The sequence below is a fragment of the Pelophylax lessonae genome (genome assembly GCF_965119305.1).
Source record: "Pelophylax lessonae genome assembly, chromosome: 7".
In the NCBI taxonomy this organism is placed as follows: Eukaryota; Metazoa; Chordata; class Amphibia; order Anura; family Ranidae; genus Pelophylax; species Pelophylax lessonae.
In genome coordinates this window covers 55,369,445-55,857,098 of record NC_138774.1, presented here as the reverse complement: position 1 = coordinate 55,857,098, position 487,654 = coordinate 55,369,445, and the positions used below count along the sequence as shown (strand labels likewise).

At 44.6% G+C, this 487,654-nt stretch overlaps 1 protein-coding gene across 2 annotated transcripts; it reads right to left on the bottom strand.

Annotated features, from left to right (window-relative positions):
* Nucleotides 1–900: 900 nt before the first annotated feature.
* On the bottom strand, nt 901–356,062 carry LTBP4 (latent transforming growth factor beta binding protein 4). Of its 2 annotated transcripts, XM_082262863.1 has the most exons (35): nt 355,444–356,062; nt 283,036–283,106; nt 282,556–282,943; nt 261,762–261,958; nt 220,348–220,509; nt 118,081–118,296; nt 113,291–113,532; nt 99,954–100,056; nt 87,742–87,816; nt 87,532–87,654; nt 83,326–83,490; nt 83,058–83,228; nt 76,444–76,641; nt 73,873–73,998; nt 61,085–61,210; nt 55,073–55,198; nt 53,615–53,743; nt 50,364–50,489; nt 47,812–47,931; nt 47,581–47,706; nt 46,161–46,286; nt 38,831–38,953; nt 37,905–38,036; nt 32,256–32,381; nt 27,760–27,891; nt 26,132–26,257; nt 18,501–18,644; nt 18,166–18,375; nt 13,115–13,177; nt 11,248–11,376; nt 9,507–9,650; nt 9,264–9,416; nt 4,213–4,719; nt 3,977–4,126; nt 901–1,416 (listed from the first exon to the last, which is right to left on the bottom strand). In XM_082262863.1, the coding sequence occupies exons 1-35, from the start codon at nt 355,728–355,730 to the stop codon at nt 1,271–1,273; spliced, it is 5,688 nt and encodes a 1,895-aa protein (XP_082118989.1). In that variant the 5' UTR covers nt 355,731–356,062; the 3' UTR covers nt 901–1,270. The 2 variants fall into 2 exon arrangements, with proteins under 2 accessions (XP_082118989.1, XP_082118990.1); XM_082262864.1 differs by lacking the exon at nt 26,132–26,257 and having other exon boundaries at nt 355,444–356,058.
* Between the last annotated feature and the right edge of the window lie 131,592 nt (nt 356,063–487,654).

The window sequence follows — 487,654 nt, the reverse complement described above, 5'->3', positions numbered from 1 at the left end:
TAAATCAACCACTCAGATTTCAATTTTCTGAGATCAGTCTTTACAAAGTGGATTCTGATTGGTTGATAAAGGCACTGCATTTCATACTTAGGGGTAAATTTATAAAAAAAAAAAATAGCCAGCTATTTGTTCTGTGAAATTGCTTGTACATTTATTCTATGTGAATAGTGGCAAAATATAATGTTGATTTTATTTTTTCCTCTCAAGGTTGAAAGTGTGAATAAAAAATACCACATTATGGCCCCTAGATGGGGCTGATGATTATAACAAATAAATACTTAAGCCTCGTACACACGCACCGATTGTTGGCCGTAAATTTTCGGCCAACTTCCGATTGGCCGATTGTCGGCTTGTTAGTATGATGCTTCCGACAACCGACTGCGACTTTTCGGCCGAACAAAATCTGGTGTGCATGCTATAAAATTTTTGTTGGCCGTCACCAGAACGGCCGATTGTTCATCAGTCAGTACAGATTTCGGCAGACAAAAATCAGATGAGCAAGACTGGGCATGCTCAGAGAAGAAAAAACACACGGAAAGTAAACCATCACATGACATCACTTCTGCAGTTGGTTGTTGTTGGCCGACAAAATTTGTGTGCAGCCTAGAGCACATTTCAACCAACACAACAACACTGGACAAAAGACGGCCGATCGGTCGGCCAACAATCGGTGCGTGTGTACGAGGCTTTATTTATATTATCGTCGGCTCTGACTTGTGGGCATAATGTGGTATTTCCTTGATTCACACATTTGATCTGGAGAGAAAATAGCCGAATGACATTAAATTTTTTCCTCCCATTTGCACAGAATGAATGTACATGAAGATTTACAGGACGAATAGCTATAAAACATTTTTTTTTTAAACTACATGTGCTTTGTTCCCTACACTGTTTTATTAAAAAAAGTCAGTTTGACTCTTGCATTTACAGAACATTATATAAGCTTGCTAGTGACTGTAAAATACAAACATTTTTCTAATTTGCAATGTCCTCAAGACAGAAAATAAACATCAGTGGGCAACACATAGGAGGACAAGGCCCCACATGTTACAAGTAAAATAGTATATAGATTAAGATTTAAAAAAAGAAAAACTTTCAGGGGTTGCCCACCATTGACTGCACTAAAGAGACCAATAGTCACCTGGCAATATATACAGACAAATAAATATCTTCCTCTGCTTTTTCCATGCAATCCCCTGGTCCCCACAATGATTTGGACCTAAGATAGCCCCCTGCAGGAAGTCTTTGGTTCTCCTAGGAGTGGACTGATTTATTCCTGAGAGGGGACACAGTAGTTCTGTCTGGACAGGACAAATCCGCGAGGACAGATACACTCATATGAGCCATCGGTGTTACGGCACTGCCCGTTCAGGCACAGTAGAGAAAGATCCTCAGCTTCATCGCATTCATTTATATCTGGAGCAAGACAGAGAATATTAATATTAGACAGATTCAATACATGTGAAGCCCATATCACCATCATTTTATCAACTCAATTGTTTAAATGGAAACCGCTTTGTGTACAGATTAAGTATGCCAGTAAATATGAAAAGGGGGCTAGTTCAGCTGATTCATGTGAAAAGGGGGCATTGAGCTAGAGCAAGGGTCTCCAAACTTTCTAAACAAAGGGCCAGTGTACTGTCCTTCAGGCCCGGACTGGGACAAAAAATAGGCCCGGGCATTTTAGACTAGGCAGTCAATTTTTCCAGGAACCCGGGGGGGGAATTGCGGGGGCGGCTTGTGACAGGGTATTCAGAGTTGGTCCCCCACACTGTAACGTACAGGGGACACTGTCATATAAAAGGGGACTGCACTATAAAAGGAAGCTGTAATGATTACAGTGAGCCTAGCAATCATGCCCCCTTTTAATCTCTGCTTACTGTGTAGATCTCCAGCTCCTCCCACATCTGCTCCCTTACATCAAAGTCTGCACAGTCCCCCTTACATCAGAGTCCACACAGAGCCCCCCTTACATCAGAGTCTGCACAGAGCCCTCCTTATATCAGAGTCCGCACAGCCCCCCTAACATCAGAGTCTGCATAGAGTGCCCTTATATCAGAATCCGAAGAGATACCCCCTTAATTTAAAGTCTGCACAGAGCCCCAATACATCAGAGTCCGCACAGAGCCCCCTTAGAGCAGAGTCAGCACAGCCCCCCCACATCAGAGTCCGCACAGCCCCCCTTACATGAGAGTCTGCACAGCCCCCTTTACATCAGAGTCTGCACAAAGCCCCCCCTTAAAGTCCCCTTACATCAGAGTCTGCACAAAGCCCCCTTTACTTTAGAATCTGCACAAAGCCCCCCCCCCTTACATCAGAGTCCGCACAGAGCCCTCATTACATCAGAGTCCGCACACAGCCCCCCTTACTTTAGAGTCCGCACAAAGCCCCCCTTACATCAGAGTCCGCACAGAGCCCCCCCTTTCATCAGAGCCTTCACAGAGCCCCCCTTAGAGTCTGCAGATTTTACACTTACACTGTAAGGGGGGAGCTCTGTGGACTCTAATGTAAAGATGACTCTCATGTAACGGGTGTTCTGGGAACCCTGATTTAAGGGGGAATGCTGTGGATTCTGGTGTAAAGGGGAACTCTGATGTAAGGGGGTCTTGGCTCACCAAACCCCCCCCCTTTGCATCAGAGTCCACAGAGCCCTCCTTAAATTTGTTTTATATACAAAGAGGCAGGGGAGAGGGTGAGCTTACTCATCCCAGGATGGAGTCTCTGATACAGGCTGTCTGCAGCTTTTCTCTTCTGGGTTTAAACTTCCTGTCCACACATCCTCGGGGAGTGTGGGCGGGGCAGACCCAGAAGGAGAGGGGTGGGAGGAGGAGGAGACGACGAGCTCTCTCTCCCCTCTCGCGTCCCTATCAGCGCCGGCTCTGGGGCTGAGCTGTGTGTGAGAGAGATACATAGCTCAGCCCTGCAGCCATTGTCTGTATTTATGCCGGAGGAGACACAGGTATGGCCGGACAGCGGTAGATAAGTGGTAGGCTGTGCGGCCTGATCATCAAAAGGCCATGAAGCTGATGGCTGTGGCCAACCGGGCAAATGCCCGGTCTGCCCTAAGGCCAGTCCGGGCCTGCTGTCCTTTAGAATTTAGGGGAGCCAGACTGTGGTCAGTGGGAGTAGAAAATGTCCCAGCATCAGTGGGCATAAATAATGTTTCAGGCTTGGTGGTCAGGGGGAGTAGAAAAATTACTCATTATTGGTATTGGTGGAAGGAAGAGTGTCCTGTTTTTGGCATCAATGGCAGCAATTATGCCCCTACTGTTTCCTCACCCATATTAGAGGAAGGAATAGTGGCCCAGGGATGGACAAAGGCTAGCAAAAGGCTAAAGTTTGGAGACCACTAAACTAGAAGAAAAAAGAAAATAGCAAAGTTGACTAAAGTGTGTGTGTGTGTGTGTGTGTGTGTGTGGGGGGGGGGGGGGTAGATATTTTGTCAAAGGAGTGGTGATCAGTCTGACAAGGGCTTTACTATTTTTTTTTTTTTTTTATTGATTGCCAAAGGCCCTTTCTAAATACAGGGTCCCCTTACATGTACAGGGAAACCTGGCTGCTGGAATCACCCAAACTAGACTGTAGCTGCCTTTCATGTACAATGGATGCCAACCTGAAATCATGTCCCTACAACACAGCATTCATACTACAAATAGCTTCTACAGTATACTTCATTATTTCCCTTCATTACTTTGGCAGGACTGTTAGGCTTTATTGGCCCCCTATGGGGGTAAGCCATTGCTTTACCAAAATATGAGCAATAATGGGGTGGAAATTTTGGGAATTTGCAAAGGCAGGGCTTGGTGAAGTGGGTATCACTTTATCAAAATATGAGAATTGATGGAGTGAAATTTGGGAAAGTCTGAGAAAAGGCTTGAATGAAAGGTTCTATTCTATTATCCCATCTTCCAAACCCCCCTAAATTTGTTTATCACACACATAGAACATCTGCACCAAGTCTGCTGGTGTATCTTACCAGTGCAGGCCATTCTTGTCATGTCCAGCCTGTACCCATCGTAACAGTCACAGGTGTAGCCCTCAGGAACTCGGATACAACGGCCATTTTCACAGCCATTGAGGATTCCACACTCCTCAGCTTGTAGTCCTTCAAACTGTTCATAACGGTCTAGGGGAGAGAAAAAAGTTGCTGGACTTGATTGCAATCTTTCTTGTAATCTTGTAAATTTAAAGGCTCATCAAGGTACCACTTACCATCATATGCCTCTCTCAGGCCTGCTCTCCAGCTGTCTAAGTCACGTCCTCCAGGTCGCCATGGCTGAGGCCTGCGCCCATCTTCCAATCCTACCCTAGAAGTGGTAGGACTCCTGGGCCTGGAGCGTGGTGGAGACGGTTGCAGACGTGGGTCATATGGACTTTCTGGTCTTCGGAACGGTGGTCTTAGTTCATCTATACCAGAGTCTGGATAGGAAATATCAGACTCAAAGTCTGGAGACTCGTAAGGAGGAAGGCTGTACACTGGATCCCGAGGACCATAAGATAGTGGGGGACGTTGGCCAAATCCTACTCCAGGAGGTGCTGGGTAAGCTTCATATCCTGGTCTTACCACTCTAGGAGGGGGATTGGGGAATGAGTCAGCTCCATATGGGACACCATAGCCTGCTCCGTATTCTGACCCATATTCATAAGGGTCTACTGGAGAAGATCCAGGACTACCATATCCTGGAGATCTCAGAAGGTTGCATAAGGCCTCAAAATCATCTGACAAGAACAAAGAGATGAAAAAAATAAATTAATCAATCTAAATTAGATGCACTATTTGTAGGGCACTTCAAACATTGACATTCATCCTTTAACTGCCAATGCCATTACACATTCTTCAAATTGGTATACTGCTTCTGCATATCGGTGACTTATAATGTGGTACATTTTAGGTTCTGGTGGCCTAACTTTTGCCTGGAAATCCTCCAACAATAATTGCCTTCAACCAAGGCCAATTAGAGATTAACGTGCCCACATCCCAAAAATCGCTGAATACAACAAAGAACCCCTCTAGAACGGGACATTTAAGGGCAATAATAAACAAAAAATATATGAAAATTCAAATGAGTATAGAGAAAGTACAAAGAGGAAAAAAGGGGGAAAAAATTCTCAAAACAATCCAAAGTTTATTTCCTTAAAAAACATATAAAAATACATATAACCAGAGAACAAACTCGGGAGTAATTAAAACAATTCCATGCGGTTGACTATTGACATCCACAACACCTGACAGTGGAAAAGACAATATACAAAGACATATGCAGCTGAGACACGACGCGTTTCGAAAATAATGAGGTCAAATTCTTCCTCGGGGGTCTATATGATCATAGGTATGTATAAATGTTTCCAAACCCAGATGCTCAGATGTGTAGAGTAAACTGCATAATTAGAAGAATCAAGCCCAAGATGTTTTGTGCAAGGCTGAAAAAGGTCAGTGCCAGAGTGGGCCGCAGACCAGGAACCAAACCCCCCCAGCGTCCACGAGGGGCATAAATGAGAGACCTCCACCCGTCTGTAAATGGTAGTGTACTCGGTAGATAGTAGGAATGGGTTTAGTTTTTAAAGGTAATTAACAGAGGAAATGTCCAGAGGGGAAGCCACTCGGGTCTACTGCTCAATATGGGACCTGGTTAAACACAGCTCATCAGTCCATGACCACACTCTGCTGAGCTACCTCTACTCAGCAGAGTGTGGTCATCATCTGGGATTGGAAACATTTATACATACCTATGCTCATATAGACCCCTGAGGAAGAATTTGACCTCATTATTTTCGAAAGGCGTTGGGTCTCAGCTGCCTATGTCTTTGTATATTGTCTTCTCCACTGTCAGGTGTTGTGTATGTCAATGGTCAACCACATGGAATTGTTTTAATTACTCCAGAGTTTGTTCTCTGGTTATATGTATTTTTATGTTTCAGGAAATAAACTTTGGATTGTTTTGAGAATTTTTCCCCCTTTTTTTCTCTTTGTACTTTCTCTATACTCATTTGAATTTTCATATATTTTTTGTTTATTATTGCCCTTAAAAGTCCCGTTCTAGAGGGGTTCTTTGTTGTATCCTCCAACAATATAGCCCCAATTCTTTATTGCAGCATCAAATAACGTCTTCTACCCTTCCCTTAGCAAACAGTGTTGTATAATTAGTGATTGGTGTTTTGATCTATGAGTCAGCCAAAACTTAGTAGATAACTACTGTATATCTAAAATGTATTTTGATAAATGTATTGGGTAACATGTGTAATGATAGTATTCAGTACATGCCATTCCTGAATATGCCATGTCCAGCAAAAGTGACAGGGAAAGGGGTTGGTAAACTATAAAACTGCGTGGGGGGTTTGAGCAAGAGTTTTTGTTTGAATCAAGATGTTAACCATTTGAATAAAATGTGAGCATTGCAAGTACCTCTGGCAGTGTTATAGTTTTTCAAAGCCAATGCTACTGTAACATTTGCTGGATCGTCTGGTTCCAATGTAAAGGTGAAGAAAAACATATATATAAAAATAATTTTTCAATGTGTTTTTAGTTGCAGCATCCTTTGAGGGCTCTTTCACACGGGCGGTCCGATCAGATCCGCCTGTCAGTTTTTTAGGCTGATCTGATTGGATGCCCCATTCAGCCCTATGGAGCAGCGGATGTCAGCGGTGACATGTCCGATGCCATCCGCATCCGAAACTCTATTTTCCATCCGTCCTGGGGATCGGATCTGATGGGATCGGATGAGAGCGGACAGGCAGTCCGCTCTCATCCGATTCCCCATAGAGAGCAGCGGGGGCTGTGACACCTCCCTCTCCGCACTGCAAGCGGAGACGGAGCTGTCATCTGCCGGCTCAGCGGGGATCGCGGATCGATCCCCGCTGAGCAGCACGGATCCGCCTACGGAGGCGGACAGTGTGAAAGAGCCCTAACGGGATGCAAAATCTTGAGGCACCCCCGCTAAAGTGTAAAAAACATTGTAAATTGGTAAAGGCATACATTAGGTCTCTCCATCACCACAGAGTACCCCCACCACAGAGTCCTTTTATATCAAAGTCCTCCAACTACAGAGCTCCTCCATCACACAGCCTCCCAATACCACAGTCTCCTCTTCACATTGAAAAAGCCTTCTTTTTGGGCTTCAAAAGTGATGCAGAGGAGGAGGTGGAGTAGGTCTGGAGGAGGGGTCTTCGGTCTGCTCCTGAATGCTGGGGGTGGCCCTGCATGTTGCCTGCCCTAAATCAGCGCCATTTGCTACCACAATGCAGATGGACCACCCGCTGACACCATAACAACAGATGACACCTTACTCCCTGCCATAGAGCCAGAATGCTTGTTATGGTGCTGGCAACCGACCCACCTGCAGCATAGCAGCACATTGCGCAACCTGGATGCTCCCCAGGGAACCCAAAAGGCATTCTGTTTAAGAAACACTGATTTAACAGTATCTCAAAAAGGAATTCAAACACGGAACACTTTCATAACTATTATTTACATACGGCCATCAGAAAACAATATTTTCGTGATGGTGGTCCTTTAATAGTAGGCTTTAGTTGCTCAAGAACTGATAATTATCTTCTGGAAGATGGCAAAGGGCACATCACCCAAGTATGCATAAAGCATAGCACACATTTTAACTCTAGGGAGTGGATGGTAACAGATTTGGATAGGATGTGCAAGCATAGTTAATTTGCAAAGAACCCCCCCCAACCTCCGATACATGCTTTGTTGCAAAAGGGTCATGTGTTATTATTTGATAAGTGGTTTGTCCACTTTAAAGTGATATTTCAGTTATAAGTGGCATCCCAATCTCTAAGCAACCCGATCCCCAATCTCTTTTTTTATCTATTACAGATGTAACCAGTGAGATCCAACTGCTGTGGCCCCACATTTAGAGTCTCACTTCTCATTTTGCAGCACTTGTATTTTTGGGTGTACCGAATGCTTTTGTCTCTTTCTAAATAATATATATTAACCACTTTACCGCTGCTCACTGTGCCTCTACTGCGGGAAAGTGGCTCGATAACGTCTGACGACGTAGACCTACTCGCTCCCGCTGCATTCAGTCACAGCGGGAGTCGGGCCAAGGGAGGAGCGGCGGTGATCACCGCCGCTCTTCCCCGATCGTTGGGGAATCGAGTATGGATATCTCCTAAGTGACAGGCAGGGACAGATTGCAGGATTCAGCATGGCTGAACCTGCGATCTGTCCCTATGCCACTCAGTCACCTCCCCCCCACACACGTCAGTAAGCACCAGGCATACATTAACCCCTTGATCACCAATAAAAATTAACCCCTTCCCTGCCAGTGTCATTTTTACAGTAACAGTGCATATGTATAGCACTGATTACTGTAGTAATGTCACTGATACCCCCAAAAGTGTCAAATTGTCAGTTAAGGGTCCGATCTGTCCGTCGCAATGTCGCAGTCCCGCAAAAAAAAAATCGCAGATCGCCGCCATTACTCGTTAAAAAAAAAACACCAAAAATGACAGAAATCTTTCCCTTAGTTAGTAAACGCAATAACTTTTGCGCAAACCAATCAAAATACGCTTATTGCGATTTTTTTTTTACCAAAAATATGTAGCAGAAAATAAATTGGCCTAAAATGATAAAAAATTTTGATTTTTACATTTTTTTGGGGGGAATTTCATATAAAAATTTTGAAAATATTGTTATTTTTTCAAAATTGTCGCTCTTTTTTTGTTTATAGCGCAATAAGTAAAAAAAAAGGACGGAAATTTCGCTTGGGTACGACGTTGCATGACCGCGCAATTGTCAGTTAAAGTCGCACAGTGCCGAATCGCAAAAAGTGGCCTGGACGTAAGACAGCAAAATCCTCCGGTGGTAAAGTGGTTAATAAGTAATCCAACAGACGGATTGGGACCCCTTTATAATTGTACTGGGAGGTTTACAGATGTGAGAAGTTAACTCCAGTGCAGATATCTTACAATTTGTATCTCGGAGAAACCATGTTTTAACTTTTCATCATTTATCAAAAACTTGACATCTGAATTTTGTATGCATTAAATACATTTTTACAGGATTTGCTAGTTTAGGTTTGCTTTAATTAAGCAATTCAATGGGAAAAATATTTTCACTATTTAAAACCAAGAGTTTTATTGTCACAATAACATTACATAGTGATGTTATTAAATCATGTAGGTTAGGAAGAATAAAATAGTTATAGTTCTGGAGTACAGCTGGATAGACACATTTTTATTTTATTTATTTTTTTCAGATATTTGCATGAATTGCTTCTAGTACCTTCTGGTTTTGTCATCCTTACCTGAGTCCCTTGCTGGGCACAGCGCGCAGCTCATCCCCCAGGCTTCCCCATATAGACAGCAGCATTCAGTGTATGTAGTCTGTCTGTCCAGTAGGGGGCGCTTACACACCAAATCAGCACCGACTGCTTGCCAGCACAATGCTATATTGTTATCTGAAAAGAGAACAGAACTATTCTGATACAGGTTGTATACAGGAGATTTAAAATCTGTAAAAACCTGCTGAATAGGTGCTCAGTCCTTACCTATGGCTTGGCTGGTATTGGTGACACATCTCCTCTGGGAAGAATCGAGCACCAGTGGAGGGGTACAGGTACAGAAATAAGATCCCACTGTGTTCACACAGATGCCTCCTTCACAGGCCTCCTCCTCCTGGCATTCATCATTATCTATTGAATGAAAAATTGCCTTTTAGCACCACTTAATATTCTTATATCGGGTACTAGTATTTTAAAGGACATGTCTATGAAACATTAAACTTCTAGTACTATCCAGCAAACACTGACGCTATGTTCAGGTCACAAATTCCACCAAATTTACTTTTATCGAAATTTCAAAGTGGCCAGATTTCACAAAGGGCCTCACATGTGAGGTCTTAGTTCTTCATAATTAAACTTTTTAACATCAATCTTTCTAATCGTGAAAGGCAGCAAAGGGCCTGCAGTGAGCTTGCATAGAAATACTTCTGCTGCATTAAAAAAAAACCAATGGAGTTCCCAGATTACCAGATTGTTATTCTGACACCTGCCAGCTGTCAGAATACACAAACAGTGCCTGCGTCTGATTGTATGGAGAAGTTGTTCGGCCAGTAATTCTCCAATAGGCTCCTTCGACAAAAGTCCAGTAACCAATAAACTTTTGTCAACCATTGTATTGGCAGCAGGGGCATACACTGCTCAAAGCTTGGCAAGCCAGCAGCAATCTGCTGAAATTAGAGAGCTGTATTACCAGCTTTAGCAGACTTGCTTTATACATTGGTATGGTGCTATGTTACCAGAAGAAGACTCCATTAGTTTACTCAACATTACAGGCATAGCTGATCTGTATACCAGTATAGGCTTGTGATTATACATGTGCCCCACTCCTAACTTTGTGTCCCACAATTGGCTGGACCTGTACAAATTTTTATCTAGGAGCTTTTTAGGGTCCTAATAGACCAGGGACACATAAATTACAAAGTTAGGGGCTGGTACTCTATTGGCTGTAATTCCAAACTGCAAGTGGGGTACATTATGGCTGTAATGCCAGGGTGCATTATACTTTGGGGATGGGGGGGGGGACCTGCAAGTGGGGATGGGGACGTAAATGGGAGTGAGGGAGTGCACAGGGCAAGGTGCATTATACTGTGGGGATGGGGAGGGGACCTGCAAGTGGGGATGGGGACGTAAATGGGAGTGAGGGAGTGCACAGGGCAAGGTGCATTATACTGTGGGGATGGGGAGGGGACCTGCAAGTGGGGATGGGGACGTAAATGGGAGTGAGGGAGTGCACAGGGCAAGGTGCATTATACTTTGGGGATGGGGAGGGGGCCGTAAATGGGAGTGAGGGAGTGTATGGGGCAAGGTGCATTATACTGTGGGGATGGGGAGGGGACCTGCAAGTGGGGATGGGGACGTAAATGGGAGTGAGGGAGTGCACAGGGCAAGGTGCATTATACTGTGGGGATGGGGAGGTGACCTGCAAGTGGGGATGTGAAAGTAAACGGGAGTGATGGAGTGCACAGGACGGGTTGCATTATACTTTGGGGATGGGGAAATCACCTGCATGTGAGGCTGGGGAAGTAAATGGGAGTGAAGGAGGGCACAGGATGGGTTGCATTATACTTTGGGGATGGGGAGATCACCTTCAAGTGAGGATGGGGAAGTAAATGGAAGTTAGGGAGTGCAAAAGGCAGGGTGCATTATATTTCGGGGATGGGGAGGTCATTATCACCACTGTACTCATCATATTCTGCATTGATAACAAGAACACACTAATGAAACTCACCAACACACTCCATGCGATGACCATCATAGTAATATCCATTAGGGCAGTAGCAGGCAAACAGTGGAGACTTGTTGAGACAGACACCTCCTTTACATATTTCTGAACTAAATAGCTTGCATTCATCAACATCTGAGACAGAAATACAAGTATAAATTGTGTGCTATGATACCTAACAGTCAAGATCAAAAAAGTTAGTTCACTTTTAATGGCACAACCCCACAAAAATAATTTCATGATGTGTATTTGGCTCACTGATTTCACCAGAAGTCTGCACTAAGATACAAGTCACATTTTAGGCACCCCCTGCAATAAGAACTTCTGTTTTGGTGAGATGCTCTCCAGAAGTTAAATACCTTGGCGATACAGACCTCTATTAGAACAATAAGAAAGCACCAGGTGATTATAATGAACCAGAACCTCCCATTCAGAATCAGTCTGGTGAAAGAAACAGGTATGTCTTAGGAGCAACAAAAGGTAGGAATCTGCTGCAAAATTTGTTAAAATCCCTGCAATGTACATTGATCCATATGTCTGAAGCTGCTTCTACCAAGGACTTCTCTGTCCTGCCTAAATGGCAGGATGTCTGACTGTTGGATGAGGAGCCCTGTCACCTCATAAATTAACACTGGGCTATGATATGTCAGCGTGCCTAACCAAATATGTGCAGTCTCTTGCAGTGGATGAGCTCAGTGCTCTGCAAGGGAGAGAGAGAAAGACAGAGGAAGTGGACTGTGCATGTGTGGTTGGGCAAGCCGAGTTATCATTTATGAGGTGCTGGGGTCATGCATCCAATGGTTGGTCTGTCCTAAATGCCCCTATCTAGGCAGGACAGAGAGGGAAACCCATAGTAGAAGTAGCTTCAAAAGTAAGGGGCACTTTTAAAAACAGTATTTTAGTGGACAGCATTTTAGTGCATACGCAGTGGAGTCACTAGGGTTGGTGTCATCTGGTGCAGTAAAACATGGTGTCACCCCCTCCCCCCCGCTAGCCTGCCACAGTGCTCCCCCAGCTAGGAGAAAAGATTGGAATAGGAAGGAGATAGAGATGGGGAGATGGTAAAGGACTAAAATGGAAGAAGGGAGAGAGATAAAGGGGGGGGGGAGGGGGGAAGAGGTGGGAGGGAGAGGGGGGTTGAGATAGAGGGGCGAGAGAGGTGGGGGTGAGAGAGAGGGGGGTTAAGAGAGAAAGAAAGAGGGGGGAAAGAGGGGGGATAAGAGAGGGAGGGATAAGAGAGGGAGGGATAAGAGAGGGAGGGAGTGAGAGAGAGGGGTCTCTCCTATCCCCCTATACTACACAAGGACACTATTCCATCCCCCCCCCCCCATAAAAAAAAAAATACACTGGACTCTTACCTTCCCTGTGTGTAGGGAGGCTGCCAAGGCACAATCACAGCCCGGGACCTGCTCTGCCAATTGAACTACTTCCGGGATTGGAGGCTACAGCCACGGCTGCCTCCACCTTCCACTTCACTCCCCTGTCACCAAATTATCAATTTGTGACCATCCCTGGTGTCACCCCTCTGGCAGGTGTCACCCAGGCGCAGGCCGCATCCCCGTAGCCATGCCGCCGGGCATACGTAAAGCTGTAGTTCATTGGATTTTTACAAAAATATTATTAAAGGTGACCTAAACCTTTAAGTGTATTATCTGGGAAAAAATGTATTTCAGGTACTGTGGGGTTGATTTTCCAAAGGAGTAGAGCATGTTAAATGCCCAATAATGTGCAAAGTAAATGTAAATATAGTATTTTTTCTTGCACATGATTGGACTAGATCCTCAGCATACTGTATGTATGTTGTAAATTCAGGAAACAACACAATTGTACACAGTGCACTAGATAATTAAACATGAAGAAGAATCAGACCTACCTCTGTATTCTTGTCCTGATGCAAAAAAGCCCACTCCCTCTGGACACAGTCTTCGGTATTCAGCTAAAAAATGTGCATATTTGTGTAAAAATTCTTTCTAAATCATACAAATAGCTAGTGGGGACAACTAAATTTCAGAATTAAATTATAAACAGGGTATCATAAAAACAACTACATCCAGGACACTGCAATCATAGGAAACAGTGCGCACACCACTATAGGACTAATGTGGATGCCAGGGGTATATCAAGTGTCCTAAACTAAGCCATAATGAAAGGTTCCGATGGTACTCCATATCCAAAAGATGCTTCTTGGCTGTTGAAGCTATATTTTCACTTTTTTTTTTTTCTTTTTTTGTTATATTGGGATTCACCGTTATTGAAATCTTAATATAGGCTAAGGAAGGATGGACAACCACTGCTGGAAACATAAGACTGTATGTTTAAAAGCACCAACCTTTATTTAAACATCAAACTTCAAGAGTCTGCAATATTTTAGATAAGTCAATCTCTGCCAGGGTTCCTCCAGAGGTTGCTAGGTGTTCTGTGGCTGATTGACCTCCCATCTGAAGGTGCCTACATAGATCCAGGGTCAAAGCCACTTAGCAAAGCCGGCAACATGACACCAATGATCTCTTTGACGCTTAGCAGCCGCATACATGCGCCCTTATTTTAAAATTTTTTTACGGGGCTGAGAGCATGCTCCCTGCGCACTCCCAGCATGGCGGCCAGCAGGTACCAGAAAGCTCCCGATGCATACTAGCAATCGGGAGCTTTCCGATCATGTGACCACTGACAACCAATAACAAATGCCTGCCTCCGCCTCTCGGCTTTTTCGAACTCTTAAAGGAGATGGTCGAAGTGAAGAAGTTAAAGCTCCTTTACAAGTAAAAAACATTGTTGTTAAAGGAGGGATTTGGTGCCCACATCCCAATGGAAAATACTAGAACACTACAACCTCTTAACCACTTAAGCCCCGGAAGATTTTACCCCCTTCCTGACCAGGGGGTATTTTGCGATTCTGCACTGCGTGACTTTAATGGACAATTGCACGGTCATGCGACGCTGTACCTAAACAAATTTATGTCCTTTTTTTTCCCCACAAACAGAGCTTTCTTTTGGTGGTATTTGATCACCTGTGCGATTTTTTTGATCATGCGCTATAAACAAAAAAAGAGCGTCAATTTTGCAAAAATAACAATATTTTTCACATTTTTTTATATGAAGTTCCCAAAAAAAAAAAATGTAAAAATCAAAATTTTTTAACATTTTCGGCCAATTCGTTTTATGCTACATATGTTTGGTAAAAAAAAAAAAAAAATCGCAAAAAGCGTATTTTAATTGGTTTGCGCAAAAGTTATCGCGTTTACTAACAAAGGGAAAGATTTTTGTCATTTTTGTTGTTTTTTTGTAACGCGTAATGGCGGCGATCTGCAATTTTCTTTGCGGGACTGCGACATTGCGGCGGACAGATCGGACCCTTGACTGACATTTTTGACACTTTTGGGGTTACCAGTGACATTACTACAGTAATCAGGAAAATTGTGGAGGAGGAGGTTGAGGCCTATAAACAAGAAGAAAATATAATGGTACTACAGTAATCAGTGCCATACATATGTACTGTTACTGTAAAATGACACTGGTAGTGAAGGGGTTAACTTTTTTTTGAGAGGGAGGGGTGGTGTGTGTCCCTAGGGGCGTGATTCTAACTGTGATTGGCTGTGGCTTGAGGTGTAGGAACAATGATCAACGGTCCTACATAGTAGAACCGTATGATCACTGTTCCTACACAGGGGAGAATGACAGGCGGCTGATGTTTACATCAGCCGCCTGCCTTTCTCCCACTGTCACGGGCGATCGTGAGTGAGCGGCGGACATCGGGTCCACCGCTCACACACGCGGGGGGGGGGTCCGTGACCGCGCGGGAGCGGGAGTGCGCCTCCGGCGGCGCGCGCTCGCTCCCCAGAGCCTCACAGGCTAGTGACGTACCGGTATGTCACTTTGCCTGTGAGTGGCTGACCGCCGCAGTATATGTACTTGCGGCGGTCGGCAAGTGGTTAATAGGACTTTGGAGGGCATAAACAACTATATGTGTAAAATTACAATAAGCTTTATTGGTACATGTTAAAAATAATCATACAAAAATTAAAACCGGTAATGTGGTTACAACACAATTAATGTTGATACATGAGATAGGATAACCATATACTTCTGTCAACCAGTAAATTGTGGGGACAGAAACTACCCAAGGGTAATTTCTGTCCCCACAATCTACTGGTTGACAGAAGTATACAGTATGGTTATCCTATCTCATGTATCAACATCAATTGTGTTGTACCCGCATTACCTGTTTTCATTTTTGTATAGTCATTACTTTTAACATGTACTAATAAAGCTTATAGTAATTTTTTCTTTTTATTTTTTCCATGAAAACTTTATTGAAAGTTAAAGTGACAAGCAGACATAGCATGATACAGAAATTGAGAGATATATGTAGAGATAAGTCGGAGCGACATGTGTCGCTCCTATTAGAACGGGTCCGCAGCTTCCCTATGGAAGGCGACCTACGGCGACCTGTGAGGCGACCAGGTTGCCTCACAGGTCACCTTAGTGTGAACGGGGGCTTAGGGGATGGGAGAAGGGAATGGCTCGACTATGTACAATTCTGGGACTTTTATAACAAAAATGCCCGTTAGCGCTATCTTGACGCCAGTCGACACTAGCCAACGCTTACTGACGCTTTGAACACACTGTATGTCTGAAAGCTGTGCTGGAACTCCGACTTAAGTCCAGAAGATGCAGGACTGTGGAACATTGAACATCTGACACTGCTTGCACTGCAAAGTCACTGACTACTCTCTCCAGCCTTGCCCTGGCTTGAGGTAGCTTGCTGTGTATTCCTGTATGGCTGCAACTCTCAACTGATGCACTCACACTGTGCACTAACTCTTCAGGGCCCAAACTGCAGGCGCCCCCTTTACAACTTCAGAGTCCTCAACCTAAGTACCCCCTCAATCACTTCAGGGTCCTCTGACTAGGTACCCCCTTTACAGCTAGCTGACTCCTGGATCCTAGAACCTTCTCCAGAGTGGTCCCCACTGACTCTAGGCAGACCCCTAGGGGCAATCCTCAGTACTCACGACCTGTGTAGGCTTTCCTGGGACTGGACCCCTCTCGCTCTCCGCTGGTTCTTGGCACACCGGATCCCCCTCAGCTCAACTTGGCACTCTCTGGATTCTCAGGCAGCACCTGAGACATCCGCTTCCTCTGACAGGAGGAGAGACAGATGTCCTCTCCCTCCTGGGACTCTGCTTTCCGCCAAAGACAATGAGTCATGCCCTTCCTCAAACTTTTACCCACTCCCAGAATCCTTTGCGGCAGAATCTGCCTTCTGGGGTAGTTACAAGCCTGAATGTATCCCTGATTGGGTTTCCTCCACTGCCCTATGAGAAGCCTCTCACAGAGCCAGTGGGGAGACTCCCCCCTCAGCAGACACACCTGGAAGCCATGACACCCTACCAAAAAGAAATCATGGCCCTGCTGTTAGGCAGACAAGGCCCACTATACATTTACCTAGCACCTACCTGTAGGGTGCTACATAAGGTTATTAAAACATGTGTTGTCCTTTGACATGAAATGAAACTGTTAGGAATGTAAGAATAACTGGAGGCCTATGGGACATACTATAATAATAATAATTACAAAGCAGAAGAAAGTTGGAGGTCTAAGGTACCAGTTTCCTTCCGAAGGCCAATTATTTGTACAATTAAGGTAGAGTTTCACTAGGTATACCAGGACGATTTAAATTAATTTATAAAAGAGGGGTTAGGATGTGTTGGTATAAAGATGGAATCTTCCTTGGGAGGTGTTTGAAAAACCTGACGGAAGTTAAAACAATGTATGTAGAAGGGTCTCTGTATGTCCAATGTCCGTAGGGGGAGTTGGTATGGGTTGTTAGGGGGCTCCCTCTGTTGGCCTTTAGAGCAAGATGGGGCCTGTAAGAAAGACTAGTATTGGGCAGGGTGTGGGGGCCTTTGAAAAGGGGGTTAAAAGTATGCTATAAACAGGTCTTAGTCTTAGGTTCTTTGGGATCCTGCCATAGGGGATCTATTTGAAAGCTGAGATAGGGGGTTAGTCAAACTGAGGTATTCAACTGTAATTTTATACATATAGTTGATTATGCCCATCATAGTCCCATTAAATGTTGTAGTGTTCTAGTAAAAGGAAAAAAAAGACAGCACATTACTTACTGTCAGTGAGAAGTGTCCCTTCTGCTGCTGGCTGACGTTTTAGTTGAAATCCTCAGTCCTCTGATCCCCTCCTCCTTGAAGCCACAATCTTCTGGTGCTGCAGGGGTTAATATGAGCCGAGGGACTTTTCATATGCACTCGTCAAGAGTGCTGACTATGCCTCTCATTCTGCCCACCTCCTACGTTCACAGAAACTGTACTATAGCTTCCATAAATGGAAAGCACTCTATGAATGGTGGACAGGCAGATGAATCATCACCTCCATTCACAGATCAAGTTTCATTCAGGGAAGCTAAAGTACATCTTCTACGAATGGAGGAGAGGGGTAGAAAGGGCAGATATAGTCGGCACTCTTGACAAGACCATATGACAGGTCCTTCAGCTCGTGTTAACCTCTGCAGCTCCAGACAATTATGACTATGGGTGCTGGGGGAGGGGGATCAGAGGACTGAAGATTTCAATGAAAACCTTAGTCAGCAGCACAAGGGACATATCTCCTTGATTGTAAGTAATGCCCCTTATGCTGATTTTTTTAAAAGAAAAACCTTTTGACAAAACCTAGGCTTCAAGGGTGTCACTCTGACCAGCACTGTAAGAGTTGCATTCTTCTTACTGACCACCATGGTAAGAGGATTTTTTTCCACTGATCCCCAATGAATTGGTTTTTGTAAGGGTTCCCCGAAACCTAAAAATGAGTTTAGGGGTTCCTCTGGGGTTAAAGGGTTGAGAAAACCTGTTTTAGGAGAATAAGAATAACAATGTAGCTGTTTATGAGTGTTGTTGTCACAGATGTACTGCCTACCTGATTCCATGCTGGGGCATCTTTGAATTTGGCAGCCCTGACCCCAGCCTTTGCCAACAGTGCAGCAACATTCAGCCTGGCTGACATTTCTGGAGAGCACATTCTCACACACATTGGGGTCCTCTAGGTTGAAGTAACATTCCTTTAAGCCTGAGGTTGGTACAAAGTCCACACGGGAAGCTCCAGAATGGCTTGGAAAGGCAGGTCGTGCTAAAGTGGAAAAAGTAATTATGAATACCATTGATAGTAATAGGATGTCTTTTTGATACAATCAAATATTATCTCATCAACAAAAGCCTATGTTTTGAGTATACATGCCCATGTAGGACTCTTACCAGCACTGGTCGTTCGTATGCATTTTCCAAACATTGGATCAAACTCTTCATCACTAGTTGGACAGATGCAAAGGAAGGAACCTTCAACGTTTTCACATAGAGCCGTCCCGCACACACCTTGTAGAGTCTCACATTCATTAACATCTAGAAAGAAAAAAACAAGCTTTGGGAATACAATGCATAATATCTAGCCAAGTAAAATCTGCTTTTTAGAAAGGCAATCCATCTCCTACAACCTGCCTGATTTCATTGATCTTTCTCAGCAGTTCATGGGATGCCCCATGGGCAAGCAAAGACAGCAAGAATGCAGACAGACAAGATCTGCTAATGATCTGACTTCTCAAAAAAGAGATCAAACAGTTTTTTCACTTGCCACAGCAACCTGCATTTTCTCTCTAAAAGTATTATCCTGGCCTAGCAATGTTGCCCATCAGGTCTCCCGGGAGAAAACTTAAAGAGGAACTGACTTCTGGAAGCTGTGCTCAAAAAAGACAGGCAGAGGCCAAGGATAAGTATCTAGTAATATGATCTGTGGTGTAGTCACCAGTATGGCCTGTAGTCTACTTGCAGCTGATCTTCCACCCATTACTGAGTTACCATGCCTTATTTTGCACTCTGTCTTTATATCGAGGTGGCCATCTTTGTGTAGGCAGGGCATGGCTTCTGGATGCCAGTCTCCATCAAGGAGAACAGTGAGCAGCACAATAGTGACGTCACCAAATCTCTCTCCAAATCTCCTGAGACTAAAGCCCTGTACAATGGGCAAGTTCAATAAAAATAATAATCCGACATTCGTCCCGTGTGTATGGCAGCCGGTCTGACAGAAGCCATCCGTTCAGCCGGCTTCTGTCGGACAAGCATGCTGAGAAAGCAGCAGCCAACCGACTCCCGATCAGCGCTCTCAGCCAATGGCAGAGATCGCTGATCGGAGTGTTCTGGGGGGGGAGGCATCCCCCTGTCAGATCACAACGGCTTACCTGGGGAGATCACTGGACTAATGTCCGATCATTAGTACAGCAGCTCCAAGCAGAGCTGAGAGTTTTTTTTGTTCAACCCAGGAAAAAGAAACTCATTCAACCCAGGAAAAAACTTATAGTGTGTACTAGGCTTAACAGTCAGAGGCAATAGTGCCTTAGATCTCACACTGCAGATAAACAGCTATGAGGCTGCGGGCATAAGAGGGCGGAGGCACACTCATATACCTTGGAAGTGCTCTGCTTTTTTCAAGATGGATTCATGACAAAGGGTCATTTTTGGTAATTTCCTGCATAGACTCAATTATCACTTCTAGATGTTTCCATACCAAGGTAAACCTTCCATTTACTTTTTTTAAGCTCAGCTCTACTTTAAAGTGATCGTAAAACAATCAAAGCTTCAAAATAGAAATGAAAGGCAAAACATTATACATACCCTTCCCCCCCCCCCTTTTCTTTTTTATAAGTGGTCACATTCCCTCTGTTCTCAGCTGCCTAAGAGCTGGAGGGAGGAGAAGCAGCACAGTGACACAATGTAAATTACTTTAGCTCTCTGAATTTTACTTTAACTCAAAAGGTAATGGTCAGCTGAGTCCTGGATAAACTGCCAATACTAAGTTGAAATAGTTCTCAGGACAATTATATAACTATCAGAAATAACAGTCAAATGATATCAATGTACACAATAACAGACTCTGAATGAATAGAGTCCTCAAAGAAAAGAGCTATTGAATGCCGTAGATATCACTACTATTAATGAGGAACACCAGGCAGGCCTATAATACCCTTGATCCTAATGAGAGATGAGGTAATATAGGTATTAGTGATGTGTCTCCTTCAAGAGCAGTAGAGTAGCAATGTTCAGAATGCAAGGCCTTGCAATGATCTTCACCAGCAGTTGAAGCTCAAAGAGTAAGGATCCCTAAGTGTGGCACAGTGATGAACAGTAAAGGCAAGCGATCATCGATCCCAGGAGTCAAGTGTCTGCACCGGAGTCACTCATCACTTACGGTGCAGGCACGTCATTCCCTGCTGAACAGCTTCTGGGCATGCCCAGAAGCTGTTCAGGGATGACACGCCTGCCCGGAAGTGACGAGCAGTGCATTCTGGGACTCCGATGTCACCGATGAGGACACAAAGAGGACACGCTCCGACTTCAGCAGCCCACACCTGAGATGGCAGCGCTGGATAAGACATTTTCAAGGTAAGTATTTCTTCTTACAGGTAAGTGAAACAGGACAGTTCAGAGGCTATCGTTGTTTAAATGCACTAGCCCTTACTGTCCCGGGGTATTTTTAGCTTAAAATTTTTTTTTAGCCGGAACTCCGCTTTAAGTTATACTTTAACTGCACATCATGTTTTTTTTTTTGTTATTCACAGACTTTAGTTGTTGTGTATGACTATAATGGGGGTCCTGATACTGATTCCATGAAGTAAAACAATAAACACAACCTCATTTACTCTCGGTTCACACTGGGGCGGCACGACTCTGTACTACTTCGGGGGGACTTGTGCATTCCCATGCACCACGACTTCGGAGCGACTTGCATGGACTTCATATAATGGAAGTCTATGCAAGTCGCTCCGAGGTCACCCCGAAGTAGTTCAGGACCCTTTTTCTAAGTCGGAGCGACTATTAGAACGGGTCCTGTAGAAGTCAATGGACCGCGAGGGAGCACGACTTGTCAGGCTGACAAGTCGCCTGACAAGTCGCGCTAGTGTGAATCGAGTCTTACGAGGTATGGGAGCCGGCAAATAGAAAATACTATGACTTTTGGCACACATTTTGGCCCCTTTCACACTTGTACGACTACAAAGTTGCGCCACTTTGAAATGCAACTTTGACGCAACTTTGCACAGGTGCAACTTGGATACAACTTTGGCTTTGACCAGTTTTAATGGACAACTGTTGCACACAAGTTGCATTGTACAACATTCAGGTATGACTTTCATGCAACTTCTGAGGGTTAACATTGAAGTCTATGGCCCTCAAGTTGCATGAAAGTCAGACCAAAGTAGTGCATGAACTATTATGAAGTTGCTGAAACTTTAAGTTGCGCACATATGAATGGGTATCATTGGAAAACATGGGGAACAACATTTTGTGCAACTCTGAAGTCCAAAGTTGCTTGACAAGTTGCACAAGTGTGAAAGGGGCCTAACTGAGAGATATCAATATGTTGGAAATGTTTTGTATTAGCTCTTGAGTTATACTGGTGGCCTAGTGCTGATGTCTTGTTCTTGTTTTGTTTGATTTGGGTCGCCTGGTTGTCAGGCTGGTAATGCTTTATCTTTGTATGAACTCACTGTGGAAAACAATAAAAAGAAATTCACAAAAAAACAAAAACAAAACATAACCTCATCTGGAGATTTCATGGTCAACCTCATAACATTGATGAATTTTTTTTTGGGTGAAACTTAAAATTACTAATTTTGAAGCAAAATACCTATTGGAGAATCCTCTGATGGAGGCTGCCATTTTCTGATTCCTAAGGCTGTATTCCTGGAGCAATTACAGTGTGTCAGATTTAACGTTACTGCAACAGATGTCACTGCTGAAGAACCACTATTCAGCCTTGGAGTCAGAACGTGGAATCTTCACCCTAAAGCTGGCCATATACTAGATAATTTTATAAAGGGGGCTCTTACGCTATTGTGGGAAATGGGTGACTGGAATAGATTTCATTTCAGGAATATTTGACTTTTTCAATCGATAATCGGGTAAAATCTACGCTATGGACCACAATGATGAGAACATTTGAAGGAGCAGAATGAAACATCTTCTCAAAGGAACGAATTTCTAATGGTGAATGTGGTTTTCGTTCGGGAAAGTCTATTTGTTCCAAAATCTTCCAAAAGAAGCCAGGATCAAGAACACAGGGACATGACATCAAACTCGCAGAAGGAAAGTTCAAAACTAATCTTAGAAAGTATTATTCTACCTAAAGAATAGTTGATGCTTGGAAATGACTTCCAGCAGAGTCAATCACATGCTTGGGACAAACATAAATCTATATTCAGAAAAAGGGAAATAAAAGAAAAAGAAAGAGAGAGAGTGTCAACTGAACATCCATGATGTGAATGTCCAGTTCCACCACATCCCAAAGGTGCTCTATTGGATTGAGATGTGGCGACTGTGGAGGACATTGGAGTACAGTGACCTCATTGTCATGTTCAAGAAACCAGCGGGGAGATGATTTGAGCTTTGAGACATGGTGCATTATCCTGCTGGAAGGAGCCATCAGAAGATGGGTAGTCATAAAGTGATGGACGTGGTCAGCAACAATACTCAGGTAGGCTGTGGTGTTTAAACTATGCTCAATTGGTACTAATGGACCCAAAGTGTGCCAAGAAAATATCCCCACACCATCACTCTGAACTGTTGATACGAGGCAGGATGGATCCATACTTTCATAGTGTTTATACCAAATTCTGACCCCTACCATCTGAATGTCGCAGTAATCAAGACTCATCAGGCCAGGCAACATTTTTCCAATCTTCTATTGTCTTATTCTCCATCTTCTCTTGTCCCTAACTCACATTTATACATACACATAATAGGGCCAGTTTAGACAGGATCCTACCTACCAGCATGTCTTTGGGGAATGGAAGGAAACCCACACAGACACAGGGAGAACATGCAAACTCCAGGCAGGTAGTGTCATGGTTGGGATTCAAACCAGCGACCCTTTTGCTGCTAGGCGAAAGTACCAACCACTACACCACTGTGCAACCATTACCTTGGTTGTAAGGAGTGGTTATTTGAGTTACTGATGCCTTTCTATCATCTCAAACCAGTCTGCCCGTTCAGCTCTGACCTTTCACATCAACAAGGCATTTTCGTCAGCACAATTGCCGATCACTGGATATTTTCTCTTTTTTGGACCACTCTCTGAAAACCCTTGAGATGGTTGTGTGTGTCCCATCCCAGTAGATCAGCAGTTTTTGAAATACTCAGACCAGCCTGTCTGGCACCAACAACCATGCTACTTTCAGAGTCACCTAAAACCCCGTTTCTTCTTAATTCTATTGCTCAGTTTGAACTTCAGCAAGTTGTCTTCACCACATCTAGATGCCTAAATGCATTGAGTTGCTGCCATGTAATTGGCTGATTAGCACTTTGTGTTACCAAGCAACTGAAAACATGTACCTAATAAAGTGGTCGTGAGTGTATATAATTAGGGCAGACTCAATGGACCACTTGGTTTTGTTCTGCCGTCTCTCTTCTACGATTCTATGTTTTTAAAACCAAATGTTAACAGCAAATGAAAATTTGAAGTTCTTCCATTTGTCAAGTCAGCAAAGGTAGCGTGCGGCCAGGTTTATACTGCCCTGGCAGGTATTTTGTCAAGTATAATTTGATAAACTGAAGCTTCGGTGTGACTTCCCATTGAAAAAGTAAAATCTATATTTAAAGTCCATAGAGAGATTATTACTAAAAGCTCTGACTTCCTCTAGGCATGAAAAGTACATCTCTGGAGGCTCAGCTGAAAGGGCTCAAAGCTAAACCACAAATGTGAGAAAAATGACTAAAAACATAAGGATACCATCCATGTGTGTAGTGTGTATTCATCTTAAAAACCCAAGGTTAACATTAATGTGCAATGTGGTTTATTAAAGGCTCAAGGTCAACCTCCCTACGTGTGGAGGATTACCCAAGGCTCAGTGTTAGCATTCAAGACAAATGTGTCTTCTTGTTTCCATGCAGAAGATCCAGTGTCATAAATCTAGAGTTGTATTACATCCAGCACAAGGGCTGAACATGGCTCAGACGTAGAGTTGCCACCTTTCCTTCAAGCCAAACAGGACCACTTTTTCGACTCATGGTCAAATTGTTTTTGCTCCCTCCTTAGAGAACCCCCCATTACATCTGGGTTCCTTTATATAGGCACCCACACTTAAAGACCCCCCATTAGATTAGAGTCTCCTTATATTAGCACCTCCCAACAGGGCTGCTGTTAGAAATCGCGGGGCCCGTACAGACCACCTGGCAGGGCCCCCCCAAGAAAATATTAAAGATATATTTAGCTAAAATTACAACAAAATCACTATTAGCGGACACAAATATAACATAACTCACATAATTCCAGCAAAATCTAAAAAAAAACCTGTTAAATAAAAATGAAGATGAGATGAGAAAAATATACAGGCTGAGCAGTTGGAGCTCAGGGGTCAGAGAGACAGAGAGAGAGAAACAAAGTTACAAATAAACTCCTGAGCAGAGATAACATTAGAGCCAGTGCTGGGAGGGGGCCCACACAGGGAGGGGGATTAGTGAGGGATGACTGTCTCTTTCTAAGCAGATACAAGCTGATAGCAGGGAGAGGGACAGATCAGATTCAGATGCTGGAGGAAGATTTCTGTATTTGTTGTCCATCACTAATCCCCCTCTCTGTGTGGGCCCCCCTGTGTGCTCGGGCCCCCTACAAGAGGGCTGGTGGTCCCCCCCTATCAGCGGCCCTGCCTCCCAAGGGTACATTCACACCTGAGATTAGGGCCAGTGGGAATAGTAGCTGTCTGCTGCCGCCAGCCCAGTTCACTATAACAGGTCACTGGTGGCTTCAGCTATTCCCCGCTGTCCGCACAGCCAGCGATTATCTGCGGGGATCGCTGGTTGGATGCAGACAAAGTGCATCCAGCAGTGCTCAATACAGATAATCTCTGGCTGTGCAGAGAGCTGTGAATAGCTGTGGCCGCCGGCCTCCCATTTTTATAGTGAACAGGGCACCTAGCTGCTGAGAGCCACAGCAGAAATCTCTTATTCCTAGCTACTGTTTACACTAGCTCTAATTGGCAGTGTGAATGTAGCCTTAGAGACCCCCCCCCCCATTATATCAGAGTCACCTTATATAAGCACCCCCTTACAGATCCAGATTAGATCAGAGTCTTCTTATATTAGAAACCCCTGTAGAGACCAAATATTAGATTAGCACCCCCCTTAGAAACCACCCATTAGATCAGAGTCCCCTTATAATAGCATCCCCCTTAGAGACCCCCATTAAATCAGAGACCCTTCTTTATCAGCACCCCTGCTCAATAAAGATCCCCATTAGATTGCCTTACCAGGTGGCAGCCACTATGAGCCAAGACGTGGGAGGTCCGGAGCTCAGAGGTGGAACCGCTCTACAAAGTGCTATTTTCGCCCCACTGTACACAGTGACAAAGCATGTAATCGGTTGCTAGGACACCGGCGGTCCTAGCAACCGATGAATACAAAGTTGAATGAGGAGAGGGAGAAGCCAGTACAAAGGCAGGCTCTGCCAACAGGAATCCTTAGCGGGTGTACTGTGCGAGAGCACATGTTGCACTCATTGAGGATACCTCACTGCACTAGCTCCAGGACTCCCGTCCAGATCTGAGGGACAGATTGACTTAAAATCTTTGGATGATTCGGAGGTATGTGTCCCGGTTTCAGACAGACTGAAACTGAGCACATGATTCAAAACTCAGGCTGTCCAGGTAAAACTCGGACAGGTGGCAACCCTACTCAGACATTGTGTTACATAGAGGAATATGTAGGGACTACAGTGCATAGGAAGGTGCGTGCTACAGACTTGCTGCCGGTAAGCTGTTCAATAGATGTCCTGAATGGACAATAATAACGCATCTATAGGGTTTCTCTTTATCTGTATAACGTTCAGCATAGAAATCACTCACCTATGCAGTGCAGGTCGCCCCTCTCCCCCTCAAAGCCCCGGTCACAAAGGCATTGGTAGGATCCCATTAGGTTGAGGCAGACTGCATGTTCCCCACAGACACTCTTATTTAGACACTCGTTGATATCTGACACAGGAACACCAATGTTAAAGTAGTACTAAAGGCTGAGTGTTTCTTACCTTAATGCATTTACAGCATTAGGGTTAAAAATGCCCCAGTACATTCATACCTCCCCCATCCCCCAAAACTCACCTTCTCTCCCTTATCACCACTGCTGGGTCCCTTTATGATTGGCTCCTGTAGCTGTCTGACAGGGATTGGGAGGAATGAGCAGGGGGGTGGCTTGCTGGGTGCTGTGTGTTTCAATGGAGGAATACAGCCCCAGCCGGGAGAGCGCACACACAGGTCTCTTCTTAGCGGCTAGCTAATGGAGATACCCACAAACAGGAGAGAGGGCAGTGGTTTAAGGACTGGCCAGAAAAACAAAAATGGCAAATTTTCAAGGAATATTAAAAGTAAAAAAATCAGCGCTAAACTCTAAATGAGGGGGACCACTCTATCAACCTTCAATATCCAATACCCAATGGTCTCAAAAAGCTGTAGATCAAAATGATCAGATAATAAATGAATATATAAGTGTGTTAGTGGGTGACTAAAGAAAAATGTGAGAATGAGGAAAATCAAAGTCACCCACTAACACACTTATATATTCATTTATTATCTGATCATTGTGATCTACAGCTTTTTGAGACCATTGGGTATTGGATATTGAAGGTTGATAGAGTGGTCCCCCTCATTTAGAGTTTAGCGCTGATTTTTTTACTTTTAATATTACTGTGATACGTGGGGACACTATCAAAATCAGCTGCTTGCTTGGAGGAGTTCCACGTCCATTATTAGTTTCCATTTTTGAGCATTCATCGGGTCGCTTACCTCATTATAGCGCATAAGTTTATTATTCCAAATTTTCAAGGAAGCCGACTTTACATACTCTAAAAGACAAGGACTTCCTTGAATGAAATTAAAAAAAATAAATGAGGGTTTAGGATCCTTTGCCTCTCTTGTAGGCTACTTCCAATGTGTTTATGGGCCCAGGAGGCATAGGGTCAAAGTCAATAGCATGCTGGAATACACTGTGGCTGGACCGGACTGCATGATGTACTGAGTTGTACTTGCGGTTAGCGCCCTATGCATTCAGGAATGTATGTCCAGAATGCGGCTATTCCAGGCACACAGTATATCCTTGAACATATAGGGTCTCTAAATGTAAGTAACACTCAATACAGCATTCCGCCCTTGATGGTTACATTTGTTTGCTAATTCCCTCCATTATGCCCTAGATTTTTTAGATTGTATCTCTTCTTCCTTTATTTCTATGAGCCTCAGCTCCATCTAGAGGCCATAATGTGGTATTTTCCTGATTCACTCTATGTTCGTTATAAATTAATTTATCTTTACTACTGCCCATAATATTTGAAGAACATTCAACCAGAAGAGAAAAAAGCCTAAGAACATTTGATTTTTCCTCATTCTCATTACAAATGGTGAATGTACATGCAGTTTTGCTGGATGAATAGCTATGCAATTATTATTATTTTTTTTATAAATACAACCCCTTAGTGTCTCACCTGTGCAGTCCTCTGATAAAGACAACTGATAGCCAGGCTCACAGTCGCTTACACACTTGTAGGATCCTGGGGTGTTCTGGCATCGCATTGATCCACAGATGGAATCCCCATATTCCAAACACTCATCTATGTCTGGAAAAAAAGAAAACATATTAAAATAACATTAATGAAAACCAAATTATTAAGAATGGTAGAAAAATATAATTATCAGTTAGTGTGGCCCAGTGTTTTTAATAAACATACTGTAAGGAGGACCCAAGAATGGCTGCCTGAACACCTAAACTTCTTCTGTTTTATGAAGTACAGTAATCCCCCGCTCCATCGCGGTTCAGTTTTTTGCGGTCCCGGTAATTCGCGGTTTTTTTTGTAATGTTATTTTACTATATAAATCATTAAAAATGAAATATTTTTGTGTTTTCCATAGCTCTTGCTATGTCTCTTAGTATCTTTTATGTGTTTAAATGAGTTTCTATTGTTTTAAAAGTGTGTTTAAAGACCTTAAAATGCTTTTACACGTACAGTGACAGTAAAAAAAACATGCCTACAATGCATTTTAATAGGGTTTTTCTATTTCGCGGAATTTCACTTTTCGCGGCTGGGTCCGGAACGTAACCCCCGCAATGGAGGGGGGTTTACTGTAAAGAAAAGTCTAACGCTACAGGCAATACATTGGGGTCTATTTACAAAACACAAACATTCATCAACTTTGACCAAATGTTCCTATATTTTCTCTAATATCATGAAATCCTATGATAATCAGCTTCTTCTAGTGGCCAAAATGCTGTATATTTTCAGATTATCGGGTTTCAGAAAAATATTCCAAATTTGGCCAATATATGGAGCTGTCAATCTTAGGAAGCCACAGTATTAGTGAAATTACAGGGAACATTTGACGAATGCCTCTTGACATTCCCCCAACGAATAGACCCCATTATAGTTCAGAGATTTTTACATTTATGTTTGAGATTAAGAACCATGTCAGATAAGTGATCCTTTTGGTGATGCTGATGCCTCGCCCATCCAACTAGCATTAGAGCGGCACATGCAAGTAGGTAAGTGTTTTCACTTCACATTTGTGATCCTGTTGCTAGTGCAATATAAAACCAAAAAAAAAAATTTCAAAATTATTTTTATTTTAAATAAGTAAATGCGTTTTAAATATTCCATATTATGCCCTCTTGGGTAAACCGGTTGAGGGGGCAACCAAACCCGCCAAACGCCTTATAGCCTTTGTGTTCACGGCCGCCAAAATAGCTATAGCCCGCTCCTGGCGCACCCCTGTAGTGCCGTTCGAGCTACTAAAAGCCAAACTGACCTGGATGATGATAAACGAACGGATGGTGGCGCTATTGAATGATAAGATGCGCATGTTTGACAAGACATGGGACCCCTGGATCAGGTATCTGGCCGACCCCCCTAGGGGGAATCGGGCGCCTTGGTCTCCTTGGACGGTGAGTTCAGGGGACCTACCCCACTGGGGTGTGCTGGACCTGGATGTCGACCCTTTCCTTCCTTACCAGCCGCTGATGTTCCTTTTCTCCTTTCCCCCATTCCATTCCTGCTACCTTTTTCTAATTTTTCTCACTTTTCTCTTCTGTCTTGTCTTTTTTCCTTCTTTCCTTACTTCTTTTTCCTTTTTTTTTTCTTTCTCTCCCTGACAGTGCACGGATAGCGGGATGCTGCCTCCTCTAGCAGAGTACAAAGTATTGGGGTCGGGGTTGGGGGCCGCCTCCTCCCAAGGGCGCAGTGTGTTCCCATAGGGGCGCCAGGGGGGGGGGGGGTCGGGCCGGGCCAATTTTAGTAAAACTCCCCTATAGAGACTGCTATTGCTGAGCTCTTCTATTGAAAGAATTTAGTCCCCTGGCTGTCATACTGACTCTTGTGACTCAATACTTTGAGTCCCTGACTTTGAACAATGATATAGATCAGGAGACCTGATTTTAATCGGAGGTTCCTGGTCTGCATACGTGGTCCTGGTCAATGACCCAGAAAGTATTGATGCCTATGGGTGGGTATAACAGCCAGTCAACTAGCATTTTTAGCAATGCCAGCAGCCATGTCAGGTTGACTTTAAAACGGACCACCTCTAGTGAAGTTAGGGTGCTCCCCTAAGCTGGTAGTCAGGTTTAGTTTTAAATTATGAGTGTAAACCAAAGGCTTTAGGCTGGGTTCACACTTAAATCAGATGCGGCTCACAGCAGGGGTCCGGGGCGTTCCTGTTCTCCGTTTCAGCAGACTTGTATAAAGTACTCGAAATTTCTACTTGAGTAAAAGTACAAGTGCTCGATCAAAAAATTACTTGAGTAGAAGTGGAAGTGCTCGCAGAAAAAGTTACTTAAGTAGAAGTACTAAAGTATTCAACATTTTTTTTACTTAAGTATTGCAAGTAGTTTTTTCAAAAAATTTGCTACTTAAGTACTAAAAGTAAAAAGTACCAGTAGTTTTGAAAAAAAATTTCTACTCAAGTACTGAAAGTAGAAGTACAAGTACTGTGTTATGTAGTTATTAAAGAAAGAAGTCAAAAGTATGAACATCATATTGTTTTTATTATTTCAAATGATTTATTCAAATGATTAACCTGTGTTTGTTAGTAGTTTCTTGATGCACTTTAAGCGCTGTAGCACCATTTATTTGTTTGTTTCATATTTTCTTTTTATTGGAAAGATTTGGTATAGCAGCTTTTATTATACACAGCCTTTACTTTCGTATGCGCTGATTTACAAATTACATTATACACATTTTTTTGAGCTTTATGCAACCTGCCATCTACTGTTCTGGCAGTGGTAATTTTTTTAAAAGTAACTAGTAACTATGCAGCACAAAAAAAAAATACTTGAGTAGAAGTATCAAAATCATCGAAAAAATGTAGTGAAGTAAAAGTAGAAGTAGGAGAAAAAAATTCTACTCTAGGAAAGTACAGATACCGCATTTCGGTACTTAAGTACAGTACTTAAGTAGTTCTACTTCGTTACTATACATCTCTGCGTTTCAGGGACGAATCAGGCCAGAGTTTTTGCCTGAATTCAGACCTGAAAAGGAGCCAAAGACGCACAGGACCCCTGTGCAACCTGCTCCGCAGCCGCCATGGAGATGTGTGAACTGGCTCCATTGAGAGTTGGGCTCACTCTCCTGTCGTGCAAATTTGATTCCAGGAAACCCGCGTCCAATTCAAACTTGTGTGAACCCAGCCTAAGAGGTGAGCCCTGGCTGTACAGCCGTGGTCAAACGTTTTGAAAATTACACAAATATTAATTTCCACAAAGTCTGCTGCCTCAGTTTTTATAATAGCAATTTGCATATACTCCAGAATGTTATGAAGAGTGATCAGATGATTTGCAATTAATTGCAAAGTCCCTCTTTGCCATGAAACTAAACTTAATCCCATAAAAAACATTTTCGCTGCCTTTGTGAAGAAGGCTTCAGGGCGCCCAAGAAAGTCCAGCAAGCGCCAGGACCGTCTCCTACAGTTGATTCAGCTGCGGGATTGGGACACCACCAGTGCAGAGGTTGCTCAGAAATGGCAGCAGGCAGGTGTGAGTGCGTCTGCATGCACAGTGAGGAGAAAACTTTTGGAGGATGGACTGGTCTCAGAAAGAGCAGCAAAGAAGCCACTTCTCTCCAGGAAAAACATCAGGAACAGACGGATATACTGCAAAAGGAACAGGGATTGGACTGCTGGGGACTGGGGTAAAGTCATTTTTTCGGATGAATCCCTTTTCCGATTGTGGCAACCAGAAAAATCCTTGTCCGGAGAAGAAAAGGTGAGCGCTACCATCAGTCCTGTGTCATGCCAACAGTAAAGCATCCTGAGACCATTCATGTGTGGGGATGCTTCTCAGCCAAGGGAGTGGACTCACTCACAATTTTGCCTAAGAACACAACCATGAATAAAGAATGGTACAAAAACTTCCTCCGAGAGCAACTTCTCCCAACCATCCAAGAACAGTTTGGTAAGGAACAATGCCTTTTTAGCATCATGGAGCACCTGGCCAGAAGGCAAGAGTGATAACTAAGTGGCTTGGGGGAACAAAACATCGAAATTTTGGTTCCATGGCCAGGAAACTCCCCATATCTTAATCCCATTGAGAACTTGTGGTCAATCCTCAAGAGGCGGGTGAACAAAAACCCCACACAAATTCTGACTAACCCCAAGCATTGATTATGTGGCTCAGGAGTTGATGGGCAGCATGCCAGGGTGAGTTGCAGAGGTCTTGAAAAAGAAGGGACAATACTGCAAATATTCACTCCTTTTGCATAAACTTCATGTAGTTGTCAATAAAAGCCTTTGACACTTATGAAATGCTTGCAATTATACTTCAGTATACCATAGTAACATCTGACAAAAAAAATCTAGAAACACTGAAGCAGCAGACTTTGTGAGAATAAATATTTGTGTCATTCCCAAAACTGTTGGACATGGCTGCATATAAATCAAGTCCAACTCTGCCATTCATTTATCAACATTTAGATGGATGGCTTCGATGAGAATTACTTACCCACGCAATTTTGTCCCTCACTGGACATTTCATGACCCCAGTTACATGTACATCGGTAAGAGCCAATCAGATTCTCACAGATGGCATTTTCTCCGCAGATAGTTGAATTTGCACACTCATTAATATCTAAAGAGATAAGAGTATATTCAATTATTGGTCTAATTATTTATCTTTACACTGCTGCATTGTGAACAATAGTTTGACTTTTATTAGCATAGATGAGCAACTGAATTGATATTGCCATTGTGGCCCAAGTCTGGTGAATAGACAGAACAAATATTGTGCTTATGTGATGTCATACCTTCCCAGACTTTATTTTACTGCTGTTTTATTTCCTTGTCAAAAGAGTTAGTAAAATAATAAAATGAAATGAACTCTGTAGGTGGTACTGAGGTGCCTGGTGTACTTTCCCAATGTGGCCACTAGATGTCGCAATGGTTAAGGTCAGGAACTCTGTAGTAAGAATAGGCAGCTTAGATTTCTAGGTATCCCCTGGTCACAGGGGTGTCAAACTGTGGGCCCTCCAGCTATTGTGGAACTACAAGTCCCATCATGCCTCTGCCTGTGGGAGTCATGCTTGTAACTGTCAGCCTTGCAATGCCTCATGGGATTTGCAGTTCTGCAAAAGCTGGAGGGCTGCCAGTTTGACACCTGTGCAGGCATCTCGAGCCTACCTTTTAGATGCACAAAGTCACAGGTTTTTATTGTGCTCCGTTTCAACCTTCCAGCCACCGGTGTTCCAACAATCAGTGATGTCATAAGTGTTAATAAGAAACTGAGGGAGAGGAAAAACACTGGCATACTAGTCAGTACTAGTGTGCAAAAGTGTATTTGCTTTGGAAGAATAAATCACTTCTAACACTGGGTGTCCTGTGTGTGTTGATGCTGCCACATTGTGTAAAACTATTAGAATAGTTTTTAACATTTTAGAATGGGGTGCCTTGAGATTGTCCATAATTTTAAAGGCTGCCTTGACTGAAAAAATGTTAAGAGATATAACTCTAGAGGTCCTCAAGGTAGTGAGTGTGGTGCACCATAGATAGTGAGGTAGTGTCAGCCCTGCCCTTGCCAGTGTGGTACATCTTGGCATCTTAGGTAAGTGGGCTCAATAGAGGAATATAGGAATCCACATTTAGAGTTGGTCAAGAGAAACAGTGCAAGGACTAAGGCATGCAAAGGTGTAATCTTTGAAACTAAAGCCTGGGGGAGTTTCCCCTTAGAGGAGAAGCAAGGAAGGCAAGGACCAAGACCAATGGGACAACTCACATCTCTTGGGTATTAGATGTAGAAGACTGGTGAACCTTTAGTATAGGCCTTGACTTTGTTTTAGCCCCGGTTCACACTTGTGCGTGTGCGGGGTTCGCATGTAATGTCGGAGCGCACTGCTCCGACATTACATGCGATCGGCTGTGCGGTGCGAGTTTAGCCATACAGTTTGTATGGCTAAATTTGCACCGCAGCCGCTCTAAACACGCACAGGGACCCTTTTTTCTAGCCGCATCAGGATCGGATCGCACAGCGGTTCACACTTGTGCGATCCGATCCTGTGCGAACTGCACGATCGCACTGCGATATGCGATCAAACTGGGGGTGTCGTTAAGATTACATTGACACCCCCAGCGTATCGCATATGGCGGTGTGAACTGCCGGGGGTGCGTGTGCGATGCGGGAACAGGCTGCGGATTCGCAGCCTTCCCGCACTCGCATAAATGTGAACCGAGCCTAAATCTCTGAGGCTCTCTGTTTGCAATTAAGGATTGTGCCATTACAATTGGGATGACTGAAAAGATGTTTCTACAATATGTTAATCAACTGTGGTTAAGTAGAAGAGCTAAACGGCTTTCATTGTGTGGACACTTCCCTCTCCTAAACTCTTTATGGGAATGTCTTCTGGAAATGAACAGGTGCTGGGTCAAGCTGCTATTGGGGCCTCCCAGGGGTGCCTCTGGATTGGTGCTCAGGTTAACCACTTAAGCCCCGGAGGATTTGGCTGCTAAAAGACCAGGGGGTATTTTGCGATTCGGGAATGCGTGACTTTAACGGACAATTGCGCGGTCGTGCGACGCTGTACCCAAACGAATTTGACGTCCATTTTTTCCCACAAACAGAGCTTTCTTTTGGTGGTATTTGATCACCTGTGCGATTTTTTGATCATGCGCTATAAACAAAAAAAGAGCGACAATTTTGCAAAAATAACAATATTTTCCACATTTTTTTATATGAAATTCCCCCCAAAAAAATGTAAAAATCAAATTTTTTTAACATTTTCGGCCAATTTGTTTTATGCTACATATGTTTGGTAAAAAAAAAAATCGCAAAAAGCGTATTTTGATTGGTTATCGCGTTTACTAACAAAGGGAAAGATTTTTGTCCTTTTTGTTGTTTTTTTAATGTGTAATGGCGGCGATCTGCAATTTTTTTTGCGGTACTGTGACATTGCGGCGGACAGATCGGACCCTTGACTGACATTTTTGATACTTTTGGGGTTACCAGTGACATTTCTACAGTAATCAGTGCTATACATATGCAGTGTTACTGTAAAAATACACTGGCAGTGAAGGGGTTAACTTTTTTTTGAGAGGGAGGGGCTATGTGTGTCCCTAGGGGCGTGATTCTTACTGTGATTGGCTGTGGCTTGAGATGTATGAACAGTGATCAACGGTTCTACGTAGTAGAACCGTATGATCATCATTCATACACCGGGGAGAATGACAGGCGGCTTGTTTACACTAGCCGCCTGACTTTCTCCCTCTGCAGCGGCAAACGCAAGTGACCGGCGGACGATTGGGTCTGCCGGTCACACGCGCGGGGGGGTCCGTGACCACGCGGGAGCGCGCATCCGGGGGCGCGCGCTCGCTCCCTAGACCCTCACAGGCTAGCGACGTAGACCTACGTCACTCTGCCTGTGAGGGGCTGACCGCCACAGTAAATAGTCGTGCGGCGGTCGGCAAGTGGTTAAGAACCTATACCCACAGCACCTTGGTGAGTCTAAGGGGACCAACCTATGGCCGAAAAATGGAAAGTGTCTCTCACACCTGTAGTGGTGATGTTGGAGGAGGGCCAGACGTATAATGGTATAGCTATTACATTATTCCACAGTAGAGGTAAACCCTCTACATCTAAAATGGTTTCCGGAGTTGAGTTCTAACATTCAGTGTCTAATGTCAGGTACACATGGGTCCAATATCGGCTAAAATCAGCCTGTACAGAAGAAACTGGATGAAAATTTGGCCTGTGTGTACAGTTCCCTGTTGGACAGGCATGCTGGAAAACCATAAGCAAAATAATGTGCAGCGCTAAACAACAAGTGACATAAAATCAATAGTATGACGAAAGGAATATGTGAACAATCAAAATAAAAGGGACTAAGTCCTCAAAATAAAAAGTCCATGAATGAGAAAGGTGAAAAGAAAGCGAGTAACCCAATAGTGAATAAAATTAAGTTCTAATGATAAGGTGCTACACCCGGAGTGCACCACAAGTCCCAGCAGGTATCAGATGCTCCAAGTGGTTCCTTCCCTCGTGAAACAGCAGGAAATGACACCCGTGCAGGAAGGGATAAGTGAGCTGCTTACCAGAGATCCATGGTCATTCAAACTAATGAATTGGCCCCAAAACAGCAATGTGTTTAACACTTGTGCAGGGTCCCAAGCAAGCACTCTTCATGTCCAAAATAAAGATTTCCCAGACGACGTCAACCTATGAGGAAACGCGTCGGGCGGTGCCAGACGTGAAGTCAACACGCCCCCTGTTCGCGCCGGCTTTGTTTGTATCTGTGAGGACGCGGGACGCCGCGGTCCTCCTACCAGCCTCTGGAACTTGTGTCTACGTGATCTTATGTGCTTCCTTTGTAAGTGTATTTTTAATAAAGCCTTCACATTGTTTTACTGGATTACGCTATGTGTCTACCCCCTTTTATTTTTCATCCATATGCCTTTTGCAATTGATCCCTTATGGTGCCCACTAGATTTGAGGAATATTTATTTTGGACATGAAGAGTGCTTGCTTGGGACCCTGCACAAGTGTTAAACACATTGCTGTTTTGGGGCCAATTCATTCGTTTAAATGGCCATGAATCTCTGGTAAGCAGCTCACTTATCCCTTCCTGAACGGGTGTCATTTCCTGCTGTTTTACGAGGGAAGGAACCACTTGGAGCATCTGATACCTGCTGGGACTTGTGGTGCACTCCGGGTGTAGCACCTTATCATTAGAACTTAATTTTATTCACTATTGGGTTAATCCCTTTCTTTTCACCTTTCTCATTCATGGACTTTTTATTTTGAGGACTTTGATTGTTCAAATGTTCCTTTTGTCATACTATTGATTTTATGTCACTTGTTGTTTAGCGCTGCACATTATTTTGCTTATATTTACGAGATTGTTTCTATAGATCAGTGTCAGCAGCTTTGTTGTATGGATTTTCAATATTTCACTTTTTTTAGCGCAGAAATTTTCCCCTTTTGATTTATGCTGGAAAACCAGCATCCGATCAGCACTGTCAGCCAATGGTTGTGAGCGCTGACCTGCGTGTTCTGGTGGGGGCGGGAGGGGGGGGGGCAGTCCCCTTGTCAGAACACAATAGCTCAGCGGGGGGAAATTGCTTGTATTAAACCTAGTACACACAATATGTTTTTTTTTCATTCAACCCTGGTGCATACCTGCCAACTGTCCCGTTTTTCCCGGGACAATCCTGGCAAATAGGAGCCTGTCCCGGGTAATTTACATTGTCCCTGTTAATCAGGGACAATGTAAATCATTAAAAAAAAAAAAATCATACTTATTTACACCTTGCACTTTATTTATATTTACATATTCCATTTTTTGTATGGTCACACCTGAGCACATTTCACACTTTAGAATTGCAGGGAATTGTGATGAGAATTTTAAACTTTAGGCAGAAGTAGTGCAGCTGAATGGGAGAATTATTCCAACTCTGCTACTTTGGCCTCAAGTTTTCAATTCCCTTTTCAATTTCCTGTAATTCTCTCTTTATGAAGTAGACCCTATAATCTGATAAGTAGGCGGATATTAATTATGCGGAGTGGGTGGAGCTTCATGGAAGTGGGTGTGGTAAGTAATTGATAGCTGCGCTGCAAAGTGTCCCTGGAATTTTTTTTCAAATGTTGGCAACTATGCCTGGTGGTTAAAAAAAAAGAGGACAGATCACTGTGCTAACACAAGCGGAGTTAGTACAGCGATCTCCCCTGCTGCACTATTGTGTCCTGACAGGGGGACTGTGGGGGCTTGCTCCCGCCCCGCCAGAACACACAGGTCAGCTCTCACAGCCACTGGCTGGTAGCACTGATCAGATGCCAATTGAATGCTGGTTTTCCAGCATGCCTGTTCAACAGAAGCTTGTCTTGTTGAGATCAGCTTCTATCAGACAGGGAGCTGTACACACGGGCCAAATGTTGGATGGTTTCTACTGTACCGGCTGATTTGGCTGATATTTGGCCCGCGTGTACCCAGCATTAGTACAGCGATCTGCCAGGTTTTTTTCCTTCAGCCCACTGGGTTGAACGAAAAAAAAAACGTATTGTGTGTACCGGGCTTAAGGAAAAACATTTCTTACTGCCTGTAACAATCAGCCAGATTATACCTTTCATTATCCTCTAGTATGCTAAAAACATGAAACGGAGAATTCTTACCGGCACAGTCACCAGATGAAGTCAACCTGTACCCAGCATCACAAACTGCTATACATTTATAGGATCCCAGTGTGTTTTCACAGGTTTGAGTTCCACAGATAGATGACCCTATCTCCTGACATTCATCAATATCTAGAGAGAAAAACAAACAAGTATAGACAATTTGTCACTTTGTCACGTAATCAGGAAGAGAGCTAAAGGTGAAAACAGTTTTCTAGAAGAGCATTGGTTTATTAAAAAAAAAGGTAGAAGACTTATTTACTATCTTATTGATACCATCCTAATAAAAAGTATTTGCAAATTTATAAAAAAAAACTCTAAAAAGCCTTTTGTGACATGTCAGGAGCAGTACTTGAGGCCCCCTATATTTACCAAGTTGACCACAGCAACGAGCTCCTGGTTTGGTCTGAATCCACATGTGGACCAAATTTCACTTCTTCAGAGGTTCAGGGAACCGAGCCAAACCTCTCGCTTCAGCAGGAAGTCAATCAAATAGGAGCGGTATAACTACCACAGCTAATTGTCAAAGCTCCCTAAAGGCTGGTTGCCAGAGAGTTGGCGGCTGCCAGTGTCCGAACATCCAGAGAGTTATCTCTGCCCATATGTGAAAAACAAAAAAAACAAAAAATGGGGTCCTCCCAAAATCCATCCCAGATCCTAATCCAAACACGCAATGTACATGGTACATGTTCCTCTGGGCAGTGCCCAGCCCCCTATCCATGTCATTTGTTTGACAATCCCTTTTCTATTAGCCTAGAAAATGGCCATTACTGATTTCTAAGTCGGCTCCCATTCAGTGCAGTAGGGTTAAGATTTGGCACACAAACTTAAAAAAAATTTTTGCAAACCCACCTTGAACCAAACCCTAGTATGCTTGGCTAGTTACTATTGACCGTCATTAACATAAAGAATCTGCCCAACTGTACCTGCACAGTTGACTTTGTCTGCAGTGGCTCGAAGTCCTGTAGGGCAAGCACATTGGAATGACCCAACGGTATTGGTACACCGACCTCCTTGGCAGAATGTTCCCTGCAGACATTCATCTTTGTCTGGTCAGGTAAGAAAAGAACACTTTTAGTGAACAAATCACAAGTTAAAAGTATCAACATTTCCTATCCACAGCCTCTGCCTATTATTTTTTTTATACCATTGACAAATTTGACATTGGCTTTACAGGGTACCCTTCATATTAGTCCCTGCTCCTTTTAGGGCAGATTTATATCTACGTATTGCGGCAATGTGTGCGATACCAAAACACATGGAAACACACGTTACATTGTTTTTGAATTTCACCCCAACCCGCTAAGGAAAGACACATGCTTTACAACGTGCTGTAATACATGGCCATAGACTATAGTACAGTGCTGCAGAAAAATAAATAAATTGCGACAAGTCCTATTTTTGGGACAGCTTTAATGAAATGAGGATTAACACAACACACTTGCATTAATGCACTGCACAGATACACTATATTGCCAAAAGTATTGGGACGCCTGCCTTTACACGCACATGTGGCATCCCAGTCTTAGTCTGTAGGGTTCAATATTGAGTTAGCCCACCCTTTGAAACTATAACAGCTTCCACTCTTCTGGGAAGGCTGTCCACAAGGTTTAGGAGTGTGTCTATGGGAATGTTTGACCATTCTTCCTGAAGCGCATTTGTGAGGTCAGGCACTGATGTTGCAGAGAAGGCTTGGCTTGCAGACTCCACTATAATTTATCCCAAAGGTGTTCTATCGGGTCGAGATCAGGACTCTGTGTGGGCCAGTCAAGTTCCTCCACATCAAACTTGTTCATCCATACTATCTTGTCAAACGTATTGGGCCACCCCTTCAAATCATATGGTGTAGGGGGGGATTATGGTGTGGGATTGTTTTTCAGGGGTTGGGCTTGGTCCCTTAGTTCCAATGAAGGGAACTTCTAAGGTGTCAGCATACCAAGACATTTTGGACAATTTCACAATTTCATGCTCCCAACTTTGTGGGAACAGTTTGGGGATGGTCCCTTTCTGTTCCAATGTGACTGCGAACCAGTGCACAAAGCAAGGTCCATAAAGGCATGGATGAGTGAGTTTGGGGTGGAGGAATTTGACTGGCCTGCACAGAGTCCTGACCTTAACGCAATAGAACACTTCAACCTCACTTCTGGATGAATGGTCAAACATTCCCATGGACACACTCCTAAACCTTGTGGACAGCCTTTCCAGAAAAGTTGAAGCTGTTATAACTTCAAACGGTGGGCCAACTCAATATTGAATCCTATGGACTAAGACTGGGATGACATTAAATTTCAGGCATCCCAATACTTTTTGCAATATAGTGTATATATGAGCTTCCAATGGTTTTCTGAGTTCACAGACACACACTAGGGGTCAATAACCAAGCATATGTGTTTGGATTCTGGAAGGGTAAAGAAGCCGACAGGTCAGAGACAGGGCGAGCTTCCCGAGGAGAGGCTGACAGTATCTCCACACAGGACCCTGGCTTTTCGTTTTTTTTCAGTTTTCCTGAGCATTTGCTTAAAAGTGAAGGGAGCCCTGGATAATCCGACCCCCGGATGCTTCCTATGACCACGTTTGTGATCATCAGCTTTCTTTTGGGGGCTCAATAAAAGACATAGTGGTGGAGCCATATGAGACATGCTTGCATTCAAACTGGACACCTTATTCTGATTAAGGGGGTTAACTAAAAATGTTCATTTTTTAGACAACTCTTTAGGAATCGCCTGAGAAAGCGACTAAGCGAAACGCGTCGCGATTCCATATCTACCACAAGTGAACCCTATATTTTACAATAACATTTTTTCATCATGATTTATCATGACCTATTATGTATTTATACGAATCGCCTTGGTTTAAGAGGCATATGGGTTCCAGTGGTGTAGGAGTTTGTCCTACGATTTATGTGCATGTATTTACTATGTTTTATTGAACACATGTCTACTGTTGTATTTATGTATGTTTGTGTTAATTAAAATGATATATTTTTGATCAAATGACTGCTACACTTATTCCCACTGAGATCAGCATCTGCTAGTTGCCTATAAAGTCCCAATACTTTTGGAGGGGTTGGGAGACCCCACTCATTTGTGAGGTTCTCTCATTTTCCCCTCCCCCCCCCCTTTTTTCAAGGGTAAAGAAGCCCCTAAAGGGAACTAACACCATGAGGTAGGTCACATTAATTCTCTGATATGTACTAGTGTACTGATCTTTCTACTATTGTTCTAAATTTGGAAATACATTTGCAGTCAGCCTTGAAAGCCTCCAACCAAAATTTTCTGCTTCCATGTTCTTGTCTACATGTACGTTTTGAGTGATCCTGTCCACCTTTGCATTTTCCAGCAACTTTTCTTAATTCCGCATAATGAAAAACAATTAAGTTGAACCTTTAAGATATAAAAACAACAGTGTATCCAAATACTACTTTGCTAGATGTGAGATGGTTCTCAATAGTTACACCTCGTTTGGGAGACAGACCTCAACTGTGACCTATTAAAATGCTCAGTGACTGGCGTCTCTATTTGTGTATTATCTCACGCTGCTATGTTAAACTTAACAATATCTTTTTTGTTTTACTGCTGGAAGACAATTATTCATCTGCAATAAAATTTGTGTTTTTAATTACTAGAGGCATCTTTGGAAAAAATATGGAAAGAATATACTCTAAAAATGTAGATTAATTGCTTTGATGATGTAATCAGAGGGCGGGCGGGCGGGCATGGCCCAACATGTTTTGCGGAAAAAGCTTCTTCAGGAGACCAGGGTAAAGAACATATACATAACACTATATGACTAGGTGTGGATTGGTACAGGAAACAAGGGGAGAAGTAAAGCCACCGAGAGTGGACCCAGGAAAGCGGGATGGACATCCAGGGGTTTAGTCCTAGAGGCTGACTTGCTCTCCTGTTCACTGGTAAGGAGGTCCCATATAATCAGTTGTGAAGAATATTATATATATAGTCCTTCCATTAAACAGCAGTAAAATATCTCCCCCATGGGTTGGAAACCAAAAAAAAAAAAATTTTTTTTTTTTAACAAAAACAGTCCAATTTATTGTACATTTTGAAAAGAGTTATGTGCACTTCATATATATCTTCTAATGATCCAGTATGCATAGTGAAAATACCCTGTACAACATGGCCAAAGCTTACATTCCAGGAAAATTGAAACAAACATCCCCCTCCCCTTGAAAAAAAAAAAAATCAAAAACACACAACCCAACATGTTTCACAACTAAAATTGCTTTCATCAGGGGTGATCATTGTGCCAGTGCTTAATGCCTATGTTTTTATAATTATTTTGTTTTCACTAAGCACTGGCACTTTTTGGCACAATTTTCACCCCTAATGAAGCCCAAATGTTGGGTTATGTTTTTCTTTCCTTTTTTTTTTTGAGTTGGTTTACTGTTAAATAATTTTAGTTTAGGAGGAGAAAGGAAAAATAGCAGAGGCTTGTTCTAAACAGATTTTGGAAAGGAAAGCAAGAAAAAAAAAATAATCTTTGTGGAAATATGGTTAAAGCAGCCAAATTAAAGGTATATCTGAGACTCCTTTAATAGTATTTTGGAGAGAAAAGACAGGAAATTAATATGGAAGAAGTTAGAAAACAAATGTATATGCATAGGTGTGTGCACAGGGTGTGCCGGATGTGCTTAGGCACACACTAGTCACCCCTGCTATTTCACCATAACCCCCCAATGAGGCTCCTAAAAGTTGTAAAAAAAAAAAAACAATAATATTGTTTAAAAAAAAATGGTAAAAAATAATAAAATAAAATTATAAAAATAAAAAACAATGACACCATCCTACTGACACGTCTACTGCCCTACTGACACGTCCACTGCTCTGCTGCACATGTGTGTTTGAGCTTTGGGGTGCACACCCTAATACAATAGGCTGTACACACTTATGTATATATATGGGCTGGAAATGTATGTTAGGTGTGGAATTTAAATTCTCTATATAAACTGTAAAATAGCGGTATAGCAGTTATGCTAATAATATATATGGTGCTTCTGGAAAATCTCTGGTTTTATGTGGGGACCAATGAGCTCTGATTGTCACCTTCTAAATTCATAAAAATAATGTGAAATATAATAAAGGTTCAAATTTTTTTTTTACTTTTAATTAACATGAATAAGGGTAATGTGTGTCGAACTTGTTATGCAAAAGTAACCTTTTTAAAATTAACTCCTGCCCATAAAATCCCCCCACCTGACTTGAGGCACCACAAACGACATATAAATTGTTGGGATGGTGGCAGAAAACTACTAACTAACTTCCAACACAAGATCCACAACCTCTACCTTTTTAAAATTTCACTGAAAATGTCTGCACAGGGTATAGATAAAGATAACCCTGACAACAGAAGTGGAGGTGCAACATCTGTGGCACTTAGAAATGTTCTCTGTTTTTCTATGGTTGTTAACTACTTAAGCCCCGGAAGATTTTACCCCCTTCCTGACCAGGGGGTATTTTGCGATTCGGCACTGTGTGATTTTAATGGACAATTGCGCGGTCGTGTGACGCTGTACCCAAATGAAATTGACATCCTTTTTCCCACAAACAGAGCTTTCTTTTGGTGGTATTTGATCACCTGTGCGATTTTTTGATCATGCGCTATAAACAAAAAAAGAGCGACAATTTTGCAAAAATAACAATATTTTTCACATTCTTTTTATATGAAATTCCCTAAAAAATGTAAAAATCAATTTTTTTTTAACATTTTAGGCCAATTTGTTTTCTGCTACATATGTTTGGTAAACAAAAATCGCAATAAGTGTATTTTGATTGGTTTGCGCAAAAGTTATTGCGTTTACTAAAGCCCCGTACACACGTACCAATTGTCGGCCGTAAATATTCGGCCGACGACCGATCGGCCGATTGTAGGCTTGTTAGTATGATGCTTCCGACAGCCGACAGTGCATTTTCGGCCGAACAGAATCTGTCATGCAGGCATTAAAATTTTTGTTGGCCAACACCAGAACGGCCGATTGTTCGCCAGTCAGTACAGATTTCGGCCGACAGATAGCCGATTAGCAAGATTGGGCATGCTCAGAAAAGAAAAAAGACAAGGAAAGTTAACCATCACATGACATCACTTCTGCAGTCGGCTGTTGTTGGCCGACAAAATTCGTGTGCAGTCTTTTGCAGTTTTCAACAGACACGACAGCCCTGGACAAAAGACGGCCGATCGTTCGGCCGACGATCGGTACGTGTGTACGAGGCTTAACTAAGGAAAAGATTTTTGTCATTTTTATTGTTTTTTTTTTTAATGAGTAATGGTGGCGATCTGCGATTTTTTTTGCGGGACTGCGACATTGCAGCGGATAGATCGGACCCTTGACTGACATTTTTTACACTTTTGGGGGTACCAGTGACATTACTACAGTAATCAGTGCTATACATATGCACTGTTACTGTAAAAATGACACTGGCAGGGAAGGGGTTAACTTTATTGGAGGAAGGGTTAAGTGTGTCCCTAGTGGCGTGCTTCTAACTATTATGGGATGTGGCTGTTTGTGTAACTACAGAGATACATGATCCTGCATAGCAGGACCGTATGATCTCTGCACTTACACAAGGGAGAATGACAGGCGGCTTTGTTTACATTAGCCGCCTGCCTTTCTTCCTCTGTAACGGACGATCGCGAGTGACCGGCGGACATCGGGTCTGCCGGTCACATGCGCAGGGATCACAGTGAGCGAGCGGGGGCGGGAGCGCGCCTCCGGCGGCGCAGGCTCGCCCCCGGCGGCGCGCGCTCACCCCCTATTGGCTCGCAGGCGAGTGACATACCCCTACATCACTTTGCCTGCACGGGGCTGACCGCCGCAGTATATGTACTTGCGGCGGTCGGCAAGCGGTTAAAACCCTCCATGGTTGTTCAACTACACTCTGGTACTTACTACTTCTAATATGCTGTAAGAAATTGCTTACTCTCCATTTGCTGTCTCATTTGATGGCTTTGTTTGGTGTATGCCTTATGAATATCAATACAGAAAAAAAAAGGCAAGCAATGGTACTAACAAGTGTCATTTGTCTTGCAGTATGATCGGAAGGGGAAAATAGACTTAAAGCGGAGTTCCGGACACAGGAAAAAAATTTCAATGAACATACCCCCAGGACAGTCAGGGCTAGTACATTCCACAATGGCTAGCCTCTGATCTGTCCCAGTTCGCACTTACCTGCAAGAAGAAATACTCACTTTTAAAATTTCTTCTCCAGCGTTGCCATCTCTGTTGTGGGCAGCTGAGCCAGCGCGATCCTCTTCTGTGTCTTCTTCTCCCAGAATGCGCCTGCACCGGCCCCTCTCGTCACTTCCGGTGCGGCGCCGCATTCCTCCACAGCTTCTGGAAGTGACGAGCGGGGCCGGTGCCGTCGCATTGATTCCTGGGAGCGATGACGTTCAGCTCCCAGGAATCATTGCAAAGCGGAAGTGACGGCGCGGGCCGCGCGGCCGAGGGAGGAAGTGGAAGAAAGGTGAGTATTTTCTTTCTGCAATTACAAGGTAAGTAAAAAAAAAAAAAAAAAAAATCGTAACTTCCCATTTCTTTTTCCGGTGACAACTAGGAAGCGGATGGCCCAAAATCGACTATGTTGATTTTGTGGCCGGAACTCCGCTTTAAGGTAGCACACAAAATAGATAGGACATACAAATATATTCAAGAAACCCTCAACATATGGGAAGAAAATGAGGACAAAAATGGAGTCCACAAATGTGAAGAAGAGAAAAACTAAAATAACAGTTAAAAGCCTTCAAGGTGAAATGCTGGCGCAAATTTACAATTTCAAATACCTGGAGTCTACCATCAACTAGGTTTAAAGGAGAGATGATGAGGTCAACTGCGAAGGATTGGGATGGATGAAGGCAAAATAACTAAGTTGGCTGTACATCATTTTTTCTTATCTCTACCCATACCGGCTACAGCTATGATTTATAGACACAGTATAGCAATCATAAGTTAAATTCAATCAGTGCAGATATCCTGCCTCTGGCAAATTGGACAGAAGGCTAAATGGGACAAATCAGTACGATATCCATCAGGTAGAAACAGGATGTGGCCTCCATACAAGACATAAAAAAGTGATAGACTAGACTAGAGCATGTGAGTGGAAGCATAATGCTGAAGAAGCACCAGACAACCATAGTGTAGACCAGCAATGGCATCTAGATATTGAGTGACCTTGTGTCTTTTACACACCCCTGACACTACTAAGTACAGGGATGAAATAAGGAAAGGTTTAAAAAAATTGATCATACCAACACATGAGGATCCATCAGGACTGGTGACAAAGCCCTCCGCACACACACATCTATAGGAGCCCTCTGTGTTCTGGCATTCACCACGTGGAAAACAGTATTCCCCTTCCAGGCATTCATTAATGTCTGTAGCAAACCAAGTTAAAGGTTAATACAATAGCCGTATATGAAGGGACATCCACAAGGGAGGGATGTTATTGCTGCATAGAAACTAGTAATCATTCCATAAGGTAGGTAATATTGTATTAGGATGTAGGGCCTTTTGTCTTCAGCCCAATAGTTAGCCCCATGGTGTGGCTCTATATGAAGCTACTATAAATCCTCACACCTCATGGTGTTATTTAGTTTGCAAGTTCGGGGCCTCTTTCAGGCATGGCTAGCGTTGCCATCTTATCCCTTTAAAACCAAACATATATTAATTTCACAGGTTCTGTGGCTGATTAAGGTGGTAATTAAACTCACTTGGTGCCTTATCTGCATTCAATTCACTGCAGAACCTGTGTAATTCATATGTGTTTGGTTTAAAGGGATGAGATGGCAACCCTAGGCTTGGCTCCCCATTGTCATTTCTGAAATAGGGATATACTGTATAGATGGACTCTTAAGTGCATGGATCTGTTAGTGGGAACCCTCCAGTATCGTAGAGGAAACCAATGACTTCTACTTTTTTTGTGTGAGCCTAGCATAGTTATACAATGTGGACTTGGGTTAGCCTGAAGCAAGTGTTCCCCTTAGGGGAAGGCAGGATCTGCTGCCTGATGGGAGGTAGGACAAACCCATGGCATCCCTCCTTGTGAATAGGGTTGGGGCATGTTATTTTATATAGTGTGGGCACAGGTCTCTCCCCCCTTTAAGACCGTTTGCAACTCTTGCATTTGGCATGTGCCATTGCTACCCAGAATGACTGTTGTTATGTTAAGTGTCACCACAGTAAGCTTGGAACTGTTATAAAGATACTGTGTGGATCTCTTATTCTTCCGAGTTATAGGGGATTACTCTGGGGGATCACTCTTGGGCAGGGATTTAAGCCTATGCAATGGAACTGCAGAGTGCCACATGGGTCGCCCAAACTAAGCAAGGAAATATCTAAACCCACAGCATGAGACTGTGCTATATAACAACATAAATTTCTCAGATAATAACACCAGAGACATTACAGTTACCTAAGGCTCAATTTACACGGGACGTTGTAAATGGCCGTTTAGGAGCAGTTGGGCATTTTTTTTCAGAAGCCCCTGAATCCACCTGCATGTTATAAGACGATATCTTTTTAATGTTAAAATACTTTAGAAGTGGAAAATTAGTAATTTTATTAGCCAACTTGGATAATGACAGCAAAACTCTTCATGCTACTCTTCTACAAGACTTTTTCTCTATCTTTGGTAAAACCACCCTGTATGCCATCAATATTTGGTCTAACCTGTACATCGAGTTCCATCGCTGTTCAGACGGAAGCCTGGCACACATTCGCATTTGTAAGAGCCATCAGTGTTGATACATTTGCCACTTGGCCCACACGTGGATTCTGTCTGACACTCATTGATATCTAGACACATAGAAGAACTGTTTGTTAGCATTACTTCAATAACAAAACTAGAAAGCTCTTTAGTCCTAGCAGTCTGCCCCAAGACATAAAAATTCTGGTCCTTACCCACACAGCGCCGGTTCTGGAGTCTGTACCCCGGGCGGCACTGGCGACACTGAAATGACCCTGGTGTATTGACACACTCTTGACCAGCGCAGGCTCCGGGATTCTCACACTCATTTATGTCTGTTAGGGGAAATGGAACATTACACTGATAATTGTTTGCATGGAAGATGGTTCAAAGTTTCAATCCATGTGCAAACAAACCTCCAGTATATATATAAAAGAAGAAATCCTGATTTGTGCACTCAGTAAATGATTTTGCTATCACCTACCTATGTTTTTTTTAACCAATTAGGTTAAGGTTTATGTATAGGCAAAGCATTTTTTTGTTTTGGATGAAATGAGGAAGGGTTTAAGTCCCTGTCAGGTTTTTTTTTCTGTCTGTGCCCCGTTGGAGAGATTTTCCCTAACATCCTGTAATGAAGAAGCAACAGGAAGTGAGAAAATTATCTGCAAAGTGATAGCAATTTCTTTCGCCAAAACAGGTGTCCCCATTAGAAGATTTACACTTACTTCTTCAAAGATGTGTACTCCTAGACCCGCACATCAGACCATTTAAAACTTGACCATTTATCACAGGGCTTCATCTGAAGGTCTTCAAAGATCCTAGGCTAATAAAGGTTTATAATGCCTCTGAATTACTTCTGACTGCTTTTTCTGAAAGCAGGAGATTTTAAGTCTTGAATCAACTTTTGAATGAGGGTGGAATTATAATTCAGCCAATTTTCTCCATTCCCCCTTAAGAGTTTGGGTATTGACAGACTTCACTTTTATGACATTTGTCACTCATTAGTAAGGGCTCTTTCACACGGTCCGCATTCCGTTGTGGACCGTGCTCTGCTCAGCGGGGATCGATCCGCCGATCCCCGCTGAGCCAGCGGATGACAGCTCCGTCTCTGCACTGTGTGCGGAGAGGGAGGTGTTAGAGCCCTGCTGCTCTCTATGAGGAATCGGATGAGAGCGGACCACCTGTCCAATTCCATCTCATCCGATCCCCAGGAAGGATGGAAAATAGGGTTTCCGTCCGTCCGGATTTCACGGACAGGATCGGATTCGGATGGCAGCGGGTGTCAGCGGACATGTCACCACTGACATCCACTGCTCCATAGGGCTGAATGGGACATCCAATCAGATCCGCCTGAAAAACTGACAGGCGGATCTGATCGGAATGGCCGTGTGAAAGAGCCCTATATAGGTAAAAGGCTGAATGAGACAGTTCCTCTATGAAATGCTGCTTGCCATGTACATTCTGTTGAAGAAGATAACTTCACTTTGACAGCACTTATATCGGTAGTTTAAAGGTCAATGATATGTTATATGCCAATATGACCATGATCACTCTGGATGAACTGCAGAGATCTACAGCTGAGGTGGGAGACTCTGTCCATAGGACAACAATCAGTCGTATACTGCACAAATCTGGCCTTTATGGAAGAGTGGCAAGAAGAAAGCCATTTCTTAAAGATATCCATAAAAAGTGTTGTTTAAAGTTTGCCACAAGCCACCTGGGAGACACACCAAACATGTGGAAGAAGGTGCTCTGGTCAGATAAAACCAAAATCAAACTTTTTGGCAACAATGCAAAACATTATGTTTGGCGTAAAAGCAACACAGCTCATCACCCTGAACACAACATCCCCACTGTCAAACATGGTGGTGGCAGCATCATGGTTTGGGCCTGCTTTTCTTCAGCAGGGACCGGGAAGATGGTTAAAATTGATGGGAAGTTGGATGGAGCCAAATACAGGACCATTCTGGAAGAAAACCTGATGGAGTCTGCAAAAGACCTGAGATTGGGACGGAGATTTGTCTTCCAACAAGACAATGATCCAAAACATAAAGCAAAATCTACAATGGAATGGTTCACAAATAAACATATCCAGGTGTTAGAATGGCCAAGTCAAAGTCCAGACCTGAATCCAATCGAGAATCTGTGGAAAGAACTGAAAACTGCTGTTCACAAATGCTCTCTATCCAACCTCACTGAGTTCGAGCTGTTTTGCAAGGAGGAATGGGCAAAAATTTCAGTCTCTCGATGTGCAAAACTGATAGAGACATACCCCAAGTGACTTACAGCTGTAATCGCAGCAAAAGGTGGCGCTACAAAGTATTAACTTAAGGGGGCTGAATAATTTTGCACGCCCAATTTTTCAGTTTTTTATTTGTTAAAAAAGTTTGAAATATCCAATAAATTTCGTTCCACTTTATGATTGTGTCCCACTTGTTGTTGATTCTTCACAAAAAATTACAGTTTTATATCTTTATGTTTGAAGCCTGAAATGTGGCAAAAGGTCGAAATGTTCAAGGGGGCCGAATACTTTCGCAAGGCACTGTAGATAATTATGAAACCACTCCCATTTGACCCACTCAGCACAGAGTAACAAACAAAGATTTCTTCAGAATAACAAAGGTAGGAATCTGCAACAAAGTTTGTTCAAATCCTTGTAATGTACAGAGATCACCCAGAGGGGAATGATTTCTTGTCAACAAAAGTGGAGTTACGCTTTAAGTCTTACATGTGCCAATGGCAATAAGATGTGACCATATATCCTTACCAATGCAGTCATTGCTTTGTGGATTCAGTCTGTAACCAAGAGGACAAGAGCAGCGGAAACTGCCAGGAGTATTTAGGCATCTGCCTGATCCGCAAGGACGTGGTGTTTGTCGACACTCGTCAATGTCTGTAGGAGGAACACTGTGTTAATGTACTTGAAGTTATTAAGGGATAACATTGGTCTTGAGTCTTGAGCCCTGTGTAAGCTCTGGGTAGCAGCAACATGAAACTTGAAACGGAATTCCAGGTTTAATTTTACTTTAAATAATTTATTTGGGGCTAGGTGGGACAGACAAACTATTTTCCATTACAGAACGATGTGGCCGCTGTGTGTACAATAATGGACTGTGCATTAGTAGCATTATCTACATACACCAAACAGCGTATAGGCAGTATATAGCGTCCAGCAGCAGTAGGTGAGAATTAAAGAGAGTGGGGCTAAGTATCTCTCTGCTATTTAACCTCCCTGACGGTATGATTCTGTCAGGAATTCTGTTCCAAAAGCGGTACAATTCTTTTCATGGAAATTTGGCGTTATGTATTATAGGCCTACAATTCTTAGTAATTACTGACTTAAACCTGACCAAAACAAGTCTCTAGTAGACATCCCAGATGTGATAAATTTGAAACACAAACAAGTGAATTATAATCGAATCAATAATATTATTTTATTATTTAATATATAATATATATAATAAAATTATATTATTGATTTGATTATAATTCATGCGTTATATATTATATATATGTGTGTATATATATATATATATATATATATATGTGTGTATATAGATATACATATATATATGTGTGTGTATATATAACACATGAATTATAATCAAATCAATAATATAATTTTATATATATATATATATATATATATATGTGTGTGTATATAGGTATATATATATATATATATATACACATATATACATATACATATATATATATATATATATATATATATATTTGCATATATATATATATATTTGCATATATATATATATATATGCATATATATATATATGTATATATATATATATATATATATATATATATATATATATATATATATATATATATATGCATATATATAATATAAAATGTGTTATGTGTTTTGTGCAACGTTTTTTTTTTTTTTTTTGAATTTCCCTCCCTAGTTCCGCTCCCATGCAGCATTGCTGCTGAAGGGAACGGAACTAGGAAGTCCTCCTACCGACAGACGAGCGGCGGAGATCTCACTGGCGGTCACAGCAATGAGAGCTCATCACTGGATCGCCAGGATAAGGTAAGAGAAGCTCCGCTGCGCTGTCTGCACGCTCTGCCCATTGACCCCGAGCGTGACTCTGGGATACCGCTAATAGCAGAAAATTCCTACCCCGAGTCACGCTCGGGGATACCGCTAAGGCGGTTAAGAGAAACCTTGTATTTTTATGTTTAAATTCATGGCAGCCTCTGATTGTCCATGATGGAAATCGTGACTCAAACTGCCCACTTCTCCATCTTGACCAATCAGAGTAAGGCTTGCATTTAAAAAAAACAAGGCTTCTCCTGAATGGTTGAGAAGCATTCAACCCAACTGTCTTTAATTCCATCAACAGATAAGAAGTTGAACGTACTACTGCCAGAACACAGCACCTCTTACTGTATGTAGCTAGTGCTACTACAATCCATTACAGCAGAAACAGCGGCCGCATTGTTCTGTAATGGAAACAGCTGTCCCAAGCAAACTAACCTGAACTAAAACCTGGAATTTCACTATAAGCCCACCATACACTGCTCAAATTTGTCAGATTCCTGCTGAATTGTCAAAAATTCGAGCTGAGGGTTGCCCTATCGGCACCACCTGGCTTGCCAAACTTCAATGAAAAAAAATAAAGGAGCCAGGTGGAAAATTGTTGGCTGAACAATGACTTGGTACAAGCCTTTAAGCTGGCTCTCTTCAGTCTATACTTACCTTTGTTTCTATCTCATAAGAGAAGAAAAAGGAGGCCCTGTCTAAAGGCTCATACACACCATAAGAAAATCGGGGCAAACTTTTTCGTCCAAAGAATTTTCGTACGATTTTCGTACACTGTGTACAGTATTTTCTACAGACGATTCAGAATTTTCGTACGAAAATTCTCGAAGGGACAAACTAAAATTTTTCTCTTACGGGAAAAAAACCAACAATTTTCGTTTTATGTGTACCTTTTTCGTATGACTTTTGTACAAGAAAAATCAGAATAGAAAGACTGCGCATGATCAGAAACAATAAACATTAAAAAAAAAGCCCTTGTCGTACGAGAATTTTTGTACAAATTTTTGTACGAAAATTCTTTCATCAGTTCCGATTTGCTATGAAACAACGAGGAAAATCGGACAATCATTTGCCCAATTTTCTTATACTGTGTACCCCACTTAAAGTGGAGTTCCACCCATTTTAATACGTTTAGATGTATGTAATCCCCATTAAAAATACTTTTACCAATGGAAACTATTTTTTATTTTTTTTTGCAAGTAAATACCTTTTTTTCTTCTTTATTCATCTGCACTTCACAGGTTTTAAAAAAATAAATAAAAATCTGATCACTTTTATTGCTGTCACAAGCAATGTTAACATCCCTTGTGACAGAAATATGTAGTGACAGGTACTCTTTATGGAGGGATCGAGGGTCTAAAAGACCCTAGACCCCTCCACTACACTTCCATGTATTCAAAACGCCGAAAACAGCATTTTTGAATACACTAGTTTTTTTAAACTGCCGCCTTTAGCAGCAGAGTAACCCGGACGTGACGTCATGGACGCCGCCTCCGGGTTATGTCATCGGAGACCGATTCCGGCTTTGATCGGGACTCCATCCAGCCGGTGGACGGGCTGGCTGGGTGCCTCGGGGGTCCCGGTGGGACAGGAGACCCGGGCAAAGCAGCGGAAGGCGGCGGGAGGGGAGGATGTCCCCTCCCACTCGCCGGGTAACGATCGAGCAGCTCCCGAGCCGCATCGGTTGTTCCCGCCGGAAAGCCGACCGCCGGCTCTAAACAACGGTACCGGGGTGATGCCTCTAGCTAGAGGCATTACCCCGGTATAACACCGCAAAGTCTGCCGACGTAAATATACGTTACTTTGCGGTAAGTGGTTAATAGATGCAGTGGTTTACAGAACTTATAATTGTTAGGTTAAAAATATCCTTTGTGCTGTCCTTTGTGTTTTAATAAATCATTCATTTCAGAGTCTATTTTAACCTCCTCAGTACCATTTAATATCATGCTCACCTTGGCAGTCGGTGCCCTGTGCGTTGGCGGTATACCCTGCCAGACAGACGCAGCGGTAACTTCCAGGTGTGTTCTCACATCGGCCATTCAGACACAGGCGTCTGGGAGTCAGACGGCACTCATCAATGTCTACAAAGATAGGGGGAAGATTATTCCAATGTGATCTAATATTAGACCAAGCACAGTGCCCTCTGTATTTACCTGTGAACTATTATGATTTAAAGAATAACTCCGCTAAGTACTGTCTGCATCTAAACTAACTCTATAAACAATGAAACAGTGCAATTTGAGAAAAATAACAAGCCATTAGGGGATCTTTTTTTTTTCTTTTTTTTGCAAAAGAGAAGAAGGAAAAAAAAACCTTAAGATCTTTGATTATATTTAAAGATCTATAGAAATTTTCCATTAGAAACTATCAGGGCTTTTTCTCAGAGAATAGATGCAGGTACTTAACCCCCTTCCTCCCCAGGAAGGAAAGTAGTAAAGTGACACAGCTTGCACATCGCATGTGCAGGGCTCAGGAGTGTGTATTGCACAGGCTTCAGGGCTAAGAATAGGGTGTGTAATAAAGGCGGCAGGGCTAAAGAGTGGATGTTTCACAAGGTGTTCAAATTGCATAAGTTACAGTGCGCAGGAGTCAATATCATATAGGGTACAGGGCTCAGGAGTCCATTTAGCACAGGGTGCAGGGCTCAGGAGTCCATTTCGCACAGGGTTCAGAAGTCTGTATTGCATAATGTGCAGGGCTCAGGAGTGCATGTTGCACAGGGTGCATGGTTTAGGAGTCTGTATCACATAGAGTGAAGGGCTCAGCAGCGTATGTTGCTTGGGGAACAGTGCTCAGGAGTACATGTTGCACAGGATGCAGTGTTCATAAGTATGTAATGCATGAGCTGCAGACCCAGGAGTCCATATTGCATAGAATGCAAGACACAGGAGTGCATATTGCACTGGGAGCAGATCTCATGAGTGCATGTTGCACAAGGTGCAGAGCTCAGAAGCGCATATTGCACAGAGTGCAGGGCTCAGGAGTCTGTATCACCAAGGGTGCAGGGCTCAGGAGTTCATATCATGTAAGGTGCAGGGCTCAGTAGCCCATATCGCATAGGATATGGCCTTCAGGAGTCTGTATCACATACAGTGCAAGGCTCAGGAGTCCTTATTGAATAGGGTTCAGGACTTAGGAGTCTGTATTGCATACAATGCAAGGCTCAGGAGTCCATAATAAATAGGGAGCAGGGCTCAGGAGTCCGTATCACATAGAGTGCAGGGCTTGGACGTACAGACTGCAGGGTTTAGGAGTATGATCTTACAGGGCAAAGAGCTCAGTAGTGTGTATTGCTTAGGACGCAGATGTTGGTTCCACACAGATGAGTGTACAACTCTTTCCTTACTTCTTAGTATTTAGTCATAGTTTTTAAATATAAAAACAGCATATTTTAGTAGCAGATACATTACCTACACACGCCTTGCTCTGTTCATTAAGGCTGAAACCCGATGGACAGACACACCGGTAACTGCCAGGCGTGTTCTCGCACCTTCCATTGGTGCAGAGTTGTTGTCCGCTGTTACACTCATCGATGTCTAGAAGGAAGAATCAGCCAATCAGAGAGTTTCATTACACCCAGCAGCATACAAAGCTCTGTGTCATAATGCCAGATGTGAGAATAATTACTGTTAGCAAGTAAAAAGATCAGATTTTTCTCAAAGCCAGAGCTGTTCCTCCTGGTTGTTTAAAAATGATAATCCATTGGGGCTATTCAGTAAAGAACAGTAACAGATACAATAAAAGGCCTTACCCGGCCCAGTCACAGACCAAAAAAAAGACAAATTGCCTTGTTTTCTATCAGTGTGGTGCATTTGGCGTGCACTGAAAAATAGTACAGCAGACTTTATTTTTCTCAGCACAGTGCGGTACAACACAAACCACTGCGCTGTGGCCTACAGAACGTTTTGAAATGGCAATTTTATGACATTTCAATACAGATTACATAAAAAAAAGTAAACAGTGTGATGTGCTGGGATCGATGTATCAGCACCACTGTCATCCCACCACATACCAGCCACTGCGTTCTAGCGCAGCTACTGCTGCGAACAGCCCTGGAATCTGATTGGTTAGCCTGATTTTCTGCACAGTGCGTTTATCTTTTTTCTAACGTATGATTTTATATCTCTGACTTTTTTAACGGTTACCCTACACGCAGCTACGTCCAAACTATGGCCCTCCAGCTGTTCAGGAACTACAATTCCCATCATGCCTAGTTATGTCTGTGAATGTCAGATATTTACAATGCCTCATGGGAATTGTAGTTCCTGAACAGCGGGAGGGCCAAAGTTTGGACACCCCTGCTACAGTATATACTGTATGTATATGTCTGGTATGTACATATTTGCTATTGTGAAAAAAGGCTAAGAAAGAAAAATAATGTATTTTAGATGGATAGCATCATCTTTAGAGCAATTTTATGTACATATTCTTTCACTCTAAACTGATCACAATATGATGTCTTAAATATGACAAATACCTAACTGTTAAATATAATAAATCTTTGCAGCCTTCTAGATTTCAAACATCTTGCTTGGCTGACCTGTGGACTCTGACCTGCATAGAGTTAACCTGGTACCAACTATGTAGTTTACGGTATAGTCTGCCCGTGTAACCTACTCTATGTAGGCCGCACTATACGGCCCCTTAGAGTAAGGTTTGGTGAACATAAGTGCAGCATATTGAACAGGAAAACGAAGGCTGGAACAAAGGACCGCAACAGCTACTCCATACCTCGCCACTTTGAGCAGCATCATGATGGGGATCCAACGGGCCTACGGGTCTTTGGCATTGAGCTAATAGCTAAGGACCCTGATGAGGGGGCTAGATTTCAGAGGCTGTGCAGAAGGGAGTCCTATTGGATCTTCACCCTAGGGTCTATGTCCCCTGGGGGTTTGAACGAAGATCTCGAAATCCAGAGTGTACTGTAGTTTCTCGCAGTGCATTCCTGTTTTTTCCCCCCTTCCGTATGTGTTTCTGTCCCCCCGACATCCGCTGCAGTTACCATTCTTCCTTCTATGGTTCCATCCTAGTACCACACCACTCTCTATTTTCTTTTTTGGGGTCTACACGCATGCGCTGGTGTATATGTTCAGGCTGACGTATGTGCATATGTGTGCCCCTCCCCGTCTCCTCAATTGTGTGGATATGTGTGTGCGTAGCCAATGCACGCACATATACACACACTGCTCGTTACACCATCCTCCCTTTCCTTTTTCCTTTTCCTTTCCCCTCAATTTATTTTGAAGCGTATAGTTCCTTAGTATAGGTCCCACACCTAAAGTTTTATATTTGGCTTACCGAGTTTAGTTTTTCAAGCTCTCCAAGGTTTGTTTATAGAGGAGGTATGGCACGCGTAAATTGGTGTCTGAAGCTCTACATGCCATATCTAAGGAGTCACACTATATGTACACATATATTTAGATGGTTTTAATATGGATTTTATATAATGAATCATTATGGTTCAGCATGTATACATAGGTGTTTGTATCTGTATATACATGTATATTTATATATGTGTGTATGGTATGTATAATTATATATATGTATATATTTTTTATTCACAGTTATATAATTTAATTGGATATTGAATAATTTTTTATCTATTGATCCACTCTTTTATACATGTGATTCTAATTCAGGCGTAGCAAGTTACATTATTAGTACACAGGTACCCATCATCTAATATTATTAATGTTAATGTTAATTTTAACTTTATTGGTTCAGGTTGTTTTATCTGATGTATAATATCTTCACTGCTATTTTAAATATGTGCGACCACCTTTCTCCAATCTTGGTGGGCTCTCCAATCAACTCCCACCAGAGTCGATTCTGTATGGTGCATCTAAATTTAGTTCCCCTGGATTTGGTCCATATGGTACGGTGTATATGATAAATCAGCGGGGCATACTTGTGTCCTCCCTTTTGCGGTTTCTATAGGAACAGCTTGCCGGGGACGGAAGTTGTCATTGCCTGGATGGGCGGAAGTGACGTTACGCGGTGATGCGCACGCCAGTTCCGGGACGAGCGGCGTGCGTTCCACCGCTGTCCCGCCGCCCATGTATACGGAAACCAGAAGCCGTCACGACCTGGATGGGCGGAAGTGACGCTATGCGGTGGTGCGCACGCTAGTTCCGGGATGAGCGGCGTGCGTTCCACCGCCGCCCTGCTGTTACAGTATACCATCCTAAATATCCGGGTAGCCGACTTTACAGCGAACACCATTGGACCACCAGGGAATATGCCCAATATGCCCAGTATGAGATAGTGGATTATCGACCAACACGATGGTCTCAGCTCGATGCCCTATTTGGTTTAGGACCACGACATGTACAGGTCAGTTTACCATATCAGTTTTAATCTTATTATTATTACTTTTTGTGAAATGGAGTCCACGATGAGCTGGGAAGTTTTTTGGATAGCTCACTAATAGAATAAATAGTCGCGTGGGGCTTGCCAATTAAAATGTAACTACATTTGTGACTTGCAACAGCTTTTGGGTAATTGGCTGTGTAGCTACGCCCATTTGGGCGATATCTCCTCCCACATCCCCCAGGGGTCATGTGGAGGCCTGGCCCTACATATTATATTTAAACTATGGACTTGACCATGGCCTCCAGGCTCTGAGGAAGAGGCACAGCCTCGAAACGCGTCAGCCCTCTGCTTCCAGTAAAGACGTTGATCCTCTGGTAGGAGGCAGGTGTATGGAATTGATGTGCCTGAAACTTCTTGTTTGTTTGTGAGTATTTGATTTTAAACAATTTTATCCAAATAAACTTGCTGAGGATAATGCGCTAGGCTGGTGCGCCCTTCTTTTGCTTTGTATTTTCAGTGTCTGGTCGACCACCCTGGTCGTAAGGGGCAGCAAAGCCTAGCCATCATGGATGCCTAATACCAGTACAAGTTCCAGGATTGAAACAGCCTGAGGACCAGGTTCCGAGCGCAGGAAAAGGGGGTGCTGTCCAGCACTTATCTTTTTTGGAACAATTCCCATCATGCCTAGTTATGTCTGTGAATGTCAGATATTTACAATGCCTCATGGGAATTGTAGTTCCTGAACAGCGGGAGGGCCAAAGTTTGGACACCCCTGCTACAGTATATACTGTATGTATATGTCTGGTATGTACATATTTGCTATTGTGAAAAAAGGCTAAGAAAGAAAAATAATGTATTTTAGATGGATAGCATCATCTTTAGAGCAATTTTATGTACATATTCTTTCACTCTAAACTGATCACAATATGATGTCTTAAATATGACAAATACCTAACTGTTAAATATAATAAATCTTTGCAGCCTTCTAGATTTCAAACATCTTGCTTGGCTGACCTGTGGACTCTGACCTGCATAGAGTTAACCTGGCCTTACTCTATGCAACATTCAGCTGCTTTCTAATTAACAGGCAGAAATTCGCTCTGTGCGGGGCCCGGTTGCCACCCTCCCATCCATTTAAGGGCCAGTTCACACCACATGCAGTTCAGTAAATTTTTTTTTTTTACATCCAAAACTCATAGAAAGTAGATTATGTGGTTTCCAATGGCATCGTTTACACCAGTGCGGTCAGTTCCAGAAAAAAAGAACATGCTGCATTTTTCCTGCACTGGACTAAAAGGTGGAAGGCGGTAAAATGCATCAAAAACGCACTAGAATGCATCAAAACCGCACCAGACCCCAGTAAAGTGAAAAAAAAAAAAAAAAAAACAGGAAACCAGAAGAAAAAAAGCATCTAGAAGGCATCCGGAAACGCAAAGAAACCGCACCGGAACATGCCAAAAACATGATAAAAACGTGCATGCATAAACGCAGAATGGCTTTGGAGTGCGTTTTTGTGGTGTGAATCAGCTTAAAACAAAAGTAGAAGGAAAACAAATGTTCCACTCCAGGCTCTAGTTCCCACACTGTCATCAATATCAGGGGCAGATTCCTTAGTCGGCCACTAAGAATGACTCTTGAAGTCCCTGTGATTAAACTCCTAACTGAGTGAAACGCGTTGGAGTGTTTGTACCTCAGGTTGGACTGCTCTGTTTGTTGGGCTGATGAATAAACAGATTTGAAGTAATCGGTTTAGTGAACGATTCTACTTTTCTTTTTGGTGCTGTTGCAGTGCTAGCTTGAAAACGTGAAGTAGCCAGATATAAATTTGACAGCTGAACAGTGGCTGTCAATTTTTCATCTGGCTGCAGTTAGTATTGCTCCTGAATGCCTGGCAGCCACTGTTCTAACACCCTTCTAAAAGCAATTCATCACAGCTAACTTTTCAGAGGGGCGGCAAGAGCTGCGGCAGGTGTGAACCCATACTTACACGCTGTGCGTTCTGCCATAAGAAGCCCATACACTTGGAGATTAGACAATGTGTGTGGCCTATACCCCCCTGGATGTGCAGTCTGGGGGTATGATGTGTGTTGTGCAGTCTGGTATTAGGAATGCCTGTGATTTCTATAGTCTGTAATTAGTGGATTTGGGAGAAGCACTACTGCCATGGAAGCTGCTGGTTACGGATTCCCCTGGGTTACCCATAGCAACAACTTGACAATATAGCATATTCTAAGTGCTTGGCTCAGTCAGAAAACAGTCCAGGGGTTTTGGTTTTTGTAATTTATTTGAGAACTGAGATAGGAGAAGGGATGAGTGGGATACTTCAACTACTGAGTAACTATGCACAATGGCTAGGACTTCTGATTAACACTGGATGCAGCAAGGCCATTGCTTCACCTTGCCACTTTAGTGAAGAAGAATTGAATGAACTGTACTTAACTGTGAATCACTCTTCAGGGTCTTTCTTGGCACCCCCTTTGTCCCTACTCTTCAGGGTTCTATACGGCACCCCCTTTACTCTGACACTCTGTGTGAGCTGACCCCTTGATCCTCTGACTTCACTGGAGTGGTCCCCCTTCCTGGGCAGATTCTTTGGCAAGTCCCCTGGAACTCACGTACACTGTTTTTCCTGGAAGACTCTGCCAGCAGCTCCACTGTCAGCTCTACTGGGTCCTCTGCAACTCAGCTCCACACCTGGCTCACTAGGCCGACTGCCAATGACCACCTTCCTCATACAGCAAGAGGAGAGACAGCCGTCTGCCTCCTCCAGGAAATCTGCTTCCCACTAAAGACGCCCTGTCACATGTCCCCCTGGCTTTTATCAGCAATCCCAGGATGCACTGCAAGAGTGCCCTCCCACTGGGACTCCCACAAAAGCCAATGTGTCACCGGCCGGGTTTCCTCCACTGTCCAACAAGCTCCCTTTTTGGATACAGTGGGGACACTCCCTCAGACCCAGTGAATCACACCTGGAAACATGCAACAGGCAACCTAATAGATCAGACTCCTCTGATAAGCAGAAGGAGCATAAGATGCTTTTATCTAGCACCTACCTAGGAGGGTGCTACATGTGTGACCTTGAGTGTCTAAAATTACTGTGAACGTCTCACCTGTACACTCTGTGCCTTGTGGATTGGTGCTGAAACCTGCAGAGCATGCGCATCTGTAACTGCCCATGGTGTTCTCACATCGTCCATTGGCACAAGGACTCGGCCTTTGCCGACATTCATCCATGTCTGGGTGAAGAAAGGAAAGAATGTGCCATTTCCAGGAACTTACAAACAGTATTCAAGGACTGAAAAAATCTACATTACAGAAGACAGTGATATCTCATTGCTGCAATTTCTTCATTAGCAGATCTGGAAAACTTAAATCTAACAATATTTTGATTGATGTTTTGTTAACAAAACCTTGTTTAAGGCATAAATTCATCATTGCCGTGAATCTGACATGGTAAGACATGATAGTGAAATAATCTGCAGGATTTAGCACAAAATGGGGGAGATTTACTAAAACTGGGGAGTACAAAATCTGGTGCAGCTGTGCATGGTAGCCAATCAGCTTCTAACTTCAGCTTGTTCAATTAACCACTGTACTGCGGCAAAGTGGCTCGATTCCGTCCAGCAACGTAGACTTACGTCGCTGGACTCCTCCCCTTGTGGGCGGTGCTCGCGCGCCGCCAGAGGCTCGCTCCCGCTGTTTTCAGTCACAACGGGAGTCGGGCCAGGGGTGGAGCACCGGCGATCACCACCGCTCTTCCCCGATCGTCGGGGAATCAAGTTTGGAGATCCGGCCACTTGTGTAAACAGAGCGGGCGGATCTCCTAAGTGACAAACAGTGACAGATTGCAGGGTTCAGCATAGCTGAACATGCGATCTGTCCTTGTGTCACACAGTCACCTCCCCCCACACACGTTAGTAAGCACCAGGCATACATTAACCCCTCCCTCTTCAATACAATTAACCCCTTCCCTGCCAGTGTCATTTTTACAGTAACCGTGCATATATATAGCACTGATTACTGCAGTAATGTCACTGGTACCCCCAAAAGTGTCAAAAATGTCAGTCAAGGGTCCGATCTGTCCGCAGCAATGTCGCAGTCCCGCAAAAAAAATCGCAGATCGCCACCATTACTCGTTATAAAAAAAACACCAAAAATGACAGAAATCTTTTCCTTAGTTAGTAAACGCAATAACTTTTGCGCAAACCAATCAAAATACGCTTATTGTGATTTTTTTACCAAACATAGGTAGCAGAAAACAAATTGGCCAAAAATTTTAAAAAATTTTGATTTTTACATTTTTTTTGGGGGGAATTTCATATAAAAAAATGTGAAAAATATTGTTATTTTTTCAAAATGTTCGCTCTTTTTTTGTTTATAGCGCAAAAAGTAAAAATTGCACGGTTCTACTATGTAGGACCGTTGATCACTGTTCCTACACCTCAAGCCACAGCCAATCACAGTTAGAATCACGCCCCTAGGGACACACATAGCCCCTCCCTCTCAAAAAAAAGTGAACCCCTTCACTACCAGTGTAATTTTACAGTAACAGTGCATATTTATAGCACGGATTACTGTAGTAATGTCACTGGTAACCCCAAAAGTGTCAAAAGTGTCAAAAATGTCAGTCAAGGGTCCGATCTGCCAGCCGCAATGTCGCAGTACCGCAGAAAAAAAAATCGCAAATCGCCGCCATTACGCGTTAAAAAAAACAACAAAAGTGACAAAAATCTTTCCCTTTGTTAGTAAACGCAATAACTTTTGCGCAAACCAATCAAAATACGCTTTTTGTGATTTTTTTTTACCAAACATATGTAGCACAATACAAATTGGCCGAAAATGTTAAAAAATTTTGATTTTTACATTTTTTTGGGGGGGAATTTCATATAAAAATTTTTGAAAAATATTGTTATTTTTGCAAAATTGACGCTCTTTTTTTGTTTATAGTGCATGATCAAAAAATCGCACAGGTGATCAAATACCACCAAAAGAAAGCTCTGTTTGTGGGAAAAAAAGGACGTAAATTTCGTTTGGGTACAGCGTTGCAAGACCGCGCAATTGTCCGTTAAAGCCGCACAGTGTCGAATCGAAAAAAGTGACCTGGACGTAAGACAGCAAAATCCTCCGGTGGTAAAGTGGTTAAGCTGTGACAATAAAAACCTAGAAGCTGATTAGTTTCTATGCAGAGCTGCACCAGATTTTGCACTCTCCAGTTATAGTAAATCAACCATTGTATGTACTATATATGTTCAATTTGCTTAAAACAACATTTCTCCTTTCACAATATAAGGCAGTTTAGCTACAAATTGTGCTCAACTATTCTTTCCTCTTTTGAGAAAATCTTGCTCCAAAAGAAAAAAGAAAGTCAGTGTTGGAACAAGATTATCAGGAACCCAAGCCAAAGATACCTAAATGCCCTACACCTCACAACAGAGCAGGTACACAAATTACAGCCACTGTCCACTAGTCCTAGGGTTACCACCTATAGTCCAAAAACAACCAAACTGGGATGATGGTTAAACCAGTGGGGTATACAGTAGTTATGATCACTCAGCATTGTAAAGCAGAGTCAGGGTTCTCCTTGACAGCTGGTTCACTGCATTCTGTTGATCATGAGAATAAGCAGCGCATTGGCAGCTGAGTCAGTCCTATTGGCAGCTGAGTCAGTCCTGTTGACAGCAGAGGTTTGAAGATTACACCAAGACACCAGGAGAGCTGTGCCATTCCAGTGTAATCTACAGGGCTGAGCTACCATTTTGACAGATTCTATATATATGATGCCAGGATTGTGTGGATAGGTACCAACATCCCTGGGTCAATCGATACAAAACACAGTTTCTTCGTCCCCTTTCAGACGGGGCGGAGTCGGTCCAGCGGATCCGCCTGCTCAACTGGGAATTTTTCCACTGATCCCCGCTGAGCAGGCAGATGACAGACACATGGACACAGACACAGCCCGCTGTTCTCTATGGGGCGGTCAGATGGAGATAGACTGCCTGTTCGTTTCCATCCGACTGTTATACGATCCGCAGGACGGATGTGGAATGGATGGATAACCATCCGTCTGTTTTTAGTGGACTGGATCAGATGCCAGCGGGTGTCAGCGGATACATGCTCCATAGAGAACAAGGGGTGGTCCAATCGGGTCCGCCTGAAAAACAGACAGGCAGACCTGATCAGTCCACTGGTGTGAAAGGGGCCTTCTAGTTATGGGACTTTAAGAGCCCATTCAGACTAGCGCGACTTGTCAGCGTGACAAGTCGTGCTCGGTCGCGGTCCATTGAGTAGTACAGGACCCGTTCTAATAGGAGCGACACAAGTCGCTCCGACTTAGAAAAAGGGTCCTGTACTACTTTGGGGCGACCTCGGAGCGACTTGCATAGACTTCCATTATGTGAAGTCCCTGCAAGTCGCTCCGAAGTCGTGGTGCACGGGACTGACAAGTCGCCTCCCCAAGTCGTGCAGAGTCGCGTCGCCCCAGTGTGAACCGACTCTAAAGATGCCAAAATATGCTCCACTGTTTAAATTCAAAATTGTTTTTTTATAAAACTGTTAAAACAAGTGTGATTTGAACTTAGCACCATACATTTTACAGGTATATTACATATTATAGATACATAAAAAAAAATTTCATGTGTTTCACAGTCAATTGCTATGTAATCCCTTCCATTCAACAGTGAGGGTCCCAGATGGAAATTAGGGTCCCCTCGGGGAAAACAATGCAATAATTACTATGTGTTTCATCGGTATATACCCCCACTTCCTCTGGCCAGTCGGGGATTAACCTTTTATTTTAGCTTGAGGTATTCAAAGAAATATGTGTAATCTATATGTATATAGGTACAAATTGTTTAAAATCAATTCTGACTGTATCTTAATGTTTCACTGAACTTGAAGAAGTTGGGGTGAATTACGAACGAAACGCATCGTAATTATTGCATCGTTCCCCCCAAGTGGACCCAAATTTCGATCTGGGAGCCTCACTGTTCAATGGAGGGGAATACATAGTGGTTGACTATGAAACAAATGGAAATAAGTTTAATGTATCTGTAGCGCCAACCCCCCCAAGGACTGAATCTATGGCTATAGTGGGGAACCTTGAACATAAATTAGGTGCCAGTCACTTTTTGCCTTCTCAAAGTTTTCAATGTTGAACTGAAAAGAAGGTAGAGGGAGTGAGAGTTAAGGGTTCCAGATACCACAACAGACCACTTACTGACATGTTTTTGATCCAGAACAAGATCCAACTTCACAGTTTCAGAACATTTAATCCAACCCAGCAACACTGCAAGCACATTTTCAGGTTCCAGTGAGTCCTCCAATGTGAGTCACCAGGCCCTTCTGAGAGACCAGCCTTGTTCCTGGCTCTCTCTACTAAGGGGGTGTCCGCTGGATCTTCTTACCTTGGCACAGCTTCCTCCACTCCAGGCAGGAAAGTCTAAGGGCCACCTCAGCATACGTAGGCCCCAAATAGAGTTCTGGGCCTAATCACAGAGCTCCCACCAGCAGAACCTCCTCAGACCTTAGCCTGAGGCAAGAGAGCCCCACCTGAGAACTATTTATATCCTCCCCAGCATGCACCAGTGGATATGAACCTCCTACTGGGCTGGCTGATGGAAATATAAATATTCATGACTCAGTTGGTTTAAAAAAAGGCCTAGAGCTCAGCCAAAAACTCAATTTACATAGTAGCCCCTGTTTAGGACAAGGGGGCTACATATCTATATCATGTAATATACCCGTAAAATGTATGGTACTAAGTTTAACATTTTAGAACATTTTAGAAAAAGTTTTAAAATCCCATAACTAGAAGCAAACTGTGTTTTATCTACCATTTTGACAGCTAATGGAAACATAGAAAAGTTTGACGGCAGTAGTCCATCGAGTCTGCCCATTTTTATTTCGTTAACTTTTTTTGTCTGAGTATAGATTTATGTATGTCCCAAGCATGTTTGAATCCGTTTACAGTTGACTGTCTCACTACCTCTGCTGGTAGTTTATTCGAAGCAATAACTTTCAGTAAAATAATACTTTCTAAGATAAGTCTTGAATTTTTCTCCAGTTAGTTTGAGGTCATGTCCCTGTGTTCTTGATTTTGGTCTCATATTGAAAAAACTGCCCTCCTGAACCATTTCCACCTCCTTGATGTATTTAAAGGTTTCAATCACGTCTCCCCTTTCCCTTCTTTGCTGCAGACTGTACATATTAAGTTTCTGAAGTCACTCTCAATATTTTTTTTTTTTTTGTGTGTTTATCACCCAAACCATTCACCATTTTTGTTACCCGTCTCTGGACTTGTTCTATTTTATCAATATCTTTCTGAAGTTGAGATCTCTAGAACTGGACACAGTATTCTAATTGAGGTCTCACTAAAGATTTATATAGGGGAATCAGAACCCCCTTCCTCCTGCTGGTGGTGATCCCTCTAGTGATACAAAGATCTATATAGGGGAATCAGAACCTCCTTCTTCCTGCTGGTGATCCCTCTAGTGATAAAAATATCTATATTGGGGAATCAGAACCCCCTTCCTCCTGCTGGTGATCCCTCTAGTGATATAAAGATCTATATAGGGGAATCAGGACCTCCTTCCTCCTGCTGGTGATCCCTCTAGTGATAAAAAGATTTATATAGGGGAATTGGGACCTCCTTCCTCCTGCTGGTGATCCCTCTAGTGATATAAAGATCTATATAGGGGAATCAGAACCTCCTTTCTCCTGCTGGTGATCCCTCTAGTGATATAAAGATCTATATAGGGGAATCAGAACCTCCTTTCTTCTGCTGGTGATCCCTCTAGTGATAAAAAGATCTATATAGGGGAATCGGACCTCCTTCCTCCTGCTGGTGATCCCTCTAGTGATATAAAGATCTATATAGGGGAATCAGAACCTCCTTCCTCCTGCTGATGATCCCTCTAGTGATAAAAAGATCTATATAGGGGAATCAGGACCTCCTTCCTCCTGCTGGTGATCCCTCTAGTGATATAAAGATCTATATAGGGGAATCAGGACCTCCTTCCTCCTGCTGATGATCCCTCTAGTGATATAAAGATCTATATCGGGGAATCAGAACCTCCTTCCTCCTGCTCGTGATCCCTCTAGAGATATAAAGATCTATATAGGGGAATCAGGACCTCCTTCCTCCTGCTGGTGATCCCTCTAGTGATATAAAGATCTATATAGGGGAATCAGAACCTCCTTCCTCCTGCTGATGATCCCTCTAGTGATAAAAAGATCTATATAGGGGAATCAGGACCTCCTTCCTCCTGCTGGTGATCCCTCTAGTGATATAAAGATCTATATAGGGGAATCAGAACCTTGTTCCTCCTGCTGGTGATCCCTCTATTGATATAAAGATCTATATAGGGGAATCAGAACCTCCTTCCTCCTGCTGGTGATCCCTCTAGTGATATAAAGATCTATATTGGGGAATCAGGACCTCCTTCCTCCTGCTGGTGATCCCTTTAGTGATATAAAGATCTATATCGGGGGATCAGAACCTCCTTCCTCCTGCTCGTGATCCCTCTAGAGATATAAAGATCTATATAGGGGAATCAGGACCTCCTTCCTCCTGCTGGTGATCCCTCTAGTGATATAAAGATCTATATAGGGGAATGAGAACCTCCTTCCTCTTGCTGGTGATCCCTCTAGTGATATAAAGATCTATATTGGGGAATCAGGACCTCCTTCCTCCTGCTGGTGATCCCTCTAGTGATATAAAGATCTATATAGGGGAATGAGAACCTCCTTCCTCCTGCTGGTGATCCCTCTAGTGATATAAAGATCTATATAGGGGAATCAGAACCTCCTTCCTCCTGCTGATGATCCCTCTAGTGATAAAAAGATCTATATAGGGGAATCAGGACCTCCTTCCTCCTGCTGGTGATCCCTCTAGTGATATAAAGATCTATATAGGGGAATCAGGACCTCCTTCCTCCTGCTGATGATCCCTCTAGTGATAAAAAGATCTATATAGGGGAATCAGGACCTCCTTCCTCCTGCTGATGATCCCTCTAGTGATAAAAAGATCTATATAGGGGAATCAGGACCTCCTTCCTCTTGCTGGTGATCCCTCTAGTGATGCATCCTATAATTCTTGTTACTTTCGCCACTGCCTAGTCACACTGTTTGCTCATTTTGCAATCATCTGAAATGAGTCCCCCCCAAATCTTTTTCCTCTGTAGTACTGGCTAACACTGTACCCCCAATGTTGTACTCTGTCAGGGGATTATTTTCCCCTAGGTAAATTATTTTACATGTAGAAACATTGAACTGCAGTCTCCACTTCCAGCAATGCCAAATCATGTTCTTTGTTACACCTCCAGGGATATCAACCCTATTAAACACCTTTGTGTCATTAGCAAAAATACATACCTTGCCCAAGAAACCTTTAGTCCCCATTCACACTAGCGCGACTTGGTCGCCTGACAAGTCGCGGTGGGTCGCCTGCCATTGATTAGCACAGGACCCGTTCTAATAGGAGCGACACAAGTCGCTCCGACTTAGAAAAAGGGTCCTGTACTACTTTGGGGCGACCTGGAGGCGACTTGCATTGACTTCAATGATATGAAGTCCGTGCATGTTTTCAAAGGTCGCCCCGGCAAGTCGTGTCGCCCCTGTGTGAATGGGCTCTTAGTGATATCACTTACACATAGAATAAATAGAACAGGACCCAGTACAGAGCCTTGTGGTACACCACTAGTGACAAGTCTCTGTTATGAGTGAACCCCATTCCTTGATTCCTCACAGTGCAGGAGATGGCCAGGGTAATGCTGAGGTAGAACAGGCAAGCCCCCTTCCCCTTTAGCACAGCTCCTAAGCCAGGATCCTCTTTGCCCTGTTCTGATGGAGGCTGCTATTGCTGTCCCCTCCTTTCGAAATTGCTTCTGATCAGGCTGTCTCTGACTTTACCACTGAATTGCAGGTCCATACCTCCCAACTTTTTGAGATGGGAATGAGGGAAACTTATTAGCAAAAGTATGTAGGCATAGGACACACCTCCTTGCCACGCCCCCTTAAAAGGAGAATTACAGAAAAAAAAATGATTGGGTAAATCCACACATGCTTTTTTTTTTTTTTTTATCACTATTATTCCTTTATATTGGCTTTTGAATTTTACAAATGCAGCATTTTAGAAATCGAAAGAAAGCTTTAGCACTGGGAAACACTTTTTGAAAGCTAAAAAGTGCATTTTATATACAATTATATAGATCATAACAGAATGAGGGAGAAATGAGGGGTAAAGAGGGACAGAGGCACTTTGCTCCTAATCAGGGACAGTCCCTTTAAATCAGGGACAGCTGGGAGCTATGCAGATCTGCAAAAAGTATGCAGCAAATGAAGCCAGAACTCCTGATCTGCAAACTTGTTCTAGATCAGCAATTTTGAAAGTACTAATCATTTGGAGCATGACAGCCAGGGACTAGCATTTTCCAAAGGAGACATTAGCAATGGCAGCCTACATATTCCTTTAAACACCGTTGTTTGTTTGAAGAATGCTGATCAGCATTGGTTAACATCTTACTATCCATCTCCTTATGTAATTAATGCTGCAAGCTTCACCATCTGTCTATAATACACACCATTCTGACATATCTGCGTAGTATTGATTTCCCTGTACACATGACCCTAGCTGGGAGCACTGAGAAACACTCAGTAAAAGGCGCCATTATCATTGGGAGCAGACTTCCAGGCTGCACATCCAACGTCATGGATTCATTCTTGTGCGACATGACTGGGGGAGATGCCAAACAGAGTTTGTTTGTTTCTTCATCTGATCAACATTTTACATTTTTATAGCCTCTAACTGGAAACCAGAAACCATGAGAATACATTCCACTGGATTTCTGGACAAAGTATTCTAAATATGAAATAAGCATTTAGCAAACCATTTAATGGACCACTGGGTGTCCAACAGCAATGGGAGGCGAGCATCCCAGCCAAACACATACGGACTCATTTATTAAAAACAGAGAAAATAAGATAAATGCTGTTCCCCATTGCAATGCATCAGGTCTTTCCTTTCATCATTTAACCGTCATTAGAAACATATAGCTATGATTCGATTGGTTGCATTGGCCAACACTTTTACTTTTTTTTCGTGCAGTTTTTTGCCCATTGCTGTCAAGCGATAAAAAAAAAAAAATGCTATCTTAGTTCATGACGTTCAAGACAATACAAATGTGCTAAAACGACACTTTACAGCATTTAAAGTGTCATTAAACCCACATCATTAAAAACTATCAATAAATGGTGTATTACACGCTGTTCATACTCACTCAGTCACTATGGGATTTTTTTTTCTGTATTTTGCAAATAAAACCTGGTTGATCCTGCTGTCCTCTGTCTTCCCCTCCTTTCCATGTCTCCACTGCAGTTGGGGATTTTTGCAGAGCAATGGAGGCAGCTAGTGCACACTCAGTTTTCAGTGTATTTATACTTTGAACATTTCCTCTCTGATCACATCTAAGCAGCCCATGTGAATATAGAGTCACACATGTGGGTGTATAAACAGTGGTAAATGACATCCTTCTCCCTCCTCCATACACACTAACCAGCTAAACACAATGGGGGCAGGATATTACATCTTGATTGGTGGAGGCTTCACCTCCCTGTTATTCTAAGACACAGGCTGGAGGGACGTAACACAATCTGTAACTTGCAGAAATCTGCCCACACCATGTTATTTCCAAAAATGAATAAAGATTTGGTTTCAAATACAGTATATATTTGTATGACGATTTGAGACAGTTTATTGACATTCATTATTTATTTTTGCTCTGTATTCCAAAGCCTGCTTTTTTTTTTTTAACATGTGACCAGTAACAGAGGACTAGAAGCTCCTCCCTGCTTATGTTTCCCTGCAGACAGGCTGGGAAATAACTGGGTCATGTGACTGCCATGTGACTGCTGAATATCGATTAGGAAAGAAGGTACGTAAATTTTAATTTTTTTTTTTAATAATTAGAGTACCATCATCTACATACACTTTTAACCTAAAGTGCTACTAAATGCACCGATAATGTAAATTAAACAGTGTGCATTTAGTAGCACTTTAGGTTAAAAATAAAATCTGTAAAACTGAATTACAACCCAGGTACACATTTGCTATTTTTATCTATATATTCTATCCTAAGCCATAAAAGTGGCTGGCAAAACAAATCTGTTGCAGATGTGTTGGAGATAAGTTGTGATCAATAAATGTATCTGCAGCCTTGTTTAACTTGTCTACCCATCAACATATTGGGCAGATTCACATTGGAGGGAGACCTGCTGGTCTGGGATCAAAATACATATGTACATACAGGGTGTTCTAAAAGTCTGGATTCATAGGCATTGAATTATTAGAAGTAATCATTTCTGTCCTAGACTAGTGCAGCTGATCCGGGAACTGCATGAAGATGATACAGACAGAGGGTATTTAAAGTAGTTCTAAAGTCAGAAGGTTTTTTTATCCTAATGCATTCTATGCATTAAGACAAAAAAACCTTCTGTATGCAGCAGCCCCCCTCAGCCCCCCTAATACTTACCTGAGCCCCATATCAATCCAGCGACATTGCACGAGAATCTCGTCTGAGTGGGGACTTTGCCTCCTCATTGGCTGAGACAACAGTGGGTGCCATTGGCTCCCGCTGCTGTCAAAGTCAGTGAGCCAATGAGGAGAGAGATGGGGCAGGCCGAGCCGCGGCTCCTTGTCTGAATGGATGCACAGGGCAGTGGCTCAGCTCGGTTGCCCGCATAGCAAGCTGTTTGCTGTGGGGCACTCGGTAGGAGGGAGGAGCCAGGAGCGCCGGTGAGTAACTTGAGAAGTGGAGAATCTGGGCTGCTTATTTTTCTTTAACTGCTTCATATCAGGGCACTTTCACCCACTTTTTTTCTCCTTCACTGATGTGCGCTGATGAGGCGACACTGATGGCCACTAATAGGCTGCATGGATGGGCACTGAAGGGCACAGATTAGGTGGCACTAATGAGGAGGCACTAATATCCTGCACTGATGGGCACTGAAATGCGGCATTTATGAGCACTGATAGGCAGCATGAATGGGCCCTGATTGCCACTTATAAGTGCCACTGATGGCCACTGATAGGTGGCACTTATGGGTGGCACTGATGGGCAGTACTCACGAGCAGGCACTGATGGCAACTGAAAGGCAGCACTGACTGGAATCATCGAATGTGCACTGATTGGTGTCACTGATTGGTGTCACTGATGAGCACTGCTAAGGCTGCACTGATAATCGGGGCACTGATGATCAGTGCCCTGATTATCTGTACAGGACTTGATGCCGCTGATCGTCTCTCCTCTCCTCACACTCTGTCAGTGTGAGGCGAGGAGAGCCGATAAATGGCAATTCCATGTTTACATGTGATCGGCTGTGATTGAACACAGACCATATATATTTAAAGTAAGATTTATTTACAATAAACTAAAGTCCATCCAAACACCAGCATACACCAAACAAATTAATGAAGTGAACCAAAAACCCAGTGATAGAATACCTAACAAACAGAAAGCCTAACTAGCAACTAACTATGTGCAATATATAAAAAATGGGGTAAAAGAAAAGTAAGGGAAAGCTGGAGATGCAGAGAGCAGATGGGAGGGGGAAACCAAAACTGGGATGAGGAACAAGGGGTGGCAGGTACAAGGCAGCAGGGAACAGGGCAGGAGCAGGATCAATGGCAAACAGTATCTGGCGGCAGCAAAACACTGGAACGAAAGGCACTAGCAGGGGATGACCTAAATACCCTCCCAGCAGCCAGCATCAGGTGGAAACTAAATACTGGGACTTGCTGGCTACTGGGAGACACTTGCTGGTGGACACTGCAACTACAACCTTACACTCTGGGAAGCACAGTGCCACCAGCAGGTGATCCAGGTGTTTACAGAGGAAATCATCCCTGCATGTAATAACATCAGTTCTGCTACATTAAAGTGGTTGTAAACCCTATAAAAAAAAAAAAATAAAAAAAAAAACCCTGCAAGACAAAGGCATAATGAGCTAGTATGCATCGCATACTAGCCCATTATGTTTAACTTACCTTAAAACGAAGCCCCGACACGGACCCCCGGACATCGATGCGGGCGCTGCCATGATCCCTCGTCGTCTCTTCCGGGTTCGGCGGCTCCGGCGCGCTGATTGGCCGGAAGAGACGGCTCCAGCGCGCTGATTGGCCGGAGCCGCGATGACGTCACTCCCGCGCATGCGCGCGGGAGTGATTTTTCCGGCAAGCTCCCGGCAACTTAATTGAAGGTCCCCCCGGACCTTCAGAGCGCATGCACCGCTCGCGTGAGCGGCTGCATGCACTGTAAATATCTCCTAAACCGTGCCGATTTAGGAGATATTATTTGTACCTACAGGTAAGCCTTATTATAGGCTTACCTGTAGGTAAAAGTGTCAAAAAGCGGGATATAACCGCTTTAAATATAGTTTTTTACTTCAGTGTACATACAAGTGTCGCCAGGGCCGTCAATTTGAGTATTTACTGTAACTTAACTTCAAAATACATTTTTGCTCATAGATTCTGACTTTTAGAACACCCTGTATGTTTTAGCATTGACACATTGATACACGTGGCTTTATGTTTGTGGGTGCATTAAAAAAGGTAAGCAAAATGGGCTCAGGACAGTGGGGTGCACTGATGTGCTACAGCAATTCTTGCATTAAAAAAAATGGAATCCCTTAGCAATTGGATTTTCTGCATTTCAAGGTTTAAATTTCAGTTTATACTTTAGTGTACCTTTATGAGTTTTAGCTTTGTGATGAAAAGGCATTGGCCTTATAGCAAACATGTTGATGTTATTAATTGTATAGGTATGGGGTGGCTTGGTTATTATAAGGCTGGATCAATGTAGGTATGCCCCCATCTGTGCAGATATGAGAAAGCATAAATTCTTACCGATACAGTGGGTACCCTGTGTGCTCAACCAATACCCGTTGTTACATACACAGGTGTAGCTAGTCGGACGTGGTTCACAGCGCCCAGGACCGCAGATCTGTGGGTTCAGCTCACACAACTTCGACTCTGAAAATCAAAAACCGGGCTCCCATAAACTGTGCTTTTTGGTTCTTAATAAAGAATTTACTAAATACTAAGGGTGTGGTACAGTGGTTTTTCAAATATACCATACGTGTCATAGTTTTAGAGGAATTTATAAGTTCACCTCTGCTAACTGCAGATTCCATTCTTAAGGAACTAAGCAATATTTGCTTTACAGCAGAGTTGATGTGTTTGTTGTTCTCTTTCAAAGTTACCAAGAAAATTAAGACTACCTGTCAGGTTTTCTTGCTGTTTGTATCACCATTAGGGATAATATTATTATTATTATACAGGATTTATATTGCGCCAACAGTTTGCGCAGCGCCTAATATTCACCTGTCCTACCTGTCCTGTTTACTGTTATCACGGCAAATGAAAATAAAGGAAAATACCAATTTTGGGTTGTCCCCAGAAAAGTAATAGAAGAGAAATCTTCCAATGGGGACAATAATTCTGTTCACAACAGGGGATTTCCCTTCACTTCCTGTTTTGGCTACAGGACAGTGAGTGAAGGGAAATCTCTCCAATGGGACAAAGATGATAAAAAAAGACCTAATTTAATAACCTCACTTACGCTATCCAAAAAAAAAAATAATAATAAATTCTGCCTTTAGTTCTACATTTTTTCTTTTTTTTTTTATCTCCAATAAAGTTTTATCAAAGAAAAACAAACATCACAGAACATTACACATTGAAGAGTATGTACAGCAAAAATACATAAAAAGTGTTAGTTCTACTTTAAATGTAAGGCAAAAGGTGAGATTTAGGTCTCTGTGAAAAATAAAAATCTGTAAGGCTATATTCACCCCTAAACATGTGCTCTGACATGCAATTTAGATCCTTTTTTAAAAAAAAAATTGGAAATGACTTGAATGGTAATATGCAGGTCAAATGCACTCGAAAAAGGATATTTTCCAGCTCAGCTTGTTTCTTTTTCCCCATATCTTTTTTCTGCCATCAAAAATACATGACCTGTCTAATGTGAGTAAGGGCTCTTTCACACGGGCGATCCGATCAGATCCGCCTGTCAGTTTTTTAGGCGGATCTGATCAGACACCTCCGCTGACACCCGCTGCCATCCGTATCCGATCCTGTCCGTGAAATCTGGACGGATGGAAACCCTATTTTTCCATCCGTTCAGGGATCGGACCGGATGAGAGCGGACAGGCGGTCCGCTCTCATCCGATCCCCCATAGAGAGCAGCGGGAGCTGTGACACCTCCCTCTCCGCACTGCAAGCGGAGACGGAGCTGTCATCCGCCGGCTCAGCGGGGATCGCGGATCGATCCCCGCTGAGCAGCACGGATCCGCCTACGGAGGCGGACCGTGTGAAAGAGCCCTAAAGCTTCAGAAACTTTCAAAAATACTGCTGGTTTACATTCTTCCAACAGGCTCTCAGAGTTCTAGTGACCTATTGTCCCATTATAGGGCTGACGGCTAGACATGTGCAGAACTTAAAAATGTGTTTCTTTCGGATAGATAATGTTTATTTTCATTCCATTTTAATTTTCTAACAAATTCCAAATTTTCCTAATGATTCTAATTCAGATGGGTCGAAAAATAATAGACCGATTCGAATTCTGTTGGAACAATAGCTGGTTGTTAAGGAGCGGGCCAGGAAGCCGGTCACCACGTCCTTAACAACTGATGACACATCAGCTGTCAGCGGGCTTCCCCACTGAGAGCTGAAATGTAAACAAAAGAATGTCGGCAATAGAGATTTCAGGAAAAAATAAAACAGCGTGGGCCCCCCAATCCATGCCAGGCCCTGCGGTTCTGGTATAGACTTTAAGGGGAACCCCAGGAGAAAAAAAAAAGCAGCGTAGCCCCCCAAAATCCATACCATATCCTTATCTGAGCATGCAGCCCAGCAGGCCAGGAAAGGGGGAAGGGGGACAAGCAAGTGTCTCCCCCCTCTTGAACCATACCAGGCCACATGACCTCAACTTGGGGTGGGGGGGGAGGCTCTGCCATGCCATTTGTTTTTCTTGTGGGGTTCCCCTTAAAATCCAAACCTGACCCAAAGGGCCTGATATGGATTGGGGGGACCCCACACTGTTTTTTTTCTGAATTTTCTTATGCCGGCATTCTTTTGTTTACATTTCAGCTCTCAGCGGGGAATCCCGCTGACAGCTGATGAGTCATCGGTTGTTAAGGACAGCTCGCTTCCTAACAACCAGCTATTCTTCACACAGAATTCCAATTGGTTCATCATTTTTCCACTGATCCGAATTGGAATCATTCCAAAAATTTGGAATTTCGTTAGAAAACTAATGATGAAACAAAATTAAACGGATTTGAACTAAATTAGTTACTATTTCATTCAGAGATTCAGATACATCTGATTCTCCGAATAACCAAAAATTTGTCCAAATTTACATTTAGACCAAAACGAATTGCACATGTCTACTGACGGAGCCTTCACACTTACCTTGAGGAGGTGCATCCACCTCAGTGTCCACACGTTCTGGGGGAGGAGAAAGTCTTTCAATTGTAGCTGAAGGTCTGTTTATCTGTATTTGTGTCCTGTCTGGTCGATAAATCTGTATTCTGTCAGGTATCCTTTGGTCTGGGACTTGCGCTCTGGTCTGTTCTCTGTCGGGCCTCCTGTCCTCCACAATGAAACGACCTACAAATGCAGACATTGCGAGGTGACTTGATTACATCCTGTGTTTTGGGGAAACCTAAAACTTACAATACTGGTACAGACGATGTGCTCAGAGGGGAGGAAGAGGGGTATGAGGAACTTGTTATTTACAATTAAGTAGCGGAGCCATAGCCTTGGAGACTAGTCTGCCATCATCGCCGTTTGTGGACAACTCTGGGACATGCCAGGTGTATTTCTTTATATAAATACCACACAAAAATGGCTATTGGAGCTGATATTTAAAGCAGAGTTCTACCCAGTGAAGGTTTTTTTTTATAAAAATACCCGCGGGACAGTCAGGGCTAGTGCATTCCACAATGGCTAGCCTCTGAACTGTCCCGGGTTGCACTTACCTTTTAGAAGAAATACTTACCTTGAAAATGTATTCTCCAGCGCTGCCATCTCAGCTGTGGGCAGCTTGAAACCAGCGCGATCCTCTTCTGTGTCCTCTTCCGTCTTCTTCGGTCCCACGATGCACTGCACCGGCCCCGCCGTCACTTCCGGTGCCGCAGCGTCATCCCTGCACAGCTTCTAGGCATGCCCAGAAGCTGTTTTGCATGGTATGACGGCGCCTGCACCGGAGCTAAAGTCGGGGCCGGTGCAGGCGCATTGATTCCTGGGAGCGATGACGTTCAGCTCCCAGGAATCATTGCATGCCAGGAAGTGACGACTCGCCGCGGCCGCCGAGGGGAGGAAGAGGAAGTTAGGTAAGTATATTTTCTTCTAAACGAGGTAAGTAAAAAAAAAAAAAATTGCGATTATCCATTTGTTTTTCAGGTGACCCGGAGCGAGAAGATGGAGGTAAGTATAATTTTAGGGTGGAACTCCACTTTAACATTCACCCAGAAATGAACCAACTTGTTTGAAGACCAGGTAGTGAACTGCAAGTTTTGGATATTTTTCTCATGTAAGCACACAGATTTGTCCAGTGTGCAGAAACTCAGGCAGTTCATAATAACAATTGCTTCCTAAACTGTGTAACTCCCCATGGATCATTAATATTTAGGAAAATCCAAAAGTGCTGAATTTGTGATTTTCCTGATTACTGGTATTTGTTACAGCATTTTTTTTCTGTTCAATTACTTTTTTTTAAGAAGGAATAACAACTGGTATGTCCACGCAGAGGCTAACATCTGAGAAAATGCATGAAAATTTACAAGGAAATAGGTAGACATATGTAACAGTCATACCTCGGTCTCCCAGATCGATTTCCTGCAGAATCCTACACAAGACAATGGCAACCAACAGGCAGTTCAATTTCTCATAAAAGCCAATAGGTTCAGGAAGTAATAAGGGTACAAGAAATAGGGGATGAAAAGAAAACACAGAGTGAGGGTATGAAAGCTAAGGGATACAATTGTCATAGTATTTTTTAATTTTTGGATAGTGAAGAAATTTACCGTATGGCAGGACTTTGAGAACGTCCCCGGATGTGACGAAACGCGTCAGAACGTGGACCGCACAACGTGACTCACCATTGGAACGCAAGCCGGATTTACCTCCGCTCGCCACTCTGCATGGTCATACTGAATGTCACGGACATCAGCATAATAGATCCTTGCTGAATCATTGTTAAACCTTGCTATTTCGGGAATAAACCTTGAATTTACAATATCACACTATCTGGAGTTTTATCTTCTTTCCATTTATAACAACCTGAGCTGCTTTATGGAACGGTGAGGAGGAAAAAACCGCCAGCGGCATAGGAGGATCTTAAAGGGAACTTGCCATTAAGCGTGATTGGTCTCAATATTATAAGATATATGAGACCCACTACATTTGGTAAGTTACCCATCTTATAAATTACTGCACGGGAAGAAGGCTTCAAGCACCTGCACTTTACCAGTCACCATTTGCATTTTTGAAAGAGCACTTGCACATCTCCTAAGAAAAGGAATTTTCACGGATATTTTACTCATCAATTTTTCATATATTTATATTTTGATAATCTATTATATTTTTATACACAAGATGAATTTTATATATTTTTTTATTTTTATTAATTAATTTACACATGGATTTGTTGATATTGGACGATTGATTGGCACAAGTAGTTTGCACACTTAGGGCTCTTTCACACGGGCGATCTGATCAGATCCGCCTGTCAGTTTTTTAGGCGGATCTGATCGGATCCTCCATGCAGCTCTATGGGGCAGCGGATGTCAGCGGAGACACCTCCGCTGACACCCGCTGCCATCCGCATCCGATCCTGTCCGTGAAATCTGGACGGATGGAAACCCTATTTTTCCATCCGTTCAGTAATCGGAGCGGATCGGATCTGATGAGAGCGGACAGGCAGTCCGCTCTCATCCGATCCCCCATAGAGGGCAGCGGGGGCTGAGACACCTCCCTCTCCGCTCTGCAAGCGGAGACGGAGCTGTCATCCGCCGGCTCAGCGGGGATCACGGATCGATCCCCGCTGAGTAACACGGATCCGCCTACGGAGGCGGACCGTGTGAAAGACCCCTTAAATTAACAAAGTACCTGCGCTGCTTATAAACGGAACTGTATAGCTAATAATCAAAATAAATAATTGTGCTAAATTTATACTCATCAGTGATATACTAAAAGTGCTCGTGCATAGATTGTGTCTAATATAACCATTGTGCAATCATTATAAATCAATACAATTGTGCCAAATATAAATATAAACATAGATTAGTGAATAAATATATTCCAAAGTTGATTCTTGTATAAAAAAATAGTTCATGTGATCTTCATTCAATATTAATAAAGTGAAAGTCTCTGTGCTCATAAAAGTGCTACGGACATTCGTTTGGCGGCCCGTGGGATTGTATAAGGCGGACATATTTCTGCAATATTGTAAGTGTATCTTTTATTTGCGTGGAGAATAACGTTTTTGGAAATACTGCACAATGATAGCACTTTTCTTTTCATGAAACCTATGAGCAATATCTGGATGTAGCGAGCGGCAGAGGATTGCTACAACTTCCTGGCTGGCGGCCCATAGAGGTGGTCATCACCTAGGATTACTTATAAGGCGATTTATTTCTCAGCTTCTGGTGAGTGGGGAACTGAGAGGGGAGCTCCTACTCACTAGGACTGAGCCCCGGCACTTTATATGAGCACGTAGCACTTTTATGAGCACAGAGACTTTCACTTTATTAATATTGAATGAAGATCACATGAACTATTTTTTTATACAAGAATCAACTTTGGAATATATTTATTCACTAATCTATGTTTATATTTATATTTGGCACAAATGTATTGATTTATAATGATTGCACAATGGTTATATTAGACACAATCTATGCACGAGCACTTTTAGTATATCACTGATGAGTATAAATTTAGCACAATTATTTATTTTGATTATTAGCTATACAGTTCCGTTTATTAGCAGCGCAGGTACTTTGTTAATTTATTGTTAGAAAGGTACCCCCTTTTTCTTACCAGCAGCAGCTTATTTATTATATATTTATTGATTTTTATACACGTACTTACCGGAACAGGTGATCCTAAGCGCTAGCCCTCTGTACTTTACTAGTTTGCACACTTGCACTTTTATTTGTGAATTTACAAATTTATGTATTACTATTACACAGGTTTAGGTTTTAGGTTTTATATTTTAGCAAGCGCTGTAGATAGCCCTATTTTTAGGACTATTTTTTCATTCTTACCATTTTATACTACTGCTGCTGCTATATCTTATAATTTTACAAATTTTTCCACAAATTTATAGGTAATTTATATATTTATATCCAATAAAATTAACTCCTAGGCGCGGGGAGTACACCTTTTTTTCGGAAAAGGGTACTTGTTTTCACAGGACTAGACAAAGCCCAAAGGAAAGGTCTGCAATGCACATAATACATTACAGCTGGAGCCTAACTCCTCCTTTGATCCCTCTCTATAGCTGTCTATGAAATTACAATTGTCTAAATCTTTATAACTGACCACGGACAGCTAGACTGGGATTTCCTGCTCCTAAATTCCACAATTAAAATGGTCATAAACTGATAGATTTTTTCGTGCAGCATGGATGGATGAATCTCCCACATGTGGCTTTTGTGTGCAAATAGCTAGCATTAGTGGCTCTCAGAATATATAAACCATGACTGCATCTGATTGGATGCAGGTGCTTTTTGGCTAAAAAATTTTCCTTCAACTGTCCATTCGAAAGATGTTGGTAGGAAGTGGCGACAGGGTCACCTATGAATTGAATTTCAGCCAGTTCTTTAGGAACCCGACAAAATTTGCTCAGTGTACACTTCTTTTACCAATAGTATTGGGACGCCTGCCTTTACACGCACATGAACTTTAATGGCATCCCAGTCTTAGTCCATAGGGTTCAATATTGAGTTGGCCCAACCTTTGCAGCTGTAACAGCTTCATATCTTATGGGAAGGCTGTCCACAAGGTTTAGGAGTGTGTCTATGGGAATGTTTGACCATTCTTCCAGAAGCGCATTTGTGAGTTCAGGCACTGATATTGGCGAGAAGTCCTGGCTCGCAGTCTCCGCTCGAATGAATCCCAAAGGTGTTCTATCGGGTTGAGGTCAGGTTTCTGTGCAGGGCAGTCAAGTTCCTCCACCCCAAACTTTCTCATCTATGTCTTTATGGACCTTGCGTTGTGCACTGGTCCACATTATTTGGCGGAGGGGGGATTATGGTGTGGGGTTGTTTTTCAGGGGTTGGGGTTGGGCTTGGCCTCTTAGTTCCAGTGAAAGGAACTCTTAAGGCGTCAGCATACCAAGACATTACCTTAGATTGTAAGCTCCTTGAGGGCAAGGACTGATGTGAATGTACAATGTATATGTAAAGAGCTGCGTAAATTGACTATATAAGTACCTGAAATAATAATAATAATAATTTTGGCCAATTTCATGCTCCCAACTTTGTGGGAACAGTTTGGGGATGACCCCTTTCTGTTCCAACATGACTGCACACCAGTGTACAAACAAGGTTCATAAAGACATGGATGAGCGAGTTTGGAGTGGAGGAACTTGACTGGTCTGCACAGAGTCCTGACCTCAACCCGACAGAACAACTTTGGGATGAATTAGAGCGCAGACTGCGAGCCAGGCCTTCTTGTCCAACATCAGTGCCTGACCTCACTAATGCGCTTCTGGAAGAATGGTCAAACATTCCCATAGACACACTCCTAAACCTTGTGGACAGTCTTTCCAGAAGAGTTGAAGCTGTTATAGCTGCAAAGGGTGGGACAGCAATATTGAACCCTACGGACTAAGACTGGGATGCCATTAATGTTCATGTGCGTGTAAAGGCAGGTGTCCCAATACTTTGGTAAATATAGTGTATGTCTATTCATAGAATATAGGGTTCCTTCTGGAATTCTTGTGTTAAAGATAGTAATGTACTGTCCATGGCACCATTTCTGGGGGTTTTCTATTTCAATGTAAAATGTTTTACTTTTCTCCAATTTTTAAGAACCAGCATTACACATTTAAAGTAGAATTATTATTAACTTTACAAGTTTGCATAAATAAATTCCTAACATGGCGCTTCATACAGCGACATAATCATTTTTTTTTCTTAAATTCCCACTTTTTGTTATTAAAAAAAAAAAAAAAAAAAACAATTCCTGAGCTCCAGCTCCTTTGCCTGGGCTAAGATGATGTAAGCAGTTTGCTGCAGGCAGGAAGAAGCATTTCCTTAGTCTCCTCTTCCCAACTGATCAGGCTGTGACATTGTAGCCTTGTAGCAAGTTGTGCCGACTGCAGCAGGGGATGATCTGTTTCACATATTTGTGAACACAGCAAAGAACTACACAGGTCCCAGGATTTAGACCAGTGGTCTCCAAACTGTGGCCCAGGGGCCGGATGCGGCCCTTTGCTTGGCTTTATCCGGCCCTTGGGGCACTATTCCTCCCAATGACATCAATAATGGGGCACTATTATGCACTATTATCCCTAAGATACCAACGATGAAGCACAATGCCTCCCCCTAATACCAAATGTGACGATGTATACTCCCACTGATGACGGGAATATTTCCACTCCTGTTGGCCATAATCCAGCCCCTCTAAAGTCTGAAGGACAATAAACTAGCCCTTTGTTTAGAAAAATTGGAGACCCCTGATTTAGATGATTGTATCATCTCCGAGACAATGTCTCAGTCCAGGTAATAGATGCCGATCCTGCTTGATGCCTGAACAAAGATGATGCCGTCCTTCTGAGGAGAAAAGCAGATGAAGCATTCTAAGGAGAGTACTGTGATTTCTGTGAGAGGTGAAAATACCTTAGCATGCATGCAAAATGAAGAAATATACCGTATCTGAAGCTAGGTTGACTTTAGAGTGCAGAATGGATGTAACATTCACTTCAATATATAGAGCATGAGAAATGCTAGGAGGGTATTTACGTTTGTGGTAAAAGGAAACTGGTTATAAATCTCTAAAGCTTGGACTCTTACTTGTGACGGGCCTCTGGGGTGGAGTTGCAGTGGTCACAGCCGTCCTGGATCCAGGTTGACGCTGTACTGGAACTATGCCCTGATCCTGTCCCACAAAACGGTGGTTGATTTTCAGGTCTGATGCAGAGTAATGGTATCCAGGGCCAGCAGGGCAGGTCTCCTTAAAACCATCTACAAAACATAGTCAAATGCCAGCGATTGTATGTTACACTGCAGTAAAATTTGCTTAGCCGGAGCAAAATATTAAAATTCTTTAATGGATTCCTACCTGTACCAAAGGGAGGGCATCTTTCACATCCTTTGCCCCAAGCTTTGCCCACACGACTGCAGCAACAGATCTGTTTGGTGATGTTACGGAGAATAGGGAGAGAGCAACCGCCTTCCCGCAAAATCCGGAAACAGGGGCCCTTAACTTCTGAGATCACATGATGGGCTAAGATAAAACATAAATGGTAAAATGGAGATCCAAGAAAGTACAATTATTCAGTAGAATATTTATGTAGCACTTTCCCTGTAGGGCTTGCTGTTTGATGACTTGTTGGGCCTCCTCTGATTAACAGCATAGTCACTTAGGGTACAGTCCACACATTCATCCTTAATCCTAATGGCTCGTTACTCAATAAACAGTCCAGGGGTGTTGTTGGTTTTAAATAGGAAGTAAACCCTCCTCTGACACTTGTACCTATAGGTAAGCCTATGATAAGGCTTACCTATAGGTACTGTAAATATCTCCTAAACATGTACAGTTTAGGAGATATTTACCTTACATGCAGCCAGTGACGTCACTGGCGCATGCGCTCTGAAGGAACGGCCGCTCGTGCCGTTCCTTCAGAGCCCCGTGCCGTGACCGTCGGCTCCCGCGCGCATGCGCATGTGCGTCACCGCGGCTCCGGCCAATCAGATGACCGGATGCCGCAATCCCGGAAGACGGACGACTGGACATGTCGCCCGTCATAGAGGTAAGCGAGCGGCACGGCGGGGGCTCGATCTAAGGTAAGTATTTGATAATGAACTAGTATGCGATGCATACTAGCTCATTATGTCTTTCTCTTTCAGGATGGAAAGAAAAAAAAAAAACATTTTTTTCGGTTTACAATCTCTTTAAGTATTTATTGGGGAATTTGGATGGGAGAAGGAAATAATGGGATACTCCAACTGGAACCATATACAGTTGATCAAGACAACTCTCACCAGGTTGCTTGTGGAAGCAGCCACACTGCTTGACTATACTGCCATGTGTATATAAAGGGTTAAGTCTCCTTGCTCTTTCTTCAGCAATAGACTTGGTCAACTACATTATCTTCAGGATCTCTCTAGCATCCACTTTACTGACACCCATCCACTGACTCTTCTAGCTGCAGGGATGGCCCCCCTCAGGTTAGGCCCCTTGACACAGATCTGTACTCACTGTATACAGCATCAGATCTTTCCAGTTTCTTCCTTCCAGTCAGCTCTACTGGACCTCTGGGTTCAGTTCCCATCTAGCACTTTAGGCCCTCAGGTCAACTACCTGAGGCCGCATGGCAACTTCTACAGAGGAGGAGGCAGGCGCCCCCTCCCTCCGGGACTCCGCTCTCCAGCTAAAGGACCTCGAGCACATGTGCTCCTGGCATTTATACAGTATCCCAGCATGCACTGAGGCACTTCCCTTTGAAAATCACCAGGGCTGTACTAAATGCATGTGAACTCATTTGTCAGGTTTCCTCCCACTGTCCAATATGCCTCCCTATTGGACCAGTGTAAAACACTTCAGACAAACTGAGTTGCACCTGAGCACCATGAGCAGACCTCACTATCAGGTCTTGCTCTCTGGCAGGAGAATAATATAGAATTACCTGGCAATTCTTCTGGTAAGCAGAAAGGATCCAAAACTATACTCTATTAAGCACCTACCTAGGAGGGTGCTATATTTAGAGGGAACATGTGCTATTACTCCAATACAGTATAATGCATAGTTATGGTAATGTCTATATATTTGGTTATTATACTGCCATCTTGTGGTTATTTCGGTTATTGCACTTGTCTTTCTGTTTTTCTCTTCTGTGTTCCCTCCTGTCCCCTCCCATTGATGATGTATTTCCTGTTTCTCTTTCTTTATGCTTGTGGGGATAGAGATGGCCACATCTGTGTCGGTCTTTCATACAATCTGCTTACATTCGGGTACACATTACCATGTTTTTACCTGCAAATACCATCTTTCAATCATCTGCCACATTTTGTTGTCTGCTATACCTACTGCTTGCAAAAAAACCTATGTGGATTGATAGAAACGGTGTCTGGTGAGTTCAGCTATCTGATAATGATTGTCCGCGGTGATTGTATCTGCTTATACAATCCAGGAATAGGTCTCAGCAAGGGATAAGTCACTATTACAACAATTAAAGTCAGAATAGAACATTTCCATCTCTGCTATCAAATGATAGAATAACATTTTCATCTCTGATTCAATAAATTTTATTGAATTATTAAAATTTTTACATGTATCACAACAGATGAATGGAGATAATATGTAAGCCTCACGCTACTTCAGACTGACATTGTATGAAAAGAGCCCAGCAAAGCCTTCGTACAGCATAATGATACAGGTCATTAGTCTAGAAGTGTCAATCGTAGGGGCATCCCAGAAATAAGAAATCAAAGAACTCGGAAGAGAAAAAACCTCTGTGTGGACAACTAAGAGGCATGGAGGGATGTTGGTCGAAAAGAACAAACAAAGAGAAAGCAAAGAAGAAGGAAAAAATAGAAACGAAGCAAAGGAAAAGGTGGACATGAGGGGGAAGGGAAACAAAGAAAGGCTGATAGGCAAAGGTGGTAGGAGAAGAAAAAAAAGAATGGGGGGAACAGTGCTCACCAAGGTAGGACCCAAACACTACAGGCTCGGTAAAGAAAAATGAAATAGCGAGAAGTTAAATTTCATCCGCAAATAGTGTGTCCCATATTTTGTGAAATTTGGACAATCTATTATCCTACGTAGCTGCCATTTTCTTATGAGATTTAAAGGCAAAACCTTAGTCCAGTGGAGAGGGATTAGAACATTTGTCAGGTATTTATTGCTGTCTGTGCCCCTGTCAAATTCACCTTCTCGATTTGCCATGTTTATAGTGAATGTTATAATGAAAACACAAATTTTGGGTTGTCACCAGAACAGGAAAAAAGGGGAAATGTTTCAATGGGAGCACTAGTTCTGGTAGTGACCTTGGTGACAACCAGAGATTCTCTCAGATTCTCTCAGAGGGGATTTCCTCTCATGGGACCTGAAAGCGAAAGGAAATCTCCCTAATGGCACACATATGACTAGAAATGACAGGGGATATGACCTATGACTGTCCCTTACTGAATCCACCACAATGAAAAAAAAGTTTGCCTTTAGTAATACTATTAGTTCGCCAAAGGGAACAGTTAGCTTTTCCTAGAACCTGGCAACCGTCAGCAGGTAAAACATGGGTAGACAAATGAAATTCCAATTTGGTATAGTTAGATTGTTTTTTGTTCAAGAGAGCTTCCATTGGGTTCTTTTGGGGAGGTCTATTTATTGGGAATTCTTATATTCCTATAAATATCAACATTGAAACATTCCTTCCACTGATACCAATGATGTGACACTACTTCTCCCACTGATGCCAACTATAGGGCACTATTCTTTCCACTAACACAGATGATGGGGCACTAGTCCTTCCACTAACACCAACGATGGGGTATTATTCTTCCCACTGATACCCAATAATGGGGCACTATTTCTCCCACTGACACCAATGATGGAGCACTATTCCTTCCACTAATACCAACAATGGGGCACTATTCCTCCTACTGACACCAATGATGGGGCACTATTTCTCCTACTGACACCAACAATGGGGCACTATTCCTCCTACTGACACCAATGATGGGGCACTATTACTCCCACTAATACTAATGATGGGGCACTATTCCTCCCACTGATATCAATGATGGGGCACTATTCCTCCCACTGATATCAATGATGGGGCTCTATTCCTCCCGCTGACACCAATGATGGGGCACTATCCCCCCCCCCACACAGACACCAATGATGGGGCACTTTTCCTCCCACTGACACCATGATGGGCCATTGATCCTATTATTAATACCCATTATGGGGCACAATTCTTCCTCTTACTGACCACAGGTGCTATGTAATATTTTTTACTCCCACTGATCAGCGTCTGGCCCCCCTAAAGTCTGAAAAAGCTTTAATTTGGCCTTTTGTTTAAAAAGTTTGGAGATCCCTGGTATAAACCATCTAGTGGGTGCAAGACAAAAAACATCTACTCTGCGGGCAATCCCACCAGGCATGTAAATGTGCCATCAGCAGAACACCCACTAAAGCAGCAAGAGGGGTATCTGAGCAATGCATAAAAAAGGCAAAAGGGAACGGAGTACCATCTACAGTTCTACACCATCTCTTTTTGCCTCTGTTTTTTTAGGGGCATTATGTTTTACAAGAAATCTCACTCACATATACAGCTGCTTCGTGAGGCATCCAGAAGATATCCTTCTTTGCACATACAGGAAAAGCTCCCTCTAGTGTTGATGCAATTTCCATTTTGACAAAAGGATGGATCTTTACACTCATCAATATCTGTTTTAGGAAGAAAGATTTCAAAGGAGGTCTCATTTAAAAAGAAAAGTTAAGAACGAGCTATATGTAATGTGTAAAATGTCTTACCTATACATGTTCCATTGCTTTTGCTATAGCCCTTAGGACAGGAGGATTCTGAAAGAACGCCAACTATGGCCCCTTCTGTGGATTTAGAAAAGGCGCATTAGGCTGATTTGATATACAGTATATATCTCAGTAGAGTCATACTCAATAACACATGATCATCATAGTATTGGTAAAACGTTTTTTATGTTGCTTTGTTTTCTTACCCTGATGAAGAGGGAGTTTGCAAATTCCAGAAACATGGTGACTTTTTACCTGTTGACTGTTCGTTGGTGATTAATTAATCTATCAGTATAGTAATAGAATAGTATCCCACTACAAGCATTACCCCCTTCTCTCTAGTTCTTTGGTACTGGGTTCAGGCGCTCAACAGTCACAAACAGCTCCAGGTGAACACTCCAGTCTTCAAGAAAAAAAGGAAGGAAGCCGCTCACTGCTTAAAAGCCAATGTTCGGGTTTGTTGAAAAGGCTGATGCACAGATTTGCCCACCTGGCGTTACCAACAAATGAGTTTTACTCCTACACAAAGGTTATTCATTGAGCAAATAGGCTCTATGTAGGAGTGAAACATGTTAGAGTTGGTAACACCTGGTGGAAGAGTCTGTGCATCTGTCCAAAAATCTGAACTATGGTTGTTAAGCGGTTATCGGCTTCTTTCCTTTTTTCTTGAAGACTGGATTAATAAATCTGTGCTGGAAATAACACGATTCATAAGGTTCCAATTTTCGAGAATGAGGCCTACACTTATGACTAAGGCCCCTTTCACACGGGCTTTCCGATCAGGTCCGCCTGTCGGTTTTTCAAGTGGACCTGATTGGATGCTCCCCTATGGAGCAGCGGATGTCAGCAGTTACCACTGCTATCTGATCTAATCCTGTCCATGAAATCCAGACAGATGGAAACCCTATTTTCCATCCGTCTGGAGGATTGGATCGGATGAAAACGGACAGGCGGTCTGTTTTCTTCTGATCTCCCATAGAGGAGAGTTCAGATCTGGCAGGTCTGCCTCTGCAAAGTAAGCGGAGACAGACGTGTCATCTGCCTGAACCTGTCATCTGCCAGTGGGGATCGGCAGATCGATCCTGGTTGAGCAAAACAGAGTCCGCCGGGCAGAAAGCCTGTGTGAAAGGACCCTTAAAGTGGAACTTTAGTCAGAAAATTAAGGCCTGCTAGGTGACTTTAGGCTGGCCCCTTGCTTAGTTGCTCTTTATTTTTAGTCACTGTAGAATTTGTAGAGGCCGATCTGCTGACAGCTTTATAGCAGAATTTAACCCTCCTATCCTTAAGGCTCGATTCACATCTAATGCCTCGTACACACGCAACGATTATCGGCCGACCGATCGGCCGTCTTTTGTCCAATTGTTGTTGTGTTGGTTGAAATGTGCTCTAGACTGCACACTAATTTTATCGGCCAACAAAAACCAACTTCAGAAGTGATGTCATGTGCTGGTTTACTTTCCGTGTGTTTTTGCTTCTCTGAGCATGCCCAGTCTTGCTCATCAGATTTATGCCTGCCGAAATCTGTACTGACTGACGAAAAATCGGCCATTCTGTTGACGGCCAACAAAAATTTTATAGCATGCACACCAGATTTTGTTCGGCCGAAAAGTCGGAGTCGGTTGTCGGAAGCATCATACTAACAACCCGAAAATTGGCCGATCGGACGTTCGGATGTTGGCCGAAAATTCACGGCCAACTATCGTTGCGTGTGTACGAGGCATATGCATGTTGCTTTTTAGCGTTTCTGTGCTTTTTTTTCCGAAAACACGCGTTTTTGATGCGTTTTGCACTTTTTTGTGCTTGTTGCTTTTTATTTGGCCAATGTGTTGTTGGGAAGATGAAATAATGCAAAATGTGTAAAAAAAAAAAACACGCTAAAACACATAAAAAACGCACTAAAATGCACTACATGCTTTTCTGCAGGGTCTCTATTGAAATCTATTGAACCAAAGAAGCAAAAAAAGCAGCGTTTTGCATTTAAAAGAGTCCCTGACCCTTTCCAAAAATGCAGAGACACAAAAATGCGTTGATGTGAATGTGTTCCTTAGGAACCCACGTTAAAAAACATGTCAGGCGTTTCTCCAAAAAGCATGAAAAAAGGCATTGGTGTGAATGGAGTCTTAGGTCTTGTTCACAATATGTGCAGAGAGTGGAACGTCAGTTTTTTTTGCATGCGTTCCACAAGGGCACAAAAACAAAAAACAAATGTTCTCTATGTGTCCTGTTCACACCACAACACTGGCATCACATACACATTTTTTTTTATGACATCAACACTGTAATGTGAACAGGGCACATAACTGACATGCATTAAAACTGATGTCAATGTACATAAAAACTTACTGAAAGCGCATAAAAACTGATGTCTACAAGTGAATTCTGTATAGTTTTATCATCATTTTTCATGCACTTATGCTATGAACAAGCCCCTACAGCCAAGAAAGCTGCTTCTGTTTGATCTGCAACTGCCATGTTGCTGCACATGTGAACAGAAGAGATACCAGCCTTTTGATAGTTTGACAGTTTGGTTGAGGACACAAGCAAATGTGAACGTTAGCATTTTCAGGATTCCAGGAATGTAACTGTTTTTTAAACCATTGACGGTTTAGTTCTGCCTTATGATTTAGGGCTCGTTCACACCATGTTGCAGAGACGTAAGTTTTTCTGCACGCGTTGTGCACACAAGGGCACAAATGGTGGGTGATAGATGAAAGGACACTAATGATGATGGCGGGGGACAGGTGAGATGACACTAATGGCAGGAGACAGATAAAGGGGACACTAATGGTGGGGCACAATTATGATGGGGGGCAAATAAGGGGGTGCTAACGGGGGGGGACAGATGAGGGGGACACTAATGGCAGGAGACAGATGAGAGGGACAGTGATGGCAGGAGATAGATGAGAGGGACAGTGATGGCAGGAGACAGGCGAGGAGGACAGTGATGGCAGGAGACAGGCGAGGGGGACAGTGATGGCAGGAGATAGATGAGAGGGACAGTGATGGCAGGAGACAGGCAAGGAGGACAGTGATGGCAGGAGACAGATGAGGGGGACAGTGATGGCAGGAGACAGGTGAGGGGGACAGTGATGGCAGGAGACAGGTGAGGGGGACAGTGATGCCAGGAGACAGGTGAGGGGGACAGCGATGTCAGGAGACAGGTGAGGGGGACAGCGATGGCAGGAGAAAGATGAGGGGGACAGCGATGGCAGGAGACAGATGAGGGGGACAGTGATGATAGGAGACAGGTGAGGGGGACAGCGATGGCAGGAGATAGATGAGGGGGACAGCGATGGCAGGAGGCAGATTAGGGGGACAGTGATGGCAGGAGATAGGTGAGGGGGACAGTGATTGCAGGAGACAGGTGAGGGGGACAGTGATGCCAGGAGACAGGTGAGGGGGACAACGATGCCAGGAGACAGGTGAGGGGGACAGCGATGGCAGGAGAAAGATGAGGGGGACAGCGATGGTAGGAGATAGATGAGGGGGACAGTGATAGCAGGAGACAAGTGAGGGGGACACTGATGGCAGGAGACAGGTGAGGGGGACACTGATGGCAGGAGACAGGTGAGGGGGACAGTGATGATAGGAGACAGGTGATGGAGACAGTGATGGCAGGAGAAAGATGAGCGGGACACTGATGGCAGAAGACAGATGAGGGGGACAGCGATGGCAGGAGACAGGTGAGATGGGCAGTGATGGCAGGAGACAGATGAGGGGGACAGTGATGGGAGGAGACAGATGAGGGGGACAGTGATGGGAGGAGACAGTGATGCCAGGAGGCAGGTGAGGGGGACAGTGATGGCAGGAGACATATGAGGAGGACAGTGATGGCAGGAGACAGCCAGGTGAGGGGGACAGTGATGGCAGGAGACAGGTGAGGGGAGATGGGCAGTGATGGCAGGAGACAGGTGAGGGGGACAGTGATGGCAGGAGACAGGTGAGGGGGGGGCAGTGATGGCAGGAGACAGGTGAGGGGGACAGTGATGGCAGGAGACAGGGGAGATGGGCAGTGATGGCAGGAGACAGGTGAGGGGGACAGTGATGGCAGGAGACAGGTGAGGGGGACAGTGATGGCAGAAGACAGGTGAGGGGGGACAGTGATGTCAGGAGACAGATGAGGGGGACAGTGATGGCAGGAGACAGGTGAGGGGGACAGTGATGGCAGGAGACAGGTGAGGGGGACAGTGATGACAGGAGACAGGTGAGATGGGCAGTGATGGCAGGAGACAGGTGAGGGGGACAGTGATGGCAGGAGACAGGTGAGGGGGACAGTGATGGCAGGAGACAGGTGAGGGGGACAGTGATGGCAGGAGACAGGTGAGGAGGACAGTGATGGCAGGAGGCAGGTAAGGGGGACAGTGATGGCAGAAGACAGGTGAGGGGGACAGTGATGGCAGGAGACAGGTGAGGGGGACAGTGATGGTAGGAGACAGGTGAGGGGGACAGTGATGGCAGGAGATAGGTGAGGGGGACACTTATGGCAGGAGACAGGTGAGGGGGACAGTGATGGCAGGAGACAGGTGAGAGGGGCAGTGATGGTGAGGGTAATGTCAGTCTGTGCATAAAGACGTGCATGAAAAATGATGTCAAAGTGCATAAAAACTGACTGAAATGCGCATGAAAACTGATGTAAACTAGTGTCTCCCCAAAGGAAATCTGGGCAGTTTTACCAACATTATTTTATTCATGAATGGTGTGAACGGTCACATAACTGATGCGCTTGAAAACAGATGTCAACGTGCATAAAAACTCAGTGAAACATGCATGAAAACTGACATAAACCGATGTCTCTGCAAGTGAAATCTGCGCAGTTTTCATGCACGTATGGTGTGAATGAGCTCTTACTGCTAATCAGGGGCTCTGGGCTTCACCAAAATGGCAGCCTCCAGCAAGAAGAAGCAGGAGCAATGCTGGAGGCAATTTACAGCACACACTCATTTTGGTAGCATATTGATTAATGTGAAATTTATGTTCCTCTCTAAAGAACATTATTTTTTTAGCAACTTGTTATGGGTAAGGTTCCACTTTTAGGAAATTGAGTAAAATAATTATAAATTACCTAGGCTTGCACAGATTTTTGTCCATTTACAAAGAGCTTTTCTTTCCAACGTCCTCTACATAATTGGAATGATAAATATTAGCCTGGCTTTCTAAACTGTACCATAAAATCATCTTTTTGGAAGAATTCTTGGAGGTTTGTCCCTCGGCGGTTCACAGATATGAGAGTGGGAGACCTCTGTTGAACCTAATAAAGTTCCTGTCTGTTTTGTAATCACATTTATCTATCACAGATGGACCCGATCTCTGGGCTTTCGGGGAGGACAGATGTGTTTTTGGCATGGTTCTCCAAGCAGGATCATGTGGGTGGTTTCTGGAAGAAGACTGAACCCCCTCAAAGGTTTGGCTGCTTGCTTCTTGGGGTATGAACAATGGCGCTGGTAATTTATACTCTGCACCAGTTCTAAGTGTCCCCATCCATCATCGCCCGGGGACATTCTGTGATGTTCCAGTTGTTCACTTTTTCACTTAACACGCAAAAAGGAACATTTATACAATCAGGGGTCAGGGATCCTTGTAAACAAAGTTGCAGATTGTTCCACGGAATGTGCAACATGTTTATAACAAAAGGAAGAGAAAATAAACCTCTGTGTCTCATTCAACTCCACATTTGCTGTTATTATGATAATAAAATGGGTAAAAAAATAGCAATGCTGGAACAAAGTTATTTTTTTTTAAATAAGCAGATTCATATCATATAAGTAACAAAATGCCGCCGCGCCCTTCCCACGCCACCGCACCCCCCGCACTAATTTAACACAAGTGGAGGATGATCAAATGAAATGGAATCAGTATACAGAGGTTTACTTCTTCTGAGCGAAAACAAAGGAACACTCTAACCACCATGACCACTTCAATAATTTGAAGTGGTCATGGTGGTAGGAGTCGGAAACACTGCATATGCTACGCCCCCCCCCCCCCCGTCTGAGGCAGCCTCTGCCTACCGTTAGTTGGAAGCTGCTGTGACCGTGCCCCTGACCTGACTTCCTTCCTCCCCAGCAAAAAAAAAAAATTGTCAGGTGGCAGTGGGCCGCATTGCCTGAGGCTCCGGGCCGCATGCGGCCCTCTGGCCGCAGGTTGGACATGCCTGTCATAGGGTGATATACACATTCAGAGTTGGTTTGCAGTGGCTTTTACTCTATAACAATGAGCCTATTTTCAAAGATATAAAGCTCAACTCTGAACAATTGCTTTTTTAGGTTTTGTGTGAAGTAAGGTTAGAACCCCCATCAGATTCTTACTGTTGCCTCTCACTACCTTCCCCCATGACTGGTGATGGGAAATGTGGGGACATTTTCCCAGTAGGGTCGGAGCAGCAAAACAGACTGGGAGGTCAACTCACTAAGAGTTAAATAACGCATGATTATTTGAGATAAAATAACTCATGCAGTATTTAACTTATGAAAGTGCAGTTCACAAAAAAATGCACGTTGAATGTGTTTTCACATTATTTTCCTGCAGAACAGCTGCAGCAGGAGCTGAAAAACATTTAGCAGTGGTCAGGGCCGCTGATGGAGGGGGGAGGGCACCAGTCCTCCTGTAGGGGGCCCGGGCACACAGGGGGGCCCCAACAGCACGGGGAATCAGTGTGGTCGGGCAGAGGGGCAATTACAGAAGAAAGCCCTGTGCGGCTCTCTGCAGCAGCTGAAAGCCAGTTTCTCCCCCACCTGCCAGATTTCAGCTGCAGCAGGGAGAGACACAGACACAGGGCATCATTCCTTTAACTGCTTCTCTGACACCGATCCCCCTCCCTGTTCTGCCTGCTTCTGACCCCCCTTCCCGTGTGCCCCCTTTCACTGTGACGCCCCCCCCCCCCCGGCCACAGCGCTGCAGGCTTCCCTGTCTTGTAGAAAAATTACAAACTGTTAAAAAAAATTAAACGCATGAATCATTTTAAAAAACTAAAATTGTAAAAATAATTTAACATTTTAAAAAGAAAATTCTGTATTTTTTTTAATGTAAAAAAACAATAAAAAATGGCTTATTCACACAGGTTCTCTGTTATGTTTGTGCCTGCTAATAATGATTTTAGTGTATTTTTTGTGAAAATGTTGTCTTGATATATTCGGGGGGGGGGCACCCAGGTAGGCTGCACGGGGCCCCATGATTTCTAACAGCAGCCCTGGCAGTGGTATTCCTATCACCGTTAAATGTGACAGTTCAGCTCAGAGCTGCTGCACCCACTAATGTTCTAACTACCATGACTCATCCCTGAATGTAAAGAAGAAAACAGACAGTAGGGGGGGGGGCTAACGCCAAAAAAAAAAAATTGCCCCAAAGTCACTCACAAATCCCAAAAAATTCATACCAGACCCTTATCCAAGCATGCAGCCTGGCAGGCCAGGAAAAGGGGGGAGGGGGGGAGGTTGAGCAACCATACCAGGCCACATGTCCTCAACAGATGGGGGGGTGGACCCCCAAAGAAACATGTCCCTATGCTGATGAAGACAAGGGCCTCTTCCCCACAACCCTGGCCTGATGGCTGTGGGGGTGTGGGGGTGTGGGGGGGGGGTGTGGGGTGACTTGGTTTTATGGTAATGTTAAATGTGGTAAATGAACCTATAGCAAATTGAGCTTTTCAATATCGCTTGTGATATTTGGATACATGACCCAAATATTGCATGAGATCTCCTTTAGTGAATTGAGCCCTTGAGCTTTGGGCAGAGGAGGAGAACAAGGGGTAAGGTAAGTGACGGAGCCTTTTCATCTGTACACTAAAAAAAAAAAATTATAGAACCTCTGTCAGTTTTTTATTTTTATTATTATGTTCCTCTTATACCATTTTTAAGTGTTTTAGATACTTACTCATGTTTGCATTTTATACATTTTTATATTTTTATTCATTTTATTTTTCATATAAGACATTGCCTTGCTTTACCTTGGACTCTCCTTGGATTTCTTTGCACTTACATTGTCATATAACTTGCATATGTTAAATAGGTACAATGTGGTAACATTGTTTTCTCCTTATGGGTTTTCGGGAAGACGTTCTGTCATTTACCTATTCAACTTCCTGACTTGAAAGTGAGGTTTGAATTGGTTGCCGGGGCCATACTTGATGATGCGGGAGCGTGAGTTCCGGGGCCGTCTGTGATGATGCGCTAGCGGAAGTTCCGGCCTCAGTGAGAGGGAGGCTTGAATCAGACGCTGGTGCTACCTTCTACTGATGTGGCGGCCTCTCATTGGTAATTCAAAGAGAGGCTTGACCCACATGCCGACGCCATGTTCGAATTTGCTAATTACAACTTCAACAGCTGATTCTTCCTGTTTATAACTAGGGATGATTGAACGGTTCAGGTCGACCATCGGTTCGACCCGAACATTGGCTGTTTGAGGTTCGGCCGAATTCCGAACTTTTTGCTGAAAAAGTTCGGAATTCGGCAACCAGAACTGACCAAAATGCAATGGTACAGGAAATGGGCTTTAAAAGCCCATGATTGGACCAGAACCATCAGTAAAAGCCAATTGAGGGGGCAGGAGAATGCTAGGAATGTGATTGGAGTGACTAGGGGGTCCATAGGCTAAATTCCTAGCATTGTTATACAGGGACATGGAAGAGAGTGGAAGCAGTTCTGTGACTTCTGCTACAAAGTGTCATTTAGCAATTTTTAGTGTGAGGAAAGGGATATCTAGTGTAGTTAGGGTGCTATTTTCCACTATAGTTAGATTTAATAATTTAGTTTCTGTAGGGAAAGTGTTAAGTGTAAGGGGACCATAGTGTATTGTAGGGTTAACTGACTCTGACTGCTATTGCAGGGTGACAAAACCCTTCCATATCAGTTTGACCGCTATAGAGAAAAGATCGTTTCTCTTAGGTCACTTTCAGAACAGCGATATGGCTTCTCGCCTGTCGGCCTGCTTTTTGCTGCAGGCGTTTATAGGGCTTTTTTGAGGACGTTTGGAGTCAGGCATGACATCTGAACTTCTGTGTAGGGGTATATATACATACACACATGTCTGTATATATACACATACACATATATAGGTGTGAAAGGAGCAGAACACTATACTTGCGCTAATGAAATAATGAACACCAATATGTCTCCGCTCCTATCACACCTATATATGTGTATGTGTAAAATACATATAAGTGTGTGTGTATATATACCCCTATACAGAAGTTCAGATGTTTTGCCTGCCTCCAAAGACCCACAAAAAATGCCCAAAAAAAACGCCTGCAACAACACACCTGGGCATTTTTTTTTGGCGCAGGCATTTTTTTGGGCATTTTTTGTGGGTCTTTGGAGGCAGGCAAAACATCTGAACTTCTGTGTAGGGGTATATATACATACACCCATGTCTGTATATATACACATACACATATATAGGTGTGAAAGTAGCAGAACACTATGCTTGCGCTAATGAAATAATTAACACCAATATGTCTCCGCTCCTATCACACCTATATGTGTGTATGTGTATAAATACATATAAGTGTGTGTGTGTGTATATAAACCCCTATACAGAAGTTCAGATGTTTTGCCTGCCTCCAAAGTCCCCCAAAAAATGCCCGAAAAAACGCTTGCTACAAAACCGGCAAGGTGTGAAAATAGCGGAGCCATATCCCTGTTCTATATTGATTCTAATACAAACAAAATTTTTCTGGTTCTGGACATGCTACAGAGCTGAAACTTCACAGGTACACTTTTTAGACCCCCCAGACACTAAATCAAAAGACATTTTTTATTTATTTATTTATTTTCAATAATTGGCTCTCTATCAAAAATGACAATTTTTAAGAACTTTTTTTTTGTGTGATTAATAGTCCCTGGGGCATGACCCAGAACCCTAGGCACTTTTTAGGGGCATTTGTTGGGTTTTAGGGCTTCAAAATGGTGTTTTTTGATTACCGAAGTTCGGGTCCCATTGATTTCAATGGGGTTCTGAAATCCGGGCCGAACTTTCGGGAAGTTCAGATGTTCTGACCGAACCGAACTTTTGAAAAGTTCGATCATCCCTATTTATAACCCTATATATATACGGTATGTTGATTCAGGCACCAGGCTAATTCCTATGAGGATGTTATTTGTAATGAAACGCGGTAGGAGTATCATGAGTGCCAGTCTATAATATGAATGCTTCTTACCATTGGAGATATTGTAAGTGTATTTCTTTATCTTTCAATAAATTGTCCATACGGTATCACGCTATGGTCTTCCTTGGTTTGTCCTTTTACATATATCTATGATTTGATGATCACTGGACATTACTTGGTTGAGCGTTTTTGAAGATACTTACCTACACTCAACTTGCGATCCAGAGACGCTGGATAAGGTCCCATCCTTTGGTGCTGTGGACATCCCTATATTCAGCTTGTATGACCCATTTGCTGTACAGCAATTTGGGTCCATACCATCTGGTGAGCACATTTGAGATTTTTTCTGGTGTGGGACTCATCCCTTCAAATCACTTATTTCCGTGTGGATTTATTGGACTTTTTTTTTTTCATTTTTTGCACACTTTTGTTGGACTTTCTTTTCCACATGTTATGAGTTTATTCACATTTGGATTGTTGCATTTATTTTATGTGTTATAACATTTATTTATGCACTTGTATTCACCAGTCATTTAGCGCTGCACTATTTATATGTTTATTTTTTATTATTATTGTTATCTGTTCCTTAATCCCGGTTCACATTTCTGCGATGCGGGAAAGCTGTGAATATGCAGCGTGATCCCGCATCGCATCCGCAACCCTGGCAGTTCACACTGCCATATGCGATACGCTGGGGGTGTCAATTAAAAGTTAACGACACCCCCAGATCAGATCGTATATCGCAGTGCGATCTGAAAGTTTGCACAGAATCAGATCGCACTAGTGTGAACCACCATGTGATCCGATTCTGCTGCGGACCAAAAAAAAGGGTACTGTGCGTGTTTTAGTGCGATTGCGGTGCGAATTCAGGCATACAAACTGTACGGCTGAACTTGCACCGCACAGACATCGCATGTAATTTTAGGAGCAGTGCGAATCGCCACTTAATGTTTAAATGATTCCAGCCCCCCCGCCCACCTGCCAATCATCAGGCAGACAGACAGAACAGTGGTCTGCCTATGTAAACAAGGCAGATCGCCATTATGACAGGACAGAAGGAATGTAATTTGTGTCCCTGCAAAGCAGGGAATAAATTCCCTCTCTTCCCCTAGTAAAAGCACCTCCCACAGTACAGTAAAACACTGGTTAGGCACACAATTAACCCTTTGATTGCCCCTGATTTAAACCCTTTCCCAGCCAGTGTCATTAGTACAGTGTATATTTTGGGCACTGATCACTGTATTAGTGTCACTGGTCCCCACAAAATGTCAAAAGTGTCAGTTAGTGTCTGAATGTCCGCGGCAATTTAACAGTCCTGCTATAAAATTGCTTATTGCTGCCATTACTAGTAAAAAATAAATAAATAAATAAAAAATATCCCATAGTTTTTACACACTATAACTTTTGTGCAAACCAATCAATATATGCTTACTGGGATTTTTTTTACCAAAAATTTTGTAGCAGGATACATATTATAAAGAATATTGTTTTTGTTTTTTCTTCAATTTTTATTGCGTGTGTTCAATAGCAGAAAGATTTTTTTTTCAAAATTGTCAGTCTTTTTGTTTATAAAATCGCTTATCGCCGCCATTTCTAGAAAAAAAAAATAAATGAATAAAAAATATCCCATAGATTTTAGACGCTATAACTTTTGCGCAAACCAATCAATATACGCTTATTGGGATTTTTTTTTACCAAAAATCTGTAGCAGAATACATATTATGAAGAATATTGTTTTTTTTTTTCTCCAATTTTTATTAGGTATGTTTAGTAGCAGAAATATTTTTATTTCAAAATTGTCAGCCTTTTTTATAGCACAAAAAAATAAAAACCCGCAGAGGTGATCAAATACCATCAAAAGAAAGCTCTATTTTTGGGAAAAAACATAAAAATACTATTTGGGTACAGCGTCACACGATCACGCAATTTTCAGTTAAACTAACACAGTGTCTTATCCCAAAGAAATGGCCTGGTAGTGAAGGGGGGTAAATCTTCCATAGGTCAAGTGGTTTGGCCATAGATAGGAATTAGTAACAATGCACTACCTTCCTCATTGAATGAACCTCTTGAGAGCTGGAATGTACCACAATTCTCACTTGACAGGGGCTGATAGACTTACCTTGGTGTCCGGGGCAGGGGGTACAGTCATGGATGCCCCAAGCTACGCCAGAACCCCGACAGCAGATTTCCTGAGTCGTCAGGCCAGGGAGAGGAAAAGCGCACTGTGAAAGAAGCAAAAACCTTGATTAACATGATGGGAGAGCAGCTGTGCTGGCGGCAAGTAGAAGTATGACATAGCAAAGGCTCAAAAAACACCAGACTAAGTGACCTCCTCATGGGATAGCAATAAAGCTGCTGTCATTCAAGATTCCTCAGTTCTCATACTTTTCCAGGACTGTGCTTTTACATAACTTGGACAGTACATGATCACTCATGAAGGGAAATAGTTCTTTGATGAGACCTCAGGAGATAGTGTGGTCATCTTGGAATTGGAGTCTTGTCTGTACTAATCAGAGGGATAGTTAGAATAATATCTGAAAAAGGGAACTGAGACTTTGTGTATGGAACTGTCTGAAAAGACTACTGTGTTGTTCAATCCATATTCACAAAAAAAACACAAAGGTCCATAGTTTTGTGTCTGCACTAGAAAAAAGAAAGTTTTGATGGGTCGCCATGAGCATACAGCATACAGCCGCTATATCTATGCAACCCTTTTGGACAGTAAACAGCCAGTGAAATTAAAGTATACCCTGGTTTATTTTACAAAGCTACTAAAATAGTTTATAGAAAACAGTCAAAAATATCATGGGTAAAGTTGTTTTTCTACATACAGTACTTAGAAAGACAGCACTGGAACATGAGGTTATCTTTTTGGTTTTGTTATCCAATTGTATTGACTTGGATCACCTGCTGGTGGCACTGTGGCTCCCAGGGTGGAGGGTTGTAGTTCCAGTGCCCACCAGCAGGTGTCTCCCAGCAGTCAGCAGATTCCAGTAATCAGTCTCTACCTGATGCTGGCTGATGGAAGGGTATTTAGTTCCTCCTCTACTATTGCCTCTCACTTCAGTGTTTTGCCTGTTAGCCAGAGATTGCTTGCTGATTCATCCTGAGCCTTGTTTCGGATTCTTCTTTGTACCTTTATGCAGTGCCTGGCTGCCTTTTACCTGCTCCCTCTGTTCCTGATTCCATTCCTGGTTCCTCTCTTCCTTGCATCTCTAGTTTTACCCTGTGATCTGTGTTCCTCATTTTATATACATTTCATTATAGTTAGTTTGTTAGGTATTTTGTCACTCAGTTTATGGTTCACTTGTACTTTCACCTTTCCTGTGTATTTTGGTTGCTGGTGTTTGGGTGTGTTTTGTTTCACTGTTAATTTGTTTAAAGCATATATAGTCTTGTCACTGTTACTTTCCTAAGTGTAGCCACGCAGATCTGGCCATCCCTGCTGCTGATACTTGACAAGTATTGATGTTGGTATAGATCAGGGTGTCCTAACTATGGCCCATATCTGGCCCACTATAAGATTTTATCCAGCCTGCAGCTAAGGTCAGTGTGCACAGATTAAGGATTCATGTCAGCAGAGGCTGCCTATGGTCTCCACTGCTCCCCCATAACCAGGCCAGAACCCTCGGTGTCCCACCAACCAATGACTTGCTTGCCCAAGCATTAACAGGAAGATGGGACTTCTTCCATCCAAACCTACTACTACACTACTATGCTGTAAGTCTTACAGTGGTAAGGGGACTCTTATGGTGAGCCTGATGCAGGGGGGACTGTGATGGAGATTCTAAAGTAAGGTTAAATCTGATGGGGATTATGATGTAGGGAGGATCACTGATGGAAGAGGCACTCCTATGGTGACTCAGATGTAAGAGGGAATCTTTCATTTATAAAATTGATTTGTTTCAATTTGTAATTTACATAAATTTGTTTAGTTAAATTTATTTAATTTGTTCTCGGAATTCATTTCATTTATTCAAATCGATTAAAATTTTTTTAATTCCATCAAATTCAAATCAAATTCCATGCAAAATTTGAATTTTGGACGATAGTTGTATTCTTTTTCTATTCCATTCTTCTCTATTGTTTTTTTTTTCTATTCTATTGTTTTTTTTTCTATTCTATTCTTTTGCTTTCTATTCTATTCCATTCTTTTCTATTCAATTTGAATTCAAATTTATTCCATTTGAATTTCAGAAAACGGTTATAATATTATATTCTTTCTATTGTATTATTTTCTATTGTTCATTATCTTCTATTATATTTTATTTTCTATTCTATTCTTTTCTATTCAATTAGAATTTTGAATTTATTCAATTTGAAATTAGAATTTTAGAGGATGGTTTTATTCTATTCTAATTTTTTATTCTATTCTATTCCTTTATTTTCTAATCAATTTTATTCTGTTCTTTTATTTTCTATTCTATTTTGTCCTGATTGAATCTATTCTTTTTTTTTTCTATTCTATATTTCTGCTCTTTTATTTTCTATTCTGTTCTGTTTTACTCTACATTTTCTGTTCTTTTATTTTCTATTCTATTCTATTTTTTTAATTCTATTTTATTCTCTTCGAAAATTTGAATTTGATTTGAAAACTATTAGAATTTCGATTTGTCTGAAATTTTGATTCATTATTTCAGATTCATTTAAATTCATTACTATTGTGATTTCGAAAATTCTGATGATGAACAATTTGTTCAAATTTTAATTTGGAACTAAATGAACCGCACATGTCTAGATTTGACCCTTTTTCTGAAAAGATTGGCGATCCCTGGTATAGGTGATCTGGTTACTGAACAGGCAGCTTCAACCTCCCTCCCCCCCCCCCCTCGGGGATCTAAACAGTTTCCTTGGTGTGTAATGCAATACAACAAAAATAAGAATTGAAACACTGCACCTCTAGTCTATTCCAGATAAAATGTTATTGGAGGGACAAAGAAGTATCCATCATGTAGTATCCATCACGTTTCAGGGGCCCAAAATACCGCCTTCATCAGGGTTTATCCGGTGTGATAATCTGCACAAACCCCATCAGCAGTTTATTGGTTTAAGGAATTGATGCAGATTATCACAAATGAATGGGGTGGCTCTTTGACCCCCGAAACATATTGGATAATATTTTGATTGCCTCATCTGACTCGGGACTTTTGAACAATGGTGGTGTTCAATTCCTATTGTTTACTGTATTTATTTTTTTTACATACAGCTGACTTCCTGTCATGGAACCACAGTGAATAACACTGAAGGTGACTCTGTAGACAGCATTTGCAAGCTGCTGAAATTGAAGAAATAAATGGCTTTCTATTGTTCAACTTTTGAAAATGTTAGTTGTTTGGTTCATATGCATATCATTGCGGTGGAATTTCTGTCTGAATTGCATACCTTTTTATACCTTATGAGTCACTGAACAAGCATGGCATAGGCATGCAGCTAGAGAAATCAAGAGAAATCAGCAGTCCAGATCTAATAAGCAAATAAGAAGTTATTTTGGAAAAAAAAAAAAAGAAGAAGTTCTGACTTGTGCTGGGTCAGTGAATCATATAGTACTGAACCCAGGGCATCTGTATCTAACGTGAATTTAATAATTTTCCTATTTTTTAGTGCTAAGTAACTGGTTCTCTTCATGATCTACCTCTACTACTACGCTCCCTGTGCAACCAGTTCACCTTTTGGAGCCAAGAGTAAAAAGCCATATGTAAGCATGGTGCCAGTCTTTGTTGGAATTTACACTCTCTCTTTAAATGCATGGGTCTGACAAAAAGTCGCTTATGCACCAAGCACTGTGTTGTTGAAAGAAGAGGAAAGTACAGGTTAGTGGATTGTAGGTTTGCACCAATATCATATTTTTATAGGTGCTCACAGGGCTGGAGAAGTTCCGGAACCCTGTGGGTATAGGGCAGAAGTGATGTCAGATTGAGGTATAGGGTGGAAGTGATTACCGCCTCTACATCTCCTCCAGCCATGTGAGCACCTCCAGCGGCTGATTTGCTACCATCGGTGCACAGGCACACTTATGTAGATCACTTGGCATGTGCCCAGATACAATATGTACTGTCAGTTCTAACATTTTTTTTAAACTGCCCACTAGATGGCGCTTTAATCCCTTATTATACAAACACACACACACAGGAGCGGTGGGGGAAATATCATGCGATTCGGATAGGAATCGCACCACATTCCTGTTCAAATCGCATGCGAATCTGCGCTCATTCATTTTGTATTGACGCAAATCGCCACGCAAAGTATCGGTTTCGGTATTGGGAGCATTTGGGTGAGTACTGATACTTGTGCAAATGCTTGGTATCGGCACCGATACAGTGCAAAAATAGTGAATAGGGTAATGGAGGATCCGAAGAAGGCAAGTGTCTAAAAAGGAGGGGATGGGCTATCAGCTGAACCTGGAGCTTTGTCCTGAATAGGCAACATTGCAGGTTTACTTTAGAGTTTAGACTCTGAAAGCTGGCAGCTTCCCCTTCAAGCAGGGGAGGACTGGGCCAGGGGGCAGGGGGGGGGGAATGCCCCCTGAGCTACTCTGATGTCCTGTAAAAAGGCTGCACCACTTCTGCCACAGACATGCCTAGAGGATTCCTGGTGAAGAGAAGTAAAAAGTCTCTGCCACTGACCTACTGAGAAGAAGTGCAGGATGGTGTAAACTGTGTCTGAGCAGAGCCAGTTCCATGCCCCACTTGAGACTCTCCTCCCCAGGCCAGCCCCAACCAAGCTGTCAAAGGTCCCCCCAACTGCCTCCTGCTGGCCAGGTTGGGAACCCAGATTCAGTCGGTGATTAGAGAGTACCTGGAGCAGGGCTTCAGCCTGGAATGGGGGTCAGGAGGAGGACGGGAAGAGGGAGAGTAGGAGGGGGGCCAAGTCGTTGCACTATGGGCCTCTGGTTTGTACTTGCCCCCTGGTCTGAAGGTTGCCAGTCTGCCCCTGCCTTCAAGCATATCTATGGTCAAAATGTAAAATCATATATTAATTTCCACATTGCATTTCAATTGTTTCTAGCCTATTCTTAATAATCAGGATGGTTTCCATGTTTGTAAACTATCTTTGTGAAGATCCCCATTCCCCACAAATTTACATACTGGAATTCTGTGACACGTATGACCTATGTGAGTAGGCACTGCAGTGTCACACATTCCACAGAACCTGCCTTCTAAACTATAGTGGTGCTGAGGGGAGGAGTTTCAGGAAGCGGAGTCAGGACAGGAATCACTGCTTGCAGGCAGCAAAGTACCATGGGATATGTTGTCCCTAGAAATAGAAGGCAAACAGCAGAAGAGACGCTGCAAAGTATGCCGGGAATCTAGGCAATTGTGGAAATAGATGGCCAGCAGCCAGGCAGCGCTCACAACATGAAAGGATATTTTTCAAGTAAGCTTATATTAAATTGTCAGTAATAATTATTGTTTGTATTGTTATTACAATGTCAGTGTTATAAAAGGGAAGTGTATGCTGTGATCATAGATTTCTTTTACCTGTAAAAAATTGTGCATTTACAATTTTTTTGGTTTGGTGTGCGGCCTGTAGTGGTCTGGGAGGGGGGGGGGGAGGTATGGTGCAGTCCATCATCTGCCGCCCCCCCCCCCCCCCCCCCGGCCCATGGAGTACCAGCTGCCACTGGCGGACCATTTGTCTGTTTTTCATCCATCCGTTGATAAATAAAAAATGGACATCAATGCATCTCTATGGAAAAAACGGATGTAAATGGATGATCATCTCTTTACATCCATTTACGTCCGCTTCTGTCAACACCCGTTTTTTGGAATGGATCAAAGCCCTATTTTTCAGTTTTTTGCATATAAAAATGGCTCTGGGACTCAAGTGGTTAAGGACTCTAGCTGGCAGATGTTAAAAAAAAAACGGATGAAAAATGTATGAAAAACTGATGTAAACTTCATTAGTTTATTCTTTGAAAAAAAAGTGACGAAACTGATTAAACGAACGGTCCGCATGTGTGAAAGGGGCCTAAATTGAAAGTTCTATATAAGTACCTGTAATAGATTAAATAAATAAATAAGTATATCTATACCCAATTTTTTGTTTTAGTTTTGTATTAGAACCCTTATCAATTCTGATTGATGGTTCATGCTAAAATAATTTCTACATAGCAGGGGACCAACGCAGGACAATCACTGAAGATATTACTCCTGACAGCCACCAGATCAATCCTGCAATAGGGAACAAACAACACAAAAACACAAAGGAAACGGGGCACCTAGAGTACCAGTGGGTGAACAGTTGATCTCACATTAGGTGATGATGCTCATTTCTGATATTGGGCAGGAAAAACACAGTATTGTGTATCAAGGCAAGCAGGCATACATAATTTTGGTAGAGATGAACATGGTTTTTGAATTTCTCCCAAAGGATCTTAAAAAAAAAAAAAAATGGCATTGTGTCTGAATGGAGAAAAATGGCTTCTAAATGCAGTTGCCGATACTGATATTTTGTTCAATGCACAAGGTTTTTTTTTTTAATTTTTCTTTGACAGGTACTCTTGTGGAGGGATCTGGGGGTCTAAAAGACCCCAACCACTCCCTCTGCACTTAAAAGCATTCAAAACTCCAAGTTTGGCTGTTTTGAATGCTGTAATTGTTTTGAATCTGGGACCAGACAGTCCCCAGAAGTGATGTCATGACATCACTTTCGGGTTTCGGCATGGAGACCAGATCAGAGCCGAATGCGGCTTTGATTGGGTCTTCGGCGGCCGTGCAGACTGGTTGCCCGGATCTTCCGGTGGGACGGTAGACCCGAGTGAGCCGCGTAAGGCTGCGGGAGGGGGGGGGGGGGACGTCCCCTTCGGCTCCTTGTAATGACAGCCGAGCGGCTTCTCAGCCGCATTGGTTGTCATTACAAGACAGCCAATCGTCGGCTATGGACGTCGGTACCGGGGTGATGCCTCTAGCTGCAGGCATCACTCCGGTACAGCACTTTCCCGAAATATCAGCAATATCGGTCACCTTGCTGGGCGATTCCCATATATCGGGGAAAGTGCAGACCGGCCCTTGATATATCGGTGGTGCCGATAATCGGTGGATCCCTAGTTAGAACATTGAAAACAGGCTCACACAGAAAGGCTAACTGAGTTTAAATGCAGGGAAAGTGAGCCATGGCAACAGTGCATTGTAAAAGGTTTTTATTTTTTTGCACAAATGGAGGTATTGAAGGAACTCAGGCCATCTCAGAGCAGTTTAATTACAGGCTTGTTCACACTAGTGGTTGAGGAGCGATAAAACCCCAAAGTCGAGCCCCCCCCCAAAAGCTCCCCCATAAGCTGCAGAGGCAGTGGCTTTGCTTTGCGGCAGTAATTATAGCCCTAGCATCCACAGCATCCCAGCAGTATCCAACCTTTCATCTGACTACCCACACTGTCAGGACCTACCACAGCCACCCGTGCCACTTGTCCCCTTTTACAACCTGTCACCAACTCCAGGGGTATCAGAAGGGAGGTGTAGAAAAAGCGCTCATAATCATCAGCTCATGGCCTCGAACAGGTGCGTGACAACAGGAAGTGAAGAGAAATCTCCTCAGTTGAACACTGATTACAAAAAAACTATTTTAACTTTTCCTTTATCTATCCAAAATGGAAAAATGTTTTGGCTTAAGATATACTTTAATCTCTAAATAGCAACTTTAGTGAGTACAGGACACATGCAGCAAATCAGGGTATACTATAGCTTTGAGTGTGCATGATATCAAATGAAAGTTTCCTTCTCTGCACACAATATCCTCATGTATGGTTTGGATTTTGAGGAATGACATGAGGAGTGTAGAGAGCACTCCAATCTTAATTAATTCCAGGTTTTTGGCTAATAGCCAATGTGATTGCCTGCACCTGTAGGAGCCTAATACAGTCCAGCTGTTAGCAGCTGTGTGCTCACTATGATTGGTATCAGAGCTGCAGAGGAAACTGCACTCACATGTTGTTTGGCCTGCTTACGTAAGTAAGAAGGTTTTTCCAATTCCAGCTAAACTTTACTATGCATAGTCACGGGTATTGTTTTTCTCCAGAATACAATTTGATACTATAAACATAAAAATAAACCCTGGATGTTATACCTTAGTCTTATTTTTTACTAATCCTGTAAGTTGGAAAGGCGGTTTTCTATACCACGACCTCAAAACAAATGCAGTGCTACTCCCGTTGGAGTCGCAGTATTACTTGTCTAGGTTTTCCCAACTTCAGTCCCGCAGCCAGCCAACAACAGGCTCATTCGCTCTTTCTCCAAAAACAGTCTAGGGGGTGTTGTTTTTATTTTTGGAGAACTTCGATAGGGATTAGAGAAGTGGTGGGATACTCCAAGAATAATAACTATATACACTGAGGACTCAATCTTCCTTTTAGTTTAAGTAGTAGTAGAGCTAGTAGAGAAAAGTCATTTTAAGTAGTAAGGTAGCTGGACAGAGCTCTTCAGGACACCAGATGGTGTCCCCTTTAACAGACCCACTGCTCACTATTACTAGGCACCAGAGGGGTTGCTAGAGCACAAGGTCCCTAAGATCCAGCAATGTCGGTATTCACAAAGCCCAAGAACAGATGGATACTTTCTTCCAATCTTCCAAGCGGTGTCCTGAAGTCATACCAGACAGATCTGTGGCAGACAGCTTCCCTCAGTCAGCTTCTTCTAAGAACCCTGGTCTCTAATAAAGCTTTACAAGACCTTAGGATGCGCTGATCTCTATGATTTAGAGGATAAACTATTGAGGGAGTAAGTGGATCTTCATGTCTATATATTTTCAGTCTGATACATGTAAACATCATCTATTTTGTGGAGTATGTGGCTAAACAAGACTTCCTTTTTAAAAGTTTGAGGGATAGTACATAGACAGGTTGCTTTTAGTGTGGATTTCTTTGTATTAGATAGAAAGTTGGCTTGACCAGGCTGAGGAAAGGGTTAACTGTTAGCATTGCAGTTCCCAGGCTTTTTGGCCTTGGGGTGGCCTTCTTCACGGTGTGAGTAATAATTAGGGGGGAGGTCTGGTTCAGGGGAGCCTAGAGCGTTCAACGGGAGCTTGAGAAAAAAGAAACACCACAAGACATGAAATACGGAAAGAACATGGTCAGTAAATTAGGGTATGAAGCAATGCCATTGCAAAAGGTTTACTCAGAAAAACAAACAGGAGGAGAAATGCAGTTGCTATGGGTAGCCAGTACTAGTGCAAGATACATTGCAGCCAGTCATGAAGCGTGGTACCTGGTGTAGGTGACAGGTCCTCCGATAGCGAGGGGATCTGTGTTCTGGTTCCCTCCCTACCGGTCGGTTTCCCAAAAGTAACTAGGATCAAACCCATATTACAGAAACACGCTAGAGTTGCGCTGGACTGTAGGGATGGGCCGAACGCCCCCCTGTTCGGTACGTGGCAGAACTTTCGAACATCACAAACGTTTGGAACCGAATAAAGAATTCCACTGAAGTCTATGGGACCTGAACTGGAAAAATCTAAAGTTTCCATTTTGAAAGCTTATATGCAAGTAATTGGGCATACAATGGTTATGGGGGTCCCGGTACTGCCCTGGGGGGCATGTACTGTATCAATGAAAAAAAAGTTTGTAAAAAACCTAATTTTTAAATGAGCAGTGATTTACTGACGCATAAAGTAAAAGCATAAAAAGGAGAAATAACAATGAAAATGAAAAATATTCAATATAGTGCCTGGGGGGTCCCCTTAGTCTGCCTGTAAAGTGGCACATCTGTACCGTGTATAGAACCTGCTGAAGCAATAATGACATTTATAAAGCCAAAAGAATTAAATTTTCCCTGAAAGCTTTCTTTATTTTATAAACAATGGCTTAGGGAGACAGTCTGTATGACGAGGCCACAATTTAGTGCACTTCAAACAAGATTAGAGATATTTTGGATAAATTCTTGTCTCTTTCGCAGACTTTGGATAAAAATAACAGGTGTGGAAAAATTGGGCTTTGGGGGTTGGTGGTGCCTTCACACTGTAATCCTATAGAGGTACTCTTGATGAAAGCTAGAATTGGCCTTGCTGTCAAAAATTGAAATGATATGCCCTGGTCAAACAGTGGCCGAAAAAATTGGGCTTTGGGTGTTAGGGGTGGACAAGGAGGCAGAATAAGCCACTCTGGCAGCTGCAGTGGACAGGGCACTAGTCTCTGCTTGGGTGATGGAGCATGAGGATGGTTTAGTAAGCCAGTCCACCACCTCCTCTGCATGCTGTGGCTGGATAGCACTGGCACGGGCAACATCACTAAACAGGAAATGATGCCCTGCCTGAGGACTGACCACGTCCACCTTTGCCTGTGGACACATACGCTGCTGCCCCCCTCACAGTGCTATGGAAACACCTGCCTCTCATTGTTGGCCTCCCAGACATGATGACATGATGGGGGGGGGGGTTATTAACAAAACGTAACAAGGATGTGGAAATGTGTATGTGGATGCATTTTAATCAATGGAAAGTGTTGCTTGGTGCACTGGAGTACTCACTAAACAGACACACTCCACTGACACGCTACAATATACTGCATTAAAACTGCACTGACGCACTGCAATATACTGCATTAAATGTGCAATAATACACTGAAATATACTACGTTAAACGTGCAGTAACACACTGAAATATACCGTGTTAAACATGCACTAACACATTGAATTATACAGCGTTAAACATGCAGTAACGCACTGAAATATACTGCACTAATTGTGTAATAACACACTGAGATATATAGCATTAAATGTGCAGTAACGCACTGAAATATACTCTGTTAAACGTGCAATAACGCACTGAAAACTACTGCATTAAACATTTAGTAACGCACTGAAATATACTACGTTAAACATGCACTAATGCACTGAAATATACTGCATTAAACATGCACTAACACACTGAAATATACTGCAGCAAAGCTGCCCTGAAAAAATAAACTGACATTATGTAAAAATGAATGGTCATACTACACTCACCGAACTATCACTAGTTACACTAAACTGATACTCCACACTGACAATAGAAGCACAATAGCACACTATAGCACACTAACTTGCTAGCAGCACCGAACAGAGCCCTTTTCCATCTCTCTTCATGCCAATAACACATTGCAAATGGCCGCTATTGAAAGAATAGAATTATAGTGTGGGGTGGGGCTTTCCTTGCTTCAACCAATCAGAGCTTCCAATGCACTGTGCGGCAGCGCAGTGCATTGTGGTCATTCAGTGGACCAAACAAACGGTTGAATGCCGACGATTCGGGTGTTCATCGAACAGCCAATGTTCCGCCCAAGCTCATGCTCAGGCTGAACCACTTGCCAAACCCTACTGGACTGGTGCAGAGGGCATAGGTTCAGCAAGGTCCCTCCTAAATGCAACATACCACAAGGAAGGTGTGTAGTGACACGGGACAGCACTCTTCTTAATGTTTGATTCTCACATGAAGGTGGTCCCCAACTGGTCCCAGGCTTTGATAAGAGCGCAATTGCGTGAAAGGTACCCCCACATGCAGGACGAGAGACCCCCACCCATAACTGTATATTCTCATTGGGAAAATTTCCCTTCACTTTCTGTCCTAAAGACACAACAGCTATGATGAGGAAGTCTCTCCAAAGTAAAGGAGAAATCCCCTCTTATACCAGAACAGGTGTCCTCATTGAAAAATTTCCCCTCAGCTCCTGTTCTGGTGATAACTATAACATTTTTGAATTCCCATCCCTGTTTATCCTAATAGGAAACATAAGAGAGCATGCATCTTCCCAGTGGTGGCACAGAATGCAATAAAAACCCAACTTCCAAACCAAATTCTATTAAAAACTAAAATGAATAAAGTTTGGGCTTAAAATAATTGTAAAGTCTTGTTTTCTTTTTTTAAAAAATAACAAACATGTTATACTTACCTCTTCTGTGAAGTTGGTTTTGCAGCCTGGATCCTCCTTTCTTGGGTCCCTCTTCTCTGCTCCTAGCCACTCCCTCCTATCGAGTGCCCCCACAGAAAGCAGCTTGCTAAGGGGGCACCCGAGCCGAGCTGCAGCTCCGTGTGTCCATTCAGACACGGAGCTGCCGTTTGCTCCTGCCCCCTCTCTCTCCTGATTGGCTCACTGACTTTGATTGAGAGCAGCGGGAGTCAATGGCGTCGCGGCTGCATCTCAGCCAATCAGGAGGGAGAGTTCGAGGATGGCCAAGGGACTCGTGGACATTGCTGGACAGAGAGGGGCACAGGTAAGCATTAGGGGGTGCTGGGGAGGCTGCTACACACAGAAGGCTTTTTTATCTTAATGCATAGAATGCATTAGGATAAAAAACCTTCCTGACTTTACAAGTCCTTTAAAGTGTCTTTAAACCCATATCATTAAAAACTATTAATAAATGCAGTATTACTCGCTTTTCATACTCGCTCAGTCACTATGGGACTCATTTTCTGTATTCTGCAAAAAAACTGATTGATTCCCGCTGTTCTCTATCTCTCCCTTCTGTCCATGTCCCCACTGCCCTTGGGGATTTTGCAGAGTACTGTTGGCATCTGGCTCACATGCTCAGTTTTCAATGTGTTTCTATGCTGAGCATTTCCTCCCTGAGCAACATGGGGGTATATACACAGTGGTAAATGAGAGCCCACTCCCTCCCTCCTCCGTAATGCCCACTAGCCAGCTAAACACAATGGAGGTGAGATAATACATCTTAAATGATGGAGGCTTCACCTACCTGTTATTCTAAGACACGAGCTGGAAGGGTGTGGCACTGCCTGTGACTGGCAGAAATCAATTCATACACCATGTTATTGCCAAAAATAATAAAGATTTGATTTCAAATATATATTTGTATGACAATTTAAAATAGTTTACTGATATTAATGATGTTCAGTGCCCCCACAGCAAGCAGCTTGCTGTGGGGGCACCCGAGCCAAGTCACAGCTCCCTGTGTCCATTCAGACATGGAGATTCGCCCCCCCCCCCCTCTCTCCGGATTAGCTAGCTGACTTTGATTGACAGCAGCAGTAGCCAATGGCACTGCTGCTGTTTCTCAGCCAAGCAGGAGGGAGAATCTCAGATGGCTGAGACACTCGTGGCCATCGCTGGACAGAGAGGGACCTCAGGTAAGTAGGTGTAAGAAAGGTTGGGGGGGGGCTGTTGCATACAGAAGGCTTTTTATCCTAATGCATAGAATGCATTAGGATAAAAAAAAACTTCTGACTTTACAACTACTTTATTTATTTTTACTCTGTATTCCTAAGGCTGTTTTTTTATTTTGAACATGTGACCAGCAGCAGAGGACTAGAACCTCCTCTTGCCACTTTTTTCCTACAGATAGGCTGGGAGAGAGCTTGGTCAGGTGACAGCTGTCTATCGATTAGGAAAAAAGGTACGTAGATGATTTTTTTTAAATTAAAATAATTACAGTGCAAATTATCCACATACAAATCGAGAAGGGATAATGTAAATTAAACAGGGGTGTGTTTAGTATCACTTAATACTTAAACATCTCTAATCCATTTCTTTACCTGTCCATTGTCTAGTCGTCTGAAGCAGTACACATAGCCAGATGTTTCTGAGTAGCCATTGATTCTGGGGCTACTCTGAGCCTGTACTCTATGGATAGGGACTCTGATCGCCTGATTTGGTGAAGCAGCCCTGCTCCTAACATTTGCCTGGCCCTCACGACCATCTACTTTCTCCACCTGATGGATGTTCACAGAGGCTTCTGGAGGGTGTTCAACGTGTACATTCACAACAGAAATAAGGCCTGTGAGAAGAGATATTAAATTATATGTATTAAAAACTTTATGTTGATAAAGAAACACTAGTTGAAGACAAGAGGTTCTACCAGTGGCCTGACCAGATGTGCATTTACAGTGTTTTATGGCCATCTCCCAGCACCTGGTGCATGCAAAATGTTTGACCATTTACAACCATCTACAGCTGCAAGAAAAAGTATGTGAACCCTTTGATATGGATTTCTGCACAAATTGGTCATAAAATGTGATCTGATCATCATCATCTAATTCACAACCATAGACAATCACAGTCTACTTAAACTAATATCACACAAAGAATGAAATGTTACCATGTTTTTATTGAACACACCATATAAACATTCACAGTGCAGGGGGAAAAAGTATGTGAACCCTTGGATTTAATAACTGGTTGAACCTCCTTTGGCAGCAATAACTTCAACCAAACGTTTCCTGTAGTTACAGATCAGACATGCACAACGGTCAGGAGTAATTCTTGATCATTCCTCTTTTTCAGTTCAGCAATATTCTTGGGATGTCTGGTGTGAATCGCTTTCTTATGGTCATTCCACAGCATCTCAATCGGGTTGAGGTCAGGACTCTGACTGGGCCACTTCAGAAGGCATATTTTCTTCTGTTTAAGCCATTCTGTTGTTGATTTACTTCTATGCTTTGGGTCATTGTCCTGTTGCAACACCCATCTTCTGTTGAGCTTGAACTGGTAGACAGGTGGCCTTACGTTCTCCTGCAAAATGTCTTGATAAACTTCGATTATAGCAATCCGTCCACTCCCTGACACAGCAAAGCAGCCCCAAACCATGATGCCCCCACCACCACACTTCACAGTTGGGATGATGTTTTGATGTTGATGTGCTGTGCCTCTTTTTTGCCACACATAGTGTTGTGTGTTTCTTCCAAACAACTCAACTTTGGTTTCATCTGTCCACAGAATATTTTGCCAGTACTGCTGTGGAACATCCAGGTGCTCTTGTGCAAACTGTAAACGTGCAGCAATGTTTTGTTTGGACAGCAGTGGCTTCCTCTGTGGTATCCTCCCATGAAATCAATTCTTGTTTAGTGTTTTATGTATTGTAGATTCGCTAACAGGGATGTTAGCTTTTGCCAGTGTCTTCTGTAAGTCTTTAGCTGACACTCTAGGATTCTTCTTCACCTCATTGAGCAGTCTGCGCTGTGCTCTTGCAGTCATCTTTACAGGACGGCCACTCCTAGGGAGAGTAGCAGCAGTGCTAAACTTTCTCCATCTATAGACAATTTGTCTTACCGTGGACTGATGAACAGCAAGTCTTTTGGAGATACTTTTATAACCCTTTCCAGCTTTATGCAAGTCAACAATTCTTAATCGTAGGTCTTCTGAGAGCTCTTTTGTGCGAGGCATCATTCACATCAGGCAATGCTTCTTGTGAAAAGCAAACCCAGAACTGCTGTGTGTTTTTTATAGGGCAGGGCAGCTGTAACCAACACATCCAATCTCATCTCATTAATTGGACTCCAGTTGCCTGACATCTCACTCCAATTAGCTCTTGGAGATGTCATTAGTCTAGGGGTTCACATACTTTTTCCACCTGCACTGTGAATGTTTACATGGTGTGTTCAATAAAAACATGGCAACATTTAATTCTTTGTGTGTTATTAGTTTAAGCAGACTGTGATTGTCTATTATTGTGACTTAGATGATGATCAGATCACATTTTATGACCAATTTGTGCAGAAATCCATATCATTCCAAAGGGTTCACATACTTTTTCTTGCAGCTGTATATGACCATACTACACACATGCAGGGGACGCTGAGAGATGGCCTGCATGGGGATGCCTGCTGAGCCAAGCAAACACTGCCTGGTAGACTGATCAATGAGAAGAAGCTTTGGTCTTCACCCAAGGTCACTTTATTTGAATGCAGTTTTCATCAGAGTGGCAAGTAAGGTGGGTAGACAAAGGTATTTGATATCATTTCAATTTCATTTTATCATACAGGAAACCCACATGGTTGGCTTTGCATGTAATTTGGAGGTCATAAAGAACAGTCAAATCCTGGTAACGATGCTGTTTTGCTAGTTTGAAATTTAAGGGCTTCTTTATCCATCAAATTTTTTTTTTACATTTTGGGCACCAAAAAGCAATGGGAAGAGGAAATGTGATCCCCAAGTCACTTCTTAGCTGTTTACTGATTTTTGCACTCAGGTAGCAGGCTATGATAAAATGGTGGGCTCAAATTAGTTTTACCACCACTTGCAGCTCTGTTTTGTGTCCCCATGAACAGGAAGTTTCTATTAGTTACCAGGATTAGCAGGATGTGGCTACATAAAATCATAAAATAATAACATAGAAATCAAGAGTGTAACTGGAAAAGCTAACAGTAGTCAACCTTTTGGACCTCTCCTTGAACTTATAGCCCAGGTTCACACTGAGGCCGTTTTGAAATCGTGCGAGTTCAGCTGAACTCGCATGATATTAAGCCAGCATTTCAGTCCGAAATTCAGTCAGTTCGGGGGCTGATTTCACAGACATTTGTGCGGGTTCCTGATCAGATGTCTATGTAAATCGCCCCACTGAAGTCACCAAAAGTAGTACAGAAACTACTTTTGGGAATTGGTGTGGGCCCGCAAAGCCGGCGTCGCACCAATTCGGATGGTGCAATCGCAGGCAATTAGCTCCGATTTGACATGCAATTTGACATGTCAAATCGCATGTCAAACCGGACCAATGTGAACATGGCCTAAAGCTTCTTTTATATCTTCAGTAGGCTAAGGGCCCTTTCACTTGTCAGTTTTTCAGGCGGACCTGATCGGATGCTCCATGCATCCCTATGGGGCAGCGGCTGTCAGCAGAGACATCTCCACTGACACCCGCTGCTATCCAATTCCGATCCTGTCTGTGAAATTTGGACGGATGGAAACCCCATTTTCCATCCGTCTGGTGGATCGGATCAGATGAGAACGGACAGGTGGTCTGTTCTCATCCATTCTCTCCATAGAGGACAGCGGGGATCTGACAGCTCCGTCTCTGCATAAAGAGCGGTGACAGAGCTGTCATCCGCCTGCTCAGCAGGGATCGCGGATCGATCCCCCGCTTAGCAGAACAGACTCCGTCGGGCGGTGCGCCCGTGTGAAAGGGGCCTAAAACTTCTGATGTCCAGTCCACCCAACAAATTTCTCTGGGCTGGTTATAAAAGTCAACACACGTGGATTGATTTACTAAAACTGAAGAGTGCAAAATCTGGTGCAGCTGTGCATAGAAACCAATCAGCTTCCAGGTTTTACGGCTCTTTCACACATGTAGTCCGACAGGCAGACTCCGTCTTTCTCAGCGGGGGATCGATTCGCCGATCCCCCGCTGAGCAGGAGGATGACAGCTGTTCTCCGTGCTGTGTACAGAGACACAGCTGTCAGGTCCTCCATGCATCTCTATGGGGGAATCGGAAGGGAACGGACCGTCTGTCTGTTCTCATCCGAACCCATCCAATCCGATCCGCTGAACGGATGGAAAAATAGGGTTTCTATCCGTCCAGATTTAACGGATTGGATCGGATGTCAGCGGTCTCCGCTGACATCCTATGCCCCATAGAGATGCATGGGTTGACCGTTCAGATCCGACAAAAAAACTGACAGGCGGATCTGAAGGGTTCTTAGGGCTCTTTCACACAGTATGTCCGTCGGACGGACTCCGTTTATCTCAGCGGGGGATCGATCCGCCGATCCCCTGCTGTGCAGGAGGATGACAGCTGTTCTCCGCGCGGAGACACAGCTGTCAGAGCCCCATACATCTCTATGGGGGAATCGGATCGGAACGGACCGTCAGTCCGTTCTCATCCGATCCCATCTGATCCGCTGGATGGATGGAAAATAGGGTTTCCATCCATCCAGATTTGACGGATCGGATGTCAGCGGACATGTCTCCGCTGACATCCGATCCCCCATAGGAATGCATGGGGGGACCGTTCAGATCCGCCAAAAAAACGGACAGGCGGATCTGAACGGTCTGCCTGTGTGAAAGGGGCCTTAGGCCCCTTTCACACATACGGTCCATTCAGTTCAGTCATGTCAAAATGTATCAGTTTTCCATCTGTTTTCCATCCGTTTTTCATCCGTTTTTCGTCAGTTGTCATCAGTTTTCATCCGTTGTCATCCGTTTTTCGTCCAATCCGTTTTTTATGACGGATGAAAAATAGGGCATTCATCCGTTCAAAAAAACGGACATTGATGGAAGTGGATGAAAACGGATGTTAACTGATGATCATCTGTTGTCATCCGTTTTTACATAGAGATACATTGATGTCTGTTTTTTCATCCGTCAACGGATGGATGAAAAACGGACAAACGGACAGCATGTGTGAAAGGGGCCTTATTGTCATAGCTTAATTGAACAAGCTAAAGTTAGAAGCTGATTGGCTACCATGCACAGCTGTACCAGATTTTTCACTCTTCGGGTTTTAGTAAATTACCCCCGCTGTGTAAAGGTCAACATAACAACATATCAATGTGCCAGATGGCAGTGGCGGAAATACTCTTAAGTCTGTACATTTGAAGAAATATACTTTACCGTCTTTTTCTGGCTGGTGGTTGGATAAAGGCAAAGTGTGCACAGATTTCATTTGTGAATTCTGCCCCTCACTGCTGTTCCTTATAGTATAAGCAGCTATCCCATTCCCTGGGGGTACTGGAATTTGGCAAAATCTCCCCGTGAAGTTCGGTGGGCACAAACACTGGTCCTTCTTTATACATACACCACCATTCTTGCACAGCAAAGGGCAAAGAACTGTAAAAAGAAAAAAAAGTTAGTACTTTTGAACTTTGTCAATCGTTTTCTCAGTAATTGGTAGGAGGTAATATTGGATTGAGCATGGAATGCCATTCTGAAATAAATCATACAAAAACAAAAGATAAGATATGAGAAGCAGCACATGACAGTTGCGTGTGAATTGAGTATGTGCAGAAAAACGTTGCAGTCAATCAGCCTTCTGCTTTTATCATCCTAAGGTACTTCAGAAAACTGGGCCCCTGACTTTGGGGGCTGTCAGATATCTGCTTGGATAATGAACAGTTAAGATGAAAGATCTAGTTGTTTTTTTAATTTTGAAAAGAGTGTTGAGGTTGTTATTGCTGTTTGTGCCCCTGTCCGAGGAAATTCAGATTCTCTGTTTTTGTTTTAAATTAAATCCAAAACTGATGAAAATGCTAAATTTTGAGTGGTCATCAGAATAACAGTGCAGTACAGAAAGTGAAAATCTTCCCAATGGGACACAAATGGTAATAAACCTGACAGTGGTTTTAACCATTACCTACTCTAAAATGAACAAAAAGTTTGAGCTTTAGATACACTATATTACCAAAAGTATTGGGATGCCCGCCGTTACCCGCACATTAACGTTTTTCATTGAGTTGGCCCACCCTTTGCAGCTATAACAGCTTCAACTCTTCTGGGAAGGCTGTCCACAAGGTTTAGGAGTGTGTCTATGGGAAAATGTAACCATTCTTCCAGAAGCGCATTTGTAAGGTCAGGCATTGATGTTGGATGAGAAGGCCTGGCTCGCAGTCTCTGCTCTAATTCATCCCAAAAGTGTTCTATCGGGTTGAGGTCAGGACTGTGCAGAGTAGTCAAGTTCCTCCACCCCAAACTCGCTCATCTCTGTCTTTATGGACCTTCTGTGTGCACTGGTGCGCAGTCATGTTGGAACAGGAAGGGGCCATCCCCAAACTGTTCCCACAAAGTTGGGAGCATGAAATTGTCCAAAAATTGTCCAAAAAGGTATGCTGATGCCTTAGGCCCCTTTCACACAGGCGGACCGTTCAAATCCGCCTGTTCGTTTTTTTGCCGGATCTGAACGGTCCCCCCATGCATTCCTATGGGGCATCGGATGGCAGCGGAGACAAGTGCACTGACATCCGACCCGATCCGGTCCATCAAATCTGGATGGATGGAAACCCTATTTTCCATCCGTCCAGCGGATCGGATCGGATGGGATCGGATGAGAACGGACAGACGGTCCGTTCCCATCCGATTTCCCCCATAGAGATGCATGGGGAACTGACAGCTGTGTCTCTGCACACAGCGCGGAGACACAGCTGTCATCCTCCTGCTCAGCGGGGGATCAGGGGCTCGATCCCCCGCTGAGAAAAACGGAATACGTCCGACGGACGGAAAGTGTGAAAGGGGCCTTAAGAGTTTCTTCACTGGAACTAAGGCGTGAAGCCCAACCCTTGAAAAACAACCCCACACCATAATCCTCCCTCCACCAAATGATCTGGACCAGTGCACAAAGCAGGGTCCATAAAGACATGGATGAGTGAGTTTGGGGTGGAGGAACTTGACTGGCCTTCACAGAATCCTGACCTCAACTCCATAGAACACCTTTGGGATGACTTAGGATGCTGACTGGGAGCCTTGTGGCTCAGCCTTCCCAGAAGAGTTGAAGCTGTTATAGCTGCAAAGGGTGGTCCAACTAAATATTGAACCCTACGGACTAAGACTGGGATGCCATTAAAGTTCATGTGCGTGTAAAGGTAGGTGTCCCAATACTTTTGGTAATATAATGTATATGTTAAAGGCTTTAGCAATGTGCCCATTTGGTTTTCATATGAGGACTTGAAAAAGTGGGGGGGGGGGCGTGGCTTAGCGCGCAGACGGCATGGACGCTTAGAGAAGGAGCTCCGGGAGAACACTCGCTTTACGGCCGCATTTAAGCTTGTTGTGGACCCAAAATGGGAAGACCTTCTAAGCACTCAAACAGCACCAAGACCCAGCGCACCTCTGGTCCTTCCTCACAGCGCAATATACCGGCTATTTTTCACACAAAGCAGAACCGTCGGAACACTGTGACTGCAGGCAAGATGGCGACGGCGCGCCACGAGGAGGACTCGGGAGACGAATCACTAGCACCCTCGGATGAGTTGGTAAGAGACATCGACCGTTCTGAGACACCACTCACGCTAACCGAGATGACACATATTGCTGCAGATCTTAAGAGATCCTTTACAAATGCCATTACTGACTTGAGATCAGACCTGCTGACTTTATCTGAGCAAATGGCGACCCACAAAAAAGCAGGAGTTCATAGAGACAAAGCTATATCCAGACTAGAACAGGTCACTGAATCCCATTCCACCCACCTTATTGCCTTAAACAGACACTTAGAAGACCTTGATAACAGAGGTCGAAGGCATAATATAAGAGTGAGGGGTCTGCCTGAAAATGTGAATGCGGAGCAAATCAGGCCTGCTATACAATCCATTTTTAACAATCTCCTTGAACGGCCAGAGGATTCAGCCATTGAACTGGACAGAGCGCACAGAGCCCTTAAGCCCAGATCAGCAGAGAATGCTCCTCCTAGGGATGTTATCTGTTGTGTCACCAGCTTCACTTTAAAAGAGGAGATCCTTAGGAAGGCGAGACAGAATGAACTGATTACATTTAATGAGGAGACTATACTCCTATACCAGGACCTGTCACCTATAACCCTGAATAATAGGAGAGCACTACGACCTCTTTTGAATGCTTTAAGGGAGAAGGATATAATCTACCGGTGGCGTTTCCCATTCGCCTTACAGGCCACTTACAAAGGTAGACAATATACACTTAAAATGCCTGCTGAGCTGCCAGATTTCTGCCACAACTTACAGATACCGGTGGTTGAAGTACCGGAATGGTACGCAGAATTTAAACTACCCGCACCGGCTCTAAGGGATGCACAGTCACCAGACAAGATGGCCACTCCTAACTCAGCTTGCAAGAAAGACAGGCAAAGCAGACAACACGGCAATAATTCTGGCTTTTCTTCTCCCAAATCGAAGCAGTCTAGATACAGGGAAGACCCGGATGATCTCTGACTTATTTATAACATCTTTGTTTCAGGCTGACATGCTGGAGGTCTCTAATATGTCACCCTGCCCTTTAGATTTCTTCAGACGCCTTAGAGAAGCTTATTGTGTTAATCTGCCACGAAGTCACATGTATCCCTAAGAGGCACTATACGTTGTAATAGACGACCAAACAAGATGACTTTTATGTCTCTTCTGGGAAAACCTTTCGACATTGGGTAATCCGTCATGGAATGGACTATTTTTCCTGCCGCAGTATTGGAACTCGATAAACATTAAAAGAGGTCCATGGCAATGAACGGGACACGGACCAACAAACATGGGTTCGCAAGTTTGTCCTCAAAGGAGAAATGACTTACACAGGATCATCTTGCCCTCAGATGGTGTACACCCCCTCATGGTTGTCCTAGGACATTGGGACGGAACTTTACTGTCTTCATGGACCTGTTCTATTTGAGGGGAATGCCCAACCAAATGAGTAGCAGACCCTATATTGACCCTGTCCTTTTCACCGTGTTTTTGACGGTTACTCTCATGTCTGTTCTCTGAGGAGATGGGACCCACACAGGAGCATATCGTCCACTGATCTTGTTCACTCCCTTATAGTTGTCCCATAATGTTAGGATGGAACTTCACTGTCCTTTTGGACCTAGTTTATATGAGGAGACTGACTATTCAAAGGAGTAGTGGACTCCATAATGATCCTGTTCTATTCGTTATGCTTTTGAATGCTATTATACCTTTCCCACAATGTTCACTTTAATACTTACAGGCACAAGCGGGTTCATACTTAACAATGATTTATGTAACCCTTTTTTGTTCTGTTTTTTTTTTTTTTTTTCTAATTTTACGCATATTGAAATACTTGGTGCCTTATCCTTTAATGTTTTGCGGCCGTAGGCAGGGTGCTATCCCGTGTTCTATGTGGATATTTCTAGTGTAAAATAATCATTCAATACCTAGAGGTCTCTAGGTGTGTACGGTAGTCCACACACAAACTAGAAAACATATCTACCCTGCTACTGACACCTCCCACCAACCCCCCCACCCTAGTGGTTTAAACTGTTTAACCATTGACATAATTTGTCAAAGGTTGTATTAATCTATTTCCCTGACTTTTTGAGTCAAAATCCTTACAACCTCCCTCCTTTTCTCTCCCCCCACCCTCTTAAGTTTCCATTCCCAATTGTCCCATTTCTTCTCTTCCTTTCACCACCGCATCCCATCCCCCCCCCCCTACCCAACCTCACTTACCTGTTCTTACTCCTCCTAACATCATGGCCTACTCTACATCTCTGGGTAGAGAACCTCTACTAGTCTCACATAACATCAGAGGCCTGAACACTCCAGAGAAGAGGTCACAAGTCCTAACTGAACTCAGGAAAATTCGACCTAAAATAGTGTTTCTACAGGAAACGCACTTTAAATCGCACAACATCCCTCATTTAAAAAACAGCTATTTTACTAAATCCTTTCATGCCACGAATTCCTTAGCCAAGACTAAAGGGGTTTCGATCCTAATAAGCAAAGACGCAAACTTTTCGGTAACAGAACAAATGGCAGACCCAGAGGGTCGTTTCTTATTTCTGAAGGGTTTTTGGGCAGGCAAGCCGGTAACGCTTGCAAATGCATATTTTCCTAACAAATCTCATATCTCTTTTTGCAACAGGTTGATGGACGAGCTGAAGGGTTTTGCCTCGGGTTGTGTGATTCTGGGTGGGGACTTTAATATTCCATTGAATCCCCTCCAGGACACCTCAAATGGCAAAACGGCAATTGCTTACAGAGTTCTCAAAAGGATTAAGCAGGCATTAAGATCCCTCCAACTGGTGGACATTTGGAGATTGCTACATCCCTCAGGTAGGGACTTTACTTGCTTTTCTCCCCCACATAACAAGTACTCACGCATCGATTACATTTTTGTCACACAAAAAGATCTCCCTGCAGTAACAGACGCTCATATAGGCATTCAATCTCTTTCAGATCACGCCCCTATATCATTACACATGAACCTGGAGGAAAGGCAGGAGAAAGTCTTTAATTGGAGGCTCAATCCTGCACTACTCTTAGATTCAGAGATCCATGCAGACATCTCAAACACAATTAAAACGTTCTTTGAGACGAACCCACCAGAATTAACCTCACACATATTAACCTGGGAAGCGCACAAATGTGTTGTCAGGGGAGTACTGATAAAATGGGGAGCCAGGAAAAAAAGAGAAAAACTGAAAAAAATTGCTGAACTGTCCTCCATCATAAATGAGCTTGAAAACGCACATAAACAATCACTCGCTTCAACAAATATGGCAAAATTGAATGACACAAGGAGGGAACTTCGTGATCTTCTTGACGCTGACTATAAACGGGCCCTCTTCTTCAGGAAGAAGGTCTATTACGAAACAGGAGACAAAAGCGGCAAATTACTTGCTAAAGCGTTGAAAGAGGCTAAGATGGTGGAGAACATTTTCGGCATTAAAAACAAAAAAAACGAAGTAGTACACGACACCAGATCCATTGCGGACGTGTTCCACGAATATTACACTAAGCTATATAATCTACCGACACAACACAAACCCCACCACATATCTCATGACAAGATAAACGCCATTAAAGAGTTCCTTTCAAACAGTGAGATGCCCCACCTCTCTGCTTACGAGACCCGGCTACTTGAAAGACCCATAGAATCTCAGGAACTACTAGCGGCTATTAAGAGTCTAAAAGCAGGGAAGAGCCCAGGTCCGGACGGACTGACGTCTCAATACTTCAAATCTTTTAAAGAATTACTAATATCCCCTCTATGTGACACTTTTAACTCCCTTTCCAAAAATCAAGACATCCCCCCCTCCTTCCTCGAGGCCCACATAGCCGTAATCCCCAAAAAGGACAAAGATACATCAGACTGCTCTAACTATAGACAAATATCGCTGCTAAACAACGATATTAAACTGTTTGCAAAGATTTTGGCCAATAGATTACGTCCCTTACTCACGAAATTAATAGGCCCAGAACAGGTGGGTTTCATGCCGGGTAGAGAGGCGAGGGATAATATATCCAAGGCGCTCAACCTAATACACAGAGCTAAACGGGGTCGTGTCGAAGGCCTTCTCCTCTCGACGGACGCGGAGAAGGCCTTCGACCGGGTTTCTTGGGACTACATGTTCTCGGTATGCTCACATGTGGGTCTGGGCCCGTCGATGCTCAATAGAATTTCCTCCTTATATCACCACCCCACTGCCAAGATCAAAATAAATGGATCTCTATCAAAAGATATTCACATTAAAAATGGCACAAGGCAGGGATGCTCCCTCTCCCCTCTCCTTTTCATTCTATCACTGGAACCCCTGATCAGAACGGTCAATCTTAATAATTCTATCCGGGGTTTCCAACTAGATGACAGAGAATACAAGGTCGCTGCTTACGCAGACGACCTCCTGTTTTTCCTGTCCAGCCCCCATATATCTATCCCAAATTTGTTACTAGACTTCAAAACATTTACGTTCCTTTCCAACTTCAAGATAAACCATACCAAATCCGAAGCCATGAATATATCCCTACCAACTAAAGTCAGAAATAGAGCACAGGAAAACAGTTCGTTCCGTTGGGTACAGGATTCCCTCAAATATCTGGGCATCTGGTTGACCCCTCAATGGAATGAACTTTACAAACAAAACTACATTCCATTACTAAACAAGATTGACTCAGATCTCAAAAGATGGAACAAGAACAACTTCTCCTGGTTTGGAAGGGCGGCCATTATAAAAATGGTAATTTTACCAAGGCTTTTATACTGCATGAGCGCCCTCCCAATCAAACTCCCTCTCCTTTTCTTCAAAAAATTGCAACAACTCCAAAGATCCTTCGTTTGGGCAGGCAAAAAACCTAGGATTAAATTCCAACTTATCACCCGCTCGAAGAACTCCGGTGGCATGGGCCTACCGGACTTCAGGAGATACTACTATGCTATCATAATTGGCAGAGTAATAGACTGGAACTGTCATGCCAATGACAAGGACTGGGTCAACCTGGAACAATCGCATACAGATATTCCACTTGGCCTCGTACCTTGGATTACCAACTCCTCCTATCCAAGTAAATTAACGGAACACCCACTTATCTCTAACACCTTAGAAATTTTTCACAAGTTGGCAGCACATCTTGACCTTGCCAGTGTCCCGGGTCCCCTGACCCCGATCTTTAATAATCCAGAATTTCCGCCTGGTCTGTCCGCACACTTGACACTTAAAACGACAAATAAACCCCTGCGTATTAAACATTGTCTTAGTGACTCAAAGATTGTTACCAAATCTGAGCTGCAAATTGTCTGCAACAATACCAAAATCCCATTTTGGACCTATTTACAAATACATAACTTTCTTACCACGCATAAGAAAAAGTCGCAATTTTCACACAAACTCACTGACATGGAAAAAATCTGCCTGTCAGGCAAACCTACAAGAAAGACCACATCTCTAGCCTACTCTTGGCTACAGGCTAAACACGATGATACATCAGACAACTTTAAGAAGCGATGGGAATCAGAACTAAACTTAACAATCTCTGAGGATCAGTGGAGCATAGCTTGTGCCTTGACACACAAATGCTCCATTAGCACAAAAATGCAAGAATCATCTTATAAGCTACTCACACACTGGTACGCCACACCAGACAAGCTTCAGAAATGGTTCCCGCAGACAAGTGATAGATGCTGGAGATGTGGTCAAGAAAAAGGAACATTACTACACATATGGTGGACTTGTCCCTTAATAACCACATTTTGGTCACAAGTCTGCAACCTCATACAAGAGATCTCAGGTGCTCAGACACATAATGACCCAGTCCGATGCCTTATTAATGTACACTCTCACTCTATCACGCAATACAGGAACACTCTGACAAGACACCTGTTAAACGCTGCGAAAATACTCATGCCGAGGAAGTGGAGATCACAGGATATACCCACTATAAAAGACTGGCTAGTTGAAATTGGGAGAGTTTACAAAATGGAGAAAACTCTGACAATGTCAGATGACAGACTTGCTAAATTCAGGAACATCTGGGCCAATTGGCAATTGTTCACCCTCTCTGATCATTACGCGGAACTGATGCCTGCTTGATCCTTGAATCGTATCACTCGATTCGTATCAATGGTTTAATGATGAGTAATTTGTAATTCCTTGCCTGTATTCCTTGAAACGCTCAATGTATGCACTGAATTCCTATTGTTATTTTGCGGAAAACTACCTCTAACATCCTGAATTACACCCACAGAAGCTGTTGGTTATACTAAACAAACCTTGCTATATTTCGTCATATACCCTGGGTTTTTCTACCTTTTTCTACCTTTTTCATTTCCCCCTTCTTCTTACCCTCACCCCCTCACCCCCCCCCCCCTATAAACTCTAACCCTAATTATTACTCTTTATTTTGTTTTCTTCAATGCTTAAATTACTAAATTAAGTTTTATGGAAAAGTTTTTTGTGACGTTATGTCATCACCGGTCAAAGTTCCGGGTGATGTTTATATTTAACTAATTTGCGCTCTTGCGAGTTATAACATGGCTAAATGATCTTAATTTACCAATGCTGTAAAATCACATTCCATTGTAATGTTTTACAATACGCTTGTTCATCATTTCATATGTCTTTCTTTGACAGAAGGACCGCAATGCCTTTGTTGTTATATTATTTGTTGATTCTCAATAAAACCAACTGTTTAAAAAAAAAAAAAAAGAAAAAGTGAGACTTGACTTGAGAAATTATTTCCACCTTGACTGGTGCCACAACTTCACATTGTTCAGATTTGCCCATCATTGAGTCCCATATGTAATATGGGAGATCGAGCTTGCTCCAGGGGTGTTGGGTACTGGCCCAAGATCTCCAGTAAAACGTCAAATTCTTCAATAAAACACTGAAAAGCCATTCAAAAAAAGTTAAATGTTTTCAAACCGAATGTTATTTAATAATACGTAAGTGACAATTTTTTATTTTGTTTCTTTTAAGTTAAACAAGCCTAGGTATTCAAACGTTTTACGGACCTTTACTGCTTGCCGACCGCCGCATGTCCGCCGGTCGCTCGGCGATCGTCGGTGCAGAGGGAGAAAGGCAGGCGGCTGATGTAAACAAGCCGCCTGTCATTCTCCCCTGTGTAGAAATAGTGATCATACGGTTCTACTATGTAGGACCGTTGATCACTGTTCCTACACCTCAAGCCACAGCCAATCACAGTTAGAATCATGCCCCTAGGGACACACATATCCCCTCCCTCTCAAAAAAAGTTAACCCCTTCACTGCCAGTGTAATTTTACAGTAACAGTGCATATGTATAGCACTGATTACTGTAGAAATGTCACTGGTAACCCCAAAAGTGTCAAAAATGTCAGTCAAGGGTCCGATCTGTCCGCCGCAATGTCGCAGTACCGCAAAAAAAATCGCAGATCGCCGCCATTACACGTTAAAAAAAAAAAAAACAACAAAAATGACAAAAATCTTTCCCTTTGTTAGTAAATGCGATAACTTTTGCGCAAACCAATCAAAATACGCTTTTTGCGATTTTTTTTACCAAACATATGTAGCAGAAAACAAATTGGCCAAAAATGTTAAAAAATTTTGATTTTTACATTTTTTTTGGGGGGATTTCATATGAAAAAATGTGAAAAATATTGTTATTTTTGCAAAATTTACGCTTTTTTTTTTGTTTATAGCGCAAAAAGTAAAAATCGCACAGGTGATCAAATACCACCAAAAGAAAGCTCTGTTTGTGGGAAAAAAAGGACGTCAAAATCGTTTAGGTGCAGCATCGCACGACCGCGCAACTGTCCGTTAAAATCACGCAGTGCCGAATCGCAAAAAACCCCCTGGTCGGAATGGGGGTAAAATCTTCTGGGGCTTAAGTGGTTAAGACCTCTTATAAATCTAGTTGGCCATTCTATACCCAATTTCAAATCTCCTATGCTACAGTATGGAGTACTAAATTGGACCCTGCATTCAAGATTACAAGTGGTTATACTCAGGGCTTTATTTCTCAGAAAATAGGTGCAGGAACTCCCTTTTTTCGGACTTTCCCCTTGTCTCCGCCCCTACCTACCTCTGTGAACCGTTCCTTGGTTCCACCCACTACCCACCTCCCAGTATCATCCCTTTTAGAAAATACAGAACCAAGTAACATTTGTGGTACTAAGCAATTTGTATGGATTTTGTTTTATTGATAACAAAAAAGCAGTAAAATAGATCCCCTGCAGCCAACAATAATAGACCCCCCAGCAGCAATAGATCCAGCCAACGACAATGGGTTCCTAGCAGCAACAACAGATCTCCCAGCAGACAGCATCAATAGACCCTCTAGCAGCCAGCTACAAAAGACTGCTCCATAAAGAGTAGATCCCTCCCATCAACAACTGACCCCTCAGCAACATAAGAACCACCCCATTAACAATAGACCCCCCTGCAAAATGAGATCTCTTCCAGAGACAATATATCCCACAGCAGCCACACTAGACCTCCCCAGCAGCAATAAACCCAACTGCAGGAATAGATTCTCACCAGCAACAATTGATCCCTTAGCAGCCAGCATCAATAGACAATGTTGCATACATTCAGTGCTGGAGGTGCCGGAACTGCGTTCCCCCGCGTTCCCGCTGAAAAAAAGCCCTGGTTATACTTGTCAAAACAATACTTGCACTGCCTGTTTTTTTTTTTTTATGCAAGGAATTAAATTGGGGTCTTTAATAGGGTTGACTATACTATGATGGGGCATACTTCTTCCATTGTAGTATGGTAATGAAGATTCTGTTGTGAACTTTATGACTTCAGCACAGTGCCAATGATTGCAGGGCAGCATTAGCAGGATGACTAGTAGAATCGCTCAATAACTGGGCTGTGTCCCATAGTTCTGTAAATACATGCTTTTTATTCTTGGCTGGAATTTCATTTTATTGTCCCTTGTGAACTAAAGTTTGGTTTTAAAAATTGTAGCTGCAGTATGGGTGGGAAGTAATATTTTTACATGTAATTTTATGATGTCCTAGGGGACATAAATCAAGGAGAGGCTTGGTTGCCTTTCAGCACGCTCCTTAGAGGGTCCCTACGGCCCACGCTCACGCCGCTGCACGGCGATATACACGTGAGGATGATGACAGCGCACACTCTGCTGTAGGCCACCAGAACTAGTCAGCCTTGATCTGGTGACTATTCCACCCACACAAACATTGCAAGTGAGCAGGTCCCTTTGCACTGTACACCCGGTGACAATGAGTGGAAGCAGATGGAATAAGGGTAGGTCCGGGAGATTTTTGGTCCACTAGATCTCAGTCCAAGCACCCCTCCCACCCTCGGAGCCTTTACTGTGCCGTGGTCTCTGATGTAAAGCAGACACTTGAAGACACAGCATTGAGAAATCGAAATGTGCCTGGGTCTGTGTCCAAAGAGGAAAGACGCATGGTTAACTCTAACAGTACGCATTCTTTTATATAGAGTGCTTGAAGCATTCTAACATTGCAGGAAGAGAATATTACGTAAACCCATACTTATGCCAAAATCTTGAGTGCCCAAAGTCACTTAAAGTGGAAGCCCACCCAAAATGTTTTTTGTTTGTTTTGAAATAAGTAGGGCCCTGGTGCCTGACCTGTGGGCTTTTGGAACTTGCTGCTTGGCTCTTTGAAGACCTTAGCAGTCAGTAGTGGTTGGTGAGAGCCTTTTTTTGTAAAGGGCAGTGATTGGTTAACTGTCTCCTGCAGTTGGCCTTCAGTCTCTGACCACTCCTGTGGGATGTCTGCAGTCTCTGACCATTTCCATTGGTATGTCTGCAGTTTCTGACAGTTATCTGTATCACGTGTGGCCCTTTGGTGCTGAAAGGGACGCAGCTGAGATCCCTTGTACTTCATAAATTGACAACCACTGAAGTAGGGAAAGATTAGAACCTTACGTTTTTATTGCAGTCTGTATCCCCAGGAGGGAGATTCCCTTCATTTTATGTTCTGGAGACTGAAGCAGATTGTTTAAAATTGAGATGTTAAACCCACAATTGTTTTTTTTTTTCTTTTGTCCATTGAGGAACACAGCTTCATGATAATTAGGGTTATAATTGCCACCTTCATGAGAAATACTCCTCTCCAGTGGTCCGATGTCTGTGAGGAGTCCCTCGTCATGCTGGCATCTTCTCCCTGGCTTCTCCCGGGCAGGGCCGCCTTTAACACAGGGCAAAAGGGGCAGCTGCCCCCCGGGCCCAGCCATTGTTGTGGGGCCCAAAGCTGCCCCTTGAGTATGCATTGCCCACAAATAGTTGATAAGTGCATTTGGTAGGGCCCAAGAAAATATTTGCCCAGGGTCCATCCAATACTAAAGACGGCCCTGCTCCAGGGTGCCAGTCTTAGGCCACCTTGATTAGGAAGCATGGAATGATGTAACACCAGTGCATGCACAGGAGTCAACTCAACACGCAGACATTGTGCCAGTAATGTTATGCATGAGCAGCTTAGTGTACATGCCATAAAAGACTGATTAGGCAGGTAGGTTTTTTTTTTTTTATTTCAGAAGAGACCCTGCATGACTTTTCTGAAAAAAATAGCCTGCCTGATTATAAGTTTTGTCAATTTGAGATTAGTTCCATTTTAATTACCATCGAGCTGTGTCCCTCAATCAGAGATGTATAGTAACGAAGTAGAACTACTTAAGTACTGTACTTAAGTACCGAAATGCAGTATCTGTACTTTCCTAGAGTAGAATTTTTTTCTCCTACTTCTACTTCACTACATTTTTTCGATGATTTCGATACTTCTACTCCGATATTTTTTTTTTTTGTGCTGCATAGTTACTCGTTACTTTTAAAAAAATTACCACTGCCTGAACAGTAGATGGCAGGTTGCATAAAGCTCAAAAAAATGTGTATAATGTCATTTGTAAATCAGCGCATATGAAATTAAAGGCTGTGTATAATAAAAGCTGCTATACCAAATCTTTCCAATAAAAAGAAAATATGGAACAAACAAATAAATGGTGCTACAGCGCTTAAAGTGCATCAAGAAACTACTAACAAACACAGGTTAATCATTTGAATAAATCATTTGAAATAATAAAAAACAATATGATGTTCAAACTTTTGACTTCTTTCTTTAATAACTACATAACACAGTACTTGTACTTCTACTTTCAGTACTTGAGTAGAAATTTTTTTTCAAAACTACTGGTACTTTTTACTTTTAGTACTTAAGTAGCACATTTTTTGAAAAAACTACTTGCAATACTTAAGTAAAAAAAATGTTGAATACTTTAGTACTTCTACTTAAGTAAATTTTTCTGCGAGCACTTCCACTTCTACTCAAGTCACTTTTTGATCGAGCACTTGTACTTTTACTCAAGTAGAAATTTCGAGTACTTTATACAAGTCTGCCCTCAATGGACTACGAGAAAAAGATTTTACAGTGAGTACCAAAATCCTATTTTCTCTATCGTCCAATGAGGGACACAGCTTGATGAAACTTAAGCAACATAGGTCTATTTCTCCTTCAGGCCTCAGAAAAACCCTAGGTTGCTTAATTATCATCAAGTTGTCTCCTTCAATGGACTCTAAGGGCCCTTTCACACTGGGCGGATATGTTTGACAGAATCTGCTTGCTCCAACCGCTGATCCCCACTAAGCAGGGGGGTGACAGGTCCATCTCCTCTCACTGTGCTGAGATGGACCTGTCAAAGCCCTCTATGGGGAGATCAGATGAAAATGGACCGTCTGTACGTTTTCATCCGATCCTCCAGACAGATAGAAAATAGGGTCACCATTCGTCTAGATTTGGCGGAGAGGATCGGATCGGATAGCGGCGGGCGTTAGCGGACATGTCAGCGCTGACATCTCCCACTCTATAGGAGTGAATAAGGCGTCCAATCAGGTCCGCCTGAAGAACTGACAGACGGACCTGATCGGAAAGCCTGTGTGGAAAGAAAAGGTTTTTACAGTGAGTACAAAAATGTTATTTTCTCTTTCATTCATAGAGGGACATAGCTTGATGACAATTAAGCAACACAGGTCAGTTTCTCCTGTAGGCAGCAAAATAACCCCACATAGCTTAAAGCGGAACTAAAGTCCCGCTGTAAAAAAATGCAAGCAGGCAGGCTTTTATTGGAGAAGAGACATGCACCGTCTCTTCTGTATTTAAATGCCGCTACCTGCCTGCTTGCTGTCTCTTTCAGCTCTTTAAATTGAGCTGGGTATGCGCAGCTCAACTTACACTGCTGGGCCGGTCTCTGAGTGCCAGTGTTCTGCCGAAAACTCCAACTAAGAATATAAATGCATCATACATACTAGGTGGAGTAGAACTGGGGGAATCCATAGCGGAGAAGGATATGGGTGTTCTGGTAGATCATAAGCTTAATAATAGCATGCAATGCCAAGCTGCTGTTTCCAAAGCAAGCATAGTCCTTTCTAGTATTAACAGAGGCATGGACTCCAGAGAGAGAGATATCATTTGCTCCTGTACAAATCATTAGTAAGACCTCATCTGGAATATGCAGTTCAGTTTTGGGCACCAGTTCTTAAAAAGGATATTGGGGAACTGGAGAAAGTGCAGAGAAGGGCAACCAAACTGATAAGAGGTATGGAGGAGCTCAGCTATGAGAAAAGATTAGAGGAACTGAATTTATTCTCTCTTGAGAAGAGGAGATTAAGGGGGGATATGATCAACATGTATAAATACATAAGGGGTCCATATAGTGAACTTGGGTTTGAGTTGTTCACTTCAAGGTCATCACAGAGGACAAGGGGGCACTCTTTACATCTGGAGGAAAACAGATTTCGTCTCCAAATACGGAAAGGTCTCTTCACCATAAGAGCTGTGAAAATGTGGAATAGACTCCCTCCAGAGGTGGTTCTGGCTAGCCCACTAGATTGCTTTAAAAAAGGCCTGGATTCTTTCCTAGGTGTACATAATATAAATGGGTACTAAAATTATTTTTAGGTAAAGTTGACCCAGGGAATATCGATTGCCTCTCGGGGGATCAGGAAGGAATTTTTTTTTTCCTGCTGTAGCAAATTGGATCATGCTTTGCTGGGGTTTATTTTCGCCTTCCTCTGGATCAACAGCGGGTATAGGATTGTGTATATGGGATTGTATGGTTGGGTTTTCAATATTGTTTTTTTTTTTTTTATGGTTGAACCGGATGGACTTTTCAACCTGACTAACTATGTAACTATGTAACTTGCTGACAACTCCAATCACGTCACTTCTAGTGACTGCACATCATGATCGGAGATTTCAAAAACTTGGTGTTTTCACAGAACAGACGGCAACGTATACACTCCTGTACACGCTATAAGGAGTGGACATTGTTAGTCCGCCCCCTACTAATTAAAAACATGGCCGCCTCCAAGGCGGCGATAACTAGCCGGCAGACTAACAATGTCCACTCATTATAGCATGTACCGGAGTGTAAAGGCTGCCAGTGTTCTGTGAAAACACCAAGTGGTCGAAATCTCCAATTATTCCTGGTGTACACTGACAGGAAGTAACGTTGTCAGAGTTCTCAGCAAGTTGGAGTTTTCGGCAGAACACCGGTATGATTGCTTCCTGCGCAGGAATGACGTCATTCCATGCTGGCCAATGAAGAGGCCCGAAGACCGGCACCCAGAAGAACATGCCGGTGCAGGACCATTGGATCGGTAAGTATGGAGACTTTAGCTCCTCTATAACCACTTAAGCCCTGGAAGATTTTACCCCCTCCTGACCAGGGCCTATTTTGCGATTCGGCACTGCGTGACTTTAACGGACAATTGCACGGTCGTGCGACGATGTACCTAAACTAATTTGACGTTCTTTTTTCCCACAAACAGAGCTTTCTTTTGGTGGTATTTGATCACCTGTGCGATTTTTTGATCATGCACTATAAACAAAAAAATTGCATCAATTTTGCAAAAATAACAATATTTTTCAAATTTTTTTAATATGAAATTCCCCCCAAAAAAAAGTAAACATCTAAATTTTTTAACATTTTAGGCCAATGTGTTTTATGGTACCTATGTTTGGTAAAAAAAATCGCAAAAAGCGTATTTTGATTGGTTTGCGCAAAAGTTATTGCGTTTACTAACATAAGGGAAAGATTTTTGTCACTTTTGTTGTTTTTTTTTAACGAGTAATGGCGGCGATCTGCGATTTTTTTTTTTGCGGTGCTGCGACATTGCGGCGGACAGATCGGACCCTTGACTGACATTTTTGACACTTTTGGGGTTACCAGTGACATTACTGCAGTAATCAGTGCTATACATATGCACTGTTACTGTAAAAATGACACTGGCAGTGAAGGAGTTAACTTTATTGGAGAGGGAGGGGTTAAGTGTGTCCCTAGGGGCGTGTTTCTAACTGTGATTGGCTGTGGTTACTAGTGTAAGAATAGAGATCAACGGTCCTACATAGTAGAACCGTGTGATCTCTATTCTTACACAGGGAAGAATGACAGGCGGCTTTGTTTACATTAGCCGCCTGCCTTTCTTCCCGGTTTAATGGACGATCGCGAGTGCCCGGCGGACATCGGGTCCAGCAGGCACACGTGCAGGGGGGTCCGTGACCGCGTGGGAGCGCGCCTCCGGCGGCGCGTGCTCGCTCCCTAGAGCCTCACAGGCTAGCTACGTAATCCTACGTCGCTTTGCCTGTGAGGGGCTGACCGCCGCAGTAAATAGTCGTGCGGCGGTCGGAAAGCGGTTAATATAATCAGGCTGTGTTACTCAATGGACTCCAAGAAAAGGATTTTATATATTTTTTTTGATAACAAACATAAAAAGGACATGAAATGTGCAGCGAGTTGCAAGTCTAGCATAACACCAAACATGTACGTATTTAAACTTTGTAGTTAACTGTTTGCCTGGAGTTGTGCTAACAGTATTAGGGCTTGTTTGGATCGCTCTTCCGAGAGCATTTGACAGGCGGTGAGTAAGCGTTGCAGTACTTTAACTCCTTTAGCTCTGCACCGATGTACTGCAACTGTGTACATTGGGCTTGGCTATGGGTCGGTTGTAGAGGGCCCCATTCACTTAAAAGGATCGGGTCTTTACTCACCGTTGGATAACCTCAAAAATCCTAACAACCACACTTATGTCTCCAAGTGGAAAGGGAACTTAAAAGCACCAAATATAGGGGAAGCTGGTCACAAATTTGGACGACACTTACTTCCTTCCATGAATATCCTCACAACTGAATCGCTTTTAAAATGGTCACAATGTGGTACTTGGTCCTGTCTCGTTTGGCACATCTTCACCCATCTGCCCCTGGCACCTGTTTTAGGGGCTGCTCTGCTCTAGTATATGTCCTCCACATATAGTAGACATGCTCTATGCTCTCCTGGTTCATGACAAAAGTACTTAAACTTTTACAATCGTTATTACCAGCCCCTTATCCAAGAGATCCGTGGTATGTCCTGCTACACCTGAAACCTCTGGGCCTCACCAAACCTCAGTTTAAACTGGCTATCTATGTACTGCTGGCAGCAAAACAAACAGTAGCGAGAGCTTAGAAACAACAGTTCATACCCTTTACAGAAGTCCACCAGCGCTTAGACTTTTTTTTCACCAAAGAGAAGCTCTCCAGTATTCTTCTTTGAAGATTTGCACGAGAAATTTCTTCAAATATGGTTCCCATGAATCCAACATGCTCGCCGTTCTTTACCAACTAGAGAGGGGGGGGGAGAGATTGGCGCAAACGGACTGAGCGGGTTGCTGCAATAGTCTATGATGTGGGCAAATGGTAAAAGTCCGGTGAGATTGCTTGTACACTTTGCTGGCTGCCGGCTTGTAGAGGGTGAAGCAACCCTGTATGAATCCAAAAAGAGAGAGAGAGGGCCAAGCGCCGATCTAAGTGCAGCAATATAGGCAATTTATTGGACACACATGAAGAATCTTACTCACAAAGGATGTATAAAATCAGGCATCTTAAAAGCAATGAGGGATCTCTGAAGTCACTTCCAGGGTGGGCCGTCCGGTCAGGCTGTAGCGCTGATGCTGTAGAGGGTAAGCGGCGATCTCCTGTTGCGAGGCAGGGGACGTGCTGATCCTCAGCGGTGGTGATGCAGCGTGGACCCGCCGGTCGGGTTGCCGTGACGTCACTTCCGAGACACCAGGGAGATAGAACGGTGACGCGTTGCGGAGCTCCGCTCCTTCTTCAGGCCGTCTCGGAAGTGACGTCACGGCAACCCGACCGGCGGGTCCACGCTGCATCACCACCGCTGAGGATCAGCACGTCCCCTGCCTCGCAACAGGAGATCGCCGCTTACCCTCTACAGCATCAGCGCTACAGCCTGACCGGACGGCCCACCCTGGAAGTGACTACAGAGATCCCTCATTGCTTTTAAGATGCCTGATTTTATACATCCTTTGTGAGTAAGATTCTTCATGTGTGTCCAATAAATTGCCTATATTGCTGCACTTAGATCGGCGCTTGGCCCTCACTCGTTCTTTACCAACTGCCAGTTATAGATTGCTTTAAACGCTGAGACCCTGGGTCTCCGGCTGGGGTGCTCCTGATGTCCTTATTCCACTTTCCTCTTCTCTCCCCTCTCCCGCCTCCTTTTCTCTTCCTCTTTACCTAGGCTCTTACGTAGGGATGATTTCTACCTATGCACTTCTTTGTTTGCGTTTTACAAAGTGAACTCTAGATATATGTATCTCATCCACTAGCGCCCACTTCTCTGGTATTGGCACACAGATTTCTTTTTCTTCTATTTACATTGGTTTTCTGTTATATCACGATTAATGTATTGTTTGACAAGCTAAACATTTTGTCATTTGCTACAATTTCTCTACTTGCTGTACAACTGCTACTGACTTGCATGTCATAGATAATATGCTCCTATATGTATATCTGATTGCAGTCGCACGCTGTATTCTTTCAAACATTTTGAATAAAAATGTATTGGAAGAGAAAGGGTCAGGTCTAACGAGAGGTAGCACTCGCCAAAAGGGAAAGACTAGACATGTGCATAACGAAAAAAAACATTTCTTTCAATTTGTTGCGTACATAAAAATGTTTAATCAATTTTGTTTAATTTGTTTTTGGAATTAATTTCGTTTATTCGAATTCGAATCAATTCAAATTTTTTTAATTTGATCAAATTGGACCGAATTCAGAAAAGTCTAACCGATTAGAATTCCATTCAAATGCCATTTGAATTTGAAACTAATTCCATCCGATATCGAATTTATTCTATTCAAAATTCAAATTTTGGAAGATGGTTATATTCTTTCAATCCTATTCTATGTTTTTTTTTTCTATTCTTATTTATTCTTTTCAAAATTTGAATTTCGGAAGATGGTTATATTCTTTCTATTTTTTTCTTTTCTATTGTTTTTTTCTATTCTTCTATTTTCAACTCTAATCTCTTCTTTTCTATTGTATTCTATTTTGGGAAATGGGTATTTTCTTTCTATTCTTTTCAAACATTTTCTATTCAAAATTAGAATTTCGGAATAGGGTTATATTCTTTCTATTTTATTCTATTCTATTGTTTTTTTCTGTTCTATTCTTTTCTGTTATATTTTAATTCAAATGTATTTTATTTGAAATTAGAACATCAGAAGATTGCTAAATTCAATTCATTTTATTCTATTATTTTTTTATTCTATTCTATTGCTTTTTTTCTATTCTATTTTATTTGGTTCTTTTATTTTTCTATTATATTGTGTTCTGTTTAACTCTATTCCTTTATTTTCTATTCAATTCTATTTTATTCTTTTATTTTCTATTCTATTCCTTTATTTTCTATTCTAACCCTTTATTTGCTATTCAATTTTTTTCTTTTCTTCTATTTTGTGTTCTGTTCTGTTTTACTCTATTATATTCTAATATTTTATTTTCTATTCTATTCTTTTCTGTTTAGTTATATTCTTTTCTATTCTATGCCTTTATTTTCTGTTCTATTCTTTTCTATTCTATTATTTTCTTTTCTATTCTACTCCATTTATTTATATTCTATTCTATTCTCTTTGAAAATTTGAATTTGATTTGAAAATTATTTGAATTTGATTCTAAAATGATTCAAATTCGAAAATTTGTTTCTATATTTGTTAAATGTGTTACTATTGTATGTCGAAAGCATCTGCATTTCTGACTTACAAAAAAATTATCTCAATTTCAATTCAGAACAAAGCGAACCGCACATGTTTATGAAAGAAGGAATAATCCCTGTCTGCAGCTAAAGGGGGTAGCAGTTGGCGGGTGGCAAAAGTGCAGCTTGACCGCGGGGTTTACTGCAGCCCAAATGGCTAGTGTGAATGAGTCCTTAGTTTCTAGCAGTGGATGGCAAATGCGACATCACAATTGCTAGACCTTGGAAAAAGTGATTTCTGATTTGCTTTTATATGTGTGAACGCATATGCTGCCTGATATAAGAAGGCCATTGAGAGATACCAGAGTATATACTATGAGCATAGGTAAGAGGAAAGGAGAGAAGAATGAATGGCAGATGTTAAAGAATGTCCTTGGAAAGCTGCCCATATATGCAGAAAAGCTTGTTAGCAATCTGCCCTTATTAGAGGAAAAGGGGGGCACCCATAAAACAAGCTGAGAATTAGCAGGGAACTTACAAGGTTATTGAACAGTTTTAGGGCTGTGGCCTCAGCTGTTCGGAAACGCTGGAACATTGCCTGGCACTTAGAGGAGAACACGGCCTGACAAGATCAGAACTCATAATGAACATATAGAGTTATGTGCCAAGAAAGAGCTGACAGACAGAGAGAAGGGGGAGAGCGAGGCAAGTACTGTACGTGAAGAGGATTAGTGTAGTGGAGGATAACGATGAACAATATATCAGTATAACAGGCCAGTGCAAAAAGGAATGCTGACGTGCAAAGTAACATAAGCAATCAATCAACTTTCCTAAAGTCGTATCGGAGAAAGATGAATTCTGATAGGTTATTATAGATTGCTGCACTTTACACTTTTAAAAAGTCATGTTAGCCTTTACCTAATGCAGTGTTTCTCAAACTTTTTTGTCTTGCAGCGCATCAAAAAGATCTAAAGATTCTCGTGGCACACCTGAAAAGATTTAACAATTTTTTGTGGTGAAGAACTAGCGCGCATTTCATCGTCGATTTTAAGAAGTCTCCAAACTCACAAAACCACGAATCACTGGTGTAGACAAAATAAAAAGGGGACAGGCACCTCTAAGTCTAAGACTCTGTAGTAGTATCCCACAACATTTATTCATTAACCACTTAAGCCCCGGAAGATTTTACCCCCATTCCGACCAGGGGGTTTTTTGCGATTCGGCACTGCGTGACTTTAACGGACAATTGCACAGTTATGCAACGCTGTACCTAAATGAATTTGGTGTCCTTTTTTTCCCCACAAACAGAGCTTTCTTTTGGTGGTATTTGATCACCTGTGCAATTTTTACTTTTTGCGCTATAAACAAAAAAAGAGCATCAATTTTGCAAAAATAACAATATTTTTCACATTTTTTTTTTTATATGAAATTCCCCAAAAAAAATTTTAAAATCACAATTTTTTAACATTTTTGGCCAATTTGTTTTCTGCTACATATGTTTGGTAAAGAAAATTGCAAAAAGCATATTTTGATTGGTTTGCGCAAATGTTATCGCGTTTACTAACTAAGGGAAAGATTTTTGTAATTTTTTTAACGCGTAATGGCGGCGATCTGCGATTTTTTTTGCGGTACTGCGACATTGCGGCGGACAGATCGGACCCTTGACTGACATTTTTGACACTTTTGGGGTTACCAGTGACATTTCTACAGTAATCAGTGCTATATATATATGCACTGTTACTGTAAAATTACACTGGCAGTGAAGGGGTTAACTTTTTTTTCAGAGGGAGGGGCTATGTGTGTCCCTAGGGGCGTGATTCTAACTGTGATTGGCTGTGGCTTGATGTGTAGGAACAATGATCAACGGTCCTACATAGTAGAACCGTATGATCCCTGTTTCTACACAGGGGAGAATGACAGGCAGCTTGTTTACATTAGCCGCCTGCTTTTCTCCCGCTGTACCGACGATCGCCAAGTGACCGGCGGACATCGGGTCCGCCGGTCACACACGCCGGGGGGTCCGTGACCGCGCGGGAGCAGGTGCGCGCCTCCGGGGGCGCGCGCTCGCTCCCTAGACCCTCACAGGCTAGCGACGTAGACCTACGTCGCTCTGCCTGTGAGGGGCTGTCCGCCGCAGTAAATGGTCGTGCGGCGGTCGGCAAGCGGTTAAAAGAATCCACTCACAGGAAGGAAGTATACTATACAGGCACATCATACATGGAAGGTGCTTGTGTGGGGTGGTGCTGGTGAAGTTGGTACACAGGTACGGGGCTCGCGCTCTTGGAGAGCTTGAGAAAGTAAAATGGTGCGTTGCGGCCTCTCTATGGACTATTGCACATGCTCTGAAAACGCGTTGCGTAATTTCCTTCCAGAGATCCACTTTCCGGCAGGCACTGCATGTTACACTGCGCTCTAAAACTGCAGTCTGTGTCCCACTTGGGAGATTTTCATTCCCTTACGGCTCACCCGCACACCACCTGGTGGATCGCTTTTTCAGAGGCAGTTTAAAGTAGTGATCGACCGATATTGGTTTTTTGTTGCCGATACTGATATTTTGGCCAATGCATATCGGTATCAGCCGATATTGGCCGATATTTTTGTACATTTAAAAAAAACTATTTTTTTTTTGACAGGTACTTTTGTGGAGGGATCTGGGGGTCTAAAAGACCCCAAACCCCTCCTCTGCACTTAAAAGCATTCCAAACACCAAGTTTGGCTATTTTGAATGCTGTCATTTTTTTTAATTGGCGCCAGACATTACCTGGAAGTGGAGACCCGATCAGAGCCGAATGTGGCTTTGATCGGGTCTTCGGCGGCCGTGCAGGCTGGTTGCCCGGGTCTCCCGGTGGAACAGAAGACCCGGGCGGGCCGAGGATGGCGGCGGGAGGGGGGGGGCATCCCCTCCCGCACCTTGTAACGACAGCCAAGCGGCTTCTTAGCCGCATTTGTTGTCATTACAAGACAGCCGACCACCGGCTATGGACGCCGATACCGGGGTGATGCTTCTAGCTGCAGGCATCACTCCGGTACAAGCACTTTCCCGAAATATCGGCAATATCGGTAACCTCCAGGGCCGATTCCGGCATATCGGGAAAAGTGCATATCGGCCCTCGATATATTGGCTTTGCCGATAATTGGTTGATTCTTAGTTTAAAACCAGTTTACAGGCACTCTTATCTTTTTTTTTTTTCCCCCTCAAAGGTATTTTACATTGAAATATCATGCTGCAACCACATGCCAAGCATTTCCACATGCAGCTGTGGGCATAGTACCAGTGCCGAGACAAGGTCATCTGGAGCCCAGGGCTAAAATGCCAAACTGTGCACCCCCCTAAGACGTATGAGCATTATGTGTCAGCATAAATCCCCCCCCCCACAAAAACACAGTACAAATACGCTCTCCTGCTAAAATACCCTCTCTTAGCACAAATCTTTGCCCCCCCCCCAAAAAAAGTACACTTCTTCTCCCCTACTTGAAAAGCCCCCCTCCCAGCACAAATTCCCCCTCCTAGCACAAATTTTTTGCTTCCACCCATCCTCCCTCCCAACACAACAAATCCTCCTAAATCACCACTCTTAGCACTCTTTCCCCCTCCCCCCCAAAAGCAAATGTTCCCTTCTAGCACAATACTTACCCCCTGCTGCCCCTTTAAATTTCCCCGTTCAACACAAATCCCCTCCTCTCCAATCTCCTTGTGGCACCCCCCAACCTCACATGATACCTCAGTGCCCAGGATAGCCTCCCCTCCTGCCCACCCCTTGTCCCGGACCCCCGTAGTACTGTTGACTTTAATGAGTAAATTTGGCAAGTGGCACACTCCCTCTCTAAAGGACACCAGGAATCTGGCTTACCTATGCAGTCCACATGTTATCTGACAGACCTAGTTTGTTATTTGGTGTAATATCTGAAGGGGCTGTTCTAACCCTTGCTGATTAGATGTATAAACAGCATCCCCCAAGTGGATCCAGGCTACCCTGGTTCAAAAGTCAAAATGTTTTATTCACCTTAAAGCGGAATTTCACTCAAAAGTGGAAGCTTTGCTTTACAAAGCCCCCCCCCCCCCCCCCATCTGGTGCCATATTTGGCACCTTTCGGGGAGGAGTGGGGAGTGGATACCTGTCAAAAACAACAGGTACCCGCTCCCACTTCCGTGTAAGGTCACCGTGGCGACCTACCTCATTTGCGGCCTCCTCTTTCCCCCACTGCCTTCTGGGAGACACACAGAGTTCCCAGAAGACAGCGGGACCATTCAGACAGCGCAGCGCAACTCTTACCTATCTTCCAACAGTCCAATGTCCCTTGCTGGCATCTTCTACCGGCTTCTTTCATGCACTGGGCCATCTTCATTGGCTGGCGTGGGATGATGTCACTCATGTGCATGTGCAGGAGTGCAGTCATCCTGGCAAACATGCACTGTGCTGGGATGTAAATTGAGCTACAGCTTACTGCCCGTTCAAAAGAAGACTGTTAGAAGCCAAGTAGGTTTCTTTTATTGCAGACGAGACATTGCATGTCTCTTCTGCAACAAAGAGCCTGGTTGCTCACAGTTTTTAAAAGTGGAACTTTAGTTCCGCTTTAATCTTATGCAGCCCAGACATGGGGCTCAATCATGTTTTTATGCCCACTTTCTTCTGAAGGTGCAGCCCAGCCTAAAACAACCTGCTAAAAAGAAGAAGAATGCTGACCAACCATCAGCAGTGGCAAAGCCAGTACTAATACTAAAACAGCTGATTGGGAGACTTGAGCTGAACAGTCAAGTGGAGATACTTCGCCATTCTGAGCAGAACCTGCAGACAATCACACCTTAATATATGGGTATCTCTTTATCTGTAACCACAGTACCGGGCAAAGGGAATTCATCCGTTACTAACTGGAAGATATGGAAAGGTATGTGACAAAAAAAAAAGTCCTTTAGGAACACCTACTTTTCACTATGTACACAAAACCATGGCATACTTTAGCTCAAAGAAACCATGAAATGGCCAGTTGGCTGTGTTGTCCAAAGGTTCCCAATTTTCCGCTGGTTGGTAACCGGTAAATGGTTCTCCTATTATCCACCTGAAATCTCCTACTTTCTGCCTGAAATGTTTACATAATTTAGTTCTTATAGACCAAATCTAAAGTTTTAGTTGGCCTATCAGAGATATTAAGGGCCGGTTCACATTTCTGCGAGTGCGCTGATCGCATGTAATTCGGAGCGCACTGCTCCTTCATTACATGCGATCGGAGGTGCGGATGCGAATTCAGCCATACACTTTGTATGACTGAATTCGCACTGTATCCGCACCAAACACGCACATGACCCTTTTTTCCAGCCGCATCAGGATCGGATCGCACTGCGATATGCGATCAAACTGGGGGTGTCGTTAACATTTAATTGACACCCCCTGCGTATCGCATATGGCAGTGTGAACTGCCAGGGGTGCGTTTGCGATGTGGGAACAGACTGCGAATTCGCAGCCTTCCCGCATCGCACAAGTGTGAACCACTGTGCGATCCGATCCTGATGCGGCTGGAAAAAAGGGTCATGTGCGTGTTTGGTGCGGATACAGTGCGAATTCAGCCATACAAAGTGTTTGGCTGAATTCGCATCCGCACCTCCGATCGCATGTAATGAAGGAGCAGTGCGCTCCGAATTACATGCGATCAGTGCACTCGCAGAAATGTGAACCGGCCCTTAGTGAGAACATGACGAAAAATCTGCCAACTAAGTAGCAGGACACATCAACCATAGACCAGCTAAGGTTGCTATCACCTTGACAGAGGTTCAAAACCATTCTATTTATTCACCCGACTAAAAGTGCTTTTTTTGGTTTCTTTGTCCCCATTTGAGAAATCATCTCTCACAGTGGCCACACAAGAAATACCTGCAAAAAGAACACAAGTAAAAAAAAAAAGGCTGACTGGGGTTTCGAAAATGTCCTTTTTTATTTATTTTTGTGTCTCAGAGAAATATCCGCTCACTTCCTGTCCTAGTGAAGAAAGAATCTGGTGAGAAGATGCCAGCGTGAAACCTAGCGGGCGTTGGACCATTGGAGCTAAGATGAGTATTGCAGAGTTTAGTTGCTTACAGGGATGCTTACAATGATCTGCTTTTATTCATTTATGTAAAACCTTTATCCCAAAAGGAAAAAAACAAAACGAAAACTGTAGCTATAACTGCATAAAGAGGAAGTAAACTTCCTTCTAATGTTTGTACCTATAGGTAATCCTATATTAAGGCTTACCTATATGTAGCACCCTCCTAGGTAGGTGCTAGAGAGTGAGAATAGTTTTTGGCTCTGTCTGCCTATCAGAGGAGCAGCAGGCAAATTCTATATTGTTTTCTGCTTAACAGGGAGCAGGATCTGTGAGTTAGATCTGCTCATGCTGCTCAGTGTGTGATTCATTTGGTCTGGGAAGTGTTCCGCACTGGTCCAATTGGGAGGCACATTGGACAGTGGAGGAAACCTGACCAATGGGTACACAGGCTTGGATACAGCCCCAGTGATTGGCACAGGCTGCTGTCTTGGTGCATTGTGGGGTGTGGTATAAAAGCCAGGAGCACATGTGCTCTGGGTCTTTGGCTGGTGAGCAGAGTCCCGAAGGGAGGGTGACGGCTGTCTCCTTCTCTGCATTGGTGGCATGTGGTCACAGGCAGACGGCCTGGTAAACCAGAAGGAAGAAGCTGAACCCAGAGGTCCAGGAGAGCAGACTAGCGGGGTTGAGACACTGGAGAACCTGGAAAAACAGTATCGTCGTGAGTACAGGGGATCATGTCTAAGGGCCTGACCTGTGAGGGGGCCACCCCGGAGTAAAGTAGTCAGAGGACGGGTGTCAGCTGGTGGAATGAAAGGGGGTGCTAGGCGAGCACCCTGAAGATAGTTGCTCAATCAAGTCTTTACTTCAGAGACTTTACGTTAAATTCATCTAGTGGCAAGGTGAATCTGCAGCTTGGCTGCACCCTCAGATAGGAGTCCTCATCAACTGTGAATAGTTCAAGTCTGGAGTTGCTGACTCTATCCCTTCTCCCATCCCTATTTAAAATAAAACAACAAAAAAACAACTACAACCCCTAGACCAGTAATGGCAAACTTTGGCACTCCATATGTTTTGGAACTACATTTCCCATGATGCTCAAATACACTGCAGAGTACATGAGGATCATAGGAAATGTAGTTCCAAAACATCTGGGGTGCCAAGGTTTGCCATCACTGCCCTAAACTGATTATTGACTGAGCTGGAAAGTAAAGTGCTAAGTGGTGCATGCAGTTAATAGCGGTAACCCAGAGGGATCCTAAAAGGTGAAGAATTCAGCAGTCCTCCAGGGGGCAGTGCTACATATAGGTACTGTAAATATCTCCTAAACTTGCACAGTTTAGGAGATATTTACTGTATATGGAGCCAATGACGTCATCAGAACATGCGCTCTGAAGGAACAGCCCTCCGCACCGTTTCTTTAGAGCCTAGTACCGTGACCGACGGCTCCTGTGCGCATGTGTGGGAGTGGTGTCACGAGGCTCCAGCCAGTCACACAGCCGGAGTTTGCGGACCCAGAAGGAAGATGAGTGAAGATGGATGCGGCCTCCAGCGGGGACGGCGAGGGCTTCCTTTACAGGAAAGTGTCACATAATGTGCATACTAGCGCATTATGCCTTTGCTTTGCAAGTAAGAAAAAGAACTCAAAAACCTAGAATTTTCTTTAAAAATTGTGAGCTGGAGTTCAGCTTTAGTTTGGTCAAGTCCATCTAAATTTGCTAGTCTAACACTACCCTCTCCCCAGATTGACAATGCTGCTTTCCACAGGTGTCTCCATTGCTCACCCATCCGGAGTGGAGACACCCTAAGACAGGAAGTGGCCGGATCAGCAGGTGAATATAAAGGAGAATAAAAACATAAATAAAAAGAATGCAGACTATGACGGTCGCTCCGGGTCGCCCCAAAGAAGCTCCGGACCCTTTTTCTAAGTCGGAGCGACTTGTGTCGCTCCTATTAGAACGGGTCCGCAGCTTCCCTATGGAAGGCGACCTACGGCGTCCTGTGAGGCGACCAGGTCGCCTCACAGGTCACCTTAGTGTGAACGGGGACTTAGTATGTTGCAATATGTTATGGCTTTGTTTTCGGGTTTGATATTCAATGACAATAGGGATCATGCCATTTGAGGACTGGATCTGTGCGGCCTTGCTGTAATCTCTGTATAATACAGCATGTAGCAGTTCCTTATCCCTGATGTAAACCTCACCAGAGTTCTGCATTGCCAGAATAAGCACTCTCTCTGCGACACTGGTTTCCGGTGTAAGACGTTGGGATTAGTCAGCCTTGGATTACTTACATAGGTCATTAGTTATAATAATAAACCCTCTCAGTGTAATGTCCCTGGGGATGTATTTCAAACCTGGAGAGTGGTGTTCCGCACGTCAATCACTTCTATATGAACTGACATTAAAGCGATGTAATTGCTCTATATACAAGTAACTATACAGTATACAGGCATACAAATATATAACAATCATCCTTTCAAGCAGGCTTATTTTAAGGAATCATGCAATGAGAGAAATATGAATCCTTGCTGCTAATCTCGCCTGCTAAAAATTGCTAGTTTCCAGCTATAATGCTGATCCATTGTCTTGAAAGGACAGGAATGAATTACACGTATACTGTATACCGGCCTCACTCCAGCTTCACTTGCTGCATACTTGTCTCTGGTGAGCGAATCAGAAACGCTTGAAGATGAAAGGTCAGTATTAAAGTGTTGAAGTATGTGCTTTGCAGCTGGCTCAGTTTTTGGCCTCGTGGTGGGATAGCAACTTGATATTTTATTGCTTGGTACCAACACAAGGATTTATGCATAAACTGCGATTCCTGCATTCTAATTACATTTTTGTTCACCTTCAAAGGATCAGTCCTCCCAAAATGTACATTTCTATCTTAAGCAAATTGTTGGAGACCTGAGATTCTTATATACTATATTACCAAAAGTATTTTCCAGTGGGGGAACTTGACTTGCCTGCACAGAGTCCTGACCTCAACCTGATAGAACACCTTTGGGATGAATTAGAGTGGAGACTGCAAGCCAGGCCTTCTTGTACAACATCAGTTTCTGACCTCACAAATGCGCTTCTGGAAGAATGGTCAAACATTCCCATATACACACTCCTAAACCTTGTAAACAGCCTTCCCAGAAGAGTTGAAGATGTTATAGCTGCAAAGGGTGGGCCAACTCAATATTGAACCCTACAGACTAAGACTGGGATGCCGTTAAAGTTCATGTGCATGTAAAGGCAGGTGTCCCAATACTTTTGACAATATAGTGTATATTGGTTGGAAGGGTGATTGGTTGGTTTTTTAAAAAAAATGACTTTTTTCCAGGCATCTAAATACCCCCTTCAACAGAGGTGGGGGACTCGAGTCACATGACTTGACTTAAGTCAGACTTAAGTCACCAGTTTGAGGACTTGAGACTTGCTTGACTAAAATTAATAAAAGACTCGACTTGACTTTGACTTGGTATTCTTGACTTGAGACTTGACTTTGACTTGAGACATATGACTCGAAATGACTTTACTTTTTTAAGTTATTAATTATTTGTATTTTCTCAAGATGTGTTAAAGCAAAATGAATGTGCCTGTTATGTTTCTGACACCACAGTCCCTTAAAACACCTCAGTGTGTTCTGATTTTTAGGACACTGGCTGTTTAACAATGGAAATATTTAACATGTTTTTAGTGACGGTGGTGTTGAAACATGACCGGACGGAGGATTTTGAGCTGTTTGGGCATTCAAAGTGTTTCTTTAATATGCCAAGAAAAAAAGCACTAAGCAGTTTTGTTAATGTTGAAAATAAAACAAAACCTTTCCTGACCACTGACTTTTAACTGATTTAAAGGTGAAAATTGGGGTAGATCAGTATTTTGACTTGATTTGTGACTTGACCAAAATAAATGACTTGACTTGACTTGCTTGATTTCTAGCAGGGACCAGGGCCGTCTTTCCGAATGGGCACGCCCGGGGGCCCCAATTGCCAAGGGGCCCCACGCAGGGTGGCAATTTACCCACATCTGTCCCCCCAGTTTAATTTACCTGGTGGTCTAGCCCCCCCCCCCCAGACCAGCCTGCTCCCCTGCGGGCGCCAGCTGCTGTAGCTTCATGCTCTGCGCTACACTGGTTGCTAGGATGGCCAGCCGATTGGCATCTAGCAACCAGTGACGTCTGGAGGATAGGACCCGGCATGCACAGCGGGGGAGGATCCTCCTCGTCCTCCCCAATGCCTAGAATGGCTCCACCCACCTCGGGAAGGACTGCTGCTTTTTTTTAAATTCTCTCTCTCTATCGCGGGGGGGGGGGGGGGGGGCGGCCGGCGGGAAGGTGAGCTGCCTCGTGTGTGTGACTGGATAGGAGAGGGGATGAGACAGCTGCATATAGAAGAATTCATCTTTCCGTATTCCTCCTGCTGCCACTCAATGGCTGATTCTCCTCTCCCTCCTGCAGTCATTCAGCGGCAGCAGGAGGAATATAGAAGGATCAATTCATCTATATGCAGCTGTCCCATCCCCCTCCTATACAACTTGCTGGCCCCCTAGTGCTTTCCAGCCCTCCCCCCTGCTCTTAACACCCCCCCCAGTGCTCTTAACACCCCCCCCAGTGCTCTTAACACCCCCCAGTGCTCTTAACACCCCCCATGCTCTTAACACCCCCCCTGCTCTTAACAACCCCCTGCTCTTAACACCCCCCCTGCTCTTAACATCCCCCCACTCTAAACACCCCCCCAGTGCTCTAAACACCCCCAGTGCTCTTCCCCCCCCCAGCGTTCTTTGGTCCCCCCATGCTCTTTATCCCCCCCAGTGCAATTTAGCACCCCGGTGTTCTTCAGCTTCCCCCCTATGATCTCTGGCTCCCCCAGTGCTCTCCACCCCCCTGTGCTCCCTGGCTCCCCCCTCAGTGATTTCCAGTTCCCCCCCTTCCCTCCGTGCTCTCCACCCCCTGGTTCTCCCTGTCCCCCCAGTGCTCTCCACCCTAATCGGAGCCACCTTACCAGCACATCGGCTTCCCCGCTGCCGAGTGGGGGCCGGAGCGCGCCGCCGGCAGCGCACGCTTGCCCCCTAGCTTCCTGCGCGGGACCGACGTACATCCACCAATAAATATCGCCTTATCGATAATTTGCATTTTTATTCTGGTGAGCGATTGTGTAGGCAGGGCCCCAGTGCACTGCATTGCCCGGAGGCCTATAATGCTCTTAAGATGGCACTGGCAGGGACTTGACTTGATTTGCTTGCTTTTCGCCACAGTAACTTGGGTCTTGCTTGAGACTTGAAGGTTAAGACTTGAGACTTGCTTGTGACTTGCACATGGGTGACTTACTCCCATGTCTGCCCTTCAACTTCCCATGAACATTAAAAGGCTCTTCCCTAATGCCTATCCAAATGGGTCAATGGAGACATGGAAGAGGTATGTTCATACTCCCTGCAGAAGTCAAGAGGTGGCTAGATGGAGTTTAGAGGCTTGTTAAGAACCCGTGCAATTCTTTCTGTTTTTCTTTGTTCTTGGCATCATGATTCTCTGTAGACAGATGTCTCTTTATGTCACTGCCAGCCTTGTACATGAACTTGCACTATCTCATCATCTCTCTCTAGTTTTCTGGGCACAAAACTAGGAGCAGACATATAATGTAATTGAAGGCAAGCCATTGACAGATCTAAAATAAGTTTAGGGGGAAATAAAATGCGTAATATGATGGAAAGCGTACAGAATGAAAGGGTTAGAGGTAGTACTATATAGCAATCCATACTATGATGACCAAAGGTGAGGGGCAAACCAATCTAGTTTCTTCCAGCCTTGGCCTTCGCTCACAAGGCTTGCACAAGCAAATGAATACTTATAGCACTCTATTTACTTCCAGTTATTTAAACTGATGCATGTGGGCTTTAAGATAACCCAACTCTGTGCTCCTTACTCATGACCAATCCCTCCCCATCCCGGCCATCCATCCCACCTCAAGCCCAACCTTCAATCCTTCATCTCCTGTCACCAATAGCACCGAATCCTAGACCCTCTTTCCTCCAAAACTAAAGCCCCCCCCTCCCAAACTACTTTTGACACACCATCCTTCTCCGTCACCCCCTGCACTGACTAATTTCCACAAAAAATATAAAATTAAAAAATATAAAGATACCTATGAGGCATTTTTCTCCTAACTTCTTTTTTTTGTTTTCTTACAGAAATCTTGTAATTAATACAACCAAAAGGTGAAACATCAGAGGTCTGTTTAGACCCCTGATATTTCCCCCAAATATCCCCTAACAGGACTCCTAAAAAGATTGTAAAAAATAATAAAAATTTAAATTGTAAAAAAATAAATAAAATAAAATGGTAGAAAATAATAAAAAAATGTAAATACAATAAATAAAAAACTACTAATACCAGGACTGGCACTGTCACAAAGCTTGCACGTGCGACTGGCCCTGGCGTTCGGCCACCGTGTGAGGATACCAGGACAGCAGGAAGGGGGCCCACTACAGAAAATGTGAAAGGGTCCGGCTGCAGGAACCTAATAAAGAGTGCCTGTGACTAGAGTAAAGGACCCCAAGATTAGTGGGAAGAGCCCTGAGCCCAGAGGGAAGGGACCTGGTAAGTGGTCAGGGGGGCCGTTCATGGTTTCTTGTACCGGGGGCCCTTGTTACACCTCTGGAACTGTGTGAAATGCTGGCAAAATAAACGTATGACATTTTTCGGCACAGCAAAATGATGACTGGTGTAGGGGGGAGAACAGAGACAGTTTTAGTGGGCAAATCGGCGGTTTGATGGTGACAGCAGGGGGCTAGATAATAGAGTGGGCTGTTAGGTGGGTGAAAGCGGGACCCACCAGCGCTGCGGGGGGAGAGGGAGGGGGAGAGGGACAGACTACACCGGGGGGCCCAGGGCAGCAGGACCTAAATAGGAGGAGGGGGGCTGCACGGGGGGGGGGGCATATACAGCAACCTAAGCCCTCCATTTTCACCTTGTAATTGCTGAATGCCTGCAGGAAGGAGAGGAATAGAAGCAAGCTTTTGGTGGGTACAGGATCCAGACATACAAGGGAGCCACATGGGCCCCTTGGAGCATTGGGCCGGGCTGCAGTTGTGACCCCTGTAGCTACGCCCCTGTCTGTGAGTCATTGGCTTTGCCTGATTTGATGTATAGTGGTTTCATTTATTTGTTTAACAAAGTGCATATGAAATGCAACCTTCTATTCATCCAGCAGGTGGAGCACTAGTCCTTTTTTGCTATGTATCACCCTCAAGCTGTGTAGAAAGATTCTTTTTTAAAGAACTCATGACAACAGTGGCTCATGCTGTAAAAGATGGCTTAGCCCAAAGTTTCAAAAGTTTTCAGAAAAATTATCATTAAAAGGAAACTTCATATGCTGTGCGGTTTCTTTGGTAACTCAAGGGCTCTGGGAATCCTTTGTCATATATCATTTTTTTTCTGATTAAATTGATCAGCTGCTGAGCTATATATTTTTTATACTTTAGTCATTATTATCTTTCAGATAGGGATTCCCTGTTGTTTTTTAAGTGGTATATTGTAAATGGTTTTATAGCTTAGAGTTCGATGTATGTCCAGTGGGCAGTGACTCCAACTTTCCCAGATGTTCCCAGCGTACAGTGACATAGCGGACAGTGTGTGGAACCACAGCATGCAGTGGAGGTTCAAGGCATCCGATACATCTGGAAGTATAAGATACTAGCTATGGCTGTATCTCTAGAAGATAATTATCAGTAATCTTCTTTCACAGGCTGCTCCCTGGTCAATTTGTTTTGTGCAGCTACAGGGTCGCTTTAAAGAAGATGTAAACCCTAAAGGCTTGTTCACATGTAAGGTCAGGGAAGGTAAAACCAAATGGCTGAGCATCCCAACTAACGGCCTGAACACTTACATACAGTCGCTCATGGCTGTACACATGCCGCAGCCATGATGCTGTGTTTCACAGCCACAGCAAAACTTAAACAGCATGTCGCTTTCGGTGGGCATAGCTGCCGCTGAGGGTGGCTAATGCTATACTTTGGGGCAGCACTGGTACTGCACTGCAACCATGTGCAATGCACTCGATTGCAGCACGATAGTACTGCAATTATAGGTTTAAATCAGGTGGTCAGAGGGGTAACCTCCTCGCCACATGTCAAACACCTCTGAAAAGCGATCCGAGTGTGGACTGCTTTTCAGAAAAGCAGCAGTGCCTGCCGCACTTGTGAACGAGCCCTTAATGAATGACATTCAGTTTACTAAGGCACTGTGTATCATAAACAATAACATTTTTTTAAAAAATTTAATCGTTACAGTTGTAGGGGGTCAGCCCCTTGAATGACTAAACTCCATTACACTGTACTTCTATTGAGAAATTCACACAGACTGTCATGCATCTTTCAGCCACCAGATGTCACTGTTGTTGTTAATGAGAATAAGCCACAGTTGTTGGTGTTTTTTAAGTGAAGGGCTCTTTTCTGGAAAGGAGGAGGAAATGGGAAGTTCCTGGGACGGTGTGGTGTTCGTCTCTCTATGGCTGTGCTGAGCTGAGGAAAGGTACTGCATGCTGTGGCCTTGAGAGGGCATATAGACTGTATAATCCAGGGACAGAGCAACAGGATCTTGCCAGAGGAGACAGAGCTGAACTGTGGTACTACGGACTGCAGCTGAGAACCGGAGAAAGAGAGGAGAGAACATCCCAGAGCACCTCAAGCAAGCTACAGAGCAAGGGGCCAGACTGCAGTGACCTACACGTGACAGAACAAGATAAACAACCTGCAAAGAAACCCAGACCAGTGCATAAGAGACTGCAGCTACAGACAGCAAGGGACAGATCCAGAGACCTGACTGCATCCACCATCACAGAGACTGAGATAAAGCAGCTGTGCCTACAGAACTGTGAGTGTGCACCGGTGCTAACCTGTGGCAGGGCATAGAGCAGGTTTCTGTAGACAGAGCGTTGCAGCAACGTGTCCCGGTTAGCGGGAATCAGATAGGATCATATAGCAGAGTAGCCTGTATTTCTGTGTGTGCGGTGGCGGGAGCGCCATTTTATGTATCACGTTGCAGTTAACTTTGCTGTAAACCTATGTAATCTGTTATTACTGTTAACATCATTCTCCGGCCATTATACTCTGTTGGTTAATAAAGCCGGTATCTGCTTCAGCCTCTCTGTCTGCTGTACCGTACTTGAATTCTGTATTGCGGTCCCCTACTCCTCTGACCGCTACACAGTACAGTATGTCCTCAGTATTCTAGGTTGAATAACGCTGGGTGTCATTGAACCTGGAGAACTGAGGACATTTTGTGGTGGATCTAAATTATTGCGGGGGACAATGTCAGAGGAAAGTTTAACAACAACAAAAGCTGTTTAGAATATAAGAAAGGTGTGTGCATCTAATCCCATAGGCCAAATCACATGCATACACTAACAGCGTTTAAAAAACATGTATATACCAGTTCTTAACATGTATGATATAAACAAATTATATTAGTGAGGGAAAAGTCCAGGTGAAAAGCATCACTCAAACAGTCCATTCAGTGTTCCACACAGGGTCCTTGACATGGCATGCACCACCACCTCACCGGCGTGCCCCCCTAGAAATGCCCACGTACCTCTAGGTGGGAAACAATGCGCCAAGCAATAATCAGAAGACTCCAAAAACAGACTCCTCTGGACTGCCAAACAACCTGGTGCCTGGATCAATCCTCATGTATAATACACCGCATATCATGCAAATAAATAATGAGGGCTCATAGTGTGAATCTGTATACACTCGTGTTTATTAGTTAAAAAACCCAAATAATATGCACTCACAAGACAAATGATAGAAAAATGCCATATAAACATATCCCTGTCCGGGCTACCTGACCGCCGTACCGTCCTGCACTTGGTATCTGCGTCGGATCCAGCCGTCGGACTTCCGGGTGCCGGTCTGACATCAGGCGCTCAGATGTTCAGTTGCTATGGTCACCGCGTGCTCACGCTCTTACGCGTTTCGTCACAGGGCGCTCTCCGTAGAAGTTTGCTGTGACGAAACGCGTGTGTGTGTCATAGTGAGTGTGTCTATAGGCATTCTTTTGTTTTGTGCCATTCCTGTTTTATAAAAGCTGTTTAGAAAAACATTATCGGTGGACCAATTTTATAATAAAAAAAAGTATCTCAGAGTTGGGTTTTAACTGTAACATTAATCTTATAAGAGATTTTATTAATGGGAATTTACATATACTTTAACCACTTTAACACTAGCCACTGTGCTGCTACTGCGGCACAGTGGCTCGTTATCGTCTAGCGACGTAGACCTACGTCGCTAGACTCCTCCCCCTGTAGGCGGCGCTCGCGCGCCGCCGGAGGCGCGCTCCCGCTGCTTTCATTCACAGCGGGAGTCGGGCCAGGGGAGGAGCGGCGGCGATCGCCACTGCTGTGCCCCGATCGTCGGGGAATCCAGTTTGGAGATCCGCCCGCCTGTGTAAACAGAGCGGGCGGATCTCCTAAGTGACAGGGAGTGACAGATCGAAGTGTTCAGCATAGCTGAACATCCGATCTGTCCCTGGCTCACTCAGTCACCTCCCCCCCCACACGTTAGTAAGCACCAGGCATACATTAACCCCTCCCTCTCCAATAAAATTAACCCCTTCCCTGCCAGTGTCATTTTTACAGTAACAGTGCATATTTATAGCACTGATAACTGCAGTAATGTCACTGGTACCCCCAAAAGCATCAAAAATGTCAGTCAAGGGTCCGATCTGTCCGCCGCAATGTCGCAGTCCCGGAAAAAAAATCGCAGATCGCCGCCATTACTCGTTAAAAAAAAACCACCAAAAATGACAGAAATCTTTACCTTAGTTAGTAAACGCAATAACTTTTGCGCAAACCAATCAAAATACGCTTATTGCGATTTTTTTACCAAACATGGGTAGCAGAAAACAAATTGGCCAAAAATTTAAAAAAAAATTGGTTTTTACATCTTTTTTGGGGGGAATTTCATATAAAAAAATGTTAAAAATATTGTTATTTTTTTCAAAATAAACGCTCTTTTTTTGTTTATAGCGCAAAAAGTAAAAATCGCACAGGTGATCAAACACCACCAAAAGAAAGCTCTGTTTGTGGGAAAAAAGGACGTAAATTTAGTTTGGGTACGGCGTCGCATGACCGCGCAATTGTCAGTTAAATTCGCACAGCGCCGAATCGCAAAAAGTGGCCCAGACGTAAGACAGCAAAATGCTCTAGTGGTAAAGTGGTTAATAGGGAATCCCCCGACGCCCGTTCAGTAGATATAGAAGTATAGATGTCTCTTTTTTTCACCTTCCTGCTGCTCTATGCTTTAGTGATTCATGTGTTAGATTTCCAGAAAAAACAGGCCTGACCGTATAAGCACTGCTGAGAGCTCCCTGTGGGCTGACCTAGGAGTCATTGTGGTAGGCTTTACTTGCTATGTATTTAAATTTATTCAATAAATTATAGAATGTTTAAACAAAATATTTGGCTTGCTCACTTTATTTCTGAATCATGTTGATGTGTTTTAAATGCATTAAAGCATTTAAATTTAACATATGGTAAATGATAGCATGATTAGATACAAATCTTGGCTTGCTCATCTTTCAATACACAATGAAAAGTTTATGGAAATAAGTTGAAAATCTAAAGCAACACTGCAGCTTTAGTGCTACATTCGATCATATGGAGAGAGTTCATACTCAATGCTCCAGGGAAGTACAGATTCCCCATAAGACTAAATAGGGGGTGTGGCACACAATTGGGCCTGGTCATCAAGGTGTTGACAAATGGCAAATTTGGCTAGATCAGGTATAAGAAAGTATATGACTGTCAAGGATGGGGAATACATTTCCACTGGAGGTGGACTGGCTGACCAGGACTTGGTAGTAGCAGCTGCAGCTAGACCATGGGTAGGCCACAGGGTACTTTGCAGAGTCACGAAAACTAGACAAAAGACACTATGGAGACTGGAAACTTAATGACACTGAAGAGAATGGAGTGAGCATATTTGCTCAATCAATGAAGGTGAGAGCCCTCAGAAGGCCTCTAAAGAGCACCCCGCAGGGGGTCATAGGTTTTTCTGCTGATGACTCCCAGGTTGCAGGCTGATATGCAAAGTGTCCCTGGAGCGGGATGCAGGCTGAAGAGCTTGAGTTCACTGGAGTAGGAAATACACCGGATTACTCAGAAGGTTCACAAGACACTGGGGGGGGGGGGGGGGGGGCATAGGGGAGAGCAGCAGAGGTACACTGAAACACTCAGAGGTCCAACTGCTAGAACGTAGAGATGTTGTACAAACGGCGGGCCACGTGTAGGCTGGCCTTCGAGTACTCACTCAGAAGGGACTACAGGCACACAAGGTCTTAGCAGTTTTATAGTATTTGTTCAGAATTAAACAGAACTTACAACAGAAGAATAACATTGCACATTGACGAACAAGACTGTATCAATACAGCCCATTATAGTATGATTTACAGTTGTGTTACTGAAGGACAACCTCTGTTGGAGTGATGGCAGTATTTTGTATAACCTTACTGCATTCGCCCACTGAAAGGGATCCTTGAAATGTTCTTCAACACTGGACAATGTCCCTAACTCTGTTCCTACTCACCAAGAACATTTCCCTGCGCTCAACACTGTCCCTAACCAGCGGGTTCCTCACCCTAACCTACCACTTGCTGAAAGCATGCCAAAATGACTTGAGATCCCTTATTTAAAAGAGAAGTTAGGGATTTAAAAAAAACAGGATCATCTGTCCCCCCCCCCCTCCCCCGATGACTCTGCAGAACACCGCTGAACAGAGAGCTGCGACTGTCAGTCAGTGGCTCTGTGCTCTCCCCTCCAGCGCTCACTGGAGCTCTGAGCAGTGGAGGGGGCAGGATTGGCTGTCTCAGCCTCTCAGTGAGAGGCTGAGCCAGGTGCCAGTCCAGGCTCCTGGGATGATCCCGGCTATATGGTCGGGATCTTTCCTGAGCCTGGACCAGCTGAGTGACGTCACAAACTGCACTCCTGTGATCCGCTGGAGAATTATTGGCAAAAAAACTTTGGCCATACTTTAAAGGCTCCCTCACTAAGATGGCCGTCTGAACTATTGCAGGAATTTTCCATCAAATCAGATACCTGCCTTAGAGAGCGTCACTTACAGGACAGGAAAGGCGCCTGCCTACACACAAGCCATCTACCCCTTTGAGACAGCATCCCCTCTGTGGAGCTGGAGGAACCGGGAAGCCAGCAGCTTCACACAGGGAGGGAGACCTGGCGCTGGAGCATGGTAAAGGTGATTGTGACCTTGACTGGCAAAGAGGCTGGGGCTGAGGGAGGGTAGTAAAATAAGTGTAACTGATCTACAAGTACAGTAACACATTAAGGCCCAGTGTACTTTTGTTCATGTTAGAACTGCTTTTTTTTCCCCATACAAGTCAAATGGAATGCAAAAGCAGCTTGCAGCATCTTAAAAGGAGGTCAAATGCACCTGTGGAGGAACCCAGATGGAACTCAGAAGCATAATAGGCTGATATCAAATGCAAGCGTAGTTCACCTGAAAGCAAGCTGTATTTTCTCAGTGACACAAAGCCTTGGATACAAGGGAGAAATGTAAAGCTATATAGAGACTGGGTGGACACATGTTTGTCTTTGGCTTCATTTATCATAAAAGATGGGGGTCAGTGTAAAATCCCGGTGTTCAGTTATCCTTATCAGGACTGTATCATATGGCACCTGGGTGGCAGAACAATTGGGTGCAGAGTGTGTGTTTAGGGGGGTGCCTTCTTAGTGGTCTCTATTTGCTATTCAGCTTTTGCATACACAAACATGGAAAGACCTTCTTGATTTCTTTCTTTACACTGAGCTGCAGCCTGAAGGACTTAGTGTAGCCTTAACCACTTAAGCCCCGGAAGATTTTACCCCCTTCCTGACCAGGGCCTATTTTGCGATTCGGCACTGTGTGACTTTAACGGACAATTGCACGGTCGTGCGGCACTGTACCTAAACTAATTTGACGTCCTTTTTTTCCCACAAACAGAGCTTTCATTTGGTGGTATTTGATCACCTGTGCGATTTTTTTGATCATGCGCTATAAACAAAAAAGAGCCTCAATTTTGCAAAAATAACAATATTTTTCAAGTTTTTTATATGAAATTCCCCCCCAAAAAAATGTAAAAATCAAAATTTTTTAACATTTTCGGCCAATTTGTTTTCTGCTACATATGTTTGGTAAAAAAAAATTGCAAAAAGCGTATTTTGATTGGTTTGCGCAAAAGTTATCGCGTTTACTAACAAAGGAAAAGATTTCTGTCATTTTTGTTGTTTTTTTTTTAACGCGTAATGGCGGCGATCTGCGATTTTTTCTGCGGTACTGCGACATTGCAGCGGACAGATCGGACCCTTGACTGACATTTTTGACACTTTTGGGGTTACCAGTGACATTTCTACAGTAATCAGTGCTATACATATGCACCGTTACTGTAAAATTACACTGGCAGTGAAGGGGTTAACTTTTTTTGAGAGGGAGGGGCTGTGTGTGTCCCTAGGGGTGTGATTCTAACTGTGATTGACTGTGGCTTGAGGTGTAGGAACAGTGATCAACGGTCCTACATAGTAGAACCGTATGATCACTATTTCTGCACAGGGGAGAATGACAGGCGGCTTGTTTACATTAGCTGCCTGCCTTTCTCCCTCTCCACTGACGATCGCGAGTGACCGGCGGACGATCGGGTCCGCCGGTCACACGCGCGGGGGGGGGGTCCGTGACCGCGCGGGAGCGCGCCTCCGGCAGCGCGCTTGCTCCCTAGAGCCCTCACAGGCTAGCGACGTAGACCTACGTCGCTCTGCCTGTGAGGGGCTGACTGCCGCCGTAAATATACTGTGAGCAGTCGGCAAGCGGTTAAAGGTCTGTGCATGACAAGTACACATGATTCCATGGAACTGATGGGGTAAGCAATAGGAAGACCCTAGGGAGCAGAGCTCACACTGCAGTGCTCTATGCTGGTGCAGCACCCTCTAGTGTGCTACTAGTATATTGAAGGAAAATGTATATTTTGTTTAAATCTGTGGGTCTTAGCTGGGTCATGGGTTTACTTTAGGTCAGGGCTGGGTGACTCATACAGACAGCTCTCTGGTGCCTCCCCCTGGTTCTGGAAAGTTGGAGAACATTCTGGAAACTGGAGGGTGGAGGCTAGGAGGGTTATTCTGCATACCCAGGGGAATTTAGGCCAATCCCTGGGCAGTGGGCCTGGCATGGGGCTAAGCCAACCCTCAAATATGAATTAGTCATGCTGGCAAGGGGAGTTGGGTAAAAGACGGAGATGGAGTGCTGTGAGGACTGTCAGTGGCCCTTGAGGCAAACCTCTTAGTCTGGGGGGGGGGGATGCTCTGCCTTGGGCTGGAGCTCAGAGATGGCCTCGAAGGATCCTGACAATAGAAGCAGTTTGGAAAGACTCTTTACTGAGAGGCAGCGGGAGCAAGGAGGACATTGTGAGTACTACAGGGTTCATGGACCTATAAGGGGAGAGACTGCCACATGTTGTTGTAGGTCTCTTTGGAAGATAGCAGAGTGCTTAAATCTTCTTTAACCTTGCCATGGGAGATCTTTGGGTCAGTTGGACAGACTGATGAAGAGTCAGTCGGGTAGACTAGTGAAGAAGCAGCCAGGTGGGCTGGTGGAGAAGCAGCCAGGTGGACTGGCATTTCCTGCAGTTAGTAAAGCTGGGACCACTGTCTTCAAGGGAGTTGGAGGTACTCCAGGATGCAGTTCACAACACTTTGTGCTACTTTCTAAAGGGGCTGAGAATTCCTAGTCCGTAAGGGGTATTTACTTTTCTAACAGAGACTGTTAGCTGCCAAGAGAGGAATTAATCAGAGTTGTAGAGACTAAAGGAGAAGAATCATTTGGAATTGTACATAGGGAGGAAGTTGTCCCTGTTTTTTTTTTTGCAAGTTAATCTGGGCATCCCATAATTCCTATTCCCCATGCAAGTTATTACCCCTAATAAAACATCAAAACAAAGCTAAAAGACTGTTCCTTGTCTCTAGATGAAAGCTGAAATGCTACTTGCCTGACTGTGTAGGAGTGGGGAACCCTGTCATATGCAACTTCTATGGGGGTAGTGCTACACTGGCATAGCTGAGTAACAGCGACACACCCCCATTGCATGTGTCAGAGGAGGTGTGTCAGATAGGATCTATTACTGAGTGCTGGTTACTCAGCACAGTAGGTCTAATGCTGATGCCTATTGGGATGTCCAGTCATATTTGTACACCCTGTACACTTGTTGTAACTGGACAGTGGAGGCAAGACTAAAAAAATGGAGGTTGTTATTCTATCTGATGGCAAATTGATTTCTGTGACTTCCCTTTAACTACTGGATGGAAGGGGTAGGTCAAGATGAACTTCTAAATTCTGGTATCATGGCAAAACCCTTTTTCCCGTAACACAACAATGCCTCCAGAGGTCGCTAGGGGTTCCTTAGGCTGTGGCTGATCAATTTATCTTTTGATGGTGCCTGCACTGATCAAAGGCCAATGCCACTTAGCAGAGCCAGCTGCATGACACCAATGATCTTGTTAGCTGCTTGCAATATTCCCACTGACCCCCAATAAATTAGTTTTAGTAAGGGTTCCCTGAGACATAAAAATTATTGCAGGGGGTTCAGCTGGGACAAAATGGTTGAGAAAGTTTGGTCCAGACAGTGAGAGATCAACAGTTCACTCTTCTGCTTAAAGCCTAACTCCACATTTATTGTCCCTTTAAATAGTTTTCTTGGACCAGGCTGGCCCGTGCTATTTACTCTCCTAACAGGTGCGCTTACTGGGCTTGCTGTTTGAACTGTATGTAGCCACAGCTACATACAGTGTACAGCTCTGTGTTCCGGCTGTAGGGTGGGAACTTCCCACTCCTGAAACAAAAGAGGGTCAGGCTGAGAGCTCAACCAATCATGGGAAGCTTTGTATTCTATGAATGAATACAAAGTTTCCTCTGATTGACTGAGGTGGAGGTCGTAACATCATCCGCCCCCAGCACTTGTACGTCTGTTTCCCAAAGACAACCTCTGTATATCACGCTGAGCATGTGCACTCAACTTCTTTGGTTGACCATGGCGAGGCCTGTTCTGAGTGGAACCTGTTCTGGTAAACCACTGTATGGCCTTGGCCACTGTATTGCAGCTCAGTTTCAGAGTCTTGGCAATCTTCTTATAGCTTATGCCATCTTTATGTAGAGCAACAATTCTTTTTTTTTTAATATCCTTTAGAGAGTTCTTTGCCATGAGGTGCCATGTTGAACTTCCAGTGACCAGTATGAGAGAGTGAGAGCGATAACACCAAATATAACACACCTGCTCCCAATTGACACCTGAGACCTTGTAACACTAAGGAGTCACATGACACCGGGGAGGGAAAATGGCTAATTGGGCGCACTTTGGACATTGTCACTTGGGGGTGTACTCAGTTTTGTTGCCAGCGGTTTAGACAATAATAGCTGTGTGTTGAGTTATTTTGAGGGGACAGCAAATTTACACTGTTAGACTCGGTTCACACGACCGTGACCATAAATTGCCCCATGACGGAGCAAATTTTTACAGCGACTTTACCGCGACTTTACCGGGACTTCAGCTCGACTTGTGAATTATTTAAAGCGACTTATATGATAGACTACTTTGTATTTGGCCAATCAGAATATGATGTGTCTGTTTTTTTTTTTTTTTTACTCATTTCCTCATTGCCCACCAGTGCCACGTATCAGTATCCACCAGTGCCACGTATGTGTCCACCAGTGCCACTGCCCACCAGTGCCACGTATCAGTGTTCACCAGTGCCACTGCCCACCAGTGCCACGTATGTGTCCACCAGTGCCACTGCCCACCAGTGCCATGTATCAGTGTCCACCAGTGCCACTGCCCACCAGTGCCACGTATATGTTCACCAGTGCCACTGCCCACCAGTGCCACGTATCAGTATCCACCAGTGCCACGTATGTGTCCACCAGTGCCACTGCCCACCAGTGCCACGTATCAGTGTGCACCAGTGCCACTGCCCACCAGTGCCACGTATGTGTCCACCAGTGCCGCTGCCCACCAGTGCCACGTATCAGTGTCCACCAGTGCCACTGCCACCCAATGCCACGTATGTGTCCACCAGTGCCACTGCCCACCAGTGCCACATATCAGTGTCCACCAGTGCCACTGCCCACCAGTGCCACGTATCAGTGCCATGAATCAGTGTCCACCAGTGCCACGTGTCAGTGCCACGAATCAGTATCCACCAGTGTCACATATCAGTGCCACAAATCAGTGTCCACCAGTGCCACGTATCAGTGCCACAAATCAGTGTCCACCAGTGCCACATATCAGTGCCACGTATCAGTGCTATGAATCAGTGTCCACCAGTGCCACAAATCAGTGTCCACCAGTGCCACGTATCAGTGCCACGTATCAGTGCCATGTATCAGTGCCACGAATCAGTGTCCACCAGTGCCACAAATCAGTGTCAACCAGTGCCACGTATTAATGCCACGAATCAGTGTCCACCAGTGCCACACATCAGTGCCACAAATCAGTGTCCACCAGTGCCACAATCAGTACCACCTATCAGTGCCACGAATCAGTGTCCACCAGTGCCACGAATCAGTGTCCACCAGTCCCACGTATCAGTGTCCACCAGTGCCATGTATCAGTGCCACGTATCAGTGTCCACCAGTGCCACGTATCAGTGCCACGTATCAGTGCCACGTATCAGTGTCCACCAGTGCCACGTATCAGTGCCATGTATCAGTGCTACGTATCAGTGTCCACCAGTGCCACTGCCCACCAGTGCCACTTATCTGTGTCCACCAGTGCCACTCACACAGACCAGGCAGAGATAATGGTATATATAGGAACTGTAGGCATGGCTGCAATGTGGGGAATGCCTGGCTAATCTCTTTCTTCTTCCTGGAAAGTCTGATCACAGTCGCTTGACAAAAGATAAGGATCCGACTTGGAGGCGACTCCCATTGAAGTCTATTGGCACAAGTCGGATACAAGTCGCCTTGAAGTAGTACAGGACACTTTTCTGAAGTCGGAGCAACTTCAGTAGTGCATATTAAAACGGCTCTCATTCATTTACATTGCATTTGTTATGACAAGCGACTTGGGGTGACTTGAGGGCACACAAGTCGCCTGACAAGTCGTACTAGTGTAAATGGAGCCTTTTACAAGCTGTACACTCACTACTTTACATTGTAGCAAAGTGTCATTTCTTCAGTGTTGTCACATGAAAAGATATCATAAAATATTTACAAAAATGTGAGGGGTGTACTCACTTTTGTGAGATACTGTATATCTACATAGATCAGACTAAAATGAGGGACAAATGAGGAGGAAAGAGGGACAGAGGGAAACTGTTCCAAATCAGGGACAGTTGGAAGTTGGACAGTTTGAACAAGAACTTACAGGGAGAAGAACCCTGAGATTCAGCAGAGGAAAAGGAACTATTTGGGGGTGGGGGGCTGTGGACTCTGGCCATGTTTCATGTTACACCCTACATTTGTTTGTAACATAAAACATGATTAGAAAGGTTGCTTTTAAAAAGTTGGTGCACATAAAAATGATTCACAATGGGAATTAGTGAGTGGGTCCCTTTCATAGGCCCGCTCTGCTTCATACTGTAAGCCAGCCTGTGGCGTCTTCTGATTCTCAGTATAATTGGTCTCGCTGTTTGCACGCCTCTAAGTGAATTTTTTGGCTTGGGAAGCACGTTTCAGCCGGCAATGGCCTATTGGGAATTGTTGCCAGGACACTTCCTGCTAAATGTTTATGCTGCGAATGGACATTATTATGGGTCCACCCTCAAAATCCCCCCCAATCTTACTGTACCATTTCCAAGCTTTGCTATTGTGCACACATCAACAAGGGAACACATAAGAGCGCACATTTTATTTTCCGAGGCTCGGATCCAGATGAAGACTGGAGCTGTTTACATGATTAGATGAGGCCCCTTCCGCTAAACCCGTTTAACCCCTTCAGCTGCTGGACTCACTGACATTTTAATGGTTGCTAACAGGAAACTACTAGAGGAGAAAAGTCTCAATGTGAGTGAGATAAAGTCCATTACGAAGCTACGTGATGACATGCAGAGACATGATCTCAACACAGGCACTCAGAGTGTTAGTGCTTTCAACCTTAGAACATAACAAGGCTGATTTCAGAAACTAGTTAAAGGGGCTTTATGGCCGTTATCCATAATAACTGTTATTAAAGTGACTCTACTCAATTTATACCTTTAAAAAAAAAAGCATCCTGCCTATTTAGTCTAAAGGGCTATTCTGTGCCCCTCTCTGATTTAGTTTCACATCATTACTGGGCCTGATTTGTTTAAGCTCCACCAACCGCCATCTTACCGTCTTTATAGCCACTGAGACGTGAAACGACAATTGGTAAGTCTTATACTTTTAAGGAGGAAAATGCGCTGCCAGGCAATGTTCCCTCTAATTTTTTACTGTGCTGAGCAAATAAAAAAATTTCTGAGCGCAGTGCTCCCCAACCTTTTTATCGCTGCGGACTGGTCAACGTTTGATAATTTTTCTATGGCCCGCTGGGGGGACGGGGGGACGTCAATGCAGAGTGACCAGCGTCCCCCAATCAATGCAGTGTCCACAGCATTGCCCCCAATCAATGCAGAGTGCCCACAGCATTGCCCCCAATCAATGTAGAGATGCCAGCGTGCCCCCTTTCAATGCAGAGCGCCAGCGTCCCCCCCGCGAGACCCCCCCCCCCGCGCGAGACCTGTCCGTGCACTTACCTCACGGTCACGGCAGCTTCTCTTCAGTTCAGTCCCTGGCTTCCCGCGTCTCCTCAGTCCTCCTGGCGCCTCCTCCTCGGCCAATGGCATGGGGTTGGACCCGCTCCCTGATTGGCCAGGAGGAGGATCCGTGTGACAATAGCAAATTTTCATTCGCTATTGTCACAAAATGGGCGTGCTCTTGGGGCGCACGCTCTGCTCCCCGGCCGCCACGTCTGCACGGTCTGAATCGGTGCTTGCGCGGGACCTTCAATGACACTGTGCGTCCGCGCATGCACGCACCTTAAAGGGAACATTGCTGCCAGGTATAAAAAGAGTCGCTAGCAAAGAAACAGCCCAGTACAATCACACATAAAACCAATATTTGCAGCACTAATAATATTCATTATGTGCAGAGGTGTACCAAAACAAAAAAAGTGAACAAACGAAAATCCAATTATAGTACATTAATGCCTTGTTTCCACTGAGCGGTACGGTTCAGTTCGGTACGGCACGCAATTTTTTGCCGTTTCCATTGTCAAAAGTTGTGAATAGTACCCTATTCCGAACCGTACCGTACTACTTTTTTGGGACCCTTTTGTTGGGGTACCAAGTACATCAGTACTGTACCAACAGGGTGGAGCTATACTGTTGAGGTACTGTTGAGCTGAGGTACTGCTGGTGGTGGAAACGCAAGCCTGATCAAGGCGTACTGCTCCAAATCGTACTGAACTGTACCAAACCGAACTGTACCGCTCAGTGGAAACGAGGCAATAGGGACAATAATAGTCCCAATCTGGAAATATATACACCACCGTGTGATGGAGGACATATGTTTGCAATAGGACTCCAGGTTCACCCTGTAGTCTACCACCAATGTAAAAGATGGCCCCCCACCAGAATCAGCAGACTCTTTTACAGAGTCACATGAGCCTGAAATGAGTATCCTGTCCCGATGCACTGGACCCATACAGTTTCATCAGATCCTCGTGGAATCACAGATCCCCAGCAGCATAGCAAATACACATAACAGTAATGCCAATGCCGGATATCACCATAGAATCAAGATGAAAAAAGTCCACAAGGTTGAATCCATAAAAACTTTTATTAAAACTAAATAGTACAAACTACTCACATATGACTTGTTAGAAACAGTGCTATATGCATGTAGAGCTCACAATCAATGTACAAGAAATATCCAAGTAGTACAAACAAAGCAACCAGTCATGGTGACGTCACATGCGTTGGCTCCGCCCTATGCGTTTCATCACAACTGACAATTGTCCCGATGGCTTGTATCTGATACGCTGCTGGGGAATCTGTGATTCCACAAGGATCTGATGAAACTGTATGGGTCCAGTGCATCGGGACAGGATACTCAATTCTGGCTCATGTAACTCCGTAATAGAGTCTGATTCTGGTAAGGGTCTATCTTTTACATTGGTGGCGGACCACGGGGTGAATCTGGAATCTTATTGTAAACATGTATCCTCCATCACACGTGTGTCTATACATTTCTTGATTAGGACATTTGGTAAGTCTTAGGCTCTTAGCCATAATGTCCGAGGAAGTCAGGCTTCTGCTATAAAATGAAATCACATCAAATCTCCATCCAAAACTGCATTGGGCAGCATTACCCACTGCCTGACTGTACCTCCAAGGCTGCATTTACACTATAGCGTTTTAATAACGTATTTCGAACTGTGCAAAAAAATGCATTTTGCGCTTGCGTTGCAATTGTTACGCTGCAAAACAGACTCTAGGTTTTCACACTAAAAAAAAAAAATGCATGATATTCATTAGCTACTTGGCCACATTTGTCGCACGTAAAGCAGCCCACTGATATAAATAGACTGCCCTATGCGTGTGGCATATGCGAATGCATGTATATGCATGGTGCGATTTTGCACGTATTCACAAAATGCTAAAATGTGAATGCAGCCTAAAATACCTTAGTGGCAAGACTTTTTAGTAGTTTATGCCTTTCCCACAAGGCGACAACACACGTGCCACTCTTTTGCAGCTGGACCCCCCATTAATTGCTTATTCTACATTGAGGAAAATCCGCAGAGAATTCAACTTCAGCTACTAGGAAACGTATTTCTATACCACTGAGACAATATATGGAATGGAGAGATTTCACTAACTGCCCTGTATGTATGTTAGATTTGCAATAATGCACTGTGTATGTTTTATAATTCATCAAGACAGGCGCATTCATCAAAAAACGGCTATAAAAATAATATTCCATATGAATTGCCTGAGAAATGTTGGATTTGCCAAATTTTCTTTCGTCTGTAAGGAAATACACATTATTATCATTCCTGAGCAAAAGAACAAGCCTGAGAGAGTCGGGAATGGGGCTTGGCTCTCACACAAATAAAGTCTGAGTGCTTTGACAGCTTTAATCTACATGACAAATGGGTACCTGCCTGTATTCTGATAAAGTTCTACCAATGCAAAATTTGGCTTTAGAATGCAGGCACCTGCTTAGTGTAACCCGATCAACAGACCTCGACAGGTACCAAAAATGGGTACCCCTGTTGTTACTGACTGATTTTGGCCAGTGTGGGACAGATTGCATTTTTTAAGATGTAAAGGGTAACTCCACTTTCCTGCGGAAAAAAAATAGCAAATAAAAAAAAAAATAATATAGTCTATACAATTGCGACACATTGTAATTATTTATATTAATGTAGCACTGCCCCTAGAGGACTGCTGAGAATTACACTTTCTGGATTCCCCTGGGTTACCCTTAGCAACTGGTAGCAGACAAACAGCATTGAAAGTCCCTGGCTCAGAACTGGGATGGGAGAAGGGATGAGTGGAATACTCCAACTATGAACTATGCACAATCTTGAGGACAACTAGCTGTAGTGTGCAGCAAGGCCGCTGCTTCACCTTGCCACTGAAGTAAAGATAATGTAGAAAGTTCCTGTTTAGATCATTCTCTTCAGGGTTCTAACTTGGCACCCTCTTTACTTTCACTAATAACATTTTTACTCATAACATATGGTTATGAGTAGGTGATCATAGCGTCGTGAAACGCGTTAACCTATGTACCTGTCCTGTGATGTGTTCAGTCATGTATGGAATTTGTGGTGATGAATAAAAACATCAATGCTTCTATTTACATCGGAGTGCGGTCACCATCTTTTTGCTTGGAGCTTTACTTTCACTGCCTGTGTGTGCTGACACCCATCCACTGACTCTATCCACTGGAGTGGTCCCCTTCTTGGGCAGACCCCTTGGCAAGCTTCCCTGTACTCACAGCCACTGTTTTTCTAGAGTTGCTCTGCCGTCTTTTCCACCAGTCAGCTTTCCTGGATCTCTGGATTCAGCACCACACTCTTGGTCCACAAGGCCGACCGCCTCTGACCACCATCCACAGCAAAGAAGAGGAGAGGCAGCAATCACTCTCCTCCTGGGACCTGGCTTCCCGCCCAAAGACACCCTGCCACATGTGTATTGGCTTTTATAACATATCCCAGGATGCACCAATGTCTGTGCCAACCCACTGGGACAGTTACAAAAGCCTGTGTGTCATTGTCTGGGTTTCCTCCACTGTCCAACAAGCTCCCCTATTGGACACAGTGGGGACACTCCCTCAGACCAGATGAATCACACATGGACACATGCAACAGACCTGACTAGATATCCTGCTCCCCTGATAAACAGACTGACCAAATTACACTCCCTACCTGGCACCTATCTAGGAGGGTGCTACATTAATATTTTTATATAGAATTTATATAGTGCCAACAGTTTACACAGCGCTTTACAACTTGAGGGTAGACAGTACAAATACAATACACTTTAATACAGTACGAATCAGAGGGCCCTGCTCGTTAGAGCTTACAATCTAAGAGGGAGGGTCAAGAGATACAAGAGGTAATAACTGTGGGGGATGGGCTGATGGAGAAAATTAAAGTACAGTTGTTAGGTGGATGCCAGATAGGTTTCTCTGAAGAGATGTGTTTTCAGGGATCGTCTGAAAGTGGACAAAGTAGGAGATATTCGGACAGATTGGGGTAGAGCATTCCAGAGGATGGGAGAGGCTCGGGAGAAGTCCTGGAGGCGAGCATGGGAAGAGGTTACAGGGGGGGCTAGAGAGCAGGAGGTCCTAGGAGGAACGAAGAGAACGAGTTGGTTGGTATTTTGAGACCAGATTAGTGATTTAGCTGGGCGCCAAGTTATGGATGGCTTTGTAAGTTATGATTAGTAACTTGAATTTAATTTGTTGGTTGAGTGGCAGCCAATGGAGGGATTGGCAAAGAGGGGTAGCAGACACAGAGCGGTTTGCAAGGTGGATGAGCCTGGCAGCAGCGTTCTTGAAGGACTGAAGGGGGGATAGTCTTTTTAAAGGTAAGCCAATGAGAAGGGAGTTGCAGTAATCGAGTAATATTGTAATTAAATGTTATTAAAAATGACCTTTCCTTTTCAATCTGCAGCGGCTGTAATTTTCTGAAAATGCAATGCAATAGGCCATTTTTGGTGAGATACTCCCAATAGGAACACGTCTAAAGGGATGCAGACCCAGCACATTTCCTCATTAGTGCTCTGCCAGTAAACAGCTGACTGATAATTATGAAGCCACTCCCATTAGACTCACTCAGCACAGAGGAACAAACAGTGATTTCTTCAGAATAACAAAAGGTGGAAATCTGCAAAAAATGTTCTTATATGCCTTGCAATGTACAGAGATCACCCAGAGGGGAATGCTTTTTTTCTCATCAAAAGTGGAGTTATGCTTTAAGTTGTCTTACTTATAACGTTGGTTTTAATGCTATGGTTTCAGCTGAGAAGACGTTCCTACCTATTATACCTATACCTAAAATTATTGGATTGCCTAACCAATTGTCTAACTTAACCGTTATTTCATTCCTTATACTAAGTAGACCACTATGCTTCACAGCTAACTGATCCAGTGCCAGGAGCTCCGGGGTTTACTGATGCTGGCTGCTGGGGGATCTATTGTTCCTGGGAGGAATTTTAGGTTGTTATGGAGTTAATTGTTTATGAGAGAGATCTACTGTTGAGGGAGGGGTATATTGTTGCTGGCTGCTGGGAAATCTATTGTTGCTGATGGGTCTGTTGTTGCTAGGAGGTCTATTGTTGCTGGGGGATCACTAGGTGCTGGGAGAGATTCATTCTTACTGGGGGGGACCTATTGTTGCTGGGGGATCTATTGTTGCTGGGAGGGATCTATTATTGCCGATGGGAACCTATTGTTGCGCGGAGGGATCTATTGTAGCTGACAGGGATCTATTGTTGCTGAGAGAGTCTGTTGTTGCTAGGGCTCTATTGTTGCTGGGGGATCTATAGTTGCTGAGAGGGATCTATTGTTGATGGGGTGGCCCTTTTGTTGCTGGGAGGGTTTTATTGTAGTTGGAAGGGATCTATTGTTGTTGGAGGGGGTCTATAGTTGCTGGGAAGGTCTATTATTGCTGGGGGGATTCTGCTGTTGCTAGGTGGGATCTACTGCTGCTCAGGGGATCTATTGTTGCTTGGGTGTCTATTGTTGCTAGCTACAGGGATCTATTATTGCATTTAATTGGCAAATTCCATTCAAATTACTTAGCACCCAAAAATTATATTTGGTTCTGTATTCTCTAAAAGGGCGGTACTGGGAGGCGGGAAGGAGGTGAAACCAAGGGACATTTCTATGAGGTGTGTAGGGGGGCAGAGACCAGGGGGGACTTGGAAGGGGGGAGTCCCTGCATCTATTTTCTGAGAAAAAAAAGCCCTACATACTACAAACTACAAAAAGGAGCAAACAGGCATTGTGTATCAAATCCAACTATATTATAATAATGATAAAACACACAAACTTGTTGAAAACAAAGACATACACAGAAGCACCTGAATGCAGTTAAATAACCATTCCAGCATCTTTCATGTTCATTCTAGCATCTTCCATTGTCATTCCAGCATCTTCCATGGCAACGACGGCTTCTGTCTTCTGTCCCGGCTGGCGGCTTCTACTTACTCGGCGACGGCTTCTGTCTTCTGTCCGGGCGGGCGGCTTCTTCTCACTCGGCGACGGCTTCAGGGGGCGGCTTCTTCTCACTCCGGCGGCGGTCTTCTCGAGTCCTCCTCCCGCTCCCGCCTCCTCCTCAGCCAATGGCATGGGGTTTGCCATGCGGCCAATCAGGAAGCCGGTATTAGACCAGCTTTCTGATTGGCCAGGAGGAGGATCGGTGTGACAATAGCAAATTTCCATTCACTATTGTCAAACAATGGGTGGGCTCTGGGCACACTGCTCTGCGCCCCGGGTCCACCCTTTGCATCACCCTATTAGAGCCTCTGGCTCTAATCAGGTGATTGAAAAAAAACCCCCCATTAAAACCAATGCGTCCGGCGCCCCTGCATGCAGATTAGGGGTCCGAACGCATGGAAGGGGGGGCGGCGCCCCTGTGCCCACAATAGACCAGCCGCTGCTGTATGGTCACTTCAGCATCTACAGGGTCACTCCAGTTTCTTCCATGGTCACTCCAGCATACTTTATTATTTCATGGTCATGTCATCATCTTTCATGGCCACTCTAATTTCTTTCATGGTCACACCAGCATCTTCAATGGTTACTCCGCCATCTACCATGGTCACACTAGCATCTTTATGGTCAATCCAGCATCTTTTATAGACACTCCAACATCTACCATGGTCACTCCACTATCTTTCATGGTCGTTCCATCTACCATGATTACTCCAGCATCTTTCATGGTCACTCCAGCATCTACCATGTTCACTCCAACATCTTCTACGGTTACTCCAACCTCTTCAATGGTCACTCCAACCTCTTCCATGGCCACTCCACCATCTTCCATGGCCACTCTACGATCTACCATGGTCACTCCAGCATCTTTCATGGTCACTCCAGTATCTTCCATGGTCTCTTCCTTATCTTTAATTGTAACTCCATTTTCTTTCATGGTCACTGCATCATCTTCTTTGGTCACTCCCTATCTTACATGGTTAATCCAGCATCTTTCATAATTAATGAATCAGCCACCATGTACCTAGCACAGACGGAAAGAATACTGGAGTGGTTATTGACCTACATTCAGAAGGTTCTATGTATGCCTTGTGTCCAATTGGTGAAAGGACTTCTAGCAAATATTATATAACTAGGATTATTCACTCACATTGCATTAGTGCCAGTCACCTTTATATTTAACATCTTTACAGAACTCCTCACAGTCTGATAGCTGGCTTATCCTCAGAAAAGCCTTGCACAGCATTGCTTCACATTAGTAACTTTATGACATGTTGCATGGCCACTGTGTTCCCACAGTTATCTGTGATTTTTTGCGGGACTGCGACATTGCGGTGGACAGATCGGACCCCTAACTGCCATTTTTGACACTTTTGGGGGGACCAGTGACATTACTACAGTAATCAGTGCTATACATATGCACTGTTACTGTAATAATGACACTGGAAGGGAAGGGGTTAACACTTTGGGTGATCAAGGGGTTAAATGTGAGCCTAGGGGAGTGAATCAAACTGGGGGGGGCGTGGCTTGTGAAATGACCACAGAGACCTGTGATCCTATATAGAAGGATCACATGGGCTCTATGATCATTCCCGGGAGAAGAACGGTCAGCTGTGTTTACAATAGCTGACCGTTCTTCTCTCTCAGTATGAAATGATCGTGGGTGTCAGGCGGCAATCGGAGCTGCCTGCCCCATGCATCGGAGTCCCCGCTGCTGAGTGGGGGCGGGAGCGTGCCGCCGGTGGCGCGTGCTCGCCCCCTAGCTGCAGGCGCGCGGCCGATGTAGGTCTACAATAAAAAACATAGTAACAGATCATACAGAGCTGCTGGAATGTACATGGGAATGGAACCACCACTGATAATAGCATGTACAGAATCCAATATATATAAAAGTAGAAAGATGCATCAATAAAAGGCTCAACGCGTTTCGTGAATAATTTCCACTTCATCAGGAGAAGGTGCATCCTAAGTCACTGCAAGAGAGAAAGATTATCTCCCTTACAGATCACATAAGAAGTTATTCCAATGTACATTCCAGCAGCTCTGTATGATTTGTTACTATGTTTTTTATTGTATTATTTACCTAATTTCTCTATGTATGTACTATGTTATTATTTGTATGATGACAACATTCATTATTAAATTATTCCTTTTTGTACTGTTGACTCTACCATTTTATAGGTCAGCCACTCCCACACACTTCATATGAAGTCCCTCTCTCCCTCCCTCTTTATATTTATTTTTCTTTGTTTAGCAACGCCTGGAAATTGGCTGTTTATATTTACTAATATTATGCTATGGATTTATTATATATTATCCTATTTATCATGCCAATTGCCTTGTGTACCCTTTTTACCCCCTTTTTTATTCCCTTCCCCCCTTGTTTCTGTATGAATAGGGATGGAGGCATCTAGCCACAGATGGGCAGTGCCTCACATAAAGTCCCAAATGTTTGCTCTTATTTTTGCATTGTATTAGTGTCCTTTTATCAAAAACCACATCTCAAAACAATAAGCAGGGCCGTCTTTAACACAGGGCAAAAGGGGCAGCTGCCCTGGGCACAGTCATTGTTGTGGGGCTCAAAGCAGCTGCCCCTTGAGCCCCCACTGATTGCAAATAATTGATAAGTGGATTTGGGAGGGCCCAAAAAAATATTTGCCCAGGGTCCAATCAATGTTAAAGACGACCCTGACAATAAGTAGAGATTGAAGCAGCTGAAGTTATAACTCTTGACTTTTCCTGTAAAAGTCAAGCTTTTTCCCGTCCCTTCCTGCTCTCTTAGCCCTCATATCAATCTTATTATGTGAAAAGTAACCTCATCATCTTATAGGGAATCTTGGGAGGCTGAATTTGGGAGGGGGCTTATTTGAGCAGTGATTTTTACCTGAATGTAACCGATGTTTAAAGTAGTTAGCTAAGTTTGTGACAGGTTCACTTTAAACATCATCTTAGTACATCATGGAAACAATGAATTATGACCGGACCTGCAGCCCAGAGATAATAACAGCAGAGATAAAAGAACAGTATCAAAGGGATATTTGGCAATATACAGCCCATTCCCAAAATAGCACATTCAGGTATAACACAATGTTTGTATTCACAGTACATTCTTCCAGCCATTAGTCTGTACGCCTGTGTCGGAATGGGGGGGGGGGGGGGGAGCACATAATTGAAATCCAGCAACCTTTGAGCTAATATTTATTCGTCCCCACTGACTTTCACCGCATTTTTAGCTATTGCTGCTTAAAGCTTGAACTTTGAACAGATATAAAAGAAACAAATGACTGCGGCTGTGTAATCATGAATACGTCATTCCTTGTATTTTTATATGCAAGCAGTGTAAGTCCCAGCATACCAAATCTGTCTTTTGTCTGTCTCTGTAAAACTATTAGTCTCAACATTCTAATTTTGCCTTTCCCCTGTCTCTGTAGAAGTACAAGTCCCAGCATAGTAAATATTCCTTTCATCTGCTTCTATAGAACTACAATACTGCATTTCCATTTAGAACTAAACTCCGAATGCTATGGTTGTATTTTCATGTCTTTAGAACTACGAGGCCAAGCATATTATATATACATTTCTCCTCCCTCTATAGAACTACAAGTCCCATCATACTATATATTCGACATTTGCAATTTGTTTAACCACTTGCCGACTGCCGCACGACTATTTACGTTGGCAGTCAGCCCCTCACAGGCAGAGCGACGTAGTACTACGTCGCTAGCCTGTGAGGGTCTAGGGAGCGAGCGCGCGCCCCCGGAGGCCCACTCCCGCGCGGTCACGGACCCCCCCCCCGCGCGTGTGACCGGCGGACACGATGTCCGCCGGGCACTCGGCGATCGTCGGTGCAGAGGGAGAAAGGCAGGCGGCTGATGTAAACAAGCCGCCTGTCATTCTGCCCTGTGTAGAAACAGTGATCATACGGTTCTACTATGTAGGACCGTTGATCACTGTTCCTACACCTCAAGCCACAGCCAATCACAGTTAGAATCACACCGCTAGGGACACACATAACCCCTCCCTCTCAAAAAAAGTTAACCCCTTCACTGCCAGTGTAATTTTACAGTAACAGTGCATATGTATAGCACTGATTACTGTAGAAATGTCACTGGTAACCCCAAAAGTGTCAAAAATGTCAGTCAAGGGTCCGATCCGCAGTACCGCAAAAAAAAATCGCAGATCGCCGCCATTACGCGTTAAAAAAAAAAACAACAAAAATGACAAAAATCTTTCCCTTTGTTAGTAAATGCGACAACTTTTGCGCAAACCAATCAAAATACGCTTCTTGCGATTTTTTTTACCAAACATATGTAGCATAAAACAAATTGGCCGAAAATGTTAAAAAATTTTGATTTTTACATTTTTTTGCGGGGAATTTCATATAAAAAAATGTGAAAAATATTGTTATTTTTGCAAAATTGAGGCTCTTTTTTTGTTTATAGCGCATGATCAAAAAATCGCACAGGTGATCAAATACCACCAAAAGAAAGCTCTGTTTGTGGGAAAAAAAGGACGTCAATTTAGTTTGGGTACAGCGTCGCACGACCGCGCAATTGTCCCTTAAAGTCACGCAGTGCCGAATCGCAAAATAGGCCCTGGTCAGGAAGGGGGTAAAATCTTCCGGGGCTTAAGTGGTTAATTACAAATTAGTTTTGAGATTAAATTTGTCAATATTTGTTTATTCAGGAGCATCCGAATGAACGAAAGACACTTTTGACGAATGTGTACAAAAGCTAATTGTCAGAAAGAACGAAACTCCGAAAATACAAAAATCCGAAAGAACGAAAAACAATTTAACCTATGAGTTTAACAAATCTATTACATTCGGATAATTTTGTTTTCGTATTTTCATTCTTTCTGACTATTCGTTATCACTGAATATAAAGAAATAATTTATTATTGCACTCGTATTTCCTTTGGATATATTTGGATTCATTCGATTTTCGGATGGGCAGAGTTAGTGTGTTATCTCTGGCCAATGAGCTTGTCCCCTATTGCCTTGTGTGTTTTTCTGTGTCAGACTGCATTTTATCCACAGTCCAGACAGTATGTGGTGGGCCGGTAGCAATGTTTGGTTGGATTTGTTGGTTATGAATACAACCACCAATGTGCGAATGATCGAAAGGTCTGAGCCCAAAGTAACGAATGCCGTATCTCAACGAATGGAACGTAACGAATACGAATGCATCCAAAGTTACAAATTATCCAAAGTAACGAATGCCGCATCTAAACAAATGGAACAGTACAAATACGAATGCATCTGAAGTTATGAATTATCTGAAGAAACGAATGCTGCATCTAAATGAACGGAACAGAACAAATACGAATGCATCCAAAGTTATGGATGATCCAAAGTAACAAAGGCTTATCATACTGAATGATCCGATAAATGAACATGAAAAAAAAAAAACAACGGAACGAGAACTAAACTAAACATATTTTTGGGTAGTACACACGTTTACTATATATACACATTTCCTCTCCCTCTATAGAACTACAACCATAAGATATATACATTTCCCCACCTTCTATAGAACTACAGCTCCTAGCACAAAATATATATATATATATATATATATATATATATATATATACACAGTATATCACAAAAGTGAGTACACCTCACATTTTTGTAAATATTTTATTATATCTTTTCTTTTACAATAGACAGCATAATCAAACAAGTTAAATTCAATGAAAAAGAAACAACTCATAAATAATATAAGCAGCAATAGGTCAATGGAACGGCAAATGCACAGGAGACAATCCAGATCATAGAAATATAGTTTGTGTGCCAATCCATCGACCTGTATCTCAAAATAACCCAAATAGACAAGGAAAAAAGAGACAAAAGAAAGGAAGGAACGAGAAGAGAGAGAAGTGGGAAGGGGAGGGGGGGTCAGTCCAAGAGTGGGCAGAAACAGAACCAGTTGGCCGTGCTGTCTAAGCTGAGGGGGCTCATACGACCGAAATAACAAAGCGGCCGATAGGTATTGGATCCAGGGTTCCCAAACTCTATCGAACTGAGGGCGCTTATCTAGAAGGGTAGCCGAGAGGCGCTCATTGAGCATTATCCAGGTCAACTTGTGTTTTACAAGATCAAACTGGATAGTAGGGGACCGCCACGATCTGGCAATTGCCAGTCTGGCGGCCGTGAAGATGAACGCCACCAGTTTCCAGGCTCTTCGGGGCACCCGTAATGGGGAATGTCCCAGCAACGCTTGTGCAGGGGATTTGGTAAGGTTTATCTGAGTTAAAGATTATATAAAGTTATACACCCTGATCCAAAACCTCTTTACCTTGGGGCAGGTCCACCACGTATGTAGAACCGTGCACAGGTTGGCCACAGCCACGAAAACAGGTCGCTGGTGCCCCTGATCAAACGCAGCTATACGTGTCGGCACCATATACCATCGCATTAAAACCTTAAAGTTAGCCTCAATTAATGAGGTGTTGACATATGACCTTGAGGCATTTTGGGCCATCTGTAACCAATACTCCAAGTCATAAGGGGAGCAAAGATCCTGTTCCCATTTATGCATATAAGACAGTTTAGTGGTAGATGAGGTAAGTATGCTATATATTTTCGAGATGTGTCCAGTGTGTTTATCATAGGACCAAATATTCCATGGGGGTGGAGGTAGTGAGGTCAGAGATGGATTGTAGAGAACGAAGATAGTGGGTAAGCTGTACATAATGGTAAAATTCTGAATTCTGAAGGAAGCTGGAGTTTCTCCTGTAAATAAGCCCTCGGTAAAATACCTCTATGGTTACAACAGTCAGCAATACGAATAAGACCCTTGTTAGTCCACCAGGCAAAGGCCTGGGGCTGGAGAGCAGGGGTGAAATCAGGGTTGCCCACTATCGGGGCCAGTGGGGAGTGAGGGGATCGGAATCCATGTGTCTTTAATAGCCTATCCCAAAGGCCCAAGGAAAAGGATATTGTCGGACATAACATAGGAGGCCTGTCTTTCTGCTTCAGCCACATTAGGTGGCTAATAGGCTTGGACTGGTGGTGGGCGGATTCAATGTGCATCCAACTAGACCAGTGGGAGGAATTAAATCGAATCAATTGAGACAGTTGCGCTGTATAAAAATATTTAACCAGATCAGGCGCCCCCAGTCTACCCCTATTCCTGGGTGTGAACAATGTACCCCTGTTCACCCGTGGTCTCCAGCGACCCCAGACAAAACGTAACATTGAGGCTTGAAAGGCCCACAAATCAAGCATCCGGACAGCTACAGGGAGGGTCCGAAACAAATAGAGCAATCTCGGCAATAAGTAAATTTTTAACGTGTACAGTCTGCCAAACCATGAAGGGGGATTTTTTTCCCAGCCTTGGAGATCCTGAAGCAGTATTCTGAACAAGGGGGGATAATTGGCCTGATATTGAGCGTCCACAGTGGGCATCAAGTTGATACCCAAATAAGGGAGGGCCTTATCTTGCCATTTAAAGGGAAAATGACTCCGCAATTGGTTTACAGTGGTCTCATCTAAGTTCAAGTTGAGCGCTAATTATTTAGCATGGTTCACCGAGAGACCCGAAATTAGGGTAAATTGTTGTAAAGTACGGTAAAGACATGGTAGAGAGGTGGCGGGAGAGGATAGCAGCAATAAGATATCATCGGCAAACAGAGCACATTTATGTTCCACCCCCCACATTGAATGCCCTTCACATCCGATTGCAATCTAAGTTTGATAGCCAGGGGCTCAAGGGCCAGTATGAACAGCAGGGGGGAAAGGGGGCACCCCTGTCTTGTGCCCCGCCTAATGTCCAGCCTAGATGATTTGTACCCTTTAACGACCACCCTAGCTGAAGGTGTCGAATAGAGGGCCTGCAGAACCGTCAGAAAATGTGACCCAAAGCCCAATTTCTGTAAAATAAAAAACATATAGTCCCATGAAAGTGAATCGAAAGGCCTTACAAAGGTCCAGCGATAGTAATATGCCCCGGCGCGGACCACCCCCATCCAAGTCGGAGTGAACTGCAGCTACAATGTTTATCAAGCGTTGAGTTTGGTCAGGGGCCTGTTGTCTGGGTACAAAGCCCACCTGGTCCGGGTGAACATATCGGGCCAGGAAGGTATGCAATCTGTTAGCTAAAATTTTGGTCATCAATTTAAGGTCCACATTTATAAGGGAGATCGGACGATAATTGGAGCAATCACTATGGTCCTTACCCGGCTTGGGAATGACATTAATAAAAGCTTCATTATCGCCTGACGACAATTATTATATCTTTTAATGTGAAAACACTGAAGAAATGATCATAGACAAGTGCAGTCACCTGTCCAGAGCCAATGTGGACAAGGTCATGTTCATTAAAATGAACCAGGCATGGATCCCACAGGACTTGTCCGTACCTTGTGCAGAATGGACATGTATACCGGCCTTACCCAGCCATTGTTGTATTTTTGATCTTGCTCCTTGACTCTGGGAGTGTTGTCAACCTGCTCAGTGCAGAAAGGTTGCAGAAAACCCTGGTGTCAGGCGAACAGGTCGGGGTCATCTGTGTGTCTGGTGATGTGAAGGACTATCCTGTGGCCTGTTTGACCCTGTGTACACCTGTAGGAACTGCTACACTAAAAGTGGGGGTGGTCCCAGGATTGCCTTATGACTTGCTAATCAGGCAAGACTGCCCCATATTTTGGGACTTGTATGAGCACAAGCTCAAAGGTTCAGGGATTTTCCCCCAAAAGCAAGAACCCGCAGAGGTTGTAAATAATACTGTGTTGCAGAATATTGATACTGATAAAAATTACCAGGTGGCTGAAGCTGCAGAAAGTGAGTCCAGTCCCCTGGAGGTATTAGCAGGGTTGGAAGTGGAAGGTACCTCCTCTAAGCCAGAGTTGTCAGATCTCGGGGGCTCCCGGGAAGATTTCCTTAGTGCTCAGATAAGGAACCCTACTTTGATCCCTGCCAGGGAACAGGCCACAGTATTAAACAGTAAACCACAGAAACCTGAGGCGGATATGCAGTTCCCCCCATTTTGATGTGAATCATGACTTGTTGTACAGAGTAACCAAAGTCAATGATTAAGTGTTGGAACAACTGGCGGTACCCAAAACTTTTAGGTCTAAAGTGCTACATTTTGCTCATAGTTATGTACTTGGGGGTCACCTTGGAGAGGCTAAAACTCACAAACGGGTTTTAAAGCATTTTTATTGGCCCGAGGTACATCAGGAAATTAAAGACTACTGTGAGTCCTGCCCCACCTGTCAAAGAACCACGGCAACACCCCATTTTCGTAGTCCGTTGGTACCGCTTCCAATTATCGAGGTAAAGGCCATCCAGAAGTGGCCACGCCCACTCACAAAAAAAAAAGGTGTGTTCCTTCCTTGGCATTGTGGGGTATTACAGGAGGTTTATTCCCAACTGTGCCAGTCTAGCAGCACCTTTAACAGATCTTACAAAAGGAAGGAACTCGACTGTTGTTCTGTGGAGTGCTGAAGCAGAAGCAGCATTCTGCTGTTTGAAGCAAGCTTTGTGCCAGGAACCAGTGCTTGTAGCCCCAGATTTCCAAAAACAGTTCCTGGTACAAGTGGATGCCTCAAAGTTGGGTCTGGGTGCAGTTCTTTCCCAGATGGTTGGGGGAGATGAGCACCCCCTGATGTACTTGAGTCGGAAGCTCTCACCGGCCGAGAGGAATTATTCCATTGTGGAAAGGAAGTGTCTGGCGATAAAATGGGCTTTGGAAACACTCCGCTACTACCTGTTGGGCCGTCCCTTTAAGTTAGTGTTAGACCATGCACCCCTTACGTGGGTGGCCCAAAACAAAGACAAGAACTCCAGAATCATCCGGTGGTTACTTACCCTACAGGACTTAAATTTTACGGTGGTACATAGACCAGGGAAGGTACACCAGAATGCTGGTGCCCTTTTCCGGGTCTTTTGCTATTTTGTGCGTGATGTCCAGACCCCGGGCCTGGAACGGGGGGGGGGGGGAGATATGTAGAGAGGTATATTTTATTTATGATTACCACAACGCCTTACAGAAATTGGACAGAGTGGTAATATAGCACACCTCTATGGGAAACTGGACGACATTTCTTCTCTGCATAATATGCCAGGAAAAATGTCTGCATAGGGGAAATTTGTAACTATTGATTATCATTTCGCCCTGCAAGGCATTGTGGTGATCAAATACTTTATTACCTACAGTGGCAGTGGTGGTGGTGTAGGCCCAGTACCTGGGCAGTTTAAAGGAGACAAGAAGTTATACCATCAACTGTGCCCTTCATTTCTTGTGTAGTCATAAAACTGGCCATACTGTACATGGATTGAAAGTTGTCCGGTTCAACAGGAACCTGCCCGAATTGTGATCCACTTATGGCTATTCCCTTTCAGGAGAACTTCTCATGAACCAGCTTAATTAAATTTTGCTTCAATCAGCATATGCAGCCAAATAGCTGCAGTGCTGATCAGTGTATTCTGATGGGGGGGGGTGTCCTTCTGTCAGAAAACAGAAGCGCAGTGGGGAGTCAAAAATTGGTTCAATTTTTTTCCTTCAGTTGGCTGGCTGAATGTATAAAAACAAAACCATGTATGGCCACTTCAACACAGGAAGTGAGGACAAATATCCCAATGGCTTCTCAAACAGAACTTCCAAATTAAAAATGTATCTCTTCCACATTGTATCCAACAATTTAAAAAAAGACTGTAGTTTGACTTTAACCTCCCTGGCGGTATGATTCTGTCAGGAATTCTGTTCCAAAAGCGGTACAATTCTTTTCATGGAAATTTGGCGTTATGTATTATAGGCCTACAATTCTTAGTAATTACTGACTTAAACCTGACCAAAACAAGACTCTAGTAGACATCCCAGATGTGATAAATTTGAAACACAAACAAGTGAATTATAATTGAATCAATAATATTATTTTATTATTTAATATATAATATATATAATAAAATTATATTATTGATTAGATTATAATTCATGCGCTATATATTATATATATATATGTGTGTATATAGATATATATATATATATATATATACGTGTGTGTGTATATATATATATATATATATATATATATATATATACGCATGAATTATAATCGAATCAATAATATAATTTTATATATATATATATATATATATATATATATGTATATATATATATATATTTGCATATATATATATTTGCATATATATATATATATATATATATATATATGCATATATATATATATATATATATATATATATATATATATATATATATGCATATATATATATATATATATATATATGCATATATATATATGCATACATATATATATATATATATATATGCATATATATATATATATATGCATATATATAATATAAAATGTGTTATGTGCAACGTTTTTTTTTTTTTTTTTTTTGAATTTCCCTCCCTAGTTCCGCTCCCATGCAGCATTGCTGCTGCAGGGAACGGAACTAGGAAGTCCTCCTACCGACAGAAGAGCGGCGGAGATCTCGCTGGCGGTCACAGCAATGAGAGCTCATCGCTGGATCGCCAGGATAAGGTAAGAGAAGCTCCGCTGCGCTGTCTGCACGCTCTGCCCATTGACCCCGAGCGTGACTCGGGGATACCGCTAATAGCAGAAAATTCCTACCCCGAGTCACGCTCGGGTTTACCGCTAAGGCGGTTAAACAGCAGAATAAATGTATTTAAAAGTTGATCCTGGGTTAGCAATGGTCCACAATGTTTGTTGTCCAAAAATAAATATAGCACATCGGTACCATCACATTTGCTATTATTCTGTACACCACATAAATTGATTGATTTGGATGTAATCCCATCTCATCTAACCATGGAGCCTTGTTCAGCAAGTTATGTAGGACAATACTATTTGTAAATTTTGCTACTGTTGTCATGCTAAGGGTTTCAAAGATCTGTTTATGATTAGAGATCCCCTCAATTAAGTGAAGTTTCCTCTGCTGCAAAGGGTTACATTTTCCAAAAAGGGCCTATGCCGTAATACAACTGTGACATTCCACCCATTCCAGCAAATTGCTGCCCACTGGGCAAGCAAGTGAGTGCATGGAAATTTACACTCGCACAGTATATGGTTTCTGTGTACAGGCCTCCTCCCTTCATCTTACATGATCCATTTGAGTGATTTAAAGGGAGGAACCCTCTGCATGGGTAAGAAGAGAACAGGGGGTGGCATCACTGGCAGATGGCCAACCATAGTGTCATGGAGCCCAAGAAATAGCTTCCTCTCTGACAGCTGGAATTTCAGTAATATTTTGTATATTATGGTTAGCTAACAAGGGCTTACATGTTTGCCTTCTCTCATAGTGCAAGGTACAGTCTCCGCGCACAATCAAATTTTACTTTTGCAGAAGAAATTTTATTAGCAAGAGGGCAAGCCATCATGTAATGAAGAAAAGGCGATACTTTATCTTTCATGCTGGGACACAATTATGGTAGTTCTCTGGACATAGATTGTGGTTCCCAAAGGCTCCCCTCCCACTAACCCCCCCGTAACATCAAATATCACACTAACTCTTTCTATAAGCCAGACACTCAAACTAACCCTCCTTGTTGCCCAACTCCTCACCATAACCCTTACTAACTCCCACACTAACCCTTCCTGTAACCCTAAAGCTTTCTTTTATAAATTGTTTGATTACTCACCTATACCTCGCTGAGAAGCTCTACACTAATGACCAACCTTTGTTACACTGAAAGATACCAGCACTGAGGCTCCAGGGCTGCAGTCTAGCCCCAGACCATTTTATTCAATAATACTCTTCCCATAAGGTTGAATGTGCATTTGAAATATTTTATGCATGTTATTGCATGTAAAAGCCTTCCTAGACATCCAAAAGACTTGAGACTGCTGCGGGGTACCACTATCTTGTGTAGCCTCTTGTCCTAAACATGGGTTACTATGTCAATTTACTTTTTGGCTGGGCTGTAGTTAGTTCAGCCTAATTGTATAGTTTTTCACCTGGTTTAGCCAAATATTTGACTGAGACAACTGCAGAATGCAGAGGCTCCGGTTATATATAAAACATTAAACACTTGACCCATTCCCTCTTCCAAAATGACCAGATGACACATTTTATTTGGAGTCGAATGGCCATAGCAGCCTTTTTTATTACAAACCATTAAATACAAGTTTAATGCATATAATACAGTCAATGCATACCAAATAAACCAACCTCAGCTTATGCCCAGTCTAAGGTCTTTGAAGGTCTATATACTCACGATTAACTGGTTGTATCTGCCACCCAATCAAAGGCCCCCAGCCGCAACTACACCATCTCAGGGACAATTAACTACTTATGTACTACCATATACAACCTAATTACTACCCCAATGTTAACACTGTATCGTTAGGAAGGGACACCCATACCTCAGATGGGCCCAACCCACAATTTTCCAAAATTATTTAACCAGCACTGCCTTTAAAGACCCAATAGACCCCCTGCCAAGGTACACCAGCGTGACACCTTACGTATGTGTTGCCCCCCAAACCCGGAAGGCCCGCTGAATACCCTTCTGCAATCCCAGATGCCACAAATCAATGCCGATGGCATTCAGATGCACACCTCTTCTTTCCCCATTTCAGGCAAAAAAGCTTGCTACATCCTTGTTCACCTTTATCCTGGCTTTGTTGATCTTTTCAACAGAGTGAGCCATATGCCACTCAGACCTGGCAACTATATCAGACCGCACAAATATGGTATCCAAGAAAAAATTATTAAAGTCGTAAAAAAAATCTAACTTAATATCACGTATTGGCTCACGCATGGAGCGCAAGCCAAGGTAATTACCCCGACGTGCAAGAGGACCACATCGGGGCCTGTCCAATCTAGAATAAAGATGCATGTCGGGCAAGATCCTAGACTACAGGATTCCTGGAACGCCCAGCCAGTGAACTCTGACCTCACTCCTTGACAAGCCTAACTGCCTACCTTCTGTCCTAACCTCCGTCCGCCTGGATAGGAGAGGATAAGAAACACATTAAATAATGAAGACAGGTTGTACCCTATAAGACGGCACAACTTAGTCCGACCCAACAGATAGCAAACCTTAGAAGTTACAATATAAGAGGGTGCACATATGATCAAAATCTGACTGATTCCCAGCCGCCCAATGTGCTGAATGACCTGGTCATTAGGTCCCCATCAGACCGCTTCCATTGCCGCCCCAATTCGAAAGTAATGAGAAGAATAGTTATTTGCACTCAAACCAGCGGACAACAGGCATTTCCTTAACACCGCCCTAAACTAGAATTGGTGCATTGCTGTCCCATCTGCATTCATAAAGGAAACTTTTGGAAGATTTGGCCGAAGCTGTGAAAAAAACCCCCACAGGCCAGACATGGCAAACTGGAGAAGAGGGAACCACACACAGCTCAATCCAAGAACCCTTCCTACTGATCTGTGTTAGATTTTCTTAACAGAATACCCAATGTATCCCAAAACCATACATCCTGTACACTTAAACCACCCTCACCAAGTTTGTTCCGGCTCACAAATTCCCCCTCAAGAAAAGCCCCTATAAAGGCCAGCACAAAGACGGCCCAGAACAAAGCAAACTCATTGGTGGAATAACAAACCCTATCCAAGTGGCCCACTATAGCACCAAGAACTTCAAATGAAACTGGGCTTCAAGCGTCTGCCACAGAGCGACCCTTCCCATAATCCCACATAGTCTGCTTGGCCAGAAAAAAACCTTAGTAACATCTCAATAACAATAAAATAAAGCAACACGTGTACATCATCGTCCTCACGAGAACACCCCCCAACTTCATTCCCCAGATCGCTCCATTCCTGCCACACTCTGTAGTACGAGGACCAAACTGATGCACATACCAATGATGAATTGAGAACATGGAAGCAGCAATGCAATGCTCCACAGATGCTTGGGGGATGGAATTCCATGCTGCTCCGCTTCCAGTGCCAACTGACAGAATCTGTCCCACTGGAAACAAGACAAAGCATTAGCCACTCCTGGAACGTGCACTATTCCATTGATAGTACATAGGTAAACAGTTCCAGAACAGCCAAATTACACACTAAACCAACCTCCTTCCATTCCACTGGCCAACTCTCAGCACTTCAATGATCCTGACAGCATAGCTCGCTGCATCAGTACACAGTTTTAGATCAAAATTGGAAATAACCTGCTCCTGCCAAAAAGAGCGATCATTGTAAGAAACCACAAATGAATCCCACACTCGCATGTCCTCACACTGATCCTGACCCAGCAGAATATAAGGATGTGGCGCCTTATTGCCAACTGTAGCAGCTGCCAGTTGTCTATAAAAATGTGGACCATGGGCATACTGCAACAATCAAAATTCAACTTGCCCAAAAGAGATTGCAAAGCACAAAGTTGAATTTTTTTTTTTGCATTGCCTGGTGGCAGAAACCATCCCCTTCAGATCTTCAAGTTTGTCCAAAGGCAAATGGCATTCCATCACCACGGCATCTATGCCATAGGAGGAACAACCAGAAACTGGCAGGGTAACAGAAAAACCCTTTGAGAAACCCAGCTGCAACACACAAGCTGCCTCCCTGTTAGGATAACACTTTAGGAAAGGCACTATCTTTTCTACCCTCACTGGCGTCTTCCCTCTTTCCAGCGTCGCCTCCTTTTTCTTTTCCTTGCTTGGAGCATAAGGACAGTGCATAAGACCCTCCAGACCCTGAACAGTTATGAAGGAAACAGCACGTGTGTCCAAACTTGCATTGAATTAAGCCCCTGCGTTTTGTGGTTGGATGTGAAGAGGCTGCTTGCGCTGACGAAATTGCTTGTCATAGCGAAACCAAGCAACGCCACCATAGACTCGCTGGACTTCACTGATAGGGTCCAGATAATGAAAAAAGGGGGGGAGCAACTCTCAGGGGTCTTTTCCCCAATGACACTAACTAAAACCGCCTACAACCGGTTTGAGAACGTTTGGGGAATCAACCGATACTGCAGTTTGTCTTCTTACTCCTTCTTACTTTCTTCTGGTTTAACTTTAAATTTCTCCAATGGCAACAAAGAAAAATTTCCACATACTCACCCTTCCATATATGCTCTTTCACTTCCGTTTTTAAACCCTTTTAAAAACACACATACCCTTCACATTTTTGCAGCATTTGCCAGACATATCCCATGAACCCTGGCCACTCCTTTGTTACCTGCTTTGTCGTCCAAAGCCTTACCAGCGGTAGTTACCACATACACCACCAGCCATTGACCAGAGGAATCCAATGGTCCCGCACCAAGAGGGCAAGCTGAGGTCTCAGATGGAACCCTGACTGCCTGACCACTGACACTGGAGGTGGCAGCTTGTGCTGTGGACTGGAGATGACCTCCATATGACCTACTAACAGGGTGTATACAAAACCATCCACGCCAGGGGCCCACACCAAAGAAGGGACTGAGGACCCAGCACTGCCCACCAAAACTCCAGCCAACCCCCCCTTGCTCCAATCCCTACTGAGCTGTCAACTAAGCCCCCCGGAGCCCCCTTGAACAGAGAGAGAATGAGAAAAAAGAAAGAGGACATGAAACAGAAGGCTCATCTGGCTGCCTCTGTCCCTCAGGACATCCAGCCGCAGATCCGGATCCCCATACAGTGTGCGGGAGTTCACCATCTTCAGAGCTGCTGAACACTCCTTTAGACTGGCCCTGTTCACCAAGCCATGTCGTTGCTCTCCCCTCAGCAGGTTCCATGGTGCAGTTGCCAGCTCCAGAACCCAGGGGGCACCCCCTGATGACATCAGCAGCCACCGCCACACCAGAACCCTGGACGCTCCCTCTCCTACTCCCACACTGGGCTCTGTGAGGGATGGTGGAAGCCTCACCAGCCGATGCCCTGCTCCTTCACTCTGCAGCACCCGCTCTGTGGTGCCAGGACACAGGAGAAAGCTGCTGCCCGCTTCTTTTGTCACTGGTGGCCCCGGCGAGTCCCAGAACCTGGCTGGCAACCGCCGCTCAGCCACTCCCACGCCAGGCCACATTAAACACAGGCATAGAGCCTGTATAGCCAGCCGCACCATTCACACTGCGAGGTGAGAGGGCAGGGGAATGGGTAGCAAATGAAAAAACTCCCTCCCTGGGTTCGCCATAGATGGGGATTCCTCCCGACTCGCACACCAGGGGAAGCAGGTGTGCACTTGGCTGGTGAGGTCGGAGGGTCCCTTGAGGGGCTCCCAGAATGGCACCGAGATGTTGCCACAGGACTGAAGCGCTCAGAAGGCCTAGACCTCTTAGCATGTGGGCGACTAGAAGAGGGCCCAGGAGAGACCTGCCTTGGCTCCTGCAAGGAGTGTGATAGTTTTTCTTGTAGCCACTCAGGGAACCTGGCCATAGCCGCAGCTCTAAGCTGGGACAGCATGTTGTCCAAGTCCCCCATCTTTTGTTCTTCCTACAGGTGAAGTCCAGGAATGCAGAAGAAAACCTTCTGATGCTGTGATGAGCTCCGACTGAGCTCTGACACGATCCTTCCTCCTCTCTACCCACTACAGGACAAACCCTCTGCCTTGAACTCTTCAGTCCAGTAAACAGACTGCATCATTCTAAATCACCCCACTAATACTCCGTCTCATCTGCAGGCCCCAGTCATGCTGGCCCTCCTCCTAGTTTCACTCAGGTCCCGGCCATATACTATCTTTTTAGTCTACAGGGTCTCTGCTTTCATACAATATATAATATTCTATGCATTTACATCATTTTATGGCCAAAAAAAGATTCGTACATGTGTGCAAAATATAAAAAAAATTGCTCTAGTACCAAAATGATTAAAAAACAGCATCACGGACAGTACTTACCATGAATGAAGAGTGTCCCATGTGCTGGTGGCTGCTGTGTCTAGCTGAAATCCTCTGCCCCTGGATACCCCTGCAATGGTGATCCATCTGTGCTGCAGGGGTTAATATAAGTGGCTACAGTTGTGACGGGCACTCTCCAAATGCTGCAATGATCCATCCATAGAGGTCTTATGATCAGTTCCCACAATGAAACAAGCTCTATGAATGGAGAACAGGTGGATGAATGGACGGTCTGCCTCCTCCAATCATGGAATGCTTTTCATGATAGGAACCAAGAGTATGGCTTCTTGGAATGGAACATGGTGGGCACAGTCGGCACAAGTGCAGCTGCCTCATAATAAGTCCTCCAGGACCAGAAGATCACCACTGGTTATCCAAGGGGTAGAGGATTTTCGATTTCAGCCAAACACAGCAGCCACCTACACATGAGGTATTCTGCATTCATAGTAAGTACTGTCCCTGGTACTGTGTGAGCTTCAGACTAAAAGTAGAACTACAGGCAAATTGTTTTTTTTTTTTTTCATTTTGGAAAACGTAAGAGAGGATTATAACCCCTTCCAGGTTTTTTTTTTTTTCTGCCATCTGTATCCCATTGTTGAGATTCCCCCTAGACTCCAGTCCCATAGCCAAAACAGGAAGTGAGAAGAAATCCCTCCAAACTGAGGGAATCCCTTGTTGTCACCAGAACTAGTATCCCCATTGGAAGATTTCCCCTCTATTTCTGTTCTGGTGACAACCAACAATTTGGGATTTTCTTTCACTCTTGGTGATAACAGAACAAATAGAGAGGGTAAATCTCCCTAATGGGGGCACAGACAGCAATAAAAGCCTTACAGGAGGTCTAATCCTAGTCTATTCTATCAAAAACTTAAAAAAAAAATAAAAAAATTTTGAGATGGCCCACCCTTTGCAGCTATAACAGCTTTAACTCTTTAGGGAAGGCTGTCCACAAGGTATAGGAGTGTGTCTACGGGAATGTTTGACCATTCTTCCAGAAGTGCATTTGTGAGGTCAGGCACTGATATTGGACGAGAAGGCTGGGCTTACAATCTCTGCTCATCCCAAAGGTATTCTATTGGGTTGAGGTCAGGACTCTGTGCAGGCCAGTCATGTTCCTCCACCCCAAGCTCGCTCATCCACGTCTTTATGGACCTTGCTTGTGCACCGGTTCAAATCATTTGGTGGAGGGGGGATTATGGTGTGGGGTTTGTTTTTCAGGGGTTGGGCTTCCAGTGAAGGGAACTCTTAAGGCATCAGCATACCAAGACATTTTGGACAATTTCATGCTCCCAAATTTGTGGGAACAGTTGAGGATAGCCCCTTTCTTTCCCAACATGACTCATTAGGTAACAAGGTTCATAAAGACATGGATAAGCGAGTTTGGGGTGGAGAAACTTGACTTGCCTCTTGACCTTAACCCGATAGAACACCTTTGGGATGAATTCAAGTGGAGACTATGAGCCAGGCCTTCCTGTCCAACATCAGTGCCTGACCTCACAAATGTGCTTCTTGAAGAATGGTCAAAAATCTCCCATAGACACACTCCTAAACCTTCATGACAGCCTTCCCAGAAGAGTTGAAGCTGTTATAGTTTCAAAGGGTGGGCCAACTCAATATTGAACCCTACAGACTAAGACTGGGATGCCATTAATGTTCATGTGCGTGTAAAGGCAGGGGTCCCAATACTTTTGACAATATAGTGTATATTTTAATATCACCTATCCTAGTATAGTAAAACAAAGGCAACACTTACTTTTCTTATACTTTCCTTACTTTCACTATACTCTATCATTTATTTCTAAGTTCACAAGCCTGCTTCAAAGTAAACCTGTCACCACAAGTAACAGGTGCTAGATAAAAGATATGATCTCGGACTCAAGCTGAAATGATTGCTTGTGTGCCAAAAAAGCTCAAGCAGCTGGTTTTTGAAGTCTGAGATCTTTTTTTTATCCAGCACCTTAGATCCCTAATAGAGCCAAAACCCCCCCCCCCCCCCCGAACCCCTGAAATCTGTTTGTCATTTTTTTTTATAAAACTACATACATGGACTCTCAATTATCGATTTGGTGCTCTCCTTTTCCTATACCTTTTAAATTATATATTCAAACCTTCTCCTAGAGCAGGGGTGGGGAACCTTTTTCTGCCAAGGGCCATTTGGGTATTTGTAAAATCCTTCAGGGGGCCGTACAAAATTATCAACTTAAAAATGTGCCTGTTATATTTGGTCAAACATTTAATTAACTCACCCCTAATGTGATGGCTGCAACTGCTTCTGTTTGGTGAGGTGTGTGATATTAGCTGGTATTGATGTTGTTGCTACATGCAACTGGTTTTCCAGGTTTGCGTCGGTCAGTCTGAAGCGCAGACGACTCTTTGCAGTGGTAAGTTTTGAAAAGAACTGCTGATGGGTACTGCTGGTTGGTACTGCTGGTTGGTACTGCGGGTGGGTACAGCTGGCTGGTACTGCTGTGGATACTGCTGGCTCTGGCTGGTACTGCTGTGTGTTCTGCTGGCAGGAAATGTTAGCTAGGAGAAGTGTAGCGTGCAGCGGCGCTGCGCTGGAGGAAGAGGCGATGTTTCCTGTATTGGTCAAAGGCGGAGTGCATTTGATATCACTCCACCTGTGACTCACTCAGACTGTCAGAACGGAGCCAGAACTATACAGGAAGCATTGGCCCTGTACTGTCAGATCAGCTGAGATACAGACTCAGCTGCGTGGGGGGCCGGACCAGATGACTTTGCGGGCCGCATACGGCCCTCGGGCCGTAGGTTCCCCACCCCTGTCCTAGAGGCTTACTTATACAGTATCTGAGCGCTCCCTAAGGCTGCATTCAGAATTGAGCAACATGGAAACGTAGGCAGAAACGCACAAAAACATGCAAAACCCACATAGCGCTTCTGCTGCTATTATTTCCTAATGACACTCCAAACACGGGGAGCAGTTGCCCAGTTTATCACATGTTTAGAGACAACACAAATGAAAAATGCTCAAAAAATGTGAGTCACCAAACACACTTGGCTCAGTGCCAAAAAAGGGCGCTTGAGCCTCTTTGGTGCATTTGTCACGCGACAGGCAGCCCATTCATGGTAATGGACCGTCTTGCGACAAATACGACAAAAATGCAACATTTAGATGTAAATGCAGCCTAAGTGGAGTTGCTGTACTACAAAACATAGACATTACTCTGCAGGGGAACTTTGGAACCAGCCTATGCCTACCATATGTTTCTCTTATTGATAGGACACTTTTTTCTGTTTCAAATGCTGATAAATGCAACAACATACTTCCATAGACCCAGTCTGTGCAGACAATATTCCCATTTTACATATTTTGTATACAAAAGCCTGTGATATTGATAACACCTAACTGTGGCAAAAATAAACTAGCACTAGATGAGGGTGTGCTTCCCTAAGCACAAAAAGGCCACTTAACTAAAACTTAACTTTTATTGTAAATTATAAAAGGTATGTAAATGACCATAACAGGTGTACCTATAGGATGAGGTCAATGCCATTATATATGTATCAATTTTCTATCTCTATGTGGTAATATTAACATCTACCAAGTTTAAATAGTGAAACTTCTCTTGATTCATACATATAGACAGGGCTTTTTCTCTTACGTCCTCCGACAGTCGCCGCCTCTTCATATTCGTCACATATGGGGTATTAGACTTTGCTCCGAAGGAGTAGCTAGGCAACAGAATATGTTAATAAAGCTTTTAACATATCCAACATATCCCACCCTCAAGGGGTGGTCCCCTCAGTCAATACCCTCCTACTTCCTGCAACCATATCTCAGTTTTAATGTCTAGCTTGTCAGGAGTGGCTGGCTCTCTCTGTGCTGGGACTTTATGTCCCAGACTCTTTCTTCTTTTTAATATTTTGTTTTGAGTTTTTCTCTCTACCTTTACTTAGCTGTTGTTTTATCAGCGTTAGTTAGTTCTTCTGACGAAGAGGATCATGCGGACTGGGTCTCGGGCTGATCCCCCTGGTCGCAGGTCGTGGGTCAGTGGCTTCCCAGTCTGCCATCGAGCGTTCGGCCAGGTAACGCTCCTGGCATAGTGAACGACCCATCCCTGTTCGGTGCAGGGATGCTTGGTGAGGTGGCTACCTCACTGGACGCTGTGCGGTTTCTTAACCCACGTTCGGAGCGTCTTGTATGCGACTCTCCCTGCCTCATGTGTAGCGGCTTGTTCGCCTGTGCGGGTCCCCCACACCGTGGTGAGGTAAGTGTATTTATGTGGGGACCTGTCTGTCTGGAGGGGTGTCAGTCTGGGACTGTGTAACCTGTCTCTATGCACACTGTTTGTCTCCCTATCTCTCGGCTGCATGCTGTGGGCTGCAAGGGGGGGGGGGAGTTGTGTGGCACTATGAGTGTCAGCATGATCAGTGTGGAAAGCTGTGTGCTGTGGGGCATGTTTTATGGCATGTTTGGGCACTTACAGCGATCGCTGCGGCGATCGGTTCTGTTTTTTTACATACAGACATGTGTGCATTACTGCACTGTGGAGCGACGGTTTCGGCGCCAAAAGACGCCATTTTGCCTGCCCTCGCTCCGGCCGCATGTTTTACATGCATGGCGGCCATTTTCTTGTAGCCTCCATAGGTTTACATAGAGCGCCCTAGCAGCATCACTTCCTCTTCCCAGGAACACCGATCGAGGCAGCAGCAGCGGCGAGGGTCTCCTCAGGTTTTATCCTTCTGTTTCTTGCTATCCATTGCCTGTGTTCAGTTTACATATCCCTGTGGGGGTCTCATTGTGCTTAGTGTGACGCTGTGGGCTGCGCTTGCCGCGCTTGCTGAAAGGGGCAGTTAACCCTTGGTTGTCTGGCATTACAGGGGCAATGGATTCTCAGGAGGGCAAATTTCCTACAGTATTGGTGGAAAGCCAGGGGACCGCTGCTTCCCCCCCAGGGGGGGATTTAGCCACTATTGTGGCTGGCCTTGCTGCTCAGGTGCAAATGCTGGTGGCTGCTCAATCTACCAAAAGGCCCAGAGTTGTGCTCTCCTCTGATTCTGAGGGTGAAGGTGATGGGGCTGTTCTAGCTGGGGCTTCCCTATCGGGGTCCCGCTCCTCTCTTGATCTAGTGGGGTCTGAGGTGGAGGCTGAAGTTGAGGGGGTTGATAATTCTCCCCCTGGCTCGCCTGAAGAGCTTGCAATCATGGATGAGTTGATTGCTTCTATTAAGCAAACGCTACGTTTGCAGGACGAAGTGTGTCCCCCCGCTGCCTTGGCGGCTTATGGGACGCAGAGGAAACGCAGGACGCCACAGGTTTTCCCCTGCAATGCTGATTTTCAGCGCGCTGTTAAGGATCAATGGCGCGATCTGCGCAAACCTTTTGCGGTACCAAGTAGATTCAAGCTGCGTTATCCTTTTTCACCTGCCACTGATGAAAGGTGGTGCGTGCCTCCACCAGTGGATCATGCGATTGCGGTTTTGAACAAGGCCACTGCGATTCCTGCAGAGGGTTCACCCATTTTCCGTGATGCCACAGATAGGAGACTGGAGTCTCTGGCCCGTCATACGTATTCTGTTACGGGTTCTATGCTTAAAGCTCTGTTTGCTTCTCTCATGGCGGCCCAGACGATCGCAAGTTGGACGCAGATGCTTAGGCGCGTCTTGGTGGCCGACTCGGCCTCGCCGGCGACCCTGGATATGGTGGATCAGATCCACCAGGGTGTCATGTATCTGTGTGATGCGGACCTGGACCTGATTCCGTTGGCTGCACGGGTGCACAGTGTGGCGGTGTTGTCTCGCCGCCTGGTTTGGTTAAAATGTTGGTCGGTGGACCAATCTTCGCGTAAGACCTTAGCCAATCTGCCTTATGATGGGTCTCGCCTTTTTGGGGAGTCCCTGGATGTGTTGATTAAGGGAATCACCGGGGGTAAGAGCACTCTCTTGCCCCATTTCCCCAAGGCTAAGGGGGCTTCTGGGAAGAAGCATGCTAATTTTCGGCCCCCTCAGGGGTCCTTTCGTGCCTTTCGGCCGCACTACAAGGGCAAGCCGTTCAAAGGTCAAGGCTCTCAGAAGAAGCCCTGGTCTGGGAAACAGAAGTCCGGCCAATCCGGATCTGCTGCCCATAACAGTTCGGCCTGAAGGGGCGCCCTCACCCAGTTTTGGGGTGGGGGGACGCTTGCTCGGTTCTCTTCAGCCCTGGTTGGCCCGTGTGCGGGACAGATGGGTTCAGGAAATCGTTCGGTCTGGTTACAAGATCGAGTTTCTCTCTCGGCCGGAGAGCAGATTTTTTCCTTCAAATCTTCAACTGTCTCCGGAGCGCCTGCGGGACCTGCACCTGGCGGTGCAGGACCTGAGGGCTCAGGGAGTGGTGGTTCCGGTGCCTCATCGGGACAGATTTCGGGGGTTTTATTCAAACCTGTTCACCGTGCCCAGGAAGGAGGGCAAGGTTCGTCCGATTCTGGACTTGAAGGCTCTGAACTGCTCTGTGCGGGTTCGCAAGTTCCGCATGGAATCCCTGCGGTCGGTGGTGGCTGCCCTGGTTCCGGGGGAATTCATGGCCTCCATCGATTTGAAGGTTGCGTATCTTCACATCCCCATCTTCGAGGGTCACCAGAGGTACCTTCGATTTGCCATTGCGGAGGATCACTACCAGTTCGTGGCGTTGCCTTTTGGCCTCGCCTCGGCTCCGCGGGTCTTCACCAAGGTGCTTGCACCGGTTCTGGCATTATTGAGGGCCCAGGGCATTTCTGTCCTGGGGTATCTGAACGACATTCTGGTTCGGTCTGCGACCAGTCAGGGTCTGGAGCAGGACCTGTCTGTCACGATGCAAACTCTGCAGGAGTTTGGTTGGACGATAAATTTTCCAAAGTCGGCACTGAGTCCGTCTGTTCGTCTTCCCTACCTGGGAATGATTTTGGACTCGGTGCAGGCGAAGGTCTTCCTGCCGGACGACAAACTCAGAACTCTTCAGGAGGAAGTCAGGTCCCTCCGGGATGTTCCGCAATCGTCTCTACGGACGTGCATGAGATGTCTGGGATTGATGGTCTCGGCCTTCGAGGCGATTCCCTTCGCCCAGTTTCACACGCGGGGTCTCCAAGCGGAGATCCTGTCCAAGTGGGACGGGCGACCTCAATCTCTGGATCTTCAGATCTCGTTGAGTCATCGCACCAGAAAAGACCTTCTGTGGTGGCTCCAGTCCCCGATGGTGTCCGGGGGCAAGTCGTTTCGTCCTATCTCGTGGACGGTAATCACCACGGATGCCAGACTGTCGGGCTGGGGTGGTGTTCTGGGCGTTCTGTCCGCCCAGGGAACTTGGTCGGAGGGGGAGTCCTCCCTTCCGATCAACATTCTGGAATTGCGTGCGATAAGTCTCTGTCTTCGTCGCTGGACGGACCGGCTGCAGGGCTGCCCGGTTCGGGTGCAGACGGACAATGCCACGGCGGTGGCCTACATCAACCACCAAGGGGGCACCAGGAGTGCCCGAGCGGCTCGGGAAGTGGCCGACATTCTGTCTTGGGCCGAGACTCATGTCCCGGCGATAACGGCGGTTCACATTCCGGGGGTGGAGAACTGGCAGGCGGACTATCTGAGTCGCCAGACCCTGGATCAGGGGGAATGGTCTCTCCACCCGGCTGTCTTCCAGATGTTGTGCGCGAAGTGGGGTCTTCCAGATGTGGACCTGTTCGCGTCACGTCTCAACAACAAGGTGAGGAGGTTCGTGGCACGGACGCGCGACCCTCGGGCAGACGCGTCGGACGCGTTAGTGGCCCCGTGGCATCAGTACAGACTGATGTATGCGTTTCCACCGATCCAGTTGCTGTCCAGGTTCCTTCGCAGGTTTCAATCGGAACGCAACACGGTGATTCTTGTGGCACCGGACTGGCCTCGCCGGTCCTGGTACGCAGACCTCGTGAATCTGGCGGTCGACGCCCCGTGGCGTCTGCCTCTTCGAGACGATCTACTGTCTCAAGGACCGATATACCATCCTGCTTTACAGTCGCTGGCTTTGACGGCCTGGCTGTTGAAACCGAGGTCCTGAAGGAGAGGGGTCTCTCTCCGGAGGTCGTTCATACTTTGATCAACGCGAGGAAGTCTTCCTCTGGGAAGGTTTACTACCGTACTTGGAAGGCCTATTTTGCCTGGTGTGAGTCCAGGGGGTTTTCACCCCGCACGTACTCGGTGTCCCGTGTGCTGTCTTTCCTTCAAGCGGGTGTTGATCAGCGTTTGGCGCTGGCTACGATAAAGGGTCAGGTGTCTGCGCTGGCCGTTCTGTTTCAACGTCCCGTGGCTTCCAATCCTTTGGTTGGCACCTTTGTTCAGGGTGTGCGGCATCTGGTTCCCCCGAGGCGGGATCCTCTGCCCCCTTGGGACTTGAATCTCGTTCTCTCTGTGTTACAACGTGCTCCTTTTGAACAGATCAGGGAGATCTCGTTGTCTATGTTATCCAAAAAGGTCGCCTTTTTGGTGGCGATCACTTCGGTTCGCAGAGTGTCGGAACTGGCGGCTTTGTCCTGCAAGTCTCCGTACTTGGTTATTCATTTGGATAAGGTGGTCTTGCGACCTAATCCTTCCTTTCTTCCGAAACGTGTTTCGGAATTCCATCTTAATGAGGACATTGTCTTGCCTTCGTTGTGCACGAAGCCTAAACATCCACAGGAGGTGAGATTGCACTCTTTGGATGTTGTTCGGGCGATCAGGGTTTACCTTCGATCGACTGAGTCTTTTCGTAAAACGGACTTCTTGTTTGTTCTTCCAGAGGGTCCTCGGAAGGGCATGGCGGCTTCGGCCTCTACCATCGCTAAATGGATCAGACAGACCATTGAACAGGCCTATGCCTTGCAGGGGAAGGTTCCCCCTGTGCCTGTGAAGGCGCACTCTACTAGATCTCTGAGTACGTCTTGGGCCTGTCGTCATGGGGCTTCTGTAGCCCAGGTGTGTAAGGCGGCGACTTGGTCGACCGTGCACACTTTCACAAAATTCTACAAAGTAGATGTTCGGGCATCGGCGGATGCTTCCTTTGGCCGCAAGGTTCTTAGTGCGGCTGTTCCCTAGGGTCCCTTGTTGGGGACTCCTGGCTGTTGGGATAAGTTTTGTATCCCCTGGTTTTTGCCTTTTCCTGGGTTGTTGCTCCTGTTGAGCACTTGTTTTTTGCTGTTGCCCAGCTGGTTTCCTTCCTTTGGTAAGGTTCCTTTCTTGATGTGGAAACTGCGTTGCCTTTCGGCGCGGATGTGTTTCCCACCCCTCATGTTTGCACTGCTTTGGGACGTCCCCATATGTGACGAATATGAAGAGGCGGCGACTGTCGGAGGACGTAAGAGAAAACGGAATTTTTGTAAAATCTTACCTGTAAAATTCCTTTCTCTGAGTCCTCCGACAGTCGCCGCCCCCGCCCCTCTTTTGGGGTTTGGTTGTATACTCTACTGCTATTCCACAAAAACTGAGATATGGTTGCAGGAAGTAGGAGGGTATTGACTGAGGGAACCACCCCTTGAGGGTGGGATATGTTGGATATGTTAAAAGCTTTATTAACATATTCTGTTGCCTAGCTACTCCTTCGGAGCAAAGTCTAATACCCCATATGTGACGAATATGAAGAGGCGGCGACTGTCGGAGGACTCAGAGAAAGGAATTTTACAGGTAAGATTTTACAAAAATTCCGTTTTTTCAGCTGGAACTTGGTTGAACTCAGATCCACCACCTTTGGCTCAGGCCCTCCGCTCCCTGCTCACCACTGTTGCTTGTAAACACAGAAATCCAGCTTCTCTGTTTACATGTGACAGCTTGTCTCCCAAAGGCTTCCACAGATCTGATCTCCTGAGTGGCTCATGTGGGGGCAGTGGAGGGGGGGTTGCATGAAGAGGTCAGAGCTGAAGAGTAAGGATGATCGAACTTTTGAAAAGTTCGGTTCGACCAGAACACCCGAACTTCCCGAAAGTTCGGCCCGGATTTCAGAACCCCATTGAAATCAATGGGACCCGAACTTCGGTAATCAAAAAACACCATTTTTAAGCCCTAAAACCCAATAAACGCCCCTAAAAAGTACCCAGGGTTCTGGGTCATGCCCCATTAACTATTAATCACACAAAAAAGTTCCTAAAAATTGTCATTTTTGATAAAAAAGCCAATTATTGAAAAAATTATAAAAAAAAAGAAAAAAAAAAGAGAGATTTTTTTTATTTTGACTTTGGATTTAGTATCTGGGGGGTCTAAAAGGTGTGCATGTGAAGTTTCAGCTCTGTAGCATGTCCAGAACCATGAAAAAAAAAAGATAATTTTTCAGTAGAACAGGGATGTGGGTCGGGACCCTCCTTTAACTTTAACACCTATATGATCTTTTTTTCTGGTCCTGGACATTCTACAGAGCTGAAATTTCACAGGTACACCTTTTAGACCCCCCAGACACCAAATCACACAAAAAAAGTTCTTAAAAATTGTCATTTTTGATAAAAAAAAGCCAATTATTGAAAAAATAAAAAAAATAAAAAAAACGGAAAATTGATATCAAATACTTACCGTAATTTTCCTTTCCTGATGGACTCCATGGCAGCATACGTTCGGGTAGGCTCCGCCTCCTCTCCTACCTCATAGGACCCCACTCCCATAAATCTTTGCTCCCTTTCAGCATCAGTGTTCTGTAACTAGCCTACTCAGGAATTGGGAGGGGACTCCTGCTGCCATGGAGTCCATCAGGAAAGGAAAATTACGGTAAGTATTTGATATCAATTTTCCGTTTTCCTGACAGACTCCATGGCAGCATACGTTCGGGAAATAACTCGCTATACACTCCCGGGTGGGAAGATGCTGAACAAAGAAAACTTTAATTGGCACTGTCAACTGACAAAACTTGAATGCCGAAGTTAACTGAAGATAAAGCAGCAGGTTCAACACAGTAATGTGTAAGGAAGGTATTCACAGATGACCAAGCGGCTGCTTTGCAGATCACATCAGGCGCGACATGTTTAGAAACTGCCCAGGATGTAGTAATGCTTCTGGTAGAATGAGCCGTAATCGCCTCTGGAGGAGCCAAGCCTTTTGCTCTATATGCCCATTGTATAGCCTGGACAATCCAAGCAGCCACCGCTCTTGAAGATGCACGTGTACCTTTCTTATTCCCATGGAGAAGAACAAACAGGAAATCCGATTGCCGGAAGGAGGATGTGGCCTCTAAGTATTGACTCAGAGTGTCTCCCACATCTAAAGGATGGACTAAGGATTCTTCATTTGTTCTGAAGGTAGGCAAAACTATCTCAGAATTTTCGTGGAAGACAGATGTAACTTTAGGGTTTGACCCCAACATAGGGATTAGGACCACCCTGTCCTGAAAAAAGGTCAGAAAAGGCTCTTTGCAGCCCAAATTGTGTATCTCTGAGACCCTCTTGGCAGAGGTGATAGCCACCAGAAATACCGTCTTCAACGTAAGCTCCCTGATGGACATGGAAGCAACCTCTTTCGAAGCAAAGAAGTCCAGGACCAACGGAAGATCCCATTTCGGGAATCTAGGTTTCCTCTGAGGCCTGAGCCTGACTGCGCCCTTAAAAAACTGTTGGATCAGTTGATGTCTTGCCCACTGAATTCCGGTGAAAGCTGAGATGGCAGAAACTTGCACCCGGAGAGAAGAGACTGAGAGGGACAGATCTAAACCAGACTGTAGGAAACTCAATACTTGCTGAATGGTAGGTGCCCCTGCTGGACCCAAACCCTGGGCTTGATGACTCAGAAACCTTGCCCAGATTTTCTCATACACTCTGTTGGTGCTAGCCCTCCTCGAGCTCATAAGAGTGGGAATCACCTCTTCTGGACATCCGAGGGCCTCCAGCCTCTCCCTCTCAAGAACCAGACCTTGAGGTGTAGACGCGCAGGGTTCGGATGTAGAGTAGGCCCCTGCGATAGAAGGTCTGGCCTGAGAGGCAGAGGGATGGGGTCCCTGAAGCTGAGAAGGGACAGCAGAGGAAACCAAGGCCTGTTGGGCCAGAAGGGAACTATCGCTATGACCTCTACTTCCTCCATCTTCAGTCTCCGAAGGAATTGGAGTACTATTGGCACCGGTGGAAAGGCATAGGCAACTTGGAAGTTCCATCTGTCCGTGAGGGCATCCACCCCGAAGGCTCGAGGATCCCTGAACCTCGTGTAATACTTCTGAAGTTTTTTGTTGTGTGGACTCGCAAAAAGATCCACCTCCGGTGAAACTCCTAGAGACAGAACCCAATTGAACACCTCCTGATGGAGGGACCATTCGTTGTTGTCCAACTGGAATCTGGACAGGAAGTCTGCTTGCGTATTCAATACCCCCGGGACAAAGACCGCAGAGAGGTTGGCCAGGTGTTGCTGGGCCCAAGACATAATTGGATCTGTCTCCTGGAGTAGAGACATGCTGCGGGTTCCACCTTGCCTCTTGACGTAAGCATAAAAATGAGGAAAAAGAAATGGTCCCATATAAGGGCTTACCACCCTCCGATAGCATAACCGAGTCCAGGAGACGCAACACCGGCTTGTGCCTTCAGGCAATAAAGGGCCACCCGCAGCAGCAGGGCTCTCTCGGCCAAACCACATAGCTCCAGCTAAGGGTCTCTTCCATTGCCCCTCCATACCCCGCTAAGAGCCAGGGCTTATCGGAGACTCCAAAACTCAGTCTGCCACCGATATACAGGACCAGATAGTAGGAACATCAGACATATGTATGAGGAGGACGAAAAAAGAACACTGATGCTGAAAGGGAGCAAAGATTTATGGGAGTGGGGTCCTATGAGGTAGGAGAGGAGGCGGAGCCTACCCGAACGTATGCTGCCATGGAGTCTGTCAGGAAAGAGAGATTTTTTGATTTTTACTTTGGATTTCAGATCTGGGGGGTCTAAAAGGTGTACATGTGAAGTTTCAGCTCTGTAGCATGTCCAGAACCAGAAAAAAAAAAAAGATAGTTTGTATTAGAACACTTTCTTTCAGGACAGGTAGTTAGTTTCTCTCCCGGTTTAATAGCAGGCATTTTTTGGGGTTCTTTGCAGTCAGGAAAAACATCTGAACTTGTGTATAGTGGTACTGTGCACAAGTTCTGATGTTATGCCTGCCTCCAAAAACCCCCAAAAAATGGCAGCAAAAACACACCTGGGCATTTTCTTTTGGACGCTAGCGTTTTTTTTGGCATTTTTTTGGGTTCTTTGCAGTCAGGAAAAACATCTGAACTTGTGTATAGTGGTACTGTGCACAAGTTCAGATGTTTTGCCTGTCCCCAAAAACCCCCAAAAAATGGCCGCAAAAACACACCTGGGCATTTTTTTTTGTTGGACGCTAGCGTTTTTTTGGCATTTTTTTGGGTTCTTTTGAGGCAGGCAAAACATCTGAACTTGTCTATAGTGGTATACAGTGGGTATGGAAAGTATTCAGACCCCCTTAAATTTTTCACTCTTTGTTATATTGCAGCCACTTGCTAAAATCATTTAAGTTCATTCTTCTTCCTCATGAATGTACACATAGCACCCCATACTGACAGAAAAACACAGAATTGTTGACATTGTTGCAGATTTATTAAAAAAGAAAAACTGAAATATCACATGGTCCTAAGTATTCAGACCCTTTGCTGTGACACTCATATATTTAACTCAGGTACTTTCCATTTCTTCTGATCATCCTTGAGATGGTTCTACACCTTCATTTGAGTCCAGCTGTGTTTGATTATACTGATTGGACTTGATTAGGAAAGCCACACACCTGTCTATATAAGACCTTCCAGATCACAATGCATGTCAGAGCAAATGAGAATCATGAGGTCAAAGGAACTGCCCGAAGAGCTCAGAGACAGAATTGTGGCAAGGCACAGATCTGGCCAAGGTTACAAAAAGATTTCTGCTGCACTTAAGGTTCCTAAGAGCCTCCATAATCCTCAAATGGAAGATGTTTGGGACGACCAGAACCCTTCCTAGAGCTGGCCGTCTGGCCAAACTGAGCTATCGGGGGAGAAGAGCCTTGGTGAGAGAGGTAAAGAAGAACCCAAAGATCACTGTGGCTGAGCTCCAGAGATGCAGTCAGGAGATGGGAGAAAGTTGTAGAAAGTTAACCATCACTGCAGCCCACCACCAGTCAGGGCTTTATGGCAGAGTGGCCCGACGGAAGCCTCTCCTCAGTGTAAGACACATGAAAGCCCGCATGGAGTTTGCTAAAAAAACACCTGAAGGACTCCAAGATGGTGAGAAATAAGATTCTCTGGTCTGATGAGACCAAAATAGAACTTTTTGGCCTTAATTCTAAGCGGTATGTGTGGAGAAAACCAGGCACTGCTCATCACCTGTCCAATACAGTCCCAACAGTGAAGCATGGTGGTGGCAGCATCATGCTGTGGGGGTGTTTTTCAGCTGCAGGGACAGGACGACTGGTTGCAATCGAGGGAAAGATTAATGCGGTCAAGTACAGGGATATCCTGGACAAAAACCTTCTCCAGAGTGCTCTGGACCTCAGACTGGGCCAAAGGTTTACCTTCCAACAAGACAATGACCCTAAGCACACAGCTAAAATAACGAAGGAGTGGCTTCACAACAACTCCGTGACTGTTCTTGAATGGCCCAGCCAGAGCCCTGACTTAAACCCAATTGAGCATCTCTGGAGAGACCTAAAAATGGCTGTCCACCAATGTTTACCATCCAACCTGACAGAACTGGAGAGGATCTGCAAGGAGGAATGGCAGAGGATCCCCAAATCCAGGGGTGAAAGACTTGTTGCATCTTTCCCAAAAAGACTCCTGGCTGTATTAGATCAAAAGGGGGCTTCTACTAAATACTGAGCAAAGGGTCTGAATACTTAGAACCATGTGATATTTCAGTTTTTGTTTTTTAATAAATCTGCAACAATGTCAACAATTCTGTGTTTTTCTGTCAGTATGGGGTGCTATGTGTACATTCATGAGGAAGAAGAATGAACTTAAATTATTTTAGCAAATGGCTGCAATATAACAAAGAGTGAAAAATTTAAGGGGGTCTGAATACTTTCCGTACCCACTGTATACTTCACATGTACACCTTTTAGACCCCCCAGATACTAAAAATCAAAAAATCTCTTTTTTTTTTTTTTAATTTTTTCAATAATTGGCTTTTTTATTAAAAATGACAATTTTTAAGAACTTTTTTTTGTGTGATTTGGTGTCTGGGGGGTCTAAAAGGTGTACCTGTGAAGTTTCAGCTCTGTAGCATGTCCAGAATCAGAAAAAAAAAGATCGTTTGTATTAGAACACTTTCTTTCAGGACAGGTAGTTAGTTTCTCTCCCGGTTTAATAGAAGGCATTTTTTGGGGTTCTTTGCAGTCAGGAAAAACATCTGAACATGTGTATAGTGGTACTGTGCACAAGTTCTGATGTTTTGCCTGCCTCCAAAACCCCCCAAAAAATGCCAGCAAAAACACACCTGGGCATTTTTTTTTTGACGCTAGCGTTTTTTTGGCATTTTTTTTTGACGCTAGCGTTTTTTTGGCATTTTTTTGGGTTCTTTTGAGGCAAGCAAAACATCTGAACATGTGTATAGGGGGTATATATAGACATATATGTCTGAATATATACCCCTAGACATATATAGGTGTGATAGTAGCAGAAATATATTCCTGCAAATGATTTCATTAGCGCAAGCATTTATTTCTGCTACTATCACACCTATATATGTCTAGGGGTATATATTCAGACATATATGTCTATATATACCCCCTATACACATGTTCAGATGTCATGTCTGACATCAAACATGTCCTCAAAAAAACACTGGCAGTGGCAGCCCCCTGCAGCATAAAAAATGCTTGGCTGGTGAGAAGCCATATTCCTGTCCCGAAGCAACTCAGAGAAATGATAATTTCTCTATAGCGGTCACCCTGCTATGGAAGGGTTTTGTCACCCTGCCATAGCAGTCACTGCCAGTTAACCCTACACTACACTACACTACGGTCCCCTTACACTTAACACTTTCCCTACAGAAACTCAATTTTTGAAGCTAACTTAAGTGTAAAGGAGCACTCTAACTACACTAGATATCCCTTTCCTCACACTAATAAATGCTAAATGACACTTTTAAAGTAAAATTCACAGAACTGCTTCCATTCTCTTCCATGTCCAGTATAACAATGCTAGGAATATGGCGGGGGCGATCTTATATACTGGGGGGCGTATTCACAAATGATTGGTCTAGGGACCCCCTAGTCACTCCAATCACATTCCTAGCATTCTCCTGCCCCCTCAATTGGCTTTTGCTAATGGTTCTGGTCCAATCACGGGCTTTTAAAGCCCATTTCCTGAAGCATTGCATTTTGGGCGCTTCTGTTTGCCGAATTCCGAACTTTTTGTGCAAAAAGTTCTAAATTCGGCCGAACCTCGAACACCCAATGTTCGGGTCGAACCAATGGTGGATCCGAACCGTTCGATCATCCCTACTGAAGAGCGGTGAAAGTGAGATGTGGATGGGGGATGCAGGGGTAAGCAGCTGTGGAAGAAGACTGAACTCTGCACTTTGTGTGTAGCGCACCCCTGAACTCTGCGCTCTGCATACAGCGTACCCCTGAACTCTGCACTCTGCATACAGCGCACCCCTGAACTCTGCGCTCTGCATACAGCGCACCCCTGAACTCTGCACTCTGCATACAGCGCACCTCTAAACTCTGCACTCTGCATACAGCGCACCCCTGAACTCTGCACTCTGAACATAATGCACTCCTGGTATTTATTGCCTCTTTTAAGACACACCCACTGTTAGTGAAATTTCACCACACCCACTATTTGATGCAGTGTGGAGGGTGTGTGTGGGGGGGGGGGGTAGGAGGGGTTTGGGGGGGTCATGGTTGAGTTCCTGCACCTATTTTCGAAGGAAAAAAAGCCTTGCATATAGACAATATGAGGGTTATAATCTCTTCCTACATTCAATATAAAGACTCTAGGCTGTTTAGAGGATTTCGAAAACTCAAGGCTCCAAGCTGTTTAGAGGATTTCGAAACTCAAGGTCTACTCACCAACACCAACTGGTGTAAAGAGATGGGGGTATATCTGTCTCTCCTCTCATCAGTTGGCCACATATAAAAATGAGATGAACAGAAGAAGGGAAAGCATACTGGTAAATACTGTCTTACTGAAGATGTGGACTATCTGTCTTCTGCCGTATGAAATGATCGATCCCTCAGATATGTAATACCGGCACACTCATCCATGAGGACACAAATAACCACTGATGGACGAGCCCCATATATCACTATATCCACAAAAAAGCTTCTCGATTAATCAAGATTGCATTGACACAAGGCATATCTCACCCCACAAAAAAGAAAGAAAAATGATTAGGAGGGGGCAAAAGAACATGTCAGGACAAAAATGTAATCATGTGAACCGAAATGAAAATAAGGTCAGAAGGTGCTCCTAAAATCAATTCACCCAAACCTCTTAGGTTTGGGTGATTTGATTTCTGTAATGCATGGTACAGAAAGGACAGTTACTGACCACCAGCTTCAGATGGTGCAAGAACAGCCAGCTGGGATGGGGGAGGTGATAAGATGTACTTATTTGAGTGTCATTTTGTCACAATCAGTACATTAAAACGTAAAAAAAATGAATTTAACCCTTCAGGAACTTAAAGAGGAAGTAAAGCTTCCTCTGTAACTTGTTCCTACAGGTAAGCCTATGATAAGCCTTACCTATAGGTACTGTAAGTATCTCCTAAACATGTACCGTTTAGAAGATATTTATTTTGCATGCAGCCAGTGACATCACTGGCGCATGCCCTCTAAAGGAAAGGCCGCCTGTGCCATTCCTTCAGAGCCCCGTGCCGTGAACAGCGGCTCCTGTGCGCATGCAAGTGATGTCATCGCGGCTCCGGCCATCAGGACGCGAACCCGGAAGTAAGACGGCTAAACATGTCGGCCGTGTCACCGGTGAGCGGGCGGCGCTGCGGGGGCTTGGTTCTAAGGTAAGTATTTCATAATGAGCTAGAATTATAATTTTTTTTTTCTGAGGTTTACAACCTCTTTAACTCCTTTCCGACAGCAGGCAGCAGCTCCCAGGCAAATCGCCGTTCATGTACGGCGCTCGCTCTCGGGAGTCTTGGGGGTGAGCACGCGCCGCCGGCGGCACGCTCCCGCCCCCACTGCTCGTCAGCAGGGAAGCCGATGCGTGTGTCAGGCGGCTCCGATTGCCGTTTGACACCCGCAATCTCTCCCCACTGAGAGAGAAGGACGGTCGGCTGTTGCAAACACAGCCGACCATCCTTCTCCCTGGGATTATCACAGAGCCCATGTAATCCTGCTATAGGATCACATGTCTCTATGGTCATCTCAGAAGCCACGCCCCCTCACAGTTAAAATCACTCCCCTAGGCTCACATTTAACCCCTTGAGCACCCAGAGGGTTAACCCCTTCCCTGCCAATGGCATTATTACAGTAACAGTGCATATTTTTAGCACTGATTACTGTAGTAATGTCACTGGTACCCCCCAAAATGTCAAAAATGTCTATTACTAGGGATACCCCCATTTTAGCAGGTACAAGCAAACAGAACCTAGGGCCCAGGTGAGACCCAATAAAACTGATCTATTAAATTGGCTTAGGATGACTACAACCTAGCAAATTCAACATTTGTATAGACACTCCTACTTAAAGTATTTAGACAAGGAGGGGTGTACTCTGCACATCAGTATAAAGGCAGGGGGGTGCAGGACTGTAGGGAATTCAGGTTTCAATGCATTGTATGCAGTCATAGTTTTAACAAATGGATCTTGTGGATTGGAAGGCAGAGCACATAATGACCTCATCAGTGAGCTTATTCACAATCTAATCAAAGTCCTGGCTGTATTGATTAAAGAAAAGTAAATGGTTGAAACCAGGCTTTGGTTTCTGACAGGGGTCAATGTCACATCTGTCACCCAATAGCAGTGAACCAAACAAATCTCAAATCAAGGCAAGGGCCTAGTTACATTTTTACAGCGTTAACATCTGTTGTGCTTTGATGTGGATTGCGTTAAGGCAGCCCATTATTTTTGGTAATGCACCAAAATACCTAAAAAAAACATTTACATGCTTCATTTTTTGCTACATAGTTCATCACAATGCATGGAGCTATGTTGCTTCAGTGCGTTGTGCCATTCTCAACGTAAAGTGCATGTTGCTGCACAAAAGTGTGAATGTGCTCTGAGGCTTTGGAAAATGCGTGGTATCTTTGTGGCTTCATGAGTAACAAAGCAAAAGTAGCACAAGTGCATTCATAGGCCTTTTTTTTTTTTACTGTTCGGCCATAAAATAGATCGCTTAGACCATGGTTGTCCAACCTTTTGGCTTCTCTGGGCCACATTGAGTGTAGAGAAATTTTCTCGGGCCGCATATAAAATATATACTATTAGTTATAGTTAAGGTATATAAGTAACAAAACGCTGCTGTGCCCTTCCCGTGCTGCCACGCCCCCCCCCCAGCACTAATTTAACACAGCTAGTGGATGATCCCCTCCGAGGCTGCCTCTGTGGCCGTGCCCCTGACTCGACTTCCTTCCTGCCCAGCAACAAAAAAAAAATTGTCAGGGGGCAGTGGGCCACATTGCCTGCGTTTCCGGGCTGCATGCGGCCCCCGGGCCGCAGGTTGGACATGCCTGACTTAGACTGAGGCTGACAGATGCTGTTTAACAAACTATTGCCATTGTGATAAAACAAATCTACCTACATAATTTGCACAATTTGTCTTCATATCAGAAAGGGCCTCTCTCTATCTCTTATGAAAGTTACCCAGCTGTACTTCTCTCACCTGGAGATTATTATAGATGGAAATAATATTCTTCACTCCACTGTCTTTTACTGAAGTTTTATTACCATAATGTTTGTCTCACCAGGAAAATAAAAGATGCGTCTATGTGACCTTTTCCTTTTGAGCTGGCTTGACCTCATAAATATCACAGCAAACATCTCCAGGCATGGAAATTGTGAAACCTTCCCTACCAGATTTTCTAAGGAAAGGAAGGAAGGCAAAACACTCTCTCTGGTCTAACGAACATCAGTAACAAACACCAGACTACAGATGTAAATTGTTAAGGATCCATAAATTCCCACACCTGAATTTCCCAACTGGATCACACTTGGATCTATTGTATATTTTGGGTTATGTTAATTTTGTACTTGGTCTCCTTGTCTGTAATGTTCCAACAGTTAGCCTTCAGAGTTCCTTAAAACCCCATGTGTTCTTTTATGCATTTATTGCTTAGTCCTCCTCCTTCAACACCCCCAACTGGTTAGTAATGCCACACATCTGATGGGGCAACCATGAAGCAAGGGTCTTCCTTGCGAGGAAGGACCAGTTGATGATAGAGTGATGCAATGCGCTCAGCCATAGGTGTTGTTCACATGATAAACGGGTAAGACTAAAGCCCCGTACACACGCGTCGATAGTTGGCCGTGAATTTTCGGTCAACGTCCGATCGGCCGATGTTCGGCTTGCTAGTATGATGCTTCCGACAACCGACTCCGACTTTTCGGCCAAAAAAAATCTGGTGTGCAGGCTATAAAATTTTTGTCCGCCGTCAACACAACGGCCAATTTTCCATCAGTCAGTACAGATTTCGGCAGACAAAAATCTGATGAGCAAGACTGGGCATGCTCAGAGAAGAAAAAACACACGGAAAGTAAACCAACACATGACATCACTTCTGAAGTAGATTTTTGTTGGCCGAGAAAATTTGTGTGCAGTCTAGGCACATTCCAACCAACAAAACACCACTCTGGACAAAAGTCGGACGATCGGTTGGCCGATAATCGTTGCGTGTGTACGAGGCATTAGCAATCTCTTCGTAAGCAGACTTTTACATATTAGCATGCCCCAGATTTTAGGGTCTATGGAGCTAACTGAGAAGCTGTGATGGCAGATGCCTTAGAGGGGAATTTGTAGACAAGGCTAGCACAAACTCACTTTTTATTTACAGGTCAACCCTATTATTTATGTGGGCTGAATTAGTGCAAATTATAAGTGTAAAATACTAAATCTAAATAAGTGATGCACATAGCAGGCACCTTGACATGACTTCCTACCAGGTCTATCTTTAGTGTAAGCACCCAGGTGCCCAAAATGCTCCAGTGCTGTGATATGCCCATCATTTTTGGATCAATGGGTGGAGTACTTGGACCTTTCCCTTTCTACCTACTAAGCCCCACTACTGAACTTTGAGGTTATCAACTCCAGCCATGAGCCAATTGTGAGGTTTAGTAGGTGGGAAGCATACTCTCAACCATTCCATATTTTGAGAGCTGTCCTAATGCTCTGATGCTCCATGTGTTCAGAACATGTTCAAGAGTCAAGTGCTGAAACAATGATGTTTCAACAGTGATCTACATAGTTCTGACAGATGACGGAGGCAGAGTTGAGGAAATACTGTAGATTGGACACAGACTTCTGCAAGGTAACAGTCCACTGAACACAAATTCCGGGGAGGTTATTTTTTTGTCACTGACCACCAATGAATGGGGAAATGATTTTTCTTTTCTTCTACTAACTAACCAATCATTGTGAGAGGATGGGGTATTTCATTTACCGCAAATGACCACCAGTGATCAGTGGCATTTTCTTTTACTGCCACTGACCTCCATTAACTGACAGAACCTCTTTCTCTTTTGTTTTTACATTCAATGACCATTAATAATTTAGGGCAGGGGGACTTTTCTTTTTACTGTTTACGACCTTCATTGATGGGGGGTGGTATTTATTATCATCCCTTGCTACCAATAATTGACAGTGATTATTTATTTCTACTGGCCAATGATTTGGTGATGAGGGGATTATTTACTGCCAATGAAAACCATTGACTTCAGAGTGGGAGGGACACAGGTATCCAAACTACGGCCCTCCAGCTGTTACGGAACTACATGTCCCATGAGGCATTGTAAATTTCTGACATTCACAGACATAACTAGGCATGATGGGAATTGTAGTTCCTGAGCAACTGAAGGGCCATAGTTTGGACACCCCTGGGGTGGGACCAGGGCCGGATTAAGAGCATCATGGGCTTGGTGCTGAGGATTTTGAAGGGCCTTAAGGGCCGTGCCTTGGCATGCACCCAAAGGAGGAAGGGTGCAGCCATGCATGCCTAATTCAACATGGGATGCTGTCTCTGAAGCCCATAAACACATCCATGCATCGGCAACTGTCCCTCCTTGTCCGGCCTTCGTGCTGTGTGGGGAGGTTCTGAGGGAGCTGCCTGGGGAAGCGAGCATAGAAGCCAGACTTCTGTGTTTACAAGTGACAGAAGAGCGGTAACAGTGAATATGGCCAACCCGGGGCCTATATTAAGGTAGGGGCCTGGAGCTGCAGCTCCAATAGCCCCTATGTTAATCTGGCCCTGGGTGGGACTATTTAGTGCCAGTTGCCATTAGTAGTTTTTTATTGTGACTGGCCATCTGATTTGAGGAAGGGGAATATGTATTGTCACTGACGACCACTGACTTAGGGGGGATGTTGTATGTTACATACGTCTGACTGCTGTGCTCTAAATGCTGTGATGTAAGTTACACAATCCGAACCTTTGCAAACTATATTCTATTTAAACTTTACATAGTCCTAACCATTAGATATTGTTAGATTGGATGTTATATACTGCTGGCCACTGCATTTTAAATGCTAGGTTAAATTTTACAAATTACTGACCAGAGTGTTTAATTTCTTAACATTTGGCTAGTCACTAAGTAATCCTCAACTTGTTGATTAAAGTTCTTCTTTAAGGTAACTTAGACATACTATTAGCTCTCTGTTAATATCCTGTGTGAAGGAAAGTATATTACGCATCTGCGTGAGACTCTCGCTTGTGACAAAGTGGTTCTGAAGTATTTTATGGGTACTAGCACTGTGAAGTTTCTGTAAAGTGTGTATACAGTGAGTAGATTTTGTTTAACAACACTCCTAAAGTCATACGCAGTTTCGGCAAGCTTCATGTCATCCCATTATTTTGATGTATTTTGGTTTCCCAAATTCTAAATTTGAGAGGTAGTTAGAAGAGGTAGAGCCACACTATCAATCTATGTCCATATCATAGCTCCAGGGCATGCCCTTAGCCTGTGGGTAAGAAGCATCTCTGATAACTAAAATAATATTGTTTGGTCTAAATACTATGTAGGACGGCAGCTCCATTTACCAAGGGAATGCTGAATTTTTGGAGACTAATATTTAGAGTCTTTAGACACTTTTATTATGTGCATGTAGCCAGGTGCTTGGCTAGAGCGAAATAGTGATTCTAAGACATTGTGCTGCAGTTGCTTTCTATGTTCCCACTGGACTATCAGGCTGAGTGGATTAACACTAGCTTGCCTCCACCCAGCAGGAAGAGTTTACAAGCAGAAATAGCTCATTGAACTGTGCGAGTAGTATTTTGAGCGGAACCCTGCTATGACAGTTAATAGACCCATGGAATACAATGTGCAATTCCGAAAGAGAGACTGTTATGAGGAGGAGGAGAAAGCTGTATTATCATGGGTTAAATACTAAGCAACCTTCTCTCGCTGCAGGGAAACCAGAGGGTGCACACCTGCCACCAGAGGACCAGAGTGCTGAGGATTGGGGTGTGGAGGACGGAGTGCAAAGGTGGAGGAATTGCTGACAGCTAAGTACCTGGGTCAAGACTTCCTGTACCGCTGGGACTGATGAGGGGTCATGGCTGCGATTGCTCTACCATTGCTAGAAGAGACTGAGACTAGAGAGACTGATTATCTAATTAGCGGTTTGAATCACTGTACTTATGTGCACCACCTTAAAGACTAGACCCCAACACTAGCTGATTGAATACTCAGAGGTAAGGACCAACCAACTGCTTTACAGGAACTTTGCCCTGGTTTCTCATAGTCAGAGGTACCTCTTTAGGATGCTACATATACCATTACATTCTTTACTTAGAGTGCACTCTAAAGATGGCAGGCTACTGACTGCAGAAAACATACTGCAGGATAATTTAATCTACTGCTATCACTGTTGTTGCTGTGTTAACTTTGTTTATTTGGTGCAGTATCTAAGCTGCCACAAGCCAGAAATTCCATTGATCAGTGTACTATGAGTATTAACTCTTTCACCTGCCCATTTAGGTACGTGCTGCCATTTTCCTTAACTTGTAATAATATTTTCACTATATTTACAGTCAATCAGTCTGGTGCTTATTCCTTGGTACTGGGTACAGTTGTGTGCAGAATAATTATATTCTTATTCCTTAGGTGCTTGCATGGGCCATTTGTGTAGCCAGGTGTTTTGAAGGAGTCGAGGTTGTTCACTGAGTCGAGGCAAAGAACAGAGAACCCAAAAGACCAAGTGGCTCCTATGGGGGGTAGTGCTATGTACATATTTTCACTGCGCAGAAAAGTCTATGTTATGATCAAACTTTTTCACAACTATCATTACTTTGCCATGGTATGGGCAATAAAGGTACATATACTTTTTTTTCCCACCATTATCAATGGTTCACACTTGAAAACAATTATGGTAGGCCCAAGCCCACAGGCAACAAAAGTAGCTGTTTGGCCTCTGGCTGGTTTTAATCTCAGCTATTGATAAGCGTACTAATTCATATATTGGGCAGATTGAACCTTACTTGAGAATCCTTGAGATCACCTCCTTCTGACCTGACAATAACTCCTTCTAAGCTGCCTCAACCTGTTTTTGAATTACTATAGACTTGTATAGGGAGCGAAGCAGTGTCGTGAACAAAAGACCATCAAAACAGGTCCTTAGCATGGTAGTATCTGTAGCTGACTGAAGAAGAATAAGGATTTGCATGTAGCAGTAAATCGTGAAAAGGAGAATAAACACAATAAATGAGCAGAAGGGAGGCAAGTGGAAGGCTGGGAGGGACTATAGAGTGAACGGGTCAGGAGTGGATGATGAATGGAACAGTGCAGAATTAAGTTGTGGCTGTATAGATGGAAAAAAAGTTAGCAAGGCACAGGGCAAGATAAATAAATAAAGTACAAATATAGACAAACATAAGAAGAGATGGACGAATCAGCAGCTGGGAATGACTATTTAGGCCCAATAAATCATCTGCTTGCCAGTTATGTATGCAATTTTTTTTCAATTCATACACTGTACATCCATCCAATGATTTACATGTGATATTCCTGGTCATCTGCTAGTCACACATGGATCATGTGTAATCAATCAGTACGCTATATATTCATCAGTCAGTCACGTAGAGTTAGGGTTCTTTCACATGGACTTTCAGTCCAGCGGACCCTGTTTTGCTCAGCGGGGATCGATCCGCCAATCCCTGCTGAGCAGGCAGATGACAGCCCCGTCTCCGCTTACTTTGCGGAGACAGACCTGTCAGATACTTGCTCTCCTCTATGGGAGACCGGATGAAAATGGACCAGATTCCCATTTTCATTCGATCTTATCCGATCCAATTGTCCAGACGGATGGAAAATAGGATTTCACAGACAGGATCAGATCAGATAGCAGTGGGTGTCAGTGGACATGTCACCGCTGACATCCGCTGGCCCATAGGGGTGCATGGAGCATCCGATCAGGTGCACCTGAAAAACTGACAGGCAGACCTGATCGGAAAGCCTGTGTGAAGGGCCCCTTATTATCTTGAAGGAAAAGAACATTTGTCCACAACTGGACATCCAACACCAAATTATAACAGATCATTTAGTCTACCAGATGTACAGAGAGATCCTGATAAATGGCCCAATGTAGAACTCCAGGACGTAGATGTAATGTACACAACGGTTTTATCCACCAATAAGGACAACATCTATTAGCTGTATGTAAAGCAGTTACCCACCATGTACATATTAGAGCTCTAAAGAACAAGCACATAGAATACCATCTATGAGCTGTTCTTGGAGAATTTACCTGCATTGTGCATGTAGCACCCTCCTAGGTAGGTGCTAGAGTGCATCGTTTTTGGGTTTCCCTGTTTAACAATGGGACTGTCAGGCAAAATTAAGTACTTTCTGCTTAACAGGGAGCAGTGATCCATTGATAGGGTCTGCTCAGTGTGACCAGATGCTGCTCATGTTGTCTGCCGGTTTCACACTGGTCCAATAGGAGGGGGTATATTGGACAGTGGGAGGAAACCTCACGCATGGGAGCATGTGTGTAGATACAGCCCTGGCCATTGCCCTGGCCATTGCCAAAGGAAGGTGCCTCAAGGCATGCTGGGTGACTGTATTTCTACCAAGAAATACTAATGCAGATATACAGTAGACCTATCGGGGTGTCTTTAAATTCAGCCCTCGTTCCTAACACAATACCCAGTCCATATCAGTATAGATATCCAGCATGAGATTTTTTCCCATTGAAATCTGATGTGTTTTTAAAGTGTTCCTTTAGTTTTCTTGAGCAGTGTATTATAAAATTTCTCTTTTCAGATTATGGCAAAACTCTGATATCCAGAACAACCTGACTCCAGTCCGCTCCCATTCCCATGTGTCCAAAGGAACCCAACCCTACCCTTTGCCTTGTTTATCCCATCTTGTTTCCATACCCTATTCTCTGAATCCTTCCTTTCTATCCCTACTAAACTCAGCTTACTACACCCCCACATGCCCATCCCCCCCAGCCCATTTATACTTCCCTTTACCCTCCAATCTGCCTTTACTTCCTTGGCCCTCTACTCCGATCGCTGGCTTGGAGAACATCTACCCTTATACTCTCTTTCCTATATCCTATTCCCCCTGCTCCCCCCCCCCCCACCTTTTCCCCGTCTCTTGTGTATAGAACATAATGGCGAGCTGATTTCCACAGTGCCAGCCTCACTTTTACCCTGAATTATTTTCCGCTTATGTTAGAAAACCACTACTGAAAGAAATTGGCTCTTTCTTTTAAACATTCAGTTACTTGTATTTTGTACTCTGGAAAGTAAACTAAAATTGTCATGTTAATACTGCTTATGACATGGTCTTATCCATGAAAATATTGTAACTTTTTTCGGTACCCAAGTTTCTGAACACCTCATTAATAAATAAATTTCCCCAAAAAATGGAGTACGGCAAGTCTGTAAAACCATGGATGTGTCAAAAAGGACAAGAAGCTTATACAATATTTTTATGTGGTACCTTTAGACATTAATTGTTCAATCTATCTGGCTATTTGGATGGTTGGATTGTAGAATAATAGTATGACTGCAGGCATTTCCATGGCTACGCCTTCTCAGATAAGATTGGAAAAAAATAGACTGTTCTTCAATCCAATCAGAATTTTCCTCCACTGCTTTTCATGGGAAGTAGTTTACATCTTAGTTTGATGTGGACATATAGGCGTGTAAGGCATTCACTAGAACCGGTGGCTGGATCTGTAATATTTGTTGAATAACCTTTAGAGCCCATTCACATTAGCGCGACTTGTCAGGCGACTTTTCAGGCTGACAAGTCGCGGTATGTTGCGGTCCATTGATTAACACAGGACCCGTTCTAATAGGAGCGACACAAGTCGCTCCGACTTAGAAAAAGGGTCCTGTACTACTTTGGGGCGACCTCGGAGCGACTTGCATAGACTTCCATTATGTGAAGTCTCAGCAAGTCGCGCCGAAGTCGCAGTGCACAGCGGTGCACGCGACTTCACAGGTCGCCCCCCAAAGTCGTGTCGCGCTAGTCTGAATGGGCTCTTTGAGTTTATCAAACAAAATACCTAGTTGGCATGAATTTATTTCTAGCTGATAAGTAATATGTCATTAGTGGTGGTTGTAAATGAATTTTCTACCAATGGAACTTGGTGCAAGAAGGAAAGGAGGGGAAAGATTTAGGACTACAGATATCAGTGACAAATAGGACCTTCTTGAGTAGTTTACCTTATATCAGCTAATTACCTAATTTGCCTAATAATATCTGCGTGGTAACTGTGGCAATGTTAAAGCAGCATGGTATATGCTGGAATTTCACCTTAAGAGATCTGAATGTATTCAGACTAAACTCAAATCACGCTTAGCCATTATACTCCGCATTCCTGAAAGAGTGCTGTTTATTATGGGCTGTTCCTGTGTGTAATGAGACTATGCTGTCTTTCATCAATGCTGTCCATTCTAGTTAAAGTGGGTAAAAGTAAGTCAGGCTTTTTCCTGAATGATGTATTATCTATTAACCCTCTGCACACTACTCTACATTCATACATATGGCTATCTAGCACTATAGTTAAACAGAGACGCATAAATCCACATATTGCAATACATAGTTCAAGTATCCTCATTGGGTAGCAAGCATTGGGCATGCTGGACTGATGAAGAGAGGCTGCTAAACACATAAAAGATGATTTAATAAAAATCTGAAGTGCAAAATATGGTGCAGCTGTGCATGCTAATCAATCAAATTTTAACTTTAGCTTGATCAATTAAACTTTGGCAATACAACCTGGAAGCTGATGGTTTCTATGCACAGCTGCACCAGATTTTGCATGGTCCAGTTTTAGTAAATGAACCCCACTGGTTTGTCTCTGCCGAATACTATGAAGCATGCTAACAGTTTTTGTTAACTGATCTGCAAACATGTTTCTCTGTTTCTAGGTTTATATTCCTTTCTTTCCTATTTAGGATCACTACCCCCAAACACAGTAGGTCTTAATGTGCTTCACGGTACTTAAAGCAGATCTCTACCTACCATGGTTGCCTACCATTGGCTTCAATCAGACCTCTTTTAAAATAACAGAAAAATGCGCTGCAGTCTACACTCCTGCACTTGAGCCTGAACACTTTATTGAATCAGCTATGTATATCAGTTCATAAATAATGTTGCTTTAACGGCTTTAAGAAAGTTGGGTCATGTGCACAGATGTGGGCTGTTATGCTTAATAGCGTGTGGAGTATAATTTGTAATTTCTGTAACTTCTCAAGACAGTATTTCATATGAATGAGGTTCTGCAGACCTCTAGTAAAGACATACGTCAGGAATAAGAGTCTAGTTCAGAAAAAAACAGCCTTCCTGTACATAGAATAACCTCTGGCCCAACCTGCTCTGCGCATGAACTTCATTGTGATGCAACATCCAGAACTTCAATGTGTCGTAATAGATGTTTTGGTCAGCACATGACAATCTAGAAGAGCATTTCTCAACCAAGATTCAATGGAAACCTGGGGTTACTCCAGAAATTGCTGGGAGTTCCTTTAGCTGTGAATAATTGACCTCCTGTCTGATGATGCCTGCATAGTTCCAGGGCCAACTCCATTTGGCAGAGCCATGACTGAGGGACTTCAGATCTTGAGGTTTCCACCCTTCCCTTAAAACCCAAAAGTACCATCATATTCCTCCACCCCTCTTCAGACTGACCAGATGACAACCATTCTATTTTATTTGAGTTCATTGAGCAAGGGGCAGTTTCTCCTTCGTAAATAAGTTCCTAATAAACCCCATGGTCTTTTTAATTATCCATAATAGGTTTGTTCTTCCCATTGACCAAACATGTAAGGATCATTCTTCCCACTTACCATCACACTAATGTACCATGAGTTATATGTAGATGTAGTACTTATTAGTAGGGTTCCCTGAGACCAGAAAGTTTCAGAATTTCAAGGGTTCCTTTTGTGTTGAAAAGGTTGAGAAAGGCTGATCTAGAATCTTGCAAAGGCTTTTACTCCATATATATCCACTTACCTGTAGTTCCAATCTATGAGAGACTGGATCTGTTTTAGTAGAGCTGCACTTTCCACATGTAGATGTCCTGAAACAGAAAACCTACAAAAAGTGCATCCTCTGTCTTCTAAATCTTAAACTTTATTAAGTATTTTGTGGAGAATGAAAAGGGCGTCTTGATGCAACATACATAAGGGTGTGTGTATAAACTGCCATTTTTACCATTTCTTTTGGATTGGAACAACATCATTCCCAATTTGTGTAAGTAAGTTTTTGCCCAAGTTTAAATAGAGATGAAAGTGTAAACAAAGCCGCTGGAAGAACCGGTAGCATTATTTTGGTGGAGAATGCACAGTTGATCTGAACAGTAGCATTTGATACACACAAGTTGAATATGTCAAATGTTACAAAATCTGCAGATATAAGAAAACCAGCATCACAAGGGATTTGGTGGGTTTGGTTTGTCTGACATTTTCTTAAGCTCTTCCAGCAAGGCAGATATGAAAACAAATAGTCCAATGCTCCCATTAATGTCTCGTAGACAGAAATGAGGAAATCTGCAGATGTAAGTAAAACCAGCATCACAAGGGATCTGGTGGGTTTGGTTAGTTGGACATTCTCTTAAGCTCTTCCAACAAGGCAGATATAAAATGAAACAGTCCAATACTCCCCATTATTGTCTCGCAGGAAATCACTGGAGATTAACTGAATTGTAGCTTTTCCTTATGCATAAAGGAAGGGTCATCTAAGGGCCTTGTATGTACTTTTCTGAACTGTCACCTCTCTCTTATGGCTAGCTTACAGTAGGTGCTTCACCATTAGCCTACAGTATATGCTCCTTCAGATAGTGTTGGTTCCTCCTTGGCAGTACATACACACAAGACCAACCTGTACAGCTGCAGGACCAAGAGGAACCAGCAGAGAGATACAGAGAGGTATAGATGTACACCTGGGCCTGAGGGTCAGACGTAAATGTGTACTTTTCATGTAACTCGAGATCAGATAACAGTTTAGCACCTTGTAAAAATATCAACAGAAGGTGTATTATAGAGTAGCTGGTAACCAGTGATCTGGAAACTGTGGCCCTGGTGTCGGATGTGGCCCTTTATTTGCCTCTATCTGGACCTTGAGGCACTATTCCTGCCATGGATACAAGGCGCCATTCTTCCCACTGACACCAACAATGAGCCACTATTGCTCCCACTGATTCCAAATATAGGGCACTATTCCTTACCCTTATACCAACAACGAGGCACTATTTCTCCCACTGATACCAATGATGGGGCATTGTTTACTCCCAGGGCATTTTCTACTCACACTGACCCCCTAATGTCGGAAGGACAGTAAACTCGCTCTTTGGAAAGTTTGGAGACCTTACCTTTGCCCACTGTGAGAACATTTCATTGCTCTTGGTCCCCAGTACTTTTCAGGAGACAAGGAAAAGACTATATTGCCCCATTAGGCGTTGCACAGTTTGGTAGGTAAAGAAGATCTCCACCCTACCAAGGTTGCCTGCTCTTTGCGTCAGTTGCAAAAATTGATCAATTGCCAATGGGTGGGTTAGGATCATTTACATGCCAAGCTGCTTTTTATACACAGCTCATGTCTTAAGAGTAAATGCATTGTTTTTAGGCTCCTTGAGGAGTAGCTCAAACATCTAGCCTATGAAAATGCATTTACTGCTAAGACATGGGCTGTGTATGAAAAGTAACTTGGCATGTACAGTAAATTGTATTTGCCCACTCTTTGTATCTTCCCAATCTGTATGCAGCACAAATTAGACAATACCCTCTATAGGATCTAAGAACATTATACTTTTTCAGGTTATAGACTTTGCTTAGCAATATCAAAAATCACAATGCAGTCACAGCTGGGATGTCTTGTAAAACACATGCAAGGAGGTGCTAAGCTACTACAGATTGCCATGAATGACAAAGATGATTTCCGTGCATGTTTTCTGTACAAAGATTTTCCATGCCGTGACACGAGAGAATGAAGTCATACTCACAGGCTCGAAATCCGTGCTCCCCATTGTTCTTGGCGACCTCGTCGCTGTAGACCGTGGTCATGTTCCCTTTTTCACACTGGTTCCTGCAGCGGTCCCCCACGCAATGAACGCGGCAGATCATGGGTGTGAACATGACTCTGACCTTCTCCACCTGTCCGGAGGCTGGCATCCACCGCAAGCAGCAGAGGGAAACAGAAAGAAAAATCAGTCTCCTATCCATTTTGAACTCTCACTCCCAGAGGCCCCGATGAATTGCTAGCTCTTCGGGGGGCCTTAGGGAGTGGGTTTAGTTTTCTTCTTTGGTGCTGTGTAAGTTTTTGCGGATTGTCTACTCTCCTCCTGCTTCTCACGTAAAAAGGAGAAAGGGAGGGAAAGAAGGGGGGAGATTTGGGGGGGCTTGCTACTCCTATGGGGTCTGGTGTTGTTAGAATCCCCTCACACAGGAGAGCACAGAGCTGGACTGAATGATACTCTCACTGTACTACAGCAAAGAAAGTTGGAGATTAAAAAAAAAAAAAAAAGAGGGAGAGTGAGAGAGAGAGGACGGATGAGGGGAGTGACATGAAGCAAGAACGGTTACACAGCATGCTGGCTACAATATGAAATGTGGATCAACTAATTAAAAACAGTCACTGGGCAGTGATCCAACAACAATGTTTACAAGGGTATACCGTCAGCCATTAGTAGGGCTCACTTTAACCCCGTTCACTCCCTGCTCCAAATATTTATATACAGTCAGGATACAGAGAATATTTGAGGTAACAAGAATGAGCCCAAGAGGACGGGATAGCAGGACAGAAATGATTGCACCTGCACCACACAAAGAGATACCCAGCTACCATAAGCTAGATAAAACGGTATACAGCTAATTGCTATAACGATGCTGGGTCTGTCCTTGGGTATGGAGCTCTTATCAATCACATTTAACAAAACAGCAATAAGCAAAGTGCAGTAACTTCCAACACCCATTTGGAGTTCTTCACTTACCTGACAACAGTAAACTTCTATATGATCGGTTGTTATGAGTGACTACACATGTTTATATTTCTTATTAAAGCGAAGTTCCACCCTAAAAATGAAGTTTGCACCACCCACTAGCTTAAAAACACCTGAAAAAGAATTGGATAATTAACATTTTTTTTTGTTTCACTTACCTTGTTTTGAAAATATACTTACCTTCCTTCCTCTTCCTCCCTCTGCAGACACGGTGCACTACGTCACTTCCTCCTTGCATTGACTCCTGGGAGATGAGCGTCATCAATCCCAGCATTCAATGCGCCTGCACCGGAGTCACTCGTCACTTCCGGTGCAGGCGCGTCATTCCCTGCTGAGCAGCTTCTGGGCATGCCCAGAAGCTGTTCAGGGATGATGTGCCTGCCCCGGAAGTGACGAGCAGGGCATTCTGGGACTCTGACGTCACCAAAGAGGACACGAAGAGGGATGCTCCGGCTTCAGCTGCCCATACCTGAGATGGCAGCGGTGGAAAAGACATTTTCAAGGTAAGTATTTCTTCCTACAGGTAAGTGGAACAGGGAACAGTTCAGAAGATATCGTTGCTTAAATGCACTAGCCCTGATTGTCCTGGGGGCATTTTTAACTTAAACATTTTTTTTGCCCGGAACTCCGCTTTAACCACTTTACCACTTTCCGCTTTAACCACTGCTGTCTTACGTCTGGGCCACTTTTTGCGATTCTGCACTGTGCGAATTTGACTGACAATTGCGCGGTCATGCAACGCCGTACCCAAACGAAATTTACGTTCTTTTTTTTCCCACAAACAGAGCTTTCTTTTGGTGGTATTTGATCACCTGTGCGATTTTTACTTTTTGCGCTATAAACAAAAAAAGAGCGTCAATTTTGAAAAAATAACAATATTTTTCACATTTTTTTATATAAAATTCCCCCCCCCAAAAAAATGTAAAAATCTAAATTTTTTAACATTTTAGGCCAATTTGTTTTCTGCTACATATTTTTGGTAAAAAAAATTGCGATAAGCGTATTTTGATTGGTTTGCCCAAAAGTTATCGCAGCTACTAACTACGGGAAATTTATGTCATTTTTATTGTTTTTTTTTAACTAGTAATGGCGGCGATCTGCGATTTTTTTTTTGCTAGACTGTGACATTGCGGCGGACAGATCGGACCCTTAACTGACATTTTTGACACTTTTGGGGGTACCAGTGACATTACTACAGTAATCAGTGCTATAAATATGCACTGTTACTGTAAAAATGGCACTGGCAGGGAAGGGGTTAACTTTTATTGGTGATCAAGGGGTTAATGTATGCCTGGTGCTTACTAACGTGTGTGGGGGGAGGGGACTGTGTGACACAGGCACAGATCGCAGGTTCAGCTATGCTGAATCCTGCAATCTGTCCCTGCCTGTCACTTAGGAGATCCGTCTGCTTTGTTTACACAAGCGGGCGGATCTCCACACTCGATCCCCGACGATCGGGGAAGAGCGGCGGTGATCACCACCGCTCCTCCCCTGGCCCGACTCCCGCTGTGACTGAAAACAGCGGGAGAGAGCCTCTGGCGGCGCGTGCCGCCCACAAGGGGAGGAGTCCAGCGACGTAGGCTGGTGGGAAGAAAGGGGCAGAGCCTCGGCGGGAAGAAGGGGCGGAGCCTCGGCGGGAAGAAGGTGAGTGCGTGCCCATTGCCCAAGTGTGTGTGCTGGATAGGAGGGGGATGGGGAAGCTGCATATAGAGGAATTCATCTTTCCCTATTCTTGCTGCAGCTGCTGAATAACTGATTCTCCTCCTCTCCCTCCTGCAGGAAGAATAGGGAAAGATCAATTCCTCTACAGTATATGCAGCTGCCCCATCCCCCTCCTATACAACCTCATTTGCTGGGCCCCCAGTGCTCCTAACCCCCCCCCCCTCAGTGCTCTTAACCCCCCCTCAGTGCTCTTAACCCCCCCAGTGCTCTTAGCCCCCCCCCCCAGTGCACTAGACCCCCCCTGTTCTTTAGCACCCCCCCAATGCTCTTCAGCTCCCCACAGTGCTTTTCATCTCCTTCCCCCCTATGCTCCATGTCCCCCCCAGTGCTCTCCACCCCCCTGGTTTTCCCTGCCCGCCCCCCAAGTGCTCCCTGTCCCCCCCAGTGCTCTCCACCCCCCTGGTTTTCCCTGCCCGCCCCCCAAGTGCTCCCTGTCCCCCCAGTGCTCTCCACCCCCTGGTTTTCCCTGCTCACTCCCCCAGTGCTCTCCACCCCCTGCGCCTTCCAACCCCCTACAATGCTTTCCAAACCCCCTCTTAATTCTCTCCAGCCCCCCCCCCCCCAACCGTGCCCTTCAGCTCCTCCAGTGCTCTCTGCTTCCCCTGTGCTCTTCTATCTTCTATCATGTCCTCAGTCTCTGAGCATCTCCTGTATCATGTCTGCAGTCTCTGAGCATCTCCTGTATCATGTCTGCAGTCTCTGAGCATCTCCTGTATCACGTCTGCAGTCTCTGACCATCTCCTGTATCACGTCTGCAGTCTCTGACCATCTACTGTATCATGTCTGCAGTCTCTGACCATCTCCTGTATCATGTCTGCAGTCTCTGACCATCTCCTGTATCACGTCTGCAGTCTCTGACCATCTCCTGTATCACGTCTGCAGTCTCTGACCATCTACTGTATCATGTTTGCAGTCTCTGACCATCTCCTGTATCATGTCTGCAGTCTCTGAGCATCTCCTGTATCACGTCTGCAGTCTCTGACCATCTCCTGTATCACGTCTGCAGTCTCTGACCATCTACTGTATCATGTCTGCAGTCTTTGCCCATCTCCTGTATCATGTCTGCAGTCTCTGACCATCTCCTGTATCACGTCTGCAGTCTCTGACCATCTCCTGTATCACGTCTGCAGTCTCTGACCATCTACTGTATCATGTTTGCAGTCTCTGACCATCTCCTCTATCATGTTCTCAGTCTCTGACCATCTCCTGTATCACGTCTGCAGTCTCTGACCATCTCCTGTATCATGTCCTCAGTCTCTGACCATCTACTGTATCCTGTCTGCAGTCTCTGAATATCTCCTTTAGCAAGTCTCCAATCTTTTACTCAAACTTAAACACATTGCTAATAATATTAGCTATCTATTTATGCTGAAGGTAGGACTGTGCAGGGGAGGCAGAGAGTGCAAAAGGGGGAACTGTGATTAGAGAGACGGGGGCAGACTGCAAGGGGCACTGTGATGGGGGGCTGTGAATTTTGTGCAATAAATATTCTTGAAAACATTACAAATTTTTTTGGGTGTTTTTACATTTTAACGTTGGGGGGGGGGGGGGGGGTGCCGTGCCAGATATAGGATCCGCCCCGGGTGCCAAATGCTCTAGGTACGCCACTGGTAGCGCCCAATGGGCTTTCTCAAAGGTTCAAGCTCTGATTGTTTTTTTTTTTTTTTTAATTTTGATTTTTGTGATTTTTAATTTAATAACTCAATCAGGAAAATACCGCTATAAGGTCACTAGATGGGGCTAGTGATCATACAAAATACACATGCTAGACACAATATGGGGATAACTTGTGATGGCTGTGTGAATGCTTAGGGATTTGCAGAGCAACTTTACAGAAATGTATTGTGGTTTTAGTGCAATATTATATAAATATATTCATAAATAATTTTAGAAAATGTTATTTAGTGAGTAGGGACAGTGTTTTTAGTGTACATATTATATGAATATTCACTATATTACCAAAAGTATTGGGACACCTGCCTTTACACACACATGAACTTTAATGGCATCCCAGTCTTAGTCCGTAGGGTTCAGTATTGAGTTGGCCCGCCCTTTGCAGCTATAACAGCTTCAACTCTTCTTGGAAGGCTGTCATGAAGGTTTAAGAGTGTGTCTATGGGATTGTTTGACCATTATTCCAGAGGCGCATTTGTGAGGTCAGGCACGGATGTTGGAAGAGAAGGCCTGGCTCGCAGTCTGTGCTCTAATTCATCCCAAATGTGTTCTATCGGGTTGAGATCAGGACTCTGTGCAGGCCAGTCAAGTTCCTCCGCCCCAAACTCGCTCATCCATGTCTTTATGGACCTTGATTTGTGCACTGGTGTGCAGTCATGTTGGAACAGGAAGGGGCCACCCCCAAACTGTTCCCACAAAGTTGGGAGCATGAAATTGTCCAAAATGTCTTGCAATGCTGACACCTTAATTGTTCCATTCACTGGAACTAAGGCCTTAAAGAAGGATTTCTTTGGTTTTGAAAGCATTGCTAGGTATTTACTAAGAGGCTCATTCAATGCACATATCACATTTTCAATGCACAAGCAAAGAAAACCAGTAGTAGAACTGAATGGTACAAGATGAGAAAAATGTGGCCAGCACAGCAAGAGCATGCATGATGAAGGAAACCTTGGTGGTTCTGTAGCTATTGTATTATTAGAGGTGACCTTCTGAACAAATGCAAATAAAGGCAGTTTTTGAAAAAAAAAACTTTTTTTTCCTTTCTAAGGGTATTATTTTTTGACTTCTCTTGTGTGTCTGGCCCTGGGTCCATCTACCATCATCAGCTTCCAGTTGGAAGCCTTTCCTGTGTTACCTAAGATCCTGATAATTCTGTTCTGTGCGTTTGCATCATTTTGCTCATCTTTACTTCAAGAACCTCTGTGTAGATATACTTTTTGTTTCACATTGTGACCTATACAATGCAGATGTATGGATTATTTTTTTATTTTTTATCATAAACGCATTGGATTTCATATTTCTTGAGTTACTATTATTTTTGTTATGACATGGTCTTTCCACAGAGTTCAATTCTGGCTGTCTCCTGAAGAAGGAGGCATTGTCCCCACGAAACGTGTAGAGGTTATGGCCCTTATAGATAAGGAATCCCATTTTTTAGCAAACCATATGTTTGATCTGTTGACATTGATGCTACCATAATTGAATTGCATGTGCTTTTAATGTATCTTGTAATAAATGTTGTATTTTTCTAACATCCTGTTGTACCATTTTATCCAGAACCACTCATAAAAGTCCCATGGCAACATTTCTTTTCGGTTTTTCTCTCATTAAAATAAAGCTCTTGGTGTGCTGCCAACATATTCCACTTCTGTGGTGCCATCCGCCGATTGTCCCTGACAACTTAACAGGGGACTATGTTCTGGTGTGCAATGGAGATATATACCTGAATAGTACAAGTCCTCAGAACAGGCAGAAAAGCAGAACAGATAGACCTCTATCAATAAATGCTCTATTTTACCTTCAGAAGTGCTATTTTTTCATCTGACCCGATTTATTTGATATTTTTCAACATTTGCTTAAAGTAAAAACAAAACTTCCAGTTGCGTGGTGACGCCAGCCCATACCTCCACCCACATTAAAAATCCTGCTTGCTTGCATTTTACTTATATTTTTATGTTAAAGTTCCACTTTTTTTTTTTAATCCGTATCTTGGCACAGTTATACTTTAACTAGTTATCTTTGTATATAATATACTGTATACAACTCTTGTGAGCAGGCAAAAATTTCCACTTGCCTGCTCACATTAGGTGAGTGGAAATAAGCTGAGGGCGAGTGTGGCACTCCCTCCCAGGGGCTTATCTGCCACGAGGCAAATGGGCGGCATTTTACAGAGGGGTCGGTGCTGCCTCCCAGGCAGAACGGACACTAACGAGCAGTACGCCTGCTGAGGAATGCAGGGAATAGGAGCGGAATGGACCGCCGATTTAGGAACCAGTAGCGCTGGCTCCACCTCCACTGCTGTATGAGACTCTACTGGCCGCTGGTTACTAGGACCACCTGGTGTCTAGCAACCAGTGATGTCACGTCTCCGACTCCCCACCCTAATGCAGAGGGAGGTTGAGGCGGCCACAGCATTCAAAGATTTAACTTCCTCCTCCGCGCCTAGTGCTCTCCACAGTCCACTCACCTCCTCTATGGTCTTCCCTGGGCCTCCGACATGCTCTAAGGGAAGGGAACTTAAGTCTGAGGTGAGGTTGGGCACAAGCCAGATTGGAACCATGTGTGCAGTCAGAGGGTCATGAGGGAGCCAGGCACAGTCACTGCAGAGTCATACAAAGAGGAGGGGTTCATGCTGGGACTTGTAATCCTTCACTTTTGGGAGATGTGACCCCCCTAATGTGAAGGACTACAGGTCCCAGCATGAGCCCCTCAGAGCTGAGGATGTGACACCCCCGCCCCCCCCAACTAGTGAAGGACTACTGGTCCCAGCATGGACCCATGAGATCTAAGGATGAGACCCCCAAATGTGAAGGACTACAGGTCCCAGCATGAGCTCCTCATAGCTGAGGATGTGACAAGGGGCATGTTTAGTGGCGGAATTAGAGGCGGGGCAGGATAGGGGTTGGGTGTGGCAACTGGTGGCGAGTAACTCTTAAGGCCCGGCTTGTAGAAATTTTGAGCCCTGCTGTGTGTATATATATATATACAGTGGGTACGGAAAGTATTCAGACCCCCTTAAATTTTTCACTCTTTGTTATATTGCAGCCATTTGCTAAAATCATTTAGGTTCATTCTTCTTCCTCATGAATGTACACATAGCACCCCATACTGACAGAAAAACACAGAATTGTTGACATTGTTGCAGATTTATTAAAAAAGAAAAACTGAAATATCACATGGTCCTAAGTATTCAGACCCTTTGCTCAGTATTTAGTAGAAGCCCCCTTTTGATCTAATACAGCCAGGAGTCTTTTTGGGAAAGATGCAACAAGTCTTTCACACCTGGATTTGGGGATCCTCTGCCATTCCTCCTTGCAGATCCTCTCCAGTTCTGTCAGGTTGGATGGTAAACGTTGGTGGACAGCCATTTTTAGGTCTCTCCAGAGATGCTCAATTGGGTTTAAGTCAGGGCTCTGGCTGGGCCATTCAAGAACAGTCACGGAGTTGTTGTGAAGCCACTCCTTCGTTATTTTAGCTGTGTGCTTAGGGTCATTGTCTTGTTGGAAGGTAAACCTTCGGCCCAGTCTGAGGTCCAGAGCACTCTGGAGAAGGTTTTTGTCCAGGATATCCCTGTACTTGGTCGCATTCATCTTTCCCTCGATTGCAACCCGTCGTCCTGTCCCTGCAGCTGAAAAACACCCCCACAGCATGATGCTGACACCACCATGCTTCACTGTTGGGACTGTATTGGACAGGTGATGAGCAGTGCCTGGTTTTCTCCACACATACCGCTTAGAATTAAGGCCAAAAAGTTCTATTTTGGTCTCATCAGACCAGAGAATCTTATTTCTCACCATCTCGGAGTCCTTCAGGTGTTTTTTAGCAAACTCCATGTGGGCTTTCATGTGTCTTACACTGAGGAGAGGCTTCCGTCGGGCCACTCTGCCATAAAGTCCCGACTGGTGGAGGGCTGCAGTGTTGGTTGACTTTCTACAACTTTCTCCCATCTCCTGACTGCATCTCTGGAGCTCAGCCACAGTGATCTTTGGGTTCTTCTTTACCTCTCTCACCAAGGCTCTTCTCCCCTGATAGCTCAGTTTGCCCGACGGCCAGCTCTAGGAAGGGTTCTGGTTGTCCCAAACGTCTTCCATTTGAGGATTATGGAGGCCACTGTGCTCTTAGGAACCTTAAGTGCAGCAGAAATCTTTTTGTAACCTTGGCCAGATCTGTGCCTTGCCACAATTCTGTCTCTGAGCTCTTCAGGCAGTTCCTTTGACCTCATGATTCTCATTTGCTCTGACATGCATTGTGATCTGGAAGGTCTTATATAGACAGGTGTGTGGCTTTCCTAATCAAGTCCAATCAGTATAATCAAACACAGCTGGACTCAAATGAAGGTGTAGAACCATCTCAAGGATGATCAGAAGAAATGGAAAGCACCGGAGTTAAATATATGAGTGTCACAGCAAAGGGTCTGAATACTTAGGACCATGTGATATTTCAGTTTTTCTTTTTTAATAAATCTGCAACAATGTCAACAATTCTGTGTTTTTCTGTCAGTATGGGGTGCTATGTGTACATTCATGAGGAAGAAGAATGAGCCTAAATCATTTTAGCAAATGGCTGCAATATAACAAAGAGTGAAAAATTTAAGGGGGTCTGAATACTTTCCGTACCCACTGTATATATATATATATATATATATATATATATATATATATTTACATGTCCCCCATCATTAGGGGCATGCTAGTAATGTATCTATCCATTGCATGCACACTTTGGGGTTGGTTTAATAAAGACAAATCCACTGTGCACTACAAGTGCAGTCGCTGTAGATCTGAGGGGGACATGCAAGGAGAAAAAAAAACAGCATTTTTGCTTGCACATGATTGGATGATAGAAATCAGCAGTGCTTCCCCTAATTTCAGATATTTCCCTCAGATCTACAGTGACTGCACTTCCAAGTGCACTTGTAGTGCACAGTGGATTTGCCTTTAGTAAACCAACCTCAATGTGTCATTTTTTCTGTGCAATTTCCATACTCATTTATATGCTATTCATCAGAAAGATTAAAAATAATCTACACTCCCAGCATGGCCATTTGTAGTCTCCCCAGCTCAGTGGTGTTGCATGGACTCCTCCTCTCACCCAGAATGCTTTATTAATTTTGCGCCCCCAATAATTATGCACCCAGGGCAACTGCCTCTGTAGCACGCCCCAATGCTACGCCGCTGCCCCAGCTACAGAATAAATGTGCAGAGGTCCACGTTTCTCAATTGCGAAATCTTAGGTCCTATTTCATTTTAAGGACTTCACAATTGCACCATTGCTATTAGTGCATTTTTACATACCATTTGTCTGGTCATTGTGGATGTCATTGTATTGTGGAGGAGCCCGCTGGAAGTACTTATGGATAAATGTCTAGAAATGAATTCCTAGAGATTTTCAGCCAAGGCTCACAGCAGGAGACACAGAATTTTCTTATATTTATAATCCTGTCAGGGAAAGTATTATTTTTCTATTCACGCATTTCCACTGAGCCAACAAAGCAAACACAGTCCCTCCGGAGTCTTCATAGCCACCTCATAAAGTCAGCTCCTAAGAACTGTTTTCTGCTATTTGCATGCTAGTCTGTGGCAAACACTCATAACAGCCTAAATTGGGGAACTAGAAAGAATATAAAGCTGCGCAGGTTCCTAAACTAGAAGTGATCAAAGAGATATGAAAAGTGATGCACCAGAAAGAACGCCAAACAAATTATCCAATAATTAGATTAGTAAATAACCATTTAAAGGACAACAAACAGCCAACGCATTTCAGGGGGGCCCATGGGTCTCTCTCTCCCTCAGGGTTTAAGCACAGGACTAAGATCAGTTTCATTGCTGATCTATTGATTTACTGATCCAGGTCAAGTCTGACTTTTCAAACAGTAAGCAATTAGCCACTTAAGGCCCGGAAGATTTTACCCCCTTCCTGACCAGGGCCTATTTTGCGATTCGGCACTGTGTGACTTTAACGGACAATTGCGCGGTCGTGCGACGCTGTACCCAAATGAAATTGACGTCCTTTTTTTCCCACAAACAGAGCTTTCTTTTGGTGGTATTTGATCACCTGTGCGATTTTTACTTTTTTGCGCTATAAACAAAAAAAGAGCGACAATTTTGCAAAAATAACAATATTTTTCAAATTTTTTTTATATGAAATTCCCCCAAAAAAATGTAAAAATCAAAATGTTTTAACATTTTAGGCCAATTTGTTTTCTGCTACATATTTTTGGTAAAAAAAATCGCAAAAAGCGTATTTTGATTGGTTTGCGCAAAAGTTATCGCAGCTACTAACTACGGGAAAGATTTATGTAATTTTTTTTTTTTTTTTTTTAACTAGTAATGGCGGCGATCTGCGATTGTTTTTTTTTGCGGGACTGCGACATTGCGGCGGAAAGATCGGACCCTTGACTGACATTTTTGACACTTTTGGGGGGACCAGTGACATTACTACAGTAATCAGTGCTATACATATGCACTGTTACTGTAAAAATGACACTGGCAGGGAAGGGGTTAACTTTATTGGTGATCAAGGGGTTAAATGTATGCCTGGTGCTTACTGACATGTGTGGGGGGAGGGGACTGTGTGACACAGGCACAGATCGCAGGTTCAGCTATGCTGAATCCTGTAATCTGTGACTGTGTGACTGTCTGTCACAAAGGAGATCCGGCCGCTTTGTTTACAAAAGTGGGCGGATTTCCTCACTCGATCCCCGACGATCGGGGAAGAGCGGCATTAATCACCGCCTCTCCTCCCCTGGGCCGACTCCCGCTGTGTCTAAATACAGCGGGAGCGAGCCTCCGGCGGCGCACGCGCGCCGCCCAGAAGGGGAGGGGTCCAGCGACGTAGGTGTACGTCGCTGGACTGAATCGAGCCACTTTGCCGCAGTACGCTTGATGTGAGCGGTCGGCAAGTGGTTAAAGGACAACAAACAGCCAACGCATTTCGGGGGGCCCATGGGTCTCCCTCAGGGTTTAAGCGCAGGACTAAGATCAGTTTCATTGCTGATCTATTGATTCACTGATCCAGGTCAAGTCTGACTTTTCAAACAGTAAGCAATTAAACTATGCTGATTGCGCCATTTCTGAGTCCCTAAATAATTTAATTGTACCTAAAGCAATATTAAAGTAGCATTCCAGTCAAATCCTAACTATGTCATATACAGTGCCTTGAAAAAGTATTCATACCCTTTGAATTTTCCACATTTTGTCATGTTACAACCAAAAACGTAAATGTATTTTATGTGATAGGCCAACACAAAGTGGCACATTATTGTGAAGTGGAAGGAAAATGATAAATGGTTTTTAATTTTTTTTACAAATAAATATGTCAAATGTGCGACGTGCATTTGTATTCAGCCCTCCTGAGTCAATACTTTGTAGAACCACCTTTAGCTGCAATTACAGCTGCAAGCCTTTTTGGGGATGTCTCTACCAGCTTTGCACATCTAGAGAGTGACATTTTTGCCCATTCTTTTTTGCAAAACAGCTCAAGCTCTGTCAGATTGGATGAAGAGCGTTTGTGAACAGCAATTCTCAAGTCTTGCCACAGATTCTCAATCGGATTTAGGTCTGGACTTTGACTGGGCCCTTCTAACACATGAATGTGCTTTGATCTAAACCATTCCATTGTAGCTCTGGCTGTATGTTTAGGGTCATTGCCCTGCTGGTTTTCCTATAAGATTGTCCTGTATTTGGCTCTATACATCTTCTCATAAACTCTGAACACCTTTCTGTCCCTGCTGAAGAAAAGTATCCGCAAAACATGATGCTGCCGCCACTATTTTTCACAGTTGGGATGATGTGTTTAGGGTGTTGATGTGTTAGTTTTCTGCCACACTTAGCGCTTTGCTTTTAGGACAAGAAGTTCAATTTTGGTCTCATCTGACCAGAGAACCTTCTTCCACATGTTTGTTGTGTCCCCCACATGGCTTCCTGCACACTGCAAACGGGACATATGGCTTTCTGTCAACAATAGCTTTCTTCTTTCTTCTTGCCATAAAGGCCAGATTTGTGGAGTACAAAAATAGTTGCCCTGTGGACAGATTCTCCCACCTGAGCTGTGGATCTCTGCAGCTCCTCCAGAGTTAGCATGGGCCTCTTGGCTGCTTCTGTGATTAATGCTCTCCTTGCCTGGCCTGTCAGTTTAGGTGGACGGCCATGTCTTGGTAGGTTTGTAGTTGTGCCATACTTTTTCCATTTTCGGATGATGGATTGAACAGTGCTTCATGAGATGTTCAAAGCTCCTTGGCCTTCATGATGCTGTTTGTTTTATTAAAGGAGTTGAAAAGGCAGAAGGTTTTTTATCTTAATGCATGTGTTCTCAGTGTGTTCTGTGGGTGCTCCCAGCACCCCCTAATACTTACCTGAGCCCCATCTCTGTTCAGTAATGTCAATGAGTCACTCAGCCGTCCGGGACTCTCCCTTCTGATTGGTTGAGACACAGCCATGGCGCCATTGGCTCCCGCGGCTGTCAATCAAAGTCAGTTAGCAAATCAGTAGAGAGAGGGGGCGGGGCCGAACTACAGCTCCGTGTCTGAATGGACACAGGGAGCTGCAGCTAGGCTCGGGTGCCCCATAGCAAGCTGCTTGCTGTGGGGGCACTCGATAGGAGGGAGGGCCCAGGAGCAGCAACGAGGGACCCGAGAAGAGGAGGATCCAGGCTGCCCTGTGCAAAACCAACTGCACAGAGGAGGTAGGTATAACATGTTTGTTATTTAATAAAAAAAAAAAGAGAGAGACTTTACAATTACTTTAAGGTTCTCTAACAAACCTCTGGGGGTTTACAGAACAGGTTTTTTTTAAATGGAAATTACATACAGGTGGACACTTATTTACTAATTAGGTAACTTTTGAAGGCAATTGGTTCCACTAGATTTTAGTTAGGGGAATGCGCAGTGAATTCGCAGGGTTTCCGGATTGCACCAATGTGAACTGAGCCTAAGGGTTAATGCAAGGCTCAGAACTATCATTTCTCAGTGGAGAAAGCTGTGTATTTGGCTTTCTCAAAATTCTGTAGTTCTGGATCAGAACATTAAGGCTCCGTTCACTTACCGGCGTATCAGATGGTGGGCAGAATCACGGCAATCATTGTAAATTATGTAAATGATGTGCGATTCCCGTGACTTGCAATGACACCCCGAACGCGGCATCATTTTGCCGTAATTGTCGCCTGGGGAATCGCTGTGAAATTGCACAAACAGAATCACAGGACGCCTGTCGCCCTGTACTTTTTTTGGGCATCAGGCGTCCCGCGATTCTATTTGCGCGGTTTCAACGCAAACTGTCGGGCGACATTTGCGGTGAAATCTTGCCGCATTTGGGGTGCCATTGCAAGTCAAAGGGAATCGCAGGGGCGTCCCATGATTTTCAATGATCCGGGATTCTGCCCACGATCTGATACGCCAGTATGTGATCGGAGCCTAAACCTGTGTCTTGGTTGTGCTAGATGCCTGCAACCTTGCTGATTACACAGGTGAGCAGGGCCATTATATACTCAGGTCTGAGGATAGCTGAAAGCTTCCAGTTTGAGGACCACTCTCAGTGTGTGAGACGGAAGGTCTCAAACGGGTCAGGGGTCCCCAGCCAGGAGACAGAAGTCTCATTGAGGGGTCAGAGGACCCAGCCTGAAGCCAGGAGGCAGCAGGTCTCAGTCCCAGGAGTCAGGTCGGCTCCTATCGAGGGTGCCAGGAGAACTGCAATCCATAGGCCAGAGGTGGACCATGCAGCAGGCACTGTAACTAACGGCTGAGAGAGTCAAGTGTTCAAAAAGAGCCGGACAACACAGTCAAACTGGAAAAGAGGCTCAGTCAGACTGGAAAGAGGTGCTGCCAACAAGTGAGCCAGGTGGCTCGGTATTTTAGTTTGCGCATGTTGTATGGAAGAAACCCCTGCGTGGGCAACTGATGTTTATGTAGCACTACTCCCTTAGGAGCTGCTGGTTTCAGGTTCCCCTGGGTTACCATTAGCAACAGCATGACAGTTCAACATTTTCCCAAGTGTTTTGGCTCAGTCAGGAAACAGTCCAGTAGTTTTGTTTTTTTTGTGTTTTTATTGAGAACTTGGATGGGAGAAGGGAATGAGTGTGATACTCCAACTTATATAACTATGGACAATCTGCTGGGACGACTGAATATTGATGAGTGCGGCAAGGCCGATGCTTCACCTTGTCAGTAGCGGTGAAGAAGTAGTTAATGACCTATTGAGGTAAACTTGACTGTACTGCAGAACACACTTCAGGGCCCTTCCTGGCACCCCCTTTGTTCCTATTCTTCAGGGTTATCTAGATGGCACCCCATTTACTGTATCACTCCCTGCATGAGCTAGCTCCTTGATCCCCTGACTTCATTGGAGTGGTCCCCCTTCCTGGGCAGACCCTTTGGCAAATCCCCTGGTACTCATGGACACTGTTTTTCCTGAGAGACTCTGCCAGCAGCTCCACTTGTCAGCACACTGGATCCTCTGCAGCTCAGCTTTACACCTGGTTCACTAGGCCGACTGCCTGAACCACCTTCCTCACACCTGCAGTAGGAGAGACAGCCGTCCACCTCCTCCTGTGACTCTGCTTCCCGCCCAAAGACGCCCCGTCACATGTCCCCTCCGTATTTATGGGCAATCCCAGGATGCATTGCAGGAACGCCCTCCCACTGGGACTGCCATAAAACACGATGTGTCACTGGCTAGGTTTCCTCCACTGTCCAATAAGCTCCTTCATTGCATACAATGGGGACACTCCCTCAGACCCAGTGAATCACACCTGGAAACATGTAACAGGCAACCTAATAGATCAGGCTCCCCTGATAAGCAGAAGGAGCAATATATGTTTTTTACTAGCACCTACCTACTTGGGAGGGTGCTACATTTATATGAACTTTCCATTTATTGAATGAAAGTGGGCTGCCACGCCCTAAAATACAGTTTTGGATTGGCACAACTCATTGTAAACGCACCTACTGCTTGAGCCCAATCACCTCAATCCCACAAGGGATAATAACAATAATGCTCATCAGGGCCAGATTAACGTAGGGGCTATTGGAGCTGCAGCTCCAGGCCCCTACCTTTTATATAGGCCCCGGGTTGGCCATATTCACTGTTACCGCTCTTCTGTCACTTGTAAACACAGAAGTCTGGCTTCTATGCTCGCTTCCCCAGGCAGCACCCTCAGAACCTCCCCACACAGCACGAAGGCCGGACAAGGAGGGACAGTTGCCGATGCATGGATGTGTTTATGGGCTTTAGAGACAGCATCCCATGTTGAATTAGGCATGCATGGCTGCACCCTTCCTCCTCTGGGTGCATGGCAAGGCACGGCCCTTAAGGCCCTTCAAAATCCTCAGCACCAAGCCCATGATGCTCTTAATCCGGCCCTGATGCTAATCAGTAGCCCTGAATTTACTTCGACTTTCCTTGCCACATAGGCATTCCAGGTCTGTGGTTCAAAAATGAATGAGACCAAAACAACGAGTATTATGAGAAGGAGGTCAGCAGTGCGAGGCTGTGTATTTCTCTCAGCACAAGCTTCCTCCAATGCTGATATGTTGATATATCAGGTCCGATGGAAAGGGAAGTTGTGGGAGGTGGGGACCCCTCTATCTTGTTATACAGATCAGCCCACTGAAATGATCATTTACCCAAGGAAACCTTTTGACATTAATGAACACAGTGCTCTTCCTTCACGTGACCTGAAATTTTCTGATGTAACCCAAACAATTTTACAAGCTCGCTCTACTATATATACTTTATATACTGTATTTATTGCTACTGCATTAGCTATAGAGATTTATAAAATTAGGAGTGGGATAAAATCAAACACAAAAAGACCCCACTCACCCAGCGCTCAAAGGAAACAGAAAAAATGATCCTACTGCCAATAAAATTGGAAGAGGACCGTAAGCTGCTGCTATAAAAACAATGAAATGAAAGCAGGTGTATTCAAAAGGTGATTGTAAAGATACACAAAACCACCCTAAATAATACACTAGCAGCACTGGTATATCATAAAAATATACAAATCCAAATAAATAACATATTATAAAACAAGAATGATAGAGTCTTTATGTTGGTGATAACAATGTGGAAGAGTTCATGCATACAGTCCAATACAACTGGATAAGACTCCAAGGATAAAACGATAATCAGATCATCCACAATAGTGCATCCAACTCGCAGAAAGCCTCCACCTCACCGCTGTGCACGCCTTATGGTAATACACTTACCAGAGGCCACTTAATTGAAAGCCTGTATTATTCAAAAAAGGGGATGACCATATCTTCAAAGCCCTGGAATCATGGATCGGACACTCTCCTCACAATACTGGACAGGACTCACTCAGCATATATACCGTGGTGCATGAAAATAGATATAATAAGCATATATACAAGCATGTATGATGTGGTTAACCTGCGTCTGGAAGTTGTTCCCCGCTTATGATCCGCTCGCCGCCTGGTACCTGGGCGGCAAACTTCCGGGTGTGATGTAGGACGTACAGGGTAACCTTTGTGACCGCGTGACCACACACTGACGCGTTTCGTTAGCAAGGACTTCAACTGAGGGCGTCTGATTATCGTTTTATCCTTGGAGTCTTATCCAGTTGTATTGGACTGTATGCATGAACTCTTCCACATTGTTATCACCAACATAAAGACTCTATCATTCTTGTTTTATAATATGTTATTTATTTGGATTTGTATATTTTTATGATATACCAGCGCTGCTAGTGTATTATTTAGGGTGGTTTTGTGTATCTTTACAATCACCTTTTGAATACACTGGCTTTCATTCAGCTATAGAGATTTAGATGCATTCACATTAAAGTAATGTATTTCAGCGCATTCATGCATGCATGTTTACGCATGTTCTTACTCATGTTATGCACATTGTGTTAGGGCTCCCAATGCACCACAATGGTTAAAAAAATGTGCAAGATCCCTTTTCAAAATGCAGTGCACCACATTGCATGGTAGGCGTGTTGGGGTGCATCGTGTGTTGTGCTTTACTGTACAGCGTGTTCGCAAGCCATTCAAAATGCATGTTACTACACGCGTTTTAGCATGCATTGCAGCAATGTACAAGTGTGAATGGCCCCATATAGATTGCCCATAAGAGGCAAGGTACTGGTAGATAAGTCACTACAATGATTCTGCCTAACGGCTAGGCTAAAGTTTAATTTGCTCTTAATTTGCCTTCCCTGGTTCCTCTCCCCCCCCCCCCTCATCAAAATGCGAATGTCATTTTTAATAAGGAAAGAGAGAAAGGTGAACTATTGAACAAATAGTACTAACAAATAAAGTGCTGCATATAACCATATACAGTTACGTATATCTGTGACTAAAGCATCATTTGCGCAATATATGCAAAAGTGCAATATAATAAATGTGCAATAAACAACATGAAATAAAGAGCAAAAATGTGTCCAATATGAATAAATGTACAATATGATAATGGTAGAGATAAACCAACTCCATGAGTCATAAATAAAAGCAAAAAAATTAATAAATAAAGTAAAGTCCTCAGTTATATAAAAAAGGGCTCTGAGAATTGAAGTCCATATCCAAACAAAGGAGGAACTTCACGTGTTCAAAAATGGAGAATTGTCACCCTGGGTGCAACCATCATCAAAAGAAAGAGTCAGAAGCGCTTGGCCAAAAATTAAAAAAAAAACTGAATTTTTGTAAAATCTTACCTGTAAAATTCCTTTCTCTGAGTCCTCCGACAGTCGCCGCCTCTTCATATTTGTCACAATGGGGTTATGACCTTTTCTCCGTAGGAGTAGCTCTACTCCTACGGAGCAAAGGTCATAACCCCATTGTGACGAATATGAAGAGGCGGCGACTGTCGGAGGACGTAAGAGAAAACTGAATTTTTGTAAAATCTTACCTGTAAAATTCCTTTCTCTGAGTCCTCCGACAGTCGCCGCCTCTTCATATTCGTCACAATGGGGTTATGACCTTTGCTCCGTAGGAGTAGAGCTACTCCTACGGAGCAAAGGTCATAACCCTATTGTGACGAATATGAAGAGGCGGCGACTGTCGGAGGACGTAAGAGAAATTTGATTTTTACATTTTTTTTGCGGGAATTTCATATAAAAAAATGTGAAAAATATTGTTATTTTTTCAAAATTTATGCTCTTTTTTTGTTTATAGCGCAAAAAGTAAAAATCGCACAGGTGATCAAATACCACCAAAAGAAAGCTCTGTTTGTGGGAAAAAAAGGACATAAATTTTGTTTGGGTACGGCGTCGCAATTGTGGGCCCTTCTTGAATGGGAGATTTACGGTGAAGGAAAACTGTACACCACTCTAAACAGTGTCTGGGGGGCTGTGGTTGCTGCTGCACAGAAGATCAAGAAGCTAACAGATTAAGAAACTAACAGACTCCATGAAAGGAAGGCTTATGACTGTTTTTTTTAAATGTTAGAAAATGTTTTGTATATTTCTAGTTGTTTGTTTATTATTCTCACTTGAACAGATGACAATGAGTGCCGGTTCACACTAGTACGACTTGTCAGGTGACTTGGTCAGCCTGACAAGTCGCGCACCGTCCCGGTCCATTGTGTGGTACAGGAACGGTTCTAATAGGAGCGACACAAGTCGCTCCGACTTAGAAAAAGGTTCCTGTACTACCTTGGGGCGACCTGGAGCGACTTGCATAGACATTCATTGTATGAAGTCCGTGCAAGTCGCGCCGAAGTCGCGGTGCACGCGACTTCACAGGTCGCCCCCGAAGTCGTGCCATGTTAGTGTGAACCGGCACTAAACAAGTGAGGTGGGAAAATTGTCATTTTACATTTACAGTAGTTGCATAATAATTCTGCACACTAATAGTTGCCCAATAATTGTGCACACAGATATTCCCCTAAGAAAGCCAAAACCTCACTTTTACTTTCTTAAAGAGGTTGTAAACTCACATATTTTTTTTTTTTTTTCTTCACCCTGAAAGAGAAACACATAATGAGCTCGTATACATCACATACAAGCTCATTATGAAATACTTACCTTAGAACGAGCCCTCGCCGTGCCGTCCGCTTCCCTCTATGACGGGCAACATGTCCAGTCGCCCGTCTTCCGGGATCGCGGCATCCGGCCATCTGATTGGCCGGAGCCGCGGTGACGTCACTTCCGTGCACGCGCGCGGGAGCCGACGGTCACGGCATGGGACTCTGAAGAAACGGCACCAGCGGCCGTTCCTTCAGAGCGCATGCGCAAGTGATGTCACTAGCTGCATGTAAGGTAAATATCTCCTAAACGGTGCATGTTTAGGAGATATTTACAGTACCTATAGGTAAGCCTTATCATAGGCTTACCTATAGGTACAACTTGCAGAGAAGGGTTTACTTCCTCTTTCAATATTCAGGTTTGAGGTTTATTAACATTTTGGATTGACCGAGAGCACTGTAGTTGTTCAATAATTAAATTAATCTTTAAAAATACAGCTTGCCTAATAATTGCACACACACAGTGTATATGGGCAATGTTATTGTAAATATTATATAAGCACTTTATTTATGTGAATGTAAGTACACTATATTGTCAAAAGTATTGGGACGCCTGCCTTTACACGCACATTAACTTTAATAGCATCCCAGTCTTAGTCCGTAGGGTTCAATATTGAGTTGGACCACCCTTTGAAGCTATAACAGTTTCAACTCTTCTGGCAAGGTTGTCAACAAGGATTAGGAGTGTGTCTATGGGAAAGTTTGACCATTCTTCCCGAAGCGCATTTGTGAGGTCAGGCACTGATGTTGGATGAGAAGGCCTGGCTCACAGTCTCCACTCTAATTCATCCCAAAGGCCTTCTATCAGAGGGTGGTCCAACTCAATATTGAACCCTACGGATTAAGACTGGGAGGCCAATAAAGTTCATGTGCGTGGAAAGGCAGGCATCCCAATACTTTTGACAATATAGTGTACACAATACTTACAGGACAGTGCTAGGTTTATATATGAGCAGTAAAGCATAACCACTGTGTGGCCCTGTAAAAGCAGAACCTGCATACATTATGTAATAAAGAAATATGGCTGCCCTCGTGTACAAATATAGTTACAAACTATATGTAGGAACAAGGTTTCTAAAACATTGAAAATATTCACTGACACATTCCATTACATATAACTTATCTTTTTTATGTATATCTAACAAAACCATTGGAAAGACGGCATGTTACTTTTAAAAGCGCAATGTTCATCAACTTGAACAATGTGTTCAGGAGAGACCGCAGCGAGCGTCAGATTATGACAGCCAGATGTTTCGAGGACTAACAACCTGCCCTGTTTAAGCTCAGGACTGTGGACTTTTTAGGAATAAAGGCACCTTTTGAAGTCTCAGAAATCAATCTCAGGAGACCTCATTCCCTGCTTAGTGCCAGGTTACATGTTTGCGATGCCCCCTGGGTCCTGGCTTCACATCACTTGAGTTAATGTTACCTTGTGCGTGCCAGGCAACCGTCTCGCATCCGCTGTCCCTCATCAACAAACAGCAGCTGAATGTCAAGTCCCAAATGGCTTCTGACAAGCAGCTGGCCTGATTCATTAGTGCGGCTCTGCCACAAGTGTTAGCCATTATCCTATCCGGGAATACGGGCCGGCCAAACTGTGAAGTCATACAGTACAGTGTGCGGGGTGACCTCACTGCTCTGCCCTGCGCACGCCTTACAAGTTCTCTTTCACTGGCACCAGGAGGGCACAGGCTGACGCATGTATGAATGGGAGATGCTAGTGATGTCAACTTTACAACCGCCTACCTAAAACTTGCTTGGAAAGACAACAAAATGTACGGGAAGACCTACTCATAGTGTCCCACATGAATAGAAGTATTTAGGTATAATTATTTTTTTCTGACACTGCCTTGCATAATATATTTACAATAGAACGGAGGAAAAAATCCATATGTTCTGCATGGAAATTAATATCTGCATGTCCCCTCTAGGAATAAAAGGATTTATGAGGGTTTCCAATATTGAAAGCAGTGGAACAGAGGTCCCAGCTCTTGTATACTGCAACAAGGTTTAGAGTGGAACAACCTAGCTCTCTCCCTGCAATATACCTACTTCTAAGGGTCTAGTCGCAGTGATGGCGAACCTTGGCACCCCAGATGTTTTGGAACTACATTTACCATGATGCTCATGCACTCTGCAGTGTAGTTGAGCATCATGGGAAATGCAGTTCCAAAACATCTGGGGTGCCAAGGTTCGCCATCACTGGGTGGGTGACTAATAACCATGTGAAGGTAGGAAGAAGACATCAGTAGAACTATAGTAGGATCAAGGACAGGGGGAACATGGAATGCCAAAAAGGCTGTAGACCAGCTATTCTAAAACAGGGTTCTGTGGAATGGGATTAGAACATGGAGAGCCACACTTCGCAACAGGATGTCAGTAGTAAACGCCTTTATAGAGCAAAGACAGACAAACTACAGGACTCCTGTAGTTTGTCTGTCTTCATTCAATAAATAGGTTTACTACTGGCATCCTGTTGCAGAGTGAAGCTGTCCATGTTCTAATCCTCTGTCTATTGTGGCGGCTAGCCGGGCCAGCACCTGCGGGGTTGCCTGCCCTGGGATTGACTTATCCTATCTCTTGCAATCAGGGTTTTGTGGAACCCTAGGATTCCTTCAGAGCTTTTTAGAGCTTGAGCTATGACTGGCTGATCTCCAATTTAATGGTGCCATCCATAGTACCAAGGCCAATGACACCTGGCAAACCCAAAGCATAACGCAATTAACCTTTTAGCTGCTTTCTTTCTACTGACAATGAATTGGTTTTAGTAAGGGTTCCCCGAGCCTTGAAAATTATGTTAGGGGTTTAACCACTTGCCGACCAGTCACGTTGACTGTACTGCGGCAAAGTGGCTCGTTCCCATCCAGCGACGTAGACCTACGTCGCTGGACTCCTCCCCTTGTGGGCGGCGCTCGCGCGCCGCCGGAGGCTCGCTCCCGCTGTTTTCAGTCACAGCGGGAGTCGGGCCAGGGGAGGAGCAGCGGCTATCACCGCTGCTCTTCCCCGATCGTCGGGGAATCGAGTTTGGAGATCCGCCCGCTTGTGTAAACAAAGCGGGCGGATCTCCTAAGTGACAAACAGTGACAGATTGCAGGATTCAGCATAGCTGAACCTGCGATCTGTCCCTGTGTCACTCAGTCACCTCCCCCCACACATGTCAGTAAGCACTAGGCATACATTAACCCCTCCCTCTCCAATAAAATTAACCCCTTCCCTGCCAGTGTCATTTTTACAGTAACAGTACATATGTATAGCACTGATTACTGTAGTAATGTCACTGGTACCCCCAAAAATGTCAAAAATGTCAGTCAAGGGTCGGATCTGTCCGCCGAAATGTCGCAGTCCCCCCAAAAAAAATCGCAGATCGCCGCCATTACTCGTTAAAAAAAAAACCACCAAAAATGACAGAAATCTTTCCCTTAGTTAGTAAACGCAATAACTTTTGCGCAAACCAATCAAAATACGCTTATTGTGATTTTTTTTTTACTAAACATATGTAGCAGAAAACAAATTGGTCAAAAATTTAAAAAAATTTTGATTTTTACATTTTTTTGGGGGGGAATTTCATATAAAAAAATGTGAAAAATATTGTTATTTTTTAAAAATTTACGCTCTTTTTTTGTTTATAGCGCAAAAAGTAAAAATCGCACAGGTGATCAAATACCACCAAAAGAAAGCTCTGTTTGTGGGAAAAAAAGGACGTAAATTTCGTTTGGGTACAGCGTCGCACGACCGCGCAATTGTCAGTTAAAGTCGCACAGTGCCGAATCACAAAAAGTGTCCTGGACGTAAGACAGCAAAATCCTCCGGTGGTAAAGTGGTTACCTGGCAAAAAAAATGTTGAGAAAGGCTGGTAGACCTTTTCTTCTTAGAGCAGAATGAAATACTTCCCCTTATATTTCAAATTTAATGTCTATGAGATAACATATTTTCTTAAAAAGGGGGCCAAAATCCACATTCAGGTTGTCCATTGTATCATTTTCTTTTGTGCTGGTATAACTCTGTTAACTGTTATTGGATTGACCTTGTTGATGACCCTACCTTGCTTGGACTTGAACTTCGCTGACATCAGTGTAATCTCAACTTTGTTCCTGATATTTTAGACCAGTGATGGCAAACCTTGGCACCCCAGATGTTTTGGAACTACATTTCCCATGATGCTCATGCCCTCTTCATTGTATTAGAGCATCATGGGAAATGTAGTTGCAAAACATCTGGGGTGCCAAGGTTTGCCATCACTGTTTTAGACCTTGTCACTGGCACAATAATTCCCAGCCTGGAGCTTTAGACAGGAATATTATAAACAATCAAAAGCTCCTCTTAGGTTTTAACATGTAAAGTGTCCCTAACACTTAACCCTCCTGTACATGAACTCTTTAACAGTTAACCTAGTCCCTAAAATAAGACTTTCATTTCGCTCCAGCATTTAACCTGAAACTCACCAGTTATCTGACCATAAAGCATAACTCTTATACTAACTCCTAAAATGAACCCTTAACAGGACGCCAACTTAATCTCCTAAAGACTATCCCTAACCTTAACACTAGCATTTAAAGTGAACCCCAACCCCTGATCCTAGCTTAACCTTACTTAAATCATAAAACAACCAAGGAACCTGATCCCCCGCCCCAATGGTAGAGGGATCCTAGCACCTAGGAATAAAATAGATGGATATGTTGAGGAGGACTCCTGATGGGTGAGCATGAGACAATTACTTCACATGTTGAAAAAACATCATTTATTAAATTTGTAAGTCATAGACATAAAATGAACAAACATATAAAAAGGAAACAACATTTCCATGGTACATTCAGTGCAAAAGTCCAACTTGATCTCACATGTGCCCTGGGACAGGTCTGACGCGTTTCGCCTTTGGATGGGCTTTCTCAAAGACCATAGCCAGTCCCGGGTGGACACATAAATAGAGAAATTGAGGTTAGTTGTTAGTGAACAGGGGATTCCACATACAGCCCGATGCACGGCTCCACACCCGCGTTCAAGGAAGCAACACACTGGGTATCTCCAACCCCGCAAGGGGGCAAGAAACCTGTCCCAAAAGATGGGGTGTCGAGCCCCGCCCCTTAAACTGAAGGAGATGAAAAGCTACGACCTCGGGGGAGAAGGCCAAGCAATCAAAAAGTCATAATTGTCCCCTGAAAAAGCGATCCTTCCTGGTGTCTCCCTCTGCAGGACCTCTGGATTCAGCGTCTTTCCCACTTTCCGGCCCTCACGTTGACTACCCAAGGCCACATGGCAACTTCTATAGAGGAGGGGCAGGCACCTCCTCCCTCTGGGACCCTGCTCTCCACCCGAAGACTCCAAGCACATGTGCCCCTGGCATGTATACAGTCACCCAGCATGCAATGAGGCACTTTCCTCTGCCAATAGCCAGGGCTGTAACAATGCCCGTGTCCTCACTTGTCATATTCCCTCCCACTGTCCAATATGCCTCCCTATTGGACCAGTGTAAAACATTCAGATAAGCTGAGCTGCACCTGAGCACCATGAACAGACCCTATCAATAGATCCTGTCCCCTGGTAGGCAGAGAGCACTCTAAAATTTACCTGGCAATCTTCCTGGTAAGCATAAAGACCCAAAAACTATATTCTCTTCTAGCACCTACCTAGGAGGGTGCTACAGCTGCATGAATTTTCTTTTTTTTCTGGCTTTTTTCCTTATATTCTCCTGGTGATTCTGCCAGTAAATCATTTACTGTCCTAGGGTTTTCAATGATAACTCAATGTAGTGTATCTTTGAAGAAGCAGCGTGGTCCCCCTAGGACAGGACCAGAGAAACCTCTCCTTCTCCTCTTCTCTGTTACATAAAGGGGAGTTGTTCTGTTGTACTCAGAGATAACTGGAAGTAATGTTACTGGTAACAGTGCAACTAAGCAGAGAGCACATGAAGTTATCAGCTGACAGGATGTCTGGCTGGATTAACAGGTATTTTCTTGCACTTATTGAACAGATATAACACTGTCAACGGTATACTAAACAGAACAAAAGGGACCAAATCAAAGAAATCCATTGTTAGAATTTATTTACCCTTTAAAGTGATACTAAACACACACTGTTTAATTTACATTGTCCCTTCTATTTCTATATTTGGATGATGGCACTGTAATTATTTTAATAAAAAAAACATCTAAGTATCTTTTTCCTAATCGATATACAGCTGTCACATGACCCAGCTCTTACCTAGCCTCTCTGCAGGGAAACATAAGCAGGGGGAGCTTCTAGTCCTCTGCTGCTGGTCACATGTTCAAAATTAAAAAAACAGCTTTTGGGATACAGAAAAAAAATAAATTATTATCAATAAACTGTTTTTAATTGTCATACAAATATATATTTGAAATCAAATCTATATATATTTTTTGGCAATAACATGGTGTGGGCATATTTCTGCCAGTCACACCCTGTATCACACCCCTCCAGCCTGTGTCTTAGAATAAGAGGGAGGTGATTCCTCCATCAATCAAGATGTAATATCCGCCCCTATTGTGTTTAGCTGGTTAGTGGGCATGGAGCAGGAGGGAGTGAGTGGTCTTTGTAGCACCCCACTTACTGCAACTATAAGCACTTATTGTATCAAGGGGAAGTTGAAGAGGCAGTATTACTTAGCTTACATTCTGTTATGGCAGGCTCCGGCATTCTCCTCCTGGCACTTCGGGCTGTGGGCAGTTTCTTGACATCAACACATATAATATAGTGCTATTAACTAAACATTACACACGGAGAAGGCAGACTTGTGACCACAGCCAGGAGCTACCGAGAGCTGTGAGGTAAGTATTTCTCCATTTTCCTGCACCCCTAGACTTAACAAGCAAATAAGCAGTATGGGGGTTTCCAGAGCAATGGTAGACGATGGTAACACTACTTACCTTATCATGTGCAGGGAGTAGGGCGTTACAAGATGACTGTTCCTAAAACGAACAGTGCCACTCTTCAGGCAGAATATTATGCAGGAGCACTCAAGAACTTCTCCTCCCTCATCTCGGGAAAATCATTAGTGATCGGCTGGTCTCTAAGGTCTTTTTCATTAGTAGGTTTGGGTGGGTGATGTCAGGGATGGCTTACAGACACACAATTGTTCCATGATCTGACCATACATAGTAGGTGAGGTTGAATAAAGACAACAGTCCATCCAGTTCAACCTGTGTAGGTGTGTGTGGCCGTAATCATCTCACATACCCCTGAATGTTCTGATCCTTGAGATGTACGTCTAATAGTCTTTTGAAAGCCACCATACTTCCCGCAGAAACCACCTCTTGTGGTAGAGAATTCCACAATCTTGTAGCCCTAACAGTAAAGAACCCCCCACGTTGCCTGAGGTTAAAACGCTTCTCCTCTAATCGCATTGTATGCCCTCGAGACCTCATGCAATCCCTTCGATTGAACAGCTTTTTTTCTAAGCTGAGATCCTCATTGAGATATTTAAAAATTGCTATCATGTCCCCCCTCAGGCGTCTCTTCTCCAGGGAGAATCAATCGAGCGATTGCAGACGCTCTTCATAATTAAGGTCCTCCGATCCCCTAATTAGTTTAGTTGCCCTTCTCTGGACTCTCTCCAGCTCCAACACATCCCTCCTGAGGACTGGCGACCAGAACTGGACAGAATACTCCAGATGCGGTCAGACCAGAGTTTTATAAAGTGGAAGGATTATAGTCTTATCTCTGGAATACATCCCTTTCTTTATGCATGCTAATATTCTGCTGGCTTTGGCAGCTGCCGCTTGACATTGCATGCTGTTGCCTAGTCTATCATCAACCAATACTCCCAGATCTTTCTCCATTTTTGATTCCCCCAAGGGTTCCCCTCCTAATGTGTATTGTGCTTTTATGTTTCTAGTCCCTAAGTGCAAAACCTTACACTTCTCCACGTTAAACCTCATTTGCCATGTCGTTGCCCACTCCGTTATTTTGTCCAGGTCATTCTGTAGGATATCTGCTTCATGCTGTGCAGTTATTGCCCTGCCCAATTTTGTGTCATCTGCAAAAACTGATATCGAACTACTGATCCCGACAAGGAAATATTTTCTTACTGTATGTCTGGAAGAACCTCAAGTAGTGTTTCTCACCATATGTCTTGTACATAGTGACAGGTCCCCTTTAAGGAAGATTTTCAGTATAAATACAGATGTTCATTATTTACAATCTCTTCCCTGATTTGTCATTGCTTTGCTCTGTAGCCCACATCCAATTCATCAGTTATTCTTTGAAGTGTCACTTTGAGCTCCCACACCCGAGTCTTCCATTTCCCAGAACCCACTCATGCTCCAAAGCAGAACATCTTCAACCTAATCAATGAACTCAAGACTGCTTGCCACACACTCTATACCTTATGATGGCATAAGGCTGAAATTCAAATTTCATTTTGTGCTAATAGGTTCGCTTTCTACGAAGATGAACAAAAGGCTCAACATGTGGACATCAGCCTATGTAATTTGTGGCATCGGAATGGTAATAACCTGAATGGAGTGGAAGAACAGTTTTTGTCTGTCATCGGCCTGGTTTAATGGAATTCTGCAGGAAATTCATATCAATCTGAATAGTGTTATTTTCTGCTGGGCGTTTTCAGACCTTAGTCCTGGGAGTAGACAGAAAAAAACAAAGACAGGACGCAGATTGGCGCTTAACTCTACATTCACTTCTAGGCTGCTGATAAGGCCAAGGTCACACGTACACGTTCCCTGCTCAGGATAAGCATATCCTATGTGTATGATATGCCCTACAGATAGATTGTTCTCTTTACTATAAAGGGACTTAAGGCCATGCTGTATACTGAATGCTAAATGCTCATTCTTTTGGGCAAATTGTGTGCCTGGGTATGCTTTTCCAATAAATTGTTATTAGAAGAACACCAAGTACAAATGAAAACCGTCAAAGCCTTAGTTAGGAATTACAGATACACAGTTTCATAGAGATGCAAATGTCCAATCACATGGAAATTTATGTGAGCAATATGGGTTCCCACACAAAATGGTAACACTATCCTCCTATACTGACATAGTAGTTTCACATAGCATCTAAATGACTGAGGATATCTCCCTCCAGAAGTCTGGGGGGTCAACAGCCCTATAGATGGTTTCAGATAAGGAGTTTGGTGATGAAGGAAAAGGAAGCCTGAATGACTAATTTAGAAACAGCTAGGGATATTACCAGAAATTCAAGGGAGAAAGGGAAAGAAAATAAAGAAATGAAGGGAAGAGGGGAGAATGCCAAGGGGTGAGCTCATTGGGAAGCCAGCTACCGTATCTTTGGGCGAGTTTCACATGAAACCCTGTAACGCAAGCAGCAGGGACCTGTCCATATCTTTCGGAAGGTAATGGTCCACCCAAAGAAACCATGTCTTCTCACTCACAGTATGCGGGTGCATTGGATTTGATTCTTTTAATTTAACTAAAAATCGTTGACTCTTTGCCTGTCTGCCAGCGCTTCTGCTGGGTGTAGAAGTTTCACTACGTTAGCTTGTCGTTTGGGAGAGGGGCCAACTGCCCCAGCTCCCCGGAACTCCACAGTTGTTACCAGTGCTGGGTAGAGGTTAGTAGCCATCTGCCCTGTTGCCAGCACTTCTACAGGGGTCTCCACATAATCCACTCCGGCTATTTGTTGGGGAGGGAGGCTGGCTTTCTCCACTCCCAGACTGTGGATCTCTCACTTGGGAGGAAGGACGACCACCTTCTTCTCCGAACTGTGTAGCTGCCATTGGGGAGTTACCGTTTCCTCTCTTCTGACTGACTGTTGGGTGAGGGTGGACAACATTCTCCTCTCCCTTCTCCCCCTGGATCCTGATCTGCTGCTGGAAAGTGACCGTCTCCTTCTCACCCTGGGCCTCCGGAACTGCTTCAGGTGTCACCCTCTGTCCAATTGTCAGCTCTTCAGCTGGAGAAGTTTCTTGTAAATCCGCAGATGCTGCTAACAGGAAATCCCAGGTCCCTGTCAGTGGCATAGGAGAAAGGCTGGCTGCCTCTTCTCTCAGGGAGGCTGAAGCTACTGTTGGTGTTGGGCAGAGCTCAGTGAAGTTTGGCCCTGATGCCAGCTCTTCTACTGGAAGCTCACCAGGTTGTTCTTCCTAGGCAGAAAGTTCTATTAATTAGTCTCTGGAATTGCTGAAGGTCCAGGGCACAGGCTGGTGGCACTGGGGCCCAGTGCCAAAACTTTGACGGGTGATTCATCATCAATAACATCCTCTGATGAAAAATCAACTAAATCCATATTTTCTGTGATCTGTGGCTGGGGAATGAAGGTGGCTTCCTCTTCTCCCGAGCCCTTGAACTGAAGCTGGGAAGATGAGCCAGCTGCTCCATCTCCTGTACCTTTATCCAGCTGCTGGACAGACGCATTCCTCCATCCAAGCTCGTCCTGTGCAGAAACAGGTTCCTCAAGGTCAGTCAACACTTGCTGCATCCACCATAAGAGCTCCACTTTTATAGCTGCGAGTGGAGGTTGGCAAAGCAAACTCAGTGAAAATTCTAAAAATACTGCGCTTATTGTTCTAGTGGAAATTTTGATGGATATTAGCAGCAAGCACAACAGAAGACAGTCTGTAACAATATAAACACCTAAAAAGTGCAGCACTTTAAAAATCTGAATGAAAATTTAGAGACACATGATACATAATAATAACTAAGTGAGAAAACAGTAAATATAACAATCACAGATAGTCCATAGTGAATGAAGAAATGTGAGTCTTCTAAATGCAAATCCAAGTGATAATTGCTAGTAGTATGTAGAAACCGTGAATGAGTCAGCCACCACTAACATCTAGGGGGCTTACCAGAAACGGTGGACCCAGTTTGGCTTATGCCTGGTGATTCAATTCAAGCAGTGGTGTAGCTACACCAAGTATAAGGAGGAAGAGGACATTTTCAATGTATGGCATCCCTTTCCACTGTGCTAACAACACCGTAAAGTATTCCACTATCATAGAGAATAGATAATCCACGAATTGCATTAGGTAGTGAGTATATCTTCTCCAGTTAAACTCAATAGATGGATACCCAGAAAAAAGAGCAAAAAAAAGCATTCACATAGTGTAAAACGGTAAGGGAAAAGTGTTTAATAAGAGGATTAAAAACACTTACAGTATAGTAGATAAAATCAGGCCTTTCAACAATAATGATCCTGTAACAATCATGGAACACAATGGCATAGATGGAGCTGGACCCAACGCGTTTACGTCTAATGAGAAATCATCTGGGGTGATACATCAGCCAGACTTTCAGAACTGCCGGCTGTTACTTCTGGATAGTCTCAGGCAAAGGGGCCAAGACCAGCTGCTGAGCAGAGTCTAGCAGCCGTCTGAGGCGATCTCCAGCTCCCATCCCTGATTGGCTAGAAACTCCAAATCTTCCAGTGCACTTTCAAGACATTCAGCATCTCTTCTCTCTATTCCAAGTTTTCCCCCAAACACCACTCCAGATCACTCCCAAGGTCAGGATCCTTGGACAGCCTTTCTAATGACAGTCCCAGACCGCTGTAGCCAAAGCTACATTGGGCTGTCGTTCGCTGTCCACGGGCACACTTGGGTTACATACAAGGGGAGAGCTCTGTAGCTCTCGTCCAACCGCATCTCTGCCTGGACCAGCCTGCTTAACTCAGCTTTCCATTGCTTGTGTGTTTTTTTCCCCAAAAACACCATTCGCACTTCGTACTGTTACCAGTGCCTTTCCTGGATAGAGAGGAAGATTTTTCCCTGGTGTCGCTGCTCACGGGCTAGCGGTTTCTTCCAGAGTTCTCTCGCAACCTTCTTCCGAGCTCCTCTTCCATGGCGGCTAGTACGGTATCCGGACCTTGGATCCCAGTGGAGGTTTGGATGTCCCAGACTGCAGGAAGCATCCCACTAATTGCCGCCAATGTGACAGAACCAACCCACACCGTGCTTAAGTGCTTCTGTCAGTATACTGCTTCCTCCAGTCTTGAACATAGATATCAGATATTATAGCCACATAACATACAAGGCTAGCCAACAACTTAGCTTGTATGAGATATGGAACTCTTTATTGACCAAACTCCCACAGAATATATACCCAAAAAGAACCTAGGTGGAGTGCACACAAAACCAGCAGACAGACAAACAATAGGTAACACAAATAACCATTGAATCCGCATCTAAGCAATGCTTTGATTATTCTCTCAGGCTTCATGGCAACAGTCTATGACAGGCTATAAGTCTGACAGTGTAAAGTGGGATTAAATCTTCATATATTTCTTGAGAGCTGTTGTTTTTATAAATAATACTGTCCCATTTGAAGTAATCCAAACCATATTCTCAGTGTCCATTAACCACTTGCCGACCGCTCACTCGAGCTCTACTGCGGCAAAGTGGTTAGTTCCCGTCCAGCGACGTAGACCTACGTCACTGGACTCCTCCCCTTGTGGGTGGCGCACGTGCGCTGCCAGAGGCTCGCTCCCGCTGTATTCAGTCACAGCGGGAGTCGGGCCAGGGGAGGAGCGGCGGTGATCACCGCCGCCCTTCCCCGATCGTCGGGGGAATCGAGTTTGGAGATCTGCCTGCTTGTGTAAACAAAGCGGGCGGATCTCCTAAGTGACAGACAGTGACAGATTGCAGGGTTCAGCATAGCTGAACCTGCGATCTGTCCCTGTGTCACTCAGTCACCTCCCCCCACACACGTTAGTAAGCACCAGGCATACATTAACCCCTCCCTCTCCAATAAAATTAACCCCTTCCCTGCCAGTGTCATTTTTACAGTAACAGTGCATATTTATAGCACTGATTACTATAGTAATGTCACTGGTACCCCCAAAAGTGTCAAAAATGTCAGTCAAGGGTCCGATCTGTCCGCCGCAATGTCGCAGTCCCGCAAAAAAAAAATCGCAGATGGCCGCCATTACTCGTTAAAAAAAAAACACCAAAAATGACAGAAATCTTTCCCTCAGTTAGTAAACGCAATAACTTTTGCGCAAACCAATCAAAATACGCTTATTGTGACTTTTTTTACCAAACATAGGTAGCAGAAAACAAATTGGCCAAAAATTTAAAAAAATTTAAATTTTTACATTTTTTTGGGGGGGGAATTTCATATCAAAAAATGTGAAAAATATTGTTATTTTTTCAAAATTTACGCTCTTTTTTTGTTTATAGCGCAAAAAGTAAAAATTGCACAGGTGATCAAATACCACCAAAAGAAAGCTCTGTTTGTGGGAAAAAAAGGACGTAAATTTCGTTTGGGTACGGCATCGCACGACCGCGCAATTGTCAGTTAAAGTCGCACAGTGCCGAATCACAAAAAGTGGCCTGGACGTAAGACAGCAAAATCCTCCGGCGGTAAAGTGGTTAAGTAGTTGTCCATCATTTTCTCAGTCCCCCTGTCCCCTAATAGACACAGGGTGACTTACACATAAGAAAGACATGGGGAGCTGAGACAGGGGTTTCCCACCCTCTCTAAGGTAAGCTATGTTCCAAGGGCCCTTCACCCAAAGTGACTCCCATCACAATACTCAACTGCTCAGTGATTCCAGTGTTGCCCCATTATCATCCTCCAAAAGCAGCTGCGTGTCCGGTGCTGTCCACCATTTTCCTTGGTGATCTTATCAGGAAGCTGGCTGTCTCTTCTAAGTCCTAACAGCTGGCCTCCTGATGACGCTCACTGAGCATGCGCAGTGTGTTCAACTTAGCTAAAAGTCTCCTGGGATAGGTGATGTTGGTATCCCAGGAATTTTCAGACAGGGGGGACAAGTCATTCTCGCCTAGGCGGGAAAGACAGAAGCACAGAATGGAGTAAGGGTAAAAGTGAGTGAAGGTCCACTTTAATATTTACTTGCCCATGGATTTATAATTCAATACAATTTCATATATAAATCCATACAAACACCTCCGCTAGTCAGTTAGATCACTTTGTTACTTCTCGCCTTCCTACTTTAGAATTATTTCTTGCTGGTCAGCTCCCAGGACACTAGACAGAGGGGCCGGGGTGATGCTGATTCTCTGTCTATTGAGAAATCTGGCAGTGAGGTGGTGACATAAGGAAGCTGGGCTGATGAGCCAGGCAGATGAATTGTTTAATCACAGACTACATGTGTCAACTGTCTGACTTTGCAGTATGGCAGAATAAGAAATCTCTTGACATAAAAAAGTAACCATATATGTATTTCAGCCATGTAGTAAACTCTTGCTGTAATGTTACATAGTTACATAGTTAGTCAGGTTGAAAAGAGACACAAAGTCCATCTAGCTCAACCAATAAACTATAAAAAAACAAAACAACCATACAATCCCATATACACAATCCTATACCCAGAGGAAAGCAAAAAACCCCAGCAAAGCATGATCCGATTTGCTCCAGCAGGGGAAAAAAATCCTTCCTGATCCCTGAGAGGCAATCGGATATTCCCTGGAACAACTTTACCTTTAAATGTTAGTACCCAGTTATATTATGCACACCTAGGAAAGAATCCAGGACTTTTTGAAAGCAATCTACAGAGCTGGCCAGAACCACCTCTGGAAGAGTCGATTCCACATTTTTACAGCTCTTACTATGAAGAAACCTTTCCATATTTGGAGACAAAATCTCTTTTCCTGATGACCCTACAGTAAAAATCTCAATACCAAGTTCACTATATGGACCCCTTATGTATTTGTACATATTGATCATATCCCCCCTTAATCTCCTCTTCTCAAGAGAGAATAAATTCAGTTCCTCTAAATTTTTCTCATAGCTGAGCTCCTCCATGCCTCTTATCAGTTTAGTTGCCCTTCTCTGCTCTTTCTCTAGTTCCCCGATATCCTTTTTGAGAACTGGTGCCCAAAACTGAACTGTATATTCCAGATCAGGTCTTACTAATGATTTTTACAGGGGCAAAATTAATATATCTCTCTCTCTGGAGTCTATACCTCTCTTATTACAAGAAAGGACTTTGCTCGCTTTGGAAACCACAGCTTGGCATTGCATGCTATTATTAAACTTATGATGTACCAAAACCCCCAGATCCTTCTCCGCTATGGATTCCCCGAGTTGTACCCCCCCCTAGTATGTGTGATGCATGCATATTCTTAGCCCCCAAGTGCATAACTTTACATTTATCAACATTAAACATAATTTGCCACATAGTTGCCCAATGAAACAGTGCATTGAGGTCGGCTTGTAAATTGGAGACATCCTGTAAAGAAGTTATTCCACTGCAAATCTTGGGTGTCATCTGCAAAGACTGAAATGGTACTTTTAATCCCAGACACTATATCATTTATACAGATAATAAAAAGTAAGGGTCCCAACGCTGAACCTTGGGGTACACTACTGATAACCTTAGACCATTCAGAGTTAGAATCATTAACCACTACTCTCTGTATGTGGGCACACCCTCCACCTGCTGCCCGCGTTCCCCTCGTGCCCTCCGCAGCACTGACAACTTCCCTCTCTCCCACCAGCTGCTGCGGGGGATGTTTTAGAATGGAGGGCCAGTTTACACCATGGAAACGCAGTCCAGATTCTTTCTGGATGCTTATCTGCATGCACACTTTTGACGCATTCCACTGCGTTTTTCCCCCCTCTTTTTTCCTAAAGTGCAGCTTCACTCAAAAGTGGAAGCTCCGCTTATCTGCTCCCCCCCCCCCTCCAGTGCCACATTTGGCACCTTTAAGGGGGAATGGGTACTTGTTTATCTGTCTCCACTTCCATGAGACTCTGCCGCGGCAAGGTCCCTCAGAAGTTCACCCCCCCTCCTTCCTCTGGGTCATTTGGAAAGCGCAGCATGCTTCATGCATGCACAGTAGGGAACCGACTGTGAAGCCAAAAGAATGATGGCGGCAGCACCTGAGAGCTGATCTGAAAAATCGGCTGGGGTGTCAACACCGTGGGATCCCTGGAAAGATAAATGTCCTAATATTAAAAGTCAGCAGCTACAGTAAACCGCTGTATGGTCTTGGCCACCGTGCTGCAGCTCAGTTTTAGGGTCTTGGCAATTTTCTTATAGCCTAGGCCATCTTTATGTAGAGCAACTTTTTTTCAGATCCTCAAAGAGTTCTTTGCCATGGGGTGCCATGTTGAACTTCCAGTGACCAGTATGAGAGAGTGAGAGTTAGAGTGAGAGCGATAACACCAAATTTAACTCATCTGCTCCCCAATCACCCCTGAGATCTTGTAACACTAATGAGTCACATGACACCGGGGAGGGAAAATGGCTAATTGGGCCTAATTTGGACATTTTGACTTTACATTGTAGCAAAGTGTAATTTCTTCAGTGTTGTCACATGAAAATATATAATAAAATATTTACAAAAATGTAAGGGGTGTACTCACTTTTGTGAGATACTGTACATAAACACACACTTACATACATACACAAGCATGTATGTATGAGCTTTGGGGTGGACACCTATGCAAAGCCCTCTCTGAATGATGGTATTGCTGAGCGAGCCCCCCCCCCCCCTTCCCACATGTTCTGTGTGCAGAGGAAAGTCCAGGAAATTTGCACAGAAGCCAAAAGATGCAGCTTTGCCAGCAGGCCCTCAAGTATGAGATATACATACTGACATTGTACCAAGCTAGAACAATGGAGCTATGCAACAAATTAGGGTTAGAGTGGGTATTAGGTTTAGTATTAGGGTTATTGTCGGTGCAATGAGGACATATACAGTACTGCTGGGTGGTACTCCAGGAAGAAATAGTTCTGTGCATTCATTGTACTTTATAGGCAATGCAATCACTACTCAGCAAATAGAATGAAATGTTTTACAGGATAATTTACTTAGGTTCAAGTCACCTGTGTACTGTATGTGCATGAACACTTCCTACCTTACCCCACAGCAGATGGATTCTCACATTAAGTCCTTGAATTTGCCATATTCTATAATATACACAATGTATTCTAAGAAAGAAAACTCAAAAACCTCCTCCATAAAGCGGTTGTATCCCCTGTGTAAAAAAAAAACAAAAAAAACCCCCTGCAGGACAATGGCATAATGTGCTAGTATGCATCGCATACTAGCACATTATGAAATACTTACCTTGGAGTGAAGCCCCCACACAGTTGCCCAGACACCGCTGAGGGAGCTGACATGTTCCCTCTGCGTCTCTTCCGGGCTTGGCGGCTCTGTCGCTGTGAGTGGCCGGAGCCGCGGTGACGTCACTCCCACACATGCGCGCGGGAGTTCACTTTCCGGCAAGGAGCTCTGAAGGTACAGCAAGATACGCCGGACATTCAGAGCGCATGCACCGCTGGTGTCAGCGGCTGCATGCAGGATAAATATCTTCTAAACTGTGCAGGTTTAGGAGATATTAATTTTACCTACAGGTAAGCCTTATTATAGGCTTACCTGTAGCTAAAAGTTAAAAAGCGGAGTATACTACCACTTTAAGGTGGAAAAGACTAACTCCAGCTACAGTAAAGCTTTTTCTTGTTAGGTTTTGGATAGAGTACAGATTAGTAAGAGCCTCTCTCAATGCTGAACCATAACTTATTTTTCTGCCTTCATGTCCTGGTACAACCGTTCCATCAATTTATCATTCTGATGTTTTAGGGACAGGAAGTGAGGGAAAGTTCCACCAATAGGTTTGCAGAAACGAAAACTTGATAAATTTTAAAGTGGTTATAAGCCTCTGAAATTAAAAATTAACAAATCATATCCTTCTATAGTGTGTACTTGCCCTAATCCAAAGAACCTAGTGTCATTTCTGTCTGCTCTGTCCTCCCTCTGATATCTGCATGAGGAACAAGTCACTTCTGATAGTTTATTCTGACACCAATCTCAGGGGGTGGCCCTGCCTCCTCTCCAGCCCACAGAAGGTGATTGACAGCCTCAGCTGTAGATGTTTCCCTATGAGACTGTGTGTGTGGGGGGGGGGGGGGGGGGGGTGTTCATTCTCACACACAAATCTCAGATTACACTCAGCCCTCTGCTTTATGCTGGGCAGTGTGTGATGCCAGATCCTAACCCCCTGCCTGCTAGAGTTCAGAAACACTATGTAAAATGTGTGCTTTAGGAGGCTGTAGAGGAGAAAAGGCTGCAGATAAACAAGTGCAATGTATGTAGGAGGATTTGTTTAATCTCTGCATATCACCTGACATATACACTATATTACCAAAAGCATTGGGACGCCTGCCTTTACATGCACATGAACTTTAAAAAACAAATCCCAGTTTTAGTCTATAGGGTTCAATATTGAGGTTGCCCAGCCTTTGCAGCTATAACAGCTTCAACTCTTCTGGGAAGGCTGTCCACAAGGTTTAGGAGTGTGTCTATAGAAATGTTTCACTATTCTTCCAGAAGGGAATTTGTGAGGTTAGGCACTGATATTGGAGAGAAGGCCTGGCTCGCTTTGCAGTCTCTGCTCTAATTCCTCCCAAAGGTGTTCTATCAGGTTGAGGTCAGGACTCTGACAAAGTTGGGAGCATGAAATTGTCCAAAATGTCTTGGTATGCTGACGCCTTAAGAGTTCCCTCCACTGGAACTAAGGGGCCAAGCCCAACCCATAAAAGAAAACCCTACACCATAATCACCCCTCCACCAAATGATTTGGACCAGTGCACAAGGTCCATAAAGACATGGATGAGCGAGTTTGGGGTGGAGGAACATGACTGGCCTGCACAGAGTCCTGAACTAAACCTGATAGAACACCTTTGGCAGGGCTGGCCCAAGACATTGTGCTGCCTGGGTCCGAGAATGAAATGCTGCCCCCCCCCCCCCCCAAAAAAAAAAAAAAATTCACGCCCTCCAAGAGGCCCCCACATTCTATAGGACTATGAAAGCAGTTAGAGGGGTGTGAGTGTGTACAGAGTGACAGCAGGAGCGGGACAGAGCAATAGACACTGGGCAGATGAGCACACCAGGCTTTCTACTGTCTATAGTGCCACAGTGCCCTGCAGGGCTGGGGGCATGGTACAGAAGAACGCAGGGTGGCGAACATGGTACAGGAGAATGCAGGGCCACGGGCATGGTACAGAAGGACGCAGGGTGGCGGACATGGTACAGGAGAATGCAGTGCTGCAGGCATGGTATAGGAGAATGCAGTGCTGCGGACATGGTACAGGAGAATGCAGGGCTGCGGGCATGGTACAGAAGAACGCAGGGCGGCGGACATGGTACGGGAGAATGCAGGGTTGCGGACATGGTACAGGAGAATGCAGTGCTGCGGGCATGGTACAGAAGAATGCAGGGCTGTAGGCATGGTACAGGAGAATGCAGTGCTGCGGGCATGGTACAGGAGAATGCAGTGCTGTGGGCATGGTACAGAAGAATGCAGGGCTGTAGGCATGGTACAGGAGAATGCGGGGCTGCAGGCATGGTACAGAAGAATGCAGGGCTGTGGGCATGGCACAGAAGAATGCGGGGCTGCAGGCATGGTACAGGAGAAAGCAGGGCTACGGGCATGGTACAGGAGAATGCAGGGCTGCGGGCCTGGTACAGGAGAATGTGGGGCTGTGGGCATGGTAAAGGAGAATGCGGGGCTGTGGGCATGGTAAAGGAGAATGCGGGGCTGCGGGCCTGGTACAGGAGAATGCGGGGCTGTGGGCATGGTAAAGGAGAATGCGGGGCTGCGAGCATGGTACAGGAGAATGCGGGGCTGTGGGCATGGTACAGGAGAATGCGGGTCTGCGGGCATGGTGCAGGAGAATGCAGGGACTGCGGGCATAGTACAGGAGAATGCAGGGTCTGCGGGCATGGTGCAGGAGAATGTGGGGCTGCGGGCATAGTACAGGAGAATGCAGGGTCTGTGGGCATGGTGCAGGAGAATGCAGGGTCTGCGGGCATGGTGCAGGAGAATGCAGGGTCTGCGGGCATGGTGCAGGAGAATGCGGGGCTGCGGGCATATTACAGGAGAATGCAGGGTCTGTGGGCATGGTGCAGGAGAATGCAGGGTCTTTGGGCATGGTGCAGGAGAATGCAGGGTCTGAGGGCATGGAGCAGGAGAATGCAGGGTCTGCGGGCATGGTGCAGGAGAATGCGGGTCTGCGGGCATGGTACAGGAGAATTCGGGGCTGCGGGCATAGTACAGGAGAATGCAGGGTCTGTGGGCATGGTGCAGGAGAATGCAGGGTCTGCGGGCATGGTGCAGGAGAATGCGGGGCTGCGGGCATAGTACAGGAGAATGCAGGGTCTGTGGGCATGGTGCAGGAGAATGCAGGGTCTGTGGGCATGGTGCAGAAGAATGCAGGGTCTGCGGGCATGGTGCAGGAGAATGCGGGGCTGCGGGCATAGTACAGGAGAATGCAGGGTCTGTGGGCATGGTGCAGGAGAATGCAGGGTCTGTGGGCATGGTGCAGGAGAATGCAGGGTCTGCGGGCATGGTGCAGGAAAATGCGGGTCTGCGGGCATGGTACAGGAGAATTCGGGGCTGCGGGCATAGTACAGGAGAATGCAGGGTCTGTGGGCATGGTGCAGGAGAATGCAGGGTCTGTGGGCAAGGTGCAGGAGAATGCAGGGTCTGCGGGCATGGTGCAGGAGAATGTGGGGCTGCGGGCATAGTACAGGAGAATGCAGGGTCTGTGGGCATGGTGCAGGAGAATGCAGGGTCTGTGGGCATGGTGCAGGAGAATGCAGGGTCTGCGGGCATGGTGCAGGAGAATGCGGGGCTGCGGGCATAGTACAGGAGAATGCAGGGTCTGTGGGCATGGTGCAGGAGAATGCAGGGTTTGCGGGCATGGTGCAGGAGAATGCAGGGTATGCGAGCATGGTGCACGAGAATGCGGGGCTGCGGGCATGGTGCAGGAGAATGCAGGGTCTGCGGGCATGGTGCAGGAGAATGCGGGGCTGCGGGCATAGTACAGGAGAATGCAGGGTCTGTGGGCATGGTGCAGGAGAATGCAGGGTCTGTGGGCATGGTGCAGGAGAATGCAGGGTCTGCGGGCATGGTGCAGGAGACGGACTTGGTACAAGAGAATGCGGGCTGTGGGCATACTACAGGAGATGCAGTGCTGCGGGCATGTACCATGCCCGCAGCACTGCATCTTCTGTAGTATGCCTGCAGCCCCGCATAATGACAGGTAGTGTGCAGTCTCACTTACCTGTTCCTAAAGGGCGCCTTAGGATTTAAAAATGGCGCCGCCCGGGGCCACACGTCAACACGTCCGCGGCCGGCCTGACATGCACACTGTGCATGCGCCGCCGCCGCCACCGCTCGGGAGAACTAATAGATGTTCGGCTATTTCCGGAAATAGCCGAACATCTATTAGTTCTCCCGAGGGGCGGCGGCGCATGCACAGTGTGCATGTCGGACCAGCCGCGGACCTTTTTTTTTTTTTTTTTTGCGATAGGCGAAGGAGAGAAGAGGCGGCCGGGGGCCGCCCCTCTCTAAGTGCCGCCTGGGACCCATGGTAGGGCCGGCCCTGACCTTTGGGATGAATTTGAGCAGAGACTGCGAGCCAGGCCTTCTCTCCAACATCAGTGCCTGACCTCACAAATGCGCTTCTGGAAGAATGGTCAAACATTCCCATAGACACACTCCTAAAACTTTGTGGACAGCCTTCCCAGAAGAGTTGAAGCTGTTATAGCTGCAAAGGGAGGGCCAACTCAATATTGAACCTTATGGACTAAGACTGGGATGCCAATAAAATTCATGTGGGTGTAAAGGCAGGCGTCCCAATACCTTTGGTAATATGGTGTATGTAAGGGTTTACAACCACTTTAGCTCTTTCACACTCTATCCAAAATGATGCTGACAGTCTTCCCAGTATGGAGAAACAAAGAAATACAGAAGGGACGAAAGTCTTTTTTTTTTCCAGAAAAAAAAACTGCTTTAGACTCCCTTCAGTACTGGCCATATATATATATATCAGAGCCTAGGCAACCCCTTGTGTCATTTTGCTATAAGGGGCAATCAATGCTCAGATTGGCTGACACAACCCTTCAGAGATCAGAGGATCAAGTACCTAGACCTCCACACATGTGGTCAACACTGAAGGGAACCTGGAACAGCATTTTCCCCAGGAAAAGTATTTCAGCCATTATGTTATTCATTAGTTATGCGTGATCATCCCAGTGAGACTGATGTTAACATTTTAGCACAGGCTGCACCTTTGGGTGTACAGAACTACAGTTTTAGTCGCTGATCTGAAATACGGTATCATCAAGAAATGTACACTCACCACTATTCTGGATCTGCCTGTGAATATTAAATTCTCCTTTTGGGGTGCGTATAGCATTGGGGGTCCGCGGTCTCTCCTTCCCGTTCTCCTTGGCTGTTTGAGTCTTCTGTGTTTCCAAATGCTTTGTAAGTAAAGTGGTCATCTTATCCTTTGCTGCAAACCCCTTCTTCTGCAGAATAGACTGCAGCTCATGGACCCTGAGAAAACCAGTACCAACAATTATTATACATTTAATCATTCAAAATTATCATTTTTTAATTGCTAAAGTGGGTCAAAACTTTTTTTTTTTTTTTTAGTGGTAATAGGTTAGAACTGCTGTGAGGTTTGTATTAGGGATCGACCGATTACCAGCAAAGCCGATATATTGAGTGCCGCTCTGCACTTTTCCCGATATATCAGAATCGGCCCCTGAGGTTACTGATATTGCCGATATTTTGGGAAAGTGCTTGTACCAGAGTGATGCCTGCAGCTAGAGGCATCACCCCGGTACCGGCGTCCATAGCTGACGGTCGGCTGTCTTGTAATGACGACCGATGCGGCTGAGAAGCCGCTCGGCTGTCATTACAAGGAGTGGGATGGGACATTCCCCCCCCCCCCTCCTGCCGCCTTCTGCGGGACGGGAGACCCAGGCAACCAGCCTGCACGGCCGTCGAAGACCCAACCAAAGCCGCATTCGGCTCTGATCAGGTCTCCATGTAAAAACCCGGAAGTGATGTCATGACATCACTTCCGATTATTCTGCGCCAGATTTAAAAAAATTACAGCATTCAAAACAGCCAAACTTGGCGATTTGAATGCTTTCAACCACTTGCCGACCGCCGCCCAACTATATAGGGTGGCGGTCAGCCCCTCCCAGGCAAAGTGACGTACCGGTACGTCACTAGCCTGGGAGCGAATAGGGGGCAAGGGCGCGCCGCCGGAGGCGCACTCCCGCCCCCGCTCGTACCCGAAGAAGACGGCGCGTGTGACCGGCGAACCCGATGTCCGCCGGTCACTTGTGATCGTCGGGTAGAGAGGGAGAAAGGCAGGCGGCTAATGTAAACAAAGCCGCCTGTCATTCTCCCCTGTGTAAAATCACTCGGTCCTGCTATGTAGGACCGTTGATCTGTGCTGTTACACACACAGCCACATCCAATGACAGTAAGAAACACGCCCCCTAGGGACACACTTAACCCCTCCCTCTCCAATAAAGTTAACCCCTTCACTGCCAGTGTCATTTTTACAGTAACAGTGCATATGTATAGCACTGATTACTGTAGTAATGTCACTGGTTCCCCCAAAAGTGTCAGAAATGTCAGTCAAGGGTCCGACCTGTACGCCGCAATGTCGCAGTCCCGCAAAAAAAATCGCAGATCGCCGCCATTACTCGTTAAAAAAAAAACAACAAAAATGACATAAATCTTTCTCGTAGTTAGTAAACGCAATAACTTTTGCGCAAACCAATCAAAATACGCTCATTGTGATTTTTTTTTTACCAAACATAGGTAGCAGAAAACAAATTGGCCAAAAATTGTAAAAAATTTTGATTTTTACATTTTTTGGGGGGGAATTTCGATACCGATATGCGATGACCAAAATATCGGTATCGGCAATAAAAAAACGATATCGGTCGATCACTAGTTTGTATAGCTGTTTGTGTCCCTGTTAGGGACACTTTTTATATTCTCTATGAGTCCTGAAGACCATTATCTCTGGGGCTGAAAGTAGGGAAAAATTTAAAAAATTTGAGTTGTCAAAGAAGCATAATAGAGGGAAATCTTCTACTGGGGACACTTGTTCTGGTGACAGCTATCTAAGGGGGGATTTTTCTTCCTTTGAAGATACAGTATTTCCAGTTTTGCGTGTGTTGGTTTAATCCGCCATGCCCTGAGTTACTGTAGGACACGGTAGTAACGTAGGGGTCAATGAATGAAACCACAGCACTGGAGGGACCTTCATCTTCCCTTTTGTCCTTACAGGCAATTCCTTTTTTCCAAAAAAATGGTTTTCATCCAGCAAGAGTTAAGCTGGTAACTCATAGATTGGAATTCTGCAGGTTCAGTAGGGACTGGTGGATTATCGATCCATGTATGGGCACCCTGGTTGTACACAAGTCGATCTATCATTTGACTTATGTGCAACCAGCCTGTCGGATATATTCCAAAGGATTAGTGCCACTGGCTATAGCCGGCAACACTTCCTTCAGGGAAGGCTGTAGGAGAAGGCGCTGTAGGAGTGTTGATGGGGAAACCAAGATATTTTCTTCCCTTCCACTTATGGTGGAAGGGAAGAAAATGACATAATCTTTGGCCTTCCTTAGTTAAAGTAAAACTATAGACAAAACTGTTTTTTTTTTTCCCATTTTGGATAGAGCAAGCAAGGGCGATAACCCCTGTCAGGGTTTTTTTTTTTGCCATCTGTGTCCCATTGGGGAGACTTTCCCTCACTTCCTGTCCCGTAGCCAGACAGGAAGTGAGAGGGAATCCATTGGGAACCCCCAGGTCACCAGAACTAATGTCCCCATTGGAAGATTTCCCCTCTTTTATTTTTTTCTGTGGACAACCCAAAATTTGGGATTTTGTTTTACTTTCCTTTACAATGATAATGGTAAATAGGACAAATAGAGAGGGGGAATCACTAATGGGGTTACAGACCGCAAAAAAAACAAAAAAAAACAATAGGTGTTCTAATCCATCTCCAAAAATGTACAAAATGTTTTCCTTTAGTTACACTTTAAAGACATTTAGGACTTGTTCACACTATCTCTGGTCTCTGAAGAGCAATCAGCATTCAGATCACTCTTTAGTGAGCATTTGACAGGCGGTGAAGAACTGTATCACCTCCTCACTGGCTGTTTTAACTCCTTGAACCCGGCACTATCGCGCATTGTATGTGGTTGCAGGATGCTCATAGAGCATCCCCATTCACTTGAATGGGCTGTGGGGTAGTAATTCCTGCTTTGCTTCACAGCCGTAACCGTGTGTACATCCCTCTGCAGCTAAAGCAGGAGTGGTTAGGGGGAGGGGGAGGTGGTTGTAAGAATGCGGCTCAACTGTAGAGTTTTACTGCCTCCCAACTGCTAGTGTGAATAAGCCCGTACTGGTCTTTTGTATTACTCCCACCACTTATCCTTTTCTGAAGTATATCTTACTATTATGTGGAGGTCGCTAAGCACAGGCGTGCTGGTGGATCCTCTGCATGCATGGCTCAGTCATGTGATTGCTAATATCCTAAGACTGAGCGCAACTCACATGGCGCCATATAAAATTAAATTTTTCTTGTCTAGTTATCTTTGTTAGCTCCGGATAGCACTTCTCTGCCTTGCAGCACTAGTTTTCATGTTCTCCTGTGTTTCTATTGGTTGCCTCCCGCACAGGGCCGGTGCTCCCACTAGGCGAACTAGGCAGCCGCCTAGGGCGCACTGCTGCTTAGGGGGCGCAGCCACGGCCACTGGTTTCCCTACTAGCCTGGCAGCCACCCTAGAGTGACCAGACGTCCACAGTGCACCGTGAACTGGAGCAGGGGGGCGCCATAGTTCCCACTTGGGCTGCCTCCAGAGGGGAGGGGGGGGGGGGAATATGGGGATTAGAGCGCTGCCTGATTACAAAAAGCTAAGTTCTTCTGCTTACCCGACAGGGAGGCTGTCATATGAAGTCCTGCCTCCTGGACCGGCTCCTACTTATGATAGACAGAACACTGGTGACGTCTCTCATAGGAGCCGGTCCAGGAGACGGGACTTCGTATGACCGCCTCCCCGCCGGGTAAGCAGAACTTGGCTTTTTGTAATCATGCGGTACTCTAATCCCTTCTGCATTGGATGGGGTAACTGGTCACTCTGCATTGGATGGGGGCACTGGTCACTCTGCATTGGGTGGGAGCACTGGTCACTCTGCATTGGATGGGGGCACCGGTCACTCTGCATTAATGGGGGCACTGGTCACTCTGCAATAATGGGGCACTGCGAGTGATGCAAGTATAGGGGGAAGTTTGGGGAATGCATGGAGTGTGCTGCGAGAATAGGGAATAGGGACATTTTGAAGTTTTTTTTTTATTTATGGGGGGGGGGGGGCAAGTAGCTGGTCTTGCCTAGGGCGCAGAATAGTCTAGCACCGGCCCTGCTCCCGCACTCCGAAGACATGTCGGTAGGTTAATTGGCTCCTGTCCAAATTGTCCCTAGTAAGTGTATCTATGAATCTCAGATAGGGACTGAAGACTGTAAACTCCTTGAGGGTGTAGCACTGTAGCTATATAATTATGCCCGGGTCTCTCACTGATTAATCCACAGCCAGCCACAGGGTATTTTCACACAGCCAGGTGCACACACTCCTCCATTCGTTGTCTCCAATAAACAGTCTAGGGGATGTGTTTTTAGGTTTTATTTGGAGAACTTGGATAGGAGAAGAGATTTAGGCCGGTCATACGTGGGTCGAATTTTGAAAGAATTTTTGTTTGAATTTCGCACCATTAGTGGGCCACAGCAATAGCCGATTTTCACGCGGTCATCAAATTTGAGTGATCGGGCATGTTGGAAATTTTTGGAAAAACAAACGATTTTCTAATCAATGATGGGAGAATCGTGTGAGAAATATAATAAAAAAAAAAAAAATGTGCATGAGCGCAAGAAAAGAAAATTCCCGGAAAGAAAAGAAAATTCCCAGACACGAAAATTATTTTCTGTAGCAATAGGAGGTGAAATTGGAGGCTTCGTTGGTCAAATTTTGAAATCAATGGTGGCACCATCAAATCACAAAATGCACAGAATTTCTGACTTACGAAAGAAAACTCTTTCGAAATTCGACCCATGTATGGTCAGCCTTGAATGAATGAATGAATGAATGTACCTTAATTTTTTTTCTGTATTAATTAATGTTGTATTGTATTAATATTGTATTCATTTGTATTGTATTAACTTTAATTTTTGTATTGTGGTTACTGTACCTATCTTTTTCATGTGTGGTGCTCTTTTTCCAATAAAAACTTTTATGGAAAAAAATGAATGGCGGGTGAAATATAAAAGTTGCTAAGAGGAGTCAAAAGTCCCACTGCAGCTCAAATAATGTGCAGCCATCTCCTCTGTGTGTGTGCGCTCTTGATTGGTGGGCTGCATTGATAAATCTGCTTACTATTACACATGACAGCAATCTTTGCAGCATGGCTAGACTCTTAACATCCAAACAATTTTGGGGATTACGGATAGGTTAGGATTTGGAAAACAAGCAAAACAAGAGAATAGTGAAAGGGATTTTTTTTTTCCAAAATGCTACAAATTTTAGGACCGATTTGGAATTCACTTTACTTTTGATTGCAGGTTGGTAAAAGCAGGAATAAAAGCAAACAAGTCAACTACATTTATAAAGTGCCTTGCTGCTAGTTATCAGAGAGTAACCACTAAAGACTTATACAATCATGCCCTCTGCTGGTCAGTTGTGGCAAGTGCATTACCACTAGCTCTGCAAACCAAGCCTTCTATCCTAACAAAGATATTCAAGTTTAAGGCTTCATTTACAGGGGTTGACCCAGGGCCATCTTACCGAATGGGCATGCTGGGCAGTTGCCCAGGGCCCCCACTTCCGCGGGAGGCCCTACCTGCCCAGTGACCCAGCCGCAGCTAAGCATTAGTCCCGATTCCTGTGTGAACTTAGCAGATGGCAAGCGCCTGTCGGCCCTGCACTGCTGTCAGGGCACTTTGGCCGTGGAGGAGGAGCCCACAACTGCAGGAATGCCTGTAGGAATGCAGGCACACACAGGACAGTTGCCTTATGGATAATTTTCATTTTTATTCTTGTGGGTGATTGTGTAGGCAGGGCCCCAGTGCACTGCATTGCCCGGGGCCCTTTAATGCTCATAAGATGGCACTGGGTTGACCTATTCATACACCATGCAAAGGACTGTCTTTGCCAGCACGAGATGCAATCACCCCCACAGCTGTCAAACTGGGGACCAGCGGCTGAGTGTATGCAGCCTCTTCAGCCAAATAGACGTGAATGGGACTGCCTGCATGGAGACACACAGAACACCTGTGCATCCCATGTGGGCAAAGATGGCGCTTTGTATGGGTGGATGGATAGATATGTGTGTGCATGAGGCCTAAAAGTGACTCTAAACTCTGGTCTAAAAATACGATATATATACTTATATTCAAGTATGTCTTCATAACTCAAAAACATTTCTTTTATCGTTCTCAACCTCCTTAACCACTTAAGCCCCAGCCCTATTTCGGACACTTTTTGTTTACAAGTTAAAATCAGTATTTTTTCCTAGAAAACTACATAGAACCCCGAAACATTATATATATATATATATTTTTTTTTTTTTAGCAAAGACTCTGGAGAATAAAATGGCGGTCATTGCAATATTTTTTATCACGTGGTATTTGCGCGGCGGTCTTTAAAAACGCCACTTTTTTGGAAAAAATTACGAAAAATCACATTTCACTGCATTTAAAAAAAACTAAACAGTAAAGTTATATTGTGAAAGATGATGTCACACCGAGTAAATAGATACCCAACATGTTACAGTTTAAAATTGCGCACACCCGTGGGATGGCGACAAACTACGGTCAATAGAAATCTCAATAGGTGACGCTTTAAAATTTTTTAACGGTTACCAGTTTAGAGTTAGAGTGTAACTCTTTTTTTTAAAAATTATTGCTCACTCTCTGGCGATTGCGGCGATACCTCACATGTGTGGTTTGAACAGCGATTTCATTGGCGGCTCGACTTCCATATGCGTTTTCTTTCATGCGGGAGCTAACGGCGACAGGGGCAGCTAAGATTTTTTTTTTTTCCTATTTATTTTATTTTTTTTTAACTTTATCACAGGTTTTTTAAAAAAATAAAAAATCTGATCACTTTTATTGCTGTCAAAAGCAATGTATACATCCCTTGTGACAGCAATATGCAGTGACAGGTACTCTTTATGGAGGGATCAGGGGTCTAAAAGACCCCAAACCCCTCCACTACACTTCCATGTAATCAAAACGCCAAAAACTGCATTTTTGAATACACTTGTTTTTTAAATTTGCTGCCTTTAGCAGCAGAGTAACCCGGACGTGACGTGATGGCCTCCGGGTTACGTCATCAGAGACCGGATCGAAGCCGCTTTCAGCTTTGATCGGGCCTCCATCCAGCCGGCAGATGTGCCGGCTGGGTGCTCGGGTCTCCCGGTGGGACGGGAGACCCGGGCAAAGCCGCGGAAGGTGGCGGGAGGGGGGACGCCCCCTCCCGTTCGCAGGGGTAACGACCGAGCGTCTCCCGTGCTGTATCGGTCGTTACCGACGGAAAGCCGACCGCCGGCTCTAAACAACGGCACTGGGGTGATGCCTCTAGCTAGAGGTCTCACCCCGGTATAACACCGCAAAGTCAGCTGACGTACCCCTACGTCACTTTGCGGTAAGTGGTTAAAATCTCCAATCTTCTGTTTTATGCTGCTGCTGGAGTTTTAAAAGCATCAGCTTGTATAGACCTTTTAAAAGATCGTTAGTTTGTAACAGCCAACGCATTTCAGGGGCTCGGTACTTCCCCTTCATCAGGACTAAAAAGCAGATGATGTAGACATTTGAATTAGAAAAGCTGCTGTGATCTGACTTCCTGTTAGAAGGTGGCTTTGTTTGCTCTCTATGGTCCCACTGTATGTAGGAACATAGTCACCCTCTCTTACTCCTGAGATAGACTATGGACTATGAGATGTGTAGTCTGCATAGAGTGCCGACATGACCGTAACTAACTGTTCCAACAAACACTAGGAAACAATTTCAGGAAAAAAATACATTATAGGGCAATTAAGTAGTGGATGTGTATGGATTGTGTTTGGAGAATAAGAATATTGTTAAGTGCCGGTTCACACTAATACGACTTGTCAGGCGACTTGGTCAGCCTGGCAAGTCGTGCACCGTCGCGGTCATTGAGTAGTACAGGACCGGTTCTAATAGGAGCGACACAAGTCGCTCCGACTTAGAAAAAGGGTCCTGTACTACTTCGGGGCGACCTCGGAATGACTTACATAGACATTCATTATATGAAGTCCATGCAAGTCGTGCCGAAGTCGCGCTGCACGCGACTTCACAGGTCGCCCCCTAAGTCGGAGCGACCTAGTGTGAACAGGCACTTAGTGTCACTTTAATAACATTGTTGAGTAACAATGTACCTATTAGTTACAGAAGGGTTAGCACAGTGGTTAAAAGACAACTTCACTTTAAGAAAAGCTTTCTTTTATAGACCTACTGTTTCCCCTATTTCTAACCCCCTGGAACCTGTATGTGGAATAAGAACCTTCAGCCCCCCCCCCCCCCCCCCCCCCAAGATTGTCACTGGGCTGCCCTGCATGGTGCAACACAGATTTGTGTTTAAATTGTCCTGGCATGATGCCACTTGCCCAATTTATTGTTATATATGATCTCATACTCAGGGACAGACATAAGATTTGTGCAGACTTTGCAGCTGAACAAGGGTCTTCTGGGACATAGGGGCCCATTTATACTAGATGTGGATCAGATGGGTGCAGGAACCCCTCTTGCTGTCCCATAGACTTGGACAAGGCTCGTAACCTGTTGCCAATTGATACACAATGAGTAAGTTTTACTTTGCATGAGGGGTCCAAAAATTGGTGTTGCACAGGACCCCTTTAACACAGACCTTCAACCACTCAAAGTACTTTAACCACTTCTGGACTGGAAGATTTCCCCCCTTAATGACCAGGCCATATTTTGCGATTCGGCACTGCGTTATTTTAACGGACAATTGCGCAATCATGCGAAGCTGTACCCAAACAAAATTGATGTCCTTTTTTTCCCACAAATAGAGCTTTCTTTTGGTGGTATGTGATCACTTCTACGATTTTTATTTTTTGCCCTATAAAAAAAAAAAATGCGACAATTATGAAAAAAAAAATATATATATATTTTTCACTTTCTGCTATATAACATTCCCAAAAAAAAAAACATTTAAAAATCTAATTTATTTTAACAGTTTAGGCCAATTTGTTTTCTGCCACATATTTTTGATAAAAAAAAAAATCGCAATAAGCGTATCTTGATTGGTTTGCGCAAAAGATATTGCTTCTACTATCTACGGGAAAGATTTATTTAATTTTTATTGTTTTCTTTTTTTTTTTTACTAGTAATGGCAGCGATCTGCGATTTTTAGCGGGACTGCGACATTGCGTCAGACAGATCGGACCCCTAACTGACATTTTTGACACTTTTGGGGGTACCAGTGACATTACTACAGTAATCAGTGCTAAAAATATGCACTGTTACTGTAATAATGACGCTGGCAGGGAAGGGGTTAACACTCTGGGGGATCAAGGAGTTAAATGTGAGCCTAGGGGAGTGATTCTAACTGTATGGGGGGGGCTTGTGAAATGATCACAGAGATCTGTGATCTTATATAGAAGGATCAAGGAAGCTCTGTGATCATTCCAGAGAGAAGAAGGGTCAGATGTGTTTACGACAGCTGACCATTCTTCTCTCTCAGCGGGGAGCGATCGCGGGTGTCAGGCGGCAATCGGAGCCGCCTGCCCCATGCATCGGAGTCCCCGCTGCCAAGTGGGGGCGGGAGCGCGCCCCCCTTGCTGCAGGTGCGGGACCGATGTAGCCCTATGTCGGTTTGTGCAGGAGGGCCGCACTGCCGCAGTATATATGCGGTGGGCAGTCCGGAAGCGGTTAAATAATTTTCCTCCTCTCCCCTCCTCTCCCCTCCTGTAGAACAATCAGACATTGCCATTTCCGCCCCCCCCCCCCCAATTTTTTTTAAGCAGGTCCTGGCTCCACTCTTCCAGCTTGTCTCACCTAGGTGATAATGACCCCCACCCCCCTTTCCAAAATTCTTATCAAGTGTCCCAGAAGGATTCGGGGAAACCCCGGGCACACTGCGCCTATGCTGGACGATCTTGGGCACACTGCATATGTGAAGCTGTGTGTCCTGAGGGGCCCAGTGCAAGATCCAGGAAGAGACACGCAGACTCCTGATAAAGACAGTACAGAAGATGGTGATGGGGGACCCAGATCAGCAAGTTTCTCCAGGCAACACTTGATTCTCTGGACATGTGAGAATGTTTTTTTGCTTTTTGAGGACAACCAGTGATACAGATAAGAAGGAAAAACCCCAAGAGGGGAATAAAGTTCCTATTCAATTACTCCGTCTGCCAAGTGTTCATTTATAGGACTTCTATAGGAATGAATGGGTTGAGCTAAAGGTATTTTACACTGGTGGTTGCAATAAGGCAGCCTTTCTCAACTAGGGTTCCATGGGGCCTCGGGTTCCTCCAGAGGCTGCTAGGGTTTCTATGAATAATGAGTAATTTCTGCCTCTCAGATGGGTAACCACAGGCTTCAGTTATCTTTACGGCTATCTGTAAGACGGGGGATTCTTCCCAATTAACACAAGTATAGGGGCATTCTTTCCAATTACCACCAATGTAAGGAGCATTCTTCCCAATGGCCACCTTTGTAAGTAGTATTAAATTTAACTGTACTGACCACCAAGTATTCTTTCTAATGACAAACAAAGTAAAGAGTATTTATCCCACTGACCACCAACATAAGGAGTATTCTTTCCACCGACAACCAATGTAAACAGCATTCTCTCCAATGACGACCAATGTAAAGAGTATTCTTCCCAGTGACTATCAATGTAAAGAGCATTCATCCCACTGACCACCAATGTAAGGCATATTCGTTCCACTGCCCTGATCACCAATGTAAGAAGCATTTTTCCCACTGGTAGCCAATGTAAACAGCATTCTCTCCCATGACAACCAATGTAAAGAACATTCTTTCCAATGACCGCCAACGTAAGGAGCATTCTTCCCAAAGACAACTAATGTAATCAGCATTTATCCCATTGACCACCAATGTAAGGAGTATTCTTTTCACTGGACTGACCACCAATGTAAAGAGCATTCTTCCCAATGACCATCAATGTAAAAAGCATTCTTCCCACTGACCATCAACATAAAGAGTATTCCACTGCGATGACCACCAGTGAAAGAATCATCCTTATTTTGGATGGTGGTCACCCATTAAAACAGAGCAGTGTTTTGAAAATTAGGCACAGACATGATTTAGGATTACCAGTAAATGCCAAAGCTAATATCTGTTCTGGATGAGTGGTCAAGGCTGGAAAATGATCTCACAGGAGCTAATAGTTCTTATCTCATGAACACATTTACAAACAATCCTGATAGGGATCCATCTATTCTACGCTTCACACTCATTGGTATCATCAATGTGCCTGTGTGTGACAGATAGGAACTGTGTTAGAGAGCAATGAAGCAGATGCTCAATATGCTCAGGGACTTTCTATACCCTTAGGGCAGCCAGAAATAGGAAAATCTCATTGGCCTCCCTAGAATAATTCTTTCATGCATCAGAAGCACCTCTGCCTTGAGATGGGGTTGAGGGCTGTGGAGGCTGCAGAGATTAGCCCGTAAAAATTTGCCTGTCCTTGAAGAGGTCTCCGCACATCTCTAACACCAACATCTTGTGATGTATAGAATATTTTAATATCTTGTGATGTATGGTTCCTTCCCAAACATTTACATCAGTCCCTACCCATGAGAAGCCTGTAGTCTATGTCCCTAACACAGTCCTCAAAGGTGTTCTATAACGTCAGTTTCATCAGCAGACAATTAAAGGATCACTCCTAGAAATATAATTTTGGATGATGGTTGCAGTTTGAAATATCCACCATCTTCCCTGGTTTTTAGCATGGAAATATCCATATATACAGTGCTGTGAAAAAGTATTTTCCTGATTTTTTTTTTCATATTTGTCACACTTAAATGGTTTAGAATGATCATCAAAAAATTTTAAATTTACACACAGATAATCCAAGTAAATACAAATGTAGTTTTTAAATGATGATTTCATTTTTTAAAGGGAAGCAAACTGTCCAAACCTGCCTGGTCCTATGTAAGAAAATAATTGCCCCCTAAACCTAATAACTGGTTGTGCCACCCTTGGTGGCAACAGCTGCAATCAAGTGTTTGCTATAACTGGCAATGAGTCTTTTACATCGCTGTGGAGGAATTTTGCAGGATTGTTTTAATTCAGCCACATTAGAGAGTTTGCGACCACGAACAGCCATTTAAGGTCATGCCACTACATCTTAATAAGATTAAAGTCCGGACTTTGACTGAGTCACTCCAAAACCCTAATTTTGTTTTATTGAGCAATTCAGAAGTGGACTTGCAGGTTTGTTTTGGATCATTGCCCTGATGCATAACCCAAGTGTGCTTGAGGTCAGGAACTGATGGCCTGACATTCTCCTTCAGGATTTTCTGAGTGTAGAATTCATGGTTACATCAATTATGGTAAGTTGTCCATGTCCTGAAGCTGCAAAGCAGCCCCAGACTATCACACTACCACCACCACGTGTGACTGTTGGTATGATGTTCTTTATGAAATGTTGTGTTAGATTTACACCAGATGTAACAAGACACACACCTTCCAAAAAAGTTCAACTTTTGTCTCATCAGTTCACAGAATATTTGCCCAAAAGTCTTGGTGGGAATTGTGAGACGAGCCTTTGTGTTATTTTTGGTCAGCAGTGGCTTTGGCCTTGGAACTCTCCCATGTATGCTATTTTTGCCCAGTTTCTTTCTCATTTCGGAATCATAAACCCAGTGGTGTATTTAGGATTTGTGCTGCCCTAGGCCTGACTAAACTTGTGCACCCCCTAATTTAAATATGACCCACCCCTTCCTGTAAAGGCCACACCCTTTACAGGAAGGGGTGTTTATGACCTCCTCTGTCATCGGTAAACCACAGACCACAACCACAGTCTATCAGTGCAACCTCATAAGTTCAGCCTCATCAGTGACCATCAGTGCAGCCTCATCAGTGCAGCATATCAGTGCTGCCTTATCAGTGCAGCCTCATTAGTGCCCATCAGCACAGTTTATCAGTACCCACCATTGCCGCCTCATCAGTGGCCATCAGAGCACTATATTAGTGCCCATCAGTACAGCCTATTTGCGCCCATCAGTGCAGCATATGAGTGCCCATCAGTGCCTGGGGGCAGAGGAGAGTAGGCGGAGCCTTTGGCTGCAGTGCCATACTTATTAGCATTGGCGGCCGTAGGGCCAGTTGTATTAAGTGTGGTCGGCGGCCTGTGGTCTGTCCAAATGTCCTGACCGACCGGTATTATCATACTGGTAGGTAGCAGTGTGACCGCTTTATGGGGGTACCAGACTGATTTGCCTCCTGGACCCTGCCCTCTGGCCCAATTCACCACATAAGACTGGCACTATACAAAAAGTGTATCGCAAGCCGGCGGGGTCCCTTTTTCGTGCCGGGAGGAGGCTGTTTTTTTTTTCATGCAGGGTGCAGCTTTTTGCTGTCCCCTCTGCAAAGTGCCGCCCTAGGCCTGGGCCTTGTTGGCCTAGGCCAAGATACAGCACTGTATAAACCCTGACCTTAACTGAGGCAAGTGAGTCCTGCAGTTCTGTAGATGTTGTTTTGGGTTTTTTTATGACTTCCTGAATGAGTCGTAGTTGTGCTCTTGGAGTGATTTAGGTAGACCGGCCATGCCTGGGAAGGTTCGCCACTGTTCCAATTTTTCTCCATTTGTGTATAATGGCTCTCATCGTAGTTTGCAGTCCCAAGGTCTTAGAAATGGCTTTGTAGCCCTTTCCAGACTGATACATGTTGATTACTTTGTTTCTCATCTGTTCTTGAATCTCTTTAGATCGCGAGGCATGATGTGTTGCTTTCTAAGATCTTTTAGTGTGTGTCAGGCAGCTTTTATTTAAGTGATTTCTTGATTCAACAGGTCTGGCAGTAATCAGGCCTAGATGTGGCAAGTGAAATTTATGTGGCTTTCCAAAAAATGTGGTTAATCACAGTTCATTCATGATTTAGTAAGGTGTGTGTGTGGGGGGGGGGGGGGGGTATTTTTTCACATAGGGCCAAGCAGGTTTGGATAGCTTTTTTCCTTAATACATTAAATTGTTGTTTAAAAACTGTATTTTGTATTTACTTATTATCTTTGTGTAACATTACAATATCATTTTTTTATTATCTAAATCATTTAAGTGTGACAATTATGCAAACATAGAAAATCAGGAAAGGGGCAAATACTTTTTCACAGCACTGTACATCAGCATCTCTGCTCACTATTATTACAGTCTTGGTTAGACAATTTTTACATAATGTGGAAAGCAACATGTGCAAACCCTAAAGATAAACTTCTCTCATTCACTTCCATTGGGCCTGTTAAATATACCATTGTTTTTTTTATAATTTTTCTTTTGCCAGGGAGCAAATAAGATGCACCACATCCCTTTAGTAAATAGATATAGAGTAACAGAGGAAGTATGTGGGACTTTAAAAGGTGCAAAATAAATTTTCAATAAATCCAATGATGGAGAAAAATCATTTTCTTTTTTATATAAAAATATTTTTTTTTTTGATTCAAGTACAAAACATCTTTTTTTAAAAACAACATAAAAGAAGGAAAGAGAAACACTTGGTGGTGTCAGCTCAACATGATTCGCCATGGAATAATGGCTTCTTTTGTCGACTTACGGACATCTCTTACAAGTGAAAATCTCAGAAAGGTTGGATTGTGCCTTCTATGAGCGTGTGGATGAAAAGCTTCCCAGATGAGGCAACAAGTAAAGGAACCTCCCACCCTGATTAAGGTAAATCATAGAGGGAAAGCCAGACTGGAGGTGAAAGACCCTTTAAAAGAAGTATGTTGGCACAAAACTCATGTAGAATACTGTACGAAAGGTTTGGTAGATGCCAAAGGGAATCTCTCTCATATCACAAGAACATATTCAAACGGCGGGAGAACCACAAATAGTCCACTCCCAAACTTGAAGAGAATAGAAGTATCTAAGCGGAGGTTCTCTCAAACCAGAGAATCCCCTAAATAGAGCTGCAGGAAGCGCTTCCTTGTCTCACCGCAAACATACAAGATATCAGAAAAAAAATAAATTCATTAACAGAATCACTGAGTTGGAAAAAGTATCACCCCCTCCTAAAAATGACTTGTACACGCATTTAGGAGTAGCTAATCAGCTTCTCAATGGCACACAAAGCCATTTGACTTAAAACTGTGATCAGCTGTGGTCATTTTGATTAACTCAACATAAAAAGAGCTTTTTCTGGAGCATTTCAGCTGCTGGTAGTGCAACTGAAGCAAACAATCGAATATGGGTGGCAAGACACTGTCAAAAAATCTCTGGGATGAAGTTGGGGACAGGAACAAGTCAGAAGATGGACATACCTGCCAACTGTCTTATTTTTGCAGGGACAGTCCCAGCAAATAGGACCCTGTCTTTAATTTGTCCCGGCTGTCTGTAAATGCCCATTAAGGGCAGCCGGTGCCCGTAAAAAAAAAATGGTTGCGGGCTGACATCGTAACTACGCATGAGTCGTTCCGACGCTTGCCGGGCTTGGAAAAGCTAGTACAAGTTCGGCCTGGCAGGCGCGTGCGCTGTTACGTAATGGTGCGGCCTGGTGCCATTTTTAAATCAAAGGCACTCCTTCTTGGCAGCACCTCGCTGGTGCCGACCGCCACAGTCAGCTGCCGAGCAGAGAAGGACCGTCATCCGGGAGTGCTGCTGGACACTACTACATATTCTGTGGAAGGTGAGAAAGCCTTTCATTTTGAATGGGTTTGGGGGCCAATCTCTGACAAGTAGAGGCATTCAAATGAGAAAATGTAAGAGATAGGCAGAGGCACTTCCTGGAATTAAACAACATGACTACAAGGAGCATTGGAAACTTATTCTGCACCTACTACCGTTCATCAAAAATAAACATAGGATTTATGAGTGCAAGGCTTCGCTTACAAAAAGAATGGTATGCATTAAATCTTGGAAAAGCATATATTGAAAGAACCATTTTAAATTACAATTTCAGCCTTAAGGGAGGGCAAATGTAACCAAAGTGTTTTCAATGAGCATGTGTCACTTATGATATAATTCATTATATGTGTGCCTCCCTTTTCAATTTCCTGTAATTCTTTCTTTATTGAGTAGACCCTATAATCTGATGACAAGTAGGCGTAGATTAATTATGTGGAGTGGGCGGAACTTCAGGGAAGTGGGTGTGGTAAGTAATTGATAGCTGTGCTGCAAAATGTCCCTGGAAATTTTTTTCAAATGTTGGCAACTATGGATGGATACAAAAAATGTCAAAGGCTTTATCAATGCTTAGTAGCACAGTGAAGTCTGTGAAGTCTATTATTTAGAAGTGAAAGGTATTTGGTACAACACAGACCCTCCACGGATCATGACGTCTCTCCAAACTGGATGAAAGAGCCAGGAGGAAACTGGTAAGAGAGGCTACCAAGAGGCCTACAGCAACTCTGAAGCGGTTGCAGGAATTTTTGACAAGAAGTAGTCATTGTGTGAATGTGACAACAATATCACAAATTCTCCACAAACGTGGATTGTATGGGAGGGTTGCAAGAAAAAAGCCACTCAATAAATAATCCCATTTTAGTCTCATCTGACCACCTTAAACACACCTCAACGATTCTGAGGCCACATGGAAAAAGGTGTTATGGTCAGATAAGACTAAAATTTAATTATTTGACCTCAACACCAAATGATATCTGATGGGAATTCAATACAGCTCATCATCCAAATAACAGCATTCCTACAGTAAAGCATGAAGGTGGTAAAATCTTGTTATGGGGATGTTTCTCTGCATGACAATTACCCAAAGCACACAGCAAAAATGACCACACAGTGGTTGAAGGAGAAAAAGGTGATTGTCCTTGCATGTCTTAGTCAGAGCCCATACCAAAATTCCAATGAAAATCTGTGGAATGACTTGAAGACTGCAGTCCACGTATGGTCACCATCACAGTTCTGCAAAGAAGAGTGGGCAAATATTGCAAAGTCTAGATGTGCAAACTTAGTAGAGACATCTCCCAACAGACTAAAGACTGTAATTAAATCAAATGGTGGTTCAACAAAATGCTGACACAAGGGGGTGATCCTATTTCCAACTCAGTGATTCTATTTTTGAATTTTTTTTTTCTTACATATTAGTGTTATAGCATTCACTTAGATGTTATAAGTTGCACTGAGTAAGTACAGCTGGATAAAACAAAAAACTATGTCTGTCTTAATTTCAGGCTGCAAAGTAACAAAATGTGATTATTTTAAAGGGGGTGATTATTTTTTATACCCACTGTGGAATGACACTCACAATGTTAAAAACAATATCCAGTGTTAAGGAGTCTGCTGCTTATTCGCGTAAAGCCGCTGGGGAATATGTGGCCAGAGGTCCAGGGGTGCTGGTGGCTCCCAGCGCTTCTTGGAGAGCTCAGAGACACTCCCAGTCGGGTGGGGCGGTCGTAGCATGTGTTCAGAGCCCCCAACAGTGACATCAACAGTTCCCCGGTGTCTCTGAGTGTCTCCAAGTTCTCCAGGAAATGCTAGGAGCCAACAGCGACTTCCGGATCTGTGGCCATGTATACGCAGATGAGCAGCAGACTCCTTAACGCTGGATATTGTTTTTAACATTGTGAGAGTCATTTCTCATTTTTTATACATTATAACTGTGATCATACTACAGTACACTTAGATGGCGCTTCTCTTTATGTTCTTTGTGTCACCTGATTAGGACTTTTTAACAGAAACAACCCCAGCTGGAGTGGCCTGTGTTTTTCGGGCCTCTAAGTTTAGCAATATGGTTACATTTAGTGAAGGTACAGTACTCATTTTTATATGAATAAATGGCTGTGGAACAAATCATCTGAGTTTCCATTATTTCTTATGAGGAAATTATCTTTGTTATACGAGTGCTTTGGATTAAAAGCACATTTCCACGGAACAAATTCCTAGTCTTTCGGTGTGTCCTTTGGAATATGACAAGAAACCCACACAAGCACTAAAAGAATGATTACTAAAGGTGTAGAACATTCTTTGTCAAATTTTGTACCCTAAAGAAATCGTTGAAATAATTTTTAGGACTCGAGGAACTGATGCTAAAACCAATTCGGGTGCCAGAGGAAAAGTTTCCCTTTCCATTGGTGGTCAGTGGGAAGAATGTCCCCTTTACAGTGGTGGTCAAATTACCAGCCTCACAGACACCTAAAAGAGATCATTAGTGTGTCTGCCAAGTGGTGTTGGCCCCAGAGCTAAGTAGGCACCATCAGATGGGAGCCACAGCTCAGGGAACCCTTAGCAATTTTTGGAGTAATCCTGGATGAAAATGGCTGGGATAGAAAATGTCCACTAAGCAAAAAGAATAAGGTGAAGTTGTGTTCACTTTGGTTACCCAATCAAGTACATACAATAGAAACCTAATAACATTGGTTCTTTTACTTGCACATGATTGGATGACCATAGTGAACTCAACTTGATCCTATGCACTATAAGGAACATAAACATTCTCTACAGTGGCGTACCAATAGGGGGGGCGGGGGGGCGGTCCGCCCCGGGTGCCACACATTAGGGGGGTGTCACTGTCAGCGAGCACCAGGGTGACACCCGGGGCCGGCCGCCGGACTGCCTCCGCCGCTCGCTTATACAGGAGCGCAGAGGAGGAGAAGCTGTATAGCTGAGAATGGGAGAGAGACTCACTTCGCTCACGAGCCCTGCATACACTGCGGGAAATGCCGAAGTTGACTCTGCTAGATAATGAGAAGGCGATTGGTTGTTAGGACCGCCTAGCAACCAATCACCGGCTCATTAACCAGCACTGTAAACTTCGGCATTTCCCGCTGACCGCTGTGTATGCAGGGCTCGTGAGCCTCTCTCCCATTCTCTGCTTTGAACAGTTCCTCCCTCTCTGCTCTCCTCCTCATAAGGTAAGGGGGCGAGGGGGGGACAATTGTATTGTAAAGACAGTCGGGGGGGGGGGAGGGGGTCTGCATTGTAGAGGGGTTTTATTGGAAGGGGGGGAGGGGTTGTCTGCATTGTAGAGGGATTTTATTGGGGGGGGGTGTCTGCATTGTAGAGGGGTTTTATTGGGGGGGTGTGTCTGCATTGTAGAGGGGTTTTATTGGGGGGGGGGGTCTGCATTGTAGAGGGGTTTTATTGGGGGGGGGTCTGCATTGTAAAGGGGTTTTATTGGGGGGGGGGTCTGCATTTTAGAGGGGTTCTATGGGGGGGGTTTGTATTGTAAAGGGTTCTATTGGGGGGGTTTGTATTGTAAAGGGGTACTATTGGGGGGTTTGTATTGTAAAGGGGTTCTATTGGGGGGTCTGCATTGTAAAGGGGTACTATTGGGGGTGTTTTTATGTAAAGGGGTTCTATTGGGGGTTTGCATTGTAGAGGGGTTCTATTGGGGGGTTTGTATTGTAAAGGGGTTCTATTGGCAGGGGCTTTGTATTGTTAAGGGGTTCTATTGGGGGGCTGTATAATTTAAAGGGTTCTATTGAGGGGGGGGGAGGGCTATGTCATGTAAAGGGTTCTATTGGGGGGGTGCGGAAACTGTGTAATGTAAGGGGTTCTTTTGGGGGGCAGGGGCTGTGTAATGTGAAGGGTTCCATGGGGGCTGTGTAATGTAAGGGGTTCTATTGGGGGACGGGGGCTGTATAATGGAAAAGGTTCTATGGGGGGCGGGAGCTGTGTAACATAAAGGTTTCCATGAGGGGGGTGTGGGCTGTGTAATGTAAAGGCTTCCAATGGGGGGGCTGTGTAATGTAAAGGGTTCCAATGGGGGGGCTGTGTAATGTAAAGGGGTCCAGGGGTATGGGGGCTGTGTAATGTAAAGGGTTCCAATGGGGGGGGGCTGTGTAATGTAAAGGGTTCCAATGGGGGGGGCTGTGTTATGTAAAGGGGTCCAGGGGTACGGGGCTGTGTAATGTAAAGGGTTCCAATGGGGGGGCTGTGTAATGTAAAGGGTTCCAATGGGGGGGCTGTGTAATGTAAAGGGGTCCAGGGGTACGGGGGCTGTGTAATGTAAAGGGTTCCAATGGGGGGCTGTGTAATGTAAAGGGGTCCAGGGGTACGGGGGCTGTGTAATATAAAGGGTTCCAATTGGGGGGCTGTGTAATGTAAAGGGGTCCAGGGGTACGGGGGCTGTGTAATGTAAAGGGTTCCAATGGGGGGGCTGTGTAATGTAAAGGGGTCCAGGGGTACGGGGGCTGTGTAATGTAAAGGGGGTCTTCCTACATTTTACTCGCAGTTATTACTGCAGTCCTATAGATTTTTTTTCTGCATTTTCTGAAAGCGCACCAAAAGTCTTGCATGCTGCATCTTTGGCACGCTTTCAGAAAACAGGAAAATATTTTTTTGGGGGGGGAGCGACACCATGGTTTACTGCACCAGGTGACACCAACCCTAGTGACACCACTGGCAGTAGCACACAGTAAGTATGCCACTGCCAGTTACATGTATTTCTGTCTGGCGCCTCAAGTCAATCGGCGCCGTTTTTGCAGAGGAGGAGGGGCCTGGTCGCCGGGTCAATGTGCGGTTCGTCGCCTGCACGCCGGTGGGGGGGGGGGGTGCCAGATATAGGATCCGCCCCGGGTGCCAAATGCTCTAGGTACGCCCCTGATTCTCTACCCCTTTAGTATGTCAACCCCACAGACCTCATTCAGAGAGTTTTTCTGGTGGAATTGAAAACTAGGACCCCCTGCCAGCAAGCCACAAGTGCTAACCACCTAACCACTTTCCATGCATATTCATGGCATAAATCATCATAATGCTTTCCTGTCTTAGCAATATTTTTAACAAAGATCATTTGTATAGAATTTCATACACCACAAGATGATTACAAGTGATGCTTGAACTCGTTGAAGTTCATGAACTGCCTTTCTCCAGCCAATTGATCATATGGCATGGTGAACTTCTAATACATCATGTACCTCTGTGCAATGACTGAGAGATAGATATGACTTACGTGAGTGGCTGCCAGCTCAGCAACGTGCGATTCTTAGGTGAGTCTTTGAAAATTTGGCTATCACTTGACTTCAGGTCTGAGGCCACTGTGGGCAAGGCCATCTCGGTAGATGTAGTTGGCATTATTGTTGCGAAATACTGAAATTGTGATTGAAATATAGGGGGTTCTGTAGAACTCGGAGCTCCTGAACTGTCCTTTACATCCTGGGATTCAGTCATTATTTTCAGAGATGTTGGGGTAAAGCTGGTGACTTCTTCCCCCGTTGATGATCTTGTAGATAATGCAGGCTTTCGCCTCTCACAATAAGACCCCTCGAAGCCAATTTTGCAGATGCACTTCTGTGGTTCCTTACATACACCCCTATTTTTACATTTTGGGGTGCACACAGCTGGAACACAGGGAAAACAAGGGAAGAGCCTATAAAATCAACGCTCTTAGGATTTCACTGGGATAATATTTATTGATTCAAAAAATTCCTACCTCGTGTGCACGTCCCAGTCTTCAGGGCTACAGTCCAACCCGGGCAGCACTTGTCACCACAGCGGTTGGTACTTAAAAACAAAAATAAATAAATTATTTTAACAAAATATTGAAAAGCATAACATATCCTTCTCTCCCCTCTACTGAGATACTAATGTTATGCTGCACCATTATCCTCCGGCTAGCAGGGGGAGAGCTAAACCCAAGCAAGCCCATAGACTTCTATGCAGAGTGCTGAGAATCCTGGGAGTCATAGTATGAGACGGCAGCCATATAATGCCTATATTATAATGGTTACACTATAGACCCCAATATACACTGTACAATAGGAGTAAAGGAGAGAGGATTTTTTTTAAACTGTCTGGGAAAGTTCTTCTCTTAGTACCAAGAGAGCACCTCTGTGTGGATATTCACCTGCCGGCTGGGGACTATATCAGCAGAGATCTGAGCCTGAGACTTGGACTGAGGACACCCAGGCGGCAGCGCAGCACTGCCCACATCACAGCACCTGCGCTGTTGCAGCAGGGAGACTGGAGCTTCCGCTCACCCTCTGCTTCCTATCGCAGATCACTTGAGGCTTTCAGGAAGAGGCAGAGGGAGACTCCCTTCTACAGTGAGAGGTTGCTGCAGCATCCCTGGGACTGGTATAAGAGCTATTCGCCCATTGCTGATACTGCTAGCAGGGATTTAGCCACTGGGAGCAGGACACTAAGTGTACCCAATCTATACCGCACCCATACTGCACTCTATACCGCACTTGTTCAAAACCTAAACTGCACCTATTTCAACCCTATACCGCATTATACCGAACCTTTATGGCATCTGAGCCACATTTACCTTGCAGCTGTGCCAGGACTATACCATGCCTATACTGTACCTATACTGCATGCACATTAACTGAGACTGTCATTAAGTGCAAAGACACTCTAAAAGGGCCCCAACGATAGCCAGCAGAAGAACATCTCAAAGGACTATTCCTCCTGTATCAGTTATTCTTCAAGCCCCTTTTGTTCCCCTGCCCCCTCAGCAGATCCCAGGGGCAATGCAGGGATCTTGTAGACTGTCAGTGTAAGCTGTCTGCTTGTACCTTATATGAGCAGGCAGTTACACACTAACAGGTATTAATGTAGTAGCTAGAGCACTCAACATCAACAGCGCTCTGGTAGTTCATTGAGAACTATAAGCCGAGAGCCGCAAAGGCTGTAAGTACTTGTAGTTCTCACATTAACAGAACTCTGTAAATGAATGACGTGGTCAGGTGAAGTTGTGACAGCGAGTGCGGTGAGAAGAACCCTCCACTCGCTGTCACACCGGGAGATTGGGGGGGTTGATTGCGGGGATTGCGTTGGTGTAATTTTAACATGTTACAAAAATGAACTTATCTTTTAATTGCAGTTTAGTTATCTACAAAAAAATATCCCCTCTTCAGCCTGAGTGTTTCAAGGAGCGTGGTGCTGATTGTAGCGTCGCCGGCACTGGGAACAAGGCACCCCAAGAAAAGGCAGCTCCTTCAGTGGTAGGGTATGTTCCCCATCAGGCCCACTTCTCTTGTGATTAACAGTAGTCAAAAGACAGCCTGTATGCCAAGTTAGAGTATATCCTAATTACCTCCAGTTTCTTTAGCAAAAAAATGGAGGTAATTATTTTTGGATTTGGTGCACTAATAGCACCACTTTGTGACGCTATCAAGAAATACCAGTACATGTGTCGATTAAGTTAAAGAAACAAGTAGTAGGGTTTTTTCAATCTGGTGCGGTCCAATATAAAGAGCCATAGCATCAGAAAACTGTCAGGAGCAGGGCCGTCTTTAATATTGATTGGACCCTGGGCAAACATTTTCCTGGGGCCCCCCCTAGCCCAACACCAGGGCCATCTTTAATATTGATTGGACCCTGGGAAAACACCCCCCATGCAATTTCACTCTCTATCCCCAGCACACCTCCGTACCCCCCAGCACACCAGCGTACACCCAGCACATCTCTGTACCTCCAACACTCCACCATACCCCAAGCACCCCTCCGTACCCTCAGCACCCCTGCATACCCTCTGCATGTCTCTGCACCCCTCCGTACCCTATGCAGCCCCTCATACCCTATACCCTCTGCATATCTCTGCAGTTCTTCTTACCATCTGTACCCCTCCATACCCTTTGCACCCCTCCATACCTTCTGCACATCTCTGCATGCCTTCATACCCTCTTCACCCCTCCATACCCTCTGCACATCTTTGCACGCCTTCATACCCTCTTCACCCCTCCATACTCTCTGCACCCCTCCATACCCTCTGCACATCTCTGCACCCCTTCATACCCTCTTAACCCCTCCATCCCCTCTGCACCCCTCCATACCCTCTGCACATCTCTGCACCTCTTCATACCCTCTTCACCCCTCCATACCCTCTGCACATCTCTGCACCCCTTCATACCCTCTTTACCCCTTCATACCCTCTGCACCTCTCTGCACACCTCCATACCCTCTGCACCCCTCCATACCCTCTGCACATCTCTGCACCCCTTCATACCCTCTTCACCCTCCATACCCTCTGCACCTCTCTGCACACCTGGATACCCTCTTCACCCCTCCATACCCTCTGCACCCCTCCATACCCTCTGCACATCTCTGCAACCCTTCATACCCTCTGCACCCCTCCATACCCTCTGCACATCTCTGCACGCCTTCATACCCTCTTCACCCCTCCATACCCTCTGCACCTCTCTGCACACCTGCATACCCTCTTCACCTCTCTGCACCCCTGCATACCCTCTGGACCTCTCCATACCCTCTGGACCTCTCCATACCCTCTGGACCTCTCCATACCCTCTGCACTCCTCCATACCCTCTGCACCCCTGCATATCTTCTGCACCTCTCCATACCCTCTGGACCTCTCCATACCCTCTGGACCTCTCCATACCCTCTGGACCTCTCCATACTGTGACAGGAAGTCAGGTAAATCTGTGGATGTAGTCACAGACAGGAGATACATTTCCACCTGGTTTAGAAAATTCACCAATTACTATAGGGTGTCGGCTGAAAAGGTAGCCAGGACGGCTTAAGGAAGTTGAAAGGCCTTCAGCTGTTCGGCATGAGGAAGTTAAGGCCTCTATAATTTGTCCAAAGGAAGTCTAAGGATCGCTGCCTCCTGAAGCTGTGTGAGCTGGGGAGAGGAGGACAGTCAGATGTGTGCCCCCTGAAGCTGTGTGAGCATGGGGAATACCTCCTGAAGCGATGTGCGCTGAGGAGGGTAAAAAGTGTGAAGACTACTCAAGGTGAGGTCTGGACTATTTCTATGTGAAAAGAAATAAATGAACTGTTTGCTATGTGAAGAGACAAGCAAAGGAATGTTTGCTATGTGAAGAGACAAACAAAGGAATGTGTTCTATGTGAAGGGAAAAGCAAAGGGACATGTTCAATGTGAAGAGGAAAAGGGACATGTTCAATGGACATTTGTTGTGTGAAGAAAAAACATGGACTATTGAGTGTCTGCTGTAGGATCAGCAAAGTTTGCCCAACAGTAGGTTGGAGACAGACTCCGTAGGTAGGTTCCTGTATGTGAGAAGGTAGCCTCCCACAGTGGCAAGGATTTATTTTGTGTTTTTTTTTATTTTGATGTTTTTGACGCTTGCAGTCTGGTGAAGAAAATTGCATGAATAAACCAAACTGTTTGCAACCACTTCTCGGCTATCTCCCTGTGTAACAAACCCACTCAAGGGGGTCATCCATACCCGCCACCGAGCTAATCTCCCACAATACCCTCTGCACCTCTCCATACCCTCTGGACCTCTCCATACCATCTGCACCTCTCCATACCCTCTGCACCTCTCCATACCCTCTGGACCTCTCCATACCCTCTGCACCTCTCCATATCCTCTGCACTCCTCCATACCCACCCGGCTGCCCCCTCCTGCACCTCCCCTTGGTACTCCACTGCAGTCACCGCCACAGAGAAGCCTCAGAACTTTCGCCCGAAGGTGCAGAGTGAGGGTCTAGGAACCGCAGCAACACTATTGAGCCCAGCGCTGCAAAGCCATCATCGGGGTGTATGCTATTTCGGGCAGAAGGAGCAGCTGCTTTGGGCCCCATGACAACGATTGGGCCCTGGGCAGCTGCCCTTTTTGCCCTGCGTTAAAGACAGCCCTGGTCAGGAGTGATTTTTCTAATTTTGACGTGTACGTTTTGGGTTATCATTAAAGTGATTGTAAAGCATGTTTAAAAAACAAATTTGCACAAAATCAACTCACTCTACACATATAGCATTTTTATGAGGATTTATTTATATGTATATGTTTTAAATGATAAAATTGATGAATTGATCATTGCATAAATATTATTTTTAAACATTATTTATTTAGTGATTATCCTGAAGATAAGATTGATGAATTGAATATTGCACAATAGCACTTTTTCCCCCTCTAGAATAAAAACACTATTTATTGACTAATAAGAACAATATTTAAGTGACTAAAAACTTCAATTTACATTTACAGTTAGGTCCATAAATATTGGGACATTGACACAATTCTGATCTTTTTGGCTCTATACACCACCACAATGGATTTGAAATTAAACAAACAAGATGTGTTTTAACTGCAGACTTTCAGCTTTAATTTGAAGGTATTTACATCCAACGGTGTAGGAATTACAACAGTTTGTATATGTGCCTCCCACTTTTTAAGGGACCAAAAGTAATGGGACAGATTAATAATCATAAATCAAACTTTCACTTTTTAATGCATGGTTGCAAATCCTTTGTAGTCAATTACAGCCTGAAGTCTGGAATGCATAGACATCACCAGACGCTGGGTTTCATCCCTGGTGATGCTCTGCCAGGCCTCTACTGCAACTGTCTTCAGTTCCTGCTTGTTCTTGGGGCATTTTCCCTTCAGTTTTGTCTTCAGCAAGTGAAATGCATGCTCAATCTGATTCAGGTCAGGTGATTGACTTGGCCATTGCATAACATTCCACTTCTTTCCCTTAAAAAAACTTTGGTTGCTTTCGCAGTATGCTTCGGGTCATTGTCCATCTGCACTGTGAAGCGCCGTCCAATGAGTTCTGAAGCATTTGGCTGAATATGAGCAGATAATATTGCCCGAAAACACTTCAGAATTCATCCTGCTGCTTTTGCAAGCAGTCACATGATCAATAAATACAAGAGAACCAGTTCCATTGGCAGCCATACATGCCCACGCCATGACACTACCACCACCATGCTTCACTGATGAGGTGGTATGCTTTGGATCATGAGCAGTTCCTTCCCTTGTCCATACTCTTCTCTTCCCATCACTCTGGTACAAGTTGATCTTGGTCTCATCTGTCCATAGGATGTTGTTCCAGAACTGTGAAGGCTTTTTTAGATGTTGTTTGGCAAACTCTAATCTGGCCTTCCTGTTTTTGAGGCTTACCAATGGTTTACATCTTGTGGTGAACCCTCTGTAGTCACTCTGGTGAAGTCTTCTCTTGATTGTTGACTTTGACACACATACACCTACCTCCTGGAGAGTGTTCTTGATCTGGCCAACTGTTGTGAAGGGTGTTTCTTCACCAGGGAAATAATTCTTCGGTCATCCACCACAGTTGTTTTCCGCGGTCTTCCGGGTCTTTTGGTGTTGCTGAGCTCACCGGTGCATTCTTACTTTTTAAGGATGTTCCAAACAGTTGATTTGGCCACACCTAATGTTTTTGCTATCTCTCTGATGAGTTTGTTTTGTTTTTTTCAGCCTAATGATGGCTTGCTTCACTGATAGTGACAGCTCTTTGGATCTCATATTACGAGTTGACAGCAACAGATTCCAAATGCAAATAGCACACTTGAAATTAACTCTGGACCTTTTATCTGCTACTTGTAAATGGGATAATGAGGGAATAAAACACACCTGGCCATGGAACAGCTGAGCAGCCAATTGTCCCATTACTTTTGGTCCCTTAAAAAGTGGGAGGCACATATACAAACTGTTGTAATTCGTACACCTTTCACCTGATTTGGATGTAAATACCCTCAAATTAAAGCTGAAAGTCTGCAGTTAAAGCACATCTTGTTTATTTCATTTCAAATCCATTGTGGTGGTGTATAGAGCCATAAAAATTAGAATTGTGTCGATGTCCCAATATTTATGGACCTGACTGTATATGATATATCAATTCGCACCATGTCACCCTTGAAGCACAGTACTCCCCCCATATTAATTGTTTCACTAAACTGTTTGAGGTACCAGTTACTGTATGTCCTGCATCAGGGGCATAATTCAATTAAATTTACCTATGATAGCGCAAGAATCACACCCATAAAGTAAACTCGTGCGTGCTCGCTCCTAAGTTCCGTTGCTGCCTGCATTGACAAAAACAGCGGGACACGGCCCCCTCCCCTTGCTCCTTCATCAGTGGCTTTAATTGACAGCACTGGGAGCCGATGGATCCCAGTGCCCCTCCAAAGCCAGCGAGACACGGAAGTGAGGGGAGAGGAGAGGGCTCAGCTAAAAGGGGTAGTGAGGGGCCAAAATTGATCCCCAAACATTTTTTACCTTAATGCAAGTGTCATGATTGACCACGCCCATGGCGACTAGCTAACCGAGATGTGGTTTCGTGACTGGGGAGTAGAAGGGAATAAGGAAAATTCCTACTGAGTAATAAGACTGGCTGTGACACTTTCACAGCCCGCACTGCCTTTGGCCACCACTAGAGGGAGACTCCACTCCAATCCAGCTGGCTGACCACACACACAGGCAGATGCAAATCTTACATACAATCTGGTGCACTCTAAGGTTTGGGGAGCAGTCTAGCAATTATGACACACTACTAGGATTCCTCCAGCTATCCTACAAGCTAGAACCCCAGTGTTAATCACTCTTCCCACTGTCCACACACCCACATACCACAAACGATAGCCTGCCACCACCCAACAGTTTGTCCGCAGACTGGTCTGCTGAGCCACCATACACACACAGATCTCAGTCTAGTTTACAATCTGCATGCAATCTGCCAACACGCAGTGCAATTGCATACAGATTGGCATGTAGCTTAGACCAAGCAATTAGACACTAAAATGCAACAATCTCTCCAGAGATATGAGTCCTAGCTTAGTACACAGAAGTCACTTATTAATTTTATAATTTAATATCCTAAAAGTGGGCAGTGCATAAGAAATAAACACAAGAAAAAGGAGTTACAAAAAATACAAAAAAAGATAAAAAGACACACAATTGGCAATTTGCTATGAAAATAAAAAGGAATAAAAACAGAAATAAACTTTACCGAAGCTTATCCCTTGGTAGAAGCATACCGGATACCGTGTGGGGACTCCCCAGTTTAGAATTGGCTTCATGGAAGAACAATGTTCATATCTCAGGTTCCCCAATTTATTGGAATATGGATGTGGGCTGGACTTTAGCCCTTGGCCAATCAACCCCAGGGGGTTGTCCCCATCTCAGCCCACAGGAGGTTTCGTGTTCTGAACTGACTAGAGTCGAATTGACCCAGAACGGCGCTGGCCGCTGAGTCAGGGATAGGAATTCTGACACCAGCGCATCGGTCTGATCACGACATTACCAAACACTGCCTGCCTGATGTAATCAGGCGCCATGTAATGGTTTTGTGCGTTTCTCTAGGATTCTATACCCGCTACAATTACAGATTTACATGTGCTTGTAGCCCAACACATGAACCATAAGAAGGAATTATTTTCATCTCTCTGCCACTAATATTTCACCAATTATTATAAGAGATGAAATACATTCCTTTGATCTGATGATACCAATCAAAGCTTGCAGACTGTTTGGAGCCTATCATTGCCCCCTGCGGATCCCCACAGCCAAGATGACCAGCAGCTCTCTTTGAGGCTTCAGGAAGGTGACAACTTTTGTTCACTTGCATGGGAGACTTTAATTGGCATCCAGGTGTCACCTCCATCCCAGAGACCAGTTCTGTCCTTTTTAACCACTTTACCACCGGAGGATTTTGCTGTCTTCCGTCCAGGCCACTTTTTGCGATTCGGCGCTGTGCGACTTTAACTGACAATTGCGCGGCCGTGCGACGCCGTACTTTTTGCGCTATAAACAAAAAAAGAGCGTTTATTTTGAGAAAATAACAATATTTTTAACATTTTTCTATATGAAATTCCCCTCCAAAAAAATGTAAAAATCAAAATTTTTTTTAATTTTTGGCCAATTTGTTTTCTGCTACCTATGTTTGGTAAAAAAAATCGCAATAAGCGTATTTTGATTGGTTTGCGCAAAAGTTATTGCGTTTACTAACTAAGGGAAAGATTTCTGTCATTTTTGGTGTTTTTTTTTTAACGCGTAATGGCGGTGATCTGCGATTTTTTTTGCGGGACTGCGACATTGCGGCGGACAGATCGGACCCTTGACTGACATTTTTGACACTTTTGGGGGTACCAGTGACATTACTGCAGTAATCAGTGCTATATATATGCACTGTTACTGTAAAAAGGACACTGGCAGTGAAGGGGTTAACTTTATTGGAGAGGGAGGGGTTAATGTATGCCTGGTGCTTACTGACGTGTGGGGGGGGGAGGTGACTTTGTGAGACAGGGACAGATCGGATGTCCAGCTATGCTGAACAGTCCGATCTGTCACTCCCTGTCACTATGGAGATCCGCCCGCTGTGTTTACACAGGCGGGCGGATCTCCTCACTCGATTCCACCAACGATCGGGGCAGAGCAGCGGCGATCGCCGCTGCTCCTCCCCTGGCCCGACTCCCGCTGTGAATGAAAACAGCGGGAGCGCGCCTCCGGCGGCGCGAGCGCCGCCTACAGGGGGAGGAGTCCAGTGACGTAGGTCTACGTCGCTGGACGGGATCGTGCCACTTTGCCGCAGTACGCTCCATGTGAGCGGTGGGCAAGTGGTTAAATGCTAATAAAAGGGCATATGTGTATGACTGAGTACTGAATACTACAATTCTTAATAACCCAAAATGACACTACATCTACAATTATACTATTTCTACAGATCACTTCACATCTCGCTAAGGCAAAGCTACCCTACTCTTACATTTATGTTACAGCATGGATCGCATTAAAGTAAAAAAAGTTTAGCCTTTCAAAGCACTTTAATTTAGCTCTTTAGCTTCCTTAGCACAGAGGAACAGAATATCTTTGTCTTGCGGCACGTGCTTTGTGTAAATTTAATTACAACGTACATCTCTGTTGTAATTGTATATGTGTATGTATGTCTGTTTGGTTGGAGATGTTTGGGTGTTCTACCATGCCTGTTTGTATGTCATTATCCTTTTGAGGTAAATATACATTTTCTCCATGTAATTCATGTGTTTGGGTTGTTTTGTACATATGAGTATTGAGCAGTTTATGTGTATTTTTTGTATCAATCAGTTTATTTATTTGTTCTATGTGTGTTTGATGAGATATGTGTGTCTGTTTGTCAGTTGGTACGTGGTTCTGCTATGATGGCGTGTATACAGAAGGTCGGTTTGTATATATTTATACAAGTACTTCAGTCTTTGTAGAACATCTGTAAAAGCTATTGGGAGGGATATATGCAGTAATGTCTCTGGAAATAAAAGTGTTGCCTCTGCCCCCAGCATCTGTAATCAGAATGTCATTGTTCAAGTGCTGCCGAGAAGATGAATTGAAGCGGAGGCCTATTCTGCAAGAACTGTGGTCAGTTTAAAAACTTTCACAAGCAGTGATAAGCTGGCTGTAGACAGAGAAAATGTCTTCTGATTTCTGATAAACCAGCTTAAATTCGAACCATGGATGGCCCTGTTGGCACCCTAGCGCCCTACATCCTTCAGTCTGGAAATCAAAGGAGTTGGGTGAAAAACTGGAGAACGAATCCAATCGGATGAAGCCACTGTTCCGGCATTCTGGTGCCAGTTTGTCAGAATACATTAGCCAACATTGCAGATTTCTCCATTCACGCTGTTTTGAATGGAATGAGGAATTACTAGAATTTTCTCAAAGTCTGTATGACCAGCTTAAAATAGAATTATGGGGTAAATAAAAAACAAACATACATACTTACTTCCTTATTGCAGGACCGAAAGATCAGCGATCACCTGACCTTGTACTGAATACTGTCAGGGTATTGAATTAAAATTCAAGGAGGACTGGTCAGCAACTTTTTTCAAGCTAGGGTCCACAGTTTTATGTTTGTGTGTTGGCTCAGATCCTAGTATATACTGTAGGTAGTTATTTTAGGTCTACCAAAAAAATAAGCAATGTGAAATGTCCATAGCATTTTAATAATCTGTATTGTCAATTTTTAGTGTGCCCCCTTACATTAGAGTGCTCCCGTAAATTAGGTGTCCCCATCAGAGTGTCCTCTTGCATTGAGCACCTATTGAATTGCATCGAAGTGCCCTATTGCATCAGGTTTCCCCTTCAGAGTGCCCCTTTACACAAGGTATCTCCATCAGAGTGCCCCCTTACATCGAGTGTCTCCATCAGAGTGTCCCTGTATATCAGATGTCCCCATCAGAGTGCCCCCTTACATCAGGTGACCCTATTAGAAAGCCTCTCATGCATCGGGTGTCCCCACCAGAGTGCCCCCTTACATCAGGTGTCTCCATCAGAATGTCCCCTTACATCAGGTATCTCTATTAAAGGTCCTATCAGGGGCGTAACTACAGGGGTTGCAGGGGTTGCAATCGCTACCGGGCCCCATGCTCCAGGGGGCCCGGTAGCAAACCAGTGGGTGAACTTCCAGGATCGCAAAGGTCACACTTGCGACCGGACCCTGGCATTGCACCACTGTGGGGAGGCCCCAAGATTGCAGGAAGGGGGCCCACAAGATTGCAGGAAGGGGGCCCACTGCAGAACTTGTGAAAGAATCCTGCTGTGGGACCGTAATAAAAGGCCATGCAACGAGTGTAAAGAGCCCCAGGATTAGTGGGAAGAGCCCTGGGCTTGAAGGTAAGGGCCAGGGGTCTGGGGGGCCCTTCATGTTTTTTTGCATCAGGGCCCTGAAGGTTCTAGTTACGCCTCTGGGTCCTATCTTACATCAGGTGTCCCTATTAGAGTCCACACTTAGATCAGGTGTCCCCATTAGAGTTCTGCCTTGTATCAAATGCTTCATAAAACTGCTCCCTTACATCACTAGAGAGGAGGGAGGGAACCAGCACTAGGGACTGGCTCGCTGGCAGTCCAGATAGAACTGTAATTTGGTCATGTTCTGGACCACAATCCACCATTTATTGTTGCCTGCAATAATGCAAGGAGTCTGTAAGGTGCTTAGTGTATATAGATATTCAGATCATCGTCTGGTGCAGCCACTTAGATCCGGGCTTTAATATGTAAGTTTCATTCCTATTTGTCCTTAATCAGTCTTTTACCCTAGAAGAACCCTTGAATTAATTTTCAGGTCTTGAGCTAAAACCAATTAATCAGGGGTTAGTGGGAAAAAATCCCCTTACATTGGTAGTCATTGGGAAGAATTCCCTGTATAGGTAAGTAAAAGAATCATTGCCAGCAGAATGCTTGGATGTATAGGGAGAGGTATAAGCAGTAGAAAGAGAGAAGTGCTTATGCCGCTGTACAGAACACTGGTGAGACCTCACTTGGAGTATTGTGCGCAGTACTGGAGGCCATATCTCCAGAAGGATATAGATACTCTAGAGAGAGTTCAGAGAAGAGCTACTAAACTAGTACATGGATTGCAGGAAAAAACTTACCAGGAAAGGTTAAAGGACCTTAACATGTATAGCTTGGAAGAAAGAAGAGACAGAGGGGATATGATAGAAACTTTTAAATACATAAAGGGAATCAACTCGGTAAAGGAGGAGAGCATATTTAAAAGAAGAACAACTACCACAAGAGGACACAGTTTTAAATTAGAGGGGCAAAGGTTTAAAAGTAATATGAGGAAGTATTACTTTACTGAGAGAGTAGTGGATGCATGGAATAACCTTCTTGCAGAAGTGGTAGCTGCAAATACAGTGAAGGAGTTTAAGCATGCATGGGATAGGCATAAGGCTATCCTTCATATAAGATAGGGCCAGGGACTATTCATAGGATTCAGATATATTGGGCAGACTAGATGGGCCAAATGGTTCTTATCTGCCGACACATTCTATGTTTCTATGTTTCTATGTTTCATTGATGTCTTGCAACTGGCTCCGCCAAGTGGGGTTGGCCTCGGAACTATGCAGAGACCACCAAATGGGAGGTCAATCAGCCACAGCTCAAGGAACCCCTAACCATCTCTGGAGGAATCCTAGCATTCCATGGAACCCTGGCTGAGAATGGAACAAGCATGCATATATTTATAAAGGGTATTAGGGAAAATTTAGTGATAAAGCAGACCAACAACATACATAATAGCAGTCTAGTAGGTCACATAAGGACAGGAAGCATTTTAAAATTTACATACTCTTCTGACAGGTCTCTTCTTCCTCCAGCACTGAACAAAACAATGCATAAAGTAAGCAGGATATATGTAATAAAACAATAACTCAAGAGACTGGTTTAAAAGCAAACCTGTAGCCATGCCAAAATGTAACCAAAACATGAACGAGGACACAGGCAATCTAGGTAATCAGCACACACATTCTTATATTTTACTAATTTAGTATTTCTGTTACTTGTCAAGCAGACTAAGCTCCTTTGCACACGTTGTATGAAACATGGTCCAGGGCTGTAGCATGACAATGAAGCAGGGCAGCTGTGGAGGACATGGAAGCTGGTGAAGATCACTGGGGCACTGGTGTCTACAACAGGGCTTTTCAGATTCCACTGGCATCCCACAAGTATGGTATATGCATAGTTACATTGGCCCATGCTGGACCAATGTAACTATGTAAAAAATGTCATACCTGGAATTCAGCAGACCTGAACTATGAAGCTGTGTCCAAACAAAAACCTGGCAGAGGGCAAAGGCTAGTCACCGGTACTGCCTATGGTTTCCATGTAGCTGTTCTTTTCCTTACATAGGAAAGTCAGTGGAAAGATTGCCCCCCTTACATTGGTGGTCAGTGTGAAGAATGAGCCCTACAATGGTGGTAAGTGGGAAAAATTCTCATTACATTGGAGGGGGAGGGATATCTGAACTTTATTTTAAAGTGCCCTTATACTTTAAGGGTGCATTTGGATATTTGAGGGGTTGGAAAGTGCTGAATGTTGTATTGGAGGGAATTCCAGACAATCAAAGTGGCCCTGAAGCTAAGCAATATGAAAAATGGGACTAGAAAGGAAGAAAGGAAATGGCAGTGTGTGTGAATGGAAGGTAGACTTGGGGTGGTTTCTGAAGACTGTCAATGGTCTGGAGGTAATTAAAAGCAGATAATTGAGGCATAACTCAAATCTCTAACCCAAAAAAAAAAATACATGCCTGAAGATTGAGGCTTGAATTGGGCACTTCACTGCTTTCTGATCTAGGTTTGGTCAGCTCTTAACTACTTGAAGTGAGATAAATATACTTTATAACACTTGTGTCTAAAAGAGTCATCGGCTCACACATCCTAAATCTGACACATCACACTTCTATGACCCATGGTTTATCACTACCGAGGATATCATGGCACATAAGAGTCCACCAAAAGAAAAAAGTTCACTATTCTAAGTCACACAGGAAAAAACATTTACCTCTTCTTATCTTACGTACAATCCATTCATCATCTCACACCCTTCTCACTGCTGCACCTCCAGATATCTTTCTGCTCTTTGACTCCCATTCTCCACAACAATCCACATTGTGATGGGCATCCCATGTCTGTGTAACCCTTTACTGTGGAACATCTTATTGATAGGGCCTGTCAACATGCTGGGTTAGCATTTCCTGTGCTTTATTAGAAATTGGTTCTAGTTATTGGACAAAAATACCATTCAGTAAATAGTAACACATATCCAACTGTGCATTATACAGTGTACATACCATAGAAAAAAATACATGTGCATGTAAGTCAGTGTACCAGTTTGTGGGACTAGCCACCAAAAGTGCCTGCTTTCCAGATTACTTAGTGAGAGCCAAGGTATAGTATTAATTGATCAATTAATAATATGGCCAAAAACGAAAAGCCTAGGCCCACTTTAAAGAATTACGGTAGTCTTATTCTTAGTCATCTTGTTAAGCTGACCATAGATTTTTGTTGAACATTCGTAAGTAGATTCTTGAAAATAATTTGTCTGAACATTCTTTCTTGCCATCATTGAGTCAACTACCGTATATACTCAGGTATAAGCCGACCCGAATATAAGCCAAGACCCCTACTTTTAGCACAAAAAAGTGGGAAAACTTATTGACTCAAGTATAAGCCTAGGGTGGGAAATGCAGCAGCTACTGAACCCAGCTGGACCACCACGAGACACAAAACAGGGGCTGTGGGAATGGTACAGGAGATGGCGCAGGTCATAGTACAGGCATTGCACAGGTCATGGTAAGGGCATGGCACAGGTCAGGGCACAGGTGATGGTACAGGCATGGCACAGGTGATGGTATAGGCATGGCACAGGTCATGGTACAGGCATGTCACAGGTCATGGTACAGGCATGTCACAGGTCATGGTACAGGCATTGTATAGGCATGGCACAGGTGATGGTATAGGCATAGCACAGGTGATGGTATAGGCATGGCACAGTAAGTACAGGCATGGCACAGTATGTACAGGCATGGCACAGTAGGTATAGGGATGGCACAGTAGGTATAGGCATGGCACAGTAATTACAGGCATGGCACAGTATGTACAGGCATGGCACAGGAGATGCAGTGCTGCGGGCATGGTACAAGAGAATGTCCTGTACCATGCCCGCAGCACTGCATGAGGAAATGCAGGGGCTGCGGAGGCGTCTCGCTTACCTGTCGGTGAGGCGCCGTCTTCGATTTAAAAATCGCGCCACCCGCCGCCGCCATACATCACCGCAAATGCGCCGCCGATGCTCGGGTGTTCGGCTATTTCCGGGCATGCGGCACAGGCACCATTTTTAAAAAGACACTCTAGTCAGTGACTCGAGTATAAGCCGAGGGGTGCATTTTCAGCATGAAAAAACATGCTGAAAAACTCGGCTTATACTCGAGTATATACGGTCATTTTGTTTGCAAGCCTGTTTCATTACAATATGTAAATTTTTTCCCAAACGAAAACCACATTCACAGTTAGAATTTCCATCCTGCTCTTCTTGTCACTACTGCCAGGAACAAATGTCAATTCTACCCCATTAACCAACATAAAATTGACTGCAAGTTTAGAAATTTAAAGTTTTCTAATGAAATTCTACTCTTGTATGGCAGCTTTAAGCCTAGTACACATGTGCCAAATGTTGGCCGCCATCAGCCAGTTCAATAGAAACCGGCTGACATTCGGCCTGTGTGTACTGCAGCCGGTGCGACAGAAATCGGCTGGTTTTTTTTTTTTTTTTTTCATTCAACCCATACTAGTGGTGTGTATGAGGCTTTAGTTATAGGAGGGTAGGTAAAGGTAAGAGAATCATCATAAGTTTAGGATTAGCCTTAACTAGAGAGTCAGATTATTTTGTTTGCAGGTCATACCACCTAATGCCAAAGCAGCAATGCTGAGGGACACTAATGTAGCACCCTCCTAGGTAGGTGCTAGTGAGAGAGTATAGTTTTTAGCTCTGTCTGTTTACCAGAGGGGCTGCAGGTAAATATAAATTGTTCTCTACCTACTAGAGAGCAGGATCGGTTAGTGAGCTCTTCTCATTGTGCTCAGTATGCGATCCATTCAGTCTGGACAGTGTTTCACACTGGTACAATAGGGAGGCATGTTGGACAGGGGGAGAAAACCTGCCGAATGGGTGCACAGGCTTTGATACAGTCCTGATGATTAGAAGAGGGCAGGCTGCCTTGGTGCATGCTGGGATACTGTATAAAAGGCCGGGAGCACATATGTTGGATAGCGGAGTCCCGGAAAGAGGGGGCGGCTGCCTCGTACTCTGTAGAGGTGCCATGCGGTTGCAGAAGGTCGTCCTGAGGGCCAGAGGAGTGGTTAAGAAGAGCTAGACCCAGAGGTCCAGGGAAGCTGACTGAGAGGGGAGACACTGGAGGCCCTGTGGCTGCAGTATCGTGAGTACAGGGACTTGTGTCAAGGGGCCTGACCTGTTGGGGCCACCCCTGCTCATAGGATAGTCAGTGGACGGGTGTCAGCAGACAGAGAGGATACCAGGGAGAATGTCCTGAAGATAAGAGAGTGTTCACCAAGTCATCTTGAAGGAAACAAGAGACTTAATCCCTATTCATCCAAAATGGCAGGATGAATTAACAGCCTGGCTGTTCCATATTTAAGAGCGAAGTTGAGAAGATAGTAGTCCTGAAATACTGTGAATAGTTAAATTGGAGTATCCCACTATTCCCTTCTCCTATCCACATTGTTAAAATAAACAACAAATCAACCAAATACCCCTGGACTGATTATTTGATTGGGAGCCAAGAGGAATTAAGAAATTGCATTTGCCTTTGGCTGTGTGCTGGTAACCAGGGGGACCGGCAGAGTGAATATCTGGCAGTCCTTACGGGGGGCAGTGCTGCACTAACATGAGAAGAATTTTCGGTCAAGGTCCTAGGTTCAGTTCCCAGTAAAAGCACTTTTTTTTTTATTTGGCTGCCTTGTTTTTTCCAAAAGGCAGCATGTGAATGTAGAGGTCACTTTACCACCCAGAATTACTCGAAAGACTAAAGCGCAAGCATTGGTGGCAGCATAGACACATGCCATAAAACCTGGTGCTGAATTTGGGTAATGTGAACAAGAATAGAATGTGCAGCAGGCAAGTATGTTTATTTTAACAACCTTCCCAGCCTCCGCCACCGCATACTGCCTCCATAAATTTTGAAGGTGGACCTAAAGTTTAAGTTCAGCGCAAACACAGCCAATACTTTTTTTCTTGTTTTGGATAGAGCAGTGAAGAGTTACAACTTCTTTAGGATTTTAATTACTTTTCTATCTTGTAGACATAACAGGATGTGAGATGAAATCTCCATGACGTAATGAAAAAACTCCCATTTTACAGGTATTATCATCATCATCAGTAAAAATTGCATAGTAAGAGTGGAACCAACTTCGACCCAGGTGGCAATTGTAGAGCTATATAAAGCCAGAGGGCATTTTAGCCAAGTTTTACCAAATTTTCCTTTTGAGTGGACTTACAATATAAAAGGAATACTAACAAGACAATACCACCAAGACAGTCCTACCAAGATTAGACAATATTGGGTTGATTTACTAAAGGCAAATAGACTGTGCACTTTGCAAGTGCAGTTGCCTGCTGCAAGTACAGTTGCTCCAGAGCTTAGTAAATGAGATAAAGTTTCACTTTATTTAAGCATTTTTGCTTGTGCACGATTGGATGATGGCAGTCAGCAGAGCTTCCCTTCATTTACTAATCTCTGGAGCAACTGCATTTACAAAGTGCACAGTCTATTTGCCTTTAGTAAATCAACCCCTATATCTCCTATTGTAGAGCAGATATTGACAACATTTTTTCAACTGGTAAAAAAGAGAAGGGAACCCTTTCCACAGCGCACCATTGGATGGACAAGGTTTTTATAGGATATAAGGGTTTGGATTTGCCTAGGGTTTCTCAACCAGGGTACCATCTGAGTTACCCTGGGATGCTGCAAACACGGGACCCAGTTTGCCCAGGATCAGGTGGGTTGTCATCCATAGGGGACCTCTGATGTATGAGGGGGCTCTGATGTGATGAGGGCCTCTGACATGTGGCAGACCTCTGATATGAAGAGGGGGTCTCTGATGTAAAGAGGGGCTACTGATGTGAAAAGGGCACTCTGATGTAATGGGGGAAACTCTGATGTGACAGGGGGCTTTTGATGTGAAGTTAATATCTTCAAGGCATTGTGTGTGCATTGTCCCAAGATCAGGTGACCCATTGAAGAAAATAATTGTATTTTATACATTTTAGACTAGGGTGCCTTGAAATATTGCATAGTTTTAAAGGGTGCCGTGACTGATAAAAGGTTGAGAAATGCTGAACTAAATAATACCCTTGCTATTGGAAACCATCAACATTTTTTAAATTCTTTTAGGGCAGCATACATTGTACTGGGCCTCCAAGTACTGGACAATTAGTACAATTGGAGATTTGATTTGGCAAACAATTACCTTAACTGCTTGCCGACCGCCGCACGACTATTTACTGCGGCGGTCAGCCCCTCACAGGCAAAGCGACGTAGTACTACGTCGCTAGCCTGTGAGGGTCTCAGGAGCGAGCGAGCGCGCGCCGCCGGTGGCGCGCTCCCGCACGGTCACGGACCCCCACTCGCGATCGTCGGTGGAGAGGGAGAAAGGCAGACGGCTAATGTAAACAAGCCGCCTGTCATTCTCCCCTGTGTAGAAATAGTGATCACACGGTTCGACTATGTAGGACCGTTGATCACTGTTCCTACACCTCAAGCCACAGCCAATCACAGTTAGAATCACGCCCCTAGGGACACACATAGCCCCTCCCTCTCAAAAAAAAGTGAACCCCTTCACTACCAGTGTAATTTTACAGTAACAGTGCATATTTATAGCACTGATTACTGTAGTAATGTCACTGGTAACCCCAAAAGTGTCAAAAATGTCAGTCAAGGGTCCGATCTGCCAGCCGCAATGTCGCAGTACCGCAGAAAAAAAAAATCGCAAATCGCCGCCATTACGCGTTAAAAAAAACAACAAAAGTGACAAAAATCTTTCCCTTTGTTAGTAAACGCAATAACTTTTGCGCAAACCAATCAAAATACGCTTTTTGTGATTTTTTTTCTACCAAACATATGTAGCACAATACAAATTGGCCGAAAATGTTAAAAAATTTTGATTTTTACATTTTTTTTGGGGGGGAATTTCATATAAAAATTTTTGAAAAATATTGTTATTTTTGCAAAATTGACGCTCTTTTTTTGTTTATAGTGCATGATCAAAAAATCGCACAGGTGATCAAATACCACCAAAAGAAAGCTCTGTTTGTGGGAAAAAAAGGACGTCAAATTTGTTTAGGTACATCGTCGCACGACCGCGCAATTGTCCGTTAAACTCACGCAGTGCCGAATCGCAAAATAGGCCCTGGTCAGGAAGGGGGTAAAATCTTCCGGGGCTTAAGTGGTTAAAAATTCACCTTTTCGCTACAAATATTGAATTATTGGGGCAACTCTTTGGCCAATATTTTCAATTTCCCCCAGTTTTTGCACATTACTATATCTCTTTGGAATCATCCAGTACTGATAATATTAAAGGAATGCAGAACTAGTAGTCAGTGGGCTACATGCAGTCTGTCTATTTGTCTACGTTCGTAGATTGTTGTACATTCTGTTCAAACTGTGAACATATAGTTATAACAGAAATGCAGATCTGTTCGTGTAAATAGTTGGATGGAACTGTTTATTACTGTATGTCTAACCAGTATCCATCTGTCATTCCCGTAAAAAAGTTCCAGCTGCATCTCATCATTTATAGATCGTATTAACTCTTCATCAGCATAGCTTGGCTCTGTATTGTAGGGAGATAAATATGGATTCCTATACAATCTTGTACTCCTCACAAGCCAAGTAAAGGGACTTCACAACTACAGTTGTCATCTTCACTGTAATGCTGATTTATTGTGATCTATGGACACAGATATATTGGCATTTATTCAGTAACAGAGAAAAAAGCATTCTGATCTTCTTCAGTAATCCATAGAGACCAACAAAATGGGAGCCTTCAGAAATGTAACGTAGTTAGGCCAACAAAAAAAAAAAAGATGCTATTTAGCTGGAAACTGTGAGGAGGTCTCTGCACTGGCAGCCTACGTAATTCTCTTAGCACAGGTTTTAAATGGTAATCTAATTTATTACTGAATTGAAACAGGCACAATGTAATATGCAAGAAAGCTATTATATGTGGTCACCGTAAAGTGACCATTTCCCTTGCCCATGGTCACTGGGACTGTTAAAAATAGTAACCTCCAAACTGACTTGTCAGAGCTTGTCAGGCTATGGACTCCATCATCCTATGTGACAGCACTCGGCCAGTCACAGGGTACAAGTGCTGTCACATGGTAACTGCTTACCCATTGCAATATATGCCGGGCATTCATTCTATCAGAGCAAAGTGGCAGTGGAGTGAAGGAAAGGTGAGTATATGATGAGTATATGATGCTGGGGAGGGGGTAAGGGGGTTGTTTCAGTGATCCTTTCACATTTCCATTTATGAGCAAAGAAAATGGTCACTATAAATGATCATCAATCCCCCTCCATGCTGTTCCACCTTTACATAGGTGCTCCAGTTTTTACATTAGCTCTGGGCCTCTGGCATTTAGAAGGGGCAGGTGCCTATGTAGAGATTGAAATAGCAGCGGGATCTAGGCCAGGAGGACCATTACTTTCAATGAACTCCCATGGCATCCCAACCTTGTGTCTCTGTCATTATGTACTATACAGTCAGGTCCATAAATATTGGGACATCGACACAATTCTAATCTTTTTGGCTCTATACACCACCACAATAGATTTGAAATAAAACAAACAAGACGTGCTTTAACTGCAGACTTTCAGCTTTAATTTGAGGGTATTTACATCCATATCAGGTGAAAGGTGTAGGAATTACAACAGTTTGTATATGTGCCTCCCACTTTTTAAGGGACCAAAAGTAATGGGACAATTAACTGCTTAGCTGTTCCATGGCCGGGTGTGTGTTATTCCCTCATTATCCCATTTACAAGGAGCTGATAAAAGGTCCAGAGTTCATTTCAAGTGTCCTATTTGCATTTGGAATCTGTTGCTGTCAACTTTCAATATGAGATCCAAAGAGCTGTCACTATCAGTGAAGCAAGCCATCATTAGGCTGAAAAAAACAAAACAAACTCATCAGAGATATAGCAAAAACATTAGGTGTGGCCAAATCCACTATTTGGAACATCCTTAAAAAGAAAGAATGCACCGGTGAGCTCAGCAACACCAAAAGACCCGGAAGACCACGGAAAACAACTGTGGTGGATGACCAAAGAATTCTTTCCCTGGTGAAGAAAACACCCTTCACAACAAATGGCCAGGTCAAGAACACTCTACAGGAGGTAGGTGTATGTGTGTCAAAGTCAACAATCAAGAGAAGACTTCACCAGAGTGAATACAGAGGGTTCACCACTGTAACGCTCCTGCGTTTTATGTATGATGTGGATTTTCAGCTGCAGAAATATTCCACTTCAGTAGTCATGTAGAGAAACGCTGAGAAACCATTCCCAACTCTCAATGACTCATCATGTGTGGATGATCTCAATTCAGCAAGTAAATACACACACTCAATAAGATGTTTCCTAGAGTGACTTATGTATATAGTAACACAGTGATGATAGGCTGAAGAGACAGGTTGGGTAGAGATGGTAGATGACAGACACTTGAAAGGAAATGTTCTTGAAAGTAAGATAGTAGCAGATGGGATGCAGATAGGTTTAGCAATCATGTATGGTAGCAGATGACAGAGTAGCAGGTGGACATACAAGAGAGATCAACCCAGTGCAAGAACAGGTGGTAGTAGGCTCAAGAGTTAGCAATCTTAGATAATGCAGATGTAGTAATAGTCCATAGTATGCAGAGCTAGATAGTGTAAGCTTTAGTATGAAAGTTATAGAGGTTTCCCCTGTGGGGTACTTATCACTAATAGCAATGTAGCAGAGGAGAGGTTCGGCAAGAGCGGATGATCCGGTAGCGGGATACAGGGATCAGCGCAGCGTGGTTCCGACAGCGAGGTATGCTTGCAAGCATGAGAGCTTCAAGACAGGTTAGCTTTAAGGCACAAAGCAGTTTGAACGAGCCGGCGATCTAAATAGCCATCCAGTCCGGCGCTCAGTGATGACAGCATCAGTCTTAAAGGTGTATGCGCACCTTACCAAAAGAGAATGGTGGGGCGCATACACTTATGAAAGAGTAATTAGGGTACCCAAAGGTACCAGAACATTACAACCACAAGATGTAAACAATTGGTGAGCCTCAAAAACAGGAAGGGCAGATTAGAGTTTGCCAAACAACATCTAAAAAGCCTTCACAGTTCTGGAAAAACATCCTATGGACAGATGAGACCAAGGTCAACTTGTACCAGAGTGATGGGAAGAGAAGAATATGGAGAAGGAAAGGAACTGCTCATGATCCAAAGCATACCACCTCATCAGTGAAGCATGGTGGTGGTAGTGTCATGGCGTGGGCATGTATGGCTGCCAATGGGACTGGTTCTCTTGTATTTATTGATGATGTGACTGCTGACAAAAGCAGCAGGATGAATTCTGAAGTGTTTCGGGCAATATTATCTGCTCATATTCAGCCAAATGCTTCAGAACTCAATGGATGGCACTTCACAGTGCAGATGGACAATGACCCGAAGGATACTGCGAAAGCAACCAAAGAGTTTTTTAAGAGAAAGAAGTGGAATGTTATGCAATGGCCAAGTCAATCACCTCACCTGAATCCGATTGAGCATGCATTTCACTTGCTGAAGACAAAACTGAAGGGAAAATTCCCCAAGAACAAGCTGGAACTGAAGACAGTTGCAGTAGAGGCCTGGCAGAGCATCACCAGGGATGAAACCCAGCATCTGGTGATGTCTATGCGTTCCAGACTTCAGGCTGTAATTGACTGCAAAGGATTTGCAACCAAGTATTAAAAAGTGAAAGTTTGATTTATGATTGTTAATCTGTCCCATTACTTTTGGTCCCTTAAAAAGTGGGAGGCACATATACAAACTGTTCTAATTCCTACACCGTTCACCTGATTTGGATTTAAATACCCTCAAATTAAAGCTGAGAGTCTGCAGTTAAAGCACATCTTGTTTGTTTCATTTCAAATTCATTGTGGTGGTGTATAGAGCCACAAATATTAGAATTGTGTCGATGTCCCAATATTTATGGACCTGACTGTATGTGTCCTGTCCACTCCATCTATTTATTAGGGAGACAGAGCTGATATAAAAGCTCCACCAGAAACAAGGGATTAAATTGACCTAAAGCATATCTAAAGATAAAACTTTTTATTTTTTGCAAAGAATACAGAGCCAATAAAACCATGTATAGATTGTTTTTTTTGGCTGTATGTTTCCCCTTGGAGAGATTTCTCTTAATTTCCTGTCCCAGGGACACAACAAAAAGTAAGAGGAAAACTCCCACTTTTAAAGTGAGAGAAAATCCACTCTCACCCACATGTGTTACCGTCTGGCTGTCTAATCAAATTTAGATCTATCAACAACTATTAGGAACAAGGGCTTGCATAATTGGATACAGATTGATTGTATAGTTTAAATAGGACTTCATATTACGTAGCTTTGGTAAATCTAAAATGGATTATACAACGAATGTACAGTTAGATTGTAACATGTATGCTGTGGCAAAAAAAAGTATGTGAACCTCTTGGAATTAACTGGTTTTCTACAGTGGCCACCATTTTTGTGCACCCTAGTTCCTTTGCTTTTGCACTATGCAATTTCCCGCACCCCAAAACGCAATGCGGTTTTAAATTGCGTGGGGGGTGCCATGAGGAAGCATGGTTTGCTTGCATGTAAATCACACACATTCCCGCACCCGCATATATGTGAACCTAGCCTAAGTTCAAACCCTCTCTTTGAAGTTCTAACATTATTGAGGGTCTAGAAGTATTTAGGGGCCCCCATAATGAAGGACTAATGAGGGATTCCCATCCAGAACTGCAGGGAGTAATCCAAGACCCCCAACTTGAATACAGGGCTCCCCTCCACCCCACACACACTTCCAGGAATACAGGGGATATATTAAAGACCTCCCATTACCCAGGAGTGCAGGAAGGTGATCAGATGGGCCCCTCTCTCCCATCCAGGAATATTGACCCCTTCCAGGAGAAGAAGACTCCTGAACAAGACTCCCTGCCCACCCCCCAGCAAGGAGGACTATAGGGGGGTGATCAGTCCCCTATGCTGGAGATGGTGAATGGTGAGCGTGGTGGGTGGACACAAAAGGAGCTGTACACTGTACACGAGCGCCGGGGTAAGGTCATCCAGTGCCCAGGGAGAAGATACCAAACTGCGCCCTTTTTCCACCTGCTGTGGATGCCCCCAATCTACTTCTACAGCTGTGATCTATAATACTAGCACTACAATGTTGCTTCTGTCTGTCTGACAGTTGCAAGGTGCAAATAAAATTGTTAGGTGGCCAGCCTGCCAGCATCCCCAGAGTACCGGTACCTAGTGCAGACCACACCCATCTAAGTATGCCATTGGTGTACCATACCTGTCAGGTAGGTAGGTAGCAGGCAGCAGGATAAGTCAGTAAAGAATGGAAGGGGTGAGAGCAGGCTGTCGGCTCAGTTGAATGTGCTCTACAGCCCCCCCCCCCCCCCCACACACACACACACACGCACATAAATACACTGCACCCAGGGCAGTTGCCTCTCCTGCAAACACCCCTCTCCAGCCCTGGCTCTGACTGCAATTCACTTTTCAGGGCCTGCCGCCCTTGTGAAAGAAGCCCAAGGGTCAAAAGGACACATACGGTCATTGCCCAATCCAAGTGTCCACATACACCTTGCAACGACACCACACAGTACTGCACCACTTTGTTGTCCTCAGAAGGTGATTGCCACTATGCATTTTTCCTAACGGTTTTAGAGGGAACCTCTTCAGTGTTTATAAATGTGCAAGAATGTATGTATGTGTTAATCTGCTGAATAAGAAATCATTCAGCAGCCAGATCACGCATGCACAGCACAACCCTGATCTAATGTCAGAGGCCAGCTTTAGATGTGTTATTTTCTTCCATAGTTAAATAAACCGTGGACTGTAAAGGGGTTTAAATTTAGTAAAGGAGGGGGGGGGGGGGGGTGCTGCAGATCTTTAAAAAATTACAGCAATAAAAATGGATTTACCAGGAAGGTTTCTGGCTATGAGACATTCATGACATCAGCAATGTTCCACGTTAATGAGCAAATGTGATTGCTGTAGTAGTGCTGCAACAGAAGATATTGTACATCAGTGAATAAAGTGGCAGACACATCGCTCACAGTCATATAATAAGGAAGATATACAGGGAATAAAACAAATCCTTCGTCTGCTGTTCATGTATTGGCAAACTCCTCTAATGAGCTGAAGGACATCCTACGTGCCTGCTCAGGTGCTTCCTCCCATGTCTCCCGCTGCCTCCCTGGGGTTCTGGAAATTAGAAATCCAGCGATGGGCTGGGGGCGGTGAATAAGCTTTTTGCTCTTGCCAAAAAACCTTAATGGGTTTAAAGCTCAGTTCATCTGGGGCAGCAAAATCTCCACATTAAAATCCAATAAGGAGGAAATGGATTTATAGCTGAGCATTAATATGTTCTTATGGATTTAAATCGCCAGCTCTCAAAAGATATGTCACTCCTAGAACTAGTTAGACTATTAGACTGGGTAACATAACTGTTCTTTATGCCTCGTTTTTTCCATTTTTTCTTGGCAGACATAGTGGGGCTCATTGAGACTAAAGGATCAGAGTGGTGCTGCCATGGGACACTAGCGCTCCTGGCGATGGCGACCATTCACAAGTGGCAGGCTCGCTATGCAGGGCTGAGAAATACTCTCCCATTTATAAGTGTCACACCCTTGCTGGCTGGATTAGTGTGGTACTATTCATTCCCTGAGGAAATCTTGCTCATCTTCCAAGCTAGGTATGAACGCAGGGAGACTGTCTCCAGGATCCTTAGCGCTCCATGGCCCTTAGGAGTTAAGGCAGGAGGCGAGCATATGACCATACAGAGGGCTTGGATAGCCCTGGACTACAGGTCCATATATTTGGATAGATGTACATAGAGCCCCTTGTTACCTGCCTGAGGTACTGTTCAATCTAAGTAGAGGTCATTTAGGACAAGGTTGGGGATATACTCCCTACTAACTACACGGAAAAAGGTCCCTTGAGCTTGGCTTAAGTTGTTGCAATATAATACACTAGATTGATTGGATCTGGGGGTGAACGCACATATGGATGAACAAACCTAGGAAGAGGATACCTATTCGCTGAGGGGTCACTATACCCCAAGAGGCTTAAGTGGAGTCGTATTTAGAAGCCTTGACCTTGATGACACAGTTGGGATCTAATATATCAGATTTTATGTAAGAAACTTCTATTTGATGCCTATACAATGTATATATGGTGAACACGGAGATATTATCTTCCAAACAGCCTATGCATCGCCATAGCCCTGTCGCCTAACACAAGTCACTGTTCAAAAAGGAAACACTCGGTCTGTTATGGTCTCTCAGGCCCTGAGGAAGCCATAAGCGAAACGCGTCGGCTTGCTGGGGACCTACCGTGACCGAATTCAGCTTTGAGACCCATCATCCACCTAAACAGACTTTGTTGTTCGCTCTAATCCCCTGTGGGATTTGTTTCTATTTAAACAGTGATGTTAGAATTTGGTTTTAACAACTTTGTATGTTATTTCGGTGCTATTATACATGCATGGTAACCCATGCTTGTTTTTTGTTTTTTACTTTCTATAATAAAATGTATTTTTGATTTTATAATTGGTTTTGGTTTCTGATCCTTCTACTCCCACTGGCCCGCAAAGCCCCGCCTTTTCTATCCCAATGTTCTCCACTAATCTTCAACAGGGGTAAGGGCCTATCTCACACGGCATTTTTTGTTTACGCCCTTAGGAGTTAGCCAGTGGCGTACCTAGAGCATTTGGCACCCGGGGCGGATCCTATATCTGGCACCCCCCCCCCCGACTTTAAAATGTAAAAACACCCACAAGAAAATGTAATGTTTTCAAGAATATTTTTTGCACAAATTTCACAGCCCCCCATCACAGTGCCCCTTGCAGTCTGCCCCCCGTCTCTCTAATCACAGTTCCCCCTTTTGCACTCTCTGCCTCCCCTGCACAGTCCTACCTTCAGCATAGATAGATAGCTAATATTAGCAATGTGTTTAAGTTTGAGTAATAGATTGGAGACTTGCTAAAGGAGATATTCAGAGACTACAGACATGATACAGTAGATGGTCAGAGACTGCAGACGTGATACAGGAGATGGTCAGAGACTGCAGACGTGATACAGGAGATGGTCAGAGACTGCAGACATGATACAGGAGATGGTCAGAGACTGCAGACATGATACAGGAGATGGTCAGAGACTGCAGACATGATACAGGAGATGGTCAGAGACTGAGGACATGATACAGTAGATGGTCAGAGACTACAGACATGATACAGGAGATGGTCAGAGACTACAGACATGATACAGGAGATGGTCAGAGACTACAGACATGATACAGGAGATGGTCAGGGACTGCAGACGTGATACAGGAGATGGTCAGAGACTGCAGACGTGATACAGGAGATGGTCAGAGACTGAGGACATGATAGAAGAGCACTAGGGGGGCCGGAGAGCACAGACGAAGCAGAGAGCACTGGAGGTGCTGAAGGGCACGGTGGGGGGGGGGGGGACTGGAGAGAATTAAGAGAGGGTTTGGAAAGCATTGTAGGGGGGTTGGAAGGTGCAGGGGGTGGATTGCACTGGGGGGACAGGGAGCACTTGGGGGGGCGAGCAGGGAAAACCAGGGGGGTGGAGAGCACTGGGGGGACAGGGAGTACTTGGGGGGCGAGCAGGGAAAATCAGGGGGGTGGATAGCACTGGGGGGACAGGGAGCACTTAGGGGGGAGGGAAAAAGCACTGTGGGGAGTTGAAGAGCATGGGGGGGGGCTAAAGAACAGGGGGGGTCTAGTGCACTGGGGGGAGAGGGGCTAAAAGCACTGAGGGAGGGATTAGGAGCACTGGAGGAGGTTAAGAACTTTGGGGGGCCAGCAAAAGAAGTTGTATAGGAGGGGGATGGGGCAGCTGCATATAGATGAATTGATCTTTCCCTATTCTTCCTGCAGGAGGGAGAGGAGGAGAATCAGTTATTCAGCAGGAAGCTGCAGGAAGAATAGAGAAAGATGAATTCCTCTATATGTAGCAGCCCCATCCCCCTCCTATCCAGCACACACTTTTGCAATGGGCACTCACCTTCTTCCCGCCGAGGCTCCGCCCCTTATTCCCGCCGCGGCTCCGCCCCCTTATTCCCGCCGCGGCTCCGCCCCCTTATTCCCGCCATGGCTCCGCCCCCCACTAGCAGCACGGACTGAAGGAGCTGCCAGCCACTGCAGCTGCCTTCACACTGCGGGATCTGTCTGACTCTGAACACACCGGGCAGGACACCGGCTGACACCCCCCAGTGAGTGGCACCCGGGGCGGGCCGCACCCCCGCCCCCCCCATTGGTACGCCACTGGAGTTAGCTTTAAAAGTTTAACATCTTCCAAAATGGCATCCGGTGACTAATTGGTGGCTAAGGTCTTGGCTTTATCTCGTTATTGTTATAGTTTGGCCTTTTTTTTAAATCTGCTGCCATTATCATCCAAAAACCTAATCTCGGCCTAGTCTCCTAAATGAAGAGGCTCGTTCTGCGTACAGACAGACCAACCCAATTTTTAACATTTAAATAAACTTTGTAGTAAATCAACCCCAATAACACATTATTGGGGAAGTGGGCAAGCGGCTGCTGGCAGGAAATGCAGGCATCTACAGATCATAATACATACCTGCAGCAGCCCTTCAACCTTCCAAATGCTGGACTCTGACACTTCTGGGTAGCGATGGGCAGTATCAGTGGCCATTGTGCAGGAGATAGGAACAGAGGAGCAAGCTTTGATCATATCAGTAAGTTCAGACTATGCATAAGATTTATCCATAACAGGAAGGTTTTGGAGGCTGCTGCATGAATGTGCAAGCCTCTTTAGGTACTTGGACCTCAAACCTGTGTAGTGCTATCCCTGCAGGAGCCGCTTGGTTTGATGGGTTCCCTGTTCTGCCATGACTTCTTAAACTGCTTAGTCACCTCTGACACACCTAGATATAGATTGAGGGCCAAACACACCTGTGTTTACTCTGGGGGCACTTGGCAGGAGGGAGGGGCTAGGATCGCCGGCGGGGGACCCGAGAAGAGGAGGATCAGGGCTGCTCTGTGCAAAACCACTGCACAGAGTGGGTAAGTATGACATGTTTGTTATTGTAGCAATGTTTCCAGGTCTTGGGCCTGAGGTGGGGCTGCCATTAGTACCGGTAACACTCTCAACACATTTAAGTTGTGAACCCAGGTGTGAGAACTGAGACAATGACCATTCCAGCATCTTTGGTTTGTTTTGTTTATTGTATATTGGGGATGGGAGAAGGGAATGAGTGGGATACTGGCTCTTCTAGGCTTAACTAGGACTTTGTACAAAAATGCCCGCTAGCGCTGTCTTGATGCCAGCTGAATGCCGACCAGCGCTTCCTGACGCTTGAAAATACTGCTTTGCTGAATTAGTACTGGAACCTCGACTTTAACTTGTTTGTTAACTCAGAAGATCCAGGACTGTAGAACTCTTGACTCCTGACACTCGATTTAGCTCAAAAGTCACTGAACAGCTCCCTCCAACCCTTCACTGGCTGAGGTACACACTGTACACTGACTCTTCAGGGCCCAACCACTGGTGCCCCCTTTTACACTTCAGGGTCCTCTGACTAGGCACCCCCTCTAACACTTCAGGGTCCTCTGACTAGGCACCCCCTTTACAGCTAGCAGACTCCTGGATCCCTGGAACCTTCTCTGGAGTGGTCCCCTCTACACTTAGCAGACCCCTAGGGGCAGTTTACAGTACTCACGACCTTGGAAGGCTTTCCTGGAACTGAACCCCTCTTCCTCCACTGGTCCTCGGCACGCCGGATCGCCTCTGCAGCTCAACTCAGCATTCTCTGGATTCCCAGGCAGCCACCCGGAACAGGCAAAAAATTTGGGGGAGCATACCCATGTATTTCCAAAGCTGCTGCAGCTATGAACCAAAAGACATGTATATTAAAAAAGAATAGCGCGCAAATGCAAAAGAAATTACTACCAAATCTCAAGAGTCCATAAATAAAAATGGGGGTTTGGTCCCACCATACCTCTTTCACTTTTTCATGGATAGTGTAGGACCCACTGATAATGGGGTACTTTGACGCAGTAGTGGGCTTGAGCACGATATGGCCATATGGTGGGACCAAACCCCCATTTTTATTTATGGACTCTTGAGATTTGGTAGTAATTCCTTTGCATTTGCGCGCTATTCTTTTTTAATAGCCACCCGGAACACCCGATCCTTCTGACAGGAGGAGAGACAGCCGTACTTTCCCTCCTGGGACCCTGCTTCCCACCAAAGACGCTGCGTCATGCGTTCCCTCAAAACTTATCCCCACTCCCAGAATCCTCTGCGGCAGAATCTGCCTTCTGGTGTAGATACAGGCCTGAGTGTGTCTCTGACTGGGTTTCCTCCACTGCCCAATGAGAATCCTCTCATGGAGCCAGTGGGGAGACTCCCCTCTCAGCAGACACACCTGGGACACATGACAGCCAGTTAAAATCATGGCCCTGCTGTTAGGCAGCCAAGGCCAACTATACTTTTACCTAGCACCTACCTGTAGGGTTCTACATTTTAAAACAAAAAATGCCTTTAATATTACTTTAAGTGTTACCACTCTACAACAGTAAAAAGGCCACAGGAAACTTGAGAATTATTAAGATGAGTGTAATATTGAAGGGAAAGCAAATGCAATGCATAAAACAAATAAACAAGACAACAGAATACGTTGGGTTAACTTACAGAAATGTTAGCCTCACCTAAGGCCATTGACTTACACTGCAATACGGCTAAACCCTATTGTGGCACTGTCCCCATAGGGCTTGCTGTGTGATGAATTCTTGGGTCTCCCTCTGGTTACCTGCAGGCAGTCACTGGGGGATTTTTCACATATCCCTCCTTACTCCCAGGTGCTCTTTACTCAATTAACAGTCCAGAGGATTTGGTTTTATATTTATTGTGGAACTTGGATGGGAGAAGGGAATAGTGGGATACTCCAACTTGAACTGTTCACAGAAGATAAGGACCGGAACAACTCTCACTTGGCCTCACCGGGTTATTTGTGGAAGCAGACACACTGCTTTGACCATACTGCCACTTGTATGGAAGGGTTAAGTCCTCTTGCTCTCTATGACAGCAGACTTGATGCAACTACATTATCTTCAGGACACTCTCTAGCATCCCTTTTGACTGACACCTGTCCACTGACTCTTCTAGCAGAGAGGGGTGCCCCTCACAAGACATGCCCCATGACACAGATCTGTACTCACTGCAGGTAGAATCAGATTGTTTCCAGCGTCTCGCTTTTAGTCAATTCAGCTTTTCTCTGTCTCTCAGGCCCTCAGGTCGACCAACTGGGGCCGCATGGTAGCTTCTACAGAGGAGGGGTAGCTGCCTCTTCCCTCCAGGACCCCGCCCTCCAGCTGAAAGACCCCGAACACATGTGCTCTTGGCATTTATAAAGTATCCCAGCATGCACCAAGGCACTTTCCTCTGCCAATTACCAGGACTATAACAAATGCCTGTGCACTCACTTGTCAGGTTTACAAGGAGTATCCCACAAACTTTGAAAAGGGGGAAAAGGGAAAATACCCCATATGTGGCCAGTAATACAACAATTTACATAAAAATATATAGACATCTACAGTACAAGAATTTAAAAATTTACACAGAGGTTCTCACCAGGTGCATTAGATCACCCGCCAAAAAAAATCTGTCTGACAGGGGAAGGTCAAACATCCTGACTAACTATACTACAAATAACATTTGTACACACATACACAAAATAGGCAATAAGCAATCTCTAAAAGGCATGAAGATCCCCTACAAGCCTACAAAAGGAAAGGGTGAGCATGTACTAAATTTGCATTCTATATACTCAAAGTGAGACTGCCCTCTCTGCAGAGGCGACCTTCTCACCTGAAAAATCTCTAACACTAGCATCATAGGTTGAACTGGATGGACTGATGTCTTTTTTCAACCTCACTAACTATGTTACTATGTTACTATGTTACTATGTTGAGACAGCTGGAACATCCGGCCCTCTAAGGGCACGCTTGACTCGTCATCCTGTTGTGTTCCTGTAATAGACAAACAGAACAACCTGCCAATCTATCTAAGCATTTTCGGTATCTGTTCTATTTGGGAACCATATGATTAGCAATAAGCAAAGTTCCTCTCAATTACCAGGGCACTGACCCTTTCCTATCCTAGCCAGACCCACAAGTTGGGATGAAGAAGTGTGGAGTCCATCTGACTGGTGTTCACAGTGTCCTTCTGTCTGCAAAACCGAGGCAACACATCATTCTCATGGCGGCGTGCTGTTAATGATGGAGCCTTAGCAAAGCTTGCCTACTTGTGAGTGTCTGAAGAGACAAGGAGCCACTACCATTTTCTCACAAGGTAGCAACTCACACAACTTTTCCCACTGGCCCAAAGGAATCTTCACAAAATGTCCTTTAAATGAGGTACCTTTGCAAAGTATCCTTTCTCAAGATTGCTTTAGCGACAGTAATGGCCCATGGTCCAAAGATCTTCACAAAGTGTCCTTTAGCAAAGTGTCTCTGTGAACTACTGTAGAAGTCCTCTGTGTCAGAAGTTCTTTTCTCCCAGGTGATTAAATTATAGCACTTTCGATGATCCCCTTTTTTTGCAAGGATAGAAGGGAAAAGGGATTTGGGAGGAGGACTCCGAGCCCTAACAGCAACATTTCAACCATAGAACTCTTCAGGCTCAATGGCCCCCTTGTAACTCAGACACTTTGGACTGAATCAAGAACTCGGCATACCTCAGTAGCAGAGGTCAGGATGAGGTATATGAACGATCTTGCCTTCAGGATTCAGGATACTGATAGCCCAAGCTTGGCTTTTCCTGTCTGGGCGGTTGATCTTCACTCGATCCATGTATATCAACTGCCCCAGATTCCAGTTCTCTTTGATGGACATGAAGATGTCCCACAACTGAGGCCTGGATGGATTCCGATGCAGCTTGGGGACCTATAGGAAGTCCCAAACAGCTTCTTTGCACCAAGCCTCCCTCTTGCTCTCAATTTCCTTTATTACTTCCCCTGGAGCATATGGATAATCATATCCGTATATCATGGCCATCTTCCTCTAGACCAGTCATTGGAAAGGAGAGAACCTGGGAAGTTTCGGCCTGTCTCCTTTTCCAGGTGGGGTGTAAGGGGTCTCCGCTTTTGAGATCAGCTTAGAGTAGGCATCGTTCTGAGCTTAAGCCCGAGCATAGGTGCAGGGTGGGGATAGGTCTGAGACCCTTGTGGCATAGCCTCACAGAACCCAAGATTCCTTGCACACCTCAACCGAACGACCGCTGCTTCGGTTTCTTCACTAAGTAAACTGGAACTTGCAGGACTCCTCCTTTTTTTAGTTCCCCAGTCCCACTCAGCCTCCACTTCTGATCCCCAATCATCGATACCCTCTTCCAGGGATCCATATCGATACTCAAAGTTGGATGACCCCCACATCAATGACCCCTGCCTCCCCCTCACTGGATGAATGAACTAGAGGACTTCAACTTCTGGATCCATTGGCGCCCCTCTGCCTCTTTAAGAGCTGGACTTTTTGTTGCTGCGACTGCAACCAATGCACCCTATGACCGCTGTTTCGCCCTCACTACTTGTGTGCATTGCACCTCTGAAATGTGGGTTTCTCTGGTTTGGCAGGAGGTTATGCAGGCTGCACCATTGGTCCCGGCCCCAGCGGTGTTCTTGGCACTCCCTGTCCTTTCCCAAAAGGAATAGCCACTACTGGTGTCAGCAGTTCAGAGGTGGTTCCTACCTCCCAGTTCACATACAGTTTTGTGGGCTTGCAATCACTCTGCTCCAACGTCAGCAACATGTCACCGCAGTGCCCACACTGGACCCATGCTGGCAGCTGCACAGACACATTTAAGCATCTACCACATACCAGACCTAGATGTCACTTCTGCTGCACAATGCTAGACTTCCCTTGGGCATCAATTGGACCTCTGTGTCCAACAGGGTTGGATTCTGCGATTCAGTCCGATCTGCAGGCTCTCTGCCAACATGTGGGATAGCCCCTGGGCTCCCGCTCACTGCAGCATCCGCCATCTTGCTCCTCCACACACGTGTCCGCTCCTCAGCTACACCCGTCAGCGGAAGTGACACTTCAGCTCCCTTCCACTGTTTGGATTGGAGGTCCATGGACGGCAACTCTGCCCATGTCCCCAGACTAGCTGACTCTCCGATGGTGGATCCTCATGCTAGGCAAATCTCTTTGGCACCCTATTAAACCATTATACACAGCATTGCTGTAGTGAGAACAACATCAACTGTGAAAGCATGAATGGCACAAAGAAAAAGTCTCAATGTAACTCTTGGCTTTGTCCTCAAGTGCATGCAGCCCTTTAGTGGGTGGGTGTACATATTCCTAACAAAAGGGGGCCCCTGAACGTGACATCAGAGTACCTGGTGCCTAACTTTTATTGGTGGTCAACTTTCGGTGGGGCCCTTTTGTAGGTGGTGCACATATACAGTAGCTGTCCATTTAAGACTGTGCACAAAGGATGGCTGATAGACTGTTGAGTAAGGGGCAGATTCAAGTAGCATTAACTTAACTGTGGTACGCTCAGTAGTTCTGCTCATTGTTTCCGGTATGAAATGGATCAGGTCCAGTAGGCTTGGCGATTGGTTGTCCCATAAGTCTCAGCCCTCACGGTCAGGTCCTCACAAGGCTCAGTCCCTCAGTTCTGGCCCAAACCTAGCAAGCAATCTCTCTGCAGCACAGTCCTCAGGCTATCATGGACACAGCGAAAGCACTCAATCTCTGTACAAACTGTCTTCTTTGATGCTGTACACAGACCACAGCAATGAATCTGCACTGTACTGGTCTACCCGTACTGATCTGCCTGGATCCTCACAAATTTTCCTGGGAAAAGTTCTCTCTCTCCTCCTTTTGTGGCCAGGGAATCCTGGGTATTAAAGTCCACAGTCCATAGCTTCTATTGCACAGCACCCCTTTTTGGACTGCACATCCCATGATCCTTAGTGGCTGCATAGCAACTCCTCTACCCACATCTGATTGGTTCAGATCTACTGCGGCCGGGAGGGCAGGCAGGAGCGAGGGGGATGTTACACAGAGCCGCTCTGATCACCGTAGGGGAGCAAGCAGACACTCATTCTGTAGCTGCTCAGTTCTCAGGGCAGTGAATGCAGAGAGACACAGGTGTCCGGCAGGCATCTGGATACACTTGAGAAACAGTGATTGCAGCGCTGCTTTTAATTATGTAAATAAATAAATGTATGAATCAAATCACAAACTTCAAAGAAAATTCATAAAGTGCACTAGATGATAAATAATAAATGTCCATTAGTACATCATCGCGATGTGGTGAATCCTTTCATTTGTAATCATACAAGTGCTTGAATGTGAAATCCGTGCTCTATTCGGGGTTTCCCCCTTTGGTTATCTACTCACCGCCAAGTAGCTAATTTCAGGCATGTAGGAGCTGCTATGCTATAACTTCTCCACTTGCAATACGGTCTCTTGCTGTAATATGAAGATCCATCCCCGATTTCCTCATAAGAAAAAGCCGATCATAGTGAAGCTCGTTTTTAAACAGCATTTATTCAAGAAAATCATAGGGGTATATACTCACAAACATCTTAAAAACACATGCAATGTACAGAGCGGCACGGCGGCTAGCTGCTCCCGCAGCAAACAGTTCCCCCGGCCGGAGGTCACGTGGTACGCATTTTTATATCAAAAAGGAAAATAAACACAGAAGAAATATTCTCCAGCAATCCCACATCATTGGATATAGGCCAAAGTTGTAAAGCACTCAAACACACCCTTGATAAGCAAGTAAGGGTGTGGTGGGATATTACAACATTAGAGAAATATATTAAAGAAGGTATGACACCCAGAAGACTACGTTGGGATTTGGCCCCCAATGATGGTCTAGATAATAAAGAACTCAACGAAAGTTGGTATACCTTTTTTAATACCTGCGAACAAAAATTGCTGGATTTGATTTTAATCAGACGGAAAAACAAATTAAAAATGCTGGAAAGCAAGATCCTAAATTTAAAAGAAACACTCCAACCACATGCAAATACGAATGAATACAAAGATAGAATGAAAAGTATACAAGAATTCATATCTAAATTAGACAAAGATACACAAAAGAAAAAAATTAAAAAATTCCAAAGAGATCTAACTGATTATAAGGCAGGAAACATTTATAAATGGCAGGAATTAATGGAGGAGGAGATCATTACCTCAAGGGACTCATCACCAGAAAGGGAAAGTGTCTCATCACCTTTCCCTTCCAATACTCCAACTCCAAGCACTTCACGAGTCAACAAAACCCCCCAACATTATGTGGATTCACCTCAGTACAATGTACCCACACATAACAGGTTTGATCCTATTTACCAACACTCCCAATCCCCAAGACAAAGAGGTCCACCTCCCTATTACCAGCATGGGTACCAACATCAACCTCCCTATCGGGGGGATTTTTGGAACAGGGGACAGGGCAGACCCCCTTGGAGAGGCAACAGAGGGAGAGGCTCATATTGGGGTCCACCAAGGGGCAACCCTTATTACTGGAGACCCAGAGGTTACCACCAAGGACCTCCTCCACATCAAGGACCCCCACAGCCACAACACACCGAAAGAAAAGAGGATGTAGAGGGGGGAAAAGGAAAAAGAAAAAGGGACAATTAGGAGCGGGCATATACAATTTGAGTAGTGTAACCTTTACAGATGAAGAATCAATTTTCTCAAGAGTAGGTGAATATTTAGATTTTTATCTCCAACCTTTAGCACAAAAAACAACATCCTACCTCAAAGACAGCAAAGATGTGTTAAATTATATAGAACATTTGCATGTCACCGAAAATACAATTCTAGCCAGTGTGGACGTAAATTCACTTTACACTAATATAAATCAAAAAGACGCCATGGCAGCAGTGAAATGGGCTTTGAAAACAGACAAGCAACTACCTCCGTCTCAAATCGAATTTTTATTAGATATTTTAGAATGGGCCATGTGCAATAACTATTTTTGGCACTCTAAGCACTTTTATAAGTAGTGTTGAGCGAACACGGACTGTATTATTCGTGTTCGTACCGAATAATTGGATTTTTTTTACCCGAACACGGACACGGACACTTTACTGTATGTTCGGGTAAAAATCCGTGTTCGGTCGTTTTATTTCCGGGTTTTGCATGCTTTGGCGCTCTTTTCATGGCGGGCTTTCAACAGCCAATCAACAATCGTTTAACTGGTGTGCCTTAAGCCATCCCAGCCATGCCTGCAAATGTCTTAGTAGCTGTGATTGGCCGTCTGAAGCATGTGACCAAGTCTTTATAAGTTCGAGGCAGCCGCCGCAGCAGCGTCATTCTGCTGCTTAGCTAAGGGACAGAGCACACATCAATGTGCTGGCTGCTGATTAGGGAAAGATAGGCAGGAAAAAACCATTTGTGTCCGGATAGAATTGAGGGACAGGTCGGAGTGTTTAGGCAGGGCGAGTTGTAGGCATTTTAGGGATAGAGTCTGCTGAATTATAGGGTCAGTGTCTTCTACAAACTACAATCGATATTGCTGTGTGGGGGGTGGGGTGAATCTGCACTCAATCCTGATCTACGATCTCTTCTCAATCCTGTTAGGGACAGAGTCTGCTGAATTTTAGGGAAACTGTGTTCTACAAACTACAATCGATATTGCTGTGTGGTGTGGGATTGGAGATAGGCAGGTGTCAGTGATCCACATCCATTTTTCTGTGTGTGAGCTGCAGTGAACACAATCTTTTTGGGCTGCAGTGAACACAATCTTTTTGGGCTGCAGTGAACACAATCTTTTTGGGCTGCAGTGAACACAATCTTTTTGGGCTGCAGTGAACACAATCTTTTTGGGGTGCAGTGAACACAATCCTTTTTGGTGTGCAGTGAACACAATCTTTGTGGGGTGCAGTGAACAAAATCCTTTGTGGGGTGCAGTGAACACAATCTTTTTGGGGTGCAGTGAACAAAATCCTTTTTGGGGTGCAGTGAACAACATCCTTTTTGGGGTGCAGTGAACACAATCTTTTTGGGGTGCAGTGAACAAAATCCTTTGTGGGGTGCAGTGAACACAATCTTTTTGGGGTGCAGTGAACACAATCTTTTTGGGGTGGAGTGAACAACATCCTTTTTGGGGTGCAGTGAACAAAATCCTTTTTGGGGTGCAGTGAACACAATCTTTTTGGGGTGCAGTGAACACAATCTTTGTGGGGTGCAGTGAACACAATCTTTTTGGGGTGGAGTGAACAACATCCTTTTTGGGGTGCAGTGAACAAAATCCTTTTTGGGGTGCAGTGAACAAAATCATTTTTGGGGTGCAGTGAACACAATCTTTTTGGGGTGCAGTGAACACAATCTTTGTGGGGTGCAGTGAACACAATCTTTTTGGGGTGGAGTGAACAACATCCTTTTTGGGGTGCAGTGAACAACATCCTTTTTGGGGTGCAGTGAACACAATCTTTTTGGGGTGCAGTGAACACAATCTTTGTGGGGTACAGTGAACAGAATCTTTGTGGGGTGCAGTGAACACAATCTTTGGGGGGTACAGTGAACACAATCTTTTTGGGGTGCAGTGAACACAATCTTTGTGGGGTGCAGTGAACACAATCTTTTTGGGGTGGAGTGAACAAAATCATTTTTGGGGTGCAGTGAACAACATCCTTTTTGGGGTGCAGTGATCAAAATCCTTTTTGGGGTGCAGTGAACACAATCTTTTTGGGGTGCAGTGAACAAAATCCTTTGTGGGGTGCAGTGAACAGAATCTTTGTGGGGTGCAGTGAACACAATCTTTGGGGGGGTACAGTGAACACAATCTTTTTGGGGTGCAGTGAACACAATCTTTGTGGGGTACAGTGAACAGAATCTTTGTGGGGTGCAGTGAACACAATCTTTGGGGGGTACAGTGAACACAATCTTTTTGGGGTGCAGTGAACACAATCTTTGGGGGGTACAGTGAACACAATCTTTTTGGGGTGCAGTGAACACAATCTTTGTGGGGTGCAGTGAACACAATCTTTGGGGGGGTACAGTGAACACAATCTTTTTGGGGTGCAGTGAACAACATCCTTTTAGGGTGCAGTGAACACAATCTTTGTGGGGTGCAGTGAACAACATCCTTTTAGGGTGCAGTGAACACAATCTTTGTGGGGTACAGTGAACAGAATCTTTGTGGGGTGCAGTGAACACAATCTTTGGGGGGTACAGTGAACACAATCTTTGTGAGGTGCAGTGAACACAATCTTTGTGGGGTGCAGTGAACACAATCATTGTGGGGTGCAGTGAACTCAATCTTTGTGGGGTACAGTGAACACAATCTCATACTTCTGAAGATTTGAGGGTGCTGCCTGTTCCATACTCCCCCTACTCCTCATCTAGCCTTTTAGGGGTACAAACAATAGTAATTGGGGCCTAGTGTGGTTGTGTACGTGTGATATACATACACTTTTTTTGGATCATATTTTCTATTCCGCTATTTAATCAAAAACCTTTGGGGATCAGTTAAATTGGGGGATAGTCTGTGTTGGTACGTGTGAGAGAGATCCACCTTTCCAAGTTGTTGGGGTTCATCTCATACTTCTGAAGGTTTGAGGGTGCTGCCTGTTCCATACTCCCCCTACTCCTAGCCTTTTAGGGGTACAAACAATAGTAATTGGGGCCTAGTGTGGTTGTGTACGTGTGATATACATACACTTTTTTTGGATCATATTTTCTATTCCGCTATTTAATTTAACTGGGCCTCCATGCGAGACCTGTGTGCCTTGTTGCGCTGTTTTGAGTACTCCACCAACATGGCCAGTGGCAATGACGCCGTTCTCAGCTTAACTATCCCACTTCTATGCCTCCTTGAAAAAACAATTCGGGCGATGATGGAAGAGGATGTGGCACAGGATGAGGAGGAGGAGGAGGATGAAGAGGTAACATTTCCAAGGCTTTCAGGGCAGTCATTCACAAGGGGCTCCGAGGGTGGGTTCCTGCACACGCAAACGCCAGGGACGCAATTGTCCAGCAGGGGCACAGTTCTGGAGGATGAGGAGGATGAGGAGGAGGAGGAGGAGGAGCTGGAGGAGGAGATGGAACCATGTTCACAGCAGGGTGGCACCCAGGCCAGCTCATGGCCATCACTGGTGCGTGGCTGGGGGGATACAGAGGACACGGACGATACACCTCCCACAGAGGACAGCCTTTCGTTGCCTCTGGGCAGCCTGGCACACATGAGCGATTACATGCTGCAGTGTCTCCACAACGACCGCCGAGTTGCCCACATTCTAACTTGTGCTGATTACTGGGTGGCCACGCTGCTGGATCCCCGTTACAAGGACAACGTACCGTCCTTAATTCACTCACTGGAGCGCGATCGCAAGATGCGCGAGTACAAGCGCACGCTGGTAGACGCCATGCTGCTGGCATTCCCATCTGACAGCGGGGCCACAGTGGAAGCACAAGGCAGAGGAGGAGGAGGAGGAGGTCGCCAACGCAACCAGGGCACCGCCAGCACCTCAGAAGGCAGGGTTAGCATGGCCGAAATGTGGAAAAGCTTTGTCAGCACGCCACAACAAACAGCAGCACCAGCAGCTCAGATGGAACGTCTTAGCAGGAGGCAGCATTTTACCAACATGGTGGAGCAGTATGTGTGCACACGCCTACATGTAGTGAATGACGGGTCTGCCCCCTTCAACTTCTGGGTCTCCAAATTGGGCACATGGCCTGAGCTTGCCCTTTACGCCTTGGAGGTGCTGGCGTGCCCTGCAGCCAGTGTATTATCTGAACGGGTATTTAGCACGGCTGGGGGCGTTATAACAGACAAGCGCAGCCGCCTGTCCAGAGACAATGTGGACAAGCTCACGTTCATTAAAATGAACCAGGCATGGATCCCACGGGACTTTTCCGTACCTTATGCAGAATAGCAATGGATACCGACCTTACCCACCCATTGTTCCATTTTTGCTCTTTCTCACTCTTTTGGGGTGTACCCTCATTTAAAATTTTTGAAAAGAAGTGTTGGCTACCTCGTCCTCCTCCTCAGGGCCAGATTAATGTAGGGGCTATTGGAGCTGCAGCTCCAGGCCCCTACCTTTTATATAGGCCCCGGGTTGGCCATATTCACTGTTACCGCTCTTCTGTCACTTGTAAACACAGAAGTCTGGCTTCTATGCTCGCTTCCCCAGGCAGCACCCTCAGAACCTCCCCACACAGCGTGAAGGCCGGACAAGGAGGGACAGTTGGCGATGCATGGATGTGTTTATGGGCTTCAGAGACAGCATCCCATGTTGAATTAGGCATGCATGGCTGCACCCTTCCTCCTCTGGGTGCATGGCAAGGCACGGCCCTTAAGGCCCTTCAAAATCCTCAGCACCAAGCCCATGATGCTGTTAATCCGGCCCTGGTCCTCCTCCACCGCCGCTTCCACCTACACCGCCCATAGGTGTGCGCAGCCTATTGCATTAAGGTGTGCACCCCAAAGTTGAAATACACATGCATGTGTTTGCCAGCAGGGAGAGTAATGTATCGGGGCCATGTACCTGTAGGCAAGGAGAAATAGAGCAGAGCAGGTCCCAGGGAGATCTTTCCCATCTCCTCACTGGCAATGCTATGTGCCCTAGGTGATTAGGGTGTGCCCAGGCACACCCAGCACACCCTGTGCGCACGCCTATGTCACCGCCACATCCACCACCACCTCAACCTCCCTCCTACTCCATATGGGCCTCGTCCTTCAGAGATGAAGAAGAACATTGTTTTATTTTTCTGTTTTTTTTTGTTGTTTTAAGTTATTTCCCTATCCACATTTGTTTGCAGAGCACTTGCCATGCTCTTAATTACGTTTTGCTGCCATTTGCAGCACTCTAGCCCTTTCCTTTGGTGTTTTAGAGCCATTTTAGTGCCTTAAAGTTCGGGTCCCCATTGACTTCAATGGGGTTCGGTGTCCGGGAAAAGTTCGGTAAAAGTCCGGGACACGGACCCGGACTTTTTTTTAAAGTTCGGCCGAACCCGTCGAACACGGACATCTAGGTGTCCGCTCAACCCTATTTATAAGCAAACAAAAGGCGTTGCTATGGGGGCTAAGTACGCACCGACAGTAGCGAACATATTTATGAATAAATGGGAAGCTGAATACATTTTTAACAAGCCCCACCCCCAACTAAAAGGTTTTAAAAGGTTCATAGATGACATTTTAATCATATGGGAGGGATCGCAAGAATCCCTGGCAAAATACATCAAATCTCTGAATACCAACAAGTATGATATTACATTCACGGAAACCATAAATGAACAAGAAATTAACTACCTAGATCTGACAATTTCTAAATCTAATGAGCACATGTCCACTAAAACATACTTCAAGAGTACGGACAGAAACAGTTATATACCTATCAACAGCAACCACCACCCTAAGTGGTTGTCGGCAGTACCCAAAGGGCAATTGGTAAGACTCAGGAGGAACTGCCAATCTGAAAGTGATTATCTACAACAATCCAATATGTTGATCCAGCGATTTAAAGATAAAGGTTATAAATCCTTAATGCTCAACCAGATCCAACAGAAAGTTATGAGTATGGACAGAAAAGAATTATTGCAACCTAGCAAGAAAGTAAAGAAAACCCATCAAATTGCCTTTTGCACAGATTACAACCAGCAGTACAAACAATTAGAGAGCAGTTTTAAAACCCACTGGCCCATCCTAATGAGAGACCCGATTTTTAAGAATATTTTACCGAAAAAAACGCATTTCATTTATCGTAGACCACCTATTCTTAAAGATAAAATTGCCAAAAATATACCCGACCCTCCGACTAAAATGGTGACATTTTTAGACCAGAAAGGGTATTATCGATGTGGCAATTGTGTCATTTGCCGCACCTGTAGAAAGAATAATAAATCAAGAAAAGTAACACATTTTACATCTAATGTCACAAAGCGCCAATATAAGATAGAAAAATGTATAACTTGCAGAACCACCCATGTTACCTATTTATTGGAGTGTGAATGTGGACTCCAATATATAGGACGTACCACCAGGGAACTAAGAATTCGACTAAGAGAACACATTGCTAACATTAAAAAATGTTTTAGAAAGCACAGTTTATCGAATCATTTTAGAATCTGTCACAATAAAGACCCGAGTAAGCTAAAATTCTGTGCAATAGATACAATAGAAAAACACTGGAGAGGTACAAACATGAAAAGAGCTATTTCCCAAAATGAAACTTGGTGGATTCATAAATTAGATAGCATGGCACCTAAAGGGTTAAACGTTGAAATTGATATAAACTGTTTTATTAATGATTTTTAACATGATATTTTATAAAAAAAAATTTTAAGATTTATATATTTTATGATAATTTTATAACTTTTATATTATACATTTTTAATTGTATATCCAGCCTGTAATCATTGATCTCTGCAACTTACAACATAATCTATTTTTAGTTTTGAATATTAATGTATATATATATATATGAATATTTGTGAATACATGTATTGTGATAATATGTATTGGAATCGCTCATGAGCAATCGAAAGATGTATGAGCTAGAATTATACAAAGAGTAGTCCTTGAACTGACCAGGAGAGGGCTATGTTGAGAACCCTCAGGATATAGTTCTATATGATTGCTGCGGGAGCAGCTAGCCGCCGTGCCGCTCTGTACATTGCATGTGTTTTTAAGATGTTTGTGAGTATATACCCCTATGATTTTCTTGAATAAATGCTGTTTAAAAACGAGCTTCACTATGATCGGCTTTTTCTTATGAGGAAATCGGGGATGGATCTTCATATTACAGCAAGAGACCGTATTGCAAGTGGAGAAGTTATAGCATAGCAGCTCCTACATGCCTGAAATTAGCTACTTGGCGGTGAGTAGATAACCAAAGGGGGAAACCCCGAATAGAGCACGGATTTCACATTCAAGCACTTGTATGATTACAAATGAAAGGATTCACCACATCGCGATGATGTACTAATGGACATTTATTATTTATCATCTAGTGCACTTTATGAATTTTCTTTGAAGTTTGTGATTTGATTCATACATTTATTTATTTACATAATTAAAAGCAGCGCTGCAATCACTGTTTCTCATATTAAAAGAGCACTAGCACTTTTTCACTGCAGCTAGCAGCTTTATAAAATTAGCACATTGATTAGCACATATTCAGCACAATAGCACTTTATCCACAAGCGCAGGGTACCCACAGTTTTATATATCTGGATACACTTGCAGCAGCAGAAATGGTCCCATTAAGGACCCATTAGCCACTACAATAGCTAGAAGACATCAGCCACTAATATACAGAGGTATTGTAAAGTGCCCTGGAGTTTCATGAGAGCCACCCACCCTGCTGTGTTGGTCTGCTTCTATGGCCCTTTTAGGCAAATGTCCAGCTGTCATGGTCTTAGCCATACTAGTTCTGGATTATATGGTAGACATCAGAATTTGCATTCAAGTAACTCCCCCATAGTGACGTTGACCCAACAACCCCCCCCCCCCCCCATATGAAGATGTTAATATCTAGTGTGGATGAAATACTTATAAAAGGAAATCAAAAAATATGACCCCCACACTCCCTCTCCCACTTTATGCCATCCATTTTTCCTTCTACAAACCTAAGAGGCAACCTCTTCCAAGGGCTGCAGCCTATGCTGGGTTAAGTGGCTCCGTTCCACTGAGAGTGCAAGCTGAAATTTACTGCATACTCCCAACTTTCCCTCATTCTCAGGGACTGTCCCTAATTTTAAACAAAATCCCTTTATCCCTTTTTTCTCCACATTTGTTCCTCTTTTGTGATCTAGAAGAATAGACCTGCTTAAAAAATACATCATTTAACTACACAAAGTTTTTGCTTTTTTTGCTAAACCTGTCATCCATTCTCTAAGTTCATACATTTGTTGTATTGAACAGCAAGTATGAAGGAAAATCATTGGTAAAAATGACCTGTTGGTTTACCTAATCATTTTCTGAGTATTCATTCCTTATAATCTGCGTAACTGAGGGGGTGGCTGGGGTGAGTCTTTGACTAAATACAAAGGTACCCATCTTTCCCATCTCAGAAAAATGGAAGCTATGATGTACTGTGTGGCTGCTTCATGCTTTATAGGCCAGAAATCAGAGTGGGTGCACAGCAGCAGAGGTTCAACAATAGACAGACTATACAGTAGAAAAACCAACAATTACGTAGAAACTTCTTTGCCCGTAACAGCATTCCATAGACACCAGTGCTTTAAGTGGGCCGGTATGCACTGGTACTCAGTACCGCCACTTCCAAATATGGCTCTTGAGCATACCGCCACCTCTCCGTGCGCCTTAGCGTACCAGTACGCTCATTTTGGACATCTGCGCCCTCAATTGCCCCCCCAAGAATATTTCCCACTCCAGAGCCAGACCAGTCACCACCAGTGAGTCCCCCTGCTCCGGAAGTCACAGCCCAGGCCAGGGGGGGTGCTCTGTGGGGACCCTGATGTGGGGTGGGGGGCGACAACATTTATAGGCTATAATAGAGTACCGGCACCTCTTTTGGGCCACTTAAAGCCACTGATAGACACCAATGTTTTGGTGCCACAGTGGATCCTTTCCTTCAAGCCTCCTTCATGTTACCTTGATCAAGGGGACTTGTGCAGCCCCAAAAAGTTGTCATCCATGGAATGCTCTTTCAAGTACCGTCTGCACTTCCTCCATTGGCCTTGTGACTAGCCTGAAAATACTGTAGTTGATTTCTTCAGTAGGGTCTGTAGAGGAAAGCTGCAAATGTGCAGTGCAGTATGGTCCACCAGATCGGTAGACAAGATGGCAAAGATGCTCAACCCATTGAAGGTCTTAACCCTTGGTAAGGGTTGCCTGCTGAAAAGAAGTCTGTAGTGAGAACTATAGATGGCATGGAGTAGGGGCTGGCAGTTAGCCTCATATTTTATAAAAGTTTTGCTAAGCTTTGAATTCTAAAATCGTTCTCTTCTTGTGTCAGCAAATGGATGACTAGCTTTTGGTTATCTACTGCTTCTTTCATAGAGACTATGAACAGCCAAGAGTTAAAGTAATAGTAAGAAAAAAGCTCTTCCCCATCTGAGGCAAAGTGGTAAAGCTATTAGGATTCATAAAAGGAGAATTCAGTCAGGGAGTTGTAAAGCAACATTAAAATGCATTATAATCCACATTCTGGATGTACAGCGTAGGAAATGTTCCCGTGAGTATCAGCAGACTGCTACTAGGCTAAGAAGAAAGTAAAGGTACTCATGCCAGAGATCAGAGAACCATAATGTCTATAAGCCATGGCAGCCGCCCCTTGCCAGCCATTCAAAAATGTGTCTGCCATTGCTCAGGGAGGGTTTCTTGATGGTGACAATGGTTGAAGATGCCTGTCTATTTAAGGTGACCATACTGTTCATGGATTGAATTTTGACTGATTTCTGCTGAATCGGTCATGATTCGTTCTGCGGGTGGCCCTGATACTGCCACCCGGATCAACAAAAGTAGATTCTTCTATTGACTTTTGTTGACGGAGCCAGGCAGAAAATGTTCGGCCAAACAATGGATGCAGGCACTGTTTGGGTATTCTGACAGCTGCGGTGCCAACCGTCAGCAGACAAAAGCTGGTATTGCAGATTTGTCCATCTAGGCCAGGTATGTCCAACCTGCGGCCCGGGGGCCGCATGCGGCCCAGAACCGCAGGCAATGCGGCCCACTGCCCCCTGACAATTTTTTGTTTTTTGCTGAGGAGGAAGGAAGTTGAATCGGGGGCACGGCCACAGAGGCAGCCTCAGAGGGGATCATCCACTAGTTGTGATAAATTAGTGCTGGGGGGGCACAGCAGCACGGGAAGGGCACAGCAGCGTTTTATTACTTAACCAGGGCCACTGATAGGGGGGGACCACCAGCCCTCTTGTAGGGGGCCCGAGCACACAGGGGGACCCACACAGAGAGGGGGATTAGTGATGGACAACAAATACAGAAATCTTCCTCCAGCACATGAATCTGATCTGTCCCTCTCCCTGCTATCAGCTTTTATCTGTTGAGAAAGAGACAGTTGTCCCTCACTAATCCCCCTCCCTTGTGTGGCCCCCATCCCAGTACTTATCTCTGCTCAGGAGTTTATTTGTAAATTGTAACTTTGTTTCTCTCTCTCTGTCTCTCTGATCACTGAGCTCCAACTTGCCCAGCCTGTATATTTTTCTCATCTCATCTTTTTTATTCAACATAGTTTTTTTTTAGATTTAGCAGGAATTATGCGAGTTATGTTATATTTGTGTCTGATAATAGTGATTTTGTAGTAATTTTAGCTAAATATATATTTAATATTTTCTTGGGGGGCCCTGCCAGGTAGTCTGTACGGGGCCCCGCGATTTCTAACGGCAGCCCTGACCTTAACTAATAGTATATATTTTATATGCGGCCCGAGAACATTTCTGTACACTCAATGTGGCCCAGAGAAGCCAAAAGGTTGGACACCCATGATCTGGGGTTAACACAGCCGTCTGTCATTCACCCTGATGTAAGTACAGAGGCTATGCGATCCTGCTATATAGGATCATATGTCTCTGTGGTTACATCACAAGCCACGCCCCCCACAGTTAGAATCACGCCCCCTAGGGACACACTTAACCCCTTGATCACCAATAAAGTTAACCCCTTCCCTGCCAGTGTCATTTTGACAGTAACAGTGCATATTTATAGCACTGATTACTGTAGTAATGTCGCTGGTACTCCCAAAAGTGTCAAAAATGTCAGTCAGGGGGTCCGATCTGTCCGCTGCAATGTCGCAGTCCCGCAAAAAAATCGCAGATCGCCGCCATTACTAGTAAAAAAAAAAAACAATAAAAATGACAGAAATCTTTCCCGTAGTTAGTAAACGCAATAACTTTTGCGCAAACCAATCAAAATACGCTTATTGGGATTTTTTTTACCAAACATATGTAGCAGAAAACAAATTGGCCTAAAATGTTAAAAAATGTTGATTTTTAAATTTTTTTTTGAGAATTTCATATAAAAAAATGTGAAAAATATTGTTATTATTTCAAAATTGTCGCTCTTTTTTTGTTTATAGCGCAAAAAATAAAAATCGCAGAGGTGATCAAATACCACTAAAGAAAGCTCTATTTGTGGGGGAAAAAAGGACGTCAATTTTGTTTGGGTACAGCGTCGCACGACTGCGCAATTGTCCGTTAAAATCATGCAGTGCCGAATCGCAGAATAGGGCCTGGTCTTTGAGCAGCCAAATCCTCCGGGGCTTAAGTGGTTAATACTCGTTTTTGAGTAAAGCTGAATAAGTATAGGTTCTACAGGGGATATTATATACTTTATTATATATATGTTTTTCATTTGTATATTTAGTGGTTTGCCTGGAGTCCATTTTTGAAGTTGATGGGCTCTTTTAGTAAAAATCTGCTTAGAATGTGTATTAGGGCAATTTCTGTCTCCATATCCGTCTACATAGTATGAGCACAGTAAGAGGAACACCAGACAGGCAGATAATGTGATCGTGCCGCAGTTCCGTGCCTCTGTCACTAAGAGGATTAGTGCTACATGTTGACAAGTTGGATATTGCTGGCTGGGAGTCCAGCCCTGTGCCAGGACGTTAATGCTAATTAAATCTGTTATCTGTTTAACAATCTGCCCAAGGGGATTGTCTAGGGAATGAGATGGGCATTTTTCAATAAATCCCTCAAAGAGCTCTGAATGGAATTGAGGGGTTAAAGAGAAGCCACAGTGCAGATCAGATGGGTACTGAATGAAAACCAGTCACCAATGTACATCAATCTATGTGCAGACCTTGAACAGCCATACAGCATTCACATGGGATAAAAAGCCAAATGTATAAAAAAAAGCTTAAAACAACATAAATGCATACAAAATGTAATAAGCCTACATGTTTTTAAGGCTCTGAGGTTCAGGCATGGAGGCTGCAAATACATAATGATAGCGGATGATTTATCCGTGCGGTTATCTGTGCCCGGAGACACTGCATATGCAGTATACCAGAAAGCACCTTTTGCTTTATTAGTGTATGGAAATATACTACTATGGAAATACAGGTAGATGAATATTTTAGGGGTGTATCACTATCAAAAGGTACCAAGGTGTTATTGTCTTGACTCCCTATCCAAGTACCCTGTAGATTGGGGGTGTCCAAACTACAGCCAACGGGCCAAATCCAGCCCGTTGCAAGATTTTATGCGGCCTTCTAATGTAAGAGGGGGCCCTGATGTGAGGGGGGAACTCTGATGGGGACCCTGATGCAAGGGGGACTTTGATGGGGATCCTGATACAAGCAATGACTCTAATGGGGACTCTGATGTAAGGGGTACTCTAATGATAACCCTGGTGTAAGGGGAGACTCTGATGAGGACCCTGATATAAGGGGTAACTCTGATGAGGACCCTGATGTAAGGGGGAAATCTGATGGGGACACTGATGTAAGGGGCACTCTAATGAAAACCCTGATGTAAGAAGGGACCCTGATTTAAGGAATGACTCTGATGAGGACCCTGATATAAAGAGGGGACTCTGATGGGGTCCCTGGTGTAAGGAGGAACTTTGATAGGGTCACTGATGTAAGCGGGAGTCTCTAATGTAAGAGGGGACTTTTATGAGGACCCTGATGTAAGAGATGACTTGGATAGGGAATTTGATGTAATGGATGTCTCTGATGGGGACTCTGATGTAAGGGAGGACTTTTATTGAGACTCTGACGTAAATGTTGATTCTGATGGGAAACCTGATTTAAAGGCACACACTGATGGGTCTTTTATATAGAGGGTGACTCCGATGGTTACCCTGATGTAAGGGGGGAATCTGATGGAGACCCTGATGTAAGGGGGGCTCTGATGAAGACCCTGATGTAAGAGGAACTCTGATGGAGACCTTTTTTAAGGGGGGGGGGGACACTAATGTAACCAGCGACTTTGATGGTGACTCTGATGTAAGAGGTGACTCTGGTGTAAGAGGTGCCTCTGATGGGGACCGTGATGTAAGGGGGAGCCTCTGATGTCAGAGGGCACTTTGATGAGGACCCTGATGTAAACAGTGATTCTGATGGCGACCCTGATGGAAGGGGTGACTTGGATGGGGACCTTGATGTAAGGAATGTCTCTGATGGGGGCTCTGATGTAAGGGGTGACTTTTATTGGGACTCTGATGTAAGGGGTGACTCTGACGGGGAACCTGATGTAAGAGCAGACACTGATGGGCTACCCTGATGTAAGGGTGGACCCTGATGGAGACCCTGATGTAAGGCTGGCTCTGATGGAGACCCTTTTGTAGGGGGGATGCTGATGTAAGCAGCCACTTTGATGGGTTTCTGATGTAAGGGCTGACTCTGATGGGGCCCTGTTGAAAGGGGTCCAACAGGATCCAACAGGGGGCTCTGATGTCAGTGGTGGGGACTCTGATAGTCTCAGGTTTACATAGATTTTCTTTGCTTAGTTGCTGAATTATTTTCTCCACTGCTCTAAATCATATCATACTGATTACAAAAAAACTTACTCATTCATTTCAATTTGAGTCTTTCAGTTATTAACTTAAGCCCCGGAAGATTTTACCCCCTTCCTGACCAGGGTTTTTTTTGCGATTTTTTACTGCGTGACTTTAACGGACAATTGCGCGGTCGTGCGACGCTGTACCTAAACTAATTTGACGTCCTTTTTTTCCCACAAACAGAGCTTTCTCTTGGTGGTATTTGATCACCTGTGCGATTTTTGATCATGCGCTATAAACAAAAAAAGAGCGTAAATTTTGCAAAAATAACAATATTTTTCACATTTTTTTTATATGAAATCCCCCCAAAAAAAATGTAAAAATCAAACTTTTTTAACATTTTCGGCCAATTTGTTTTATGCTACATATGTTTGGTAAAAAAAAAAATCGCAAAAAGCGTATTTTGATTGGTTTGCGCAAAAGTTATCGCGTTTACTAACAAAGGGAAAGATTTTTGTCATTTTTGGTGTTTTTTTTTTTTAACGCGTAATGGCGGCGATCTGCAATTTTTTTTGCGGGACTGCGACATTGCGGCGGACAGATCGGACCCTTGACTGACATTTTTGACACTTTTGGGGTTACCAGTGACATTACTGCAGTAATCAGTGCTATACATATGCACTGTTACTGTAAAAATGACACTGGCAGGGAAGGGGTTAACTGTATTGGAGAGGGAGGGGTTAAGTGTGTCCTAGGGGCGTGTTTCTAACTGTGATGGGACATGGCTATTGGTGTAAGAACAGAGATCAACGGTCCTACATAGTAGAACTGTCTGATCTCCATTTTTACACAGGGGAGAATGACAGGCGGCTTGTTTACATTAGCCGCCTGCCTTTCTCCCTTCCCGGCGAATGATCGCGAGTGACCGGCGGACATCGGGTCCACCAGTCACACGCACTGACTTGTTAGGGAACGAGCCGGGGCGGGCGCGCGCCTCAGCTGGTGCGCGCTCGCCCGCTATTGGCTCACAAGCCAGTGACAGGCTAGTGATGTACCGGTACGTCACTTTGCCTGGCCGGGGCTGACCGCCGCAGTATATGTACTTGCCGCGGTCGGCAAGCGGTTAAACAGATTTTTGTATTTGGCCCATGAGTATTTCTAAAAAATACAACGTGGTCCTCATACTAAAAAGATTGGAGACCTCTGCTGTAGGTGAATAACTTGCTGTCCTTGGGGCTGATTATAGTGAAATCAGGTTTGATCTGTCATCGTCCTCGGATTACATGAGAAATAATGACTCTTATCGGTCTCAATATTTCCAGCATGGAGCGGGCTTATGGCTATTATCAATACCCATGTGTTATCACTGTGGGATTTAATATGTCTATGGGTTTGAACTTCCCTGAAATAAATAAGGTCAGGACAGCGGATTACTCAGACCATTGTGTATTGTACGTACTGTTAGGAAAGATTTTATAAGCTGTTACTGTGATGGGTGTTATACTGTTGCTGCCAGTATAAACAGACACTTGAGGACTTAAGGAGAGATTGTATATTGCTAAAATAAACTCCAGACCGGACTTGATGTCTCTGAGTGGGTAAAACTAAAATAGATTGGCCTGAAGCACGTAGTAAAATCCTAAAAAAGTTTGAAGGGGATAAGGTGCCCCTAAACATTCAAAAGATTGTTGATCAGTCTGGTTAATTTTAGCCAAAGTTAAAATTAGGATTTTACTAATCTAAGGTTGTCCAAAGACTGGCAGACATTTGCTACATAGCCAAAACCTGCTATAATCTGCATTGTCAGGTGAATGCCATGGATGAGTGATAAACAGACTGATCCCTTTTCTTCCCAAAAAAGAGAGGGATTGTCATCAGCCTGTAAGCAGGTGCAGTTAGCTAGTCTGCCACTAGGTGGCTCTGTCCTAAAATAGCATGGTAAAAGTTACAAGCAAGTGATAGCTCCCCTTTTAGAGAAGTCCTTCCTGTAGTGATGTCATAGGTGAGTCAGGGGCCATATAAAAGCCAGGTGGGGATTGGCCTTAGGGCAGATGGGAGCTAAGTAGCTCACAGTCACACATGTGCAGCAATAGTTAGCACAGCCAAGGCTCTGCTCAGACCAGAAGTCCAAGGTAGGGTTGTCAACTCATCCCTTTAAAACGGAACACATATTAATTACACAGGTTCTGTGGCTGATTAAGGTGGTAATTAAAGGGGCAATATACTCTGCTTTTTAACTTTTACCTACAGGCAAGCCTATAATAAGGCTTACCTGTAGGTAAAATTAATATCGCCTAAACCTGCACGGTTTAGGAGATATTCACCCTGCATGCAGCCACTGACACCAGCGGCGCATGCGCTCTGAAGGTCCGGCAGACCTTCAGAGCTCCTTGCCGGCTCCTTGCTGGACAGTGAACTCCCCCGTGCGCATGCACGGGAGTGACGTCATCGCGGCTCCGGCCACTCACAGTGCCGTACCTGCCGAACCCGGAAGAGACACCAAGGGAAGATGTCAGCTGCCTCAGCAGTGTCCGGACGACCGTGTCGGGGCTTCGTTCTAAGGTAAGTATTTCATAATGAGCTAGTATGCGATGCATACTAGCTCATTATGCCTTTGTCCTGGAGGGTTTTTTTTTTTTTTGAGGATACAACCGCTTTAAACTCACTTACTACTGCCTTATCTACGTTAATTTAGCCACAGAACCTGTGTCATTAATATGTGTTCCGTTTTAAAGGATAAGGTGGCAACCCTAGTCCCAGAAAAGGTGTGCAGAGTTCACTAGGAGCAACTGCAGCAATCCTGTCCCCGGGACGACCACAAGAGCATCGTGAGCTGGATGCCTAATGGGCAAGACAGAACCCTCTGAGTGAGTACTAATGACTCTGGGATCAGGAGAGCAACTTCAGGGAGCTTACCCAACTGGCAGAGCAATGGAGTGGGACTTGAAGGGACTATGGTAAAATGGCTGCTAAAGGTGCTGTATATGCTTTCACTTGTGACTACTGCGGACCGTCCATTAAATGTGATTGACTGTGTAATGTGAAGTTGTCCTTGTGCTGTGACTAATGCCAGTTCCTCAATACCACCAGTGAAGTGCAGCAAAACTACTTCTTGTGGACATTTCTTCCTTAGAGATACAAAAGTCTATGGCTAGGATTTCTGTGTGGTGTCCTCTAGGATGGAGCGGGGCACAGGATGGCAAAGGGTTCGGCTTCAGGAGGAGGGACAGTGTTCTAGCAGGGCTGGTGCTGGAGTAGGGACTTGTGTTTTTGGCACCAATTTCAGCCAACCACGAAGACCGTCTTACAAATGCAACCTAAAGATTTTCTACCACATAGGAAATGTATACAGTTACCCGTTTTCTACCATGGCTCCTCCAGAGGCTCCTAGAACAATAAATAATCTCCTGTCTGATGGTGTCTACATAGTTCCACCATCAATGCTACTCAGAAGTATGCAGCCAATTAGTCTCACCAATTGTCCCTCAGGTACGTAAGTAGACGCTGCCACCACTAATTTTTTAGGTCAGGGGTCTCCAAACTTTCTAAACAAAGGGCCAGATTATTGTACTTCAGATTTTAGGGGGGCCGGACTGTGGGCAGTGGGAGTGGAAATTTTTTCTGGCATCAGTGGGTATTAGGGGGAGGAATAGTGCCCCATCGTTGGTGTCATTGTGAGGAATAGTGCCCCATTGTTTGTGCCAGTGGGAGGAATAGTGCCTCATCATTGGTATCAGTGGGAGGAATAGTGCCTCATCATTGGTATCAGTGGGAGGAATAGTGCCTCATCATTGGTATCAGTGGGAGGAATAGTGCCCTATTGTTGGTGTCAGTGAGAAAATGGTGCCCCATTGTTGGTGTCAGTTGGCAGAACAGTGTCTTGTATCAGTGAGAGAAATAGTGCCCCAAGGGCAAGGAAACAGCCTCAGTTTTGAAACCAGTGCTTTAATTTTTCTGTGAGGGGGCATTCTTCCTCCCACTGACTACTAATGTAAGGTCCACTCTTCTCACCAACCACCAATGTAAGTAAAGCACAGACTCTATACTTGTCCCACTATTTAACCCAGGTTCTGATCCCAATTTGGTTCAAACAGCCAGTCACAGGGTATTTTCAGCCAGGTTCAACAGTCTTCACAGTTTCAGATAGGGTCTTTTTGTGTTTTGTCCCAGAAGTTGGATAGGGGCTGGGAAAAGCATTGGAATAATTGGAATACCCAGAACTAACAGACATGAAGGAGGACACTATCTAGCAAATGGTCGTAAAAAAAAAAAAAAAAAAAAAGTGTTTTATAAAGGAAATAGCAAACAATTTAGCACAGGGGCCTCCCACCATGAAAACAACCCTATCAGCAGGTCTGGAACAGTCCCTCTCTAGCAAAAAGGGGCACAATGACAACAGTCTCCCTCCCAGGCAGTGGAGAAACTACCAGGGTCACAAAGGTTGCACTTGCGACCAGAGTACACTAATGTTCTGAGTACCCTTCATGGCTTCTTTCACTGGGGACCTGAAGGTTCTAGTTACGCCTCTGCTACCAGGATTTCTCTCAGGCCTACTCATGGTGCTTATGGCTATCTGGATGTCTCCTTCCAGTTTCAGCTGACACTCCCAATCTCCACCCTCTCTGCCCACCATGTTCCAGAGATTTCTGGTAAGACAGGGGGGACAGGCAAGCCTGCAGCTACAGAGCCCAGTGCAAACCAAAATAATCAAGTCAGCTCCACTGGCTACAGCAGAGCCCAAAAAACAACTACATTTACCTACCTATACTAGCACCTAACTAGGAAGGTGCTACATAAGGCTCATTCTTCCTCCCACTGGTGACCAAAGTAATGGACATTTTTTTCCAAGACTACAAAGGTAAGGGACATTTTCCTAGGGACCAGCAATGTAATGAAGCATTATTCCCACTTACCACCAATGCACTGGAGCACTACACTGACCACCAATGTAAGAGTAAAGCCCCGTACACACGCACCGATTGTCGGCCGAACGATCGGCCGTCTTTTGTCCAGTGTTGTTGTGTTGGTTGAAATGTGCTCTAGACTGCACACAAATTTTGTCAGCCAACAACAACCAACTGCAGAAGTGATGTCATGTTCTGGTTTACTTTCCGTGTGCTTTTTCTTCTCTGAGCATGCCCAGTCTTGCTCATCTGACTTTTGTCGGCCGAAATCTGTACTGACTGACGAACAATCGGCCATTCTGGTGACGGCCAACAAAAATTTTATAGCATGCAGACCAGATTTTGTTTGGCCGAAAAGTCGCAGTCGGTTGTCGGAAGCATCATACTAACAAGCCGACAATCGGCGATCGGACGTTGGCCGAACATTTACGGCCGACAATCGGTACGTGTGTACGGGGCTTTAGTCTTTCCACTGACCACCAATGTAGGGGGCACTAAAGTGACCAACAAAGTAAGGGGATATCCCACTCAACAGTAATGTAAGGGGGATGCTTCCCACTCATAAGCAATTTAATGGGGTACCACACTGACCCACAATGTACAGGGTATTCTTTCCAAAGACCACTGATATATTGGTGCTACGTCTTCCACTAACCAACACTCTAAGGGGCACTATTTCATTGGCCACTAGTGTAAGGGGGCAATTACCCCCTGATCTGCAGGTATTGTAAGAGGTATTTCTCCACTGACCACCAGTGTAAGGAGGTACTACAATTTCACGCTGTGTTTCTTTTAACCACTTGCCTACAGTGCACTTTCACCCCCTTCCTGCCCAGACCGATTTTCAGCTTTCAGCGCTCTCACATTTTGACTGAGAATTACTCAGTCATGCAACACTGTACCCATACAAAAATTGTGTCCTTTTTTTCACACAAATAGAGCTTTCTTTTGATGGTATTTGATCAATACTGGGTTTTTTATTTTTTGTGCTATAAATAAAAAAAGACTGAAAATATTGTGAAAAAACGCATTTTTCTTTGTTTCTGTCATAAAATTTTGCAAATTAGTAATTTTTCTTCACAAATTTTGGCCAAAATTTATACTGCTACTTATCTTTGGTAAAAATAACCCAAGTAAGTGTATATTATTTGGTCTTTGTGAAAGTTATAGAGTCCACAAGCTATGGTGCGAATCATTGAAAATTGATCACACTTGATCACACCTGATGTACTGAAGGCCTATCTCATTTCTTGAGACACTAAAAAGTCAGGAAAGTACAAATACCCCCCAAATGACCCCTTTTTGGAAAGTAGACATTCCAAGGTATTTAATAAGGGGCATGGTGAGTTTTTTGAAGTTGTAATTTTTTCCCACAATGCTTTGCAAAATGAAGATTTTTATTTTTTTTTTTATTTTTTTTTACAAATTGCCGTATTAACAGGTTATTTCTCTCACACAGCACATGTATACTTGCAACTACACCCCAAAACACATTCTACTACTCCTCCTGAGTATGGCGATACCACATGTGTGAGACTTTTTCACAGCCTGGCCACATACAGAGGCCTAACATTCAAGTAGCCCCGTCCGGCATTCTAGGAGCACAAATTACACATATAATTTCCTGACAACCTATCGCACTTTTGAAGGCCCTGGAGCACCAGGACAATGGAAACCCCCATAAAATGACCCCATTTTAGAAAGCAAACAGCCCAATGTATAATTTTTGAGGCATAATGAGTCTTTTGAATATGTCATTTTTTTCCACAAGTTTTTGGAAAATGTGGAAAGAAAATGAAAACACATTTTTTTTTTACACAAAGCTGTCCATTTATGCAATATTTCTAACACATAGCATGTACATAGCAAAAATTGCACCCCAAAATACATTCTGCTATTCCTCCTGAGTATGGCGATACCACATGTGTAACACTTTTTCACAGCCTGGCCACATACATAGGCCTAACATCCAAGTAGCTCTTTACACAAAGTTGTCCATTTATCCACTTTAAGACTGGGCCTATTTTTGACACTTGGTGTTTACAAGATAAAATCATTTTTTTTTGCTAGAAAACTACTTGGAACCCCCAAACATTATATATTTTTTTTTAGCAGAGACCCTAGAGAATAAAATGGAGATCGTTGCAATATTTTTTATCACACCATATTTGCGCAGCAGTCTTCCAAATGCGTTTTTTTTGAAAAAAAATTCACTTTTTTGAACTAAAACATAAGAAAACAGTAAATTTAGCACAATTTTTTTCCATAATGTGAAAGATAATGTTACGCCGAGTAATTAGATACCCAACATGTCATGCTTCAAAATTGCGCATGCTCACAGAATGGCGCCAAACATTGGTACTTAAAAATCCCCATAGGCAACATTTTAAAAATTTCTGCAGGTTACTAGCTTAGAGTTACAGAGGAGGTCTTGGGCTCAAATTATTGCTCTCGCTCTAACGATCGCGGCGATACCTCACATGTATGGTTTGAACACCGTTTACATATGTGGGCGGGACTTGCGTATGCGTTTGCTTCTGCGCGCGAGCTAACGGGGACAGGGCGCTTTAATTTTTTTTTTTTTTTTTTTCCTATTTATTTTATTTATTATTTTTTTATTTTTACACAGTTTAAAAAAAAAAATGTTTTGATCATTTTTATTCCTATTACAAGGAATGTAAACATCCCTTGTAATAGAAATAGCCATGACAGGTCCTCTTTATTGTGAGATCTGGGGTCAAAAAGACCTCACACCTCACAACTACACTAAAAAAGCAAAAAAAAAAAAAAAATTGTTGAAAGAGGAAAAAAAAAAAAGCAAAAAAAAAAAGCGGCCCTTTAAACCGGTTGCTAGGCAACGACTTTTGACGTAGCTCCGGTCCTCCAAGACCATAGAGTTGAGTGAGGGCCATCTTGCCCTCACTCGACTTCCTGTCTCTGAGGATCCGGGACCGGATAGTTTTCCCCGCTGCCGGCGGGTCCGGTAAGCTGGGAAAACGTCTGGGACGCGGCAGGAGGGGGGGGGCACCTCTTCCCCTGCACCGTAAGGGTAATTCCGCGGTGAATCCGCCACTGGGACCACCCTTATCTGAAAGCCGACCGCCCGTCGTTTCAAAAAATACCGGGGTTATGGGGGCTATCTGCTGCCATAACCCCAGTATTTAGCTTTTAATGGCCGATGCATATAGTCGTTAGGCGGTCAGTAAGTGATTGCATGTATATGGCAAACAGGTGACGATGACTGATGGGGTGACAGGTGACGATGACTGATGGGGTGACAGGTGACGATGACTGATGGGGTGACAGGTGACGATGACTGATGGGGTGACAGGTGATGATGATTGATGAGGTGAATGGTGATGATGATTGATGAGGTGACAGGTGACGATGATTGATGAGGTGACAAGTGACGATGATTGATGGGGTGACAGATGACAATCACTGACGGGGTGACATGTGACGATGATTGATGGGGTGACAAGTGACGATCACTGATGGGGTGTCAAGTGACGATGATTGATAGGGTGACAGGTGACGATGACTGATGGGGTGACAGGTGACGATGACTGATGGGGTGACAGGTGACGGTGATTGATGGGGTGACAGGTGACGGGCGATGGTCACTGATGGGTGACAGGTGACGGGCGATGGTGCACGGCGGTACTGATGGCAGTCTCTGGTGACCGGTGAACTTTAGGCTATGTTCACATGTGAGCGTAGCGATCGCGGGCAGAATCACTGCGATTCTGCCCGTGATCCAGAAATCATTGCAAATCGCGGGACGCCTGTGCGTTGCCCGTGATTTGCAATAGCACCCCAAACGCTGTGCGATGTTGCAGCGATTTCCGCCTGCCGAATCGAGGTAACATCACGCAAACAACGCATGACGCCCCAAAGAAACTCTTGTACCTTTTTTGGGCGTCATGCGATGTTTGCGCGATGTTACCGTGATTCGGCAGGCGGAAATGGCGGCAACATCGCACAGCGTTTGGGGTGCTATTGCAAATCAGGGGCAGCGCACAGGCGTCCCGCCATTTGCAATGATTTCTGGATCGCGGGCAGAATCGCGGTTATTCTGCCTGCGATCGCTACTCTCACATGTGAACGTTATGGGTGTCAATTTCTGGGCACTGATGAGGTGACTGTTGGGTGACAGGTGACATTGGGGGGGGGCTGAGGACTGTGTGTGGGGACCTTTATTTGTGTGCTTTTTACTTTTTACAGGGGTACAGAGCAGTAACTCAATGTTTCTAGCTCTTCTCCCCTCATACTGGAAACTGTATGAGGGGAGAAGAGCTAGTAACACTGAGTTACTGCTCTTTGTTTACATTTTGTGATCGGCTGTGAATGGATTCACAGCCGATCACATAGTAAACAGTCACTGTCAGTGACTGTTTACTACCGCCGGTGACAGCTGTGTTCCTACGGAACACAGTGCCACCGACATGACCGCGCTGCGCGCTCCCGATCGCGCATGCGCGGTCATCTCCCGGGCGCCTCCATTGTGATCGGCTGTGTCATTGGAACACAGCCGATCACGTGGGAAACAGCCATGCCTATTGGCTGTTTCCCCCCTGCCGGTGATCGGCTGTGTCCCGGGGACACGCCGACACCGGCAGTGCACGGCGGCGCGCCCGCGATCGCGCGCCTGCCCTGCTTGAATGGGCGGACGTCATATGACGGCCGCCCAGGATAATAGCCGCACCGTCCCGCCGTCATATGACGGCGGGCGGGCGGTAAGTGGTTAAAGTCGTTATTAGTTGTTTTTTTTTTTCATGATTATTACTGTAGGTCATTTTTTCATATAAAGCGGGATGGGTATAAATAATCCACTCTACGTGTCAAATTCTGCAAATATGTCATAACATCTCCAAAACATATCCCTTTTTAACCAATGAAACCACAAAACTACTGATTCACTCCCTGATTTTATCTCACCTCAACTATTGCAATTCCCTCCTAGTTGGCCTTCCTTTACATAAGCTATCCCCTCTTCAGTCTATCATCAATGCTGCTGCCAAACTTATCCACCTTACCAAACATTCAGTGTCTGCCACCCCTATCTGCCAATCTGCTTTCCTCTCACCTAACAAATAACATTTAAAATACTAACAACAGTCTACAAAGCCATTCACATCTCTGCCCCCCAGCTACAGCTACACCAACCTCATCTCAGAATACCATCCAAATCATCTTCTTCCCTCCTTCCAAGACTTCCTGCTCTCTAGCTCCCTTGTATCCTCTTCCCATGCTCCTCCAGGTTTTCTCCCAAGCCTATCCCATCCTCTGGAACTCCCTACCCCATTCTGTCCAACTGTTTTCTATACTGTCTGCCTTTACATGGAAACCCCATCTCTTCAGGAAGGCCTATTCCCTCCTCGAACTAATAAAATGCACTTTTACTTTCTACATCAGCTCAGTCCCCACAATTATTACCTTTTGCATTACTTGACCCTCCCTTTTAGATTGTGGGCTCTCATAAGCAGGGCCCCCCTAACCATATTGTATTGTAACTGTACTGTCTGCCTTAATTTTGTAAATTGCTGGGAAAACTGCTGGAGCTATATAAATCCTGTATACTATTAAAGTGCTGCAATAATAATTATTATTATTATTATTATTATTATTATTATTATTGTACACCTTCCATTTGTTGTGTTTGAATGTGCAGTGCTCCAAGGGCTGTGGTTCTGTTGCCTCCCCCTGTTTTCTAGAACTCTGTGGATAGTTCTGGAATCTAGTGGGTGGAGAAGCAGATACCGCAGCCTGAACATTTATGGAGTTCCCACCAATCCCTGGGGAGGTGAGGCCCAGTAGATGGGGGAACAACCCATTAATAGTCGGGAGCCTGGCAGTCAGGGTGCAGAGTCCGGGGTCCAGTTGCCTGGATGGCACCCCTGTGCTAGTGGGCCCTGCCCCTGTTGAGAAGGAAAGGTGAAGAAGCGAGAGAGAGAAGGAAGAAGGAGAAGAAGCAGTTGGAAGTCTCACACCCTTTATCAGCCTCAGATAGGCTTAGCTGAATCCATCCTGACAGACAAGTCCCAGCCTGTGTACCAGTGTGCCTGTACAGCAGCCTTTTGGACTCCAGGATTTACTTAAAGGGACTGAGTGAGTAACTAACTAAGTAGAGAATCTAGCAAGGTGCAATACTTTGCGTGTCTAGGACCAAGGGACATCTTAGAGCCAGCACAAAGCAGCCAGAAGCAACCCCATATCTCTAGCTTGGGATGGCAGTCTCCAGGTGCTTTGGCCTTTTCTGTTAAGTGCAGCACCTGCGTTCTTCAGTATGGAACTTTTTGTTTGCTACTTTAGTTGCGCCATCAATGCCGGGTGGGTGGGCAGCAGACTTGAATTCAGTTCATAGCAGTCGGAGACTTTAGCAAGCAGTCAATGTCTGTTCAGGTTCTTCTGGACATCCCATGCATCCCTATTCCCTATCCAAGTTATCCCTTATATAAACACAACAAAAGAAAAACCTCTGGCCTGTTTAATGAGCCTGTGATGGAAGTGCGAAAATACCTGTCGTCTGGCTTTGTGACGGAAAGACCCAACAAATGCAGCAGCTCCTACGGGAGTAAGCACTACATTATTATTATTCCCACAGTTTTCTGATCACAATAAAGTACCATGTGGTGTGAAGATTGTGACGAGTGGCTAACCTGAGAATTAAAAATAATTTCAAGGGTTCCTCCGGGGTAGGAAATAGGGTTGCACCGATACTGGATTTTTATTGGCGAGTACGAATACTGATATTTTTGGTTAATAACTCACCGATACCAAATACCGAGACCTTTGCGGTGTGATTTGAGCCCATACAAAATGAATGGGCTCGTATCACAGTGCAAAAAATTGTATGCAATTTAAACAGGAATGTGGTGGGATTCCTGTACGAATCGCATGCGGATTAGGATTTTTGTGGCTGACTATTATTTTTTTCTTGAAGGATAAAGCTAGCACTATAGGTGTATCCCCCATAGATACATATGCATATTTGGGCATTCCAAGCCCATGCATGATAGTACCAAAATAGATAAAAAAAACAAAAAAAAGGTATTTTGGTATTCAGAACATCTGACCATCTTCTGTTGTGTATCAGCAGCTTTAAAAGGCTGTTCTACCTTACCTATACATTTACCCTCTCTCCTCTGGAGCCGTTTGCTAGTTACAGAAATAGGAATCCGCACCTAACCTTCATCCTATGATTCCTATGTTTCATCCTAAAGGATATTTTCATCCTAAAGGAGTCCTCTGCCCTTGTTTGGGGTTTAAAAATGCCTGAAAACTTGCAAAGATCTATATAAGAAGATGAGAAAATGTTTTATAGCAGTTTCAATGCACTACAGAATAGTAATCAATCAATGTGCCAGCCAGGAATGGCTTTGATAGCATTACAGCTCTCCGTCCTGCTGGATAAATGAGAACATGTTTAAAATAATTTCCAAGGTCGCAGATAACATTATCAAATTGGTTGTCAGTAGGTAAGACATCCTATGTGTTATTATATTGTCGTTTACCTAGCATTGGATCAGTGTTTCCAGTGCTGGGATGTTGGAATCGCATTCTTGTGCCATGTGATCTGTAGGTATTTGGTGCAGAGCGAGCCAGGACAAAGGAAGACAACGCCAAGTAGAGGTTATCTAGCGTTAGGGTCTTGTTTAAGAATTAGGTTAGTGTTAGGTTTAGCTTTCCGTGTTCCATGTTTTAGGGGATTAAATGCTATGGGGAACGTTAAACAAAATGCACACTTTAGAAGATGAGAATTCAATACTCAGCTTCATATGGAGATGTCCATGAGAGTCCAACTCCATCCCCCTCTGACCCCCATCCACCTCTGACCCCAGTCCCCCTCCGACACCCATCCCTCCCTCTCCTACTCTCTGCAGATCCCCTTCTCACTAACCCTCCACACTTCCCCTTCCCACTAACCCTCCACACTTCCCCTTCCCACTAACCCTCCACACTTCCCCGTCCCACTAATCCTCCACACTTCCCCTTCCCACTAACCCTCCACACTTCCCCTTCCCACTAACCCTCCACACTTCCCCGTCCCACTAACCCTCCACACTTCCCCGTCCCACTAACCCTCCATACTTCCCCTTCCCACTAACCCTCCACAATTCCCCTTCCCACTAACCCTCCACATTTCCCCGTCCCACTAACCCTCCACACTTCCCCTTCCCACTAACCCTCCACACTTCCCTGTCCCACTAACCCTCCACACTTCCCCGTCCCACTAACCCTCCACACTTCCCCTTCCCACTAACCCTCCACACTTCCCCTTCCCACTAACCCTCCACACTTCCCCGTCCCACTAACCCTCCACACTTCCCCATCCCACTAACCCTCCACACTTCCCCTTCCCACTAATCCTCCACACTTCCCCGTCCCACTAGCCCTCCACACTTCCCCGTCCCACTAGCCCTCCACACTTCCCCTTCCCACTAACCCTCCACACTTCCCCTTCCCACTAACCCTCCACACTTCCCCGTCCCACTAACCCTCCACACTTCCCCTTCCCACTAACCCTCCACACTTCCCCTTCCAACTAACCCTCCACACTTCCCCGTCCCACTAACCCTCCACACTTCCCCTTCCAACTAACCCTCCACACTTCCCCGTCCCACTAACCCTCCACACTTCCCCTTCCCACTAACCCTCCACACTTCCCCTTCCCACTAACCCTCCACACTTCCCCTTCCCACTAACCCTCCACACTTCCCCTTCCCACTAACCCTCCACACTTCCCCTTCCCACTAACCCTCCACACTTCCCCGTCCCACTAACCCTCCACACTTCCCCGTCCCACTAACCCTCCACACCTCCCCTTCCCACTAACCCTCCACACTTCCCCATCCCACTAACCCTCCACACTTCCCCGTCCCACTAATCCTCCACACTTCCCCGTCCCACTAACCCTCCACACTCCCCGTCCCACTAACCCTCCACACTTCCCCGTCCCACTAACCCTCCACACTTCCCCGTCCCACTAACCCTCCACACTTCCCCTTCCCACTAACTCTCCACACTTCCCCTTCCCACTAATCCTCCACACTTCCCCGTCCCACTAATCCTCCACACTTCCCCGTCCCACTAACCCTCCACACTTCCCCGTCCCACTAACCCTCCACACTTCCCCGTCCCACTAACCCTCCACACTTCCCCTTCCCACTAACCCTCCACACTTCCCCTTCCCACTAACCCTCCACACTTCCCCGTCCCACTAACCCTCCACACTTCCCCGTCCCACTAACCCTCCACACTTCCCCGTCCCACTAACCCTCCACACTTCCCCTTCACACTAACCCTCCACACTTCCCCTTCCCACTAACCCTCCACACTTCCCCGTCCCACTAACCCTCCACACTTCCCCTTCCCACTAACCCTCCACACTTCCCCTTCCCACTAACCCTCCACACTTCCCCGTCCCACTAACCCTCCACACCTCCCCTTCCCACTTCCCCTTCCCACTAACCCTCCACACTTCCCCTTCCCACTAACCCTCCACACTTCCCCTTCCTACTAAACCTCTTTTACTTCTCCAACATTCTATTTATCTAAGCCAAGGCTTGCCAAACATTTCAGTACAAGGACACATCTAATATTTCTAATCATTTACAATTACAAATAACAGTCAAGGAAATAAAATTTAATAGAAAATTAACACGATCCAAGATATAACTTCACATCAGAACCCTCCATTATATCAGAAGTCCCCCCTTTCAGATCACACCCCTCTTCACATCAAAGTTCCCCCTTCGCATTAGAAGACACCCTTTACATCTGAGCCCCCCTTCAAATCGGAGGACACCCTTCACACCTGGACCCCTTTCAAATCACACTCCCCTTCACATCAAATCTCTCCCTTCACATCGGAGGACACCCTTCACACCTGGACCCCCTTTCACATCACACTCCCCTTCCCACTAACCCTCCACACTCCCCGTCCCACTAACCCTCCACACTTCCCCGTCCCACTAACCCTCCACACTTCCCCGTCCCACTAACCCTCCACACTTCCCCTTCCCACTAACTCTCCACACTTCCCCTTCCCACTAATCCTCCACACTTCCCCGTCCCACTAATCCTCCACACTTCCCCGTCCCACTAACCCTCCACACTTCCCCGTCCCACTAACCCTCCACACTTCCCCGTCCCACTAACCCTCCACACTTCCCCTTCCCACTAACCCTCCACACTTCCCCTTCCCACTAACCCTCCACACTTCCCCGTCCCACTAACCCTCCACACTTCCCCTTCCCACTAACCCTCCACACTTCCCCTTCCCACTAACCCTCCACACTTCCCCGTCCCACTAACCCTCCACACTTCCCCGTCCCACTAACCCTCCACACTTCCCCTTCCCACTAACCCTCCACACTTCCCCTTCCCACTAACCCTCCACACTTCCCCGTCCCACTAACCCTCCACACTTCCCCTTCCCACTAACCCTCCACACTTCCCCGTCCCACTAACCCTCCACACTTCCCCGTCCCACTAACCCTCCACACTTCCCCTTCCCACTAACCCTCCACACTTCCCCTTCCCACTAACCCTCCACACTTCCCCGTCCCACTAACCCTCCACACTTCCCCGTCCCACTAACCCTCCACACTTCCCCGTCCCACTAACCCTCCACACTTCCCCTTCCCACTAACCCTCCACACTTCCCCTTCCCACTAACCCTCCACACTTCCCCGTCCCACTAACCCTCCACACTTCCCCTTCCCACTAACCCTCCACACTTCCCCTTCCCACTAACCCTCCACACTTCCCCGTCCCACTAACCCTCCACACCTCCCCTTCCCACTTCCCCTTCCCACTAACCCTCCACACTTCCCCTTCCCACTAACCCTCCACACTTCCCCTTCCTACTAAACCTCTTTTACTTCTCCAACATTCTATTTATCTAAGCCAAGGCTTGCCAAACATTTCAGTACAAGGACACATCTAATATTTCTAATCATTTACAATTACAAATAACAGTCAAGGAAATAAAATTTAATAGAAAATTAACACGATCCAAGATATAACTTCACATCAGAACCCTCCATTATATCAGAAGTCCCCCCTTTCAGATCACACCCCTCTTCACATCAAAGTTCCCCCTTCGCATTAGAAGACACCCTTTACATCTGAGCCCCCCTTCAAATCGGAGGACACCCTTCACACCTGGACCCCCTTTCAAATCACACTCCCCTTCACATCAAATCTCTCCCTTCACATCGGAGGACACCCTTCACACCTGGACCCCCTTTCACATCACACTCCCCTTCACATCAGAAGGCACCCTTCACACCTGGACCCACTTTCACATCACACTCCCCTTCACATCAAACCTCTCCCTTCACATCAGAAGGCACCCTTCCCACCGCGGCCCCCTTTCACATCACACTCCCCTTCACATCAAACTTCTCCCTTCACATTGGAAGGCACCATTCACACCTGGACCCCCTTCACATCAGAAGATACCCTTCACATCTGCGTCCCCCTTCACATCTGAGCCCCCCTACACATTAGGAGACCCCCTTCACATCTGGGCACCCCTTAGACATCTGAGCCCTCCTTCACATCAGAGTTTCCCCTTCTCATAAGAAGACACCCTTCACAACTGAGCCCCCTTCGCATCCTTTCACATCAGACCCCCCTTCACATTTTAACCCCCATTCACATAATAGTCCCCTCTTCACATCAGAGTCTCCCTTTCACATCAGAAGACTCCCTTCACATTAGATTTCCCCTTTACATCTAAGCCTCTTTCACATCAGATGACCTTCATCACCTCAGACCCCCTTTACATCTTAGTCCCCTTTTACATCAGAAGCTCCCCCATCACATCAGACTTCCCTTCACATTAGAAGACCCTCCATCACATCGGAGCCCCCTTACAAATCAGTACTCCCCCTTCACATCAGAAGTTCTACCCACAGCCTGCTTGGCACAGGGCAGGAGGCAGACCTAGTAGTAGGTTCTCTCCTCAATGTTGCTGCTCTAGATCACCATCATGTGTCTCCATGGAGTGATCGGGCTGGCCACCAGCACTAGAGCAATGAATGATGACATGTATTCTTCCTGCCTGCTCAATGTCATTGGTTGTTATGGTGGCCGGGCCACCTGCACCATGGAATCACACATATGGGACAAGTTGCTGCGGGCAGGGAAAAGTCTTGTAGTGCACTGGATGTGGCCCATGGGTTGTAGTTTGGACACCCATAGATAAGAAAGCTTATTGAGGTGCGGGAAAATTGATGTTCCCGTATATAGCTGGATACTCAACTCAACTTGATCACTTGATCCTTGAAGGCATGTGTCAACATACATACTGACTTTATCTATAGGGTGCTCCACAATCATTTCCGGACATCTTCTTTAGGTTTCAAAAGCATCATCCTGAAGTCTCTCTCTCTCTCTCTCTCTCTCTCTCTCTCTCTCGTTATGTGTATAAATGAAACCTATCCACAGAATTTCTTTCTTCCATTCAAACCTCATTGTCATGGGCAAGACCAAAGAGCTGTCAAAGAACGTCAGGGACAAGGTTGTAGACCTGCACAAGGCTGGAATGGGCTACAAGACCATCAGCAAGAAGCTTGGTGAGAAAGAGACAACTGTTGGAGCGATTATTCGCAAATGGAAGAAATACAAAATAACTTTCAATCGCCCTCGGTCTGGAGCTCCATGAAAGATTTTGCCACATGGGGTAAGGATGATCATGAGGAAAGTGAGGGATCAGCCCAGAACCACACGGGAGGAGCTTGTGAATTATCTCAACTCCAGGCAGATAGGACCACAGTCACCAAACAAACCATTGGTAACAAACTATACGTCGCCATGGATTGAAATCCTGTAGCGCCCGCAATGTCCCCCTTCTTAAGAAGGTACATGTACAGGCCCTTCTTAAGTTTGCCAATGAGCATCTAAATAATTCAGAGGAGGATTGGGAGAAAGTGCTGTAGTCAGATGAGACCAAAATTTAGCTCTTTGCCATTAACACAACTCGCCATGTTTGGAGTAAGAAAAACGCTAACTATGACTCTAAGAACACCATCCCTACAGTCAAGCACGGAGGTGGAAACATTATGCTTTGGGGCTGTTTCTCTGCTAAAGGAACAGGCCGTCTTTGCCACATTGAGGGGCCATGTATTGTAAAATCTTGGATGAGAACCTTCTTCCCTCAGCCAGAACACTGAAGGTGGGTCATAGATGGGTCATTCAACATGACAATTACCCAAATTTTTTGAGGGCACTGAAACTTCAAGTTGCCAAGCCACAGCCAAGAAACCTTAAGGATTTAGAAAAGATCTGTAAAGAAGAGTGGACCAAAATCCCTCCTGAGATGTGTGCAAACCTGGTCACCGACTACAAGAAACATCTGACCTCTGTGCTTGCCAACAAGGATTTCTCCACCAAGTACCAAGTCATGTTTTGCTTGGGAATCAAATACTTCTTTTACTCACTGAACTGCAACTCAAAAAATAACATTTGTATCATGTGTTTTTTCTGCATTTTCGGTTGATATTCTGTCTCTATCATTTAAAATACACCTATGATATAAATGATAGGCCCTTCATTTCTTTTGAAAGTGGGCAAACTTACAAAATCTGCAGTGGATCAAATAATTATTTTCCCCACTGTATCTATGGCTAAGGTTGTGAGGAATCTGCAGTGAAAAATCATTTTAAACATTCTTACAGAATAAACCTTAGTAACTAAGCATTTATCCACATCCAACATGCTTGTGACCAATCACTGAGACCTGCTAAAAGGGATGCTCTGCTGTCCCAGGTTCACGCCATACTGGCATGTCGATCACATGCAGAGAAATTCTTTCTTCTCATCACCAGGTACATATCCAGGCTGTCCCTAGACCACAGGTCTCAAACACAAGGCCCGCGGGCCGAATGCAGCCCCCCAGGCCATTTCATGTGGCCCTCGCAACTTTCCTGCAGCTGCAGCACCCCCTTGTCTCTGCCCCAACCTTGTCCCAGCAGTAGGCAGCAGAGAGGACAGAACTCCTTTGCCAGATCCTGTGCTTCTCTGTGCTGCTGCAGAAAGGCTCGTCTTTGCCCACCCCCCTTCTCACCAGTCTGCAGCAGACAGGAGGGCAGAACACCTCCTACAGATCCTGCACCTCTCTGTGCAGCCACAACACCACCTTGTCTTTGCCACCCCTGGTCTCAGCATTCAGCAGACTCTGGAAGCTGACTCCAGCCCTCTTCTGGTCCTCCTCCAGACCCTGCACTTCTTCCCAGATTTATCCTCATTTTCTTCCTGGCAGCAGCACAAGGTAAGGGGGTGCACTGTGATGTAAGGAAGGGTGGGTGACTCTTGACTTATAATGGCGGGGTGCTCTAGACATCTAATCTTACAGATATAACCGGCCCTTTGAGGGAAACTATAATGCTGATGCGGTCCGCGATTAAATTGAATTTGACACCCCTGCCCTAGACTGTCCCGCCTCTACAGGAACCTGTGCCTAGGCTTAGCCTATCTCTCCCTCATATGTGTGTCTCTCCCAGCCTAATTTCTCCATACTACAGAACTCCTCATATGGCTGAAGCAGAGGCTATAATTGACTCCTATCTCCCAAAAATGGCTGCCAAAATATTGTGAGAATTCTGTATCCTATCAGACGCAGGCTCCCCCAAAATGGCGCCCAGCTTGAATCCTGTGCAGATAACAAGTCAGTCCTCTGCAAGGTTCCCCTAGCACCAGTTGGTAAACAACACAGCGCTCTCTACAGATGGCAGCGATGTGCACATTACTTAGTGAAAACAGCACATAGTGCACACATTACACATTGTTAGCCACCCAGTTAACCCTTTTTTTGCCCATAAATGTTAACCCCTTCACAGCCAGTGTCATTAGTACAGTGACAGTGTATATTATATTAGCACTGATCACTGTATTAGTGTCACTGGTGATGTCAGGGTCATTTAGTCAGCTCCCAGCCAGTGCAAGTTAGTGTCAGATTGCCCGCCTCACTATCACAGTCCCACTATAAGCCGCTGATCACCACCATGACTAGTATACAAAAAAAAATCCAGTATCTATACCATAGTTTGTACACACTATAACTTTCACGCCACCCAAATAATATACACTTATTGGGATTTTTTTGTTTTTAACAAAAAACATGTAACAGAATACATTTTTTTGATATATTTTTTATAGCAAAAAGTAAAAATATATATATTTTATTTTTCTAAATTTTCTGTCTTGTTTTCTTTATATATATATATATATATATATATATATATATATATAAAACAGTGGTGATTAAATACCAACAAAAGAAAGCTCTATTTGTGTAAAAACAATTGTATACATTTAGTTTGGGTATAGCGTTGCGTGACTGCGCTATTACTAGGTAAAGTAGTGCAGTGCTAGATAGCAAAAAATGGCCTGGTCGTGAAGGGGGTAAAACCTGCCAGAGCTGAAGTGGTTAATGTTATTAAAAAGTGATCTTTCCATTTTTCTGTAAAATTCAATAAAATAAGGCAACCTGGAGGCTGCCCCCAAAAATGCCATTTCCTGCTTGTGTGACTGGCTCACTGATTTTCCCAGACGTCTGAACTATGTTATAAGTTAAACTGTAGGCATCCCCCGCAATATGAATTTAAATTTTGGTTAAAGTAGCTAAATATATTTAAAGGAATGCAGAACCAGCAGCTTTTCTCATCAGAACACTGAGAGTGCATCAGGTGATTTAAATGAACCAGTCACTCCCATTTAGAATCAGTCTTCAAAGAAATCCGCTATGTGGTTTGTATAAATCCTTGCAATGTCCATTGATCACCTAGAGGGGATTTTTTTTTTCCTCAAAAAAGTAGGGTTACTCTTTACCAGCAGCAGCAGCAGCATCCATAACACCTGCCTTCATTCTTGTTCCTAGTCAGTAACTGTGTTTAAGCCACAGACAGCCAGGCATTTGGCATTTTTGAAGAAGGCTAGCAATGACAATGTACATATTTCTGACCCCAGCTAAGATGTTTGTTTAGTTTTGAATGCCTTTCAACTTTTGTTAGCTGACAATGTCTTCATTTCTTCTCACTTCCCCTCCATATGACAGGTGTCAGAAGAACAGAAAATTAGGGATCAATATAAGCATTCTTTAGTAGAGTTGGGGCTCATTCACACTAGCAGCTATGGGGCGGTAAAACCCCACAGTTGAGCTGCTTTTTTAACTGCCCCCCAACCACTCTGCCTTTTGCTGCAGAGGCAGCGTCCAAGGGGTGTACACTTGCCACGGCCGCAATCAGGGCTTCTGTTAGAAATCACGTGGCCCCATACAGCCTACCTGCCAGGGTCCCCTCCCCCCCCCCCCCCCGAATATATCAAGACAATATTTTCACAAAAAATACACCAAAATCATTATTAGCAGACACAAAAATAACAGTGAACTTGTGTGAATTAGTCCCTTTTAATTGTTTTTTTACATTAAAAAAAATTATATGATTTATTTTACAATTTTTAAAAATATTTACAATTATTTTATTTTACAATTTCTTTAAACTAATTTATTACACGTTTAATTGCTATTTTTTTTTTTTTATTTGTTATTTTTTTACAGGACAGGGGAGTCTGCAGCACTGCGGGTTGGGGATGTGGGGGACAGTGAAGGGTGGGCACACAGGGAGAGGGGGGATCAGGAGCAGGCAGAACAGGGAAGTGGATCGGTGTCGGAGAAGCAATTACAGGAAAGGAACGATGCCCTGTGTCTGTGTCTCTCCCTGCAGTAACTGAAAGCTGGCAAGAGTGGGAGAAACTGGCTTTCAACTGCTGTATAGAGCCACACAGGGCTTCCTTCTGTAATTGCCCAACTGCACCTATTCCCAATGCTGTTGGGGCCCCCTTGTGTGCCTGGGCCCCCTACAGGAGGACTGGTGGTCCCCCCCCTATCAGCAGCACTGGCCGCAATGCTTTGATTCACAACTGTACCCCTTGTCTCTTTCAGCCGGTGTGGCTCTCGCCATGTGAAGCTCACTCAAGTGAATGGGGTCGTTCTGTAAGCGCCCTGCAATTGCGTGCAATGCAAGCGGTTGCGGCATGCCAGCGTGGAATTCAAGGTGCTAAAGTGGAGGCAAGAGGCAATACTGCACAAATTGCTCTTCAGAGATCTAAGCACATGTGAACCAGCCCTGAGAAAAGATCAGAGCCTCCAGCATGATAATATTGCTGTCTTTGTCTCTATGAGAAAGATATAAAGATATCAAGAAAAACCATCCTCTACCCCTGCAACACAGACACATACTTTAATACAGAAAAATAAAATACATATCTCTCTTACCTTGAATTTTTGGATCCTTTAAAATGTAATTTCTTCACCGAATTTTCTTGCTTGATTGTCAGTTTCACCTTTTCACCATAACGGTTAAGACGGCTTGTTTCATTTGTGTTTTGGAAGGCGGTTTCCTCATGGCTAGCATTCATTAATTTGCGAATGGTTGCATTGATTTCCAAGACCAATGTTTGATTCCCTTGTGACTCATGAAATAAGCTCAGGTGCTGGGCCAGGCTCTGCAGACCCAAAAATCCGACCAGCCACAGGAAAATAGTCTTAGTGACCAAAACCATTGTGGCCAACTCGTACAGATAAGAAAACACTTGGGTTACAGGAATGTTAAGAGAAAGACAAAGCTTGCAGTAGAACACATAGAGGTGAGGGATGACAAGCAAAAATATGTAGACAAGAGAGGCAATGAAAGAAACTGGAATGAGCCTGCTCAGAAATAAACACCAGAAAAAATACTTAAATGTGGACTGAGAAGTTAGAGCTAGCAATAAAAGTACAAAACAGTGGAGATGGAGTATAGAGAAGAAAACCAGAAAGTATGCAGCTGGGTGTAGGCAGAAATGAGAATGATGCACACAGTAGGCAGAGAACTTACAGAATGATTTACAGATATTCCAGTAACAGAGGGATGGAAAATTGGAAATATAAGAGAACTTACAGAATGGCCTACAGAGATCCTACAAAGGGATGCAAGTATAAGAGAACATAAAGGATTACCTACAGGGATCCGAAAGAGGGATAGGAAAATTAAAAGAGCCTAAATAATGTCCTACAGAGATCTCAAAGATGGATGGAAATATAGAATAATTTCCAGAATGGCCTACAGCAATCCCAAAGAGGGATGGAAACACCAGAACTTACAGAAAGACCTACAGAGACCCAACAGAGGGATGAAAATTTACAAAATGACTTACAGGGATTCCACAATAAGATTGATATATATCAGAACTTACAGAAAGACCTACAGAGACCCAACAGAGGGACGAAAGTTTACAGAATGACTTACAGGGATTCCACAATAAGATTGATATATATCAGAACTTACAGAAAGACCTACAGAGACCCAACAGAGGGATGAAAGTTTACAAGAACTTACAAAATGACTTACAGGGATTCCACAATAAGATTGATATATATCAGAACTTACAGAATTACCTACAGGGACCCTAAAGTGGAATGTAAGTATGCAAGAACCTACAGGGGTATCTAAATATACAAGAACCTACAGAATGACCTACAGAGATCTCACAAAGAGATTAAAATATACAAAAACCTACAGAGATCCCACAAAGGAATGTAAGCATACAAGAACGTATAGAATAACCTAAATTGGTTCCAAACAGGAATGTAAGTATATGATGACCTACAGAATGACCTACAGAGATCTCTGAATATTGAAGAACATACAGAAATACCTACAGAGATCCCAAAGAAGAATATAAGTATACGAAGACTTACAGAATGACCTACAGAGCTCCCAAAGAGAGATGTAAGTAGACGAGAACCTACAGAATGACCTACAGAGATCCAACAGAGGAATGTAAGTATAAGATGACCTACAGAATGACCTACAGAGATATCTAAATATTGAAGAGCATACAGAAATACCTACAGAGATCCCAAAGAGGAATATAAGTATGTGAAGACTTACAGAATGACCTACAGAGTTCCCAAAGAGAGATGTAAGTAGACGAGAACCTACAGAATGACCTACAGAGATCCAACAGAGGAATGTAAGTATATGAAGACCTAAAGAATGACCTACAGAAATGTCTAAATATTGAAAAACTTGCAGAATGACCTACAGAGATCCAACAGAGGAATGTAAGTATAAGAAGACTTACAGAATGACCTACAGAGATCCCACAGAGGGATGTAAGTTTACAAAACCTACAGAATGACTTACAGGAATTTCACAGAGAGATGAAAATATATCAGAACTCACAGAATGACCTACAAGGACCCTAAAGGGGAATTTAATGCAAGAACGACCTAAAGTGATATCTAATATACAAGAACCTACAGAATGACCTACAAAGATCCCACAAAGGGATTGAAATATACAAGACCTTACAGATATCCCACAAAGGAATATAAGCATATGAGAACGTACAGAAAGACCTACAGAGATCCCACAGAGGAATGTAAGTATATGAAGACTTACAAAATGACCTACAGAGATATCTATATATTGAAGAACTTACAGAATGACCTACAGAGATCCCACAAAGGGATGTAAGCATATGAGAACTTACAGAACAACCCGTAGAGATCCTACAGCAGGATTTAAATATACAAGAACCTACAGGATAACCTACAGAGATCCCACAGAGGGATATAAGTATATGAGAACTTACAGAATGACCTACAGAGATCCCACAGAGAGATATAAGTATAGGGGAATTTGCAGAATGACCTACAGAGATCCCACAGAGAGATATAAGTATAGGGGAATTTACAGAATGACCTACAGAGATCCCACAGAGAGATATAAGTATATGAGAACTTACAGGATGACCTACAGAGATCCCACAGAGAGATATAAGTATAGGGGAATTTGCAGAATGACCTACAGAGATCCCACAGAGAGATATAAGTATAGGGGAATTTGCAGAATGACCTACAGAGATCCCACAGAGAGATATAAGTATAGGGGAATTTACAGAATGACCTACAGAGATCCCACAGAGAGATATAAGTATAGGGGAATTTACAGAATGACCTACAGAGATCCCACAGAGAGATATAAGTATATGAGAACTTACAGAATGACCTACAGAGATCCCACAAAGGGATCTAAATATAAGAGAACATACAGAAAAGTATAGAGAGAAAAGTTACTAAATAAAAAAGATGAATGCAGAAGATGGAAACCTTACAGAAGGAGATAAGCAGGAGACGTAAAACGTATTGGGTGACGTAGGGCAGGAGAGTCAACAACACAGAGGGGAAGGAGGTAGCTTACCAAAGCGTCGGCACTCAAAATGACGGCATATAAAATGATATAGGTAGCACAACAATGAGTTACAGAAGGATGTAGACTGGGAAGACAGAAATGGAGAAATGAAATGTAAAATGATGACTGATAGCACAGAGGTAGGATAGAATGAAAAAGATAATCTGAAAACTGGTAAAATGGGAAACCGCATGAGAAAGACTGGAGAAAGACAATTAGACTAGGATGCAGAATGATTGAATAAAGAGTTAGAGACGAGTGGTTTAGTACAGAGGGATGCAAATGTGTCTGAGGGTTAATAGAAGATGAAAGAATGAACAAACTGTCAGATCCTAATTCCTATTCCTCTTCCTCTCTCTCCTTCTCAGTTTCTGAGACTTAGTACAGAAATCTTTTTAATTCCTTCTCCTCTTACACTGTGCAGCTTTCACTGCTCTCCAATGGTCGGCCAGCTCTGCCTGTGCCCCCCTCCCTTCTTCTCACCCTATCAGCACCATCAAAGGGAATTTAGGATTACAGGTGCTTAAGACGACTGGGGGCTTATTAAACTCTGTAGAATAAAGGCGGACATCTGGAAGAACTCATTTTTTAAATTTTTCCGATAGCAGCAAAGAATTTCAGGTCTAGCTTAGCATTGTTTGTGTTGTTCAGAAGTGGTTACTGTTACTTTAAGGTTCATTTGCATGTGTTGCCATAACAGTGCCATGGTAAAGATTCCTCTCTGGTCCCCGGCCGGCCAAGTGCCATGCTGGGAGGTGCCGCCTCCATCCCCATTTTAATGCTTCATACAAAGGGGCAGATGGCGATAATGTGGCATTGGGACACAGCAGATATTGTTGACGTGTAAACCTGTCTCTTTCAGCCACGCTGCATTTTAACAAGGGGGATGCCGAGAACGGCAGACAAAGAAAGACGGAGAAATGGGGACAGGGGGACACACAAAGAGAGGCAAAGAGGCAGGAAAATACAGTGTGAAAGTCTCATAGAGTTGGAGGGATCATGAAAAAGTATTGGGACCTATTTATAAAGGGGTGAAATCAACATTTCAACATTTTTTTTGTTTTTTAAATTGATCCTTGTGGTCTGTTCATGAAAACTTAGCAGTCATCTTTTTGGGTAATCCACTACAATTAGGGCTCGTTTCCCTGAATGGACCAATGTAACTATGTATATAAAATCCCTATCTGATCCCTGTCGAACTTGGAAACCCTAAGATAGGCACTGCTACTTTATTGATCTCCACTAGCTCCTGGGTCCTGAGCTGGGTGGCTGCCCTGTTGCATTGAGACCACAAGAGCTCACCTGCTCGGCATTTCAAAATCAGACACAGGCTCCCCCAAGATGGCAGATGGAAGCCAAATGCAGAAGACAAGTTAGTCCTCTGCAGGATTCCTCTAGTGCCAGAGGTAAAAAACAAATATGTGATCACTATACCAAGATCTGGCCACTTTTGTGGAAGTCAGCTAGTGATCTGAGGATCACTGCTTAACTCCCTGCTCTGTCACCGACTCGAGTAGTTGTACCATTTGTTGGGACATCGGAGGCTACACATAGCAGAACCCTCCTATATGCTAAGTAACGTGTAGGTATATTAGATACAGGTTTTATGTCACATCATATCACTCCAGAACGACTGCACCATCTTTGTTCAGGCATACAGATGCAGCACCTACTTCTTGGAATGAGATTCTGCTCTAAGCTTCATTCAGATGGGTGACCACCGTCAAGAATCTGCGATTTTTATTGATTTACACAAAACACCAGTGACTAATTAATAAACAATATTGCTGCGCCAAGTGAAAAATTATATTCGTGTCTAAATAGCTGTCAATCAAATATCAACTCAATAATAAATCCAAAATGGTGATAAAAGTGACAATGTGATAACGGTAAAATGAATAGTCCAAATATAAAGTGAACAAAAATTAAAACCAAAATCAATCAATCTTCATCTGTGTTCACACAAAAAAGTGCTGCATGCTCCACTCCAGTGCTCCCAGTGATAAGTGTAGGTAAGCAGCTCACCTTAGGACTAGACTCCTGAGAGCCAAACACGTTTAGGGATACCAGCCTGGTGTCCCTTCTTTCACCGCCTCCAGTTAACACTTCATACAGACAGGAACCCGGTGTATACAAAAAAAAAGGGGAGATCTAATGCTCTCTGTTTAAAAAAGCTTTTTATTCCCTTATAAGTAGAAGATATTGCACTTACATTTAGATGCACAAAAGCAGTGCGGGCTTTCCACAGCAAAATACAGCTCTCTCAGTACTTCCAGGAAGACAACGTAATCCGAGCAGGCTCCTCCCCCGTACGCGTTACGTCAGAGACTTCGTCAGCGGGGTGGAGCCAATCGGGTTTGTTCGTTCTATATAGTCCCATTGCCGCCGCTTCCCGCCCAACTACTGGCAAGGATGCCGTACTACTTGTCACTTTTATCACCATTTTGGATTTATTATTGAGTTGATATTTGATTGACAGCTATTTAGACACGGATATAATTTTTCACTTGGCGCAGCAATATTAATTATTAATAGGTGACTGTTACAAGCTGCATATGGGTGGCAGGTGACAGTGGCAAGTGACATGCTGCATCTGGGTGGCAGGAAATGGTTGCAAGTGACACGCTGCATCTGGGTGGCAGGTGATGGTTGTATGTGACACGCTGCATCTGGGTGGCAGGTGATGGTTTTATGTGACACGCTGCATCTGGGTTGCAGGTGATGGTTGCAAGTGGCACGCTGCATCTGGGTGGCAGGTGATGGCTGCAAGTGACACACTGCATCTGGGTGGCAGGTGACAGTGTCAAGTGACATGCTGCATCTGGGAGGCAGGTGATGGCTGCAAGTGACACACTGCATCTGGGTGCAGGTGACAGTGTCAAGTGACATGCTGCATCTGGGAGGCAGGTGATGGTTGCAAGTGACACGCTGCATCTGGGTGGCAAGTGACAGTGGCAAGTGGCACGCTGCATCTGGGTGGCAGGTGATGGTTGTATGTGACACGCTGCATCTGGGTTGCAGGTGATGGTTGCAAGTGCCACGCTGCATCTGGGTGGCAGGTAATGGTTGCAAGTGACACGCTGCATCTGGGTGGCAGGTGATGGTTGTATGTGACACGCTGCATCTGGGTGGCAGGTGATGGTTTTATGTGACACGCTGCATCTGGGTTGCAGGTGATGGTTGCTAGTGACACGCTGCATCTGGGTGGCAGGTGATGGCTGCAAGTGACACACTGCATCTGGGTGGCAGGTGACAGTGTCAAGTGACATGCTGCATCTGGGAGGCAGGTGATGGTTGCAAGTGACACGCTGCATCTGGGTGGCAAGTGACAGTGGCGAGTGACACGCTGCATCTGGGTGGCAGGTGATGGTTGTATGTGACACGCTGCATCTGGGTTGCAGGTGATGGTTGCAAGTGCCACGCTGCATCTGGGTGGCAGGTGATGGCTGCAAGTGACATGCTGCATCTGGGAGGCAGGTGATGGTTGCAAGTGACAGTGGCAAGTGACATGCTGCATCTGGGTGGCAGGTCACAGTGGCAGGTGACATGCTGCATCTGGTGGCAGGTGACGGTGATGTGCAGAATATCGGCACCTGTTATTAGCTATCGGCCTGAAAGGCTTCCAAAAATCAGTATTGGCATCAGCCCTGAAAAAACGAGATTGGTCGACCCCTAATAAATAGGCACACTTCTCTCATTACCATAGGGATTTTCCATAAGGAACATCTCAACGGCCAAGGAAAACACTCATCTGGCCGTTAGAGCTCCACTCAAAGGCAAACTGGCTATTGCACTTCAAGGCAGTACCTCTACATCAGAGCCAACTCCTGAGTATTTTTGCCTATTGCAAGAGCGGACAACCATGGCACTCCAAGCTGCTGAGAAACTTCAAGTTCCATGAGGCACTGCAAAAGTCTGACAGCCACAGGCATGACTCCGAGAGGCTGAGGCATGGTGGGATTTGTATTTTTGCCACAACTGGAGTGCCAAGGTTGCTTACCCGTAGCCTATTGGCTGGTTAAAATTCTCTATTTTTTCCTATTGCAGGGGTGGACAACCTTGGCACTTCAGGCTGTTGTGGAACTTTAAGTTCCAGGAGGCATTGAAAGACTCTGACAGCCACAGGCATGACTCCCAGAGGCTGATACATGATATGGGATTTGTAGTTTCACCATAACTTGAGTGCCAAGTTTTCCTAGCCAACTGACTGGTCATAATTCTCTGCTTTTGCCTTTTGCACTCTAGGCTGTTGTGAAACTTCAAGTTCCATGAGGCATTGCAAGACTCTGACAGCCACAAGCATGACTCCCAGAGGCCGATTCATTATTGAATTTGTCGTTTCACCACAACTGGAGTGCCAGGATTGCCTACCCGGGCCCTAGCCTATTGGCGGGTCATAATTCTCTAGTTACAATGAAATAAAACTGTGAGAGGAAGTTTTTGCACTAAGCTTTAGCTTTTTCATATTGCGCTGGGGTTTCTCCAGTTCTCGCTGCTCACATGCCAGTTTTTTTTATAGCTTTTCCTACTTTTTTTTTTGCAGAATTTGTTTTCTCTTCGTGACATTTTACTTATTAGCAGAAAACCAAGCAACAGAAAATGTCAACAAGCCATGTGACATTCTGCATCTGGTGGCAGGTGATATACTGCATCTGGGTGGCAAGTGACACGCTGCCTCTGGTGGCAGGAGACAGTGGCAAGTGAGATGCTGCATCTGGTGGCAGGAGACAGTGGCAAGTGACATGCTGCATCTGGGTGGCAGGTGACAGTGGCAAGTGACACGCTGCATCTAGTGGCAGGAGACAGTGGCAAGCGACACGCCGCATCTGGGTGGCAGGTGACAGTGGCAAGCGACACGCCGCATCTGGGTGGCAGGTGACAGTTGAAAGTGACACGTTGCATTTGGTTGGTAGGTGACAGTGGCAGGTGACATGCAGCATCTGGTTGGCAGGTGACAGTGGCAAGCGACATGCAGCATCTGGGTGGCAGGTGACAGTTGAAAGTGACACGTTGCATTTGGTTGGCAGGTGACAGTGGCAGGTGACATGCAGCATCTGGTTGGCAGGTGACAGTGGCAAGTGACATGTAGCATATGGGTGGCAGGTGACAGTTGAAAGTGACACGTTGCATCTGGTTGGCAGGTGACAGTGGCAAGTGACAAGCAGCATCTGGGTGGCAGGTGACAATGGCAATTGACATGCAGCATCTGGGTGGCAGGTGACAGTTGAAAGAGACACATTGCATCTGGTTGGCAGGTGACAGTGGCAAGTGACATGCTGCATTTGGTGGTAGGTGGTGGTAATGTACAGAAAAGCGGTCGAATATCAGTATCGGCCCTGAAAAAAATGATATTGGTCGACCCCTAATAAAAAGGCATGCTTCTCTCATTTCTATAAGGAATTTCCATTAGGGACATCTCAACCACCAAGGAAAACACTCATCTGTCCATTAGAGCTCCATTCCAAGACAAACTGGCTATTGCTCTTGAAGGCAGCACCTCTACATCAGAGCCAACTCCTGAGTATTTTTGCCTATTGCAAGGGTGGACTGTGGCAGGCGCAGCACTATGAAGTGCCTTGTGCGCTGTGGCATTAGACAAATTGGATTTCTCTGACTTCAGTCTAACCAGACTGTCTGTTACTCTATAAATTCCTCTAATACCGTTCTATGGAAAGCAGTAGGTTTAAAGAGCACACCAAACGCTTAAGATATCTTCTTTATTAACTTCAACTTTTCTTCATAGATAACAGTGACACTTTTCCAGCAGACAGTCCATGTACAACATGTGCTGAATAAAGTATAACAAATGGTGGATATATTTCTCTCTCTATTGCTGTTTGATATTTGATAGTTTGTTTGTGTTTGGGTTCGATTTTGGTTTGTTCGGTGGAACTACAAGTGAACACATAACTAGTTCAGTATACATTTCTAATCACATTACTAACAATAGGAACATATAGAACTGTTAATTACCTATTTTTGGCCACTCGCTTCCATAAAACTGAACTCTGTGGATCTGTGTGTCTGTACAGATCTCCTCTCTGTAGTGGAATGACAATGCTGGCTGAGAGCATGGAACTTTAGACAAAAAAATGGGTGTAAGGCTGGCTGTGATTGGGCAAGACTGTTGCTGAGTGTGAGAGTGGCTGTGATTGGTCACAAACTCCTTATGGGTAATAAAGTTTAACTCTGTGCTTTCTGGTTTCAACTCTGCTGTGTCGGAGCTTACCTTACTGGCATATAAATGAATCTTGCAGGCATATTTTTCCTTTGCTTCTGTGAACACATTATATAACTGTTATATGGCATCCAAACATAAAGTCACAGTAAATAACTTCTTTTTGTCTCTCACATATAAACATATGCACTGTATTGAGGTTATTAGCAGGTCTAGCATGTAGGTCATATTAGCAACCTAGGACAGGTTTTAGCTGGCCAGCTACATGGACAACCATGGCACTCCAAGCTGTTGGGAAACTTCAAGTTCCTAGAGGCATTGCAAGAGTCTGACAGCCACAGGCAGGGCTACTGTTAGAAACCACAGGGCCCCATACAAACAACCTACATGGGGCCCTATACAAACAACCTGACATGGGGCCCCATACAGCCAATGCTTCAGTTATGAATGAACACAGTGAGTGATCGGTACCAATCACTGATTGTGTTCATTCAGGAAAGGAAGGGACTGGTAAATTTGATCCTTCCCCCACTCTCAATCTTGAAGGATCCTATTGTGTGCTTGCAGCTGCCGGCAGGAAAGAGAGGACGGAAGCCGTCAGCACTGCTGGGGTAACTGGAACCGATCCTTTGTATGGATCTCTCTGCAGCAGCTGAAAGCGAACAGGAGGGAGTGGAGAAGAAGCCAGCTTTCAGCTGCTGCAGAGAGAGCCATACAGGAGATTGGTTCCAGTAATTGCCTCTCTGCCCCACCGATCACCCTCCCTGCCCACATCCGATTCACTCTGCTGCCTGGGCCCCCCCTGCAGGCCCAGGCCCCGTACAGGAGGACTAGTGGTACCCCCTCATCTACGCCCCTTACCACAGGCATGTCCCGAGAGGCGGAGGCATGATGTGATTTGTAGTTTCACCACAACATGAGTGCCAAGGTTATTATCCTACCCCTAGCCTATTGACTAGTCATAATTCACTGTTTTTGCCTATTGCACTTCAGGCTGTTGTGGAACTTCAAGACCCATGAGGCATTGCAACTCTCTGGCAGCCACAGGCAGGACTCCTGGAGGCCGATGCATGATGGGATTTGTAGTTTCACCACAACTGGAGTGCCAGGATTGCCTACCCCTAGCCTATTGGCTGGTCATAATTCTCTATTTACAATGGCATAAAACTGTGGGAGGAAGTTTTTGCACTAAGGCTTAGCTTTTTTCTATTGTACTGGGGTTTCTCCAGTTCTCGCTTCTCACATGCCAGTTTTTTTATAGCTTTTCCTACTTTTTTTTTTTTTTGCAGCATTTGTTTTCTCTTCGTGACATTTTACTAATTAGCAGAAAACCCAGCAACAGAAAATGGCAACAAGCCAAACAAATTAGGCCAGGTTTTGCCAGCTGCTTTATGAAGAACCCCCTTGGGATATTTTCATGGTCAACATTTCAAAACAACTCAGTTCTGGCAGCTAAATGGCCATTGCGTCCCTATCGCTATACGAGTCAAATCTTAACCAATGATTTTTTATTGTTGGATAGAGTTTGGAAAGAGTAGATCCTCTGGCAGGTTTCTGTTGCTGTCTGTGACTCCATTGCGGAGTAAATGTTACTCCCCTCCAAGTACAATCTTCCACCTCCACAGTAGAGGTGTATGCAGGGCTGGTGGCAGGATTTTTGACACCCTAGGCCTAGGCCAAACCTCATTTTGCCGCCCCCCGATTGGCTCCGCTCCTAACTCCATCCCCTTTTCCCTGCCCATGTATACGGTGGATGTGGCTGGGGGTGGAGACTACACAGACCTACCTGATTCCCACATTCACCTACCTGACCACTACACTGGCCTACCTGACCACTACACTGACCTACCTGACCACTACACTGACCTACCTGACCACTACAATGACCTACCTGACCACTACACTGACCTACCTGACCACTACAATGACCTACCTGACCACTACAATAACTTATCTAATCACTACACTGACCACTACACCGGCCTCCATAATCACTACACTGGCCACTAAACTGACCTACCTAACCACTACACAGACCACTACACTGACATACACAGACCACTACAATGACCTACCTGACCACTACAATGACCTATCTAATCACTACACTGACCACTACACCGGCCTATATAATCACTACACTGGCCACTCCACTGACCTACCTGACCACTACAATGACCTACCTGACCACTACAATGACCTATCTAATCACTTCACTGACCACTACACCGGCCTATATAATCACTACACTGGCCACTAAACTGACCTACCTAACCACTACACTGACCTACCTAACCACTACACTGACCACTACACTGACCTACCTAACCACTACACTGACCACTACACTGACCTACCTGATCACTACACTGACCTACCCAACCACTACACTGACCTGTAGAAACAAAAGAGATGTCTGGACGGCCGCACTCCCATGCAATCTTGTTTATTGAGAAAGGTAAAACTCATACAGCATACAGTGGTGCAGGAACAAAACACCTGAGGCATTTCACACTTGTATAAGTGCTTAACCACTTAAGCCCCGGAAGATTTTAACCCCTTCCTGACCAGGGCCTATTTTGCGATTCGGCACTGCGTGACTTTAACGGACAATTGCGTGGTCGTGCGACGCTGTACCTAAACTAATTTGACGTCCTTTTTTTCCCACAAACAGAGCTTTCTCTTGCTGGTATTTGATCACCTGTGCGATTTTTGATCATGCGCTATAAACAAAAAAAGAGCGTAAATTTTGCAAAAATAAAAATATTTTTCACATTTTTTTTATATGAAATTCCCCAAAAAAAATGTAAAAATCAAAATTTTTTAACATTTTAGGCCAATTTGTTTTCTGCTACATATGTTTGGTAAAAAAAAATCGCAAAAAGCGTATTTTGATTGGTTTGCGCAAAAGTTATTGCGTTTACTAACTAAGGGAAAGATTTTTGTCATTTTTGTTGTTTTTTTTTTTTTAACGGGTAATGGCGGCTAACTGCAATTTTTTTTGCAGGGCTGCGACATTGCGGCGGACAGATCGGACCCTTGACTGACATTTTTTACACTTTTGGGGTTACCAGTGACATTACTACAGTAATCGGTGCTACACATATGCACTGTTACTGTAAAAACGACACTGGCAGTGAAGGGGTTAACTTTTTTTGTGAGGGAGGGGTTAAGTGTGTGCTTAGTGGTGTGCTTCTTACTGTGATTGGATGTGGCTTGAGGTGTAAGAACAGTGATCAACGTCCTACATAGCAGAACCGTATGATCTCAATTCTTACACAGGGGAGAATGACAGGCGGCTGTGTTTACATTAGCCACCTGCCTTTCTCCCGCTGTAACGGACAATCGCGAGTGCCTGGCGGACATCGGGTCCGCCGGGCACACGCGCGGGGGGTCCGTGAGCGAGCGGGAGCGCGCCTCCAGCGGCGCGCGCTCTCTCCCTAGAGCCTCACAGGCTAGTGACGTAGCCCTACGTCGCTTTGCCTGTGAGGGGCTGACTGCCGACGTGAATCGTCGTTAGGCAGTCGGCAAGGGGTTAATCATAGCTATGATTACCTTTCTCAAAAAAAGGGATTGCATTGGAGTGAGGCCGTCCAGACATCTCTTTTGTTTCTACACCTTGTGTATGCAGAGCCGGCACCCTCTTTCTATGCTTACATAAGGTTTATTGAAGGATCTTCCACTTTGAGCGTAATTTTGTTCACTACACTGACCTGCCTAACCACTACACTGACCTCACACAACATCTCCCTTCCCCAGTACAATGTACTTTGGTGGATCTTTCTTACCTCTCCATAGCCTCCAGGCTTCATCGTCAAGCTCCTCTAGCCACCCAGCCATTCATCGGTATCCACGGGCAGCCCGGTCCGCCCGTGCCAGCGCCACCCCCGTCTTAAGTGCGCTCTAGGCCGGCGCCTACCTCGCCTATAGGTAGCGCCAGCCCTGGATTATATGTATGTATCATATGTGACTAAAGGCTGCCAAAAACAGTTTGAACTTTGGCAAACTCATGGTGAATTGAGTTAAGAATCCACATACTGTACATACAATCTAATGAAAGTGCCAAACAAACATCCAAGAGCCCAAGCTTGTTAATGAGAAAATTGATTAGGCACTTAAGGTCCGCCCTACAGCAGTTTTACTGCTACAGGGCAGAACCTCTGCGCCGGATCACGTATATATACATGATCTGACTCTTCCAGGTTGGGGACATGCATGTGCACTGCCAGTGGCTCACAGCGGGAGCCAGTCAGCGGGTACTGCGGACTTGATGTCTGCCAGCACCTGCCGATCATCATGCAGAGAGACAGAACGGCAATCTGCCTATATAAACAAGGCAGATTGCCGTTCCCTGCAAAGCAGGGAATACATTCCATTTGTTCCCCTGGTAAAAGCACCTCCCACAGTGTAGTATAACACAGGCTAGGCACACAGTTAACCCTTTCATTGCCCCAGATGTTAACTCCTTCCCAGCCAGTGTCATTAGTACAGTGACAGTTGTTTTTTTAGCACTGATCGCTGTATTAGTTTCACAGGTCCCCAAAAAGTGTCAAAAGTGTCAGTTAGTGTCTGAATGTCTGCCGCAATATCGCAGTCCCGCTATAAGTTGCTGATCGCCGCCATTACTAGTAAAAGAATAAATAAAAATAAATAAATAAAAATATCCCGCAGTTTGTAGATGCTATAACTTTTGCACAAACTAATCAATATACACTTATTGGGATTTTTTTTACCAAAAATGTGTAGCAGAATACACATTGGCCTAAATTTATGAAAAAATTCGATTTTTGTCAAATTTTTTTATTGGATATGTTTTGTAGCGGAGAGTAAACATTTTTTTTTTGTTTTTTCAAAATTGTCTGATTTTTTAGTGCAAAAAATAAAAACCACAGAGGTAATCAAATACCACCAAAAGAAAGCTCTATTTGTGGGGGGAAAAAAGGACATAAATGTTTTAGGGGTATTGCTTTGCACGACCATGCAATTATCAGGTAAAGTAACGCAGTGCCGTATCGCCAAAAAAATGGTCTGGAAGGGGGGTAAACCTTCCAGGGGTCAAGTGGTTAATAGCAAAAATCCAATGCATTTCGGGGGCCAAACGATGAAGGGGCATCAGTGGGTGATGAGTGTGTTTGGCTCCCAAAAATGCATTTTCGGGACATACATAGTACTATCAACGCATTTCAGGGCCAAACACACTACCCCTTCATCAGAGAGGCATGAAGAGGGAGTGTGTTTGGCCCCCAAAATGTGTTGATTTTTTGTCCTGTGAATACATTTTACCATTAAAAATCTTGGACTTTTGTTTGGTGCTTTCATTGGGTAGAAATTAACTTGACAGCTGCTCTCGTTGAATTGTATTTAAGCGAATACAATAGTCAGGAGGGGAGATTCCCCCAGCCATGCTGTTTAGCATGGATGGAGGTATCTGTTTGGTTTCTTTCATTTAGCCTGCAGTCTGAATGAAAGAAATCTATGAATATATGTCCAGCTTTAGGAACCTGCTGGTATGTTGGCATTGATGGACAGAGGATCAGGATGACACATTGAAGCAGTGCCCCTGCTTACTACCCCAGATCCATGGAAAAGCACTGCAGTTGTCTTGAGGACTTAAGCCTCGTACACACGCAACGAATTTCAGCTGACCGGTCGTCCGTCTTTTGTCCAGAGTGGTGTCTGTTGGTTGGAATGTGCTCTAGACTGCACACAAATTTTTCCGCACAACAGAATTCTACTTCAGAAGTTATGTCATGTGTTGGATTGCTTTCTTTGTGTTCTTTCATCTCTGAGCATGCCTAGTCTTGCTCATAAGATTTTTCCCCATCGAAATCTGTACTAATGAGACGAAAATCGGACGTGTTTTTTTTTTTTTTTTTCAAATAAAGTTTTTATTGAAATTTTCCAAAATAACAGAATAGCCAAGGTTCAGCAAAACAACATCTAAACGGTTGACTTGAAAACTGCTATTTAAAACAAGAGAACCAGAAAAGACTGATAAATCCAAACAAATTACCATAGTGATTAGGGAAGGATAGCAGTGAAAGGGGGGGGGGGGGGGGTAAGGGGAGAGATGGAGGAGGAGGGATATTGGAAGTTAGGACTGTAGAAGAAGAGGCGGGGGGGAGGGAAGGGTTGGGAAAGGCAAGGCAAGTAATAACGAGGAGGGGAGAAGGTAAGGTGGTAAGGTAAGGTGGGAACCTATGAAGAAATATAGGAGGAACGCAATCACACCTGAAAAGTAACCAAAATATCAAGCATTATGTTGCATTCCTAGGGTCCCATGTAGTAGAAATAGAGACGGGAATGGCACTCCCAGGAGCACTCTACATCATGAACGTGTAAAGTGCCGGTGCACGATGGAGTGCACCCACACTTTAGGGCACAACAGGTTAGGGGCACTCAGGCTAAAGTCACTCATCAGCTACCGGCAAGCGTATTAAAGTCCATCTCAGACTCAAAGATGGGAAACGTATGAGGGCTATAACACAGTAAGTTAAGGGCATTGCGGAATGGCTGGTGTAGATGAATTTGTAGGCAGACTGGAGTCAGATAAAGATTTTGAAAGAGTTGCTTGGAAAAAAGAGTCTATCCAGGAGGAGCAGGAGTATGTCGGGTATTCGATAGTGATGTATGTGTCCCATTTCATGAAGAATTTACTATTGAGGCCTGTGAAAATCCGAGCATCGATGGTGTCTCTATTGAGGAGCTTCATAAGTTCCGAAGTGACCTCTTGCAGGGTAGGAGGGCTGTAATTAATCCAGTTATGAAGTATGGCTCTCCTGGCTACCATGTAGTAGGTAGACAGCCAAGCTTTATTTGCGGAAAGAATTTCGGTTTGGGTTTTGGCTAAGCCCAGTGAACAACCATCTAGGCAACCAAACAGCAGTAAAAGCGGGTGTCCAGTCGGTGTAAGGCCTGTGATCCGTTGGGCATATCTTTCCACCTCCTTCCAGAATTTCGATGTGGCAGGACAGGACCAAAACCTGTGAGATAAAGTTGGTCTGTTAGTCAAGCACCATGCACATTTTTGCGGAGCATTGGCGGTGGGGGAGAAAGTGAAGGGAGAATAAGCCCGGTGGACTATTTTCAGTTGCTGTTCCTTCCAGAACTCATTGGTTATGATAGAGCAAGTAGACCTGTATCCTGCCAGGATGCAGGATGACAGGTTTGCAAAGTGAAAGTCCTTTTCCCAAGGTGATGTAAATGGCGATGCTTTTTGCAGAAGACGGTGGCGTTGGAGTGGCTTGTATATGTTAGAAATACTTGGCTTGGGAATGCCCACGAGTGTGTCCAATAGAGAGGGTTTAAGGCTCTTGGCGAGATCTCGGCAGAGATGGGAAGCAAAGGTAATGGCCTGATGCACATGGAGAAAATCAGAAAGCGGAATGTGGAACTTGGAGCAGATCTCCTGCAGGGGGAGAGGGCGGCCCGAGGATGTATCAAAAAGTTGGGCAAATTTCCTTAGGTCGAGCAAAGTCCAGCGCAGGAATGGAGCATATTGGAGAGGTTGAGGGAACATAGGGTGACCTACTATGGGTAGGTATCTTGAAAATCTGGTAGATAAATTAAGATATTTACACGTTTCTCTCCAGGCAATTATAGTGTCTCTGAGGAGCAGGTTGTTTTTGAGTGTAGCTGGCAGAGCTGAAAGGGAGCAGTGCAGGAGAGCCCCCAGGGTGTAAGGGGCAAACATTTGCTTTTCTATATCTAAATTGGAGAAGTGGGAATGGCCCGACACCCAATCTAAACCTATTCGGAGAAGACAGGCTACATTGTAAAGTCTGATATCGGGGATGTTTGCCCCACCTTCACATTTTGGTAGAAACAATTTTTTGAGAGCAATTCGAGGTCGCTTTCCCCTCCAGAGGAACTTTTGGAGTGATTGATATAGGAGTTGTGTGTCTTTGTGTTTTAATAATAGTGGGATCGTTTGCAATGGGTATAGGAGTTTTGGGAAGCACATCATCTTGAAGAGATGACATCTACCCAACAAAGACAATGGCAACCCAGACCACGCTTCCAACTTTTTTGTGATGTCCTTAAGTACCGGTGGGAAGTTTAAAGTGTATATAGATGAGGGGGTTTTACCTATGTTAATTCCAAGATATTTAATGTGACTTTTGGTAATCTTAAATACGGACTCCGACGCCCAGGGGGCAGGATCAGTTCGTCCGAGAGGCAGTATTTCACTCTTGGAAAAATTAATTTTCAGTCCCGCGCAAGAACGGAAGGTTGTAAAGATGTTATGGATTAGAGGGATGTCTTTGGCAGGATTCGAGGTGAAGATGAGGATATCATCGGCAAACATGGCTGACCTCACTTCCTGATCTCCCACTCGCACACCGTGTAGACCAGTGTGAGCTGTCAGCAAACGGGATAACGGCTCAATGGCCAAATTAAATAACAGGGGGGAAAGGGGGCAGCCCTGTCGGGTTCCTTTAAAAAGGGAAAAGGATGCAGATGAGTGGCCATTCGTGATGACCGTAGCATTAGGGGAAGAATACATAGATTTAATGAGATGCAGAAAAGGCCCGTCGAATCCTAGTTCACCCAACACTTTAAAAAGCCACGTGAAGTTGACATTATCGAAGGCCTTCTCTGCATCTAGCGTAATAATGGCCATGTCATGTAGAGGGTTTGATTTTGCCATTTCCAGTACAGAAAGGACTTTCCTGATGTTAGAGGTCGCCGAGCGTCCTTTCGTGAACCCGGCTTGAGCCGGGTGGATAATGTCCGGCATAATTTTCGCCAGTCTGTTTGCGATGATTTTTGAGAGTAGTTTGGAATCTAGGTTTAAAAGAGATATGGGTCGGTAAGATCCAGGCTCCAGAGGATCTTTGCCTGGTTTAGGAATCAGTTTAATATGGGCTTGGTAACCAGAGGGTAGGTAGGGACCGCCATTTAGGATATTTTGATACACCGCTGTCAAAGTCGGGGAGATTACGTCCGAGATAAGTTTAAAAAAATCAGAGGTATACCCGTCCGGGCCGGGTGATTTGCCAGGGGAGAGAGCGTGGATAGTAGCGGAGACCTCCTCAATTGTGATGGGGGCATTGAGCTCTGATAGGGCTGCAGGAACCATCCTGGGGAGCGAAATTCCCCCCAGGAAAGTGTCCGCCGTCTGTGGGTCAATGTGTTCTGGGCCGTACAGGGAGGAGTAGAAATCGTGCATCGTCTGAGAGATGTCCTCCTGTGATACACAAATCTCGCCTCTAGAATTTTTGATTTTAGCAATGTGCGTTGGGGTGTATTGAGATTTACAAAGCTGAGCTAAAAGTTTCCCGGATTTATTACCAAATTTGTGTAGTGCAAGGTCTTGAAGGGAGTGCCGAAAACTTTCTGACAATTCAGCCCAATGGTCAAAGTCTTGTTTCGCTTTCTTCCATTCAGTTCTATGAGTAAACGTGTTAGAGAGGGAAAGGTTAGCTTGTGCTCGTCTCAAAGTGTCGCTGGCTTGATGGTATCGGGCTGAGGTCTGTCTTTTATAAGCCGTACTAAAAGCGATTATGTGGCCTCGCAGGACCGATTTTCCCGTTTCCCACAGGAGATTCGGATCCTGTGCATGTTGCGCGTTGTCGTTCAAAAAGTCTGTCCAGACCTTTTTCAGAAGGGACTGCAATTCTACGTTTTTGGCCAGGAAGGAGGGGAACCGCCATGTTCTAGTGGGATTAGGCGAGCGGGAATCGGAGTATACAAGAGAAATTGGAGCGTGGTCCGAAATCGCCATGTCCCCAATTAGGGGAATGGATGACCTCTGGAGGGAAAAGCGATTGCAGAAAAAGTAGTCAATGCGAGATAAACTATCGTGCGGGTGGGAAAAAAATGAGTATTCCCTGCCTAGCGGGTTGGCTTGACGCCAGATATCAGTCAGGTCTAGAGAAGCCGCAAAATCAGGTAGGTAAAGTGGCTGTAACTGATGGGAGGAAAGTTTGCCCTGATCCCTAGATCTGTCTTCTAGGGTATCCATCACCGAATTGAAGTCCCCCCCCACCAAAAGAGGGAGGTGGGCTATGGGGGCTAGGGAGGAGGTAAGAGATTGAAAGTATGATTTGGAGGGGGAATTTGGGGCATACACATTTGCTAAAGCCAGAGTGGAGTCTCTGATCTTAAGGGTCAAAGTGAGCAACCTGCCTTCGTTATCAGTATGTTCTGCAACAATTTCACAAGGCAGGCCTTTGTGAATCAGTGTAATAACCCCCGCCTTATGGTTGACTGCCGCAGATCCGCGTACCTGTCCTACCCAAGTTTTGTGCATACGATGGAAATCTGAGGAAGGGAGGTGAGTTTCCTGCAAAATGGCAATGTCTGCCTTTAGTCTTTTTAAGTGTCGTAGTATCGCCATTCTCTTATGGGGGGAGCGGAGCCCTTTGACGTTCCATGATATTATTTTGACATCAAGGAGGGTCAAACAGGAGGGGAATACATAGTTGCATGGTTAATAATAGCTGAGAGGGGAGGGAGTCTGCGTGGTGCCGTGGCCCAGGGTGAGTGCCAATCTTAGTAGTAGAGCCTGTCTTCTGCCGGAATAGACACAGATAGGTGTTCCCAATAAAAAACGAACATATAATAAGGATATAAAGCAAAAGAAATACAAATAAACGTACCATAGAAGTCTGGGACTTCGCTTTCTTCCTGACAAGCCGCATCACACCAGCACGGCGTTACCGGAACTAGCAGGCAATGGGCCAGCTCCCGCGACAAAGCCCTCTTGTGGGAGAACCGGAAGTCGCCGGGTCCAGACATGGCGAGCCAGATAAAAACTCTGGGACCTCCGCGTAGCTACGGCCGCAACCTCACTGGAACCTGAGTGGTGTCCAGTAAGGCCCGTCCGGCAAGGCAAGTGTGGGGAGATGCTGGTTGCAACAAGAAACAACAAGTGGTAAGAAAACCATATACCAGTAAAAACAATGATAAAACAATAAGATAACATGAAGATAACATCAGGTATGAGCACTTGAAAACTGCAAAATCTGTGAAGAAGCCAAGAATTTTGATTTTACCCCAGGAAGGGATCATAGGAGGAAGGATAACAACGCCCTAACAGTGAGAACTCAGGAGCAGGTTACAGAGCAGGGGTCATCCGGGCATTATGTCAAAAGCCTTAACTACAATCCTGGGGGGTAGTAGAGCCAATGTATTTCGAGTGACACATCCCATATGAGGGAGCATCATGTATCCAGTCAGCGCTGACGGTCTCCATTTGATTTGTGCGCATATCTTGCTCTTTTAGATTAATCCTTCTGTGGATTACGTGCGTCCCTGGCTCCCAAAGAAGGGGAGACAGGGAACGAATCCTGGGTCTCCATAGCCACCTGCATGTGCGCTTGGAGGAATTCAGAAGCCTCGTCAGGGTGTGTAAAAGACTTAGAATCTCCCGCAGGGGTATTAAATCTCAATGTCGCAGGCTAGGCCAAGGTAAATTTAATACCTTTATGGTACAGTGCGGAACAGAGTGGCTGAAAAGCCTTTCGTCGCCTTGCGACTTCTTGCGAATAATCCGCAAATAAAAGCAGCTTGTGGCCCTCCAATTGCAACGCTTTGGCATTGCGGTACGATTTAAGAATGGCATTCCTGTCAGCATAATTTAGGAAACGCACGATCACCGGGCGCGGTGTGCGCCTATCATTGGAAGGCGGACCCAGTCTATGTGCTCTTTCTACTGTGCATGGTGTTGTAATCCCCAGTGCCTGGGGAATGCGATTTGAGCACATGTCAGGCAGAGTAGCAGCCGTAACAGACTCGGGGATTCCTATGATTCGCAAGTTATTTCTGCGCGAGCGATTCTCGAGATCTTCCAGCTTATCCAATATGTATTGTTGAGTCTGTGCCGTTTTTTGGTCATTGGATAGATTTGATTGGACCTCGTCCTCTACCTCAGATAGTCTGTGCTCTAAGTCTGTGAGCCTCCGAGCCTGCTCCCCCACCTCCCTGCGGATCTGTGTAATGCCATCCGTGACAGCCTTGTCCACTGCAGCTGTGATGGTGGGCAGCATCAGAGCGGCCACTGCCTGGGCTATGCGAGTGTATTGATCCTCTGAACATGGGAGAGCCGCAGCCATAGGAACCGGGGGGGCCGGGGAGCCTGTGTGTTGTTGAGAGGTGGCCGTGGCCATGTTGGCTGCATGTGAGGCGGGAGAGTCCGCCTCCGGGCGGATCTCTCCAGGGCTCGGAGCGCCGTGGGTTACGAAGCGGTCCATACCTGGTGTGTCCCCTGAAGTGTAGGAGGTGGAAGAGGTGCGAGCCGCCGATCGCGGGAGCTAGTAAGCCGGATCTTTTAGTCAGATGTTTCCCGGAGCCGCCGTTACAGCCGCCTAGCTCATCAGGCGCCGGAACCGGAAGTGTTGGACGTGTTTTGACGGTCGAAACAAAAATTATATAGCCTGCACACCAGGATTTTTTCGGCCGAGTCGGTTGTCGGAAGCACCATACTAACAAGCCGAAAATCGGTAGATCGGTCGTCGGACGAAATTTCCCGGCCGAATTTCTACTCGTGTGTACGGGGCTTTAGTAAGAACATTGAAGAAGCTATCTAGAAGTAAGACCTTCCTGACTTCATTGGCTTCTGATGACCCTTTCCTTGACTTGGGACTTACTGCTTGGATCTTCAGGTTGGCTGCCAAATCACACATAACATCTTCTCTAGCTCCAAGGCACAGAAATGGTTTATGCCAATGAGGAGGAACTGGATTAAATCAATGGACTTGAATATAAAAAGACTGAATTGTCCTTGGGTGGGTTATTAACATTTCACAGTCATTCTTTTTTTATTATATTTTCACTTTATCTCCCAGAATTGCCCTATCTTCCCCCTAGGAACCCCACAGTCAAACATCTCTCCTTTTCTCTTTCTTTGCCCTTCCTATCATCTTTTTGCTATATTTTATCCAACTGTCCAGTTGGGCCCATCTCTTAGGCCATAGGGCCAGGTTTTACTCGCTAGAAAGCTTGACTTCTCTACTCGGATTTAAGTTCCCCCAACTTATTTATTGGTTGAGCCAGATGGACTCGTGTTTTTTTCAACCTAACTATGTAACTATTTAACTGCCACCGCAATGTCCAGTGAGAGCATTCTTAAAGGCCACTGAACAACAATATGATGGTAGATGGAGTCTATTTATGGTGAGTGTTTATGGTGAGTGTTGGGTGAGTGTAAGTTATGGTGGTGGGGTTTATTTTAGCAGTCAGAGAAGTCGATCCCCTTCTGACAATCCTAGTTCCTTGTCTGAGACAGTGCCTCAGTTATTGACATGAAACCAATGTTGGGGTAGTTACTCAAAAAATGTAACTAGTTACTAGTTACTTCTGTAAATTGTAATGAGATTACTGTACTAGTTACTGCATTTGAAAAGTAACTTCACTACTTATTACTTTACATTTGAAAAAAATATGAACAAATTCCAATGCGCATATTTATTTGTAGTGCACAAAAAAAACAATACAATATTTATTGTTTTATTTATATATATATGACCACAGCATGCCCCCTTTCAATGCCAGAGTGACCCCAGTGTGCCCCCTTTCAATGCCAGAGTGACCCCAGTGTGCCCCCTTTCAATGCCAGAGTGACCACAGCGTGCCCCCTTTCAATGCCAGAGTGACCACAGCATGCCCCCTTTCAATGCCAGAGTGACCCCAGCGTGCCCCCTTTCAATGCCAGAGTGACCACAGCGTGCCCCCTTTCAATGCCAGAGTGACCCCAGTGTGCCCCCTTTCAATGCCAGAGTGACCACAGCGTGCCCAATTTCAATGCCAGAGTGACCACAGCGTGCCCCCTTTCAATGCCAGAGTGACCCCAGTGTGCCCCCTTTCAATGCCAGAGTGACCACAGTGTGCCCCCAGATTGACCCTAGTGTGCCCCCTTTCAATGCCAGAGTGACCACAGTGTGCCCCCAGATTGACCACAGCGTGTCCCCTTTCAATGCCAGAGTGACCACAGTTAATGTGCCCCCAGATTGACCACAGCGTGTTCCCTTTCAATGCCAGAGTGACCACAGTCAGTGTGCCCCCAGATTGCCCACAGCGTGTTCCCTTTCAATGCCAGAGTGACCACAGTCAGTGTGCCCCCAGATTGACCACAGCGTGCAGAGACTGCCAGAGAGACCAGTGCACTTACCTGCAGTGGCGGGCATCTTCTCCTCAGTCCCCCGCTCTCCTCGAGTCCTCCCGCCTCCTCCTCCCTGCGTCTCCTCGTTGAGTCCTCCCGCCTTCTCCTCCCCGCGTCTCCTGGTCGAGTCCTCCCGCCTCCTTTGAGATGTCAATGGCTTGGGTAACGCAGGAAAGCGCGTTACCCAAGCCGAGTAAAGTAGTGCGGTTACAAATGGTATGAATGTAACGCGCGTTACTACGTTACCAAAAAAAGTAATGTAGTTAACGTAACGCGTTACATTGTAACTCATTACCCCCAACACTGCATGAAACTGGTACCAAAAACAGTAGTCGTGACTTCATTATGATTGTAACTGACCCGAAATGCATGTTTTGAGTAAGTGTCTAAGAAAGTACGAAAACCACGGACAGCCAGGCAACTGGCATCGTCAGAAGAAGGAGCTTCCATATCCACTTTGTGCCAAATCACGTACCTAGTATGTTATTTGACTTCAAGTGGTTATACTGGGATGATGTCTGCAGCTGCAGGCCTCACCCTGGTACCGCTTTCTTAGAGCCGACGGCTCTCTTATAATAGCAATCAGAGCCATAGTTGCCAACATTTGAAAAATATTTCCAGGGACACTTTGCAGCACAGCTATCAATTACTTACCACACCCACTTCCCTTGAGCTCCGCCCACTCTGCATAATTAATCTCCGCCTACTTATCAGATTATAGGGTCTACTTCATAAAAAGAGAATTACAGGAAATTGAAAAGGGAATTGAAAACTTGAGGCCAAAGTAGCGGAGTTGAAATAATTCTCCCATTCAGCTGCACTACTTCTGCCTAAAGTTTAAAATTCTCATCACAATTCCCTGCAATTCTAAAGTGTCAGCTTGTCGGAAGGTGCTCTGCCTCCCCCTGCTGGCGGATTTCGGAAAGTGCATCATGCTGACACCCTGGCTCAGGTGACACGTTAAATTTGCGACAGACGGGAAGAGTGAGCGGGCACAGAGAGAGAGAGACAACCTGCTGTCAGAACAACAACACATAGCTGGGGTGAGAGTGACACTGTGTGAAAAAAAATAAAAAAAAAAAATTTTTTTTTTTTTTTAAATGATTTACATTGTCCCTGATTAACAGGGACAGTGTAAATTACCCAGGACAGGCTCCTATTTGCCGGGATTGTCCCGGGAAAAACAGGACAATTGGCATGGAAGGAGAGCGGCTATCCTCCCACATCCTTCCACCTCTCTCTCAGGCTCCCCAGTCCCACAGGGAGACCCGAGCTACTAACTGGCATGCCCGCTGGCTAGTCAGAGATCCATTCAGGATAGGCTTTGATCAGGTCTCTTCTATGGTAACCGATAAAATGACCTCACTTCCGGTTTACTGGGATGTCAATGGCTCCATTTTTTTTTTAAATTGAAAGTATTTAAAAAGGCCGATCTTGGTGTTTTGAATGCTTTTAAGTGCAGAGGAGGGATTTGGGGTCTTATTGACACTAAATCCCTCCTGTCACATGCCTATTGCTGTCACAAGGATGTTTACATTGCTTGTGACAGCAATAAAAGTAATCACATTTTTTTTTTTTAAAACAACAGTGTAAAAAAAAAAATAATATTAATTAAAAAAAAAATGTAAAGTGCCCCTGTCCCCCTGTGCTAGTGAGCAAAGGCGAATGCATGCGTCAGTCCCGCATGCATGCAAACAGCGAACGTCCCACACATGTGTGGTTTTGCCACGAACGTCAGATATGGACAGTAATTCTAGCACCAGATCCCACCTCTGTGGGTCAGATGATGAGGATTCGCCACATTTTCTCTGAGGAAGTGGATTACCAGTATGAGTCTGAACAAATGTGTCAGTGCTTCACTCAGCGTGGGTATTCGGGTATTCTACTGCTGATTTGAGCAGAGCGCTGGACATCGCTAGGGCTACACCCAGGGAGAACCTATTGAAAGGTAAAAGGAAAAAAGCTGGTGATTGTGGTGCATGAGTATTTTCCACAGATTATTCATGGAATTTTACAAGGTGAGGAAAATTGTATGGATTCAGGTGCTATATCAGAAAGAGGTCTACACCAAAGTTCCTTAAAGAAGAGTTCTGGCCTTGGGGGTTAATTTGAGCTAAAAATACCCCCGGGACAGTCAGGGCTAGTACATTCCACAATGGATAGCCTCTGTACTGTCCCAGGTCGCACTTACCTGTAAGAAGAAATACTTACCTTGAAAATCTCTTCTCCAGCGCTGCCATCTCGGGTGTTGGCAGCTGAAGCCGCAGGGTCCCTTTTCGTGTCATCTTCCGTGACGTCGGAGTCCCAAATGCACTGCACCGGCCCGCTCGTCACTTCCGGTGCAGGCGCGGCATCCCTGCACAGCGTCTGGGCATGCCCAGAAGCTCTTTAGCAGTGAATACCGCGCCTACACGGGAAGTGATGAGCAGGGCCGGTGCAGGCGCATTGATTCCTGGGAGCGATGACGTTCATCTCCCAGGAGTCATCGCAAACCGGAAGTGATGGCACGGGCCGCGGCCGCAGAGGGAGGAAGTGGAAGGAAGGTGAGTATATTTTCTTCTATAATAAGGTAAGTGACCAAAAAAAAAATCGGCACTATCCATTTCTCTTTCAGGTTGCCTTCAGCAAGCGGATGGCCCAAAATCGATTTTTTTGATTTTGAGGCCGCTTTAAAAATGGGATTTAAGTGGTATCACCACAAGCCCATACTTTGGGACAGTCTTTATCTCCTAGTTATTTTTTATAAAAGAGACCTGGTAACACACATTGGTTAAGCTTCAGAGGCAACTTCAAACGTGGTGCAAATGATTGTCCATGTTGCCCGAGACTTATTGAGGGGGATAAATGTAGATCTAACACAAGTGGACGAGAGTATGGTGTAAAATATTTCATTAATTGTAATACAAAAATGTGATATACCTCATCACCTGTGTTTTATGTAATGTCCAGTATGTTGGGAGAACAACCAGGCGGTAACGTGACCGCCTGAGAGACCATGTACTGTATATGACACTATTAGACATCATGGTACAAGTGTAGCATTTTACTTTAATGAACATCATATGGGGAACCAGGGCCGGCCTTTGGGGTGTGCGAGCTGTGTGGCCGCACAGGGCGCCATGGGCAACAAGGGCGCCGTACAGCCATCACAGCTCGCAGAGGATCAGGCGATTCAGGCCGCACAGCGGGAGGTGAGCGGCGACCGCGGCATGGACAGGATTAACACAGGCCGCGGCCGCCGCTTACCTCCCGCCGTGCGGCCGTGCCTCGGTTTCCTATTGTTGCAGTGAGGCGAGCTGTGTATCTCTCACACAGCTCAGCCTCCGATCCTTCCACGCTGACTTCCCGCCCACACATCCCCGAGAGTGTGGGCGGGCGGGGGAGGAGAAGGGACTCTCCCGGGGATGTGTGGGCGGGAAGTTTAAAGAAAAAAAAGCTGCAGACAACGTAAGGTAGGTGGTAGGTCTCTCTCCTTCAAAAAATGTAAGGGGGGCTCTGTGTGGGGGGGCTTTGTGGGGGTTCTGTGATGTAAGGGGGGCTCTCTGATGTGGGGGGCTATGTGAGGGGGGCTTTGTGTGGGGGGTCTGTGATGTAAGGGGGGGCTCTCTGATGTGGGGGGCTCCGTGAGGAGGGGGGGTCTGATGTAAGGGGGGCTTTGTGTGGGGGGGCTCTGATGTGAGGGGGGCTCTCTGATGTGGGGGGCTCCGTGGGGAGGGGGGTCTGATGTAAGGGGGCTCTGTGTGTGGGGTCTCTGATGTGAGGGGGGCATTGTGTCGGGGGTCTCTGATGTGAGGGGGGCTTTGTGTGTGTAGGGGGGGTCGCTGATCTTAGGGGGGCTTTGTGTGGGGGTCTCTGATGTGAGGGGGTCTCTAATGTGGGGGGCTTTGTTTCTGGGGTCTCTGATGTGAGGGGGGCTTTGTGTGGGGGGTCTCTGATGTGAGGGGGGCTTTGTGTGGGGTGTCTCTGATGTTAGGGGGGCTCTATGTGTGGGGGGTCTCTGATGTGTGGGGGGGGGTCTCTGATGTAAGGGGGCTCTGTGTGTGGGGTCTCTGATGTGAGGGGGGCTTTGTGTGGGGGGTCGCTGATGTTAGTGGGGCTTTGTGTGGGGGGTCCCTGAGATGAGGGGGGCTCTGTGTGGGGTGGTCTCTGATGTGTGTGGGGGTCTCTGATGTAAGGGGGCTTTGTGTGGGGGGTCTCTGATGTAAGGGGGGCTTTGTGGGGGGGGTCTCTGATGTGAGGGGGCTCTGTGTGTGGGGTCTCTGATGTAAGGGGGGCTTTGTGTGGGGGGTCTCTGATGTAAGGGGGCTCTGTGTGTGGGGTCTCTGATGTGAGGGGGCTCTGTGTGTGGGGTCTCTGATGTAAGGGGGCTCTGTGTGTGGGGTCTCTGATGTAAGGGGGCTCTGTGTTTGGGGGGGTCTCTGATGTGGGGGGGGGCTCTGTGCGGGGGGTCTCTGATGTGACGGGGGGCTCTGTGTGGGGGGTCTCTGATGTAAAGGGGGCTCTGTGTGGGGGGGCTCTGATGTGATGGGGGGCTCTGTGTGGGGGGGGGGCTTTGTGTGGGGGGTCTCTGATGTAAAGGGGGCTTTGTGTGGGGGGGCTCTGATGTAAGGGGGGCTAAGTTATTAGTGATCATAAAAAAGAAAAGTCAAATAAAGTGCAAAAAAGGTGCAAGAAAATGCGCGGGGGGGGGGGCGCCACAGGATTAGCTCGCACAGGGCGCCTGATCACCTAAGGCCGGCCCTGTGGGGAACACAATGGCCATCCGTGTCCAGGCAGTAGAGAAGGTAGGTACTCCCAGATGTGGTTGTGACAGGTTTAGGTCTCTCTGTAAATGCAAGTTTTTTTGTATCTTTCATTTGTGCACTAGAGTTCCAGGGAGGGGTTAAACTATGAGAGGCACCTTACACAATTTTATGAATAAAGAAGGGGGCTGTTAGCGCCATCTGGAGGGTGTGTTGGTCTGTATCCTTGTACAGTGGTATGATATATATATATATATATATACACAGTGGCATTATAGTTTGAATAATTTTATGAACAGTTATTATGGTACTGACGTTGTTTTATATCACATCACATTTAACAAATGATATTAAGTCAGTAAGTATGTTTGGTATTATATTGGTGTTCATACAAGGATCATTCCTTTTTTGTCCAACTGTACCATTTCTTTTGTCCAACTGTACCTTTTGTGTAAAGGGTTCCCAAGAGTCCGTTTTTTGTTAATATATTTTGATCTTTTTTTGATCTGTTATTCACATTTTTTTTACTGATTCTTTTGTTCGTTTTTGAATTTTTGAACACTTTATCTCATCTAACATATTTTGTCGTTTTTCCACTCCATTGTATTAGGTTGTTATAGGTCACCATTGGCTCTCTGGTGTGTTGTGAATGGCTTTTTAGCCACACAGCCTGCCAGAGGAGGAAACAACATTATGTGTATCCCTCATATTGTGACATTATGTGCACTTAGTTTGTGAAGGTGTCCTGCTGTAGTTGGCTGACTGTCTCCTTCCCTAGTCTCTTCTTCACGGTAATCCAGCAGTGGCTGCTGGATCTGTGTTGGTGGGTGATGGGTTGGAGGAGATTTGTGTGGCTTGTTTTGTTTGTGATTTTTTGTTTTTTGATTTATGTGTTAAATGCATGGCTTTTTTTCTGCCAGGACGAGGCGGAACGCCGTTCCTCCACCTACAGCAGCCCTCTCCTCTTCAGCCTGTCACATAATGCAGAAGTCAGTAAAGAAAGTTTTCTATGCCGCTCACTTACTCCACCGGTTTCTGTAAGCAAGTGCCAGCACTCATGCTCCAGTTCTGCTTGATGGGTACCCCTATACCGGGTCCAGAAGCCACAGTGGTTGCCATTTAATGGAAATTCCAGAGCTAGCCTCTATCCTCGCCTGCTGCCCGTCAGATCAGTGTAATATGGGGCCTGATCTGACAGGCGGCGCTGCAGTGATGGGACTACAATAGGCCAAGAAAAAAGAAAAATCCTGCTCTGCCTAATAGCCCGAAGTCGCTGCACTTCTCTAAGGCAAAGAGAGCTGCAGAGGGAAAGGGGAGAGGAAGGGGGGGGGGGGGTTGTTTAGAGAGACAGTGAAGACTTTGGGGATGTTTTGCAGAGGTCAGACCTGGGGGGGGGGGGAGCTGTAAATAGGGGTGAGCTGTACATAGGGGTGCAGAAGTGAAATATGGAGAGGGGGATATCAGCTGTGGATGGGGGTGCAGAGGTGATTGTAGACTGGAGGTATAAGCTGGGGATGAAGGGGGGGGGAGCCGAGGTGACATGTTGACAGAGGGTAAAAAGGGGAGTTTTGGATGTGGGGTGGATGCTAAGGTGAGTTGTGGAATGTGGGGGGTGAGGGTGAGCTTTGGACAGGGGAGAGAGGGTAAAATGTGGACAGGGGGTAGCAGGTGAGCTGTGGACAGGGGAGGAAGGGTAAAATGTGGACAGGGGAGAAAGGATGAGCTGTGGACAGGGGGGAGAGGGTGAGCTGTGGACCGGGGGGGAGAGGGTGAGCTGTGGACCGGGGGGAAGAGAGGGTGAGCTGTGGACAGGGGGGGAGAGTGAGCTGTGGACAGGGGGGAGAGGGTGAGCTGTGGGCAATGGAGAGAGGGTGAGCTGTGGACAGGGGAGAGAGGGTAAAATGTGAAAGGGGGGGAGGGTGAGCTGTGGACCCCGGGGAGAGGGTGAGCTGTGGACCCCGGGGGGAGGGTGAGCTGTGGACCCGGGGGAGAGGGTGAGCTGTGGACAGGGGAGAGAGGGTAACATGTGGACAGGGGAGAGTGGGTAAATTGTGGACAGGGGAGAGAGGGAAAAAGGTGGACAGGGGGGTAGAAGGTTAGCTGTGGACAGGGGGGAGAGGATGAGCTGTGGACAAGGGAAAGAGGTTGAGCTGTGGACAGGGGGAGAGGTTCAGCTGTGGACAGGGGAGAGAGGGTAAAATGAGGACAGGGGAGAGAGGGTAAAATGTGGACAGGGGGAGAGGGCGAGCCGTGGCCAGGGGAGAGAGGGTAAAATGTGGACAGGGGAGAGAGGGTAAAATGTGGACAGGGGGGGAGAGGGTCAGCTGTGGATGAGAGGAGATAAGGTGACCAGTGTGGGGGAAGCTGTGGATGGGGGGGAGAGGGTGAGCTGTGGATGGGGGAAGGTGGGCTGTGGATGAGGGAGACAAGGTGAGCCTTGACTACATCTATTATTTGATTATTTGGCAACACTTTACTTCCCTTTCCTGAGGAATGGCAGGAATAAGGGCGGGGTTTGGAGTGGGGTTGGGCAGGGAGTTGACTGGGGAGGGTGGGTTCCTGTACCTATTCTCTGAGAAAAAAAAGCACTGGTTATATGACATGTTAGTATGGGAAGGCAAGGAGCATAGGCTCTCATTAGTGTAGTGGGAGTTATTTTCTAATTGATTTTTTGGTTAATTGTTCAATTACTTAATTGCCAAACCATGCTCACTTGTATCATGCATATATATATTTCATGCAATGTATGTGCATATGAGGTTTGAGTAAGCGCTGAGTTTAGGATGAAACACGTTACCTTTCATGTTTCTGTCATACCTTTGATGTGATTTTAATGCTTTAATAAAGATACCAAGGAGTGCAGCAATATTCTGGATTTTTGCATGTTACTATAGCACCGGACCACCTCTGTAAATCTAAAGTGGTAACCTGTAAAGGCTTTTAAAGCATTACCTATGGATAGTAAAATTTATGCTGGTTGTCGCCGTTGTGCGCAATTTTAAAGCGTGACATATTTAGTATCTATTTACTCGGCGTAACATCATATTTTATATTTTACATCAACATTCAAAAAAGTGTATTTTGTCCAAAAAATTGCGTATGAAAAATTGTTGCGCAAATACTACATAAAGAATTACAAAAACCACCAATTTATTCTCTAGGGCCTCAGCCCTAGAGAACTATATATATATAACTATATATACTATATAACTATATATATATATATATATAAAAAAGGGAGCTTCCGGGACGCTGTGAAGCAAGCGGGAGTCCGGTAAGCGGCCGACAGTGACCGTACTGCCACACCGATCTATACATGCTTGTTCTATTCCTTTTTATGTGAGTGTAATGGGTGAAGGGGGGAGTTGTTAATAAAGGTACATGGTGTTTTAAGCAATATTGCCCTATGTGTATCTTTGCTCCTTCCTTATGCACCGCAACCATTTGGGAGATTTTCTACTGTGTATGACCCGGTGTTCCAAGGATCCGTTTGCGGAGAGAGTCCAGACTGGTTTTCATTATTGGGCGTGTATGCTTGAGCCTTCTGGTAAGCGTATATATGCATATATCCCACGAGTGGTGAGGTGGAGGTGCACATTGACTAACGGCAAGGTGGAGCGTTATACCCGCACTGAGGCCAAGTGGTGTTGGACTTCTCTATCAGCACGGACTTTATTCTATTTTTATTACATTAATTACTGTGGACTTATATTTAATTCATACATTTGTAGCAATTTATTTGCTTATGATCACTTTTGCATCCTATGTGGATAACTCATTAAGCGCCGCTTGTGCGTATTTATATGCACCTTTTTTTCCATTTGTGTATTTATTTAGGTGGCTGCTCTTTTAGTCTTTTATACTAAGCGCTGGGTGATTGAGTGTTCAGGTTTTCTTGGTGCTCAGTCCTTTTCTCTGATATATATATATAGTTTGGGGGTTCTAAGTCATTTTCTAGCAGAAAAAAAAAATCCCTGTTTGTTACATGTAAACAGAAAGTGCCAGAAAATGCCTGGTCTGGAAGAGGATATTTCTCCAGTACAGGTTTCCTTTTTCATAAAATGTGCAGAAATCAGTGTAACCACTAGATGGCAGATTATCTCAAGACTTGAACTAGTACAATACCTATGTTCCTAACTGGACAAGCTGTTTATTATGAACAATATTCGTGTTGTGTCAGCATGTTATATATGGCTGGAATACACGATAAGAAAATCGGCCGAAAATTTCTGTTCAGGGAACGGTTGGCCGATATTCTACTCGTTAATGCCCAGCCATCAATGACCAATATCGATATTGTGAACGAAAAATACAGTTTGAAAAAACCGAAAAATTCTGTCGTCTCGTTTGCGAATGAACGATATTCTATACGTTGGTGTTAAGGTCTTTCATTTGAAATCTGTAGAACCTCATCAAGCTTGGACGTGAAACGTGAAGACTACGTATGTAATCGATTGGTCTGTAAAGTTTTGTTTTGATCGTTAATGTTGGCAACGTTTTCGACTGACGAACACTGTTTCGATCGTCGGCGGTCAACGGTCAGGCGATATTTGGCCCATGTATGTTGGGAACGTTTTCGACCAACGAACACTTTTTTTTATAAGTCGGTGGTCGAATGATCGGGCGATATTCTAACCGTGTATTCAGGCCAATAGAGTCACATTTGTCACAATTTGTAACATACATTAACAAATAACGCTCTAAAGAATTATTCTAAACACTATTTTAAAGAAAGCTACACATGACATGGCATAAGAAACAGTAAGTGCCGGTTCACACTGGGGCGACCTGTGAGGCGACCTGGTCGCCTCCCAGGTCACCGCAGGTCGCCTCCCATAGGGAAGCTGCGGACCCGTTCTAATAGGAGCGACACAAGTCGCTCCGACCTAGAAAAAGGGTCCGGAGCTTCTTTGGGGCGACCAGGAGGCGACCGCCATAGACTTCAATGTTATGAAGTCCGTGGCGGCCGCTCCGAGGTCGCGGCGCGCTGCTCGCTCCGCGATCTCGGAGGTCGCCCCTGCAAGTAGCGTCGCGGTAATGTGAACCGGCGCTAAGTGTATTAAAATAGAAGTAAAATAAATATAAACAGTAAAGTATAACTAAAAACAAAACTTATTTTTTTTAGTTTTGGATATAGTGGGGGGAGATCCCCCCCCTCTCTTTAAATGAAGGTAAATCTCCCCAATGGGATACAGATGACAAAACAAAAACCTAAAAACTAAGAAAAAATGTTTTGCCTTTAGTTCTACTTTAAGTTGATGACAGGACCTCTTGAAGCTTGATGAAAGCTTTGCAAATGCTTTGTTCCAGCTTGCTGTGTACCATCCTGAAATCTAAAGCCCATGGGTACAAGGTCTAATGGTGGCTATACGTGGAACAATTTTATATTTGATCAGAATTTCGATCAATTTACTGTTCGCTTTACTGTCATACACCTTATCATATTGATCAATCTACTTTCCAACAATTGGATTTTCCAACAGGACCAGAATCAGAATAATTTTAATAAAACCAGTTTCGCTCACAACAATCGATGGCAGAGTAAATAGTCAATTTATAAAGAACTCAGTATTTTCTAATTAAAGCAGAGTTCCGGCCTCGGGGGTCAAATTTAGGTAAAAATACCCCCGGGACAGTCAGGGCTAGTACATTCCACAATGGATAGCCTCTGAACTGTCCCTGGTCACACTTACCTGTAAGAAGAAATACTTACCTTGAAAATTTCTTCTATAGCGCTGCCATCTCAGGTGTGGGCAGCTGAAGCCAGCACGTCCTCTTCTGCGGCCTCTTCGGTGACTCGGAGTCCCACAATGCACTGCACCGGCCCTGCTGGTCACTTCTGGTGCAGGCGCGGCATCCCAGCACAGCTTCTGGGCATGCCCAGAAGCTGTTTAGCAGGGAATGCCGTGCCTGCACCGGAAGTGACGAGCGGGGCCGGTGCAGGCGCATTGACTCCTGGGAGCGATGACGTTCAGCTCCCAGGAGTCATCGCAAGCCGGAAGTGACGGCGCGGGCCGCGGCTGCCGAGGGAGGAAGTGGAAGGAAGGTGAGTATATTTTCTTCAATATCAAGGTAAGTGACCCAAAAAAAATTGGGAGCATCCATTTCTTTTTAAGGTGGCCCTCAGCAAGCGGATGGCCCAAAATCAATTTTTTCGATTTTGAGGCCGGAACTCCGCTTTAAAATTAACCGCTTGCCGACCGCCGCACTACTATTTACTGCGGCAGTCAGCCCCGTACAGGCAAAGTGACGTAGTACTATGTCGCTCTCCTGAGAGCCTCTAGGGGGAGAGCGCGCACCGCCAGAGGCGCGCTCCCACCCCCGCTTGTTCCCTAACATGTCCACGCGTGTGACGGGCGGACCCGATGTCCGCCAGTCACTCGCGATCTCTGGGTGCAGAGGGAGAAAGGCAGGCGGCTCTGTTTACATTACATTCTCCCTGGTGTAACTGCAGAGATTATACGATCCTGCTATGTAGGAACGTATGTTTCTGTGGTAACATCACTAGCCACACCCCTTTACAGTTAGAAGCACGCCCCTAGGGACACACTTAACCCCTGCATCACCAATAAAGTTAACCCCTTCCCTGCCAGTGTCATTTTTACAGTAACAGTGCATATGTATAGCACTGATTACTGTAGTAATGTCACTGATACCCCCAAAAGTGTCAAAAATGTCAGTCAAGGGTCCGATCTATCCGCCGCAATGTCGCAGTCCTGCAAAAAAATTTGCAGATCGCCGCCATTACTCGTTAAAAAAAAACCCAATAAAAATGACAAAAATCTTTCCCTTAGTAAACGCAATAACTTTTGCGCAAACCAATCAAAATACGCTTTTTGCGATTTTTTTTTACCAAACATATGTAGCATAAAACAAATTGGCCGAAAATGTTAAAAAATTTAGATTTTTACATTTTTTGGGGGGGAATTTCATATAAAAAAATTTGAAAAATATTGTTATTTTTGCAAAATTTACGCTTTTTTTTTGTTTATAGCGCGTGATCAAAAAATCGCACAGGTGATCAAATACCACCAAAAGAAAGCTCTGTTTGTGGGAAAAAAAGGACTTCAATTTCATTTGGGTACAGCGTCGCACGACAGCGCAATTGTCCGTTAAAGTCACGCAGTGCCGAATCGCAAAATAGGGCCTGGTCAGGAAGGGGGTAAAATCTTCCGGGGCTTAAGTGGTTAAAGTCAATTATGGATTTTAAATAGAAAATGTTGCATTTGGCCACTAGATGGAGCTAAATAAATAGGAAATACCTATGATACCATCTAGTGGCAAAATGCAGTATTTTCCTTTTAAAATCAATGATTTACATTCTAAGAGCCAGGGCTAAAGCTTTTACCTTCCTTTGTTTGTCACATTTGCACAGGCACTGCACATCACTGGGTAAATGGTGTCTATGCTGGCTATATGCGTATTCCTTATTAATCAATCTCTGGGTCTTTTGGATAATTCATAGATTCAACGTCCGACTCATTTGATCAGATCCTTGTGTGCGTGTGATTGCAATAAGGGCTTCTTTCACAGGTGCTTGAACAAGGACCTTCGTGTGCAGTTTCCTGGCCATGTTACGTATGGCCCTCCCTAAATCCTGCATGCAGCAATTTAGCTGTGCCTTGCATACATTGTAGGAATAGGTGCCCTCCATGGACTCCTCATCACCGTGGTGGTTTTCGATGTAAAAGTCTGAGTAAGCTTTTAATAGGAAGGTTATTATGATTACACAGATGCATCAGTTTGAGTTGGGGATTCTCTGACAACAGTTGAAGGGGTGAGTAGTTGTGGTGGGGGTGGGGGGGGGGGGTGAGATGTTACACTATAAAACGTATAGCGCAGGCCAGGGAAAGCAGCTCTGCGTATTGACAAGTTGCGGTTTTCTTCTTCCAGTAAAAATCAATTCTTGCTGGTTTCTCTGAAGTGAATGATCACCCGGAGGACTGTGATGAATATTGCAGACACTGTTGAGTTACGATGACGAGGGAAACATTGCTTCAGACCTGCCTGACTGATTTAAGGGGGTCCCTGGGTGTACAGAGAGCTGTAACAAGACAATGCTTGATTGGGCTCCATTGATTTCTCTAAGAAAAGGTGTATCAGTTCCTTTTAATAGGTAGGAGGTCACAGAGGATCCAGCCGTTAAATTACTCAGCTCTTCTTAACCATCTACAACCTGCTAGAAATAGGAGGTTAATTGTCTGGGACAATCCTTCGGTTTTATGTGTAATCAGATTCACTCCATTAATGAGGAAGGGAGCGAGGTGCATTGCTCAACCGAGGGGGGTTGCCGTACAGGGCACATAAATTAGGACCATCGCCAGGCCCTTCATTATTGAATGGTTCTTAAATCAAGGCCAAGCAAGATGGTTACTGTCTGTATCCAAATGCAATGGTAATTCAGGAAACGTAAAATGTCATTTTTTTTAACCACTTTAAGACCGGAGGATTTTCCTGCTTAATGACCAGGCCAATTTTTTCAACTTGGCACAACTTACAGCGTCATGCAATGCTATACCCAAACTAAATTTACGTCCTTTTTTTCCCCACAAACAGAGCTTTCTTTTGGTGGTATTTGATCACCTCTGCGCTTTTCATTTTTTGCGATAATAATAAAAAAAAGAGCGAAAATCTTGCGAAAAATTGACATTTTCTACTTTGACAGTTAAAAAATATCCAATGTATTCAATTTTTGTCATATATTTAGGCCAGAATGTATTTAGCTACTTTTGTATGGGAAAAGAATAGACAGTTGAAATCGGCGCTACCTGATATATAATGTGCCAAGATCTAGTATCAATTTCTTGCACTCCACATTAAATTATTTTATTTGCACCTTGTGATATTCTTTATAGCACTTTTTAGCACTTTTTAAGGTGTATATATCCAACCCAGATATCATTTTTGTCATTTTGCACATTTGCACTAGCACTTTCTATATATTGATTGTTTTGCTTGATTGATAAGATCTTGGCACATTATATATCAGGTAGCGCCGATTCCAACCGTCTATCCTTTTCCCATACAAACGGCTCCTAATCCTTAGGGGTTGGTTGGTGGCAGCTTCTACACCTGAAAATTTCTTTCAGTATTCCATAGCGTTGGTCACTCTCTTATCCATTGTTCATTATTTAACTACATGTCTTTGACAAAAAAATTCTCAATGTGCGTATTTTTAACCACTTTAAGACCAGAGATGTATAGTAACTAAGTAGAACCACTTCACTACTTTACTTAAGTACCGAAAGGCGGTATCTGTACTTTCCTGGAGTAGAATTTTTTTCTCCTACTTCCACTTTTACTTCACTACATTTTTTCGATGATTTCAATACTTCTACTCCGATATATTTTTTTTGTGCTGCTTAGTTACTCGTTACAATTATAAAAATGACCACTGCCAGAACAGTAGATGGCAGGTTTCATGAAGCTCAAAACATGTGTATTATCAGCGCATACGAAAATAAAAGCTACTGTATGTATAAATAAAAGCTGCATTTGAAATAATAAAAAACAATATGATGTTCAAACTTTTGACTTCTTTCTTTAATAACTACATAACACAGTACTTGTACTTTTACTTTCAGTACTTGAGTAGCAAAATTTAAAAAAAAACTACTTGGAATACTTAAGTACAAAAAATGTTGAATACTTTAGTACTTCTACTCAAGTCACTTTTTGATCGAGCACTTCCACTTCTACTCAAGTCACTTTTTGATCGAGCACTTGTACTTTTACTCAAGAATGGGTTTCGAGTACTTTATACAACTCTGTTTAACACCAGAAGATTTTACCCCATTCCTGACCAGGCCATATTTTGCGATTCGGCACTGCGTTACTTTAACAGACAATTGCGCGGTCATGCGACGCTGTACCCAAATTAGATTTATGTCCCTTTTGCCCCCCCCCACAAATAGAGCTTTCTTTTGGTGGTATTTGATCACCTGTGCGATTTTAAATTTTTGAAAAAAAGATTGACAATTTAAAAAAAAAAAACAACAATATTTTTCACATTCTGATATATAACATTCCCCAAAAAATGTACAAATCAAAATTTAACATTTTAGGCCAATTTGTTTTCTGCAAAATATTTTTGGTAAAAAAAAAAAAAAATCACAATAAGCGTATTTTGATTGGTTTGCGCAAAAGTTATCGCGTTTACTAACTACGAGAAAGATTTGTCATTTTTATTGTTTATTTTTTTTTTACTAGTAATGGCGGCGATCTGCGATTTTTTGCGGGACTGCGACATTGGGGCGGACAGATCGGACCCCTAACTGACATTTTTTTACACTTTTGGGGGGACCAGTGACATAACTACAGTAATCAGTGCTATAAATATGCACTGTTACTGTAATAATGACACTGGCCGGGAAGGGGTTAAAACTGTTGGTGATCAAGGGGTTAAATGCGTGCCTCATTCTTAGTGACGTGTGTGGGGGGAGGGGGTTGAGTGACACAGACACAGATCGCAGGTTCAGCTATGCTGAATCTTGTGATCTGTCCCTGCCTGTCACAGAGAAGATCCGCCTGCTTTGTTTACACAAGCGGGCGGATTTCCTCAGTCTTTCCCCATCGATCGGGGAAGAGAGGCGGTGATCACCGCCTCTCCTCCCCTGGACCGACTCCTGTTGTGTCTAAACACAGCGGGACCGAGCCTCCGGCTGCGCGCGCGCCGCCGAGAGAGGGAGAGATCTAGTGACGTAGGTCTACGTCGCCAGACCCAGGGCTGCCACCTTGCTGCAGTAGCAGCAACCTGAGCAGTGGTAAAGTGGTTAATAAATACCTTTAAAGCCCAAATACAATTTTAAAACATAAAAGAAAAAAGTCCACCCCGTGAAAATTAATAATAAAAACAAAATTAGCTTCAATACTTACCTCTTTTCGTGGCGCTGTTCTCTGCAGAACCACGGCTCCGAGACCATATACCAATCTTCTTCCAGATTATTCAACCCATAGAGTGGTCAAAATAATTATTTGATCACCTGCAGATTTTGTAAGTTTGATCACTTACACACTTACGAGCAAATGAAGGGTCTATAATTGTTATCATAGATGTATTTTAAATTATAGATAAAATAAGGGGAAATGGCCCAGGGGACTTTACATGAGGTGAGTACATGTGGCTGGGAATAAAAAACAAAAAAATTTAATAAAAGGAACTTTTATTGCAATGGGTAGAAATCATGCACTAAGACACATGAAATGTCAAACTGGTAATTGCTGTAAACAATGCATAACATAAATGATAATAAGTCACATAATATATACATCATGGTAGTACAGTACATCTCGGTCTCCAACATAGCCATAAAAACATAATATCATAATGAATGAGTATAATGCATCTTGAACTGACGCGTTTCGCGAGCTGTGTGCTCGCTTCTTCAGAGTAAATGCATATAAATATGTCTAGAAAGAGAGAAGCACATATATTGGAATAACAACAAAGATAATTGAATAAAGAAAAATAAAGTAAAAATTAAAATATTCTGTAAATATGAGGGACTCTGGTGGAGTACCAAATACTCACAGGCCAGTATGGCTGGAGTCAGGATGGGTGTAAAGGGAGGGTGGGTAGGTGTATATAGGGGTCAGTGGGTATATAGGGAGGGTGGGTAGGTGTATATAGGGGTCAGTGGGTGTATAGGGAGGGTGGGGTAGGTGTATATCGGGGTCAGTGGGTGTATAGGGAGGGTGGGTAGTTGTATATAGGGGTCAGTGGGTGTATAGAGTGGATGGGTGGGTGTATATAGGGGTCAGTGGGTGTAAAGGGAGGGTGGGTAGGTGTATATAGGGGTCAGTGGGTGTATAGGGAGGGTGGGTAGGTGTATATAGGGGTCAGTGGGTGTATAGGGAGGGTGGGGTAGGTGTATATCGGGGTCAGTGGGTGTATAGGGAGGGTGGGTAGTTGTATATAGGGGTCAGTGGGTGTATAGAGTGGATGGGTGGGTGTATATAGGGGTCAGTGGGTGTATAGGGAGGGTGGGTAGGTGTATATCGGGGTCAGTGGGTGTATAGGGTGGGTAGGTGGTGGTGTAGGGGTCTGAGTCCTGAGTCCTCCTGTCTTGACTGTGACTGAGTTTTTTTTTGTTTTGGTACCTGTTGTGCTGCTGCAGTGCTGCCTGGCTGCTGGTGGAGGTGGTGGCTGGCTGCTGGTGGAGGTGCTGCCTGGCTGCTGGTGGTCGCTGGCTGCTGGTGGTGGTGGTCACTGGCTGCTGGTGGAAGTGCTGCCTGGCTGTTGGTGGTGGTGGTGGCCAGCCCAGCACACTGGGGTCTGTCTGGCTCCGTCCTCCTCCTCCAGGCCTGTGCTGCTGCTTCTCTCTCTCTCATTAACTGAGGCCAGTGCTGCGGACAGCGCTGGCCTCGGTCATAGAGGAGAGGAGGAATTACACTACTGCCATCTAGTGGCGGTAGATGTAATGGCGGTAACGCAGCCAAAGTAATTTCAAGGGCATTACCTTGAGGGGACGAGTAGTCAGTTAGATTACTCGTTACCCTCTAAAGTAACTGCGTTAAGTAACGCAGTTTACTTTAACGCAGTTACTTCCTTCACTGGTTGGGACAAACAAACCATTGGTAACACAATACCCCGCCATGCATTGAAATCCTGCAGCACCCGCAGGTTCTCCCTCCTCAAGAAGCCACATGTACAGCCCCATCTGAAGCTTGCCTGTGAACATCTAAATAATTCAGAGAAGGAATTGGGAGAAAGTGCTGTGGTCCGATGAGACCAAAATTGAGCTCTTTGGCATTAATTAGACTCGCCGTGTTTGAAGAAAGGAAAATGCTGACTATGACCCTAAAAATACCATCCCTACAGTCAAGAAAGGAGGTGGAAACATTATGCTTTGGGGCTGTTTCTCTGCTAAAGGTACAGGTTGACTTTGCCGCATTGAGGGACCAATGGACAGGGTCATGTATTGTAAAATCTTGGATGAGAACCTTCTTCTCTCAGCCAGAAGACTAAAGAATTCATACCGCCACAAAGGAGTGGCTCAAGAAGAAGCACTTTAAGATCATGGAGTGGCCAGACCTTAATCCTATAGAAAATTTATGGTGGGAGCTAAACCTTCAAGTTGCCAAGCGACCACCAAAAAACCTTAGGCTGCATTCACATGTCAGCTTATAATCGCGGGCAGAACCGCCGCGGTTCCGCCCGCGATTCGGAGATTTATTGCAAATCGCGGGACGCCTAGCTTTGCCCGTTGATTTGCAATAGCCCCCCAAACGCCGAGCGATGTTGCCGCGATTTACGCCCGCCGAATCGCGGCAACATCGCGCAAACAAAATCGCGTGAACGCAATACGCTCCAAAGAAGCTCTTGTACTTTTTTGGAGCGTATTGCGTCCCGCGATTTTGTTTGCGCGATGTTGCCGCGATTCGGCGGGCGTAAATCGTGGCAACATCGCTCGGCGTTTGGGGGGCTATTGCAAATCAACGGGCAACGCTAGGCGTCCCGCGATTTGCAATAAATCTCCAAATCACGGGCGGAACCGCGGCGGTTCTGCCCGCGATTATAAGCTGACATGTGAATGCAGCCTTAGGCTACATTCACACCTGAGCGTAGCGTTTTTCGCGCGTTTTTTACCGCGATTTTACCGCGATTTTTGCGGCGTTTTTTACCGCGATTTTACCGCGATTTTTACCGCGATTTTTGTGCAGGCGTTTTTAGATTGAATAGAGATCAATGGAAAACGCCTGTAATCTGCCCAAAAAGAAGCTCATGTACTTTTTTGAGCGTTGGGCGTTTTGTATACAGCTTCAAAACGCTCAGATGTGAACAGGGGCCATTGAAATGAATAGGATTTGTCTTGTTGGGCGTTTTGAGAGCTGATCCTAGAGCAGAAAAACGCCCCAAAAACGCCCCAAAACGCCTAGATGTGAACGGAGCCTAAAGGATTTAGAGAAGATCTGTAAAGAAGAGTGGACCAAAATCCCTCCTGAGATGTGTGCAAACCTGGTCACCAACTACAAGAAATGTCTGACCTCTGTGCTTGCCAACAAGGGTTTCTCCACCAAGTACTAATTTAAGTTTTGCTTGGGGATCAAATACTAATTTTTCTCACTGAACTTAAACACAATTTGTAACATTTGTATCATGTATTCTTTTCTGGATTTTTGGTTGATATTCTGTCTCTATCATTTAAAATACAACTATGATAAAAATTATAGACCCTTCATTTCTTTGTAAGTGGAAGTGAAAACTTTCAAAATCTGCAGGGGATCAAGTAATTATTTTCCCCACTGTATGTACCGAGAAAAAAACAACTATAATTTCTAGATTGTAATTGCCTTCTTAACTGTATCCAATTGTATTGTAACTGTACTGCCCCCTTTTGATTTGTAAAGTATAAGGGGCGCTGGATTTTTGGGTTTTCCCCCTCATACACAGCAAGGCAACAGGAATTTTCTAGCACTCACACAGTAGTCAAGAACCAGTCTAGGGTGTTTTGATTTTGGTTTATTAGGGGTTGAACTTGGGTGGGTAGGGAAAGATATGGGATACTCAGAACTGTAACATGAATGCAAACTGAAGACTTGAAACTGTTTCACTATGCTGTCCTCCCATAGGATAAACAGATAAGCTCAACAAATAGCAAACAAATGTTCCAAACACTCAATGCAGGTGCTCTGTCTCTGTAGAAAATGCTGATGCAGCTGGTTGTTCCTTGGACCCCCAAGCAAGAGGTGTAGGGTAGCTTTCTGGCTTTAAGTGGCTCTAAGCTGTCCCCTGGTAGTAGGCAAGCTGGGTATAGCTGCTTCTCCTCTATCAGGTTCTGGGGTGTAGTGGTTGAAGTAGCTCACTCAGTTCCTTTGGTGGTTCCTGAAGCTCAAGCGACTGCTGTATGTAACGCTGAGCGCTCCGGTCCCTGCTCCTGGACCGGAGCGCTCGCGGCGTTCGTCCCTGCAGAGTACCCCGGTCAGACTCTCTGACCGGGGACACTCTGTCCCTGCCTCCGTCGGGGACACGGTCCGCGCTGCGAGGTGTCCGCACGCGCGTCCCAGGTTCACTCACCTGTGCCCGCTCCGGCTCTCTCCTCCGCCCCCCGCTCACGTGGTTCCCGGCGCGCGCGTCCCTGCACCACAGGGCGCGCACGCCGGCTGTTTGAAATTTAAAGGGCCAGTGCACTAGTAATTGGTGCCTGGCCCAAACCTCCCTTACTGTTTCCTATATAAGTGACCTGCCCCTTCCTGCACTTGCCGGATCTTTGTTGTCTCAGTGCCCTAGTGAAAGCGTTATTTGTGTAATCCCTTGCCTGTTCCCGAACCCTTTTCTAACGATTACCGCCTCTGAACCTGTGCTGCCTGCCCTGACCCTTGCTACGTCTGACTACGCCTCTGCCTGTCCCTTTTGTACTACGCCTATCTTAGCAGTCAGTGAGGTTGAGCCGCTACCGGAGGACACGACCTGGTAGTTACCGCCGCAGCAAGACCATCCCGCTTTGCGGCGGGCTCTGGTGAAAACCAGTAACTACTTAGAACCGATCCTCCGGTACGGTCCACGCCATTTCCTCACTGACACAGCGGATCCACTCCCTGCACCGCTCCTGCTACCAGTCCGGATCCTGACACTGTACAGACCTTCTGCTGGCCAGATCTCGACCTTGGCTCCCAGGATGGCTTCAGCTAAGCCTAGCTGAGGCTGTAAAGGGATGCGAGTCTTCAGCTGCTTCTGATCTCTCTCTCCTGCTCTGTCTTTTGCCCAGGGGCAGCACCCCCCCCCCCACTTCCCCAGACAACTGGGCCATGGACTCTGCTCCCCTGCTCCAGAATATTTATGGTCTATGGTGATCCTAGCACTTAGGTGCATTTAGTTGTGTTTACATGTGTTTAGCGAAGTCAAGAGTTTTACTGCCAAAGCTCTGCTGCTCCTGGATGTACTGGCAGTGTTTTTTTTTTCCTGCCCTAAATGCCCCTACCTCTGAACATCTATGCAGGGGCATTAAGGCCTCATGCCCACTGGACATTTTTACTGCTACCTTTAGAGGCATCAGGTTTTTTTTTTAAAACAAGGATAGGGATACATTGAAGCAGGGCCAGATTAACGTAGGGGCTATTGGAGCTGCAGCTCCAGGCCCCTACCTTTTATATAGGCCCCGGGTTGGCCATATTCACTGTTACCGCTCTTCTGTCACTTGTAAACACAGAAGTCTGGCTTCTATGCTCGCTTCCCCAGGCAGCACCCTCAGAACCTCCCCACACAGCGCGAAGGCCGGACAAGGAGGGACAGTTGCCGATGCATGGATGTGTTTATGGGCTTCAGAGACAGCATCCCATGTTGAATTAGGCATGCATGGCTGCACCATTCCTCCTCTGGGTGCATGCCAAGGCACGGCCCTTAAGGCCCTTCAAAATCCTCAGCACCAAGCCCATGAAGCTCCTAATCCGGCCCTGCATTGAAGCACTTGGAACTCCTTTTTCATGCACTTTAAAAGGCAGCCCGCTATAGAGCAGAAGAGACTCTGTGGAAAATTAAACAACAGGAGAAGAGCAGCGTCAATCTAAGTGTAGCAGTAATATATTCTGATTTATTGAAAAGTAATGCACTCACTGTGGGTTACAAAATACAGGCACATAGAATAGTAAGCCTCATCATATGCAGAGATCTAGGATGGCAGCTGAGAAGCATGGTGTCATCTCTCACCGGTGGCACCGGTGGTTTCCAGAGTCCCGGGTTGGATTTCTTCAGAATAACAAAAGATAGAAATCGGCAACAAAATTTATTAAAATCCTTGCAATGTACAGAGATCACCCAGAGGGGAATGTTTTTTTCTCAACAAAAGTGGAGTTACACTTTCACCACTTAAAACCGAAAGTTGAAAAGGATTAAAAGGGGTGCATGGAAGCCAGCCAGCCCCCAGTCTGATGTACTCACCCTCCAGTCTGCCACCAACCAAGTAGACCTGTCTCATGATATAAATAAAGAACAGGGGTTTCGTTGACACGCATTTGCAAACGCATGTGTAAGCTGCAGGGCCACTACATGGTACCCTGTGTTACCTGCAGTCCTAACACTTTCTAATTTAAGTGTCTCCACAATGGAAGCATATGGCTGTTAATAGATACTGTAGATGGGAAACAGGTGGGAGGGAGCAGCCCAAACCTCCCCCAACCCACCCCCATCCATGACTGGTCTAGTATATCAAAACTCTAATAGCGATGTTGTAGCGATGGTAAAACTGGAAAGGACCAGCTGAGAAGGAGGTTTGGGCTGCTCCCTCCCACCTGTCTCCCATCTATCGGCAGCCATGTGCTTCCATTGTGGAGACACTCAAATTAGAAAGTGTTAGGACTGCAGGTAACACAGGGTGCCGTGTAGTGGCTCTGCAGCTTACACATGCGTTTTCAAATGCGTGTCAACTAAACCCCTGTTCTTTATTTATATCATGAGACAGGTCTACTTGGTTGGTGGCAGACTGTAGGGTGAGTACATCAGACTGGGGGCTGGCTGGCTTCCATGCACCTCTTTTAATCCTTTTCAACTTTCAGTTTTAAGTGGTGAAAGTGTAACTCCACTTTTGTTGAGAAAAAAACATTCCCCTCTGGGTGATCTCTGTACATTGCAAGGATTTTAATAAATTTTTTTGCCGATTTCTACCTTTTGTTATTCTGAAGAAATCACTGTTTGTTCCTCTGTGCATCTGTGCTTAGTGAGTCTAGTGGGAGTGGTTTCATAATTATCAATCAGCTGCAGGTCTCTAATTAGGGAAGCTGCTGGGCCTGCATTCCTTTAGATGTTATTTCCTATTGTGACTATCTGACCAAAAATGACATTTATGTTGCAGGGGATGCCTGAAATCTGACTTGTATCTTAGGACCAGTTTACACAACAGGCAGTCCAGTGTGGGTTTTTTTTCTGCATCAAAAACGCGCGGATAGTAGGTTATATGGTTTTCAATGGTATAGTTCACACAAGTGCCGTCAGTTCCAGTGCATTCTAGTTCTAGAAAATAAAAGTAGAACATGCTGCATTTTTTCTATACTGGACTGTACTGGAATGCGGTAAAACACATAAAAACGCACCGGAACACACCTAAACGCACCAAAAACGCACTAGAACAGGCATGTGCCTATTTAATGTTAAGAAAAAAAGAGGTGGAGAAAATGCACTAGACTGCATAAAAAACACACTGAAACGCATCAAAAACGCACATGCAGAAAAGCATCCTGAACCAGAGGCGTAACTAGAACCTTCAGGGCCCCCATGCAAGAAACCATGAAGGGCCCCCCAGACCCCTGGCCAGGGCCCTTCCCTTCAAGCCCGGGGCTCTTCCCACTAATCCTGGGGCTCTTTAATCTCAATGCATGGCCTTTTATTATGGTCCCGCATCAGGATCCTTTCACAAGTTCTGCAGTGGGCCCCCTTCCTGCAATCTTGGGGCCTCCCCACAGTGGTGAAATGCCAGGGCCCGGTCACAAGTGTGACCTTTGAGATCCTAGAAGTTCACCCACTGGTTTGCTACCGGGCCCCCTGGAGCATGGGGCCCGGTAGCGATTGCAACCCCTGCAACCCCTGTAGTTACGCCCCTGTCCTGAACGCATCCAGACTGCGTTTCAATGGTGTGAACTGGCCCTTAGTGTAGACTTTTGGGAAAATCAGTGAGCCAATCACACAAGCAGGAAATGATGTTCTGGGGTGTGGTCAGTATACATTCTGTATACAGAACAGCTCCAGGTAGCCATATTGCTTTGCATTTCCAGAACATTACAACAGCTGCAGACTGAAAAGGAAAGGTCATTTTTAATAACATTCAATTACAATATGATTTATGTCGCAATTGTATACACTATAATATTTTTTCTTTATTTGCTATTTTTTTCCCCACGAAAGTGGAGTTACCCTTTAACATATATATATATATATGTATATGTATATATATATATATATATATATATATATATACATATATATATATGGAGAGGACAGAAGCAGCTGCATGTCTCATGCAATATTTAAATGTATCCAATGCATTCAGCTATGGATTTCTATCATCCGGGTCATCTTCTGTGTCATACGGGCTCCGTGAGCCCCTCAGTGAAATGTGTTCTTATAGATTTGGAATGGGTTAAACCAATCACTGCTGGCGTAAGAGGAAAGCTGGGGGAGGTGGGAGAGGTACTAGAGTAGGCATAAATCATTTAACAACCAATCCATCCATTTCACACATGGTTTCTCTTGCTTCTACCCAAGGGACTCAAGACGTAAAACTCAAACTGCTCCCATTCCGCATGGTGGGCTATAGAGATAGACACTGGAGAGCATTTAAAGGGACACCATATGCAAAATCATGTCTTTTTCAGGTTTCAAGCATTTTAACACCGTGATTAATTTGTGCTTTTGTCGTACCGGTGAGGTGCCTTTAATCTGACTTTTTTTGTTCTCCTATTTTTTTCAGACAGCTGCAAAGTGCCAAGGCACAAGGTGGCCTTACACCTTTCTCTGACCATCTGATGGGTTATGATGAAGCAGGATTTAGGCAGATCTGCTTTGCCAAGTCATAATTAAAGCAGTTGTATGTATCCCCTCTGTAGAAAAAAAAAACCCTGCAGGACAATGGCATAATGTGCTGGTATGCATCGCATACTAGCACATTATGAAATACTTACCTTAGAACCTTAGAACGAAGCCCCCACACGGTCGCCCGGACACCGTTCAGGAAGCTAACATCTTCCCTCGGTGTCTCTTCCAGGTTCGGCGGCTCCGGCGCTGTGAGTGGCCGCAGCCGCGATGACGTCAGTCCCGGGGATGCGCGCCGGAGTTCACTTTCTTGGCAAGGAGCTCTGAAGGTCCAGCGTATCTTGCGCCACTGGTGTCAGCGGCTGCATGCAGGGTAAATATCTCCTAAACCGTGCAGGTTTAAGAGATATTAATTTTACCTACAGGTAAGCCTTGTGTCCCTGGCTGCTTCCCTGTGCATTATGAATCTGCTTTTTTTTTTTCACTTTAATCCTGGAAGGGAATAACATCGGGCCATGGGCGGAGCTGTGGTCTTCATCAGGGGATGGCTGCCTGAACCGGGAAAAGGCAGCTGGTTTAAGATGACGATGGCGGCGCAGAACCAAGACTGCTGCACCTGATCCACTGGGCAGGAAAGTATCTGAATCCAGGACAATGCTGCATGACAGGTTCCTCTTTAAGGCCCCTTTCACACAGGGAGTCCGTCAGGCAGACTCTGTTTTTCTCAGCGGGGGATCGGATGGCAGCTCTGTCTCCGAGCTGTGTGTGGAGACTGAGCTGTTAGGTCCCCATTCTTCTCTATGGGGGAATCGGATGAGAACGAACCGTCTGTCAATTATCATCCGATCCGCCAGAGGAATGGAAAATAGGGTTTCCATCCGTCCAGATTTGACGGATCGGATCAGATGTCAGCGGTCATGTCTCCGCTGACATCCGATGCCCCATAGAGATGCACGGGGCATCTGTTCAGATCCGCCTAAAAAAAGGACAGGCAGATCTGAACGGACTCCCTGTGTGAAATGGGCCTAAGTCTCATACTTTTTATCTCTTTATAGTTCTGTACCCTCACATATGCTTTCTTTTTTTTTTTTTTTTACTGATTTCTGTTTGAAAATGATTTGAAATACACTTTTCTCTCAGTGAAAATGCTGCAGTGGTCTGTTCTGGCAGAGCTGAGTAACAGCCACGCCCCTCATCACACAGACTTCTATTGCAGACAAGGGGAGGGGCTTTGTCCAATCAGTTCTGCTGCTGAGTGCTGATTACTGCAAGTACCAGATTTAACTTTGTTTGATGATTGGACTGCACAAGCATATTTAGACACTCAGCACAATTGCTTTAATATGTAAAGCAATAGAGGTAATACTATAAACTGGAGGCTGTGAGTAAAGTGTCTATTCCTGTGACAACTGTAGTAAGAAGCTTCTATTTTTTAACCGCTTCTGGACCGGAAGGTTTTACCCCCTTAATGACCAGGCCATTTTTTGCAATTCGGCACTGTGTTACTTTAACCACTTAAGCCCCTGAAGATTTTACCCCCTTCCTGACCAGGGGTTTTTTTGCGATTTTTTACTGCGTGACTTTGACGGACAATTGCGCGGTCGTGCGACGCTGTACCTAAACGAATTTCTCGTCCTTTTTTTCCCACAATCAGAGCTTTCTTTTGGTGGTATTTGATCACCTGTGCGATTTTTTGATCATGCGCTATAAACAAAAAAAGAGCGTAATTTTTGCAAAAATAACAATATTTTTCACTTTTTTTTATATGAAATTCCCCCCAAAAAAATGTAAAAATCTGAATTTTTTAACATTTTCGGCCAAATTGTTTTACGCTACATAGGTTTGGTAAAAAAAAATCGCAAAAAGCGTATTTTGATTGGTTTGCGCAAAAGTTATCGCGTTTACTAACAAAGGGAAAGATTTTTGTCATTTTTGGTGTTTTTTCTTTTAACGAGTAATGGCGGCGATCTGAGATTTTTTTTAGGTACTGCGACATTGCGGCGGACAGATCGGACCCTTGACTGACATTTTTGACACTTTTGGGGGTACCAGTGACATTACTGCAGTAATCAGTGCTATATATATGCACTGTTACTGCAAAAATGACACTGGCAGGGAAGGGGTTAACTGTATTGGACAGGGAGGGGTTAAGTGTGTCCTAGGGGCGTGATTCTAACTGTAGGGGGACAGGTCTCCTAGTGTAAAAACAAAGATCAACGGTTCTACATAGTAGAACCGTCTGATCTTCATTTTTACACAGGGGAGAATGACAGGCGGCTTGTTTACATAAGCCGCTCTGTCTTTCTCCCGCTGTACCGGCGATCGTAGTGTGACCGGCGGACATCGGGTCTCCTCTGTGAACGAGCCTCAGCGGGCGCGCGCCTCAGCGGGCACGCGCTCGCCCGCTATTGGCTCGAAAAGGAGTGACAGGCGAGCGACGTAGACCTACGTCACTCTGCCTGGCCGGGGCTGACTGCCGCAGTAAATATACTGTGAGCAGTTGGCAACCGGTTAACGGACAACTGCGTGGTCGTGCAACGCTGTACCCTAAAAAAATTGATGTCCTTTTTTTCCCCACAAATAGAGCTTTCTTTTGGTGGTATTTGATCACCCGTGCAATATTTTTTGCGCTATAAACAAAAAAAGAGTGACAATTCTGGAAAAAAAAAAAAAACCATACTTTTCGCAATTCTGCTATAAAACATTCCCAATAAAAAAATAAAAAATCAAATTTTTTCATCATTTTAGGCTAATTTGTATTCTGCTACATATTTTTGGTAAAAAAAAACCCAATAAGTGTATTTTGATTGGTTTGCGCAAAAGATATTGCATCTACAAACGAGGGGGAAGAGTTATGTCATTTCTATTTTTTTTTACTAGCAATGGTGGTCATCAGCGAATTTTTAGCGGGACTGCGACATTGTGGCGGACAGTTCTGACCCCTAACTGACATTTTTGACACTTTTGGGGGGACCAGTGACATTACTACAGTAATCAGTGCTAGAAATATGCACTGTTACTGTAATAATGACACTGGCAGGGAAGGGGTTAACTCAGGGGCGCTCAAAGGGTTAATTGTATGCCTAGGGGGTGTTTTCTAACTGTGAGGGGGATGGGCTTGTGGAATCAACACAGAGACCTGTGATCCTAAATAGGAGGATCACAGGCGCTCAGTGCTGATTCCTGAGAGAACAGCGATCTGCTGTGTTTACAACAGCAGACCGCTGTTCTCTCTCAACAGGGAGTGATCGCGGGTGCCTGGCGGCAATTTGGGGCCGCCGGTCCTGTGAGTCAGCTCTCCCGCTGGGTAATGGGGGCATGCACGTGCCCCCAGGATTGCTCCCGCGGATTGCCATGCAGGTACGGCGATTCATGCTATATCTGCAGTCGGCAAGTGGTTAACTTTCAGAAATGGGTAATTTGGGCTCATATTAAATGTACATTGCAGTTAAACTTGAAAAATAAAGTAAACCGGTCACGTGAGTAAATGCAGGGAGGGCCAAGCTGACCTCCTTTTTTGTTGAGAAAAAACTCTCAGTGTTCTGAAGGGGAATGTTGCTGCATCTGCATCCCATTAAAAATATTTAATCCTCTGGGAGTATATCATCCAAACTGAAATTCATATTGCAGAGGATGCCTAAAATTTAACTTGTGTTCTGTACACTAATGGAGTATGAAACACCTCCAGGTTGCCATATTGCATTAAATATTTGAATTTCACAGACAATTACAGGGGCTGCATATTGAAAAAGAGTGGTAATATTTTTATTAAAATTAGATTACAACATAGCTTGGATAGCAATAGTATACACTATCTGGTTGCAGTGGATTTCATAGCAATGAGATTAAAGTAGAACTATGTCCAGGTTATGGGTATTTGGATATTTATGGGTTATGTGTGGGCAGCACAGTGGCTAAGTGGTCGGAACTTCTGCCTTGCAGCACTAGGGCCCTTGGTTCGAATCCCAACCATGGCACTACCTGTCTGAAGTTTGCATGTCCTGCCTATGCCTTTGTGGGTTTCCTCCAGATACTCCAGTTTCCTCCCAACACTCCAAAGACATGCTTGTAGGTTAAACTGGCCCTAGGGATCTTAGATTGTAAGCTACTTGAGGGCAGGCCCTGATGTGAATGTATAATAAATATGTAAAGCCCTGCGCAAATTGGTGGCACTACATGAGTACCTGTAAAATATTCCTAACTGGGAGCAACTGAGATTTACTTCATAACATATTCTTGCAAACAGTTAAAGCCCTCACTGACCTCTGTAGTTGTAAGCAATGAGGAGCAATTCATCCTCAAAGTTTACAAGGGATGCAGTGAGGTCATTTAAGTTGGGCACTGGAAGCACTCTGCTCTCCTCTTCAAGTGCACATGCTCTGTGAGTATACTAGAGCAGCCTTTCTCAACTGGGTTTATCAGGGGTGCCAGGTGATCACGGGCAACAATACCTGTTGTCAGCGAATCACAGGCAAAGGGCACAGGGCCAATCAGAGTGGCTCTGTGCCATGTAGTTGCTGTGATGGCCAATAACAGCAATCACAAATGTAAACCCAGCATGTGTTTATATTTAAGTGCACTCCCCATCCTCATCTGCCTATGCTTCCTGCTAATCCTGGGGGTCAAACTGCTTCCAATGACCACCAATTACATAGAGAGACACACTGAGTGACAAGGGGGATTGACACTGAACACCACTGAGCAGCAAGGAGGTACAGAGTGGGAACAATAACCACCAATATAAGTGGGCACAACACTGACCACCAATGTAAAGGGCACAGACACTGACCCCAAATGAAAGAGCACAAAGCACACCACCAATGTAAGGGGCACAACACAGACCCCCAAAGTAAGAGAACAATGCTGATAACCATTGTACGTGGCACAGACACTGAACACCAATGTAACAGCACAATGCTCACCAGCAATGTTAGTGGTAGAATGTTAACTACCAAAGAAAGGGGTACAGGCACTGACCAGCAAAGTAAGAGGGCACAGACAATGACCACCAATGTAAGAGCACAAAGCTGACCATGACCACCAATGTAATGAGCACAGCATTGACTACCAAAGTAAGAGTACAATGCTGACCACCAATGTAAGGGGCCCAGACTCTGACCACCAATGTAAGAGCACAATGCTGACCACCAATGTAAGGGGCACAAACACTGACAATCAAAGTAAGAGCACAACACTGACCATCAATGTAAGGTGGCACAGATACTAATTACCAGTAAAAGAGCACAATGCTGACCCCCGTGTAGGGGGCACAATGACGACCAAGGTAAAGGGGAAGGTCACTGACCACTGATGTAGGAGCAAAAAGCTGACCACCAATGTAAGGAACACAGACACTGACAACCAATGTATGATCACAGTGTTGACCACAAATGTAAGGGGCGCAAAACTGACCACCTGTGTAATAAGCACAGACACTGACCGCCAATGTAAGAGGGCACAAACAATGATCACCAAAGTAAGGAGCACAACACTGACCTGCTCCAGAAGAAAATTGTGATGCAAAGCATCTACCTCCTGCGCTCAGATACAAGGCTCCCACTTCACTCCTATCACGGGACTCCTACTTGGCATCCTCAGGGCGCACTGGCCTAGCGCATTATCCTCAATAGGGCTTTCTTAATATCACGTAAAAATATAAATACTCACAAACATGGGTTGTAAGCCAGCATATCAGATACATATGACACAATCCATCAAATGACAGTCCACAGTCAAGATAATTGATGGCTAACGCGTTTCGAGGCTTCGCCTCTTCATCAGAGCCAAAAGACCCTACCTGGACCACCGGTTTATAAAGCAAGAGTGATTCATGTTGGGCCTATGAAATTTGAGAGAGGCTCCTCCCCCATGGGAGTGGTTACACCAAAAGTTAACCCTAGCCACACTCATACTGTTGAAGTCAGCGCCCAATAGGCTTAGACGTAACGCGTATAGGGGACGGAGCCTTCCCTGCTGCTTGGTGTATCCTCTCAGTTGTGCGATCTTATTGTTACAAGCATGACTCCAAGTGGCTGTTTTAGAGTTTATTGATTTTAATAAACGGCTGTTATCAGCTTACCCGCATGGAGAGCATTAGATTTCTTTTTGCTTCTTTCCCTATGTGGTGATCTCTATGTGCCCTGTTTGAATGCGGCACCATCGCTGTTACCTTGTCCCTGTGCATCCGTCTGAGACCTCCTTACCATTTGGTGACATCTGCCTGTGACCAGGGATGGACTAACAACTCATGGGGCCCCCGGGCAATCAGAGATCATGGGGCCCCCTTTGTCCACACTCAAGCCACACAAAGCCCCACCTACAAATTGCAGCTCAGCCACATAGAGTGGGCATTTAAATATCTACCACAGCATAGCCTGCATGGAAGTTCCTGGCTTCTTTCTGTAGTGTGTAGCCTCTCATGGGGCCCCCTATTGACCCTGGGCCCTCGGGCAGTGCCCTAATCCCCGAATGGTCAGTCCGCCCCTGACTGTGACCCCAGAGGGGTAAAAAAGGTGTTTTTGACTCAGTGTTCTGGGTCAAATCTTAAGGTGAGAGGCTTTGAGTGGAGTGAAGCACAATACCATATATTAATCACTTCTGTGGTGGCCATTACTTTGAGGATTGGAATGCATCTATTTATGGACATTTATTTCATGATTTTGAGTGTATGCACATATTGATTTATTGACACTTATTTATTTTTTGATTTTTTTGTGATATTGGGAAGCACTTATGATTTAAGGTCATTGAGTTTGCTTATTTTTTGCACATATTGTCATTATACACATTATTTTTTTACATATTCACTATTCATTTTTCTGGCGCAGCACCTGTTTGTTTTGAATTACTTATATTGTGGAAGTGGATAACACTATCTGGTGGTGGCTGCCGGATATATATTTTTTTTAAAAAAAAATGTTCTCTATTTATGTTACATAACTGCGCTGATAGCTTTTTTGCACACTCATACCTATACACCTTTTCATCAGCCTATAGGTGCTGATTAGACCCAATATCATATATACATCCTAGTGCTGCCAGTACAGTATACTCCCATATATATCCCCCTTACAGCAGGCCAGGGTGAGGCGAGGTCCCATATTGATCTCCCCTTACATCAGGCCAGGGTGAGGTGAGGACCCCCATATAAATCCCCCCTTACAGCAGGCCAGGGTGAGGTGAGGTCCCATATAGATCCCCCCTTACAGCAGGCCAGGGTGAGGTGAGGTCCGTCCCCCATATAGATCTCCCCCCTTACAGCAGGCCAGGGTGAGGTGAGGTCCCCCATATAGATCCCCCCTTACAGTAGACCAGGGTGAGGTGAGGTCCCCCATATAGATCCCCCCCTTACAGCAGGCCAGGGTGAGGTGAGGTCCTGTCCCCCATATAGATCTCCCCCCCCCTACAGTAGGCCAGGGTGAGATGAGGTCCCCCATATAGATCCCCCCTTACAGTAGACCAGGGTGAGGTGAGATCCTGTCCCCCATATAGATCTCCCCCCGTACAGTAGGCCAGGGTGAGGTCCCCCATATAGATCCCCCTCTTACAGTAGACCAGGGTGAGGTGAGGTCCTGTCCCCCATATAGATCTCCCCCCGTACAGTAGGCCAGGGTGAGATGAGGTCCCCAGACCTCACTTCACCCTGGCCTGCTGTAAGGGGGGATCTATATGGGGGACGGGACCTCACCTCACCCTGGCATGCATGCTGTAAGGGGGATCTATAGGGATCTATATGGGGGACGGGACCTCACCTTACCCTGGCCTACTGTACGGGGGAGGTCTATATGGGGGACGTGTTGCTGCTACACTATTCATTGGTTAAGCTGACACGCAGCTCCTTCGTGCTCCAAACGGCTCCAAAACAAAACATAACGCGGCAGCACACACAGGAAGCTTATTTTTAGTGTAATTGAACACTTTGTATATTGACTCCCCAAAATAATACCTTGCCACCCCTTTGCCACCCCTGTTTTAAAAGTCTAGCTCTGCCACTGAGTATACAGTTAGGAGCAGCATACATATGATGAACTATATACCCATACTTCCATACTGATTGTCCATACCTTGTAATAAAAACACTTGGGCTCATAGAAAAACCTTCCAATAGAACCCTATTTCAATTAAAAACTATAATACAAGAAAAAGGGGGAATGGATTAGAGCACAGCCTGCCCGTATACCCAGAAGGAAATGCTGACACCGAGGAACAAGACACCTTATGATAGTGGGAACGTCTTGGATCGCCACAAACTGTATAATCACTTGTATTGTGCATTTAGGCTCCCCTATATAAACATATGTGTACAAAGAGGTTGTGTTACAGACAGTGCTATTCCCCAATCTACCTGGATGTGGGCTGGGGGCTGATTCGACCCTGTTCCTCTCATGGATTACATGCAGAGTGCACAGCGGTGACAGTGTGGAACGCACGCCGCCGTTCACTTCCTAGAGGTACCTCATTTGTATCTGATATGCTGGCTTACAACCCATGTTTGTGAGTATTTATATTTTTACTGGATATTAAGAAAGCCCTATTGAGGATAATGCGGTAGGCCAGTGCACCCTCTTTTTGTTTTTGTTTGTAGCACAACACTGACCACCAATGTAAGGGGCACAGACACTGACCATCAAATTAAGAGCACAAAGCTGACCACCAATGTAGGGGGCACAACAATGACCAGCAAAGTAAGAGCACAGACACTGGCTACAACACTGACCATCAATGTAGGGGGGCACAGACACTGACTACAACTCTGACCAGCAATGTAAGGGGGCACAGACATTAACCATGAATGTTGGGGGCACAGACACTGGCCACAACACTGACCACTAAAGTAAGGGACACAAACACTGACAACCAATGTAAGAGCACAATGCTGTCCACCAATGTAAGGGCACAACACTTACCACCAAACAAGGGGCACAGACAGTGATAAGCAATGGAAGGGACACAACACTGACCACCAATATAAGTGGGCACAGACACATTGACCACCAAAGAAAGGGGAACAGAGTCCACCAATGCAAGAGCACAATGCTGACCACCAAAGTAAGGGGCACGAACACTGACCCCCAATGTAAGGGACACAACACTGACCACCAAAGTAAGGGACATAGAGACTGACAACCAATGTAACAGCACAATGTAAGGGTCACAGACACTGGCCACAACACTGACTACTAAAGTAAGGTACACAGATACTGACTACCAATGTAAGAGCACATTGCTAACCACCAATGTAATTGCCACAGATACTGGCCACAATACTGACCACCAATGTAGAAGGTCCAGAGTGAGGAGCACAGACATCGATCACCAATGTAAGAGCACAATGCTGTCTGCCAGTGTAAGGGCCACATACACTGGGAACAATACTGACCACTAAAGTAAGGGACACAGACACTGGCATTCAAGCTAAGAGCACAATGCTGACCACCAATGTAAGGGCCACAGACACTGGGAACAACACTGACCACCAATGTAAGGGCCACAGACACTGGCCACAACATTGACCACCAATGCAAGGGGCATAGACACTTACTATCAGATTAAGAAACACAGACATTGGCCACCAATGTAAGAGCACAATGCTGACCACCAATGTAAAGGGCACAACACTTGCCACCAAATAAGAAGCACAGACAGTAATCACCAATGGAAGGGACACAACACTGACCACCCATATAAGTGGGCACAGACACACTGACCACCAAAGAAAGAAGTACAGACACTGACCAGCAATGTAAGAGCACAACGCTGACCATTAATGTAATGGGACAACCGTGATCACCAGCACAATGCCGACCACCAATGTAAGGGACACAAACACTGACCACCAATATAAGTGGGCACAGAAACATTGACCATCAAAGAAAGGGGCACAGACACTGACTGAGCATGTGAGCAGTTTAGGACTATGTGCTGCTGAATTCTATATGGTAATATTTGTGTGCATCACCCCAGGCTCAGGTTCCCCTGTTGATAGTAAGTAATATTTAATTTGTTTCACATTTTTGGACTAATGTGCCACAAGATTTTGCATACTTTTAAAGCGTGTTGTGGCTGAAAAAGAGTTTAAAAGCACCACACTCGAGATTAGAAGGCTGGAAGGCTGCAGCTAAGAGAAATTGAAAGTGAAAGCAATTCTGCAGTAACTAGAGGATAAATTGCTCCAAAGTACCTGTAACTACAGAGTTCAATGAAGGCTTGTTTTAAAGCTTATTGACTTCTTGTTAGGACAATGTAAAAATTTGAATTTTGTTGCCTTGCCACAGTTCTATGTTAAAGTGGACCTGGACTCAAAAAGTGAAGAATTGCGATGGTTGCAAAAGGGTTTTTAATCGGAGAGAGCTTGTTCCTGTGATCAGTCTGGATGTCACACCACTTCCTCAAACTTAATCCCTCCAAAACCGAGCTAATAATTTTTCCTCCACCACGTGCCCCTTCCCCTGATCTCTCTGTCAATATTGATGGAATTACTATCAGCCCATCCCCGCATGCCAAGGTCTTAGGTGTTGTCCCTGACTCTGAACTCTCCTTCAAGGCCCACATCCAATCGCTGTCCAAATCTTGCCGCCTTAACCTCCGCAACATCTCCAAAATACGCCCCTTTCTAACCAAAGACACAACAAAGCTCCTAGTTCACTCCCTGTTCATCTCGCGCCTCGACTACTGCAATTCCCTTCTCGTTGGCATACCTCTACACAGGTTATCCCCCTTCAATCCATCATGAATGCTGCTGCCAGACTCATCCACCTTACCGATCGGTCAGTGTCCGCTATTCCTCTCTGTCAATCCCTCCACTGGCTTCCGCTCACTCAACGAAATAAATTCAAAATACTAACAACATCTTACAAAGCCATCCACAGCTTAGCCCCCAGCTACATCACTAGCCTAGTTTCAAAATACCAACCCAATCGCTCTCTTCGTTCCTCTCAAAACCTCCTGCTCTCTAGCTCCCTTGTCACCTCCTCCCATGCTCGCCTCCAGGACTTTACCAGAGCCTCTCCAATCCCGTGGAACTCCTTACCCTTATCTGTCCGATTATCTCCTACTCTATTAGCTTTTAGGCAATCTCTGAAAACCCTCCTCTTCAGAGAAGCCTATCCTACCCACACCTAACAACTCTACCTCCATTTTATCCATCTGCCCATCCCCCTCGGTTACTGCCTTTTGTTTCACTTGACCCTCCCTTCTAGATTGTAAGCTCTAACGAGCAGGGCCCTCTGATTCCTCCTGTTTTGAATTGTATTGTAACTGTATTGTCTTCCCCCACACTGTAAAGCGCTGCGCAAACTGTTGGCGCTATATAAATCCTGTATAATAATAATAGTGGGGGTGAGCAGTAACGTCAGTGATCATCTTCACAATCTTCTAGCAACAAGGCAGGATGGGGGACACCATCTCTGAGAGTTTTTCAACCAGGCTCTGGGAGGTATATAAATGTCCTAGACATACAGCAAGGGCATTATTCAACTTTAAACAACGCTGCACAGTTGGATTTCATCTACAGGTGCCCCTTACCTGCATAGGCAATTTTTTAGGAATGGTGAACTAACCCTTTAAGAGATTTGGATAGTTAGGGTAGAGACTTACAACATACCTTGGGTCTGTTTGTAGCAGTTAGTTACTTAGAAAGTTAGAAATAAATTGAGTTTATATACAAAGAAATCTGACTCAAACTCAAGCTTCATTTTTTTATTGTTTATTTTTTTTTTTTTTATCAAGAAATACATAGAAAATACATTTCTTCTGAGGGTCGTCTTCTGAATTAACAAAGTATCTCGTCCACCTTTTTTGGAGTAAAAAGTTTTTCCTTTTTTTTTGTACAAGCCCCATGGAAGACCAACACTGAATTTTTTGAAACTCTTTTTAACTTTTTTTGCATCAGAGGTAAAAATCACGCCAATGAAATCAGAAAGAATTTGGAAGAAGGAAACATTTTAGCACTTATACAATATTGTCACTGAGGAATATACAGAGGCAGTTTTGTCTTTTTATTCTCCGCGATCCATCCGAATGTGTTTGTTAAAAATCCTGAGGGATCATGTCATAGGAAAGTATTGGACTTGAACTTCCTGCCTGTGAAACTTTAACAGATGTAAACATTTTTTTCCTGGGATAGTTTTTTCGCTCTGAAGGAAATTTGTGATGGTTGCAATCCAGGATACACACTTTGCCAGGATTGTATTATTACCATCAGTTTTGTATAATGCAATGGATCAATGACTAATACCTTTATGAGTGACAGTACTGGCCAATCGTAAGGTCTTCCTGTCTGGTTTAGCAGTTCTGGGCTTCATATGACCACATTGAGGTCAAATAAATTATATTCTGGGGAGAAGATTTTGGCACTGGGCGTCCCCTTCATGTAAAGATGAGCTTGTGGAAAGTTTGGACACCATGCAAATATAAAACCAGCAGAAATGGCGCTACTATATCCCCATGATGCTGACTCCCAGGCAGCAGTATGGCAGAAGTAATTTAGAAGTAGAACATAGACCTAAGGTCTTGGTAGAAAACCTAAGCAGGGACCATTTTTATCACCTTTCCTGGCATAAATTATTCTTCCTTACAGCAAGGACTATTGCCCTACTAGAGGCTCACTTAGTAGATGGGAAGAAAGCATGTGATGGACTGTTTAATGATCAAGGTAATGAATTGTGGCCTTTGCCCTTTCTCCCATAGGTGGTCCTTCAGCCTATGTGGGATTTGAGCTCACATACTTGGGTTGAAGGCTAGATTTTGTATTTATAACCAGTAGCTGGCATTGGTAAATTCAAGGATTATGTACTGTGCAGTTTATGTTTTATATTAGCTCATAAAAGATAGAGATGAGTGGTTGTCAACTTCCAGGATATAGGTGGCTTCAAATATGGCCCCTGATTTCTCCAAAGGGCCCGCATATAATATTTATTATATATAGTGCTACGGAAGACAGTTATATACTGAAGACAAGCTAGAGCAAATTGTCAAAGACTATTCTTTCAGGACTGGTTGGTGACTGAAGACTTGCTGTAGGGACAGTCAGTGACTAGGGGCGTTGCATCAAACTGCTAAAGGCTATTGTTTTTAAAGGCCGCTATGCAAATCAGTGTTCCTACTTCTGACTGCTGGAGACCTGAGGGCCGCACTTTAGAAACCAAAGGGCCACAGGTTGGGCACCAGGGATATAAATAATGTTCTACTTTATATAGGCTGGAATATTTCTGCCCCACCAAGCATTGTGGAGCACAATTATGCCCAGGGTGTGGGGAACACCTGAACCCATTTGTCCAATCATATACTCAGGCAGGAAAGTGACCCTGCTGCATTGCATAACTGCAGTAGAGAAACTCCAGACGGGTCACCAACCTTGCTACTCTTCTTACCATGCCTTGGCATTGCAAGTGTCTGGTTCTTGCAGCCCACAGGTAAATTCCTACCAACCTCAAGACAAGTTGCATGGGGAAAGTCAGAAAATATTCTCTACAAGTACAAAACAAGTGAGTGTATTTTTACTGTTCCCTTAGTTTTATTCTTTCATGTGCTCTTCCTGTTCAATGTTGGTGATCCTACAGTGCTTCCTGCTGATATATATATATATATATATATATATATATATATATATATATACACACACACTTTATTACCAAAAGTATTGGGACACCTGCCTTTACACCCACATGAACTTTAATGGCATCCCAGTCTTAATACGTTGGGTTCAATATTAGGTTGGCCCACCATTTATAGCTATAACAGCTTCAACTCTTCTGAGAAGGCTATCCACAAGGTTTAGGAGTGTGTCTATGGGAATGTTTGACCATTCTTCCAGAAGCGCATTTCTGAGGTCAGGCAATGATGTTAGAAAGAAGGCCTGGCTCGCAGTCTGCACTCTAAGGCTGGTCATACACCATACAATTTTCTTACAATTTTCTGTACAATTTTCTTGAAATTTACCTTCAACTAAGTAGTAAAAGGCCTGCCTAATTAGATTCAAGTGAAAGTGTTGTTTAGCTTTGACCTCATATTATGTGGTTTGTGATAAATCTAACAGAAAATTGTACAACAAAAGTTGAACATGTATGGCCAGCCTAATTCATCCCAAAGGTGTTCTGTCGGGTTGAGGTCAGGACTCTGTGAAGGTTAGTCAAGTTCCTCTACCCCAAACTTGCTCATCCATGTCTTTATGGATCTTGCTTTGTGCACTGATGTGCAGTCATGTTAGAACAGGAAGTGGCCATCCCCAAACTGTTTCCATAAGGTTGGAAGCATAAAAAATGATCCAAAATCCCCCCTCCACCAAATGATTTATACCAGTGCACAAAGCAAGGTCTCTAAAGACACGGATGAGCGAGTTTGCAAATTTTTCTCTCCAACATCAGTGCCTGACCTCACAAATACGCTTCTGGAAGAAAGGTCAACCATTCCCATATACACACTCCTAAACCTTGTGAACAGCCTTCCCAGAAGAGTTGACGCTGTTAGAGCTGCAAAGGGTGGGCAACTCAATATTGAATCCTACGGACTAAGACTGGGATGCCATTAAAATTCATGTGCGCGTGTAAAGGCAGGTGTTCCAATACTTTTGGTAATATAGTGTGTATATATATATATATATATATATATATATATTAGTTATGTAGTTAGCATTTCTGCCTAGCAGCATTAGGATCATCGGTTGAAATCCCCACCATGGCACTACCTGCTTGGAGTTTGCATGTTCTTCCTGTGCCTGCGTGGGTTTCCTCCCACACCCCAAAGACATACTGATAGGTAAATTGGGCCTAGTATGTGTATGTGTGAATGCGAGTTAGGCCAGCCATAGACAGATCGAATCTCGGCCAGTTTAGCAAGACTCAGCCGAGAATCGAACCATGTATAGGCAGGCTGAATGTACCCAAGTTGATCGTTTGATGAACTTAGGTACAACCAGCCTGCCAGATTTTACATACGATTATCACTAACGGCTGGTATAGCTGGCATAAGTGGCATACCTGTCTTCTATCAATAGAAACCCATTATTATATGCCCTTATTGCAGTCACAGTGTAACTGACTTCTGCAATATATCAGGCCAAGTAGGCAGGAAATTGGTAATTGAAGTATGGCTTAAGCTGACCATACTTTTGACAATCTGATGTTAAAATCTCTAAACCCTAAATAATCTATGCAATCAGTATCAAATTAGACAGGCCCTTGTACTACATAGCATATGGTAGATTTAAGGGAGATTGTACAATCAGATTGTATAGTATATAGCCAGCCGTATGCTTCACTGCCTAGTTCAATAAAATTGCAGTGTCATAGGAGCATAGTTAATGAGAGCAAAATCAGTGCTGGAAGACTTCCCTATGTTAGAAAATGTGATTGCGGGTCTAAAGAAGAATCAGGTAGCTGTACAACGCCTATTGTGCACCTCTGACTGCAGGTCCCATTCTGTTTGAATAGTGAAGTATCTCCACGAAGGGCCACCGGCCCATCATATCTTACTATAGGAAGCCTAGTCCAGTTCTGCCCTGAAGCCCAGGTTCATATTTATGATAAGGCACCCAAGTCCCCATGTCTAGGACAACAGGATAAAATGGGGATCAACTTAAAGCGGAGTTCCGGCCACAGAATCTTTTTTTTTTTTATGTCCCCCAAACAGTGACCCTCCGACCTTTATATATCCCCTAATCCTGTTTTATACAGTGAAATAGTATTTTTGCAAGCATAAAATCTTCTTTTTAAAATTTCTGCAGAGCGCCGCCATCTTTGTGCTGGTTTGCCGAGTCCGCTGTGAGGAAATGTGTGCCCTGCTTCCTGGTTGTAGTGGGCGGAGGTCGGTAAATCCAGCGCGAAATCTCGCGCATGCCCAGTACTATGCGATCGGCATAGTATAGGGATGCCTATCATCACGTTATTTCCTGTTTGGAAATAACGCGATGAGAGGAGCGGCCGGCCGCCTATGTCACTGCCAATTGCATCTTGGGAGCGAGCGACGAGTAAGAGCTCCCAGGATGCATTGCGGGACAGGAAGTGACGGCGCGGGCCGCGGCCGAGGAAGGAGGAAGTGGATGTAAAGGTGAGTATATTATCCTCTGTAAAAAGGTAAGTAAAAAAAAAAAACCCCGGGAATATCCAATTCTGGCTCATAGAAGGATAAGGAAGCGGATGCCATAAAATGTAAAGGCATGATTTTCTGCCCGGAACTCCGCTTTAACCATGACAAAGGCAAACTTTCCTTACATTTTTATGAATTTCCTTATGGAAATCTTTAAGCACTTTTGGCTGATTTCAACCAATTACCAACTGCCTTTAAGTAATCCGACTTTTGAAAGGTGAAGTCTGATTGGTCACTAAGAATTATTGTACATTGCACCTCTTCGTTAGTTTTTCCACTGTTGTATTTTATATATTAAAATCTTTGGAGCAAAGCTAGCAAGGGTCACAAGCACATTCTATATACATTTTAAACACCAGAATGTGCTTTGGTTCTTAATCTGATCGTTTACAGCATGGTGAACTCAGAATGCTAATGGATCTTTCTTATGTAAAAATAATTCTCTGGTTAGTGTAAGCTGGTTAAGACCGGAAATCTTCCTCTACCCAGGAGGGTGCTGTGCTATCAGAGGGCGTAAAACTACAGGAGAGCCATGGCTGGCATTAAACCATGAGCATTTGGAAAAAAGCAGCGTACACTGAGTCACATAACACAGGGGTGGGCTGCCTGAAGGGTCTGTATGACTAAACAGTGGCCCAGATAAAATGCCATCACTTTAAAGGGTAAATGACAACAAAAACACAGTGACTGTGAAATTGTTCTGTAGAAAATGTAGGTAAAATAGGGCGAAACATGTATAAAACTGTCAGATCCCTTGGATTAAATGTGTACTTATTACTTTTGCTAAATGGAGGCAGCCATGTTATGTTCTAATATATATAGAGAAGATTCAGCGCTGAATAAACAAAAACATAAGACCAGCAGCTAATACTCAAGGGTAATCCGACACCTTCAATAAATAAGTATACAATAGTGTAGCGCAGTCTAATAGCAATAAATAACAATCTTTTTAAAAAGCCAATAATAATAAAAAACATATAGTGAATAAAAAGAAGTTCATAAGGTGGTAAAAAGACGGTAAAAACAAAGTCCACTAGTGATCCGGTGAATAGACAATAAGTGTGACTTCAGTGCTCATAAGATCCCGTCACCCGGCATTATCTGCCTCTCACCTCCAGAACTTGACCCCACAGGGTCAAAAAGCATGAAGCAATCTCCACGATGTAAAGCCAATGAACTCAGTAAACCGGACTACAGCCTCCAGCAAACGCCTGCACCGATGACTTATGGGGTAAAGGGTACACCTTCCCAATTCACTCCGAATCATAAAAATAAAAGGAAACGATCTAGTGCTCTCTGTTGCGGCAATAACACTTTATTTTGCTCAAAAATATTGCACTTACATGAATCCCGAATATTGCAGGCATAGATAAGGAGAGCGAGCAGCGTGCTGGATGGTGCCTGGTTCCTGGTTCCCGAGTAGTTTGTTGGCCGTAGGACCGTGTGACCAATCCCCCGTACGCGTTACGTCAAATGGGCGTAGACTTCTTCAGCGGGGATGCTGATAGGTCAATGGTCCGGCTCTTTATACACTAACTGGGCGCCGTCTCCTACGTCATGTCCGGCGTTTCACCATCGCCATGGAGACCGTATATTTCTCCAGACAGGAAGCGGAAAGGCATACCCGATCGGAATGTTTACTTGGCAGAAGCCTAAGCTACATGTATTGCCACGGAGAAAACAACTCATCTCCAATCACAAAACGATCTTTTAACATAATAGGCTATAATCCCTACATTTATAAGGATGTATTTTAGATGTTGCCTCACGTTTGTTTATTACTAAAAAAACTTCTTCTTTACAACTTTTCAAACTTTAATCAATCACTGATTTCTATTATGGTCAATCGGACCTAACGGCCATACTAGCAACCAAGCACCAGGTGGCAGCACTTTGCTTACTCTTAAAGGAGACAATGCCACATGCAATAATATACATAAAAACCACATTACAATATATACAATTAAATACATATACCCTAAAAAATCAGTGATTGATTAAAGTTTGAAAAGTTGTAAAGAAGAAGTTTTTTTAGTAATAAACAAACGTGAGGCAACATCTAAAATACATCCTTATAAATGTAGGGATTATAGCCTATTATGTTAAAAGATCGTTTTGTGATTGGAGATGAGTTGTTTTCTCCGTGGCAATACATGTAGCTTAGGCTTCTGCCAAGTAAACATTCCGATCGGGTATGCCTTTCCGCTTCCTGTCTGGAGAAATATACGGTCTCCATGGCGATGGTGAAACGCCGGACATGACGTAGGAGACGGCGCCCAGTTAGTGTATAAAGAGCCGGACCATTGACCTATCAGCATCCCCGCTGAAGAAGTCTACGCCCACTTGACGTAACGCGTACGGGGGATTGGTCACACGGTCCTACGGCCAACAAACTACTCGGGAACCAGGAACCAGGCACCATCCAGCACGCTGCTCGCTCTCCTTATCTATGCCTGCAATATTCGGGATTCATGTAAGTGCAATATTTTTGAGCAAAATAAAGTGTTATTGCCGCAACAGAGAGCACTAGATCGTTTCCTTTTATTTTTATGATTCAGAGTGAATTGGGAAGGTGTACCCTTTACCCCATAAGTCATCGGTGCAGGCGTTTGCTGGAGGCTGTAGTCCGGTTTACTGAGTTCATTGGCTTTACATCGTGGAGATTGCTTCATGCTTTTTGACCCTGTGGGGTCAAGTTCTGGAGGTGAGAGGCAGATAATGCCGGGTGACGGGATCTTATGAGCACTGAAGTCACACTTATTGTCTATTCACCGGATCACTAGTGGACTTTGTTTTTACCGTCTTTTTACCACCTTATGAACTTCTTTTTATTCACTATATGTTTTTTATTATTATTGGCTTTTTAAAAAGATTGTTATTTATTGCTATTAGACTGCGCTACACTATTGTATACTTATTTATTGAAGGTGTCGGATTACCCTTGAGTGTTAGCTGCTGGTCTTATGTTTTTGTTTATTCAGCGCTGAATCTTCTCTATATATATTTCATACTGGTTTTTAATCCAAGTGATTCAGCAGCAGAATATGGAGGTTTTCCAATATTTGGAAAAAAGAGAAATTAAGGTTAATGAGATCTTCTCGAATAGACCTATAACTTCTAAAGATCCTGGTGATCTAACCTATTTATTTAAGAAGCTAGGTTTCTTGTTTGAAAAGAAAATTAAAGTATGGTGGGACATAGTGTCCTTTGAACACTACATCTCTGCTAAACTAGTCCCACGCCGTTTAAGGTGGGATGTTCCCCCTAACGACGGTCTTTTGGACAGTGAGTCCCTAAAAGATTGGGAGGATTTCTTTACCACCAAAGGTATTGAACTTTTAGTATTTTTATTGAATCGCAAAAAGAAAAAAATGACCATATTAGAAACTCAAATTAAAGATATCAAAGATAAGGTTGAATTGGTTAAAGACCATCCAGACTTAACCAGGTTAACGAATGACCTAAAGTTAAAAATGGAGAAATGGGACAGGGAAATACAGGAGAAGAAGAAAGGTAAATTCCAGCGCGACCTGGCGGATTTTAATGATAATGACATTTATAAATGGCAACAATCATTTCAGATTAACCAAGAAACTCCTGAAATGGAAACGAGTGGTCCCTCTCAAACTAATACCAGTAATGGAGCAGTTCCCAAAAAGAAAACATATTATGCCCCTTTACCAAATTCACAGGGACAGTATACCCCTCGGAATAATTGGGTCAATCATGACAGTAAAGGAGGTGGAAAAGGTAGAAAGAATTTCCCTAACCCTCCCCCCCCCAGTTATAACCATCCCCAAAGATCTAATAATAATGGTGGAGAAGGTTGGCAGATGGTCAGGGGTAGAGGGAAAGGCAGAGGAAGAGGAAGAGGGAGAGGAAGAGGCAGACCCCAACAAAGAAATTATGCCCAATATAGGCCCTATTCTGATATCCCATCACAAAATAGGTTCACCCCTCTCCGCCATATGGAAGAAAATAATGAACAAAACTATTTTTTAGAGGAAGGGAGGTCCCCATGGAGGGGACCCCACAACCAATTCCAGTCTCCAGCTCAGGGAACCCCAATCCAGAATCACAACTGGAGAGGGAATTATTACCAACCAGACAACACCAATCAGAGCATAGGAAAAAGAAAAGACAGAGAGGATGCAGAGGAGGAAGACGAACCAAAAAGGCAGAGGCCCAGATAGGTACGGGTATCTATAACCTGAGTGGAGTCCCCCTCACGGAGGACGAAATGAAAGTCCTAGATAAGGGGTTAAAATTTGCACCTATCAGGAATTTAAATAAATTCCAAACCTACGTGAACATACAGAAATTCACGAGACAGTTGAGTATTAAAAAATATTTTTTATCCAATCCTGTTACTCGCAATTCAACTTCCTCTACATACCATCACTCTTCTTTACGTAACAAATCTACTTTCAATCCGCCAGGTCAGGACACTAGACACCTAGATGTGTTCAAACACATGGTGTGTAGTGACCTTGACAAATTAAAATACAAAAAAGCATATGACCCAATATGTGTGAAAAGAGGCATAGCCTCTCTAGAAAACCGGAGTGATATTGTTATACGCCCGGCGGATAAAGGGGGTGGGTTAGTGGTACTCAGTGGTAGTTATTATAAAAATGAGATGTTAAGACTCCTGAGTGACCGCTCCACCTACCAAATCTTATCAAAGGACCCTATGCTTGAGTACAAAGAGGAACTGCACAATTTAATAACGAGAGGAGAATTGAGTGGGGTTCTCACTCATAAGGAAGCTCAATATTTGGATCCTCTGTTCTGTAGAAGGCCTATAGTATACTTCTTACCAAAGATACACAAACAATTGGAAAACCCACCTGGCCGTCCCATTGTCAATGGAATCGATTCCGTTACGGCCAGGTTGGGACAGTACATAGATTTTTTTTCTTCAGCCGATCGTACAGAAAACGAAATCCTTCCTCAAAGACACAAAACATATTATACAAGTATTAAATGTTTTGCCGAGCTCCTCTGATTGTATATTGATAACAGCGGATGTTGGATCTTTATACACCATAATAGACCATTCCGATGCTCTTGGTGCTGTGAAGTGGGGTTTATCACAAACACAGCTACCTAGAAAACAGATTAGGTTTCTTCAGAGGAGTTTAAAGTTCTGTCTCAAAAATAATTATTTTTGGTATGACCACAGTTTTTATCTACAAGTCAAAGGCGTTGCGATGGGGGCTAAGTTTGCTCCCAGTGTGGCCAATTTATTTATGGCCCACTGGGAGGAAGAAGTGGTTTTTGAAAACTTGCCCCCACAACTTATTTGTTATCGTCGCTATATTGACGATTTGTTCATGGTGTGGCAGGGAGACATGACTAGCCTAGAAACCTTCATGAACAGATTGAATAGCAACGAAAAGAACATTGTCTTGACGTGGAATTTACAACATGAAACTATTGTCTTTTTAGATTTGGAGATTTTTAAAGCCAATGGCGGTTTTAAAACTCGTAACTATTTTAAACCCACAGATAGAAATTCTTTTATCCCCCTTGACAGTTGCCATCACAGACAGTGGTTGTGCAATATCCCTCGCGGACAATTTACGCGCTTAAGACGCAATTGTACCTCCGAGGATGATTTTATTGCACAATCCAACACCCTAACAGAAAGATTTTTGGAAAAGGGGTATGATAAAAAAGATGTAAAGAAAGAGCTTGAATGGGTTAAGAATACAGACCGAAATCGCCTCTTGGAGAACTCCCGTTCTAAGGAAACTGATACACAGTTTCGACTAGTTTTGGACTTCAACATTCAACACAAAAAAGTTGAGAAAATTGTCCGTAAACATTGGGCTATTCTTAAAGAAGACAGGATTTTGGGCCCTGTCTTGTCAGAACAGCCCAAATTTGTTTACAGGAAAGCCCCCTCCTTAAGAGACAAAGTAGCCCCAGGAGTAGTTGACCCACCCCGGGTAAAAAACAGTGGTATTTTCCCTTTCCTGGCAGGGTTCTATGCATGTGGGAAGTGCGCAACTTGCAAAAGCTGTAGGAAAAACATTAAAAAGCGCAAGAATTTTGTATCCACAGTCACACAAAAAAGTTACAATATTAAGAACTTAATAACATGTGCCACGCAAGGCGTGGTTTACATGTTAGAGTGTGACTGTGGGTTACAATACATTGGTCGCACTTCAAGAGCTCTACATGTAAGAGTTGGAGAACATGTTAACAACATACGTAAGGGACTTACTACCCATAGTGTATCTAGGCACTTTAAAAATTACCACCATAAAAATCCAAGCACTTTAAAATTCTGGGGGATTGAAAAAGTCAGCTACCATTGGAGGGGTGGTAATTTTATAAGACAACTTAGTCGTCGTGAATCCTTTTGGATTTACGAGGCTAAGGTTTTAACTCCTTTGGGTTTGAATGTTGATTTTGATCTTAATTGTTTTATTTCTGACAGATGAGTTTTTATGGTCATTTTTATTTGATTTTACTTGATTTTAGATTTATAATGTTTTATTATAAAATTTTAGGGTATATGTATTTAATTGTATATATTGTAATGTGGTTTTTATGTATATTATTGCATGTGGCATTGTCTCCTTTAAGAGTAAGCAAAGTGCTGCCACCTGGTGCTTGGTTGCTAGTATGGCCGTTAGGTCCGATTGACCATAATAGAAATCAGTGATTGATTAAAGTTTGAAAAGTTGTAAAGAAGAAGTTTTTTTAGTAATAAACAAACGTGAGGCAACATCTAAAATACATCCTTATAAATGTAGGGATTATAGCCTATTATGTTAAAAGATCGTTTTGTGATTGGAGATCAGTTGTTTTCTCCGTGGCAATACATGTAGCTTAGGCTTCTGCCAAGTAAACATTCCGATCGGGTATGCCTTTCCGCTTCCTGTCTGGAGAAATATATGGTCTCCATGGCGATGGTGAAACGCCGGACATGACGTAGGAGACGGCGCCCAGTTAGTGTATAAAGAGCCGGACCATTGACCTATCAGCATCCCCGCTGAAGAAGTCTACGCCCACTTGACGTAACGCGTATGGGGGATTGGTCACACGGTCCTACGGCCAACAAACTACTCGGGAACCAGGAACCAGGCACCATCCAGCACGCTGCTCGCTCTCCTTATCTATGCCTGCAATATTCGGGATTCATGTAAGTGCAATATTTTTGAGCAAAATAAAGTGTTATTGCCGCAACAGAGAGCACTAGATCGTTTCCTTTTATTTTTATGATTCGAAGTGAATTGGGAAGGTGTACCCTTTACCCCATAAGTCATCGGTGCAGGCGTTTGCTGGAGGCTGTAGTCCGGTTTACTGAGTTCATTGGCTTTACATCGTGGAGATTTCTTCATGCTTTTTGACCCTGTGGGGTCAAGTTCTGGAGGTGAGAGGCAGATAATGCCGGGTGACGGGATCTTATGAGCACTGAAGTCACACTTATTGTCTATTCACCGGATCACTAGTGGACTTTGTTTTTACCATCTTTTTACCACCTTATGAACTTCTTTTTATTCACTATATGTTTTTTATTATTATTGGCTTTTTAAAAAGATTGTTATTTATTGCTATTAGACTGCGCTACACTATTGTATACTTATGTTATGTTCTAAGCCACTATCCAGCCTATCATTTCACCATTATCTTTCAGAGTAAACCTGTCACCAGCATATATATTCAATTTTAATATATGTATTGCTTCCCTGAAAGCAGGCAATTCAGGATACCTGCATATTCTTTTCTTTTATTCCAATACTTGATCTGATCATTCCGGGTAACCTAGAACCTAGATACAAGTTATATGTAAATCTTAACAATTAGCTAGCGTCATCTTTCACTATATATCAGTGGTCTCCAAACTGTGGACCTTCGCCTGCCTGTATCCAGGCCTTGGGGCACTAGTCCTTCCACTGATACAAATGTCTCCTACTGGCAGCAATGAGGAGGCACCATTCCTTCCACTAACACCAACAGCGGGTCATAATTGACACATAATTTGCCACTATTCCTTCAATTGACACTAGTGATGGGGCACTATTCCTCCAACTGATACCAACAATGGTGCACTATTCCTAACACTGATACCAACAATGGTGCACCATTCCTCCCACTAATACCAAAAAAGGGGCACTATTCCTCCCACTGATAACAACAATAGTGCCCTATTCCTCCCACTGATGGGGCACTATTCCTCTTATTGATACCAAGAATGGGGCACTATTACTCCCACTGATGCCAACAATGGGACACCATCCTTCCTGTTGACATAGATCACACATGTCAAACACAAGGCCCGCGGGCGGAATCTGGCCCTCCAGGGCTTATCAAGTGGCCCTCGCATCCAGTTCTGCAGCCAGAACATGGTGAAACTCCATTCTACCACCTTCAGCTCCGGCCCTCCGCTCCCCGCTGTCACTTTCAAACACAGCAGCTCCTGCAAATAACAGACCCTGCACACACCAATGGCAGGGACGGATCTCCAGAAGCCAAGAGAGAAAATTACTTCTTTGAAAGGTGAGGCAAAGCCGCATACACAGGTAGGTACTAGAGCCAGGCAAGGTAGGAGAGAGAGATGCAAGAAAGCTTTGGGCGGGTTGGATTGCACACTGTGCATAATGCACCCCTAAACCCTACACTCTGTACCTAATGCAGTCCTGAACTCTGCACTCTGTATGTAGCACACCCTAGATACAACTGGCCCTTTGAGGGCAATCATACTGCTTATGTGGCCCTTTGATGAAATTGGGTTTGACACCCCTGACATAGATGATGGGGCACTATATGTCCAATGATTGTGCACTATACAGTACGTCCTGTTACTGACCAAGGGCGCTATGTAATTTCTTACTCCTACTGACCGCCAAGTCTGAGGCATTTTTACTCCCTCTGATGCTGGGGCTTTTTCCTCTGCCACTGGTCACAGTTTGGCCCCCCTAAAGTCTGGGGGACAGTAAACTGGCCCTTTGTTTAGAAAGTTTAGAGACCCCTGCGATATATTCCACAATTTAGATCAGTTTTTCTCAACCTGTTATGCCAGAGTAACACTTGAAATAATAGTTAGATCTTGGAAAACCCTGCCAAAAATGATTACCCCTACAGCTCACCGTATGTTAGCGTGACTAGTAACTTTTAATATTAATCTTGAAATGAAATGAATAATAATGACAGAAAAGAAATGCAGACAATGAAAATTACGGTGTTCCTTAAGATGAGTGGTCAGTGTAGAAGTACAGTAATCTCCAACATTTGTGTTTAGTGAAAAAACTGCACACTTGTATTGGTGGTCATTGTAGGTGGGGGATTAATTCAACCATTGCAGACTGTTCAAGGACTTTAACTACCCCTGGTTGAGAGAGGCTTACTACAGGTGACAATTATGGGCTTCTTAAGGTGTCCGCCATCAGGAAAATAAACAACAACGCATAAAATTTTCTGAGAGGTTTACTCTAAGCATGAGGCAGTATAAAAATATTTAACTAGCTTGGAACTAGAAGTCTTGCTCAGATAAGAATGAGGATCTCAGCTATAACTCTTGCCCTAGTGGATGATCCACAACCAGCTTCATTATTCCACAGTTCCGCCTGAACATCTAATAGCTTTTAGCCATTTATCAAATTCACTGGTTCCAGCTCTCTGTAGACCAGCCTTTCCCATGCAGGGTTCTATGAACCTCCTCCAGAAGTTGTTATGGGCACCTTAAAGCGGGAACTTCTCCCAAAAGGGGGTTTCCCCTTTAGGTCCTCCTCTTTAGGCAGGTACCTAGTTTGACAAGTTCCCCTCCACAGTCTTCTGGGACACATCACAGATCCCAGACTGCAGGACCATTCACAAAGAGCAGCACAGGTCATGCATGAACAGTTGGCAGCCAGCTGTGATGCTGAAAGTAGCATAACCAGCTGCCGACAGTAAGGATGCCAGCGCTGAGAACCCGAAGGCTACTGAAGAACTAGCCTGCATGAGGACAGCTCTGAATCCCTGGTAGGGTAAGTGTCCTTTTATGTTCAGAATTTGCAGCTGCTGACTTTAAAAAAAATTTTCTCCCAGAGTGAACAATTGCCTTAGCCCCCGTTCACATTAGGTCGTTCCGACTTTGGGGGCGACCTGTGAAGTCGCGTGCACCGCGACTTCGTCGCGACTTGCACGGACTTCATAAAATGAATGTCTATGCAAGTCGCCTCCAGGTCCCCCCGAAGTAGTACAGGACCCTTTTTCTAAGTCGGAGCGACTTGTGTCGCTCCTATTAGAACCGGTCCTGTACTACTCAATGGACCCGACGGTGCGTGACCTGCCAGGCTGACCAAGTCGCCTGGCAAGTCGTAATAGTGTGAACAGGCAGTAAAGCAATGAGCAATTTCTGACAGACAATCAGTGTAAGTAGGAAACTCTCACACTGATCATCAATGTAAGGAGGTCCTATATTAACTCTTATTTAATGGGCCCTACACTGACCACCAATGTAAGATTTTCTCCAGCAATGAGGAGGAACACTACAATTTTCGCTATCTGTGTGTCTTTTCTGCCCATATTTCTTTGTGATTACTAAAAATGTTGTACCGAGCAGCCATGTGTTTTTAACTATGTAAAGTATGTCACTTACTTATTTCTATTCTACTGTTCGTATTTCTCAGTTTATTGATAACCGTAATGTGCCAGGAGCTGTAGCTATAGTAATGCCATATAGTTATGTAGCTATAGTAGTGCCAGGAGCTGTAGCTATAATGTAGCTATAATAATGCCATATAGTAATGTAGCTATAGTAGTGCCAGGAGCTGTAGCTATAGTAATGCCATATAGTAATGTAGCTATAGTAGTGCCAGGAGCTGTAGCTATAGTAATGCCATATAGTAATGTAGCTATAGTAGTGCCAGGAGCTGTAGCTAAAGTATCAGTAGGGATTTCCTGCGACCCTAAAGTTTCAAAGGTTCCTTTGTATTTAAAAGATTGAGAGAGACTGTAGACCTATATGATCACAGTGGTAAAGGCTTGTTCTTTTCTCACATAGCCCTGGACAATTCAAACTGGTAAACAAATGGAGAAACAAAGGGTTCCTTTACTAAAGGTCATTTAACCCAACAATCTGAAAATCCAGAGATATAGACAGCAGAATATATGTATAAATATGTTTTTTACATTTTGGACTTAGCCTCCCTATTGACCATGGAGATGGCTTGTCAAAAAGTTGGGCTTGGGCTCCCTATTGGCCATGGAGATGGCTTGTCAAAAACTTGGGTTTGGCCACTCTATTGGCCATTGAGATGGCTTTCCACATTAAATGGCCAATGGGAAGCTTGAGAGGCGAGGGAGGGGGCAATGCTAAGGTTGACTCTTACAGTAAACTTTTTGATTTGCATATGAATTCAGCTGCCTATTGATTTGTTTGCTTTTTACTAAAGCTTACCTAATTTTCCTTCATATACTGGCTTAAATAATGTAGATATACAGTACTTTACCAAGCATAAGGAAACAACACTTTAGCTATCAACAAACCTCTGAATATACTATAAAAGGCTGCTGGAATTGGCATGAAGATGTAACAATCTTTAAGTACATGAGATCTTAGGATGTGCCACTGCTGGAGCTATAGTGGAGGATCATTTAAATTGCTAAATTGGAATGTTTTGGCTTTAAACTTTTTTCCTCCAAGATGCTGTATAGATGAAAGATCTTCTTGGTAGTACATCAGCTTGCATGCCTTTATCTCTCGTGGATTAAAAAAAAGATTGTTTGACAGTTTGTAAATGTTTCCGTGCTATCCATAATGTCAGGCCTACACATTCACATGGTTCAACAGCTAGTGGCTCTACTCCCCCCAAATGGGAAGCAAGAAGATAATTTTAAAGCTGAACTCGAGGCCTATTGAAAGGAAACCTGTACTGAATGAAGCCCACAATTGCTGATATCCAACTGAAAATGCTCACTGCATGAAATGGGACAAATATGCAGCCATTGAAATTAGAATAAAGTAAGAGCTCCTTATCTTCATACATCAGTGAACCACAAGCAACAGTACTGCTTAAGTAACTGCTTATAAATCTTTCTGTAATCAGTGTGCAAAGGATTTCATGGGTGAGACAGCCATAGTACACATTTCTTGACTTTCCCCACCAGCATCATAGGGCCAGACTAAAAATGGCTTAGAGGGAACAAGGCACAATCTGGTCCACCAGCTCAAAGATAAAATGGTGAATCAGGTGAGCCACATACTTTAACATTACTAGTGACTTTCACTTTAATTAGTGAGTTTTCATTTTTGCCCGGACTTCAGTTTTAAAAATATGTAAACCCAACAAGTCATATTCCTGATATGAGCTTGCTGTACCATTTACTTATGTGAAAAATTATCCTGTTCTCTATTGGCACTTTTCCACTGCAAGTACCGGCTCGGCTCTACTCGGCCCTGCTTGGCCCGGTTTGGTTTTCCACTGCATGGTACCGCATGGTACGGTGTTGGAACGGTTCGGTACGGTTTGGTATGGTTTGCTTTTCCACTAAAGTAGTACTAAAGTAAGTGAGTGGGATAACAACGATTCTCTGACCAATCAGTGGCTAGTAGTGACAAACAGTCAAGGCTGCATGCAAAGGATTGTGGGATATGGTACCGGTACGGCCCTGTTGGAACCACAACTGAGGTGGTACTGTTTAAGCAAGCCGTACCGTTCGGTTCCATGTAGTGGAAAAGCGCCTCCGTACCGAACCGTTCCTACACCGTACCATGCGGTACCAGCAGTGGAAAAGCACAAAAGCGAGCTGAACCATTCGGTTCCATGCAGTGGAAAAGCGCCATTTGTATTGCTTCGTTTGTGTAAAATCCCTAGTGTTCCTGCCAGTCCCTCTGCTTTCCTATTAAAAACTGACCAAACTAAGCAGGAGAACAAACTGCGGTCAGTTCTCTAGCTATGCTGGGAACTCAGCCTGCTCTCCTCCGATGATCAGACTTGTTCTGACACACTCCCCCCCCGCACAGCCTTTTACTGGAAAGACCAGTGTGCTGCTGCTTCCCCTCCCCCAGCTCTTATGCAGCTGAGAACAGAGGGAATGTGACCCCTTATAAAAAAGGAGAAAAATTTATTTATAATGTTTTTTGTATTTATACCCAACTGTTTTGCCTTTCATTTCTATTTTAAACGGAATGGGTTGTTTTACAAGGTAATCCTTTACAATCACTTTAAGAAGCAGGGAGAACGTTTGCATTATATCTAGGCCTTGACTGAAAAACTGAAGCCCTGGGAAGTTAAAGTAGAACTATAGGCAAAACTTTTTTTTCATTTGGATAGAGCAAGGGAGTGTTATAACCCCCTGTCACATTTGTTTTCGCCATCTGTCTCCCATTGTGGAGATTTCCCTTCACGTTCTGTTCCATAGCCAAACAGGAAGTGAGAGGAAATCCCTACAAATTAAGGGAATTTCTTGGGGGCCCCCAGGTCACCGGAATTATTGTCCCCAATGGAAGATTTCCCCTCTATTACTTTTCTGGGGACAACCCAAAATTTGTGATTTTCGGTTACTTTCACTTTTAATGATAATTTTAAACAGGGCAAATAGAGAGGGGTAATCTCCCTGAGGGGGGCCCAGACAGCAATAAAAAATGGCAAGTGTTCTAATTCCTCTGCACCCTATCCAAAACTAAAATAAAAGTTTTGCCTTTATTTATATTTTAATCTGTTTCTGGCATACACTGGTTGAAACTATGGCACATGTGAGGCAAGATCACACCTTGTAGTGCAGTGCGAGGCACTGCAAAAGTCACTTTTACTTTTGAAATTCCAACTGCTGTTGCTGAGTAATTAGAAGTGTGCGTCTGTATAGACACTGCATGAATTATTCAGCAGGGCAGCACCCAGAGTAAATGTATTTCTGCACAGTACATTAATCCAGATGACAGACACAGGTAAAGAATAATATTATATCTAATTAAATAATTGTACCATAGGCAAACTTTTCTTTCGTTGGTAACAGATTCTGTTCATTTTAAATTTTTCTATATTGTAGCTTTAATAATATTGTTTTAAATGCATTATTTAAAGTAGAACTAAAGGCAAAACAATTTTATTTATTTTGGATTGAGTAAGGGAAGGTTATATATATTTTTTTGCTATCTGTATCCTATGTGAGGAGTGTTCTCTTAACTTCCTGTCCTACAGCAAAAACAGGAAGTTGGAAGAAATACTTCCAAAGTGAGGGAATCCCTGGTTGTCCTCAGGGTCACCAGAACAAGTTTTCTTGTTTACTGTTCTGTAAAGTTGTGATTTTTTTTTTCTTTAATTTTTGATAAAACAGGCAGTTTCCGACTTCCAGGAAAGGACTGGGCCAGGGGGCAGGGGGGAAATTGCCCCCTGGGCCACTTGGAGGTCCTGTGAAAAGGCTGCACTGCTTCTGCCACAGACATGCCTAAAGGATTTCTGGTGAAGAGAAGTAAAAAGTCTCTGCTACAGACCTACTGAGTGCGGGATGAGGACAAGAACAGAGCGCAGGCCTCCTCCCCAGCATGGATGACGTAAACTATGTCTGAGCAGAGGCCGGTTCCATGCCCCACTGGAGACTCTCCTCCCCTGGCCAACCCAAGCCGTGTTGTCCCAGCTCCCCTCAACCGGCCCCTGCTGACCAGGTTGGGAACCTGGATTCAATCGGTGAGTAGAGAATACTTGGAGCAGAGCTTCAGCCTGGAATGTGGGTCAAGAGGAGGATGGGAAGAGGGAGAGTGGGAGGGGGGCCGAGTCCCTGCACCATGGGCCTTTCGTTTGTACTTGCCCCCTGGGCTGAAAGTTGCCAGTCTGCCCCTGCCGACTTCCAACTTACATATGACTCCTACTTAAGAATGGAAGCAGCATGACGTCACTCTGGTCCCAGAAGCCACCAGTTGTTCATCTTGCCTATCTCCGCATGCTGCCACCTACTGTCTAGCGGACCTGTCAGAAATCCCACATCTCTGCATGGCCAGATAACCCTTCCCTAAGCTATCCAAAACTTAATAATTTTTTGGCTTGAATTACACTTAAAAATGTTCCAATTTATATACAAATTAAATTTAAGAACAAACCTTTAGAACCTATCTTGATCCTAACCCGGGAACTGCCTGTAATGGTAAACATGACAAACAGAGAGGCTGAATCTCCCTCATGGGGACATAGATGGCAATAAAATCCCAACGGGTGTCCTAATCCTTCTCCATTCTGTCCAATACTAAAAAAAAGTTTTGCCTTTAGTTATCCTTTAATCTAGAAAAATCTGCTTGGTTCCATGCTTTTTTAAATTGTAAAATGCAGTTGTCAGGAGCCTGCCACAAATAACATATTAAGAAGCTGAAAGTTACATATGACTCACGAGCCAATGAACTTAGCCCACTCTATACCCTTTCACATTATAATAATTGTCTCGAGAGGGACACTCATTAAGTTAAAGAGGAACCAGAATAAATGTTGCTTCTGGGTGATGAATAGGTACAGATGAATTTGGAAGAAGTAGCAGATTCTCACCAAGAATTCCTCATAATTCCTTGGGTTGTCACTGCCAGTGACCCTTTCTATTGCTCTACTAGATTTCATAAATGCTTAGTGCCAGGAGGACCAGGTGAGCCTACACCTAGGTAAAGAGAATATTAGACAACTGCTTTTTCTCTTGTCTTTTTATCACACATTTTCCCCACAATAGGTAACATGTTTTTTGACGTTATTCCTAGTAGAATAAAGATTGCATTATGGAGTTCTGAAGTTTTGGAGGGGGAGTAAATAAAATGTATATTGTGGCTGGGGATGGGCAGTATACCATTGGGGGACCAGGATGTACCTCTTTAAATAACTGTAAAAAATCCCTTTCCTTCACTTTTTTTCTGAATTCATATCCAATCTGTATAAGACCTTTGATATTGACGTTTCTAAATCCGAGGTACCACCTCATATATCATAAATATAAGACTTTTAATCTCCATTAAAATGTTATATACCTTCGATTCTTGGCAGAAATCTGTTGTATGGTGAGGCTTGAAATAAACATTTTCAAGCAATGTAGACAAAACGTATATGCCTTGGACAATAACCCAATCTCTCTGATATGAAGCTTTTGATGAACATGATGTGAACCAACTCAGGTGGACAATTTGCAGCCATTTCAAGGTAAGCTCATATCTGTGTAGTTAATACGTCCCTGTTTTTAGCACGTTGGTTAGGAGACTCTGCATGGCTTGGTGATGGAGTCCATGAAATGCTGTTGACCGGTCCTCTGTACCATAAAACTGCAGACTGAGGGCATATTGCAGCACAATGTTTTGCCCCACAGTAAAGGCAGGTAACTTGAAATGAATGGCAGTAGGCTGCATTTTCCATCCTATGTGTGCTTGTACTTGTTACCTATAGTATTAAACCTACGCTGTAGACAAAAATGGATTTCAGCTGAACCAAACACTAAGCTCCTTTGCAGCACCATTCCATAAACTCATTGGGTTTTTTAATCCAGTATTATAGAGGAACATAGAAGATACCAAACGTCTTCATAAAAAGGATTCAAGAATGAAATTGTCCTCTTTCCTACCAGTTGTATAGTTGGGGGTAAATAAGTCCTTTTGGTCCTATATGGTAGTATATATGTACACAAAGATGATAACCAGCAAGTTTAAGATGGTTCCAATAATGCCCAGCATGGCTAAAATACGTTCCTCACGGTCTTCCTTGGATTCTGATGATCTTTCAGGATTCATTCCTTCTCGTCGCCCCCCTGGAATCATTTTCACATAGGTCTGATTCTCCTATGAGATGACCTCTCCCTGAAGAGGAAGGGAAGGATAATTAGACAATTTCCATAAATTGTGCATATGTATAGGTAACACTGTCACAATAATATCTGGGTTTATTGTATGCAGGTTGTCAAAAACATAACAATGTATTCTACATCATTTATCATTTGTCTTTAACACACTATAGCTTCCATAGTGTGTTTAGGAATATAAAGCAGATATGACCTTTCAACTTTTCCCTATCCCCTTATGTCCCCTGAGAGCTGTACTGAAATCCCCAACTGTCAAACAGTTCAGATTTCATGCCTGAAGGCTACTAAAGATGCTTGCACAGCTTAAATAACTGACACAAATGGATGCATCACATGCACTGATACATTTTATTAAATATATCTTTCATTACATATTTCATATTTCTTACTGTTCTATAGTGACATAGGCTTATGTACTGGCAAATTACTTTTTGTTCCCTTATGATGTAAGGCTTAAATGGAATGTGAAGTCATTTGAAATTTTTACAAGCAGGGATAGGACCTCTTAGGACAAAAAGTAATTACATGTCACCAAAAAAACAAAATAATAGGATTTTGGACTTACCTGTAAAATACTTTTCTAGATGTACAGTACAAATAGGACCCAGGCTCCTTAGATATACACTATATTACCAAAAGTATTTGGGACACCTGCCTTTGCACGCACATTAACTTTAATGGCATCCCAGTCTTAGTCTCTAGGGTTATATGTATAAATATGAATATAAAGTGCTCTGTGGATATATATCACATATTATTTGGGTGTGCTAGCATAAATAACCATATACATAATAAGTATAAAAAATATATATGCCCAAAGTGCAGTATCAAGTGATTAAATAAATAAGCCGTTTGGTGGAAATTCCCACTGGGGATAAATAAACAAAATTAATATGGAATTTCAAAAGAATAAATTAATAAAGTTATAAAGTGACTGGGGCAGCTTGACCCAATGTTTATGCAAAAGCTTGCACTAATTGGGCAGCCAAAATTAATCAGTGATGGGTGTAACTGACTACTAAACGGGTAGGTTACTAGGGTAATGATAAATTAATAAAAGTCCATAGAGTGATTGGTTGGTGTAAAGTATAAAAAGTTGATTGAGTGAATCTCGAGGTGATCCGATCTGGATGTGCAGGTGAGGAAACAAGTGCTCCCCTCACAGTAATGCCTGCACTCACCGGAGCTATGTACCCCTACAGGGGTAACCTGCGTGATGTAATTCAGGGGTAAAATCTGTCAGGCAGAGCCCTGGTACCGGTGGCTTCGGTCGTCCGATTAGATCATCTCTCAGGGCTGTATGGTATACTCAATGGGATTGGTATAGCATCAGATAACATCAACATCCAATAATATATTTAAGGGAAGATCCAGACCATGTATAAGGAGAAGAACCTTATATAGGGAAGTATTGTAATAAATTATTGCTTTATTTAATAAAAACGGTACTCACATAACAGAAAGGTAAACGAGCATGAATGGAATAGGGACCCCAACTTCCTCGTTCGCGGTGAACTTCCGTAACGCAATGCGTCACATTAATTGGACACTGGCAAAAAAGCTGCCTTCTATGACCCTGCCCACACCCCATTAACCTCAGTTTTTTAGCAAACAGGGAGATCATAAAGAACAGAGGGGAGGGACCTATGTACTGTACTCCAAGAAAGCAATTTTTCAGGTAAGTAAAAATCCTGCCATAATCAAACAGTGCAGGACACTGGATCCCCAGACATAACCTTGGGACGTCCCAATACAATATAACTGAAAGCCAACACAGCAAAAACTCTAACAAGTAACAAGCCCACATAACCACAGGTTTAAGGAAATACTTTCCATAACTTAACAAACAAGTAAACAGAAGACTATGTAGAACACTTCCAAATCTGGGAAACAGATGCTTAAAGTGGGAGTAAACTCCACTGGTTGATTTTTACCGATATAGGTAATAAGGCTTACCTATAGGTACAGTAAAAATCTCCTAAACGTGCACCGTTTAGGTGATATTTACTTGCGAAGCCACCAGTGACGACACAGGCTCATGCGCACTGAAAGAACAGCATACCCGTGCCGTTCCTTCAGAGTCCTGTGCCGTGAACAGCGAGAGTTGGCGTCATCGCAGCTCGTCCAATCAAAGGACCAGAGCCCGCTAACCTGGAAGGAAGACCAGATGAAGATGGATGCATACCAGCACATTATAACTTTGCCTTGCAGGTTTAAAAAAAAAAAAAAAGTGGCGTTTTATTACCGCTTTAAAAGCCCATGAAGGACTAACTGATATGGGAGAATGTGCCTATACAGGAAAAAAGTTGAACTATACCATTTAGGGCATAGGCTTGAATGATGACTTTCTAATCCACCAAGCAAGGGTGGAGCTAGAGTCAGGGAGCCCCCTGTAGAACACAACAAAAAGATGGGTATGATAGCGCTCCCAACAATGATGACAGAGTCGATTCCACCCATTCCCTTGGTCTCCATAACAGGTATTGCCTCACTGCTTGGATGCACCCTGCCTAACGGTGCTTTTACCGATTTTAATAAATGTGACATTTATCCACTGTGATCATCCTTTTTTAACTGTGACTTCAAGTGCCCACCTGTCATCATTGTTGGGAGCGCTATCATACCCATCTTTTTGTTGTGTTGTGACAGCTGCACCCCTAATATGACTTATTGGCGCTTCCTCTAAAAGCCGTCCATCCCACATAGCTTGACACCACAGGTTTTGGGATCTTTGACCAACCGGTTTTCAGCGCCAGGAATTGCTTGTACATGTTAGCCCCCTGTAGAAACATTCTGGAAAGAAGAAGAGAGAATCCGATTGCCTAAAGGAGACTGTAGCTAATAGTTAGACTGCACAGCACCTACTACATCTAGACAGTGGAGAGAAATTTCCTTGGGATGTTTTGGAGTAGGATATAGGGAGAGAAGAACAATGTCCAGGTTATGGCAGAAAGGGTAACTCACCCTGGAGAGAGAGGAGGTCCTAGGGCTCAGAACAGTCTTATCCTTGTGGAACATTAGAAAAGACTCCTTACTGATGTAGCGCTACCCCCGAAGAAGCGGCTGATAGTTCTGGGTCCTTTGCTCCTTCTTGGCCCTAAATGGAACCCCACCCCTGCTGACACCACCAAAATACCTTGGCCGGGGAGTCTCCCAGCAGTCACACAAGAAAGATACATACCAGTTGTAATAAAATAAACAGGTTGTTTTAGTGGAAATATAATGGTAAAGCAATATAACAGTTTAAATGTTAGCCATTAAACACAGTGAATCAACACAGTAGCAATACAGTACAGTCAAAAACCATTTTACATTTTGGCCACATATGACCTTGCAGGACCAAGAGCATAAACAATAGCCGTCTGACTGGGAGATCACTCCCCAAGTGAGACATAACAGAATAGCAAGGAAAACAGGCTAGCTCACTTGTAAATCCTCAGGCAGGAGAGTCTAGGTTTAAGCCTCAAAATCTGTTAGACTTCCTGTACTCCAGTATTACTAAAGAAAATGGACCCAGAGTAGGAAAACAGTCTGAAGAGGGATTGACTCAGTTCAGCAACCTGCGAGCAGTGACCGCAGTAGCAAATGAGAAATGGCAGCTTGCAGCAGTAAAGGACAAGGGTATTTTTTTTCTCTAATACAGGCCAATATTAAAGAATGTTGTAGTCTTGGCAAGCCTGACTGGCAAAAAGGACTAAATATAACTGGTAACAATGAGGAGCGGGTCAGCGGCCCTCTCACCCAGTCCTTCTGTGACAATTCACTGAAGCGACAGCCGTCTTGCAGTGGGAGCCCCTTTTAACTGAAAATGTGGCTGTGGTAGCTGTGATTCTCCCACTACTGCAGCTGAACAGTCTCCCAGGAATAGCGTTCTTCATGCAGCGTTCGGCTTAACAGTCTCCTTCTCAGCTTCCCCAGCTATTGGTACACTCTGGCGCAACCCAGCCAGGTCTGGAACAGCACGGCTCAGCACAAACTCTCGCACACTTTTTCCCTCTGCAACGTTTCTCTCCAACTCCCCCTGTGTCTTCCCGAACTTTTTCTTTTATATCCTACTGCCCCGTGGCAAATGCTCATGGGCTCTGTGGTTTAACTTCAGCTTTACTGTGAGGAAAGTTCTGCTTTCCGCCTACAACTCCCAGAAGTCTCTGGACACCTATATTAAGGCTATGGCAAGTAAAAGTACTGAATGCTGCCATCTTGTGAATAAATAAAGCTCTGCATTTTCAGTAACAATGCACAGTGTTACACTGGATAAGGTCACTAACTCAGAGACGTGAATTGCGGATAGCAATGAGCAAGTCCACCTTACAAGTAAGATCAGATAACAGATGTGAAGAGCAGCCTCTGAAGGACTGAGAGAAGCATGTTGTGGTCCCACAGTGCCAGTGGGGATCATGTGTGGTGCCCTGAACAAAGGCCTTAAAGCGGAGTTCCGGCCTCGAAAACAACTTTGCACCATCCGCTTACTTTTTTTTAACCTGAAAAAGAATTGGATAGTTTAAATTTTTTATTTGTATTTACTTACCTTGTTTTTAAAGAAAATATACTTACCTTCCTTCCTCTTCCTCCCTCTGCAGCTTCGGGCCGCGCTGTCTCTTCCTGCTTGCATTGACTCCTGGGAGATGAGCGTCATCACTCCCAGGAGTCAATGCGCCTGCACAGGCCCTGCTCATCACTTCCGGTGCAGGCGCGTCATTCCCTGCTAAACAGCTTCTGGGCATGACGCGCCTGCCCCGGAAGTGACGAGCAGGGCCGGTGCAGGGCATTCTGGGACTCCGATGTCACCGAAGAGGACGCTCCGGCTTCAGCTGCCCACACCTGAGATGGCAGCGCTGGACAAGACATTTTCAAGGTAAGTATTTCTAATAAAAGGTAAGTCAAACAGGGGACAGTTCAGAGTCTATCGTTGCTGAAATGCTCTAGCCCTGACTGTCCCGGGAGTATTTTTAGCTAAAAAATGTTTTTCAGGGTGGAAACGCTTTAACTAAGGAATGAGAGGCAAATGGCCTTTGAAATAGAACAGCCAGGGTGGAGCTTTGTCCCTTGACAGTACTCAAGGCCAAATCCTGGTCTGTACCAGATTGAAGAAAAGACAGAATGCCTCCCACTGATTACTTATTAAGTTGAAACTTCCTAGCCCTGTAACATGGTAGGAAGGATAGAGAGAAGTGACCAGCGCTACGGACTGTAATATATGGTGGGGGGGTGAAAAGGTGTAAGCTGCCCCAATCAGACCTTAGGTGAAGGTAAAGAGTGTTAAATAAATTATAATGATTGGTGTTGGCGCTACCTATAAAATTCTTAGAAAATGCCCCAAGCGGCGTGAAAGGGAATGTGGGGTGTGATGACCCAACTACTAGTGAAATTGTGTCGAAATAATATAAGTGAAAATAAAAAAATACAAGGTGTATATACACATAAATCAAAATAAATACCGAACAGTGGAGATGAATAAATACCGTGAGTGTAATCAACCCACTACCATAGGCATGTAAACCAAGTTGCTGATATGTGAAAATAAATGAATAAATAGACGTGCCACATAAACTGTGAAAAAATAATAATAAAAGGACGTTAGGGTGTAAAGTCCATAAGTGGCCACTAGGTGGCGTTTAGCTGATACGACCTGTATATCGGGTTGTAGGGGGTTCCTCTTCGTTGTGGGGAGCAGACGTGGGCCAGGTGGCAAATGGCCTAGATGCTCACATAGAAGGAAGAAAGCCCCATGGTGAATAAATGCAATATACAGATGATACACAAGGTGTGGATAACTCACTCGTATAGATGATCGAGATCAGAAACCACAGTGCGCGCCGGGATGCTTCCGCGTTCCACGGCCGACAACCGGAAGTGACGTTTGACGTCGGAGACTCCGCCCTACGCGTTTCGTCACAATGACGTCAACTGGAGCTGCATTTATTCACCATGGGGCTTTCTTCCTTCTATGTGAGCATCTAGGCCATTTGCCACCTGGCCCACGTCTGCTCCCCACAACGAAGAGGAACCCCCTACAACCCGATATACAGGTCGTATCAGCTAAACGCCACCTAGTGGCCACTTATGGACTTTACACTCTAACGTCCTTTTATTATTATTTTTTCACAGTTTATGTGGCACGTCTATTTATTCATTTATTTTCACATATCAGCAACTTGGTTTACATGCCTATGGTAGTGGGTTGATTACACTCACGGTATTTATTCATCTCCACTGTTCGGTATTTATTTTGATTTATGTGTATATACACCTTGTATTTTTTTATTTTCACTTATATTATTTTGGCACAATTTCACTAGTAGTTGGGTCATCACACCCCACATTCCCTTTCACGCCGCTTGGGGCATTTTCTAAGAATTTTATAGGTAGCGCCAACACCAATCATTATAATTTATTTAACAATGGTAGGAAGGCCTTCCATGTGCAGTGACAGACTTTGTGAGAAGCCGACCTTCCTAGCCTTCAGGAGAATAGAAATGAATAAATCTGAAAGGCCCTGTTGCCCTGTTCCACAGAACCTGAACTTCAACATCCATGAAGTTCACCAGACTACTCTTCACTGCAAAGGCCTAAGGGTGCCTGAACCTGACAACAAACATGTCCAGCTTATTATTGAATCTAGACACCAGAAGATTAATGTCCAGTGTCTCCCACTTGTGATAGAGTACCTGGAACTCCTCGGGTGGAGAGATCATTCCCCTGGATTTAAAAGGCAGATGACTGAGGAAGTCTGCCTATTTCTCACACCTGGGACGTGATAATGAAATATGTGAAACACACAGTTCTTCCCAAGACAGCATCAGGTCTGCGTCCCCTTGAGTGGTACAACTTCTGGTTTCTCACTAGTGGTTAGTGTGGGCTACTGCCGTGCTATTCTCTGACTAGCTTTTGGTCAAGTGAGGTTCAGCATTGGAAGGACAACCAAATTTCTCTCAGTTTTAAGACATTGATGGAAAGGCAAGATTCCTCTCACAACCAAATCACGTGCACAAGATGGCATTTAGGGTTCACCCTAGCCCAACAGTCTGGCATATATCATAAGAACTGCGTTTTTGCAGGAAAAGGTTTCCCAGACTCCAGTGCCAGATTGGAAATCCACCAGTCCAGAGATAGTGGCATGGGGTAGTCCAGAGTCTGTTTGTCACCCACAGCCAGATTGTTGAGTTGCAACAGTCTAAAGTAAAATTGGGTATATGGCACCACCTTTTTTTTTTTTTTTTTTTTTAAAGAAACTTTATTAAAACAAAAGCTATGATACATCAAGCGGCAGGGATAACAATAACACAACACATTTTACATTTTTAAGGTCAGAAGCCGAGCACAACATAGAGACTCGTGACCGACCTAAATGATATGACAGCCAGAGAAAGTTACCCAATGATCAAACCATAAACACACTAGAACCCTAGTTGGATGGATCTATGGCATGTAAGAAACTCTTGGAATATGGGATGTGTATCTGAAATAGAAAAGAGAGGGGGTGAAAACCTGGGAAGGGGAAGAGGGGGGAGGAGGGGGGAAAAAAGGGGGGTGATATAGGTCAAGAACATCTGTACCACAGCTTAATTCTACTACCCTGGAGCATTATACAAGAAAGTATCCAAAGACGAGGTGGTTACCACCTCCTTAGGTAATGAATCCAGAAAGTCCTGCCAGGTGTCCGAGAAGCTGTTTGCCGAGAAAGGGAGGTTGAAGTCCGTATTGAGCCGGTCCTTAATCAAGAGACTCAAGAGGTCACGGCGGACTTGCGCTACGGAGGGGCCCACCGTGGAGATCCAGTTGGCGAGTATGACTCTCCGAGCTATTAACAAACATGTGAGTATCCACCTACGTGGGTGTGGTGGCGGACGGTTAGTCCATACCTGGAGCTGTTTGTCCCTGTGTCCAAAAATGAGAAGGAGGGGGTCTTTCGGTAGTTGCAAAAGCGTAACCTGTTTGATGAGCGATAACACCTGATCCCAGAAAGCCGCTATGAAAGAGCAAGACCAGAACCTGTGATTAAGGTTTGGTCGGTTGGTTTTACATTGAGGGCAGAGGCCCGTGAGAGGATCATTTTTATTAGAAGTGAACGGAATATACGCCCTATGAAGAATTTTCAATTGCGTTTCTCTCCAAGTCTCGTTAGGAGTCAAGCGTAACGTGCGATTATACCCCTAGAACAGCTTAGTGACAATGTTCTATAAAGGGAAGTCTTTGGCCCAGTTTGCCGCTGAAGAACAAGCGTAATGGTAGGATGTTAGTTTTTGAAAAGGTTTGTATATGTCGGAGATGCTGTAAGTCCCTGAGTCAAGTAGAGGGTCCAATAAAGGATCCACAAGTCCATTGATAGTAGAGGCACCAGAAGAGCGTAGGAAGCTTAGGCATTGTAGAAGTGGAAAAACATGAGAGGCTGGCAGATTATAGGTATCCAAGATGTCTTGTGGAGCCCGAGGCTTTCCCGTGGCTGGATTACAAAGATCCGAGAATTTCAACAGGCCAGACCTTTGCCACACATTGAAGTAATCCAAGTGTAGTCCCGGTATAAAGGCTGGGTTGTCTTTTATGGGTAAATATTTAGACATGGACGAGGAAAGTTTTAAACGTTTCCTAGATTCTCTCCAGTCGATCACAGTATCTCTCAAAAGGATGTTATGTTGAAGCTTTGGAGGCATAGTGATGGGGGGGGGGGGAGGGTACAGATGTAGAATTAGCCGGTGGAAAGCAAGTTTCAGAAGGCAGAAATGGGGGCATTAGCGGTAGGGTGTTCGGAGTTCCTATACCCAGGGTGGGTATGGGGAAAAATCAAGAGAGCAGCCTAATAACATCAAATGAGGATATATGTAACCGGTCAAAATTACGAGGTTTGTATACCAATGCCAGAAGCCTGGCCAACAAGATGGGAGAGCTGGAGCTGCTGATGTTTGAGGAGGACTTAGATTTTGTGGCGATAACTGAGACTTGGTTTGACAGCTCTCATGACTGGATGGCGACCATTCAGGGGTATTCCCTTTATCGCAGAGATAGAGAAGGTAAAAAAGGGGGAGGGGGATTTCTTTATATTAAGAACAGTGTACAGGTAAATATGAGGGATGATATTAATAATGGAGCTAAGGACGAGGCAGAATCCCTATGGGTAGAGCTTCAAAGGGAAGGCACTGTGGGGAAGGTAATATTGGGCGTATGCTATAGGCCCCCCAACCAGAGGGAGGAGGGGGAGGCGGACCTCCTTTTACAGATAGGATTGGCAGCAAGGATGGGAAATGTCATTATAATGGGGGACTTTAATTATCCTGATATAGACTGGGCAGAAGGAACCGCACACTCAGCCAAGGCTAGGCAGTTCCTAAATGTTTTGCAGGACAATTTCATGGGGCAGATGGTGAATGCACCGACAAGAAACAATGCGGTACTTGACCTACTGATTACCAACAATACAGACCTGCTCAAGGTTATAGAAATACGGGACAACTTAGGAAACAGTGACCATAGGTCAATAAGTTTCAGTATTAATTACACTTATAGGAAGCAGAGGGGTAATATAAGGACGCTGAATTTCAAAAGAGCCAATTTCCCAAAACTGCGCTCGCTGCTAGAAAATATCAATTGGGATAGAACCCTGCGAACAAAGTACACGGAGGAAAAATGGGAGTGCTTCAAGAGCATACTTAACAAGGGGATTGACCAGTGCATTCCAAAGGGAAACAAATTTAAAAGAGCAAAACTAAACCCTGGGTGGCTAAACTCCAACATAAAAATGCATATTAGTGCTAAAGAAAAGGCCTTCAAAAAATACAAGACTGAGGGGTCATTGGCAGCATTTAAGCATTACAAAGAAATAAGAAATGTAAAAACGAAATCAGGGCGGCTAAAATAGAACACGAGAGACATATAGCGGAGGAGAGTAAAAAGAACCCCAAGAAGTTCTTTAAGTATATAAACAGTAAGAAAGCGAGGCCAGAACACATTGGCCCCATAAAAGACAACAAAGGAAATATGGCCACTGAGGACAGAGAAAAAGCGGAAGTGTTAAATAATTTCTTCTCTTCAGTCTTCACAAAAGAATCGGGGGGCTACACTAACCCAGCTTGTAAGGCCGAACTAAACAACACACCTCAGGAAGTGCCGCCATGGCTAACAGAAGATAGACTTAAAGCTAAACTAGAGAAACTTAACATAAATAAATCACCGGGACCGGATGGCTTGCACCCGAGGGTTCTTAAAGAGCTCAGCCAGGTGATTGCCAGAGCATTATTCTTGATCTTTAAGGATAGTTTACAGACGGGTATGGTGCCAGCTGATTGGAAAAAAGCGAACGTGGTACCAATATTTAAAAAGGGGCCGAGGTGTATCCCGGGTAACTGTAGGCCGGTCAGCCTAACATCTGTAGTCTGCAAGATTTTGGAGGGGATGTTAAGGGACCACATACAAGACTTTAGTAATGAAAATGGTATTATTAGTAGTAATCAGCATGGATTCATGAAAAATCGTTCTTGCCAAACCAATCTATTAACCTTCTATGATGAAGTGAGCTGCCACCTAGATAAAGGTAAGCCTGTGGATGTGGTGTACCTGGACTTTGCAAAGGCTTTTGACACCGTTCCCCACATACGCTTACTGTACAAACTAAGGAACGTTGGTATGGACCATAAGGTGAGTACCTGGATAGAGAACTGGCTCCAGGGGAGAGTCCAGAGGGTGATGATTAATGGGGAGTACTCGGATTGGGCGGGTGTGGAAAGTGGGGTCCCCCAGGGTTCGGTCCTGGGACCAATCCTGTTTAATTTATTCATAAATGATCTAGAGGAGGGGATATCTAGTACAATCTCAGTATTTGCGGATGATACTAAACTAAGCATGCCAATATCTTCTGGGCAGGATGTGGAAACCTTACAAGCGGACCTGAACAAAATAACGGGGTGGGCAACTACATGGCAGATGAGGTTTAATGTTGAAAAATGTAAAGTAATGCACTTGGGGGCCAGAAACCAGAAAGCAAGCTACTCACTAGGGGGGGAACCTCTGGGTGAGTCTAGGATGGAAAAAGACTTGGGGGTACTGGTAGACAACAGGCTTGGCAGTGGCATGCAATGCCAAGCCGCTGCAAGCAAAGCCAATAGAATACTGGGATGCATAAAAAAGGGGATTCACTCCAGAAATAGATTATTCTCCCTCTCTACAAGACTCTGGTCCGGCCACATCTGGAGTATGCTGTCCAGTTCTGGGCACCGGTCCTCAGGAAGGATGTGCTGGAATTGGAAAGAGTCCAGAGAAGGGCAACAAAAATAATTAGGGGAATGGAGGACATCAGCTATGAGGAAAGACTACAAGCACTGAACCTATTCTCTCTGGAGAAGAGACGATTGAGGGGGGATATGATATCAATGTACAAATACTGTACTGGCGACCCTAGCATAAGGAACAAACTATTCAGAGTAAGGGAATACAATAAGACACATGGTCACTCACTAAAACTAGAGGAAAGGCGGTTTAACCTTAAAATGCGTAAGGGGTTCTTCACTGTAAGAGCGGTAAGGATGTGGAATTCTCTTCCACAAGCAGTCGTATCAGCAGGAAGCATTGATAGTTTCAAAAAACTATTAGATGGGCACCTTAGAGACCACAACATACAGGGGTATACAATGTACGGTTAAACAGCAAACACACACGCACATCATAGGTTGAACTGGATGGACTGATGTCTTTTTTCAACCTCACTAACTATGTAACTATGTAACTATATAGTTTTCCATTTAACATGTAACAGAGCAACCAGTGAAAAGGGAGCGGACATGTGCGTTTCCAAGGCATAGTTGGAGTAATGGGAGGAGCCGGAAAGCTAGTCAAGTGATATTCGAAGGAGGCAAGACAGATTGTACAACCTAATATCGGGGAGGCCAATACCCCCCTCGCTCCTGGGGAGACATAGTTTTTTGAAAGAAATGCGAGGTCGTTTGCCGCGCCATATAAAACTAGAAATAGCACGATTCAGCAGTTTAATATCGTTATGTTTAAGCAGCAGAGGGAGCGTTTGCAGAGGGTATAGCAACCGTGCAAAGCTAACCATCTTTACTAGGTGACATCTCCCCAGGAGCGAAAGCGGCAGATCCATCCATCCATCCAACTCACGAGAGATCTTCTGAAAAAGCGGGGGATAGTTTAAAGTATAGATGGAAGACGGGAGCCTGCCTATCCTAACTCCTAAGTATGTGATGTGTGAAGTGGCTATAGTGAAGGGAGAGGAGGCTGCCCAAGAGGGTTTGGACGTGGTACCCAAGGGGAGTATTTCACTTTTAGCATAATTTATCCGTAAGCCGGAACAGAGTTTAAATTTGTCGAAGATAGAGATAATGGTATGCATGTCAGCTGAGGGGTTTCTGGTAAATATCAAAACGTCGTCGGCAAACAGTGATATGCGTAATTCCTGAGAACCAATGTGTATACCTTGGAGTGGCGCCTTTTCCAATAAGAATCTGGATAAAGGCTCCAGAGCCAGATTGAAGAGCAACGGAGACAGGGGGCAGCCCTGTCTCGTGCCCTTGAATAGGCGGAACTCGTCGGTGAGGGATCCGGCCACCCACAACCTGGCCGTGGGAGAGGCATACATAGCTCCGACAACATGAGTAAAAGGCCCCGAAAAGCCAAAGGAGGTCAGAACCATAGAGAGCCAATCGAAGCTCACATTGTCGAAGGCCTTCTCCGCGTCCAGGGTGACGATAGCCAGGTCCGCCCCCAAGGAAATCCTGGCCTGGTCCAAGGCCAAAAGAACCTTACGGAGGTTAGAAGCCGCCGATCGCCCCTTGGTAAAGCCGGATTGAGCCGGGTGAATCAAGGATGGCATGATTAGGGCAAGTCGGGTTGCTAGAAGTTTAGATAGGATCTTTACGTTCAAATTTAATAGGGAAATAGGTCTGTACGAACCGGGTTCCAGGGGGTCTTTCCCTTTCTTTGCCAGCAGCTTAATTATGGCTTTATTGCCCGTGGAGGGATACGAGCCACCCGACCAAATGGCCGAGTATACCTCTAACAGGGTAGGTCCTATGGTCTCCAAGGCGGTTTTGTAAAATTCGCCTGTAAGGCCATCTGGACCTGGGGCTTTATTGGGAGCGAGTTGTTTTATAATGTCACGAATCTCCTCAAGGGACAACGGGGCATTCAAGGTGTCCAGTTGAGCAGGGAAAAGATTAGGGAGGGAAACATTATCTAGGAAAAAATGCGCCTGTTCAACGTCAAAAGGGTCTGGAGAGTACAGGGATGCATAGAAATCTCTCATAGTCCTTTTCACTTCGGTGGGGGTTGAGACAGTCTTGCCCGACGGGGCACGGAGTGACGCAATGTGTGTAGGAGTATATGGTGCCCCACATAGCCTCGCCAACAATTTACCTGCCTTGTTCCCAAATTTGTGTAGCGTAGCAGAGTAGCGTGCCCTCTTAATGTTTTCCAACTTCTCTGCCCAAGTGTCAAAGGCCTGTTTGGCTAGGGACCATTCCTGTTGGTTTGCGGGAGAGTCTGCGGACAACAACAATCTTTGAGCCAGGCGGAGACGCTCACTGGCCTGGTAGTAACTTCTGGATGCATTTTTCCTATAAGCCGAGGCGTAGGATATAATTTTGCCACGCAGAAAAGCTTTGCCTGCCTCCCAAAACAAATTGGGTTGTGAAACATGCAAAACATTTGCTTCTGAATACTCTGCCCATGCCCTAGTCAAATAGGCCTGGAAATCCGAATTATTGTGTAAGTACCCCGGGAACCTCCACAAACTACTGTCCGCTCGTTTGTCGGGGGGGATCCAAGGTCAAGGCTACAGGGGCATGGTCGGAAATTACAATCTCATGGATCTCTGGATCCTCAATTCTCCTTAGGACATTGGCCGAGGCAAAGAAGTAATCTATCCTAGTGAACACATTGTGAGGGTGTGAGTAAAAAGTATATTCCCTGTCGGTGGGGTGATGTAGTCGCCATACATCTGTGAGGTGGAGGGATTCTACTACCTAAGCTAGAGGACTAGCAGAAAGGCATCTGGAAAAAAATACATCAAGGACCTCACTTTTTTCCGAATACTGTAACTGTGGTAGGCGACAAGTCCCTTGATACGGACGCCAGCAGGCCTGTAAACAATACCAACCCAAATCACCTCTACAGAAAAAAAATAGGAATAGAGGGGGGCAAGGAACCCTGAACCCCTACTCACAATAGGGGAAGGAAGCGCCCGGGTCCTCCACAGTGACAGCAGAAACGGTATGAAAACTCATCAGCCATAACAAGTAAGTTTAAATAGCTAATACCAACAAGCATATCACAGACTAACGAAACATAACAGTGCAAAGAAAAAATGGGTCAGAGGTATCGACCTCCAATGCCCACATTATTCCGGTGGCAACCTGAGATAGGCAAAAGCAATGCAGAGGAAAAAAAAAAATACTTTACGTGTCCACAGGGTCTCCCAGGAGGAGGGAAGAATTACAAATGGCGGTCTATGTCAAGTCAGCGATGCGGAAGAAAGCGACCCCCGCTGACTGCCTCAGAGTACTTTTGCCTTTTAGGAGATTCTTTACGTGGGCTCCTTAGGATCAGGGAGCGTTGGGCCGAGGTCGGCCTATTAGACATGGGGTCAGACCCATCCGTACGGAGTGAGCGTATGAAACCTTCCGCCTCCGAGGGGTCTTGGAATGATAGTTGTTCACCTGCCTGGAATGCCTTTCGTTTCTTGGCCACTTCAACAGAGTAATCCGCAAAAATCAGGACTTTTGTAACGTCTATCTGGAAAGACTTGAATTGCCTGAATTTTTGGAGAATCGCCGATTTATTGGCGTAGTTCAGGTATTTGGCTATAATCGGACGCGGAGAAGAGCGTTCAGAGGAGTGTATCCCCATACGATGGGCCCGTTCGACCACGCAGATCCCTTGCAGTCCCAAGGCCTCCGGAATCCGTTTGGAGCACAGGTCAGGGATCGCAGATGGTGGCACAGTCTCCGGTATCCTAATAAAGTGGAGGTTACTCCTTCGCGCCCTGTTTTCCAAATCTTCCACTTTTTGGAGTAAGAACTGATTCGTCTTTTCTTGTGCCTGTTCAAAGCCATAGGAGCTGTAGATTTCCTCCTCCATGTTAGCCACACGGTTTTCCACCTCTTGCAGCCTGTGGGAATGGTCAGTGAGCTGCTTTTTAATGTCCTGCATGCCTGCCGCCACTGCCGTTTGCACAGCTGCCGTTATGGTGGGAGATAGCAGTGCCACCACAGTCTGTGCTATGCGATCCGACTGGGGGTCACCTAGAGAGGGCACTGCAGGAGCCGTGGAAGCCGCTGTATCCATGCGGGAGGCGTCCTCGTCTGCAGTGAGGGCCGAGACCGGGGCCTCGATTTGAGGCGGACCCGGCGGATTGCGCGGGCCGCCTTTCTCCAGAAATGTATCCATGGCGACAGAGGAATGGCACCAGGGGGTCGCCCGGGGGTGGACGAACCAGTGGAGGACCCGAAAGAGGTGGGTTAGCAGGCTTTTCAAGCAGTTTTATCGCCCGATCGCGGGAGCCGGCGTGGAAGGTGACTACCGCATTCGGCGCCGGAACCGGAAGTCTTGTGGCACCACCTTAAACGAGACCACAATCAGACTCAGAAGCTTCAAGCATTACAAAATTGAGGGTGTAACAATCCTACAGGCTCACCGGAGTCAGAGGACTGCTGGCCGGAGGTAGGAGTGAAGCCCAGTGGCAAAGACCGCAGGCAGGTAGTAGGTGCTGGATACCGGATGGACACCGCGTAGTACTCTGATGAGGACACGGGTTCACCTGAGGTGTGGAAACTAAGTGCTAGCTGGTTTTCACTAGAGCCCCTGATGGTGGGGATAGACTGCGCTGCAAGCTAACACCAGTACGCGGTCCTCAGGATCACCCAGCCAGGCAGAGTGCAGGTTCGGTCCGAAGGCAGAGGAGCAGACAAGGGATAACCAGAGAGAAGTCAGACGAGCCAAAGGTCGGGGCGGGCAGCAGTAAGCGTGGTCAGACAATCCGGATCGGCAACAGAGGTAGCAGTTCAGTAGGTAGGGACAAAGCAGAAGAGTAGTCGGTAGTCAATTCCTGGTCAGCGTTGGATTTGTGGTAGTAGATAAGAGCAGCAGGTGAGGAGTAGCTTGATCAAGGCTCAGGAGCTCAATAATCAGCAAGCTGGAGTGCAAGGGGCTGGACTTATATAGGGAAGTACCAGGTGTGGGGAATCAAGAGTGATGAGCAAGGCTTGGCAAGACTAAGGTTGAAATAATAGGCTTCAGGGAGGAATGTTCAGGTAAGAATGTCCAGAGAGGACGGTAGCCTAGTAAGCAGGGCTACCGCCTGGGATGTGGCTGGTCACAGGTTCAAATCCTGACAGAGGGATGGCTTTGGTAGTGGAAGGTCTGAGCACAAGCACAAAAGTGACAGGAGTTTGTCCAGAGGCAATATGATCCTGTATAGGGACATGTCCAATATTAGGACCATCTGGACATTGAGTAACAATATGAAGCTCTACCTACCTAGTCTGCAGTGCTCCCTGAACATTGGCTGACAGGGTCTGAGCAGATTTGGTCCTTAAACAGAAGATCATCTATGTAGCCCACAATGTGTATACCCTGAGAATGAAGCAAAGCAAGGACTGGGCTGAGTGTTGAGATCCAGAATGGGGTGAACACCTCCATCTTTTCTGTGGGAACAAGGAAACAGGCTGAATTAGAACCCTGAAAAAAATTCCCAACTGGAACTGCAATAACTCTCTGTGTAGGAGCTACTGAACAGCAGATTGCAGATCTGCCTATCTTTGCAGAGAGGAAGGGAAACTGGAAAGCATATAGCAGGGAGGAGGTTTGGAGTTAAAGGAACCCTTCTTAGATTTGGAAGTAGGAAACCTACTTGCAGTTGCATGCACCTTATTTTTCTGTGGGAGGAGAGTTATGTTACCCCCAGTGATTTCCTTGATAAACTGCACTCGTCCTCTTAAGGAACTTCTTCTGGAAGTTCAGCTAACCAGCATTTACACCAGATCCTCTGTATGTGAATGGAAATGATGCTCATCCTTGCCACAGTGTATCCACCAAGCCATCTGTGCAGTATTGTAAGGCCACAGAGTTTCTAGGGGGTGGTAGACAGAGGGATCCATTAAAATGCATTAAGGGTCATGGGCCACACATTTTGGCCCAGACAGCCAGGCACTGCCAGATTGCCCTGGATCCTACAGCAGGTTACGTAATGAGACCAATGAGAGCAAACAATGCCTTAAAGAGGGTTTCTAACCTCTTGTCCACCAGGTCCTTAAAAGCAGAAACATCCTCAACAGAACCTGGTAAGGTATGAGGTTTTGTTCAGGTTAGAGATGGCTGGGTGCAAAGTATTTGGGAGGTGAAAAAATATTTTCAGATTGAGGCCAGTCACCATAAAACCCTCGCTCTCAGAGTGGACAGGAAAGGTCTTGTAAAGTCTGGGAAGTTTCAGGATGCCAAGTCGGAGACCTTAAAGTAGTTTAACCCTGGCTGCTCTAACGCAAGGCAGAAATACACCTCATCAATAAGGACTGAAATTATATCTATTAGTTTAGGGGATATGTCAGTAGAGAATACCTCCTCTGAGTCCGATTCTGCTAACACAGATGACTCCTCCTCTTCCTCGCTCTTCTCCTCACAACAAAAAAAGTCAGAGACTGACTCTGGAGGGGAGGCTGAAGGGCTCCATTTGTGATTCCTTTGATCAACAGTATCCAAGAGGACAAAAATCCTACGCATAAAGTCAGACATGGTAGCAGAGAATCTATCTCTAGACAGAAAGGAGGAGTGGTGTGGAGTGAGCAGATGATCCCCCGGAGGGGGGAAGAAACTCGAAATGGGGGAGACTAAGATTCTGTAAGGAGAGAATAACACCCCCACCATAGTCTTTAGCTGAATTTGAGCCAGCAAGGCCCCAATATACCCTATCTCTGCTCTTACAATCTGCCATGTAAGGCGCTAGGTGTCCTCAAGAAGGATACTCATAACCTCCATGCTTCTGTGAGGAGAGGGGGAAGTCTCCTGTGCCAGGCACTGCAGCCTACTGGACAGTCCAGGTAATGTCCAAAAGATCGCTGTGGTGCACCTGAGCTGTGTTGTTAACCAACAGAAGCATACCCAAAGTATTCCAGGGAGACCGGGACCCTGCAGATAACTGAACGTAATACACGTCATGCTAAAGTGAGCTCCCATACAGGATCAAGGGTCTGAAGCGACATTACAGGCAATCCCTGCATCTTCATTTAGGCAGGCTCCAGGATACGGTCCCTCAAGGCTCACCCGGGGAGTCAACTGATTTGGACAGCTGCAGGAGAAGCAGTGGCTTAGGAGCAGCTAAAATATGATAACACATTCTTACAGAAAACGTTCAGAAAATAATTCCAGCAAAAAAAAAAAGGGGAGTAAGTTACTCTCAGGAGAAAGATAATGGCCATCACCTAAGGCCACTAGCAAAAAAACTGAGGCTAGCTTAAAGTGGGAGGGGTTATAAACGGGATGTCTGTGACGGTGTTCACCGTCACTGGGAGTGAGGGACAGATACTTGGGGGAATCTGCTACAAGGGATTGCTACGCTCTTCATACTCCCTTAAATAATCACTAAGCTCTTGTAAGAGCTTGTTCCTGTTTCTGCTTCACTCTCTTGGGAAAGAGAGGTTCACCCACTGGAACCTGGAGCACTTGTCGTAGGTCCAGGGTGGGTAGGAGATGACGAGATCCCAACCAAGCTGCGGTGGTTCGTGGGGTCTGAGCTGGTTATGGTGTCTGGTGGAGTGCTTGGAGCCCTCAGGAAGCACTATGAGCATTCGTCAATGGAGGTACCCAGTCGGGGTGCCGGTTGATCCATTACAATGTCCTTGCAGATTTTTTTGCCAATCACCTTAAGGAAACTGCCAATAACCTCTGGTCATGTCTAAGAGTCCATTCACACTAATACGACCTGTCAGGCGACTTGGTCAGCCTGACAAGTCGTGCACCGTTGCGGTCCATTGTGTGGTACAGGAACGGTTCTAATAGGAGCGACACAAGTCGCTCCGACTTAGAAAAAGGGTCCTGTACTACTTCGGGGCGACCTGGAGCGACTTGCATAGACATTCATTTTATGAAGTCCTTGCAAGTCGTGCCGAAGTCGCGCTGCACGCGACTTCACAGGTCGCCCCCGAAGTCATGCCGCTTCAGTGTGAATGCGGTGTAAGGGTCCATAAAAAATTATGAATACCTTATTACATTTATGTGACCACACAGGCTCTGAGCCTTGTTCTTTACTGTCTTGCTGCATACTTGTGATGCTTAGAAATTACATGCAGATGCCCATCCCCTATGAAGTACTACCTCAGCATAAATACAGTGTAGAGAGGGTGACAACACTGTATTCAGCAGTGGGTATATACTATTGGAATTTCGGTCAGTTTCTGATAAACCAGACCAAATTCACTTAGTGGTTAGCTCTGTTGGTGCCCTCCTTTGATTGAAAAATTGAAGGAGCAGGGCAATAAACTGTCAGCCAAACAATAGCTGTATCTAGTCAGATGCAGCTGCTGTTTGTATATCCTGGCAGCCGCCACCAACTGCCAGCCCAAGGAGGGGATTTGTCAATTTGTGCCATATAGCATGGATAAAGGAATCTATTAGACTTTTTTGTTAACCCCACAGTCTGAATAAAAAATGTCTAACTGTGCACAGTCAGTGTCTGTCTGTCTGATCTCAGCCTTTTTACCTTGGAGGAACCCTCAGGGAACCCCCACTAAAAATGTAATCTAGCTCATGGTATGTATAGGCAGAAGTTTAATCTGCCCATGCAATCTTCTCAAGGCACCCCTAGCAACCTCTATAGCAGGGATCTGCTAAAACTTGCACAGGTGATCAAATACCACCAAAAGAAAGCTCTATTTGTGGGAAAAAAAGGACATCAATTTAATTTGGGTACAGCGTCGAAATAATGCAGTCCTGGATCGCAAAAAATGGCCTGGTCATTAGGGGGTAAAACCTTCTGGTCCAGAAGTGGTTAAAAGGCTTTCCTGGCGCATTATGGCATCATACAATGGGTTGTGGCTCCGCCCCCACAACCTGATAGGACTGGTAACTATAAATCAAAATACGGCTCGCAGCATTCTCCATTTTGTCCTCACCTGATCAGGACTGGAGTCGCGGGAAATCCCTTACCGTTTGTCGCGCCAGCCAGGCTTAGCCTCTCCTGGATGGAAGTCCTTCCTGTACAGTCGCTAAATGAGTTATATGGTTGGAGCCCCATTCTGGTGGTCTGGGGGGCATAGTTCAGCCTCTCCTCTGCGGAAATCCTTCCTGTACAGCCTCTACACGAACTATATGTTTGGAGCCCCATTACGGCGGAGAAGGCCTGTCAAAGAAAGCTTTAAAAAAGCTTTGATGTAAGTGACAGCGTTTTCCCTTGGCTTTCCATATCCTTTTCACCTCTTTTCTCTTTTTGTGGGCATTTTCCATTTCCAAGACGGCTGCAGCAGTGCAAGTATACTCTAAGCATGAAAGGCAGGAAATTATGTGGCTCCTGTAGCCTGTTTCCTGGCTAGCCCTTTCCAAGATGGCGATCTGAGCATGCTCAGGCACTGATCATCACTAATGGCATAATGTGATAGTTTTTAACCGCTTGCCGACTGCCTAACGACCATTTACGTCGGCAATCAGCCCCTCACAGGCAAAGCGACGTAGGTCTACGTCGCTAGCCTGTGAGGCTCTGGGGAGCGAGCGAGCGTGCGCCGCCAGATGCACGCTCCCGCTCGGTCACGGACCCCCCCGCGCGTGTGCCCAGTGGACCCGATGTCCGCCGGGCACTCGCGATCGTCCGTTACAGCGGGAGAAAGGCAGGCGGCTAATGTAAACAAAGCCGCCTGTCATTCTCCCCTGTGTAAGAATAGTGATCATACGGTTCTGCTATGTAGAACCGTTGATCACTGTTCTTACACACACAGCCACAACAAATCATAGTTAGAAGCACGCCCCTAGGGACACACTTAACCCCTCCCTCTCAAAAAAAGTTAACCCCTTCACTGCCAATGTCATTTTTACAGTAACAGTGCATATGTATAGCACTGATTACTGTAGTAATGTCACTGGTAACCCCAAAAGTGTCAAAAATGTCAGTCAAGGGTCCGATCTGTCCGCCGCAATGTCGCAGTCCCGCAAAAAAAATCGCAGATCGCCGCCATTACGCGTTAAAAAAAAACAACAAAAATGACAAAAATCTTTCCCTTAGTAAAACCAATAACTTTTGCGCAAACCAATCAAAGTACGCTTTTTGCGATTTCTTTTTTACCAAACATATGTAGCATAAAACAAATTGGCCAAAAATGTTAAAAAAATTTAGATTTTTACATTTTTTGGGGGGAATTTCATATAAAAAAATGTGAAAAATATTGTTATTTTTGCAAAATTGACGCTCATTTTTTGGTTATAGCGCATGATCAAAAAATCGCACAGGTGATCAAATACCACCAAAAGAAAGCTCTGTTTGTGGGGAAAAAAAGGACGTCAAATTAATTTAGGTATAGCGTCGCACGACCGCGCAATTGTCCGTTAAATTCACGCAGTGCCGAATCGCAAAATAGGCCCTGGTCAGGAAGGGGGTAAAATCTTCTGGGGCTTAAGTGGTTAATGGTTTTATGGCATTTTTGGGCAACACATGGTGGAGCTCTCTAGCTGGATGCTTATGTGGTCCTTGTTTGCAGGTATGTTTTCCCCTTCTCAGTGTTGCTCTCTGGGATCACTGTGCTCTTTATGGCATTCACCTGGGCTTTTGCGTTCTCATTTTCAGTGTTGCTCTAGGATCACTGTGCTGTTTATGGCATTTCATCTTGGCTCTTCCTATCCCCTTCTCAATGCTTGCTCTGGGATCACTGTGTCATGCTGTTTTTCATTTCAGTTCGCTGCTTTGCTCTGTTTCTATGGGGAACACTGCCCAGTCAGACCACCCATTGCTTTTGAGGTATAGGGATTAGGTAAGTAGTTAAAATTGAGAAAAAGAGAGCCAATATCTACAGCCCTGTAAGGACCTCAATCCGTTTGCGGATGATTTGCGGACATAATGTAAGTGAATGGCACTGCGGGTGTCAGCGGATGACACCGCTGACACCCGATTTTCCTCCTGTCAGTTCTGTTCCGTTTTTACGAATGGAACAGAACCCCATTTTTCCTTCCGTGTAAAAAACGGAAAGGAAGGAAAATCGGATGTCAGCGGTGTCATCCACTGACATCCGCAGTGCCATATACTTACATTATGTCCGCATATCATCCGCAAACGGATGGGATGATATGCGGGCACACGGAGCGGATGACAGAAATGTCATCCGCTCCGTGGAAAAAAAAAAAAAAAGTCCCGCAGCGGACCTTTCACACGGAGCGGCCGTGTGAAAGGAGCCTAAAGGTCACGACAAGTCACCATCTAAGAGCAGACATCCAGGTAATGTTGATCAAAGTCATCATCTCGCCACTCATTATCATTGCTGCCCATTTACAAACATCACAGACTACCAGCCCTAATAGTTTCTGCATTTGTGGCGGAGAGGCATTGCCTGCCAAGCTAATATGTCAAGTCTGCCTGCAACATGCAGGATACAGACCTGCAAGGACCCCAAGATGGAGAGAGCTTTCTAAAAGCCAGAAGATTTATCATTTAGGCTCAGACATACAGACAACGTTGATCAAGGTCATCAACTTGCCTTTCATTATTATTGCTCCTGGTTTACAAACACCACAGGTTACCAGCCCAAATGCTTGCGGCGTTTGTGGTGGAAAGTCAGTCAGACAAGCTAGTATGTCAAGTCTGCTTGAAGGAAGCGACAACTGACAATGAAGGGGATGTCTGGAAAGAATCGGCCAAGGAGATACATGAAGCCTTTTCTTCCTAGTCGGTGGCTAAATTGCCTAGCACTTCGAACCAGTGCCAGTAGGTGGTGACCAAATTGAAAAGCTTGTCGGGAAAGAAGAAGGCATTAAAGGTGCCACAGGCTTTGATGATTGCCCAAAAGAGCCTTTTTGCAAGGGCAGTTAAGGACGCAATTGCCTGGAGTGAAGTGGAGGGAACTCTCCACAAGGTTAGAAAGTACTAATTTCCCTTCACTGAACAATTGGAGGAGTTAATCAAGGAAGAATGAAAGAAGTCAGAGAAAAAGGCCTGTATAAACAGGTTGTCAAAACTGTGTACCCCTGAAAAAGCTAAAGGTCAACCTGTTGCGGTCTGCTCTGATAGTGGATGCATTATTAATGCAGCTGGCAAAAAAATTAGACCCAGCTCTGAAGTGCTCCTAGGTGCTGTAGCATCTGCAGATGCCTGCAGACCAGAAATAGCTAGTCCATGTGCTGAGTAAAGCCCCGTACACACGTACTGATTGTTGGCCGTGAATTTTCGGCCTCCGCCCGATCGGCCGATTATCGGCTTGTTAGTATGATGCTTCCGACAACCGACTGCGACTTTTCGGCCGAACAAAATCTGGTGTGCAGGCTATAAAATTTTTGTTGGCCAACAACAGAACGGCCGATTGTTCCTCAGTCAGTACAGATTTCGGCCGACAAAAATGTGATGATCAAGGCTGGGCATGCTCAGTGAAGAAAAAACACACGAAAAGTAGAACAGAACATGACATCACTTCTGCAGTTGGTTGTTGTTGGCCGACAAAATTCGTGTGCAGTCTAGAGCACATTTCAACCAACACAACAACACTGGACAAAAGACGGCCGATCGGTCGGCCAACAATCGGTGCGTGTGTACGGGGCTTGAGTCTTATGGAAGTGGTTTCATAATTATCAACCAGCTGCTGCACCTGCAGGACTCTGGGGTAAGTGGCAGGGTCTGCATCCCTTTGGACCTGATCCCCTATTGGTAGTATCTTACCAAAAATTACATTGTTGCAGTGGATGACAAAAATCTGACTTGTATCTTTGTGCAGACTTCTGGGAAAATCAGTGATCTAATCACTCAAGCAGGAAATTATGTTTCAGGGGGGCATTCTGTACACATTCTGTGTACAGAACACCTCCAGATAGCCATATTGCCTTGCATTTTACAGAAAATTACAGCCCTGCAGATTGAAAAGGAAAGTGGAATTATCTTCTGGAGGAAGTGAAGAGAGACAAGGTGGTAACAGCTTTGTAAGAGCTGAAATCGGCGGGAGATTCTGCAGCGGATGTGTCAGTAGACGTCAATTGATGTTTTTCAAGAACGGCGTTCCCCGCGTTTACGACAAGGAGGGCATTATGGCTGAAGCCATGGTCGGCAGATCCTGGCTTAAAAATAAAACTGGTGCAAGATACCAGACAACGGATCCAATGTATTTGGGAGTAGACAGGATACAGCCATCTCAAGGCTGACCACTAGCAAGTCAGGGGGAATATCATCTGACAACAAACAGAAAAATCAGAAAAGGTCTAGCATACAGGCCGCAACTCCCAAGTAGATACAAGGAGGCAAACTCCTACGGACCGGGAAAAAGATTAGTAAAGGAACTGGAGAAATACCCAATCGTCATTGTTGAAACTTTACTAATCTAAGGCACCTGTCTTAGGAGAACAGTGGAAGTCCTTTTAAGGGTGCACTCATCCAGGGGGTGCCTGTGTAAAGCTTTGCAAACACACCTGGATAGAAAATATTCAGGATCAGTGGGCCACATCAGCTATATTGGTGTGACATTGGTGGAAGTTTAAAGGATGTCTACCTTGCAATCTCCTCCAGCCAGCCAGGCTACCAGATTTGATGGAAAAGTGTTAAATTATGGTCCAGTTTTTAGCTGGATTAAATGAAAAATAAGCAATTGTGAGGGTTCCAAGTGCCCAGAGGAGATGAGGATTAGGTTCACCTCTGTTCCTAGCAAAAAAAATAAATAATCCAGGTCAGGTAATCTGTGCCCAGTGCTAAACTTGGAAAAACTCAACAAGCACAGAAAGTTGGAGTCGTGTAAGGTAGAGAACCTCCAATCAATTCTATTATTGATAAATCTGGGAGACTGGATGCTCTGTAGGTTTATCAGACACCTACTTGTCCAAATTCATCCTTAATTCCTCTAACTGTTTCAGTGCTTCCCCCTCAGTCTGTAAACCTCTCCCAGGGCATTCACAAAGGTCTGAAGCCCCGTACACACGTACCGAATGTCGGCCGAACGATCGGCCGTCTTTTGTCCGGTGCTGTCCTGTCGGCTGAAAAGTGCAAAAGACTGCACACGAATTTTGTCGGCCAACAACAGCCGACTGCAGAAGTGATGTCATGTGATGGTTAACTTTCCGTGTGTTTTTTCTTTTCTGAGCATGCCCAGTCTTGCTAATCTGCTGTTTGTCGGCCGAATTCTGTACTGACTGGCGAACAATCGGCCGTTCTGGTGACGGCCAACAAAAATTTTATAGCCTGCACACCCGATTCTGTTCAGCCGAAAAGTTGCTGTCGGTTGTCGGAAGCATCATACTAACAAGCCGACAATCGGCCGATCATTCGGCGGCCGAATATTTACGGCCGACAATCGGTACGTTTACGGCCGACAATCGGGGCTTTACTGTCTGCAATAGCAACGGGGAAAAAATTAGTAGACCTTCCACAAGATCCATCCTCTAAAAGAGAGAGCAAAAGGTGCCTTGGGAGCGAAGTCTCTTCCAGCAGAACAGCGCCTGAGTATCCTTTGTTCTTTGCAACTGACTAATTGTTTTCAAATGGAACATTATCACATCAGAAGTGAGCCAGAAAGGTTGGAGGATGCATTTCAAAGAGCAGGCTGCTCAAGGTCATGGGATGGTAAGCTTATGAGGCAAAGTATTGAATGCTCTCCAACTGAGCGTAGTGTTCAAAGTCCTTCTGTCATTCACGCCTTTTTTGAGAGTCGTACTGTGCCTATACAGCAGTGGAAGGGTAGAATTCTTAGGCTGCCGGTGGAACCTCCTGTATCAATAATTGCAATTATACCATTTTGGTTTAGGAGGCTCTAGTGTCTCTCTCCTACAGTTGAGCACAGGGCCGCCACTACCTCTGCCAGTTATGATGGATCTGCTCTCTCATGGCCAGTTTTGCCATCCAGCTCCAAGAGACTACTATTGATGGCATTGAAGTTGAGAGGCCGAGGCTACCAAGTTAAGGGTGCTCAGTGCAGGTAGTGGCTACCTTCTGTCAAGCCAGAGAGGTCTCCAAAAATAATACTCACCAGAAAATATGGGTAAATTATGCAGATCTCACACAGCAAAAGCCTGGAGTCCTTTATCGCCCAAACCAGTCAGGGTTCTGCAGTTCTTACAACTGGGACTTAACAGGGACCTAGGTTCAAATAGGATAAAATATCAGCCTTGTCTGCACTTACAGGGGTTTAAGGATTCCTTAACCCTTTAGTGATGCAATTCTTAAAAGGCTTGCATGAAGTTATAGACCTACCTGGAAACCATTGTTCCCTATGTGGGACTTGCTTGTGGTCTTCAGCTCTATCAATGCATCATTTCTATCCTACAGAATTTACTACACTCTGTAATTTAACCCTGAAGACCTTATTTCTGGTTGCTACAACCTCTGTGAAAAGGGTGTCAGAGCTCCAGGCTTTGTTCTCAAGGAGCCTCACCTAACGTTCTACCCGAACGGAACAGTCCTAAAACCCCAGACTGCTTTTTATCCATGGGGTATCTTTCTCCTTCCACTGTAACTAGGAAATCAATTTACTGTCTTTCTTGGTTAAGTGAGAGAACCACATCCCTTGGATGTTGATCTAACTCTGATGACCTGCTTGGCATCTACCCTTGTATTCAGGATAGCTGAAATCTGTGCTTGGTTCCAGCATGGCTTATGCCCCGTACACACGTGCAGATTATCTGCAGACTTTTGTCTGCAGACTTACCTTTTCTATGTAGTGCAAGGGCCTGCCGGATTGCATACAAATTGAAAGTGTTTAGGTTTGACCTCATATTATATGGTTTTGGTAAGTCTGCAGACAAAAGTCTGCAGATAATCTGCACGTGTGTATGGGGCATTAAGGCAGGGTCAGTCAGCATCAACACGTATAGTCATCTCATAGATTGTTAAGACAATTAAAAGAACCTACTCTTCACAAGACCCTCCTGTTCTGGAGGACTTAAGAGCACATTCAACTAGGACAGTGCCAGCTCTGTGGACCAAGCAGTGCTGAGTGTCTCCTGAGGCTATTTGCAAGTCAGCAATATAGTCCTCCTAGGACACCTTCATTACACTTTATTAGGTGAAACCGTCTCACGACAGTAAAATTTGGAAAATTCATACTTATGCTACTGACCATTACAAAATTTTTCTTGCACCCTCCCATATGGCGAGTTGGTTCCCATTGTATGCTGCCATGATGCACTAGGAAAACAGAAAATCGTATACTCAAGTTTCCGTAATTTTCCTTTCCTGGTGCATCTTCATGGCAGCATACAGATTCCCACCCAAATGGTGAGAGTTACAGAGAATGCTGCGAGCCGAGTCTGTCTATGATTTATAGTTAACCAGTCCTATCAGTTTGTGGGGGCGGAGCCACAACCTATTGTATGCTGCCATGCAGATGCACCAGGAAAGGAAAATTACAGATAGGTGAATATACAATTTTCCGTTTTTCTATAGTCACAAAATGTTAAAGAAATACTCTGGCCTAAGCACTCTTTTAGAACGCATACATTACAATGCTTTGATATTTGTCTCAAATGTTTGGCATTATGTTTTTTAAAGGGTCCATTTGAATTGACAAAAAAAAATGCACCAAAAATGCAGCAAACAGAATTTTTTTTTCATCGACACACAAAATCTAGCACATTAATGTGAAGTGGCCCAATAAATAATGGATTGTTTTATGTTCTTGTGTCTTTTCTTTAGTAGAAAATGCGTAAAAATGCATGACAGTGATTGTCACTGAACGAGCCCTACGAGAGAATCTACATATAGACTACAAGATGGAGCTGGTGAAATCTCTCATTATAATTGTGTCTCATTTCTTTTTGTTTTCCTAGTCCCAGGAGAGCTGATGAGGAGCAAACGTTCAGATCTCCGACTCTCAGCATCCTGACATATGAGGTGTTTGTATCACCATGTCCATGTGTCAGCATGATTACGCAGTCAACACAACAGAGCATGGGGATTTCTGGGTTTTGTGAAATTCGGCATCATAAGCATCTTGTTACATATAAAAGTTCAGCTAATATCTGATAAAGCTTTGGCTGTGAAAGCTGTAAATCTGACAGTTATCGAAGTGAAAATATTCTACATAGTCAAGGTTTGTAGACACCTGACCATCACACCTAAATGAGCTTGTTGGATATCTTATTTCAAAACCATTAGCATTAAAATCGAGGTACTCCCCCTTCCTCCCTCCCTTCCTTTGGGAAGGCTTTCTAAAGGATTGTGGAGCGTCTGTTGACATTTGTGTTCATTCAGCCAAAAGAGCAATCGGCATTCCAATTATCTCAAAGGTGCTCAGTAGGGTTGAGGTCAGGACTCTGCATATGCCATTCTAATTCCCAGGGCCGGATTAAGAGCATCATGGGCTTGGTGCTGAGGATTTTGAAGGGCCTTAAGGGCCGTGCCTTGGCATGCACCCAGAGGAGGAAGGGTGCAGCCATGCATGCTTAATTCAACATGGGATGCTGTCTCTGAAGCCCATAAACACATCCATGCATCGGCAACTGTCCCTCCTTGTCCGGCCTTCGTGCTGTGTGGGGAGGTTCTGAGGGAGCTGCCTGGGGAAGCGAGCATAGAAGCCAGACTTCTGTGTTTACAAGTGACAGAAGAGCGGTAACAGTGAATATGGCCAACCCAGGGCCTATATTAAGGTAGGGGCCTGGAGCTGCAGCTCCAATAGCCCCCATGTTAATCTGGCCCTGCTAATTCCCCCACCCCATACTCATCCAACCATGTCTCTATGGACTTGACTTTATGCACAGGGGCACAGTCAAGATGAACCAGAAGCAGACTTTCACCAAACTGGTACCATAAGGCTGGAAGCACACAGTATTTCAGCAAACACCTGAAATCTAGGTCCTATAAAATGTATTAACCACTTAAGCCCCAGAAGATTTTACCCCCTTCCTGACCAGGCCTTATTTTGCGATTCGGCACTGCGTGACTTTAATGGACAATTGCACGGTCGTGCAACGCTGTACCTAAACGAATTTGACGTCCTTTTTTTCCCCACAAACAGAGCTTTCTTTTGGTGGTATTTGATCACCTGTGCAATTTTTTGATCATGCGCTATTAACAAAAAAAAGAGCAACAATTTTGCAAAAATAACAATATTTTTCAAATTTTTTTATATGAAATTCCAAAAAAAAAAAATGTAAAAATCAAAATGTTTTAACATTTTTGGCCAATTTGTTTTCTGCTACATATGTTTGGTAAAAAAAACTGCAATAAGCGTATTTTGATTGGTTTGTGCAAAAGTTATTGCGTTTACTAAAGGCCCGTACACACGTAGCGATTGTCGGCCGTAAATATTCGGCCACCGTCCGATCTGCCGATTGTCGGCTTGTTAGTATGATGCTTCCGACAACCGACTGCGACTTTTCGGCCGAACAGAATCTGATGTGCATGCTTTAAAATTTTTGTTGGCCAACACCAGAACGGCCGATTGTTCCTCAGTCAGTACAGAATTCGGCCAACAAACAGCAGATAAGCAAGACTGGGCATGCTCAGAGAAGAAAAAACACACGGAAAGTTAACCATCACATGACATCACTTCTGCAGTCGGTTGTTGTTGGCCGACAAAATTCGTGTGCAGTCTTTAGCACTTTTCAACCTACACGACAGCACCGGACAAAAGACGGCCGATCGTTCGGCCGACAATCTGTGCTTGTGTACGGGCCTTAACTAAGGGAAAGATTTTTGTCATTTTTGTTGTTTTTTTAACGAGTAATGGCGACGATCTGCGATTTTTTTTTTTGCGGGACTGCGACATTACGGCGGACAGATCGGACTTTGACTGACATTTTTGACACTTTTGGGGGTACCAGTGACATTACTACAGTAATCAGTGCTATACATATGCACTGTTACTGTAAAAATGACACTGGGGGGGAAGGGGTTAACTTTATTAGAGATGCAGTGACTTGGTGTGTCCCTAGGGGCGTGCTTCTTACTGTGCAGGGATGTGGCTTTTCATGTAACAGCAGAGATCTACGATCCTACATAGCAGGACCGTATGATCTCTGCACTTACACAGGGGAGAATGACAGGCCGCTTTGTTTACATCAGCCGCCTGCCTTTCTCCCTCTGTAACTGACGATCGCGAGTGACCAGCGGACATCGGGTCGCGTGGAGGTGTCCGTGAACGAGCGGGGGGCGGGAGCGCGCCTCCGGCGGTGCGCACTCGCCCCCTATTGGCTCACAGGCGAGTGATGTACCCATACGTCACTTTGCCTGCACAGGGCTGACCGCCACAATATATGTACTTGCGGCGGTCGGCAAGCGGTTAAACATACGGGGTTGATTTACCAAAACTGGAGAGTGCAAAATCTGGTGCAGCTCTGCATGGTAGCCAATCAGCTTCTAACTTCAGCTTGTTCAATTACGCTTCGACAAAAAAACCTGGAAGCTGATTAGTTTCTTTGCAGAGCTGCACCAGAGATTGCACTCTCCACTTTTAGTAAATCAGCCCCATAGAATAGCTGAGGGTTGCAGACTCAAATAATTCAAACATGACCGTGTGCTCTTTTTATGGTGCCACATGTCTGCTGTTTATTCAAATCCATTGAAATTCTCATTGGAAACCCACAGGTGAAAAACTGCTTTAAAATTAGATTTATGTATATTATCAATTTATCCAATATTCTAAAAGATCACTTGAAAAATAAATCATATTAAAAAAAAACAATTAAACATTTTTAATCCTATATTTCTGTTTTGATTTGGCTTGAGTCCAAGTCATTATAAGAGATATAATGCCATAGATGGTTTGAATCTTGGCCAGTTCAGCAGGGACTGGCTGAGATTTGAACCATGTATAGGCAGGCTGAATGTGCCCAAGTTGATCGATCGATCAACTTGGGTAAAACAAGCCTGTTAGATATTACATGCGATTATTGCTAGCGGTTATTATCGCGGCTAGCAGTAATAACTGTGTTCTCCCAGTGGGGATGGCTCCCACTAACCCTCCCCTCCCCCGCCAGGAGAACACAATGACTCCGCAGGAGGGATTCCCCCCCATCAAAACTGACTGTGATGATGGGGGAATTGAATGATTTTCTTTCCTGCAACTCATGGCTGCAGTAACGAAAATCATTCCATCTATGACCATCTTTAGATGTTTCCCATATTTGACTGGAATATTGGAAATGTAGCAAAACTGAATAGATGGATCAAAAAACAGATTGGCACCTTAAAAGGCCCAGAGACCCCTAAAATATAAGCTTTTTGCATAATAACTGTAGTATTTCTTTATTAACTGGAGTTATGTTATGCTGTCATTTTAAATATAGCGCTTTTTAGGGTTACTCTTTGTAGCAGGATTTTCAGGCATTGGGCCTGATGTGGGTCTGCCATTGCTACCGGTAACTCTTCCAACACATTTAAGTTGAAAACCCAAGTGTGAGAGCTGAGACAATGACCATTCCGGCATCTTTGGTTTGTTTTGTTTATTTCGTGATGGGGATGGGAGAAGGGAATGAGTGGGATACTCCTCTGGCTCAACTAGGTTCAACTGGGACACTTTGTAGAAAAATGCCTGTTAGTGCTGTCCTGGCGCCAGCTGAATGCCGACCAACACTTCCTGGCGCTTGAAAATACTCTTTTGCTGAAATGTGCTGAAAGTTTGACTTCAACTCCTTGGTTAACTCAGAAGATCCAGGACTGTAGTAACTCTTGACTCTTGCACTCTGTCTAGCTCAAAAGTCCTGCAAATGGCTCCCTCCAGCCCTTCACTGACTGAGGTAGCTCCTTGTAACTGCTTGTGCTGCTGCAACACTTATCACTGTACACTTGACTCTTCAGGGCCCAACCGCTGGCGCCCCCGCTACACTTTCAGGGTCCTCTGACTAGGCACCCCCTCTGACACTTCAGGGTCCTCTGACTAGGCACCCCCTCTGACACTTCAGGGTCCTCTCACTAGGCACCCCCTTGACACTAGCTGGCTCCTGGATCCCTGGGACCTTCACCGGAGTGGTCCCCTCTACACTAGGCAGACCCTCAGGGGCAATTCACAGTACTCACAAACTTGGCATGTTTTCCTGGAACTGAACCCCTCTATCTCCACTGGTCCTCGGCACACCAGATCCTCTCTGTAACTCAGCTCAGCTCTCTCTCTGGGCTCTCAGGCCGCCACCCGAGACATCAGATCCTTCTGACGGGAGGAGAGACAGCTGTAACATCCCTTCTAGGACTCTGCTTCCCGCCAAAGACGCTGCGTCATGCGTTCCCCTCAGACTTATACCCACTACCAGAATCCTGTGTGGCAGAGTCTGCCTTTCTGGGGTAGATACAGACCTGAATGTGCCACTGATTGGGTTTCCTCCACTGCCCAATGAGAACCCTTCTCATGGAACCAGCCTCAATAGCAGCACCTGAAAGACATGACAGCCCAGCTGAAAATCATGACCCTGCTGTTAGGCAGCCAAGGCCCACTATACTTTTCCTAGCACCTACCTGGTAGGGTGCTACATCTTTAATCAAGCCTTTCCCGATCTATCTACAGGCTGCTCACTGTACATTGCTGTGATGGTCAATGGGAAGAATGCTTCTTACATCTGTGTTCATTGGGAAGGACCCACCTTAAAGATAGCTAAAAAAGATAAGTACTCATTACTCAAGGAACCCCTAGCAACCTCTGGAGAAACCCGAGGATTTTGTCCATGAAACCCTGGATGAGAAAGGCTGCATTAATCTATTGACTTGATCATTTAACTTGACCATTTATCTGTATCAAGTCTTCCCTTTGTGCTTTACAACTATACTTACTTGCCACGTTTTTTTTTAGGTACACCTTGCTAGTATCAAGTTGGACCCCCTTTTGCCTTCAAAACGGCCTTAATTCTTCGTGGCATAGATTCAACAAGGTGTTGGAAACATTCCTCAGAGATTTTGGTCCATAGTGACATGATAGCATCACGCAGTTGCTGCAGATTTGTCGCCTGCACATCCATGATGCAAATCTCCCGTACCATCTCAAAAGTACTCTATTGGATTGAGATGTGGTGACTGTGGAGGCCATTGGAGTACAGTGACCTCATTGTCATGTTCAAGAAACCAGTGGTGAGATTATTTGAGCTTTGTGACATGGTGCATTATCCTGCTGGAAGGAGCCATCAGAAGATGGGTAGTCATAAAGGGATGGACATGGTCAGCAACAATACCCAGGTAGGCTGTGGTATTTAAACGATGCTCAATAAGTACTAAGGCGCCCAAAGTAAGACAAGAAAATATCCCCCCACACCATTACACCACCAGCCTAACCCGTTGATACAAGGCAGGATGGATCCATGCTTTCATGTTGCCATCTGAAAGTCACAGCTGAAATAGAGAATCATCAGACCAGGCAACATTTTTTCCAATATTCTATTGTCCAATTTTGGTGAGCCTGTGCGAATTGTAGTCTGTTTCCTATTCTTAGCTGACAGGAGTGGCATCCGATGTGGTCTTCTGCTGCTGTAGCCCACCTGCTTCTATGTTCAATGTATTGTGAATTCAGAGATGGTATTCCGCATACCTTGGTTGTAACGAGTGGTTATTTGAGTTACTGTTGCCTTTCTATCATTTCAAACCAGTCTGCCCATTCTCCTCTGACATAAACAATGCATTTTTGTCCCCACAACTGCCACTCACTGAATATTTTCTCTATTTCGGACCATTGTCTATAAACCCGAGAAAATCCCAGTAGATCAGTAGTTTCTGAAATACACAGACCAGCCTGTCTGGCACCAACAGCCATTCCACATTCAAAGTCATTTAAAGCCCCGTACACATAAGAAATTCGGAAAGGAAATTTCGTCCGACGACCGATCTGCCGATTTTCGGATTGTTAGTATGGTGCTTTCGACAGCCGACTCCGACTTTTCAGCTGACAAAATCCTGATGTGCAGGCATTAAAATTTATGTCCTCCGTCAACACACATCCAATTTTCGTCTCATTAGTACAGACTTTGACAGGGAAAAGTCTTATGAGCAAGACTAGGCATGCTCAGAGATGAAAGAACACATACAAAGCAATCCAACACATGACATCACTTCTGAAGTAGAATTCTGTCGTGCGGGAAAATTCGTGTGCAGTCTAGAGCACATTGCAACCAACGGACACCACTCTGGACAAAAGACGGACGACCGGTCGGCGGAAATTCGTAGCGTGTGTACGGGGCTTTAATCCCCATTCTTCCTTATTCTGATACTCGGTTTAAACTTCAGCAAGTTGTCTTCACCATGTCTGGATGCCTAAATGCATTGCTGCCATGTGATTGGCAATTTGTGCTACTAAGCAATTGAACAGGTGTACCAAATAAAGTGGCGGGTGAGTGGGTGTGTATATATTATTATAAATATATATATATATATATATATATGTATATATATACACACACACAACATGCTGTATGTATATAAAGTCTTCCCTTGGTGCTTTAACATCGTATCCAGTTGCAGGTCTTTGCAGTGTAATAGAATGAAGGCCTCTTGACCCCTGTAGGGAAAGAGAGCCTTGACTGATGGGGGCATGGCCAGAAGTTGGGACCAAGCGGGAAGATACATGGATCAAATGGATTGGACGGAGCCTTGGGTATGGGGATGGGCCTGAGCTCAGTTAAGAGGACCTTCCCAAGGAATTCTGGTCCTTTTGAGAAGAATCGCGGTGAAGAGCTGCAGCATGGACACTGCATTCCTGCTATCCAGGGTCCGGGAGCTGGTGGATCAGGGTCAGGCTGAGTGGCTGGCTTCCCTCCTTTCCCCTGCACTGTCTCCCCCTCTCACTGCCCCTCCACCTGTGTCCCCCGAGGGGAGGCGTACGGCCTCTGGTGCCCGGAGGCGCTCCCGCCCCCCATCCCGTTTGAGCCCCAGTCCTCCGCGGTCTCGCCGCGGGGAGGGGGGCTCCTCTCTGCATCCCGTTGCCACTGGCTCCGCTGGGGCTGGCACTGCTTCCCGCACATCCACCCGCTCATCCACCCGGCGTGGTTCTTCCCGGCGAATCCCTCCTCAGTCTGGGGCTGTCCCTGCTCGCACTGCCCGCTCCAGAAGGCCTAGGTCCCCCCCCTGCTGGACCCAGTACCTGCAGCTGTCGGGTCTGCGCCGCCTCCTCCATTGTCTCCGCTTCCCTCTGTGCCACTTCCTTCTTCTGCGCTGCTCCCTGCGCCCTGCTGGGCGGGTGCTGTCCCTCTGGTCGCCGCACATTCTCCCCCTCAAGTGCCTGGCTTGGGATCGTCTGTCCCCGGGCTGCATCCAGCTTCTTCTACCTGCTCTGCTTGTGTGGAGCATTCCTCGGCTGACCGGACAGCGCCACCTGCTGGCTGGTCGGGGAATGGCACCTCCTCACATCTCCCTGCGCCCTGCAGGGCGGGAGATTTAAATACTATGCCCTCTACAGTGCTCCTGCCACATTTGTCTATACCATCTGATCTCCCTGCGCCCTTCAGGGCGGGAGATGCGCCTGCTTACCATGCATCTGGATGTTCCAGAGTGACCAGTGCTCCTGTACCTCTCCCTGCACCCGGCAGGGTGGGTGAGGTAAGGGAGTCGCATGCAACTGCGAGTCGCTTTGTTGCGACAGCCCATCCGCATCTCCCTGCGCCCGGCCGGGCGGGAGCGTCCCATGCCACCCATGATCCTGCTGGGCTGGCGCTGCCAGTCTACCCTCCTCCTGCGCCCGGCAGGGCGGGGGATGACCGCATGTCTGCTGACCCTTCCCGCGCAGTGGTTCCTGCTGCACCTGCCCCGGGTCCCACTGCTTCGGACTCTGAATGCTCCTGCTCCTCTGCAGCTCATCGCCGCCTGGGCCCGCCGGGGCCGCCAGCTGGACCTTCGCCTCTGGATCTTTCCCTACAGCGTCAGGTTCCGATGGATGATGGATGTCATGGGCGTCTGACGGCCCCACCCTCCGATGGGGCACCCAGGCCATTTGGATCTCGTGATGGGCAGCCCGCCCTGGCACCTCCTCCGCAGCTCAGTGAGTATGATTGTGGGGTGGTTTGGGGTAAGTCCAGCGATGCTGCTGTATCGGGCCCGCCAGACGAACGCATTTTCGCGGCGGTCAAATCGGTTTTGTCTCGCATGGGCGTGTCCGCCCCACCTACTGGTCCGGGTGTTTTTTCGAGTGGACCATTGTGGGCGGTTTCGTCGACCGGTGTTCACCTCCCCGGTGAGGTGCGGGATAAGATTTGGCGTCGCGAATTCTTAGATTTTCTAGCGCTGGTTCCTCCTGACCAGGAAACAGTGGATAAATCTCGGCGGGTCGACGTTGTGGTACAAGGTGACAAACCCAAACAGCTCCCCGCACTTTTGGGAACTGGCTGCAGGGTTTCTGTGCTTACGCCGGGGTGCTTTGCGAACGTTTTCCAGAGTTAGGTCCTTCCCTGTTCTGTTACCTGGACCTGATTTGGGGTGCCTACAAGGTTTATGGGGGCCAGTGTTGGTTCCATTACGATACTCAGTTTCGCCAAAAGATGGCGGCACGGAAAGAGTTTCGTTTTGATTGTCAGGATGGGAGCCTGTGGTTGCTGCTTATGTGTCCCCACAGGCCGTCGTCCTTTCAATCCCCGGCCGGCGCTTCTTACGGAGCGTCGGCTGCCCCAAAGAAAGGTGTCTGCTGGCTTTTCAATGAAAGCCATTGCAAGTGGTACACCGCGTGCCGCTTTAAACATGAATGCTCGTTCTGCGGAGGTGCTCACCCCGCCGTCTGGTGCTTTAGGAAGACCAAGCAACCGCTTGCAAAACCCGGGGCCAGGCCTGACGTTTCTAAACCGGAGGACTCCGGTGAACGTGTCAGAGATGCTTCCCTGGTTAGACCGTTACCCTCTGCTTAGGGAGGCTTTGATATTGCGTGATGGGCTGGTCCATGGTTTCTGGATTCCCTTTACATTTTCGGACGAGCCTACCATGGCATCGAACTTGAAATCGGCTTTACAGTTCGAGTCTGTCCTGGCCGAGAAGCTCCGCAAGGAGCTGGAATTGGGACGGATGGCGGGCCCGTTTGATTTTCCCCCGTTTCACAATCTGCGCGTTTCTCCGCTGGGTGTGGTTCCCAAGAAGGAGGCGGGCAAATTCCGTCTTATCCACCACCTTTCCCATCCTGCGGGCTCCTCGGTCAACGACGGCATTGATAAAGAGGAATCCAGGGTACAGTATGCCTCTTTCGACAAGGCACTTTGTTTGGTGAGGTCTGCTGGACCGTCAGCCTTGTTGGCCAAAGCGGATGTTGAGTCCGCCTTCCGCCTTCTTCCTGTTCACCCGGAGTGCTTCCACCTGCTGGGCTGCTACTTTCGAGACAGCTACTTTTTCGATATGTGCCTCCCCATGGGCTGTGCGATTTCCTGTTACTACTTTGAGTTATTCAGTAGCTTCCTCGAATGGGTGGTCGCCCAGTCGGCTGGTCTGCATTCCCTGTTGCATTATTTGGACGATTTCCTTTTTGTTGGTCCGGCCGGCAGTGGACAGTGCCAGCGGCTCCTTTCTATTTTTCAGTCTACATGCGAGCAGTTTTCTATTCCGCTGTCGGCTGACAAAACGGAGGGCCCTGTGACGGTGTTGTCTTTCCTGGGCATCGAAATTGACACGGTGGCCATGGTCTTTCGCTTGCCGGGCGACAAACTGGATAAGCTGCGCTCCCTGATCTCTTTGGCCAAAGGGGCCAAAAAGATCCGGTTGAAGCACTTGCAGTCCCTATTGGGCCATCTTGTCTTTGCCTGCCGGGTTTTCCCCATGGGGAGGGCCTTTTGTAGGCGCTTGTCATGGGCCATGAAAGGTGTGTCTGCCCCCCACCACCATGTTCGTATTACCAGGCCCATGCGGGATGACTTGGAGGTTTGGCTCTCGTTTCTCCAGACGTATAACGGTCATTCCTGTTGGCTGATGGAGGAGGTCCCGAACTCGCAGCTGGAGTTTTACACGGATGCAGCAGGCTCCTGTGGCTTCGGGGCCTTTTTCCAAGGGAAATGGTCTGCTGCGCGTTGGCCGGCCTCATGGGCCCAACTGGATTTATTGCGCAACCTTACCTTGCTGGAGCTTTTTCCTATTATCGTTGCCATCGAGCTGTGGGGTGAGAAGTTGCGTAATCGCCAGGTAATTTTTTGGTCAGATAATATGAGTGTGGTGCAGGTGGTCAACCGCCAGTCTGCTAGATCTCCTCCTGTCGTTTCCTTACTGCGTTTTCTGGTTCTAAGATGTTTGCAGTTTAATGTATGGTTTAGAGCTAAGCATGTTCCTGGGATGGCTAACGATATTGCTGATGCTCTCTCTCGCTTTCAGCTCGATCGCTTCCGCTCCCTGGCTCCTTCTGCGTCCCTGGAGGGTCTGCCCTGCCCCCCCTTTTTGTGGAACCTCGTTTCCGACGCTTGCTAGACCTTCTACAGGCATCCCTTTCGCCTCGGACGTGGTCGTCGTATCTCCGGATCTGGGATGAATGGGTGTCCGTTTCCCGAGGTGAGTTTCTCCTTACCTCACATTATGATAGACGCCTTGCTTTATTTTCTTACCTCGTGCATTTACTCCACAGGGGTTCTTCGGGTTCCACAGTCGCTTCTGCCATGTCCGCCTTATCTTTTTGGTTCCGTCTCCTCGGCTGGGAAGACATCACAAAGGATTTTCCAGTGCGGCGGGTTTTGCAAGGCTGGCGACGCACTACTCGCTTTCCTGATTCCCGACGACCGGTTTCGCTCCCCATTCTTTCTGATATTCTGTCCCTGTTGCCGTCAGTGTGCTCCTCCCCTTTCGAGACCCTTTTGTTTAGAGTGGCTTTTTCTTGGGCCTTCTTCGGCGCCTTTCGTATCAGCGAGCTGGTTGCGAAGTCCAGAACTTCGACTGGTGGTATCCGCTCGGATGACGTGTCGTTTTCCGACCATTGCGTGACGGTTTTGCTGCGCACCTCAAAAACAGACCGCCTTGGTAGAGGCAGACGGGTCGTTTTGTATTCTTGCCGGGGCCCCTTTTGCCCGGTTTCATTATCGTTGCACTTCCGGTCGGTTCGCCCCTCGTCGCCCACTTTTCTTGTCCATGCTGATTCATCCTCTCTCAGCAGGTTTCAATTTTTGAGAGTTTTTCGTCTTTGCCTTAGCAAGTTGGGCCTCCCCGCATTGGATTTTTCGACGCACTCTTTTCGTATTGGTGCTGCTACTGCGGCGTCTGGCATGGGTTTTTTCCCGATGCAGAACTGCAGCGCCTGGGTAGGTGGGAATCTTCCCGTTTTTCTTTATATGTTCGCCCACACCTTTTGTTTTGATTTCAGGCTACCTCCCCTCCTTGATATGGATCATCGGGGATTCCTTTGTGTACTGGGCCTCCCGTCGGTCTGCGGTTCGGTGCGCTGGACAGAACTTGGGCTTTGACGATGCTGTTGCCAGAATCCGTTGGCGTGGTTTGCGTGGATTACGCTGGTCCCAAGTCCTCCCGGAGTGCCTGAAGCTTCGTTCACATGTTTCCGGCCCTATTATTCTGATCCTGCATGCGGGTGGGAACGATGTTGGTCATTCCCGGACGGTTGACCTCATCTCGGCTGTTAAGCAGGATATGGCTCATTGTTACGCAATTTTCACCAATTTGGTTCTCGTTTGGTCCGAGATTGTGCCTCGCCTACTTTGGGCCCGTGACATTCCGGGCCCTTGCCTGGAAGGTTCCCGCCGGAAGATCAATGCCCAGGTGTCAAAATTTGTTCGACAACTGGGTGGAGTTGTGGTACGACACAGGGACCTGGAAGGTGATAATAGTGATTTGTTACGCCCGGATGGGGTGCACCTTAATGATATTGGCCTGGACATTTTCAACCTCGGCCTTCGACAAGGTGTGGAGCAGGCGCTGGCTTCGGTGGGGCGCACGTCAGTTAAATCCTGACGTGCTGGTGGCGGTTTTGACCTTGCCAGCGCTAAAGTTCCGGTAATGAGTTACGCCATTGTTTATAAATTGGGGGGTAGGCTGTCTGTCAAGCACTGATGGTAAGGACAGCCCCTTCCCCCTTACCCCTTTTTGGAAGTTATGTTAATGACTAAGAGTGCTCACAGTACAACTGTGACTGGCACTGGTCTAGACGTGTTCTGGTTTATTAGTGGAAAATTAAATAAAGCTGTGGCCTTGCCCTTTCCAACTTAATTGTGGTAAGCGTGGTTTTTTATATGGGGAGGGGGCAAGGGGGTGTTGGGTCATTATGTTAACTTTGTTTCTGGGCCTATGCGCCTCAGCAGTCATGAAGGCCTCTTGACCCCTGTAGGGAAAGAGAGCCTTGACTGATGGGGGCATGGCCAGAAGTTGGGACCAAGCAGGAAGATACATGGATCAAATGGATTGGACGGAGCCTTGGGTATGGGGATGGGCCTGAGCTCAGTTAAGAGGACCTTCCCAAGGAATTCTGGTCCTTTTGAGAAGAATCGCGGTGAAGAGCTGCCCACCCCCCCACCCTGACGTTCGGTCGGTCTGTCACAGCTTTCAGGGCGGTTTTGACCTTGCCAGCGCTAAAGTTCCGGTAATGAGTTACGCCATTGTTTATAAATTGGGGGGTAGGCTGTCTGTCAAGCACTGATGGTAAGGACAGCCCCTTCCCCCTTACCCCTTTTTGGAAGTTATGTTAATGACTAAGAGTGCTCACAGTACAACTGTGACTGGCACTGGTCTAGACGTGTTCTGGTTTATTAGTGGAAAATAAATAAAGCTGTGGCCTTGCCCTTTCCAACTTAATTGTGGTAAGCGTGGTTTTTTATATGGGGAGGGGGCAAGGGGGTGTTGGGTCATTATGTTAACTTTGTTTCTGGGCCTATGCGCCTCAGCAGTCAAGGGTGGGTGCAATCACCACAACATTTTCCAGGATGTCAGGTACTGAGCTGAATTAGCTTCTCCCCCATTGCAAGGCGAGCTTAAAAAATGGTTGAACGGTTAGCAATTTTAACATGTCCTAAAAAAAATATCCTGCTTTTTAATTAGAGCAGATTTCTATTTGTTAGAACTTCATTAAAACCCGGACTCTAGGCAAACAGCAATACACAGTTCAATTAAATGTCATTTTGTTTTAGCCAGTTTTATGATGACCACACCTCGTCCACCACGCTGTGCAGCCAGGCAGGCAACACCCTATTTTTCCAGCTTTACAGCTTCTCTTTCCACCTTTTTACCTCCAGTGCTCTCTATGTATAAAAGAGTGTGCAAAGAGTAAGCCAGTGACACAAGAAGCTGTAAAGCCCAATAGGGAAATATCAGACAGAATCGTCTTTCTGGCAACGCAGTGTGTTAATCAGCTGCTGATGCAGATGAACAGAATAAGAAAGCATTCGGCAGGTTAAATATTTTACATTGTACAAGTGTACATGTGTTTTCCTTGGCATATCTACCATATATGCTATGCTGGAGTGTTGTTCAGGAAACTGACTTTAAGGCCGGGTTAGCATATGTGCGCCCGTGGTTTCGTGCCTGGGGTCTGGTGCGTTTCTGTTCACCGGTTCGGGTGCAATTTACGTCAGAATTTTTGCCTGAATTTGCACCTGAACCGGACCAAAATACGCACAGGACCCTTTTGCAATCACCTACATGGCCGACCTGGACCTGTGTGAGCCGGCTCCATTAAGCCTGTCATGCAAATTGGACGTGGTGAAAACCAAATCCAATTTGAGCATATGTGAATCCAGCCTTGGGGTCCATGCACACTGGCTTAAAAAATTAATGCTGCTTTTAAAGGAGTTTAGCGTTTTGCCTATGGAAGCAGATAATGGTATCCTATGCACATTAGGACATTTAAAGGCATATTTTAAAGGGGAAGTCCACCCTAAAGCCCCGTACACACGTACCGATCGTCGTCATACAAACGTTCGTCTTTTCTCCCCGGGATGTCGATGTCTGTTGAAAAGTGCAAAGACAGCACAAGAATGTTGTCCGCCGACTTCAGCTGACTGCAGAAGTGATGTCATGTAATGGTTAACTTTCCCTGTGTTTTTTCTTTTCTGAGCATGCCCAGTCTTGCAAATCTGCGGTCTGTCGGCAGAATTCTGTACTGACTGGCGAACAATCGTCCGTTCTGGTGTCGGCATACAAACATTTTCATGTTTGCAAGAAAGACTCTTGTCCGCAGAATGTGCGCAGACAGCTGTCGGAGGCACCATACTAACAAGCGTAGAATCGGCAGATCTTTCGTCCGCCGACGTTTGTATGACGACGATCGGTACGTGTGTACGGGGCTTTACACTAAAATCTTTACATCTACAGACCTCCACAATCTATCAGAGGACATAGCCAACAACGGCTGGGAAATGAATAGGAAGTGATGTCACCCATAGACTTACTATGGGTCTTCCGTTGTGGACTGCCTCTCATGCACCCGCCTGCACAGCGATGCCACTGCTGACAGCTCAGTGTAGGACCAGATTGGCTTCAGAAAATGTATGTATAGCGATTTCTTCTTTACAGTGGTAGATAGGTTAGTCTTAAGCCCTGTACACACGCACAGATTGTTGGCCGTAAATTGTCGGCCAACGTCCGATTGGCCGATTGTAGGCTTTTTAGTATGATGCTTACGACAACCAACTGCGAATTTTCGGCCGAAAAAATCTGGTGTGCATGCTATAAAATTTTTGTTGGCCAACAACTTAACGGCCGATTGTTCCTCAGTCAGTACAGATTTCGGCAGACAAAAATCAGATGAGCAAGACTGGGCATGCTCAGAGAAGAAAAAACACACGGAAAGTAAACCAGCACATGACATCACTTCTGAAGTTGGTTTTTGTTGGCCAACAAAAGTCCAGTGCAAGTCTAGAGCACATTTCAAACACTGGACAAAAGACGGCCGATCGGTCGGCCAACAATCTGTGCGTGTGTACAGGGCTTTAGATTGTAGATGCAGAGATTTTTAGCATTAGGATGGACTTATTCTTTAGGCTCAACATTTAGAGGCAGAAAAAAACCCTTCTTGTTTGAATTTTTGAGAGCTGTTTTCTGGCAGAAGAAAATGTTAAACGCTGCTAGACGCTCCTAAATGCCTCTACAAAAATGTTCTATGTGAGGGTTTTTTTCTGCCAAAAGAACTGGCTTTTTAAATCCCAGTGTGCATCAACCCCAAATGAGCAAAATTAACAGCCGTCATACCAGTGTATCAAAAAAATATAACACATCAGAGCATGAGTTACCCAGAAAAATGGAAAAAAACAAATCTACTTGGGTAAATGAGTGCATTGCTGATAAGAAATAGAAAGTCATTAAAAAATGTAATGTATGCCATTTTGGGAACAAAAAGATAGAGGCCTGAAGCAAATAAAAATAAGGGAAGGGCAGCCATGACTGGGCTAACAGGGCGGTACAGCAGTCAATGGGTTAATGGTAGAAAGGGCAGTATTTAGAGTAAGGGACTGAGGCATTTATTGGAGGAGGTAATGCTAGGGAGGGGCAATGATGGTGTGGAGGTGGGTCTGTGGAGTCTGAGGGGCACTTCGAGGCAAATGGGCCATGTTGGAATTTTCCCACCCTCCCGCCCTGTGGATGTTGGGACTTGTGTGTGGTTTTAGTACTTTTGGCAGTTAGGGTCCTTGAAGGGACCTGTCTACCGTATGGTGTCCTATGGTTAATCCCAGTTAATGGTGGTTTAATGGGAATTGGTGGAAAAAAAGGTGCCAGCGGGAAAAGTGATATTGTCCTCAAGTCGGTGTTCTGTGGCTGAGGGCCTTCAAGTGGTTCTGCAGATACAATTTTTTTGTTGGTTTGGTAGTGCCTCCAAGGATCGGCAACCTGAGGTCTTTATTGTTATTGTTCTATATTTCTGTTCTAAGGAATGTTGTTTAATATTAATAAATGGCCGCTACAGGCCTTTTTCACTCTGAAAAACTGTGTCAGTCGTATCATTTTAGTGTTAAGTGGGAGGTGGGGTTCTCTGGGCTGTAGAGGTCTACAGGGGCACATTTAGCACTACCTCTGTTATCCCTTGGTCATGCATCTGATTGTTTGATTTGGACCACGACGACACATTCATTTCCTCTAATTTCTATTAATGGTGACTGTTGAAGAAATGTTTTAGGGTGCACCTCAAAAATGTCAAAAACGGTAATTTACACCTAAATGGGATGACCATCGTCCTATACAAGAGCTCTTAATTCTTACAGCTGAACTGCATGCAGATATAAAATGAATAAATGAATTCAGGTCTGTAATTAATAATACGTAATTAAAATCAATTTTTTGCAAGCAGTCTAAGTTAATGAATTTGATTTGGTATTAGCCTCTAACAGTCTCCTGCAGTGGGGGGGGGGGGGGGGGTTCAATCTTATTCCAGTCACAGCGCCCTTGAATGTATTTTCTTGATGCACCCCAGTCTAGGGCTTGGTTCAAATTACTGTGTGTGTCGGGGAACACGCGCAAAATTGTGCATGTTTCAGACACGCAGACAAACGTGCTGCCTTTTAGCAGACACACAGGGGTGTCATTATTTGTTAATGGTACCACCATGCACCTTCAAACGTAGTGCATTTTCGGGGGGGCGCAATTTAAAAAAAAAAAGGTTGGGGACTTTTTCTGTGTTTCTACAGATAGAGAAGCCCATTGAAATTAATGGGATGCCCTACACACAGTCGCACAGATTAGAACCAAGGGTTTGTTCACACGTGAGATTGGGGGACAGTAAAACCACGTGGTTGAGTGGTGTTTTTTCCACCCCCAGCTGCAGTGACAACAGCCAGGGATGTACACATGCAATTGCAGTGGTTAGGAATATATCCCCCTGGTGATTGGGGCTGCGCTGCCCCCGCCCACATGGTGATGATGCATTTAGGGGGTTGAAACAGGCAGTTAGGAGGCAACATATCGCCTCTTCATCGCCAGTACTTGCTGCTATTATGAACAAGCCCTAAAAAGGCATACATAAATATGTCTAAGTACGCCCATGTGTACCAGGCATTACAGTTCAGTTCCCCTTCCCACCCGCTGAATTGATAGTGAGAAGAGAAGCCGCATCCTGGTGCCCAAAGCAGAGCTCTACCCAAAAGGGAAAGTTCCGCTTGCTTGCCTCCTTCCCCCCTCCACTGCCACATTTGGCACCTTTCGGGGGGAGCGGGTACCTGGTTTTGCCAGGTAACCGCTCCCACTTCTAGCTAACTTCTTTAAGCCAAACTCAGTTGGAAGTTCGGCCCTCCTCCTCCTTACCCTTACATTTACAAAGCGCAGCGCATTTAATGCATGTGCAGTAGGGAACCAGGGTGTGAAGCCACACAGCTTCACTGCCGGTTTCCCTTAGCCAAGATGGTGGCCACAGAACCTGAGAGTCAATTGAAAAATCAGCTTGGGTGAAGATACCGCTGGATTTGTGAAAAATTGGCTGGGGTTCCGACATTGCAGGACCCCTGGACAGGTAAGTGTCCTAAGAAGTCAGCAGCTACAGTATTTGCATCTGATGACTTTTAATTTTTTCTGAAACAGCTTGGAGCTCCCTTTTAAGTACTCTCTTGTGAACGAGGCCTAAGTGAAAGTGTGGCCACAGACGAGAAAGATCAGGTTCCCCTCCCCTACCAGACAGGGTTGTGCTCTGTGGTAGCGCTCGGTAAATAGTAGGACCGGATGTACAGAAATACAAATCCCTTGGCAGGTAAATCAGGTCATATATACAAAATGTGTCTGTGTTTAGCTGCTTTCCTGGTGTTCAGCTTTAAATTTAATTGGAGCCTGTGCATACTCTGGAGTAATGTACCTTGGTCTTAAATTGAAATGGATATCAATGTTTCAAAAACCACTATAAGGGTATGTACACGTTAACAGGGTAATGCCACCACCGTGTACTATATATGCTGCAATGATAGATGCTGTTGGATGCTGTTGGATGGTTTCCTAAACTATTTATAATTAATTTTATTGTGGACCATGTCATGTTTATACATATCCATGATTGTGACCAGATCCATTTTGGTGCAGTCAGTGTTGCTTACAACATTAATTTTACAAATCATGCAGGCCCCACTAAAGCCAACTGCACTGGGCTCAAAAAATCCTTTGCCAATGATTTGTAGTCTTGTTTTTTATTTGGTCATAAATTAATACATTACATTTCACACTAGAGAAGATCCCAGAACCCAGACCAGGAACTCATTTGGGAAAGAGTGACAAAGTCCGGGGCCTAGATAAGCAAGATTTTATGGAGCTGGTAGACCGAACTCCCCTTTTCCCCTCTTTGTTATATATATATCTTCAAGAAGAAAAATGTGTGGTACATACAGTTTTATTAGCTGAGGCCTATAGAAAATTTGTGGTCACAAATATCTGCGGTTTTAGAGTATAATAACATTGGCCAGAAGTAAAACGAATGCCTCGTACACACACATCGATTATTGGCCGGGAATTTTCGGCCAACGTCCTATCGGCCGATTTTCGGCTTGTTAGTATGATGCTTTCGACAACTGACTCCGACTTTTCGGCCGAAAAAAAATCTGGTGTGCAGGCTATAAAATTTTTGTTGGCCGTCAACATAACGGCCGATTTTCCGTCAGTCAGTGCAGATTTCGGCAGACAAAAATCTGATGAGCAAGACTGGGCATGCTCAGAGAAGAAAAAACACACGGAAAGTAAACCAGCACGTGACGTCACTCGTGAAGTTAATTTTTGTTGGTCGAGAAAATTCGTGTGCAGTCTAGGCACATTCCAACCAACAAAACACCACTCTGGACAAAAGTCGGACGATCGGTCGGCCAATAATCGTTGCGTGTGTACGAGGCATTATTAGCTGAGGCCTATAGAAAATTTGTGGTCACAAATATCTGCGGTTTTAGAGTATAATAACATTGGCCAGAAGTAAAACTTAGCCTTGGTTGGGCTACGTTTGGCCTGCAAGTATGGATGGGTCAAGCCGCAACAGCCGTTGTTTTAACCGTAACCATTATTACATAAATGTTACTTCTGCACCCACCGTTGCCACTGATCTCAGCAATATCAGGACACAATCCTGATTCATTGAAAAAAAAAATACATTGTTGTAAATATTGGATAATGAAATTGTTACATACATTTCTCAATCAAACATATACTGAGGCCCATTGGAGTATAGACATGCTCCTGGGTAAGGAATGCGGGAGTGCAGTGGATTCTGGGCCCATGGGCTCAGGGGGCCCAAACATGGCGGCTACTTTATACTACTTTACCAGCTATGAACCTTATAATGTGGAAATATTTTCGTCATTTGACTTTTTTTTGTCTGTTATATGCAGGTAGGCTTGAATAAACATAATACTTTACTGCATTGCATGAAAATGATCATATTAACAGCCAAATGGAACAGTTAAAGGTTTTTGCATGACAGGGCCCTACTTTGAATTGTGCTAGTTATGGCTCTGATTTCAGTCTCACTGTACGTCATATAACACATACACATGCCAAGGTAGCGGGAGATGAGAATAAGGGTCATACACAGCACAAATGCTGCTCATAAAGTGTGAGCACAGACTACCTACCATGCACAGCTTCACTTTCTGGGAACAGATACCACTTGAGCAGCTGGTCTCCTCTCCTCCTCCTTTTCTCTCAGGCAAAATGTGGCCAGGAAAACTTCACCAATCCTCTTCTTTTGTTCAGAAACTCCACAGAATACAAAGATAATCTCCTAATACCGAGCCAGATATCACAACATCTGGAGAGGGGGATGGGGGGATGTGCAAGGTATCTCCATTATAAGGTTCCTCTTCGTGATATGAAAACTGAGCTCATATAATTTCCTCCAGATGTGCTGCAGTAGAAGACTCTCTACTTTCAAGCTTGGAAGCCTTCAGCATATCCGGTCAGATGGTGGAGACCAGTCGTGCAAAGGAAGATTTACTAAATGTAAACAAATTTGACATTAAACCCGCTAATCCCTTGTCAAGGTAAACAGTTTAACTGTAATCTCTTATAAATCAAATACAAACAGAGGTGCAGCCATGTCTTCCTGCAGATGCAATGACGACCTCTGGAAAATGGCTAAAAATCTTCAGCTGGAACTCCGTTGGCTGTGTCTTACAGCTCAGTAAAATTGATTTATAGAAAAGTTACAAAATTGTTGTCACAATATTGGTGTAGGATAAAGGGATGCTCCTAAAAACTGGTAGTAAATGCAGGATGAAGTACTACTAAGGGACGACAGTAAAAGGGATGCAAGATGAAGAGGTCTCGAGAGAAGAAGGATATAACTGTTTTTTGAAGTGCTCCCGACTAAAGAAAGCAAAACGGGTACAGAAGAAGGTGTCACAGAAAGACAAAATGTAATAGAGATGCAGGATGAAGCTCTCCTGGCCGAAGAAGGTAATAGTTGTTGGATGAAGCTCTCCAAACGTAGGAAGATAAAACAGGTTCAGGACAAAGTTCTCTTGATCCAAGGAAGGTAAAATAAGTTCTGAATGAGGCTTTCTTGACAGATGAAGGTAAAACAATTTCAAGATTAAGCTCTCCCGAAAAATGAAGGTGAAACAGGTTCAGGATGAAGCTTTCCTTAGAAATTAAGGTAAGACAGGTTCAGGATGAAGCTTTCCTTAGAAATTAAGGTAAGACAGGTTCAGGATGAAGCTTTCCTTAGAAATTAAGGTAAGACAGGTTCAGGATGAAGCTCTCCATACAAATAAAGGTAAGAAAGGTTCGGAAAAAGCTCTCTTTACCATGAAGGTAAAACAGGTTCAGGACGAAGCTCTCCCGACAAATATAGGTAAAACAGGTCCAGGATGAGGTTCTCCCAATAAATGAAGGTAAGACAGGTTCAGGATGAAGCTCTCCCGACAACTGAAGGTGAGACAGGTTCAGGATGAAGCTCACCAAACAAATTTAGGTAAAATAGGTTCAGGATGAGGTTCTCCCAACAAATGAAGGTAAGACAGGTTCAGGATGAGGTTCTCCCAACAAATGAAGGTAAGACAGGTTCAGGATGAGGTTCTCCCAATAAATTAAGGTAAGACAGGTTCAGGATGAAGCTCTCCCGACAAATATAGGTAAAACAGGTTCAGGATGAGGTTCTCCCAATAAATGAAGGTAAGACAGGTTCAGGATGAGGTTCTCCCAATAAATGAAGGTAAGACAGGTTCAGGATGAGGTTCTCCCAATAAATGAAGGTAAGACAGGTTCAGGATCAAGCTCTCCTGACAACTAAAGGTAAGACAGGTTCAGGATGAAGCTCTCCAAACAAATTTAGGTAAAATAGGTTCAGGATGAAGCTCTCCCGACAACTGAAGGTAAGACAGGTTCAGGATCAAGTTCTCCCGACAACTGAAGGTAAGACCGGTTCAGGATGAAGCTCTCTCGACAAATGAAGGTAAAGCAGGTTCAGGATGAAGCTCCCCCAAATAATTAGGGTAAAACAGGTTCAGGATGAAGTTCTCTTTACAATGAAGGTAAAAAAGGTTGAGGATGACGTTCTCTTTACGATTAATGTAAAACAGGTTCAGGGTGAAGCTCCCCAAATAAATGAAGATAAAAACAGGTTCAGGATGAAGCTCCCCCAACAAATGAAGGAAAAGCAGTTTCAGGATGAATTCCTCCTGACAAATTAAGGTAAAATAAGTTCAGGACAAAGCTCTTCTTACAGGTGAAGGTAAAACAGGTTCAGGATGAAGCTCTCCTAACAAATTAAGATAAAACAAGCTCACAGCAAAGTTTTCCTGCCAAAAGAAGATAAAACAGAAGCACAATGAAGTGTGCAAATGCCCAATATCTCAAAGGCCATCAGAAATCTCTAATACGCATCTGAGTCAAGTGGCACTGTCCCTTTGCACAGGCAGCCCAAGTTATTGAAGTATTGTTCACGTTCAGGGTCAGAATCTTCCTGCACACACGTAGGGGGCAGAGAGGGCCACACGAAATCCATTCAACATAACGGTCACGGATTTGTTTTGGTTTCCACTCACAGGCCAGGTTTTCGGATTGCTGCATGCACGTAAAGCTTTCAGCGCAACACATCCAGGGTAAAAATCCATGTATTATTCAAGCTACCTATTCTTGCATGTCCTATCCGACACTCCAGCCGTATACCCTTGAATGTCTATGTGAATAAAAGCACGCTCCGTCTGATCGTTTTTCCTGGTTTAGGGATAATTGATTCCTCTTGAGCGATTCAGACAGGAGCGTTATCAGTCCCAACGCTTGGAATTTAGGTACCCAGGACAGCTCCAAGCTCCACAGTCACACAGGTGGTCGTGTCTCTAGTCGAATGCAATTAGATCTTTTCACCGTCTGAGCAGAAGACGACAAATGCTGTGTGATTGCTTTCACTGGTCTCCAGAACAAGCCATCCTTGTCACATCTACATTCAGCAGGCTGTATCTTCTGCTTTGCTGTCCATGCTGTCTTCTTCTTGAAATGTCTCCCTGTTTATTAATAAATGCTCCCCATTCCTTGTCTCTCTCTCTTTCTTCAGATAATTCCCCCTTTCCTCAGTCTGTAAGCTCACATACTACCCACCCCTCTCACCCTTTCCCCAAATCTCCTCTTCCTCCTTCTCATCCTCTTCTGTATCGTACCTCTCTCTCCTTCTTCTCCAACCTGGAAAGTGCGGCTCCCCTCCCCTCCTCTCCTTAATATCCTCCTCCCTTCTCCGTCCTCCTCCTGTCTCTTCCACCCACCTCGCTGCCCTTCTTCCCACAATTACTACTTATTATATGTTGTTCTCCATCCCCCCTATTATCTGTGCAAGATACACCCAACTCCCTTGTCTGCAAGGAGCCTCATCCATCTATTGTGCCTTCACCCTTGTGCTGGCTTATGTGTCCTGACCACAAAGCTGGCTGCTGCCCCTGCTTTCCAAATACCTACAGATCTGTGTCCTGTAGCAAATACAAAGCTAGCAATGCAGAGGTAACACTAAGGCTACATTCACACTGAGTAAAATGTATAAAGGCTTTTTTTGGCATGTTTTTTTTAGAATCAATGTGCAGTATTGGAGCTTCTTCGGGGCGGGTCGTGCCTTTTTGGCCCCATAGATTTTTATTATAGGAGCATCCGAAATTGCGCATAGCATGCATTTTTGCATTTTTTTTTTTTCAGACGCTCCCATTGAAGTCTGTGGGGCCAAAAATTTGCAAATAATAATAAATGCTCCTGTGCATTTTTGAGTGACAGGCACCTCGTACTCAGGTATGAATAAACACCATTTAACCACTTAAGCCCGGGAGGATTTGGCTGCTAAAAGACCAGGGGGTATTTTGCGATTCGGCACTGCGTGACTTTAACGGACAATTGCGCGGTCGTGCGATGCTGTACCTAAACGAATTTGACGTCCTTTTTTTCCCACAAACAGAGCTTTCTTTTGGTGGTATTTGATCACCTGTGCGATTTTTTGATCATGCGCTATAAACAAAAAAAGAGCGTAAATTTTGCAAAAATAACAATATTTTTCACTTTTTTTTTATATGAAATACCCCACAAAAAAATGTAAAAATCAAAATTTTTTAACATTTTCGGCCAATTTGTTTTATGCTACATATGTTTGGTAAAAAAAAAATCGCAAAAAGCGTATTTTGATTGGTTTGCGCAAAAGTTATCGCGTTTACTAACAAAGGGAAAGATTTTTGTCATTTTTGGTGTTTTTTTTTTAACGAGTAATGGCGGCAATCTGCGATTTTTTTTGCGATACTGCGACATTGCGGCGGACAGATCGGACCCTTGACTGACACTTTTGGGGTTACCAGTGACATTACTGCAGTAATCAGTGCTATACATATGCACTGTTACTGCAAAAATGACACTGGCAGGGAAGGGGTTAACTTTATTGGAGAGGGAGGGGTTAAGTGTGTCCTAGGGGCGTGATTCTGACTGTAAAGGGACATGGCTATTGGTGTAAAAACAAAGATCAACGGTCCTACATAGTAGAACCCTCTGATCTTCATTTTTACACCAGGGAGAATGACAGGCAGCTTGTTTACATAAGCCGCCTGACTTTCT

What these genes read in the sequence shown, in the direction of transcription:
- LTBP4 (XM_082262863.1), bottom strand. Translation starts at nt 355,730, where the DNA reads ATGGTTTTGGTCACTAAGACTATTTTCCTGTGGCTGGTCGGATTTTTG. An exon ending in TTCATCTGGTGACTGTGCCG is followed by an intron (nt 32,382 to 37,904) that starts GTAAGAATTCTC and finishes TTATCTCTTTAG; the next exon opens with ATATTAATGAGTGTGCAAAT. An exon ending in CAATACCAGCCAAGCCATAG is followed by an intron (nt 9,417 to 9,506) that starts GTAAGGACTGAG and finishes TTCTCTTTTCAG; the next exon opens with ATAACAATATAGCATTGTGC.